The sequence below is a fragment of the Lacerta agilis genome, chromosome 4, assembly GCF_009819535.1.
Source record: "Lacerta agilis isolate rLacAgi1 chromosome 4, rLacAgi1.pri, whole genome shotgun sequence".
NCBI lineage: Eukaryota > Metazoa > Chordata > Lepidosauria > Squamata > Lacertidae > Lacerta > Lacerta agilis.
In genome coordinates, this window is record NC_046315.1 from 9037749 (window position 1) to 9524795 (window position 487047).

Below are 487047 nucleotides of genomic sequence, written 5' to 3' on the forward strand. Positions count from 1 at the left end.
TTGGGGTTCTCATCAGCTGTATGCCATAATCATCACAATTATAACAAATAAAGGCTTGACATACCTCGCTTTGCATGTCATGAGTCTATCTCATATATTAGTTTCACCTTTTAAGTTGAATTACTGAAAGAAATGAACCTTTCCACGATATTCCAATTTTTCGAGTTTCACCTGTATTCCTGCAAAAGGCTTCTTCCGGCTAATTTAAAGGCTACACTAATCTAGTGGAGTCCCTAAGATGGTTGGATAGCGCCGTGTATGCTTCCTCCTGGCAACTCCTGCAGCGAAGCTGGTGCCAAACATATTGCCCGGCTTTTCTTTGGACCATATCAGTGAGGCCGAAAGAGGGGTCTTGTCATCTGGGCCTCCGTACACACTGCCCAGGCTTGTGGCCCAGGGAGGTCATTCCTGTGCTGCAAAGGCAGCGGTTTGGCATCAACCCTGGAGGTGTCTCGAGACATACGGTGCCAATGACAACGACAAAAAGTAGGTCAGGCCACTGGCCCGTCTAACCCAGGCCCAGTTTATTTGAAATGGCATCAGCTCTCTAAAGTATCAAAGCACAGTCTCCCCCCCCCCACCTACCTGATCCTTCTGCCTTTACCTGGGGATACCAGGGAATGAGCGGGGGGCCTTCTGAATGCAAAGCACCCCCTCTACCACTCAGGTATGGAAGTGGAAGCACCAGCCTACATAGTATTGTGTTGACGCATCCTATTCAACATTTACTTCTGCTTCATTGACTACACAAAAGCATTTGACTGTGTCGACCACAGCAAACTATGGCAAGTTCTTAAAGAAATGGGAGTGCCGGATCACCTCATCCGTCTGCTGAGAAATCTCTATGTGGGAAAAGAAGCTACAGTTAGAACTGGATATGGAATAACTGATTGGTTCAAAATTGGGAAAGGAGTACGACAAGGCTGTATATTGTCTCCCTGCTTATTTAACTTATATGCAGAATTCATCATGCGAAAGGCTGGACTGGATGAATCCCAAGCCGGAATTAAGATTGCCAGAAGAAATATCAACAACTTCAGATATGCTGATGACACAACCTTGATGGCAGAAAGTGAGGAGGAATTAAAGAACCTTTTAATGAGGGTGAAAGAGGAGAGCGCAAAATATGGTCTGAAGCTCAACATCAAAAAAACTAAGATCATGGCCACTGGTCCTATCACCTCCTGGCAAATAGAAGGGGAAGAAATGGAGGCAGTGAGAGATTTTACTTTCTTGGGTTCTATGATCACTGCAGATGGTGACAGCATCACCTTGCCGACAAAGGTCCGTATAGTTAAAGCTATGGTTTTCCCAGTAGTAATGTACCGAAGTGAAAGCTGGACCATAAAGAAGGCTGATCGCCGAAGAATTGATGCTTTTGAATTCTGGTGCTGGAGGAGACTCTTGAGAGTCCCCATGGACTGCAAAAAGATCAAACTTATCCATTCTTAAAGAAATCAGCCCTGAGTGCTCACTGGAAGGGCAGATCCTGAAGTTGAGGCTCCAGTACCTTGGCCACCTCATGAGAAGAGAAGACTCCCTGGAAAAGACCCTCATGTTGGGAAAGATTGGGGGTACAAGGAGAAGGGGACGACAGAGGATGAGATGGTTGGACAGTGTTCTCAAAGCTACCAACATGAGTCTGACCAAACTGTGGGAGGCAGTGGAAGACAGGAGTGCCTGGCATGCTCTGGTCCATGGGGTCACGAAGAGTTGGACACGACTAAACGACAACAACAATTCAATTTGGGCTTTCATTCTCCACAACTCGCAAAGATCTGTGCCTCCAAGTCTCATGTGCTGCAGGCGCACATTCAATGCCCTTTCCCCCCCCCTCCCATGTCACTTACATCAAGTCTCGTTCACATGCGAAATGTACATAGCTCAGGTGTGTGAACTGCCTCCACTGAGAAACACAGCTGTTGGCCAATACAGTATAAGGGTCTGCTCTGTGATGCCTCATTCCCCCATGCAAGTCATCATGTTGCAATCATCAAGCGATCTGCAGGCAGATCTGAATTAACACCTCCAAAGGGCAAAGTAAAGCATTAAAAAAAAAATCCACCATACCAGTGATTTTGTAGCCAACAAAAAGATTAAGGCATACTAAGTTGCAATCAATCTGCATTAAGTAATATTGAGTATGCAATCCCACCAGCACCAGAAATACCCCCAGGGTGGACAGGGGTAATTAGAAAATAAGAGCCCTGGTTTGTTATTTGGAGAAGATTCTCTCCCTCCCTCCCCCCCCCCAAAGGCTAGGCTGGGAAATTTCACTCACACCCACCCACCCCCCAAATACTTTTAGAGCTTTGGACAAAACAGATCAACTTTTGTTTCATCCTGTTCCCTGAGATGCTAGGGGAATTTAACTCTGACCCGCTTCTTCCAGCGTCCAAAGCACAAGATCTACATTGCAATTATACCAAAGCAAAGCAAAACTGATTCATTTATTTATTTTTTAAAAAGGGGAAACTAAACATTTCAGCAGCAGTTCTGCAAAAATTGCATTTCTGTCATGCAAAGGGTGTCTTTGCAGAGCATGCCACCCCAAACACACTTCCCAGGGAGCAAGTGCCAATGAACCTAATTTGGGGAGGAGCGGGGGACGGGGACATACTTCTGAGAATTGTACTGTTAAGCCTCCAAAACAATTTTGAAAGCCTTTGTTGGGAGGGGGGGCTGTTAAATTCCTCAAGCGGGTGGCGGATAAAAGGAGCCAGGTGCTTCACACACCCGGCGGCTCCCATCCTCCCACCGGAGTCAAGGAGGCTCTGCCCCAGTCCTCAGCTCAGCCTGGGAAAAGAGGAGGGGCGCCGGCAGCCCAGGGTCGAGTCCCTTTGTTAAATGGCCCGTCGGAGGAGAGGAGATTCTTTTGAATGGAAGGGACACGGAGGCAGGCAGCCCATCACCATCCACTTGGGGGGGGGGGCGGCGGCAGATCTTCTTATTTTCTTGTTTGGGGGAAGGGGCGTGGAGAGAGAGGTGGGCAAACAAAACCTGCAATTTTGCATTCTGACAAGGAAGCATCTGCCGAGTGCCTTTTGCTAATCCCGTAGGTGCCTTTTTTCGCGTGGGGGCGTGTGTGTGAAAATCAATTTCATGCGCGCACACCCCCACACCTAGGAGGCGGGGAAACCTGGGATTCTATGAAACGCAGAAGAACGAGAACCGGCCCTTTCACAGGAAGGGCGATACAGTACAGTCGTGTCCTCTCTCTTCTTTTTTTTTGGTGCGGCAGATTTACCACGCAACGCCCCCCCCCCAAAAAAAAAATTGACACCCCCCCCCCAAAAAAATAAAACTTCACCAGGACGATCCCTTTCATCCTCGCCCTTCCTGCTGCGAAAAAAAGAGCGAAACAAAGATAAGGAACTCTTCCCCGCGAAGGCGCAAACTTGGCAGCGCCCGGAGCGGAGCGCAGCGCCGGCGCGCGCCTGGGAATTTGGAGACGCGGCTGCTCGGAGCCCGGAGCCCCGGGCAGCGCTGGCTCTGCGGCTGCTCCCGCGTGTCCGGCTGGTGGCATTGAGCTAAGGGGACTTACCGGCTTCTCCCCGCCGCCGCCTCCTCCTGCTGCTGCAAGCCGGCCAGGCAGCCGGGATGGCTTTTCTCTCCTCCTCCTTCCTCTCCGCGGCTTCTGGGGCTGCCGATTCCTCGGCCGGCGCTCCGCAGCGAGGCGAGGCCGCCCGCCCAGCCGCGTCGTGCCCTCGGCCCGCCCCTATTGTCACAGCGGCCGGCCAGCCTCCGCCTGCTCCTACCTTGCCCACCCGAGGACTGCGGCAGCGCCCGCCCCCGTGGCCACCTACCCCCGCCTCGCCCATTGGCTCGCCTCCCTCGGCCCCGCCTCTCTCCTATGGCTGCGGGGGGTGTCCTGCTCGGCGCCGTCGCCTTTTTTCAGGAGGTAGGGAGGTGGGGTTGGAAGGGGGCAGAGAAGGAGAGGAGCTCGTAGCCAAAAGGGCTGCGCCGGCCGGCAAAGCGCTGGGGAAAGTTTGAGGAGAAACGCACCGTCATGATTTCCCGGTGGAAGCAGCAGGATTAGGGATGGCGAAGCGTAATTACGCACAGCGCGGGATTTCGCTGGGTGAGAGCTTCGGGGATCGATCGGCGGAAATGGGAATCAATTGAAATAAAAATTGGAATATGAGAGAGAGAGACCATCATTCATAGACATAGATTTGTAGGGTTGGAAGGGACCCTGGGGTCATTTAGTCCAACCCCCTGAAATGCAGGAATCTCAAGAGACAACGCCTCCAATTCTCAGAAATATCCACGCTGCCTTATAGGCACACAAACACGACTGGGGAAGGTCACACGGTCATTCTTCTATCATGCAGGCACAAGCGTTCACGAAGGAATTAAACAGGGAAAAGGGAAATACCCAGTTTCATTCAGAACCCTTTAAACAGGTCTTAAGATCTAGGTCATGGGGGTAGGCAAACTAAGGCCTGGGGGCCGGATCCAGTCCAATCGCCTACTAAATCTGGCCCACGGACGTTCCGGGAATCACAGTGTTTTTACATGAGTAGAATGTGTGCTTTAATTTCAAATGCATCTCTGGGTTATTTGTGGGGCCTGCCTAGTGTTTTTACATGAGTAGAATGTGTGCTTTTATTTTTTATTTAAAACGCATCTCGGTTATTTGTGGGGCATAGGAATTCGTCCATTATTATTTTTTCAAAATATAGTCCGCCGCCCCCCCCACAAGGTTTGAGGGACAGTGGACTGGCCCCCTGCTGAAAAGGTTTGCTGACCCCTGATCTAGGTGGACAGTTCATCTCTCAGACTACAAAGTCTATGTGCTCCTACAGGAAGGGGGGGGGGGGTCGTTATACAGCCACCAGAAGAACAAGTACATGGGTAGCTCAAGAGTTTAAACAGCCACACACAGGGGAAAATAATGAGGAGCAAGTACCTTTCACACAAAATGCAGTTCCGGAGAAATACTGACCAGCCAGGTTGTGCTTTCCTTATTAAAGAAAGCTTAAAGGTAAAGGGACCCCTGACCATTAGGTCCAGTCGTGGATGACTCTGGGGTTGCGGCGCTCATCTCGCTTTACTGGCCGAGGGAGCTGGCGTTTGTCCGCAGACAGCTTCCGGGTCATGTGGCCAGCATGACAAAGCCGCTTCTGGCGAACCAGAGCAGCGCACAGAAACGCCGTTTACCTTCCCACCGGAGCGGTACCTATTTATCTACTTTCACTTTGACATGCTTTCGAACTGCTAGGTGGGCAGGAGCTGGGACTGAGCAACAGGAGCTCACCCCGTTGCGGGGATTCGAACCGCCGACCTTCTGATCAGCAAGCCCTAGGCTCTGTGGTTTAACCCACAGCGCCACCCGCGTCAAGTCAGAAAGCTTACTTGAGAGTAAATTTACACGTGGAAGTACAGAAGTAAGAAAAATTTGAAGAAGAGAACTTCGGAGTCTGCCTGTTGGATCAGGCCAGTACCTCCATCTAGTCCAGCAGTGGGCATGCACAAGAAAGCTTATACCTGGAACATATTTAGTTGGTCTCTTAAGGTGCTACTGGACAATTTTTTTATTGAGTCCAGCATCTGTTTTCACAAGCGCCAAGCAGAGGCCTACATGTGGCCAGCCTAATGTGTGTGATCTGTCAGGGCTGGTCCACCCTTGAGGAGCAAGTGCCTCAGCTGGCAGGATCCCCAAGATCCCATCATCCATCTTTCTTACCCCCTTTGTTCCTGATGTAGATCTTCACTTGCCACGCGACTCGCCTTCCCCAGCGATGGAGGGGGCGCGGGGCCGACCGATGTCAGCACCCATGGCATGCGCGCCTGACATCAGCATGCCCCCGCAACATCCACACATGACATTAGCATGTCTTGCAGCATGCATGCACACTTGCATGCTGTTGTCACTTGGCCACCATGGAACTGTTACAGCTTACTCCTCCCTCGGCTTCTTTCCCCACTGTTCCCACCCACCCCAGCTGAGCAAGCCCCAATACCTGACATGGGAGCCAGAGAGGCATGGGGCTCGCTCAGCTGGGGGCACAAGCAATTTAAAGCTCAGCTGAGGGGGCAGAAGCTTTCCCGCCCCCCCAGCTGAGATGCGCAAAGGAGCACCAAGGCTCTCACCACTCACACAAGTGTGGAGGAAGCCCAGCTGGGGATTGAGAGCCCTCCTGTGCCCAGTTGAGCCATGCAAACAAAGCTGCATTGTTCCAGCCCATGAGGAGCTAGGGTAAAACCACATCAGCTCCTGTGGTGAGAGCTGTGGCTATTTCACCTAGCACCTTGTGGGGTGAGGCCAACACAGTTTGTTTTCTGAACATTGTGTTATATCGGCAGACCACAATGTTTGGCTGGTGATACTACTTCTTCTTTGGCGATCACTCATAGCCGAGTAAGATTATCTTCCATAAACCAGGGGTAACTTAACCAGGGGTAGGCAACCTAAAGCCCAGGGGCCGGATGTGGCCCAATCGCCTTCTCAATCCCGTGGATGGTCCAGGAATCAGCGTGTTTTTACATGAGTAGAAGGTGCCCTTTTATTTAAAATACATTTTTGATTATTTGTGGGGCCTGCAGGGTGTTTTTACATGAGTAGAATGTGTCCTTTTATTTAAAATGCATCTCTGGGTTATTTGTGGGGCATAGGAATTCGTTCATTTTTTCCCCTTCAAAATATAGTCCGGCCCCCCACAAGGTCTGAGGGACAGTGGACCGGCCCCCTGCTGAAAAAGTTGGCTGACCCCTGCTCTAAATCACCCCCCCAGGCTTGAGGAAGGTGGGGGCCACAAGCATGATTCATCACCTAAGCACAGCAGCCCCTGGCTTAGAGTCATTGCATTGTTTCCTAAATAGCTCCAGTTACAGGTAGGTAGCCATGTTGGTCTGCCATAGTCAAAACAAAATAAAAACATTCCTTCCAGTAGCACCTTAGAGATCAACTAAGTTTGTTCTAGGTATGAGCTTTCGTGTGCATGCTTAGTTGGTCTCTAAGGTGCTACTGGAAGGAATTTTTATTTTATTTTTTATTTTGCCCTAAATAGCTGTTTTTCTCCTTGGCTGGGGTTATGCAAGAAACCGGCTGGCTTCCTTGGAATGCTTGCCCCATTGAGATTCCAAAGGAGGGCTTGGGATTTTATTAACAGCTTTTTGTCTTGGGTGGAACACCTGGAGATCAGCTCCAAAGGCTTTCTTAGAGAAGTAGCAAGGCAGCAAGCATGCCACACAGAGCCAGAACGCCCCTCCCCTTGTTTGCAATTCCTTTGTTGCTTTCCAAGTCATAAAGCACACACTGGGATCTGGAGCTGCATCAGCTGGTTTTCAGAAATTCTCTTCCAGAAAACTGTATGCATGGCTTATTCATTCTGCAGCGAATGGAGGGCTGGCCCAGGCATTAGGCAGAGTATGACAGCTGCCTCAGACAGCAGAGTTGGCTCTCTCAAAAAAGCAGCAAATTGTGCATTAGTTTATTAATTAAATAGTGTGTGTTTGATATAATAATAATAATAATAATAATAATAATAATAATAATAATAATAATAATAATAATTTGTTTGGTCGTTTAGTTGTGTCCAACTCTTCATGACCCCATGGATCATCATCATCATTATTATTATTATTATTATTATTATTATTATTATTATTATTATATCCTGCCCATCTGGCTGGGTTTCCCCAGTCCTCTGGGTGGCTACCAGCATATCTGAAGAAGTGTGCATGCACACGAAAGCTCATACCAAGAACAAACTTAGTTGGTCTCTAAGGTGCTACTGGAAGGATTTTTTTTTATTATTTTTTTTGAGCATATATAAAAACACAATAAAACATCAGACATTAAAAAAACAGAATACTGTATCTTGTTGTTGTTGTTCAGTCGTTCAGTCATGTCCGACTCTTTGTGACCCCATAGACCAGAGCACGCCAGGCAAGCCTATCCTCCACTGCCTCCCGCAGTTTGGCCAAACTCATGCCAGTCGCTTCGAGAACACTGTCCAACCATCTCATCCTCTGTCGTCCCCTTCTCCTTGTGCCCTCCATCTTTCCCAACATCAGGGTCTTTTCCAGGGAGTCTTCTCTTCTCATGAGGTGGCCAAAGTACTGGAGCCTCAACTTCAGGACCTGTCCTTCCAGTGAGCACTCAGGGCTGATTTTTTAAAGGATGGATACGTTTGATCTTTTTGCTGTCCATGGGACTCTCAAGAGTCTCCTCCAGCACCATAATTCAAAAGCATCAATTCTTTGGCGATCAATCTTCTTTATGGTCCAGCTCTCACTTCCATACATCACTACTGGGAAAACCATAGCTTTAACTATATGGACCTTTGCTGGCAAGGTGATGTCTCTGCTTTTTTTTTCTTTTTTTTACCAAAAAGAAAACAGGTTTATTTATACATTAATCCACAGGACAAAATGCCAAATAAATTTAAAAACGAGTCTATAATACAGTGTGGCATTCACACAGAAAGTGGTGCAAAGACAGGCACACCACCAGGGGGGAGGCGAAAGACAGGAGTGGGGCATGGGGGGGCAGAGGGGGCATCAGGTATCCTGGTTCCTCATATGCTTCGCATAGGATTCGTGAAGGTACTTCTTGTAGGCTGCCTGGTCTTTCCAGAGCTCTGCAGCTTCCGTGTTGAGTGGACTATTGATGTTTGGCTCTCCCAGCAGGCTCTGGATGGAGAGAAGGGTGGTTCGGACGTCGTAGAGAGCGGACCACTTGTCCTTGAGGATGTCCAGGCAGATGTTCCCCTGCAGGTCCACGTTGGGGTGGTAGCAGGGGGTGAGGAATTTGACAGTGGGTGCGCTGTAAGGGTACCCACAGGGGAACTACAAGGACAGCTTGTACCTCAGCTCCTCATACACCGTCCCAGTTGCTCCATTAATGGTCCCGATCCACTTGAAGAGGTTGTCTGACTCTGGGAAGGCTGAGATCCCTTTATCCCCAGACATCATCAAAGTCATCAGCTCCTGTTGCAGCCTGCTCCGCACGGAGCCTCGGGCGGCGGCGCTGCCGGGCTCGGCTGCCTTCCTGGAGGCGGCGGCGGCAGTGGCGCCGGGGTCGGTGTTCTGCGAGGCCATCATGTCTCTGCTTTTTAAGATGCTGTCTAGGTTTGTCATTGCTTTCCTCCCAAGAAGCAGGCGTCTTTTAATTTCGTGACTGCTGTCACCATCTGCAGTGATCATGGAGCCCAAAAAAATTAAAATCTCTCACTGCCTCCATTTTTTTATTTTTAATTTTGTTTTGAGCATATATAAAAACACACTAAAACATCAGACATTAAAAAAACAGAATACTGTATCTTGTACAGACATTAAATAAACCAATAAATGAATAAAGAAGTTTACAGTTATGCCCAAATTAAAATAACCACCAGCCCCAGCTAAACATTTAACCAACCCCAACCCAACAAAAATATAACAGAGGAACCAAAATTAAAACTGTTTCAAAACATTTTAAAACATTTTAGCCAGTTGCCCCAACCCAAGAGTTGTTCCAGCAACGTTTATTGCCAAGGAGGCAGAGAAATGCTTCTGAGATGTTTTGAACAGTCTTGGGTTTTATGTACCTTGACATTTTAGCAGTGGCAAGAGGTGGCTAATGGTGCCCGGGGAAAATCTTAAGAAGGAAAACCTTAAGTGCTACAGGGAATAGGTACTAGCTCAGAATTTTTGACACTAATGTGTTTGAGGGAAGCACCTTTCTAAGTCCTACCTGGAAATGCCAGGAATTGAACCTAAGACCTGCTACATGTTAGCAGATCCCCTACCACTAAGATGCAACCCTTTCGAATATACACCGATACACCTCTTTCTAATTAATTGGAAGACAGCTATGATGGGGTTATACTTCCTTTGGATTCTAAAATGGCACCGGTGCCCATCATCTGCCAACCGTGACCTTTTGAATATTATGTTAACTACTCAGGGTGTTCACATTCTGAATAACAGAACACACGGGCATAAATCTGATATTTAAAAGTGGGGCGTGTATATAGGCAGGTTTTGCTCTCCAAACTGGACCCATCCTTACATTTCGCTTTATACTTGCTAGGAGTGGACTGGGAGAGTCTCAGAGGCCAGATAAAGAGATCTAGAAGGCCACATTTGGACCCTGAGACTCAGGTTTCCCAGCTCTCCTTTTTAGCAGCACCTCCGTAAAGAGACTTAGCAGGCGATGTTTTCCTCGCAAGGAGAAAATTGCTGGCGGAAGCGTCACCTGCTCCATTCCTTCTTTTGAAACCATTGCTCAAAGTACAAGAATTGAACTTGGAGGGGGGGGAGTGGCAAGCCTATGGGGGGTGGGTGTTCATTTCACAGGACAAAAATGAGCGTGTGGAAAACACACAAGATGTGGTGTTGGCCGGTGGCTCAGCTGGTTGGTCAAACTCTTGCACAATAGCTCTAGTAACAGTCCCCCGTCCCCCCATACAGTGGTACCTTCGTTTACGAACTTAATCCGTTCCGGAAATCTGTTCTTAAACCAAAGCGTTCTGAAACCAAGGTGTGCTTTCCCATAGCACCGGGGGACTCAGTTTACACTCAACAGGAAGTGGAACGTGTTCTGCTTCCAAGGCAAAGTTCACAAACCAAAACACCTACTTCCGGGTTTGCAGCATTCTTAATCCAAGTTGTTCATAAACTAAGCTGTTCTTAAACCAAGATTCCACTGTATTGTGCAGAACAAGCTTCCTGATAAGATGGTGTTTGCAGCAGGCCCTCACCTGCAGACCTGAGAGGTGCCGGAACTGAAGCCCTGTGAATGGCTATATACAAACCTGGATTTACCAACTCTAATGGGAAATATTTTGTTCCAAGCAGGGGTGCCAACTTCATTAAAATATTGTGGGGGGGCCAGGTAAGCCCCGCCCCGCATAATCGGCCACGTGATGCAATGCACGCACAAATGCCCATCAACTTTGTGGGGGCCCAGCCCCCTCAAATATTTTATTGTGGGAGCAGATGCCCCCACAGCCCCTAGGAGTTCGCTCCTATGATTCCAAGGAAGTTTTTTTTAAAATGAAAACAATAAGGTACAGGTGGGTAGCCGTGTTGGTCTGCAATAGTCAAAACAAAATAAAATAAAAAATTCTTTCCAGTAGCACCTTAGAGACCAACTAAGTTTGTTCTTGGTATGAGCTTTCGTGTGCGTGCACAAAATAAAATAAAAAATTCTTTCCAGTAGCACCTTAGAGACCAACTAAGTTTAGACTTCTATTTCATGCGGCTCAATGTGGTGCCTTCCGTAGTTCCAGTTACAGGTGGGTAGCTGTGTTGGTCTGCCACGAAAGAGCACATTAAAGCTCATACCAAGAACAAACTTAGTTGGTCTCTAAGGTGCTACTGGAAAGAATTTTTTATTTTATTTTGTTTTGATTATGGCAGACCAACACGGCTACCCACCTGTAACTGGAACTATGGAAGGCACCACATTGAGCCGCATGAAATGGAAGTCCGTGTATCTGAAGAAATGTGCATGCAAACGAAAGCTCATACCAAGAACAAACGTAGTTGGTCTCTAAGGTGCTACTGGAAATAATTTTTTATTTTATTTTGTTTTAACAATAAGGTATTCATTCTCCTAATATCCTTGATATTTGCAAACGCTCACAAACTTTGATATTCCTGTGCTGTCCAGGCACCTGTTGTTGTTGTTGCTGCTGTTTTTAAGCTGTCCAACTTACACATAGAAGGGGAAGAAATGGAGGCAGTGAGAGATGTCACTTTCTTGGGTTCCATGATCACTGCAGATGGTGACAGCAGTCACGAAATTAGAAGACGCCTGCTTCTTGGGAGAAAAGCAATGACAAACCTAGACAGCATCTTAAAAAGCAAAGACATCACCTTGCCGACAAAGGTCCGTATAGTTAAAGCTATGGTTTTCCCAGTAGTAATGTACGGAAGTGAGAGCTGGACCATAAAGAAGGCTGATCGCCGTAGAATTGATGCTTTTGAATTATGGTGCTGGAGGAGACTCTTGAGAGTCCCATGGACTGCAAGAAGATCAAACCTATCCATTCTCAAAGAAATCAGCCCTGAGTACTCACTAGAAGGACAGATCCTGAAGTTGAGGCTCCAGTACTTTGGCCACCTCATGAGAAGAGAAGACTCCCTGGAAAAGACCCTGATGCTGGGAAAGATGGAGGGCACAAGGAGAAGGGGACGACAGAAGATGAGATGGTTGGACAGTGTTCTCGAAGCTACTAACATGAGTTTGGCCAAACTGCGAGAGGCAGTGAAGGATAGGCGTGCCTGGCGTGCTCTGGTCCATGGGGTCACGAAGAGTCGGACACGACTGAACGACTGAACAACAACAACAACAACAACTTACATATTTGTGCCATAAAGACAAATCACTTCTCATCTCCCTTGTCCCGGGGAGAGCTAATCGTGAGATACTTGGGAGAATAACTAAACAACGTGCACTTTAGTGACAAGAGGAAGAACACCTAACAACATCTGGGGCACACACATATACAGATCTGCCTCAAAAGGAAAGCTCAAATATAGCACATGGCTTCCTAAACCCATCTTAGTTTTCACCCTTGGTGAGGTCACCCAAAGATATGGCACCCAGTGGAAAAGCAACTGGTTTGAACTATTCCAAACTAGAACAATTGAACTGGTGCTGAAGGGGACCTTGTAGTCATCTGTCTCTACCCCTTACACCATAGATGGAATCCAGAACTAGAGCTTCCCAAAGAGATGGCTATCCGCTTGTCCTCTGCTTGAAGGCCTCCAGCAAGGGAGAAGCTACCCCTCTCCCAAGTCACGGGCTCCATTGCTTGTTCTTCTCTTGGCATCAAGATAAGACCTTCTCAACCTGGTGGTTTCCAAGAGGCCATGCTTGGTGTGGCTGATGGGGCTTGCAGCTCAACACAGCAGCCAGCTGGGGAAGGTCGATCAAGGCATTTCTCCCAATGGTCAACCAAAATCCAAAGGTGATTGTTTTTCCACCAGAGAGTCAGAAGTAAGATAGGCACATTGTATGGAGCCAGTGTGGTGTAGTGGTTAAGAGCGGTGGACTCGTAATCTGGGGAACCAGGTTCGCATCTCCGCTCCTCCACATGCAGCTGCTAGGTGACCTTGGGCTAGTCACACTTCTCTGAAGTCTCTCAGCCCCACTCACCTCACAGAGCGTTTGTTGTGGGGGAGGAAGGGAAAGGAGATTTTTAGCCGCTTTGAGACTCCTTCGGGTAGTGATAAAGCGGGATATCAAATCCAAACTCCTCCTCCTCCTCCTCCACCTCCTCCTCCTTCTTCTCGTGCTCATTCTGCCGTCATCATGGGGTTTTCTAACACTTTGAAATCTGCAAAGCCTGTTTGATGAGAGAATTTGTGACAATTAACTTTTGTCACAACATCTTCCACTCTCTCACTCTCAGAGAGAAAAATATTGTCTCCAGCCTCCGGCAATTTTACCCGATGACCTCTGGAGAGGTATCGCCTTTCCGTCAACAAGATTCTGTTGTGCTTGTATCTGTTTGGAGCTTGTGGCTAAAGTATAGATTGCGTCACAGAAATAAAATGCAGACAAATTAACTTCTTGTTTCGGCAAGGTACAAAGTAACTCCCCTTCGCCTTCAAGGGAACAAAACACCCCTGAAGCATCCAGATTTTTACAGCACACTGAGCTAGTTAGTCCCCCTCCCTTCAGCTCTTCTGTTCTCAGGGGTATCCAGTTGCAAAGCTGTTGCGTTAAACCGAATCCTCTTGGTGGGAAAGGTAGCCGCCTCAAACAGGACTCTTCTGTTTTTAAAAGGCTGCACCAGAAGCTCCTAAGTACCAGCAGAACTGTGTGAGGTTTGCTGTTAAGAATCCACAAACAACACTCTCAGGGAAGAGATATTCCAAATGCCTGGAGGTACCTAACTTGCCAAAGGTATCCTTGTTAAACAGAAGTGACCTGAAAATCTGAACACCCAGGATTTGTAGTGTATCTCTAATTAGTGTGACAATTAGTGTTTCTAGTCCTCATGGATATACATACCTTGGAAGTCGTACCTTGGAAGTCGAACAGAATCTTCCAATTGGGTGCAGGAAGCTTCTGCAGCCAATCGGAAGCCGTGGAAGCCCCGTCGGACGTTCGGCTTCCAAAAGAATGTTCGAAAACCGGAACACTCACTTCTGGTTTTCAATCGTGATTCATTCGGGAGCCGGAATGTTCGACTCCCAAGGCGTTCGGGAGCCGAGGTAGGACTCTACAGAAAAACCTGAATGATATTTTTCTCAGGCTTAATCCATCTAGCCTAGTGTAATAAAAATTAGGTTCGGCCCCAGAAGGGAGTCCACGAACCCGAGGGAGAGCCTCAGCAGGGCTCCCCTCCTGTCAAGAGCACCTAAGAACAAATAGAGACATTACAGGATCTCCCATAGCAAGGCAATAGCCCCTTATTATAAAACTGCTGCAGCAGGGTGTCTTGCAAGCAAAAGACCTCCAACAAAGGCACGCAAGCTCCTATCTAGACTTTTGAAATTGCCCCCCTCCAGCTCAAGACCACCCCTCCATACATTAGAATTACATCACAAATTGGGAGGGTCTGGTAGCAGTGATCTGAGCATCTTGGACCCTGCCCCCATGTCTCCTCTTGCCCTCCAACAAAAACCCATCAAGTGAAACAAAAGATATTTACATTTCCCTATTTCCCAGCCAAGTTAATCACACCCTTTTGTCTGGCACTGAGGTATCAGGATGCCAGAGATTATCACTCAGGCAGAGGGCTGCTGAGTAGCTGGAGGGGCAACCCACCTTTTGTTTCCTGAGACAAAGAAATACTTGGTCAGTTGGGAGTCAAAAATGGAGTGGGGCCTGTCTTCCTGTGCTGTTTTCCAGACATGTGGCCTTATTTGTTTTGGTACATTAATAACAATTATTATATATAAATAAAATACCTTAAAATTCTTACAACACTAGTACCATCTACTCAGAACAACAGCAGCTCTCCAGACCCAGAGTGGCAGGGAGACATTTTCCATCACCTGCTTTATCAATGAACCATGATGGTCTCTCTCCAAGAGCCATATGTTTGGTCCCCTCTCAAACAGCTGGGTCATTTTGACATGACCTCCTCTCTGCAGGAGTTACTCATGGAAAAGGCCTTCCAGGTGGCTATGGTAACATCATCCTTGAGAATTGACAGTGTTGACTGGTGGGACTGATGGGAGTTTATGTCCAGGAACAGCATCTGGTGGCACTTTGCTGGCTACCTTTGTCCAAAGGAGTTCTTAGCCATGGTGTGAGTGTCTGAAGAAGTTATCCTTCCACATTCTCAGCACTAGGCATTTTGCCCAATATTATAGGGGGGGGGATAAGAAACCCCAGGGTTGCTGTTGGGTTGCTGTTGTCTTTTTTTTTGCATCTAATAAAGGGCAGGCTGAAATTCCAGGACAATGCAGTTATAATCCTTAAAGTGGCAAAATGGATTCCCATGAAGGCATCAGACAGCCAGAGGAAAGGCTTTTCAAGGGATCAGCCAGTATGAATAGAGAAGCCCAGACAAGCAGAATATTAAGAGATGCAAATAGATGCTTCTTTCATTTTTGCCAAGCAGCCTGGAAGCCTTGTGGGGGAGTGGGAGCGGGGTGGGGGTTGGGGATATAATTAATAGGCTGCATTTCAAATTAAGTAATACACTTCCTCAATCAAACCTACAGGTGGTCAGTGGGGAAAGGAGAGCAGAGGGGAAAGTGAGACTGCAGTCCTGCGCATGCGCTTACCTAAGAGTAAGCCTCAGGGCCGTCTTAAGCTTATCCGGCGCTGTGGTGCAAAGCTCCCTCTGGTGCGCGCCCCCCCCCCATTTCCCAGAGTTTTTTTTTTAAGGGAGGGTGGCTCCTCCGGCGGGGAAGAGGTGGAGGCTGGATGCGGCGCCTCCCGGCTCAGCTGGCTGCTTTGTGCCACCGTGGCCAAGGCAGGCGGAGGCTCCAGGCACGGCGATGCTTCAGCACGGCATAGCGGAGGTGGGCAAGGGCGGCGAGCTGGTGCCAGGAGGCGCCGCGTCTGTGGCGGAATAATGCCTGGTTCATCATGGGTTAACCTATCACTCCCATGTTAGGTAGGTGTTCCCTGGGAGGCGGAGCTAGTTGGCATTCTAAAAGGAGGGGGAACAACCGTTGAAAGGCAGTTGGGGGTTTGGCAGTTGGGGGTGGAGGTTGAGAGAGAGAAAATGAGAGGTTAGGCTTTGGGGAATGGGAGGAAAGGTCATTACCATTGCTATATTATAAGAAAGCTGAATTACATGAGAAGAAGATTTGCACCAGTAATAACCCGAGATATCCATGTTTTCAAGTTACCTAATAAAGTTAAATGTGCTTAAACGTTCATTGACTCTGGCAGTGGATCAGTACCTTAAGAGGTGTGACGAAGAGGAGAGAACAAAGCTTTCCTGTGGAAGAGGAAACTGTTTGCTTATTCTCCTGTCATACAGAGGGTTGGACAGTGAAGCCAAGTGTGCCACTTATTTGCCTAAAGGGAAGGCAAACTGCAGTAGTTGGGAACCCTGGTAGGGAGATCCCATAGGTGGCAAGAGGTTTTCAAACGTAGAGCCCTGAGGTACCCCAGAGACAGCTCCTGTATGAACACTAAAGGATTCATCCTAGTTGTCAGTGAAACCTAGGGAGAGTCTCTGTTGGGGAAGTATTGAAAGGGGAGGGAATAGGATCCCTCACACCCTCCAAAACTTGGCGCCCTGGCGCACCGCACCACTAGCCTCTATGGGTAAGACACCCCTGGTAAGCCTCATTGAACTCATTGGAGGTTGTGTGCAATGAAATACAGAGGTGATTAAGGCCTGAGAAATCTACAGAGAGCACTGCCTGTGGCCCATCCTCTCATTTTTCTTCATTGGTGTTGGGGCTACTTTCATGTGGTTTCTTCCTGTGCCGATCCAGTAATGTCAGATTTCGGATGATCAGGTGGACGTGGCTGGTACTCACACCATTGCCATTCCTCCAGGGCATTCTGAACTATGGGCACCACGACTGAGAAGACCCTGCACTGTCCCTTCCCCTAGCACAGGGTTGGGAAACTTCGGTCAGCTTGAAGGCCACATGGTGGGGTTATAGGATAAAGTAGGTGCGGTACTGATCACGCTTAACTTTGCATAGCTATTAACGGACGATATACCTAAAGACAAGAAAAATATATTCCTGTCCTGTATGGAACAGCAGCGGCAAGAATATTGATTGCAAAGTAATGGAAAACTACAACAATTCCAGAATTATGGGAGTGGAGATTCAAAGTTACTGAGTTTATGACAATGGCTAGACTTACAGCGTTGATAAGAGGAATTCCCATGCAGAAAGTAAATAATGAATGGGAAAGTGTAGAATTATACATGGGAAAGTATAGGTAAGAAAATTAGTATATTAGTAAGCACAAGGGATTTAGAGCTGTAAGGTTAAAGAATAATGATAAGTTAAGAGAAAGCATATTAAGAATTTAACAAATAACACAGTAGATTATTATGGGACAATATTAAGAAGATTGCATATGGGTGAGGGAAGGGGGGAGGGGGATAGAATAGGGAAAATTTTGATTAATGTATTATTTACCGTACAGTAGATGTTTATCTGAAAAATTTCTGAAATTCACTTGGATATAATCTGTATTACTTTTGATGATTGTTTTTTAATGTTTATTTTGAAATAAAATTTCCTTAAAAAAAACCAAAAACCCTTTGCGTAGCTATTTGGAAACCCTTGGTCTAATAGACTCTCATTAAAAGCAAAGCCACAGAATTCTCAGCAGGTAGAAGTTTACAAACGATGTTCAAGGGCAGCTTCCAAGTTATCAACCTTCACTCCCTGGGAACGATGGTTGAGGTGAAGGTCTTTCTCAGACACCTTCTGCAGAAAAGACCAGTGCAAATAATTTGTTTATCTTTCTTGTCTGAGTTTTTAGGGATATGTGTAATTCCAAATTGGGCCCAAGTTGTCACTTGCTGCTTTAGAGTCTTTATAGACTAACGGTGTCTCCGAAAAATATGACACATCACTTGGGAAGACAGGCGAAATAATGCCAGTGTACTGGAAGAAGCAAAGATCACCATTGTCGAAGCAATGATTCTTCAACATCAACTTCGATGAACTGGTCGTGTTGTGTGGATGCCTGATGATCGTCTTCCACAGCAACTACTCTATTCCGAACTTAAAAATGGAAAGCTTAACACTGGTGGTCAACAAGGGAGGTTTAAACACTCTCTCAAGACAAATCTTAAAAAATGTAGTATAAACACAGACAACTGGGAAGCACTGGCCTGCGAGCGCTCCAGTTGGAGAACAGCCTATACCAAAGGTGTCATGGGCTTTGAAGACGTTCAAACTCAGGACGAAAGGGAGAAACGTGCTAAGAGGAAGGCACGCTTGGCAAACCCTCACCATGATCAACTCCCACCCGGAAACCTATGTCCCCACTGTGGAAGGACGTGTGGATCCAGAATTGGCCTCCACAGTCACTTACAGACTCACTGTTAAAACCATGTTTACGGAAGACAATCTTACTCGGTTATGAGTGATTGCCAAAGAAGATGACTCGAACGTTGTGAGAATCACTGGTTCTTCCCAATGGGGTGTGGCTCAATTACCTTTACTCTTAAGTCCCCAAAATCTGAAGCCTCTGTGCTTGCATCCATTAGCACTTCTCCAAACGCTCCTAAAAATACCATGGTAACAGCTGCCTAGAGAAAGATAAAATTGATGCCACCTTCTGCTTTAGCTCTTTCCCTACCCTGCAGAAAACCTCCAGCTCAAGGAAATCAAAAAGTAGGCCAACCATTTAATGTACGGTTCTTGCCACTGTGCTGGATTCAGTAAATCGTACAGGTTTCCAAGAGTTCCAACTTTGTTTGATGTCCTTGTTGTCTTGAAGATAAGCATTACAAATGAAGGCCAAGCCTACCTAAAGCTGACTCTATAACAGAGGACAATGAGTCCTTGACACCTTGAAGACCAATGGATGTATTGCAGAATTGAGCTTCTAATAGGCAGGAGTCTATTGCGACAGAAGCATCTTCTGGGATCTGGGGGTGAGACAAACAGCCAAAGGCTAGAAGTAGGGTAGCAGAATCCATGCTTGCAGAAAGGAAAGCAATGCCATTAAGAGTTCCTAGCACAAGAACTGTAGGATGCAGGCCAGGAGTAATATGAACGTCAATATATTAAGTATAGAGGTAAAAGTAAAGGACCCCTGGATGGTTAAGTCCAGTCAAATGTGACTATGGGGTTGCGACGCTCATCTTGCTTTCGGGCTGAGAGAGCCAGCGTTTGTCCACAGACAGCTTTCCAGGTCATGTGGTCAGCATGACTAAATCGCTTCTGTTGCAACGGAACACCATGACGGAAGCCGGAGCGCACAGAAAGGCCGTTTACCTTCCCGCCACAGTGGTACCTGTTTATCTACTTGCGCTGGTATGCTTTCAAACTGCTAGGTTGGCAGGAGCTGAGACAGAGCAAAGGGAGCTCACCCCATCGTGGGGATTCGAACTGCCGACCTTTTGATCAGCAAGCCCAAGAGGCTCAGTGGTATTGGGCATGGGCCCCACTGATTGCTGACATGTCTCCACCCTCACATGATTTCCCATAGAGGAATGGGCACCCCACCATGACATGTAAGTCATTTCGCTACCCTGCTGGATGAGGCAAGAGACCCATCAAGTCCAGCATCCTGTTCTCACGGTGGCCAGACATATACCAGTGGGGAGTCTGCAAGCTCCCCAACCGAGATTCCCAGCAACTCAGACTTGGAGGCATAATGCCTCTGACAGTGGAGGTAAAACTTAGCCACCCTGGTCAGTAGTCATTGTTAGCCTTATCTTCCATGGATTTGTCTACCGGTAATTCTCTTTTAAAGCCATCTGAGTTGGTGACCATCACTGCCTCCTGGGGAAGTGAGCGCCATAGTTTAACTATGAGCTGTTGTGTCATCGAATGCCTTCTGAATCTTCTTCCACCATTCAGCTTCATTAAATAGTCCTGAGTGAGTGGCAGTGTACCAGGTCTGGATTTAGGTTTGATGAGGCCCTAAGCTACTGAAGGTAATGGGGCCCTTCATATGTCCAGCTGTCCTTTGTCAACAACAAATTGTCACTGTTTTTTTGTGTTGAATATATGCTATTTGGTAATTTATGGACCTAATAGGTATCTAATGCCATTTGCACATGCAAAATGTAGGCACCCTATATATAGAAAGGAGCAAACTGTAGCCTTATTGCAGGCCTTTCCGTTAACCTTGGGTTCTTTGTTGCACCCGGGGGGGGGTGAGGGAGGAAGGAGTCAAAAAAAAAGACACTGAGGATTTGAAATAGAGAAAGAGTTTTTATTCCTGTCATTTAGAATGGCAGGAAGGCACCCGCGTGATAATTCACAGCGAACTGCCCCGAGCATCAGTTGCATACAGTTTATATAATCTTCAAACCCCTCATTCCCCCTCCCCAGGAATCTGCTTCTTGCACGTCACACCATTAGTAACATTCTTGAAAATTCCTGTTATCAAGGACTTATCTTCAAGGCAAAAGGTCACTTAGCGTTGAGTTCGTTCCTGGTGCACGCCTGTCTCCTTGAGTGGGCTCCTCTTGATCTATTCCTTTCCTGGCTTAATATGCCAGTAAGGAATGCACTACTAATCAAGGTTCATATCTATCAGAAAAGGTTTCATCTAAACAGGTTACAGAAAAGCTTTTACTTAAAGGGTTTCAGCCTTGAGTTCATTATTGGGTGAAAATTCCTGTCTCACACTCTTATCTCAAAGTGGGGGTTAAGCAGCCCCTGGCTGCCCCTGGTACCTCCCGCCTTTCCCTCCAACCGGCAGGACCATCCATCAAAGAATTATCCTGTCTCTGGCTATCTGGCAACTCTTACATCCCTCAGCCAGGAATTCCTGTGCCATCCAGGGAAGGGGCGCTCCAAGGAAGGGGCGCTTTTCATTGACTAATGATATGCCAGAGAGGTATGCACTAAGAGAATAAGTTGCACAAAGACAGAGCTTACAGTAAAAGCTAAATATTATGCCAATAACATAGAAATATTAAAAAGGCCATGCAAATAGTATCAAATAAAAGCCAGGCAAATAGTATCAAATAAAAGCCAGGCAAATAGTATCAAATAAAAGGGGCTACAGACAAAAGCCAAAGTTTTACAAACTCAGGTAAAGTCTAAATACCATTTATAGAGAGGCTAGGAATGCTACACATCAGTAGAAGCTACATGTCAAATAAAAGAACTTAAAAAGCATTAGAGAGAGAGAGAAAGAATCTCAGTTTAATAAGGCTTAAAAAGGGAGAGAAGGAAGATCAGTTAAAAGGACTTAATTGCATAGAGAAGAAGGTAAAAGCATAGAGAAGAAGGTTAGTTGCATAGAGAAGAAGGTAAAACTTACATAGAAGAAAGAAGATCAAACTATCCAGGGGAGGCTTCCAGAACTCCAGTTATTCAGAGAAGGCTTTCCGTCTAAATATCAGTTAAAAAGACTGACTTTCAGCTCAGAAAACTGAGAACTCCAGAGTAAGTTGAAAAACTCCTATTCAGAAAAAAAGCTTGCGTCTGTATACTGACTTTCACAGAATAACTGAAAGCTCCAGTTATTCAGGGGGGCCTCCTCGTTCAACTCAGAGCCAGGTATGAGATAAGGAGAGGAGAGAGAGAAGGAGAAAGGGGGAGGAAGCCCCCTCCCTTAGCTGCCCGCTTCTGGATTAACAGTATGTCAGTAAAGAATGCATTAGCAGACAAGCTCTTGGCTAAAAAAAAATTTTCCCCCAACTTATACAGAGAGAGAGAAAGCTAACCAAGAAAGCTTGGTTACAAACAGACTTATAAACTTATAAACTAGAGAATTAAAACTCTCCCTCTTCATTCCCTCCTCTTCTTTTGGACAGCCTTACGGCTCGTCCTTGGGAAATGACCGATATTCTCTAGCAAGGGCAATAGGCTGTAGAATCCATGACACAACTTTGTGAATCATTATATGCACACATTGCATTAAGCAGGGAATACAGAAGCGTAAAAGCAATAAAACAGCAAGGGGACTTTCTAATATAATGAAAATACCCCTGAATCATCCTAGATTGGTTAACCTATTTGTAACTGGTCAACACAAATTAAGGCAATACAATCGTCCGGTCCTCCCATTCAGTGTTCTTTTCTTCCCTTTCTTCTCTAGGCGTGCGCAGGGCCAATGGCTCCCGGTGCATTGGCAGCAGGCCTTTGTTGCCTTTGGAGACCGTGCTCTGACCCACTCCCGGTGGGGTCAGAGACAGGGTTTCTCTGGATCTTCAGCTTCTAGGGATATTCCGCACGTTGCGGCAGATTCACTTTCTGCATGAGTAGGGAGACACCTCAGCCACTTAGATTTCAGAGCTGCTGCATAGGGATAAACTGGCTTAGCAAAACTACACGGCGTGCATTAGAGGGCTTTCCTGTTAAAAGAATAGAAGACACGTGACAGAGATAATATCTGTGCTTGGAGGGTACGATCGATAATGGTCACACCTCAGTCCTCCTACCTGTTTGAGGTAAGCTAGAATACCCTAAACAAATAAGGATGGCCTCCCATACACTCACAAGGTAAAGCTGACCATGTCAGATCACTATCTCCTCGAAATACAATGTTCTTCCGCAATGATTATCCCATAGCTCCACCCCTTGATCTTACATGGTCTACTCTTTGGCCCAGGGAAATAATTTGGTTCATTTTCCCAATCCATGGAAACACTCTAAACTTAGAATACACACAAATATAAACAAATACACAATACCACATATTTTGAGCCATTTCCAATTTATATTGATATTCAAGATAATATGTCTTCTATCTGTTAATACCTTCAGCACTTCCACTTGAATATCACATTCCAATCTTCATAGATGTGCAGTAGGGTAGATCTTGCCCTTAATGTCTATTGCTCCTGTCTAATCATATTGATTAGATAATATTTTATTATAACCTTTATATCTTGAATCAACACACCAGCTTCCTGCAATATTTATCATTTCAAGATGACCACCTAAAAATGCCAGTTTATTATCCAGAACTTTTAAACCCATAGCATTAATAACTCCAACTCCTGCAAATCAGATTGATATATAAACATATAAGTTATATATTCTTATCCATTCGTTAACCCTTCAGTCATCCCACAGGGGATTGATTCCATTCCATAATACCATATTTTATAATAGTTGATACCTTCTTTAGACAAATATCCATACACTGAAAGGTAACATTCTATTATTATTATTATTATTATTCAGCCCAGTTTAGCATAAAACTCTGCTGATGTCAAGGAACAGAAAGATACAATCTCTCCCAGATAAGCTCCATTTCCTATCCCAATTATATTATCGGTTCCAACAGCTATATCAGAGATTAACTTTCCCTCCTCTTCTGTTTGCCTGCATCCAAACAGACTGGAGAGTCCGTGTCAGCTAAGACACAATGCCTCCATCACCTGTGGATGACAGGTGTATTCAATTACTCAGAAATCTGCTTTACACCTGAATCATGCCCAGCTGGATCTTGGTACAATCCGCCTGTATGAGCAATGAGAATCTGCAAATCCCGCCCAGGGACATTATTACCCACTCTTCAATAAAAAACAAAACATGGGAGAGAGACTGCACTTTGTGACGTATGCATGTCTCCTGAAACCACCAGCCCATTGTTGACCCTCAGGAGAACTTAGGGTAGGATCTGCAAACAGGGCAGTAGGGAACAAGTCTGACAGACTTGGGTTGCCAGACAGAACTTGGCCTATTTATTTCGCTTCAGAGCCATTGGTAGGTCGCTCTCATCATCTCACGTGTGGTGGCCAGCTTAGCAAGGTTGCCAACTCCGCACAACAGTGTTTCATTTGGACAATGGAGTTAAAACCTCGATGTGCTCATTCAAAGGGTGACAATTTTCAGGGTTCTTTTAGGTAACAACGAATTATGGACAGGGCAATAGGGAGAGCCCCTGTCTATTTAAAACAGTCTTTGAAGGGTTTGCTATATCTTACCACCTCTGAAATATCAGAGCCATCTCCAGACTCCTCTCATCGTCCCATGCTTCCACAGCAGCAGCTTGGCAGGCCGCCAACTCCTTGCCGGGCCACCAGCTCCTCTCCATGGTGCCTTGTTTGGGCGATGGAGTCACCCCTGAGATGTGCTCTGCAACCTGGGCACGGCGGGTGGTGAAGCACACTTCAAATCTGTAGGAGATAAATATTGCCTTCAATGTGCACACACATTCTCTTTGCCATCATTTTTTTCTTCCAATCATTTAAAATTTCTATCCCCTTTTCTCCTGAGGTTCAAAATTTCCCAAATCCTCACAGTGTCAGCGCTCCTGTTGCAATTACTGCTTGCCACGAGCCCTCCCTATTCAGCTTTTAACATTCCTTTTTTTCTTTATTCCACATACTATATCTTCAAAAAAACTTCCTAGAAAAACTTAAGACCTGGGATATAAAATAAAACTTTTCCTCTAATCAACCTTTAGTGAAGATCATCAGCCTGCTTAGAAGACATATCACCTCCCCTCAAGCCGGTGGGAGAGCCAATTCCCTTCCATGGTTTGCTGCTGTCAAGAGAAAAAAATTGCTCTTTAAAAACTAGGCTTTTTGCTTTTTAAAAATGAGGCTTTTCTGTTTCCCCCGCTCCCCTTCCTTTCCATTCCTGCTAGCAAGCTTTTGTTAGAGATTGTGGCGATCTCCCTGCCACATTCCTTTAGTGAGCACGTTACTCCTTTATTACTTAACAAATGTCAATTAAGAAACAAACAAGGACTGTATTAGCTTCAAAAACAAACAAACAAACAAACAAGCAGCCCTCCTTTCAATGCAAAACACACATTCACCTAAACCTTGCAGAGAAATAGACTTTTACAGCCCGTTCTATTGAATATACAAGCCTTGGCATACAAACAGTTTATTAAACACACTCACCCAACCCTAGGTTCAAACAGATTCCTCGAAAGGAAGCTGGAGGACATAAAAACAAAACATATACAAAGGGACTGTCACTGTGCAGACACACGTCAATTTCAAATCCACCTGAGAAAGCTGCCGTTGTGCAGCCGCATATCAAATTCCTACAAGAAAAGCCAAGGGACAAGACAAAGGTCAACTTACAAGGATAAAAAAGAGATTGGGGAAAGCCAACCCCCCTTCATACACAGAGATAGAGCTTTGCAGGAGGGTTGACTTTAATGAAAATAAATCTTCTCTCCTCTATCCCAGCTCTTCACTGAGACCCGAAGTTCTGTCTTCGACACAAAACACAGTTGTGTTAAGGCAAAGAGAGAAAGGAAAAACAAACAAACACACACACACACACACACACACACACACACAGAGCCTGCAGCAACTTAGCCCCCTTTTGGCTAATTCCTGCTGGCACACACACAGTATCAGTGATCACTAATTATTGGAGGGGTTGTGAGGCCCCCCCTTCTTCTTCCCTCTTGCTTAGATTGTTATGTAAGAGGGGCTATTTTACATAATAAAATCTAGAAATTAGAAAAACAACACAACAGATAGATAAACAGGTGCAACTTGCTTCCAAAGTCAAAGAAACACACAACCAGAAGGTGTAAGTTGTCATGGAGGTTTCAAAGACCATGCTCCCACAACAACGAGCACACAGATAGCCTGGCAGCCCGTAGCTCTTCCCCCTTCCAAGGCAGGGTCTGGGAATTTGATGGGGATGCAGGGAACAAGCAGGTATACTGCTTGCTTTGGGGACACACAGTTCTATTCACACACTCTCTAAGGAGGTGGCAGCCCTCCCTTTTCACTTACTTAATGCCAAACGCTTGGGGCTGCCCTCTGCACCCCCTGTTCTGAATGAAATGCAAGCCTCAAACAGAAAAGAAACCTTCATAATTTTTGCAAAAAGCAATAAGGAGACATAATCATTCACAGAGATCTGGAAGAAATAGGGTGTAAGGTGGGTGCCACCTGCACCCCCACTCACTCACATACACATTGAGAGGGGAGGAGGAGGAGAGGTCAGGCAGTCCCTGTCTGCTAGACAACTGGAGTAAAAAAATTCCCTTCTCTCCAAGGATAACACTTGGAAAGAAAGCATGGAAATAATCTCTCCCGTCCCAGTTTTTCACTGGAACCAATACACACAGGCAACAGAAATTCACCCAGATAGGCTAATCTCCTAGAAACCTGCACAGACCCACACATAAAAAAATTCATTTCACAAGGCATACTGGATTAGCAGTCAAAACAGCCTCTTGTGGCATCACTGCAGACACAGACGGACTCATACAAAATCACACAGCACGGCATCTTTGAGACACAGACAGGCACATACACACATACAAGAGGAAACTCACAATATCACACACACAATATCATAACATTATTACAAATCATAAATTTTTACACAGCAACAAAAATTCCAATTGACCTGGGACACTCCCCCCATCTAACCAAATTTCTCTCACGCCCACATTCACATTAAAGACCAACATTTCGCCTTGCCAGTGACTCTGAGTCCTAGCGTCTCATTCACTCAAACCATTCATTGGAGTGTCCCCATACACCCATTCACTTGAACAAAGTAAACCTCCCCTCTATTCTCTTCTTCCCAAAAACCAGCGGCATTTGCTGCATACTGCTGGCCCTGGCGGCACGCCATGTGCTCACTGCCAGGTTAAAGGCGGCACTCACTGCTCACTGCCTTTGTGGGGTTGATCAAGCCCCGTACCTCCCAACCTCTAGAGCTTACCTTTTCCCTCCAGATTTCCCCCCTGTGCGGCCGCTCTCTTTCTCTCATCTCTTGCAGCGTCTCCACTCAAGAACGGAGTGGCTGGCTCCGCCTACAAACTGGTAGGTGCGCGCAGGAGCGCCAAGCCGAACTGAGCTGTTCGCCTTGCAGAGATGCCTCAGACCTAGTCCCTCAACCCCGGGGAACGCCAAATCCCGGAAAAGAGCCCCCAGGAAAATGTAGCCTTATTGCAGGCCTTTCCGTTAACCTTGGGTTCTTTGTTGCACCCGGGGGGGGTGAGGGAGGAAGGAGTCAAAAAAAAAGACACTGAGGATTTGAAATAGAGAAAGAGTTTTTATTCCTGTCATTTAGAATGGCAGGAAGGCACCCGCGTGATAATTCACAGCGAACTGCCCCGAGCATCAGTTGCATACAGTTTATATAATCTTCAAACCCCTCATTCCCCCTCCCCAGGAATCTGCTTCTTGCACGTCACACCATTAGTAACATTCTTGAAAATTCCTGTTATCAAGGACTTATCTTCAAGGCAAAAGGTCACTTAGCGTTGAGTTCGTTCCTGGTGCACGCCTGTCTCCTTGAGTGGGCTCCTCTTGATCTATTCCTTTCCTGGCTTAATATGCCAGTAAGGAATGCACTACTAATCAAGGTTCATATCTATCAGAAAAGGTTTCATCTAAACAGGTTACAGAAAAGCTTTTACTTAAAGGGTTTCAGCCTTGAGTTCATTATTGGGTGAAAATTCCTGTCTCACACTCTTATCTCAAAGTGGGGGTTAAGCAGCCCCTGGCTGCCCCTGGTACCTCCCGCCTTTCCCTCCAACCGGCAGGACCATCCATCAAAGAATTATCCTGTCTCTGGCTATCTGGCAACTCTTACATCCCTCAGCCAGGAATTCCTGTGCCATCCAGGGAAGGGGCGCTCCAAGGAAGGGGCGCTTTTCATTGACTAATGATATGCCAGAGAGGTATGCACTAAGAGAATAAGTTGCACAAAGACAGAGCTTACAGTAAAAGCTAAATATTATGCCAATAACATAGAAATATTAAAAAGGCCATGCAAATAGTATCAAATAAAAGCCAGGCAAATAGTATCAAATAAAAGCCAGGCAAATAGTATCAAATAAAAGGGGCTACAGACAAAAGCCAAAGTTTTACAAACTCAGGTAAAGTCTAAATACCATTTATAGAGAGGCTAGGAATGCTACACATCAGTAGAAGCTACATGTCAAATAAAAGAACTTAAAAAGCATTAGAGAGAGAGAGAAAGAATCTCAGTTTAATAAGGCTTAAAAAGGGAGAGAAGGAAGATCAGTTAAAAGGACTTAATTGCATAGAGAAGAAGGTAAAAGCATAGAGAAGAAGGTTAGTTGCATAGAGAAGAAGGTAAAACTTACATAGAAGAAAGAAGATCAAACTATCCAGGGGAGGCTTCCAGAACTCCAGTTATTCAGAGAAGGCTTTCCGTCTAAATATCAGTTAAAAAGACTGACTTTCAGCTCAGAAAACTGAGAACTCCAGAGTAAGTTGAAAAACTCCTATTCAGAAAAAAAGCTTGCGTCTGTATACTGACTTTCACAGAATAACTGAAAGCTCCAGTTATTCAGGGGGGCCTCCTCGTTCAACTCAGAGCCAGGTATGAGATAAGGAGAGGAGAGAGAGAAGGAGAAAGGGGGAGGAAGCCCCCTCCCTTAGCTGCCCGCTTCTGGATTAACAGTATGTCAGTAAAGAATGCATTAGCAGACAAGCTCTTGGCTAAAAAAAAATTTTCCCCCAACTTATACAGAGAGAGAGAAAGCTAACCAAGAAAGCTTGGTTACAAACAGACTTATAAACTTATAAACTAGAGAATTAAAACTCTCCCTCTTCAAAACCAGTGATATTTTAGGGAGCAGGATAGCAGGCGAGGCCCATTACTTGCATCATAGGAGCCTACACAACACAAAACACTGTTGCTGTCTGTAGGTTTTGTTTTATTTGTTTTTTTATCTTATATTTTGGAAATGTACATTAAAAAAAATGTTCATTAAATTTTGGGGGGGTGCCCCCAAGAGAGTGGGGCCCTAAGCTATAGCTTGCTCAGCTTATAGGTAAATCTGGCACTGCAGTGTACCCACTCACTTCCAGGACTGTGCAAGTATAGGATTCCTCCATCCATCCATATCTATGCTGTTTTTTAAAATGGGTGTGTGGGGGGGTTCCTCCCCCCAGCCGCCCATTTACCTTTGTTGCAGCTTTGCTCCTAACCAAGCCAGCATCATTGTTTGCCAAGCTCTCCTTGCAGGCGCTTGACTCAGCAGTGAGTCATCCAAAGTGTGATTTAACACTGTGGTTGTGAAAGGAGCACTTTGTTTGCTCAGCCCGCTATTTTTATATGAGGTGGAAGAATTTCTCATGGCCTTCCTCCCCATCAGAAATTGTCAGCTGCTCACATGGGGCCTTACATAACGAAGCTGTGATGTGAAGTGTTATATGAAGTGCAGAAGGAGTGGGCAGACTGGGGGGAATAGGTCTGTCTGTGAGTGAGAGGGAACGTGATTTGTCTCTTCATTTACAGCAGAAAAGTTTCTCTCCGAGCAATTGATAGGTCTCAGGCGTGTGACTCTTGCTTGACAGCAGCTATAATGTTGATCTGCAGGTGCTTTCTTTTTAAAAATTCAACTACTGCATGAAGGGTTTACGTGACCAGTTGCCACAGCTATTGGTTAAGGTCACAGTGGGAAATATTTCCTCTTCTTTGCTTTGTTTTTTTGGGGTCACTTCTTCTCTTTATGGAGTGGTCACCAGTGACCGGATAATATTGCTTTGGGACCAGACTAGCTCATGGGCTGGCAGCTGGCCATGTCGGCAAAAAAGTCCTGGAGGTTGTCTTTCATAATAACACATCCCCTAAAATATTAATTATACATTTTTTAAAAGATGATTTTTTGGGGGGACAAATGTGTAAGTTCAAAAACTCCCTTTTTAAAAATGTACTTAAAATACATCTATATCACTTTTTTAAAAGGTAAAGGCAAAGGACCCCTGACTGTTAAGTCCAGTCGCGAAAGACTCTGGGGTTGCAGCGCTCATCTCGTTTTACAGGCCGAGGGAACCGGCGTTTGTCCGCAGACAGTTTTTCCAGGTCATGTGGCCAGCATGACTAAGCCGCTTCTGGCGAAACCAGAGCAGCGCACGGAAACGCCGTTTACCTTCCCACCGGAGTGGTACCTATTTATCTACTTGCACTTGACGTGCTTTTGAACTGCTAGGTTGGCAGGAGCTGGGACAGAGCAACTGGAGCTCACCCCGTCGTGGGGATTCGAACAGCCGACCTTCCAATCGGCAAGCCCAAGGCTCAGTGGTTTACACCACAGCACCACCTGTGTCCTGATTATATCACTTTTTAGGACACAATAAATAATATCAATGCTTGTTTTAGTATGTGTGGTGTAGTGGTTAGGAGTGGTAGACTCGTAATCTGGTGAACCGGGTTCGCGTCTCCACTCCTCCACATGCAGCTGCTGGGTGACCTTGGGCTAGTCACACTTCTCTGAAGTCTCTCAGCCCCACTCACCTCACAGAGTGTTTGTTGTGGGGGAGGAAGGGAAAAGAGAATGTTAGCTGCTTTGAGGTAGTGATAAAGCGGGATATCAAATCCAAACTCTTCTTCTCTTCTAAACGAGAGAGCCCTCGAATCACAGATTTTAGAACTATGGATGGTGTCATGAGCGCTGCAGACCCATCAGGTTTGGGTATGGCTTGACAGAAGGATTAGGAGGTAGCAGAAGGGGGAACAGGGGGTAAGAATGTAGGTTCACTCATTTCTGTGCTATGAAATGCGTCATTGGGAGCTGAAGAGGGCAGCAACCAGCCACTGGGGTAGCTGAGTGGAAGGCAGCAACAGCAGAACCCGAGTCAGGTGGGGAGGCCACAGTTTTGTCACTGAGGTCCAGGAACCACCTCTGTAGATGGGAAAAGACTCGCCTGCGCGGATGGAGTGTGTGTCTACGAACCTGACATTCCTGCAAGGCAAGAGGGTAGTATCACAAGTAAGCTCACCACACCTTGTATTCAAAAACTTGGTATGCCATACTTCTTGGAACCCTGAATTTTCTCTCGCAACCCAGGACTCAGCTACACAGCTGCAAATAAAATGTTTGAAGTGTGTTTTAAGTGCAATGTACAATGTGACACTAGCTGGCGGTGGTGAGCCTTATGGAAAATTCAATGTATTTTTTAAAAACCGCTTTTAAAAAAAAAGCATTTTCAGAATGGTTTTTATATGTGTGTAGAGGCGAAATGGCCTATTACAGGAATCCTAATGGCTCTTTTCCACCCCCTTTGGGCCTATAACTCCTGATAGTATCATAGGTTGAATTTATATTTATTTCTCCTGATTGTAAATATTTTATGTTATTATTCTTATTTTAATGCAATTATTTTAGCTGTTTTTGCATGGATTGTAAGACAGGTATGATTTGCGTGTCTATTTATGTATGAGCTTATAGCTGCAATAAAGTATTATTATTATTATTCTACCTCAATTAAGGTTATGTTGCTGTGTTGCCCTGGATGGAACTGGGTGAATAAGCTGGTTATAAATTTTGCATGTTTTTTGTAATACCTCAGAATTTGCTTTGCAACAAATGATTAGTCAGTTTGGTTGGTGGGAAAGATTGAGACTGAGGTTTGTACATAGATTATTAAGGATGGGTTTGAGATATGCTAGTGTGGTGGTAGAGAGCTGTGGGTGAAGGTTCTGTCAGTTCTTTTTTCAGTTGCTAATTATGCATTGTATGTGGAACTTTTTTGAGATTATATATATATATATATATATATATATATATATATATATATATATATATATATATATATGAGAGAGAGAATATTTTGTTTTTCTGTTAATTATGCTTCCTTAAATGTGGGGTCCTTCTTGTACTTTATATTGGAGTTCCATCTGTAATGTTTTACCAGTATTTTGCTGTTTTGTAATGTTCTATTTTATGTTTTAAGAAAGGTTGTAAATAGCTTAAAGCTTTTTCTGAAAATGCAAAGCAGTACAAACAGCAACCAATAAATAAACAACCCTTTGACTGACTAAGGGGCAATCCTAAGGTGAGATCTCCTGGTGTGAGGAGTTTAGGATGCAACAGATTTCCAGCCGATTCCTAGCTCAGCCAGCATTAAGTCCCCAACCCTGGTTCAGCTGAAAGTACGCTGGCATAACTTGCTCATCCTGACTCAGGCTCAACTGGCTGAGCCAAAGCTGGGGTAACCAGGACCGTCTTACCCATAGAGGCTTATGGTGCGGGGCGCCAGGGCACCAAGTTCTGGAGGGCGCCAGTGAAGAGGTGGAGGCTGGACGCAGCACCTCCCGGCATTAGCTCGCCACTCTCGCCCGCCTCCGCCATGAAGCAGCGCCGCACCCGGAGCCTCCATCTGCCGTGGCCACCATGCCACAATGCGGCCAGTTGAGCTGGAAGGCGCCACGTCCAGCCTCCGCCTCTTCCCCGCCAGAGGAGCTGCCCTCCAGCCGCTGCCCGCCTCCTCCAGCCCTGCCGGCAGCGCCGTCCTCCCTATAAAAAAACTCTGGCAAATGGAGGCGCCAGAGGGAGCTTTGCACCACGGCGCCGGATATGCTTAAGACGGCCCTGGGTGTAGCTCCCCCTAAAGGGGCATTCTGGGGTTGGGGCGAGAGGAGAGGGACTTAGGCTGGATCCTGAGTACATTCTGCTTTGTCAATGGACCTGGCAACCCACCTCAGAACAATATTTTAAAAGGCTCGTTTTCCCTCTGCATATGCAGAGGAGCAGTAGCAGCCCTGCTGGGCAGGGTTTGAACCTGATGTAACTTTAGAGCAGCTTAATTTACACGAGCTTGCTTTATGCCAGCTTCTTGTGCAAAGGGTTTCTCCCTAAATTATTCTGAAAGAGACAAGTCCTACTTCACCGTTGTTGTTTATTACACAGAGTTTAAGGGAAATGTAATTTCTATTCAGAGCCCAAGTCCAATTCGTATGCTGCATTCTTCCTGAGAAAGTACAATACATTTTCTTCTTCTTTCGCTTTGACATGTTGCTTGTCATTTTCTATCAGCCAGAAACCCCACAGGCACAGAAAAGAGCAATGAATATTATTTTCTACTGAACCATAGGGGAATATTGCTGGAACCAAAACCATTGTGTGATCTAGACCTCTGTTACTTAAATAGTCTGAAGTGATGGATATTCTGGAGGCTGGTACGTTGACATGTTCAGAGTTTTTAAAGTGTTTTCAGATACAGATGCCTTTGCACAATTTTTTTTATCATGTATATATATATTTCAATTTACAGTGCAAGAAGGAGGAAAGATACATGGGCTGGTTCACACAGAACTGTTCATTGCTTCATGCCTGCATCAGTAAGTGGTTATGTCAGCGTGTGACTCAGTCATCTCAAATCCCACACCGAGTTAGATTCTCAGTGGTGCTGCCAGGGCAGATCTTGAAGTCCAGGGTCCCAATTCAGCAGAATAGGGGGGGGGCAGTGGTGTAGGAAGGAGGGTGGGGGGTGCGGTCCGCCCCAGGTGTCATCCCTGACAAAATGGCACACCGCAGGGTGGCGGCACTTACTATGGGGCCTGGCCTGCAGCGCACCCGAGTGACACAGTGGCTCGGGGCCCTGCGTTGCCCGAAATGGCAGCATGGGGCTTGCGTCCACCAGGGCTTGCACCCTCCCCTCCGTGGGGGGGGGGTAATGCTTACCCCACGTTGAAGCAAAAGAAAACATGTTAGCATCCAAAGAGGGTTCCCACAAAACCATTCAGTCCACAATCTAGAACTACCTGGCTGTGTCACTGCTCTCTTTCCACATCCATCTGTGAGTTATCAAGCGGCAAGAATTGACTTCTACATTGACACACGTGTGTGACCAGCCCTTAGAAATATGCAGTTGCCACTTTTGAACCTACCAATTGATGGACAGGCCAGCCAATGACCCACCTCCATGGGATAAAATAACAAAACAAGAGCCCGTCTGAATCAGGCCAATGGCCCGCCATCTTGCCTAGCATCCTGTTCTCCTTGTGGGCAACCAGGTGAGGTACCTGTGGGAAGCCCAGAAGCAGAATCTGAGCACAATGACTCCACTTCCTCTCCTGCAGTTTCCAGCAACTGGTCTTCAATGAAAGGTTATCAAGAAGCTTATATGTGACCACAACGTACAGTACATATGTCACTACGTTATACTGATTCCAGTCCAGTCCTGTTGTCTACTCAATCTAGCAGCAGCAAACAAGCGGGGGTTTTGCTTTGCCATTGCCACCTAGGATTTTTTTTACTGGAAATGCTGAGAATTGAACCTGGGATTTTCTGCATGCAAAACATGGGCTCTGCCACTAATCCCCTAATCATGGGCATCAAACTGCATCATTTGGATTTAATCATCATCATTCAGAGAATGTAGTGCCCTGCATAGTATTTTCAGCTTTTATAATGGCTATGACAAACACAATACAGGCTATTTTGATTTTAAAAAACTAATTAAGGGTAGGTTTTTTTTTGCAAAGGATTATTGCTTTTGTTCTTTGCTGCCTCCAGAAGCCTTTTCTCAGCAACTATATGTATTCTGAAAACAAAAGGCAGATTGAATTCATATTTTTAAGACATCTCCACTGCCTTTCCTATCATTCTGTTGAGTTTCTTAGAAAAAACAACTCACAACAATAAAGAGGCGAACATTTAAGCTTGAGAGATCAATTAAACTCAGGGATCATCTGCTACTATATAAATTTTCCTGCTTTTTGTGATCTGAACATAGGAAGCTGCCTTATGCCAAATCAGACCAAAACACTTAATAATAAAAAATAATGTTTTGTTTTGTTTTATTATTTATACCCCGCCCATCTGGCTGGCTTTCCCCAGTCACTCGGGGCAGTTTACAACACACCTGCCCACCCCCTGTCCCCCCAAAACAGTACTTCTGTCTTGTCAGGATTCAACCTCAATCTGTTAGCCGCCATCCATCCTCCAACCGCCTCCTGACACTCACACAGGACATTTACCAACTTCACTGGTTCTGATTTAAAAGAGAGGTAGAGCTGGGTATCATCCGCATACTGATGAACACCCAGCCCAAACCCCCTGATGATCTCTCCCAGCAGCTTCATATAAATGTTAAAAAGCATAGGGGAGAGGACAGAACCCTGAGGCACCCCACAAGTGAGAGCCCAGGGGTCTAAACACTCATCCCCCAACACCACTTTCTGGACAAAGCCCAGGAGGAAGGAGCTGAACCACTGTATAACAATGCCCCCAGCTCCCAACCCCTCTAGACGGTCCAGAAGGATGTTGTGGTTGATGGTATCAAAGGCCACTGAGAGATCCAGCAGAATCAGGAAACAACTTTCACCTTTGTCCCTAGCCTGCCGGAGAACATTGACCAGCACGACCAAGGCAGTTCAGTCCCATGGTGAGGCCTGAATCCTGATTGGAAGGGATTGAATTGGTCCGCATCCTCCAGGCATGCCTGGAGTTGTTCAGTGATCACCCGCTCAATTACCTTGCCCAAGAATGGAAGATTTGAGACTGGGCAATAGTTGGCAATATTGGCCGGGTCTAAAGGTGTTTTTTTTAAGATGGGGTTTAATGACCGCCTCTTTCAGCAGGTCTGGGAAGGCTCCCTCACAGAGGGAAGCATTCACCACCCTGCAGAGCCCATCGCCCATCCCTTCCCAGCTCACTTAAGGAGGGGTGAGGCAATGCCAGTGAGGGGTGTGTGGAAATGTAGCTCTGATCAGCTCCAGGATGTCTTCCCAAGGACCACAGGATTTTACCCTAAAGCCGCTACCTACTGCAACACTAATACTGCTTCACCCCATGTTGGTACACCATTCAGTTTCTTGACATTAGTTATCCACAAATAGAAAAAGCTTCTTTAAGTTTATAAGAAATAAATTTGGTGATTTTTTTAAAAAAAATGGTGAATGGGATGAATATATACAGCTTTAGATACCTATGTATACAAATGCATTGTCTTATAGGGATAAATCATACACGCTAATCGTGAATCATAGTTGTGAAACAAGCTACAAATGCGATAAGAAATAAGGTATTCAAATTGTGGGTGGGTGAAGGATGTTCATACTTGGGGCGCCATTTGGTTTGCCGCTGCCCTCTGGTAGTTTGAATCCTCAGACCAGCAAAAAGATTTATTGCACCAGCTACTTGCAAAAATGCTGCAAATCTGCTTTCAAGTTACACAGACGTCGGAGACGTCGGAGTGAGAATAGATGCTGCATGGCCCAGGTGAGCCTGCCGCTTTGGGGGGGGGGAGAGAAAAGGAGCTTAGTACACACATTGTACCAATTACATTACATTACAAATAAATGAAGCATATGGGAAGGGATAACATCAGATCATATGGGCCTTCAGCAACACCGTGATGAATGAAACAGATAAGATATTCCAGTCTTGCACTAGTTAGGCGGCAAAGGTGGAAAGGAGTTGCATATACCGTTGCCAATTGACCAGAAGATTTGTGCCATGTGTTCAACAGAAATCAGCAGGTGAAGCTTTTCTTGGCATGGAGCTAAACTGTGATCACCTCCTAACACCTGCAAATCCAGCAGCTGTTAAAGGCTGAACAGCTTGCAGCTCTAGTTGAATATTTGGATACTATAATGAAAATAAGCGTCCCTAAACCTAGACAACTAGTGTTAGTGAAAACAGTACCTTTTTCTGCCCTTGTCAGAGCTCATCAGGAGTGTTGGGCCCAGTCCTAGGTGCTACACATTAAGAAGGATATCTATGAATTAAGGAACAGGTTGCAGAAGAGGGTAACAAAGATGGTCAGGGTGTGTGTAAAGCAAGCCCTCTTAGGAAAGCTTGAGAAACTGTGACTACCTAGCTTGCAGAAGGGACGGCTGAGGGGGACATGAAAGCACTCTACCAATACCTGCAAGTCTGTCACACTGTACAGGGCAAAGACTTGTTCTCTGCCACCTCAGAGGACAGGACACGAACCCGTGTGGTTTGAGCTATAGGGGGGTAGATTGTAATTTCACATTAGGAGAAACTTCTTAATGGCAAGAGCAGTTAGACAATGGAAAATAGAGGGTGCATAGGAAGTGTAAAGGTAAAGGTAAAGGGACCTCTGACCGTTAGGTGCAGTCGTGTCCGACTCTGGGGTTGCGGCGCTCATCTCGCTTTACTGGCCGAGGGAGCCGGTGTACAGCTTCCGGGTCATGTGACCAGCATGACTATGCCGCTTCTGGTGAACCAGAGCAGTGCATGGAAACGCCGTTTACCTTCCCGCTGGAGCAGTACCTATTTATCTACTTGCACTTTGACGTGCTTTCGAACTGCTAGGTGGGCAGGAGCTGGGACTGAGCAACGGGAATAGGAAGTGGAGGAATACCAAATTAGACAATTGGTTCAACCATATCATAGGGACGCGGGTGGCACTGTGGTCTAAACCACTGAGCCTCTTGGGCTTGCCGATCGGAAGGTTGAGGGTTCAAATCCCTGCAACGGGGTTACCTCCCGTTGCTCTGTCCCAGCTCCTTTCAACCTAGCAATTCAAAAGCACGCCAGTGCAAGTAAACAGGTGCTGCTGTGGCAGGAAGGTAAACGGCGTTTCCGTTCGCTCTGGCTTCTGTCACAGTGTTCCATTGCGCCAAAAGCGATTTAATCCTGCTGGCCACATGACCCAGAAAGCTATCTGTGGACATACGCCGGCTCCCTGGGCCTGATAAGCGCGGCACCCCATAGTCACCTTTGACTGGACTTAACCATCTAGGGGTCCTTTACCTTTTATGGACGCAGGTGGCGCTGTGGGTTAAACCACAGAGCAGTTCGAAAGCACGTCGAAGTGCAAGTAAATAAATAGGTACCACTCTGGTGGGAAGGCAAATGGCATTTCCGTGTGCTGCTCTGGTTCGCCAGAAGAAGCATAGTCATGCTGGCCACATGACAAGGAAGCTGTCTGCGGACAAACGCCAGCTCCCTCAGCCTATAGAGCGAGATGAGCACCGCAACCCCAGAGTCATCCATGACTGGACCTAATGGTCAGGGGTACCTTTACCTATGTCCAGTGCTTTTTTCTGGGGGAACGCAGGGGGACACATACCCCTAAACATTTTGTGCATCTAAGTTTGGCCTCATTGAGGGGCAGTATTTCAATATGAGTAGGAAAATGAAAGTACTCCTAAACATTTTTATTTTTTTTAAGAAAAAAAGCACTGCCTATATCACTATTGTCTACACTGACTGGCAACAGCTCAGGGTGATGCCAGGGACTGACCTTCAGCATGCAAAGAAGATGCTCTACCATATAGTCCTACCATAGCGGGGGCTTTTACTTGCTAGAGATCTTCAAACAAAGTTGCTTGATAGCCATATGCCAGGAGATGTCTAACTCTAGATTTCCTGCATCGAACATCAGGTTAGACCAGATGGCTTTCCAGGCCTGCTCCAGCTCTATGATTATGTAAGGAACATATTTCTCCTAGCATGCTACTTTCCCATGTCTAGGATATTTTATTTTGGGGTTGGGTTTTTTGTTTTTGTTTTGGTATGGCAAAGCATTCAAATGTGCAAAAACCAACCCAACAGCTTCAGGTGGTACAGTCTTAGAAGATTTTTACCACTTGATTCTGCTGAAAACATAAACCGCACCTAAGCAAAGTCGTCATTTCTCATGCTGACATATTCACATCTTTGCCATGACTCTTGTTTCTGCTGTGATTGTATCCTTAGCAATCAAAAAAGGTTGTTCTTCAGGTTTGGACAAGGCAGTCAGAAACACAGAGAAACATCTATCAACATTCTTGAATCTTTAGCACCCTCTTGTGGAAAAGTATTCACATGGCATTAGCTTCCAATGAACATGTGTAGCATTACGTATACTGTACAGGTATATTGTAAGCTCCTTGCAGCTTGTCCGTCTTCTTCTGTGTGAGTGATGGCACCATCTAAACCAGTGTTTCCCAAAGTTGGGTCTACAGCTGTTTTTATTTTTTTTTACTACAAATCCCATCATCCCTAGCTAGCAGGACCAGAGATGATGCAAATTGTAGTCCCAAAGTTTCTCCTTCCTTTGATCCTCTTTGTGGGTAGAAGGAAAACACTTTTCCTGCTAAGCATGCTAAGTGTTCCTCCAGACTGTCAGTATTTTGCAGGGAGGGGGCCCTTCAAAATATAAGAACTTTAGGTTTAGGCCATTAAAAGTGGGTTAAAGCATTCTGTGTTCTTAGCACAACACATCCACTTTTTTAAAAAGTGGATTTTGATTTTTTTCCCCCCTTATGGTTTGGAAAAGGGAGGGGAAATGCATTCAGAAATGTAGGCTGGTTAACAGGAAGAAACACCCTGCAAGTAAATCAGGATTAATGATAGTTGTCATATTAATTGCCCTGTCAACAGATCAAAAAGAATGCTCAGCAAACATTAGTACTCACCTCTGCATAAGGTTTCTGCAAGCAAATCAGGATGATCCGTTTGTCTTTTTTTACCTCTGCATTATGCTTTTAGGAAGCTGGGCAGAAAGAAGGCATGCAGCAAACGTATCTTTCTCCAGCAGGACAATTCTGTGTTAGAGAATCACCTGTTGGATTTCTACTCCTGCTGCTATCAAGGTTTCAATAGGAGCCTTGCCAGAAATTGCACTAACCAGGGGCCAGACCAAGACAACCTCAAGTTATGGACGTGATACTAGGGAGGCGAAACACAAAATGGTTCCCACACCCCACCCCGGTCACCCGCCTGGGAAGATCTACATCAGGAGCAAAGGCGGAATAGAAATCTGCATTGGGATCTGCTGCCCCTGCGGATCCCGCTGGCGGAGCCAGTTTGCCTCATGGACCCTGGTCTGGGACTAATGCATTTGAGCAACTGCCACCTCATGACAGGCCGCTTGCTGGGCCTTTACTAGCCTATAGTAAATATGCAACAGGTTAAGTTTGCTCCACCACGCCATAAAAAACAAAATCCCTGCGAAACTGCTACATATCAGGCAACTTTTAAAAAGCACAGCGGCGTCTATTTCATTTATTTCATAAAAATTTATATACCACTTGATTGTAGGGGGGGTGGAATCTCTAAGCAGTTTCTTGATTGATTTGCTTTCTTTTCTTTTTAAAAATGCTGTGTTTTGTACAACACGTGATTCAAAAATGTTTCCATGCAGTTCTTTTTAGGGGGAACTACTGACAAGTTCAGGTGTGGTTAAAAAAAAAAAAGTGAGGGGGGCAGGGGGGAAAACCTCAGCGACGGTACTCCCCCCCCTATTTTTCTAATGGTAAAGTCTCTGCTGTGAGAAGGACACATCAGTGGACGCTTCCATGAGAACGCTGAAGGGGGGGGAGAAAGAGATGCCGGCAACTTTTTTCTATTTGAAAAGGGCTTCGGCGGCTCCTCTCGGCTCCCTACCACGTGATTGGCTTTCCAACGGTCTCCGGCTGGCGGCGTGCGCACGCGCGCGCTCGGAACGCTCGGGAAGAAACCGCCCCCTTTTAAATGTTTGAACTAGGGGCGCGAGGACAGAGCTGGACTGCGCCTGCGCGTCCTTGGCTTTACCTCAGTCACCGCCAGAAACTGCTTTTGGGCGGCTTTGTTTTGTGATCTGGGTCTGAGGCGGGGAAAGTGCGTGGAGGAATTTTGGGGCGAGGGGAAGTCAGAGCAGGGCTTGGTACCCTCGTAGAGAACTGAGGACGTTGGGGGTCGACGTCTGAGAGAAAAGGGGTGCTTTAGGTCTCCCCCTCAAAATACCAGAGGGTGCTTTGGACCCCTTTTTAACACAAAAAGCAGCTTTTTTGTTTTACTGACAATGAGAAGAAGAAATTAACCAACCTGCTTATCCCATCAAGAGAAGGAGAGAGGGATGATTAACTCTCTGTTTAAGAAGCGATTCATTGACACAAAGGGGTGTGGGTGGGTTGCGATAGAATAATTTGCTGAGCCCTCCTGAAAATAAAAAAGGGACCCACAAAAAAGAAGGAAGGAAGGAAAAGAAAGAGAAAGAAAGAAAGCCTGAGGGAAAGGATACTTTTTTCCTACTCTGGTCACATCCCCAAAGGAAGAGGGGCCCCAGGCAGAAGTTTGGATGGTAATATCCAGAAGATAGAGCAAGAGTTAAAGAGGAGAGCCACTGCTCACATACCCCACACAAGAAGTACTCTGACCCCCCATATCAGGAGGGGAATAAAAACTGTGACCCGTTTATCAGAATAGGATGTAGTTTTCTGTGACGAGAGGGCAAGTGAAGATACAGCTGTGGTCCATTTTATAAGAGTGGAGTTCATAGGAAAAAGTTTGGCCACGGACACACATGACCAAGAACAGCACAAAACAGGAGGTGCTTTGACTCCTGATGAAAGAGAGCCACAGATACAGGTGGATAGACCATTTGACCCAACCCATGCCAAGAGGGAGAAAGCTGTAAAAAAAAAAAACATGATAACTGGGACTAATATGATTTAATGAGAAGCAAAAGATAATAAAAAGGGAATCTGGCCGCAAGAGAAGACCAGCATTAAAAGAGGGCCCTAGTGAATATACGATACTCCCTGAAGACAGTGGTGTTTCATAATGGAGAATGAAAACACCACCATGCTGTTTTTGGTTATGGGAGGTGGCACCATGGTCCTGGCAACTGAGGTCAGGGCAGTGACTCGCAGTGTTGTGAGCCATCTGGAGCTGCAGCTCTTCCTGCTGGAGATGTTGGCCACTTTCCAGCTGTGTGCTTGCTTTGGTGTGCTGCATCCTCTGGCTCATATGGAGAACCATACCCAGCTCTATCTTGGCCACCTTTATTCTTTCCTCACTATGCATTTCCTCTTGACCTTAAGTGAGAGCATAAGCAATCCTACCGGCATCCTGCTAGACATCTTGCAGAAGGGCATCTCAATGAAGCTAGGTGGGCTGAAGATTGCGGCCCAGTTCATTGGGGCCTTTCTAGCCAAACTGTACCAAAATGCTATCTGGTTTGTAGGGATCAGCGATTTATTCCCTCATCCCCAGGAATGTAGCAATCCTCTCAAGACATATTTTTTAAAGGCCCTTTGCACAGAGCTTGTAACCTCCATCACATTCCAGCTTACTGTGCTGCAGTCGCAATCGCAAGAGATCCGTGTCAGAGCTAATGTGCTTTCCCTCACCATTACCTCGCTGGTGTATGCAGGTCTGTTGCCCCTTCTGTCTCTTGTCTGAAAGAATGGCTGGCAAGGTTATATGTGTGAAACATATACAGTACTTACCAACTAATGAGTTGTCAAGGTGGGAATATGTCTGAACAATCATCACAAAAAGATGGACTGTGGCAAGTGCTACCCCTAATCTTTCACATGTCCCCTGCTTATTGTCTCTGTCCCTGCTTCCTCAAGTCATAGAATCTTGGAAGGGACCAAGGGTCATCTAGTCCAACCCTAGTTAGTCCCATACAGCCACTCTGTTGTGTGTTCGTTGTTCACCTCTATATGCTCACATGATCATGGGGTTGAAGCAATTTCCCTATGGAGAAAAGTTACAACATTTAGGGCTCTGGGGGAGGCAATTAAGGGCAGACATGATAGACATGTAAATAATGATGCAAGGTGTGGAAGAAGTGGACAGAGATGCTTTTCTCATAATATTGGAACCTGTGGTCATCTGATAAAACTGAATCCCACTTTAAAGTTACCCACCCATCACTACATCTTATAGTAGTGAATTTCATAGTTTGTGCTGTATGAAGAAGTATTCCTTTCTCCCGAATCTTCCAGCTTTCAACTTGGTTGGATGTTCCTGAGTTCTAGCATTATGAGAGCATGAGAAACACTTTTTCTATCCACTTTCTCCATGCCATGTATAATTTTATACACCTCTTATCAAGGGACCATTTCGTCCTATTTTCTAAACTAAAAAGACCCAAATGTTGTAACCTTTTATCACAGGGGAGCTTTTCCAGCAGCCTCCTGATAATTTGAGTGGCTCTCTCCTACATGTTTTTCCATGTTTTCCTGTTTCCATAGTGGTTTGCACATGTCTCCGGGAAAGTGTCATAGATAGTGGGATTGCCAAAGCAGAATGAATCTAGCTACGCATGGAAAATCATATATAGGGATGGGAAACCCCACACACTTTCAAAGTGGCTTGGCTTCATTTAGCTTTTTAAATATATTTTGAATGTTGAAAAAACTGACATATTGTAACTTTTTGCAACTTTGGCAGCAAGAGCTACGAATGATTTTATCATGGTTCTTGAAGAATCTAATTTCTTTTAACAGGTCAGAAGGCTGATAGAAACATACTGCTATTAGTTTAAATGAAGGGACCGATTCATACAACATATTTTCTGTTGGTGTGAACAATCCTAATTGTCTTCAAGATCATGACACAATTTAATTAATGAACTGGCCAATCATTAATATGTTCAGAAAAATTATTGTCACTGAGACATTTCTCCTAGCCACTATAATTAAGGGAATTGTTGTCCATATCTGTGATTGCTAGTTCATATGTGGTCTCTAGGGCTTGTCGATCAGAAGGTCAGCGGTTTGAACCCCCACGACAGGGTGAGCTCCCCATTGCTCGGTCCCAGCTCCTACCAACCTAGCAGTTTGAAAGCACGCCAAAAAAAGTGCAAGTAGATAAATAGGTACCGCTCTGTTGGGAAGGTAAACAATGTTTCTGTGCGCTGCTCTGGTTTCAGAAGCAGTTTAGTCATGCTGGCCACATGACCTGAAAAAACTGTCTGCGGACAAATGCTGGCTCCCTCAACCAGTAAAGCGAGATGAGTGCCCGCAACCCCACAGTCATCCGTGACTGGACCTAATTGTCAGGGGTCCTTTACCTTTATGTTTTTTTATGATATATGAATTGAATACCCAGTGATGGTGGAGACCTCTCATGTCATCAAAAATGTATCATGAAAATGTGAAGTCTCTGTCACTTTGATAGAAAATCCTGTAAATGGTGAAATGGGTGAATCTCAAAAGGTCAGAAATTGTATGAAATAACTTAAGTCACAATTATTGTTAATTTTACTGGGGCAGGGAAGGAACTACAAATCTGGTTGATTTATTAGGGACTGAGGCTGCAATCTTATTCCTGCTTAATGGGGAGAAAGCTACATTTAACTCAATGGGACAAAGCCCTATGCCAGCACCCAGCCAGTTCAGGCACTGGCCGAGAGCCCCAGGGACTTGGAAGGGTCTCTCACTGTCCTGAACCAGTCACACTGCCATTCACCAGCTTTCCTGCCAGGCATCATCCAATGCTTTTCAGTGGTGCCACTTTTGAATGGGAGCCAAATGCAGTTTCATTTCATTTATTTTCATTTATTAGACTTAGTCGCTTGTCACCCGAAAGTGGTCTCCAATTGCCTTACAGCATAAAAACGATATGCAACACATAAGAACATAGGGGAAAACCAGGGGTGGGGATCATATAATACCTTAGTATTTTATATAATATTGGGGGGGGACGACACACCACCAGCCGCATAAATAGAGGTGAACAACATTGCCAATATTCAAATAATAAAGCAATACTCTAACCCACGGATTAGCAAATAAATAAAATCTTGACCTCTTCCTTCTCCAAAAAGCATTCACATTGAACCAACATTCCCCGCCCCCATTTAACCTCCAGCTGTTACAAATCCATGGTGAGTGGGTCCATTGTCCCCCAGGGATGGTCCAGCACCTCCCCTCTCCCTCTAGGGGAGAGGAGCAGCAAAGCAAGAAAATGGTAACAAAAGTTTTGCCTGCTTTGCAGTTGACCCTCTGCTGTTGGTGGGGATGCAGTTTCCATCTGTAGTGGCTGCCCACCAATTTAAGTTATCCAAAATGCCATGCCTAGGCTCCATGGGCATAGCTATGGGGAGGCGCGGGGGGCAGCTGCTCCCCCAATCAAGTAATAAATAAAAATACTTAACTAAGTGACCAATTGCATTGCAGATAACTCAGTTCTGCCCCCCCCCCGAAAGCTTGCCCCCCTAAAATAAATCCTGGCTACACCCATGCCTGGTTCCCATTAAGATGGCAGGTGACCAGTGGTCACTGACCACCATGGATAGGAGCCAGGCATGATTCGCAGTGGCTACCAATTAGTTTCCAGGCCCAATTCAAAGTGCTGGTTTTGACCTATAAAGCCTTAAACGGCTCAGGACCACAATACCTCAAGGACTGCCTCTTTTAATATGAACCTCCCCAGACCCTGAGATCATCTTCTGAGGCCCTTCTTCGTGTGCCTCCTCATTGAGAGGTCCAGAGGGTGGCAACACGAGAACGGGCCTTCTCTGTTGTGGCTCCCCATCTGTGGAATGCTCTCCCCAGGAAAGTTTGCATGGCACCTTCATTACACACTTTTGGGTGCCAGGCAAAAACATTCCTTTTTAACTTGGCCTTTCATTGACCTGATTGGCATCCTATACCCTTTGAAAATGTGGGGGGTTGGGGGGGTTATTGATTATATATTTTGTAGTTTTATATTTTGATTTTGTTAAGTGAACTGCCCTGAGACCTCCGGGTATAGAAATAATAATAATAATAATAATAATAATAATAATAATAATAATAATAATAAAACCTCCCATTCAAAAGTGCCACGGCTGAAGCATATCCAGCGACCAGGTGGCAGAGGAAGAATGTGAGTGCTACCACTCTGTGACCCAACCAGGGCAAAGAACCAGCCCTCCTTGCGGGGCTGGAAGGGCCATCATTGGCACTATGCCCAGGAGTGCAAAACTAGCCCTGAGCGTTTGCTCAGAACATAGAACATCTCTGAGGTCATCCGGCCTTGTAATATCTGGATAAAAGGAAACATAATATAACAGATTTCAGATAGCAAAACGAAATTTCTGTTATATTTTGTTGTTCAGTCGTTCAGTCGTGTCCGGGTCACGAAGAGTCGGACACGACTGAACAACAAAATATAACAGAAATTTTGTTTTGCTATCTGAAAAAGGGACATATTCTAGGATTTATAGGGCAGTGCTGTTCTGAAGTAAGGAGGAGAAGGAAACGAAAATAAGAGATGGAATTTTAACGCTTGGGATATAAGCCTGATCCACAGAGGCGCATTTCCGATGTTTCTAAAACAAGCACCGCAATACACTCCTCGTTTTTTCTGCTGCAACAGACTAACAAGGCTTCCCTTCTGGGATTAATGCACTAAAGTAAGCTTCTAGTCGGCCTTGCTTGTTACTATGTTAGCCTATGCAGGTTAATTGTATTAGATCGCACAAGGTGTTCACCCCGAGGGGTCAGAGGAAGCATAGCCCGGCTCCTCCGCCTGGAGGATTCCGCGACGCGTCGTCTCTATATGGTGAAGGCTACGAGCACGGACGGGCCCGGGCCACCTGTTGCCCCTCCTTCTCGGGGAGACGGGTCCACCTCCTCTCCCAGCCTTCCCGCGACCCTATAGGGGGCCAGAGTCTCACGCACGCCTGGCCTGACCCGGCCCATCCCGCCTGGAGGCGGCGGCTAGGCTTCGAGCGAGCCGCTTTGCAGACACAATCCAGCCTTCTCAGCAGTGGCTACTGCTGCAGCTCTTGCAAAGCTGGAAGCTGCTGTTTCACTCGGCTGGTGCTGACTGCGGAGCGGCGTCGGTGGCGCCGGTGCTCCATCTGTCGCCCCAGCTGCGGCGACTCGGGAGAAGCTTGTGGATGTGGGCAGGTAGCAGAACGCAGCCCTCTGGCAGCGGGCTCGGAAAAAGCTGAGCGGAGTGCCACGGCATGAGAGGTGCTACGGAGAAGTGGCGTGGTACCAATGTGCCTTTGGACGAATTCAGTTGCCTGCGGATCATGAGCACAAAAGAGAATTGGGGGAAATAGAGCGGGGAGCTCTGAGATTCATAGAGAAGGAATGTGATTTAGAATCTGTTGTCAGCACTGAAGGAGCTGTTATTGCGTCTAGTGGGGCCCTTCCATCTGCAGGGGAACTGAAATCCCCTAACAGGGCTGAGGAGGCAGGAGGCACTGTCAAGTCCTCAGAGAGCAAAAGGGAGTTGAAGTGAGGAGCCTTGAGTAGGACAGAAAGCTGTGGTTGTCCCTAAGGAGGTGGAACAGAACAGGGCGAAGTGACTTTATTGATTTCTGCTGCAGGAACTTCAGATCTTTTTATCATGGATGTCAGTGAAGCCTGCATCTCACTGTTTGTGATGGCAGTTACAATGATGGTCACGGCTGGATGCAGGCAACTGGTCAGGCAGTCTCATAAGCCAAATATCATCTGCTTCTTCCTTGAGTTAACTGGAATCTTCCAGATCTGTGCCTGTACTCATGAGATTTGTCTACTGGCTGATTTGCCACCCAAACCTCATGTGGCACTTGCCCTCACTTATGTTTTCACTGCTCTTCATGGTTTGACTTTGCCTGGCAGCACCAACAACCCCTCCAGCAGCTTTCAACTTCTCTGCAAGGGTAGGATCACAGCCAAGACCTGGTGGCTACAGACTTCAGCTCAGTTCACTGGAGCAGTATTGGCTCATCTTTACATCAAATTAATCTGGATGTTGGGGATGACATCAGTGCACTTAAAGACAGCAGCAGAGAATTGTAGTACCCCAATTCAAACTACCTTAGCAAAAGCTTTCGTCCTAGAACTCCTGTTCTCTTTATTGCTCCACCTGACCTTACAGACCTTTGAATCAATGAATCCCAACACAAAGGTCCATCTAGTTGCCATGCTGATTACCATTATGGTATATGAAGGTTTGTTATCCTCTTCCCTCTTTTGTTATTATCTCAGGCTGTAAATAGGCTTTGAATGTTAAGTATTGCCTTACAAAATTGGTTTTACACTGCTTATCTACACTGAACTTTATTGCCTGTAATAATCTCCTGCAAAGGAACTACTAAGCCTTTGTGCCAACCTAAAGTAGTTCTATATCTAATTTTAAAACTTTTTTTCTCCCTTGTGGGAATGTTGTCTAATTTGAACCACAGAATATCTGCACATTGCATAGAACCAGAAGGGTATTCTTAGAATACACTCTTACTCTATACAGGGTGCTAGTTAAGCCTGTTGGGCTTCATGGGTGCTAAGTGTGAACTGAGCTTGTGATGCAAAACACATATAGCACTTTCCTAACAGTGCATGGAAGGTTCAGTAGTGGTGCACAAACAGTATTTCTGGTCAGTTTGCCTGCCATTACTAATACTGTCATTTAATATGTTTAAAGCACATTATTTTCCTTGAAGAATTCTGTGTACTGTAGTTTTACCCCTCAGAGTTACAACTCCCAGCAACCCTTAAACTACGGTGCCCACAATTATTTGGAAGATAAATGTGCTTCAAATGTGCTTTAAAGGTATAGTGTGCATGTAGACTTTTATCTTTCGTATGAATCCAGAGTTGCCAGGAATGTGCTTCAAAATCTACAGTGTGCACTTGAAGGACTGAAGGGCTACTAACTAGACAGTCACAGGAGCCAACTTCTAGGGGCAAGGTCTCTTGCCCACCCCCACCCCCCAGTACAATGCAGGTATCTTGCTGCATTGCTTCCAGTGTGCCTGCACATTTCCCCTAAAATAAGGACAGAGATTTCTTACCTCAGGAGAATGGAGTTTAGCCTATGACTGTAATGCTTCCAAGGCAATTGTACATTTTGCTCTTTCTCCTTGCCTTCATGCTATTATTTCCTTTCACAAAGCAGACAGTACATTCTCTTTGGTTGCTTTAGCATTATTATTTGGTTTCAGGTTCTGTTATTGGCTAGCAGCCTCTTCCTTAACAGGAGAATGGAGTTTTGGCTTTGGTTGAGACTTTCCCATTAAAGTTACTTTAAGTTACTTTAATGGGAATCTAAATTGAATTTATTTCCCCAAGATTCCAATTTTATTTATAAATACAACATTTCATTAAGAATAGTTTATAGTATTGGAGTACAATTTAATTCATCTAGCCCGGCATTGTCTACTGAGTGGACTGACTGGCAGTAACCTTGCAGTCTGAAATTGTAGGTTGGGGTCCTGACCCAAGCCTTTCAAGAAACAGACATACAAAAACAGCAGAGGTAAAACACATCAGCAGCACATGCAGGCAGGTGCATGGTCCTGTGAAAGATCCAAGAACAATACAAATTACAGTGACATTCTCAAGGAATTGATCCAAACTCCTTATTTATACCCTGGGAGACTGCCACTGCTCTGTGCAGCACATGCATTTTAATGTGACAAAGTATTAATTGAAGACTGTCATCTCTGACAACAGACACAAAGCTGTTTTCTCTCTGGCAGCCACTTCTGCTGAATCGTTCAGTTTGCTAGAGCCTTTTGCTCTCTGTTATGCAACGAATATGGCAAAATGATAGAATCATCATCTATGCACTACACAGCTGAATTGGGAGCAGCTGGAAACAATTTTGTGATGTACTAGAGATCAGAAATAAAGGTGGCTACAGATTTTATGTAACAAAAATGACTCCAGATCTTCCCGGGACTGGAGCCAATACCATGAGAGAGCAATTTTCTAGTTTCCTTACTGGCTTTGAATTTTTCTTACTTAGGACTTACAAGTGTTTAACATCCATTATCTCAAAACAAAATAAAAAAATAAAAAAAATCCTTCAAGTAGCACCTTAGAGACCAACTAAGTTTGTTCTTGGTATGAGCTTTCGTGTATCTGAAGAAGTGTGCATGCACACGAAAGCTCATACCAAGAACAGACTTAGTTTGTCTCTAAGGTGCTACTGGAAGGAATTTTTTTATTTTTTATTTTGTTTTGACTATGGCAGACTAACACGGCTAGCTACCTGTATCCATTATCTCAGTAGCTCTTGCAACAGTCTTGCGAGAAAGGTCAGTATATTATCAGTCTCATGTTGCATGCGTGTGTACAGTATTAGCAGTGTGGAGTGGGTTAAAGCTGAGTCTGAGAGAGAGAGGTTTGCCTCAGGCATTCCCAACCGAGACAAGGTTTGGACCAGTAACTGTCTAGCTTCATTCTTTAGATGTGGTGTGCATACTAAAGTAGCTCATTGGAGTGTTGGCTTTGGGCCTGGGAAACCATAGGTCAAATCCCATATTCACTGAGTGGCCTTTATTCAGGTAGTTTCTAAGGTCAATTTCCCATTTATAATACAGATAAAGCAACACCACAGATACTATCTAAGGGTTAATGAGAGGATTTGTACAGCATAGAAGTGTTCTCATTTATTATTAACCTTCCCCATACAAAGTTCAGAAGTCACAAAAAGCAAACGTTTCTGCGGATATTGTTAGCAAAACAAAAAGCCAACCTTTGGAATTTCAGAGACTCTGCTTCCTTCAGGAGATGGTTCAGAAACCTCATGGTAGCTAATGTATGCAAGAACTATTGTCCTGATCTTGAGGTACTGATCTGGTTTTGCAGCATCAGTTTAGTTTAGGCTACTGAACATTGAAATACTTCTACCCACCATGGAAGGTCCTAGGTTCAACTCACAGTTTATCCAGTTAAGATAAACAAGGCTGGAGACAGCACATAATACTGGGCTGGAATAAATGATTGTTTGGACCAGGTATTGAGTAATGAAGAATATTAGTACCATTAACAGTAGCTGATCACACTATCAGGAATTTAATTCTATCTGACATTATGAGTAGAAAGATATCCCATTCTATCAATTCTAACACTAGACACTAAAAGTTACAGGAAACAAATCTTTACAGGTAAGGAAATAACTTTCTGCTTTTTCTTTCACAGGAGGACATCTCACAGGAGCCATATTTAACCCAGCTCTGGCTTTTTCTTTGCACATAAGTTGTTTTGCTCAGCCTGATAAATTTTGGAATTATTTATTGGTATACTGGGTTGCACCATGCATAGGTAAGTGTCTTTATATTTTATTTTATTAGGATGAACTAGTACTCCTAACTAACTAAGGATATAGAGCAGGCATATTCAAACTCGGCCCTCCAGATGTTTTGGGACTACAATTCCCATCATCCCTGACCACTGGTCCTGTTAGCTAGGGATCATGGGAGTTGTAGTCCCAAAACACCTGGAGGGCCGAGTTTGCCTATGCCTGATATAGAGCAATGGCCTTTACCAGAATACAGCTTTGGTTAAGTATGGCAGCTTCTTAAGTATGGCATATTTTTTCTGTCTGCTGCCTGATAAAAGCTTCCGAACACTTGCTTTAGAAAGTCCTATAGCCACATCAGTGATCTGCTGTTAATAAATGATTAACAGCATGTTTGATGTTAGAGAAAGGCTGGTCAATGCTCCTACTCTTCCCTGGGAACCCTTGGAAATAGTGGGCCATATGTATTGTTTGGGGCCACCATATTTTAAATTAGGCCACAGTGGAGGTTTGCCTTTAAGTGTGTGATGAGCAATTTAATCAGCTGTTGTTGCCAACACAGTTGTGGATTGTGTACGTTAAGTGGTAAACTGTGTTCACGTAAGACTATTTAAACACCCCACAATTCCCCCTCATGGGCAGACATATGTGAGTAGATTTGCTTGGTCTCCAGCATGTGTGAGTTCATGTAAAAAATTAAACATAAACATCAGTTATTTCCAACACACCCTTCAAATTGTTATGCAAGTGCTCCAAAATGCCAGCAACATTTTACTCTCAGAAAGGCTATTGTTGTCATGGCCACATGCACAGACGCTTCTGAGGTTCCATAATATATTTTTACACAAAAGAGGAAGGTTGATAGCCTGACACCACTCTCCACTGCATGCTTTCCAGTTTGCCCTCTTCCTTTATGCAGCCTTCAGACACTACCTTAAAGCATGTTTATGTTTTCATCATTTCAGGGTCCGTGTTGGTGTTTTTGTTTTGGGATGAAATCCTTCCTTTGCTACACAGACAAGGGTAAAATGGTAAAGCAAGGAGATGTTCAAAAGATTCTGTTAAAAATGGATGTGAAGAGACTGGACATTAGAATCACTTTGGCAACTTTCATGTCATTCTTTGGGGAGTATCATTACAGGACTCTACAACACAGTATTTATCTGACTTGTCAAAAGCAGAGCCACGTATTTCAAAACTGGAAGAATTTGTTAACGTAATGTTCAGGGGTTGTTGGTTTTTTATTGTCTCCTGCATCAAAATAGTTATAAGAAAAATAGAGAACACTTCTGGTAACCGGATGCCTGCTTCACTTCTACCTGTGTAATTTAGGCAAGCTTCTTGAACCTGCCTCAAGTGACTTACTCTGCACCTTTTATTATCCAGCCTCCATTCCAATTCAAGCCTGCATCTACAGCCACAAAAGTGCACTTTAAGGGAAGGAGGGGGGAAACAGTATCCAAAACTTGACACACTTTCAATATTAAGGCAAGGTAAGTGTGCAAAAGGGAGAGGTGGACACAGTACAAAATGTTTTACTAAGGCTCAGGTCAAGTAGTTCTAGATCTGTAACAGGGAAATTCCTCTGTATGCCAGACAAATAATTTAAGTTGCTACAATTTTAAGATGTCTGTTAGGAAGCAAGCAATGCTAACCCTAGCCGACATTCACTGATACCTGTTTACAAAAGCCATTTAGTGCTCGGTATTTTAAGGCATCTCGTGCACCACAGTAACAGAATCTAATTGTTCTAATGGCACAGACTCAGCAGGCATGGACCAAAAAGACAGAAAGCAGGCCAAGGGCAGAAAGTTTACGTCTCTTGGTGATCTCTTTATATTTCCATTTTTTTAAAGAATGAAATTATCTGGAAATGAATGTAGTACATGTCTGAAGGTGGCTATGCATCACAAAAGTCATCCAGACATTTTATCAGTTAATTGGTTTCACAAATGTAGCCAGGATTTTGTGCTTCACTAAAAACCTTTAATGAGGCATTTGCATAAAATTCTGGAACAGAACGGAAGGTAGCGAACACTAGGTTTTTGATTAGCAACACAAATCTGCTATATTAATTCACATCCAAAGTTTTTAAAAAATCATTTCAGCAGCCAACTTTTGCTGTATGCTGCTGTTTTGCCTACAATCAAGTTCCACGTTTCCCCTTACCCATGACAGCCTTCCCCCACCATCCGGTTCTTAAGTCGGTGCTCACATTTAGGAATCTTGAAGGACTTACGACAATAAACACTACAGTTCTGACCTATTCTCAGCTCACAGAAGCATGCTCTAAAAATCCCAAACTAGTCTGAAAAGAGGAATACGATTTAAAAAAATTAAGCCTAACAATGTTTGGTGGGAGGGACTGTGTTATTCTGGAGGGTCCACTTTTATGTTGAAATGAGCTTTGTTCTTAGCCGATCTCTAATCTCAAACTAAAGCTTTGCGGTGATGTAAGGTGAAGCCTTAGGAAGAATGGCAAAGTTCATGTGTCAAACCTTTACAGATTTGGTATTTATCAGTTTTTCCTGTGAAGTATTAAACCTCCCTGTTCTGCAAGCTGTGCTGTATAAACAAATTATGGAAATAAGGTATCAAGTTGCCTCTATGGCAAAAGAAAAACAAAAGATCTCAGTATCTTCAGTTCTAAGCCCTACATTAGTTGGCTCAGAACCTGTGACCCTGAATCTCAGTCCACTGAACTCATTTGAGTTACACAACCGTATTGAATGGAATTTGGGCACCGTGGAAATGCTGCCTGGAAAATAACAGTTGCCTAATTAAGTAGCTGCTACTTAAGGACAAAATGTTGATGTCTTTTTGAAATTTTAGGAAATGGGTATATTTTCTTCACAATAAAAGAAAAGCCTTTTATTCTTTCCCCTGCTGTGTTTCTTTTTCTGAGCCTTTAAACATCACAGTATTAATCCCGTAATTTAGAGCAAACTTCATAATCCTGTTTTCCTTGTTTCCAAATGAAAAGTGAATTTTATTTACAAGGCATTTCTAACTACTGCTCCAGGAGAAACAGAGTTAAGAAACGTTTTCTATGCAGTTCAAAAAGGATTGCTCTGAAGTTGGGGAGCTCAACCATCATTATAGCTAAGTGAAACTATTTTTTAAAAATGAATAAACTGTTCTAGTTCTTGAAACTCAGTGTCAAATCATGAGGAGAGACAGAGCCAATATGAAATGCAAGTAAGCTATCAGAAAACAAGAGGACACTAATAACCAAAAGCCCTGTGCTGACATTCAAATCGTACAGGTATTTCAACTTTTTCACTTTTAACCCAAACATGCATTTGGGAACCCACTTCTTAATCTTTTACCATATATATGACCGGTGGTGGTGCTCCTGTTGCTACCCACTTGGGATCAGGCTGTGATCCTCTAGTGGACCCCAATCCTCCAATTGAAGACCAATGTGTTAGGGAATTAAAATTGCCACTCCCCATGCCTGCCTGTCATTCAGTATGAGGAACTTCACATTTGCATATAGGCTAACTCGGATAGAGTCCAATATGTGTGAACTATACACTACACAATTCAAGAAGTATAAATTAGGGAAACAGAGCTCCACGTTTGCAAGCCCCCAGGCAGATGTGTGTATCAGGAGGGCGAAGTGCAACGTAAGAGGAGCCTTGCTAGATCAGTGCAAAGGCCCATCTAGTCCAGCATCCTGTCCTCACAGTGGCCAACCAGATGCCCCAATGGGAAAACCGTATTCAGGATCTGAGTACAAGAACACTCCTTATTTGTGATTCGCAGCAGCTGGCATTTAGAGGGGCAGTGACTCTGCCAATGGAAGCAGAACCAAGTGCCATCTTCTAGGAATTAGTCTAATCTACCACTACATCTTGTGGAAGCAAAATTGACAGTTCAGCTATGTGCTGTGTTAAGTAGTACTTCCTTTTGTCTGTGCTGCGTCTTCAAACATTCAGCTTCATTGGATGGCCCCAAATTCTCCACACTGTGCACCATTTTATATACCTATATCGTGTCTGCTTGTCATCTTCTGCAACAGCACGGAGCCCTTGAGCCCAGGAAGACACATGAAGCACTAGAAAGGGGGAACTAGCCAAACCTTGAATATGAAAAAAAAAGTTTTCTGTGACACAGAAAGAACGTACAAAAAGGTAGTCTGTAAGATACAAAAATTATATTTATTGAACCATTTTGTTTTTATTTATAACAAAAACATAAGAAGTTTACCATCTGGGGGCAATACAAATGCCATCCTGACGCCAAACCGGACCACTAAAACCATGAGAAAGCAAGAGCGTCCAATGGAATGAGCCAATCCCTTGAAAGGTTTTTACAATGTGTTTGTCTCTGCAGCCCTGCCGTACCTCTTGCCTCTTTAGCTAAACTCATGTCAGACATTGTCAGCTGTGGATAAACAGGCACAAAAATATGGGGGAAATTCTAGGACAATCTAGAATTCTGTTCTAAGTACAACTTTATTCTTTAATTTCTATCATTTCTGTAAAGGCTTTCCAGTAATAACCCATGATTAATCCCTCCTTTCAAACGCAAGGGTATTATACTTTCTCAAGTTCTTACATTTTGTTTTTTTAAAAGCCAGCCCCACAGTGTCATATCCTGTTTTATATCAGCACATCTATAAAAGCATTTACAGACCTAAATACCCATATTTAGGTCAATAATACCGAAAGGGCAATTCCTGATATAACATCTTCAAGCTTGGAGAGCCTGTTCTGAAAATGCCGAGAGGAGAATCTGGAAAACAGACAAGACATGGATGGGTTCAGCAATGGGGACTTATTTTTGGTTTACAGAAAAAAGCAAGCATAGGGCAAGAGAGCAAAGCTGCTACAACGCACCAGGGACCTCTTGGCATGGTTTTGAGCCAGAGCTGTTCTGGTAAGCACTGGAAAACCCACAATTACGTACAAAGAGAACTTAAATGCTAGGCTACGTGATGGCCAATGTTTATTTTAACTGGCTTTATAGACTTGGCAGGGAGTAGCAAGGGGACAAAAAGCAGTAACAAAGGTATATGGGTGTAGCACAGGGCGGTGAGGACAATGGAACACAGCCGGAGTGGGAGAAACAATGCCATAAATGGTATTTTATGAGTTGGTGTTAACGTATTTCACCACATAATCATTGCCATCGCATAGTAGTTGCACCCTGTTTTTTTCACTCCAAAAATTATCTTTCATCGTGTAATTGTCACATGGAACATTTTGAGCCTCGGCTAGGACTCAGCCCCCCCTTCCTTTCCTCTTCCAGCCAAAGGCACTCCTGCTCCCCTCGCAAACCTGCCCATGAGTTCCCAGGCTGTCTTGGCCTCTTCCCTGGGCTTGGCCAACTCGCGGCAAACGGTCCGCCATTGCCAACAGGCACGGAGTAGTGCCAAGGCTGCCTGCTGCTTCTGCCAATCCCCCAGTGCTCCGCAGCAGCATCAGGCGGCCCCACTTTGCAAGGTGCAGGTGGGGTGGCTAGCACCGTGCAGCTGGTGGAGCTGCGGCTGCCTGATGTTGCTGCTGGATGCTGGAAGCAGGAGTCAGTCCCTCCACTCTCAGCGCACAGCGGCAGCAACAGGCAGCCCTGGCTCAGCCAAGTTAATGGAGGCAGTGGCTGAGCACAACCCCTTCCTCCATCTCTGCCCCAGCAGAACCTTTGTGCGCCTCCAGAGGATGCAGAGGGCACAGGGCCTGGGGCGGGGGCCTCGACTGAGACTGAGCAGCTCTGGCACGGGCTTCACGTAATGGTCACACCCCACTTTTTGGAAAAGTGCATTTGGCATAAAATCTGATGATTACGTGGTGAAATACAGTAGAGTATATAAGTTTCACATTCCTCGTTTTGTCTTCATACATTTGTTGTGAACCTCCCCGTGAGATAGGAGAGGCAGAGAGAAAACAACTAGCACAAGGTCACCTGGCGAGCTTCATGGCACATTTTTGCTTTATTATGGTTTTTACTTTTGCACGGTAACCTGTGAATATCATTTTGTGATAATGTGGGGTAGACATCACCTAGATAAAACCAACAAACCATCCTCAGGGATCTAAATTCTGAGACCGGGTATCTCAGATATTGCACACAGAGAATTAGCTCAAAAGTCACCATACCCTTATAATGTAGCATTTAACAGATGAAAACTTTTTTTAGTTAAAAGGAGGTTTTTAAAAAATTAAGTCTGCTTTATATGCTGTTTGAGCATAGGGTGAACTGGTGGGGTGAAATCTAAGCAAGCTGGGCATTTTTCAGCAAGTTAATGAATTAGAAGGATTAGGAAAACCAAACTGCCTTACATGGAAGGGAGAGGAAATTAAGATGGCAAACCTTACAGCAGCCCACACCCTCCTCAGTGATCAACATCTGCGTCTTCAAACTGCCCAGCAACTGCTGGGGATGCATCCACCTCCATTCCATCTAGAAGCAAAGGAAGAAACGGACTGAAACCTTTGGAGACATGAAGGGAGACTACAAAGGAACTAGTGTCCTCTGCTGCAAAGACAAGGCTGGCTTGAGCGTCATAAAATCGAAGGAGGAACCGAAAAGGATATTGTCAAAGCCTGCCCTCCACCAACTTGGCACAGCCCCTGACCACAGATCAAAGCAATCAATGAAAGAAAGAGAGAGGAGAAGCTACGAAGTACCTACATAAGAAGAGATTTCACTCCTCTAAAGCATGATCTGATTCAGTCCCCAGGAGCTCAAAGTAACCATTTCTTTATTCTAAAAAACTTACAAAAATACTATAAACAAGCAAACATAGCCAATCGGATAAAGAAAGTGCTTCATGTCATTAAAAAAAGAGAGATTCTTTGTAACGCACCATAAATCTCACACACTATTGTCATGTCCAGTGTTGACAGGATTACCTAAGAGTGTTTTTCCAAATAAGTGTGTGCACGGGAGGATGAAGGATGAACAGGTGGGATTCAGACTCTGTGCTTTCGAAAATGCTAGCAGAGGCAGCCTGGGATGCAGCAAAACCTTAAGGTGGCCAGTCCTTTAACTGGAGCAGATACAGGCAACAGCCCCTCTACACAGCCATGGTGCAAGGATAGCTTAGCACACTCTGAGCTGAAGCCTCAACAAGCTCCTTTCAAAAATAAAAATAAAATAAAATAAATTTATACCCCGCCCATCTGGCTGGGTTTCCTCAGCCACTCTGGGCAGCTTCCAACCGAATATTAAAAATAATACCGCATTAAACATTTAAAAACTTCCCTAACAGGGCTGCCTTCAGATGTCTTCTAAAAGAGTTGCTTATTGCTTAAAACAAGTACTAGATAAATAATAATAATAATAATAATAATAATAATAATAATAATAATAATAATAATAATTTATTTGTACCCCGCCCATCTGGCTGGGTCTCCCCAGCCACTCTGGGCGGCTTCCACCAAACATTAAAATACATTTAAAATATCACAGTTTAAAAACTTCCCTAAACAATTGCCTTGACATCTGTTGGGAGGGCGTTCCACAGGGCAGGCACCACTACTGAGAAGGCCCTCTGCCTGGTTCCATGTAACCTCACTTCTCACAGTGAGGGAACCGCCAGAAGGCCCTCGGCACTGGACCAAGGCAAAATATGGCAAAATCCAACCCACTGGCTCCAATGTGGCTATAAGGAGCTTACTTTACCTTGTAATAATACCAGGCTGCAGGGAGAGGAGCCCATCCAACACAGCAGCGGACGGTTAAAACTCACCTTCAAAGTCTCTGATGGAATCTTCTGTCCGTACCCCAGCCATGTGGTACTGAGTGCTTATAGATTGTGCCAGCATGCCCTCCAGCCTCTCCAGGGTAGCCTGGCCCTCAGCAGTTAAACGCGACAGGCCTTCTTCGTAAGTGTAGAAGGATGGAATGTCACCTTGGCCAATTTCTGCAACAAACAAATAAAACCCAAATTGCAAGCTAACATTAGAACAGATAGGTGCATAAGATATAGCTGCCATTAATTTATTTTGGAGAAATCCAACAGCTACTTCAGTAATATAATCAACGCTGTGTCAAATGTCCAACTGTTTGCATTATGTACGCGTATTTACTGAAATTCCCATTCCTCATGATGCTAAATTATTTCTGCAACTGTTATAAACCACTTTGTGCTGTAGGGAGTCCAGCAGCATATAAGCCTACTGGTTCAAAGCCAGTTTTGCCTCAATTTTCATCTTTGGAGGCACACAAAGCTGACCAAAATTGTGGCCTATTCTATGCCATATGGACGTTCTCTGAAAATTAAGGGAACCCACCACAGCCCTCTTACCGTGGGCTTCCACGTCGTATTCTCCACCCTCGTAATCGTTGTCAGAGTCTTCGTCTTCAGGATCAGGATGCAGGGCTTGGCATTCACACATGGCAGAAAACATAGCTTCCACTGGGGAAAAACACACACAGAGAAATGCACAATTTGTTCACTGGCAATCAAATAAAATGGACATGGATGAATAAAAACATAAGAGCCCTGCTGGATCAGACCAATTGCCCATCTTGTCCAGCATCCTGTTCCTAAAGTGGCCAACCACATGCCTCAATGGGAAGCTCGTAAACAGAACCTTGCAAGCACAAACAAAACAGAACAGCTAGCAAGCAAACAATCTGAAGGAACTACTCGAGATTCGTTCAGCTGGCCGCAACCACAAGTCAATGATGGATGTTATACATAGCCCTCTGGTTAGACTAAGCTTCTATTGAGATACTCCTGATAGGAGCAAGTTATGCTGGAATGAGGGGTGGTGCTCACATCCACAGGTGCCACATTCATTCCAACACTTGCTGTGCAGAGCAAGGCTGCCTCTGGAAGTAAATTGGTAATCCCAGGTCCTGCTCCACCATCTTGAGTGCAGAGGCAATCCAACTTCACAACAGCAACCTGCGCACCATTATTCTAGCCATGGAAGCTGTGCTGAGCTGTGCTGTTCCTCCTACTTACAAGCCGATTTGTCGCTGGGTACAAATCTGAATTCTGAAATGGGCTCAAGATCATCATTGCTGCCATCCTCCTCCTCTTCCTCCTCCTCTTTTTCTCCCATGCCATCTTCTTTTGATTCTTCTACAAAGAAATTCAAACACAGTTGTGTTGTCAAGTTATCTGAAATAATGCTAACTGAAGAATGATCCATATCATTTTAAACATATAAAAGCAGTTCATCAAAGTATAAACATCAGCTGTACAGGCCTGGAAATTTGCATAGCCTGCTTCTTTCTGCTGGTTACCATGAAGAACATGGAACTATGAAATTCTTGACCAAGACCACTGGAAACATGATTTAGCAGCCCTGGGCTTGTGAGATTTCACAAGGCACTACGAACATGACAAGAACCATGAGGTCTAGAAACTTGTTTTTTTAAAAAACAGAAACTAATTCACCCCAGGAAAGTGAATTCTGAAGCAAATGCCACACTCCATGCTAAGCATCCTCTACTTCTGAGCTGCAGGATGGGAAGTGAGTGAATTTTCTAAGAGTTGTCATAAGCACTAGAGGAGATACTACTGAACACTCACAAGGGGAGGGGGGGATGTTGTCTTTCATGGGTTATTTCCTCAAGTGTCCAGTGCTGCTTTAAAAAAAGATGAAGAACTTTTAACACTAAGCCAAGAAAACCCTGGAATAGCTGGGTGCTTGTAAACAGCTTAGCGGTTTTACTACAATCAAGTGATATATAGATTTTGCTAATAAACTAATAAATGCTAAGGCCTATGCTACTTACTTTCCTCCCTTTTAGTTACATTTATCTGCCATCAAGCTGGTTCCATCAAAGGAAGACATGGTGCCATTTTACTCTCACAACAACCTTGCAAGTAAGCTAGGCTGAAACCTCATGGTTTGCCCACGGCCACCCAGCGAACTTCATGATGCAGCAGAGATTCGAACCCAATGCCTCGGCCACTTCACTAGACCGTCTCTCTTCCGTACCTTCAAACTTTGCATTTACCATGACGTACAAATGCTCCCACGGATAGGCATTCAGATCCCTGGAGATGGCATGCAAGCTTATGATGGGATAGTCCAACGAGAACCCGAGGCCTGAAGTCTCTATCCATGACAGGCGGCTGGTGGGGGAGGAAACCCAAAGAAAACGAAAGTGGTTTTAGTTATGTCATAGAGGAGCTCCATCCTTCTTCCAAGCCAGGTCCCTACTATAGACCACCAGTGTCCTAGGAGAATGAGGAATTAAATAGGGGTGGGGAACCTCAGGCACGAGGGCCAAATCACCTCTCTCTCTGGCCCTTGGAGGTCTCCTCAGACCACACCCCACACTGCCCCTGCTTTGCCACCCAAGTCTTCTTGCTGTCAGGACTGAGTCCTTGAACACTGATAAGGTCTATTCCTTTTCAGGGTGGAGGACAAAGGGATGTGTAAGATATCATTGCTGCCCAATCACAGCTCTCCTAAAATCCTGGATTTCTCCATTGTCCTATACGAGCAGCTCCCACCTGGGTGCAGAAGGGAGGGCTTAAACTTAAGGAATCAGAAGTCAGGAAGATGTTCGAAGTCCAGAAATTCAGTCTACTGCAGACTGAACTATAAAATGTTGAAAGTGTAAGCAAAGAAAAAAGCATGTGTCTGACATTTTATGGTATCCTGGTTAATAAACCTACCCCATACTATTCCCTCTCTCATACACTAGCAATGAATACTCAGGTTCAGAGATGACACCCACCAGCATCCCAAAAGAGCACAACAGGTAAAGATTTAAGGAGGATAGGGTGAAAAAGACATTCTGTTGCACACCCCCAGCTGCTGTCACTTAACAGTGATAATATCTCAGCTGTACTGGCTGGGGCTGATGGGAGCTGCAGTTCAAAACTTCTGGAGGGCACCAGGTTGGTTAAGGCGAAAATAGCAGTATTCATTAGGTTCCAAGGCCATTGCCCACCCAAACCCCAACAGGAAAAAACTTACGGTATTTTGTGTCAGCCAAGGATTCTGCATCAAGTATCCAAGACCATGAATGCCCTGTGATCTAGCGTCCATTATTCCCCTACCAGCCTCATTGGACCTGACAAATCCTAGGCATGGGTATCAGCATATTTTTAACTCTACACCGTTATTGAAGGTTGAGTCCTACTGGACTAAACCAAAAGTCTAGGTAGGGACTACAATGGGGAACTAGGAGTTTCACAACCGGGGCATGAAGGGCACTCATCTCTTATTGTTTGTGTCTCATTTTCTGGTATATATTGTCCAGCTATTTTGAATTTTTTTTCAACTGGTGTGTTTCCAAAAACCATTTTGTTTGTAACAACTATTTTGTATTTATATATAATTTCATTTCTATTAACGTCTGTTTTCTGCATTATTGTTGCTCTCCCACCCCCACTTTTTTAAACTGTTATTTTCGTCTGTAAGCAGCACTGACTCCCTGTCAGAGAAAAAGGCGGGGCATAAAGAACCACATGCATTAATCGCAACGATGTTCCTACATGTAAGCCTAATAAAGAGCCCCAACAGGCCAAAGAGTGCATTTGGTCCACGTTCCCTTGGCCAGCTAAATCCAGCCAAAAAAACAACCCTACAGCATCAAAGCTGTCCCATGGCTTGTCCGTCACAGCAGGACCTCGAAGGGTAGACTGCTTCTGAGCGGGGAGGCTCCGTCAAGAATAACGGGCCTCTCTCGTCCGCCCGCGTGAATTTCTCCAGCTGCCTTTCTATGTTACCCCCGAGCCCTGTGGCATGGAGTTCCGCAGGCGAAGCCCCTGAAGCCTCACCGCAGAGGCCGGCCTCTGTCTCTCACCTCTCGGCGATGTAGAGGCTCCCGGTGCCCAGGCCTCGTCCCCCCAGCACGGCCTCCGTGTCGGGCTGCCGAAGCCGGACCCCCTCGGTAGGCGCCGCGAGAGGCTTCAGGAAGCTCATGGCGGCGGCGGCGGCGGCGTCAGGACGGAGATCCTCCCAGCGCCTCTTCGCGCTACCGCGCCTGGAAAGCAAAGACGGGGGTGGGGGGTGGGGAAAGCAACGAAACCGGAAGCGCGCGCACGCAACTCCCCCCAGTCGACCCGGAAGCGCTCTCCGCTCTCCCCGCGCAACCGCTGTCACCATAGAGACGCGAAGCCCCGCCCCCGCGTCTCTATTGTTACCGTCACGTGACCTTCTCCATAGACCTTACGCGGGGAGGCAGACGCCATGTTGGAATCCAATAAACACTTCAGAAAATATATTTTAAAAAGGCGCGACGGCGGTAGGAAGAAGGATAAATAAACCACAGGGTGACGGGGGAACCTGTCCCCTTTTGCCTCCCGTCGATGCTTAAGGGACTCGCCGCCCTCCCAGGCTGAGAACTGAGGGAAGGCCGAACCTGTGGGCGGGGCCTCCCTGGCGTGGCGTTGGACTCCGACTCCCGTCAACCTCAGCGAGTGCGGCCGGCCGCCAGGGATAATGGGAACTGTAGTCCCGCCGCGCCTGAAGCAGGCATTCCCAAACTCGGCCCTCCAGATGATTTGGGACTACAACTTCCATCATCCCTAGCTAACAGGGCCAGTGGTCAGGGATGATGCCCCAAAACATCTGGAGGGCCAGTTGTTTGGCTTGAAGGGTTACGGCCGCCGGGAATCGCGGAGGCCGAATCGTGTGGGGTCGACGCCGAGTTATTTCGCGCATGCGCTGCCTGCTGCAAACCGACCTTGCGGTGTAGGGCGGTTTGGTGTGCCAGGTAACATAGGGGCTCAAGGAAGCTGGGCTTTTCGAAAGCCAATCCAAGGCACAGGACATCCCAGTATAAGTTGCAACGAAATTGGTAATAATAATTAGTAATAAGTAATAAGTGAAAAAGGAAATGGAGAGACATTCCTGCCAAACACTTCTCGGGACCTAAACTAGACCTCTCCTACATTACCAATTCTCTCACTTTTTGAAGAAAATAGTATTCATTTCAGGTTCTCCCAACTTCCTACTGCAGCTAAATGAAAATTGGGTAAAACTGCATCACCTCCACCTGGCTTACAAATGGCCAATGATGATAATAATAAAACATATATAAAAACATAATAAAACATTTTAAAAAACTTCCCTCTGCAGGGCTGCCTTCAATAATGAACACTGGTTTATTTAACTTCTGCTTGGCAGGGGGTTGGACTGGATGGCCCTTGTGGTCTCTATGATTCTATGATTAACTTTAAAATCCATTGAAAGCCCCCCAATCCTCACCTGGATCGCTCCACATTTTAGTTCTTACCAACACATTACAGTACATTCTTTACATTTCCCCTTTTTGACATCTTTCTGTTGATCTCTGTTCAGCTCTCTTGATTTTTATTCTTAAAAGCCATTTATCAATCTGTCCGTCTGGAGTAAAATTAGTGAATCTGATTTAACGGTTTTTCTCATGGTACCTGCCATCTTCCACGATGTCATGACAAAGGAATGTGCGGCTTCTCTCACACTTTCTCTGTACATCAACTTATTTAAATGATTTTTTTATTATGACAATTTACATGTCATATTTATATGAAAGAAATGACAGTAGATATTATAAACAAAAAAAAACATTATGAAAGAAAAAAAAAGTTACACAATTAGGCCTCCGAGCTAGAAAAAGGCTGCAGGCCCGGCTTATACACAAAGAGCTCTGACCAGACCGTAGTGAGACGACATTGAACATTTCAATAACAAAAATATTGGCACCAGCCGTAACATTTTTTTTTTTAAACTTCATTTACAAGGAATACAGTATTTAAACAGTCATGTACTGCAAAGCTAAAAACACCAGCTGTTAGTCAACTGCAGTTAACCACTTTTGAGTGTTGAGGGCATGGGGACTCTCCATTTCAAGTTAAGTTTTCCATGCAAGTGAGTTTACTGGGGGTGGGGGTGGGGAGTTGGAAACGGAAAGAGGAAAGAGAGAAAGCAACCCAGGATTTATGTACAACAATGAAGACACACTTCCAGTTCTTTCCCCCAAGGTATTCACTTCCCCCTCTAAATGGCCACTTCAGATGCAACATTCTTTAAAAAAAAAAAAAGGCATGGAAATGATCTTCGCAAGGGAAAATAAATGTGCACCATCACTTCTGAGGCGCAATGCAGATTCTGCCAATAATGCACTGGGCTGGAAACTGCTTCCTGATCTGTCTTCTCAGACCAAACAAAGAGGCACCAACTTTTGCAGAAACTATGCAGGCTTGTTATGAAGCAGCCTTAAAATGCACAGGCCACACATAAAACTCCCGGTGTCCGTTCCTTTCAAAATGCAAGCAATTCATGATTTTTCTTTTTTAGTAAACATGTTGTACAATAATTTATTTTAGCAGAGACTGGCCAAAGCAGGTCCCTCTCCCCCACCCCAAATTTACCAATATTACTTTTATATTGAATGGGGTGGGGGAAGGAAAAAGGTTAAAGGTGGGAAAATTCTGGCCATGCAGTAGTGCTAAAGTTGTTCTCTGCTCCCAAAGGATGCCATCTCCGTTGCTCGGCTTCAGTGCAGTTCTGCTAAATTAAGGGAGACATCAGAGAGGAGCCTTGGCAGATTGCATTTAACCCAAGATGTAAGCATTTGGGCCGGGCGGGTGCAAAGAAGAAAGAGGCTCCGATTCAATGGCAAAGGTCAAGATTTAGAAAGCTTCAATTATAAAATACAATGAAATGGCCCTGTGCTAGAAAATTACTTTGCCAGGCTGATCAGTGCACACATGGCTCCAAGCCAGACCTGTGAGCTTCACCACCACACACACCTTGTAACATTTGCAGTAGCCCAATCAGTACAAGTCCTCAAAATAAGAGAAGTGACTGCAGAAATTGGAACCCCCTCCACTGTGAAAAAGGTGCACACTCCCTTCCCCACAAGGAAAAGGTGCAGGAATGGGAAGTATGAGACGCCGTCCCCTGGGTGCAGAGCCAGCACAAATAATATGGAGTAGTTTGCAAGACTTAATCTGAAAAAGTCACCTAGTTTTCATTTTTATTTTTTTCAAAAATAAAGAGTATTGAAACAACAGTTCACCAGCGCAAGAATAGGGAACTGGTGGCCCTGCAGAGACAACAGCTCCCATCCTTGACCATTGGCCATGCTGGCTGAAAAACAATGATGGGAATTTGTGTCCAACAAGATGTTCTCTACCCCTGGCCTAGCAGATACAGTGGTACCTCGGGTTACAGGTAGGTAGCCGTGTTGGTCTGCCATTGTCAAAACAAAATAAAAAAATTCCTTCCGTTAGCACCTTAGAGACCAACTAAGTGGTACCTCGGGTTACGTACGCTTCAGGTTACGTACGCTTCAGGTTACGTACGCTTCAGGTTACAAACTCCGCCAACCCAGACATAACGCTTCAGGTTAAGAACTTTGCTTCAGGATAATAGAAATCGTGTTCTGGTGGCGCAGCGGCAGCGGGCGGTCCCATTAGCTAAAGTGGTGCTTCAGGTTAAGAACAGTTTCAGGTTAAGAACGGACCTCCGGAACGAATTAAGTACCACTGTATCTGCACAAGATCTACTGAACCGTGTACAAGACAATGAGCAGCAGGCCAACCAGCCACCTTTCGCCTGACGTGGCTTTTCCTCGTGGAACAAAACAGCAAATTTCTGTAGAGCAGAGCTAAGAAACTGGCCGACGGCTCGCTGCCCACCCCCTGCCCCTCATCCTGAAACAAAAGTCGTATTCATGCAAGGGAAAGATGCAACGCTTTAAATCACGTTGCATTAGATGCCGGGCTTTGCTATCACGTCAAAACTTTAGTCCTGGTTAGGAAGACAAGTATCTGCCTCTCACTGTTACACGACAAGCCAACAGCTAAGGCTAACTGTCCCCTGCCTCCAGAGGGAGAAACTTCACTCCCTTAGAACAGATTGGTAGTGAAGCTAGTCTGCCCAAGTGTGCCAGTCCAGAGTGAGTCCCCACCAGTTCCTGATACAGCAATGCTGCCTCACTGCCCTTTCGGCCAGAATATGTACCCAATAATCTTGCTGGGGGGGGGGGGAGGATCCACAAAAATGCATTGTGATCATCTTACGGTAACAGAGAATGAAATGTTAAGCTACAGATGGGGACGCTGCCATTTGAGAACTAAAATCAGTCTGCAAGATGCACCCCTTCCTCTCCATCACTTCCCCCCCCCCCCCCCAAATTGTTATGGAATTGTACCGATGCAATGTCCGTACGGCTAGGCTGTTTCAGAAGAAGCTGCCCAATAGACAAGACGCAGATTAGGAAAACGGTGAAACTTGACAATGCAGGAAGCGTGATCAAGTACAAGCAAACATGTACACAAGCAGGCAAAGGCACACAGGCAGAACCCAGCTCACGGTATGTACCTGATTTCACCATGGGAGCCAAGCACCTGCTATTCTGTGCTGGATTGCGGGTGCTCTTCTTACCTTGCAAGGTGCGTCTTACCTTTGTTCAGGGGTCAGCAACCTTTTTCAGCTGTGGGCCGGTCCACCGTCCCTCAGACCATGTGGTGGGCCGGACTATATTTTGAAAAAAATAACGAACGAATTCCTATGCCCCACAAATAACCCAGAGATGCATTTTAAATAAAAGGACACATTCTACTCATGTAAAAACACACTGATTCCTGGACCGTCCGCGGGCCAGATTGAGAAGGCAATTGGGCCGCATCCGGCCCACGGGCCTTAGGTTGCCTACCCGCCTTTGTTCCTAGCTTGATCTCTCTTGGGGAATTTTGCATTTTGCCACCAATGCTGAAGTCCCTGGAGCAGCCGACAAAACAGCACAGGCTCCCCTACCCTGACTGGGCACTGACTGTCAACTGACTTAAATGAAATGGCTCACTAGTTGATTAAATTGGGCTGGGTGAGGAAGGGAGAGCGAGGGAGGGAAGGAAGGAGGGGGAGACTGCGCACAGGAGGAGTGCAGGATCAAGAAACTTGATGTAAGGGTTATGGACCGACCAAATAATATTTCAGAAGATCTTGACTGTGGAGACAGAACTTAATTCCAGACAAGATGGTGATTTCATTTTTTTTTTTTTTAAAGTGAACTTAAATTCTAGGAACGGAAGAATGGGAACATTGGGCAAGTGCAGAAATATGGACAACACCTACACAAGCATCGGGTAGTATTTCTCTGGCTGTAACTAGAAGGGGTATGAAAATGAACTCTTGCTCACAATGCTAGGCAGTGCGGGTAGGAGAGAGAGAGACACTTAAATGCTTGACCATTTCTGTTCTGACTGCATCAACAACAGGCACAAATATACAGCAGACAAAACAACAAGTTTCTGGCTAGGAAATGCAGCTTTGCTGTTTAATATAGGGCAACGGTAGTTTCGCCGAACGCCCCCTCGCCACAGCACATGAACAGAACCCGTTATCCCAACAGCAGTCGCTCAAGAGAGAGAAATTTCCATCTAACAAGTAAGAGCAGCCATGTGGAATCCCCCAGAATTGCTAGCTTGGATTTCACAAATCAAGGAACTGCTAAGATCTTCTCTTGTTGCACAGCTTTAATTGGGTCTTTAAATCTTTCACATACGCATGGCATTGCAGAAATCCCAATCCCTGGCTGCTCTGCTTCCCTCCACCCAAAGCCCTGTTTCAATTGTATGCAATTTATGAAACATTCCAAACAGCGCTATTTTAAGTTTAGACTAAAGGCAGCTGTTTACTGGCTATTTTGTTTGGAGGGCTGACATAATCAAGCCAAGTGAAAGTTCAATATGATAGTTACATCCGTCCTTAACACACTCCTGCTGAAATCAAAAGAGGATCGAGTACGCCATTTATGCTGGATAGGTCCCAATGTTTTAAGGTGGGAGAAGAAAGGAAGAAAGAAAGATTATTACTCCTATAGAGGCAGACATTTTCCCACCACGCAGTACTAAATTAGTTTATTAAAGGCATCCAATTGTCAGGATGCCTTTAACACAATGAGGACTGGTGGAGGGTTTTTAAACCGTAGATTTGGAAGAAGTCAAGAGATGTTCTGAAATTATGCAGAATTAAGCTGGCTAAATTCTGGACTGTACCACTTCAGACTGCATGCGATGGGTAAGAGTTCTGAATGTTCCTTCATCCTAAAAACAAAAGCAAAACACTCTACCCCAATGCAGGGATGCACATTTACTTTGCAGAGGGTGCTTGTTATGTAGGGAAACCTTTAAAAATCATCTCGCCTGCATGCCGTCTCTCAAGTGGTACAAGTCCAGATTTCTGTCACCTCCTTCTGCATAACTTTAGGGACGGGCCCAAGCCACAATTCATTTGGGTAGCATCCTTCAATGCACATGTTTAAAGGTGACTGATTTAACTCTGCTTGCTTCATAGTAGCAGAGCTGCACCCCAGACGTGATTTTTAAAGGGGAGGGGGGGAGAATCAAAACATCTATTTCTAGGTTTTTCCAAGAAACCATGGCTAAGCATTGAAAGCTCACTGACACCTGAACATGTATTCAGTCAAATTTGCCCACACAAAGATATTAAAACTGTGACACTCACAAGCGCACAGCAATTTAAAAGATACATATATAGTACCTGAAAAATCACACACACTGCAGATTCCTGACGTTCAGTTTAACAATACGGTTTTCAGGGCAACACTTTCTGCAGGGTAGCAATATGACATGCCTATTGTTTGGTAGCATTCATATTTTTAGCTGGGAGGCAGGGGAAAGCCCTTTAACACCTGGATCAGTGACTTCCGTTTAATCAGGACTGTGTGTCTGCTTCCCTTTCTTTGTGTGTGCGCGCACATCTGTATGTGTATATATATCTATATAAACACACACACACACACACACACACACACACACACACACACATGGAGAGTCATCCCCATTTTAAAGCTTCAGGAGCATTTCCCCAGCCGAACACCTGCACACCATGTATTCGAATGCGCAGTACCCAGAGCCTTGTAACAAGTCTGCCACCATCACAAGGCTAGAATATCATTTCTGCCAGGCACCCCCCATCAAATCCCAGTCAATGGCTATAGCAGCATTCAATGGGCCACAGCGATTCAACGCTGAGACACACTCCAAGTTCCCTGGCTTTTGCAAACCTCTGCTTCCTCCTTTCGCTGCCATGCTTCCGTTTGCAAAACAAAACGTATATATGGTTCCACAATTACAAGTGGGAATGGCTCCATCTTTTACATCGTGCATAAGATCAAACAGGACTTGGGATACTGGTTCAGCAAGCAATGATCTGGGGGCAACAGGTCTAAGGGGTTGGAATTGGGGCTCCCTACCATTCTCTCCCCCCCCCCCCCCGGCCACTTATGTACTACAGGATGAGTCTATTCAAGGTGAAGGGGTGAAACTGGGATGGAAACTGCTAGTAAAGAAAAGAGAGAGCTTGTGGTGCTGGACACCCCCCTGCAAGTCTCCACGGAGGAAGTGAGATTGTACGCTAATTTGGGAGGGAAGTATGTTCACCCAAACGTAAAAAAAGAGCCCACAAATGGCCGGACGAAAAGGCAAACCTTAAAGGGAGACCATCAAAATCTGCTCAGCAAGATATGGAATTTAATGCGTCAGCTGTGAGGTGTGGCATAATATAAACTCTTAGGAGCTTTCTAAAGATTTTGAATCCTCTGGTCTCTTCCCAAAGGGAAGCAAAAATTTAGGAGTTTAAGAAGGGTTTCAATCAATATATTGGGAGAAAGTTCCCATTCTTGCTTTGCAGGTTCTGTTGAAAAGGTAAATGAAACAGATCTTAAATCGATAATGATTATTTGCCAATAAGTGGTTCTGCAATCCTGTGCACACTGATTTGTGATTAAGTCCCACTTTAACTCAGTGGGACTCGCTTCCAAGAAAACATGCACACGTACAGGATATGTGCATCCCTGTCAATTCCAAGTGAATTTATTTGTGAGGAAATATTTCTGACCTTCAGTTTGGGGGGGGGGGAGGAACACCACTAGGACTGCCTTTTCCAAATTCAACTAGAATGAACCACTTCCTAAACAATTAGCAAAACGTACGAAGGGTGTTTCACGTATAACATTACTGTTAACACAGTAACACACACATTTGTGAATAGTAAATAGTGTTAATGCAACAAAGTAACACACACAAAATCTCCTAAACAAAGTAGCAGGACTTGCCTTTCAAATTACTGGCCTACCAGTGACCATTGTTACTTGAATGATTAATTCTTTTAAAAAAATAATGAACCAGACTTTGGACAAATGTGCCTTTAAGATCTGTATTTCAGCTTTTCACACTAAGTTGGAGAGATAAAATTGGATAACCGTTCGTCCACCAATGGCAGTCCAAGAAATGAAACTTAGTCGAGATGAAATTGCAAGAAGCAAAACAAGGTGACCTTGCTAACATCTTAGGGAACGCAATCCTGCAGCCATGCACCATTTGCCTGCCACGTTAGTCACTATAAAAATGTTTACAGTGGAAAGTTTTGTTGGTGTGGAAGTCACAGGAGTATTTTACTGCACCCTCTCTGCTACACAAAGCTGCTTAGGGCTTGCTCTCCAGCCCTCTTACTAAAAACTCACGATGCTGCAGGAAGGTGGAAACCCGCCTCGAGAAGCAGCAGCCGCCCTTTTCACCAGTTTCTCATTGGCTTCCTCTCTTCAAATTCTGCTGCCTTTCTACGGTTCAATCTATGTCCATTGGGGCGTCATTCATTCTCAATTCACTGCTTGCCTCAAGAGGGCTGCTCAAGTCTTCCAACAGCGCAGCCATGAGTACGTTCTGACAACCAGACGAGGCCAGGCAACAGAAAAGACTATGGATGGCATTCAACCAGCAGACCTATCGAAACTGACGGGCCCAAGTTAGTCATGTTCACTCATTTCAACGAGTCTACTCCAAGTAAAACTCAGCTCACTGCCATCCTATGACTCCAGCCGAGAGCTGTTCCCTAAAACGAGACAGATGGGGAGGGGAGTTGTCACTTTGCTTTTTGCAAGAATCTGAAAAATGGGGACAAGAGAGGGAACAAGTCCATGCTCTGATTGGCTCAAAGAAGACCAAGTCTACTTGGTCCTGATTTTCACTGGAGGGCGTTGGACGCAAGTCAATGCGTTCACCAAGATTAGCTCCAGCACTTTATGCTAGAATAACTTTTCTAAATGAATAGCCAACAAGCAGAAGTCCTTTTCAAGAGATTCTACCAGAATTTATTTGTGCATGAAGCATCAAATGTGCCTTATACAACACAAACAGTACATATCCAACACTCTCTTTTCTTCCAGAGCAATTCTACTGTCCTACTTGCAAGCCCTCTGCATGCCTTTCTAGTTTGATACCTCCAACTATTGCAAACATCAGAAGCACTAACACTGCAAACTTAAATCAATAAATGCTCTTGCTTCCAGGGGTTTCTGGTGGTGTTCTGAACAATTCTCTCAAACACAATTCCTGAAGTCCATTCGGCAAAGCCATCACAAGCCAAGCTTTCAGCTAGTTCCCTTCGTCCTATTTGACTGCAAGGAACAGCTCAAAGTTGCCTCTATGCCACAAATGTCTATTACACGTTACTGGCCAAGCACTTAATACCCACTAGGGCTGGAGAAGTGATGGTGCCAAGCACACAAATGATGTCTCTGGCTTGGTTATACGAGAACTAGAGAATTGCAGTGCAAGTATAAGATGAAGGAGCTCCTTGAGGAGGCTTCTGTTTTCAAGAAGTTGCAGGTACACACACGACACTCTTAAAGGTCAGTGAAAATTGCAAGGTAGGAAGGATTGCAGACGTCCTTTTCTGAGAAAAGACACGTGCAATTGGGAATGGGTAGGCCAGGGCTTCATCCTGCCCCCACAGACTTCCGATGTGGCCCTGGGGTCAAGTACCCTTGCGCACCTCAGAAGTTTTATCCTGCAAAAAAAAAGAGCGGGTCCAATATTCTCTTTCCCACTCCCCAGTGTGACAGGTTACAAATGCTCTGCCAGAGACGTCTCCTTACATAACTTCCTCACTCCTAATAGCAAGGCAAACATCAGGCAATTGGGAGTGAGGAGAGATCTCCCATAGCACGCCAGTTCACACTAGTGAAAAAGGAGGTTCAAGCTACCCTCTGCCTGCATCTTGAGTCATGCGTGAGCCAGTCAACGGGCATTTAATGCTGCTGATCTTTCCAGCCTCACCCAGAGTTCCAAGATATGGCATCTAAAAATTTAATCGCCAACCACAACTGGGAATGTACATTTTGCTTTTTCAGAGTGTAGGTGAGGACTATTTGCTTGCTTCTTGGGGAAAAGAAGACATTTTCAAGGACCTGCATCTTCTAAAAACATTATTTTTTAAAAAATAATAATACATGAAAGTGGCCATTGCATTAGCTGAGGAATTTTAATCACCGTGGGCTGCTCTGCTGCAAACCTAGAGAGCGAAAATGTGCTGCGCTCAAGCAGAAGGAAACGACAACGGACCAGTTTAAAGAACAATTTCAGCATTTGTGTGGCTTTTTAACTTTATTCTCTTATTCAAATAGATGGCTGCTAACAAAGTTATGCGATACAACCTGGAAGGCTTTGCTTTGTTAACTACATAAAACACTGCTTGGGGGAGCTAGTATTTATTTATTTTTAAGGTCCGAGGGCTCTCAAATTCTAAAGGTGGAAGATACACATTGCTAGAATACAATTGGTGGAGTGGCTATCATGTAGAGAGTGGATATCGGGAGCAGGGGGAGGGGAGAGAAAAGAAAGAACCAAAGAGGAATTAAAGGCCATTTAAAAAAAAAGGGAAAGCCAAGGTTTTCGTGCGAGGTATTTTATACAGGCCTAATGCCACAGTTGAAATCACAATGGAACAGACAAACAAACAACACGGAAGTGCTCAGCTACAGACAAACGCCTAAAAAAAAATTCAAGACAGGCAAGGGAAGGAGAGCTGTCATCTCAATGCCCACAGCAAGACTGGTGCAGCCATTGCCAGCAATGGACCCAGCACCAGAATAAAGTACAAAACCCTGTTTTTGAGGGGGAGGAGAAAAAGAAAACCAGAGTAAAATGGCCGTTTTGGATTTCAAAGCTTTGCAGAGTATTCTTCCAACCATCTGTGTGAAAAATTGTGTGGAAAGAAAAAGAAATACAAGACAAGAGAACATAACAGAGCCTGAAACACACCTGAAAGAATGAAGTTGCAAACACCATGGCCAGCCATATTCTTGTTTGACTGGCTATAAAATGGGCAGAGAAACTTTTTTTTTTGAAGTAGAGAGCAGGCACTCACACCCAGAGTTATGTTGCCCAAGTTCCAACAGCAGGAGTTTCTTGGGGGGGGGGGGGATCATGCATTTCCCCAGAAATGTCCCGCTTTAGAAATCAGTTGGTCACGCGACAACTATTAAAATGCATATTATAAACACGAAGGAGCCTATAGGCCAGTTAACTACTGTCAAAATCTGCTAGAACATCCGGACTGATAGGTAAAATTAATCTTACACACACACACACACACACACACACAGCCTCCCAGAAGGAAAACTGCTTCATTTGCGTACTTCAATTTGAAGTAGATACTAAGAGCACAGAAAGGGATTTTAAAAGCGGCCAGTTATCTCTTTACAGGAGCCCCCATCATCTGTTCACAGCAAAAACTGCATCTCCTCCCAAGAGGTTATCATATGCAGAGACCACCAGGCAGATTAACGCATTAAAAAGAAGAGCCTCGTTATGAACTCACTCACTGCTAGCATGGCTCCAAATTGTCAAAAGCTCATTATATAGCTTTACACTTTTTACTGTACAAAACACTTTAAAAAGTTAAATTATTATGGGTTGGGGAAGCTTTGAATCAAATGATTACGTGAGAGCTTTTTCTTCCTCGACCTCTCTCTCTCTCTCTCTCTCTCTCTCTCTCTCTCTCTCTCTCTCTCTCTCTCTAACCAAGGCTGCTTTTCGGGAAAGTGATTTACTAAAATGAACTATGGCAAGTTAACCCACAAGTCACAAAATGCAACAGTAAAGATACCCCCCCTCCCCCTTAAAACTGCATGTTAAATTGTAATCTAAGTTGTGAACATTTAAATAGAATATATATCTCCTATGAAAAAGTTTTGAGTACAAGTGCTTCTGTACCCTGACCCACACACACTCCCCCCGGCTTCCCCCTCCCTCCCTCCCTCCATCCCACCACAGTTCAGATTTTGGGCCCCGACCAACTTGGAATGCTTTCTTTCAGCCTCTCTCCCCCCCCCACCCCAATTTGTGTGCACTCAGGAAATATAAAGTCAAAAATATACAAATCTCTCATTTACTACAAGGTCTGCATGTGGATGAAGTTAACCTGGACTGCGGGAGTGGGTGAAAGGTGGAGGAGGAAGCAAATTAGAACAGTAAAATAATTTTCACCACAAAAAAGGAGGGGGGAGAGTTCCAAGAAAACGACGACTGGTCACTTCACCGGGTGTTGGGGGGGGGGGAGAGAGAAAAAATAACCCCGAACTGCAGGACTGGTGAAATTTCTGACTGCTAAAAAGTGATACTGTAGTGGAGAGTTTTCTAGGAAAAATAAAACACCTTTTAATAACTGGCCCACTGGTATGAGCTACCGTGGAATAAATTAGCACAAAAATGGAAGTCTTATAACTGTTCACTGTTACAGACGTAATCAACAAGGTCAGTCACTCGCAAAAGTTCGTCCTCGTCTTCTTCTGGTCCTCCTGCCTCCTGGCCACTTGTCCCGTTGGGTGCCAAGCTGGCATTGGCTGTGCTGTCCTTGGGGGCGGGAGCCTTCTCGCTGGGCTTGCCAATCAAGTTCTCAATGGTTTTCCCAGGACTCTGTCCGTTGGTGGACGGCAAGTCCACCAGGCTGTAGTCCAACGGGCTTTCGACCTTCGCGACGTTATCAAAGTCATCCTCATCGTCGCTTTCTATCCGGTAGGGCTTCTTGGTGACGTCTTGCGGGCCGTGGATTGCCGAAGGCCTGGTGGCAGGCACGGGCTTGCTTGCCCCGTCGCTGGCGCTGCTGCAGTTGTCATCGTCGTCGTCTGTCTCGATGCGATTCAGCCGCTTCCGGACGGGCCGCTCCTCCTTGTCCCCGTCCTCGTCATCCGAGGACTCGTCCGTGCTGTGGCTGCGCTTCCGAATGGATCTCTTTGACACCTGGGTGGGTTTATCGTCTTCGGAGTTCTTAGACACGTAGCTCTCTGGAACAAGCATCAGACTTAAAGCCGTTAGCAAAATCTGAAGGCATGCAACAGCTATCATCGCTCTCCTGTGTTTACACAGAACGCTCCGCATGCAAGCTGCTTGAACCGGAAGGAGGCGGGCTTCCACCAGAAAATAAAAACTGCAACACAGAAGACTGGTGGGCACCTATCAATGGTGCAGTGTAATAGTATAAACACCCTCCATGTGTTTTCATGGCATCCATTTGATGGGGGGAGCGCTGGTACTTTTATCATACACCCCATGCCCCTTTCCCTCAAAACCTGCCCCCAAATCTCCCTTCTGTAGCTCTCTCAAATCTCCTTTAAAAATGAGACTCAATACATTAGTTATTTACAAAGGCGGTGTTTTGTATGAATACGTAGGATCGACCATTCAATGGTTTCAGTGCTGGCTGCAGCTGATGGGGAGTTGTAGCCCAAAACATCGGCTAGAGACTTTACTAGTTCTGAACCTTTGCTATACTCAGAAGTTCTTCAAGCTCTTCCTTATTAAAGGCTTCACACTTCTGAAGGGCCCACATCAATATTTTGGCTACTAAGGCTGCATGAAAACACAATCCTAAGCTTGCTTATTCTGAAGGAAGCCCTTCTGAAGAATACCTCAAGCATAGGAACCTACCCGGATGCTGAGATCACCTTCCCTTCTTTGTGTGCCTCCTCCACGAGAGGTCCAGAGGGTGGCAACATGAAAGCGGGACTTTTCTGCAGTGGCTCCCTATCTCTTGAATGCTCTCCCCAGGGATGTCCCCCTGGCGCCTTCATTATACACCTTTAGGCACCCTGCGAAAAAGTTCCTCTTCAACCTGGACTTTGGGCTCAGCTATCTCCCTCTCTGCAGGGGTAAAAAGCTCTACTAAATTTGTACTACAAGGCAACCCTTTCATTTTACCTTCACTGTCTGAGCTGGACAGCCTGCGCTTGTGGATCCTTCTGAGCTCTTTCCCGTATCGGAAGGTCTTCTGAGAGCCATCACTTTCAGAATCCTCTTTGTAGTTGACTTGCCTCTTCTGATTGCGCCGAGATCTTCTCCGCCTCGTTTCCAGGTAGTCTTCATCGCTGTATTCTGAAGAAGCGTCTGTTTCTGTGCAAGGGAGGGGGTGGGGTTGAAGGAGAGAAGGAACCATGCAAATTTAGCCTGCAAACTGCAACATCCTGTCATATTCACAACACGTCTGGTTTTCCCAGAAAGTGAGATGCTTCAGGACAGCTCCAGCCTTCCCATTTGATTCCCATCTTAAAATGCTCTTTAAGAAACTTTCCAATAGGCAACAGCAACTGGCAGGCAGGTGACTCAATGTGGAAAAAGAGAGCTGCATTCCAAGATTATTATTATTCCCAGGGAAATTTAGTTTCTGCATCCTTCCCATGGAGGCCCAAAGTCAGAAGAGCTTGTTGAGGGCAACCTTCTTCAAATTGACAGGTTGACATTTGGGGAGTCATGCTGGGAAACAGGGTATGAATCCATATATATTATATGTTGCTTTGTCTCTAGTGGTACCCACCTAACAGGTCTCTCCTTTGCAATCAGATTTTATTACTGCAAGTGTAACACCAAACAGAAGGGACTGAATGTCCATTGAAACAGGCAGGGTTGCAAACGTGTTATGGAAGGTTGCAGAACAAGCCTCAGGTGCTGCATCCCACCCTGAGGTTCAACAGGCCCAAACTACATGATCCACAAGGTATTTCCAGCCTCTTCCAGAGTGGTGTATGCTCTAGTTATCTCCCGCTTGGACTACTGCAATGCGCTCTATGTGCGGCTACCTTCGAAGGTGACCCAGAAACTGCAACTAATCCAGAATGCGGCAGCTGGACGGGTGACTGGGAGTGGCTGCCAAGACCATATAACACCGGTCCTGAAAGACCTACATTGGCTCCCAGTACGTTTCTGAGCACAATTCAAAGTGTTGGTGCTGACCTTGAAAGCCCTAAACGGCCTCGGCCCAGTATACCCGAAGGTGTGTCTCCACCCCCATCATTCGGCCTGGACACTGAGGTCCAGCTCCAAGGGCCTTCTGGCGGTTCCCTCACAATGAGGTTACAGGGAACCAGACAGAGGGCCTTCTCAGTAGTGGTGCCTGCCCTGTGGAACGTCCTCCCACCAGATGTCAAGGAAATAAACAACTATCTGACGTTTAGAAGACATCTGAAGGCAGCCCTGTTTAGGGAAGTTTTAATGTTTTATTGTGCTTTTAATATTTTGTTGGAAGCTGCCCAGAGTGGCCTGGGAAACCCAGCCGGATGGGCGGGGTATAATTTTTTTTTCTAAGTGCACACGAAACGTGGATGGTGGAAGGGCAGGGAGCCCAGCAGCAGGTGGCGCCAAAGCAATGGCAGGCAGAGCCAGTTCCTCCTAGTTTCCTCCCTTGCTGAGTTCTTTGAAAGCAGCCATGAGGAAGAGGAGGAAGGCGACAGCAACCACCACTCCCTTGTAAGTAATGAGGCATGCAGGTGGGGGCTGAGGGCAGACTGAGATTGCTGGGCCAGTGGCACACTCACTCTAACAAACCAGACCAAAACCCTCACTGTTCCACTAGAGCAGTCCAGTCCAGTCTGAGCGGTCCTGTTCTGAAGTACCTTTTCATGAGGTCTGTGAACAACATGCTAGATTTCTCAAAGGAATAAATAGATATTGGGGGTGGGGGAGGTTACTGTCTCGCCCCCTTGCCCTTGTGCCACCTGTGGTAGCTGGTGTCGAGAACGCCTTAGAAGAAAGTTATGAAATAACATGAACCTTTGGGAGTTCAGATCTATTTATTCATCTATTGTGATTTATATTCCTCCTTTTGATGGAATTATCTTCAAGGCCATTTACAGCACATTGCAACAATGCAAACAAATAATACACACGCATACACAAAACCCAGCAGCCTCCCTTGGGCGAAGGGATATCTCAAGGCAACCAGAGCTGAGAGTTCTTTCCAGCAGGGAAGGGAGAAGTGAGCTCTCTGCTGCTGCTGCTCCTTCGCGGGCTGACGGATGGGGCCAGAAAGGTCTTCTCCTTGCCTTGCCATGTCGTTGTTCCTAGAAGGCAGGGGATGCAACCTCCAAGCGGCTCTTTGCTTCCTGGCACAGGCCAGAGCACGCTTGCCTTCACCTTTGCAGTCCTAGGGCAACCAGCGGTTGGGAGTTGTTTGTTCCTTCTGGTGGCAAAGCAAATTTCCCTGCAGCTGCTCCTTCTTGGTTGATGGATGGGACTAGGCCGGTCCTCACTCTGTTGCAAAGTTCTTCTTGGGCAGCAGGGGGCGGACTCTTTCCACACTGTTCTCATTCTTGCGTAAATAAAAGTGTTGAATTATGATCATCAAACTCAAGGTTTGGGGATTATAATGCAGTTTTAGTAAGTGTGGACATTGGTCCATATGTCTGTATTAAACTCAAGATTTCCTTTTAAAACAGTTCAATTTTATTTGCTCTTTTATTTTTGAAGGGAGGCTTACCATAATTTAAATTTAGTTGCAAAGCAGTACATTTTAATTGCTACAGCAACTGGTTGTTGCTTGTGCTTGTTGAGGAAATATATATATGTGTGTTAGAAATTGTAACTACAGGCATTAGCTTTGTTTTATTGCTGACACAAAAATTGAATGTATATTTAATTAACGTGCACCCTCCCCTTTCAGCCCCAAAGGGTTCTCTTAACAATTAAAAAGACAGTCACCAATATTAAAATATAAAACAATGGAAGATTTAAAGCAGAGAAAGTCCTTAACAAGACACATAAACCAAGAGGCAGGAGAGTAAAATACAAAACAGGCAAAAGGCAATATCCAACTTAGCTGGATCAGACTAGCGCAAGGATTCCCACTTGCAACAATGGAGTTTCTCCTCCCTCTCCTCTCCCTGCACACAGCTCCGCCTGCTGAGCGATGGGGGACAGATTTAGGGGTCGCACAAGCAAACGAGGCTGTGGGGAAGTTCCACTGCGCAGCCCAAAGCTCTTTCGCAAGTGGAAGCACTTTGTTGCGATACCACACCATTTAACAACCGAAAAGGCCTGGGCAGAATAGAAAGGCCAGTGCTAACATGACAACAAACCCAGTGCTATGCAAGTCTCACTTGTAAGCAAATTCCAATGATGGGGTCCTGCCAAAGAGAATGCCCCTCTCTCTGCCTCACCAAAGACAGCGGGGGGTAGGGTGGAGAAAGGCCTCTAAAGATCCAAGGGTCCGGGCAGGTTTCTCTGGCTGCTGAGGTGCACTGGTCCCAAGTCATTTTGCGCATAGGTATCAAAAGCAGCACTTTGAATTGTACTCTGAAGTGGACAAGAAGCCAGTGTATTATATTCAAGATACAGCCTGGGTGCCCAATCTCAGTCCACAATCCAGCTGTGGCATTTCCGTAGCAGCTGAAGCTTCTGAACAGTTGTTGGTGGCAAGCCATTTACGTATAATGCAATCCAAAAGGAAACACCAAATGAGGAGGTCATCGTTGGGAGGATCGGCGTTCAATTTAATCGGAGGCGAAGCAGCTGGATGTGTGTGTGAGTGTGTGTGTCACAGGGGAAATCCAGCCAGGAGTGCCGCTGGGTCTTCAGCTGCCAGCTAAGAAGAAAACGATGGCTCCGTGGCAACGGGACTTCCTGGCAGGCCACTACAGGAGGCCAAGGTGAGGAAAGCCGGCTTATCAGCCCTCATCCAGTTCTCAAGAAGGTCGACCCTCCAGGAAAACCGGTTGCTGGCCTAGTTTCCAAACACTCAGTCCTTTGAGCCAACCTCCAAGCTACGAAGAGTGAAAGAGTCCAACTTACCAGATTCGCCGCTTACGTTATCCTCAGATTCCTCGTCTTCGTCATCTTCAGAGTATCTTTTCTTGGCTGTTTTTCTCCGTAGCCGCCTGCTTTGCCTCATCGGCCTGGAGTGGTGCCGCCTGGGCCTGCGCTTCGAAAACCCCACATCGCTGTCATTCGATGGCTGATCCTCTTCGCTTTCGTCTAAGTTCTCGTCCGAGACAACGAATTCATCCTGAGATCTAAGGGCGGCCGGGGGGGGGGGGGGGAGAGATTAGTTGGGAAGATCTTTGAAACGGTGCCAAAGGAATAAAGCCCGCTCGGCTTCAAGACCTGCATTTTAACTGAGAAACTGTAGACGTAAGAAAGGTTTAGCTAAGGTGGTTTCCATTGCTCCGGTGGAAAACAATTCAATCTCTCTGCTCAAATGGTTGTGTTCAAGTGACAGGCCCTTGAGGTCAATTCAAAAATGCTATTTCTGATGCAGTAAGTCCTCACCCAACTGTAACTTCAAAAATTCATCTGGGGCCTGGCATGATGGAAAGTTTCTCTGCGAGCAGCTCACACCTCACAGGCAGAGCTTACACGCCAGAAAGTCTTCTGACAGCATCCTTTAAAAGCCAGAGGTGGGGAACCTGTGGCCCTCCAGATATTGTAGGACTACTAATTCCATTGTCCAAGACCATCAGCTATGCTGGCTGGGGCTGATAGAAGTCTTAACAGCATCCTGAGATGCCGTTAAGGTTCCCCACCACCTGCTTTTCACAGGACCGAAACAGCACAAACATACATTCTAGCTCCAGGTCCCAAAAGAGAGGGCCCAGAACTACCAGATGCTACAGTGCTCCTGGCAGAGCTCCACTTCAGAATGCAGGTATGAGATGGCATATTTCCTACCATGCCATGTAAGAGGAACAGGCTAGAGCATTTCCCTCCAACATTTTAATGTATTTTTAATCTTTGGTTGGAAGCCGCCCAGAGTGGCTGGGGTAGAAATAAATTATTATTATTATTATTATTATTATTATTATTATTATTATTATTATTACTACTACTACTACTACTACTACTACTACCGTATTTTTCGCTCCATAGGACGCACTGGACCATAGGGCGCACCTCATTCTTAGAGGAGGAAACAAGGGGAAAAACTATTTTTCTGGTTTTCCTCGTCTAAAAGCCCTGTTTTTTTGAGGATCAGCTAAAGGTTTTGCAGCTTTTTTGTAAAGGGAAAAGCCCTTTTTTTTGGAGGATCAGCTAAAGGTTTTGCAGCTTTTTTTGCAAAGGGAAAAGCCCTGGTTTTTTGAGGATCAGCTAAAAGTTTTGCAGCTTTTTTTGCAAAGGGTAAAGCCCTGTTGTTGTTTTTTAGGATCAGCTAAAAGTTTTGCTGCTTTTTTGCAAAGGGAAAAGCCCTGGTTTTTTGAGGATCAGCTAAAGGTTTTGCAGCTTTTTTTGCAAAGGGAAAAGCCCTGGTTTTTTGAGGATCAGCTAAAAGTTTTGCAGCTTTTTTTGCAAAGGGTAAAGCCCTGTTGTTGTTTTTTAGGATCAGCTAAAAGTTTTGCTGCTTTTTTGCAAAGGGAAAAGCCCTGGTTTTTTGAGGATCAGCTAAATGTTTTGCAGATTTTTTTGCAAAGGGAAAAGCCCTGGGGTTTTTTTTGAGGATGAGCTAAAAGTTTTGCAGCTTTTTTTTGCAAAGGGGGAAAAGCAAAGAGGAAAAGCCCCATTTTTATGGGGTTCAACTCACATTTCTGAAAAATCTTAAGGAAAGGGAGCAGTTTCTACTGTTTCCAGACAGATAATCTAATCAGCCAGTCACATGTCCTGGGGAAACAAACAGCCTCCCCCTGCAGCACATTCAACAAAGGAGGGCGGGGCTGAAAGGGAGCCGGGACTCTTATCTCTCTCCCGATCTCTTGCTGATCAGCTGCTGAGCGAGGTCCTTTCAACACCCCCTTTTCTCTTTGTAAAATAAAAAGCACAATCTGCTTTTGGCCCCTGGGCAATTTAGCTCCAGGGACCACCATTTGCTCCATAAGACGCACAGATATTTCCCCTTACTTTTAGGAGGAAAAAAGTGCGTCTTATGGAACGAAAAATACGTTACTTCTACTACTACAGCCAGGGGCGTGATTTACCTAACAAATGGTGTCAGCAGAAACCCTGCACAAGGGTTTCTTGCTTGCACAATGGGGCTTTCCATCCTCTTCCCAAATTGGCTTGGTGAGTCAGGAGAACCCCCTAGAAGGGGGGAATCATTCCACTTGGCAAGCTGATATGCTTGTGCAGGTGGAACGTTCATCATAGAGCGACACCAAATTCCACCCTAGATTTCCAACGGCAAAAGCAGGGCAAGCGTTCAAACCAGTGACCTTCCACCTGCAACCAGAAGCACAGGGAGGGTCGTTCCAAGTGGTAGTTCTGAGTATCAGTGTTTGGGCAAGACTGCACCTCAAGAGTGCTTCTGGGATTCAAAGCTGAACATGTTTTGCTGCCCCACACTTTCAATCCGAGGCTGGTACGTGCTTAGCTCAAACTGAAATCTGCTGAAATAGGAGCGCTCATCTTGGGACAGAGCACACCCGGAATTTGGAGCAGGCCTTACCCGTCACTGATTCTGAACTCATCCTCACTTTCTTCTTCATCCAGGTTGCTGTCACTGTCCAGGTCGTTCAGTCGCCGCCGTTTCTTCCGGCGAACTGCAACAGCCCTCGGAGGTCGCTTGGTTTCCTTCCTTTCTTCCTCCAGGATGGTGGAAATATCCTTGCCACGATGCCCCGTGATGTTAGACATGTCTTTCCCTTTTCCACCACCTACAGTCAGAAGACCAGGACCACATTGACTGTGAATCCACTTATTCACTTGGTGCTAGCATCAACCTTCCCTCCATAAAAAGCACTCAAACCAGGACTGAAAAATAATGTCTTATCTCCCCTGTGGAAAAGCTGAAAGCTTAAACAAGGCTGGGGATACAAGAATGAGACATACATACATACATACATACATTTACCTCCCCCCTCCAAGAGCATACATGGGCCCCTCCACCACCACCTTTATCTACAACAACCTTGTGAGGAAGGTCAGGCTGAGTGATAGTGAATAGCACAAGCAACTAACTTAGCAGAGCAGGGATCTACGTCCAAATAGTCTTTGGACACATCCCAGCCAGCTGAGAAGTCTGACAAGAGGGAGAAAGATTTCTGTTCTTTGTAGCAGATGTGGTTTTCATGCACTTGCAGGAAGTGGCAGGAGAGCACCCAAGTCCCTCGGCATAAATTTAGTGCTTGCTGTACCAAAAACCGGGATTGCCATCCACTACTGAAGTCATCCATAGGTTCCTCCCCGTTAACATTGTCCAATAAGACACACCTCCTCCATCAGCATCCTTTATGTCATCCTCTATGGCTTCGTCAATGGCTTCGTCAAACTCATCAAACCTAGAGAAGACAAAATGTGCTGATTTCAGAGCGGAGCTCAATTATATTTTAAGGAATAAACTGGCAAGTTTGTAGTAACTGAAGAGTCCAAATATGTGAGGGGGAAAGGAGATCAATTTGTACGTATCTCACAGACAAATAAATCTCTAATTAAAGTTCTTAGACTTCCTTCCCTACTCCTTAGGGTAGTGAAAAGCGGGATATCAAATCCAAACTCTTCTTCTTCTTCTTCTTCAAACACTCAACCCTACATATTTAAGAGACAGACAGACAGACAGACAGAGAGAGAGAGAGAGAGAGAGAGAGAGAGAGAGATACCCTGTAGTGGTCCTTCCTGAAATTCAAAATCAGGCTCCAAATGTCTGAACAGTTTATAATACATACAAGCATTCTGACCTTCTTCATAAGAAGAAGAAGAAGAAGAGGAGTTTGGATTTGATATCCCGCTTTTCACTACCCGAAGGAGTCTCAAAGCGGCTCACATTCTCCTTTCCCTTCCTCCCCCACAACAAACACTCTGTGAGGTGAGTGGGGCTGAGAGACTTCAGAGAAGTGTGACTAGCCCAAGGTCACCCAGCAGCTGCATGTGGAGGAGTGGAGATGCGAACCCGGTTCCCCAGATAACGAGTCTACCGCTCTTAACCACTACACCACACTGGATTTTAAGCATAAATCAGGAACAGGTTTTATGCAAAAGTATCTGAAATGTTAGACCAAGATGTTCTCTCCACCCTTTACCATTTGCAAAAGGAAAACCAGCTGTTACTGCTTTTTGGATGCTACAGCAGCAATCTGCAGTCTCTAAAGCAATGCAAAAATGGGAGGGGGGGGGGTTAAAATGTAGTCATAGTTGAGGGGGTGGAGGGAAAGATCAAGGGTCTTGCAAGTTTTATAGCTCAATCTTCTTCATTTAGAAGCGACTGAAACCAACTAGGGAGAAACACAAAGGCAGAAGCTGCAAAGGCGACGCATTTCACAGTCCTGCTGTTGAGCATAATACATTTCGAGTGCAATTTTCACTGACGAGCGATGACCCGCTCAAACTGCTATGCTTGCAGAACAGCTTAATCCCCCTGGAGGACAGTCGGATAACCTGGGGCGAGGGAGGGGGGTTCTGCTGGGTCATCAGTTTGCTTCATCTGTCAGGGATGAGACAATTCCATCTAGGAAGCCCAGAGTACAGCCTGCCTCCTTCTTACTAACCACACGAGGTGGGGCTTTCTAGCTCAATGCGGTGTCTGGAGTTAATGACGGTCCCGTGTAGCATCACAGAAACAGGCTGGGTTTGCTTTGACTTGGATTTGAGGTGTGGGGAGGGAGGGGCACCGGCATACCCATCACCAGTATGATGTTTGCGTGTGCCCTTAAGACGCAATTATAAAAGCAGCCCACGAGATTGAGAGGCACACTGCAGTATCATGCAGTTGGGTCAGATTTTTATTGATTGTAGACAACAGCCACTGCAATGGTGCATACAAATGTATGCAAGGAAACCCCACGGCTCCCTTTTTAATGACAGGCGGCCTAAGGAGCCAGTGATTCTGCATGAAAGAGCAGCAGGGCAAGCACATTTAACCCTTTTGCCAATGACTGCTTTTTACAATCAGAGCTGCACCCACAAGTACCCTTCACCCCACCCAGGGTTCTAGATAGTGCAACTTATGAGGGTGAGCACTGCGCCTCCTCTGCTGAGAATCATGGCCCCAGGAACCTGTTTTTTAATATCATAAGACGACCCTTCGGGATGCAACCAAAGGCTCCCTCTATTCCATCACCTAGCTCTCACCATGCTGAAACAAATGCCTATGGGACACCGACAAGCAGAACATGAGCCCAAAAGCACTCTCCCCACTAGTGATTCCCAGCATGCTGTCCCCAACATGGAGATAGTACACAAGTGGTTTAAAGACTCTCTCAAGGCAAATCTAAAAAAATGTAGTATAAACACCAACAACTGGGAAACACTGGCTTGCGAGCACTCCAATTGGAAAACAGCCTTTCCCAAAGGTGTCACGGGCTTTGAAGACACTCGAGCTCAAGACGAAAGGGAGAAACGCGCTAAGAGGAAGGCACGCTTAGCAAACCCTCACCGCGATCAACTCCTGCTTGGAAACCAATGTCCCCACCGTGGAAGGATGTGTGGATCCAGAATTGGCCTCCGCAGTCACTTACGGACTCCCTGTTAAAACCATGTTTATGGAAGACAATCTCACTCGGCTACAAGTAACCACCAAAGAAGAAGTACACAGCCATCATGGCCAGTAGCCACTGACAGCCTTGCCCTCCATGATTTTGTCCACCCCCCCTTTTAAAGTCTTCCAAGTTGGTTGCCCATCACCAATGTTGTAGTAGAGAGTGTTTAACTATGCCATTATTGAAGAGACAACCCTGGAGCTTTGTTCTGTGTTTTGGCATGTAATGTGCAGCCAGTCAATGTAAGAGGAAAATTAAATGCTCACTAGCTATGTTGTTGTTGTTGAAGTCATTATCATTATCATTATTATTTTTTAAAAAACCAGTTTAATTGAACAAAATAAAAATAAATAAAAGGTATACCATCAAAACTGGGCCTAAACCCAGTTTAGGGTCTACACAATCAGTTTCCTCCTAGAGCACCTGGATCTGGTCTGCGATTGGTCTGCCCAAGAAGGAAAGATTGGCAACTGGGTGGTTAGTTACTTAAGATTTTTGAGTGGTTTTACCACTGCTTCCCTCAAGCAGGCATGGACCATTGACCACCTCCCTGGCCCAGCCAGCTGTCCCCTTCAGCCAAGACGGTCCAGGTGGTTGCCCTGACCGATCCAAGCACTTTGTCTACATCCTCAAACCTTACTAGTTGAAACTCATCCAACGCAACAGGACTAAGACAGTGCTCTAGACACCCCTTGAGAGTCAAGATCCCAGTGGGTGCAAGCAATTTTTGTCCTCCAACGCGATGCAAACAAGTCAGAGTGAGTTGCCGTCGGCTCTACCACCCTCTTTCCCCATTGCTCAGACAGCCCTCCCTTCTCTCTCTCTCTCTCTTTGGCATGTTTCCACTGTGAACTGGAAACACAGCTTCTTTTATTACATCCATTCATAAAGGAGCAAAGAAGTTGCTTGCCTATAGCTGATGCACTTCCGTTGCCTAGTCGACCTCCTTTCAAGCAGCTTTGCCTTTGATTTTTTGGAATCTTTCTTCTTTTCATCGACAACTTCAGGTATTTCAGGCTCCTGGTTTAAAGGCAGACAATCATTAAGCACAGAAATGGCTGCAGCCAATCATAGAGGGTGTACAAACTCAGCCTTAATTTGTTGCATTTTCCATGAGAAACAATCTGCTGCACAAACAGCCACACAGTTCCTCTTGTTCAGAGTACCTAGGGTTGTTTCCAACTAGGTTGGAATTAATAAACACATGTCAGCCATGTTCATTAACTTCAATGAGTCAACTCAGAATAACACTAGCATGGCTACAACCCCTAGCAATTATTAAACCATGCATACCTCCTAAGTTTTCAAATGACAGGATGGGATTGATCTAACAGTATGTGCCAAATGGAGATTCAAACAATGGCAAGTTTCTAGACCACATGGCTGTAATATGTGTCACAGGCAGTAGAGAAGGAAGACATAGAGAGTGCATTGGGTTTCTAGTGGCCAAGGATCCATGCTCTAGTGCCCTACATAGCTCCTTGACTCTATCAGCAGCAGGAGCAGAATTTATCAGGCAAAATGAGCAGATGCATGCAAATTTGCTTGATTAAGGCAATCTATGGTTATTGCAGATTCAGCTTTTCTTAAGGCAGAATTTCTAGTGTTTACAGCGCAAAGAACACACAGGCCTGACTCTATACCAAAAGAAAGAAAAGGAGATATCAAGGGGTTCATTTCACTTACTCGTGGAGGAATGATATTCTCAATACTAATGCCCACATACACAAGGCGCTCTTTCCTTAGGAAGAAAAAACAAAACAAAAAGCTGACATTTCTTCACAGCAACTGCTTAAATTTGTCCTATACTGTATTTCACCTGTTTACCTTAATGCCAGACCTTTACCTAGCTGCACCCACGGCCATCTCCAAACTAGAATTTGCAGTCACGGTCATAAGCGCTTTTGCATGCTGGTGTGGTACTAAACCTGGTTAATAAAAACACCAGAACAAGTGATGGCTACTGGGGATTGTACTGGCTGAGGCTGATGGGGGCACCGTAGTCAATCTGGAGGGTACCAGGTTGGGGAACGTTAGAGTAAAGTACTGACTCACTTTCTGTGTGTGTTTTGTTATGTGGGGTTAGAGGGGTTGCTATGCCATTGGTCAATGTTTCAGTACCTTCGTTCAGCACGCTCTTTCTTTTTCAGGACAACATCCAGGTCCTGCAGTTGTTCTTCCAACTTCTCGCAGAGCAATTTCTATGGGAATTAACAAAAAAACAAAGCTAATTTCTTAACAGGCCCCTTCCCAAGCATTCCTTGTCAATGTGAAAGCCGTCACCGCCGGCGAGTACCTAACGGTGGTCCAAACATCAGGCGGTAAGAGAAGGGTTTCCCGGCAGAATAAGGAAAAGCAAATTACTCTGGAAACTGTGGGTGACAAACTCAAGACTACATTTCAATCTTTCCACTGAATGGAGTTCAAATTTATTCCTAAATCTGCTCTTGCAGTTGAAGCACACAGAAATGCTACCTAGTCCATGGGCAAGGCTAAGTAGACAGGCAGAACTAAACAATTCACAATACATGGGTGAGAATGTCACTAAGTCAACGGGGGTTTGGGGGTGGTGGTGGAAAAAGCCTGCATCAAAGGGACTGGCTCCACCTGAACTATACTGCAACTTGCCTGCTAATGCTTAACAATATAAAGGCTTTAATTCATCTTACCCTTCTCCCAAAACATTTTCAACAGAGCAAATTCCTCATACTCTTAACTATGATAAAGTGTTTTCAGCAACAATGGACTTTAAACCAGACTGGACCTCTGGTTTGGAAGGGAATTAAGTATATCTTGAGCAACGATCAATGCTTCTGTGGAGGAAACTTGCACTCCAGAATGGAGGGGTGCTGAGAAAATGCCAGCAATTTCCCCCCATTTGCTTCACGGCGAGTAAGCAATCGGGAATATTACATCTGCGCAGGGCCTATATGATGTGAAAATGGCAAATGCCACACAAAAAGAGACAAATGTAGGTATAATAAAGAAAACCTTAAGTCCCTTATAAATGTTGAATTGTGTGTACAGAAGAAGCACATGCATTGTTTTTTGTGCAAATGCTAGAATACCCAAACACCAAACAGTACTAGGAGAATATATATTTGAGCATATAAGGAACGTTAAAAGGAATTGCGGAAAATAAGGATGTTAGGTAAAGGGAACCCTGACCATTAGGTCCAGTCGCGGACGACTCTGGGGTTGTGGCGCTCATCTACTTGCACTGCGTGCTTTCAAACTTCTAGCGACCAAGCAACGGGAGCTCACTCCGTCGCGGGGATTTGAACCGCCAACCTTCTGATCGGAAAGCCCTAGGCTCTGTGGTTTAACCCACAGCGCCACCCACATTACCTCGAGTATATTATCAGATGATGGGAACAAACAATGGGTAGTTTGCATTTCATTTACATTTATGAACCAATTTGTTCATTTACGGCAAGTTGCAGAAAGTAAATTACACGTGACTGCAAACAAATATTTGTATGGTGCAATTTGTTTGCAGTGCACTGAATGTTATTCTCATGGGACTATGTAATACCCTTGTTACACATTCACACCCACCTATTACCGCATCTTACAGTTCTTGTTACAATAATGGGTACTAAAGGCAAAGTGAACAGTCCCAAAAAGAATGGAGGAAACATCAAGGGAAGGCTCTTTTCCATAGCCACACCGTAACTCAGGATTTTCATGCGAGGAAGGACAAAACAAAACAAAAAGGCAAAGAAGACAAAGCCTACGTGTTGGCAAGGTGGGCAGAACCATTCTCCATCAGGAATGATCATCAGTGGGGGTCGAAGGCAGGCCGTATGGTAGCCGCTGTCACAAGAGTCGCACAAGAGAATCTGTGAAAATGAACCAAGGAATCAGTTGGACCTTGCACTTGCACTGTGAAGCACACCAAGGTGCGTTCTTGCTTTCCTATGTTTGCATAAATCAGCCTTCACCAACCGGTGTAACTCTAGACGTTGTGGACTACAACTCCCATCGGTTCCAGCCAGCATGGCCAATGGTCAGGGATGATGTGAGCGGTTGTCCGACGGTATTCGGAGACGGGCCAGATTGAGGAAGGCTGGCATAAAGATTATGAAATTGAAGTGGCCAATAGATCCATAAGCAGATAAACTGTTGCTTTTGCTGGAAAGCCAAGGGGCAATATTCATTCAAGTTAAATTCTTTTAAGTCACACTGACTTCAATGGAAGGTATTAATTCTCTCAGTGACATCAATAGGATTTGAGATGGGTTAACTAGATCAGGCTCCAGGTATACCAACATTCCTAGATTAAACCTGAATTCGCTGTTGTCATAAAGTAGAGGCAAAAACATGTTCCATCTCTTCTCTTCTGGTGCAGCTATAAGACTCAAATGGGAAGTTGTTATTCTCTTTAAACACAATATGGGCAATTCTTAAGGGAACTGGCTATGTCAGGACTACACTGCAGCACAGTCTATTTTGATATGAAGACATTCCAGTTCATAAATGTATATGATCCTCTGAGAGGAGAATTTTTTCTGTTAAATCCTACTAGGGAGAGAAGATAGAAAACACCAAACGGGCCTTTGGTTGTCACTGCTTCTCCAAACAGCCCTGTGGTTCTGCAAGGATTCAAAGGTTTCTGTTGAGTGCTCAGCCTTCCCACCAAACTACAGATTGCAAGGGTTCCTGGGACAAAAACCACCGCAATTAAACCTACTGAATTTTGCCGCAAAGCTGTGATCCCAAATGCAACTACTGCATGGAGTGCCACTGTGATTAGAAGTTTGGATCTCATCCACAGAAAAGGGACAATGCAAGCAGAGTGATTTTTAAAGAACACATATACATGCACAAGAATAATTTAAGGTACCTATTTTTTGTCAGTGTTATTGCCCCATATTTATGTAAGACATAATACCGTATTTTTCCATGTATAACATGTCCCCATGTATAAGATGACCCCTATTTTTTGAGCCCAAAATTAAGAAATAATTGATTGCTACATTCTGTGTATAAGACTACTGCCCAATTTTAAACTTAAAAAAAAATTGGGGGGAAATATAGTCTTATACATGGAAAAATACAGTAGTTTAGAATCCACTCCCAAGTCTGAACTTCCAAATGCATAACAGGCACAACATGATGTAGAATTGCTTGTCTGCTTTCGTTTTCCATCTTCTAAGCAGCCCACCACTTAAATTCATTCTGCCTTCAAGGTGCAGCAGCCTGCAGAGGTGGCTGGTCAATTCAGACATCACACTAAAACATGATTTGCACACCCAAACCTGCTTTACCGGCAAAACATGAACCATGCATTGCCAATTCAGACAACATGCCAAGTCATACCTAAACTTCCTTTAACCATAGGTTTGGTATGATGTCTGAATTGAGCCAGTATATCTGCAGAATGCTTAAGAATGGCTTTTCCGAGCTTCACTGCTTTTGAAGACAAGAACCTACTAGCTCTGGGTGATTGGGCAGGCCGCACTTCTTGCACGGCTCATCGTCATCAGCGGGCGCAGGTTCTTCCTCTTCCTCCCCCTCTTCCGCCTGATCCTCAGAGTCTTCTTCACTCTCTGAATCATCGCTCTCATCATTGCTCGAATATCTCCACCTGCCGCGAGTTCGAGTACCAGCCCACCGAACTTTGCTTCGCTGTGATGCCTAGAAACCCAGTGACAAGGGAAACCTCATTGTCTCGGCACATAGTTACAATTCCATGCTGAATCATACATTCCCCCAGTTTACATTTCATCAAATAAAAAATAGCCACGTGCAGATTATACAATGCCTTCTGGACATGACAACAGTTGTGCTGGGATTCAATGCTAAATGCTTTAGCAGTATAAGAACAAGCCGCAGGGAGCCTCAGGTTCAAACTCCCCCCCCCCTCCAGTGCAGCTGCAAGGAAACGGTTGCTTCTATTTTAGATTAGTCACTGTTTACCATGCCCCCATAACCCTAAACTGTGCTTGATTGTAACTATGTTGTTTTTTAAAAAGAAACAAACCATTGTTAAGATTAACCATAGTTAAGATCAAGGGTCAGCAACCTAAGGCCCATGGGCTGGAAGCGGCCCGCGGAGGTCGTTTAACAGGCCCACGAGCCACCCCTGAACCGAGGTGCCCGCTCTCACGCTTGCACTAAACCGGCGCATCTGCACAGACGCAGACACCAAAAATCGTGAGGGCACGTGCGAGCTCACACATATACACAATCCATCCCACAGAGGGATCTCCGCGGGACCGATCCAGCCCAGGCAAGATAAACCTTGCTGACCCCTGGTTAAGATTATCCAATTTGTGTAGATTTTGATGTCACAACAAGCTGTACTGAATCTAAAATTGTAGGGAAAGCTTCCAAACTTCTTAAGCCTATACCGGAGGACAAAAAGGAGCACATGAGTCCAAGGCTCACCAATGCTTGTTGTCATAATGTCAACCAATGATTTAGTGTTATTTCGGAACAAGGCCAATCTCTCTCTCTCTCTCTCTCTCTTTTTTAAACCAACTCATTTATTTCCTTCCCCTCTGAAGTTACACTACTTTATACCAGAACCCACCATCTGTTCCACACACAAATGAGCTGATATGGCCTGCTGCTGCAAATTAGGAACTAATGATACAAACACTGTACTGGAAGAGAAAGAGAACAAGTTCTGTGCTTGCATATGAAATCTTTCTTTTTCAGTCTGGCCTTCAAACAAGGGGAAAACCTTCCCTCTACTGGACTGACACAGCTGATGAGACCAAACTGGGAATTCTTGTGATAGTTCACTGTGGAGACAGGAGAAAGACCTGGCTTTCACAATGAGAGATGCCTCAGATGTAGCTGGAGGCTGGGCTCTCTTCTGAAAACAATCTTGCGCCTTGTGGACAGATTGCTCACACAGGACTGGGCCACGAAATTGTGCAGAGTAAGGACAGTTTCTCTCTGGCACAATCCTAAAACCACGCACAGGGAAGCATCAAAGTAGAAAGCAGTACTGTACCTCTGTCTGACTCTCTTCTTTCAAATCAAATGGGAATAATGAGGCAAGTGAGGGTAGCACCACCAGGAATCCACTGAGAGTGCCCTGCCAGAGGACATGTAACCCAACCAAGTCTTAGCTGAAGGAGGAGGAAGACACTGCTAGTCTCAAAATCTTCCTCTTTCCCTGAAGCTTCCAGCCCTCACCAGGTGTTCCCCACTCACAGTAAACCACTGGATCATGATGAATTTTACTCTCTTGGCCATAGAATTTGACCTTGTGATGAAGTAGCAGCTAGAACATTATTGTTGCCATTCTTAAACAGAAGTACTCCTTCCAATTGTCTTATTGCTATCCCTAATGACTCTTGTATTAACTCTGCATCTTCCTATTCCATGTCATTCAAAATATATATATTCCAGACTCATTTTCTGTACAATTTCCAGGTATCATGAAACATGTGACCCTCAACTACTCCAACTTTGCAGAAGGGCAAAAGTTTCCCATGCAATAATCACTGTAACTAAATGCAAACCGTATAGCCGGTGTAGAAAACACTAGCTAGTAATAACTGCTAAGACTTGAGATATCGTTTTAGCCTACCAAAAACTTTTCAACTGATTCACTGAATCGATTAAACATCTAAATGCTGCAGCCTTACATCAAGCTTTCTTCCATTCACCAATAGCTTCTGCTACATCCATGTAACATAACATAAACAGTTTCCTGAATCATTTTATTTTTTGCAAAGCTATGGAACTATCTACACCCTACTTCTGAGACAGCTAGTAACTGTGTGGATCACATGATCACACCTTCTCTGCGGCCATCATTTTTCAGGAGACAGGGAGCTCTATTCCAATGCTCACACAATTGGGACTCCCGCTTCCTCTCCTCTTGTGTGCCCCCAAAAATCTACTCCAGAGAATCCCTCAAATCTCTGGTGCAGATTTTGAGGGTGCACAGGGGAGAAGAGAAAAGGGAACAACAGTTCTACTACTTTAGTGGGACCCTGTCAGGCAAGCAGCAGCTCTCTATACTGTGTTCTATCGCTACTGCTTCCAGGCACAATGCCTCATGCTAAAAATGTCAAAACAGAGTAAAAATTAGAATACTGGGTGCAGAGCAAGGCCTGCCAATTGAGCAAAACTGTTACAAACTGTACAGATTAGTATAATGGGGGTGAGGTGGGTGTGGATGGGTAGAAACCGAAATGTCTTAGCATAGGTTTGGGTTTCTAAACAACATTAGTGGCCAGTGAAATTCAGAAGACTCAAGGCGCACAGCTCTCATGTGAATATTTTACCTTGCTAGCCTTAGAATTTATTTCCTTCTCTTGCTTTTTTGAGCCCTCTTTCTTCTCCGGCTTTTGCACCGCAGCTGGTTTTTCGTCCTCCTCCTCACTCGGTTTTTTCTCGGGCTTCTGATCTCGGGTCTCCGCTATTTTGGGAGTGGGCTTGGATATCCGGGGAGACCTCCTTAAAATGCGACCAACACCAACAGCCGCCGCCTCCTCCTTTTCAGCGGCTGCATTCTGAGTCTTGGGAGGAGGGTCGGTTTTCTTTCTACTCGAGATCCTGATTGTGAGCTTGATCCCATCTTTCTGCCTCTCAGAGGTGATTTCCCTATTCTCCGCTAGAGAACTTTCGTCTTCAGAAATCAGCTTGTATTTGCACTTGCTTTTCACAGGCTCTTTTTTAGCCTCAGGAGGTTCCTCGACAGAACTTTGGGCATTGCCTAATTTGGGCGTTTCTTTCCCTTCAACTTCAGAGTCCTTCTGTGGCTTAGAATCCTGTCCTGCCTGTACTTTGCATTTATCAGGAAGTGTGCTTTTAGATTCCTCCTTCTCAGCAACCGATTTGTCTGAGGGAAGGGCTGGAGCAGGCGGTGTAGTCACAGTTGCTCTTAGCAACTCTGGCTTCTCCCCAGGTTGACCCTTATTTTTCAGACCCTCTTCAACTGCTGGAGTAACCTGCTCCTTTGGGGAAGATGCAGTTAAAGATTTATCTGGACATTCCTTGGGAGGTGCCAGGTCGTCTTTTGCTTTCACAGGTTCCACTGACTTCTTGAGACAATCATCCATTTTTGAAGGTGCTTCTACTACAGACTCTGAAGTCTTACTGTCAAGCAGGTTTTCTTTTCCTTTCGGGCTGGTCTCCTCCTTTAAAGGCACTTTCTGAAAAGGAACCTCAGCTATCACACTAGCTACCTCCTTCCCTGTATGCAAAATATTTCTTTCGACATCAGCTGTTCTTACTATTGTGCTAACAGTCTCTAGTATTTTCTCGCCGCTTACACCATTTTTCTCCTTAGGCAGGCTGGACGTGTCTGTGCCTGGGAGACGTTCCAACTTGTTATTTGGCATGATTTTCTCACTACTAACCTCCCCATTTACAAGAAATTTCCCATCGGTAATTGTAGGGACTCTCTTAAATGTCTCTTCCTCTTGTTTCCCTTCCTCCTTCAAAACATCCTTCGTTGGGGTGATACATTTTCGCAAGGGTCCTTTTAACGGGCTGTCATAATCATCAGTCAGCTTAATCTCTCGCTTTTTCAGTGGAATCTTTGCCTGCTGGTCGTTTTTTAGTTTCTCGCTTTCTTCCACACTTCGCTCCACCACTTCCTGGGGAGCTTTGACATTGACGCAGAACTCTATCCTCTCGGGCTCGTGAACAGTTGCTTCTGCATTGCTATTTACATCTTTCAAGTCTTTTGGCTCTAGCTTATTTTCCTTCACCTCCGCTTTAACAGGCTTAACGTTTTCTTTAAAAGAGTCCCTTTCTTCTTTGGTAATCTGCATTTCCCCATTGTTTTCCAAAGGTTTATCTAACTTCACTATAACTGGAAGCTTTATGATTTCCCTCTCTTGCACTTTTTCCAATTTTATCTTGTTTTCCTCTTCCGAAACTGCTGGAGGTAGAAGGCTTTCCAACTGCTTTGACGGCTCCTCTTTTATCTCTTCTTTTTCTTCTTTGACCTTCAAGTCACTTTCTGTTTCATTTAAAAGAAAAAAGAGCAAAGTAAAGCAATGTTATAATCATCGTAAGCCAAATGATTCTCCCCAACCTCAGTACTACACAACTTTTGAAGCATTTAGTTTTTCCAGGCGCTGAACACATGAATGCTAAATATCAGCTCATGTCCAAACAAAAACAGTTCCAATGGTATTTTTCTCTGAGTGAACGTTTCAGTACAGCAAAAAATCACTGGGAAAATGCAGTGCATATGTAACAAATATATGCTGGTTTCATTCCTATTTATCTGTCCTGGCTATCCCCTCAAGGAAACCCTCAAAACTATAGTTTTGTGCTATTCTGAGAAATCTCCATTACTAGCTCACTTCCCCTGTATGGAATTACAATTCTCAAGGCCCTCCAGGAAGAGTGAATGATTACTTTACTATTTGAAGTCTGCAGAAGAGAGCTAGGAAGGGCCAAAAGGCATGCAAGTCCAATGGTGGCACCTCCTTAGAGGAATGCTCTCCCCAGAGAGGCTCCCCTGGTACCCATCCTAATGTCACTTTAACAGCAGCGATACTTAAAAAAAAAAATCTTCTCAAGCTTTTTTAGGTTAAATGGCTTCCAATTTTGAATCACGCCCACATTTGTAGTGCATAAATCCCTCAAAATAGTCAACACCGAGCATGATTAACACAAAATATCCCTCGCAAGGTAAGAATAGCAGCAAAACCTTGGGCTGACGTTTCTTCGCCCTTTTTGGCCTCTTCACCTTCAATACTAGGGCTCTCCCGTGACGAATTATCCTGTTGCTGTTTTTTTAATAGTTCAGGATCAATTTGTGCTTTGAGGAGTTCAAGAGTTTCAGCCAGCTCATTTCGGCTTCTGGATAAACAAAAAATAAAAAAAACGCATCAAGCCCCATAACCTTGCCAGCCTTGTGTAATATCCCCCAGTTGTGCAAATCAGACTGCATGCATTCTGCTTTGCCAGCACCAGCAGGAAAATGAAGAGTAAGTAAACGGTAAAGGACTATGTCTGGAAAACCATGGGTGCAGCCCCCACAACTGCCCCTTCCCCCTAAGGAATTTCACAGACACCTATCACTGCTATAGGGAACCACTTGCACTATCGTACTCTCAGCTGTCAGTACAGCAGTTCCCACCCTCCTCTCACACCTACCTGCATGCGTAGCAGAACCAAGGAATAGCCACACATAGCAAGCCTGGAAACAAAAGGAACATAGGCATACAAAAAGGAGCAATGGCCAGCACTCCAGCGCCACCCGCAGCCCACATTCAGGGCCAGATCTCCAGACCTAAGAACAGCCTGCTGGATCAGGCCAAAGGCCCACCTAGCTAGTCCAGCATCCTGTTCTCACAGTGGCCAACCAGATGCCTGCAGGAAACCAGGGAGCAGAACAAGAGCACAAGAGCCCTCTCCCCTCTAGTAGTTCCCAGCAACCTGTATTAGGAAGCATTGCTGCCTGTGGAAGTAAAGCATAGCCATCTTGGCTAGAAGCCGTCAATTTCCTAATCCTTTTTGAAAGTCTCCCAAGTTGATGGCCGGCGCTGCCTCCTGGGAGAGCAGTTCCATGGTTTGACAACATGCTGCGTGAAGAAGTACTTTCTTTTATCTGTCCTAACGTTCATCTTCACTAGGTGAAGTTCCAATGTTATGAGAGAGCTCTAATGTTATGTTCCAATGTTATGAGAGAGCTCTAATGTTATGTTATGCCATGCATAATTTTATAAGCTTCTATAATATTACCTCTTACTCGCCTCTTCTCCCCTCTTTTATTAATTAAAACAAGTCATCGCAATATATTTCAAACAGAATATTAAAAAAAATCATACAACTCTGCCCGCTGCCAAAATGTTATAATATCATCAGTTTTTTCTCTAAACTAAAAGTCCCAAGTACTGCAACTTTTCTTCATAGGGAAATTGCTCCAATCTCTTGGATCATTTTGGCGGCACTTTTCTGAACCACCACTTTGTAAGCATTTGGCTTTGTTTCAGGTGCAGCGCTAAACCACCGCAAACATGTACATGTAGCTGTAAATATTTCCTTATGCACAGTGCGTCAGAGAGAACATTTAAAAAATCCTATCTAATAAATGAACCTAAGAGAGGTGTTTCTTCTAAAGCCACCGTAACGGCGTTCCGTCTGGAAAACCGAGGGTAAAAAGAACAATACCTGACAATGCACTTCCACGAAGACCCATCCTGATCATCTTGCTCTTCAACATACACCCTGACATTATGATCTTGATCCAGCTGGTACCAGTAGGTCAGCCCATCTTTGTCTCTGCCAATCGGCTGAAGGCGCATAGCATCTGCATCTTCCTCATTAATGATGTTCTTAAATTTTAGATTGTCATCAAACTGGCACTCACAAAGGTACTAAAGAAAAGAAGGGGGGGAGAAAGAGCACATCAAACTAATGCTGGAAACACCAAAGGAACACTCTCTGCTGATGCACCAGCAAGAGACTAATTCATAAAAACAGTAATTGAAGGGCTTGATTTAAGAAATTGTTGGGGGGGAGCCATAGCTCAGATGGCAGGGCCCTTGCTCTGTATTAAGAAGGACTCAGATTTAATCTCTAGCATTGCTATATGAATGGCTGGGGAAACCAGAGTTGCTGGGGAAACCCAGCCAGATGGGCGGGGTACAAATAATAAATTATTATTATTATTATTATTATTATTATTATTATGAGAGAGGGCTGAGAAAGGCTTGTGCTTGAGACTTTGGAGACCTGCTATGAAGCACAGGTAATTATAAGTAGGTACGAAAGCAAGCGGTCTTCAGTGGTTCCGCCTCACCATCTCTTTTTAAAAGGGACATTTTGAATCCACTGCTGCATTTTCTGTAGGTCTGGAGTAGCGTATAAAGGTAGCTTTTTAAATGAATGACACTCACCCACCATGTAGCCACCTGTGCAGTGGTGGAAGAAAGACAACCCGTTATTGTGACAGCCCTCTCTCATGGGGGTCAACAGGGCATTTTCAAGCCCAAAATGGTTTGGGCCCAAGTCCCATAACATTCCATCTACAACCATATCATACCGCCTTTTCTTTTAACATAAACAATGAAGGTCATTCTCAAGTGCCTGCAGTTAAGGCTGGTGGAAACCAATGAGGCCCTTAATTGCTGTGTCCCACATTGCTGGAATGCTTTATCATCTTGGGCATGGGTAGGCAAACTAAGGCCTGGGGGCCGGATGCGGCCCAATCGCCTTCTAAATCCAGCCTGCGGACATTCCGGGAACCAGCGTGTTTTTACATGAGTAGAATATGCCCTTTTATTTAAAATGCATCTCTGGGTTATTTGTGGGGCATAGGAATTCGTTCATTTCCCCCTCTAAAATATAGTCCGGCCCCCCACAAGGTCTGAGGGACAGTGAACCGGCCCTCTGCTGAAAAAGTCTGCTGATCTGGGGTCTATTGGATTATATTTTTTGGAAGGCATATATGTTCTCTTTGGACTTCTTTGAGGTGTTCTCATTGAGCTACTATGAGTTTCAGTTCTATTTAGTTATTGACTTTTTGCTGTTTTGTTTATTTATTGTGGCTGTATTTATTGTGTTTCGTTGTACATTTTTATCTTGAAAGCTGCCTTGAGAAGGCTTTTTCCCTTAAAGGCAGCCTTAAAATATTTTAAATACACTAAACTGAATTCACTAAAGCAAGGTTCTAACTCACAGGGTTGTTGTGTAAGGATGATTGAGATTATGTTTATGAAGCACTCTACTCTCAAGCACTGCATACATTAAATGATCCACTAGCTTTTCAATATACCAGTAAACAATTAAAATATATATATAATCTTTCCCTGGAGGGGTTTCTTTTCATGAAATGCGAAGTAGAGGGGAGCTGGCCTTAGGAACACCCAACAGTCCACAAAAATAAAATCTACTGAGAATCTGTACTCAATTTGCTCAGAGAGAATTTGGAAATGATTTTCTGTTATCAGTGCATATACAGGAACTCAAATATATCAAACAAAAGTGCTGAATAACAATATTTCAAGAGCCTATCATAATTTTAGCTTGGTAAGTATTTATATAAAGGCTCAGTTTGGACTATCTTCCAAACTATGACTAGCATTAACCTCAAAACCATAGTTTGCACCCACTCAAACCATGGTTTGGAGCTAGGTCAACCCAGAAACAGTGCAGGAAATTGGAAAATGTGAGGGAATTGTGAAGATGGGGGATGCATAAGCCGCATAAGCCCATGATAAACTCATAATGCTATAAATGGTGTTTGGAGGATTATCAGGTATCATCACAGGTATTCCAGAAAACTATCAAGTGAGTTAAAGACAATAGTACCTTCAATATTCCCAACTTGCATTCCATGCTCATTTCAAAGTATCCTTTTTTCTCCATTTCCCATGCCCAAGTGCTGTTGAATTCTTGACACATCTGAAAGGAAAATGGTTTAAATTAAGTACGAAGTTATCTCCCATCATGGCACCCATACTCAACGAAGTGTTACCTAAAGTTTCAGTTTTTGTAGGAATAAAACAGGAACTGGAAAAGCAGAGGGGTGTGAATTGCTGTTAAACTAACAATATGGGTACCTAGGATGGGTATTTATTTATTTGACTTACAGTCTGCTTTTTGAGAACACGCACTACAAAGCAAAATAAAAAAATCCTTCCAGTAGCACCTTAGAGACCAACTAAGTTTGTTCTTGGTATGAGCTTTCGTGTGCATGCACACTTCAGTAAGGTGCTACTGGAAGGATTTTTTTATTTTTTATTTTGTTTTGACTATGGCAGACCAACACGGCTACCTACCTGTAACTGGCACTACAAAGCAGTTCACAACATATATAAAAATATAAATTCAAACACAAAAACACTTTAGAATCCATTCAGAAACAATACTAAAAACTGAACACCAGTACAGAGATAAAACAGTAACAATAAAATTCAGCCAGATACTGACAGCAACAGCCCTATTAAATCAGAGGAAATAACACGGAATCATAGTACTGTAGAGCTGGAAGGGACCCCAAGGCTCATCTAGTCCAACCTGCTGCAATGCCAGAATCACAACTAAAGAATCCCTGAGAGATGGTCATCCAACCTCTGTTTAGTCCCGTTTAAAGGATGTGATGGATGAGACCTGCCCAACCTTAAAAAGAACTGACTACCATAATTGCGGGGCTGCCACCGAGAAGGCCCTATTAAAGGTTCCCACACGCCTGATAGGCTTCACCACCAGACACTGGCAAGGGTGGAAACATAAACACACTGCCCCAGAGACCAAATATGAAAAACTGGAAGACCCAGAAGTCTTTCATAACAATCATTTAAATGAATTGTATTAAAGGGACATTGATTTTTGTGTGCTCTGGAAATTCCTTAAAATTATTTCTGGATGGTAGTGATTACTTCTGCACACTATATCTAATATTAAACAATACAAAAAAAAAACTGGCACAGATACCTCCTATTTCTGGCCATGGCATCAGGGATTACAAACATCATATATCACCCAGTAGTAGAGTTTCAGAGCATTCAATGTAAGAACAACTTACCCTGATCAAGTATTTTTCCCAGCGGTCTGCTGTGACAGATTTTCCAATCTTCCTCATCAGTTTCAGATGAAGTTCTACCAGCTCTCTGGGAACTACAAGCAAGAAGGGGAGGGAGTTTAAAAACAAATAAGCAACTAGGATCTAAATGCTAGACGTAAGCGCAAATTCAAGAGAAAGACGAACATTAAGTGTTAACTAATCCACAGAGAGCCAAAATATTAAAATAGGATGCTCACATTCATACAGGAAAAACTGCATGGTCTGAACATCGTAATAGATCAAGGCATACTACAATCCCAACAGTGGACTACCAACCAATTTCCTGTCAACCACCTTGCACCTGCAGGGTGGCTAGGATTCTTACAAAGAATGTGAAACAAGGTGTTGCTGATGCATCAAGGCACTTATTATTAAGGCGCTTGTTACATACTTGGAAAAGCTTAACAAAGATTACTTATGCCTTAACTATTAAGAGGCAATCTTACTATTTCTCCATTTGGTGGACCAGGTTGATTCTAGAAAAAGAAGATCATACAGGTTCTCATCTACCTTAGAATCTAGGTAGCTCAGCATTCCAGCACTAAAATCAGACATATGCTAAAATGTGATTTTACACCTTCGGTGGGGTTAATTATTAAGGATTTATAAATGAACTTAACATCTTTTCCTTTGTTCATAGAGTCTCTCTCTAAATTTGCATATGAACCAGGAGCAAACTACAGCGGCACCTAGTGGCAGAACGGAGCAACACCCATGCAGGCAGATCTGAAAAGGTGCTGAGATGGACAGCCGGATACAGACCTGGAAAAATATCACAGCTGCCCTATCCTTTGGGAAGCCAGCCTTGAACACACAACTAATACTGAATCCTAGAAACTGAAACAGTTCCAAGCCCTACCAAATGAAATTTATCCCTCACGTTTTAACTTTTGAAAAATGGCATATAAGCATTTTTATAACATTTTAGGACTGCTTTCAAACTAGAATGCTACACGCTTGTTTTCTCCCACCCTGGAGGGTAGGACTCGAGGCAATGGCTTCAAGTTAGAAGGAAGGAGATTTACATTTGGTAAAACTTTATGATAGTAAGAGCTGTTCGGCAGTAGAACAGACTGCCGCGAGAGGTGGCGGACTCTCCTTCCTTGGAGGTTTTTAAGCAGAGGTTGGATGGCCATCTGTCATGGATGCTTTAGCTGGGATTCCTATATTACACGGGGTTCTACTCCCTTGGGTCCCTTCCAGCTCTAAGATTCTATAATCTTAAAGAGGTTCACACATTGCTTCATGAAATTTGTGCTGGAGCAACCAAAATTCTTTGCTTGGAAGTCTTTGCTTAGAACATCAACCAAAGAACAGCCTGGAATGCTGCACACTAGTCAAAATACATTCTTTGCTGGCGTTTCAGTAAGCTAGTGGTTTAGTTGATCTTGTATTTACTTGTCAGAGAGGGTGGAAATGCAGGTAACAACAGCCAGTTAGACAATTGGGAGGGGGAAAAGAAAGGGAGGAATTTGGGGAAACTGGTCAAATAGCTGGCTTCATAGAATAATAAGAGCAAGGAAAATGGAAAAAAAAATAGGTGAGGAAGGGGGGACATTGGGTTCACTATGTTAAGGGAGCCCTATTTAAGAGGATAATTGGAAGGAATTAAAAAGAAAGGAAACAAGACTAGAAGAGAGAGTACAAGTGCCTGGCACAGATCCCAAAGAAGGAAAGCCGGGGAGAAGAAATGAGGACTGGATCTTCATCTCCCCTCAACATCTGACAGGCAAATTGGACAAGCTGGCACAGCAGGATTAAACACTCTGCTCACCAGCTGAGTGGAGGACTGAATTCTGGTCTCTGCAGGGATCTACTTCATCACTGCATCCCTTGCCCATCAACTGACATCAGTTGGTGGCAGCAGCTGACTGACAGTTGGGTGTGGTTTTGGAGAAATGGCCCTGTGGGCAAAATGGGACTACCCAGGAGGTAAAGACTTGTCTGCGGGCCAGCGGTCCCCTACACCTAGAGTAAAGGGAGGAAACAAGTGTGCTCACCACAAACTCCTTATCTCTTGTGTATGGTGAAGAGAGTAGGAAATGATAAGATCTTTATTGGGCCCGAGTTTCCATATTTAAAATGACTTGAGAGCAACATACAATAGGTAATGTTCTCTGAAGTGTTGAGGTCTGTTTTCCAAAGATGAAACTACTGGTAAAAACAGAGCACAGAAGAAGTGAAGTGGAATACTACAAATCAAAGAGTTGTCAAGTGCTGGTGACAGTTACAGGGAGGCTGAGCGGGCATCTGCTAAGAAAGTCAGAATTGTGATGGCGCTTCAGAAGCAGGTGAATGGCATAACACAGTAAGCTCAGAACACAAATATACAGCAAAATTTATTGCAAATATACACTCATCCAAATAAAACGAAGGTAGAATGATGTAATTCTCACCGATTACTATTGTAAACACACAACTCAATTCTATACCTCTGTGCTTTGTATAAGAAACATCACTACATCTTGAATTTCACAGCCTTTTCAAACCACTGTTTACAATTGTTTATGGGTGTACTTATGTGTGTTTCTTATGACTCTTGGTCATTTTGGTTGCCTTTCATGGCATCTTTTCCAGTTCTAAAATATCCTGCAACGGGTTATTGACCAAATCATTGAAGCTTTTAAAATTTCCCACAACCGTCTCAGTTTCCCCTAGACAGATGGAATATATTTATTTGTTTCATTTAAATATATCTTCATTCCACTTACCACTGCAAAAATTATCAGGTGGTTTACAAAACAGAAATAAAACATCAACACTGCTCATCTACAAATGAAAAGAAAGAAACCAAATGAAAAGCAGCACAGCTGCACTAAAAGGGGCTTATATGGCTGGTATACATAAGGAGAAGGAACTTGCATGCTCCTTACGATTCGCTTCAGAATTACTTTCAGCCCATTCAGTCTGGCACACAAGTGGGTCATTTACCGAGTCATGTGCAAAATTGGATCACACTACAAATATTTTCTTTCAGGAGGGTGAGTCGGCACTTAACTAATATTAATAGCAACTGGGAAGCTACTGGCAAAACACAATAAAGACATTGTTTGGTTGTGTTGTCTTCCAAAAAATATGATACTTTAGGTAGAGATTACAAGTGAGTCCTTCCTTACAGTGCGCTGCCCCCATGCTGCAAATGGAGGACCTGCTGGGAGGAAGTACACATGCGATGCATGCAATCACAAGCTCATACTCTGCAAAGTATTACTTTTGCAAATTACCCACAGTCCCTCACTTAGTGCCTGATATTTTTCTATAAAGCCTGCACAGTGAATGAATATAGTTTTCTAGGAAATATTAAACCCAAGACATAATGATTGTTGGGGAACCCAAAATAATGCAAACCTTTTAACAGCATGCTCAAACATCTCATTTGTCCACGGGGCTAGCGAAGCACTAACTAAGAGAGATGGGCAAATTTCTCAATGTTGGTTTCTCATTTTACCAATCTTAAGTTTTAATTTATCCTATTCTTACATCTGTTCATACATTTCATCTATCCTCATGAAAATGTATCACCATTTTAGTGTGCATTTCTCTAATATACACAGTTTTGTACGCAATTAACCCTACTAGTCCCATTTTGGCAAGCGAATGTAATGCACTGTGCATGTTATTTTCACTAAGATCTTTATTTTATTTATTTAACAAAATTTATACATGTAATTGTTATAAAATCTCTAAGCAATTTACAATACATTTCCACGCATAGTTTTCCCTAACATACTGTATTTCACTGCGAAGTCGTCGCCATTGCTTAACAGTCACACTCCCATTTTTTGACCCCTAAAATCGGTCCCAAAGTGCTCACCACATAATATGAAAATGCAACAATTAACAATCCAATCTACTCTTTTTGCCTTAGATATCAGTGACTAATGAATCATCTGTGAGAGGTAAAGGTTTAAGAATTATATTTATTTATTTATTTACTGAATTCCTATGCCGCCCCTTCCTTTGAGGATCACAGGGCAGTTTACAATATAAAACCAGAAAAAATGCATGACATAGTAACATCACTATATCACCTGCCTTCATTACAGCTGAAGTAGAAAAATACACCCTACTAAACATTATATGCTTCATTCTCACCATGGTGTGAAAAAAAAAATTAGAGGCTTCCCTAACTGAAGTTGTGCCTGTACAAATCTTCCACAAAATTTGAGGACCAGAAAAAGAACATTAGCCTGTGCTTTTCACCAGTATACTATTCTCTAAAAGGACTACACTTTGAGGTATGGAAAAGCAAATAATCCAATGAGACTTCACCTGTAGCCTGAAGCAGCTCGGTGCAAGTCATCCGTTTACTACTACAACAAGAGTTAAGCCAAACTCTACTCAACACAGAACTATAGAACAAGAAGGAACCTTAGAGGCTCCTCTGTATTCCTGCAGGATTTCTCTCCACTCCCCCCCCCCACTTTGCTAAAGGTCAAAGCAAAGAAAGATCAACACCATGACCCAATGGGTAGTTGTTTCTTTCCTTTCCTCCTTGCAGCAGATGCCCCACCCACAATATCACAAAGAGGTGGCAAAGGCAAAAAAAGGTGAGGCTGCTGTTTGGAAGAGAGGGTGTGTGTGTGTGTGTGTGTGTGTGTGTGATATGAATGTCCAACCAGTTCAATCTGCACATTTTGCTTGAATCCACTTAACACCGCTTTCCACACTGTGAGTGCACCACACTAAAATACTGAACAAAGTGTTAGAAATTAGCCAGGCGCGTTTTGCTACTGGCGCGGGTCCAATTCTGACCACGTGGAGATCTCTGGATGCCAGGTTGGCTTTCTAAAGCAGTAACAGAATAGCTTCTTTACTGCGTTCACCGTATTTTTTCCATCTATAAGACACCCCCCTATTTTGGGAGACCCAGATCCACCTTCGGCACTCTCCATGTATAAGACGCCCCCTAATTTTGGACATTATTTTTTAGGGAAAACCTAGTCATATACACGGAAAAATATGGTATATCTCACATTTTTCTTCAATGAATACATGGTTTTCCCCCCATCTCAGTTAATCCCTACAATGATCCTGTTAAGAGGCCGTGACTGTTCCAAGGTCACCCAGTGAGCTTCATTACCGAATGGGGATTTGAACCCTGATCTCCCAGGTCCTATTCCAACACTCTAACCACTACACCACACGGGCTTCCTAGAATACTTCTGCTATGGGGCACGTATATAAATTAAGTAGGTAAATAAATAGTGGAAAAGCAAACTGTCACTTAAGAGAAGGATCTGAAATATTTTCCTTGGAGCCTGAATTTGTTTTATTCTGGATTGCTTTATTTGATGTATCAATGTGCTTTAAACCCATTTGAGTTTTCCCCCTTAAAATATAAAGCGGTATAGAAAGGAAATGAATAATAATAATAATAATAATAATAATAAATTCCACTGCAAAAAGGTGCCTAGACATTCTGTTGTGGAGACCGTAACCCAGGTTTAAGGAGGCATTTGGCGATTAGCTTATATATCTGAGTTTCTAACACTGAATGGAGAAACAGGCTGGCCATGCGGCAGGATGAAGCAATCTACTTCAGATGACACCACAAACAGGGGATAAATGAAAAGAGGAATTAGTATCTGAATGGGGCTGCAAGGCTTTTTAAAGTGTTGGTCCTAGCTGCAAGGGAGAAATACATCATTTATTCTTGACCTCAAGCAGCAAAATATATTGGGCTAATAGTGAAGAAGGTTACATTCTCCAGCTGAAAAGAGATATTTGTGGAAATACGTCTCCTAGTAGCAGCAACAGGAGCACCTTGGTTTGTTCAAATCAGAAAACGATACACTAAGATTAAAGAACAAACTTAGTTGGTCTCTAAGGTGCTACTGGAAGGAATTTTTTTATTTTTTATTTTGTTTTGACTATGGCAGACCAACACGTCTTGTGAATCAAGAATACAATAGTAAAATACTAAAAATCCAGCTGAGCCAACAATATAGCCATTGTGAAAATTTCCACAGCATTCCACTACTAGCAACACAAATGTAACATTATTAAAATTGTGAACTGCCTTTACCAGCACTCAAGGTGTCAGATAGTAACAAATCTGTAGGAGTGTCTCTTCCCATTCAAGGCCATCCATGTCCTAAGATCTTCTGTCAAAGCCCTGCATCAAGTGCCTTCCACGTAAGAAGAATCACAATGTAAGAATGTAAGCCTTCTGGATCAGGCCAATGGGCCCACCTAGTCCAGCTTTCTATTCTCACAGTGGCTGAACAGTTGCCTCTGGGAAACCAGCAAGCAGGATTTGAGCACAAGAGCTGCTCTCCCCTCCTGTGGCTTCCGGCAGCCCACTCCTCCATGAATTTGGCTAATACTCTTTTTAAGCCATCCAAGCTGGTGACGATCGCTGCCTTCTGCGGGAGATAACTGTGCAGCTACAAAGGAGAGGGATTTTTCAGAGATGTGGCCCTGGCTTTGGAACACCCTCCCTAAAGTGTTGTGCCTAGAGCAGGGGTCAGCAAACCTTTTCAGCAGGGGGCCACTCCACTGTCCCTCAGACCTTGTGGGGGGCCGGACTATATTGGGGGGGGGGAGAGAACGAATTCCTATGCCCCACAAATAACCCAGCGATGCATTTTAAATAAAAGCACACATTCTACTCATGTAAAAACACGCTGATTTCCGGACCGTTCGCGGGACGGATTTAGAAGGCGATTGGCCTGGATCCGGCCCCCGGGCCTTAGTTTGCCTACCCGTGGCCTAGAGCCTATACACTCAACAACCAACACAGACAGACAGACAGCACCAAGAAGAAGAAACAGAACCACCCCTTTCAGGAAGGCCTTGAGGCACAGGGGTCAGTATAAAGAGAAGCACTTCTGAGGCTACGTTCTGTGTGAGCTCCACTTCTATACAATCTGGGCAAACCACCACACAACAAGGCCTGATCTCACAGGCCTGATCACCTTTTGGGAAGAATGGAGGAATAGGTGTATATACACACTGTGATTGATTACCAGTATTATCACTACACACACTTTCTTTTCAGCAAGGGACTGGGGCCCATAGGGTTTTACTTCACACCTTCAACTTTTGTATGTGGACACTGAAAAATACAATGGAATTGCATTCACCATTTATATTAACCTCACAAACGTGAGTGTTTTTATATTTTTAGGTTTGTTTATTTATTATTTAAAAGATTTTAAAACAGCTTTTTGGATACGAAAAGAAATGCCCCACAATTTAAAAAAGCCATAACAATATCCTATCCAATGTAAACAATCAACAGTAAAATCAAGAGTAAAATATCATCAAGTGGCCAAGAAAAATTGGAACTAGCAGCAATGGTGTATTCAACTGCTGGCGCAAATACCCCATAGTTCATGCCTGCCTGATCTCGGCAGAAAGAACAATCCACATGGTTGGCACCACCAGAGAAGGTCCTCCTCCCCAACCCCCACCAGACTGACTTCCACAAATCAGAATACAATCAGGATTGCCTTAAATATTTACTATTATGCATAGTTTGCAAATTAAATCACATAAGCAACAATTGCAAAACTGTCACGGTACAAAAAATGCCTCCTAGACACGAGTCACTTTTGCTTTTCAGAGCTTTTTAAAAAATATGTTTATTAATTTAAAATTACATATATGCCACCATTTAAAATGTACTTAGCCTAGGCCTGCACAGTATAAGGACTGCAGGTTAACTGTGGTCCTATCCTTGCCTATTTGCAGTCATCTGGGTAAATTCCCAATAACTATTTGCAACCCCTTCTTGGTGGGAACATTTAAAGGCCAGTATGGCAAAATCATTTGCATGGCATGTCAGATGATGGATGACAGCTAAAAGGTCTGAGTTCAATGCTCACTCAGTCATAAACTTCCCGGGGTGACAAGGGGTCAGTTACCATTGTTTTGAACTACTTCACTGGATTGTTGTGAAAATAAAATGGGGGAGATTCACAGATGCCCCAGGGCTCATAGGAGAGAGGGTGGGGTAAACAATTTAATAAGATAAAAATGAGCGTGTAGCTGCAGCTTCTCTTTGGGTTTTGAAGCATATGGCAAAGTTGGCACCAGTTTTTCTAGTCTGCTGCAACTATCCATCCACTCAGCATGGACCACTTGCAGCAAATACTGTGTGTGTGTGTATATACTTTGTATGCTGCTAGCAAAAACAGTTAAAACCAGGCAGCCATGAAGAAAGGATAGCCAAAGTGGTGCACTTCAGGAGGTGTGCATGTGTTAATGGGCTAGAAAACAGAACATAGAAAAAGCTGTCCTATACAGAGTCTGACCACTAGTCCATCTAGCTCGGTATTGTCTATGCAAGCTGTCTCCAACCTAGCACCACCCAGTTGTTCTGAACTACAACTCTCATCAGCCCCAGGCAACATGGCCAATGGTCAGGGATAATAGGAGCTGTAGTCCAAAACAGTATATTGGTTACCCCTGGCACAAAAGCAGTGCATTGGCTAATAGATAATGTGCTTATCACCCTTGACTTAGTAAAAGCAAGGAGTATACAGTGATTTGCATTCTGGATTCCTGGCTTAGCTAGTTCTTAAAACACAAGTGTGTGTGGGGGGGGGAAGAACATCCACTAGTTTTCTTCCTGCTCAGGGGAGCACATCAGAATTACCACAAGCAGTGGAACGAAAGGCTTGGGGAAATTGCAACACTTCCTCTATTGGTGAAGAGCTTAGAAAGCCACCCTACAAAATAAATCCTACTACATTAATGCAATAAATTTGACTGCTATCAAGGAATTCAGGATTTTTTTAAAACACACACACACACTCAAAGATAATGGCTTGGGACACCACCATAAAGTCAAAGTATTACAACATATGCTTTCATGAAGTAAAGTCTACTTCATCAGATGTGTACATACTGGCTACAATTGGTAGATTTTTAGAAACACACAGCTGTCAAGAAACACTTGTCCAAAAGGCCTTGAAGTGCAATATGTATTATCTTTGGCATTTCAATATAAAACTCACAATGTTTACAGTGGTACCCCGTGTTACGTACGCATCCGTTCTGGGTCGCGCCACGTAACCCGGGCGTACTTAACACAAACGAACAAAAAAAGAAAAAAGAAAAACCCAGAAGTTTGCAGGGTTTTGCGCTTCTGCGCATGCACGAAGTGCGCAGAACGTTTCTGCGCATCCGTGCACGCACCGCAGAAGACTTCCGGGTCGTGGAGGTGCGTAACCCAAACGTACGCAACACAGAGCAAACGCAACACGAGGTATGACTGTACATGGCAAGTCCATTGGCCATTCACTACTGCAATAACTGGCAATAATTTTTAATACGTTCTCACACACTTCTGCAGTTTCCAGCGTGCTGTTATGCAGATCAGTGTTCTTTGATCTTGGACCCCAGATGTAATTGGACTACAACTCCCATAATCCATCAAATGATCTAGAGTATCGTTAGGCAAACTAAGGCCCAGGGGCCGGATCCGGTCCAATCGCCTTCTAAATCCGGCCTGCAGATGGTCTGGGAATCAGCCTGTTTTTACATGAGTAGAATGTTTCATTTTATTTAAAATACATCTCTGGGTTATTTGTGGGGTCTTCCTGGTGTTTTTACATGAGTAGAATGTGTGGTTTTATTTAAAATGCATCTCTGGGTTATTTGTGGGGCATAGGAATTTGTTCTCTCCCCCCCCATATAGTCCGCCCCCCTCCCAAGGTCTGAGGGACAGTGGAGTGGCCCCCTGCTAAAAAAGTTTGCTGACCCCTGCTCTAGGCACAACACTTTAGGTTATTTGTGGGGCATAAGAATTCGTTCATTCCCCCCAATATATATATATATAGCCTGGCCCCCCACAAGGTCTGAGGGACAGTGGACCAGCCCCCTGCTGAAAAAGTTTGCTGACCCCAGATCTAGAGTTATGAGTGGGCAGTGAGGTACTGCTGACAATATTGTTCAGGGTTGTTAAAACAAATTGAGATTATGGAGAGGTCCGAAGGGATAGTTCCAAACTGAGTGAATGGGTGGTAAATGGTAAATGCAATTCAATGTAAACAAATGTAAAGTGATGCATGGCTGGGCAAAAAAAGAAAAAGAAAAACACCCACTCATAATTTCAGATACGCTCATGGGGTCTGCACTGGTGGTGACTGACTAGAAGAGAGACCTTGGGGTCATAGTGAGTAGCTTGATGAATACTGTATGTTGAAGCAGTATGAGGCAGCTGTGAAATATGACAAATTCCATGCCATGGCTCATTAGGAAAGGAATTGAAAATAAATCTGCTATTATGATAATACTGTTTTACAAATCTATGGTGCAACCACAATGGGAATACTGTCTACAGTTCTGGTCACATCACCTGAAAAATGTTATTGTAGGATTGGGAATGGTTCAGAAAAGGGCAACCAAAATTATGGATGGAACCATTCTAAAAATCTATGAGGAAAGATTGGGGCATTGGGGGCTTTTTAGAGAAAAGGTAAGAGAAGCTTATAAAGTTCTGCATGGCATGGAGAAAGTGGACAGAGAAAAGTTTTCTCCCTCTGCCATTACACTAGAACTTGTGAATATTCAATGAAGCTGAATGTTAGAAGATTCAGAAAAGATAAAAGAAAGTACGGTACTTCTTTGTGCAGCACATTGTTAGACTGTGGAGCTTGCTCCCACAGAAGGCAGTGATGGTCACCGGCTTGGATGGCTTTAAAAGAGGATTAGACAAGTTCATGGAGGAGAGGGCTATCAATGGCAACTAGCCATGGCGGCTGTCCTCTACCTCCACAATTGGAGGCAGCAATGCTTCTGAAAGCCAGTTGCTGGAAACCACAGGAGGGGACAGTTGCTCTTGTGCTTCTATCCTACTTGCTGGTTCCACACAGGCATCTCATTGTGAGAACAGGATGCTGGAACTAGATGGGCCATTGGCCTGATCCTGCAGGCTCTTCTTATGTTTTTATGATGAGAGTTGTAGTCCAATCACATCTGGAGACTCAACATTGAAGCACACCCATCCTTTGTAAAACATATCTACCTCAGAAGTAAGGAATCACACACACCCTTCCAGATGTTTCTGGTCATTCATTTTTGCTTACCACTGGCCAAGACTGATGGGGATGAAGGAAACTGGAGTCCAACATTTGAAGAACCAGTTTCACTATCCCTGATCTATAGAAGCAACCTGCTTTTCATTACAGAATAATCAATCCATTTCCAAATCCGTAAAGTGCAATAAACTAGGCTAAACTGCATACTTTCAAATTAGATAGGCTGAAATCTATAAATGAAAGCTCTGAGTGGACATCTACTTAAGAGTTCATTGTTAAAATGAGATTTGAACTGGAAAGCACCTAGGTCCCATTCTAGAACTTAATCCCTTCCAACACCCTAGCCCTTCACTAAATGACAGCCAAAAGAGAAAGATCCCACAATGCTTCTTGAAATATGTTTCACTACTGAATTTGGCACATTACTGAAGGACAGAATACAGATAACACTTCTACTCCCGAAAGTAAAATTGAGTTCAGTTTAACATGCCAATATACCACAAAATTTTATAGCCTTGTTATTTTTTTAGATTTTTTTGTATAAAGGAATGAATAAATGATATGATATTGTCACAAAAATGCCTGCAAGCAGGTTATATATAGTCCCATCAGCATTTAGATGAACTCAGTCCAACATATTCCCATAGGACTTTCTCAGAAGTGTGCATAGGGCTGCAGCCTAAGTGACAAGTTAATTTTTTATATATAACTGCAATGACTTCCTCCAAAGAGTCCTGGGAACTGTAGTTTGGTGAGGTACTCATAGTTCTGTATTACACAAGCCTGTCTAGCATCTCACACAGAACTGGAGTTTCCAGAATTCTCTAGAGGAAGGAGTGGAATACTAAACCAATAAAAGTCTGTACTGTACATCCTCAGCATACTGGAGAAAAATCACTTATGTCCACTTGGACAGAGACAGAAGGATAGCACAGTCATTTGTTCCTGACACCTGACAAAAATATTTCAAAGCAATATGGAATAAACAATACTTTTAACTCCCCAACAAAGTGCAAATGGAAGAAGAGAAAGGAACTAGGATCATTTCCAAAAGAAAGGTTCATGTAAACAGCAAAGATGCTATACAATTAACACAAAACTGCATGTACAATTTTCAAAAAAATCAGCTACTAAATAGAAATCTAACAAACAACACATACACAGCCCGTCATGTAAACCTATTTTGTGTTCACTGTTTAAACAAACGTTATAAAAATATACATAACCACATAAGAAAATTCTAGTAATGAAGACTATAGAAGCAATGAAAAGCTATTTACATTGCTACTGGAAATTAAAACTATGTGCCAGACAACTTATTCAGGGAAATAAAGAACTGCTTTAAGATTTGAATTGTTTTGACTACCCATTCCAAAAGCATTATCGACAAAGAAACTGGCCACTAAGAATTTTCAACTTGCAGAATGTGTCCACAAAATCTTGGCTGAGAATAGCAGTGCCCTGCAAATCAGCCTGCAAACAAGTCCACAAACTTACTAGCCTGCAAGACTTTTTAGTAGACCACTGAAGGCTGGCTGATAAAGGGTGGAGCTTATGGCAAAGAAACCAGGAAGAAATATTGAAGATGGGAAGACTTCAATTTCAGGACTAGTTTGTCCCTATCAAGTTATTCAGGGGTTTTTCAGCAAACTATCTAGACATCAGTAGGCAAACTAAGGCTCCGGGACCGGATCCAGCCCAATCGCTTTCTAAATCCGGCCTGCGGACAGTCCGGGAATCAGCGTGTTTTTACATGAGTAGAAAGTGTCCTTTTATTTAAAATGCATCTCTGGGTTATTTGTGGGGCCTGCCTGTTGTTTTTACGTAAGTAGAATGTGTGCTTTATTTAAAATGCATCTCTGGGTTATTTGTGGGGCATAGGAATTTGTTCATATATATATTTTGCAAAATATAGTCCGGCCCCCCACAAGGTCTGAGGGACAGTGGACCAACCCACTGCTGAAAAAGTTTCCTGACCCCTGATCTAGGATCAGGACAGAACTTGCAAGGCTCCCTAGAATATCAGACAACACCTTTCCCAGATCCCAAGGAAAATTGGCCTTTATTCTCTTTTCCCAAACCAAATGAACTCTATCCCACATCACTGATGCACACACATGATTACTACTACTACTACTATGTATACCGCCCTTCACCCACAGATCTCAGGGCGGTTTGCAACGTAAAAATATGAGATAAAATAATAACAATAATAACAAAAACAAGATCAAATCCAATTACACCCCTCTTCATCTCCTCGCCGTCCCACCCCCTTCCATCCTGCCCCACATTCCCTCAGCAGGAATCTTAACTGCAAGCCCCTCGCGGGCAGGGACCTCCCCTTTTTGCTTCTGCTCATGCCAGGCGCTGCACAAACGAATCTCGCGCGAGAGGGGAGGAAAGAGAAAGGGCAGGAACAAGGGCGGCCTCCCCTCCACCGCAAACACACACATGACGCAAACCTAGGAACTGAGGTGGGGGGCGGTATCCCTCCTACCCCCCTTTCCCCCCCTACCCCTCCAAATAACATCCCAAATGGGGGGGGAGGAGAGGGAGATTCCCATTGCGAGTGGGAGGGGCCTGATTAGGAATAGGAGGGGGGGCTAATGAAGAAGAGAAACGCCGCCTCCCCCCACCCAAGATAGGGGGCCGCCCCCTCGTAAGGTCCCCTAAGGAAGGGGAGAAGCCTCCCCCTGCTGTGGGGATGGACGGAGTCGGGCCCTGCTTTGTGGTGGAAGAGGAGGGGGCGGAAATAAAGGCCTCCCGGGGCAGTTTGTTGGAGGGGGGGCAGGGACCCGAAGCCCTCCCCCGAGGTTCCCAGCGAGCGCTCCCCCCCCCTTCGGCGCGACCCTGAGGAGAAAGGGGAGGCCCTCACCCTGCTCGCCGGGCTCCTGCGGCGCCTGCAGGACCCGCTCCAGCTCCGGGAAGGGCAGTTCGGGCAGGTCGAGGAGGGCGCCGTATCTCTCCAGGAAGGAGCACACGACGGCGAAGTTGGGCCACGAGCCGGGGCAGGACGGGCCCTCCGTCGGCGCGGCGGCAGGGGGAGGAGGAGGCGGAGGAGGGGATGGGGGAGCCGCCGCCGCCGCCGCCATCTTGGAACCTGAGAGGATGGATGGAGAAGGAGAAGGGAGGGGGGAGAGAGGGGAGGAGCGAGGGGGGCCGGCAGGGGGCGCTGCGGGCGGAGCGCGCCATCCCGGCATGCGCCGCGCGGAGGAGACGAGACGGTACCCTCCAAGTCCAAGAGAAGGACGGTGGGGGAAAGAGCGGCCCGGGCCCCTTCTAGGAAACCTCGCGCTTGTTGTTTTCCCTGTGGCTGAGGGAACGCAGCAACCAAAACGAGGCTGCGGAGGAGGCGGGCTGGCGGGATTGGAGAGGGAGGGCGGGCGAGAGAGGAGCGGGGGCGGGGATAGAACGCCGCCCCGGCCAATCGCGGCGGAGGCTTGGGAAAGGTGTGTGGCAGCCATAATAATAATAATAAAAGGAGGGAAGCGGGGAGGGGGGGGGAGGGAAGCGGCTGTAGCTCCTCAGTAAAGGGGGGCGTGGCCGAAGGGGAGAAGTGGGCGTGAGGAAGCGGTTCTTGTCAGTGGGCGCGGGCCGTGTCTGTATAGCGGTTGCGTCCAATGACGGGCGGCAGGGGGCGCGTCCCGCCAGGGTAAAGGGAGGGAGGGGTGGGGAGGAAAAGCAAGTTGTTGGTCAGAGCAGGTAAGGTTTGGAGGGGAGCGGACTGGACCGGACCACTGTGTGCGGGGGGGTGGGGGGTCAAATTACCGCTGGCGCTGCAGTGAGAGTGGTTCTGCGGGAGGATAAATGGGACGGCTCATTTCCATGCACCCCTTTGGTGTTCGGAGTGAGGATTTAATGGGATATTTACCTGAGAGCTGGCGGGGCGGGGCGTGGAGAAACTTCTCAATTCATAACTTCGCTTAATTCTTTGTAAAGTGTTTTGTGGCACCACAAAGACAAACATAAGACTTAACAGAGTTATTATATAGTGCTGTTATTATTATCGTTATTTTCTTGAATTTTTCTGCACGTTTTTCTTGATTTTGTCTGTTTTCTCTTTTGTAAACCACTCTGAAGGTGTGTTTTTTTAAAGGTGGTGTATACATTTTGTGAATGAACAAATAAATATTTGTTTATATAAATTTAAATTTAGATAAATAAATATACACTGCCTTTCCCTGCCCCCCCCCAACAGGGAACCAAGGCAGCTTATAGACAAAAATAAGAACCGCTACAAACGTAGGCAAAAAAACAATCCTAACATTGATAGGACTAGTGATGTTAAATTCTCGAGAATAATCTTTTGGAGAATATTCTCGGTTAATGAGGCGTGTACATTTAAAGCAGCTGTGTAGACACAGAATTTACAGTTTGTGGAGAATATTCTCCGGAGAATTTTCTAGCAGAGAATATTCTCAACTCACATCACTAGGTAGGTTGTTATGTGTATATATGGTTTTAGTCCTATCAAAACCATACAAACGATCACATCAAAAACAGCATGGCACAAGACCTTTCTTTAAAAGCACTCAGTTCCCCAAAGCCTTTTGGGACAAGAAATTCTCCACCTGCCAGCAGAAGTACAGCAAGGAGGGAGCTAGTCTTATCATCTCTAAGGAAGAAGCTCTAAAGTCTGGGAACAGCCACAAACTGCTGAAAGCCATCTTTCTTTTATACAGAACAGAAAATAGCAAATAGGCTTGCATCACTAACAAACTTCAAACTACCCTTTGGGAAATAGATAACCATGGAGTAAGTCTTGCTGAACTTCTGAGTAAACATACGTACTCAGGGTTACGCTATGTGTCTTCATAGTAAGCTTTGTGGCACCTCTTAAAGGTTAACACATTTTATTGTGGGGTATAAGCTTTCACCAGCCAGAGTCCACTTCAATAGAAGCATTTTCCTCGATAGGTGCATATATGTAAACTGCACTCTGTCCGAAGCTTTTGCCATCCGTAATGGCTAATCTGTAAAAGGTTTTCACATCTCAGCGGCCCATAGAACTGGACTACCTGAAATAAGGTGAGCTTTCGTTCATCTAATTTTAAAACTCTAATTTGAGTCCGGCAATTTTATCTGTTTAATAATAATAATAATAATAATAATAAATTATTATTTATACCCCGCCCATCTGGCTGGGTTTCCCCAGCCACTGGGCAGCTTCCAACAGAAGGTTAAAAATACATTCAAACATTAGTCATTAAAAACTTCCCTAAACAGGGCTGCCTTCCCTAAACCTCGCAGAAACTTCAGTTGGTCCAAAATGCAGCAGCCAGATTACTGGGTGGGGTTCCATTTAGATCTCATGTAACCTCAGTTTTAAAACAGCTGTACTGGTTGCTAATTCATTTCCGGGCCAAATTTAAGGTGCTCAGGTTCGTGTTTAAAGCCCCAAATGACTCAAGCCCTAAATGATTGAAAGGCCACCTTCCCTACAGTCCCTCATAGATGCTGAAATCAGCAGAGGGGCCCCTCTTGGTAGTCCCTCTACCCTCGGAGGCATTGGGGGATGGTGGTCTGGGTGAGGGCCTTCTCTGTGGTGGCCCCTAAGCTGTGGAACTCCCCATTGAGGTGTGTCCGGCACCTTCATAATGCAGCTTCCAGAGAATGCAGAGATGCACCTCTTTACCCTGATTTTTTTTACACTTGAGGTGTATATTTTTAAGACCCGCCTTATTCTATAGGTTATAGGGCGGTATATAAATTTAATAAATAAATAAAATAAAAAAATAAATTCTTAGGATTGTAAGTTTGTAAGATCCTTAGGGTGAAGGGTGCGTAATTATTGATAATAACAATAGGGATATTGGCGTTCTTATGTTCATATTTTGTGTATGAATTGCACTACAAAATGTGTTATGCTCTAATTGCATTTGGTGGTTTTATCTACGTAGTTGTGTTTATGCATGTTTCAGGGGCGCCATCTCGCCCTCAGGGTTGTGGGTGTCCGCTGCCACAATGCGGACATGCAACATCACACATGTGTGCCTGCAGGTAGAGAAACTGCCTCTGCATGCAACCGCGCCCCCCCCCCCCAGAAAAGGGTGCCTCGCTGGCTGGCTGCAGAGGGTGGAACTGAATTGCTTCTCTCTCAGAGGCTGCGCCGCTGCCGCCTGCTGGCTTTTCGCATTGACTCTGTGGGTAACCGCCCCCTGCCCCCCATTATATTATTTTGGGTGCCCAAGCACCCACAGCCCTCTGGAGTTGGCTCCTATGACATGTTTGTGTATTTTTTGCAAAGGCCCAGGGCTGATGCAAATAAATACCTTATCTATCTAGAACTGGTCCTTAAGAAAGCCCCCTTCAGTCTGTTTGATTAAAAGGCAGGGTAGAATGTTCTTGCACAGCTTCTGACCTACTGGGACACTCTGTGCAAAGGGCAAGCAGCAGTGATGCTAAAGGTGTGGTCTATTTGCCAGCCTTACTTATTTTAATTTATATCCTATCTTTTGGTCATGGACATGGTTTCCCCGCTCTCAGTCTACAGGAAATGACAGTTTGTTACTTTGTGAGTGACCTGCAATGAACCTTGGGCTTTTTGCGTGCTTGTATTTTCCTTCTCTTCTTTCGCACATCGGATGTGAGAGGCCAGAAATGCCTTATTCTGGTTTTAATCAAATCACAATTGCCCACGACACCCAAACACAGGAAACTCTGCTTTGTATAAAGCTGATTTGATTGGAACAAATCACATCTGATTGGTGGTTTCAGGTCTTGGTTTGTAAACAACCCACAGTTTCCTGAGTTTGGATGTCACAGGGAACTGTGGTTAGTTTGACACCGTTAGCAGAAACCTTCAGTCTCTTCCTTGCTGCTGTGCAGTGGGGAACACATGATCCTAGGCTTGAAACGGCTTGTTCACAGAGCAGGAAACTACTACGCTAAACTACAACAGAACGTTAAAACAGCAACTAAAAACCCTGCGTGAATTTAGAAGTCTTTACCTGGCTTCAAAAGGGTGATAAAGAGTGCACCATCGGAGCTGGAACCTAAAAGCCCCCTTCTTCATAGCAACACGCTTCATTCCCTAGGAGCAGCATTTAGAGCAGTCCCTTCAAAGAGGATCTTAAGGTTCAGGTAGACATAAGCAGAAAGAGAAACCATTTCAGATAACTTGGTCCTGAGCTGTTTAAGGCCTTAACAGGGTAAAAGGAGAACTTCCGCAATGAGGGCCGCATTCCTTTCTGAGCAGCCTTGCGGAGGCCGTAGGTTCAAGTGGGTGGTGCAATGAATGTAAATTTTGCTTTGCTTCTGAAGTAGATGGGTAAGAAGCAGCCCTTTGGGTCTAGAAATGGACTTTTAATACTCTTCCAGTCCTAGTTTGAACCAACAGCAGTTGCTGGACCTTTTCCAATACTAAACCATAGTTTCCAGTTGCATCTCTACTAAAAAAAAGAGTGTTGTTGTTTTAAATTAAAGCTTAGCTGTTATCCTTGCTCTTTGGCCACCAGATGTGTGACTTTTTTTTAAAAAAAAATGATTCTGTTACATTCTGCTTTTGTGTCCACAGGATTAAGCATGCAGTACACCCTAATGGGGGGCACTGATGGTTCTTGCTCATTAATTTGGCAGCGTGGGGGGAAGAGCCAGCGAAAATGCACCTTTCTCATGCTGGGTGGGCAGACAATCTTTGATGCGTCCAGACCCTTAGCGCTGATTCTTCTTGGCTTGGCATTTTGAAGCAGCGTGTTGGAGTCCTCTCTTGGCGATAAGGCGGGGAGCGGGGTTGAAAGGTTAGCCTTGCGTTATTTGATCCTTTCTAACCCCTGTCAGCAGGCATTCCTGCTTGGGGGGGGGGGGAAATATCTGTTAATCCAGACTTCACTTATATATGAAGGAAGAGAGGGAGGTGAGTTGTTGCTGTTTTTTAATGGCGGCAGTGATCTCCTTGCAAAGGATTTATCGGGAGAAAAACCTGAACAATTTAAAGAACCGTAGGGGTGTGCAGTAAGCCGCATCTTGGACTGAGACTCCAGATTTAGCTAAAGCAAAGCAAGAGCAGTGGGATGCTGTGAGCAGTGGGGTTTGGCTGCTTCTCCAGGAGTCAGAGGATCCTGCCGCTTGGCGTGGAATAGAAATTGCTTTTATTTATGTAAGCAAGTGGTGATGCCTCAAGCAACTGCTAACATTCAGCGGAAGTCGGCTCCAGAGAAATTGGCAAGGCTCTACACCAGGGGTCAGCAACCTTTTTCAGCCGTGGGCCGGTCCACCGTCCCTCAGGCCATCCGCTGGGCCGGACTATATTTTGGGAAAAATAATGAACCAATTCCTATGCTCCACAAATAACCCAGAGATGCATTTTAAATAAAAGGACACATTCTACTCATGTAAAAACACGCTGATTGATGGACCGTCTGGGGACCGGATTGGGACGGCGATTAGGCCGCATCTGGCCCATGGGCCTTAGGTTGCCTACCCCTGCTGTACACATACAGTTACCGTATGTCGCACTTGGGAGAGTTTGGCCCCATCTGCCCTTAAAGCAGTACTGTACCACTTTAAAAGTAATGGCTTCTCCCTCAAAGAATCCTGGGAACTGTAGTTTGTTAAGGATGCTGAGAGTTCCAAGGTGACCCCTATTCCCCTCCCAGGGCTACAGTTCCCCGAGCAGTTTAACAATCTGTCTTCCCAGATTACTCTGGGAACTGTAGCTCTTAGCACCCTTAGCAAACCACATCTCTCAAAATTCTTTGGGGAAAGCCATGACCGTTTAAAGTTGTAGGATACTTAGAGTTGGAGCAACAAAAGGAAGGGGGATCAGAAGAAGAGGAGTTTGGATTTGATATCCCGCTTTATCACTACCCAAAGGAGTCTCATAGCGGCTAACATTCTCCTTTCCCTTCCTACCCCACAACAAACACTCTGTGAGGTGAGTGGGGCTGAGAGACTTCAAAGAAGTGTGACTAGCCCAAGGTCACCCAGCAGCTGCATGTGGAGGAGCGGAGACGCAAACCCGGTTCCCCAGATTACAAGTCTACCGCTCTTAACCACTACACCCAAGAGGGGTGTGTGTATGAGAGAGAGAAAGAGAAAGAGAAAATTCCAGTATGTAAGATGCTTATTTTTTGGCGATCACTCATAGCATAGCCGAGTAAGATTGTCTTCCATGAACACAGTCTTAACAGTGAGTCCGTAAGTGACTGTGGAGGCCAGTTCTGGATCCACACATCCTTCCACAGTGGAGACATAGGTTTCTGGGCAGGAGTTAATCACGGTGTGGATTTGCCAAGCACACTTTCCTCTTAGCACGTTTCTCCCTTTTGGCTATATCCGATAATGATTTTGGGTTGAAACCCTTTACCTGAAAATGGGGATCCTCCAATAGGGAATGGCTCCCTCGCTCACTCACCCCCACAAGCATCTACTACCTTTTCTTGATGGCTTTTAAAACCACAGTTAGATTGGGAAGTGATCTATAATGAATTGAGAAAAAATGTTTTAATGTACTTTTTCCACCTCAAAACAGAGTCCTTTCTGATCAGGGATAATTCAGACGGAAATTCCCAGGTGTCGAAAAAGGTTGTTTATGTATGCCACTACTGCAGCCCACGTTTTGTTAGCCTCCAAATGGAAAACGAGCAAGTTCCCAACCAAAGAAGAATGGCAACTGAAGTTGACAGAATATGCCCAACTCGCAGACTTAACATATAGAATAAGAGAACAAGAAGAACATATGTTTAGAGAAGATTGGGAAACGTTTATTGAATATATGGGAAATAATTGTGTATAGCTGAAAATGCTGGCAGCATTAGGATAAATTCAACAGTGTAAACAAGTTTTGATGGATGCAATAAAGGAATACTGAATGGTATGGTTTTTGTAAAATATGCAGGGATTTATGATATGTAAAAGGAACCATGTAAAGAGAAGGACGGAAGTCATTGATATCTTAAGGATGTAAAGATGAATACTTTAAATTGTGAAGCAGATACACACACACACACACACACACACACCCCTAAAACCACTGTTAGAGCACTTGGCTGTTCTCATGTTCAGTCTCTTATCTTTCAGACAGTCAAAATCCACCTGAAGATGTCCTCTCCTGAAATCGCTTCTCTCTCTTGGGGCCGGATGACTGTCAAAGGCTGTTCTACGACTTACAAGGATTGTAAAGTCTGGCCTGGGGGCAGTCGGACATGGGACTGGAGAGAGACGGGAACTGAAGTACGTGCCTTTGCTCACCCTCTTCTTAGTTATCTGGGGGCCCCTTGGGTGTTGTAGACTTGGGCTGCATCTACACAGCTATAAAAAAACGCTCTGAATCCCCCCCCCCATTTTCAAGTTCCGATTTCAGCTCTACAGCGCCACCTGGCGTCGCAGTGTTGCAACGTGTTTATCATAGAATCATAGAGTTGGAAGAGACCACAAGGGCCATCCAGTCCAACCCCCTGCCAAGCAGGAAACACCATCATAGCATGCCTGACAGATGGCTGTCAAGCCTCCGCTTAAAGACCTCCAAAGGTCTTTAAGCGGAGGCTTGACAGCCATCTGTCAGGCATGCTATGACGCTTTATTTTTTATAATGCTTTATTTTTTATAACGCTTTATTTTTGCTAATGTAGCCAAGTCCTTGGAAGAGGTTCAGAAAAGGGCACCCAAAGCGATCACAGGGAGTGGAGTGACTCCCCTGTGAGAAAAGGTTGAGGCATTTGGGCCTCTGAGTTTAGAGAAAAGGCAGGTGTTTGTCGACCTGGCTGAAATTTATGAAATTGCACATGGCATGGAGAAAGTGGGTAGAGAAGGTTTCCCCCCCCCTTTCTGTCATTGTGCTAGAACTTGTGAATACCCAGTGAAGCTGAACGTTGGAAGATTCAGGATAGATAAAGGAAAGTTCTTTGTGCAACTCTCTTCCACAGGAGGCAGCAATGGCCACCATCTTGGATGGCTTTAAAAGGGATTAGACAGATTCATGACTTTCAAACATTAAGAGCTGTTCGGTAGTGGGGGGACGGTCTCACTTGGAGGGGGGAACATCTGCTTCATTCCATTGCCCGCCTCCCATGCCTCAGTTTCCTTCCTCCCAATAATCTCCCTAATTCTCGGGGACCTACATAGCTATTGAATATTGCATGCCGGGAGCGAAGAAATCTGCTCTATGTGCTGTAGAGCGGTTCATAAAAAAGCTTTCTTTTTCTCGAAAATGCCTGCTCCAAAGTTCTTATCTTACTACACTAGGGATTATATAGCTCTATCTGAAATTTCATGCATATCAGTTAATATCTTGGCCCTCCTCCATGAAAATAGCTGTTTACTTGGCCTTTCTCCTATGTCGCGAAGACTGAAATTTCAATTCAGTGGAGCAGGGTCAAGATATTAACTGATATGCATGGAATTTCAGATATAGCTAGATAATCCCTGGTGTAGTAAGATAAGACCTTTGGAGCAGGCATTTTTGAGAAAAAGAAAGTTTTTTATGAACCGCCCTAATGTGCTGTGGGTTTCATCTAAAACAATAGAATAGACCTTTGCAGCGGTGGGGGGGGGGGGATAGAGGAAGGGAATTTTCTCACTGTTTTCACAGCAGCTACTATTTTTACTTTAAATTAAAAAAAATTAAAGAAGCCTAAGCTGCTGCAACTCTCATAAACCCACTTATCTCCCTCTGCCCTTTCACTCCAGACTGACCACTTGCAACTTGGGGTGCCCACTTCAGCTCACCTCGAGGTCCTATTTTCTAAAAGACTTTGGCTGATGTCTGGGTTCTCTCTCTCTCTCCCCCCCCCCCATTTCTCCCTGTAAAAGAAAATAAAAATACTGTTTTGCTAAGACATGTTAGAAACACACACACACACACACACACAGCACCACATACACACAAACAAACATCAGGTCTTTTGTGCTGCCTGGAAATAAAATACCCTTTTTCTTCCTCTTTCACGGCACTGCTGTTTCCAGAGTGCTCCTTGCTGGCAGCAGAACCTTTCAACCAGCCAATTATTGTAATCACAGTAAACCCAGACCTCTTTTTTCTTTTGTTGGGGTTGTCATGTGACCACCATTAAAAGTGTTCCAGAGTGTTTGGGGTTGGGCTTTTTTTTTAAAAAAAAAAAAAGCTACGGGAAAGAAAAGCCTCTCTCCCTCCTTCCGTCTGCCAGGCAAATCACAATTTGAATTATTCTGCATGCCTGTCCTCTTCCGCATTGGCCTGTTGCAAAGATAATCTGTCCCCAGCTGGGTTAAACCAAGTGAATTTACCGCTTTCACAACTGCGGCCCCACCTTAGCAGGTTAGGGGGAAATACTTGACCGCAAAAAGGCCTTATCTGGGAGGCGGATAAAATGTCAATGACGCTTACCTGCACCTTGAAGGAAACTGCCCATTTGGACAGAAGCCAGAAGTTCTTAGGCTGCGGGGTAGTTACAAAATGAAGAACGCTGCGAAGCTTCTGTCGGAAGCTAAAAATAGTCTGGCAAATGCTCAGAAGTCTATTTGGAACAGCTGTGCATTGTGTGCAAACGTCTTGTCTGCAAACTTCACAGACCGTGGATGGCTGCCAGCCGTCCACTTATTATGCAGATTTAAGTTACGAATTGCAACTTCAAGTTTAGCAGGAGTAACAACTGAGATGAAAAGGACCTTCTTTGTTGTTGTTCAGTCGTGTCCGACTCTTCGTGACCCCATGGACCAGAGCACGCCAGGCACTCCTGTCTTCCACTGCCTCCCGCAGTTTGGTCACTCATGTTGGTAGCTTCGAGAACACTGTCCAGCCATCTCGTCCTCTGTCGTCCCCTTCTCCTTGTGCCCTCCATCTTTCCCAACATCAGGGTCTTTTCCATGGAGTCTTCTCTTCTCATGAGGTGGCCAACATATTGGAGCCTCAGCTTCAGGATCTGTCCTTCCAGTGAGCACTCAGGGCTGATTTCCTTCAGAATGGATAGGTTTGATCTTCTTGTAGTCTCAAGAGTCTCCTCCAGCACCATAATTCAAAAGCATCAATTCTTCGGCGATCAGCCTTTATGGTCCAGCTCTCACTTCCATACATCACTGCTGGGAAAACCGTAGCTTTAACTATATGGACCTTTGTTGGCAAAGTGATGTCTCTGCTTTTTATGATCCTGTCTAGGTTTGTCATCGCTTCTCCCAAGAAGCAGGCGTCTTTTAATTTCGTGACTGCTGTCACCATCTGCAGTGATCAGGTGTCTGCCTTAGTATACCATAATAAGTGCCCTGCCCCCAAGGTCGTTTTTGTTGAGCGAGAGGCCATTTGAGAAACCGTGGGTGCAGCGCCAGTTTAAGGGAAGCGGAATATGCAAGTGTAAAGGCCTTGGGGTGTAGCTTTGTCAAGTTAAGAAAAATCTAGTTCCACAGGGATGAAAATCCAGCTGGATTCAGTGGAGCTCCTTTGTGCAGGATTGTCCTGTAAGATTCGAAAACACTAAAGTAGACAAGTGCTCGTGCAATAGCTGTTTTCTGCTCCTCAGCTGCTTAGAGGAACTGAGCTGTCTTATCTCTGCAACCACAAGGGCCGAAGATTTTGTTTAAAAAAACAACAACAAATGAAAATTAAGTTTTGTAGGAAGCCAACATCTTTTATGCTTTTCAGGGATATAGACACACTGTGCCATCCATGTGTTTAAACACGTATAATGCTAGATCACACAGCTGATACCCATAACTTCTAGATTTCATTTACAACATTTGTATACTGCTTTTCTGCCCAAGTTGATCCGCAGTGCAAAATGATGGCATCTAGTTCCCCTCAACACAATACAAGAGGGAGGAAAGGGTCTGGTGGAGAAGGAGAACTAAGGATTTCAATTGGTGCAAAGACTTATATTTGTCACGGACTTGCTAGATGATCATTTTAGGAATTTTGTGTTGGGCGCCGTTTTAGATTTTCTAGGTTTTAATTGATCCTCTTGGTTTGTATTTTATCTTAAGTTGTTTTGAGATTTTCTTGTATCAAGCGACTCATGAAATATAATTGCTATGAATAATAAATCGTAGGATCATAGTGTTGGAAGGGATCCAAAGGGTCATCTAGTCCAACCCCCTGCAATGCAGGAATCACAACGAAAGAATCCCTGACAAGACGGTCATCCAACCTCTTTTTAAAAACCACCCAAAAAAGGCGAGCTCACCATCTTCCATGGTCATGTATTCCACAAACATCTCTTACCCTCAGAAAGTTCTTAATGTTGAGTAAAAAAATCTCCTTTCTTATAACTTCCCTCCAGGGCAGAAAATAAGCTTGCTCCCTCTTCCCCTTGACAGTTGTAGATATTTGAAGATGGCTAAACATACCCAACTCCTTCAACCATTCCTCATCTGGCTTGGTTTCCAGACCCTTGATCATCTTTGTTGCCCTCCTCTGCACACATTCCAACTTGTCAGCTTCCTTCTTAAATTGTGGCACCCAGAACTGGACACGGGGCTCCAGGCGGGGTGTGTCCAAGGCGGAAAAGAGCCTTATTATTTAACGCCTTTCCCCTTACTTCCAAACGCAGCATGTTCCAGGAGTGCAGCCCGCAGATGTGGAAGAAGTTGTTCGGAAGGGCGCCGAGACATTAGTGATCGGCCGTGGCATGAGCGAAGCCTTGCAGGTACTTTTGCTAGGCTTGGTGGGACTGGGAGTCTGGTGGCAAAATTCAGAATCCAGCTGGGGGTCTGGTTGCATTCCAGCTCCTATTATTGGCGGTCCTGCATAGCATTCTATTGCCAGCCGATTGACAGTAGCGAACTATTCCTCTGGATTTATTCATGAATAATATCTATATACAGGAAACCCCAGGTCTCCCTGTGTGTAACCGATATCGCGTATATTGGGAGCACCCTGGAGGGGCAGCAGGACTTGCACAACTGACATGCAGGGAAGTTTCTTCCCTGAACACCAGCTAAGCCGGTCAACAAAGACCGGACAGCAGGATTTAGGATTTTATTATTTAGTCTTATGCTTTAATATTGTTGTAAGTCGCTGCAATATACAGGTGAAACTCGAAAAATTAGAATATCGTTGAAAAGTCCATTTATGTAAGCAATTGTTTTCATTAGCTACTGGATTTTAATATATGAGATAGACTCATGACATGCAAAGCGAGATATGTCAAGCCTTTGTTTGTTATAATTGTGATGATTATGGCATACAGCTGATGAAAACCCCAAAGTTGAAATTGTTAATTTGGGGTTCTCATCAGCTGTACGCCATAATCATCACAATTATAAAAAACAAAGGCGTGACATAGCTCGCTTTGCATGTCATGAGTCTATCTCATATATTAGTTTCACCATTTAAGTAGAATTACTGAAAGAACTGAATCTTTCCACAATATTCTAATTTTTCGAGTTTCACTTGTATTTTTATGATAGAGTGGTATTTAATTTTTTGGTATATAAATAAAGCCAAGAGTTTTCAGGAGGTGTTTAATACCGGGACAGCTAGTCTGGGTTCAAAACGATGCCCAGGCTCCAACTATGCGGAATGTCTTGAACTAGCCGAAACTGACAGAGAGTGGACAGATTTGATTCCTAAGAGGAATGGCATGTTTTATGACACAAAGTCTGTTGAAAGTTGGGTGGTGGTTGTTGTTGTTTTGCAAATTACCGTAATGCAAATTTTGGAAACATTAGACTTTAAAATCATTTATTTATGTGAAGTGTGATTTATGCATACAGGCAGCAACCATTTCGGTGGAGGGGGGTTCAGAAGAGACTCCTCCGTGACGCCTTTCTCTTCCCGATTTCTCAAGGTGCCGTCATCCACCGTGGACTACCTTAAGAGCCATGGGATCGATGTGCTGGTCCTGCAGACGGAAAAAGCTGTGAAAGAGTACAACGCTTTGGCCACGAAAGGAGCGAAAGTGGGTGGGGTCTTCCATTCCACCTGCTAGAGCAAACTTCCCCAACTTGGTGTCCCCCAAATGATTTGGGTTCCAGCTCCCACGAGCCCCTGTGAGGCTGCCTGTGGGCACCAGGTTGGCAAAGCCCACCTAGAGAGATGAAGCCACCTCTCCCTTTCTACCGTCTTGTGCCTTCATGTGAATAAAAGAGCACACTTTTGGGTCAGCAGGCAGTCTGCATGCGTCGGTGTGTGCCAAGTCTTGAAATCTTTCAAAACGAAACCACGAATGCTGAATTTCACCAGCTTAGGAGTCAAAAGTTTTTTAAAGTGGGCATCCATCGTGCAGCCGCACAGCCAAAGAGTGCCTTGAAATTTCAGTTCAGGATTCCTGAACATGAAAGAGTCCTGCTGGATCAGGCCAATGGCCCATCTAGTCCAGCATCCCGTTTTCACGGCAGCCAACCAGATGCCCGTGGAGAAACCCGCAAGCATGGCATTGCCACCTTTGGTCGGGCAAAATAAGGGACGGGTCGGGAGGGTTGTGAGGCTAAAATTTGCTTTACCTGGTGCAGAAATGACTTCAAAGCAATCCATTGCAATGGGCTGTTTCCAATACTGGTCATAACTCATAGAGGACACCCAATGAAATTTGTGGATCTAAGTTAGCAATGGACATTAATTTCAATGACTCGCATCCTCCCCACCGGCTGAATTTCTGCCTGTTAGGAAAAATGGTCTAGCGTCTTGTAGCTCTGGGCAGACAGGCAAGATCAGGAAGCTAATCAAGCCATAGGCAAGCTGCCTTTGGCCGCTCATTGCGATGTTTTAAGTCTGTCTGTCTCAAACTTGTAGTCCAACTACAGCTGGGGACCCAACTCCCATCATCCCTAGCTGGCAAGACCAGTGGTCAGGGATGATGGGAGTTGTAGTCCAACAGCATCTGGGGACCCAAGTTTGAGAAACAGAGTTTTGAGTTAATGGTATAGAGTAGGAGCCTTCTCTGGGGATGGGGGATAACATGTCCATTTATGCCTTCAGATGTTGAGGTCAACCTGCATGACCCCATTATTTAAACTGCTAGTCCATTCCATACCTGGATAACTGGCTGCAGATGTTTATTATTACTTAAATCCATTTATGAAATAACCAAAATGGCATGGCTAACCAAAGGGGTGTTGCTCGCAGCAGGCCCCAGCTACACTGAGAGGTACAGTGGCACATGTTTAAAAATCAGAGAGCCTTGAATAAATTAATGGTGGTCCCAATGGCAGGAGAGGCTATGAACCACACTTTTAAGATAAGAGAGTTGTTCTCAAGGAAGATTGCTGCAGACAGTTATCAGCTCATAGGAAAAGAACTGTCCCTTCCCAATTTAATACATATACAGCAGGCACAGAGAAATAATCGACTCCGGGACTTTTCTCAATGGAGGATGCCAGGAGTCCTTGGCTGTTGCTGAGCCTCTGCCCACAGCATCCTGCCAGCCATGTGTTTCCTCCTCAATCGGAGGCTGGCCTGTGGCCTCTGTGAGTTTTGGAAAGTGTGGAAGAGCCATGTCCTTGGCATGGCTGAGGACCTTTAGCAGCACTGGGGCACCCAGAAAGCCTTCTGTGTATCCGCAGCAGCTCTGACGATCAGTCAGATGGGAAGCCGGTTTGGTGGTTGATTCAATCCCGGAGTGTCTCAGTTTCTGGCAGCCAGGAAACATTTCGAAGACAAAAACGCTTGATTTTAAGGGTGATTTCCCCCCCCCCCTTGCACTGCAGTCCCAACCGAGCTTAGAAGGGTCTCAAATCTCCCCCAGGAATCCTATCAATTAAAAAAGGGTTCTTCAATAGCAGCCATCACCGCCTGGCTGGCTTGGGCATGATGTAAACTTTGACAGGCTTGCTGAAAGGGATGGTTCCTTCAATGTTGTTCTCGGCCTGGGGGGGCAGATCCAGACTGTCTCCCCAGGTGCTGCGCGAGAGCCTCGTGGATGTTTTGTTTCGATCCGAACCATATGCCAGCAGCAGCCGCACTTCGATCTGACAGGGCTCTGGGGGTGTAAAAAGGGAGCGAGTTAGAAGAAGTTATAAGTAGAGTTCTGCCAGGTTAGACTACCTAGTCCGGCATCCTGCTTTCGCAGTGGCCAACTAGGTGCTCGAGGAAAGCCTGCAAGCAGGGCCTGAGAGCAACAGTGCTCTCCCCCTCCTGTGGTTTCTGGCAGCTAATAAATAATAATAATAATAATTTATACCCCGCCCATCTGGCTGGGCTTCCCCAGCCACTCTGGGCGGCTTCCAACAAAACATTAAAATACAATAATCAAACATTAAAAGCTTCCCTAAACAGGGTTGCCTTCAGGTGTCTTCTAAAAGTCTGGTGGTAGTTGTTCTCTTTGACATCTGCTGGGAGGGCATTCCACAGGGCGGGCGCCACTACCGAGAAGGCCCTCTGCCTGGTTCCCTGTAGCTTGATATCCAGTGCAGGCAGACCTAAGGTCAAAAACAAAAGCTAGGCACCCCTGCCTTAAACTACAGATTGTCTTTGAGTGCAACAAGCAGTATGGCAGGGGTGGGGGGACCTGTGGAACCTGAAGGAGCGTCTCCACCCCCATCGTTCAGTTCCACTGAGGTCCAGCACCGAGGGCCTTCTGGCTGTTCCCTCCCTGCGAGAAGCCAAGTTACAGGGAAGCAGGCAGAGGGCCTTCTTGGTGGTGGCGCCCGCCCTGTGGAACGCCCTCCCAGAAGAACTATCTGACTCTTAGAAGACATCTGAAGGCAGCCCTGTTTAGGGAAGTTTTTAATGTTTGATCTTTTATTGTGTTTTTAATATCCTGTTGGGAGCCACCCAGAGTGGCTGGGGAATAAATTATTATTATTATTATTATTATTATTATTATTATTATTATTATTAATCTCCCATCATCCCTGTTTAGGCCATGCTGTCTGAGGCTGCTGGGAACAGGGAGTGCAATAATATCTGGAAGGCTATAGCTTCTCCATATATGAAGTACTGCATCACAAACTTTAAATTGCCCTAGTCTGGTTTGTTTCTTTAACAAGCATTTGTCTGTTGTTCTCATATAAACTGCTGAGCCAACAAGAGCGAGCTCCTATAGTTTGAACCACGTTGAAATCTTTTCTCTAGCACTGAATGCGTGGCATTTTCTAGGAGACGGGCGGTTAATTCAAACCATCATATATCTTGTGCCTTTTCTGGCGACTTGCTGCATTGGTTTCCGCCCGCCGCCAGCAGTAGAAAGAAGCCACAGAACCCCTAAGGTTCTGGAAGTGCTCAAGCAAAACCTGCACCGTAAAGACTTCCCCGTGCAGAACCAAAGATCCACTGGATCCAGCATCCTCCTTACCTGTCCAGGCAGTGTGAGAGAGGTAAACCTGAGTAATTAACCGGTGCCTTCCGGGAGCGGGGTTTCGAAAGTCTGCCGGTTTAGGGTGGATGAGCTGGGCCTGCCCGTCGGGATATACGACCTGGAAGGGAAGAGTGGGATTTGTCAGTGCTGAGGCACAGGGAGTCAGGAACACGGAAGCCCTATGCAAACGTTAGTCGCATTATGTAGGGCATAATCGTGTGCACAATGAAAGAGGGACGAAGAAGAAGAAGAAAAGAAGAAGAAGAAGAAGAAGAAGAAGAAGAAGAAGAAGAAGAAGAAGAAGAAGAAGAAGAGTTTGGATTTGATATCCCGCTTTTCACTACCCGAAGGAGTCTCAAAGCGGCTAACATTCTCCTTTCCCTTCCTCCCCCACAACAAACACTCTGTGAGGTGAGTGGGGCTGAGAGACTTCAGAGAAGTGTGACTAGCCCAAGGTCACCCAGCAGCTGCATGTGGAGGAGTGGAGACGCGAACTCCATTCCCCAGATTACGAGTCTACCGCTCTTAACCACTACACCACACTGGCACAGTTTTAGCCCAGCCTCCCCAAGGTCAGGTACTCTTGCTTCAACAATGCATCATGAGCTTCTTTGTGGCTGCCTGGAGTTTTTGTGTTGGGTTTTCTTTGCAGGCAACAGTGTGCAAAAGAGAGTTGTTGAAGCGAGAAGACCCGCCCCCAACACACACACCCAACACACACATCTAGCGATGGGCAAATCTGTCCATTTCGGTTTCTCTCATTTTCTCGTTTTCCCCGTCTTAACTACACTTCTCCACATTTCTACATCAGTTTGCCGTTCTTGTTTTAAAAGTCCCCGTGAAAATTAATCAGCATTTCAGTATGCATTTCTGCCAACGAACACATTTCTCTGTGCAATTTTGCCCAAGATACACATTTTTGCAAAGCAGCTTTCTCCATTATACTGAATGTGTGTGTGTTATTTGTCACTAGCATTTTAATTTTTAAGGCACGCTTTATCCCAGCGCATGTTACTTGGCTGCAGAACTGCACTGCAAAATCTGGAGAAGTACAAATGTTCCGGTCCCTTTATTGTTTCAGAAAAAGCGAATTAAACAGGTTTGACTTTAAATGCAGACAGAAAAGAGGTTTTTTTCTCCCAGGCCCACCCGCCTAAAAGCGTGGCGCTGCTCCAGTCTCTACTTCATCACACTCCACGCGCAGGCATGGGGCTAAGGCAGCCTTCCCCAAGTTTTGGACTACAGTTCCCATCATCCCTGACCAAAGGCCATGATGGCTGGGGCTGATGGGAGTTGGAGTCCCAAACAGCTGGAGGGCGCCAGGTTGATAAAAGCTGGTTCCGACCATTGAGGCGGTCCTTAATGTTTTTATTCCCCTTACCTGAACTTTAACAGTGCCTTGAGGATCCTGCACGTGTTCCAGAGTTGCATCAACATCGAGCGCAACAACTAATCCCGACGTGAAGCGCAAGGGGTTGTCTGATTCTCCTGCTGGCTCGATAATGGTGGCAGTTGCTCGGTGGATCTGCAGAAGGAAGATGCCAAATCACACATACACACTTCCACACATTCCACACATACACACACTTCTCAAAATTCATGTTTGTTATCCTTCCCTCCCCCCCCCCCACACACTTTTTTATTTGGGCTTGGGAAAATATAATCAGCAGTTTGTCAATTTACAGAGGCAGCAACGAAGGAGCTGCAGCGTACATGCAGTTGGCCAAAGCAAAACGGCTGCAGGATCCCAGGACCCTAAACAATTTCAACAGACTCTAGAAACCGAGGAATTTCATTGTTCCCGCAAGGGGACAATGACAATAAAGATTTATTCTATTCTAGTCTAGTCTAGTCTAGTCTAGTCTAGTCTATTCTATTCTAGAAATGTAGCACAATCTAGTTCAAATGATTATTATCACCGCTTGGTATGCTGAGATATGAGCAAGCCTTCCTCCATAAATGGTACTCTTTGCAACTTCAAACCACGTTTTAATATCCTGCTTTGTTTTGTCACTGGGAACCATGGTTTTTCCGGTTTGGATGAAGTAGGAAACCATGGTTAGAACCATGAGTGGAAGGGGCAAGCAGAATATAAAATGGAAGAATAGTACAAAGAGGTTTGGGATATAAATTAACACGTGCCATTAAGATAAGACGGGGAACATGTAGGAGAAATTATTCTGAAGAGATATGGAGGGTGTTTGTAGAATTTGTATTGTTAAAACAGAAAGAGGTTAAACCAGCGCAAGAGGTGTCAAATTTTTGGGAGGTTGGTCTCGGCGGTGGGGTGCACATTTTTATGATTGTTTATGCATGATTAATTATTAATTTAATTAAAAAATGAGGGTGGGGGAGAACCTTCCTATTTTGATTGCTTAGTTGAGAAGGGAGGAGGAAAGAGGTGCTATGCACAGGTAACCCACCCCCCTTTCATATTTTGGATTATTAGGAATACATACAGGTGAAACTCGAAAAATTAGAATATTGTGGAAAAGTCCATTTACGTAAGCAATTGTTTTCATTAGTACTGGAGTTTAATATGTGAGATAGACTCGTGACCTGCAAAGCGAGATATGTCAAGCCTTGGTTTGTTATAATTTGTGATGATTATGGCGCACAGCTGATGAAAACCCCAAAGTTGAAATTGTTAATTTGGGGTTCTCATCAGCTGTACGCCATAATCGTCACAATTATAACAAATAAAGGCTTGACATATCTCGCTTTGCATGTCGTGAGTCTATCTCATATATTAGTTTCACCTTTTAAGTTGAATTACTGAAAGAAATGAACCTTTCCACGATATTCTAATTCTTCGAGTTTCACCTGTACGACCATCCACAGTTAAAACAATGCTCACGGCAGCTTACAACATGAAAAGATTTATATAATTACAAACATGACAATAAATAAAACACATCAAAAAGTACATAGCCGATGATCATCCCATCACATCCGTTATGAATAAAATTTACAAAGTATGCTTATATAGCATTTCAGATACTCACCTTCTCAGGCAGAGGAAGGCAAAGGAAGCAACTCTGCCGCAACGTTGCCTGCAGGATCTTGACAACTTCGGAAGGCTTTGACGTCACTAGTCTGGGCATCAGGTCCAGGAGTCTGTCCACAAAACTGTCTTGCATATGAGGGAGCTCAGAAATGAAACATCTGTGTGAAAAAGGGAGAGCATGGGGAAAAGTTTGGGATCCTGATCTACCCTCTGCTCAGAGAAGGGACACACACACACACACCCCAGGAATCGCTAGACTTGTATCTGGGACAACCTTAGTCTCACCCACAAGAAAATCCCATACGGTTTGCCTGGGCCTTTCAAAGCAAAAGCTTGGAAAGAGCCCGTGGTGAAAGAGGTTGGCCTTCGATTTTGCTTGCTGCGCAGCTACAGGAAAAAAGCAACCATGCTTGTTTGGATGTAGACTCCGCAGCTGCCAATAAGGAGCTGAAAGGGGGCTTTTAATTTATTTATTTTTATATAGAGGAGCACCGAGTCCTTTTGAGTTCCCCACCTGTATCTGACATGATAGAGCCTAGGTACAGAGCTCGAGTCCCCCCAAACAAGAAAACATACCTCTGAAAAGCGTCCACCTCCTGCAAAAACTTCTCACACATTCCGAAGAGAGGTTCCACTCTGGAAATGAAAAACAACCATTTTATTATTCATATGCCGCCCAACTGACTGGGTTGCCCCAGCCACTCTGGGCAGCTTCCAACAAAATATTAAAAGCACAGAAAAACCCCTCAAACATAAAAAACTTCCCTGTACAGGGCTGCCTCCAGGTGTCTTCTGAAAAATCAGAGCTGTTTATGAAGCCATGATGCCCTTTTCAATGTACAATTTTGTGTGTGTGTGTTGCATTGCAGTTAATGTCCATTATAAAAATGCAGATGTTCCGTACCAGAATTTTAAGTACAGTGGTACCTCGGGTTACGTCCGCTTCGGGTTGCATTTTTCCGGGTTACGAACCCCGCTAACCCGGAAATGAATTTCGCCGTGCGGACTGCGCAGGTGCAGAAGCATTCTGCACAGTTCGCACATGCGCAGAAGCACGATACCGCACTTTGCGCATGCGCAAAATGGACGCTCGGGTCACGTACTTTTTGGGGTGCGAACGGCACCCCGGAACAGATCGGGTACGTAACCCGAGGTACCACTGTATATGGGCTGGTTAGCATAATGGCCGGGTGTGAGCTCACAGTGGGGCAGCTAAGGCTGGAACTCAGGACCAAAGCCTAGCACCCCACAGCCGAAAGGGGCTCCCAGTGGCTACCCAGAGAGGAGACAACGAAGGCAGCAGCAAGCAAGCCTAGGTCAGAATCTCAGCTGGCACAGGCTGACCCTGGTCACCACAGCATCCTTAAATTCTTGCTGTGTTTATGGTCAGTGGGTGGCCTGCCAGGCATGAACATGGCTGTGGATGCTCATTTTATTATTGCTACTTTAAAAAAAAGTATATTATACTTTTCAATAACAAAATGCTGCTTTATGTCCAGATAAACATGCTTAGCATCAGGGCAGCCAAAACGAAAAAGCCATTTTATCCCTGCAGTCATGAAGGCGCTGTTGAGTGTTCTGTTAAGAGAGGTTTGCTAAAGTGAGTTTTTCAAGTCTTTGTTTATATATTTGAGTGGAGTTTATTAATAAGGTAAGGTAAGGTTTATGAGATAGCTATTTTGATGCGTTAGGTGTGTTTTCTTTAACTGTGTCGGGTTTCATAGGTAGCGTTTTGTTTTATAATGTGAGGAGTTACATTTAGTTTAAGAAGGTTAAGTTGGTTTTTTTTTTCTAGGAGTCAGGATATCTTTCTGCTAGTTACAGAAGCATCTGGTAAAACTGTGTTGTCTGCTGGTAAATTGCAGGAATAGCAACGAAAGGCTAGGATTTATTCTTGTAGAAGGAAGGTGTATGTGCAATGTTTTTCTATAGGTGTTTTGCATATCAATACTTCCTGCACCTAATAAATGGGGGAGGGAGTGTCAGTTTGCATTTCTTAGTGCTGAAAGTATGCAGAAGCTGTGATTTAAGAGAAAGTGCAAAACTGCACACGCTCGGAGTATTGATTTCCAACCCTTTCTTTTAAACCAGAGCTGAGTAAATTGCTTGCTTGTTGCTGCAACATGTCAGGAATTTGGAAGCAGCTGGAAAACTTGGAATGGAGAGTTCTGCTCACGAGAGTTCTGCTCACGAACACGAGCACAAGATGTGAAAACGGTGCTGTGCCTGCTTCGGTTTGATCCAGTAGCAAGGCTCTTTTAATGTTCTCATGGTGGTGATCGGAAAAAGAAAAACGTTAACTGTGGGCTTCACAACTGAAGTAACACACATGTGCATCTAAAGGGACAACACACACACACAACCTGGTCATACTACTAAGTCCAGGATCTAAAATTATCTAGCTGCACCACTGCAAGCTCATTTGGTGGCTTCTGCAAACCACTATCTCCCAGCCTCAGCTCCCCGACTGCAATGCAGGCATAATGAACAACTCCAGGATCTAATCCCAACATCCATCAGTCAATCAATCAATCAATCAATCAATCAATCAATCAACTCTTTATTATGGTCATAGACCAGCATAAGTAGGGTGGGGTACAATCATTTAAAATCTATAAAATGTGTTGGAAAGCTAAAAGCATTAAAATAGAAGGTATATATAAAAGACTATAAGAATCTAAAAGAAGGGTTAGGAGCATGGATATGGAAGTGCATAAAAGGGAAGAAGAAGAAGAAGAAGAAGAAGAAGAAGAAGAAGAAGAAGAAGAAGAAGAAGAAGAAGAAGAAGAAGAAGAAGTAGAAGAAGAGGAAGAAGAGGAGGAGGAGGGAGGAGGAGGAGTTCGGACTTGATATCCTGCTTTATCACTACCAGAAGGAGTCTCGGAGCGGCTAACATTGTCCTTTCCCTTCCTCCCCCACAACAAACACTCTGTGAGGTGAGTGGAGCTGAGAGACTTCAGAGAAGTGTGACTAGCCCAAGGCCACCCAGCAGCTGCAGGTTCACCAGATTACGAGTCTACCGCTTTTAACCACTACACCATCCGTTTAGAGAGCTGTAAGGTCCTCGGTTAGTTGCTCATGAGTAAGCAAGCAAAACTCCGACCTTTCCTTTTGTAGTTTTATTGTGCATACTATGTACAGTGCAGAGCTAACAAGTTCATGTCTGTATCAAACATCGGCAGAATCCGGGAATGGCCCCTTCCGGTTCCGACCCCAACAAAAGAGTTTCAGTATACGAAAACCCCACCTTCCATCCTTTCGTTTCACCCCTCGACGCCTTTGGGGCGACGGAAATTGCGTGCCTCCTTCCTCGCCCCTGGGGCTAGGGGAGTGCAGGGTCTTTCCGACATCCCCAGAGCCTCGACCCTCCATCTGCTGAGACCCATGCCCCTCCCCGCTAGAAACCTCGCTGCTCCCTCCACTGCCAGAGGAGGTGCTGCTGGTCAGGTGGGGCCAGGGCTCTCTGTAGCATCCCGAGAGCCCTTCCACCACCTTGCGCTGCGCTGGGGACAGTTCCCTGACAAGACCGCTCTGATGTGAGTGTTTATTAAATCTATTCTGTGGCACAGTTCATCATCCGATGAATTTTGAGCGCTGCTGTGCAGCACCTGGCAACGCCGTATGTTGTAGCAGGGTTGGTATCTGAAAGCAGCAGGGAGGTATAGAATTGTCCTCTCTAAGGTGCTACTAGAAAGAATTTTCGATTTTGTTTTGACTATGGCAGACCAACACGGCTACCCACCTGTAACTAGAATTGTCCTGTGAGCCCTGGGTACTTATGGAGTAGTGGGGAGATGAGGTTAATACAGATGTCTCTATAATATAGGCACTGGAGAAGCACATGGTCTGTTGTTTCTGTTTGTCCAGAATCACAGGGGCATTGTCTCCGAGTAAGCAATCCCAACATCACTGCTATTCTACCCCGCTAGCTGCCCAGTATCCAACATGTTCTGAACCTTCCACGGCCAACCACACCATTTGCCTCCAGCTATTTAAATCTTGCAGTTCAGGTCCAGAACATCCCGAAGCTCGGAGATTTCCCTTACCCTCTCGTAGTCCGCACCGTTACTATCAGCTGCAAGGCTTTCGCCTGCAGCCTCATGTGGTGGATGATGACCACTTGCTTGTGTTCAACGCCGCTGTACATGAACTCCATCTTGTACGTTTCTTCCATAATCTAGACAAGGAAGCAGCACTTTTCTCAGTTCTGGACAGATTTACCACCGGGGTACTGGCACAGACAGATGGGAATCTGCAGAACTAGTTCAAGACAGACTGAGGCAAAAAATAGTAGCATTTCTGTGCTACTATTAAGCATTAGATTTTTATTTTTATTTTTATTAAAGGAAGCTCTCAACAGGGCCACTCGCTTTCCTGGAATCTGCAAGCCAATGGCACATAATTAAGTAAAAACACACACACACACACACACACACAAGGAGCCTACAAATGCTCAGCGATTTCTGCCTCTCTGAAAGGCGTGTTCGTTTTTTCCACCCTGCCTTACCTGTTTTGCAGCGGTTGCTGCCAGGGCGTTCTGCTTCAAGTACAGCGGGGCCGCGACATTCCACAGTTTCTCCTGGAGAGCCTGAAAGACACGTCCAGGAATTAGCTGCAGTATGGCCTGTGCAACCCGGGTCTCAAAACCTAAGCTGGGCTCTTTGGGCTGGAGGGCAAACTGAAGAAAGGATGTCATTTTGCCTTCCTTCTCAGGACATTATAAGGGCATCCCCCTTGCTGGATCAAGTCAAAAGGCCTTTCAGGGCAGAGCAAGCCGCTTCTCACAGGAGCCTGAAGGAAGCTCCCAAGCAAGAAAGGAACCCCAGCAGCCCTCTCTCATGGTTGGCTTGTCCAGCAAGTGGCACTGAGTGATACACTGCTCCTGAACATGGAGGCCCTCCCAAGGTATCCCTAGCCCTGGTTTGCACCCTCCCCAGCTGTTTCTGCCTGGCTAGACTGTGCCTTTGAGCTCTGACAATGCTTCTTGCTTGCCTGAAGGAAGGTGTGAGAGTGTGCATAGAAAATATTCTTCTGCTCAAAAGACAAAGTGGGTATTTGTTGCTCCAGCCACATTTGCCTCTGTCCCTACCCAACAATGGCACATGCCCCACCACACAAAAAAAGAGGTTGTCACTAAGGGGATGTGGGCCATGGGGTGAAAAAAGTGTTCTTGCTCATGATCTAGAGCATGGTAACTTCTGTCTGCTGCTGGCTGCAAATCTTGGTTTCATTATATTTTATTTTAATGCTGACCACTTCGTGTTAAATGATTGCTTCTAAAATCTTTTGCAACCCACCCTGTGATCCTCTGAATGGTCTAAAGGTTTCATGAAAAAATAAACACAGAAAATGACATTCAGCTAAGCCCAAAACTCAGCACACAGCTTGGTAAGCTTCTATCTTCCCATGGGGTTTCTCTCGTGCTTACTGAACAGCAGAGCGTTCATCTACACTAAAGAGCTGCACACAACTCACTGGCTATAGCAGCTTCTGCTGCACACAGACCCTCAAAGTCTCCCTATTTTCCAGGGACAGTTCTGAATTTACAAATGCCGTCCTGGTTTCTGATTTGATCCTGGAATGTCCCACTTTTCCTTAGGACATCCCTATTTTCACTGTAGAAATGTTAGAAGGTATGGAGTTCTGCGACACACACACACACACACACACACACACACACACGAGCCAAGGATGTAAGTAACATCCGAAGGCAGCACTGTGTAGGGAAGCTTTTAAATGTTCAAATGCTTAATGTCTTATGATGTTTTTTTATGTATGTTGGAAGCTGCCCAGAGTGGCTGGGACAACCCAGTCATGAATGAATGAATAAAACAAAAATAAAAGAAAATATCATTATTATGCGATAGGGTGTCCCTATTTTCATCATGGAATTTTGGAGGGTACGTTGACTGTCCCACACCAAGAAGTCTCCATCCACTTACCAACCATTTCTGCATCTTAACAGATCGTGTACCCAGTTTACAGCATTGGGGGTTGGGGAATGCCGAAGGAAGCTAGAATTTTTCTCCCTGCAAAAGCCAGCAACTGCCATAGCTCCAAAGGCTGCCGAGTCAGCTCCTAGCTAATGTGCTGAATCCCAATTCTGTTTACCTAATACATCTTCCGTGATTTCCCGGGCTTCCTCTGCAGTCGTTTGGAGGTACAAATTGGCAATTTCACACTGAGCAAAGCAGGGGGCCTCTGCGCTTTGGGCATGAAATAACACATGAACACACACACACACACACGCACTCCGGGTCTGACTGGCTTTGAACAGCCTGCGTGGTGTTCGCTGTCTGCTTGGTTTTTAAGCGGCATGGGCATCGCCCCACAACACATTGGGAAAGTTCAGGAAAGAGGACCAGGTGTTGCTCGAGAGGAAGGCCTACCTTAATAAGAAGCAGCTGGCATCGAAGGTAAGTGGCCGAGAAGTCGGCCGCCCCAGCCAAGTCGGACTGGAGCTCTCCAAACCTCTGAAGGTCCCTAGAGCAAAGAGGAAGAGGGTTAGAAACATGCTTGGTTTTTAATGGGGTGGCAGGGGAGCCTGCTTTGTTTACTGAGAGGCGGTTATCACAATGTGCTACTGTGAGTTAATGAGCTCTGACGTCTCTTTCGATTGTACGCTCCCAGGAATAAATGGAGAATAAAAAGCGAGTCAACAAGGATGTCACGGGGCGTGGCCAACATTGCAGAATTGTAGAGTTGGGACTCCGACCGTCATCTCATCTCCCATCTCTTGCGGGGGCTCAATTAGTGCCAGTGCCCTCTGTCAAGAACTGGAGTGTAACCTTCGATGCCTCCCTCTCTATGGAGGCACAGGTTGCGGCTACAGCAAAGGTGGCATTTTTCCATCTCCGCCGCATTAAGCAGTTGGTCCCTTACCTTTCTCGCCCCGATCTGGCCACAGTGATCCATGCGGCAATGGCCACCTCCAGGCTTGATTACTGTAATTCACTGTACGCGGGGCTGCCCCTGAAGCTGACTCAGAAACTCCAGCGGGTGCAGAATGCCGCGGCGAGGCTCCTTACGGGGTCCTTGCCGCGGGGTCACATTCATCCAGTGCTTTACCAGCTGCACTGTCTCTTGGTGGAGTATAGGGCCAGGTTTAAGGTGCTGGTTTTGACCTTTAAAGCCCTGTGCGGCCAAGGATCCTCGTACCTGTTGTGTTATTATTACAAGCCGAGCTGTGAACGCCTCAGCAGCGAGGTTCACATGACTATTGTGTCTGTTTTCATCCTGTGGGAAAGCCACTGGTCATACTAGCTTTCTCACACATGTGATGTTTTTACTGTACTGTTGTATTTTACTTTCAGTTCTGGCTGAGAGATGCTGGACGCTATTATGGACAGCTCTGAAATCATGAGCTGGCAAGCAGAGACATACTCTGCATTTAATCTGCAATAAAGTAGTTTTTAGCCTTCACGGCTCGTGTGTGTTGTTCTTCAAGCTGGGGAACAATCACATATTACCAATGTGCCCCTGGACTCGAGTAGCCAGGAGGGCACGCAGGCTTCGTCCCTACCTGGGGGTCAGTCTAACCACTTGCCTTTCCTGGTATGCCCCGTGAAGGAACTTAAGGTCCATAAATAACAACACTTTGGAAGTCCCAAGCCCCAAGGAGGTTAGATTGGCCTCAGCCAGGGCCAGGGCCTTTTCAGCTCTGGCCCCGGCCTGGTGGAACGCCCTACCACAGGAGATCAGGGCGCTGCGGGATTTGACATATTTCCGCAGGGCCTGCAAGACAGAGCTGTTCTGCCTGGCTTTTGGGCTGGACTCAGTCTAACCCCCCCTCTCATTCATTCATTCACTTGAACCCGTTATATGGGATTTGTATATGAATTTCCCCTGGGACGTTTCCCCCCCTATGGCTTTGATCTATAGGCTACCACTAAAACGAGGCTGCATTTTAAGATGCATTTTAAACTGTATTCTAACTTATATTTTAATCAACTTTTTTGTTTTTGTTATTGTTTTTTAATGTTTTTACTGTATTTATATTCAGTGTTAGCCGCCCTGAGACCGGTCTTGGCTGGGGAGGGCAGGGTATAAATAAAATAATTATAATTATAATTTTTTATTATTATTATTATTTTTATTATTATTATTATTATTATTATTATTATTATTATTATTATTATTATTATCATCATCATCATCATCATCATCATCATCATCTAGCCCAATGCAGGAATCTCCACTAGATCATCCACAACAGATGGCCACCCAACCTCAGCTTAAAAACCTCCAAGGAAGGAAAGTTCCACCACCTCTCATGGCAGCCTGTTCTACTGTCAAGCACAGTGGTTTTTGCTTACTTCTGAAACATAGCTGTGGGCAACTGGATAACACTGTTCAATTTGTAAAAGTATTTAAAACGAGCACCTGCAATTGCCTCTTGAGCTCACTGTGGGTTTTATTGCTGCATGGTTTTACTGTTACAAGCTTGTATTCTTTCTATCTTCGTGGTGTGCCTGGAGAATTTATTTGACGAGGCATCCCATAAACACAACCAAATAAATAAGTCTGAAGCAGTCAGGTCTGCATCTGCATTGGGATTGTTTTTAAGGGGCTTCAACGCTTTTATTGCTTGCTAAAAAAATTCCTTCCAGTAGCACCTTAGAGACCAGCTAAATTTGTTATTGGTATTTTTCTTTAGCCATGCTGGCCTGCCATAGTCGAAACAAAATAGCATCTTAAGAGACCAACTGGAAGGAATTTTTTAATTTTGTTTTGACTATGGCAGACTAATGGCTACCTACCTGTAATTAGATTTATTGCTTGCTGTTTGCTGCCCTGGGCTCCTTTGTGAGGAGGGGCAGGATATAAATTTACAGTATATTCTGGCATATAAGACTACTTTTTAATCCAGGAATATCTTCTCAAAAGTTGGGGGTCGTCTTATACGCCGGGTGGAAAATCTGTAGTCGAGTATATATCAAACTCTATATTTTAACTGGAAAAGCTGGGGGTCGTCTTATATGCCCAGTCGTCTTATACACCGGAATATACGGTAAATAAAATAAATAATAGATACCACAAATCATGTTGGGGAAACAGAGCCCTCAATGACCCAGCAGAATCGAGGGCTCCCTGTCGCCAAAGTTTCATTCCACTCTCAGATCCTGCGCCAGTTAACGTTTATGCAATGCAAAGAGGAAGAGTTGTACCAGAGGACTAAGGATATCTGCACAGGTTCACTGTTCAACAGGTGCAACATTTTAAGGAACCAGTGGAACCCTGAAACTGAAAAGCACACACACACAAAACATAGCCGAAGGCTCCTCAAATTGGCAAAGGGTCAATGCAACCTCCTAGTTTTCAGAAACTATTACCGAATTGTGAATTCAAGCAGCTCCTGTGTGCCCTGTGGGTCTAGGTGCTGAAGGTTGAAAACTCTTTCGAGGCTCTGCTGCAGGAATTCATGGGAAGGGTCTTCCTGGAGGGCGAGGCCGGTGGACACAGGTGATGACGCCAGCTTTTTCCCAGGCAACTAAGCAGAGAGAGAAAGAGGAGCTAAGTTCAGCAGATCACGTTCCACTTTGGAATTTTCGGTCTCCCATTTGCACTTTTGCTATCCATCTTCAGTGACGGCATTTCAGTGACTGCTCCCCAGGGAGCAATCAGAGATGGGGACCACCTTCAAGACATGCCGTTGTTTTTCCAAAAGGACCGCCGCAGAGCAAGAGCCAGAAGACCCATGAAAATGAGTGCCTGCGGTAGAATTTGCCCCTTCAAGCAGGCTCTGACATGTGGAAGCTCACCAATAGAAAGCAGATGGCACCCAATCACTGGCAGAATGATGCAGCCCGCTGTGCTTCCCAAACTAACCAGGAAACCAAAAGCCCTCTCTCATCACTGCTCTCCGGAAACTAGGTATTCAGCTACGTTTTACTCAGACACTCTGAAATCGACGGGCCTAACACAGTCATGTTCATTCACTTCTGAGAGCCAGTGTGGTGTAGTGGTTAAGAGCGGTGGAATCATAATCTGGTGAATCAGGTTCGCGTCTCCGCTCCTCCACATGCAGCTGCTGGGTGACCTTGGGCTAGTCACACTTCTTTGAAGTCTCTCAACCTCACTCACGTCACAGAGTGTTTGTTGTGGGGGAGGAAGGGAAAGGAGAATGTTAGCTGCTTTGAGACTCCTTAGGGTAGTGATAAAGCGGGATATCAAATCCAAACTCTTCTTCAACAGGTCTCCTCTGAGTAAAACACAGCTGAATGGCACTCTATGACTACAGTCTCCAGTGGAACAGTTCCCATTTCAGGACTCTATCATTTCATAGCTACATCTTACAGACCCATGGTGGCATCGGAGGGGAGCCAGCGGCAAATCACACCAAAGCAGTTGGAGCTAACATTGATTGATTGATTGGGAGGGCAAAGGAAGTTTATTGGAAGGACTGAGGGTAGCTCATCACTCTTCGACCAGGCTTATACAAACACATCACATGTGATAGTTTTGACCCAACTTGGCTACAGCGTTCAGACTCCAACAGCGTGAGCACATCCCCTTCCTGGACTGGGCCTTTCACGTTGCAGATAATCGAACGGCTGGTGTCATCCATGAATTCCACACGGACCTGGGTGCACTGCCCCTGCAAGCCTGTCTGGCCCAGCACTTTGGTGACTCTAGCCAGCTTGATGGGCTGCACGTAGCTCGTGTCCATTGCGGAGGCGAAGGCAGGAGGCAAAAAGGCGAGCTAACTCTTTATTAGCAAAAACATGACCTGCATGGGAGTGTCGGGCCAAATGAGCACAGCAACTCATGTCTGCTAGATCTTGCCCCCAGGAAGCAGATGCTGAGACTGAAGACCCCTGTTTCTGCACACAGCTGCAGAAGTCCCTGACTCTCCAGGGTGGCCAATGCTCTATGAACCCAGATCAAGGCCTAACCGCGAGCTCAAGGCATGACTGCTGGGGTGGGAGCATAGCTGTCAACTTTTCCCTTTTTTAAAGGGAAATTCCCTTATTCCGAATAGGATTCCTCGCAAAAAAAGGAAAAGGTTGACAGCTATGGGTGGGAGTTGTAGTTCAAAACATTTGAAGGGCACCAGGCTGTGTTCTACAGCACGTATTGTAGCTGTCTGGACCCGGAGTGGCAGCCTACTTTGTCTTCCTACGAGCGTTAATTCCCCAAAAGTGGAACGGAAACAAAACAAAACAAAAAAGGATATGCATTACCACCGCTGACCGGCTTACCCGCAAGGGAGGGACGAGGTGAGAGAGACTGTCCCGAAGGTAAGCGTAGTGCCTAAAGGTGTGATCCGAAAACAGCGCCGGCATGGTTGGGCACGATTTGGCAGCGTTGAAAATGAGAACCAGGACCGCAATGTCTGTTTGGGCCGCAGGTTAAGGGAAAAAGCAGGATTCCAAAGCAACTGGACACACTCTGGAGAGAAGCTGCACAGAGAACGCTCACAGGTCATGAAGCAATGGTTGCGGAGCACAGGGCAGCGAGCAGCAGGGGCCCAGAGCCATCAATCCAGCACCCAGGGATGGAGGCTGCTGCCACTGCCGAGCAACAGCAGGGTGTGGAGAGTGAACAGGACCCTCCACGCCCTGTCCCTGCCCCGGCATGTGAGCACCTGCCCATCAGCAGTGGTGACGGGGTGAGCATGGAGGGCTCCCTCTGTGCAGTCACCCAGCCCCTGCCACTGACGGGTGGGTGCTCATGCGCCTGGTGGGATACAGAGGGCGAAGGACAAGAGCCAGCGGGGGCAGTGGGGCGTGGAGGGTGTCCTTTACCCTCTGCGCCCCGGGCAGGATGCAAAGGGTGAAGAGCACCTTTTGCACTTGCTCACCCAGCCCGTCAGCCGAGGAGCAGGTGCTCACATGCCAGGTGCCTGCTTTGCCATCCCCCAAGATTCTGCGCCCGGGGCCACGGGCCCCCTGGCCTCTGCCATGCTACGCCCCTGGCGAGCAGCGCAAAAATGTCATTGGGGAAAGGCCGTGGCTCAGTGGTAAACCCACCCGAAACCCTGGAGAGCTGCCAGTCAGTGCAGACAATATCAAGCTAGGTGGAGCACTGGTCTAACTCAGTATAAGGCAGCTTCGTACGTTCCAGTTACAGGTAGGTAGTCGTGTTGGTCTGCCATAGTCAAAACAAAATAAAAAATTAAAAAATCCTAAGTTCTTGGTATGAGCTTTCGTGTGCATGCACACTTCTTCAGATACCTTGGTATGAGCTCACTTCAGATATCGGAAGAAGTGTGCATGCACACGAAAGCTCATACCAAGAACAAACTTAGTTGGTCTCTAAGGTGCCAATGGAAGGATTTTTTTTTTTGATTTTTTTTTTTTGTTTCGTACGTTCCAGTTAGTGCCAAGGGAGTCCCAGGGCACGTCTATACATGAAATTAAAGTGGCTCAACTGTTGAAAGGACAAGCTCCCCAATTCAGATATAATGAAATATTACTCATACTTAATCTAAGCACAGCCACGAGGTTCCCGATCAGGCGTTTGGCTATGCGATGTTAAATGTTAAGTCTGCTCCACACCCTTTCTCCTTTGTTTTTGTTTAAATCAAGTCACGAGCCAAGATCCGTACGTTGTAGATATTACTGCTATGTTTGTGACGTGAGAATACTTGGTCTATTTGTATCATTTATTATTCCTATTATCCTTGTTTATAAAACCCAATCAAAAGTCATTCAAATTCTGATGTCATGGCTAACCACGGTTTGCCATTGTGAGAACGAGCAGTATCAAATCTTGGACTTGCACGCTCCTTCCTTTCTGCGTGAAGACAGCAGACAACAAGTTTCTGCTTCTTGTTTGCAGCAAACCATACCGTGCCCCGAAATCCAGATCCTAAACTATACTTTAAGATATCAGACCAAAACATAGCACAAACCATAGTTTACAAGCCTACTTCATCCCACGGTTTCCAGTTCTGGTTTGTCAGTCAAGTGACAACCATGGTTCTTTAACAACGGCTCGGTGTGGTCTGGTCAGCCAAGCATCATTCAGAGGGGAGGAGAGGGGGTATCAAAAAAAAAAAGGATACAGGCTGGGTCATCCATGTCAGGCTCCGGGGTGTCAAAGAAAGGGTGGGTCCCTAGAAGTTCAGGAACCAGTGGAAGCACCAAAGTAGGGTGTCTGCCACCCAGGAACTTCAAGCACCTATAACACACAGATTCAAGCTGGTGAACATCTAAAAGATACAGAGGTTCCCTTTCACAATAACCCCAACACAAAGATGGTTGAGAATTTTTAGGAAACTTACTAGTCGCTTGTCACCAGAAGGTGCCCAAGTGACTTAGAGCGATACACACACACACACAAAATATCATAAGGAAAGAAAAAAGGGGGAATCATACAATCAATATATTGTCTAACGTAACATTTATGGGGGGGAAACCAAAAGCAACACACCCGCCATATAAATAATAACAAACAGCATTAACTATACTCAAAGCACAAACAAGTAAGGAAGTGGGCAAACTCCAGCTGTTTGGATATCTGAATCAGCTACGCATGCTGTGAGTTTGGGGTATAATTCTTAGTGTTTGGATAAGTGAATTTTTGGATAACGAACAGGACCTGCGTGCATGTGCTGTGTTTTCTAAGTTGCTTTGAGCTCCTTTTTGTAAAGAAAAAAGAAAAGAAAAGTGGCTAGTAAGTTCAATGAAAGAATGAATGAATGAATGAATGAATGTGGCCACCAGAAGGGGAGTTCACTGGCCTAAGGAAGAGGCACTTACTTCCAGATGGAATCCCTATCGGTAGGATACTTGGTGAGGTTTTTCAGGAGCTCCACCAGGGCAAGATGGATGCCTTCTTTTGTCGAGACATTGGTGCAACACAGCAGCTCGTGGAGAGCCTCCCGGATGTCTCGGGAAGAATCCTAAAAGCAGCATGAAAAGGCTCAGAATATTACAGGTGCTCTTGGGGGCACTTGCTTGCGGGTTCTGCGCGTAACACCCAGAGTGGTGGGCTGCTTTGAGCGAGTATAAGGCACCATCTTAGGTGCTAAAACACTGGAGAGCTACTGCCTGTCTGGGAAGACAGTACTGGGCCCAGGTGGACCAGAAGCCTGATTTGGGTTTATTATTATTATTATTATTATTATTATTATTATTATTATTATTATTAAATTGATACACCGCCCTTCATCCAAGATCTCAGGGCGGTTCACAGAATAAAACACAAGATTAAAACACAAGCAATAATTAAAACCGAAACAAACAATTCCCCCCTCCCAAACACATGTAAAGGCTGTAAACTATTAATCAGCCAAAGGCCTGGTTGAAGAGGAACGTTTTGCGTGGCGCCTAAAGGAGTATAATGAAGGCACCAGGCGAACCTCCCTGGGGAGAGCGTTCCACAAACAGGGAGCTGCCGCAGAAAAGGCCCGATCTTGTATTGCGACCCTCCGGACCTCACACAGAGGAGGCACATGAAGAGGGGTCTTAGATGATGAATGCAGAGTCCGGGTGGGTTTATATGGGGACAGGAGGTCCTTGAGTTATAGAGGTCCTGAGCCATTTCAGGCTTTATAGGTCAAAACCAGCTGTTTGAATTGGGCCCGGCAGCTAATTTGCAGCTTTCTACGTCGCTGGGAATCATGCAAGTTAGGGTTGGTCGTAATTTCGCAGGACAGCAGAATCAGGCAACCCATAAGTGGGGGGGGGGGGGAGAGATAGAGAGAGATAGAGATAGATAGATAGATAGATAGATAGATAGATAGATAGATAGATACAGGTGGGTAGCCGTGTTGGTCTGCCATAGTCGAAACAAAATAGAAAATTCTTTCCAGTAGCACCTTAGAGACCAACTGAGTTTGTTCTTGGTATGAGCTTTCGTGTGCATGCACACTTCTTTTGTGTGCATGCACAGATAGATAGATAGAGAACTGACGCATGAGAAGAGCAAAGCATGAGCACAAGCCCGTGACTCGTTCCCCATTAACCCAAGAGTTATGGGAAGGACAGCTGTGAACCTATCAGCAAACAATGGGAAAACGTGAACCAGGAGCAACCAAGGAAGAAAAAAACCCCCACAGCTAGGTAGAGAACAACTCGAAAAGTGTACCAAATGAAGCTCTGTTGGTAAGGGAGGGGGGAAACTTGCCTCCAAGACCCCGAGGACGGTGTCCAGCTGGTCCTCCCGGAGAGTGATGTTGTTGGAGATCTTCCTCATGGTATGGATCGACTGGAGCCTCACCTCCTCGATCTCGTCGTTGAACATGTCAACCAGGAAATCGAGGCACTTCTCCGCAAAAGAGGGCGAGGACTGGGCCAGCATGCAGAGGGCCTCAACTGCTGCAATGCGGACCTCTGAGAAATGCAGAGCGAGAGAAAGACAAGGTCAGAGCAGCTGGTGTGGGCTGCCCCTACGTATTTTTGCTGGGGCTGGGGAGGTCCACACACACCCCCTTCTAACTGTTTGAGTCAGCAAGGATCTTTTTAAGGGGAGATATTGGCGGCAAAGCCTTCACGCACCGTACATCTCGTCTTCCAGCCCATGGACAAACGCCCCACAGGCACCCGACTCAATGAGGTTCACAGCTCCGGTGTCTACTTCTTCTTTGGGAGCATCGTCACCCCATTTTCTGCCGCTTGAGAACTCCCCGGAGCTGAAAAGCTCTTTGGCTCGTTCGTGGGCTGTGCGCTTCCGCTGCAGATGCAAAAAGCGTAAAGGTCACATGCCAGAAATGGTACGCAGAGACAATTCCTTATACAGTGGTACCTCGGTTTTTGAGTGCCTAGGAAGCCAAACGTTTCAGTTTTCGAACACCGAAAACCCAGAAGTAAATGCTTCCGTTTTCGAACATGCCTCAGAAGTCGAACGGCTTTTGCTGCATTTTTTTCCCAATTTTTTCAATTGAACTTGCAGCCAGCCCCTTGCACCTCGGTTGTTGAACATTTCGGAAGGCGAACAGTCTTCCGGAATGGATTACATTTGACAATAAGGTAAAGGTAAAGGACCCCTGGACAGTTAAGTCCAGTAAAAGGTGACTATGGGGTTGCAGCTCTTATCTCGCTTTCAGGTCGAGGAAGCCGGCGTTTGTCTGCTGACAGCTTTCCGGGTCATGTGGCCAGCATGACTAAACCGCTTTTGGAGCAACGGGACATCGTGATGGAAACCAAAGCACACGGAAATGCCGTTTAGCTTCCCACTGCAGTGGTACCTATTTATCCACTTGCGCTGGTGTGCTTTTGAACTGCTAGGTTGGCAGGAGCTGGGACAAAGCAATGGGAGCTCACTCTGTCACAGAGATCTGAACTGCCAACCTTCTGATCAGCAAGCCCAAGAGGCTCAGTGGTTTAGACCACAGCACCACTCACGCCCCATATACATATACATATACATATACAGTGGTGCCCCGCTAGACAAATGCCTCGCTAGACGAAAAACTTGCTAGACGAACGGCATTTGCTAGCGGAAGGCTGCCCCGCAAGATGAAAAAAAAAAATTCGTGGCGAAAACCTCCGCTCTGCATTGCCGCTTCGCTAGACGGAAAATTCGCTCTACGAAGACACTCGTAGAACAAATTATTTTCGTCTAGCGGGGCACCACTGTACACATATATATATATGCGCATTAACTGTCTAGATGCCCGACTAGAGCCAGCACATTCAAATACCAAGCTATCGTGAAGATTTTAATATGTGATGTTCTGCTGTGTTTTTGTATATTCTGCTGGAAGCCGCCCAAAGTGGCCGGGGCAACCCAATCAGACGGCAGGGTACAAAAAAAAATTATAATTGTTGTTGCTTGTTGTTAGAATGGTAACATTAACACAACTCCATAGCAGAAGCAAGAACAACACACAAGGCACCCAGAATCTTCAGTGCCTTCTTGTGGCGCTCATTTGAAACAGCTGCCAAAGTTCTGCAAATATCCAAAGCCTGTAGTTCTTCATTCAGCGTCTCCATGCCAAATTGCTGTGTCTTAAGATGCGCAGGGCACCCTTCACCAAAGAAACCAGAATGGCCTGGGGGAGATTTACTGCAAGCTGACAAAGGCTGAGCAAATGCAGCCGAGGCTCAAATTTCACTGGCTTCAACCTGCCAGAAAGCCAGCTTCTGATCTCTTGCAGACAGAGAAAAGGATCCGAGGAGCATCAGGAAGGAACCTGTCGTGCAACTTTCCAGCATGCTGAGGTTAGGACATGGGATGCATAGCAGAAATGATTAAAAATAAATTAAGTTTCTGTACCCTCAGGTCTGACATCAGCTTCTTGTCCAGGGTCTGTTCTAAGAAGTGAGAACTAACTTGCTGCATAGAGCCCTGGGACAAAGTAGGGAAAAGAGGCAAGTTAGCAACAGGGTGATTTTGAACACAGCACAGGTGAGATAAAAATCCTGGCTGTTAGGCTGCCGAACGAAAAATAACATAGTGAAATCAACTTGCGAGTTGGTGTGTTGTTCGATAAGAGATTGAGTGTTGGGGGGGGAGGCTCATTTAATTTCATTGTACACAGGTTGTAAAGGTAAAGGTAAAGGGACCCCTGACCGTTAAATCTAGTTGCGGACGGCTCTGGGGTTGCGCCGCTCATCTCGCTTTAGTGGCCGAGGCTATTAATGTCTAGTGGTCACGATGGCTATGCTCTACACCAGGGTTTCCCAAGCTTGGGTCTCCAGCTGGTTTTGGACTACAATTCCCATCATCCCTGACCACTGGCCCTGCTAGTGAGGGATGATGGGAGTTGTAGTCCAAAAACAGCTGGAGACCCAAGTTTGGGAAACCCTGCTACGCAGTCAAGAGACAGAATGCCTCTGAATACAAGTGGCTAGGAATTTTACGAGAGCAGAGTGTGCTGTTCTGGTCAGGTTTTGCTTGTGGGCTTCCCTTGGAGGCATCTGGTTGGTCACTGTGAGAATAAGATGCTGGACCAGGCAGGCCTTTGGCCTGATGCAGAAGTCAGGTCTCTTCTTATGTTCCAGAGGTTTCACAAACCACTAGCACTTCATGTTCCGACAGACAGCTTGCTCTCTTTTCCAACAGCATAAGGAGATGACAGGGGGCAAAGGCACTTACCAAGAGTTTAGCAGCTTGTACTCTCACCACCCAGGAGCCGTCACTGACCATGTGACAAATCTTCCCAAATGCATCATCCACTAGGCGGATTTCTTCGTTGGAGGAAGGGATTGGCACGATGCTGAAGGGATAGGGAGGAAGAGAAAGAGAGACAAGGTGCTGTATCAATGTATCATACCTTGGTTTGTTCTCACCCGCTGAGCCAGGTTTGGCTGAGAGTTGAATCTTCTATACCTTTCCCTACAATGTTGTGAACGGAGAGAGGGTTGAAGAATCCTACCCAACACACTTGCTCAATTTAGCTTGCGTAAATAAAAGGCATGTTTCATTAAGTGAACACCGAGGAACCAGGGCTCCAAGCTGGAAAAAAACCACAGCCAAAGTACTTTTAAATAAAGCTGTGAGGTTTGGAGCTTTCAGGGTTAAATAAGCTCAACAGTTCGCCCCTCCCACAGGGAGGATGATGTCACAACATCCAGGTAGTTCTGCTGTATGCGAAGCCTATGTGATTTATGTGACGCACTGTTTATTTTCTGTTCAGTTCTGGTTTCACTTTTGACCGGAGCGGAGACATGTCGTCCGTAAGCCCGGGAGTGTCCATGATTTATATGCCTGTAAATAAAGCTTGTTGACTTGAAAGAAGCTGGACTCTGTGGAATTTATTGCTGGCAGGCTCTGAGGCACAAGGCACACACACCGCTGTGCAGGAGACGTTTGAGAAACGCTGCAAAAGCACGGGAGAAGATACGGAGCCGAAGTGTTGCAGGACACCACTCCAAGTGCTATACTGGTTTTGAGGCTTTTCCAGTTAAAACCAAAAGCCCCAACAAACCATGGTTTTCATAACATTTAGTTAAGTTTGATATATCATATGCCTGGTTTACACATTATGCTTGGCCACAGTTTATTAAACCATCATTTGAGCGTCCTCATTCTGCCCAGTGGTTTAACTATGGGTTGTTTACTGCCAACAAACCACAACTTGACGCTATGGTTTGGTGCTGGATTACAAACCTTGGTTTTTTTCAACTGTGGTTTGACATCACACGCAGCCCCACAAAACACTTCCTTAACCATGGTTTGTTTCACTACCTTACTCGAGATGCCAGCTGGAAAAAGCTTTAAAGGGGCTTGAGGCAAAGAGAAGCAGGAAAACAGAACAGACCTTGGAGAAATAAGTCACGGTTTGTTTGATTATCTGCAGGACAACTCTCTCTCTCACTCTCTGACCCATGCCCACACAGCATGGAAACTCAGGCAAAAGAAAACTTTGCAGCCTTTTAACTTTACAAGACTGGTCATAGCCGATTCCCCATCCCTTCATTTAGGACTGCCAGGTATTCCATGCATACCTTTCTGGATAAAGCTGACTGAGGACCCAAGTAAGCTGAACCGCAGCACTGCGGACCTGTTCATAGTCGTCGGTTAAGAGTTTGCATGCCTGAAAAGGAAGATCTCCAGTTAGCTACCATCAGCGCTAAGTCCTTCCACCAATAATTTATATTGCATGCTACACTTCGTTTCTTTTAAGAGGTTTTGTACAGTCATACCTCGGGTTACGGCTGCTTCAGGTTGCGCGATTTTGGGTTGCGCACCGCGCTGAACCCAGAAGTAACAGAACGGGTTACTTCCAGGTTTCGGAGCTCGTGCATGCGCAAAATCGCTAAATCACACTTTGTGCATGCACAGAAGCACGCGGCGCTGCGGGTTGCGAACGCTGTGGGTTGCGAACGTGCTTCCCGCACGGATCACGTTCGCAACCCGAGCGTCCACTGTAATCTGCGGGATACAAACTGGAGGAACTAGCAAATAACTAGCAAATAAAGAAAATACAGTGGTACCTTGGTTCTCAAACGCCTTGGCACTCAAAAACTTGGAACCCAAACACTGCAAACCCAGATGTAAGTGTTCCGGTTTGCAAACTTTTTCAGAAGCCGAACATGTTCCATTTTGAGCGTTACGCTTCCGATTTGAGTGCCACACTTCCGTTTTGAGTGTTACGCTGAGATCTGGCTGTTTTTGCTATTTATTTTGCGTTTTTGTTTTTGTGACTGTGTGGAACCCAGTTCAGCTACTGACAGATTGATTGTGCGACTGCAGTACATTCTTTACTGCTTTCATTTTATGGATCAGTGGTCTTGCTAGAATGAAGGATGGAAGGATCATGCAATGATCATTATCAATGGCTGCCCCCCCTGCACTGCTTAAAACTTAAGATTCTTGTTTTTCACCAGGGGGAAGACAAACTTTTCATCATCTGGGTAATAATGCTGGCAAGCTTGCTATTTTGGGTTTGAGGTCCCAAGATGATTAATTTGCTCACACCCAGCAGCTCTCCTGTTTCAAAACAAACAAGCACTAAGCCAGCAGACACTGCATTTCACAATATTTTCCCCCCAGTGCTTGGTGGCAGGGAGAGGATCGCAAATCTGCTGCAGTCATTAGAAGGCACAGATTGGGTAATTTTTGCTAAGGGTCGGCAGTCAGCTTTAATTTTAGAACACGCGCAAGCGGAGATACCCAAGCGCTGGATAAAGAATCCTGGAGGAGCACACATGGCACCCAGGCCGAAGGCTTGTCACTCCTGGTTTTCAGTGTCGGGCTATTAAAAGAATGGGAACGGTTTAAAAATAAAGGAAGAAGAAGAAGAAAAAGCTAACTTCAATTGCAGTGGGAACTCCAGGGCCCCTGGCATTTGCCCCAACATGCTGGGTGCTCATGCTGGGCCTGCACTGGCTACAATTTAAAAATGTAAGGAACGAAAATATCCTGAAGCGAGTCTTGCGACACAGCCATCCTCCACACAGAAAACAGTAATTACCTGGCTATAAATGGTTTGCTGCAACTTTAATCCCCTTTCATGCAGCTGCAACTGTAGGGAAAAAACGAAAGAAATTGTGATTATAGTACCCAAAACAAAACACTTTTTTTAAAAAAAATGGAGGGGTGGGAAATATCACAAGAGGGGCAGGTCCTTAAAGGATTTGCTACTGGAGTTTAGCTATTAAGGGTATCAGCACTGGAGACTAATAAATAAATAAATAGAGTTGCAGAGATAACCTTACAAGATTATTTTCCACCTCTACAACGAGCTCCGTCTTAAACATCCAAATCCTGCAACTGAGTCCATTATGTGCTTAAGGCAACACTCCTATGTCCACTTTCCCCCGGGAGTCAGACCCATTAAACACTGCGGGACTCGAAATCAGGCCACAAACGCAAGGTTGCTGCTTGGTCGTCCTTTCCTATGATGACTGGATGAGCGTTAGCAGTCATAGAATCATAGAGTTGGAAGAGACCACAAGGGCCATCCAGTCCAACCCCCTGCCAAGCAGGAAACACCATCAAAGCATTCCTGACAGATGGCTGTCAAGCCTCCGCTTAAAGACCTCCAAAGAAGGAGACTCCACCTCACTCCTTGGCAGCAAATTCCACTGTCAAACAGCTCTCACTGTCAGGAAGTTCTTCCTAATGTTTAGGTGGAACTCCATCACCAGGATTCAGCCACACCTTCTCCTTATCACCCAAAAAAGAACCAATTTAATATTATAATCCAGGGGTCGGCAAGGTTTACCTTGCCTAGGCCGGTTCACTCCCACGGGCCAGATCGCACCTGCGCAGAAATGATTTCTGGCGTCTGCGTAGACGCGATTTCCAGTGCTGCAGAAGCGAGTCCCCGCTCCGCGCCAGTTTAGCGCAGCACGCAGGGACTCGCCAAGCGGGCTGCTCGGTTTGGGGGCGGCTTGGGGGGCCGTTTAAAAAACGACCCCCAAGGGCCGCAGGCTGCCGACCCCTGTTATAATCCCTCCAACAACTTCCTAGTCAGCAGCTTCTTTTCATGGAAGGCTACCCAAGAAGGGAGTAAGAGATAGGAAGGCAGGCCAATTTCTCAAAGGGGGAAGGCTGCCATCCCATGGCTATGCCTGCTGGCCACTCAACAGTCCTCATGGTGGCTAAATTCACCCCAGAAACACCTGCTAGACTCCAATGCACACCCCACACTCAAGGAGGATTTTGATTTAAGGGAAGCTGAACTCATCGCTCCCAACACTTACCATTGCTTTTATAGCCGCAGTTCTAACCCGAGGATCCTGGTCACTGAAGTGATCCCCAATGATCTTCTGGACGTCTTTGGGAGGCTGGACTTCGACTTCTTTCGAGGTGCCTTTTTCCACAGTCCCAAGGTAGCCAATCAGGAGGAGGCATTTGGTCCTTACCCCGTGGGAGGAATCAGTCAGATGCTGAGGAATAAGGAAGAAGTAAATGAATGAAAAGATTAGCCCAAACTTCTCCTGACATTTTGTCTTCACTGAAGGAACCTCAGGTTGGGTTCTTGTTGGGGTTTTGGTTTTTTTCAATGGACCGGTTTGTTTGGGGATGCAACAAACTTGGGGACGTTGGGTCTAATATGCAGTGGAAGTTTAAGCATGTTGCCAAATTTGGGGAAGAGGGTTTTTATTGAAATTTCAGCAATAATTGTGGGCGGTGGGTCAAAAAACCACCTGGATTGGCTTTATTAAATCTCCATACACACCCAGCAGAAAACCAGGACATCTTACATTAAAAATAAACAAATCTCAGCAGCAATATACTGGCAAAAATCTTACAAGGGTTAAGCATAGTAAAATGGCACATTAACTGAGTAATTGACACAAAGGTTATGTTCAGTTGGGGGTGGAGATATATTTCTGGCAGATTTCATAATGCAGACCAGTTAAGAAAAAAATGCTGTTAAATCTGTTCCAATGGTCTTTAAAAATATCTGGATTATGTAACTCTTAAGTTATATTTGTTCAAAGGGGACATACCCTCAGGAAAATAACTATGCAGACTGGTGAATCTATATATACACTGTCTGGTTTATTGTTTGTGGGTTGGCTTTACTTGGTTTTGTTATCTTTGGAACAGTTTTGGTGCCAGAGGTTGTATGGCTGTGCAAGAAAAGGAACAAAAAGTTGATTGTTATTATTTTTAAAAACCTTGTCCCCAAGCCACTTTTCCATCTCATGCCATGCTCCCTCCCTACACTACTCTGTGCCCTTTTTTTGCCAGTCTGGAAAGCATCCTTGAACTGTATTAATGCCTCTTGGTTGCATGGATGGAAAGGGGTGCTTGCTATGTAGAGCCTCTTGACTTTTGCCTTGCTGGAACGTAGACGACTGCCAGTTACATCCAGTGCTCTGCCCACCTTTGGCCTCTAGCCTACCTACTATCCCCACAGGGACATGCTGCTTTCAGACTGAAAGAAGTTTCTACCCACCTAAAAACCTTTTCATAATAATAATAATTATTGTTATTATTTATTTATTCCCCACCCATCTGACTGGGTTTCCCCAGCCACTCTGAGCGGATCCCAACCCAATATTAAAAACACAATACAGCGTTAAACATTAAAAACTTCCCTAAACAGGGCTGCCTTCAAGTGTCTTTCCATTATTTAATAGTTACAGGTAGGTAGCCGTGTTGGTCTGCCATAGTCAAAAAAAAATAAAAAATAAAAAAAAATACTTCCAGTAGCACCTTAGAGACCAACTAAGTTTGTTCTTGATATGAGCTTTCGTCTGAAGAAGTGTGCATGCACACGAAAGCTCATACCAAGAACAATCTTAGTTGGTCTCTAAGGTGCTACTGGAAGGATATTTTTTATTTTTTATTTCATTATTTAATAGTTCAAATTACCTTGCAGGCAACATCCACCAGGCGCATCCTCACAGCAGGGCTTTCTTGGAGCTTCTTTCCAATCACCAACAAGGTATCCAGCAGCTGAGCAAGAACTTGGTGAGACTCTTAAAAAAAAACAGTTAAAAAAAAAGAAAGTCATTATTTCATCTTGCATTGACTCATGTCCCGGGTCTGGAGGCAAATGCCCAGCAAGTACGCTGAATCTAAGCAGGTAACCATTTGATTCAATCATTTTAACTCTTCACTTGAATTTCCAAACACCATTCTGAAATATCACACGGGCTTTCTATTAATACGAAGACCGGTCTTCTAGTTTTTCCATCTGCTCTGCCAAATGGAGAAACGCCAGCGATTCTGTTTCGTTCACTTCTTATGGTAAGTCTTGCCACTTTTCTGAACCGGTTTCATAAACTTTGGTTGCAAGCTTGCACTGAGCCTGCAGAGAGCTAAACCATGAGCCAAGGTTCAGCCAACACACTATGCCAAGCCATGATTTAGCAGTGTGCACGTGCAACAACCCCCACCCCCAACAAAATGAAATTTGGAAGGATTTGTACACCTCACCAGACTCCGTTTGAAAAATATCACCTACTCTCATTTTGGAGTGTGTTGATGGCATCGTCCAGAATGCAGTCAGGAGAAAAGCCTGGAGTCTTTGTCAGCAAACCCAGCAAGGAAGCAACCTTCAACCTCACAGAAGGATCATTCTCCTAGGATGACAATAAGAGAAAAAGGAGGACTAAAGCCTTCACAAACAAGAAGCCTTTATCACACTGATCCCAAAACCAGATACAGATAGAATGCAAATGAAAAATTATCGTCCAATTTCCCTTTTGAACGTGGATTACAAAATTTTTGCAAATGTTATGGCTACAAGATTAAAAAGAGTGCTGAAAGATTATATACATAAAGATCAAGCGGGTTTCCTTCCAGGAAGACAAATAAGCAACAATACAAGAATTATTGTGGACATTCTAGAAAAACTGGAAAGAAACATAAATACAGAGGCAGCACTATTGTTTATTGACGCGGAGAAAGCCTTTGACAAGATATCTTGGATGTTTATGAAAAAGAATTTGGAAAAGATGGAAGTTGGAGAAAGATTCTTAAATGGTATTAAAGCCATTTATACAGAACAAAGAGCAAAAATAATAGTAAATGGTGTGATATCGGAGGAAATTGAAGTTGAAAAAGGAACAAGACAAGGGTGCCCTATCTCCCCTTTATTATTTATTACGGTCCTGGAGGTCCTTTTAAATATGTTACGAAAAGAGAAACAGATAAAAGGAATCAGGGTGGGAGAGAAAGAATACAAACTACGCGCCTTTGCAGATGATTTGATGTTATCCCTACAAGAACCAGAAAGCAGTGTCCCCAAAGCCTTGGAATTAATTGAACAATTTGGACGTGTAGCTGGCTTCAAATTAAATAAACAGAAAACCAAAGTTTTAAGTAAAAATATGAGTGCAGAACAGATACAAAGATTACAAGATGGCACAGGCCTCAACTTTGTTAAATCTGTAAAATATCTAGGTATCAATCTCACAGCAAAAAACGTGAACCTGTACAAAGATAATTATGAAAAACTGTGGATAGAGATAAAGAAAGATCTCGAGATATGGACAAGATTGAAACTGTCGTTAATGGGAAGAATAGCCGCGATTAAAATGAATGTCCTACCAAGGATGCTGTTTTTATTCCAAGCCATACCAATTTTGGATAAAATGGACTGTTTTAAGATATGGCAAAGGGACTTATCGAAGTTTATATGGCAGGGCAAAAAGCCGAGAATTAAGTTTAAGGTTTTGACAGACTCTAAAGCAGTGGTGGCGAACCTTTTAGAGACCGAGTGCCCAAACTGTAAACCAAAAACCACTTATTTATCACAAGGTGCCCAAACTTGTTGAGCTTTTTTGGGGGGAGCTGCCGACCAAAGTTTTGGAGCTTTTTTGGGGGGGTTGCACAAAAGCTGCTTTGCTTTTGGGGGGCGCCCCAAAGCTGCTGAGCTTTTTTGGGGGGAAGGGAGTCGATGTTGCAGGGTGCAACGTTACCGTGAGCTGCATCGAGCGGATTGGAAAGATCTGTGGGGCTGGGGGGGGGGGGGGAGGAAGATTGCCACCGATTGTGCTTTGTGTGTGTTTGTGTTTTCTGACCGAGGGGTGGAGGAGAGCCCGTCTTGCTGAATCAGACCGAGGAAAAAGTGTGAGCTTTGTGGCGGGCAAGGAGGAAGCAGGAGTGATGAGAGAGCAAAGGCGAAAACTAGAGGAAGGCGCTGTTGCTGCGGGGCTCTGCCGGGAGGACCGTCGCCTTCGCCACTCACACTCCTGCGCTCGGGAAGGGCTCGAGGAGCCTCAAGTGTCCGCCCCTCCCTGGCGTCTTCTTAGGCAGCCGGGACTATGGAGACTTTGAATGGCACCAGCCTCGGCGAGCCTCTGAAGTCGCCGCAGAGCCTGCACCACTCCTTCGCCGAGAAGAAGGGGCTCCACCGAGCTCCTTCCCCAGCCAACCCTTTCCTCAAGGACCTCCACACCTGGGCAGCTTCTGCCAAGCCCCCGCCGGTGCCCCCCAAATCCCCCAGCCCCCAAATCCCCCAGCCTCTCCAGCAAGCCGCAGTCCCCGCAGACGGGAGCCCACCCGCAGGGGCGTCGCTATGGGGGCGGTGGGGGTGGCACGCTGCCGGCCCTTTGCTGGCGGCGCTCAAAGGAGGCGAGGCAGGCTGAGGGGCGACGCCTGGCCCCGGTGGCAGAGCGGGCGCTGGCTGCGGCTGCTCGCATTCCCGATCGCTGGAGCCGGTGCCGGATTCCGCATCGCTGCTGGCGGCCTGAGCCAGCCTCTGCTCGTCGGAGAGCGGCTCGGACGGGCAGTCGGACAGGTCGGAGCTGCTGTCCGTGTGGCTGTTCCTGGCGCCGGATCCGCTGCCCAGCCCAGCGGCCGGTGCCAGGGAACCCGGCGGGGCCAAGGAGGCACATCGCTTGCCCTTCCTGCCTTTGCTTGGCTCGCCACCGGGCTGCCTCCCGCCGGCCTTGGCGCCCGCCTGATCCTGGGCCCGGGCTGCCTTCTTGCTCGAGAGGGTGGATTTGGCGCTGCTCGCCTTGCCAGGCGTGCCGGCAGCGAGGCAAGCCGCCGCCGCCTTCGCACCCTGGGCGCAGCTCCGCCGGGAGAGGCGGCTCTGCGTGGCCAGCAGCCCCGGCGAGTGCGGGCAGGCAACAGTGGACGCAAGCCTGGGGGAAAAACAACAACAGCAGCACAGATGGGCCGATGGTGCGCGTGCCAGCAGTGAGGGCTCTGCGTGCCAAATCTGGCACGCGTGCCATAGGTTCGCCACCACTGCTCTAAAGAGAGAGGAGGCTTTGCCCTGCCGGATTTAAGACTTTATTTTGAAGCAGTGGCCTTTTGCTGGTTAAAAGACTGGTTTAAATTAGAGAATGTAGATGTGTTGGACTTGGAAGGACACGATAACATGTTTGGTTGGCATGCATACCTTTGGTATGACAAAGTTAAAATTCACAGAACATTTAAGAGTCACATAATCAGGAAATCTCTGTATCAGGTTTGGATTAGGTATAAAGACTTGCTGGAGAGAAAGACTCCTAGATGGATATCACCAGTGGAGGCCAAGGCCTATAAGAGACCAAACATGTCTGCAAGTTGGTTACGATACATGGACATATTGCAGCAGGAAGGGGACTCATTTAAGTTGAAAAGTTACGATCAAGTCAAAAGTCAAGTCCCCGACTGGCTGCAATATCACCAGGTACATGAAACATTTAAATTAGACAAAAAAATTGGTTTTCAAGTGGAAAAATCAAAACTGGAAACAGAACTGATCGAATCGAACTCTAAAAACCTTTCCAAGATGTATAATTTGTTGCTAGAGTGGCATACGAAAGACGAATTGGTTAAATCAACAATGATAGATTGGGCAAAAGATGTGGGTCATAACATTATGATGGATGACTGGGAGAGATTATGGCGGAAAGGTATCAATTTCACTGCATGTAATAGCTTAAGAGAAAATGTAATGAAAATGATATATAGATGGTATCTGACACCAGTTAAGTTAGCCAGAATGAATTCTAAAATGTCGGATGTGTGTTGGAAATGTAAATCATCGAAAGGTACCTTTTATCATATGTGGTGGTCATGTTCAGGGGTAAAGGCCTTCTGGGATAAGATTTATAATGAGCTTAAGAAGGTAATGAAAATTACCTTTTGTAAGAAACCAGAGGCATTTCTTTTGAGCATGACCAACGAAGAGATACCCAGTCAGGATAGAGTATTTTTTATGTATGCCACGACAGCGGCTAGAATTTTATTGGCAAGAACTTGGAAGGGTGAAGAGATACCGACAATTGAAGAATGGCAGATGAAGCTGATGGAGTATATGGAGCTCGCAGACCTGACCGCCAGAATCCGAGACCAGAGGGAGGAGAAGGTGTCGCAAGATTGGAAGAAATTTAAGGACTATTTAGTTAAGCATGTTAAATTGAATGTTTGAATATTTGTGCAGAAATATATAAAAGAATCGGCTTTAGAAGTTTAAGGTTAGTTATAATGGTCTTAGAAGAAATTTTGATGTGATAGATCTATTTGTATAAGAAGGTGTTAAGATACAGAATATAAGTTAAGAAATATATTGGTTTAGATAAATTTAAAGAACATTAGGATATTGAGCATGAGTTAATGGGAAAAGAAATGAAGCTACCTAAAGAGTATATATGTTTTTGAAGGCAGAGGAGGGACCAGGGGAAGTCCCCCTAAGAAGTAAAAATAAGTGGAGAAACTAAGATAAGTATTTGGCAAGGTTTGTATAAGTTTTCTTTTTTGTATGGTATTGTTGTGTTTTATATTGTTGATTGTGTATTATGTTTTTATTGTGTTTAGGTATGTTTAATGTTGTTCTTGTTTTGTTTTATGGTAAAATAATAAAATCTTTAAAAAATAAATAAAAATAAAGCCTTCACAAACCAACGCTATCTGGGTGTGCGGTATCCATTGCAGAATTTACATAAAAGTAGACTTTCAATACTGTTCTTCTCAACCACTGTCACCTGTGCAGTAGCAAACAATATCCTCAAATGACAACAACAACAACAACAACAACAATAATAATTTATTTATACCCTGCCCATCTGGCTGGGGTCTCCCCAGCCACTCTGGGCGGCTTCCAACAGAATATTAAAATGCAATAATATATTAAACATTAAAAGCTTCCCTAAACAGGGCTGCCTTCGGATGTCTTCTTAAAGTTTGGTAGTTGTTTTTCACTTTGACATCTGGTGGGAGGGCGTTCCACAGGGCGGGTGCCACTACCGAGAAGGCCCTCTGCCTGGTTCCCTGTAACTTGGCTTCTCGTAGCGAGGGAACCGCCGGAAGGCCCTCGGCACTGGACCTCAGTGTCCGGGCAGAACAATGGAGGTGGAGACGCTCCTTCAACTACTTACCATTTAATTTTCATTCTTAAAATCCCTAGAAATTGACTGGTTTTTGCCCCCAAGACACCTTGCGATACCGTGAGATATCGCCACTTGGCCCTACCTTGTAATAATGCTCCAGCAAGATTCTGACCACTCCTTCCACACTTTCGGCTTCCACTGGCTTCCGAGCAAACTGAAGGAGGTACTGCAAAGCATCCGCTGGCGAAGTGGCCTTGCACAGATCCACATGGAGTGCGGCCGACTTACTTGGTTTGGTCAGTCGGAGTTTCTTCGCTGAAATTTCCTCATGCTGCTGTTGCTGAAATACGAACGCTGTGTTAGGCTGCATTCACACACGAACAAACAAGAGCAGCAGTATTAACTTGTTCTCCACAAGTTGTTGCAGAGTAACTTCCTTATTGCTGTTATTATAGCTTCGCGATACTTCACTTGTCTACAACATCCTATGAGCCTTTAGCAGCTCACCAAATTAGGGGAACTGTGGAAAAGGGTTACATTCATTAGATTTGTACTTTACTGCCCACTAAGAAAGTCCCAAAGTGGGTTACAATAAAAATACTACACATCTGTCAGGATTTTCACTTTTCACTAACCCTACCTTTGCCTGGTACTGAAACAATGACAAGGCTGGCATCAGGTAAGCCCCTCTGGGAAGAACATTAAATAAATTGCCACAGAGAAGAGATGCTGCCTTTCAAAGGTAGCTCTCAAAACAAGAGGTTTTAAAAAAACACCCTGAATGCCAAATGTTACAGCATCACATTCCAAGACCTGGAGGAAGGATCCGATTTCACTTCTTGATGAGCAGATTCTGAGCTCTCAAATCATTCGCCAGGCAGAAATCCAACAGATAAAGCTTTCCCAACACGCAGACAGAGGTGATTACCAGAAAGGCATCCTTTCGCCTGCAGGTTTTCTGCTCACCTCACAACTCCCGCCAAGAAATCAGCTGGCAAATTGTAAGAGTGACCAATTCTAGCAAGCGTAATGAACCTGCAACCTACCCAGAGGGCCTCTTTCTGCGTATTAGCTTCTCAGTCGTTGCCCCTTAACATTCATTTACTCACTGCATTTACGCCTCGCTTTTCTCCTCCAAGGAGCTCCAAATAACATGCACAGTTCTCTACCACCATTATTAATTATTATTATCGTTACTACAGTATCATTATCATTATGAATTTGGTAGCCACTTTTCATCTGTCCCAGGGTAACCCAAATCGACTTACTACCAACCAAACAAAAGGCCCCACGTATAAACATTAAGGCCAAGAGGAAAAATAAATGCACTGAAACCATCCCTCCCACTTCTAAGAGGCCATGGTTTAATCCCTACAACAACCCTGTGAGGTAGGGTCAGGATGAGAGGCAAGCGCAGCTACCTCCCCGCCCCACCCGCACCGAGGTAACACTCAGTGAGCTTCGAGTGGGAGGATTTGAACCCAGGTCCCTAAGCCTGCCACTCTAACCACTGCGCGACATTGTCCTCGCCATGGATGGGAGACGAAGAAGCTTTACAGGTTTCGCCCCCTCTCCCCTTCCTTCCCCACCCCACTTCCAAGGCCCCGCCGGTTACCTGGACCACCACTTTGCTGAACTCTTCGTACACCCGTTTCTTCAGGTGCGCCGCCATGACGGTCCTGCTATTTCGCTTTCCGGCGCCAGCTGAGCCCCGCCGGCCACCGTCCTCTCCCCTTTCCTTCTCTCCCTCCCGCTGCGCGTATACGCCAAAGGGATAAGGTTCTTCAGCCTTCCGTCCTTCTACTTCGGGCTTCCAATCGCAGCCATGAGACTCCTCCGCGTGTGGAGACGAAGAGGGGAGGAAATACTGTAAATAGGAAATATTCTTAATCTTATATATCCATGTTAAGAATTCGAGTAAAGCCGGAGAAGACTGCGGCGCCTTGAAAGCTCGCAGGGGCCGTTGCACCAAGGAAAGACGTGAACGTCTCAATTAATCTGCCACTGCCCAAACGCACACACCTGTTTTTAAGGCGAAGGGCATGGTTATTGGAAAATCATTTGCAAAGAAACCTTCAGTTGCTTGGCTGTTTCAGGCAGCGCTCTAAGCTCCTTCTGGATGCTTGGCTATTTGTTTTTTATGTACAGTATATAAGTTTGGTGGCTCCTATTTAACAGCCACCACTCTTGCCCCGCAAGGGATTTTATGCATGCGATGAGGACACGGAAGTGTCTATAAACAAAAGGTCACTTGAGACTGTAGCTCCTTGTTGGGCAAACAGACTGTAGGCTCGGAAGCAGCAAAAAGGGGGCGGGGCGGACGGAGAGGGGCGGGGCCAGCATTTCTTGGAATGCTGCCTTATGCGTGGGTAGAAATGGAGGTGGTTGTGATGTAAGGGCGCTCTGCACATGCTCAAAGGCACGGATTTATTTATTTATTTATTTGCTTGCTTGCTTTTAAATCCTGCTACTTAAGGGATGCCTGGCGTGCTCTGGTCCATGGGGTCACGAAGAGTCGGACACGACTGAACGACTGAACAACAACAACAACAACTTAAGGGATCAAATTTTTAAAGGGAGACAGAAATAAGAACATCAGAACGGCCTCTGCCTAATAATAATAATAATAATTTTATTATTTATACCCCGCCCATCTGGCTGGGTTTCCCTTCATCAAGTCCGTGGCCCACCTAGACCAGCATCTTGTTCTCATGGTGGCCCAACTAGAAGCCTGCAAGCAGGACCTTAACAAATTACTTTTATAAAATAGGAAAAAATGCTGTTATGAAATGCCAGCATGTTTTGGTAAAGGTATTCTTCAGCAACACAAGAGAGCTGTTTTTTCCCCCTCCAGGAAAAAAAAAAATCTCTCCAGGGCTTCTGATAACAGCAGCTTACTATTTTATAAAACTTTTCTTCAGTCCCATTTTCAGTCTATATTTTATTTTTGTTTACTTGCATGTGGTGCCTTCTAGCCCCCGCCCCATTTAGAGTGACATTTCAGGTCAGGCCTCTAGGATTTGAATCCAGCAACTGAAAGGACTTAAATTAGAATAAAGAGTTAAACTACAAGTGAGTAAATACTGGACTGTAGCACTTCATACTGTGTGTGAGAGAGACAGTGTCATAATTTCTAGTACTGTATGTTACTGGGCAGAAAGTGAGGAGGGATTTGAACCACCACTCTTCTGATCGGCAAGCCCCAGAGGCTCAGGGGTTTAGACCACAGTGCCACCTGGGTCCTCCCTGTGATATATATGATGTCTTGATGATGTATTATGGGAATCTTTGGGAAACTTTAAAATACTGATGTAACCATTGCTCAGGGCTTGTGGCTGCTTCGTCTTTGTGTTAGTGTGAAGTCTTGTTGCAACAATAAAGATCATTCTTACTGGCTGCTGTTTGGCTTCTATCTCCTGACTGAAGTCTCTTGCTTGTGACCTCCGAGCTGAACCTATGGGAGCCAACATTAGGCAATTGGGGGTGCTCAAAGGACCCCCTGTTACAGTAAAAAGTAAAGGTAAAGGGACCCCTGACCATCAAGTCCAGTCGTGTCCGACTCTGGGGTTGCGGCGCTCATCTCGCTCTACAGGCCGAGGGAGCCGGCCTGTTACAGTACTTTGCATAAAAAGGACCCCACATGCAGAAAACAAGGGTATGGCAAAGGGAAATTGAGAACAGGCATCTCCCTGACGTGCTAGTCTTCTACATGCAGAAAGCTGGTTTTTTAAAATGTGTTGAAGCACTGAAAAATGCACCTCCATCTGTCTGCAGTGATAAACTCTGTCCTCTTACTCCACCCCATAATTGAATATAGAGGTGAAACTCGAAAAATTAAAATATCGTGGAAAAGTCCATTTATGTAAGCAATTGTTTTCATTAGCTACTGGAGTTTAATATATGAGATAGACTCATGACATGCAAAGCGAGATATGTCAAGCCTTTGTTTGTTATAATTGTGATGATTATGGCATACAGCTGATGGGGTTTTCATCAGCTGTACGCCATAATCATCACAATTGTAACAAATAAAGGCTTGACATAGCTAGCTTTGCATGTCGTGAGTCTATCTCATATATTAGTTTCACCTTTTAAGTTGAATTACTGAAAGAAATGAACCTTTCCACGATATTCTAATTTTTCGAGTTTCACCTGTAACTTGCAGAGTGGCTTAAACTTGGACTCAAATTAAATGTGACACCAGGTGAGCGATAACAGATCTTGCTCAGTGTCCGGCACAGAACGCTTAATGTTTAATTAGAGCTATTGGGTGTAACCAGTAATGTGCAAGAGGAAATACACAGTCATGCAACAGGACTTCACCTTCCTCTTGTGTCTCTGCCCTCCCCCAGGTTTCAAGGATACATGGTGGCGGGGGGGGGGGGGAGCTGCAGAGAAAAGGAGGGGCAGGTTTCGTTGCACAAGTACAAGTGTTGTGCAAACAGAACAGCAAACACATATTCCTGGTTGGTGAGGGCCTTGGGCAAATTGTCAATCGTGAACACAGAAGAAATTGCCATGCAGATAAGTATGAACGGTGGTCATTATGAATTTAATAGTGGTCATTCACACACACGTGCAAAAAAATAAGTCAGGTTATTTATTTATTTATTTGCATTTTTATACCACTTAATATTCCAAAAATCTCAGTTGCGACGGTAACATGGACATCCTAGCACCAGTGAATTCAATCCACAAGTGAACCTCTTCATGTGTTGTAAACTTCACGACTTCATGTTGCAATCTCTGTTGCAAGTTCCTTTGTGCAAGAATAGCCACCTTAAGGACAGTTACGGAGTTTCATGGGAAGTCATAAAAATGCTCCCCGCACTGCTTTTTCAATATTTGTGTCTACACTCGTCTCTGAGCCTGACAGATATTATTGCATCCTAACCCATCTGGATCCAGGTGGTGCTGTGGTCTAAACCATAGAGTCTAGGGCTTGCTGATCAGAAGGTCGGCCGTTCGAATCCCTGCCACAGAGTGAGCTCCTGTTGCTCGGTCCCTGCTCCTGCCCACCTAGCTGTTCGAAAGCACGTCAAAGTGCAAGTAGATAAATAGGTACCACTCTGGCGGGAAGGTAAACAACGTTTGTGTGCGCTGCTCTGGTTCGCCAGAAGCAGCCTAGTCATGCTGGCCACATGACCCGGAAGTTGTCTGCGGACAAATGCCGGCTCCCTCGGCCTATAGAGCGAGATGAGCGCCGCAACCCCAGAGTTGGTCAGGGGCCCCTTTACCTTTACCTAACCCATCTTCAGGTTTCAAAAGTTTCTAAACACCTGATTCCACCCTCATAACTTTGCCCTTATGCGTTCCATTCTGCAGTATTTTTGCTCTTGCAGCTGCAGAAACCTGCACGCTGCAGAGTCTTTGCGTAGACATTTAAATCACTCCCCTGCCCACGCAGGAATTCTGGGAAATTTAACTAAAGGGTGCTGGGAATCGTAGCTTTGTGAGGGGCAAACTACAGTTCCCAGGCATCTTTGGGAGGAGAAAACACTCTTTAAAGGCACTCTAAATGTATTGCATATACTCAGTCCTTTGCAGAACAAATAAATGCCAGTTAAGCGGAAACAGACATGCTGTGCTATGACGGAAGACAGCACTCGAGTTCAAAAGTAAATATAAAGTACCGGTAATCCAAGGCATGTGATTTGTTCAAATATCCCTAAAGAACAAGGATACTAAATCGAGAAGCGGCCTCAAGTCTCAAAAATAAATACAAAGGCTGCTCATGAGGGCTAATATAGCAGTAGTGCTGGTGGCAGGTTGGGGGGGGGCAATGGTGATGTTTGTAGACCACAAAGAAAAGACGTACCTGGTTGAGCACACTTAGAATTTCCAAACCATTGCTATTTTTGGGTAGGGTTCAATCACATACTGGCAGCTGCCCTCCCCCCAATCAAATAAAACAATAGGAATACAGTGGTACCTCGGGTTAAGAACTTAATTCGTTCTGGAGGGCCGTTCTTAACCTGAAACTGTTCTTAACCTGAAGCACCACTTTAGCTAATGGGGCCAGACGCGGAGGAAGTCACGACGCAACGTCAGAACAGAGTACGCATGTGCGAAATGTTGCGCATGTGCACTATGTTGCAGGGCCGCCGCCGCTTTTGTGACAATGTGTGCCCGTGGAGGAAAAAGGTGGCTTGTGGGGCTGCCGTGCGCGATTGGCAGCCCCCCACAAGCTGCTGATCACGCGCAGCAGCCCCACAAGCCGCCTTTTCGCTCGACGGGCTCGCAAGGTCGCCGCGGAAGCAGCAGCACCGGCCCAGACGGAGTGCGCACATGTGACATTTCGCGCATGCGTATTCGTCTGGGCCAGCGCTGCTGCTTCCGCGGCGGCTCGAGCAGCAGGGACGGGGCAGCCCCGCAGCAGCGCCGGCGGGTGGGCCCTGGACGGGCCGCGGGGCGGAGCAGCCTCGCTCCGCGGCTTGTTTGCAGGCCACTGAGCAGGTTTGTTTCAAATAAAGTCATACCTTGGTTCCCTAACGACTTAGTCGACGAACAAATTGGCTCCCAAACACCACAAAGCCAGAAGCAAGTGTTCCGGTTTGTGAACGTTTTTCGGAAGCCAAACGTCCGATGTGGCTTCCGCTTGAGTGCAGGAAGCTCCTGCAGCCAACCAGAAACCGTGCCTTGGTTTTCGAACCGTTTTGGGAGTCGAACGGACTCCCGGAACGGATTAAGTTCGAGAACCAAGGTACCACTGCATATGCAATTTCAGTGCCTGTAAACTGGGAGTTGCCTGTACAGTATTTCCCTTGCAACAGTACGAATCCAGGTGAAAATTACAGGAGAAGCAGGTGAGACAGATATAGCCAAGATGCATGCCTCTGAATCAAGAAAAATTAACTCCAGTAGGACTTGGGAACTGGGAAATCCACCCTTGCCCCAAATGTGCTGGAGATCGGCCGAGCTGCTGTCAGGAGCAAAGTTCTCAGGTCATTCCAGCATGCAATATTATCAGCAGCTGAGGTCCCCTTATTTTGAAGCACCAACCCATTGGATATAAGAACATAGGAACATGCCTTATGCCAAATCAGACCACTAGCCCCTCTAGCTCAATATTTGTCTACACTGACTGGCAGCAGCTTTGTGGAGTTTCAGGCAGGGGAAATTCCCAGTCTTGCCCGGAGATGCTGCCGAAGACTGGATTTTACAGGTGAGGTGTGGGACCTACCACTGAGCTATAATAATAAAAATAATAAATTTATTATTTATACCCCACCCATCTGGCTGGGTTTCCCCAGCCACTCTGGGCGGCTCCTAACAGAATATTAAAAATACAATAAAACATTAAACATAAAAAAAATCCCTACACAGGGCTGCCTTCAGATGTCTTCTAAAAGTCAGGTAGTTGTTTATTTCCTTGACATCTGACGGGTGTTCCACAGGGCAGGCGCCACCACCGAGAAGGCCCTCTTCCTGGTTCCCTGTAGCTTCACTTCTCGCAGTTAGGGAACCGCCAGAAGGCCCTCGGAGCTGGACCTCAGTGCCTGGGCTGAACAATGAGGGTGGAGGCACTCCTTCAGGTCTACTAGGCCAAGGCCCTTCCTGTTGGCTTTCCACTACCACCAAGTGAAGAGAAATTTGTAGAAGTAGTCATTGGATTTGAAGCGGAAGCCCTTCTCTGGAACGTAGCCCTGGAGAGAGATCTTGTACCCTTTGGCCTCCACATCAATCTTGATGCAGTCGAGAAGGTCAGAAATGCCGGGAGAGGCTTTCCAGGGTCCAAACTTGACCACCGATTTCTTGTAGGAGTCCAAGCCGTTGAGGGTGTCGTGGCACTTGACGACATCCTCGTCAGTCTTCATCACGCACACCATTACGCTGGATTGCCGGGCCGCCACCGCTTCTGCCCTCGCGATGCGGATCATCAGCTCGATGTTCTCGTTGTAGCTGGGCACGCGGGCGAGGAACTGTTTCCTGGCCACCAGCTCCCCAAAGATCTGGGGAGAGTCCTCGAGCTGCTTGACCAAAGGCTCGATGTCGTAAAAGAGGGCTTCCTTGTACACCTCCTGGACGCAGTTTGTGGGCACCTGGTTGCTGCGCAGGTATTCCAAGATGTACTTGAAGTAAGTCCCGGGCCGGTCTATGAAATATCTTCCCTCGGGGTCCGTGCGGGGCTTGGTCTGCCCACTGGCAAACATCTCGGCCAGCTTGGAACCAGGGTGCTTCTTCAAGGTGCTTAGGGTGGTGGTGAATATCTCCCCGCCAACATTGAGCTCTATGATTTGAGACTGCTGGAAAGAAAGAAGAGGAAGCAAGTTGATATCCAGGGACGGATGGATCTGCCCACTCTGATTTCTCACTGTTTATCATTTTCCCAATCTTTAAGCAGTGGCGGAGGAAGGCTCCGCGGTACCCGGAGCGGCGAAAGAAAACGCCCCGGGGGCGGGGCGTCGTGACGTCACATCCCCCTTTTGCGCCGCAGAGCGAAAAGGCGGCTCCCCGCCGATCGCGCACGGCAACCCCACGAGCCGCCTTTTCGCTCTGCGGAGCAGAAGGGGTCCGCGGAAGCAGCGGTCCGACGACGGAGTGCGCCTGCGCGAAATGTTGTGCAGGCGCACTCCGCCGTTGGGCCGTGCGCTGCTGCTCCCGGGGTGATGGAGGGAGCGGCGGCGCGTGGGGAGTGGCAGGAGGGGCTGCCGCTTGTCACCCCCACACGCCGCCGTTCGCTCCGTTGCCCCAGGAGCGGCAGCACCGCACACACCGTGCACTGGCGTTCCCGGGGCGACGGAGCAAGCGGCGGCGTGTGGGGGTGACAAGCGGCAGCCCCTCCAGCCACTCCCCACGCACCGCCGGTCACCCTAGGAGCAGCAGCGCTGCACGGACGGGGTGCTCGCTCGGCCATGCGCTGCTGCTCCCGGGGTGACGGAGGGAGCAGCGGTGCATGGGAGTGGCGGGAGGGGCCGCCGCTTGTCACCCCCACACGCCGCCGCTTGTCACCCTCCCCTCCCCTGTCACCCGGAGCGTACTGCCCCTACCACCCCCCCCCCAGCGAAGCCCCTGCTTTAAGTTCATTAACACAGGCTTTTGGCCCTTATTTTGGAGGGTAACCAAGTATGTCTGGGGTCTTTTTTTGCACACTTGCTTTTGCAAACCCTCCAACATTTCTCCGATGAAAATAGGGATGTCCTGTTCCATAATAATAATAATTTTATTATTTATACTTCGCTGGAATTCCCCCAGCCACTCTGGGTGGCTTCCAACATATATAAAAACATAATAAAACATTAAACATTAAAAAACTGCCTTTAGATACCTTCTAAAGCTTCTATAGTTACTTATCTCCTTGGCTCAGGGATCACATGACTCTATAGCTTCCAACATTTCTCCGATAAAAATAGGGACGTCCTAAGGAAATGTGGGACATTCCAGGGTCAAATCAGAAACCAGGACAGCTTCTGTAAATCCTGGAAAACAAGGACACTTGGAGGGTCTGCTTTTGGTGGGGTGGACCTGTCTTTTTCTAAATATTTATGGATGAGCATTTTGCGTTCTTGGGTTGTTGTTGTTTTTAAATATTTTAGTAATAAACAAAATAAATCAAGGATAAAGAGCATGAAGAAATACTGCTACAGCAGGTTGAAAGCATTAGCGTTGAAACGTTCCAAAGCATTTTAACGAAATACTGCACTCATTTCCCCATAAACCTGTTGGGCTGGTTAATATGTATATTTTTTGTAAGAAAGTTAGCTTAATCATAGTTACTATGAACCCAAGGTTCTTGATTTATTCATGTTCTTATACTTGGTTTTTACGGGGTTGTGTTTTTTTTGCTATTTCTGTTCTTACATTGCTACTCATTTTGAGACACTTTCATGTGAAAAGCAATAATAATAATAATAATAATAATAATAATGGCAGAATAAGGGCTCATGCAGACTTCCATTTGTGCCACAATTTTTTGTCCCGCTGCTTTCCCTGGGAAAATCCTCTGCTGGATAGGAACAAACGTAAATCAGTGGAAACCCCCATTGATATTTGTTCCGATTCAGGGGTAAACAAGAGGGTTTTCCCAGCGAAAGCAGCAAGACAAAAAAACAAAAAAACCCACCCTCTCGGACCTGAGCTTGGAAGTCCCAAACCTGAGCCTGCAAATCACGACATAAACAGAAACCTGTTTATAAATGAAATAAATAAATAAAACAAAACCAGATGAGCCCTGAGACACATCCCTGTCGCATTGAGGGCTCACCCAGTTACCATTGCTCTGCATTTCTAGATGCAGGAAAACCCGCTTTTTACCGCTGGACCAGAGCAAACGGCAATTGGGGTTACAGCTGATTGCTTTTTGCTCAGATTCAGTGGGAAACTGCGGGTTTCCCCAGGGAAAGCACCAGGAAAAATGGGGGTGGGAAAACACTCCGACAAAGCTCTGGAAATCCCATACCTGTGGGGCAAAAGTTGGTGTGGATGATGGTCTCTGACAGGGCCGGGTTTAGGTTTGATGAGGCCCTAAGCTACTGAAGGTAATGGGGCCCTTTATATGTCCAGCTGTCCTTTGTCAACAACAAATTGTGGCTGTTTTTGCGTGTTGAATATATGCTATATGGTAATTTATGGACCTAATGGGTATCTCAAGCCATTTGCACATGCAGAATGTAGGCACCCTATATGTAGAAATGAGCAAACCAGTGATATTTTAGGGAGCAGGCTAGCAGGCGGGGCCCATGACTACTTACATCATAGGAGCCTACACAACACAAAACACTGTTGCTGTATGTCATTTTTAATTTATTTGGTTTTTTATCATATATTTTGGAAATGTACATCCAGGTTTTTTTTCCTTTAATTTTTTTGGGGGCCCCCAAGAGAGTGGGGCCCTAAGCTGTAGCTTGTTTTAGCTTATACGTAAATCTGGCACCGGTCCCTGAGACCAGTATTGTTAACTTTGATTAACAGGAGCTCTCCAGGGGCTCCGGCAGAGAGCAAGAAGTCACCAACTTACCTGGGCTGGGCCTTTCTGTTACCTGGAGATGCTGAGCCTTGAACCCATGACCTGCTGCAAAGCTCGGAGCTGCACAGCCCCTCCCCAGCTAGCTGTTCCAGGAAGTCCTGGGGGCCCCCATGATTCACTCACTCACCGTTTGCAGGTTGCTCCCAATTTGTTTCCGGAGGGAATTGGTTTCTGACGAAATGCTCATCTTTCACCTTCAACTCAGGCCTGCAAGCTTCAGATCCGCAGGAAGGGCAGCCAGCCCCCAAAGATCCCAGGGTGGTGTGTGTGTGTGTGTGCTGATTTCTCTCTCTTTTTCCCACTGCAGGTTTCCCCCTCTCAGCTGACTCCAGCACATCCACCTGCCTGCCACTTGGCGGCCACAGCTCCCTGAAGAACCTCCCAGGTGAGTTACAGGTGCAAAGCAGGGAGCCTGCAGGTGAAAATATTTTTTCCAGGCCGGCCTGTCTTCTGGCAGCGAACTTTTGCTGAGCAGCCCAGAGGCAGAAGCACTGCCTATATATTCCTCCCTGTGACACCTGCGTAAGAAGCCCTGGGTAACACCCAGCCGGGCAAACCATACCCACCCACTTTCTTCAGGTCTCACGTCCAGGTTAGTGTAGCCTGAAACACTCCCTTCTTGTGAACTGGTTACGCCCTGCTTCCGCAGCTTATCCCGAGCGACTGCTCTGTCATCCTCTTTTAAAGGCGCAGGAATCTCATTCGGAGCTTAGCCACTCTTTTGGGAGACGGGTCAATTGCCTGTTCCAGGCAGGGCTGCCCTCGCTCTGAAGGAACAGGTTTACAGCTCGGAGGAACTCCTAGACTCACCTTTGCCCCTTGAAGCCCAAATGACTACTGCGGCCAGGAATCAAAGAGTTGGAAGGGACCCAAGAGTCATCTAGTCCAACTCTCTGCAATTTCAGGAATCTCAGCTAAAGTACCCAGCTTTGGTTAATGTGCCAGGAAAGTGAGGCGCCGAAAAAGTGAGGAAAGAATGAATGATTAATGGTGTGATAAGAATTTTAAGGTCTCAAGTGTAGAATAAATATTCATATACAGTGGTACCTCGGGTTAAGAACTTAATTCGTTCTGGAGGTCCGTTCTTAACCTGAAACTGTTCTTAACTTGAGGTACCACTTTAGCTAATGGGGCCTTCTGCTGCCGCCGCGCCACCACCACACGATTTCTGATCTTATCCTGAAGCAAAGTTCTTAACCCGAGGTACTATTTCTGGGTTAGCGGAGTCTGTAACCTGAAGCATCTGTAACCTGAGGGACCACTGTGTTGTGTACTGAGTTGAATAGGATCCAAAATGCAGCATTCTGATTGGTCCTAGAACGATAGGATCCAGAATTCAGCAGTCTGATTGGTCCGCAGGAGCCACCCAATCCAGCTCCAGGTGGAAGTGAATCCGCAACCCGATTGGCATACAGGAGTATCCCGGAATTAGCCAATCACGTGGGGCCCATTGTGTAAATAGTGTATATAAAGCAGACGTTTTGGGGGAACTGCATTCCTCACTACTATGAGCTGAATAAAGAGCATGAAATTCACACTTGACTCCGAGTATATTTCACACTGTATGCACACGTATCTAAATATATGAACCATGTGTCTGAAATAGTACAGGAGAGCAATCCTGAAGCCATTTTGACTCTCCCAATGAGCTCAAATATTCCTCTGCAGTAAGGGAGGCAAATGGGGAAAGCCATCCCATCGTCTTTTTGCTTGCAAATCCAGTCTTGAGGGCGTATTTGTGTATGAATAGGGTGAGCCTGTGACCTGGATTCAGGAAACTAAAGTATTAACCATCGCAAAAGAATGGCCAGACTGCCCAGGTAATGCAATCAGTGACCATTATCAGGTATCCCGGCAGACAGGATTTCTGCTGTAGACCACCTCCTTCTGTGATGTATGTATAATGGGTTTTTTTGGGGGGGGTCTTGGGTACAGGGTGGGCAATTTCAAAAGTCTATATAAGGGCTTGCGCACCATTGTTTGGGGTTCTCTCCTCCCTCCTGCGTGTGGTGAGTGGGGACCCTGTTGCAACAGTTAATAAATATCAGGCTCACTAGCTGTTTTGCTTCTCAATATACTCTGGTTGGCCTCTGTTTTTTTATCCTACCAATAGGGAACCCACTTAAGGAGTCTATATGGGCTCCAGAATACCCCATAAGATAAAGGGAGTAGTTTTTCTTATAGAATCATAGAATCCTAGAGTTGGAAGAGACCCCAAGGGCCATCCAGTCCAACCCCCTGCCAAGCAGGAAACACCATCAAAGTATTCCTGACAGATGGCTGTCAAGCCTCTGCTTAAAGACCTCCATAACAATGGGAAGATGTATAAACATCCCACAAGCAAATCAAGATGAATGTCTGATGGATTCTCACTGTTGTATGCCTTCCTTTATTGAACAACAAACATTCAATGAAGACTGGACGCAGGCCGCATCGTAAACAATGTATTCAAAGCAGTATCGCACCACTTTAAATAAAAATTCCTCCAAGAATCCTGGGAATCGTAGGTTGTTAAGGGCGCTGAGAGTTGCTATTCCCCTCACAGAGCTACAGTTCCCAGAGTTCTGTGGGGAAAGGGATTGGTCGTCGAACCACTCTGAGATCTGTCGTTCCATGAGGTCTCAGCACCCTCAGCAGACTACAGCTCCCAGGATTCCTTGGGCAAACGCACGGCTGTTCAAACTGGCGCGATACTGCTTCAAATGTATACGGGTGCCGACCATTTTGCGTGCGCTCGACGGGGGGCCACCATCAAACCACTGCACCAGCTTTGTTTAAGGCTCACCCAGCGAGCTTCATGGCTGAGTGGGGATTTGAACCCAGGTCTCCGTGGTCCCGCTCCGACACTCTTAACGGCTTACACCACGCGGCTTTCATGTATATAAAAGTCCTATTGCTGTTTTCAGTTTGTGAATGCAAACATGGGCTTGGCTCCGGCGATGACTGTGGCACATTCCTTTCCCTTGATTCTGGCCGTGATTTTTCCTTGTCCTACGGCAGTCCATCCCAGGGTTCCAGGGCGTTTCCTTCCGTTGTGGAAATGCCTCTTGATCTGGTCCTCGCATGGTGAGTAAGACTCAGCCCTGCCCTGGCAAACAAAGCGGGGGTGGGGGGCGGCGGCACCATGTTCCAAATCTAGGCATCGTAAAGTACAGGTTATAGTAAGCCGGCAAACCCAAGGACCAGCCCCACAATGCTGGCAGCCTTGTCGCACAGCTCATTCCTCCCCTACATCAAACAGAGGTTTCTTCCCAACTCTGCAAACTTGGCAGCCCTCCTGCCGCACCCTTAAGGCGTTTCTCTCTCCATTTATGTTTCCCACACATAACTTGACCTCTCCTCCAGCTGTTGCTCCTCATGTATGAAATTATGGAATTGACCCCCATAAGACGAAGTGTGATGGCAACCGACTCAGAAGGCTTTAAAAGGATTGGACAAATTAGAAGGCTGGCAACAGCGCCGCCTTAAGGGTGCGGCAGGAGGGCTGCCATGTTTGCAGTTTCAACTTTGGGGTTCTCATCAGCTGTGCGCCATAATCATCACAATCATAACAAACAAAGGCTTGCCATATCTCGCTTTGCATGTCATGAGTCTATCTCATATATTAAACTCCAGTAGCTAATGAAAACAATTGCTTACGTAAATGGACTTTCCCACGATATTCTAATTTTTCGAGTTTCACCTGTATATGATGAATTTAAGATTCTCACCATCCTCTTTAAATTGAATGCTTTTAAGGGGGGGCAACCCCAAAACTAACACCACTGAATAAAATTAAGGGAGTTACACCGTGCAATTGATATTTCTTCTCTTTACAATTAGGTAAGCATCAGTGCTATTTTTCTAGAAAAAGAGGTGCCAGAACTCATCACGAACTTCTCCCTTGTTCTCATAATGGCAATGGTGGCCACCTGAGAGGTGCCGGAACTGAGTTCTGGTGAGTTTCGGCTGAAAAAAAGCCCTGGTAAGCACATATATAAGGTCCACTGGATATTTGAATGCTTTATTTCTTATAACACACACATATGTGCACACACACAAACACAGGTTTCAACCTAACTTCTAAATACTATTAATAATAATAATAATAATAATAATAATAATAATAAATTTATTTGTACCCCGCAGAACAATGTGTGAATTAATGAAACAAAATGAGGCGCTATTCAGAATAAGTATTTTTATTAACAGTGAGCCCATCGGCTCAAAATTCACTTACGTGCAAAACAATAAAATAAAGTTTACCTTTATGGAAGTAGGTTGCAAGTATTAGCCAGCAGAGACAATGCAATCATTGGACGTGAGCCGATTTCAAAATACATAAACATCCTCTTTGACATAGACATGTTTAGCATTTAGTTCACTTTGCAAGATTTATAAGCCACTCAATCATCAAACCCTTTAAGCGGGTTACATAAAATATTAAATATGCATTGAAATAATGTAAGCTTCCCTCCCACTCTATATAACCTATCAATTCAGTTATCAAGAATCGAAATCGTCAAGTATATTCCGTATCACAGAGCTCGTTGCACCAGAAAGTCCTCTGGAAGAATGTACGGCAAGACATGTCCGCTTCGTGCATTTGGACTCTGGAAGAGAGTGGCAAAATAACCCTGTGGAATTAATTGGAAAGTAATTCTGAATGCTTTCTCATCAGAGTGCCTTACCACTGTATTGGACTACTGCAATGCGCTCTACGTGGGGCTACCTTTGAAGGTGACCCGGAAACCACAACTACCCCAGAATGTGGCAGCTAGACTGGTGACTGAGAGTGGCTGCTTAGACCATATTACACCAGTCCTGAATGACCTACATTGGCTCCCAGTACATTTCTGAGCACAATTCAAAGTGTTGGTGCTGACCTTGAAAGCCCTAAACGGCCCCAGCCCAGTAAACCTGAAGGAGCATCTCCACCCCCCATTGTTCTGCCTGGATACTGAGGCCCAGCTCCGAGGGCCTTCTGGCGGTTCCCTCCCTGCGAGAAGTGAGGTTAAAGGGAACCAGGCAGAGGGCCTTCTCGGTGGTGGCGCCCGCCCTGTGGAACGCCCTCCCATCAGATGTCAAGGAAATAAACAACTATCTGACTTTTAGAAGACATCTGAAGGCAACCCTGTTTAGGGAAGTTTTTAATGTTTGATCTTTCATCGTATTTTTAATATCTTGTTGGGAGCCACCCAGAGTGGCTGGGGAAACCCAGCCAGATGGGCAGGGTATAAAATATATTATTTATTTATTTATTTCAATCTCCTTTTATAAAACAGCAAATCTAAACACAATGCTCTTTCTATACCCTTTGAACAGTTTCCCTTGGAACTAATTGTACTTGCACTTGGAACTAATTAGGGTTGCCATATGTCCAGGAAAACCCACACATGTCCTCTTTTGGGGGGGCCAACATGCCCATTCAGGCAGATTTTTACATTTTAAGGGAAATGTCTGGGTTGGGGGGGGTTTGGGGTTTGGGATGCTCTGCACGCTGCGGCCGCCACCAGCCTGAGCTGGGGAAAGAGGCATGCCGGCACGGTTTGGCAGCGGCTCGGGCTGTCCTCTTTTTTGATCTTCAAAATATGGCAACCCTAAACTGGACATTCAAACATTTTTGCACCTAGAAGCCCCAAGTGGAATCATACAACCATCTAATCCGACCCCCTGCAATGCAGGAATCTCAACAGGAATGCAAGAATCCAGAGCCATCTCACCCATTGGGGCTGGTGGCGCAGCGCACCAGGGCGCAATGGCCTGGAGGGCGCCTCCGCCCTCCAGCCCCGCTGGCAGCGCCTGCCGGCAGCGCCCTCTGACTCCCGGCAAGGGAGCTGGCCGGCCACGCCACGCCCTCTGGCTGCCCAGCAGAGCACAGGAGCTCTGCGCGCCCTTCCAGCGCTTCCGGGACGGGAGGCGAGGGCAGCCGGCTCGCCCTTCCAGCGCTTCCGGGATGGGAGGCGAGGGCGGCCGGCTCGCCCTTCCAGCGCTTCCAGGATGGGAGGCAAGGGCGGCCGGCTCGCGCTCCCGCGCGCATCCGGATGGCGCGGCGCATCCGGGCGGCGCGGCTGGGCAGCTTGTGCCCCATCGGGTGGGCGGCCGGCTGCGCGCGGAGCACGAGCTGCCCGGCTGCGCGCGGGAGCGCGAGCCGGCCGCCCACCCGATGGGGCACAAACTGCCCAGCCGCGCCGCCCGGCTGCGCCGCGCCATCCGGATGCACGCGGGAGCGCGAGCCGGCCGCCCACCCGATGGGGCACAAACTGCCCAGCCGCGCCATCCGGATGCGCGCGGGAGCGCGAGCCGGCCGCCCTCGCCTCCCGTCCCGGAAGCGCTGGAAGGGCGCGCAGAGCCCCGCGCCGCTCCAGCGCCACGCCCCTCATCCCCCGCTCGCCCACCCCCCTCCCAAGGGGCGGCAAGCGCGGGAGGGAGGCGGCGGAGAGGCGGCATGGCGGGGGCGCCGGAGGGATAGCCGCGCCAGGGCGGCAGATCCCCTTAAGACGGCTCTGCAAGAATCTCAACTAATGCCTCTATGAGAGAGGGCCATCCAAACTCTGCCTAAAAACCTCCAAGGAAGGAGAGTCCACCACCTCCCGAGGCGAGAGATAGGTGCACCTAAACAAAAAATGTTTTAAGTGGGCACCAGAAAGGGTACCACAAATCTGCCTTCCTGGTGTCAGTAGGTTTGGAATTCCCATTTGAGCAACGAAGGACATCTTACCTTTGCTCTTTGCACCATGCATTTCTCATCAGCTGAGATGAATTTCGCCCTGGTTAATCTGCCCCATAATTTCATTGTATTTGGAGGTGACGGCATTGGCCCTCCTTGTCAGCTGTGCGAGGACACGATACAAGCTGGACACGTGGTAATAGAAATAGCCTTCAAGGTTCTGCCTCTCTCTTTCTTCCTGTTCTTTCAGACGGCCGGCGACATCAGGGTTCTGGTTATCGAGAGGCACCAAGCCGCTTTCCACCGTCAGCTTGATGGATTTCAGCAGCGTGTAATAATCATACAGATCTTTGCCACCCGAGTCAGCCTCAGGCGTGCTGTCCTGCCATTCCAAAGGGACGCCCTGGAGAACGCTGGGGAACATCACCGTTTGCTCCATCTTGCGGACTGCAGAGAAGTAATCTTCCATGGTTGCGAGAGGAGAGACTTCTTTGAGCCCAAAGCGTGCCTCGGGGGGATCTCAGCTGAATTGCAGACAGTTCCCTTAGGTGTGAGTGTTCCTTGCTTCCAGTTGGTGTGGCAATTTATGAGCAAGCCTGGGTGGCAACCAGCCGTGGAAAGTGTGGTCAGGAAGAGCGGTGGACAACACCCCTCTGTCCCCAGCAAATCACATTTCTCCTCCTCCGGCATCTCATCATCAGTTGTCTCGTATGTGGCTAGAAATGTGACTTTATTTACAGTTTGGAATGAACCCAAACTAGAGGTGGACTGAGACTAGATTGACCCCGGTTGAAGCCAGGACTTGCTGATCAATAACTGACAAGTCATGATGTGCAGATGCTGAGTGGAAAATTCCAAGCCATATCAAGCAATATTTATTCCCGGAGTTTCAGAAGCCCTGGAGGACAAAAAAAACAAAGGCTTGCAATAACTACATGTTACAGGTGGGTAGCCGTGTTGGTCTGCCATAGTCGAAACAAAATAGAAAATTCTTTCCAGTAGCACCTTAGAGACCAACTGAGTTTGTATGTTCTCGAAGCTACTAACACGAGTTTGGCCAAACTGCGAGAGGCAGTGAAGGATAGGCGTGCTCTGGTCCATGGGGTCACGAAGAGTCGGACACGACTGAACGACTGAACAACAACAATGAGCCATTCCTACTCCTGAAGGCAGAGAAGTCTTGGATGCTTTTAACCCAGGCACCCCCAAACTCGGCCCTCCATATGTTTTGGGACTACAACTCCCATCATCCCTAGCTAACAGGACCAGTGGTCAGGGATGATGGGAATTGTAGTCCCAAAACACCTGGAGGGCCGAGTTTGGGGGTGCCTGTCTTAACCCATGCTTGATCTTTCATGGAACCTTATAATCACAAAACCTTAATCATAGAACCTTAGAGTTGGAAGGGACCCCAAAGGCCTTCTAGTCTAACCTCTTGCAATGCAGGAATCTCAGCTAAAGCATCCAAGACAGATGGCCATCCAACCTCTGTTTAAAAACCTCCAAGGAAGGACAGTCTACCGCTTTTCGTGAAACAGCTCCTCTGTTCCACTGCTGAACAGCTCTTACTGTCAGAAAGCTTTTTTTTCCCAAATGTTTAGTCGGAGTCTCCTCTCTTGCAGCTTGAAGCCACTGGTTTGAGTCCTCCAGAGCAGGAGAAAAGAAGCTTGCTCCCTCCTCCATGTGAGAGCCCTGGAGATATTTGAAGATGGCTATCCGATCTTCTCTCAGTCTCCTCATTTCCAGGCTAAACATACCCAGCTCTTTCTGGGCAATTCTGGGCTGCATCCATAGGAGTATAGCATCTAGATCAAGGGATGTAATAGTACCACTGTATTCCGCTCTGGTCAGACCTCACCTGGGATACTGTGTCCAGTTCTGGGCACCACAGTTCAAGAAGGATACTGACAAGCTGGAACATGTCCAGAGGAGGGCAACCAAAATGGTCAAAGGCCTGGAAACGATCCCTTATGAGCAACCACTTAGGGAGCTGGGTATGTTTAGCCTGGAGAAGAGAAGGTTAAGGGGTGATCTGATAGCCATGTTCAAATATATCCAAGGATGTCATATAGAGGAGGGTGAAAGGTTTTCTGCTGCTCCAGAGAAGCGGACACGGGGCAATGGATTCAAACTACAAGAAAGAAGATTCCACCTAAACATTAGGAAGAACTTCCTGACAGTGAGAGCTGTTCGACAGTGGAATTTGCTGCCAAGGAGTGTGGTGGAGTCTCCTTCTTTGGAGGTCTTTAAGCGGAGGCTTGACAGCCATCTGTCAGGAATGCTTTGATGGTGTTTCCTGCTTGGCAGGGGGTTGGACTGGATGGCCCTTGTGGTCTCTTCCAACTCTATGATTCTATGATTCTATTCTATGATTCTAAGCACTCCTTGCAAAGTAAAATAAAAGTTTATTTTATTTTATTTTATTTATTAGGCTTATATACCACGCTTCGTCTCAGAGCAGTTCACAAGAAACAAAAATAATGCAAAAGCACAAATAAATAGCTAAAGCGAAAACAACAAAACAATCCCCCCCCTTTCCCACACACACATTTAAAAGGCTATAGAAAATCAGTCAAAGGCCTGGTTGAAGAGGAATGTTTTCGCCTTGCGCCTAAAGACATATAATGAAGGCACCAGGTGAGCCTCTCTTGGGAGAGCATTCCACAAACAGGGAGCCACACAGAAAAAGCCCTGTTCTCTAGTTGACACTTTCCGGACCTCACATGAAAGAGACACATGAAGAAGGGCCTCAGATTATAATCGCAGGGTCCTGGTCGGTTTATATGGGGAGAGGCAGTCCTTGAGGTATTGCCGTCCTGAGCTGTTTAAGACTTTATAGGTCAAAACAAGCACCTTGATGTGATTGTGGAAACAAATGGGAGGCCAGTGCAGTTGTGCCAGAACTGGTGCCATATGTTCAGACCATATTGTGTTGTTCAACAATCTGGCTGCCAATTTTTGAACCTGCTGCAGTTTCTGAACCGTCTTCAAAGGCAGCCCCACGTATAACTCATTGCAGTAATCCAACCTAGAGGTTCCCCGAGCATAGACAATAGAAGTTAGGCTGTCCCTGTCCAACAGGGGAATAGCTGGGCCACCAGCCAAACCTGATAGAAGGTACTCAGTGCCACTGAGGCCACCTGAGCCTCAAGCAATATCTATTGATCCAGAAGGACTCCATACTACGTACCTGCTTCTTCAGAGGGAATGTAACCCCACCAAGAGCAGGCAACCTCCCAACCATCTGGTCTAGAGAACCACCCACCAACACTGCCTCAATCTTATCTGGATTGAGGTTCAGTTTGTTGGCTCTCATCCAGTCCATTACTGAGGCAAGACAACGATTTAGCACGTCCACTGCCTCACCTGCAGATGTAAAGGAGAAGAACTGTGTGTCAACAGCATATTGCTGTCAATGTCCTCCAAAACTCCGGATGACCCCACTCAGCAGTTTCACGTAGATGTTAAACAGCATACGGGATAAATTCAAACCTTGAGGAACCCCACATGGAAGGCTCCAAAGGGCCAAAGAGCACTCGCCAACCATCGCCTTCTGGAAACAACCATCCAAGCAGGACTGGAACCACTGCAAACAGGTGTCACCCACCTGTTAACTCAGACAGCCACTCCATGGTCAACGGAATCGAAAGCCACTGAGAGGTCAAGAAGAATTAACAGGGACACATTTCCCCTGTCTCTCTCCCAACAGAGGTCATCGTACACATGATGAACACATGATGTTTTCCCTTCCCCACATTAGTTGTCAGTTTAAAGCACATTTTGCTGGAACGGTTCTAATCTATTTTGTGGCATAGAGAAGGCACTTCTCCCAATCGCTTGCTGCCTACAAGCAGAGAAGCGCATTCTCAGGTCACCTCCTTTGGTAGCCGCCCTACGGACATCTCAGTGGCTCTGCCACTACCCATCGCCACGCTGATCTTGTCTATGAGTGAAATGGAAAATTAGAAGCAGTGCTGTAGGATAGCCACCTCTGAATATCAGTATATCAGCATACCAGTTTCTACCTCCTCTCTTTCAAAAGACTGTGATTATTATTTTTTAAAGTCGTGGAATTAGAAGGAAGGGAATGGATAACATCGTTGCATGCTAGCTTGAAAACATGCCCACATTGTTATGTGCAAAAGTGCACTAGGAGATAAAGGACCCCTGCTTATTTCAAATGATATGTGTGCACACAGCCTAAATCGGTGGCGAACAGCCGGCTGTGCCATAGTCAATGAGCGTAGCCCACAAAGCAGAGGAGCCTTCAGAAATTAGTGAGAGCACACTGTGCTTATTGTTCAAACGGGTGTTACAAGCTACAGTGGTACCTCGACTTACGAATTTAATCCATTCCGAATGCACATTCGTAGGTCGAAAAATTCGTATGCCGAAAAAAGCGATTTCCCCATAGGAATGCATTGGAAACGAAAAATTCGTAAGTCGAGTAAACTGCATCTAAAATTCGTAAGTCGAGTAAACTCCATATAAAACCGCCAACGGATGTGCTTTGGATGTTGAAAAATTCATAGGCGTGCGGGCACTTTTTTCATTCGTAAGTCGAAAATTTCGTATGTCGAGTAATTCGTAAGTCGAGGTACCACTGTATTTCCATCTGTGAAATGTTGGAAGGGGCAGAGACAACTAAATGGCTAAGGCAGCAATCCTAGAATCAGGGACGTGAGCAGTGCTGTATTTACGTATAAGCTAAACAAGCTATAGCTTAGGGACCCATTCTTGGCCCCCCCCAAAAAAAAACTAAAGAAAAAAACACGGAATGTACATTTCCAAAATATAAGATAAAAAACAAATAAAATAAAACCTACATACAGCAACAGTGTTTGTGTTGTGTTGTGTTGTGTTGTGTAGGATCCTATGATGTAAGTAATGGGCCCTGCCTGCTTGCCTGCTCCCTAAAATATCACTGGTTTGCTCCTTTCTATATATAGGGTGCCTAAATTCTGCTTGGATTGGGTGCATGGCAACATGTGCAAATGACTTGAGAAACCTATTAGGTCCATAAATTACCATATAGCATATATTCAACACAATATATATTGCTATAAATTACCATATAGCAATATATTCAACACAAAAAACAGTGGCGATTTGTTGTTGATAATGGACAGCTGGGCATATAAAGGGCCCCATTACTTTCAGTAGTTTAGGGGCTTATCAAACCTAAATCCAGCCCTGAACATGACACCCTTCAGAAGTTGCTGGACTACAACTCCCATCATACCTGACCAAAAGCCACGGCCCTGGACGTGAGTCTCAAACAGGGACAGACTCAACAAAAATCTTGCTTGATGTTACGGGAAGGTATACTAGGATTTCTGGATGACACAAAGCTCTGTGATATCGCATGTGTTTTCCATGGAGGAGGTCCCCGGATTGAGGCCCAGTATCTCCAGGCAGGGCTGGGAAGAACTCCCTGTCTGAAATCCTGGAGAGCACCTTGGGAAAATACCCTCTTGCGGGACCTTTCCTGAAGGGCAAGGAGCAGTCCTCCTGTGAAGGAGCCATTTTGATTTATTACCCTTACATGAGGCTGCTCCATGGAAAATTAAAAGGGCTGCCTCTAACTTAGGGCCCATTCACTCTTTGCCTTGTCCTGGGATTTGTCACAGGTCTGAGAGGTTCTTGTCCCTTCACTTAAGCAGAGAAAACCCATTTGATGCTTGTTCCAATATTCAGCAGTAAACAGCAGATCTTCCCAGTAAAAACAGCGGCGGGGGGGGGGGGAGAAATCCCTCAGACCCATGACTAGAAACCAGGTAGAGTTGCAATATTTCAAAAAGTGAAAATCTGGACACAAAAGCCTTTTTTTTTTTGTAAAGTCGGCGAGCTTATGTGTGTGTGCTGGCCCCAAGGGTTTGTCCGTGAAGCGAGGTCCAAGTCCAGTCCTGGGTCTAGGGGTCCAAAGGAGGTCAGTCCGGCGGGGAGCGAGGCAGGGAGCAGGTCGAGGTCCAAGGCAGGTTCAGGTTCAGGCACAAGGTTGCAGGTTGAGCACACGCTTGCAACTAAGTTGCTCTTGCAACTAAGTTGCTCACGCAACCTGGGCTGGGTCTGGCTGGCTTTTATCTGGCCCTATGCTTAGGGCGGCCCCGATCCTCTGGAGACTCGCCTCTCCTCCGGGCCTGGAGGCGAGCACTCCTCCTGTAGGCACTTAACTCCCTTCGCCTCTCTGCCCTGAGCCTCTGTAGCTCAGGAGAGGCTGGTGGGTTACTGGACCCAGGGGATGCCTCAGCTTCCTCTGAAGAGGCTGGGAGTGGAGCACCTGCAGGCAATGGGTCCTCCCTCCCATCAGGAGCCAGAGCAGACTCTGCTGATGCCTGCACCTGGGGATCCAGCACAGGTGGGGATCCTTCAGGCTCAAGCCCTGGCCCCGGCTCAGCTGGTTCTGGAGGCGGGGAATCCTGTGCAGGCTGGGATCCCTCAGGTTCAGCATCAGAGTCTGACTCCCAGGCCATCACAGTGTGTGTGTGTGTGTGTGTGTGTGTGTGTATGTGTGTGTGTGTGTTGGCCAAAGTTGTTGAGTTTTATTGGCAAATTCTTTTTTTAAAAATTGGTTTTTGAGCTATTTTTTAGGAAATTCGCCAAAAAAAAACCCACTTCTGATATGGGCTGCCATACGCCTGGATTTTCCAGGACATCTTAAAGGATTTCTGAAAATTGCGCCCGGACGCTGTTTTTGGAGGAAAGTGTGGGTGTGCCCTTAATCACACTGCAGCACACACACAAAAAGGCTGAACTGTGGGCCCTGCCAAGGCACTGGTGCCCTTCATTTCCTCACAGCTGCCATGTGGTGGCATGGAGCTTTTCTCCAGTTAAAAGGATTTCAGATAGCAAGCGTAATAGGCAAAGAATCCGGATGGGAGCCATTACCTGTCAGGGTTGTTGACAACTACAGGACTAGATGAAACAGTGGTCTAGGCAGATTCAAACGATGCAAAGTACTTTATTAGTCTGAATTAAAAGCAATACTTAAAACACCAGAAAGCAATGGAAACCCAAGGCATACGTTTGCCATGGAGTTTATAGATATCCATAAATACCGTACAGATAGCTGTTTTGTTCACAAATATAATACAGATAGCAATGACGTTCACAAATATCAGTGCTTGGCTTATTCAAGTAAAGTCCATGCTACACAACGTGGTGGGGTGGATGCTGCAGTCAAGGTCTCTAGATTGTCCGTTAAGAGCCCCCTTTGCACAGCCTCAGACAGAGGACCCAAGTTGTACACTTGTGCACAGGTTCAGAAATGCAGGTTGTCCTGTAAAACGGAAAATGGAAAAGGTGTTAACAAGGTGCCTTGTGGCTTAATTTAAACCAAAGGTCCCTGTGACTCAGCTCCATAACTTTACTGATAGCCAACATGGGGTTCTCCTGATGTTCTTGGGGTACTACAACTCCCCTAGCCACAGCCAGCACAGCCAATGGTCAGGAATGATGGGAGTTCAAGTCCGGCAACATTGCAAAGACGTCCTGTTGGCTTAGCTTTCCATTGAACCCCAAAACTAAGGCCTGCAATATGAGCGAAGTAATAGAAGATGGATTACCTCTGAGAATATGCAGAGGTCCCAACCCTCACCACTGAAAAATGGACCTGCCAAGTCAGAAGATGGGCATTCCATAGGCCAGCCTGTGTTGACCTGGTGGCCACAACTTCCCTCAGCCACAGCCAACAATGGCCACCAAATTAACCGGGAAGGCAGGAAGAGTTTGCAGGCATATTGTTAAAAGCTCTTTCACTCTGTTAACAGGCAGTGCAGCAACAGGAGACTACAGCACGGTGCTGCAAAATCATGTTTTATCACATCCCCTTCTATTGGTCGATGGCCACAATGTGGAAAGTTTAAAAGCACGGATGCACACAAACATGGAAGGAAAACAGAATGTTTGATGCAGGAAACCAGCTGATGGAGCCTTCCACAAGCTGTTCCCGCCAGATCTTTTGGACCATGGCTCCCATAGTCATGCTGGCTGGGCTTGAGGGAGAACACTAGGAGGGAGAAGGCCGAGAGGGCCGATAACTCACCTTTGGTGTCCTTGGCGTGTGTCTCACCAGCGGAGGGAGATTTCGTTCTGGTTGATCTGCCCCATGATTTCATTGTATTTGGAAGTCACGGCGTTGGCTCTCCTCGTAAGCTGGGTGAGGACGCGGTGCAAGCCGGACACGTGGTAACGGAAAAGATCTTCCAGATCAGCCTTCCCTTTGCTCTCCTCTTCCTTGAGGCTGGGATCCTGGAAGTCAAGAGGTGCTAAGCCAACCTCTGCCCTCCCCTTGATGGATTTGAGCAGAGTGAAATCTTCATACAGGTCTCTCTCGCCGGAGTCTCCGTTGCTCGAGTCGGCCTCGAATGTTTCAGCCTGGTCTTCCAAGGAGACCCCGAGGAGAAGGCTGGGAAACAGAACCGTTTGCTCCATCTTGCGGACGGCAGAGACGTATCCTTCCATGGCGATGGGTCGAGGGGGGGTTCTCCGGGTCTGAATTTGGCTTCTTTTTCAGAGTCCCAATCTGCGCTGTGTGCAGGAAAGGTTAGCTGGGTGAGCTGTGTTAGGTTTCAGCCTTGCTGGTGGCAATTTATATAGCGATCTTGGTCACTTTCAGAAAGCCTGAGTGGGGTAGTTCCATGCCAGTTCTAGACCCTCCTTTCCCAGTGAGCCAATCCCAGCTTCCCGGGAATTGCAAGATTTGGACAATGACTCGTCTGTGGCTTGCAATGTGGTTTTATTTACAGTCTGGATTCTCTCCCAAACTCTTTTGCCCATATCAGCTACTTGGCATAACGTTGGACGGACATTCCCCCCCCCCCATGAGAGAGAGAGCTAAATTAAGTAATCACCAAGACTGGTACTAAATTAAACAGCTTTTGGCAAGCCACACTGCTGGGAAACCACAAAAAGACTGCCTTGGATGGCACTGCATAATTTGCACTCAGTTTGTGACAGCTGGTTCATGCCTCCATCTTGCTGTGGGGCACGTGAAGCAGAGATCTTGCAGACTGCTTGTTATACCACAGGGCCAGAAAAAGATGTTTGGCAAGCAACCTAAGTCTGGGAATCCACGTCCCGTCTGAACATCTATACAGGGCCAGGGGCTGGGCATGAGTCCCTAGCCGAGTCTCCTTTCTGTTTAGACTTCTAATTTCAGGGACTTGGGCAGAGGTCTGTCGTGCCACCTGCAACATGAAGATGCCAGATGGAAGTAATATTTACTGGCAAACTGCTTAGGAATGTAGGAAGCTAATATATAGAGAGTAAAAGAATTGGTCCATCTAGCTGCCACAGCAAGTGCTCTCAAGCTGATCGGCATGGGGTCTCAAGAGTTTCAAGCACAGTCATTGGGCGAGAGACCTTGGGTATAATATACAGTGATACCTTGGTTCTCAAACTTAATCTGTCCCAGAAGTCCGTTCCAAAACCAAAGAAAGTAATGCAAAACGGATTAATCCATTCCAGACTTTTAAAAACAACCCCACAAACAGCAATTTAACATGAATTTTACTCTCCAACGAGACAATTGATCCATAAAATGAAAGCTATAATCCATGTACCGTACTATAAAATAAATAAGACTGTATTGTAGATGATAAAAATTAAAATTAATATTTTTTTTTTCTTACCTGCACTGATGATAGTCATTGTTTGGATGGGGGGCTTTTATCCATTTCCGCAGTCACACAATCAATCAATTGTTAGCTGAACTGGGTTCCACACAGTCACAAAAACAAATTAACCAAATAAAGCCTCAAAAACAAAAATGCAAAATAAATAGAAAAAACAAAAGTGCCAAACTTAATCCATTACGGAAGTCTGACTTCCAAAATGTTCAAAAACCAAGTCATGGCTTCTGGTTGGCTCAGGCGCCCCAGAAACAATAGCTGACAGCTGCATTGGACGTTTGGCTTCCGAAAAACGGAACACTTACTTCTGGGTTTTTGGTGTTTGGGAACCAAAGCATTTGAGAACCAAGGCGTTTGAGAACCAAGGTAACTTGGATCTGAAATTCACAGCATGTTACACGTTGAAAGAAAACTATATGAAAATGATGTTGGTATTTAACTCCTAGTAAATTAGCAAAAAGTGTATAAAACAGGGTCAAATATATGCTGGAAATGTAAGGAAAAAGAAGGCACCTTTTATCATATGTGATGGACATGTAAGGCAGTTAAAAAAAAAGGAAATGATATATAATGGATTGAAAATATGTTTTCTAGAAAAAAAAACCCAAAGCCTTTCTTTTAGGAATTCTAAGTGCCGAAATCTCAACGGAGCAGAAAATACTATTTATGTATGTGACCACAGCTGCTTGGATATTAATGGCCCAGAGATGGAAAGAAGACAAATCCCTGCCAGGGAAGAATGGCAGATTAAGTTGATGGACTAAGCTGAAATGGCAAAATTGACCGGAAGAATCAGAAATCAAGAAGACCAAAATTTTAATAAGGAGTGGTGGAAATTTATAGTTTATCTTAAAAACCATTGTAAACAGCTAAAAATCATTAGTAGGATTGGAATAACACTGGTAGTTTAATGTTGAAGTTTGGATATAATGGAGATGAAAAATAATTGGATTATTACAAAAGATGCAGGAGGTTTTCGAACGTTTTGAAAGTTGAAAGGACCCACAAATGGGAAGAGGGAAGTTCAGGAGATTCTTTGGAACCTTGTTTTGATGTTAAAGGGTAAAGGTAAAGGTACCCCTGACCATTAGGTCCAGTCGTGTCCGACTCTGGGGTTGCGGCGCTCATCTCGCTTTACTGGCCAAGGGAGCCGGCGTACAGCTTCTGGGTCATGTGGCCAGCATGACTAAGCCGCTTCTGGCAAACCAGAGCCGCACACAGAAACGGCGTTTACTTTCCTGCCGGAGCAGTACCTATTTATCTACTTGTACTTCGTGCTTTTGAACTGCTAGGACTGAACAATGGGAGCTTACCCCGTCACTGGGATTCGAACCGCAGACCTTCTGATCGGCAAGCCCTAGGCTCTGTGGTTTAACCCACAGCGCCACCCATGTCCCAGGTTTTGATGTTGGTTGTTGATAATAGACTATAAAACTTTAAACTGAACCCCCCCCCCTTTTTTTAGAGTTTCAAGCAGGGAAACTCTTTCCTCCCTACCTGGAGGTGGTGGGGACTGAACATGGGATCTTCTGCATGCATTTCAACTTCTGTGGGTTTATTTACAATGCTGGAGTATGCCTGATCAGTTCTAGTCAGCTGCCTCTTAATGGTCAGCAGCATAATTTAAAAAACAACAACCAGACAGGGATAGACCCAGAACAGAATGTAAATAGTTTTGTATGCTTGGACCACATCAGAACAGTCTTTGAGCAGTGATGTTGTCTTTCAGCAGACGAATGAGAGAGAGAAAGGGATGTTCTCTGTTTTGGGATGTGTCTCCTGAGCAGTTCACGGCAGGCCAGGTACACACATGGCTGTCTAGCCAAACAGGGTGTTGCCTGGGCTGACAAGTGGGGTGATAACTTGAGCAATGGGTTGGTGCCACCTGCTGCAGACTGACTGAGCATGTGTTTGCTGGATGATCACCACCCAACCAGACACCAATTGTTAAAGGGAACACACAAGGTTTGGGAAAAGTTCAGGGATCTTTGTTGCATTTCTTACACCAGACAAACACCTGCCATTTGGGAACTGGAATTCAGGGTTGCCCAGTGAATGGATTGGCAGCAGATTCAGGCGTCAAATATGGACATGATACGGAATTAAGGACTACACTTCCTTACGGTGGTTTTAATAGGGAGTTAGAGAAATTAATGGAGGATTTGTTGTTCAGTCGTGTCCGACTCTTTGTGACCCCATGGACCATGGACTTCTTGCAGTCCATGGGATTACCTTGCCTGTAAAGACCAGTGGGATGATGCTTGTCTCTGGTGGCAGGTAGTCGAGCCAGCCAACTCCAGAAGGGGAACTGTGTCCATCTATTCCAGCAAGGAACAGCATTGCGCTGCCTGGGGTGGTTGACAAGATGTCATGGACTGGCTGGATTGCAGAGGGTTAGGTGAAAGCCAGATGGCCAGTTCCAATTTGCCAAATGGAAAAATTCCTGCCCGGCCCCAAATACGGCAGCTGACTTAGTCCATAGAAAGGTCAAAACACCAGTAAAAGCAATCAAATTCAGGGTGGCGAAAGAGCAGGGAAGACTGCAGGGCAGGCCACAATTTAACGACCCCTGGGAGTGGGCACAAGCGTCCCCATTGGCTGGTTGGGCCCTCCATCAGAGGAAAGCCCATTCAAGGTCTGCTGTCATTGGCCAATAGCCGGCAGCCGGGCAATCCCAGCTGCCATTCGGTGGATCACTTGCGTGGCCCGAGGCCTGGACGTGACACCACCCACCGCAGAAGGTGAGCGGACATCCTCCAACTCTCCTCTTTCCCAGACGAAACCTGCCCAGCTCCTTCAACCATTCCTCATCAGACCTGGTTTCCAGACCCTTGATCATCTTGGTTGCCCTCCTCTGCACACGTTCCAGCTTGTCAACATCTTTCTTAAATTGATCCTTATTATTGAAATGTTTGCCGCCTTGTTTCCTTCAGGAGGATATAAATTAAAATAATACTAATACAATGTTAACGATAATGATAATAATAGACCCAACTACAGGAAGAAGGAACCCTCTAGTTTTCCCGTTACGAATGCAGGAATTGCTTGGTCTCTTTCGGCTTTAGGAACGAAAACCCTTCAGAGATGAAATCTCCCTTCACCTTATTTTCCCGGCCTTGCATCAGCTCTCCTCCACTGCCCTATGGTCTGTTGGCGATGAAGAGCTGCAGACACAGCTGAACACTTCATGCTCTGGCAGAAGGGTTTCCAAAGTGTTTGGCCCATGCAATGCTGAGTGCTGCCTGGGCCAAAAGGAGTAGGTCAAAAGGAATGGGCTCCATGCACCTTTTCACTTGTCGAGACAAATTTCTCCATCTCTGGAGATGGGCCTTGCTCCAAAGTGGCAGAAGATTTCGCCAGCGCTCATCCTAACGCCCAGCACAGCTCTTTTCTATTATCGAGCATTTGCAAAATCGTGTGGCCTTGCTGAGTCCCAGTGAAAGCCGGGTCAAGGCAGTAGGCACAGTTCAGTTCCATTTTGGGGAGATTTGCAGATAAAGCCAAAAGGTTAGCTGCCAAGAAAAGAAACAGTTGCCTCATATGTTCAAGGATAAAGGTTGTGATTGCCTAAAACGGTGCTAGTGTCTTTTTCTTGGCACTGAAACCATCCTGATCACTCATTGGGTGCCTGAGCTCCATCCAGTCTTCTTTTCTTGAAAATAATTTTTATTTGGTTCTACAAATTTAAGATTATAATCATAGCACATCAAATCCACAGTTAAAAGGTTCCTCCGAATCTCTGGACTTCCCACTTTCCCCTCCATGGGTTCTGTTGTTACCCCTTTTCTGCTGCATCATTTCCCCATAAACCAAGTTTTTTTTTGTAACTCCATTATATCCCTAGTTTTCACTACATTACAAGTGTTATTGCAGTCCTGCTAGTGTTTTCAGCTGCGTTCAGTGGTCTTCCAGGTAAATTATAATTCCCCCCATTCCTTATTAAAGTTTTGGTCTTCCCGGTTTCTGAGCTTCCCAATCAATTTTGCCATAATCCTTCAACATGATATGCCATTCTTCTCTGGTAGAGACTTTATCTTCTTTCAATCTCAGGGCTAACAGCATCCATGCAGCTGTCATCACATACATAATCAGTCTTTTCTGCTCCCTTGGAATTTCAGCACCTACAATTCCTAATAGAAATGCCTTTGGTTTTTTTAAATAAAAGGTATTTTAAACATTTTTTTTCCAATTCATTAGATATCATTTCCCAGACTGCTTTTATTACCTTACACATCCACCACATAGGATAAAAGGTGCCTTCTTTCTCTTTACATTTCCAGCAGATATTTGTACCTGTCTTGTACGTTTTTGCTAACTTAACAAGCTAAAGGACCCCTGACAGTTAAGTCCAGTCGTGGACGACTCTGGGGTTGCGGCGCTCATCTCGTTCTATAGGCCGAGGGAGCCGGCGTTTGTCCACAGGCAGTTTTTCCAGGTCACGTTACCAGCACGACTAAGCCACTTCTGACGAAAACAGAGCAGCGCACAGAAATGCCGTTTACCTTTCTGCCGGGGCGGTACCTATTTATCTACTTGCACTGGCGTGCTTTCGAAATGCTAGGTTGGCAGGAGCAGGGACCGAGCAACGGGAGCTCACCCCGTCGCGGGGATTCAAACCGCCAACCTTCTGATCGGCAAGCCCAAGAGGCTCAGTGGTTTAGACCACAGCGCCACCCGCGCCCCATAAATACCAACGGTACATCATTTTCACCCAGTGTATCATAACAGATTTAACCTGTTCATCCTTTGTGTGCCATTCCCAAATCAATCTTCCACCCAGTCTTGCTGCATGCATTGTCCTCAGTAAGACTGGAAGATTTAACTAATCTCACCACCTACAGCCCACCTTGAATTGCATTTGGCACCTCGAGAAACCTGCAAGCTGTAGACCCAGGGGAAATCTCGCCTCCTAGCTATGGGAGGTAAGCTTCTCTGCTGTGCAGAAGATGGAGTGTCTTCGGAAGAGCCAGACGACACATTTGAAGCTGACTCTGATGGTGGCCAAGAGCTGAATGAATATTTCACGCGGGTGAAATCCACGAAGAAGTCAGCAGAAGACATTCAGGAGGGGTTAAAAAACCAGGAAGCTGCTTTGTGCTGCTATGAGGTCCTCCATCCTATACTCAGGGGCGTAGCAAGGGGGGCGGGGGGGCTGCCCTGGGTTCCATAATGGAGGGGGTGACAAATTATCAAGGAACAATTTTTTTGGAATTTTTTTGGAGTTTTTTAAAAAATGCCTGCTCCGAAGGTCTTATCTTACTATACTAGGGATTATATGAAATTTCATGCATATCGGTTAATATCTTGACCCTCCTCCACCAAAATAGCTGTTCACTTGGCTGTTTTCCTATGTCGTGAAGGCTGAAATTCCAGTTCAGTGGAGCACTTACTGTTCCCAACCCTAACCCTGTGGAAAGCCATCTAATTAGACTTTAATTTGATTTTCATATGTTTTTAGGAGGTAATTTAATTATTGTTTGATTTTATACCAATGTTATGTATCTGATGTTAGCCACCCTGAGCCCGGCTTCGGCCGGGGAGGGTGGGATATAAATAAAAGTTCATTATTATTATTACTTGTTATTATTCCTTTGTAAGAAAATATGAAATAATGTAAAACCATTTTTGCGGGGGGGGGGAATCAAGGGGGGGGGGTTGACAAGAAATTTTCCGCACCGGGTACCACCTGACCTTCCTATTCCTCTGGGGGGGTGTGACAAAACATATTTTGTCCCCGGGTACCAATTTACCTTGCTACGCCCCTGCCTATACTCATGTTGCATATAGGTGTTTCTTTCTGCTGCTGGTTTCCATGGCATCTTCAGGGAGGGGCAAGATGTTGCAGGTGACCTCTGTCCCAGGCCCTGAAGAGGCCATGGATGTGCCAGTAAGAATAGATGTAACTGGGCTAGATGAACACGTTGCTTGATCTGGGGCTAAGGCATCTTCCAACCCTTTGCCCTGACCCTGACCATGTATCAGTGTTCAGAGGGGAGTTGGATTTCCAGACTTAAGCCATTGCCAAACATCTTTGCCCACAAAATCTCTGCTTCTCATGACCCCCCGCAAAATGGTAGTATGAACCAGCTATCACAAACGGAGCCCCAATTTTGCAATCATTCTCCTGGCACCCTTCCCAGTGTGGTGTAGTGGTTAAGAGCGGTAGACTCGTTATGTGGGGAACCGGGTTCGCGTCTCCACTCCTCCACATGAAGCTGCCGGGTGACCTTGGGCTAGTCACACTTCTTTGAAGTCTCTCAGCCCCACTCGCCTCACAGAGTGTTTGTTGTGGGGGAGGAAGGGAAAGGAGAATGTTAGCCGCTTTGAGACTCCTTCGGGTAGTGATAAAGCGGGATATCAAATCCAACCAAACTCTTCTTCTTCTTCTTCTTCTTCTTCTTCTTCCCGTGCTTGCTGCAGGCCAGGAAAGTCCTCCCCGCGACGGCTGCCAGTTGTGGCCCATCTCCGCCTGCTTGGCCAAAGTGGCGGGATCCCTGGCTGCCGCACCGCCAGGAGGCTCGGCGCCGGCTTCCCCGCGGCGGCGCCCGCAGCCCGAGAAGAGGTGGGCGAAGGGGGTGCTGCCGGTGGGGCTGGAGGGCGGCTCCTCCGGCAGGGAGGCGGCTGCAGAGGCGGCGTGGCATGGCGGAGGCGCCCTCCAGAACTTGCCGCCGTGGCGCCTTCCGCCACTGGGCTCTGTGGCTAGGACGTCCCTGAGAGTATCATGGCAGACCTTACTGAAATCAAGATACATTATGCCCACCGCGCCCCTCTGTAACTCTATCAAAGAAAGAAGTGAGATTTGTCTGGCATGACTTGTTTTTGAAAAACCCATGCTGGGTCTTAGTAATCACAGCATCCATTTTGAAGTGTGCACAGACTGGCTGTTCAATTATCTGTTCAAGGACCCTGGTGGCAAGCAGCTGATAGAGGCAAAAGGGTTTGGGAAAGAATCTGGGAAAGAATCCAGACTGTAAATAAAACCACATTGCAAGCCACAGACGAGTCATTGTCCAAATCTTGCAATTCCCGGGAAGCTGGGATTGGCTCACTGGGAAAGGAGGGTCTAGAACTGGCATGGAACTACCCCACTCAGGCTTTCTGAAAGTGACCAAGATCGCTATATAAATTGCCACCAGCAAGGCTGAAACCTAACACAGCTCACCCAGCTAACCTTTCCTGCACACAGCGCAGATTGGGACTCTGAAAAAGAAGCCAAATTCAGACCCGGAGAACCCCCCCTCGACCCATCGCCATGGAAGGATACGTCTCTGCCGTCCGCAAGATGGAGCAAACGGTTCTGTTTCCCAGCCTTCTCCTCGGGGTCTCCTTGGAAGACCAGGCTGAAACATTCGAGACCGACTCGAGCAATGGAGACTCCGGCGAGAGAGACCTGTATGAAGATTTCACTCTGCTCAAATCCATCAAGGGGAGGGCAGAGGTTGGCTTAGCACCTCTTGACTTCCAGGATCCCAGCCTCAAGGAAGAGGAGAGCAAAGGGAAGGCTGATCTGGAAGATCTTTTCCGTTACCACGTGTCCGGCTTGCACCGCGTCCTCACCCAGCTTACGAGGAGAGCCAACGCCGTGACTTCCAAATACAATGAAATCATGGGGCAGATCAACCAGAACGAAATCTCCCTCCGCTGGTGAGACACACGCCAAGGACACCAAAGGTGAGTTATCGGCCCTCTCGGCCTTCTCCCACCTAGTGTTCTCCCTCAAGCCCAGCCAGCATGACTATGGGAGCCATGGTCCAAAAGATCTGGCGGGAACAGCTTGTGGAAGGCTCCATCAGCTGGTTTCCTGGGGGAGGAAGGGAAAGGAGAATGAGAGCCGCTTTGAGACTCCTTCGGGTAGTGAAAAGCGGGATATCAAATCCAAACTCTTCTTCTTCTTCTTCTTCTTCTTCTTCTTCTTCTTCTTCTTCTTCTTCTTCTTCTTCTTCTTCTTCAAACATTCTGTTTTCCTTCCATGTTTGTGTGCATCCATGCTTTTAAACTTTCCATATTGTGGCCATCGACCAATAGAAGGGGATGTGATAACACATGATTTTGCAGCACCGTACTGTAGTCTCCTGTTGCTGCACTGCCTGTTAACAGAGTCAAGGGGCTTTTAACAATATGCCTTCAAACTCTTCCTTCCTTCCCGGTTAATTTGGTGGCCATTGTTGGCTGTGGCTGAGGGAAGTTGTGGCCACCAGGTCAACACAGGCTGGCCTATGGAATGCCCATCTTCTGACTTGACAGGTCCATTTTTCAGTGGTGAGGGTTGGGACCTCTGCATATTCTCAGAGGTACCCTTTCTTCTGTTGCTTCACTCATATTGCATGACTTAGCTTTGGAATACAGACTATTTATTCTATGGAAAGCTTAGAGTAGGGCTCTTAGTGGGGTCCTATCCAGACACTGTTAACAATGTTATAGCACTGAGGGCTCACATATCTTTCTTTAGGCTCCAGGTACCCAACCTGGACCCCTTTCCAATGTTGCTGGACTAGAACTCCCATCATCCCTGACCATTGGTCATGTTGACCGGGAATATGGGAATTGTAGTACCCCAAGAACATCAGAAGAACCCCATGTTGGCTATCAGTAAAGTTCTGGAGCTGAGTCACAGGGACCCCTGGTTTAAATTAAGCCACAACGCACCTTGTTAACACCTTTTCCATTTTCCGTTTTACAGGACAACCTGCATTTCTGAACCTGTGCACAAGTGTACAACTTGGGTCCTCTGTCTGAGGCTGTGCAAAGGAGGCTCTTAACGGACACTCTAGAGACCTTGACTGCAGCATCCACCCCACCACGTTGTGTAGCATGGACTTTACTTGAATAAGCCAAGCACTGATATTTGTGAACGTCATTGCTATCTGTATTATATTTGTGAACAAAACAGCTATCTGTATGGTATTTATGGATATGTATAAACTCCATGGCAAACGTATGCCTTGGGTTTCCATTGCTTTCTGGTGTTTTAAGTATTGCTTTTAATTCAGACTAATAAAGTACTTTGCATCATTTGAATCTGCCTAGACCACTGTTTCATCTAGTCCTGTAGTTGTCAACAACCCTGACAGGTAATGGCTCCCATCCAGATTCTTTGCCTATTACGCTTGCTATCTGAAATCCTTTTCACTGGAGACAAGCTCCGTGCCACCACATGGCAGCTGTGAGGAAATGAAGGGCATCAGTGCCTTGGCAGGGCCCACCGTTCAGCCTTTTTGTGTGTGTGCTGCACTGTGATTAAGGGCGCACCAACACTTTCCCCCCAATACAGCGTCCGGGCGCAATTTTCAGAAATCCTTTAAGATGTCCTGGAAAATCCTGGCATATGGCAGCCCATATCAGAAGTGGGGGGTTTTGGCGAATTTCCTAAAAAAATAGCTCAAAAACTTTTTAAAAAAGAATTTGCCAATAAAATTCAACAACTTTGGCCAATACACACACACACACATATAAGCTCACCAACTTTACAAAAAAAGGGGCTTTTGTGTCCAGATTTTCACTTTTTGAAATATTACAACTCTACCTGGTTTCTAGTCATGGGTCTGAGGGATTTATCTCCCCCCCCCTGCTGTTTTGTCTACTAGGGACCGCCATTTTAATTTTCCATGGAGTGATGTCATCTTAGTGGCATACATTAGAATGGCAGCTGCAAGAGAGAGCTGCTATTGGCTGTCCCTGCTAGAAGCCCCCCCCCCCCAGTATAGTATTTTGCTAAGGGATTTCATATAGGGATCCCTTCCTAGCCCTGGGGATACTGGGGAACGAACATGGGACTTTTTGCATGTGAAACATACACCATACCACAGAACTGTCTTTCATCAGAAGCTGTGATAGCTCAGTCAGTAGAGCATGAGGCTCTTAATCTGAGGGTCATGGGTTTGAGCCCCACATTGGGCAAAAGATTTCTGCATCTCGTGGTCTCTTCCAATGCTATGATTCTATGATCCAGAAAGTCCCCCCATCTCCTGCCCCCTTCCCCCTTTGTTTTGAGAGATCACGGCAAGGAGCACGGTTTCTCTGCTGGGCCAGGCGTGGAGGGGTGAGATCATGACTTCGATCTGGTGCGGAGCCGGGCAGCTGAGCCTGAGAGAGAGCGTGAATGAGAGCGTGTCTCTGATGGCCAGGAACGGCAGACGTCAAATTGGAGCAGGAGTTGAGGTACCTCCAATACAGGGAGTTGGCCTAGATCAGGGGTCAGCAAACTTTTTCATCAGGGGGCCGGTCCACTGTCCCTCAGACCTTGTGGGGGCCTGGACTATATTTTGAAAAAAAATATGAACAAATTCCTATGCCCTACAAATAACCCAGAGATTCCTGGACCATCCTCGGGCCAGATTTAGAAGGCGATTGGGCCGCATCTGGCCCCCGGGCCTTAGTTTGGGGACCCCTGGCCTAGATACCCCTCGGAGTTCCTTTCCAAATCTGTAATTCTGTGAACACCCCACAGTCTTATTCTCAAACTCTGCTTCCAACTCCACCCCCAGGTTTCTCTCCTCCTCCAGACTTCTCAAGACAGCATAACAGCTGATGTATAGATGTAATTAGGGATAATAAAGCATGTAATTAAAAATAAAAAGTGTCCCCGGATTCATTGAAATATAATCTGGTAACCATAGTGTAGAAACCTCTGGTTTTTGCGCAGCTCCAGTCCACGAAGGGAAGAGTCATATTGGAGTCTTATTTGCCCCTACGGGTTCCCATGGTTGCACCCGGTGAGAAAACATGGGAGCAGAAAGACACCTGAGGCTGCTGGCTTCAGAGAGAGAAAGATTTATTTTCTGCATGCAGAGGTACCTGCCGTGTTCAGACATCGAAGCAAGTACAAAACTAGTCAATTTTCAGACAGTTCTTATAGATAGTTCCCTGGCTCTTCCTCTTGTCCATATAAGGAACATTTCCTGTTGTACATTTCCTGTTGTACATATAAGGCAAAAGGGACATTTAGCCCTGAGTTGGTTCATGTGCACTCTAGCAAGGCCATCCTATCTCTTGACCTAGACAATTCCTCTCTATGCAAGGACAGTTACTCTCTGTGCAGGGTCTACTGTTATCTCCAGACACTTAGTCATAGTTTGCCAGTGCAATGCAGATCAGAGTTCACAGCTTTACAGAGCGGTTTCATACAGAAAAGCTTAACAGAGGCACTTTTATACTTTTATACTTTTATACTTCTAGACTAACAATACATTCAGGTAAATATATACAGGTTAGCTAATTAACCCCTTCCAATATGACTCACCTGTGGCCCCACCCACTTTTGAAACTGGCTCCACCCACTTCAATGCATCCAGAACACCAATGCAGGGAATGTCCCCAGAAGGGGAAGGAGCAGGTGGAAAGCGAAAGGGGGACACAGTGCATGTCACTGGTTCGTGTGGAGCCCAGCAACTGGGGACGCAGCACTCATTCCTTTAGGAACAGAAAGGCTGCAGGAAAATGCCCTGTAGTTTATAATGTTGACAGGTGTATTGACTACTCCTGGGGATGGAAGTATTTAAAAAGTGACCAGCACTCCGAAACATGTTCCAGGTTGAGTCACCTGGGATCTTTCCAGGAGACACGAGAATTTATGGGACTCCGAAGCATGGTGCAAAACCAGCAAAAGTCGATGTTATACAGTTATGGACAATATCGTGGCTAAGCCAAAGAAACCCAAGGACCAGTGTGGCGCAGAAGTTAAAAGTGTCACACTAGAACCTGAGAGACCAGGGTTCGAATCCCTGCTCGGCCACAAAGCTCCCTGGGTGACCTTGGGCCAGTAGGGTGTGTCAACAATTTCCAGCTTTCAAATTCCCAAAATGAGGGGTGGAATTCAAATGATCTTTTCAATTCAAAGGACATTTTGGTTACGTTAATGCAATTTTGTTTTGCTCGGTAAGTGAAATATGTGTAAGGTTCCATAGAAATGGTTAAAAATGATTGCCAAGTACTTCCAGTTATGTTACATATTAATATTCTTTTAATCTATTATTATTATTATTATTATTATTATTATTATTATTATTATTATTAAGCATGGCCTGACATCTTCAGAAGGTAAAATTAAAATTCTTTGGTCCGCCCCCCACAAAAGCAGTGCTTCTTCACCAAATGCAGACTTACTAAGCTAAATGTTGTCCAATCACAAGAATAACAGCAGATTTGAATTCTGCACACCCAAAAACGTATTTTGAAGATCCCTCACTGAATAAATTTGCAAAAATTAAGTTTCACCCCCTCTGAAATGACACACCTTATTGGTCCAGTCACTCACGCTCAGCCAAACCTCCCTCTCTAGGTTGTTGTGAGGGTAAAACGGGGAGTTGTTCTTCTACGTATGCCTTATCCGTGGGATATAAACATAATTAATTAGTTAATTGTTGATATACAGAGGTACACTTCGCTTGAATATGGATGCTCGCTTTAGCTGCCAAAGACACCCATAGGCCTAAACTGCAGGAATTTGTTTTTAATAGCCATGCATGCCTTGTGGCAGTGAATCCCATACATCAGTTACATGTTCTGAGAAATAGCATTCTTCCCTATCGCCTCCTTGAATCTGCTGCCAAACAGTTGCATCCAGCGATGTCAAATTCTGCTGTTATCCTGCCGCAAACTGCTCCAGCCTTATGTCCCTCTTGGTTTTTAATAAATCTGCACCTGGCTGAGAGATGATCAACCTTCTGTCACATGCTTGGTCTCAACCAGGAACTCCCAGGGCAGGTGACACCAACCCATGTCCCGAAAGAAGAACTGATGTTTGTTTTCTTTGAAAGAAGCGCATGACTCCCCAAACTTGTCCTGTAGCCAGGAAATAGATACCAAAACTGGTAGCGGGTCTCAGGGCCGGATTTAGGTTTGATGAGACCCTAAACTTTTTGCAGTCCATGGGACTCTCAAGAGTCTCCTCCAGCACCATAATTCAAAAGCATCAATTCTTCGGCGATCAGCCTTCTTGATGGTCCAGCTCTCACTTCCATACCTTACTACTGGGAAAACCATAGCTTTAACTATACGGACCTTTGTCGGCAAGGTGATGGCTCTGTTTTTTAAGATGCTTTCTAGGTTTCTCACTGCAAGAAGATCAAACCTATCCATCCTTAAAGAAATCAGCCCTGAGTGCTCACTGGAAGGACAGATCCTGAAGTTGAGGCTCCAGTACTTTGGCCACCTCATGAGAAGAGAAGACTCCCTGGAAAAGACCCTGATGTTGGGAAAGATGGAGGGCACAAGGAGAAGGGGACGACAGAAGAGGAGATGGTTGGACAGTGTTCTCGAAGCGACTAGCATGAGTTTGGCCAAACTGTGGGAGGCAGTGGAGGATAGGGGTGCCTGGCGTGCTCTGGTCCATGGGGTCACGAAGAGTCGGACACAACTGAACGACTGAACAACAACAACAACAGAGACCCTAAACTACTGCAGGTAATGGGGCCCTTTATATGTCCAGCTATCCTTTGTCAACAACAAATTGCTGCTTTTTTGTGTTGAATATATGCTATATGGTCATTTATGGACCTAATAGGTATCTCAAGCCATTTGCACATGCAGAATGTAGACACCATGTATATAGAAATGAGCAAACCAGTGATATTTTAGGGAGCAGGCTAGCAGGCGGGGCCCATCACTTACATCATAGGAGCCTACACAACACAAAACACTGTTGCTGTATGTAGGTTTTATTTTATTTGTTTTTCATCTTATATTTTGGAAATGTACATGCGGTGTTTTTTCCCCTTTACATTTTATGGGGTCCCCCAAGAGAGGGGGGCCGTAAGCTATAGCTTGTTTAGTGTATACGTAAATCCGGCACTGGGGGGTCTGGAATATGGGACCCTCTTGTTTGCCTGAGCAAAGAACAGTGTTAGAGGGAGAGAGAGGAAAAATGCAATACTCTGGTGCCATGCAGCTGAACCAGGGGCATCAATGGTTCAACTCAGCATACAGCACATTCCTAGGATCCTAAAGTTTCTTAGTCTGCAGGATTATTATTTTTTTTACTAACCTTAGAAGATGAAATAGATTATATTGAACTTTTTTTTTAACCTTCATAATCTCACAGAAAGCAGGTAGGAGAGGCTGCCGAAAAAGCTAAGCAAACAGGCTTCCAGGTCACTCAGCTCTGCTTCTTGAAAAGGCTCGTGGCACCCAAAACAAAGAGCCGTCAAAATCTGCAAATATGGGAGGTCTGTTTGAACAGGCAGCTTCAGCAGGTGTGTGGTATGCAATGCTGGGTCAACATTGCATAAAACCATAAAGTTGGAGTGGGTCTTGTGGGCCACCTAAAAATTGGGTGATTTCCTCCCCCCCCCCCAAGACCTTGGGGTGAAAGGCTGGTACAAAATCCCTTAAGTAAATAAAACCTAGTCCGGCTTGAAATGTTTTAAGAGGTTTGTGCTATTCTAGCAAATACAGGGGGCTGAATAAGGAGCATTCAAGATATGCATTCCCCTGAAACATCACAAACTGTCTGTGTAGACTGGTTGTGTTAGCTATACATCCAAATGCGTGTCGTGCTGCAATGTTCATTCATGGCTTCAGGCATCTAATGTGCTCCCCATTTGCTCCAGAGGAGCCTTCCACAACCTGGTGCCCACATGGCTCATGGTCAGGGGCGATGGGAATTTTAGTGCAAAACATCTGAAGGGAATGCGCTCCACAGGTTGTGCAATGAATCATAGAACCATAGAGTTGGAAGAGACCACAAGGGCCATCCAGTCCAACCCCCTGCCAAGCAGGAAACACCATCAAAGCATTCCTGACAGATGGCTGTCAAGCCTCCGCTTAAAGACCTCCAAAGAAGGAGACTCCACCACACTCCTTGGCAGCAAATTCCACTGCCGAACAGCTCTCACTGTCAGGAAGTTCTTCCTAATGTTTAGGTGGAATCTTCTTTCTTGTAGTTTGAATCCATTGCCCCGTGTCCGCTTCTCTGGAGCAGCAGAAAACAACCTTTCTCCCTCCTCTATATGACAACCTTTTATATATTTGAACATGGCTATCATATCACCCCTTAACCTTCTCTTCTCCAGGCTAAACATACCCAGCTCCCTAAGCCGTTCCTCATAGCCTTTGACCATTTTGGTTGCCCTCTTCTGGACACATTCCAGCTTGTCAGTATCCTTCTTGAACTGTGGTGCCCAGAACTGGACACAGTATTCCAGGTGAGGTCTGACCAGAGCAGAATATAGTGGTACTATTACCTCCCTTGATCTAGATGCTATACTCCTATTGATGCAGCCCAGAATTGCAATGGCTTGAAGTTTCATCAAGGACGGAAATGTGAATATGCATCTCCAGCCCAGGTCTTTTAACTGTACTGTGCAACTATACCTGGGCCTGTGAAGCAGACACACACACTGCTTTTAGTTGTACCTGCAGGGAATTTAACCTCAGGCCTTATAATACAAAAGAAACACGTCCTGGCACCTTCCATTACATCTCTTTGGATGTGGCATGCAAACATTCCTCTTTCCCTAGGTCTTTGGTTAATTAAACAATCTAGGGCAGGCATCCCCAAACTTGGCCCTCCAGATGTTTTGGGACTACAACTCCCATCACCCCCAGCTAACAGGACCAGTGGTCAGGGATGATGGGAATTGTAGTCCCAAAGAGAGCTGGAGGGCCGAGTTTGGGGATGCCTGATCAAGGGCATGGAGGGGGGTATTGTTTGTCGTTGTGTTATGCATTTTTGTGTATTTATACCGTAATATGCCTTGCAGTGCTTAGATTAAGGGCAGTATATTAATCAAAAAACACGTGTTCTTTTATGCTTCTTATCTGGAGATGTTGGGGATAGAACTATTAGGGCATGAGGAGCTGGATATGAAGGATCATACGGGCAGAATCTAGAGCTTGCATGGTAAGCCAACAGGGATTGTGGCATGTCAGAATGGTTAGCAGCACTAAAGAGGGTTTCCACTTCTCCTACAGCCTGGCTCACTTGTTTGAGACACCTGCATTGGGTGTAACATATTCCTGTACTACATTTGCATCTGGCACACTAGACGGTATTCACTTCTATCTGATACTATCAAAATGAAGAGGATTCATCATCTGTCTGTGTGCAATAAGCACTACTATCGTGTAAAATGCATGGGGGTGGGGGAATGGCACACAAAACTAAACCAGAAGTGCAAGATTGAACAGGTGCAATGAACATTATATATTAGGGTTACCATACGTCTGGATTTTCCAGACATTTTTGGAAGAATGCAGTTGGCAGTGGTGTCTGGGCAGGAAAATGTCTTGGAAAATCAGCTCAATAACTTCAGGCAAAACAGAAAAACTCAACAATTATATATGCTCATTGGATTAAAGATGCACTTTATTTCTCTATAGTATTTTGAAGTATGCTACTTTTTTTATTCCTACCCAACTTAAAGAGTCCAGTTCTTCAGGTAGGGTATCTGTTCTTGCGGTTATATGAAATTTTTTACACATCACTTGGGAAGACAGGCGAACTAATGCCAGTGTACTGGAAGAAGCAAAGATCACCAGAGTTGAAGCAATGATTCTTCAACATCAGCTTCATTGGACTGGTCATGTTGTGAAGATGCCTGATTATTGTCTTCCAAATTGTTAGAAATAATCTAGTGTCACATCTAGCTTTGCCCCAAAGCAGCAACTATTGCCATATCATGCAATCCCATTCATTAATTAAACCTGATTCCAAACTCCCCTGTTCTCCCCCAAGACAATAAAAACACACATAACTTATTCATAGCTTTAATGATAAGATTAAAGGTCCACGTGTTTGAAACAAGTATTTCATCTCAACTACACTGACATAGGTTATGCACAAATCCCACGCTCAACAGATTACTCGTGGGATAACAAAGCAACGAGTGAGACACCAACTGCTTGCAAAGCCTTCAGCGAATTGGATGGAAATTCTCCAAAACTTCTGCCATGCGTTTCTTTTCTATCAAAAAGAAGAAGAAGAAGAAGAAGAAGAAGAAGAAGAAGAAGAAGAAGAAACGATGTTTTAAAAAGCCAGTTCACATTACAATTAATGAGCAAAATATTTCAGTGAAAATAAGGCAAGAACTATCCTGTTCCCAGCAAAGGCAAACCTCAAAAATCATGCAGAATGACAAAACGGACCAGGAATTCTGTGCTAGGAACCCAAATTCTGCAATCAGGATCTACGTAGGGAGAGCACTGCCGGAGCAGACCTAAGGTTCATCTTGTATGGCCCCCTGTTTGGAGACCAATCAAATGCCTCTGGGAAGAAGTTCACAGGCAGGGCATGAAGACAATAGGTAAAAGTAAAGGGACCCCTGACCATTAGGTCCAGTTGTGTCTGACTCTGGGGTTGTGGCGCTCATCTCGTGTTACTGGCCGAGGGAGCCGGCATACAGCTTCTGGGTCATGTGGCCAGCATGACTAAGCCGCTTCTGGCGAACCAGAGCAGCACACAGAAACACCGTTTACCTTCCCACTGGAGCGGTACCTATTTATCTACTTGCACATTTGACCTGCTTTCGAACTGCTAGGTGGGCAGGAGCTAGGACCGAGCAACGGGAGCTCACTCCATCGCGGGGATTCGAACCGCCGACCTTCTGATCACCAAGCCCTAGGCTCTGTGGTTTAACCCACAGCGCCACACACGTCCCATATGAAGGCAATAGCTCTCCCTTATTGTTGCTTCCTCTCTAAGCAACTAGCATTTAATGGCATATTCTCTCCAAACCAGGAGGTCCCACAGGCCACCAAAGCAATGGTCTGAAGTGATCATGTGACTACTTGGCAGGAGATTCAGGGCTGCTTCTACCCAATCAACTGCCAAGTCTAGAAGTCAGGGATGCAGTTGGGATGCAGTTGGGATGCATAACATATGGGGCACACAGTTAGAACCCCGAGACAAGCCATCAAATGGAAATTTGTTCTTGCTCCTTCTCCTCCAGCCCACACATTCCTCAGCTGCTCTCTCTGCTTCTTAAAGAGGGAAAGGATTCCACACAGCCTGACTCAATGCTCTGAGGTCCAAACCGGCAATGGAGGTGCCTCTCCATTATTCAGCAGCGCTAAGGCTGCGTAACATCAAACATTCACATATCACAGAGCTGATGGTGTGTCACAGCTATTAAAACCCTGACACAGACTTTTATGTACTTTAATCCATCAATTTCACCCAGTTTAAATATACTTTACTCTGTGTTGAACTGCGGCCTGTGCTTCCAACTGGCACTGCGTCACTCTATTCTGCCACCCCCCATCCTTTAAAACAGGGGTCAGCAAACTTTTCAGCAGGGGGCCAGTCCACTGTCCCTCAGACCTTGTGGGGGGCCAGACTATATTTTGGGGAAAAAGAGAACAAATTCCTATGCCCCACAAATAACCCAGAGATGCATTTTAAATTAAAAGACAGATTCTACTCATGTAAAACATACTGATTACCAGACCGTCCACGGTCTGGATTTAGAAGGCGAATGGGCTGAATCCAGCCCCCAGGCCTTAGTTTGCCTACCCATGCTTTAAAATCAAACAACAGTATGTCACAGTAGTGGCAGCAGAAGCAGCTGGCAAGATCTTATTACTTGTAAGCAGGATAACAAAGAAAGAAAGCAAAGCCTATGTAAATCTACCTACGCCTAAAGGTTTAGCTGTTGTGCCCTCAGTGCATGTGCTGTTGCACATGGGGACAAAGCTGGAAACAACATGCCTTCTCTGTGGTGCCACCCACCCACACACTGCCGGCAAGGAGTTTGGTTACCTTTCTCTGTGTTTTGTCAAAACAAAGTAAAAAAAATCCTGCCAGTAGCACCTTAGAGACCAACCAAGTTTGTTCTTGGTATGAGCTTTCATGTGCATGCACACTTCTGAAATGTATATGAAGTGTATCTGAAGACGTGTGCATGCACACAAAAGCTCATACCAAGAACAAACTTAGTTGGTCTCTAAGGTGCTACTGGAATGTCAAAACATTCGTTTTTTTATAGAAAGCTTTTCATTATGTTGCTCTTAATGTCTATATTGTGAGTGCAAGGTCTACTTTTTTGCTCCTTTTCGTTTGATAATTTGTTGTCAATCAACTTTTCATTTTGTTTGATAATCATTGTTGTTTCGATGCTTGATTTTTATATTTTTAAGCTGCTATGAGCAACACCTGAAGGAGCATCTCCACCCCCATCGCGGTTCCCTCCCTGTGAGAAGTGAGGTTGCAGGGAACCAGGCAGAGGGCCTTCTCGGTAGTGGTGCCCACCCTGTGGAACGCCCTCCCATCAGATGTCAAGGAAATAAACAACTATCTGACTAGAAGGCATCTGAAGGCAGCCCTGTTTAGGAAGTTTTTAATGTTTGATGTTTTAATGTATGTGTTTTTAATATTCTGTTGGGAGCTGCTCAGAGTGGCTGGGGAAACCCAGTCAGGTGGGCGGGGTATAAATAATAAATTGTTGTTGTTGTTGTTACTGCTACTGCTACTGCTACTACACCACTGTGGAGAAGAAAAGCAGAGTATAATTTATTTAGCACAAATAATACAGCCCTCAACACACATGTTGTATGAACTAGCCCTGGGTTTTTTGGGAAGATGGACAGCAGAGAACTCTCTCTCTTTCACCAAAGCTGCCTTATTTCACATATATCTGAACAGCAGCCTCACAGAACACATTCTCTCTGAGATTTGGGATCTTCCACTGCCACATTCACATACAGAAAACATAGGGAGGTACAATTTACTCCATACAAACCAATGACAAGACAAGGGCTGGAACTCTGATGTATGGTTCACTCAGAGGGGTGTTTGGTTACTTTCCAGGGAGAGGTGGATTAGCTTTCCAGCACCTCTAGCATGGCTGTCTTTACGTCCCTGGAGAGGCCTTTCCAACACTTTGAGAGCCACGGGTAGGGGTGTGCATGCAACATATACAGTATGTGTGCAAGCACTGCTTTCTTACACCCCCTTGTGGCATTTCCGTGCAGTAGAACAGGGCTGTTAAAAAGCCACTTGCTTAGTCGTCCAACAGCAAGCAAGACTTGCTTATAGTGCAGGGGTGGCCAACTCCCAAGAGATTGCAATCTACTCTCAGAATTAAAAACTGCCAGTGATCTACCCCTGTTTTTGGGGGATTCAGGTCAAAGTTGTTGGGCTTTTTTTAGGGAGGAGGAAAGCCACGATTTTGGAGAATTCATGCCTAAGCTCAAAGGGAGAAAGGGGAACAGCCACTCGCCAACAGATCGCTAGGGAACCAAACAGCCTCACTGAGTAAACTCCGACTTACATTCTGCAGATCGTGCAACAATGGAGGGTGGAGAGAGGGGGCGGGACCAGATTCTGTTTTACCAATGCTAAGGAAAGGGACCCAGCGATCGACCGCAATCTACTAAAACCTCCCGGGGATCTATCAGTAGATCGTGATTGACCTGTTGGACATGCCTGTTACAGTGGACCTGAAAAGTCTGACAACTATGTGGGTACGAGGTTTAAATCTCTGCTACCGTTGTACTGATATCACATCATATATCCCCGCCTGCATTGCCCAGGACCATGGGAGCAAGTGAGACACATAACCAACAGCTTATCACAAATGTACCTTTTTCCAGAAAGTCCTCGGGATGCTGCCTTATGTATTCTGAAAGTTCTCTATCCTTTACAGCATATTTGTAATTGGCTCGCTTACAGAGGTAATAGCCTATATAGAAGCCAATAGATGTGACCAGGACTTGGCGATGGACTCCTGGAACAGGACAAAGAAAAAAGAGGGAGGAAATGGGGGAAGATCAGGGGTAGCAGTTTAACAGGGTGAATGGAAACATCCATAAAGCATTTTGCTCCGTTTTATTTTAAGTTGAGCTGAGCACAATTTGAAGCGTTCATAATTTGGCCACGCAGCACCAAATCTGAAAATGTGCTCAAAGGCAACAAGCAGCAGAGAGAGTAAGAATTGCTTAATTCCCTTTTGAGCGGGATTATTACTATTTCTCAAGAACCTGAGCTTTCAAATCATGGAATCAATGGGGCCCTCCCTATTCCCCACATCTTGTCTCATGGAGAAACTTCATCCTTGCCCACCCTTTCTACTTTTCAATAGGACTCCACTCCAGCAGCTGCCACCCCTGAGCATGCGCAGAGTTGCGATTTCCCTGGCACAAACCCCGAGTTGTGAGCACAAGGAAGGGCAGCGACACCCCCCCCCGTGTGCCCACCTCCACTCAGACCATAGGAGCCAACTCCAAGGGGCCGAGGTCTCTTTGCCCACCCCACATAATTAAATATTTGAGGGAGGCCGGGGCTGCCAAAGTTAACGGTCACTGTCATTCAAATGGGGTGTATGTGTGTGGCTCCTTTAGTGCCGCATTTACGTATAAGCTAAACAAGCTGTAGCTTAGGGCCCCACTCTCTTGGGGGCCCCCAAAAAATGTAAAGGAAAAAGACTGGATGTACATTTCCAAAATCTGAGGTAAAAAACAAATAAAATAAAACCTACATTCAGCAACAGTGTTTTGTGTTTTGTAGGCTCCTATGATGCAAGTAATGGGCCCCGCCTGCCAGCCTGCTCCCTAAAATATCATTGGTTTGATCATTTCTATATAGGGTGCCTACATTTCTATATAGGGTGCCTACACTCTGCATGGACTGGTTGCATGACAACATGTGCAAATGGATTGAGATACCTATTATTATTATTATTATTATTGGTCTGCCATAGTCAAAATAAAATTTAAAAAATTCTTTCCAGTAGCACCTTAGAGACAAACTTAAGTTTGTTATTCAGTGTATCTGAAGAAGTGTGCATGCACACGAAAGCTCATACCAAGAACAAACTTAGTTGGTCTCTAAGGTGCTACTGGAAGGATTTTTTTTTTTTATAGCAACAATTTTGTTGTTGACAGCTGGACATATAAAGTGCCCCATTACCTTCAGTAGCTTAGGGCCTCATCAAACCTAAATCCCCGGGCTCCCCCCCCCATCCACCCCAATATTTTATTCAGGTTGCCCCCGCTGACTCTGACCATGTACAGAGTGATTTCCTTGGATGCCCTTTCGCACAGCCCAGTGAGACATTTCTTCCCCTGGGGGCACTCACCTCAAACCCGAGCATGCGCAGAGCAGTTTCCCCGGCACCACCCCCCCTCCCCTGAGCATGCACAGTGTGATTTTCTCAGGAACCCTCCCTCCCCCCATCCTCTCGCCCTTCCCCCTGGCCTCGACCCACCCGTTCTCAGGACGGGCCTCTGGTTGATGGCGTTCTCCAGCAAGACGCTGATCCAGCCCAGGAAGCCCATGTAGACCGAGCCCCTGTTGAACAGCCGCGGGGGCGGCATCGACAGAGCCTCGTCCGGCAGCCAGAGGTGCAGCGTCGGCGGCATGGCGGAGGCCAGGGACAAGGGCGCGCAGACCCAGCAGCAGCAGCGTCGCCGCTCGAGGAGCGCCCAGCTTCAAGGGCAGGGGGAGGTCCGCCCCGCAACACCGTCCCCCGCGTCTCCCGGCCCGCGACGCCAAGGTTCCGCTGTTCTTTGGTTCCCTCGCCCCTCCCCTCGGCGGTCCCACAGCGACGTCCTCCCCCGCTCTGCATTGCACGCGGCCAGCGATGCGGAGGTTCCGCGGCTCTTTGGTTCCCCGCTTTCCTAGCCGCCCTCCCAGAGGGCCGGATTTAGGTTTGATGAGGCCCTGAGCTACTCAAGGTAATGGGGCCCTTTCTATGTCCAGCTGTTCTTTGTCAACAATAAACTGTCGCTGTTTTTTGTGTTGAATATATGCTATATGGTCGTTTATGGACCTAATAGGTATCTAAAGCCATTTGCACATAACAAAATAGGTATTTTATCAAAGTAATTGTTGGACTGAAATACAATTAAGTATATTAATAGTGAAATACAATTAAGAATAAGTATATTAATAGTGAAGTAATTATTAAGCTCAAACTTAAAATTTTGGAAATGTAGTTTCCCCCCCTTTAAAAATTTTTTGGGGGCACCAAAAGAGTGCGGCCCTAAGCTATAGCTTTTATAATTTATATGTAAATCCAGCACTGCAGCCTCCCCTCCCCTCTTCACCTGCCGGCTTGGGCGATCATGGTAGCAGGGAGGCAGCCAGTCTAAGGCTGCAGTGCTCAACCTGGGAGGAAGGGGTGAACATAAGGGCATAAGGAGAGTGGGAGAACTATATGGAACTCGCAGAAATGACCGGGAAACTCCGTGACCAGAGGGACAACGCAGCGGGAAAAGAATGGATGAATTTTAAATTGTATTTAAAAAAATCATTGTATGATTGAAAGTTAGATATAACTGGAGGATGTTAGGTTGTAGATAAGAAGATAGGTGATTAGGATATAGGATAAGGATTAAGATAAAATGTTAAGATTAAGCAATATTATGAAAGGAGGTTAATAGGTATAGGATTTTTAATGAATTTTAGTAATTATAAAATAGAGTAAGATTGTTTTGAATTTATGAAGTTACGAAAAGATAATTTGACAAGGGACGCAGGAGGAGGTCCCACTATGATGTGAGGAAGAAATATTGGTTACAAGAAATATGCATGTTGTTATGTGTTGTTTTTATTAGTTGTATATGTAGTTGTGGTTTGTTGATTTTTTTTGTTAAAATTTCTCAATACATATTATTTTTTTAAAAGGAGAGTGGGAGAAGAGTTGTGTTGTAAGAAAAAAATCTGCTCTTATTCCCTTATGGGGTACATAAGAGCCCTTGTAAAGTCCTTTGCAGGTTCTCCATCGGTAGGAATAAAAAAACAGAGGCCAACCAGAGAATAATTAGAAGCAAAGCAGCTAGTAAGCTTGATCTTTATTGTTCTGTTGCAACAGGGTCCCTTCCTCACACAGGTGAGCAGGGAAGAACCCCAAACAAAGGGTGCCTGTCCTTAAAAAGACATTTCAAAAAATTCCCCCTTGGAGTCCGGCCCATCCCCAGAAACCTCACACATACATCACAGAAGAGCTGCAGCCCCAAGCCCATCCCCCAGATACATCACACCTACATCATACAAAAAGGCGTTATCTGATTGGCTTTTCTCAGTAGCCTGGCCATTCCTTTGAGATGGTAATCTTCTTTAATTCCTGGGGAAACTCTCTCACCCCTCCTTCCTTGCAGAGAACCATTTGGTAAACATTTGGTCAGTTTTGAGAGTCAAAATGGTGTCAAACCTGTCTTCCTGTGCTGCTTCAAACATGTGGCCTTGTTTGCTTGGAACACTTATGATTTATTATATATATATATATATATATATATATATATATATATATATATATCTCCGTAATTTCTTACAACAGTTGGAAGGGATCCTAATGTGGCAGTGGCCCAAAGGGCCACAATAAATGTGATAATGTATACCCCTGTAAATCCTAGAGTGTGCTTCTAATAGAGAAGTTATGAAACTGATGATTTTGCAAGTTGCTTCCCCCCCCCAAAAAAAAATTGGGGCAGAAATCATATTTATTGCAGATTCAGACTTCCTGAGGCCCTCCAAGGACCACAGGCTGAAAACCCTTAGCTTCACGGGAACCCAAATATTTTACATAAAAAAGGTAACACTACAATTATTTTTACAAAAGCAATTATTGTATATTTTATTCACATCTTTCACCCCACGTTTGTAACTGACAGTGCGATCCTACCCGTATCTACTCAGAAGCAAGTCCCAATGAATTCAGCGGAGCATATGCCCAGATGAGTGAGGTTAGGCATGCAGCCTAAGTTTCTTGTCTGGAGGGCAGTCCCATGAGACATACAAGTAACCTTACACATTACATGGAAGGATTGACTCGTTAAACATAACCAGTGATTGCTTCAGCTCAAACTGAAAGTATAAAAGGTCCAATTCCATTAAAAAAAGACTCTAATTAAGCATCCTTTTGTAAACAAGGCTTCTCCTGCAATGACTGTCTTCTCTTTTCACGCTAGGAATCGCCCCTGCTTATTTAAGGTATTTGCTCACTAATTTCTTGCTCCCACATCCTTAAAGAAACAGCAGCTATTTCTGGAGCACCCCTGCATGAACAGCACATGGCAGGAGCCACCACCGTTTAGCATGAGTTGGCGGCTATTCTGGAGGTATCGCCGTTGACTCAGGTATGTTGTAAGCATCGCTATTCTTTCTTTCGCCTGACAGCTGGTGGTCCCGCAAAGGCAGAGACGTACAGTTTGAGCCAAGCGTACGTGACACCTAGAGCACAATATACAGAGGTGAGCAATAAAGGGACGAAAGGGAATTTGACTATCCAGGTGGTGAAAGGCATCACAATTTCACACAAGATTTCCAGAGGTATTAGACCAATGAGGTAGATTGTTTCCAGCCAATTAAGCAGAGGCCCTTCTTTTCTGTGGAGAAAGCAGAAAAAGGGGGGATTTTAATATAATCCAATTCACAAATTATCACTTTGAAATAGTTACTGATGTCTAAAATCACCCGTCTTTTGCAAAGCAGAGCAAGCATGTCTTATTCTGGAGGAAATATCTAAATTATGGACTGACAACCAGTGACCCTCCAAATATCTACAGCTCCCATCATTCCAGACCATGGACTTATGAGCTAGGAGTCCAAAAACACAGCTAGAAGGCCACAGGCTCGCCGCCCCCAATCTAAATGCAAGAGCAGGCAAAGACTCGCTAGGTTGACCAGGAACCCCAGTCTAAAATGTGAGCAGGTTATGGGCCCCACCTCCCCAAGACAACCAAAAGATTAACTAAGGCTGGTGTACTCAGATACATTTGCAATCCAAGCAAGCCCTAATGGAAGCTTGCCTTTGCGAAAACATTTAGGCTGTAATCCTAACCCCACTTACCTGCAAGTAAGGGCCACTGAACTCAATAACTAACTCGTGGTTAGACACAGTAAGATTGCGCAGTTGGTCATTACCTGAATATAGCCTTCAGCGAGGAGAAGCTATACACCGTGAAGAGCAGCATGAGCAAGATTTTAATAGGCAATTCTGAAACACAACAAACAGTTGGCAGGTGTTGTATATGGCCAAAACAATAGGGAGGGAAATACTCTTAGTATTTTGGCGTTTATTTTGTTTAACAAAGTGTATATACCACTTGATTAAAATAGAAAAAGTTGGCAGCAGGCACATAAGAAGCTGCCTTCTATTGAGTCTGACCACTGCCCCATCTAGTTCAATATTTCCTACAATGACTGGCAGTGGCTCTCCAAGATTTCAGATGGGGGTCTTTCCCAGCCCTACCTGGAGAAGGTGAGGATTGAACCTGGGACCTTCTCCGTGCAAAGTAGGGTGCTCTACTCTCCTTCTTTGGAGGTCTTTAAGCGGAGGCTTGACAGCCATCTGTCAGGAATGCTTTGATGGTGTTTCCTGCTTGGCAGGGGGTTGGACTGGATGGCCCTTGGGGTCTCTTCCAACTCTGTGATTCTATGATTCTACTACTGAGCTACATCACCTTCTGAGAAGAGGCACCTGCTGTTTTAGAAGTAAAAAGGTAAAGGGACCCCTGACCATTAGGTCCAGTCGTGTCCGGCTCTGGGGTTGCGGCGCTCATCTCACGTTACTGGGCGAGGGAGCCGGTGTACAGCTTCCGGGTCATATGGCCAGCATGACAAAGCCGCTTCTGGTAAACCAGAGCAGCAAACGGAAACGCCATTTACCTTCCCGCCGGAACGGTACCTATTTATCTACTTGCATTTTGACGTGCTTTCGAACTGCTAGGTGGGCAGGAGCTGGGACCGAGCAACGGGAGCTCACCCCGTCGCGGGGATTCGAACCGCCGACCTTCTGATCAGCAAGCCCTAGGCTCTGTGGTTTAACCCACAGCGCCACCCGGGTCCCTACAGTTTTAGAAGTACTTACATTAAAAATAAGACACTCCCCCACTAATCTGGGAACTGTTTTATTCAATTCAAAGGAGTTTTAGTCAATGAAAGGAAGCAGCCCTAAATGACGTATATTCTTGATGTGTCGACGGTCCTTCATGTACATCAGTAATCTTTGAAAATGAATGTGTAAGCCAGCAAATATTTTAGGCAGGTGGTGAGACATAGAAGGTACTCACCCGGTGCTGTAAACAGCAGAGGAAAAAGGGAAAGATGTCCTGTAGTAGACAGAATCAGATAGGTGCCAGCATCTCTGGATCTCTCCACAGCCAGCAAGCTAAAAACGCATACCAAAAACAGGAGATTTTGGAAAGTAGCCTTTAAGCCGTTCAAGGAGATCTTTTCCTTCAAGGTCCTCCCTCACTGCTGCCACCATGCTCCCAGCACAACATTATGCATGTCTACCCAGACGTTTCACAGAGTTCAGCTCTGGTTAACCATGTGCAACAGGAGTGACAAACTTGTAGCCTTCCTAAGGTTGTTGAATTACAGTTCCCACCATGCCGGCTGAGGCTGAAGGGAATTGGGAGTCCACCTTTGCAGCAGTACCTGGGATCTTCCTGCAGCATCAGGAAGTCAAGGAAGTCAAGTTCCAAAGCTGCTTTCTTGTTTTGCTGCAAGAAGCTGCTTTATCCCTGACTTGTTTCTAAGATATCACAGATCCACAGGGAGGTTCTATGTAGCCATGGAAATTTTTAAAGAGAAAATCGAATTAAGAAAACTACACTTTTTGGTAGTTTGTGGTGTGATATTTGTAAGCCAACCTTCCCACAATCTTGCCTAGAAAGGGGTCCAAGTGTGAAGACTGGAAGCTATAAAAATGCAACCTGAACCCCTTTCCATCCCTCTTACCTCAGAGGGAGAATAGCGAGGAGGACTGCTTTCTCATGCACATGCCACCCAAACATGAAGGAGCTCAGCGCGCAGAGAACCAGGCATCGTAGGAAGCCTCTGGGCCCTTGGGGTTTAAACCAAAGACAGAAAACAGAGGGCTAGAAACAACAGGCAGAAAACAAAGCTTCAGTGGTGCATTTCAGCGCCGGGAACACAGGCTTATCATTCAGTGGGAGTTCAGCAGTTGCTAAGCGCTGCATTTCTGCAGTGGTGCCTTGGTTGTCGAACTTAATCCGTTCAACCCCGCAACTGTTTGAAAACCAAGATGCAGCTTCCAATTGGCTGCAGGAGCTTCCAAAGTTCCAAGTTCAGCTTCAAAAAACATTCACAAACTGGAACACCTACTACTGGGTTTGCGGTGTCCAGGAGCCGATTTTTTTTGGAAGCCAAGCCGTTCAACAACCAAGGTACCACTGCATTATTCTGCTTTGCATTGCCAGAAAGTGTTAAATTGCCTTTTTGAGATTCTAGGTACCACCTATGTTACATGCCAGTTTAACTGATGTGGGTCCCAAACCAAGGAACTCTGGGAATTGTAGTTTTGAGGATAATGCTGGGACAATCTTGTACTTTGGGGAGGTGGAGAAAGGGTGACAAGCAGTGAAATTTACGAGAAAAACAAAATCCAGAACACTGAAGCTGACCTCGTTTCAGATTGCAGTTAATGGTGGTTCTTGGGTCTGAACATTTTGCCTTACCTAAGAACATAAGAGCTGTCTGCTCCTGACTCTTTAAAAGCAGCCTAACACAGGTGTGTGTAAATTTGAAGCTTTCTCCATCCATGTACTTCTAACCCAGGAAAAGCTTCACCTGTTGAATTTCCGCATGTCAGGCCACTGTTAAAGGCATAAAAGAAGTAAGCAAAACTAGTGGTAACTCTGTTTTTAAAGGCATAATAGACTGGCAGGGACCAGGGTGGGCTGAATATTCAATGTAAGCAAGTTGCTGCTTTAACAGGGGAGGATTCATTTTAAATGTGGATAAATTTCTTGTGGGCTGTGCTTGCGAGCAGATGAAGATGTGCTCAGAGAGGTAGAGTGATTTGGATTTACCAGCATAGAGATAGCAGTACAGGTCAAAGTTGCCAATGGAGTCACTGAAGGAAGGACGGTATGTTGAAATTCCTGGACTAGCCCTCCAGTCATGGCAGCCTTGGGCATCTTTGCAGGGTCAAGGAATTTATATTTCAGACCTGGAAGTTATAATGAAGTTTGTAAGAAGGACAGGCATGTTGTCAGCCACACCATACCCACCCTAAATATATGTGGAAGCAAGTCCCACGGCTTGTTTCAACACTTGTTTACATCCAGAGAAATTTTAAATTTTATTTAAAGGTTTATAAGCCAGTTTTTGAGCAGATGCTCCAAAGTGTCTCATAGCATAAGTAAAAATCCGAAGCCGAATATAATATAAAATATAATTTAAAATATGTTCGTGCTAAAAAACAGCATTAAAGACAAAAAATAAAAATTCAGCAGGTTTAACAGAGTCAGTTTATAATCGCAACCTATATTACATAGGATTATAAAAATGTAGACTTGTTAGGGACCCTGAGGATCATCTGCTCCAACTCCCTGCAATGCAGAATATGCAGCTATTCTTTATAGGGATCTAACCTGCAACCTGGGCATTATGAGCACTGTGCTCTAACCAACTGCACTGAATGGGTTAAATCTCAAGGAAAAAGCGGGTCTTCTAGGCCTATTTAAAGACTTAAGGGATGAGGTTTGCTTAAGTTCAACAGGCACTGAATTCTACAGTTGTGGGACCACTGCTGAGTGTCTAGCAGCCTAATTGTCATCATGTGCAGTCATGCAAGGATGCTACACAGCCCAAATGGTTTTTTAAACAGTTTACTAAAAATGTCCTTTTAGACACAGCAAGATGCCTGAGGCACACGCACATAACCAGCTCCACTTTAGTAAACAGTAAGCTTCTGCGAAGATATTTAGGATGGTTTGGAAGTCATCCTCTGAGTGTGCACACACACTCATAAATGCCATCTCCAACTCCTCGAAATATTCCATCAACAGTGCCTCCGAAGTTTTTTACACATTGCTTGGGAAGACAGGTGAACTAATGCCAGTGTACTGGAAGAAGCAAAGATCACCAGTGTCAAAGCAATGATTCTTCAACATCAACTTCGTTGGAGTGGTCATGTTGTTCGGATGCCCGATTATTGTCTTCCAAAGCAACTACTCTATTCCGAACTTAAAAATGGAAAGCGTAATTCTGGTGGTCAACAAAGAGGTTTAAAGACTCTCTCAAAGCAAATCTAAAAAAATGCAGTATAAACACTAACAGCTGGGAAACACTGGCTGCGAGCGCTTCAATTGCAGAATAGCCTTTACCAAAGGTGTCGTGGGGTTTGAAGACGCTCAAACTCAGGAGCAACGTGCTAAGAGGAATGCACGTTTGGCAAACCCTCACCATGATTGACTCCCGCCCGGAAACCTATGTCCCCACTGTGGAAGGACATGTGGATCCAGAATTGGCCTCCAGTCACTTATGGACACACCGTTAAGACCATGTTCATGGAAGATAATCTTACTATGAGTGATCGCCAAAGAAGAAGAAGAGTAAACACAGTGGTTTAGGAGACTATAAAGATGAAGAACTTGCATGGAAATCTCCCTGCTGCTGTCGTATCCGATGACTGTCAATGGCAAGACATTGGACTGGACATCCCACTTACCCAACCCAGTTAAACCGTCCTCATGTTTATATATTCTTTTGTATACTTTCAAAAGATTAATAATAAAATGCAAGGAGAGGAACTGCCACTGTGCTGGTCAGACACAGCAGGCTTCTACTGAAGATTTCTAAAAGGGAACAAGAATCATAAAACAAGTATTTGCTATTAATACATGCAGGGTTAGGTTAAGATACTCAACCAATAACGGAGAGCGCTTTGTCCAGGGCGTTGTACAGTGCCCAGAAGTTAGGAGCCCAGTACGCATGGCAAAGGCCTCTTTTGAAAGGGAAGAGACGAGAGAGGACCTGAGGCAGCTGGCCCTAATGGAAGAAAAAAGGAAGTTAGAAAGTTAGTCAAAGATTTTTCATTTATATTAAGTAACACAACAATACATTTATGGTTGTGGCTCTATTGCTTTTACTGGTCATGTTGCATTTTGTTAAAATAATTTTAAATGATTTAAAGCTGCTTTCAGAGCGTTTGGATAGAAAATCAGCTTATAAATCCAAGTAGAAATCACAGAATAGCAGAGTTGGAAGGGACCATAAGGGTCAACTAGTTCAACCCCCTGCAATACAGGAGTCGTTTTGTCCAATGTTGGGTTCAAACCCATGGCCTTGAGATTAAGAGTCTCCTGCTCTACAGATCGAGCTATCCTGAGCTAACAGCCAAGTCAAGAATATTCCCCACACTCGATCAGCTTATAAAGCACATTATTCATACGTGTAGTAGCTATCCTTTATACAGTGGTACCTCAGGTTACAAACACTTCGGGTTACAGACTCCGCTAACCCAGAAGTAGTACCTGGGGTTAAGAACTTTGCCCCAGGATGAGAACAGAAATCGTGTGGTGGCGGCGGCGGCGCGGGATGCCCCATTAGCTAAAGTGACACCTCAGGTTAAGAACGAACCTCTGTAACGAAGTAAGTTCGTAACCAGAGGTACCACTGTACTCGCATATGGGAACAATTAGTAAAGAACGTCTTGCATACAGTCATCACTCAGGAAGCAGGTGCATGTTTTAAAGAGGATCAGGGTCCTTACCCAAACAATAAATGGTCCCAGTGAAAGTGCAGAAACAAAGCAGACAATGAATCCCAGGGCAACTAAGCGAAGAAAACTGAAACTGCCCCATCGGAGGGATCCATCTGGAGAAAACGAAAATATTATGATTAAAACAGAAGAAGAGGGGTGAAAGAAACAAGAAATGCTCCGGGAGTGTGTTTTAATTTTCTTCCCATTATAAAACAAGAACCTCCTCTGAGATACCGTAGTTAAATTCTTGTCATAGACCAGTCTTTCCCAACCTGGTGCCCACCAGATACTGTGGACTACAACCCCAGCCAATATGGCAGTGTTCTTTTACACCTGGCCGTGTATCCAAACCCTGGCCGATCCCACTATGAAATAATCAATAACTTGCCTGAATTATTTGCAGTGAAGCAGTAGGACCGGAGGAGGTACACACCATATGCTGGGGCGACATAGAGGTTGATATGCTTGAAGTGCAAGAGGACGGCAAAGAGAAAAGCCCCTTCCAAGTGCCTTTTCTGAAAGGGAGTGTGGGGCAACAGGGAAGAGAAAGGTCAGGCGGTTATTTGAAGGAACAAAGAATCCAAAGCCTACATAAACAGAATGCACACTTAAAGAGCTGGATGAGACTTCTGGAATAGAAATTGGCCATGGCTGCCTCTTAATACACTACCTGGAATAGCCGTGCAATGGAAAGCAGCATGAATCCAAACAGAAAGCCATTGTACTGAAAATGAATGTCTGTGATTGAGTTAAGGACTAACGTCCACTTCAGAAATATACCCTAACCCAGGAAACATTTTAAACTTTAATGCTTCAATTCAACTTCCATGTTGAAAAACCAGTTGTAATTCTTACCAGTAGCAAATTTAACAGTTCCAGTTCTCATTAGAATTTGATAGGTATCTCCCCATTCCCCCCAAACCCAACCAAATGTTGATGTTTGGTTTAGGTTATCTGACCAGATTTCTTTTGACACCTGAGTTGGAAGGATACGGTCCACAATTAAGAGGCCAAAATTCCATAAGAGGAGAACTGAAAGGACAAGCTGAGGGTTCTCCAGAGGTTCCTTTGCACCTCGCTTCCCATTTACGCATCTACAGCACCTGAGCAGAGGAGAAATAAAGAGACAGACAAAATCCAAATCCCTTTGTTCTTCCATACACATTTCTTAAAGATCAGGTGCAGTTTATAGGTTATGTTAACACTGTTTCTCCTTCAAGCATGTTTTTGTTTTGCTTTTTAAAAAAATATTCCATCTATTCCATAAAAAATACTACATCTATTCTACTCTTCAACACATTTACTGATTTCAACAAAAGGCAGGCTGAGTGATTTCTTTCCTGATTCCAGTGGCTTATCTTCCCTTCTCTCAAAACACAAAACATAAAGACTTATTTAAAAACAATAAAGGGGCACTAACATACTCGCGAACTGCGTAGATGAAGAGCACATCTGTGAAGATGACCGAAAGCCTTTGGAAAAGAATGGTTGGGTAGCTGGAATAGTTGAGGTTCTGGATGACCAGCATCTCTTTGTCAAAGTATTTGGCAACATGTGAAAGCCCATACTCAAACCATGCAAAGAAGGGAGGGTAGTCCAAGGTCCACTCAGAGGTTGCCTGTAAACATGGGGGAAAGAACGCAAATGAGAAGGCAGGTGTCAATCACTGGAAGACCTTAAACTGTAGGCTAGTTCACATGTGAACATTCAACCCGTGACAAGTGCAACATCAAGTGATCTCTCGTTTCATGAACAGCCCATCACAAATCAAATGCTTTGCAGTCATTAGGGTGGCTTTAAAAAAATGTGCAAAGGGGAACGATCTGGATCAGTTGGCTGTTCTAAACCAGACAGAGACCTTCACTTTTACTCTAGGAAGCCTGGAAGAACAGGCAAAAGACATTTCATTTGCCTGCACTGGAGGTCCATTCAGCTTCCAGTAACAAGAAAGGGATATCTGACAGCAGCCTTTAATTATTTGCAAAACTCCACAAGATGCTGCACCTCACTTGGAAAGGCAGAAAGACACACTTACCTCATAATACCACTGAGAGACTGGTAAGCTATGGGTGATGGCCAGCCAGTTCCTATGCACTTCAAAATCTGTGGAATGACTACAAGAAGTTAGATATTAGTATCTGTCTGGATCATACCACATAGCTTGTAAAAGGCAAAAGATTTATATGATCTGAAGAGAAACCTGAGCATTTCTATTTTGCATTTTCCAGTGCAGTAGTAGGTAAATAAGAACTGATGAGGAACTCTCTGCTAGGTTGTTAACAAGAGACAAACTTTCAGCAGTTATGCTCATGCATTAACATGTATGCCTATGTATCTCTGTAGGTATCTGTGCACGATAGCTTTCCTACAGTTAATTCTGTTTCCTAATTTCATGAGAAATTACTTCTGCCACATTTTAAATATATGTTCCAGCAATTCAATTATCACCACATCTACAACTCACATTCCCATTTATATGCACAGCATTGGATAACCAAAAGGTAAGGAGGATTTTCAGAGTGGCACTCGTTGGGCTCACAAAGCAAACCAACAAAAAGGTGGATTGGGCTCATATACCATTAACACAGAGAAAGTTACGTAGAAGAGGACATTTTGATCCTGGATGTCAGGACAAGCTGCAACTGCCAAAATTTGCCACATGGAGGGAATTTGTTGCTTACATCTGTCTGTCTCGAGAGATAATGGAGTGCACCTCTGGGGGTGAAGTCAAACTGCTGCATTAGCAGCACTGAAGTTGCCTCCCAGGGGTACAAGCCTGGGCAGTATGTACAGAGGTCCTGAGCTGCTCAGATGACAACACATACCCCTCTCGACTGGGCTGCAAGAGTTGCCAAAAGGAGGCATACAAGGCGCCATCCAACCGTATTAGGGATTCCACTCCAGATTTGTGTCAGGATTATGCCTTAGCCCTTTCATCTCCCGAACAGATCCAGCAAGGCAGCAGAGGTTTAGAATCTTTTCCTTCTCCTACTTGGGCTACCTTCCCAGGTTGATGAGCCCCATCTGCCCCTCACTTCTCTACAGCACATGCAGAAACTGCCTTCTTGACCGTTGGACCCACTATTAGTCTCATCTGCTCAATACATTAGCGCTAATCCTTGCATGGAGAGGAACTACACCTGTAAATATCAGCTGCTGGGAACTGCAAGTGGGGAAGAGTGCTGTTGTGCTCATGACCGGCTTCAGGGCTTTCTAACAGCATCTGTTTGGCCGCTATGAGAACAAAAAGCTGGAATACAGGAGACTTTGGTCTGACCTTGTGGGGGTTTGAAACATACTTAATGTACAATTGGGCCAAAGCAGCCAATCGTATCATAACAGCCTTCACTATGTGAGCTGATGTTTTCTTTTTCTTGTTAAACTTGCTATAAAACATAATTGCACTGTTTACAAAAATATGCTCCGTGAAAATCTTGTTCTTAGTCTGACTACATCCTGCAACAGTCAACAGTACCATTGGTGTCAATTTCCTCAGACACAGCAACATACTTTAGTGCTTTGACAAAACCTGCATCTCCTGCATTATTCAGCCTAATGGACATTTACTGGAATTGATGCAGTGATTTTTTCCATTTTATCACCTGGAAGCCTAGAGGGCTAACTAATATTCCTCCTCTTCAGTTAGATCTGTATCCAATCCCTCAAGATCCTCATAAACTTGGTATTGCTGCACCTCTGAGTTTGACTCCACTGCTAACTAGGGTATAATTTCTTGAAGATAGATAATTTGAAGGGGACTCCGGCAGAGAATTAGAATAAAGATAGATAGATAGATAGAGGGAAAGAACAAAGGCCAGGGAGGAAACAAAGGCATTGAAAGAATGCTATTATTTTAATTACACATACTTAGGGTTAAGGTAGGGATACCTAACATGGTACCCACTAAATGTTTTATGAACATAAGAAAAGCCTGCTGGATCAGGCCCATCTAGTCCAGCATCTGCTTCTCACAGAGCCCCAAGCAGATGCCTTTAGAAAACCTATAAGCAGGACCCAGTACAAGAGCACCTTCCCCTCTTGTGCCTTCCAGCAATTGGTAGTCAGAAGCAATTTACTGCCTCCAACTGTGGAGGCAGAGCACGGCCATCGTGGCTGGTAGCCCCTAAACATCGTATCTTCTATGAATTTGTCTGAACCTCTATTAAAGTAATCCAAGTTGGTGGCCCACCCCTGCCTTTTGGTTTATAACTCTTTACCTCGAGGGATAGCTCAGTTGGTAGAGCACGAGACTCTGAATCTGAGGGTTGTGGGTTCCCATGTTGGGTGAAAGATTCCTGCACTGCAGGGAACTGGGCTAGATGATCCTCATGGTCCCTTCAAACTCTATAATTCTGTGATTTTGTGAACTCTCATTTGTCCCAGACAGCATGAGTTCACCATGTTGGTCATCCCTGCAATAAGGTATAGGGAATTGGGTGTGATCCAAAGGAAAAAAAGTGAGTTTTGAGGAAAACTTTTTCCACCCAACGGCAACATGTTGAGTAGAGCAGGTTCTCTACTTGCTGGATTGCAAGCAAGCAGAAGCATACCTGATCGAAACAATTCTATATTCCACCCACCTACCTAAGTCTCGAATTTCCTCCCCTTCCTGTGTGACTGCCTGGTGTCCATTTTATATTGCAATCCCCTCAGGGCAGAGACCTGTCAAACCTGTTCTTTGTAAAGCACCACGTTCGCATGGGACTGCACTGCTTGTTGTGCAATTCACACATATGTCTCCTAACCTTACACTTACTGGAGCTTTGCTTATGAAATGTATATTTTGTTATCATTTAAAAGTTGCAGCGTAAGTTCTACAGAGTGACTCTCATGTTTCCAAACAAAATAGAAAATTCTTTTCAGTAGCACCTTAGAGACCAACTGTGTTTGTTCTTGGTATGAGCTTTCGTGTGCATGCACACGAAAGCTCATACCAAGAACAAACACAGTTGGTCTCTAAGGTGCTACTGAAAAGAATTTTCTATTTTGTTTCGACTATGGCAGACCAACACGGCTACTCTCATGTTTCCCACCCTCTTTCTTTGACATTACAGGCAGGTCGGAAGAATTAGGAATAACATTAAGAATAGCCTACTGGATCTAGTCCAGCATCTTGTTCTTACAGCAGTCAACTGGATGCCTGTGAGAAACCACAAGAGCACTCTCCCTTTCTGCAGTTTCCTGAAAATGGCATTTGGAAGCATTGCTGCCTCCAGCTGTGGAGGTAACAGCATAGCTGGCTAGTAGCCCTCTCCTCTCTTGACTTTGTCTACCCCTTTTTTAAATCTGTCTAGGGTGGTGGCCATCGCTGCCTCCTGGGGGAGCAAATCCCATAGTTTATCTATGTGCTGCGTGAAGAATCACTTTCTTTCCTCTGTCCTGAATAATAATAATTCATTTATATGCCTGCCGCCAATCTGAATGGGTTTCCCCAGGGACTCTGGAAGGCTCCCAACAAATTAAAACACAGGTAAGACATCAAACATTAAAAACTTCCCCTTACAACATTCAACAGCCCATGAGGCCCTTAATCTCAGCGTCGTGGCTTCCAGCCCCACCTCGGGCAAAAGTTCCCTGCATTGCAGGGGGTTGGACTGGATGACCCCTGGGGGTCCCTTCCTACTCTGCAGTTATTACACGATTAGGAGAGGCAGGGGGTAAAAAAAACAACACAATTTCTCTGCCCACCTTCTCCGTGCCAAGCATTCATTTTATAAGATGCCAGATATGGAGCGAGGTTTCCCAAGCGCGCGGGTCTCCCAACTATTTTGTTGGACTACAACTCCCATCATCCCTAGCGAGCAGAGCCAGCGGGCGAGGATGATGGGAGTTGTAGTCCAAAAACTGCCAGAGACCCAAAGTTTGCGAAGCGCTGCAGTAGAGGGAAGCCCTACAACGTGGAACTCAAGGCAGACTCGGAGAGAGAGAGAGAGAGAGACCAGGCAGCAGGAGGGCGGAGAGGCCCCTGCGAGAAACAGCCGCGTCCATCATGGCGGCGCCGGAAGCCCCCTCGCGCCCGCCCCTTCCCCGCCAGAATGATGTGAGGGGGGGAAATAACGAATCCGGGCTCCTTACTACGTGGGGACGAGGAGCAGCTTGAGCAGCGTGACCCCGAAGGCCAGAGCCGCGAACCAGCCGCCGCCGCCTCCTGCGCCTCCGCTCGCCGCCATCACGGCCCGCTTGCCTCCGCGAGCGCCTTAGAGGGCTGACGGGCACTGCGCATGCGTCCGGGGGTGGGGAGGCGAACCGTTGCCGCGCCGCAACATTTTCAACCGCCTTCGCAGCATCCTGGCGCCTGCGCGGGAGGACGAGCGAGCGGGAATAGTACTGCGCCTGCGTGCTGGCTTTACTCGCATCGTCCTGGCTCGCCGCTCGCCACACCCCCTGGAGGCGGGAGTGTGTCAATGCAGCCGCCTCGACGCAGGCGGGGTTTCAATGCCGTTTGCAAACCGGTTCTTTGCTTGTCATGTGCAGTTGGTCCCAAGTCTAGATCCTGTAGAATTCAGTGGGGCTTCTTCCTGACAGACTGTGATAGGGTTGCAGGCTTCTAAATGTGCAGTAGTCCCAAGTCTAAATCCTGACCCTGTAGAATTTATTGGGTTGTTTTTATTCTGATTATATATATATTGTTGTGTATTGATTCAAGGGTTATCATATCTGTATTGCTATTGTCTGTATTCACATTAGGGGAAAGTAACTGCCTTCCTGTTCCAGAAGGAACAGCTACTATTGGTTCATTCAAGTTGCTGCATTTGGATCCTCAGTCTTATTGGTTCCCACCAAAAGGCAGCTTTGTAATTGCTTGAGATTGTTCCCTCCAAAATGTATCCTTTCTAGCCAGTCTTCTGTCCCTATAAATGTAGCTTCCTTCTCCTCAGTTCCCCAGTTTTGTTTGCTTGAATAAAGAGTGTTACATGAAGAAGCTGTCTCCTGCCTGCTATGCCAGAGAGCTGAAATCACTTGCTGAATCACTATCCCCATGCTACAACATATATATTGCGGTTTTTATGTTGATCTGTTCTGTGAACCACCCTGACACTTCCGGGTATAGGTAAAGGTCCAGTTGCGGATGACTCTCGGGTTGCAGTGCTCATCTTGCCCGTGTTTGTCCACAGATGGTTTTTCTGGGTCATGTGGCCATCATGACTAAGCCACTTCTGGCGAACCCAGAGCAGTGCACGGAAATGATGTTTACCTTCCCGCCGGAGTGGTACCTATTTATCTACTTACACTTTTTGGGTGTGCTTTTGAACTATTAGGTTGGCAGGAGCTGGGACCTAGCAACGGGAGCTCACTCCGTCGTGGGGATTCGAACCTTCTGATCAGCAAGCCCAAGAGGCTCAGTGTCTGGGTGTAGGGTGGTATAGTCATACCTTGTTTTGCAACCAGTATCCATTCCGAAGCCCTGGACGCTAGCCGAAAAGGAAAAAGCGGAAAACCCGGAAGCAACCCGTTCTGGTACTTCTGGGTTTGCCGCAGATGTTCGTCGGATCGGACACTAGATGAGGTGGACGTTCGTGGAGGTATTACTGTATATAAATTCAATTAATAATAATAATACAAGTGGTACCTCAGGTTAAGAACTTAATTTGTTCTGGAGGTCCGTTCTTAACCTGAAGCACCACTTTAGCTAATGGGACCTCCCGCTGCCACCACACGATTTCTGTTCTCACCCTGAAGCAAAGTTCTTAACCCGAGGTACTATTTCTGGGTTAGTGGAGTCTGTAACCTGAAGCATCTGTAACCCGAGGTACCACTGTAATTTGATGGGAGTTATTCCTGGCAGACAGTGTATCGGGTTAAACATGGGGTTGCAGGCTTTTACTATATGGATCTCACTGGTTTGGAACTGGAAGTGTTAATGGGATTTACAGCATGTTTACTCTTCAGTCCCAATGGACATACTGCTAAATTGTGCATAGTGCCGCCACCTTAATTTGCGTCGTGCAAAAGCAGTTTCTTGACTGGCAGAGCACAGTGCTGGGGCACAGGAAGTAGTAACAGGAATGGATGAAATTTTCACACGTTGCATGCAGACCACAGCAAGCTGTTATTGTTAGTACCTGTACAGCTCCATCCACTGAGAATGTTTGTGCTTTAATTCTTGTTTTGTATTCACGCTGAGGATTGATTGCAAGCTCATTGCACAAAGGACTGATAAATATAACAAACAAATAAATAGTAACGTGAGCTTGAAACCCCACACAGCTTCATATGTGCTAGATAAATGATTGCTGTTACTGTTCTTCATTTTGCCAGAGCCGCTTGAATTCCATGCAAACCTAGGATCTGAAAATTGGTGCGAAACTTTGTACACCAGAAATATACAAAGTTGTCTCAGCTGTCTAAATCGGGAAGCACCCTGACAAGTTTATTATCTATCTGAATGAGCAAGTCAGAAAGTGATTGGAACTGACACCCGATTGATTTGAAGAGTTATCCTGCAGGTGTTTAGCTGGCTTACTCTTTTAACCTTACTGGTTTCGTTTCAGCCAGCTGTGGAGAATCTTTGGGCTCTCCAGGTTTTTGCTGAACGGCAACTACAATAAAGGTCAAAACAAAAACAAACAAAAAATTAAAAATAATAATAAAAGATAAATATAAAAAATATAAAAAGGTGACCAAGATGATAAAGCCTCTGGAAAAATAGAATGGGTGAAATTATAAGATGGTAGGTTTCAGCTGAATATTGGGAAATGCTTATTGACAGGGGTAGGGGTGAGGAACCTGAAGCCCTCCAGTTGTTTCTGGAGCACAACCTCCATAATTTATTTTTGACTAAAGGGCCAATCTGCCTGAAGTAGGTGGGCGTTGGAGTCCAACAATATCTGGAGGGCCACAGGTTCCCCACCTGTGCCCTAGAGGCTTGAAAAGCAATCATCGCTTTTTTTTTTGTAAAGGTAAAGGGACCCCTGACCATTAGTTCCAGTCGCAGACGACTCTGGGGTTGCGGCGCTCATCTCGCTTTAGTGGCCGAGGGAGCCGGCATACGGAAACCAGAGCGTATGGAAATGCTGTTTACCTTCCCACCGGAGCGGTACCTATTTATCTACTTGCACTGGCGTGCTTTCGAACTGCTAGGTTGGCAGGAGCTGGGACTGAGCAACGGGAGCTCACCCCGTTGCGGGGATTCGAATCACCGACCTTCTGATCAGCAAGCCCTAGGCTCTGTGGTTTAACCCTCAGAGCCACCCGCATCCCTTGTTTTTTGTATCCAGAGACTATTGTATGCCCAGATAATATTCCTATTGTCTGATTCCACCCTTCACCCAAAGATCACAGGGCAGTTTGCAGTTAGTGATGCAGGGACTGTATTTGGAATTAACTTCAGTTTTCTGGAGACTTTCCAAAGATATGTACAATTTATTACAGTCTTCTATCCTAGATGTCAGTTTAATGGAAAGGCGATGCTGTTCAACATGATTACAGTGCCTCCCGCCCCTGATGCATAGAAAATCACAGTCTATCTGTAAGGGGCTGCCATGTGTGTCTGAAAAATGCTCTTTAACAAATTTGATCACCCTTTTAGTCAACGAGGGCCATGCAACTTGGGGGTGGGGTGAAGACAGAGGTCACGCTCCATCTTCTACTTTTGTCATGCAATAACTACCTGTGGGATATTGCGACCAGTCATAAACCAAGCCCAGACACACATGCGGAATTCCCAGAGGCGTGTTTTTTCAAAAGTTAACAAGCAGATTTATTATAAACATCTGTTAAACCCAATATGCTTTTAGAGAGAGTCCCAAAGACCCTGTAACTCTGCAATAAGATGTCTTCACAGGATCTGTCATGGAGTTTGGCATTTATTGCAGAACCGAGAACGCCATTCGTAATAATCCCCCACAGAGCATTGAGTGTCAACATCTGAGGACACCTTTCAAAGGGCCACTTTTGGCATCCTGATGAAGCTGGTTTCAAAGTCACCCTCTACCTGGCTCCGAATTCTTTCCAAGAGGTGAACTGAAATCTCAAAAGGGTTTTTACAGGACCCGTTTCTGTGCACAAAAAAAGTCAGAGGTTTTTTAAAATGATTGCAACCAATTTCCTAGAGACATCTTTGGTCCATCCGGAGGCAAGCTCCCTCTATCCTGACTGCCCACTCTGCTGTTATACCATTGGCCAGGGGACCAAGATCACTGTTGGACTACGACTCTCATCAGCCCCAGGAAGTATGGCTGATAGCCAGGAATGATGGGAGTTGTAGTCCAACAGCAACATGCTACTGTTATTAAATGTTATTATGTATGCTGGAAGCCGTCCAGGGTGGCTGGGGCAACCCAATAAGATGGGTGGGGTACAAATAAATTATTATTATTATTGGATACCACTGCTGGCGTCATGCCTTCCTAGAGAGATATGACTTCCTAGAGAGATATGACTTGGAAACCCTATAAACACTCCTGCTTTTATTAACTGTTTTCGTGCATTTTAGTCGCTATGGCTTTAAAACAATCTGCTGCTCTGTAGCTTCTTCTGCTTTCCATTATATAATATATTTATTTTTTTGTTGAGCCCTCCGGAGACTCGTGCAAAAGATGGGCTGTGAACCCCTAACAGCGCCCTGCTACGCACGTTTATTTGGAAGTTAAGTCCCCGCTGTGTTCAGTGGGCTCACTCCCAGGTGAGTGAGAGTGGGATTGCCGCCTCAAATGAGTAATAGGATTGCAGAGTTGGGAGGGACACTAGCGGTCATCCAGTCCAACCCCCCGCAATGCAGGAATGCAATCAACTCCAAATGAAGCACGTGGCTAGTGAGCTATGTTCTCTCTGGGGGTGAGGGTCTCACAAGTTGTGCAGGACTGATCTAAACATAGGCCCCATTCATGCCAGTGTGGTGTAGTGGTTAAGAGTGGTAGACTCGTAATCTGGGGAACCGGGTTCGTGTCTCCACTCCTCCACATGCAGCTGCTGGGTGACCTTGGGCTAGTCACACTTCTCTGAAGTCTCTCAGCCCCACTCACCTCACAGAGTGTTTGTTGTGGGGGAGGAAGGGAAAGGAGAATGTTAGCCGCTTTGAGACTCCTTCAGGTAGTGAAAAGCGGGATATCAAATCCAAACTCTTCTTCTTCTTCTTCTTCTTTTTCTTTTGGCTCTGAGAATCCATGTGACTGGGAGTGGCCTCCGAGACCATATAACACAGTCCTGAAAGACCTGCATTGGCTCCCAGTACGTTTCCGAGCACAATTCAAAGTGTTGGTGCTGACCTTGAAAGCCCGAAACGGCCTCGCCCCAGTAGACCTGAAGGAGCGTCTCCACCCCCATCGTTCAGCCCGGACCCTGAGGTCCAGCTCCGAGGGCCTTCTGGTGGTACCCTCACTGTGAGAAGTGAGGTTGCAGGGAACCAGGCAGAGGGCCTTCTCGGTGGTGGCGCCCGCCCCGTGGAACACCCTCCCACCAGATGCCAAGGAAATAAACCTGACTTTTAGAAGACATCTGAAGGCAGCCCTGTTTAGGGAAGTTTTCAATGTTTGATGTTTTATGTGTTTAAAATATTTTGTTGGGAGCTGCTCAGAGTGGCTGGGGTATAAGTAATAAATTATTATATACCAAGAACAAACTTAGTTGTTCTCTAAGGTGCTACTGGAAGGAATTTTTTTAATTTTGTATTATTATTATTATTATTATTAGTGCTGGGGTAACCAGCTGCAAAATGCTCCTTTTGCTGGCTGGTTCTGGAAAGGCTGGAAGGCGATATCATGGCCCCAAGCCATGTAGCTCAGCTGGTAGCTCAGCCCTGAGCCACGTAGCTCTTAATGTCAGGGTCATGGGTTCAAGCCCCAGGGTTGGGGGTTGGACTAGATGACCCACATAGTCCCTTCCAACTCTACAATTCTGTGATCTTGCATTTGTCTAGTGCGTGTTAGCTGCACTCTCCACATAGATGCTAGGCAGTTTTTCAGATGCTTCCTTTCTCCTTAGGAACAAACGGGGTCATAGGAAGCTGACGTTTTACCAAGACCATTTGTTTCCCTAGCGCTGTGTCATCCACGCATACGGGCAGCGGCACTTCAGAGTTCGGTTGGGGATATTCCCAGTCCTATCTGCAGAAGCTGGGGATTGAACCTGGGGCCTTCTGAATGCAAAGCAGAGGCTCTGCCACTGAGCTACAGCCCTACGTTCTACCTAGCAGCCAGCTAGCAGAGACAGATATCCCCCACTAGCCTAGTACCATGAAGCCACGCTCCATTTTGTACCACAGGCAAAAGACCCAAATATCCCGGAGGCCGCCTCTTCAGATCGTTTGAATCTTACAACTGGTCATTCACATTAAAGGAAACAGCGACAGCATGGAGGCAAACTGTTGCACTGGGGGAACTTGGGCAATTTCATATCTATGTGCCAGAGACGTTATGTTGTGACCGAGGAAGGAATCGAACTCCAATGGTTATCATGCCCTGCTCGGGTCAGAAAGTCTCTCCCGCCCAGAATCCTCCAGCTCTTGCACAAACACGGACATCCTTGACCGCCTTTAGCCTCTTGGCCGCCCTTTGTAGTAAGTTAGGATTGCACAAGTCTCTTCCCAGTGGGGAAAATGAGGCAGGGAGGTTAAAATGAGTCACCCGGTCATTAAACAAAACGTGGGATCTCTTCACAACTCCCGGTCTCTGTGTAAACAGTTAAATATTGCTATTTTGCCCTGTCAACCCCACAGATCAGGGATGAACAGCTTCATTCTGGCATTGTGCCGTTTGGGAAACAGATTTATCCATCAACATTCCCCCTCCCTCGCCCTTTCTGCCTCTTCCTTGCCGGGCACAATATAGCATCGAACATGCAAGGGCAGTACATAATGCCCCCAGTGCTGATGTCATTGCCGGTGCCCACAGGAACAGACCGGTCCCTTCTCGATGATGCATCTTAGAAGAAGGGCAATTGGTTGACACGGAACCAGAGACCTTCCTCAGTCCCCGCTACCACCTGGCCCACAAACCAATCCGTCTCACGCATCCCTAATCCGGAGTTTCGACATACACTGGTTAGTCTGTTAAGCAGAAAACTCTAGTTTCGTAATTCAGGTTATTAGCGCACGATTCGTGAAGCGGGCTCGAAAAGGGAAACCCACGAACCTCAGCGCATCGTTGCTATGTGTAGCGGAACTGGGGGGGTGGGGGGGACGAAGAAGCCCCGCCTACTTGTACCGTATAAGCCGGATAATTTTGTTGTTCATAAAATCCGAGGCGTGCGGGTGAGAGGAGTCGACGCAGAAGCCATCGCTCATGGCGATTTTCAGTACCTCCTCTACAAACACCTGGAAGCTGTTGATCTGCTTCTTGGCCGGGAGGACCCACAACCTGTTTAAGTTCTGCCTGGTGTACTCCTCTTCCGGCAGCCCTTCCACGCTGGCAACCCAATCCAAGGTCACGTGGTAGGGATCCTGGAGGTAACTGGATATCGAGGACAGGTTGCCGTTGAAACAGTAGTAGAGTTTGGAGCCCAGAAGTTTGAGGAACAAACTGGAGGTGCTGAAGATGTGAGCGTTGAACACTTCCATGTTGGAAGAGGACAAGCTGTAGATCTGGGGAGCTTCCCGGACGGTGAAGTGAACCGTCTGAGTCCTCTGGTCCAAGCTGATGTTGAGCATGGCGTTCTTCTCTGCCCTGGAGAGCTCCACCTCCTTCTCCTGCAGGGCCTCGATCAGCGGCTGGACCTGGTAAAAATCTGCTTCTCGGCGGAGCAGGCCCATTTCTTGGAAGTCCTCTGGGAGGTCCAGGTGGGAGGTTCTCAGGAAGTTGAGGATGTAGCGGAAAACCTTGCCGTCCCGGTCGATGAAGCAGTTGCCTTGGCTGTCCCTCTTGGTTGGCAGGTTCCCGCTGAACATGGCACCCAGCATGGAGTCCGGGAAGCTGGTCAAGGTGGACAGCGATGTTGTGTACAGCTTCCCACCAACGTTTAGCGTTATAGGCTCTGACATGGTGGGAGGAAGGGAGGTCAGGAGCAGATCTGGGATGGAAGGAATGAGCATCAGATATTAGCATATGCATCATTTAGGGGTGGGGTTTTTTTGGAGGGGGAGAAACTCGAGTGCATGAAAATTCTTCCATTTACCTCCCTCTTCAGTCCTCTTCTGGTGGAGCAGGAGAGGTGAAGGAACATGAGGAGGAGGAGGAGGAGGAGGAGATGTGAAAGCCCTTGACTCTCCACCAGACGGACCCATCCCTCTTGTCCTCCTGGACCTTCTCTTCACTCTCCAACCCTGCAGCTTCTCCTGCCTGACTCTGGCTGTTACGGGCTCCCCCAGATCCCCTTTTCCTTCAGCTTCTAACCCCCTTTTCCCCAGGGGCCCACTCCTCAGTTTGCCTGGCTACCACTCCTCAGTCTCCAGCCAGCCCCTGGCAGTATCAGCAGGAAGTCTTCTCCTGCAGAGCACAACAACTGGTTGTGTATCTACGGCAGGGGTAGGCAACCTAAGGCCCATGGGCCAGGTGCGGCCCAATTGCCTTCTCAATCCGACCCACGGATGGTCCGGGAATCAGCGAGTAGAATGTGTCCTTTTATTTAAAATGCATCTCTGGGTTATTTGTGGGGCTTGGGATTCGTTTATTTCCACCCCCAAAAAATGTAGTCCGGCCCACCACATGGTCTGAGGCACGGTTGACCGGCCCACGGCTGAAAAAGGTTGCTGACCCCTGATCTAAGGGGTGAGATGATCTTTCGGGTATCCTGCTTCCAAGCTGATTAGGGCTTTGCACACCTGTACTAGCACCTAGAAGGCTGTATTATAGAATCATAGAATCAGTAGAGTTGGAAGGGACCCCGAGGGTCACCTGCAGGAATCTCAGCTAAAGCATCCAGGACAGAGGCCCACCCAACCTCTGCTTAAAAACCTCCCAAGGAAGGAGAGTCCACCACCTCCTGAGGGAGATAATTCCACTGTTAAACAACACTTTCTAGGTGTTTGGTTCCCACGTGCAAGATCGTAACTGCAGCTTTCAGCGTAGGCTTGCAAGTGGGAACAAAACTTCCACAGGTAGAATCCACATCTCCAGAAGACACAATACTTTTCAGTATAGCTACTTCGGAGGTTCAGATGCCACCAGGCTTCCAATTTCAGAGTAACGCGGTGAAGAGGAAATCAGCCGATGGTATGAATCTGTGTGAATGAGTTCTTGGGCACAAGGAAATGGAGACCTGTAGTCACTGGTCAGCAGCAGCAGTGCTGAGTGCCAGTTTGCCTCAAAGTCAACGACAATTTCCCCTTTGGAAATCTCTGGGCTGTAAATTCAAGAAACTGCACGCAAGTCCACCACTAGATCTTCTGCCGAGGCCAGTTACCATTTGGAGACAAGGTCCCTTTACAACGTCTGCTAATTTATTAATCGGCACAAAGCCAGCGTAGTTAGAAAGTCAGACTAGGACCTAGGAGACCTGGGTTCAAATCCTGACTCACGGGGTTATTGTGAGGATGAAACAGGGGAATGAAAACCATGTATGCTGCCTTGAGCTCCTCTCGTGGGGTATAAATGTCAGGAATAAAGGAAGAGAAACTTGCTAATGAAATTCCCATCACCCCTTCCTGGCTGGGGCTGATGGGTGGTTGGAGTACAACGACAATCTGAGGACCCTACTTGGTTCTCAAACGCCAAAAACCAGGAAGTAAGTGTTCTGGTGTTCTAACCTTTTTCGAAAGCCGAACGTCTGATGCGGCTGTCAGCTATTGTTTCAAGGGCGGCAGCACAAATCAGAAGCCGCGCCTTGGTTTTTGAACATTTCGGAAGTCAAACGATGTTCCGGAACAGATTAAGTTTGGTGCTTTTGTTTTTGCTATGTATTTTGTGTTTTTGTTTTTGAGGCTTTTTCGGTTAATCTGTTTTTGTGACTGTGTGGAACCCAGTTCAGCTACTGATTGATCGATTGATTGTGTGACTGCGGAAATGGATAAAAGCCCCCCATCCAAACAATGACTATCATCAGTGCAGGTAAGGGGGGGAAATTATTTTAATTTTTATCATCTACAATACTGACTTATTTATTTTATAGTACAGCACATTGGTCTTGTTAGTAAAATTCATGCTGAATTGCTGTTTTAGGGGTTGTTTTTAAAAGTCTGGAAGGGATTAATCCGTTTTGCATTACTTTCTATGGGAAAAGCGCGCCTTGGTTTTGGAACGCTTTGGTTTTGGAACGGACTTCCGGAACGGATTAAGTTTGAGAACCAAGGTAGCACTGCACCAGGTTACGGAAAGGTGTGTTAGGAGTCAGAACTTTCATACCCCCTTCAATCCATTATGACACGGCGTGCTGAACCCTTGCATGTTATGGAAGAGAAGAATAACAGTTGGCAGCGTGGACGGGCCTTCCCCCACGACTCTTTATTCCCTGCGTCAGGTGAGATCTAAGGCTGGAATGACCATTTCACCAACCCATCCATGAGGTAAGACCCAGGACCGTCTTAAGCATAACCGGCGCCCTGGTGCAAGATCCCCCCGGTGCCCCCGCGCGCAGGGAGCCCAAGCAGCTAGCTGCACCACTGGGGGCAGTGGGCTCCGGTGACGCGGAGGATGAAGCTCCTTGGGAGCTGTTCCCACCACGGGCGGCGGACGAGGGGATTCCCGCGGCCAAGGGAGAGGCGGCGGCGGCGGAGGCCTGTCCTCGGCCACCGCCTCACAGTCAAGGCTGCCCGCACTGCCACGCAACGACATCCCCACGACGGCGCCCGCAACCTGAGAAGAGGGGGGCGAGGGCAGGGCTTCTGGCAGGGCTGGAGGGCAGCTCTTGGCACGGCGTGGCATGGTGGAGGCGCCCTCCTGGCCGTGGCGCCCTGGTGCCTTGCGCCAGTAGCCTCTATGGCTAAGACGCCTCTGGTAAGGGGGTAAGCAAATTAGGGTGTCAAGGGAAACACGAGGGATAAGAAACGTAAGAATTGTTTTGCTGGGTGAGCAGAAGTTTTCCATCTGCATTCTAAGGCTGGATCTTTCTACACACATTAAAAAAACCGTTTCAGGAAAAAACGTTGCAAAGCTCAAAATGGGAAATCACGTCAGCGAAGGATCGAACTCTACAGCGCCATCTGGTGTCATGGTGTTATAACACGTTTAAAACTAATGTAGCTGTGTCCTAAGTCCAATAGTGGCCAGCCATATATTCCTGAGAAGGTAGCCCACCATCTAATTCTCACAGTGACCAAACAGACAAATGCCTCTTATGGGAAGCCGGGTCTGATTTTTGCTTTGTCTATGCTTTTATTGTTAAATTGCTTCTAAATATTTTAGAGGAGGCGGTTAATAAATGGAACAAATAACAAATAAATAAAACAATGTGAAGAATGCGTATAAAATTAGGAATCATAATAATAAAAACCCTTCGTTGTACGTTGTATCAGCTGTAAACTTATAAGCAACCATTCAGCTGGAGACGACCTGAGTTGTTGTTGTTAAGACTCTGAAGCACAAAATAATAATAATAATAATAATAATAATAATAATAATAATAATAATAATAATTTATTTGTACCCCGCCCATCTGGCTGAGCTTCCCCAGCCACTCTGGGCGGCTCCCAAACGAATGTTAAAACAATACACCATTAAGTATTAAAAACGTCCCTAAACAGGGCTGCCTTCAGATGTCTCTTAAAAATAGGGTAGCTGCTTATTTCCTTGACAATCTGTTAGCCGCCATCCATAGGTGCCCATTGCCAAGGGGGCAAAATGCCATTATGCTGGTGGATAATTAAGAGGCATATACAGTGGAACCTTGGTTCCCGAATGGCTTAGTTGCCAAACAAATCAGTTCCTGAACGCCGCAAAACCGAAAATAAGTGTTTGCAAATGCTTTTCGGAAGCCGAACGTTCAATGCGGCTTGTACTTAGAGCGCAGGAAGCTCCTGCAGCCAATTGGAAGCCGTGCTTTGGTTTTCGAATGGTTTTGAGAGTCAAACGGACTCCCGGAACGGATTAAGTTCAAGAACTATGGTACCACTGTAGTAGTAGTAATTATTTATATTTATATTTATATTTATATTTATACCATGCCCATCTGGCTGGGTTTCCCAGCCACTCTGGACAGCTTCCAGCAAAATATAAAAACATAATAAAACGACAAACATTAAAAAACTTCACAACACAGGGCTGTCTTCAGATGTCTTCCAAAAGTCAGGTAGTTGTTTATATCCTTCACATCAGATAGGAGGGCATTCCACAGGGCGGGCGCCACCACCGAAAAGGCCCTCTTGCCTGGTTCCCTGTAACCTCGCTTCTCGCAGGGAGGGAACGGCCAAAAGGCCCTCGGAGCTGGAGCTCAGTGTCCGGGCTGAGTGATGGGCGTGGAGACGCTCCTTCAGGTATACTGAGGTTTAGCCATCGCTGACTTGAGGCCTACATAATACCTGGAGGATATCTGAATCGCAGGTAGGAAACGCCCCCTTGGGTGAAGAATGCTGATGTACATATGGGTCAAAGGTCGCTGGTGAAGGACCTTTGAGTCCTATGTGGATATTTGCTTTCTTGACCTGCTCTGTGCTTGTGGTCCGACCCAACGGCCCAGCTTTAAAACAAGTGGCTGCGCCAAAGAACTTTTGCTCCCGCGCAAATTCCACCCCCTTTGTTTTTAAAATAACTATCTGCAAAGCAGGGGATTAACTGACCTTGAAAAAATGTCAAACAACTGGCCAGAGCTGTTCTGTATTTAACTTGAAGCAAGGATACACTTCTGTGCGGAGTGACGGCTAACTTGGGGGACGATTTTGTGCCTGTCTGCATAGGAAAGGCTGTGAAAGAGCCATAGCTCAGTGCAAAGAAATGAGACTTGTGTGGAGTTGCAGTGGATGCATATATGCTTGATGCATATAGTTATCTGAAGTTTAACATTTTAGTATTTTTTTTATATATGTTGGAAGCTAGCCAGAGTGGCTGAGGCAACCAAGTCAGATGGGTGGGGTTAATAAAAATATTACTAATAAGACATCCCCACTTTTATGAGAGAAATGTTGGAGGGTAAGGGCGAATGGCTGGATACAGAAGACTCACTACAGTCGTCCCTTGGAAGTCGAATGGAATCGTTTCCGGAAGTCCATTCAACTTCCAAAACGTTCGGAAACGAAAGCACGGCTTCTGATTGGCTGCAGGAACCTCCTGCAGCCAATCAAAAGCCGCATCGGATGTTCGGATTTCAAAAATAGTTCGCAAACCAGAACACTCACTTCTGAGTTTGCAGCATTCGGGAGCCAAAACATTTGAGAACTAACTGTTCGAAAAACAAGGTGCAACTTTATATTCTTATGTTCTGAAATCCCTGGAGTTGTTGTCAGTCAGTGCTGACCAGGTGAGTAACCTGTGGCACTCCAAAATAATAATAATAATAAAATTCCTTCCAGTAGCACCTTAGAGACCAACTAAGTTTGTTCTTGGTATGAGCTTTCGTGTGCATGCACACTTCTTCAGATACACTGAATAACAAAATTAAGTTTGTCTCTAAGGTGCTACTGGAAGGAATATTTTTATTTTTTATTTTGTTTTGACTATGGCAGACCAACACGGCTACCTACCTGTAACTGTGGCACTCCAGATATTGCTGGACTGACTCCCAGCATCCCTGACACCACCACTGGCCATGGTGTCTGGTGCTGATGGGAGTTGTAGTTGCAGTCCAAGATATCTGGAGGGTGTCAAATTGGCAAAAGCCTTGTTACGGAAGTGCCAACCTGCCTTCAGAGGAGGTTCCAAAACTGAGCTGCGCTGCAAGCAAAAACAACCTACAGACGTTGATGTAAGTTCCCCTGCGCCCTGGGGTGTATGAGAGAGGGTTAGACAACTAACTACAGAAGAAGAAGAAGAAGAAGAAGAAGAAGAAGAAGAAGAAGAAGAGTTTGGATTTGATATCCCGCTTTATCACTACCCGAAGGAGTCTCAAAGCGGCTAACATTCTCCTTTCCCTTCCTCCCTCACAACAAACACTCTGTGAGGTGAGTGGGGCTGAGAGACTTCAGAGAAGTGTGGCTAGCCCAAGGTCACCCAGCAGCTGCATGCGGAGGAGCGGGGAAGCGAACCCGGTTCCCCAGATTACGAGTCTACCGCTCTTAACCACTACACCACACTGGCTCTCCACATAAGCAACATTAAGGCCACCGCGGCCTCAACCACACTTTAAAACCTACCCTAAAAAAAACCCTTCCTTCCAAAATATCTCCATGTTTATCTTCAGGGCTTTATCGTAAGGCAAGGTGCGGCTAATCAAGGTATATTTGCACATATCCTGTCTGATATTTTTGGCCCCCATTTCCCCACTTTGTTATACCTTTAATCCCTTAAAACCAGTCCTACCTTTGAAGAGAAGATCATAGGTAATCCAGGTTGGTGCTCTTAGATAAAAGGAACCAGCCGTGTATTAACAGATGGTTTATCAATTCTGGCTTGCCGTCTGCCCTCAGACACACAAACTGAAAAACTGGTTCGGCCATCAGGGTCTGCCCCCTGGCCCGATCCCAATCATGATTACTCAGAAGGAAGTTTCCGTGAATTCAGCCAAGCTTACTCTCAATTAACTGCGGAGATCGCGGCAAGCTTAATTTAATTTTACCTTGCCTCTAACAAGCCTAATCTAGCTACATTCATCTTTCCAAGGAGCTGAGGTCATGCAAAGGGCTTTGCGTGCAGCTCAGGTCTTGCGATTATCTTGGCTTTCAACAACTTTGCATTCAGAAGGCATTCTAATGTTGGACCCAGCAGACAAAAGTCATATCGAAACAGATCTGCCAGAAAGTATAGCATCCCTCTTTCTCCCTAGGATAGAAGTTGTCGAACTATTTGCCCATTAGCTACTATTTCCTACTCTGACTAGGAACACGGCTTCATCGTCTCAGACAGAGCATTTTTACCCTCACCCGTTACATGTAACTTGGCAGTATCACATTAGTGCTTAAAAGTTCTAAACGACTTAAGCCCTAAATATCTGCAAGGCCTCCTCCTCCTCCCCTCCTCTGTGTTAAGATCTGCAGAGAGAATCCTCTTGGTAATTCTGCTGCCCTTGCAAGATCGAGGTGGTGGTAGTGGGTGTATCAAGGGACAGGGCCTTCTCTGTGGCGGCCCCTAAACTATGAAATTTCCTCTTCACATTTATCACTTCAATGTACTACTATGCAAACAGCAAACGGTCGCAGGGAGAAGGTCAGGCGGGCTAAAGCTCAGAATGAGCTCAGACTTTCAAAAAAAAAAGGTTAATAATAATAATAATAATGTTTCTTCGGATATGTTGGAAGCAAGAGGAAGAACAAGCAAGCAGTAGTTCCTGTGCATGGAGAAGACAGAGAAATGCTATTGGGTGAAAGACAGAAGCTAACGGGTACCTATTTTAAATGAATTCAAATCTCCAGGGCCTGATGAGCTGCACCCAAGGGTACTAAATGAATTTGCAGATAGAATCTCAGAGCCTTTGTTTACAATCTTTGAGAATTCTTGGAGAACAGGTGAGGTTTCTGCAGACTAGAGACTAGAGATAGGCCAGTGTTGACCCTGATAACTAGCGACAGATCAGCTTGACGTGGATACCAGGAAAAGTCCTAGAAGAGATAATTGAATGGTCGGTCTGTGAGCACTTAGAAAAGGATGCCTTGATTACTAAGACCAAAGCATGGGTTTCTTAAAAACAAGTCATGCCAGAAGATGGAGATACAAGCTTTGATGGAGATACAAGCTTGGTGGATCAGGGGAATGCTGTGGACATAGTGTATCTTGATTTCAGTAAGACCTTGACAAAGTCCTCCATGATATACTCATGTTAAAGCTGGTAAACTATGGGCTGGACGAGGTAACTGTTAGGTTGATTTGTAGCTGGTTTACTAACCAAACCCAAAGAGCGCTCACTAATGGTTCCTCATATCATCCTGGGAAAAAGTGACAAATGGGGTGCTGTCCTGGGCCCGTTGTTGTTCAACATCTTTATAAATGACATGGAAGCAGGAATTGAGGGGGTGCTCATCCAATTGGCAGATGACACTGCAGAAGACAGAATTTGAATTCAAGATGCCCTGAAAAGATTGGTGAACTGGGCCAAAACAAAGTAACAAAATGCATTTCAGTAGGGACAAATCTAAGGTTCTCAACCAGGCACCCCCAACCTACGGCCCTCCAGATGTTTTGGGCTACAACTCCCTTCATCCCTAGCTAACAGGACCAGTGGTCAGGGATGATGGGAATTGTAGTCCAAAACATCTGGAGGGCTGAAGGTTGGGGATGCCTGTTCTAAACTTAGGCAGGAGTAACCAGCTGCACAAATATAAGAGGGGGGACATCTGACTTGACAGTAGTACATGTGAAAAGAATCTTTCACATTATCTGTTATCCAGTTCCTTTTTCAAAACGGGAGATACCTGGGACCTTCTGCGTGTGAGACGAATGTTCTACAAATGAGCTGCAGTCTCTCCCTAGAGTTAGGATGGAGTGAGAGACCTGGATCTCTGTCCCACCTCGGCAATGGAAATTGCTGAGAGGCTCTGGGCAATTTTAAATCATGGTTTCCCTTCTCCAAAACAGAAATAATACGGCCTACTGCAGAGGGTTTACCGTATTTATGTCTCATTCATGGCTGGCTGACTTGCCTGCCTCTCCTCCAAAGCGGATGGCATTTTCATGCAACAACAAATTTGCGAGGTAGGTTAGGCAGAAAAAAAGGTGACTGACCCCAAAGCCCCCGGTCACCTTCACAGCTAAAGCTATGGCATAAAATTGTGTTTCGAACTTCCAAGGCCATCTCTCTAGCCACTGGACTATCACAACTCCCTATAATGAGTAAAAAAGGGGGGGAAAGAGTCTAGGTTATAAATGGGTATATTTTTATGTGTCTACACAAGCACACATCTAAATGAGCAGAAATAAATACTGCAAAGAGCTGGAGAAAAGTAAAGGCATTTGCATGCAGAGACTGAATAAAAAAAATGATCAGACAGCACAAAGACTAGAAACAAGGAGGTTGTAAGATTATGGGGTGGCAGCAGACTTTGTAATAGAGCTGCGTCCTTTTATTGACTATTGTAAGGTAACTTACGGTGGGGAAAATAATATGAATATACCTTTTACCGTTGCGTAGGGGCCTTGTTGTTCTGTATTATTTAAGAAATGTTGGAAGACGTTTAGATACGGACATGTTGCCTTGATAACAACCATTTATGTAAGCGTGTATAAATGGTTGGCTTGGGTACCAAAGTGGAAGGACAATGTCAAACCGGAAAAGGACCTGGCACATGCCTGTAACCAGTCACCTTTAACTGCAGGGCGGGCGGAAACTCAACAGATGCAGCCCTCCCTTCCCTAGCGCCAGAGGAACTTTCCGACAGTTTTCGTTAGAAATGCGACTTCTTAGCCAGTTAGGTTTTAAAAGCCTCCCCCCCCCAAACAAACAAACAAACAAAAAACCCCAACAACGGGCATCATGCACCTTGAGCCACAGGCATGCCTCTGAGGGGCCCAGCCTTTGGGATCCCCCAGTTGATCTCTCCTGCGATCAGCCAGCATCCCATTCATTGGAGGGCTTCCCCCCGGCATCCTCCTCCGCCCCCTTTCGCGCACCTGGCTCCTTCGCATCACTTACCTGTCGCGCTGCCAACCTGCTTGGACCCCTGTCGCAGATGCTTCTGGGGGGTGGGGAAAGGGAGAGGAAAAAAAAAAAACACGATGGGAAAGACTGGGTGGACTGGGGAGGGGGGGGAGGCAAAGAGAGAGAGGTGGATATGCCCTGCCTAGGAGACGAAGGGAAGCCCCAGCCGGCCGCAATGCTCCGTGGGAACTGTATTTCCTGGGCCCCTCCGGTGCCAGCGCCGCATGCCGGGGACGGGACTACAACTCCCAGGCGGCTCCGGGGCAAAGGCGGCCTGCGATCAGCTGGTGTTAAAGGGGACACAGCCCTGGAATTGTGATTCCGGGGGGGGGGAGGGAGGGTAAAAACAAACAAACCCACAGAGCGAGCCCATCTCCTAAAGCAGCCGGAGGTGGTTCCCTGGTGATGAGCGCCGGCTGCAGCAAGCAGCTCCTGGCGCTTTCCCTCTGTACCACCAGGTCTGGGGTTTTGTTTTGTTTTTTGCAAGCGGGACACTGGAGGAAAAGTGGGGCGTTGCTATTATTATTATTATTTGCAAAGGCGTCTTCTGCACCTGGAGAGAGAAGTAAGTGAACGGCCGCCTCCCTTTTTCGCTTGCTTGCTTGCTCGCTCGCCTCCCCGCGGCTCCCTGTTTTGCGCAATGGTAACGCGCGCGTGCAGTGCGGAAGGTTCCTCTGCGAGGAAGCGCCTCTGGGTTTTGCAAGCGGGAGGGGAAATTGCCCCCAGGTAAATGGGCGCAGGGTGGCCCCATTCGGTCCTTTGGGTTTGGGGAGCTTCCTCGGCTCAGAATCTCAGTGCAAACCCCTCTTCCAAGTCCGTAGCGTCGTAGAGTTGGAAAGGGACCCGACGGCTCATCTAGACCAACCCCGTGCAATGCAGGGATCACAGCTGAATTCATGGAGGTTAGATGCGGCTGTGCTAGCAGTGCAGAGCCTCCATGTTTAGCGGCAGTATACCCCTGAGTGCTTGGTGCTGGGTGGCAAATGACAGAAGAGGGCAATTGCCCTGTTGCCCCCACTTTGTGGTCTTTCCGGAGGGGTCCGGCAGGGAAAGTGACCATCGATCTTTGGGTTAATGCAGCTGCGCTCTTCCTATGTTGTCTTCTAGCTGCTTAAGATGCACTCTGCACATGCTCGGTGCTGCTCTTTTTTTCCTGGAGGATGACTTAGAAATGCAGAGTTGGAAGGGACCCAAAGGGTCATCGGGTCCAACGCCCTGCAATGCAGGAACTTCATCTCTTTGAAGGCCAATATGTGGTTTTGGGAACTGATTTTGGAGCACCAGTTATTGATTCAATTTGATTTTTTTTTTTGTTCCTGTCACTTGTTCTTTTCCCTGGGGCTGCCGTCCTCTTGTGAACTAAGTAACTGTATGGAAGGTTTTGGCGAGACAGGTGAGTCTGCGAAGGGAATAGCAAGTGTGGAAAGATGGAGGAATGTTCCTGCAGCAGATCAAACCCTTGGCAAAAAACAAAAAAGTTGTCAGGCTTATTGACATGATGCAAGAAGTAGTCCAGGGGGAACGCCAGTAGCGAGGCTGCCTCGTTGCTAACTCAGACTGAAATTTATGCTCTCTCCATTCTGTCGCCACCACGTACTGGTACTTCTGTAATAAGAACTGCTGCAGAATTAGAGCCATCAGAGAAGTGCAGTTGTGGTGCGGTAAATCAATGCATTTATTTATTCTATTGTGCCATTTCTTTAAGGAGCGCAAAGTATTGTGAAAGGTTCTCCAGCTGTGTGTAGTGGTTAGAGTGTCAGGCTAGGACCTGAGAGACAGGGGTTCAAATCCCCACGCAGCCTTGAAGCTCACTGGGCGTGACCTTGGGCCAGCCGCTGCCTAACCTACCTGGCAGGGTTGTTGTGAACTGGGGAGTGCATGCTGCCTCGAGCTCCTTGGAGGAAAGGCAGGATGTTAACGCAGTAAGAAATAGATGTGCACCTGTACGTTTCATCCTTGCAATAATCTCGTCGGTTGGTTGGGCAGAGAGAGTGATTGGCGCAGTGAGCTATGTGACAAGAGTGGGGATTTGAACCCGGGGCTCTCTGGGATACTAGCCACTGTACAAACACCACCTGTAAGTCTCCTGTGAGGGTGCTGGACTAGATGGGCCATTGGTCTGATCAAGCAGGGCTCTTCCTAAGCAGTGGCATGGTGTAGGGGAGGGGGGAGGTCCTGGGTGCAAAATTCTGAGGGGGTGTAACCAGGTACTCCCCCCACAGGTGCCGGCTTTGGGGGATCCCGCTCTACCCCGGCAAAGGCAGCAAAGCAGCCCAAGCCCACAGTGGGCAACCCCAGCGCAGCCCGGCCTGGCACTCTTCTTCGTAGGTGTCAGGAGGCATCCCCCACCAAGGGCTGCGTTGGCTGGCCAGGCTCTACCCTGCACGGGTGGGTGGGTTACGAGACGTGGCTCCGCTTGGCTTGAGGAGGGGGGTACCTTCTGGTGCCATTGGTGTCTTGCCTGCCCCGGGCACCAGCAATCCATGCTATGCCACTGTTATTAGGTTCACTGGGTGTCCTCCAGGTTGGAGCTGAAGTCCCAAACATCTGGAGAGCACCAGGTTGGGGAAGATGAGTTTAGGCCAACAAAAAGAAGCCACCACACTTTGAACTTATTGACTGTCTTGGCATAGGTGTTATGGCTGTTATTACAGATGACTTGGGCACTTTCATGAAGGCTACGTCTGTCATTGACTATCGGCCATGTTAACTAAAATTGTGTTTCTGCAAATAGGGGCATCAGTATACCTGTCATTACTGGCTGCAAGCAGGGAGAGGGAGGGGGGACAGGGACAGGGACTGGCCATTTTCATTATACCTGACTTGTAGACTTCTCTGAGTCATTTGACTGCACACTGCCGGAGACATAAATCTGGGAGCGGTAGGACTTTGACCTGATTCAGCATGACAGTTATGTTATTTCTGAGATCTGGTACTCGGCTCTATACCGAACAAAATACCCTCTTTTTTATGATACACACTTTCTCTTCGCCGGAAGTGTCATATAATTATGGTATAAAACCCATTCATTTCAAGTTGTGCAAGTGTTCCATATTCACTCCTTTTCATTTCTTGTGTTTGTGGAATCCGCAGACAGAAATCGCAAGAGATTTCTTCCAGGTCTGTTTGATGAAGGAAAATGATGGTTTTGTTAGGCAAAGCAAATTGATTCTTCAGAAAGGGTAGTAATAAAAACTTTTGATCATATGCAGACTTGCTGGGGGGGGGGGAAGCCCCACCACTGTGGGACTTAACTACTTCTTCTTCTTCTTCCTCTTCCTCCTCCTCTTCCTCCTCCTCTTCCTCTTCCTCTTGTTGTTGTTGTACTTGTACCCTGTCCATCTTGGTTGCTTCCAACAAATATAAAAGCATCATAAAACATCAAATATATCTGGCGCCGTGGTTCAAAGATCCCTCTGGCGCCCCCCCCCTCATTTCACAGAGTTGCTCACTTTTTTACAGCGTTGCCGGCAACTTTGCGCGACTGGAGGAGGGGGCAGCGGCTGGAGGGCGGCTCCTCTGGCGGGGAAGAGGCGGAGGCTCCAGGCACGGCGCTGCTTTGCCGCGGTGGGCGAGGGCAGTGAGCTGGTGGTGGGAGATGCCACGTCCAGCCTCCGCCTCTTCCCAGGCACCCTCCAGAACTTTGCACCCTGGCGCCCCGCGCCACTTGCCTCTATGGGCAAGACGCCCCTGGGTCCCGTATCTCGTTTTGTGTAGAAGCGAGCCTAGACGTCGGAATTCGCATTCGTAGCCCTGCCCGCTTTCTCCTCTGGCCCCACCCAGCAGCATAGCTGTCAAGTTTCGGATTTGAAAATAAGGGATCAGCAGCCTCACCTATCCCGGGGACAGTCACATGGCAGTGGTGGGCGGAGCCAGAAGCAAAAGTGGGCGGCACTGATGTGAACGCGCGCAGTAGGCTTACAGTATTTTGGAAACGCTGCCCGTGGGCTACAATGCCTGTAAGCGCGGGAAATGGCTCCCGCTTGCTTTGAGGCTGCCAGGAGGTGAGGTCTTCCCAGTCTCTGGCCAGCAGGGGAAGGGAGAGGACCTGCTTCCTTTGAAAATACGGGAAATTAAAGGGATATAAAAAAATAAGGGATACCAGCGGGAAACTGCTTGAAATAAGGGAGATTCCCGGGGAAAACGGGATACTTGACAGCACTGCCCAGCAGTGACATGCGGCCCCCCGGAAGCTGCCCCAAAGGGAATGTGGCCCTTGAGATGAACACTGTTCAGCACTTCCTCTTCTGCAGCACCCCAAAGTTCCCAAGGGTTTACGCCAGCAGCACTGCCCATAATTCCCTCGGGAGCATCGGGTGCTTAGCAAGGGTGCAGGTCTTAGTGAGCCCAGATTGCCCAGCAATCTCGACGATGCAGAAAGTCAGTGGTGTCACAGCTTGGCTGGCAGAGCAGGAGGTGGCTTTGGAAAAGGGATGAAGGACGACGAGGTCAGGTTGAAATTTCCTCTTGGCTCCTTTCTTTGCTTACTGCAGGATGGAAGGGGGAGGGAAAAGCTAGCAAAAGACTCTCCTCTCCCCGCACACCCCCTCAACCTCAACCCCATGCAGAAAATTGACTATGTAAGCAAGCAAGCACTTCTGTCTTCGGGATATGTTTTGATTTTATTGGGTTTTTCTTCTTAAAGGAACAGCATGCTTAGGCTGAGATAATGGCAAGCCATAAAGATGAGCTAAGATGAAACAGAGAAGTGTTTTGTTCCAAGGCTGCTGGGTCATGTGTTCATTTTATGGGCACCCCCCCCCCACACAAACCTAGGCTGCCTGAGGTCCTAATCCCAAACTTTGTACCTTCCATCTGTTTCAAACTACAACTCTGATCAGCCCAGCAATGAAAGGGGTACCCAACTAAGTTTAACCCACTGAAATTTCAGTGTGGCCTACTCTTGAGTATAACTTACTGTATTTTTCGCTCCATAGGGCGCACCGGACCATAAGGTGCACCTCATTTTTAGAGGAGGAAACAAGAAAAAAAAACATTTTTCTGGTTTTCCTCCTCTAAAAGCCCTGTTTTTTTGAGGATCAGCTAAAAGTTTTGCAGCTTTTTTTGCAAAGGGGGAAAAGCAAAGAGGAAAAGCCCCGTTTTTATGGGGTTCAGCTCACATTTCTGCAGCTTCTAAAGGAAAGGGAGTGTTTTCTACAGTTTCCAGACAGATAATCTAATCAGCCAGTCACATGTCGCTGGGGAAACGAACAGCCCCCCTCTGCAGCACATTCAACAATGGAGGGCGGGGCAAGGGGGCGGGGCTGAAAGGGAGCTGGGGACTCTTATCTCTCTCCCGATCTCTTGCTGATCAGCTGCTGAGCGGGGTCCTTTCAACACCCCCTTTTCTCTTTGTAAAATAAAAAGCATGATCCTCTTTTGGCCCGTGGGCAATTCAGCTCCAGGGACCACCATTTGCTCCATAAGATGCACAGATATTTTCCCTTACTTTTTAGGAGGAAAAAAGTGCGTCTTATGGAGCAAAAAAGACGGTAGTTGGAAGCTACCCATAGTCCAAAACACCTGCAAGACTGCTGTAGATCCAATTGTATATAGGTGTGTGTGTGTGTGTGTGTGTGTGTGTGTGTTTGTTTTAAAGGAATGACACCAAGCCACCCTGAATGTCATTTGGCATAAATGTGTCCTACGAATCTTTCAAATGAGTAAATTTGGGGAGGAAGGGATAAACACAGCTGAATGTTTCTGAATAGCTCTGCAACAATAACGGGATAATTGTACGTCAACCGGAGAAAAGACTGTAAGGTCGAAGTGTTGGTGCTGACCTTTAAAGCCCTAAACCAGGCACCCCCAAACTCGGCCCTCCAGATGTTTTGAGACTACAATTCCCATCATCCCTGACCACTGCTCCTGCTAGCTAGGGATCATGGGAGTTTTAGGCCAAAAACATCTGGAGGGCCGAGTTTGAGGAAGCCTGCCCTAAACGGCCTTGGCCCAGTAGCCCTGAAGGAGCGTCTCCACCCCCATCGTTCAGCCCGCACACTGAGGTCCCTCTCCAAGGGCCTTCTGGCGGTCCCCTCCCTGCTAAATATTCTCTGTGTTCCGTCCGTTTTCCAAAAAATGGCTTTTGCATCCTATTAAAGCTCCAGTAGAATGTGGAGATCAACAGCTGGGAAAGCATTAGGAAAGTGGGATAAACTGCCGTGTGAACGGAACCTGACAGGAAGTGGCTTTCCGGGGTTTCAGATGGGAGCTGGGAATCGAACCTGGCACCTCCGACATACAAAGCAGATGCTCTGTTGCTGCTGCTAATGTGCTGCATCCCTTCCCCTAAAACGCTTGTTCGCGTTTACCGGCTTTCCGAAAGGAAAGTTCACAGTGGCCGAAATAATATTTTGGCCTTTTGTATGCAGTTCAAACTCCCCATCAAGCGAGAGCTTCGTTCTGACTAGCAGTTCTAGTGAAATCCCAGCGTTCTCAGCAGATTTGTTACCCCCCCCCACTTCTGTTTTCGTTGCTAATTAATGAAAGAGTTTCCCCGTTTCCACTCTCTCCCCCCACCCCGCCCCCAGACTTTAATTGGAAAGAAGCACAACGGTTTCATTCCTAGCCCTGGAGCACCGGCAAATTTTGGCAGGGACGTGCGGCGCATGCTGCATGATGCTGCAGAATTATCCTCTCTCATCTGAGTGACGGTGCACGATCAGCAGAAAGCCCAGACTTTCCTAACAAGGAGCCAGTAATTGCCTTTGAAACATGAGCGCCCATCTGGGGATTCATGGTCTTGTCTTGATGGGGGGGGGCAGAGAGAGAGAGATCTGTGCAGCTGGCATTTTGGCAGGCCGAATGGGAGCAGGTCTGCCGGTGCTCTGGGCCGGCCCTGCCGTTAGAGTGAGGCAGGTGCCTCAGGCGGCACGTGCCAAGGGACAGGCAGTGACGCAGAGAGGGTTTGGAGGACAGAACACGTGGCCAGCTGGCCTCCGAAAAGGGGTTAGCTTCCGTTATGTGCCGTCTTGTTCTTGCCTCAGGCAGCAAAGTGTCTTGGCCCGGCCCTGGTGCCAGTGCCCAGCAGGATCTACTGTTTTCCTTGTAAGACCATTCTGGGCTCTTGAGTGTAGGAGCATGAACACAAAGAGGCAAACACCATGCAGGATACAACAGGTTTATTTTGAATTGCATTCCCAGTTCTCTTATCAGCACTGTGGGGATCGATATGGGAGCTGCCATTTGCTTTCTCCACAAATGCCACTGATAGAGCATTGGCCAAGGGCTTTATGGGGAGTGCAGATAACTTTTCTTGGCTCCCCGGAGTCAACGGGAATGCTGTGTTATCACACCAGGTGAACCCATCTGGACCCTCCCACATAGGAGACGGTAATGAAGGGTATGTTTAGCCTGGAAAAGAGGAGAGCGAGAAGAGAGAGAGAGATATGATAGCCACCATCAAATATCTAAAGGGTCACATGGAAGATGCAGCAAGCTTATTTTTTCCTGCTGTGAACGAACGGCAGGACTCGAACCCATGGCTTCAAGTTGCAATAAATTAGATTCTGACTAAACATCAGGAAGAACTTTCTGACTGTAAGAGCTGTTCAGCAGTGGTCTCCCTCAGGAGGTTGGATGGCCATCTGTCATGGATGCTTTAGCTGAGATTCCTGCACTGCAGGGGGTTGGACTAGATGACCCTTGGGGGTCCCTTCCAACCCTACAGTTCTACGATTCTAATTCCCAAATACATCTCTCTCAGTCACACACACAGAGCACGCTTGTGCACCCCATTCGGAAAATCTCTACTAGTGAAGAGAGTTGTAATGTCACATACATCAACAGGAGTACTTGCCGTTTCAACCCTCCTATTAAAATAAATAAATCCTGATTCCCCTACAACAATAAATACACGAGGGCCACCAGTCTGGTGCCCGTGGGTGTTATGTTAGCAATCCCTGGCCTACGGCATTCTGAAACATTATAATTTTATTTCCGCCCTAGGGAGAAATAAACTCGTAAACTAAACTTGTCGTTGTTCGATTCTCTTTCAGCACCTGAGGCGTGCCAGCATGGATAAGATTCTTGAAGCCATTCTGATGTCCTCCTACCCCGATCACATGAAACAAGGGCTGGTGAGGCGAGTCATAGAGGCTTCGAAGCAGTCGATGGACAGCGAGCAGTGCTGGCTGATGCTTGAGCTCTCGACCAAGCTTTTCCTGGTGGGCGACACCAAGTTCAAGAGGTCCGTCGGCAAAGAGGTCCTGGAAGCCTACGGCCATTACCACCGGGAAGCCTTTGAAGAGTTCTTCAACGCCCGTTTCCTCCTGAGCCTCTTGCAAGAGGGTTATGGGCCTCTCGGGAAGAGGAGCGTTTACGTGCTGGATTATATCCACCTGGGGCTGCCCTTTGTCTCGGACGGCCCCTCAGCCAACGACATCTTCAGCCTGCTCAGGACGGAGGTTCTCCGGAAAGTCTGCGAGAGGCCGGGCCTGAAGCAGTGTGTCAGAATCAGCAAGCTCTTAACCCAGTACCCGCAGTGTATCCCCATGGGCAAGCGCCAAGCCCTCTTTTGCCAGCAGCTTGTAAGGTGCATCGGGCAGTTCCGTCCTGCCTCGGGAAGGGAGGAGGCCATTGTCGACTTCCTGGACCAGGTGATCAAAGTCAGCGCCTTGCTGCAGAAGATCTGGAAGACTCAGGTGTCTTCCATTCTCCCGTCCCTGAAAGAGCTCTTCACTATCATCTCTTCGACAGGTGAGGGGGCTGCACGGGCGGAACATGGTTCGTAGCATCAGTGCTAGTGATAATCATGGTTTGTGGTGATGTGTGTGTTGATTTTTTCGGAGAGTTTTGGTATTATTATTATTATTATTATTATTATTATTAGTTACAGGTGGGTAGCCGTGTTGGTCTGCCATAGTCGAAACAAAATAGAAAATTCTTTCCAATAGCACCTTAGAGACCAACTGAGTTTGTTCTTGGTATGAACTTTCGTGTGCATGCACGTATCTGAAGAAGTGTGCATGCACACGAAAGCTCATACCAAGAACAAACTCAGTTGGTCTCTAAGGTGCTACTGGAAAGAATTTTCTATTTTATTATTATTAGATTATAGATTATGATGGGGGTGTTTGGGGAGCGAAAGTACCTCTGTTGGAGGACGTGACGTGCTCCTTCTTGGGTAGTTCGTCCACCTTTGGTCCCCACCCTGCACTCACCTCTCACCTGTGGCTTGTAGAAGCTGCCAGCGGGTGACAGCAGCCACACCTGGGAAACAGCTTCACCTGGCCGGCTAAACCAGGTGAGGGTAGCCGATGGGTCTCAAACCCTTGGTGAGTTAGGGACTTCATGAGAAGACAGGCTTCGGAGGATTGAGTGGACAAGACCAAGAGTGGGTCCAATGGTCAAGAAGCCGGTTTCTGCAGGTACTGCGGAGGAAGTGAGAGACAGATGGGACTTGTCCACCTGGGAAGGGAGCCCACCTAGGAGAAGGAAAACACTGATCCTAAACCCCGGCTGCCTTGTGGGATATATTTGGCTAAGGAATAAACCAGGCATAGGCAAACTCGGCCCTCCAGATGTTTTGGGACTACAACTCCCATCGTCCATGACCACTGGTACTGTTAGCTAGGGATCATGGGAGTTGTAGTCCCCAAACATCTGGAGGGCTGAGTTTGCCCATGCCTGGAACAAACCCTACACAAATCCAAAGTGGAGTCTCTAAGACGGTTGCATGGTGCCTTGTACGCCTCCTTCTGGCAACTCCTGCAGCCAAGCTGGCGCCAAGCACATTGCTCTGGTTTCCTTTGGAGCACATCAGCGAGGCTGAGAGGGGGGCCTTGTCGCCTGGGCAGTCCAGGACCTCCGCACACACTGCCCAGGCTTGAGTCCCAGGGAGGTCACTTCGGTGCTGCTAACACCGCAGTTTGACTTCACCCCCCGGAGGCACACTCCATTGTCTCTCAAGACAGACGGATGCCAGCAGCGGAGCCGTACACATTTCAGATATGCTGATTTACGTTTGCGTTGGCCTCTGTTTCCCTTTTCTGGTGTGTGTGTGTGATTTGTTAGCTGCCTGGAAGCCCCTGGATAGGTAGAAACAGGCAGCAAAATAAATATGTCGCTAAGCAGCCGTGAAGTACAAGAGCCAGTGTGCTGTAGTGGTTAAGAGCGGTGGACTCGTAATCTGGTGAACCGGGTTCGCGTCTCCGCTCTTCCACATGCAGCTGCTGAGTGACCTTGGGCTAGATACATTTCTCTGAAGTCTCTCAGCCCCACTCACCTCACAGAGTGTTTTTGTGGAGGAGGAAGGGAAGGGAGAATGTTAGCCGCTTTGAGACTCCTTCGGGTAGTGATAAAGCGGGATATCAAATCCAAACTCTTCTTCTCTTCTTCTTCTTAATTCTTGATGCCACTTGTTCTTGGACTGCCTCTGCCTTCCACGGTCTTGTAGATGAGCAGGACCCTCCATCGATTGCCTTAGCCAGCGTGGTCCAGTATGTTCCCCTAGAACTCATGGATGGTATCCTTAGAAACCTCACCAACGACGACAGCATAACGGATGTACAGATGATGATGGCAATTGGCAGGTAAGGAATGCCGAGGGAGAGAAGTGTTCCCCAGAGAGTACTTGCAGGGGTGGGTTGCTTTCACAAATGCTACTAATAATACTTTTTTTGTGGTGTGTGCAAAGGAACAGAAGAAGGGCCTGCAGGATCAGGCCAGTGGCCCATCTATTCCAGCATCCTCTTCTCACAACAGCCACCCAGATGCCTCTGGGAAACCCTTGATCAGGGACCATGCACAAGAGCACTCTGTCAGCTTCCAGAAACTAGTATTGCTGCTTCTGATGGTGGAGACAGAGCAAAGCCATCATGGCTAATAGCCTGGAGAGCCAGTGTGGTGTAGTGGTTAAGAGTGGTAGACTTGTAATCTGGTGAACCGGGTTCGCATCTCCGCTCCTCCACATGCAGCTGCTGGGTGACCTTGGTCTAGTCACACTTCTCTGAAGTCTCTCAGCCCCACTCACCTCACAGAGTGTTTGTTGTGGGGGAGGAAGGGAAAGGAGAATGTGAGCCGCTTTGAGATTCCTTCAGGTAGTGATAAAGCGGGATATCTAATCCAAACTACTCCTCCTCCTCCTGCTCCTCCTCCTCCTCCTCCTCTTCTTCTTCTCCTTCAGGAATTTGACCAGTCCTCTTTTAAAACCATCCAAGTTGGTCACTGCCTCCTGCGGGAGGGAGTGCTGCCGCAATCTAACTAGGCGCTGTGTCAAGAAGTACTACCTAAATAGCTTCCCTGTGTCAGAATACACAAGGGAATGGGGGCAGTGCCCAATGTCATGGGTTGGTTGGATGCAAAGGAATGGTGGGAGGAACCAGCTGGCAAACCCCCAAGGGAAGAAAGCTCAGAGCCTGGGGAGTGGTGCTGGGACAACACAAGTGGTCAAAGATGGTGTCTCTTCCTGCTTCTGTGACAAGCTCCCCTTCTAACTGGTCTCCCAGAACCAGGAGAGGCATGAAGTGGGAAGACAAAAGGCAGAAACACAGACGCAGTCTCTGATTACTTGGAAAACACCCAGGAGAGGAGAAGACATACCTGGCTGTGGTGACCTGCGTTTCTGTGCTCAGGAGGCCTCACACCCCTCTGCATATCCTGTTTTGCTAATGAAGAGTTAGCTCCAGCTTGCTCATTTACTGCTGGCTCGCTCCTGTCACACACCAACCTCAGACTACTGTCCCTGCTTTCTTTCTTACATCTAGTCCAAGGGAGCTGGCTCTGGCTGTCTGCTCCCCCTGCCCTAGCTTTGGGGTTACCCCTTGTAGAATACTCTGTGTGTGTGTTTGTGCTTCGGCCAGCCTGCCTTCCACCCCACCAGTCCCAACAAGCAGAAGTCATTAAAGCGTTTATAAATACAGTGGTACCTCAGGTTACAGACTCCGTTAACCCAGAAATAACGCTTCAGCTTAAGAATTTTGCTTCAGGATAAGAACAGAAATCGTGCTCTGGTGGCGCAGCGGCAGCGGGAGGCCCCATTAGCTAAAGTGGTGCTTCAGGTTAAGAACAGTTTCAGGTTAAGAACGGACCTTCGGAACGAACTAAGTACGTAACCAGAGGTACCACTGTATGTAGTTCTATGCATATTCTCCTGCAGATTTCTTTAAAAACAATAGATCATGAGAACAGGGTGGGATGGGTTTGTGGCTGAACACATGCAAAAATGGCACGGATTTGGGAAATAGATGCACCCATCTCTACTCATAATGCCCTTGGTTTTCTCAGGACAGGAGTCCTCCTCTTCCTCCCGGTGCTTTTCTGGGAACACTTGATTCTTTGTTTTGCTGTGTCCTGCAAAGCTAAAAGTGCCGCAGAGAACATGCGCACACACACCTCTCAATTTGGTTCAGTTATTGTTCTTTCTCCTTCTTCCTTCCCTGGGCAGCTAATGGCAGATGCTTGCTAGAGATGCTACTACTAAAAGGGATCTGGCTTCTATAATTAGCCCTTTGAAGATCGATGGCCTCCCTTTCCCTTTTTAAAACAGCCCCCGCGGTGGGGCAGAATTGGGAGAGACATTAAGCAGAGCCCACAAAATGCAATTAGGCTCACGCAAGGGATGGGCGGGTGGTTTGGTGGAGCTTCAGAGAGCCAGCCGGCAGGCCAGATAGTGCCTGCCAGAAAGTCCTTGCATCTGGGGCTCCTTTCCAGGCACTCGCCTCCTCCTGCGTAGACTGCGCAGACTCTGGGCATTCGTCCAAATGACATCAACGCAGCAAGCGACCCGTTCCTGGCAAATTGTTCGTTTCCTAGCAGTCAGAAGGATGTAGGAAGCAGTAGCCGGCAGGCACAGAGACAAAGCCCCCAGCCCTTTTGACCAGTAGTCAGAGATGTTGTGAGTTGTAGTTCAGTAACACGGGTGGCGCTGTAGGTTAAACCACAGAGCCTAGGGCTTGCCGATCGGAAGGTCGGCGGTTCGAATCCCCGCGACAGGGTGAGCTCCCGTTGCTCGATCCCTGCTCCTGCCAACCTAGCAGTTCGAAAGCACAAAATGCAAGTAGATAAATAGGTACCACTCCGGCAGGAAGGTAAATGGCGTTTCCGCGCGCTGCTCTGGTTCGCCAGAAGCGGCTTAGTCATGCTGGCCACATGACCTGGAAGCTGTCTGCGGACAAACGCCAGCTCCCTCGGCCTATAAAGCGAGATGAGCACGCAACCCCAGAGTCGTCCGCAACTGGACCTAATGGTCAGGGGTCCCTTTACCCTTTAACATCCTGCCAGGTTGGAGAGAGCTGTTCTTCTTCTAGGGCAGGAGAACCCGTATGTCGTGTTGTATGTGTGTCTTGAACTATAGCTCTTACCAGCCCCAGCCATAACTATAAAATGGGGGTTTTCTTGAGTCAAAATGAGAGTACCCCATAACATTTATTTTTTGAAAGGAAGCACTGGTTTTGCCTAACATGGGACTCGAACCCACGACTCTGAGATTAAGAGTCTCATGCTCTACTGACTGAACTGTCCCCACCCCCCACCTCTCTGCTGATGCATCACGATGTTGAAAGCAAAGTGCCGCCCAGCCCAAGCACTAAACTAAATCATCAGAGGGTGAACTGTTGTGCTAATCCTGGTGGCAATTTGCTTAGCTATTTCCCCTGTTGGACTTCCAAGATGAGACTTGAATCCCGTAAGGCAATATTCACTGGAAACCCTGCCTACACGCAGTGGGAGAGTCCTCTAAACTTGTTAGTCCTTGAAAGCAGTTACAAGTTCAGTTAAAAAGTTATTCAGTTAAAAGTTATTATTGTGGCTTTAACAAGATAAGCGAGTCCCTGGTAGGAGATGGTGCTGCGGACCCCCTGGGTGTGCTCTGCGGACCCCGAGGGGGTCTCCAGACCCATAATCGGGAACCACTGCTTTATGCAATTACCCTAGAGCAGGGTTTCCCAAACTTGGGTCTCCGGCTGTTTTGGGACTACAAATGCCACCATCCCTGACCCCTGGTCCCGCTAGCTGCAGATGATGGGAGTTGTAGTCCAGAAACAGCTGGAGACCCATGTTTGGGAAACTCTGCCTTAGAGGAAGCCACGTTGAGAGCAACGGGTCTTAAATTCTGAGTAGGAACGAATAGGATTGCATTGCCTGAGCTTGGCATTTAGAAACCAGGTTCATCTGGACCTGGCAAAGCTATTCTGCATATCCTATCTTGATGTACCTGCTTCTCTCTTTCTCTTTGCAGGATGATTGAATGGGTGTCTTGGCCTCTGGGGAAGAACATAGACAAATGGATCATAGCGTTGCTGAAGGGTTTGGCTGCGGTGAAGAAGTTCAGCATCTTGATTGAAATCACGCTGTCCAAAATTGAGAGGGTCAGTTTGCTTTCTTCGTGTGAGCCTGCATACAACGGACTAACGTGCATTTAGCACTGGCAGGGAAGTTTTTCTCTGCCCCCGGGGAGCCCATTTGGGAATCATAGAAACGTAACTCAATTTCTGGCACGTGTGTGTGTGTGTTTGAGTCAATGTTCAGTCCTCTGACATCAGCGCTATTATCTTCCAGAAATAATTCAAGGGTCTGTTTCTAACTTATAAAGGCTTAAATGGGTTATGTCAGCGGGGGAACATTTGGAAATAATAAACAGTTGTGGGTCCCCACAAAATACCCACGGCACATGCTGACAGGGATGTTCCTTGCTGATTTAAACCAAAGTCTAACATTCTTCGCAGAGGATTGACTCCACCCCCAGAGGCACACTCCATTGTCTCTCGAGACAGAAGGATGTCAACAACAACAATATACAATATACACTAATGGCCGAAATCGTGGAAACCTTTTGGGAAAAGTGTATTTCTGAGGTTTGATGGCTCATAACACCTAATTGACTTTCTAAACACTCATGCTACATTCAAATGAAGGAAAGCATATCAATCTAAGCAAGTTGTGCTTCCTTTTTCTGGTTATTTGGCTATACCTTTTGATAGACTACAGATAATTGAACAAACTTTGTGGCATTACATTCTTCATTAAATTATATTTCCATTGATATATAATTTTATGGCATTACTCCAAAAAAAGTGGTGTCCTGAGCCATCAAACCTCAGAAATACACTTTCCCCAAAACGTTTCCACAATTTCGGCCACTAGTGTAACTCGGGGGACGCAGGTGGCGCTTTGGTCTAAACCACTGAGCCTCTTGGGCTTGCTGATTGGAAGGTCGGCGGTTCGAATCCCCATGACGGGGTGAGCTCCAGTTGCTCTGTCCCAGCTCCTGCCAACCTAGCAGTTTGAAAGCACATCAAAGTGCAAGTAGATAAATAGGTACCGCTCCGGCGGGAAGGTAAACGGCGTTTCCGTGCGCTGCTCTGGTTTCGCCAGAAATGGCTTTGTCATGCTGGCTACATGACCTGGAAGAACTGTCTGCGGACAAACGGCGGCTCCCTCGGCCTGTAAAGTGGAGATGAGCGCCGCAACCCCAGAGTTGTCTGCGACTGGACTTAACTGTCAGGGGTCCTTTACTTTAGTGTAACTCAAGAGCCATTGGGTTGTGGGGTCCTGCTCACCTACCATGTTAATAATGAGCCCCTCTTCTCTTCCAACAGGTGTTTTCCAAGCTGCTGTACCCCATTCTGCGGGAGGGAGAACTCTCTATCCTGCGTTATATGCTGTTGAGCTTCCAGCACTCCCACGAGGCATTTCACTTGGTAAGGCGAAACATGTCATCGCTCATGTTTAAACGTACAGTTGTTTGGTTAAGAACCAGGTAGAACAGGAATGTCCTTGAACTCCAGATGTTGTTGGACTGCAACTTTTGCATCGTCCTGGATCGTTGGCCAAGCTTGCTGGGGCTGCTGGGAGCCTGAGACCCACAAGGTCTGGAGAACCACAGGTTCCCAATCCCTGACACAGAATCAGAGGTCTGATGCTAGAGAGAGCCAAAGTTCAGATAAACGAGATAAACGAGATATGCATTTGTAGGTTCTGGATTGAGTGGGAGGCAAAATTTGGCTTACACACACGCAAAGTTTAATGTGTGGCAGGTGTTTCTTTTGGAATGAAGAGGTGGGGTCGTCTTCTACTGAGTCTACTGAGAGCCAGTGTGGTGTAGTGGTTAAGAGTGGTAGACTCATAATCTGGGGAACCGGGTTCGCGTCTCCGCTCCTCCACCTGCAGCTGCTGGGTGACCTTGGGCTAGTTACACTTCTCTGAAGTCTCTCAGCCCCACTCACCTCACAGAGTGTTCGTTGTGGGGGAGGAAGGGAAAGGAGAATGTTAGCCGCTTTGAGACTCCTTCGGGTAGTGAAAAGCGGGATATCAAATCCAAACTCTTCTTCTTCTTCTTCTTCCTTGACGATTGGCCAGTTGTGGGATGAGTGGGATGAGTATCTGAAGAAGTGTGCATGCTCATACCAAGAACAAATTTAGTTGGTCTCTAAGGTGCTACTGGAAGGAATTTTTATTTTATTTTATTTTATTTTATTTTATTTTATTTTATTTTATTTTATTTTATTTTATTTTATTTTATTTTATTTTATTTTATTTTATTTTATTTTATTTTATTTTATTTTATTTTATTTTGTTTTGACTATGGCAGACCAACAGGGCTACCTACCTGTAAGCAAAACCCAGTGACATTTTAACCCTTAAGTATCTGGTTTACATGTGCAGCTTAGCTCTGCAGCTGGTTTTTGCCAGTTTAGGCTGACTGTACCTCTCCTTTCTCTCTCTCTTAAAGCTTCTCCCACACATCCCGAGGGTGGTTGCTGCCCTCCACAAGGAAAACTCCAACTCTGCGGCGAGCTGCCTGGAACAGCTGGCTGAGCTAATCCACTGCATGTTCTTCCGGTTCTCAGGATTCCCAGATCTCTACGAACCTGTCGTGGAGGCGATAAAAGTAATTCCTCTTTTTTTTGGGGGGGGGGAGGTTTCTGTGTGCATGGAAGAAACCTTTGGGGGAGGATCAATAAGCTTTCAGCTTCATGCAGCTGAAATGAGATGCTTCTTAGAATTGGCGATGGGGGTCAGAATGATAGCATGAGACAATCCTGCTTTTTTATTTTACTTTTAAACCAACGGAGCTGTGAACACTGCAGACTTTCCCCTAACTTTCCCCCTTGCTTTATTCCTCGTGAGACTCTCCCGATTCCAAATGAAGACCGAATCAAATATCTGCTCGGACAGAACGCCTGGACTTCCCAGAAGAACGAACTGGCCAGCTTTTATCCTCGACTGGCTTCCAAATCTGAAACGGGGAAAATAGGGTTAATCAACCTGGGGAATACCTGCTATATGAACAGCATAATCCAAGCACTCTTCATGGCCTCTGAGTAGGTATCCTTGCTTCTTCTTTCTCCTCCAGCCTTATCTGGTTTCGTATTTAATGATAGGTTTGGAAGTTCTGATTTGGTGCTATTAAAATTGCCACATGTTAGCAGCCCATTTTCTGTTCCCTTCCGGCTGCGCTGCTTCTCCCATTTTAAAAGCCTGCAGCAACAAATCACCGTGAGCCAGTGTGGTGCAGTGCTTGAGTACCTGATTAGGATCTGAGAGACCTGGGTTCGAATCCCAGCTCGGTCACAAGCGATGTTCACTCGGTCCAGTCACTGCCTCTCAGCCTAACCTACCATAGCACAGGGGTGCTGTGGGTATGAAATGAGCAGGGGGAGAGAACTGTGGGTGCCCCCTTGAGCTGGGTGGAGGGGAAAATGTAGGATATAGATGCAATAAAGAAATAGTTGAATGTTTGCTTCTGACGCCTTCAGATCGAGAGAAGCAGTTCAACCTGCAGTGAACAGAAGCAAATAGAAGTCGTTGATTGCGTTGGTGAAGAAATTTAATACACTTGTGGGAATTTTGGGTGGGGAAGAGGGACTTCGAAGGAAGTATAATAAGGGAAAGGAATTGGTTAAAATAACAGTTGCTGGCATCTGTCTGTCTAGAAAGACAATGGAGTGCACCTCTGGGGTGAAGTCTACTCCAGCCAAATCTGGGTTAAGAGTTCCCTGAGAAGAGGGGTTGGTTGTTAAACTACTCTAGAAACTGCAGCTCTTTGTGGTGAATAGGTAAAGGGACCCCTGACCATTAGGTCCAGTCGCAGATGACTCTGGGGTTGTGGCACTCATCTCGCTTTACTGGCCAAGGGAGCTGGCGTACAGCTTCCGGGTCATGTGGCCAGCATGACTAAGCCGCTTCTGGCGAACCAGAGCAGCGAACGGAAATGCCGTTTACCTTCCTGCTGGAGTGGTACCTATTTATCTACTTGAACTTTGATGTGCTTTTGGACTGCTAGGTTGGCAGGAGCAGGGACCGAGCAACGGGAGCTCACCCAGCCGTGGGGATTTGAACCGCTGACCTTCTGATCAACAAGCCCTAGGCTCTGTGGTTTAACCCACAGCGCCACCCATGTCCTGTGTGTGTGATGAATGGGTGTCTTCTAATAAGTACAAGCACCCTTTAATGAACTACAGCTCCCAGGATTCCTTGGGGGAAGCCGTGACTGCTTAAACTGGTCTCATAGCACTTCACATCTGTGGTGTGAATGTGTCCGGTGATGTGCTGCAGAATACACATGCACAAAAGCATCTGTCTGGAGAAACCCTGGTTTCTCATTGTATAGCTTTGTGTTGTTGTTGTTTGTTTGTGGGGTTGCCACTGTCGATCGGGGGGGCTCAGGCTTCTCATTAGGATGCTATTTTGTTTCTGTTTTCTATACCACCTCAGTATATTCACTGTGTCTAAACGTCTTTCAAAACTTCCTTTTCAAGCTTCAGGCGTTCAGTGTTGAGCTTAGCCGAAAACAGTTCCCAGCCCCTGATGGCGAAGCTGCAGTGGCTGTTTGCCTTTCTAGAGCACAGCCAGGTAAGTCAGTGCATTGACCAATTCCTGCATTTGTGTTATGCTTCCCTTTGGAACGTTCAAAGCTCTGTTGTTGCATTATGTCTGCAACAGCCCTTGGTGAAGATGGGGTGAGGAGGGAGGGAGTTGAGCCTTGGATATGGTGGCTTGCTCAATAACCCATGGTAAGATTTGAACCGGGTGCTTCTTGGCTCAAAGGGGCTGTTCAGTTTCCAGTTTGGGTTGAATTTTAGAGGTCTGGAAGATAAGCCTCAAATTATATTGTTGTTGTTGTTGAATTAAGATTGCCGGAAAAAATATCAACAACATCAGATATGCTGATGATACAACCTTGATGGCAGAAAGTGAGGAGGAATTAAAGAACCTTTTAATGAGGGTGAAAGAGGAGAGCGCAAAATATGGTCTGAAGCTCAACATCAAAAAAACTAAGATCATGGCCACTGGTCCCATCACCTCCTGGCAAATAGAAGGGGAAGAAATGGAGGCAGTGAGAGATTTCACTTTCTTGGGTTCCATGATCACTGCAGATGGTGACAGCAGTCAAGAAATTAGAAGACGCCTGCTTCTTGGGAGAAAAGCAATGACAAACCTAGACAGCATCTTCAAAAGTAAAGACATCACCTTGCCGACAAAGGTCCGTATAGTTAAAGCTATAGTTTTCCAAGTAGTAATGTATGGAAGTGAGAGCTGGACCATCAAGAAGGCTGATCGCCGAAGAATTGATGCTTTTGAATTATGGCGCTGGAGGAGACTCTTGAGAGTCCCATGGACTGCAAGAAGATCAAACCTATCCATTCTCAAAGAAATCAGCCCTGAGTGCTCACTAGAAGGACAGATCCTGATGTTGAGGCTCCAGTACTTTGGCCACCTCATGAGAAGAGAAGACTCCCTAGAAAAGACCCTGATGTTGGGAAAGATGGAGGGTGCAAGGAGAAGGGGACAACAGAGGATGAGATGGTTGGACAGTGTTCTCAAAGCTACTAACATGAGTTTGGCCAAACTGCGAGAGGCAGTGAAAGATAGGCGTGCCTGGCGTGCTCTGGTCCATGGGGTCACGAAGAGTCGGACACTACTGAACGACTGAACAACAACAACTTAGTTATCTTTTTCAATTCGTTATATAATTTCCCCCAAAATTTCTTGATTTCATTGCAGTTCCACCATATATGCATAAATGTGCCCAGTCACACAATCAATCAGTAGCTGAACTGGGTTCTTCCACACAGTCACAAAAACAAAACAAAACAAAAACGCAAAATAAATAGCCAAAACAGACAGACCTCAGCGTAACATGCAAATTGGAAGTGTGGCACTCAAATCGGAAGCATAACACTCAAAATGGAGCACATTCGGCTTCCAAAAAAATGTTTGCAAGCCAGAACACTTACTTCCGGTTTTTCAGTGTTTGGGTTCCAAGTTGTTTGAGTACCAAGGCGTTTGAGAACCAAGGTACCACTGTACTTTTGTTATTTTAGGGATTTGTTTATTTGTTGGCGACTGTCTACTCCGGCTTTCTAGCTAAAATGAAGTAGATTTCGAAATTTGAAACCACCTAATATATAAATTCAGCAGTCTAAAAATCACCTGGGGCCATGATTTAAACTTTAAAAAGCACATTGGAAAAGCGCAGGCTTTGGTATCTGAACGGCAAATGCTTTGTGTCTCCTCACCATTTCCCCTTCTGTTCCCCACTCACCTTTCTTAAATCCCTGTTAGCGGCCTGCCATCTCTCCCGAAAGCTTTTTCTCTGCTTCCTGGCCTCCCTGGTTCACAAGAGGAGCTCAGCAGGACTGCTCCGAATACCTCAAGTACCTGCTCGATCGGTAAGATGCATCCTTCTCAGATAAAATATGCTTTGTAGAAAAAACAAACCACCATGAATATTAGGTAAAACTGTATGCAAAATAATGTCTTCCGAGAAGGGAGGGGGGCCTTCTCAGTAGTGGCACCGGCCATGTGGAACGCCCTCTCATCAGATGTCAAAGAAATAAACAATTACACAACTTTCCAAAGACATCTGAAGGCAGCCCTGTATCAGGAAGTTTTAATTGTTTGATACCTAATTGTGTTTTTATATTATGTTGGAAGCGACTCAGAGTGGCTGGGGCAACCCAGTCGGATAGGTAGAAGTATACGTAATAAATTATTACTGTTCTTGTTAGGAGAAATATGCACTAAAATGCTGCTGAATTTTCAGGACTTTAAACCAAATAAATAAATAAATTGTGAACCGATCTAGAAATGTGGAGAACTTAAAACTGGAAAGCCGAGAAACAGAAATTGCCATGTTTGCCTATCCTTTCTCCACATGCACCCCGAAGATTGCCCAAATGCCTGCTCTCTTCACAGCCTGTGAAAGCCCAGCTCTTAAAATTGCCCTATACATTTGGGAGAGATTTTTTTTGTTTTGTTTTGAGGAGGAAGGGAGATTCTCTGAATACAGCCGCTACTGAAAATGGCAGGTGTGTGTCTTCCTTGTCCCCTGTCCCTCTGCATTTCTCACTGGACTTCCTTGTGGCCACAATCCACGGTGTCGGGATACGGATTGGTTCAACCAGATTTTTAAAACAAGAATGTTAAATTATTTGCCTCCTGCTTTATCAGGCGGCTTGCGTGTAAAAGCACGAGGCTAACACTGAACTTACTATAGAAATGCACTCGAGGGATAGAACAAGTTGAAACACAGTTGGTTTGTGTCATGGATTTGTCCATTAAAATGGCGGAACTGATTTATAAAAATGCCTTCCAGAATAAAGATAGGTTTCAGTGTCCGTCTGGAGAGGCAGCCTGTCCAGTTTCCTTCTAGGATAAAATTATATGATTCTGGTACTGCCGCTCATCTTGAGATGCAGGGCTTAGATGCTGGCAGGCGTCTTAAGAGCACAGTAGCACCTCCTTCCGATGATGGAGGGATGGTTTTACTGGTGACGTTCTTCAGCGTATTTCTCTTCTTCTTCCCCCAACCCCCAAAAAAGGCTTCATGAAGAAGAGAGAACAGGAAGGCGAATCTGCCAGAAGCTCAAAGAGTCCACACTGATATCTCAGGCTGAGCAACAGCAGCCAGCAAACAAGACTTTAATTGAAAAAATGTTTGGGGGCAGAATTAAGACGAAAATCCGATGTCTGAAGTGCCTGAAAGTCTCCTCCAGAGAAGAAGCCTTCACAGACCTCTCCTTAGCTTTCCCACCAGCTGATAATCATGTGCCTATAGCCAGTAGCAGTACCTCTCTTTTACCGGTAGAAACTTTGGGGCCTGGAATTCAAGAGACTCCTTCCCCCCCGAGAGCTGAGCAAGACGCTACCGGCGCAAAGCCCGACGAAGATTCGGTGTTGGCTCTGAGGGAGCAAATTCGTGGGCCCACAGCCTCCAGATCCGTCCCTGACCTGATAAATTATTTCTTATCGCCCGAGATGCTGACGGCAGAGAACCGCTATCACTGTGACAACTGCGCTTCCCTTCAGGACGCGGAGAAGCTGGCCGAACTGACGGAGGGGCCTCACTACCTCATCCTCACCCTGCTGAGGTTCTCCTTTGACCTGAGGGCCATGAGGAGGAGGAAGATCCTGGACAACGTCTCCGTCCCGCTGGTGTTGAAGCTTCCGGTCCTGGCGTCCTCGGAGGAGCCGAGCGGCGGCGCGAACCCGCCACGGAGCACCTCGGCACGCAAGGCCTTCGCTTCGGTGGTGTACGACCTCTGCAGCGTGGTGGTGCATTCCGGGGTCTCCTCAGAGAGCGGCCATTACTACTGCTACGCCCGGGAGTGCGAGGACGCGGCGGCCGAAAGCAACCCGAAGGATGCCTCTCGGAGCGGCGCCCCAGAGAAACCTCCGGACGTTGCGATCCAGTGGTACCTCTTCAACGACACCAGAGTCTCGTTCTCGTCTTTCGAGTCCGTCAGCAACGTGACATCCTTCCTACCCAAGGACACGGCTTACCTGCTGTTCTACAGGCAAAGGGCGAGCCAGTCGAGAGACGTGGGGCGTGGGGCCACTGGAGAGTCCGGCCGGGTGAATGGAGACCTGCATTCTCCAGACAAAAGCCTGATGGAAGCCATTTCGAAGGATAACATCCTGTACTTGCAGGTAAGTGTCAGTTTGCATTTCTTGGTGCAGAAAGTATTGATCTGATGTGTTGAGATCTTTCCTATTCTACTTAATTCTGGAAGCTTCTGGAAGCTTCTCTGTGTGAAAGAAACAAGCAGAAGGTTCATGATGTTTGGGTAATTCCTTCAGAGAAGCTGGCTTAAGCTAGTTCTCTTGTCTCTTTCTGCCAAAGTCATGCTAACTATAAAAGTAAGGCCAGGAGGAGCCTGGGTTTCACTTTTTCTTTCTATCTCTTTTCCTTCTGGTGTGGTGTCCTGTGCATAGTCAAGGCTTAGACTTATTACAAGTTATTATACGTTTATGTTAAGTCTGCTACAAATGGATTTCTTATGGACAGGGCCAATCCTGAATGTATTGGATTTGTGACCAATATGCTCATTTGCCTTCAGTAGCAGCAAAGCTCTGCTGGATGAAATATTAATTGCCTCTGGTCTATTTTTGGGGAATCCTGCAATGTGTTTAAGTTTTTACTCTGCTAACTATACATTGGGAATCTGCTCTGGATCAATACTGAGTAGATTTCCTTGGCAGTAAGGTATGCCAGCTCCATCACCATAGAGTGTGTGTGTGTATATATATGTGTGTGTGTGTACACACACACACACACACACACACACACACACCCGACTCCCATCAATCGCAGCCAGTATGGCCGATGGTCCAAGATGATTGGAGTTGTAGTATAGTGACACCTAGAGAGTGCTACATTGGCTACCCATCATCCCATCATAGATACAGATTTGAGACTTTCCGTGCTCATGGAGGTGAGCCAAAACCATGCTGCTTGCACACAAGTAAGATATCAGCAGCCTCTGACGGTTAGATCCAACAAAGCACTAAGCTAAATTATTTAGCTGCTTCTGCTGGTGAATTTCCCCCCCGCCCCCGGAGCGCTATTACGCAGGAGACTCCATGCATGGAGACTGCCATGGGCGGTTGGGAGACAACCAGGTCGTGGTGGGGAATAAAATGGATTAGCTGCAGCAGGAGAGCAGAGAAATGTTTACGTATAAAGTGTGGAAAGAACTACCATATTGCCCGGGTAGGTGACTTCCTAGTCGATTCTGTTTTTGAATGTATCCCGGGAACGGAGAGTAGTGGCCACATGCATCACCTGGGAAGTTAAAGAACTTAATGGATTTAGGATTGGGTGCAAGTCTGTCCACCCCTCCAAAAACAAACAAACCCACAAATGGAGGTGGCTGGGGGGGGGAGACACCCCAAACAAGCCACCGAGGGCTGTTCATGATTCATGGGGATGGAATATCTTTAGGACTGACCAGAGTGGCGGGGAGGGAGCAAAACAGTTGGTTGGTTGGCATTCTTCTGCCTTGAGACACAATGCAGTGCACCTCCGGGGGTGAGGTCAAATTGTTTGGCGCCAGCTTGGCTGCAGGAGTTGCTGGAAGGAGGCAAACCTCCAAATTTGTGCAACGTTCACTCCATTGCCTTTTCTCCTCCTGAAGCTATCCCTCAAGGCAGCGGAGGTTTAGGATCAGAGTTGTCCTTCTCCAAGATGGGCTACCTCCCCAGGTTGATGAGCCCCATCTGCCTGGTGGTGGTAGTGGATGAATTGGGATGGTTGGAACCCTGGACGGAAGCACTCCATACTGCAACATTTTGTTACAGGGCCCCACTTGTTAGCTGAGAGAAAGTCAAGGAGGTTGGTGGCCTACAGATATTGGTGGCCTCCACCAACTCCCCTCAGACCCAGCCAACATGGTGGCCCAATATTCAGGGATGATGCACCATCTTGAGGGTGCCATGTTGGCTAACCTTGAGGGGGTTATTTGTTGTTGTTTATCTCCTTAACTGATTTGTACACCATGTCTGAGCTATGTTTTGTTTTCCCGTGCCACAGGAGCAAGAAAAGGAAGCCCGAAGCAGAAGTGCCTACATCTCGGCCTTGCCCAAATCCCCTCTGTGGTGGAAAGACTTTGATGGGGACGATGACGATAGCTCTTCGGGGGGTTGTGGGCACGACCCCGGTGGAGGAGGGTCAAGCTCTTTTCACGGACTCGTCTTCTAGCCATTGTTGACCCGACACAAAATGGCCGACACTGTCACCACCAAGCAAGGCTCTACTGTGCTCAACGATCCTTTGGCCTTTTTAAACTTCTTAGCAACAGGAGAGCTAGGCCCACCGTGGCCGAGACAGAGCACCACAACCGTTTGAACGGCCTGGCCCTACCGCTCCACGGAATTCTGGGAAATGTAGTTCTCTGAGGGGTGCTGAGGAGGGAATTCTCCGCTCCCTCACAGAACTACACTTCCTAGGACCGGCAGAAAGACTGAATTCAAAGTGTACTGAGGTACTTGCGAAAGGGTGGGAAATCCTTCTGCGAAACCCGAGAGGGGTGTCTTTTCAGGGAGGACAGTGCAGCAAACTGGACTCGTAGGCATTTCTACTGACAGGAACCCTTGCCCTGAGATACCTTTTAAAAGCGGAGCGGTGGGGTGTTCTGAACCCCTGTCTCGAGTCCTCGTTGGCCATGGGTATTTTGAGTGGAACTGAAAGAGAAGTGGGAGCTTTTTTTGGGGGGGGATAGATCAATATGGCGGCTTAGAATAATTCAGGCCACAGGGGAACACCGTTGTTGATCAGCATTGGCCTCGGGTGCAGCCGTGTGCTGCTAGGTTGAAGATTAAAATGGTGCACATGCCCTCTCTCATACTAGATCTTGAAGCTCCTGGATGTGCTAGTCCCCTTCTCTAGTATCCAACCTCAGCCTGTGGTACGTTAGGTAGGTGGTCTTACCTGCGCTCTATTACAGAGCTCAGGTGAGTCATGCCCCCTGGCTGCCATCACAGAAGAAGCACTCTCTCCTCGTTGACCTAGAGCCACCTAAGGGATGAATCATGTTTAGAAAGGCTGGTCCTCCTGACATGAATCTTCCCTTTGCCAATTTCCCCCCATTTCTTATTCTAGGAATCTGAGAATATAGTCCTGGCTGAGACTTCTTTTGTCTCCTAGCGACTCCACTCCAAATCAGTATGTTAAGACTGTGGCTCATGTGGTGCCTCTGCAGTATATGAAGGCAGAGGTTGCTAACTGATTATTTAGCTGATTTTTTAAAAAATGCACACCCATGGCTGTCACCCAGATTTTTTTTTCTATTTTTTTTTGCTCTGGGAAATCGCTGCTCTCGGGCTCAATTCATTGGTTGTCCAGATCCAGGGTTACTGGCGGGCTAATATTTTAAACTTCTGTATAATGGAATACACTAATACATACACATGCAAAAAAAATCACCTCCTTTTCTTTCCATTTTGCGCCTTGATGAGAGCAGGAACTCAGCGGCAATTTTGTTCTTTCTTCCCAGCTCTGCAGAAATCAAAATTCTTAATGGCAGCCGGACAGCGGAATTTCCGTAGGGGCAGGAAAGGAGCTCTTAACCTTGAATCTTGAACCTTGTTTTCTCTCCACCTTTGGAGAGATCTGGCGTTTTCCTGTGGTCTTTGGCACACCTTCCCAGGGGGTGTAGGACTTACTGCCCATCTTTCGCTTAAAAACACGAGCCCGGACAGATTATGAATGGTCGCATCCACACCAATCTGCTTGTTGTAATGGTCATGACTTACCCTCAAAGAATCCTTGGAATGGTAGTTTCTCAAGGTTGCCGAGAGGTGTTAGGAGACCCCTTGGAGAGCTGGTTTCCAAGGTTCCTTAGAAGAAACTACGGCTGTCAAATGTGGTATAAAAGCAATTTCAGTGCATGGTGTGGCTGTGTCCTTTCCTACTTGTGTAGTATAGCATCTGTCTCTCTGTTGGCATCCATCTGTCTCAGGAGACAATGGAGGAGTGCGCCTTTGGAGGGTGAAGTTGAACCTTTGGAGAGTTTCAGCGTCTGCATTGGCTGCAGAGACCGATACAGGCGGGACATGTTTTGTTGCAGCTGGGGCTGATGAAGGTGTCTGGTTGTGCTGCTGCAGATGCACCAGGGCATTCCTTCTCTCTGCTCTCCTCCCAGAGGTCATTCTTCCTGTGGTCATTGCTATGGATACTCAACCTGACTTTCCATCTCCAGCCACTGTGGTCGCCTGCAAGGGATTTAGTGCTCTTCCTAACACTTAAAATGCACCAGCGAGTACTTTAATTAGCATTATAAATAGCAACTCCCTCAACAGCTTGCTCTCCTAATTGTGCTAGTCAATCACACACACACACACACACACACAGAGAGAGAGAGACTTTTTTTTTGCTTTTAGGCACAGGTCACATTTATTTAACAGCAAAAATAATAAGTTTCTTTTCTTTAAAAAAAGTATTATCTAGGTTAAGCGCAAGATCAGTTTTACAGGATAAGTGTGTCAAAAGTGTCTTTTTTTATAAACAACAACAAAAAACCCCTCACAAAGAATAAATTAATAATTTAAGGGATTAGCGACTAGAAAAATTAATAGCCAGCTCAAATGGCGACACCACAAAACGAACACGCTGTACATTTTATTTTATTTTTTTAAAAAGACTAATTTTTTTGTCCTCCTAAAAAACCCCCAAAAGTATTCTTACGAAATAAAACATTTCTTACCCCCTTCACCAAAAACAGCCATTCATTTTAGGACATTCACAGGCAAAGTAACTAAAGCACAATGTTCCTTTTATTAAAACGCCCTTAAAGGCTCCCCCTCGAGTTGCTTTTGGGGACACATTATAAAATTACCCTAAATCGGATGTGGTGAGCTTTTGGCCCTCCAGATGTTGCTTCACTACAACCTCATGGTGTTTGGCCATTCTTGCAGCCCAACATCTGGAGGGCCAGATGTTCTCTGCACCAGGTGAAAATGTTTGCATTAACAGTCAAATGTTTCCATTATGTAGACTCAGCAACAGGGGACCCAAGAGTCTCAAGATGTTGCTGGACTACAACTCCCATCATCCTGAGCTTGGGCTATGGTATCTGGGGCTGGAGTTCAGTAAGATCTGCAGGGCCCCAGGTTCCCCACTGCTGATGTAGATCCTTGGTTCCTTGAACCCTCGTTTCCGAAAAGCCGTGTCTGATGTCTATCCATGGAACTACCAAGTCCATCTGTAAATAGCCCTTTATCCAAATGCCACCAGGCTATGTGGATGCTTTAGGCCAGGGGTAGGCAACCTAAGGCCCGGGGGCTGGATGCGCCCAATCGCCTTCTAAATCTGGCCCGCAGACAGTCTGGGAATCAGCATGTTTTTACATGAGTAGAATGTGTGCATCTCTGGGTTATTTGTGGGGCATAGGAATTCGTTCATTTCCCCCCCTCAAAATATAGTCCACCCCACCACATGGTCTGAAGTAGAGTTTGGATTTGATATCCCGCTTTATCACTACCCAAAGGAGTCTCAAAACGGCTATCAATCTCCTTTCCCTTCCTCCCCCACAACAAACACTCTGTGAGGTGAGTGGGGCTGAGAGACTTCAGAGAAGTGTGACTAGACCAAGGTCACCCAGCAGCTGCATGTGGAGGAGCGGAGACACGAACCCGGTTCACCAGATTACCGCTCTTAACCACTATACCGCACTGGCTGAAAAAGGTTGCTGACCCCTGCTTTAGGCATCTAACAGGGCCGTTTGGTTTTGCAGCCATACCCAGTGCCATCGACCTTAGGTCTTATCTGCTTTCACTAATCAGAAACCTGCGATTTGTGTTATTGAACTGCACAGACTCCCGTCAGCCCTGGGCAGCATAATCAATAACCAGGGTTGATGGGAGTACTACTCAAACAACAGCTGCATGACTACAGGTCCCCCATTTCTACGCTACGCAGTTGGGGGGGGCTACCACTGAAGACTTGTAGAGCTTTTCTTCCTGTTGGCAATTTTGGAATACAAAACCTATGATGCAGTGGTGCCAGATGAGCAGCGTGGAATTCTCCAAGCAGATGATCAGAATGCTTGCGTGGGGAGGGGAGAAGGAATGAGGCCACTCTAATCGGCTGCTGTAGATACACAGAATTGCCCCTCGTTGAGGTAATGTGTGTATTAAGAACTGATAGCCCACACTCTCCCGAGCATTTTTGGGTGTGGGTGTGTGCGCGCACTACTCGCAAACTGGTGTCGTGATCCTTCTGAAGTAGTGCCTCCCATGTGCAGCAACCCATCATTTTAATTAGCCACCCTGCCATTATGGGGAATTTTAAAGCACAACTTATTGCAGCTGTGTGCCCCAGTGGCTAGGCATGCCCGGAAAAAGTGGGTGGGCCCCAGCCCAGAACAGGCATGAAGTCTGGAGGTCTTGAGCATGCTGGGTGTCGATGCCAGGCCATGCTGGTTTTGCCTGGTTGGGACACTCCCTCCCCCTCTTATCTTACCTGTTTATTATGCATTCACACCTCTAAGAACTGCTAGGGTGACCCTGTTCGCTATGTTGATCGGGGCCCCTAAGGAGTAGGACAAATCTATCTCTTGTCAAAATAGGAAACCACGTAGCATTTGTTTCGGCAACTGGCAATGCCACGTCCAGCTTTGTTTTCTCATCATGTGACCGACATGGTGGTCATGTGATCCCATTTCTGTTTCTGGCATGTACCGGTATATGGGAATTCTATTCCGGCTCCCTATAACTCACCCTCTCGCCCCTATAAATAAGAAGCTGATGAAGGGGAGCAGGGATGGCGACAGTAAGAACTCTTCTGGGTCAGGTAATCTAGTCCAGCATCCTGTTCTCACAGAGGTCAGACAGATTCCACAATCAGAGATTCACAACCAGAACCTGAATGTAAACACAGTTACAGGTAGGTAGCTGTGTCGGTCTGCCATAGTCAAAACAAAATAATGGAAGCTGTAGGGTTTTAGTTTAGAGCGGAATGCGGAAACCGGCGTTTCAGTGAACGGTCCCACAAGGATATGCTTGACAGTTTGGACCGAGTGGGAGCCCCCACGGCGGGCTGCCTGTCAAAGCCTGGCATGTTGAAATCCAGGTAGCCATCAGAGAAGGGGCCCGATTCGAAGGTCAAAGGGGCTGCTTCATGTGGTGATCCTACAGCGATCACCCGAGAGGAAACCTTGGCAGCCAGCCTTTCCTAAATCCCGGGAGCAGCCAGGTTGGGAAGTGGCTATGTGAATGCAGGAAGTCTGGGAACTGGTTAGAAACCGGGCTGCTGCCCTCAGACCGGTGACAAAGCTGTGTCTCCGTGTGTCAGTTCACCACGCAGGTGGGAACTCGGTTGACTACTAAAATCAAAATCCCTGCACCTAGAAAACAGCACGGTCAGGGAGGGAGGCGCAGAGACATTGCAGGTGTCTGGGGAGGTGCTGTTGTTCAGTGGCAGAGTACGTCTACTTGGCATTGAAAACGTCCTCGGTTGCTTCTCCAGGTAGGGTTGGGAAAGACCCCCTTGCTTCAAACCCTGGAGAGCTTCTGCCAGCCAGTGTAGACATAACTGAGCTAGATGGTCTGACCGTCTGACTCGGCGTAAGCCAGCTTCCTTCATTCTTGTGTCATGTGAACCTTCACTTTCACCTCAGGCACAGTTTTTTAGCACTTCAGGGAAACCGCAATCTGAGAACCAGGGAGGGGCCTTAGGCTCATGGTTAAGTTTGCAAAAGATCACGTGCCTCTGGAAACTTTGCTAGCAAAATAGGAATAAAAAATAATAATCTCAAAACCGTTCCATTTCAGAGTTTTCCAAGCTGTCAACAACTGGGAAAACATCTGACATTAAAAAAGAAGTGTTTTTCTTTTTCAATTATGCAGCTGATGCATCCGATTCATGTGCCTTTGCAGTGAAGGCTGATTCACATTTATTGCTATTTCTCTCCCCCCCCCCCCCCGGATTTATTCATGGGTTTTCCAGCAGGTAGAATTCATTGCTCATCAAACTGGCTGGGAATTGTTCATTGCGTTTGATGACGTTGGTGGATGAGAACAACTGCTCAGTGTCCTAATCCATTTGCAGTCTCCGCCATTTTGATTAGGGCTTTTAACAGCGTTTGGAGTCAGCGAGACAGAGAAATGTCCCTTCATTACACTTGCAGTATTGGTCGCTGGAATGCCATAGTGGTTTCACATATAGTTACAGTCCAGCTAAAACGCTCTTTCTCCTGTTCTTAGTGCCCACAACACCCCTGTGAGGTAGGGAACTGAAACACTATCTTCCTTATAGGGTTGGAGGACACTAGCAGCTCACCATTTTTAAAACCACGTGCTGCAAATCGGACCGTCCAAACAGCCTCTCATGGAGCTAACCCAAATTCTTTGTGGGACACAAGCAGGGTATAAAAGAAAAGCCAAAAAGTCCACAGAGCAGGTCAGTCATCATGCAAGAAGCAAGGGAATGAGAGGAGAGATCTGAGCAGCGACTGGTGTCAGAAAGGGACATTTAAGAGGCATCCGTGGTTCTTAAGACAGTGGGAAAAGCAACGATCTTAGCCTGAAAAGCTGGTAGGAAAAGTAAGTCACTGCATTTTCTCTAAAGCTAAATTCAGGTGCCATTCTAGTGGGCAGTGCCGGCCTGCACATTTAGTATGGAAAAGGAAGAGCGGTGCCCATCTTTCTGACGTGTACCTACACTTGCAAGCAGACTGTTTTGCTTCAGGCTGCAGGTAGGGAGGGGTACGCAGAAGCTGTATGACTGAGCAGACTTCCCTGCATGTAGAAAGCCAGAACTTTTGCCCTAGCCTTCCTGCGAACCATAACCCTCACTTGCGGTCTTGAGATTATAAGGTGCACTTGGCAGCTGTATCGCCTCCTGCATGTGCAATCCAAGTCTTTGCTGGAGGATGAAATGTATGTCTATGCCTAAACAGAGCCTCTAGTATAGGGGACCTGTGGCTGTTGGACTACAACTCCCAGCATCTTGCATTGTGGGGGGGTCAGACTAGATGGCCTTTGGCTACCTTCCGATTCTACAATTCTATGATCCCTGACCTTGCTGATTGGGGCTGATGAGAGTTGGGACACTACCACTAAGGAGGAGATACAGAAGTTTCCCACCCACAGCACTGTTAAAAGAGGTTTATTTTATGTGCCAGAGATGACCAGTTCCCCTCTTTATCCCAGAGGTGGGCTTCCACTGTGAATCAGTGTCTCATCATGGCATTGTTTTCATTTGCACATGTTCTGAAAAAATTGTTGAGAGGACCCTGGGAAACAGCCCTGGCCTGAAAAAATAAGCGGTTGGCTATTAAGTGGGACCCCAGTGTATAGGGGCAGTATACCTGCCAACACCAAGCAAACAAACGAACACTGCTGTCGTGTCATGCCTTGTATGCAAGCTTCCCAGAGCCATCTTGCCGGATCAAGTCAGAAAGGGAATGTGGACCTAGGCTGACTCAGCACAAGTTCTGAATTCTCACAAATCGCACGGAATCTCAAGGCAGGGTTTGCCACAGACCAGTGCTCCACCACCTAGAATTATAGAAATACGCTTTCAAGAAAGCTAAGCATGGAAATAGATCCTTTTTGCAAAGGTACAGCTGTTTTTAACAGTCGCGAGGCCAGCGCACAATTAATTCGCGACGTCATAGTTTTTGCCGGCTACCCGCGAGAACCTGTACAAAAGTGCAAAGGAAGGTCACAGCAACGTGGGAGAGGCTAACTGAGGCTGCGATCCTAAGCACACTCCCATGGGAGCAAGTGCTACCGAACACAGTAGGGCTTACCTCTGAGCAAACATTCATAGGACACGAGGACGGTGCCGTTTGTTGGTGGCGTATGGTCACAAGACACGATACGCCGGTTTTATGAGCTGATCTTTATGCACTGCTCCTGCGCGAAAGGTTAAAACCAAATGGCATTCTTCGACCCCTGTTGCAATCCATCCTTGCTCACACCAAGAAGCAAGCTCCAAGGAATGTGATTATCCACCCCCCCCTTGTACCCAGTACAATGACATAGCAATGCATCACATTATGGCAGCAGTCCAATATGTACCTGGGAAAAAGCTCCATTGAAGAAGAGTTTGGATTTGATATCCCGCTTTATCACTACCCTAAGGCGTCTCAAAGCGGCTAACAATCTCCTTTTCCTTTCCTTCCCCACAACAAACACTCTGTGAGGTGAGTGGGGCTGAGAGAGTTCAGAGAAGCGTGACTAGCCCAAGGTCACCCAGCAGCTGCATGTGGAGGAGCGGGGAATCGAACCCGGTTCACCAGATTACAAGTCCACCGCTCTTAACCACTACACCACACTACAAGTGGGACTTACTTCTGTGTAAACAAGCACAGGACAGTGCTGCACATGCCTATGCTCAGGTACAGGTGGAGGTGTGTGTAGGCTGGCTGTACCTGTAGGACTGAGTTTTTCTACCTTTTTGAGTCCACAGCTCCCTTGACCAACTGCATTCTTTCTGCGGCACCCCTGTGGGGTTCAGGAGCCCCGTTAGGTCACCCCTTGCCTGCAGAGCTGGCAGCCAAACACCCTTTTCCGAACACCCTCCCTTGTGGAGGTTCCCTTAGCCTCCTCTCCTCTCCCCTCTCCTTGGGAGTCCTCTGGAAAGCCACTGCTGCTACCCCTGGTCTCTGAGCTGCCCCCCCTCCTGCCCCAAAGAGAGGTGCTTTCAAGAGGCACCTTTTACCTGTGGAGCTTGTAGCCAGGGATGCTGCAACCAACAGCTGTTTGGGAGGCAAACAGCTGATGTGTTTGGGAGGCAACAGCTGATGTGAGAGGGCATCAGAGGAGGGAGGGAAGGAACAAGGGACAGAGGGCATCAGAGGAGGGAGGAAAGGAACGAGGGACAGAGGCGAGTGTTGCCTGTGGCACCCCTGACCGCCATTCAAGGCACCCTGTGTTTTAGGCTATAGCTTAGGAGTAGAGCCAATGAGTTGCATGCAGACGGTTCAATCTCCAGCATTTCCAGTTAGATGGATAAGGTTTCAGATAACAGGAAAAGATCCTTCTTTCTAACTGAGACTCCGGAGGGATGCTGCCAGTCAGAGTAGGTAATAATGGACTTGGCATAAGGCAGCTTCATATACAGAGCTCTCCATGCACTTACCACACCATGCAGAGATGCCCAGAAGTGCTTTTAAGGTTGTTGTTTTTTGCGGGGAAAGGAGGGATGTCTGCTGATGGTCCAATATTAGATCCAAAAGAAATCTCTCAGCTACATGAAAAGACATATGGATATTCTATAAAGGTAAAAGAACTAGAATCTTACTATTCTTGAACAGCTGGTCAGAGCATGGTGCGGATCATGCCAAGGTTGCAAGTTCGATCCTTGTATGGGACAGCGGCGTATTCCTGCATTTCAGGGAATTAGACTAGATCAGGCACAGGTAAACTCTGCCCTCCAGATGTTTTGGGACTACAATTCCCACCATCCCTGACCAATGGTCCTGTTAGCTAGGGATGATGGGAGTTGTAGTCCCAAAACATCTGGAGGGCCGAGTTTGCCTGTGCCTGGACTAGATGATCCTCAGGGTCCCTTCCAACTCTACGATCCTGTTATTCTATTCTTCATTCTCAGCCTGAACTCTGTTCTCCTGCTGTCCTTACACATTAAGTGCTCAGCTCTGCTACTCCTTCTACAGCAATCTGCGCTCATCCTGGTGCAGCAAGCAAGTTTGTGGGGTTGTTTTCGTGGCCCTACAAAACGGGCTACACCTTTTAATCAATTAGCCTTGACCAAGATGTTATTCCTTTCTCTTTCTGATCACCCTGGATCGATTTTAGGCATGGACTTCTTAATGTCTCCCCACCCCCAACTTTTCCTGGGTCCTTGACTTCATGCCATTAGATGGGGAAGAGGTTGAAGTTCTTACAGCATGCAGGTATGAGAATTCTCCCCATGTTGAGACTATGGGTCGAGTGCATCACTTAACTCGTAGCCACAATGACACAGCGCTCGAACCCACTTTCAGCTGCTGTTCAGTGGCGCACCCACCTTTGCCATTATCCAGACATGACTAGGAATCTGGAGGATTACTGTGAGACAGGGTTCAAACCTAACAGGGCAATTTTGCTGACATCTGGTGAAATGGGTTCTTTTTTGTGTGTGTTATGCGCCCAGACTAAGCATCAAGGCAATGGGCAAATTCAAACACATTACATCTGAATATTTGTAAATATTCAACCTTTCGCCAACATCTGAATTTTCGTTTTGAAAATGCGAAAAGTTCTAACGAGTTTTGAGTGCGCTAAATTTATTGTCAAGCATTGGACAGTGGCTATTCCTGGAAATGGAATGTCGGCCTGGACAGCACAACCTGATAGGGCTCGTCTGACGGTCTCAACTACGAATCTCATGAGTTGCCAGACATAAAACTCACTCACCTACTAAACACAACTGCACACCAGCTATCAAACACTGTCAAACATCAAAGGGTGAACTCAAACATTACAGGATATCAGATACAGATATCAAATATTCCGCAAATGTTCAACAATATGCAAGAATTCAGAAAAGATTCGACATTAAGATTTGCAAAGGAGAATCTCGGAGGGGAACCAACACACTTTTTCAAGAAACTGATATATGCCAACGAGCAGTGGCCGTTTCCTTACACCCACATCCTCACAAGGAAAGCTCTCCTAAGTGCTCTGAGGACAAGGATGCCTGTAATTTGCAAGGTAAACGAAAACCCGCGCTTCCACAGGCTTTGCTGAAAATCAAACATGATTAGAGCCGACGTCTGGCCATTTTCTTTTCTGTAAAGGGATCAGGAGACAGAAGAGGGAGGCAAAAGGGAGAACAAAGACCCCAGCATTCTGCCATACCGGCACCAGTTTGGCTCGGGGCAGGTGTACTTGGAGGAAGAGGAGAAAACAGTGGAATCAAGGTGGGTTTGGTGATCACTGAAAGCATGCAGGGCGTCAAGATTCCCAGTATTGCTATGTTGAATTTTGCAGATAACTTATCCACCAGGAACTCTGGTACCCTTTAGCACCGGCAAGCAGTTATCAGCCATGTTTCCCCCCCCTGAAGTGAACTTTGCTTTCTCAATCGACCCTGGCGCTAGCAGTCCTTGCTGAACGAAGTCCGGTGGCCCAGCGCCTTGATGGGCAGAACTATTTAGTCTTTGCCCTTCCGGAAGGCTCTCTCTCTCTTTTTCCTCTCTCTCTCTCTTTATCCTGGTGTACCTCCGCAGGCTGTTACTTCACCGCCTTGTTGGCCTCCGAAGACTGCCGGACGTCTGTCCACTCCTGCATGGTGCTTTGCAAAGCTTGCGTCTTTTCCTTGTCAACCTGTACGTAGTCGACCTTCTCGTCCGAGGCAACCGAGGATGTGGAGGGCTAGTGACGGGGAAGAAGGAAGCACAAAAACAGTTGAACGTGGTTGCACATCAACCCCAAAACAGAGTGGGTGGCAGGGGGGGCGGAGAGAGAGGGGAACCTATTTTCAGCCTGGGGGCCACATTCCCTTATACACAACCTTTTGGGGGGCCACATACCAGGTGGTGGGTGTGTCAAGAGGCAAAACGGGGTGGAGCAAGTTGTGTCTCTTGTACACATTCCTCTTTAACCAGGCCTTTGTCTGATAGACATCCAATGCCCTTTTAAAATGTGTTGGGGGGCTGTTACTGTTTTTTTTAATTATGCGTTTTGTGTTTTTATATTGTGATTTTACGTTGTGAACTGCCCTGAGACCTGCGGGTAGCATAGTATACAAATTGAAATAATAATAATAATAATGATACACAAGCCATGTATAGTTCAGAGGATGCTATGCAGAAAGTGCATTGCTTCTTGAACAGGAAGAAGAAGAAGAAGAGTTTGGATTTGATATCCCGCTTTATCGCTACCCGAAGGAGTCTCAAAGTGGCTAACATTCTCCTTTCCCTTCTTCCCCCACAACAAACACTCTGTGAGGTGAGTGGGGCTGAGAGACTTCAAAGAAGTGTGACTAGCCCAAGGTCACCCAGCAGCTGCATGTGGAGGAGCGGAGACGCGAACCCGGTTCACCAGATTACAAGTCTACCACTCTTAACCACTACACCACACAGAACATTACTTTGCATTTGATTAATGCAAAGTCTTTGGGCTATACCTTTCTGTGAGGGCCAGGTGAGCTTGGCTGGAAGTCCAGAGCCAGGTAATCGACATTTCCCGTGCTCTTCTTCGTGGCTGGGCTGCTTGTGCCACTGGGAATGGGAGATGCAGAGACTGGGTTTTGCTGGAAAAGACAAACAAAGAAGGAACTAGTGAAAGAGACACAGGACTGGCCACAAACCGGCGCTCGGGGATTCTTTCTTTCCAAAGAAGCCAAGGTCTGTTCTTGGACTCCTGCTCATGGTTTGGTCTGAAGAAAGAAACCACAACTCTGGCTCACGCCGAAAGCTTTGTGGTTTGTTTCCCAACTTCCGGAAGGAACAGCAAAGCGGGGACTGCTTGAGCTGCTTGCACCAACATATATGGCTGGTGCACAGACTATAGTTTTCCCAACTAAGATTAGCGGCCGACTGGTGGCCTCGGTGCCAGTGGCTGGTTAAGGTCAAGCATTAGGCAAGGGGCCCAGGGTCTCAGAAGGGCCCCTCGCAGGCATGACCCAGCCATCTCCCCATCCATTGTCCTTCCTGCTGGATGAGAAGTAAAGCGGTTTTTAGATGGGAGCAAAGCTTTGCTCCCATTCTGTCAAGTATGGGAGTTCCCCTCTCCCTTCTTGTAGCTCACCAATAAGAATTAACAAGCATTTGGTATATTTATAGTCCTTTTATTACAGCAAGTACAAACATGCAACCCCTCGCAAGGGTATCAGTTGCTCTCTCTGACTCCACCCCACTTCTGCGGAAAGAAGTGCGCCAATGGGAAGTCCCCCCTCCCTTGCGTCTCCTTCTCTGACATGCTCAGGACCCCCCCCCCACTCTCGATTGATGTATTGCCCAGCTGCTCCCTCCTTTTTGGTTGCTTAGCTACTATCTCATAGCTATCAAATACTATCTCTCAACTGTGCAGCTTCTGTGTCTGCCTGTCTCCTTCTGGAAACGCTGGAAGGGGGGGCGTGGGGGCAGCAGCAAATATTCTCCCTCCTCTTCTGTTAGGAGCTGATCTCTCTCAGATTGCATTTCCCAATCCTTCAATCCAGCCCAGCCCACGACACATTTTCAGTGGTTGTCCTCTGCCTTAATTTACCCAAAATGCAATGCCCCGGCCTATAGATCTATAAAAACTAAACCAAAGATCTAAATCTATAGAGAAGGAACACTGCTCAGTGGTTGAGCACCTGCTTTACATGCAGAAAGTCCCAGGTTCAATCCCAGGCAGGGCTGGGAGAGAGCCCTGTCTAAAACCGCCGAGAGCTTCTGCCAGTCAGTGTAGGCAATACTACACTGGATGGGCTCCAATGGTCTGACTCAGTACGGGGCAGCTTCCTGTGTTGAGGCCAGGCATTGCATTTTGGGTAAATTAAGATGGCGGGCAGCCACCAGGGGTTCAAATGCTGCTCACCCTCTGCTAAAATGTGAGCTGGGGTTGGGGGCACTAAGGACGAGGGGGGAAGATGGAGTATGGAGAGAGAACTTGGGTTGTACTAAGAGATAAGATTCTGCAGGGACTTACCATGGCCACGTAATTCTCTTCGCTGTCTCCAGAGTCTGTGCTGGTGATGCTCTGGGTGGAGATGGGACGACAGTATTGGGAAAAGTTGGAGTTGAAGGTCTGGCTGTAATGAGAGTTGAGAAGATGAGTTGGGCTAGGCAAGGTCCCTTACACATCCTGTCCCACCCCCATTTGCACAATCCACTGGCGTGTTGAATGGGGACTCAGCACATGCCCCAACAGCTTTCCCCCAGAAAAATTGCTCTTTGGTGCTAAATCGGAACGAACGGCAATCCACGGAGAACTCAATTGCTGTTTGTTCCGATTGAGCGCTAAAACTGTGAGTTTTCCTGGGGGAAAGAGGAGAGGAAAACGGAAGTGCGAATAAGACCTTCTTCAACCCTCTGTTGACCCCATGGAGGGCCCTTGCCCTGTTTCATGGGCAAGAACTTCACTTAAAGAAGCTGTTCGCTTTGAGAGCAGCCAAGCCTGGTCTGTGGCGGACAAAGGGTCCTTTACTCACCCAGGCCGGGACCAGGATTTGGTGACCGGCGACTTGAAGGGAAGCTCATCGATAACGGTGTTGTTCCTCAAGTCCAGAGGTGTTGGCTTTGCTGGAGCGGAAAGAGATCTGAGTCAGGCCCTGAGCAATCGTATAATGGACACTTGATTGAATGGACTGATAGAAAAAAACAGGAATTTGGCATGCGTCTGGTCGGCCACTGTGGGAACAGGATGCTGGACTGGGTGGGCCATTGGCCTGATCCAGCAGGTCCTTCTTAGGTTCTTATGGCAGAGACTGGCAGCCTCCCGAGGTGCAGATATTAGCCTCTAAATGCAGCTTCAAGCCACAGCAGTTGCCACACATATTGCAGAAATATCAAATTGCCCACAGAAGAAAATGGCAGGAAAGTGGTGCCTTTCCTTCCCTGAACTAAATGAATGCAAAAAACCATCCCAAAATAACTCCCAGTCCCCTGAAATGAGGGATAAGCTAGGGCATGGCTAGGCAAACTAAGGCCCGGAGGCCGGATCCGGACCAATCGCCTTCGAAATCCGGCCCACGGACGGTCCAGGAATCAGTGTGTTTTTACATGAGTAGAATGGGTCCTTTTATTTAAAATGCACCTCTGGGTTATTTGTGGGGCATAGGAATTTGTTCATATTTACCCCCTTCAAAATATAGCCCGCCCGCCCGCCCCACAAGGTCTGAGGGACCGGCCCCCTGCTGAAAAAGGTTGCTGACCCCTGAGCTAGGGTATGGGAGCAGGGAATAATAGAATCATAGAGCTGGAAGAGACCACGAGGGTCATATAGTTCAACCCCCTGCAATGCTTAACCTCTGCTTAAACTCTTCCAAGGAAGGAGAAAACCTCTTGATAGAGTCCATTCCATTGCCGAACAGCTCTTACTTTGGAATAGAATAGAATAGGACAAACTTGGTCAAGCTTGAAGACCTTGAAGACCAGGGTTCACTCAGCCATGAAGCTCACTGGGTGACCTTGGGCCAGTCTCTCGGCCTGATCTACACTTACCTCACAGGATTGTTGTGAGGGGGGAAATGGGGAGGGGAGAACCCACGTAAACTACCTCGAACTCCTTGGAGGCAAGGGTGGCATGTGAAAGCATTAAATAAATAAAAAATAAACCAACAGCCTGACCAAATACTTTGCCTGTCAGCTCGCGAGGTGGTGGGCAGCTCCTGTTTGGCTGTAGTAAAGGTCCCCTGACCGTTAGGTCCAGTCGCGGACGACTCTGGGGTTGCGGCGCTCATCTCGCATTACTGGCCGAGGGAGCTGGCGTACAGCTCCCGGTCATGTGGCCAGCATGACTAAGCCGCTTCTGGCGAACCAGAGCAGCGAACGGAAACCCCGTTTACCTTCCCGCCGGAGCAGTACCTATTTATCTACTTGCACAGATGCTAACGCTAATGTGACAGCAAAGGTAGCCAGGTTCTGTGCTAGAGCCATAAAAATTCGGTCCGAACTAGTCCGCAGTACCCACACAGCTTCAGGACAGAGCTAAAGACGAACCAGTGCTATAACCGGCTGTAGCCCACTTTTTAAAGTAGTGATATCTTCTTTTATCTAAAAATTTTAAAGCTTAAAGTTTATATTTATAGTTCGTATTTTAGCATGTATTTTGGATTGTTTTTTTATGGATATGTGTGTGCTGGCTGAGAACCGTAACAATAAATCTCTCTATCTACTTGCACTTTGACGTGCTTTCGAACTGCTAGGTTGGCAGGAACAGGGACTGAGCAACAGGAGCTCACTCCGTCGCGGGGATTCGAACCGCCGACCTTCCGATCGGCAAGCCCTAGGCTCTGTGGTTTAGACCACAGCGCCACCCCCGTCCCTGTTCGGCTGTAGTAGGAGGTGCCATCTCAAAGGTAGACAGTGCTTTCCAAGCGCCTTTGGTGAGCCATCCAAACGCTGGCATGGTTGGCATCTGCTAAAGGCCCACCTTCCAGCAGGAGCCCACTGAGAAGGAGTACGAAGGACCCCCTGGTATGGTGAAATAGACTCAAGGAGAGAGAACCACCACCCAAAAAAGCCCGGAGCCGAGGGCGGCTTGAAGGGGAGTGGGGCTTACCTTTGCGGTCTGGCTTGAGGTTGCGGTTGACGGGCGGCGGCTGGATTTCACTCATCCTCCTGTGCAGCTGAGAACTGCTGCTACCTTTGTGGACTGGGAAGGTAGAGGAGGACATGCCCATCAAGTCCAGGTGGTGAGGCCCGGGGCTCATGGGGATGTAGAGGTGCTGGGAGTTGTCGTTCGACCTCTCCGTGCTGATCAGGACCGAAGAGCCTGGGTTCATGGGGACATAGTTGTCTTCCGAGTCTGCGCTGTGAGAGCGAGCCACCGTCGCCTTGTTTTGCTGGGGAAGGGAGAAGGTGGTGACACTCGGAATGAGAGCAGAGCCGGCGGGGAAAGGCGGCAGAGAGGAAAAACTCAGCTTCTAGGTCTTCGGAATTTTTTTTTGCAAGTTAGCTTTCTGAGAAGCCCAGGTTTTATATTATTTATATTATTTATTTATTTGTTTATTGAATTTATATACCGCCCTATACCTGGGGGGTCTCAGGGTGGTTCACAGAATAAAATCAAGATATAAAACCACAATTAAAAAACAACAACAACCCAATAGCCTCCCCCCCAAAAAAAACACATTTTAAAAGGGCATAGGATGTAAATTGGATCAACCAAATGAATGTTTTTGCCCAGCGCCTAAAGATGTATAATGAAGGTGCCAGGCGCACTTCCCTGGTGAGAGCATTCCACAGACGGGGAGCCACTGCAGAGAAGGCCCCGTTCTCATGTTGCCGCCCTCCGAAACTCTTGAGGAGGAGGCACACGAAGGAAGGGCCTCAGAAGATGATCTCAGGGTATATATGCGTGTATGTATAGAAAACCTCAAGTTGCTAGTCCTTAGGACACCAGCTAACTGAGCACCCACAGCTTACCAGATATGAGTTGAATCCAGCATTCACAGACTCTGTCGACTGAACTGCACTGCTGCTGCTGTGCTGAGGATATTCATAGGTTTCACAAGACGAAGCTGAAATCAGTGACATCGAAATGACAGTTAACAAGCAATAAACAGAGTTTATTAAGAGGCTCAGCTTAGTGGGTTCTCCCAATTCCTTTTAGATGGAGGGCAAACAAAAGCCAAAATTCCTAGAGTGTAGATTTCATGAGCATTGGATGAAGTTGTACATTATCTGCACCCTCAAGGCAACTGACTAATGCAGGTCACGCAACAGATACAGCTCTCGCCTTCAACATGCTACCACCACTTCTTGCCCCACGCTGTCTAACAGTAGAGCCGGACGGGCCCCAGAACTGGGAGGAAATTTGTCCCGCCTCTATTTTTTTTTACATCAAGGTCCTTCTGGAGCAGGAATTCTATTTCTGAACAATGGAGACGGAAGAGTGTTGTGTCCATGTATTGTTGGCATCCGTCTGTCTCGAGAGACAATGGAGTGCGCCTCCGGGGGTGAAGGGAAACCGCTGCATCTGCAGCACTCAAATGACCTCTCTGGGGCGCAAGCCTGGGCAGTTTGTGTGGAGGTCCTGGGCTGCCCAGAAGACAAGACCCCGCTCTCAGCCTTGATGAGATGGTCCAAAGGAAAGCAGGGCAAGACATCTGACACAAGCATGGCTGCATGAGTTGCTGGGAGGAGGAGGAGGAGGAGGAGGAGGAGGAGGAGGAGGAGAAGAAGAAGAAGAAGAAGAAGAAGAAGAAGAAGAAGAAAAGAGGAGGAGGAGTTTGGATTTGATATCCAACCATCTTAGAGACTCTACTTTTGATTTGTGGAGGGTTTAATCCTTGGCCTTTTCCTCTCCCAAAGATGTCCCTCAAGGCAGCAGAGGTTTAGGATATGAGTTTTCCCTCTCCTAGATGAGCTCCCTTCCCAAGTGGATGAGACCCACCTGCCCCTCACTTCCCTTTACAGCATGTGCAGAAACCACCTTCTTGGCTGTTGGACCTACTCTTGGTCTCATCTGCTCAAGCCACCAGAGCCTGTCTTTGCATGCAGGGAAAGTCCCTAACTCACTGTCAGGCTTCAGGGAATCAGATCCCCACCCCCTCAGTGGTAGTGAGTAAGCAAATCAAACGAAAGGAGCGTTCTTACCAGTTAGTTTCATTAATAATCACAGTGAGAGACAAAGGTATGTATATCTCTCTCTAGAAACGGCATTGTTCCCAGTGAATGCTCACATCCTCTGTCCCTACTAATTTACGCCACGTTGGGTAATCTGAGCTTGCTGTCCCTCTGTTCTATCACTTTCCAAGCCCGTCTAGTCTTAGGTGAAGTGGGGGGGGGGTCAGGAATGCTGTCCAAGGACACTGAATCTGCCAGCTGTCTCTCTCCTGGTGTTTCCTCTTCTAGCTGTTCCTCACCCAGTATTTCCCAGCTTTCCCCCTCTGGACTATGCCCCTCTGCAAACCACTGTTCTAAATCAATACTGTCCTCCGGATCTTGGGAAGGTTCGGGGGTGGCGGCTCACACCATTCCTCCTCAGTCCAGCCCCTGATACTCACTGAGGGATGGAAACTCATTGGTTGCCCTCAGCTGTTTTAGCCAGTCAGTGGAAGCTGTTTCCCGGGGTGTGGCCGCTGTCTCATGCTGGCAGCTTCTAGGAGCCATAGGTGAGAGCTGATTGCAAGGTGGGGACCAAAGGTGGACAAACTACCCCAGGAGAGGTATTGCCCCTCTCCCCTAACAGCCCATGCACCCCAGCTCCTGCCCAAAGCCTTGGAGAACCACTGGCAGTCATAGCAGTATAGCCACCTATAGTCATCCAATGCAAACAGCCCCGGTACGCACCTCGGTGCAGCCTGCAGTTCTCCATTGCAGGCAGCGTATTCCTTCTGGGAATGGTAGCAGCAACTGAGCCCACGCCTAGGCCTTCGCTGTCTAGCAGGCGCTGCTGAGGGCTGCCCCACCGTGTTTCTGCCTGCCCTGGTTTAGGTGGCCTTGGTGGGGGAGTGGCGGGCATTTCGTTGGAGGCCACCCCCAGGGTGTTGTGGTTCTTGTCCAGCGTGAATGTCCTTGGAATCTGATAAATGGACAAAGGGGTGCCAGGGACGTCGTACGAGTCAGTGGATAGCTCCCCGAAGTCCTTGCAAAGGGTGTTGTTGGGGGTTTTGAAGGTGTACACTTCCTCGCTATCCGTTTCGGAACCTGTGAGGCTGGATTTGGTGTGCGTGTAGCACCCGAAACTCCTCGGAAGGTCGTAGGCACTGTCCCTGAGCTCCGAGTTGTGCCGGCTTGGCTTGGGCAAGCTGTAGAAGCCGTGGACTTGCCCGTTGACACAGTGCCCATTCCCCTGAGACAGCTTCTGGACAGATGGGTCGCTTCTCATGAAGAACGAGGATCTTGTGGCTTGAGAGAAACTAGCACTCCTAAAACGAAATGTGGGAGAGAAGCCGTGAGGCAGAGATTCACACTGGGCACTGCCTAATATCTTCCTATGGAAATAGAAATGTAACATGTCGTCACGCTCTGCAGCATGTGGAACAGCAGGCCGGGTGAGCTGTTTAACAGAGGGAGGGAAGTCACCTTCCCCCCCCATTAAACACGCCAGCAGTGAGGTGTAACGTGGCAGGGGGGCTTCACATAGCAGTTTAGCAAGCTGCCTTGTGAAACACCTCTCCCTCTCCATTAACATTTGGAAAATGCAATCTAATTTAGGGATAGGTGGGGATTTGTCAGAGAAGTCTCAGTCCCCCAACAAATTATAATTTTCACAATTCTTGGAGAAATGTTGTAACAGCCTGGTATAAAACTTAAATGGGTTTACAGTGTAGAGATGCTAACCTCTTAGACCCCAACTATGGGATCGTAGCAGTAACTGTTCTGTGTGATGTGATCTTACGTACGGCTCTGAGCTTCACATTGTGGCCTGTAAAAATTGTGAATAATTGTCTTGGGTCACACAAGTGTTGTGAAAGGAAATTTGCAGCCGTGGCAACAATGAAGATGAGTACTATGGGATGCAATTACTCACAGTTCATTGCAACAACAATCCCAGAGCAGGTTACACAAGCCATGAAAATAGCAGAGAGATAATAAAATATTACAAATAAATGGACCATGCGACCTGCAGCAAGCAGAGAATTGAAAGGGTGATCGCAAACAGGCACTATGCCCAGCAAACGCCTAAGTGTTTGGGTGGCACCTAAAATTCTTAGGAACTGGCACCTGAGAGGAGGAAGTTCTATAACTGGGAGGCCACCACCAAGAAAGCCATCCCTTGGGTTGCTGCACTGCAAATATCAAATAGCTACAGGTCCACCAGGAGGACCTCCCTCACATGTTTTAATGCACCAGTGTGTGTGTGTGTGTGTGCGCGCGCGCACCCCTCCCCAGATCTTAATAAACACACACACACACACACACACAATTTTAAATTATATTTTTAAAGATAAAGAGCAAGGGAAGCTCAGTCAGTAATCCCAACAGCCGAACCAACATGGAACTGTATCCAATAGGTAAGGTAAAAGGTAAAGGACCCCTGGATGGCTAAGTCCAGTCAAAGGCGACTATGGGGTTGCGGCACTCATGTCGCTTTCAGGTAGAGGGAGCTGGTGTTTGTCAACAGACAGCTTTCTGGGTCATGTGGCCAGCACAACTAAACTGCTTCTGGTGCAACGGGACACCGTGACGGAAACCAGAGCACATGGAAACACTGTTTACCTTTCCGCTGCAGCAGTACCTATTTATCTACTTGCACTGATGAGCGTTTGAACTGCTAGGTTGGCAGGAGCTGGGACAGAGGAACGGGAGCTCACTCCATCGCAGGGATTCGAACCGCCTACCTTCTGATCGGCAAGCCCAAGAGGCTCAGTGGTTTAGACCACAGTGCCACCCGCATCCCATTGCTGCACAATGGAACTTCCCCTTCCTCTCTGATCCCCTGCAAATTCCAAATGCTCTTGCAGGTCCTCCAACCCTCTGGAGCAGAGTTTTGGGGTATGTCGGGTGGTGGAGAGGTTGGGGAAGCTCCACTGGTGAAGCAGTCTTCTATTCCACTCATGCGGTGCTATTGCTGGATGCAACCCATGTTGTTGAAAGGTCCCAAATGGCTGGATACAAAGGGTTTTTTTTAATGACCTTCCATTAGTTCCATCAGAAGTGAAGCATACTTTTAATTATTAATGAAAAACAGATGTAGAGGTGAAATTCTCTTGGACCCGGGAAAGCCCTGGGGTTCTCCGAGAATCCAGCTGTGATTCAAGCATGTTGGGGGCCTTCTGATTCACACAGCTGGTACCTCTCCAGCTGTCGCCCACTGTCCTTTGGGCCATTTATGGGTCCCTTCCTCTCATCCTTCCCAAATCACGTTTCCAGTATGGTTTCCAGTATGGTTTGATGGGAAGGAAAATACAACAAGTGTCCGTCCTCCAGTGAAACTGGAAACCAGCATAATGATAAACCAACTGGGACCCAACAGAAATGAAAAGTTGTAACACTGCTAGAATAAAGAAGGCTTACAGAACATATTTCTGTATTTGTTTCATAAAATCTATACACCTCTTGACTTTTTTTTTTAATCAACAACAATCAAAGTGTATACAGGTAAAGGGACCCCTGACCATTAGGTCCAGTCGTGTCCGACTTTGGGGTTGTGGCGCTCATCTCGCTTTAGTGGCCGAGGGAGCCGGCGTACAGCTTCCGGGTCATGTGGCCAGCATTACTAAGCCGCTTCTGGCGAACCAGAGCAGCGCACGGAAATGCCGTTTACCTTCCTGCTGGAGCGGTACCTATTTATCTACTTGCACTTTGATGTGCTTTCGAACTGCTAGGTGGGCAGGAGCAGGGACCGAGCAACGGGAGCTCACCCCGTCGTGGGGATTCAAACCGCCAACCTTCTGATCAGCAAGCCCTAGGCTCTGTGGTTTAACCCACAGCGCCACCCACGTCCCAGGCAATATATACAGGTGAAACTCGAAAAATTAGAATATTGTGGAAAGGTTCATTTCTTTCAGTAATTCAACTTAAAAGGTGAAACTAAGATATGAGATAGACTCATGACATGCAAAGTGAGATATGTCCAGCCTTTGTTTGTTATAATTGTGATGATTATGGCGTATAGCTGATGAGAACCCCAATTTAACAATTTCAACTTGGAGGTTTTCATCAGGTGTACCCCATAATCATCACAATTATAACAAATAAAGGCTTGACATATCTCGCTTTGCATGTCATGATTCTATCTCATATATTAAACTCCAGTAGCTAATGAAAACAATTGCTAACATAAATGGACTTTTCCATGATATTCTAATTTTTCGAGTTTCACCTGTATTATCACACAAAAGCTTCAACCAAGAGATCATGGTATAAGGCAGCTTCTGCGTAGTACTGCTTCATCACCAGTAGGTGGAGCTATGTATAAAACGACGACAGGATTTTATTGTTTTTTTTTGCGCAATGGGCCTATTTTATTCCCAAGACAGCTCTTTTTGCAGAACAATTGCAAAGTAAGATGTATCTTGTGCTGAAAGTCCAGCAGCTGCCTCGTCGTTTGAGCTTCAAACCACTCTCAGATCTATTGCCACGAAGCCTAAATGGCTGTCCCTAAAGTTTTATAGAACAGTGGTTTTAGAAGAGGGGTTTATTTCCTGGTTTTTAACTGCATGGGTATAAACTGCTTCAAATTATCAAAACTACTTTTACTTCTGTAAATGCTTTTCAAAGGATGAGGCAACGAAGCGCAATGCCTGGTCAGGAATACCTTACGTGGAGCCCTCTTTCATACTGTCACTATTGCTGCTTGATATTCCTGGATTGTATCCAATGTTTGCCCTACTCTGAGTAGTCCCATTGAAACTAATGGACCTAAGATAGTAATGGCTGTTCATTTCAAGCGGTGTGATCTGAGTAGGAAGAACTCTGGGCACTACCCATTGTGCTTAATTGCCCTAAGCCATTCTGAGCATTGCAAATTCATTGGAAGGGCAGAGTGTGATGTTTCTAAAAATAACAATGGCTCTCAGGCATTGAGCTTGTAGGTAACAAAGAATATGCAATGAGTCTCCTAACATTTCCACACCAGTTTGTGATTATTATTGTTTTAAAGTCCTCCTGAAAATTCACCAGCAATTTTAGTGTGAATTTCTCCTATAATAGACATTTTTATGTGCAACTTTGCCCAGCAAACACATATTTTTGCATAGTATTTCTCCCAATGCTGAAGCATTCTTGTACCTTAACTCTCACTAAGATATGCTGTTCTATGCACGCTTTAATGCGGCAGATGAATTTTCGCAAACGGTGGTTAGCTGGAGAGCTGCATTGCAAAATTCGGAGAAGTGTTAATTTCCAACGACCTTTGCGTTTCAGTTTGCATACCGCTTCGAAAAAAGAGAATTAGGTAGATTCATATTTGATGTGAACCGAATCGAATTTCTCCCACCACCCACCACCAATCCTTAGCCAAGTGGTTCCGGCCCTACCTGGTGTTCTCCGATTTCCTGCTCATGCACTGGTGCAGGAAGAGATAGTCTTGAGGGGCACTGGTGGAAAGCGTGGTCCGGATATGGTTGGCGGGTGAATCGAAGGTGAAAAGGGTGGGCTGGCTGGAGTGCGAAGGAGCAGATGACTTTCGTTCTCGCAGGAGCCGCTGGCTGGAGCCACTCAGCTCAGCCGGGGAGGAACGTGGCCCGTGAATGACAGAAGGAATGTTTCTTAGAGAATCTGCACAGGAAGAATTAAGGGAGATATCGTCACGATGATGATGATGATGATAATAATAATAATAAATTTAATTATACCCCGCCCAATCTGGCTGGGTTTCCCTAGCCACTATGGGCAGCTTCCAGCAAAATATTAAAATACAATAATTCATCAAATATTAAAAGCTTCCCTAAACAGGGCTGCCATCACATGTCTTCTAAACATCAGACAGAACCTAACAGAGCTACAGTGCCCAACAAATCAACCAACCAACCACAGTTCCCATGATTCTCTGGAAGAAGCAATGTGCATTAAATGTGCAATCAGGGACAGAGTATGAGTGGCTCTTCAGATGTAGAACAATAGAATCATAGAGTTGGAAGGGACTCTGAGGATCATCTAGTCCAACCCCCTCCAATGCAGGAATATGCAGCTGTCCCTTACGGGGATCGAACCTGCAACCTTGGCGTTATCAGCACCATGTTCTAGCCAACTGAGCTATCCAACTGAGTCAAGCACCTAGATTCCAGCTCCCATCATCCCTAGCTACCAATGGCCATGATAGCAAGAGGCTGATGGGGAGCCTAACAATCTAGGGATGACTACATGCTCCTCATCTCCTCTGCCTAAACAAGGTGATTCATTCCTCCTATACATTGTCAAGTGATAAAAATAGGCATGTCTGCAGGGTTTCTTTTAGCCGTACCACAAATTCCTATTTTAGAGAGAACAAAATGACACCAGTACGTGGTTCTGACTGACTGGTTGGTGCCTGTGCGCACCGCCGATCAATATTGAACATTAAATTTAATGGTGTCATTATTATATTAAGGAGAAAAGTTATTTGCATTGCTCAGTACAGGGATAGATTACACGCACAATGCTCAAATTCCATTATTCGGTCAGAGGAGAGCTACCTGGCAGCACAGCACGCTATCAGAATTTAAGTCATCGTGTTTGCCTAATTATGCTATTATTATGACCCTGCGATCATCATCTGAGGTCCTTCTTTGTGGGACTCCTCCAGGTGAGGTCTGGAGGGTGGCAACATGAGAACGGGGCCTTTTCTTTGGTGGCTCCCTGTTTGTGGAATGCCCTCTCCAGGAAGGCTCACCTGGTTCCTCCATGACATACCTTTTAAGTTTTATGAACTTTTAAATGTGCTTTTAGGAGGTGGGGTTATTGGCTTGTTGTTGTTATGCATTCTGTGTCCTCATTTTGTATTGTTGTGAACCGCCCCGAGATCGTCGGATGAAGGGCAGTAATAACCTGAGTGGGTCTGGCTAGAGCTGATGGGAATTGCAGTCCCCAAAATTTGGAGAGCACCAAGTTAGTGCCATTATGATTTTGGCTGCTTTATTTTCAATCCCTCGTGCGGCATTCTCCATTTTCACAGCTGCTGCACACAGGGTCGAGAAAGGGAGGAGAAATGTGGAAAGAGGCAGGAGGAAGGGGGGGGGGAAGAATTAATCAAATCAGCTCCTGGATGAATAACCCCGTCCTGTTTTTTGGGTTTTGCTTCTTGGTCACGCAAGGAAGTGACAGAATGCCAGGAGCTGCCTTTTAAATGTATGGCTGCCAAACTAGTTTTTTTCATTCAACTGGTTGGGGGCGGATGGACACTGAAACATACAAACAAAAAGAGGTACACACCAGGGGCGTAGCCAAATTGGGGGGGGGCACAGGGGCAGCTGTCCCCCCCTAATTCAAGTAAATAAAAGAAAATGCTTAACTAACTGAGTAATCGTGTCGCAGATAGCTCGGTTCTGGCCCCCAATAAATCCTGTGCCGTCGTCCCCGCCATTAATCCCGGCTACGTCCACGATACACACATAATTTTTAGACATACCCTAAAACAGTGTTTTTCAACCTTTTTTGGGCAAAGGCACACTTGTTTCATGAAAAAAATCACGAGGCACACCACCATTGGAAAATGTTAAAAAAATTAACTCTGTGCCTATATTGACTATATATAAAGTAATTTTCCCACGGCACACCAGGCAACATCTCGCGGCACACTAGTGTGCCACGGAACAGTGGTTGAAAAACACTGCCCTAAAATACAGACCTTTTGGACTGAAGAAATAATAGTAGCTGGAAGCACGATAGGATATACAGTGGTACCTCGACTTACGAATTTAATCTGTTCCGAATGCATATTCGTAGGTCGAAAAATTCGTAAGTCGAAAAAAGCGATTTCCCCATAGGAATGCATTGGAAACGAAAAATTCGGAAAAGTCGAGTAAACCGCATCTAAAATTCGTAAGTTGAGTAAACCCCATCTAAAACCGCCAACGGATGTCCTTTGGATGTCGAAAAATTCATAGGCGTGCAGGCACTTTTTTCATTCATAAGTCGAAAAATTTGTATGTCGAGTAATTCATAAGTTGAGGTACCACTGTATAGTCCCTGTGAACCCACTTGTAATTTGTTTTGGGTATGTCTTGATAGATGACAGCGGAACAACCTTAAGTATTCTTTTCCTTCCTTTGTTAAGGAAATAGGAAATTACTAAAAAGAGGAATGCTTTGATTCAGTTTTACCAAAATTATGCCAATACATCAACATACAGCCTCCCACCCCCCCAAAGTATTTAACGAGCGCATGGCACCCTACGCAGTAATTTTTTATTGTTAACGGGGAACTATGCTAATGCTCCAAGTTATCAGTGAACTGGTGATCATTTACTGCTTAAAAACGTTACACAAAAATAGATAAAAGGATGCATGCTGTTTAAACAAGCTAAAGGGGGGAAAACAGAGTGAAATATATGGGGGGGGTTGCTGAAGAGGAAGATGAATGAACGGGGGTGAAGGCTCATTGCAGGGGGCTCTAATGCAGCAATTTTTTTTAAAGCTCAGATTTTAGGTGGGAGAAATAGGTCCATTACTCAACAGCCGCACGCTATTCTAGAGACATGAGTGGGCATCACTCAAAACAGACTCACACTCCATAATCTCTAGTAAAAGCAGGCTTCTCAGCCCAAGGGAGCCCAATCCATTGACACTGGCATTGATTTTCAAAAATGTATCCTCGCTCTTCTCCACACAGTGACCCGGCCACTAAGTGCTATTACCGATTGCAGCGGGTTCAGAATTCACTCGCCACCGTTAAAGGGTTTCGGGAGACGAAAACCCGTCAATAGAGGCAAGAAAGGGGAAGGGGCAAGAAAGCTGTGAGCTGCTTGTATTTGAACTTACTGTGGAGCAGAGAGAAGCAAAAGGAGGGAGATAATTCAGAAGATGGAACATTTGTCCTGTGGCAGAAAATTCAGCGGATGTGCTTTACTTTTTTTCGCTGTTGGAGACCGAGAAGGATCTGGGGCTCATGGGGAACATTTGCAAACAGGTGAAACTGTTGGTTTGCTTGTTTATTCTTTTAGTATTGTTATCTATTGAATTTGTTTGACAACCTGCACCCGAAGATCGCAAGGGTGGTTCGCGGCGTAAAAATGCGAAATGAAAACGCAAAATAAAACAAAGACAAAGGCGAAACAAAACCAATATCCCTCCCTTGCACATCCACTTTATGATTTCTTAAATTTGCATCCTGCCCTTCCTCCCGAGGGAGCCCAAAGGAGAAAACCTAAAACTTATTTGCCGGCAATTAACACCATTCAAAAACATTTTAAAATGAATAAGAACCATCTAAAAAATAAGATACCCTCAGTTACTAAACCCTGAAGAACAATCCATACCCTCTTCCTTGCAGGATATATTTGGGAGAATAAAAAGCTAAGGAGTGCAGCCAAGCTGGTGTCTGTGTCTGGAGGTCCTGGGGTGGGTGTGCCTTGTCATCTGGGCAGCCCAGGACCTCCAGACACACTGCCTAGGCTTGCGCCCCAGGGTGGTCACTTCGGTGCTGCTAACACAGCAAAATAAAAGTTGCTCAGTTCTGACCAGTGCCAGGCAGCTGCCATCTGGTAAAGGTAAAGGTAAAGGGACCTCTGACCATTAGGTCCAGTCACAGACGACTCTGGGGTTGCGGCGCTCATGTCGCTTTACTGGCCAAGGGAGCCGGCATACAGCTTCCGGGTCATGTGGCCAGCATGACTAAGCCGCTTCTGGCAAACCAGAGCGGTGCACAGAAACGCCGTTTACCTTCCCGCCAGAGTGGTACCTATTTATCTACTTGCACTTTGACATGCTTTCGAACTGCTAGGTTGGCAGGAGCAGGGACCGAGCAATGGGAGCTCACTCTGTCATGGGGATTCGAACCGCCGACCTTCTGATCGGCAAGCCCTATGCTCTGTGGTTTAACCCACAGCGCCACCCACGTCCGCAGCTGCCATCTGAAGTCTCCCCAAAAACCAACGCTCACCATCGACATCCCATCCAGAAGCAGCACATACCATCACTGGGTGAGATGCTCATTCTCTCTGGCGAGAGGAGACAGTGGAGTGACCATCTAGGAGTCTAAGGGTGTGTGTGTGAAAGCAGCCTAAAGGTGGCAGGGATGATGGTGTGAAGGTTGGCATTGCCTCTGGTGGGTCCCAACAGATGCCCAAGTCTGGCTGGTGCTGGTTTTGAAAGTTACAAACGTGAAAAATAAAATCAAAATATGCCAAAAATAAAAATTGTGTGATGCAGTTCCATCTGTCTCTGTTTACCAGGTTCAGTCCCTATTTTCGGCACCTCTTCCTGGTAAAACATTGTCCCTATTTTGTGTTTTTCGGCATGTGTGTGTGTGGGGGGGGAGAGATTGGGAGGTTGCTATTTTCTTCCCTAAAAAAAATGCAAACGTAGTTCCAACAGGAAATGTTGGGTTCTGTGAAGCCCTGGAAGTTTGTTTTATTCCACATTTACTTGAACTTCCTGTGGATGCAGAACACACGCACATTCGCACAGAAATCTAGCAAACAGAATGAAGAAAATCTTATTGCTGCACAATGGTTTCTTCTCTTGCTGTTAAGACTTTCCCCAGCAGGGTCTTAAAAGGGGAGGAAGAAATGGATCTGGCAGAGAATTAAGAGATTCTCCTGACATGGAGTAAATCAAGGCTGGAGATTATCTGCGATCAGTACTCAAACCACTCTAATGTGAGAAAGAAATTCTATCTGTTACAGAGGCCCGAGGCACGGTCTTGTTTTGTTCCACCGTCTCTTGATGCAAGGAAGAGTCCAGGGAGAGAACAGGGGGGGGGCCTTGAAGGTTTAAAACAGCCACCATTGAAAATATGAGCCCTCCACAATGTCTGCAAATGTGATGTGAAGGCTGGAGAAAAGACAGTCAGGTTGTGCATCCACAGCAGTGACCAGAGGAAGAATGGCCACCATGGTGCACAAACAGACACCATCATCTGCCCCAGCTGCAACAAAACATGTCTCTCCTGCATCAGTCTCTAGAGGCACTACAACCTTCCAACAGCTTCACTTCACTTCCTAAGGTGCACTCCACAGTTGTCTCCCAAGAAAGACTGCCAGCAGTTCTCCAGGGTATGGTGCAGTAGCTGGTGAGGGACACGTTGTGCTCCTTCTGGAGTAGTTTGTCCACCTTTGGTCCCTACCCGGCACTCAGCTCTCACCTGTGGCTCCTAGAAGCTGTTAGCATGCGACAGTGGCCAGACCCCGGGAAACGGCTTGGACTGGGCAGCTAAACCAGTTGAGGGTAGCCGATGGGTCTCAAACCTTCGGTGAGTTTGGGACTTCCCTTTAAATGACCCCCACAGGCCGCTTGTGGCCCATGGGCCTTAGGTTTCCAACCCCTCACCTAGGAGAAGGAAAACTCTGATCCTAAACCTCCACTGCCTTGTGGGACATCTCCGGGAGAAGAAAAGGCTAAAGAATAAACCCTACACACATCTGGATTGGGGGCCCTAAGGCGGTTGAATGGCGTCTTGTACGCCTCCTTCCTGCAGCTGCTTCAGTCCAGCTGATGCCAAACGTTTTACTCTGCTCTCCGTTGGAGCTCATCAGCAAGGCCGAGAGGAGGGTGTGTGTCTTGCCATCTTGGCAGCCCAAGATCTCCATATGCACTGGCCAGGCTCGCACCCCTGAGAGGCCACTTTGGTGCTGCAAACGCAGCAAAAACAACACAGGAGGCAGCATTAGCAGCTACCTGTCTCCGCAGCCACAGCAGGTGTTGCGATTCTCCAGCAGTTTAACCTCATCTCCCGGAGGCGCACTGCACTGTCTCTCTCGAGACAGACGGATGCCAACAAAGTAGGCAGGAGCTTTCCCAGCCTTGCCTGGAGAGGGTATTCGGTTTTGAAACTGGGACCTTCAGCATGCAACACAGATGCTTATCCAATGAGCCTTGCCTCCTGCTTTAAAAACCCTTTCCTCTGTTCCCCTCTGAGATCCTAATTGTGCACTTAACAAGTACTGGGTCTGCACCTTTTAAATGAAAAGCAAGCTGAGTTTCCGCCTCTTCCTTCAGCACAATAACCCAGCATCCCTTGCGAGATGCCTTTCAGCACTTTGCAATTTAAAAACGTGACACGGGTATGGCGAATGGTGCCTTGGTCCTGCGATGGGAACCTAATGTATTATTTTCAGAACGAACTGGAAATGCTGTTACTGCAAAGCATGAAAAGCCCCCTCCCCCCAATGTTTGCTCTATTCTTGGGTCCTGATACGCACAGCTAAAGCTGTTTCTCTTCACCGTGCATGACAATCGTCCCTACCAGTGGCATTCTTTCTCGAAGATAAGGGCAGAATTTGCATAAGAAAGGGGCTGTTTGGGTGAAGATAGGCTCGGCTGAAAAAGCACCCTCGCCTTATTTAATAAAATTTACGGTCCTCACAAAGGAGCAAAGCCACACAATCAGCACAAGCAGTTCCTTCGGGACTTCACTATGACAGACTGCAGGCACGAGGGGCGGAATGTCGGAATGCCATTTTCTTTTAAAAACAAACGCTACCTGCATATATAAAGCAACCGTGCCAAGCAGAAACCTGGGCCAGGATCCTTTCCCCTTGATTTCTAGATATGCTAGATTTCTGTGCACAAGGAGTTACGATGTGGGGAAGCCTTCACAGCATCATAGAATTGTGGAGTTGGAGGAGACCCTGAGGGTCACCTAGTCCAGGCACCCCCAAACTCGGCCCTCCAGATGTTTTGGGACTACAACTCCCACCATCCCTAGCTAACAGGACCAGTGGTCAGCGGTGATGGGAACTGTAGTCCCAAAACTTCTGGAGGGTGGGGTTTGGGGGTGCCTGGTCTGGTCCAGCCCCCTGCAATGCAGGAATCTCAGCTAAAGCATCCGTGACAGATGGCTGTCAAAACTCTGCTTAAAAACTTCCAAGGAAGGAGAGCCTATAACCTCCTGAGATAAAGAGTGTTCCACGGTCAAATGGCTCTCACCCACCATCCAGACAAACAAGAGGCATTTATCAGAGTTAAAAGGAAACTTTTCAGTCAAAGCACTTTGGTTACAAAGGAAGAGTAGTTGGGAGAGTGGCCTGGGGAGAGGGGCTGTGGTCTGGGCCAGGGAAGGGAAAGTAGGAAAAAATGGTTGGGGAAATAATAATGGGCCACAATAATGGGACGACAACAACAACAACAACAACTTATTTTTATATGCTGCCCGTCTGATTGGGTTGCCCCAGCCTCTCTGGGCAGTGTCCAACAAATTAAACACATCTAGCACAGTAAAACCTCGAACATTAAAAACTTCGCTATAAAGGACTACCTTTAGATGTCTTCTAAAAGTCAAATAACTGTTTATTTTAATAATAATAATAATAATAATAATAATAATAATAATAATAATAATAATAATAATATATTTATACCCCACCCATCTGGCTAGGTTTCCCCAGCCGCTCCCAACAGAATATTAAAAACACGATAGAACATAAAACATTAAAAACTTCCCTAAACAGGGCTACCTTCAGGTGTCTTTGAAAAGTCAGCCGTTTAGAGTCGTCAACAGGTTTTCCACACTTATCAGCCTATCACCCATTCCCACCACCCTTCTGAGTAATACCCCTCCCCACTCCCCCACCATATTTAAGGATCTGGTGACTTCTGTTTCAGTGTATCTGAAGAAGTGTGCATGCACACGAAAGCTCATACCAGGAACAAACTCAGTTGGTCTCTAAGGTGCTACTAGAAAGAATTTTCGATTTTGTTTTGAAAAGTCAGATAGTTGTTTATTTCCTTGACATTTGATGGGAGGGCGTTCCACAGGGTTGGTGCCACTACCGAGAAGGCCCTCTGCCTGGTTCCCTGTAACCTCACTTCTCGCAGTGAGGGAACCACCAGAAGGCCCTCGGAGCTGGACCTTAGTGTCTGGGCTGAATGATGGGGGTGAAGACACTCCTTCAGGTCTACTGGACCAAGGCCAGCACCAACACTTTGAATTGTGCTTGGAAATGTAATGGGAGCCAATGTAGGACTTTCAGGACCAGTGTTATATGGTCTCGGCGGCCACTCCCAATCACCAGTCTAGCTGTCGCATTCGGGATTAGTTGTAGTTTCCGGGTCACCTTCAAAGGTAGCCCCACATAGAACACATTGCAGTAGTCCAAGCGGGAGAAAACCAGAGCATGCACCATTCTGGCGAGACAGTGTGCAGGCAGGTAGGGTCTCAGATGGCGTACCAGACGGAGCTGGCAGACAGCCGCCCTGGACACAGGTTTACCGGAGGCAGTAAATGCTTCTGAATACCAGTTACTGCAAACCACAGGAGGAGAGGGTGCTCAAGTCCTGCATGCACGGGAATCGAGCTGGCCACTTTTTGAACAGGATTCTGGACTAGATGGGCCACTGGCTTCATCTGGCTGGGCTATCCCCATGTTCTTACTGTAAACTTCATAAAGAAACTGTATTGTGCGAATGGGCCCAGAAAGATGAGAGTTTTGGCGAGACAAGGAAAGAGAACGCGCCTAAGCAGCAGCAATCTAAAGCAGCCCAGCTTTTAAGGAGAACCTGAAGGGCACTGAGACCTGAGTCACCAAATCCACTTGACATTTAATCTGCATGCTGCGTGTGCACACATGTTATCAGCAGGCCATTTGTTCCAAAGTCGTTTTGCCTCTGACTCGCTGCAAATATTTTCCACTATTTTAATCATGTCAACATGAGCAACTGCCTGGAGACACCTTGCGACTGTAGTCAGTTCGCGCTTAAGGTACAAATGTTTTGTTTCCTGGAGATGACAGCGCAGTTTATCTCTTTAGCTGCAAGGCAGGCTTCCCCAACCCGGTGCCCTCCGGGAAGCTGTGCTGGCAGGGGCTGATGAGAGTCGCAGTCCAAGACATCTGGAGGGTGTCAGGTTGGGGGAGACTGCTCTATGGGGAAAACAGACACCGTTCTCCCAGCTCGTGCTACCATATCCATGCCAGGAAGCCAACACTCGCTCTGCAATGGGAAGTTGCTGGAGAAGAGCAATGATCTCTCCCCAGTTTAGCTGTGCTTCCAATAGTTTCATGTGCGTGATTTGCTCACAGAATGTGGGCACCTTCTGTGTCTGCAGCACCGAAAGTGACCTTCTTGGGGCACAAGGCTGGGCAGGGTATATCGAGGTCCTGGGGTGCCCATATTCAACCGTATGCTGGCAAATTCCGACTGCAGAATTAAAATTGATTGGAGCTGTTGCACAACAAACACCCTGAAATATCCTTTTTTTTTTTTTTTAGATGGGAAAATGCACCAGAAAGTGTGATACGGCATTTGCTTGATTCAACATCATCTAATGTCCCTGCAAACCAACTGGGATGATTTTTTTTTTTTTGCAATAAACAGGTCACACAAACATGGTCTTAGTTTTTCCTGCCATTTAACAAGGAATTAGATTGTCCAAATAAAGCTTGGATACTTTTCATAACCTTACACAAAAGATTAGAGCAGAGCCTTCCCTTACTCTCAAATATTCTCGACAGCACCTCCATTTTTTCTCCTTTCTTGATCTCTCACTTCCTTCCTTCCTATCGTTTTCTTCCCTTTTCTCTCTGTGCAATTTCCCTTCTTCCTTCCTCTCACCCCCAGGCTCTATTGAAGCCATTTCCAGGGTGGTAGCCGTGTTAACTCCGCTGAAGCAAGATCAACAAAGAGCCCTGCTCTTCATTGTTTTCTTTTTCTATTGTTGTTGTTGTTTAGTCATTTAGTCGTGTCCGACTCTTCATGACCCCATGGACCAGAGCACGCCAGGCACTCCTGTCTTCCACTGCCTCCCACAGTTTGGTCAGACTCATGTTGGTGGCTTTGAGAATACTGTCCAACCATTTTGTCCTCTGTCGTCCCCTTCCCCTTGTGCCCTCAATCTTTCCCAACACCAGGGAGTCTTCTCTTCTCATGAGGTGGCCAAAGTACTGGAGCCTCAGCTTCAGAATCTGTCCTTCCAGTGAGCACTCAGGACTGATTTCTTTAAGGATGGATAAGTTTGAGCTTTTTGCAGTCCATGGGACTCTCAAGAGTCTCCTCCAGCACCATAATTCAAAAGCATCAATTCTTCGGCGATCAGCCCTCTTGATGGTCCAGCTCTCACTTCCCTATTTCCTGTTTGCTTTCTTTCTGCCACTTAGAAAAAGATTAGGGGTGTGCATGTAGGGGATACTAGCAGACTGGAGGGGGAGTCATACCAATTGCTTATGAAGTTGAATGAGGTGGGGAGCTTATAATAAAGCACCAAGGAACCTCTTAGGATCTCCAAAGAACCCCAGGATTCCTTGGAATATGGAAGGAGAAATGACCAGCTCTTGGCACCATCCCGATTTCTCTTTCTGGGACATGCAAGAACTTCCTAAGTGAGGAGTGAGAAAAAGACCAGCCAAGATTTATGCAATGTTACGCCCCAAATTTAGAACGGGTGACTTTGCCAATTTCAATTTCTCTCCATTTCCCACCCCCCCCAAAACCCCTTAATTTCAATTCTCCACCAAAAATAAAAATATTTTTTAATGGAAATTCACCACTATTTTATAGTGTGGGTTGCTCATTCTAGATGCACATCTGCGTTTCATTTCCCCCGACAGACAGATTTTTACAAAGCAAATTCTCTCACGTATGAATAAGTTACACTCTCTAATATTGCAATATTTATGCACCCAAATATATATCTGCATTTTCGAAGATGCTACTTGGCTTGAGAACCACATTGCAAAATTCAGGTAAGCGTGAATTTTGAAAGATGCCCACGTTGCAGTCTGCATGCAGTGTTGGAAAATAAATTCGACTTTAAATGAGAACTGGATCAAATTCCATCCCTACCCCCCATCTTGTAATAGTCATTTAAGAGAGGGGGGGAGAGGGAGGGAGATGGAAATATGAAGCCTTTTCCAAAGAAGCAAAAGTCACATGAGAACAACAGAGAACCAGAGACCGTGATAGAGAAATGAAAAGGAGCAGCAGCAAAGAAGGGGTCTGGGGAGAGGGCCAAGTCAGATCACCCTGACCTCAAAGCATTATATATCTTGGTTATTTTAACTGCAATCAATTCTTTGAAGGGCAGAGCAGGGATTCTTGAACATAAAGGCAAAGCTCTGCATCTCATTCTGCCTAGCCTTGCCTAACTTTGTCTAATCTTTATGTCATTCCCACGAGAATCCTTTTCCAAATGCTAATTGCTCATGCACTAATATTGTTGCTGTTCTGTTAATAATAATAATAATAATAATAATAATAATAATAATAATAATAAGTATTTTAGATCCACGGGATGCATAGTCTCCAGCCTTATGAAGGGAATCTGCTGTATTAGTCTACTGGGGTCGGCATTTTTTTTTTTTAGCCGCAGGCCGGTCCACTGTCTCTCAGACCTTGTGGCAGGCCGGAGAAGCGGCACCGGGGGAGGGGATCTGGAAGAAGAGGCGAGGGGGGCAAGTAGTCCTCCTCCCCACCCCTCCAGCCCCAGCCGCTGCGCTTACCTTCCAAGGGGCTGCCGCTGCCACCGCTTCTCGTGGGTAGGCAAAGCGAGCCAGTGTGGTGTAGTGGTTAAGAGCGGTAAGACTTGTAATCTGGTGAACCGGGTTTGCGTCTCTGCTCCTCCACATGCAGTTGCTGGGTGACCTTGGGCTAGTCACACTTCTTTGAAGTCTCTCAGCCCCACTCACCTCACAGAGTGTTTGTTGTGGGGGAGGAAGGGAAAGGAGAATGTTAGCCACTTTGAGACTCCTTTGGCTAGTGATAAAGCGGGATATCAAATCCAAACTCCTCCTCCTCCTCCTCCTCTTCTTCTTCTTCTTCTTCTCTGGCCCACAAGAGCACCAGGGTAACGGCGGAGGGAAGATGAGCGGTGTGAAAGGGCTGGCTCTGGAGAGGGGCTGCTTAAAATGGCCAGCTCAGCCCAGCCCCCTTCCTCCTCTAGGCAGAGCAGGGAGAAGCTGGGAGGAGGCGCCAGCACAGTGGGTGTGAGGGAGAGGGGGGGGGGATGGAATAGTGCAGGGGGGGAAATGGCGCAGCCCAAACGAACAGAATCCCCACGCCCATCCAGGGACAGTCCGCAGGCCGGATCCTGAAGGCAATTGGGCCTGATCCGGCCCACAGGCCTTAGTTTGCCGACCCCTGGTCCAGTAGCTTCCTTTAAAAACTGGGCAGTCAACTAAATGTTAGCAGGGACCCTGTTATAAATTGAGGATGAGCAGAACAGCATGTGACGCTGGCGACATTCTCTGATTCATGAGCTGAGTGCCAGAGCTGCAGATGATGCTAAACATGTCATTTGAAGCTGTGTTTAGGGGATGGGGAAGAAGCAAACCGACCTAATTTACACGGCTCATAATCTGAAAAGCATCAATCCTTCAAAATTCATATTTTTTCCTAATTTGCCAATGCAGTTCTTCAGTCAAGTTTTTGTTGTTGTTAATTAAATTTATGCCCTGGCTTTCTTCCCAAAAGAGACCAACATTGTAGAAAAGTGCATATACAGAGGTTAAACCATGTGTGCGTATTAGTGAAAATAGCATACAGAATCACATTAGGGAAAAATTGCTTGCAAAAATATGTATACAGTGGTACCTCGGTTTAAGAACAGTCCGGTTTAAGAACGATTTGGTTTACAAACTCCACAAAACCGGAAATAGTGTCCTGGTTTGAGAACTTTACCTTGGTCTAAGAACGGAATCTGAATGGCGGAAGGGCACTGGTGGCAGGAGGCCTCATTAGGGAAAGCGTGCCTTGGTTTAAGAATGGTTTTGGTTTAAGAACGGACTTCCAGAACAAATTAAGTTTGTAAACCGAGGTACTGTATATGACAAAATTCACATTAAAATGCTGGTGAATTTTCAGAACTTTTTTTTTTTAAAAAAAATCACAAACTGATGTGGAAACACGGAGAAGTGAGGTGAAAGTTTGGAAAAACAAGAAGCAGGGAGAAACCGAAATTGTCAGATTTGCCAATCCCTTATCGTGCTATTGTTTTTTTGTTATCAGTTTTATCCCAAGCCAGAGTCCCAACCAAAGTTGCCCCCCCCCCACTAAGTGCAACAAAGGCTTTTTCAGACTTCAGCTCCTCATTCCCTTTTTGTTTTGTGTTTCAGCTTAAACTCGGGAGCAAGCAGATGAGGTCATAAGAAGACAGCACTGGAAACCAAATGGGAGGAAGTGGAAGAGAGGAAATGTGAAATTAACTGAAGCACTTACAAGTAAAGTCAGATTGAAAAGTCCCGGGAAACCACAAATTAACAATGCTGGGGAAAAACATATGTATTAGGACTGAGCGCGTAAAGAAATCTGGAAATAATTTATTAGGGTTTAGAAGGGTGTGTGCATCTCACAAGCAGAGCAAAGCAAGTTGAATTAGCAGATTGTATATATAGAGAGGGGTAAATGCTTCAAAACACATTTGGATTGTTTCCCCCCCCTGTATGCAAAGGATAGACTGTTTATTGTTTTTCTTACTTAGCTATACATGTACAAAATAAAAAGTTTGACTTGTATTTGATCTGTGATGTGCTGCTAACTTAACGTGCTAGCCTATGCTCAATGTGGCAATCATCAGTCTAGGCTGTGGCCTCAAATTTACCTCGCCCCAAACCAATACACATTGCAACAGGAAAAGCACAGGTATAATGTCTTACATTTTCCCTTCTACCGTGTTTCTCCTAAAATAAGACACCGTCTTATATATTTTTTTGCTCAACAAAACACAGTATGGCTTATTTTCAGGGGATGTCTTATTTTAACCGTGTCGCATCGGTACGCTGCATAGCCACGCCTCTCCAGGCTGTTTTAATGGGAGGTACCACGTCACTATGGCTTATTTTCGGGGTATGGCTTATTTTTGGGGAACGGCTTATATTTCGCAAATGCATAGAAATCCTGCTATGGCTTATTTTATGGCCATGTCTTATTTTAGGAGAAACAGGTCTATGGCTTAGAGCCAGCTTTGGGAGAGAGGATTTGGATCAGTGCTATTGCCCAGGGGCGAGGGGTTATAACACCCTGTCCCGGCCTGGTGTCCTTCCGATATTTTGGACAATGTGGCTGATGAGAGCTGTGGCCTAAAACAGCTGGCGAGAACCTGGATCGGGGTCAGGAGTGAGCCAGCAATAAATCACACCCAGTAAGTGAAGTTAACTCTTTACTGGAAAAAAACAAGGTCTGCTCAGGGGTGCCAGGCCTAAGGAGCACATCAATTGGTAAAAGGTAAAGGACCCCTGGATGGTTAAATCCACTCAAAGGTGACTATGGGGTTGCGGCGCTCATCTTGCTCTCAGGCCGAGGGAACTGGAGTTTGTCCACACACAGACAGCTTTCCGGGCCATGTGGCCAGCAGGACTAAACCGCTTCTGGACACCGTGACGGAAACCAGAGCGCACGGAAACACCGTTTACCTTCCTGCTACACTACTTGCACTGGCATGCTTTCAAACTGCTAGGTTGGCGCATCAACTCTTCTTAGTAGGTCTTAGAATCATAGAATTGTAGAGTTGGAAGGGACTCCGAGGACCATCTGGTCCAACCCCCATAATGCAGGAATATGTAGCTGTCCCTTACGAGGATCAAACCTATGACCTTGCCCCTATGAGGCAGTTGCAGAGGCTGAAACTCCCTGCATTCCCACAGCAGCCTAAGTCTCCTCCTCCCCAGAGTCCTTCCCAAGCAATCTGAGCCACCGCCCATGTGCCTTCCTTTGCTCCTCCCGCTTCATTCCTCTCTTGGTCCTGTGAGACCAGGGCGAGGGGAACTTGTTGCAGCAGGAGGTGGAAGCATCCTGGCTTTTTCACCTGCCTGACTCATCTCTGCCTCCTCATGTTCCCCTCTTCAGCTTCCAACACCACCTCCTCCCGGTCTTCTCCCTCTGACCACTCATTGTCATCCCACCACCACGCCCTGGGCTCTGAGCCTTCTTCCCTTGGGGGTTCTCCACCTGGTGCCTCCCACCATTCCTCTGTATCCAGCCAGTCTATGACACTGGGGAAGGCCGGGTTATTGCCGCTTCCCTCCTGCACTGCAGGCCCGAAGCAAATCAACTTCCTCCCATACCTGCTTCCCCAGAAAGACGACAATGGCAGGAGCTCCAAGCACAGAGTGCCTGGATGGATTCTAAAATAAGCCAAGGTGGTTTCACAATGCCGAATGAGAGGGGAATGGAGGAGCCAGATGGAGCAGGCAGAGGTGTCTCCCTTGCTTAATCAAAGTCAACAACGCTCCTCGCTTGATGATGATGCGCACAGCAGGGATGCTGGCGGTGATTAAATGCCTTATTCCAGATAGGACTTTTCTCGACTTTAATTAATACCACCGCTCAGCTATTTATCTTGCATTAGACGGGAGGAAAACATTTTCCCGTCTCTGGTGATCTTTAGGGAAAGGGCAAGGAAATATTTCAATTACGTTTTGCCAGTGTCGAGACGCTATGGGATGATTTTCTTGAAACTGTGCGCCGACGGAGTCACCCCATGCTGAGGAATGCATAATAACATTGCATTATAGGTCTACATAAGCTGCCCAAACCACAGTTTTCTGGCCTGAATAAATCAGAATCATAGAATTGTTAGAGTTGGAAGGGACCTTAAGGGTCCTCTAGTCCAACCCCCTGCAATGCAGGAATTTTTCACCCAATGTGGGGCTTGAACCTATGGCCTTGAGACTCTACCAACTGAATTAATCACATTGCCATCACTCTCTCTCTCTTGAGCTCAGCTACTAGAATCGCTTTTCTGGCCTCTGCCACACATTATTAGGCTCTGCCACACATTTTCAAGCTTTCTTCACACAAGTGAGCAGGTACGCCCTGGCAGAAACGGTTCGGTTTCTTGTCGAGAGACAACAATAGCTGTGCAACACACAGAGTCAGGGCCCTCTATGCATTGGCTACCGGGGGGGGGTGGAACACACCAGGAAAAAGGACTTAGATTATTCATGTCCCATCGATTTGCTTTAATGCTCTCTCTGGTCTTCAGATTCTATTGATTCCAGCAAGTGACGTACCCTCTGCAATCATCTTTGTGCGTTCGTATATATCTCTGTGTGTTTGTATGCCTATGTGCTTTAATCTTGGGCATCTGTGTGGCAGAAATGCAGTTTATGAATATCAAGTAAAATTCATCAGCTCAGATAAGATCCATAGGTCTAAAAGCTTTTAAAAACGAATGCTGAAATTTTCCAAAACCCAGGAAAAATATATTGAGAAGGATTGGTGCAGCTGTTAGAATAGGCCTGGGGATGGAATGTGGCCCTTCTGGAGTCCTTACCTGGCCCCTGGAAGGTGGACACACCCATCACTAGTCCTGCTCTGCGTATTCCTCCTGGCTGAAGCAAACCCTTGGGTTGTAGACGAATGCCTTTTGGATGCAAAGGAATGGGTCTGTGGCCCCTGGAAGGCTGCTAATGAGGCAATGTGGCTCTTGGGTCAAAAGGCACTCTTCATTGGTTGAGTGCAGGCCTAGGGCTTGGAAGAGCAGGGCTCAAACTCTCACTCAGCTATGAAATTTACTGAGTGACCTCAGACCAATCGCTAAGGGAGGACAACCAAGATGATCAAGGGTCTCGACCACCAAGCCTGATGAGGAATGGTTGAAGGAGCTGGGCATGTTTAGCCCGGAAAAGAAGAGACTGGGAGGAGATAAGGATAAAGGTAAAGGCACCCCTGACCATTAGGTCCAGTCGTGTTTGACTCTGGGGTTGCGGCGCTCATCTCGCTTTACTGGCCGAGGGAGCTGGCGTACAGCTTCTGGGTCATGTGGCCAGCATGACAAAGCCACTTCTGGTGAACCAGAGCAGCGCACAGAAACGCTGTTTACCTTCCTGCCAGAGCAGTACCTATTTATCTACTTGCACTAGAGTGCTTTCGAACTGCTGGGTGGGCAGGAGCAGGGACCGAGCAATGGGAGCTCACCCCGTCGCGGGGATTAGAACTGCCGACCTTCTGATCGGCAAGCCCTAGGCTCTGTGGTTTAACCCACAGTGCCACTCGCATCCCGGAGATAAGAATAGTCATCTTCAAATAGCTCAAGGGCTGACGAGTGGAGGATGGAGCAAGCTTGCTTTCTCCTGCTCTGGAGGTTAGGACTCCAACCAATGGACAAGAAAGGAGATTCTGACTGAAACCAGGAAGACCTTTCTGGCAGTAAGTGTTGGCATATTAAGCTGAGCAACTGCACAACAAGAAGGTTGAGGAGACTGTAGAGCAAAACTAGGAGTGGTTTAATGAAAAGCAAAAATAACAGAAATTACATCAGCTAACATTACATTACAGAAACATGACCCATACGGTGACCCACCACCCAGGGCAACTGAGGAAGGTACGCAGACCTCCTTATATACCGTACCCGATTACTGCCACGCCCAAATCAAGACAAACTCAGCATCACCTGCTGCACTGTCCCACAGCTGGAAAACTAGGTCAATTTACTTCTTTCATACTTTTAAAGAGATATTCCTGTGGAACATTAATGAACCTTGAATTAACATCCAACATATCCCCTGTGGTTCATTAGTGTGAAACACAAACATTCAATATATTTCGTACATGTCTTTCATGCGTGACCTTCGGGAGTGCTTTAGTAAAAATGTCCGCAATTTGATGGTCACCTGGAACATACTGAAACTCAATTGTTTTATCAGCAATCAAATCTTTTACAAACTGTAAACGTAATCTTAAGACTCTAGTACGTTGTGTATTAGTCTCTGAACACAGGATAGCAAGTCCACTCTGGGAATCAAGGAAAACTTTTACTGGGAGTGTGACTTGCATTTGCAAATCTGCAAATATTTGTAGATACCATTCTACATCACGAATGGCCTGAGTGCATGCGCACAACTCACTCTCTGTTGTGGAGAGACAAACAATTGTTTGGTTCTGTGACTTCCATTCAAAAGGGCATCCATTATAACACATAATTATACCAGATACACCTCTGTAACTATTTTGTTCTACTGCATGAGATGCATCACAATATATCTCTAAACCTTTTTCAATAGATGGTGTGATCTCCAACCTATAATGTCTGGTATGTTTAAGATACATCACCACTCTTTTGAGAGCAGTGAAGCATTGGGTAGTAGGCTAATACACCATCAGGAACCCGCATAAAAATCTGTTCCTTTAAATCTGCAAACAAGTAGGCAGTTTTTATATCTAAATGATAAACAGAATGTCCACGTTGGGATGCATCTTTCAACAAAAGCTTAACAGTTTCATACTTTACACTTGGTGAATAACACAAATCATAATCTTCGCCTGGAACTTGCTGAAAACCTCTGGCTACTAATCTAGCCTTGTATCTTACAACTTCATTCTTGTCATTCATTTTCGCTTTATAAACCCATTTAGAATCAATGACTCTCATCTCTGGGGTTTGTGGTACAAGAGACCAAGTGTTATGCTCTTTTAAAGAAGCTATCTCAGAATCCATGGCTTTGTACCAATTTACAGCTTCATGCTTAGGTAACTTCTGAACATCATTGTAGCTTTTAGGCTCAAAAATTGCCTTATTGGCATACACAGTGTTAAACTGTTCTTTTGAAAACCGTTTTGGCTCCTGTCTCTTTCTATGGGATCGTCTCAGTCCTGAAGAAGAGCTAGACCCTTCAGAATCAGTGGAACTAATTGGGCTTCTAGCTTCTGACTTTAAATTATTATTGTCAGACTGAGAAAGCTCCTGTGGACTTTGCTTGCTATCAGGGAATTCAAAAGAGCTTAATTTTTCCTCAGGTGTCTGTGACTTTAAATTTTCAAATAAATCACTAGACCCAGTAGGCTTAACATCTTCAGGTTCACCACTATCCCCTGCTGCAGGTTCTATTTCTTCATCTGCTTCTTCCACCTCAGTATCATCTCTACCATCATCATCTTGAAAAACAGCAACTCTATTCCATTTTACAGTTTGTATCATGCTTCTGGTTATATGAAACTTGCCAGTTGCTGGTATATAAACTCTGTACGCCCCCTGCTGGTAGCCCATTAATTTTCCTTGAACACTTCGCTCATCCAGTTTATGCTTAGCAGGATAGTGCATAATCACATCTGAACCCCAAATTCGTAGATATTTTAGATTAGGGCGCTTTTTGAACAACATTTCATAGGGCGTGACATTTAGACCAGAATGATAAGAGCGATTTCTGACATAAGAATATGCATGGAGTGCTTCAGCCCAAAATTCTTTAGGCAAATTAGCATCATGCAGGTAAGTTTTAACACCTGCCTGCAAATCACGCTGTACTACTTCCACAAGCCCATTTTGCCAGGGACTTCGGGGACAGGATAACTCATGAGTAGTCCCCTGCGCTTCCAGGAAATTCTCAAAATCTTCAGAAATAAATTCCCCTCCTCGGTCAGAAAATAGGTTTTTTATAGGTTTGTTAAAGTGGGTTTTTACCCAGTTGCAAAAAACTTTGTACTTCTCAAATGCTTGGGATTTATCAGCAATTGTAAAAATCCAAACATATTTACTAAATTGGTCAATCAAAGTGAGCCAGTATCGTGAAGATCCCAATGATTTAGGGAGTGGTCCGACCAAATCAGCATGCAAACGCTCAAAAACGTCCGTTACTTTTCTGTCTGAGTATTTACCCTTGCATGCAACTTTTATCTTGTTCTTACAGCAGGATATACATTGCATATAGTATTTACATGGCTTCAAATTTAGTCCATCAACAATATCTTTTGTCTTAAGCACATCAGTAAAGTTCAAATGTCCTAGAAGTCTGTGCGCTTCATGAATACATCCAGAATGTGGTTTTACATTTTTCAACCCCTGTTTTGGCTGTATTACCTTGCAATTTACAGGTGGTTGTGAATACTTTTGGAAATACAGTCTATATAAACCCCCAGACTCCCGGGCATATAACACCCGTTCATTTCCTTTGAAAAACTCACATATTTTCTTAGTGAAACGCACAGTTATGCCTTGTCGAGCAAAGCAACTTACTGATAATAAATTGTCCACTGACGGGCAGTAAGTGCAATTTGCTATGGTAATGTTTAGAGAGTCAAGTTTCACAGTACCTTTGCCAAACGACTGCATAACGTCAGAGTTAGCTAAATGTATCTTGCCAATCTCTTCTTCAAAAGACACAAACAGGCTCCGGTCATTACAGAGATGGGTCGTCGCTCCCGAGTCAACAACAAAAGAACTCCACGTGGCCCCTTTAACTCTTTTATGACCTGTAGTCCGAGCATGAAAGGCTTGGGGCTCGTGTCCATCTTTACGATACGCTGCTGACTGCTGGGGCGTTGCCTGTGAATTACGACCTGAAACAGTCCTGGGAGCATTTTGCTGCCTTTTAGATCTGCAGTTCTTGGCAACATGGCCACGCTTATTGCAAACCCAGCAACGCTTGCCAGCTTTAAACGCAGCTGAAACCCCACAAACTTGCTTACGGCGTTCCTCATTATCTCCAGAAATAGGAGTGCTTATCTCACAAGCCTCCCTTCTGTCCAGCTCGCCCATTAATCTTGCCGTCACCCCTTCCACAGTTAGTTGTGCCGGTGGAACGGCAGATATCTGGCTAGCTATAGCATCAAAGTCTTTGTTAAGCGAACAGAGAATAATAAACACATATTGAATGTCAGGTATTACCATGTCTCTTTGGATTAATTCGCCACGTATCGCCTCCAGATACCTCAAGTGTGCTGCCAAATCACCACCAGGCTGCAACTTTGTCTGGTACAGCTGCTTAAAGAATGTTAAGGCAGACGCTGACTCCTTTCTGACATGAACTGCTGCAAGGCTGTTCCACATCTCCTTAGCAGTTTTCTTGCTTCTTATATAGACTACCTGCTGGTCACTCACAGCCAAGTTAATTAATGCTCTGGCTTTTGCATCTCCTTTCGACCAGGCATCAGTCATAGGGTCAGGAGGGCTTTCAGTTACATACTTCCAAACATCTCCTGAAGTCAGGAGCGCCTCCACCCGAAATGACCACAAACTATAATTTTCATCAGTAAGTTGTGGAAACGACAAAGCCTTTTCAACTTCAGAAACCCGGTCCACCATTCTGCTTCTCAGACGCACAGGACCGCAACAGCAGCAGCAAATGAAAAAACCTTTCTTAAGCTATTCTCCAACTCCAAAGCTATACAGTCATCAACTCAATGGCTGGGCCCATAACCAGATGTTGGCATATTAAGCTGAGCAACTGCACAACAAGAAGGTTGAGGAGACTGTAGAGCAAAACTAGGAGTGGTTTAATGAAAAGCAAAAATAACAGAAATTACATCAGCTAACATTACATTACAGAAACATGACCCATACGGTGACCCACCACCCAGGGCAACTGAGGAAGGTACGCAGACCTCCTTATATACCGTACCCGATTACTGCCACGCCCAAATCAAGACAAACTCAGCATCACCTGCTGCACTGTCCCACAGCTGGAAAACTAGGTCAATTTACTTCTTTCATACTTTTAAAGAGATATTCCTGTGGAACATTAATGAACCTTGAATTAACATCCAACAGTAAGAGCTGTTGGAGAGTGGAACAGACTCCCACAAGGGGTGGTGGACTCTCCTCTCATTCAAGGTTTTTAAGCAGAGGCTGGATGGCCACGAGTCATGGATGCTTTAGCCGAGATACCTCCATTGAATGGGGGGTTGGACTTGATGACCCTCGGGGTCCCTTCCAACTCTACAATTCCACGATCCGAGCCTAATCTACAACACAGTGATTTTGAGAGAGCAAACGGAGTGAGGGAACCAACATATACCCCTTCGAGCTTCTTGAAAGTAGGATGGTATAAAAATATAAGTAAAGGAGACATTATACCTACAAAAGAAGATTGGATATGCAAATTGAGTGAATTCACAGAATTGGCAAAATTAACAGCAGCCATAAGATGCCAGACAAATCAAAAACTAAGAGCAGAATGGCAATGTTTTGAAGAATATATGAAAAAGCACTGTTCGAAAGAGGATATGTTGATATGCATGTGAAGTTTTGTTCTAAGTTAATACATAGTAAGGAACATGTGAGAAGTATTATATAAAAGATGCAATGATAGATAAAATTATAGGATTTAGAGATTTCGAGCTGTGGTGGAGGGAAGTCACAGGGGTGGTATAGGGAGTAGTAGTTAGGCTATGTAGGAATATTGTTTGTTTTTTTGTTTTGTTTATGTCATTTGTGTGTTCCTTTTTCTGTTGTTGTTGTTTCTTGTATTGATGTTTTAAATAAAATAAAGATTAAAATCATATACGGTATTTTTCGCTCCATAGGGCGCACTGGACCATAGGGCGCACCTCATTTTTAGAGGAGGAAACAAGAAAAAAAAATATTTTTCTCGTTTTCCTCCTCTAAAAGCCCTGTGGGTTTTTTTGAGGATCAGCTAAAAGTTTTGCAGCTTTTTTTGCAAAGGGAAAAAGCCCTGTTTTTTGAGGATCAGCTAAAAGTTTTGCAGCTTTTTTGCAAAGGGAAAAGCCCTGTTTTTTTGAGGATCAGCTAAAAGTTTTGCAGCTTTTTTTGCAAAGGGAAAAGCCCTGTTTTTTTGAGGATCAGCTAAAAGTTTTGCCTTTTTTGCAAAGGGGGAAAAGCAAAGAGGAAAAGCCCCATTTTTATGGGGTTCAACTCAGATTTCTGAAAAATCTTAAGGAAAGGGAGCCATTTCCACAATTTCCAGACAGATAATCTAATCAGCCAGTCACATATCACTGGGGAAACAAACAACTTCCCTCTGCAGCACATGGAGGTCTGGGCAAGGGGGCGGGGCTGAAAGGGAGCCGGGACTCTTATCTCTCTCCCGATCTCTTGCTGATCAGCTGCTGAGCGGGGTCCTTTCAACACCCCCTTTTCTCTTTGTAAAAAAAAAAAGAAACACGATCCTCTTTTGGCCCCATGGCAATTCAACTCCAGGGACCACCACTTGCTCCATAAGATGCACATATATTTCCCCTTACTTTTTAGGAGGAAAAAAGTGTGTCTTATGGAGCGAAAAATACGGTGTGTGTGTGTGTGTGTGTTTTATACAAAAATCTTCTCTGGTCTACCTGAGGGCCAGATAAGAGAATTCTTGAGGGCTACAGGTGTTCGAAGCTCCCCACACCTGCTCAAAATGTTACCACCATCTTTTTTTTAAAGACCAGTTACGTCTGCAGAGAAGCAGAGTACTGGCTGGATTTGAGAAACCCAAACTATTCCTGCTGCCTTACCGAGAGCTGCTTTGATGACATTTCTTTAATTGTGAGAGTGATAGCCCAGCGAAAAGAGAGAAGCCCCTCCAGATGGGACTCCAAACCTCTGCTTGCAATTATCGGGGGTGGAGGGCAAGAGATGAGAGGTTCTGTGTGAAAACATCTGTACCGGTTTGACAAGAGAGCTGGGTAGGAGGGCCTTGGCCCGAGACGAAAAGCTGGCCCCAGATGAAAGCAACACAGCCGTGAAATGTGCTCGCTTGATATCCCGCCTTATAAATACAAGGCTTCTTCAGTTCGTTGCTGCTGCAGGCTTTTAGCAAAGCCGCCACCAAGAGGTCACCCCACCTTCATCGGGGCCAAGCTCTGCTGACACTCCTGTTAATAATGGATACAACCCCCAGGGACCGATTCGTTCAATCTGCTCTGCTTCGAGAGATCAGGTGGATACTTGAAGTCTTTCTCTTTGTGCTAATAGCAATGAACCCAGAAAAAAGGCTCTGCGTTATAAAATTTTTCGTCCGTGCACAAACCCCTCAATTTTTGCTCTTAGTATACAATTAACTCAAATAGGAAAGAGATACGTGAGGATCGCAGCATCGCCAGACTCTCGTATTGCTTTGCCATTGCAGGTGTCTTCTGCAACTTGGGACAGATGCAGTAACAGTGCATTCGTAGAGGACTGAAACGGCACCGTCCACACATTATCCTACTTTGTCAGTGGTCTTGTACTGCTTCCACAGTGTTGCCAAATTACTGCCGCCTGGAGGGTCACTCTGGTGCTGCTGCTGTCATCCGTCTCAAGAGACAATGGAGTGTGACTCCGGGGTGAAGTCAAACTCCTGTGTTCGCAGCGCTGAAGTGACCTTCTTGGGGCACAAACCTGGGCCATGTTGTAGGGTGGAGGTCCTGGGCTGCCCAGAAGACAAGACCCCTCTCTCGGCCTCACTGATGTGACCCAAAGGAAAGCAGAGCAAGACGTTTGGCACCAGCTGGGATGTAGGATTTGCCAGAAGGAAGCGTACAACCATCTTAGGAACTCCACTCTAGATTTGTGTAAGGTTTCTTCCTCAGCCTTTTCTTTCCAGAATAAGATATCCCGCAAGGCAGGAAAGGTATAGGATCAGAGTTTTCCTTCTCCTAGATGGGCTACCTTCCCAGGTTGACCAGCAGGAGCATGGGACACTTACTGCATTAAAAAATTACAGCTCCCTCATATGGTCTTCCCAGTAGTGATGTATGGAAGTGAGAGCTGGACCATAAAGAAGACTGATCGCCGAAGAATTGATGCTTTTGAATTATGGTGCTGGAGGAGACTCTTGAGAGTCCCGTGGACTGCAAGAAGATCAAACCGATCCATTCTTAAGGAAATCAGTCCTGAGTGCTCACTGGAAGGACAGATCCTGAAGCTGAGGCTCCAATACTTTGGCCTCCTCATGAGAAGAGAAGACTCCCTGGAAAAGACCCTGATGTTGGGAAAGATGGAGGGCACAAGGAGAAGGGGATGACAGATGATGAGATGGTTGGACAGTGTTCTCGAAGCAACTAGCATGAGTTTGGGCAAACTGCGGGAAGCAGTGAAAGATAGGTGTGCCTGGCGTGCTCTGGTCCGTGGGGTCATGAAGAGTCGGACACGACTGAACGACTGAACGACAACAACAACATACAGGGATCAAACCTGCAACCTTGGCATTATCAGCACCACAATCTAACCAAGCACCCATGCTTCTGCACATCCCCCAGGCATCTGGTCAGAGCCACTGTGAGAATAGGATGTTGGGCTAGGTTGGCTACTGGCCGGATTCGGCAGATGTGTCTTACATTCTTATCTTCTTAAGCAAGCAGGACCTCCTGGCTGCTACGCTTTTCCAGCTAATGATCTCATGGCCCCTGAACTGGAGAACATACCCCCCCAACCGATAACTCCTGCAGCTTTGCTAGGCACCCTCCCATAACTCAATACCAAGCGACTGACAATCTGAAACAGAAAGCCAGAAGCCAGCATCCCTTGAAATAAATCCTATCTGGTCGCCAACTGGGGAAGGGAGAACTTGGGAAGGTCTTCAGGGGCTTCTCCCACCCTTGCCGTTACATAAATTTAATAAATAAAACAACAAAAAAGCACATTTCTTGTACGCCCAAGCTGCCTGCCAGCGGATCTTCTCAGGAGGGCTAGCGGATGAGTCAGCCGATGAAACAGCCGATCCCCACATCATCTCTGTACCAAAGAAAACCACCTCAGCTCCTGATATTCGCTCCAAAACTCCTACACCAAGTATCCTGCGGGTTAAAAAAATAATCCCCCCACCCTCTCCTTCCTCTCTGAAACAATGCTCTTATTGGGTGGTAGATGAAAACAACTCTTTGTCTATACCACACAAACACACACACACACAAAGGAAAGGGAGCAAAAAAAACCAAAAAAAAACAAAAACCAGCAAGCCAGTGCCTTTGGAGGATCACTATAAAACTGATTAGATCATGAACTGTTCCTCTATTCATTCCCCCACCCCCCACCCCCAATCTATACACTTATCCGATACCCTTTATAGATTTGTAGAACCCATGGTCTTCATCACATTTGGCCATGCGGATTGGGGCTAATAGGAGTTGGAATCCAACAACAATTTCATTATTTGTATCCTACCCAGTGGGTTGGGTTGCCTCAGCCACTCTGGAAGGCTTCCAACAGATACAGATTCATAGAACTGTACGAGTTGGATGTGACCCCAAGGACCATGTAGTTTAACCCTCTGGAATGCAGGAATATGAAGCCGTCCCATACAAGGATCGAACCTGCAACCTTGGCCTTATCAGCACCACGCTCTAACCAACTGAGCTATCTGAGTTGACCTAGTCTCAATGTACTTCCAAAAAGCTTTCCACAAAGGACCTCACCAAAGACTCCTGAGTAAGCTTAAAAGTCATGGAATAAGGGTAGAAGTCCTTTTGTGGGTTGGAACAAGAAGCAGAGAGTAGGAATGAATGGAGAGTTCTCCCAAAGAAAGGATGTGAAGGTCCTCTGTGAGTGCCTGGAAGCAGTTGGAGGATGGATGGCTTATTGAGGTTGAATCCTGAAAAAGACAGAAGTAGGCCCTACTGTTTATGGGGGGCAGGAGGCGGGCAGGTGTGGGGGACTCCCTGGTCCTGAATGGGGCAACTGTGCCCCCTGAAGGACCAGGGGCATAGCCAGGGAATCATTTTGGACCCACAGCTGTCCATGGAGGCGCAGGCCAATTCTCTGTGCAGGGCAGCTGTCTACCAGCTCCAAGGTCCAGCTCTAAGGGCCTTCTGGAGGTTCCCTTACTGCGAGAAGTGAAGTTACAGGGAACCAGGCAGAGGGCCTTCTCAGTAGTGGCGCCCGCCCTGTGGACCGTCCTCCCATCAGATGTCAAGGAAATAAACAACTATCTGACATTTTGAAGACATCTGAAGGCAGCCCTGTTTAGGGAACTTTTTAATGTTTTATGTTTTATTCTGTTTTTAATCTGTTGGGAGCCACCCAGAGTGGCTGGGGAAATCCAGCCGGATTGCGGTGTGTGTGTGTGTGTGTGTAAATAATAATAATAATATAATAATAATAATAAAGAAAACAGAGTCCCCCAAGCATCCGTGTTTGGTATTTTTATGTTGCGAACAGCCCTGTGATAACATCAAACATTAAAAACTTCCCTGTATGGTCCAAACCTGCCACCCACCCTACTACCTTGGGGTGGGGGAAGACACACACAAGCTTCTCCAACCTGGTGCTCTCCAAATACTGTTTGGACTCCAACTCCCATCAGTCCACAAGCAGGAATGATGGGAGAGCATCAAGTTGGGGAAGGCAGCCGTTGGAGTACAGTGGTACTTAATTCGTTCTGCATGTCCGTTCTTAACCTGAAACTGTTCTTAACCTGAGGTACCACTTTAGCTAATGGGGCCTTCCGCTGCAGCTGCCGCCACCAGAGCACGATTTCTGTTCTTATCCTGAGGTAAAGTTCTTAATATGAAGCGTTATTTCTGGGTTAGCGGAGTCTGTAACCTGAAGCGTCTGTAACCTGAGGTACCACTTTAGCTAATGGGGCCTTCCGCTGCCCCGCCGTGCGATTTCTGTTCTCATCCTGAAGCAAAGTTCTTAACCCGAGGTACTATTTCTGGGTTAGTGGAGTCTGTAACCTGAAGCGAATGTAACCCGAGGTACCACTGTATTAGGGTACAGCTGCAGGACTGCCCATGCCTAGGGCGACTTCCTGTCCTCTCTCTCTTTCAATTGTTTAACACGGCGTATGCTCCAGCTGTTCCTAGGAACAAGCCACAGCCCCTATTTTCCTTAAAGTCTCTATAACCCATCACGCGCTGTTCCGGAACTTCGTAAATGTCAGGACAACACATCCCTCTTTCTTTGAGAGCCCCGTGCTGAGAAAAAGAGAGGATTGGTTTTCATCGCCCTCCTCCCTTTCACTGCAGACTCCAGGCACTGAGAATTCTTGGGCATTTATTTGCCATTGAACAACTTCATTAATTGTGGTTTATTGCTGTTAAAATTTATTTCCTCCAAGGCTGATAAGGGTAGAATTTATTAGCTTGATCCCGAGTTCTGTATGGGTGTTATTGTTCTGGTGAGTTCTCTTCGAGCTTTCCGTGTTTTGCCTCCAAACTGTCCATGTTTCGTGGGAAGGAATGAAGCACATACCTGAACTTCAGGTTTCCTCATTTAAAGCAGATTAAATGTAACTCAGATATAGCAAATTCACTAAATCCCCGCACGACCAAAGACTTTTTGTGGTTTGGAAAGTGACTAGGGTATGCACGGAAATGTGCAGGACGAATGAATGACCAATGGGAACATGTGCAAATGGCTTTAGATACCTATTAGGTCCATAAATTACCATATAGCATATATCCAACACAAAGAAAACAGCGACAATTTGTTGTTGAAAAGGGACATATAAAGGGCCCCATTACCTTCAGTAGCTCTGGGCCTCATCAAACCTAAATCCGGCCCTGGTACCGCTGTACAACTAATCAATCAAGTGAGTAAATAAATAAATAAATAGCTCCAGCAATCTTACTGCGCAGGTACACTGAGCTGGCTCCCTCCCTTTGGCTATAGAGATAGAGCATGCGCCAGCATCGCTGAAATGGCTCTTGGCTTCCGCAGCTACTTCCTAGCCACCCCAAGCCATTTATTTAAGAAGAGCCGGCAAGATCAGCCTAATGGCTCACCTAAACCAGCATCCTGTTCTCAAGGTGGCCAACCAGATGCTGGTGGAAAACCCGTGAGCAGGATCCACACCTGGTTTTCCAAGCCAAGGCTCCTGTGCCTCCACGCCAGGCAGAAGTTCAAAAGGCGCAGTTATTCCCCACCAGTGCATTTCCATGCCAAGTAGATGTTTTCCTAAGCTGAAGTTTGTTGTGCAGTTTTCGAAAGCACGGTAATGCTTTTTTTTGGTATCTGATTTCTGTTTGCATTTTTTTATGTTTAAGAGACCCGTTTCGTTTTTAATGATGGCGCTTTAGATGCGGATCTCCATAGTGTTTTCATGGCCGCTGCAGCCAAAATGGAACCCCCATGTGCAGAGGCAATCTATCTTTGACTACACAGGGGCCTGTTGCCGGTGGGCCTCTGAAAATAACATGGCTGGACTGGCTTAATCAGGAGAGAAATTCCTTATGTTTTCTCTGTCGCTTGATAAATAGAGGCAATGGAAGAAGGGAGGGGAGTGGGACACAATCAAACATATTTCAGCATCTCCTGTGTGCCAAATATACTCCTCTCCTTTGGAATTGTTTACTCTTTAAAACGAAAGCCAAATAGCGCTGGATTCTTAAAATAACTTGCTGCTTAGGACTCAGGAAACTTTGGGTCAAAGACATTTACGGAGAGAGGATAAAAATTAAAGAGGCAGCTGTCTATAAAATTATTGCTTCATCTATTGCACGTAGTGCGAGCACTGACTCTTTTGAGCTTCTGGTGCCAACCAAAAATGCTACCTTTGGTCAAAGTTGGCCAACAAACTGTTAATGTATTTCATATTTTATTTATTCTCAATGCCCCCCCACCCCACCCCAGTCACCACAAGGTCCCAAAGGCAGGTCGCAGCAATGTAGAGCAGAGCATTAAAAACCATTTAAAGCAATTTTCAACCACAGCAAGAGCAGGTCCTAAAAAATTTTAAACTCAAGTGTCAAAGGCCAGGGTGCAGAGGTTGTGTAGTAGTAGTAGTAGTCGTAATAATAATAATAATAATAATAATAATAATAATAATAATAATTTATTATTTGTACCCTGCCCATCTGGCTGGGTCTCCCAGCCACTCTGGGCGGCTTCCATCAAATATTAAAATACATTTAAAATATCACAATTTAAAAACTTCCCTAAACAGGGCTGCCTTCAGGTAGTCTTCAGCATAGAAGGAAAGCTGTGTAATGAAGGTGCCAGGCACCTTCCCGTGTGCGGAAAGAATCATGGAATCTTTTAAGGGTCCCTGAGCGTCATCTAGTCCAACCCCCCTGCAAAGCAGGACTCGAACCCACAACCCTGAGATCAAGAGTCTCATGCTCTGCCGACGGAGCTATCCCAGAGTTCCACAACTTATTCGTTTATTTTATTGCATTCCTATCCACCCCCTCTCTCTCCAAGGACCTCAAAGTATGGTTCTCGCCCTCTTCATTCATTCAATCCTCACAACAACCCAGTGAGGTAGGTTAAGCAGAGAGGCAGGGACTCGCCCAAAGTCACCCAGCGATCTTCATTGGCTGAGTGCCGATTTGAACCTTAGGGCTGCGATGAAGAATACCTTCTTCTGGGTAACACACACATTCCCCCACCCCAGTTCCTGAAACTACCAAGTGTGGCCCCCTCCCAGCTGCTGTTCTGAACACTTTAGAGGGTCTGGGGTGTTATAAAAACTTCCCGCGGGGGCAAGTTGAGAGACTGACCCCAAGACGGACGAAGCTTCCGTGCCTCGTAAATCAGTCCGGTACTACTCACAGTCAATTAACGCGTCTTCTCACAGTGGGAATCGGCCGTCTTCGGCACGAAAAACCTCCCCCGGAATGAAGCACGCAGTTTGAGGCTGCTTTCTTTGCCGGCAGATAAACATCAGGCAGATGTCATCAGAGGTCCGGTGTCTTCGGAAACCATCCTCTGCTACCAATGTTATAAAAACTTCCCGCGGGGGCAAGTTGAGAGACTGACCCCAAGACGGACGAAGCTTCCGTGCCCTCTGGCTCCTAGAGTCCAGGGGCACAATGTAATATGCAGTTGTTCCCAGCTTGAAAACAACATACACAAGCCATTTGGCTAAGATCTACTTTATTGTAGATAAAAAGCAGAGTATGCCTCTGCGCAGCAGCTCATTATTTCAGAGCTGTCTGTAAATGCGACCTTCATCTCCGATGCAAAACAGAAAGTAAGGAATTACAATAGTAAAATACAATGACATCACATGTGAGTGGGCTACTATGGCCAGTGTGTTTCTCACAGAGTGAAATATGACTCTTAGTCAAGTCAAGTGACCTTGCTGCTTCAGCGTCTTCGCAGCTCGGCTTGTACTGATATCACAACATGGGGAGGGGGGAAGGAGGCGGTCCTTCAGGTATCGATGCGTTTTATTGACACATGTTTTTATTGTGTTCTATTGACGGAGTGCCGCCCCCTCCCTTTGGGACTTACTGGCAGTAAATAAATATAGTTTTATTGACCGGAGGAGCGGACCCTGTTTCCCAACTACAAATCTGTGAGCCCCTCCAGATATCCTTTTTTATTGTGCTCGTGATTTGCGCTCACGATACTATTGGGACATGATTTGCATTCGTGATTCTGTACATAACTGTGCTTTCAACACCTGCATAAGGGTTTTTTTGGGGGGGGAGGTGGGTGGGTGGGGGGGTTATATTGCTTCAGTGCAATATAACACCCCCTCCAAAAAATGACAACAAAAATCCTTATGGAGGCATGTCCCATAACTTCCTGCTAAAATCCCATAACTTCTTACGACTTTTTTTTTCCAAACCGCGAACTTTTTTCCAAACCTTTCCCCAAACCTAAAATCCCATAACTTACGACTTTCCCCCCCAACCTTTTGTAATATACAAGAGCGGCATGCCAAAGTGGCAGAATGTGTCTTCTGCTTTCTGATCTACCCACTCCTAAATATTTCCTGTTGATGCCAGATAGCAGCATTCCTGTGGTTTGTGTGTGGTTTGGGCGCGGGGGGGGGGGGAGCGGTGCTTTAGCAAAACTTTCAGTGCAAAATTTAAAGTGTTGTGGCACAATGTCATGGCACAACAGGCTTGTGCATGTGAAACAGTGAGGGGGTTAAGCACGGGAAGTGGCGGGAACATGGAACATGGACATGCTATTAATGAGTCACTGAGATGTTGCTGAAAACAGTCACAATAAACCAGCAGTCTGCATGAGCAGTCTTCTCACCATAGAATCATAGAACTTGGGGGGACTCCTAAGGGTCATCTAGTCCAACCCCCTGCAATGCAGGAATCACAGCTAAAGAAATCTGGGCAGATAGTCATCCAATCTCTGCTTTAAAACCCCCAAGGAAGGCAAGTCTACCAACTTCCAAGGCAGTCCGTTCCTCTGTTCCCATTTAATTAATTAAAGCTACGGATCGGCAAATCTTCCAATATCAGCTTCTCTCAATTTCACATTTCCCCAAACTTAAATGTGCTTCTCTACATCATTTACCCCCTTGGAAAGTCCTCGTGAAGAATTCCCCACCATTTTGGTAGGAAGATATACTTGTTTGTATGCAGTTCTGCCCAATTGATGGGCTGCATCAATAGGAGTATAGCATCTAGATCAAGGGAAGTAATAGTACCACTATATTCTGCTCTGGTCAGACCTCACCTGGAATACTGTGTCCAGTTCTGGGCACCAACACAGTTCAGGAAGGATACTGACAAGCTGGAACGTGTCCAGAAGAGGGCAACCAAAATGGTCAAAGGCCTGGAAACAATGCCTTATGAGGAACGGCTTAGGGAGTGTGGTGGAGTCTCCTTCTTTGGAGGTCTTTAAGCAGAGGCTTGACAGCCATCTGTCAGGAATGCTTTGATGGTGTTTCCTGCTTGGCAGGGGGTTGGACTGGATGGCCCTTGTGGTCTCTTCCAACTCTATGATTCTATAATATACCACTTTGCAAGTCCATTTCCCCCAATGAAAGCGTTTCTGTATGCTGTTTTTATCTCCCCCTTCTAATTTACACATTGCAAAGCACACCTCTGCATTTTTGTACGCACTGCTTTGCTGGAGAAGAAGAGCATGGCAAAATTCGCAGAGGCACGGGTTCCGAAGACACTGCGCTTCACTTTTCATTTTGTTTGGGGAAAGGGGGATTACGCGGAGTGGCTTTTTAAACGCGGACTGAATCGAATCCGTCTCCCGCCCTTCGTTTCAGCCGTGTGCCGAAGCGCTTGCCAACTTCCTGCTCCTCCGAGCGCTCGACACCCTCCCCCTCTACCCCGACCCCTGCCAAGAAAGCGCACATGGCGACCTGCCTTTGCGAGCGAGCCACCCCCCCAAGTCATTGTTAATCTGCTCATGATCTCTCTTCCCCCACCACCCCAGAGACAATGCGCCGACCACACAAAGCCAGCAGGGAAGGAAGCGGGAGTGTGCTGCTCACAATGGCGAGGAAGCACTCGGGGGGTCTGCTGCAGCTGCTGCCATTTCCCCGGCCTGTTAAGGTGTCGCTCTTAAGCCAACAAGCCGCAGCAAGTAAATGCCGTTGCAATTCAGAGGCCTTAAATAGGTTGCCCCAGGCGTTTTTGCAATTCGTCAACAACCATCTGTCATATTAAAAGCACAGCTGTCAACTTTTCCCTTTTTTAAAGGGAAATTCCCTTATTCCGAATAGGATTCCTCGCAAGAAAAGGAATAAGTTGGCAGCTATGATTAAAAGAGAGAGAGTTCACTTCGTATCTTGCTTTCCTATGAGCTTTCATTCTTCTTTTCTCCCTGTTAATTCCATCCCATCTTCATGCTTTGCTTCTTGAAGTTACCTGTCTTGGATTAATGAAGATACGCACAGGAAGGTGATGGAGGAAGATGAAGGAGCCTGTATGAGGAGCAGGATAGAGAGGATCTCCCAGGGTGGGAGGCTGGGAGAAGAGGGGGGAGCTCCCAGGTGAGAGCTGAGAGGATTCACTCTTCTGTGTGAGGAAGAAGAAGAGTTTGGATTTGATATCCCGCTTTTCACTACCCGATGGAGTCTCAAAGCGGCTAACATTCTCCTTTCCCTTCTTCCTCCACAACAAACACTCTGTGAGGTGAGTGGGGCTGAGAGACTTCACAGAAGTGTGACTAGCCCAAGGTCACCCAGCAGCTGCATGTGGAGGAGTGGAGACACGAACCCGATTCACCAGATTACAAGTCTACCGCTCTTAACCACTACACCACACTGGTGTTAAGGGTTAAAACGTAATTATGACAGAGGACCTCGTCTTTATTATTTCTTCTTCTTCTTCTTCTTCTTCTTCTTCTTCTTCTTCTTCTTCTTCTTCTTCTTTTGCTTATCCTTGCTTCTTTCCTTCTTATCTTCTTTGGATGAGTTCGGCTTTCATTGTATTTTATGTTGAAAACTCTGAACAAAAATAGATGTCTATATAAAAGGATGCACAGGCAGTACAGAGGGTAGGGACGCGGGTGGCGCTGTGGTCTAAACCACTGAGCCTCTTGGGCTTGCCGATCGGAAGGTCGGCAGTTCGAATCCATGTGACAGAGTGAGCTCTTGTTGCTCTGTCCCAGCTCCTGCAAACCTAGCAGTTCGAAAGCATGCCAGTGCAAGTAGATAAATAGGTACTGCATTAATTCATTGCTCTGGAATGACCGCCGGAGGAACGTAATTTTTTCTTCTGGGTTGTTTTATCTCAGGGACGTCCAACTCCCAATAGACTGCGATCTACTCACAGTATAAAAAAAACTGGCAGTGATCTACCCATTGTCGTAAAATGACTTGCAGTGATCTACCCAAAGTTGTGGAGCTTTTTTAAGTAAGCCAGAGTGGGGTTTTGTTTTTTGTTTTGCTTTTTTTGTAAGGAGATTACTGAAGGGCCAGAGATCAACCAGGATCTACCAGGAACACCCCGCGATCTACCAGTAGATCGCGATCTACCTGTTGGACATGCCTATTTTATCTGATGTTTTAATGTAGGTTGTAAACTGCTTCGTGTGTGACTTCCCCCCTTAAAAATACAAAGTGGCATAGGACTGAAATGAATAATAATAATGTTGTTTAGTCGTTTAGCCATGTCCAACTCTTCATGACCCCATGGACCAGAGCACGCCAGGCACTCCTGTCTTCCACTGCCTCCCGCAGTTTGGTCAGACTCATGTTGGTAGCTTTGAGAACACTGTCCAACCATCTCGTCCTCTGTCGTCCCCTTCTCCTTGTGCCCTCCATCTTTCCCAACATCAGGGTCTTTTCCAGGGAGTCTTCTCTTCTCAGGAGGTGGCCAAAGTATTGGAGCCTCAGCTTCAAGATCTGTCCTGAATATTATTTTAATAATAATAATAATAATAATAATAATAATAATAATAATAATATCCCAGCCCTACATAAGAGATGCCAGGCATTTAATCTAGGGCTTTCTGCCTGCTTGCCTCTCACTTCCTCCCAGAAAAGCAACAGGATTCTCGAGGAGTTAAAAGTTAACTTCTGTTGCCACCAGAGGACCATTGTGAGCACACAGAGTTCTCTGATGGGACCGCTCTGAACTTTGCTTCCAAAGGCCGCTGTGTTCACACTAAGTCCTTTGTGCCCCTGTGTCAGTACAGTCCATGACTCAGACACCCCCCCTCCCCTCCATTCTCTTCCCCAAACACACTTGTCCCCCTTGCATTTCTCTCCTCCTCCTTTCCAAAGATCTTCTGTGCGGAGGGAGAGAAGCAAAACCCATACCAGAGGGGGGCGGGCGGGAACTGTGAGACCCGAGGAGACACACTGTACACACTTCCAAGGTTGTGCTTTTCAGGCCATGCACAGAAATGCATCAGGGGGGGGGGGGTGAATGAATTACCGGTACTTCAAACAGTTCCTCGAAAGGGGCTCCTTTGCGGCAAGTTAATCCTTAGTTTTCATGCTCAAGTGTCAAGCGTTTGGGAAACACCGTCTGAGGGCATGCAGGGGGAGGGTCATAGAATCACAGAGTCGGAAGGGACCACGAGGGTCATCCAGTCCAACCCCCTGCAATGCAGGAATTTTCACCCAACGTGGGGCTCGAACCCACGACCCCGATATTAGGAGTCTCATGCACTACCAACGGAGCTAAATGACTCTGTGACACTTGGTCCCTTCGGTTTCTCATTTAACCAGTCTTCAGGCATCTATATTCCTGCACGACTTTGCAATTTACTTAAGTCCTCGTGAAACCCACCGGCATTTTATCGCTTAAATTGTGTGCAATTTTGCCTGATAATATTTTCTTGCAAGCTATTTCTTCGCACGCAATGCATTTCATATGTTATTTTCCACTATCACGTGTGTGTTTAATGCGCACTTTCTTCTCATAGCTGTAGCTTGTTAAAAGCACCGAGTGTTGTTAGGAGACACCCTTACTCCCCTAGCAAAACTACAATTCCCAGAGTGGTTTAACAATCAATGCCTCTTCACAGGGGACACTGGGAATTGTAGCTTCTTCAGGGGACTGGAGGGTCTCCAAAAAACTCTCAGCACACATAGCAAACTGCAGCTCCCAGAATTCCTTGGGAGAAGCCCTGATTATCTGTCGTGTGGGGGTGATGTCACTCGCGTGACGTCACACGCTACGCGCACTGCGGTGCCTGCTGCCACTGTGGCGAGGCCTGCCGCTGCAAAGCCCTGTGAGGTTTGCCACTGCCGCGAGGCCTGGCCCCTCAAGATTGGGGGCAGTGCCGGATTAAACACTGTTGCAGCCTGTAGGCCGTTGAAACCTCGGGGGCCCCCTCGCAAATTATCTCCTAATACTTGATTGTAATTTTCTTTCAAGATCAAATCAATATTATTTTGATCTGTTGTTGCTGGGCCCCGAAAAGGTGCCTACTCTGCCTGTATGGTAATCCAGCACAGATTTTTTTTTGGGGGGGGGGGCTCGGCTCAGCCCTATCCCAACAGACTTTGGGGGGGGTGAAGACACCTCGGCCCTACAGAGTTGGCACCTACGAGCGTTGCACTCAGGTTGGGCTCAGAGGCTTGACATTGTGGGAGCAACCAGTTGCTGAAAACATATCACATCCCCGAGTCTGTGCTTTCGTTCCACGAGCATTCCTGCTTCAGAAATCTGAACGACGCACTTTAGGACAGAAGAGGAGTTTGGCTGCTGGATCGGGCCCATCTAGTCTCATCGCAGCCAAACACAGATGAATTTTATGGGATGCCTGCACTTGCACCCTGAGCAGTATTTATTTTAAGCATAGCTCAGAGTGGGTTGGGCCGGATTCCTCATCCGATCCAAAAGTGAGAGGGGGGAGGCAGAAAGAGAGAGAGAGGCAGAGAGCTAACGGCACACAAAGTATGTTTTAGCAAAACAGATGAGAAACTTCAGTTCCCAGATGAGAGTTGGACACCTGCCCATTGGGGCAGGCAAAATACAGACAGCGCCATTCCTAAGAAGCGATTAGCATTTCTGCAGCAGGGATAGCCAGTGTGAATGCTGCAAGTCAAGCCCAAAGAACGAGACCACGTGGCTCGAGCACGTACCAAGCTTGTGGATAACAAGATCCAGAAGTGCCCTGACAGATCAAACCAAAGATCCACTCGGAGCCGTGTATGGCTTCCTATAGTGGCCATACAGAAAGTTCTTGGAAGCCTACAAGCTGGAAAGTGTTGGATGTGCAGCAGCAGGAATCATTACACTTTCAACTCGAGGGTTAATTATGTTATCAGTAAACCAGCTAACCAAGGGGAATGCGTGGGGGTGTTGCTTAGAAACCAGTCAGAGTAGTATGATCTCTAGTGCTCTGATTGGCTATGCACTTCCGAGGGAGTTTGTCCTCTGTGTGTTTGGTTGATTGTCTCCCTACTCTGTACAAGGCCTGAACTAAGAAAGGCAAAACTTTATTTCACCTACAGCTATGCACTGTTTACCACAGCAAAGTGTTACTGGGATTTCTTTCTCTCTGGACTCTGCTTGTGTTAAGTGACTTTGCGAAGCAGACACAAAGACTACTCTTCTACTCCTGCCCCTTGTCGGCATCTGTTGTTTGGTGGCATGCAACATAGTCATTATGGTTACTAATACTAGTCCTCATTAATCTGTCCAGTCTCCACAAAAGTGGGCAGAGCAATGAATGTAAATTTTGACATTACAGTTGTACCTTGGAAGTCAAACGGAATGTGTTCCGGAAGTCTGTTCGACTTCCAAAACGTTCGAAAGCCAAAGCACGGCTTCTGATTGGCTGCAGGATCGGAAGCCCTGAAACCCCCTCAGACGTTCGACTTCCAAAAATAGTTCGCAAACCGGAACACTTACTTCCGGGCTTGCGGCGTTCAGGAGCCAAAACGTCTGAGAACTAAGCTGCTCGAAAACCAAGGTACGACTGTATAGTAGGCTAGTTTCCACACGTACCGAAACATCCCTCTGTCCAGACACTCAAAAGCATTATCAGGTTTCTGGGGCACATCCCTGCTAGGAACAAAACATGCAAAAGGGGTGTGAAGCAGGATGAGGGAGGGGCGTGGCTTAGGGAGAATCCCAAGGGCCAGGTAGAGAGGGCTTGAGGGCTATATTTGGTCCCCACTATTGTCTTTGACATCACCTCCTGGCAAATAGAAGGGGAAGAAATGGAGGCAGTGAGAGATTTCACTTTCTTGGGTTCCATGATCACTGCAGATGGTGACAGCAGTCACAAAATTAGAAGACGCCTGCTTCTTGGGAGGAAAGCAATGACAAACCTAGACAGCATCTTAAAAAAGCAAAGACATCACCTTGCCGACAAAGGTCCGTATAGTTAAAGCTATGGTTTTCCCAGTAGTAATGTACGGAAGTGAGAGCTGGACCATAAAGAAGACTGATCGCCAAAGAATTGATGCTTTTGAATTATGGCGCTGGAGGAGACTCTTGAGAGTCCCATGGACTGCAAGAAGATCAAACCTATCCATCCTTAAAGAAATCAGCCCTGAGTGCTCACTGGAAGGGCAGATCCTGAAGTTGAGGCTCCAGTACTTTGGCCACCTCATGAGAAGAGAAGACTCCCTGGAAAAGACCCTGATGCTGGGAAAGAAAGGGCACAAGGAGAAGGGGACGACAGAGGATGAGATGGTTGGACAGTGTTCTCGAAGCGACTGGCATGAGTTTGGCCAAACTGCGGGAGGCAGTGGAGGATAGGGGTGCCTGGTGTGCTCTGGTCCATGGGGTTACGAAGAGTCGGACACGACTGAACGACTGAACAACAACAACATTGTCTTTGAATGCTGGGCTAGGGGAAAGATTAGTGAAACAAGGAGGAGGCAGGCAGGGCAGGAGAGAAGCTAGAGGATCATCGCTCTTGGTGGGAAGGTTCAGCCACACACCCAGAATGCATCAGGAATGTCTATAAATGCCCATATGTCCTCTGTAGGCTCAAGTCTTCCTTCTTCCCGTGAACATAAAACAGCTTGGGAGCAACTGATTCCCACATCGAGACGCCTCTCCTCCCTAATGCATCCAGACACGTCTGCTGAGTTTGCTGCCGCCAAACGCCGTGGCTTTTCGTTAGGCCAGTTCAGAAGAGATCAGTCTTGGCAGGTGAATTTGCTTCCTTTCCTAGGGCGCTAACCAAGTGCGAGTCCCTCTCGCAAGGCCCTCCTCTGCCTTCGCTCGCCTGCCGCTGAGGTCACTTGGACGGAGGGGGCAAAGGGTGGGAGGGGGAAAGGCAGCGTTCTTTTCAAATGGTCGGCGCTTGGAGCTTTTCCACTTCAAGGAATTCCTCTTCTCCCTCCGGGACGAGTCTGCTCTTAGCTTGTTTTCCACGGTGCTACTGATGACAATAGCCAGACTCCGATTACACTTGGAAGTCCTGAATTGATTCTGCAGAACCGGGGCTTGTTTTGCTAACGGGAACACAAACTGCAGCCTGGACGTCCGACTGATAAATGTCGAGACCAAAGGGACATCTCCAAAAAAGCCAAGCAACTTGCATTCCTCAGCGAGGTAGTCCCTCTCCCAGGAACCCAGCATACGGAAACTGGATATGATTAATACTGACATGGCACCATCAGTGAAGATGCTACTTTACCGAGTTATAAGGAGGAATGACCGCTCCCCACATCAAATGGGGGGTGACTTTTGTGTGGTTGCGCGCAGCCCCCTGGATCCCAGTGCGGCTCCTAGTAGTTTGGGCTGGCTTCATCCTCCCCATGCTGGATTCCTGGGGTCTCCGCCTACCCTCAGTCAACTGCCCAATCCCACCTGGGGAGGCGTTGCCAGGGGATTGGCCAGGTAAGGGCAGGGACCCCCCTGTCCGCACAATAGAAAATGTAGCTTACCTGCGAAGCGGCAGTTGGCTTCCAGAGCTTCTCCCACCCTCCACTCCCTCAATTAAGTCTTATTTTGCAGGTTAACCTCTTCTCCACAGGTATGCAGGCCGCTATTGAAGAGCCGGAAAGGAATTTTCCTGCATTGGCAGGTTTTGCCTTTCCCGTAGCAAAATGTCACAACTTCGGCGGTTTCAGGCCTTGGGCGGAATCATTTAGTATATCTCCCTAAATGTGTGTGAGGTGTGTGTGTGAGGCAGTGACCCACACCCCCTTTGCGGCGGCGATAGCAGGGTTCCCCGTTTAAAGGGGTCTTGGGGGGAGGCATTGGTCATACGCCGAGAGGTTGTCATTGCTCTCCCCCTCCAACAGCAGCAAACGGGGGGCGGGCTTTCTGCTTGAACATATGTTCTCCAGAGCCAGCCCAATCCCCACACACTATGGATAACCCTGAAATCTCCCAGACCCCTGGCTGGGGACTGGGTAGGATAAACGCCCAATGCCTGTGCCAAAGTCTCCCTACACCTGAATCTTAATAAAGTTGTGGCCAATTTTAATCCCATAGCACGTTGCCTTGAGTCATTATTCCGCTCGGGGGTCGCCTGGGGTTTGGGGGGACTCCGCCTGTCCACACAAAAGGAGGTTCTGAAGGTATTTTTAATTTAGTTTGGTCATTGTGATATCTGTAAACACCCAACGGATAGGCAGTTAGAGAGCCAAGGGCGTGAACAACCAGGGATATATATATTTTTTAAAAAGCTTGGAATCTCTCTCTCTCTAGCCTTTGGAATGTAAACACGCTTCAAAGTTTGAAGAGATGTGGTCAGGGTTCTTCTAGGCATCTAAGATTTAGCACCACCCAATGACCGCTGTTCTGTTTTAATTTGAAAGAGGTATAGCAAACTTCTAATGTTCTTACACAAAGTGTGCAATCCCGCTTTCCCCCAGTCCTAAGGGGCAATTTTTAATAGAAAGATTGTTGGGAGGGGGGAGGATCAAATACTTCCTCTCCCTTGTGCACTGCTGATCATAAATTCCCCCTGCTGCAATCTTGGGGGGGGGGAGTATATGTGTGTGTGTGTGTGTGTATTGTTCAGTCGTTCAGTCGTGTCCGACTCTTCGTGACCCCATGGACCAAAGCACGCCAGGCACGCCTATCCTTCACTGCCTCCCGCAGTTTGGCCAAACTCATGTTAGTAGCTTCGAGAACGCTGTCCAACCATCTCATCCTCTGTCGTCCCCTTCTCCTTGTGCCCTCCATCTTTCCCAACATCAGGGTGTTTTCCAGGGCGTCTTCTCTTCTCATGAGGTGGCCAAAGTACTGGAGACTCAACTTCAGGATCTGCCCCTTCCAATGAGCACTCAGGACTGATTTCTTTAAGGATGGATAGGTTTGATCTTCTTGCAGTCCATGGGGCTCTCAAGAGTCTCCTCCAGTACCATATTTCAAAAGCATCAATTCTTCGGCGAGCAGTCTTCTTTATGGTCCAGCTCTCACTTCCGTACATCACTACTGGGAAAACCATAGCTTTAACTATACGGACCTTTGTCGGCAAGGTGATGTCTCATATGGAGGCAAATGTCCCATTGTCTCCAGAGAAAGATGCGATGCCAACCAGTCTGGATGAAGTGATAGTCGGTTCCTTGTGAAGAGGGACAGGCCGCAGAGAAGAAAATGGCTAGAGAAATGTATTTACACAGGTGACAAGCCAGAATAGCAGAATCATACGCTTTCTGGAGCTGTGGAAAATAGTGTACAGGAGCTACTCCACGGGTTAAAAGAATGTCAGATATTCTGAGCTCTGAAATAAAGGGGAAAAGGAACATGGGAAGCGGCGGAAGGGAATGTTTAGCACGCAACACAACGCAGGTGCTGGGGGGGGGAAGAGTGAGCAAAATATGGCTATTTGACAGTAAATGCCCAGGGTGGTACCTGTTTTGCATTTTAAAATTAAGAAGAATTGGTCGGCAGAGGGGAGGGTTTCAGAACTATGAGCTGGCTAACGCTGGCACTCTCTCTGATAATGTGAAGCATGAGAAGTATCTATGCTATCTGTTTGTACGAGTGAATCTTCTTTCACTATTGCTCTGTTTGTAAATGAGGCAAATGTTAATAATAATAATAATAATAATAAATTTTTATTTATACCCCGCCCTTCCCTGCCAAACCGGGCTCAGGGCGGCTAACACCAATAAAATCACAACAAAAACATAAAACAATTCATTAAAATACAGATTAAAATACAATTTAAAATTTAATTTAGACTGCAGCCTCATTTTTAAGTAGCCCACCAATCACACCTTAAGAATGAGACATCAGGGTTAAACTGAAACCAACCCAAAGGCCAGGTGGAACAGCTCTGTCTTGGGGCCCTGCGGAAAGATGCCAAATCCCGCAGGGCCCTGGTCTCTTGTGACAGACCGTTCCACCAAGTCGGGGCCAGTACTGAGAAGGCCCTGGCCCTAGCTGAAGCCAACCTAGCATCCTTGTGGCTTGGGACCTCCAAAAAGTTATTATTTGACGACCTTAAGGTCATACCCGGGACATACCAGGAGAGGAGGTCCCTTAGGTACGAGGGTCCTAAGCCGCATAGGGCTTTAAAGGTCAAAACCAGCACCAGAATCTTCAACACCCTGAAGATGCTGCTGAACTACGATTCCCATCACCCATTGCCAAATGGCCATGCTGGCAGGGGCTGATGGGAGATGCAGTCCAACAACATTTGGAGGCTCACAGGTACATCGCTCATGCTCTAAGGCTGAAGCAGAGTCAACTAAACCCTGCAGTGCTGCTCTTCCACTTCTTGCCATTGGGAGGAGGAGGAGGAGGAGGAGGAGGAGAAGAAGAAGAAGAAGAAGAGGAGGAGGAGGAGGAGGAGGAGGAGGAGGAATAGTTTGGACTTGATATCCCACCTTTCACTCCCCTTAAGGAGTCTCAAAGCAGCTAAAAATGATCTATACCTTGGCTTCATTTCAGTAGGGCATGGGAGACTAAGGAATTACTTATTTGTTATTATTATTCCTTTCCAATAATTTATAACCTACTTTTCTCTATGAAACTAGTCGAAGTAGTTCACAGGCAGAACTGTACCACGCGAAGCTCCACAATTCTAGAGATGTCACAGTATCAATGCTAAAACGGTTAAGGCAATACTCAAGCAAGCGATACCATAAAATACTATAAATTCTGCAAGATCGAAACACAGTTCTAATCAAGTTCTAATGTTCCAATCAAGGTTGCAGATAAGGCTGTGGTCCGAAAGCTCTTTGGAAGAACCGCAGACTCCCTGCCCACTGAAGGCAGTGTGGACCCAATCAGACCTACTTTTGGAAGGTGTTCTGCTACCTCGGTGCCACAGCTGATAAGGCCCTGTCAAATGTAACACACCTCCACTAGCAGCACGAAATGCAGCCTTTGACGCACATCTCAAAGCTCAGATGCTTTCAATATCAGAGGAGGTGGTTCTTAAGCTATCTCCGTCACAGGCCATTTAAGGTCAAAACCACCACAAACTGGAAACCAGCAAAGATCAAACATTACCAGAGTTACGTGCTCCGAACTGCAGGCTCCAGTTAACAACCGCATTTTGGACTCACTGTACTTTTGAAACCGCCTTCAAAGCAGACTCACTTGGAGCATGCAGTATTCTAATGTAGAAACGGCAAGGGCAAGAGCGAACATTATTATATACAGATTAAAAGGACACTATTGCAGATTTTTGAAACCACGAAATGAAAGGCTGTGGAAGCAAGTGCTAACGGTATGGCTTTGTGATGCTGCAAGACGGACGTGCCTATAAGAAGTGAGGACCAGGAATGGATTACGGAACAGGCTAAAGACCCCCAAAATTCATGACGTGGTTCACCAAGAGCACCCAGCTTCAGGACGTGGTTTACCAAGAGCCCCAAAATTCAAGACGTGGTTCACCAAGACCCCCCCCAATTCAAGACGTGGTTCACCAAGACCCCCAAAATTCAAGACGACGTGGTTCACCAAGAGCCCCCAAAATTCATGACGTGGTTCACTAAGACACACCAAATTCACAACATGGTTCACCAAGATCTCCAGTCATTTTTGTTCCCTGTGGACAGCTTGAAAATAACGGTTGCTTTAGACCACACAAGTGTACTTGTCAACTTACCTGCTCTCAATCCTAGAAAATACATGTCAGGTTTTTCACTTCTACATGTAAGAAACAACCTTTTCCACAACAGCTTACTGCCTGTTGTTTTAAGGACTTTTTTTATTCTAAAATGGTACCGACGTATGAAGTTAGATGCCACCTCTGTGCCGCGAGATTTCGCGCTTACCTGGGTTCTCCTCGGACTGGTTGAATCCACAGATCTGGCAAATGCAACGGACCCACTTGTTCATATCCTCCTCCGTTTCGGCCACAAGGTAGAAAGTCCTCTCGCTAGTCTTGATATCGAAGACATAGCTGTCCTGCAGCTCCTTCTTGTTGAAGGTCAAGCCGGCGTCCACCTGCTCGCAGAAGTTGAGGTTGATCACCCGCAGAGGCTTCTTGGAGTGGTCATTCTTGTAGTACTCCAGCACATCGGGGTCTCCGCTCATTCGCCCACTGCGAAGGATGAACCATCGCTTCTTCCATGCCTAGGAAAGAGAGAAGAGGTTGGGAACAGTCTGGATTCCTGGAATTAAGCATCTCCTGGCTAGCATGGCTGAGCCTGTCATGTTTTTTTTTAAAAATAATAATAATAATATCTTATTAATTTTCCAAAAATAACAAAAATAAAAAACAACAATACAGAAACAAAACAAAGCAAATTGACTTCCCTCTAATCGCTTCCTTGGTTCCATTATTTATCGAGATACTGCATGTCCATTGTTAAGTTTACAGGTGAAACTCGAAAAATTAGAATATCATGGAAAGGTTCATTTCTTTCTTTCAGTAATTCAACTTAAAAGGTGAAACTAATATATGAGACTCATGACATGCAAAGCGAGATACGTCAAGCCTTTGTTTGTTATAATTGTGATGATTATGGCGTACAGCTGATGAGAACCCCAAATTAACAATTTCAACTTTGGGGTTCTCATCATCTGTACGCCACAATCATCACAATTATAACAAAGACTTGACATATCTCGCTTTGCATGTCATGAGTCTATCTCATATATTAAACTCCAGTAGCTAATGAAAACAATTGCTTGCATAAATGGACTTTTCCACGATATTCAAATTTTTTGAGTTTCACCTGTATAACCTGTTTAAATCACCTGTAGTCCATTCACAATAAAATTACAAGTTTTCTTAAAACCCTGCTAATGTATTAACCTGTGTACATTTCTTCTGTATATAGGCAGGATGAAGGACGAAGAGGTCAAACCAGTCATGATTAAATGGGCACAAGATGTGGGACATAACATTCAGATGGCGGAATGGGAAAAATTATGGGAAAGTGATATGAAATTTACAGCACGTGTGGCGATCAAAGACAATTATATGAAAATGATGTATAGATGGTATCTAACTCCAGCAAAATGAGCAAAAATGTATAAAACTAAGGAAAGCAAATGTTGGGAATGGAAAGCAACAGAGGGGACATTTTTCCATATGTGGTGGGATTGTAAAATTATTAAGAAATATTGGGAAATGATTTACAATGAATTGAAGAAAATGTTTAAAATAACCTTTGTTAAAAAAAACCAGAAGCTTTCTTATTAGTTATTATAGGAGTGGACTTACCAACAGTACAAAAGAATTTGTTTATGTATGCAACAACGAGCCTGTCATGTTTAATACAACTGACTGCGGTAAAAGCTTCCCAACTCAGGAAAACCTTGACAGGCAGGGTCAACTAATTCTAGATTTTGCCTCAGTACTTCTCTCTGCTGAGTACTGAGATGAAGGAATAATAATAATAATAATAATAATAATAATAATAATAATATTCTTACACTCTGCCCATCTGACTGGGTTGTCCCTGCCTCTCTGGGCGACTTCCTAGCAGACCCATTGGGATGAATAAGCAGCCAATGTCCTGCAAACTATTCCCAAACTTTGTGCAAAGAAATCTGGGATGGATGCTCAATAAGCAGGTTGCCAGAGATATCAGAGCCATGGGGTCCAATCCACCAAAAGATTCTACAGTGGAACCTCGGTTTTCGAACGTAATTCGTTCCGGAACACCGTTCGAGTTCTGAAACGTTCGAAAACCGAAAACTCAGTACGGAAGCCTCAAAACGGAAAACTCAAAACGGAAGCCGCGTCTCATGTTTGACTCCTGAGGTGCGTTCGGAAACCGAAGCATTTACTTCCGGGTTTGCGGCATTCGAAAACTGAAATGTTCGTCAACGGAGACGTTTGAAAACCGAGGTACCACTGTGCTGCAAAAAGGATAAAAGAAATGAAAAGGGCCTGCGCAAGACGAGTTAATGAGAGAGAAAGAGAAAGAAAGAAAGAGAATGAGTGTGTCTGTCTGTGACAGATTTGCTGCCTCATGCAGAAAAATCTCTTGGATGGGCCTTGAACTAGCTGGAAGCAACCTTGAATGGGCAATGAATGCAGGGCTGTGATTTATGGGTGCTGTCAGTAAACTCTGGTCCAGGGCAAAGGAAGGGGCTGAGCGAGACCGTTTGCCAATGCCTGATCTGAGGAAACATTTATTTAGCACAAATTTATCTCAAAACCTCTTCCAACTTGCTGAGGGCACAATGCACTAAAGTATATAGTCTGAATTAATAAATATATCTATACTGTGAGTCGTGTGACCTGTAACGTCGTTTTGGAGGGCTTGTAGGGGTTGAAAATGCAAAGTCTGGACGGAAAGCCCTCCTCAACACCAGCAGATTCTTTGCAAGGGTTACATTTATACAGAAAAGCCGCAATTTGCACAGGGTTGCATTCCTGGTCATCACGCACTTCTGTGAAATCATGTGTAACTGAAAAAGCCCGCGAACTCCGTGTTCTGCCCTGCCCTTTTAGTGACATCTTTTATGACGTTTCCAGGTCACTTCCGGATTCGCACTGATTCGCATCCTGAACACATGTAAACGGGGCCCATAATTCAAAGCATTTCAGTGGGCTGAAGATTGTATTGCTGCTTTTAAAACTCAGTGCGCCCTACATTTGTCCGAAGGTAGCACCACTGAGCTGAATGGGGCTTACTCCCAGGAAACTATCCATAGGATTGCAGTCATGGCAGATGTGTCAACAGGGCTGTGAAATCAGGTCTCCCCAAATTCAAACGTGCTAACCGCTGAACCATTCAGTGCCATATTAAACCCTGTGGTGACCCCCTTAGGCCATGGGTAGGCAAACTAAGGCCCAGGGGCCGGATCCGGCCTAATTGCCTTCTAAATCTGGCCCGCGGACGGTCTGGGAACCAGCGTGTTTTTACATGAGTAGAATGTGTGCTTTTATTTAAAATGCATCTCTGGGTTATTTGTGGGGCAAAGGAATTCGTTCACCCCCCCAAAAAAGTATAGTCCGGTCCCCCACATGGTCTGAGGGACAGTAGACCGGCCCCTGCTGAAAAAGTTTGCTGACCCCTGCCTTAGGCAGTCAAAATCTCAGGGGATCCCCCTCGCAAATTGCCTCCTAATATGTTTTATGTGGGTTAAACCACAGAGCCTAGGGCTTGCTGATCAGAAGGTTGGCGGTTCAAATCCCTGCCACGGGGTGAGCTCCCGTTGCTCGGTCCCAGCTCCTGCCCACCTAGCAGTTCGAAAGCATGTCAAAGTGCAAGTAGATAAATAGGTACTGCTCCAGCGGAAAGGTAAACGGCGTTTCCGTGCGCTGCTCTGGTTCACCAGAAGCGGCTTTGTCATGCTGGCCACATGACCCAGAAGCTTCTGCGGACAAACGCCGGCTCCTTTGGCCTATAGAGTGAGATGAGCGCCACAACCCCAGAGTCGGACATGACTGGACCTGATGGTCAGGGGTCCCTTTACCCTTTACCTTTATGTTTTTTGAACTTGCAGCACACTAACTCATGGAAAGCTCAGTATCTGGAGGTTTCTTGTGTGTGCATTGAACCAAGAAAGCTTGATTGTACCGTATATCGCGGCGTATAAGACAACTTTTTAAGCCCGAAAAATCTTCTCTGAAGTCGGGGGTCGTCTTGTACGCCGGCAACATCATGCGATGTGACCCGGAGTTCCGCCCCGCCACTGGCTGCATGGAGCCTCTCCCCGGCGCTCCAGCCGCAACCGCTGCCTCAGCCGCCATGGAGCCCGGGCTGGGCGTGGGCGGCAAGCGCGGAGGCTTCCTGTGCGGCGACGGGGAGCTTCTCCCCGCTGCCCCAGGCGTCGCTGCCGCCGCCTCAGCAGCCGTGGAGGCCATCCTGCGCTTCGGCGGCAAGCGCGGAGGCCTCCTTTGCGGCGACGGGGAGGTTCTCCCCGCTGCCCCAGGCGTCGCTGCCGCCGCCTCAGCAGCCGTGGAGGCCATCCTGCGCTTCGGCGGCAAGCGCGGAGGCCTCCTTTGCGGCGACGGGGAGGTTCTCCCCGCTGCCCCAGGTGTCGCTGCCGCCGCCTCAGCAGCCGTGGAGGCCATCCTGCGCTTCAGCGGCAAGCGCGGAGGCCTCCTTTGGGGCGACGGGGAGGTTCTCCCCGCTGCCCCAGGCGTCGCTGCCGCCGCCTCAGCAGCCATGGGGGCCGCTGTGCGCTTGGGCGGCAAGCGCGAAAATCTCCTGTGTGGCGCGGGGGACGCTCTCCCCGCCGCTGCCGCCGCCTCAGCAGCCATGGATCCCGGGCTGGGTGAGTATACCCCAAACTCTGTTTTTTCACATAAAAAGTTGGGGGGTCGTCTTATACGCCGAGTCGCCTTATACGGTAATTTTCTTTCAATATCAAATCAATATTATTTTGATCTGTTGTCATGGAGGCCCGAAAAGGGCCCATAGGCCGGGGCACTGAATGGCACTGAAACTTTACAGTATGCCGGTCAGCTGGTTCTAATAATCTGAATAATCTGAATACTAATCTATTACTGCTGTGTGTGTGTGTGTGTGTGTGTGTGTGTGGTACAGCTTGTTTCTCCCACCTCAGGGTTGCGCCACCTCCTTCCACTACCAACCAAGCCATTACTAAGTTCCCTCACACTTCCGATTCAGCATCTATGCATTGAAGCTGAGGTGTCTGCAACTACCTTGCCCACTTTCGCTTCATTGCTACGCGGCCCCCGCAAAGTTGCCTACAATGGGATGTGGCCCTTGCCCTGAAAGTGTCCCCCAGCCCTGCTCTATGCGATACCTCGGTGTTGCTTCTGCTGGTGTGGGGCGACTGAAAGGCTTCTCCATCTCCTTCCCAGCTAACGGAGGACCAATTTCACAAGTCTCCGAACACTCTGCGGCGCTCAATTCTATCTCCCTTTCCCCGGAAAACATCTGTTTTGTATGTAGGATGGAGCTGGCTGAGTGACGCTCGCTCCGAGGGCTGTTTCTCAGATCATGCGTCTCCCTGCCAAGCAGCGCATGTATCTGTCGAATGCATATTGGCCCAGCTGTCAGAGATAGACAGCAGGGACTGGAGCTAGAATTTTAAAAAGTGCAAGAAACAGCGCCGGCCTTTAATCATAGGTTGTCAAGGGAGCGCGGATGGGATCCACCCAGTCCTTGAACGCACAGCTGTCCGTGCTAAAGCTGCAGGCCTTCGTATGACGTGCCCCTCCATGCATAACTTGAACACACCGCAGAGAGCATCTTTTGCTAGCGTTCGTAGGTAAAGCTCAAGGGCACAGGCCCCTGACACCAATTTCCCCTGCGTTGATTTTAAAATGTATAGGTGCAATTGTGGGCCACGTTTCCGGGGCTGGGGAGACAAACTCTGGCTCATGCTGTTAGGAGAGTTTGTTCTGCATTATGAGGTCCCAGCAGGATTTTTGTGAGTTACGCTCAATGCTGGTTGGGCTCACTCGTAATCTATTGGCAAGAACTACCGATTACATGCACGTCAGACAATACAAAACTAAGCACCCTTTCGAGAAAGGGGATAGAGCAAAGTTTTTTCCCCCCCTCCTCCTCTCAGAATTCGGGGAAATCCAATGAAGCTGAATGATGGAAGATTCAGAACAGCAAATCTCTTATGTTCTCAAGACTAAAAAACAAATGAATCCTACTCAACATTTAACATGACTTCTCTCTCTCTCTCTCTCTCTCTCTCTCTCTCTCTCTCTCTCTAACCCACACACACACACCATTCCTTTTCTACCCCATCCAACTAGGGCACACACTTAGAAGTCTCCTGTCACCAGTCAATACAATATTCAGCAACTGCACATAATCACAACTTGTGCCGCAACTGGAAAGAGAATTAAGGTGGCAGGCATCTGGGATCTTACTGGCACTGTGTTTTGCAGTGTGACCAACCACCCTGTAAGCAAAGTATTAAATAAATGGTTTTTACGTAGGAGAGGATGGGTTTAGATTTGTGCAGCCTTGGAGCCAAGACCCAAGGTTAACACAGTGCAGCTGGTTTGAAAGCATCGCCTCCCTGTCTCCAAATGTCCCAGGGCTGTGTTAGGACACCACCCACACCATTTTTTTTTAAGTGCATCCCTAATTATTTGTGCTCATGAAGGTATCAGGTGGTTATAGACGACACTGCTTTCAATACTGGTTTGGCCTGCAAATGTTTCCTGGTGGACACAGAGCCAGTGTGGTGTAGTGGTAAAGAGTGGTAGACTCATTATCTGGTGAACCAGGTTCGCGTCTCCGCTCCTCCACATGCAGCTGCTGGGTGACCTTGGGCTAGCCACACTTCTCTGAAGTCTCTCAGCCCCACTCACCTCACAGAGTGTTTGTTGTGGGGGAGGAAGGGAAAGGAGAATGTTAGCTGCTTTGAGACTCCTTCGGGTAGTGATAAAGCGGGATATCAAATCCAAACTCTTCTTCTTCCAAATCAGTGCATGGCCTGTAACTTCTGGCAGAAACCCTGTCTCTTTTCATACCACAATGGTTTCAAATCATTCCTACTTTTGTCTTGTTTTTTTTCTATGCTGCAGAACAAGGGTGCCCCTCCTGAAAGCAGTACTGCTGCAACACTGGGGTAGCATCAAAGAGCAACTAACAAAAGCGGAATATGCATGGGCAGTCCCATATTAATCCACTAGTAAATCCACTATTTATTGCATTAGTCGCAGGTTGCAGATTAATATGCCCGTGGAAAACCAGACCGAGAGAGGCCTGATTTATTTTGTGTTTATATTTATTTATAATATTTGCATATAGCTTCTACAACCACGATGATTCCCAAAGCAGTCCCATTAAAAATAGTAATCAGTTAAAACAACAATTAACTAACACTGACATTCAGCAATTAAGACAGTGTAAACGTAAGACAGAAGAGCAGCACCACAGTTCTCCAACAGCAGCAGACAATATCAAACAGAAGAGACCCAATGAAATAACAGGTCTTTACCCCTCTCCATTGTTTGCTTAAAATTTTCTAATGAGTAGCTGGATCAGACCAATAGGCCACCTAGTTCAGCTCCTTGCTTCTTACAGTGAGAGCAACCAGACCCCCACAGAAATTCCACAAGCAAGGCAGAAAGGCAGTATGAGATTCAACTTTGCTCTCATGCCTAATATTGGTGGACCAGACTCAACTCCCTCCCTTCTTCCAAAAGGAAACAAATGTTGAAAGGTCAAAACAGTACAATTTAAATTAAAAATAAAATTAAAAACTGTTTAAAACATTAAACAATGTATAAAACTATCCAAGACAATTCAAATATCTTAAGATTTAGTGTCAGGAGTATAACGTATTCCTGGACACCACAGAGTTAGACGCAGACTTTTCTGGAAGCTTCTGGCTGTTGTGAAATTGACTAGACAGCTCAACGCAGGAACTCAGCAACTCACTGGATAACTATATACAGTATTTATTGATTGAAGCAACTAGCATCCATAAGTTACTATTTACAGACTTTACAAAATAAAAGAAACAAAACATAAAATCTTTCCTCTCTGTCTCTCTCTCTCTACACTGACCACTTTCTTCACACTAACACACTAACCACAAAGCTCTCACACAGAGCTCAGTTCTTTAGGCACTTTATTGACCAATCACATGTCGTTGCTAAGGGTCTGAGAGAGAGCAGATCTGGGCTTTCTGCCAACTAGTTAATTACTTAATTGCTTGGAGATAGACAGCTGCAATTCTGCACGTAGGCAACTCTGAAATCTCTAACAAAATACATTTAGAAAAATCTAAAATATATATATAACAACTTTGCAGTTCTTAATTTCATGGCCAGTATCAATCGGCCATCAAGCGCCTTGGGCCATAGGAATGCTTTTAAATTTCTTCTGGACGTCACTGATGAGGGAGACACATGCACCACATCAGAGTTACAAATGGGGAGCCACCACCCAAAAGTCCCTGTAATGTGTCAATGCAAACTGGGCACCGCCATCGGAGCCTCGGGTGTCAATAGCCACCGAGAAACCTATCCACCTCAATTAATGTGGCAGATCCTCCTTTTAATAATAATAAAAAGCCACCTAAAAGTCATAATCACATAGCATAGAATAGGGGTGGGCAGCCAGCACACCCAAGAAAAGAGGAGCAGGAAAAGAGAAAATCACCACCACCTCAAAAGTCTCTCTTCCCCTCTTAAGATTATCACCACTTCATATTATTCCCCCACTTCCTTCCTTCCTTGTCACAAGAGTGTGCTGGTAGCTCTGGCGGTAGCCAACATTATGCTGGCATGCTCCGCCTTCCCCCCTGAGGAAGAAGAGAAGGAGAAGAAGGGTTTCGGATTTGATATCCCGCTTTATCACTACCCGAAGGAGTGTCAAAGCGGCTAACATTCTCCTTTCCCTTCCTCCCCCACAACAAACACTCTGTGAGGTGAGTGGGGCTGAGAGACTTCAGAGAAGTGTGACTAGCCCAAGGTCACCCAGCAGCTGCATGTGGAAGAGCGGGGAATCGAACCCGGTTCACCAGATTACAAGTCTACCGCTCTTAACCACTACACCACACCGTGCAGGATAAAAGGTTGCCAGCTCCTGAACTACTGAACTAGCTTCAGCCGTTTCTTAGCATAGCAATCTGCCTTATTTTATGGGTCAAACCATTGGCCCATCTAAGACAGTATAGTCCACTGGCAGCAGCTCTCCAGGGTTTCAGGCAGGGTGTCTCTCTGCCAGTGAGCTACGACCATAGTTGTCAACTTTTCCCTTTTCTTGCAAGCAATCCTATTCGGAATAAGTGAATTTCCCTTTAAAAAAGGGGAAAGTTGACAGCTATGGCTACGACCCTTCCCAGCTGGCCGAAATGAGTAAGAGCTCAGCTAAAACCCCAGCTGCAATGGCCAAAGAGGGGCAGAGGAACCTTTTGCCTTTTTATCTGCAGGACTCAGTGTGCAGAACCAATGTTGGGGGGGACCAGGTACTCATCTCCCAGGGCTGCAAGTCTTCTGCACGAGGACGGCGCCTCTTACGTGTCTGGCGTGCAGTACAGGAACTGGTGCATTCCTCCTCCTCCAGAGGTCACCTTTTTGCCACCTGCGATTAAGACAAAGTGGCATTTTGTTCCAATAAAGCAGGCAAAGGACTAAAGCAAAGGGGACGAAGGAAAGAAGAGACCTCTGCATAGCTTGGCAAACAACCAGTGAGTTAATTGGGCCCCAAAACCATTCATCAGCTGCCTTCTCAAAGCCAAGCCGAGCATGATGTGGCATTTATCTCCCGTAAACAGGTCTGATGTCCTCCTGCGCAGGTGAGGCCTCTGCGCTCAGCTGCTGGGAAGAGGCAGCCCAGATACTCAGGTGGTACAGCTGCGTCGAGCCTGCAACTGTTTCACCCAGTCAAAAGCATTGGGAGGAATTCCTGACTGGAACTACAGGAACTGGGTTGGGTCAATGTAGGAACATAGCCTTGCACTGAGTAAGACCACCACTCTATCTAGCTCTGTAGGGTCTACAACAGGGGTCGGCAAGGCTTACCGGGCATGGGCTAGATCACTCCCATGGAGATCCTCCGTGGGCCAGGCCGGCACAGCGTGACGCTGGAAACTGCTTCTGTGCACGCCCATATGCTGCGCAGAAGCAATTTTCAGCATCTGGGCATGTGCAGAAGCAGTTTCCAGCGCCACTGACATGTACAGACACAATTTCTGGCATCTGGGCATGCGCAGTAGCAATTTTCGGAGCCGCGGAAGAGAGTCCCTGCGCTGCACTGGTTTAGCGCAGCATGTGGGGACTCGCCGAGCGGGTGGCTCGGTGGCGGCTCATGGGCCAGTTAAGCAACCCTCATGGGCCGCTTCCGGCCCATGGCCCTTAGGTTGCCGACTTCTGGTCTACAAGGACAGGCGCATTTTGCACCTGGCTACTGGGATGCAGGTGGTGCTGTGGTCTAAACCACTGAGCCTAGAGCTTGCTGATCAGAAGATTGGTGGTTTGAATCCCTGCAACGGGATGAGCTCTTGTTGCTCGGTCCCTGCTCCTGCCAAGCTAGCAGTTCGAAAGCACGTCAAAGTGCAAGTAGATAAATAGGTACCGCTCTGGCGGGAAGGTAAATGGCGTTCCCGTGCGCTGCTTTGGTTCTCCAGAAGCGGCTTAGTCATGCTGGCCACATGACCCAGAAGCTGTACGCCGGCTCCCTCGGCCAGTAAAGCGAGATGAGCGCCGCAACCCCAGAGTCGTATGCGACTGGACTTAACTGTCAGGGGTCCTTTACCTTTTATTGACCACTTGCGACCAAGTGGAGGTCCCCGGGAGTCACGATGGCACCTGACATCTTCACCATCTGGAGGTGCATGCTTGGGGATCCCTGCATCTGGGCTGTTTTCTACCCTGTTCTGTAGAATTCTATCTCTTATATTTTATCTGTGCAGTTGGAATGAATTTCTGGAACCAAAATGCTTTACCTGTTCAGCCTGAGCAGGGGCAGTGAACAAGGTTATAGTTAATTGATGTTGCTTGTCTTCACTTCACTCATTATCTGAAGAAGTGTGCATTCACACGAAAACTCATACCAATAACAAATTTAGTTGGTCTCTAAGGTGCTACTGGAAGGAATTTTTTTTTATTTTGTTTCAGCTTTGGCAGACCAACACGGATACCTACCTGTAACTACCCCACTCATAGTTGCAAAGAATATTCTTACGTTATGAATGGTCCATGTCGCTGTTCAGAAAAGGAGGTAGGAATAGTCCTACAAATACGTGGACTGTCCCTGGATCAAGTGACTTTTCTTCTTTAAGTTCTCAAAGCTCTTAACCCAGCTCAAGGTTGTCATCTGAACTAACCAGATGTTTTAACTGAGAATCAACCGCAGTCAGTCCATCCTTTGAAAAATAAGACTTGAGAGCCTTCTTGCCCAAAAATGGCAACTAGACATTCTGTTTTGGCGACTTTAACCCTAGATTAAGGAGCCATTTAGCACCTAGCTTACATACCTGAATTTCTAACACTCCCCACAATATAGATCTTAGCTTTACAGAGCTCCTGTGTTGAGAAACAGGATACCTCTAATCGCCAGATGGCGGACATAAACAATAGGGTAAGGCGCTCTGCATCGTCTCCAGCTGGTGAGCTTCCAAAAACAGCTGGCTGGGAGCTCTTGGAAACATGCAGGATTAGACAGAACTTGGTCTGCTCCCACAGTGCAGCCCCTGTGACAAGAAGAGAAAGTTTGAGTTTGATATCTCGCTTTATCACTACCCGAAGGAGTCTCAAAGCGGATAACATTCTCCTTTCCCTTCCTCCCCCACAACAAACTCTCTGTGAGGTGAGTGGGGCTCAGAGACTTCAGAGAAGTGTGACTAGCCCAAGGTCACCCAGCAGCATAGCTGTCAACTTTCCCTTTTCTTTTGCAACAGCGCTGGAATAAGGGAATTTCCTGCAAAAAAGGGAAAGTTGACAGCTATGCCCAGCAGCTGCATGTGGAGGAGTGGAGACACGAACCCAGTTCACCAGATTACGAGTCTACCGCTCTTAACCACTACACCACACTGGCTCTCAAGAAGCCTGAAGTACAAGTTGGGAGCAACAAAGATACAGAACTTGCTTCCTGCTAAAGATGCTGAGGATTACAGCCTCAATGAGCAGGAACACAACCACATCCCAGAAGGGGGAGGGAGAAGGATGACTTCCCTTCTCTTTGCAGTTTTTTCCCCTCCCTCCCCATGCCTTCCTTTGTCTTGTCACTCCAAAGATTTGTAACCTAATTAGTTTTGCACTAAATCTCCAACCGGCCGCGCAACAGCCGAGGAAGCGGCGGCAGGACGGATCTTCGCAAAGGCAGCAGAGCAGCAAATTGTTTGGCAATAAAATAAAAGCAAAACCGTAGGCCGGCTTTCGGATTTCAATTTAGTTTGGGAACTAAATGCAATTTCCCCTTTGACATGCCTGCTAATAGAGGAGCTAAATATAGACGCGCAGCCATCTTGCTGTGCCCATCACTGAAGGGGGGGGAAATATATGACTTGGGACTTCCTCAGCATAGAAGGAAATGGGATGGGGAAAGAAAGAGAGAGAGAGAGAGAGAGAGAGAGAGAAAGAAAGAAAGAAAGAAAGAAAGAAAGAAAGAAAGAAAGATAAAGGCTTATGCTCTGTCACTCCCCAAGTGAATGGGGAGGTCAAGATAACCTTCCCAGGGCCTTTATGAAAATCTGTTTAATTTCAACACATATGCAATGCTCCAGTGAAGGCGAAATAGCTGTTTATCTACAGAGAGCTCTAATGGTCTGCGGTTTTTGCTTTTTTATTCATTGTGCTCACCCTTATGTGGGCAGGGTAATTGTTGTATGTTGCTGGGTGATTTTTGTGGAGGATCACTTTTGGAACATCTGCTTCACTTTTGTGGATTTTTGTGGTATGCAGCAAAACCTTGGTTGTCGAATTTAATCTATTCTGGGAATCTGTTTGACTCCTGGTGCCATTCAAAAACCAAGGCACGGCTTCCAATTAGCTGCAGAAGAAGAAGAGGAATAGTTTGGATTTGATATCCCGCCTTATCACTACCCGAAGGAGTCTCAAAGCAGCTAACATTCTCCTTTCCCTTTCTCCCCCACAACAAACACTCTGTGAGGCGAGTGGGGCTGAGAGACTTCAGAGGAGTGTGACTAGCCCAAAGTCACCCAGCAGCTGCATGTGGAGGAGCGGGGACGCGAACCCGGTTCACCAGATTACAAATCCACCGCTCTTAACCACTACACCACACTGGCTCCTCAGTGCAGGAGCTTCCTGCATTCAATCGGAAGCCGCGGAAGCCGTGTTGGATGTTTGGCTTCCGAAAATTTTTCGCAAACCGGAACATTTACTTCCGGGTTTGCAGTGTTCGGGAGCCGATTTGTTCGCGAGCCAAGCCATTAGACAACTTAGGTACCACTGTCTTTTGCATTGTTTAGTGCATGTATTCACTGAATTTTGTATCTCACCGTTACCTCCAAGGAGCTCAAGGCAACATACACGGCTCCCACCATCAAACATCACCTGCAAGGCCACAAATTTCCTACCACACTGGCTCTCATATAGCACGACGTGCCCAAATACCTTAAAATGTACCATGGAACACCCTATATATAAAAGTATGCTTCCTGCAAACTATTCCCTTTGCATGTAGACCATTCAATGAATAATAAGTGAGGAAAGGAGTGGGAATGAAGGATTGCTTCTGTTATGGTATGGGTGCAAGTCTGTGCTTTCTCTCATACTTTCTGAAATCAAGTTCCCTTCCAAACTTACACTGAGCACGCAAGTGCACACACACAAATTGGCCATCCATCTCTTTGGCACGCTAGTGCACAGACCTCCTTGCACCCAAGTGGTATCCCCCTCCTTCCAATATCTGTGCATTCCACATGGCTGGCCAGCCAAACGAAATTTGAAGGGCACCTTGCTTCAGAAAAGAAAAAGGTACCTTTGAAGTTCAAATGGTATCCATTAATCACGACGTTCCCACCTGCACATGCTAGAGAACCCAGATTGAAGGATTGGGCCATTAAGCCAACAGAATGCTCAACTGGAGACCCAGTTCCAGTTCATTTCAGGGGATTGGGCCTTTTCCTAGTTTGGTTTGAAACCCATTTTCCTGGTTTGTCAGCCCTGAGCCAATTTGTCCCAATCACTTTGCCTCCTGTTCCAAGCGGGGCTCGGTTTTCTGCATTGCTTCGATCCATACCCTCTCCTCTTGAGTGAGCTTAAAAGATCAGAAGGTTCCTGGGCCAAAATTTCACATGACACTGAGATGGCGTGCAGTTTTTATTTTGACTTTTCATTTTCCTATTATTGTTATTTTTAAAAAAGCTTGCAAAACATAGTTGCAAAAACTGCAACCTGGAATAGATGACTGCGACTGGGGTAACAATAATATGAACAACAACAGAAACAGTTGCTGGTGATACAGACTCCCTCTAGCCTGGCGGGGTGTTTTTTTTTGAGGGAGTGGTGGCAGACTTTTTACATGTGCATTTTGCACCATGTCACTGACACACTAATAGTGCATTTGTGGTAGATTTATACTGGACCATCCACACGCATCGCTGCACTTTATTCGTCATTCTGCAAGGATATCCCTACCTAATTGCCATCTGGACAAACGCTCTTGCAACAAATGTGGGTCGAAATAAATAAATGAACGGGAACATTTCCTGGCATACATGGTTGTGGGGGTTCAGCAGGAAGCTACAGGACAGGCATCGATTGGAAATGGAGCAAGACGTCCACCCTGAAACTTAAAGGTAAAGGGACCCCTGACCGTTAGGTCCAGTCGCGGACGACTCTGGGGTTGCGGTGCTCATCTCGCTTTACTGGCCGAGGGAGCTGGCGTACAGCTTCCAGGTCATGTGGCCAGCATGACTAAGCCGCTTCTGGCGAACCAGAGGAGTGCACGGAAACGCCGTTTGCCTTCTCGCCGGAGCGGTACCTATTTATCTACTTGCACTTTGACATGCTTTCGAGCTGCTAGGTTGGCAGGAGCTGGGACAGAGCAACGGGAGCTCACCCCGTTGCAGGGATTCGAACCACCGACCTTCTAATCGGCAAGCCCTAGGCTCTGTGGTTTAGACCACAGTGCAGGTGCAAACAGTAGTAAATGTGGGGTTGCACACAACCATCTCAATAACTATCAAGGGCCCTAGTCTCGGTTTCCGATGTTTACAATATCTCTTTTTATGTGTAGATGCTGAAACCAGATGATGCCGTTCTGTAACCTCCGGGCAATTTGAGCTATTTGGCTCCGATATTCCAGTAAACCAGAAAACGCTCGTGCAGAGACTGCAATGTAAATCATGTTATGTCTGCAAATTGCACAGGCCACCTCCTTGACTATCACCACGGACTCAGCCCTGTTGAACCAACAGCCACCTGACCTCCTGACTTTGTGGAGCCTTTCAAGGCTAGCAGAGAGGCCGATACAGACACCAGCTAGCTCTGCAGTTGAGGTCAGCCAAGTCCCGAGACTTAGAAAATGTGCCTCCTTTCAGGGATTTCTGGCTTAGCAACGCCTGCCCTGCACCTGGGCGTCAGAGGAAGTCATGCATTATCTTCCCTGTTATTGCAAAGCAGCAGATAAAAGGGGGGAAAGAAGGCACCAGAGGCAGACAGTCCATAATACTTTAGCAAGAGATTACAAAACACCCTTTCAGAGGCCCTGGCAACTTATTTAATCACAGCAGTGACTGATAAGAGAACTTCCGCTGCCGTGGCTCCGTGAAGTCAATAAAGAGCAAAATCCATTCGGAGGGGAAGAGATGGGCTCTGCTTGCAAGCACTTTCCTTCTACAGGGGCACCGGCGGAGATTTCAGTGCATGTAAGGACACAGGTTCGCTCTTGGATATATTTTAGATTATACTGCAAAAAACTCGAACCACCATGTGTTTTTAAAAGCTCGCGCTGCAGGACCCAGCAAATGGAGCACTGAACATCGGAACACCTGAAGAGCAGTGTAAGAAACTCAAGATATATAAGCTAGACACCAAATGGCTCCTTAAAACAGGGTTACAGTCGCCAAAACGGAATGCCTAGTTGCCATTTTGGGGCCAGACAGCTCAAAAGTTGTATTTTTCAATACAATCTTTTGGTTCCTGAAATTCTTTGTGATTGCGCGGATAAAATATAACGGATAGAGTTCTGCAGGATGAGTTGTTGGCGTGTAAAAACAGCCAGGATCCAAGGATCCCCAGGCAGGCACCTCCAGATGAAGACACCAGGCACCATCCTAGCGCCTGGGCATCTTCACTTGGTTGCACGTGGCCGATAGCCTGGTGCAAAATGCGCCTGGCGAATTTCGAACGCTGCTGAAGAGGCTCGATGCCAAGTCTGACCATTGGTCAATCAAGCTGTCGACACTCACTGGCAGCAGCTGTCTGGGGTTTCAGGATCGAGTAACTCTCAGCCCTACCTGGAGATACCAGGATCTGAACCTGCAGGCCTTCTGCATAAAAGCAGATGCTCTACCACTGAGATATGCACTTTCTCAAAAGAGCATGAAAGGCTGCAGCACTCCTGAATGAAGCTCCGTACAAAACATGTCCTCGTGAAGTTCTTTGTGCAGACGTTCAAGGTAAAGGTAAAGGGACCCCTGACCATTAGGTCCAGTTGCGGCGCTCATCTCACTTTATTGGCCAAGGGAGCCAGCATACAGCTTCCGGGTCATGTGGCCAGCATGACTAAGCCGCTTCTGGAGAACCAGAGCAGCGCACGGAAACGCCATTTACCTTCCTGCTGGAGCGGTTCCTATTTATCTACTTGTACTTTTAAGACCAACTAAGTTTGTTCTTGGTATGAGCTTTCGTGTGCATGCACACTTCTTCAGATACTAGTGTGCATGCACACGAAAGCTCATATCAAGAACAAACTTAGTTGGTCTCTAAGGTGCTACTGGAAGGAATTTTTTATTTTTTTATTTTGTTCTGACTATGGCAGACCAACACGGCTACCTACCTGTACTTGCATTTTGACGGGAGCTCACCCTGTTGCGGGGATTCGAACCGCCAACCTTCTTATCGGCAAGCCCTAGGCTCTGTGGTTTAACCCACAGCGTCACCCACAGCGTCAGCCTTGTATACATTACAAGGCTACTGTCTCGCCAACCTTTCTGTAAAGCAGTAGCCGCCTCAACGATTGAGGGGTGCACAACCAGGATGCGATTTTATGTTTCCAGTTCAAATCCTAGCTTGGACACCCAGTGACACCCCCCACCCCACCCCACCCCAGTTTTTAAGGGAGGCAGGGAAGACACCAAACACACACTGTAACTTGCCATTTCCCACAAGCGGCGAGACACCACAATCAAACTTGGTTTGCACGTTTATGGCGCCATTCTCTGCCTGGAGGTTGAGCACCACACCCGTGACCCGGATTTTAAGAGGGGAGGAAAGACGCAAGAGACATTGCAATAAGATACCTGAAGCACCCCCTCTCGAACATCGTGATTTATTGGCGTTTATGAGGAAATAGGTCCGAGCAAGGGGAATGCGTAAGCAAAAATGCTCCTGTACGCTGAGGCGGTTTCTCCGACAGCCCTCTTTGCAAAAAGGACAGGCACGCCCCATTAAGCACGATTGGCTCCTGGGCCTTGGGGCATCCATCAAGTTGGCAGGGAGGGCAACCCAAGCTTGAAGAATTCACACTCCAAGGACAGGCCTGCAAGAGCCTTGACATTTTAATGAGGGATGCTGAGGATCTTTCCTTGCAGATGAGGAAAGGCAGACAAGAGACTGCATTCGTGCTGTGCCTGCCGTTGTGGTGAGCTCCTGCGGATTCTTGCAAAGCATGGCTTGCTAACGGGGCCCAAAATTTGGGAGTGTGTGCACACACCCCATTGTCCTTGCCCCAATTCCCTTCTGTTGTGGGCTTCAGCTAGGACATAGTGCCCAGCCAAGGAATCTCTTTCAGCCCAGGGGCCTCATTGCCTTATGGGTAACGTCCCAGGGGCTGCATACCAGCAGTTGGCAGAGCGATGCATGTAAGTTTTTCATCGACCACACAGTGGGAAACCATTTCAACTGCTATAACAAGGGTGTCTCTGGGCCTTAAATTTTATCAGTGTTCATCCCAGGTAGGCAAATATTCCTGGGGTGCAAAGTCAGAGAACTGAGGGGTGTTGTGGAAATTGTGCTTGAGATCCATGCTCAGAGTACAGCGGTACCACGTGTTTAGAACTTAATTCGTTCCGGAGGTCCGTTCTTAACCTGAAACCGTTCTTAACCTGAGGTACCACTTTAGCTAATGGGGCCTCCCGCTGCCGCTGTGCCGCCAGAGCGCGATTTCTGTTCTCATCCTGAAGCAAAGTTCTTAACCCGAGGTACTACTTCTGGGTTAGCGGAGCCTGTAACCTGAAGCGTCTGTAACCCGAGGTACCACTGTATTGGGATTGGGGGCTCTGCTGGGGGCTAGATGTAGGCCTGCATTGAAGAAGAAGAAGAAGAAGAAGAAGAAGAAGAAGAAGAAGAAGAAGAAGAAGAAGAAGAAGAAGAAGGGTTTGGATTTGATATCCCTCTTTATCGCTACCCGAAGGAGTCTCAAAGCGGCTCACATTCTCCTTTCCCTTCCTCCCCCACAACAAACACTCTGCGAGGTGAGTGGGGCTGAGAGACTTCAGAGAAGTGTGACTGGCCCAAGGTCACCCAGCAGCTGCATGTGGAGGAGTGGAGACGCGAACCCGGTTCACCAGATTACAAGTCTACCACTCTTAACCACTACACCACACTGGCTCCTAAGCAGCCAGCTGCCTACCCCTGCCTTAGTTGTGTTCAGCCACTCAGCAACCCTAGAATCACAGAATTGTGGGGACCCCAAGGGCCATCTAGCCCAACCCCCTGCAAGGCAGGGGCCTCAACTAAAGCACTCATGACATACTGTAAAGTTGGCCCCCCTTTCATGATGATTTGCCCAAGGATACCCTAAGGCTCCATGGCTGATTTGTGGCTTGAGCTACAGCTTGACTCCATCTAGCTCAATATCGCCAACACTAACCGACCGTAACACTCCAGGATTCAAGGCTCTGGGTTACATTCCCAGCTGGGGATTGAAATTAGGACCTTCTGAATGCAAACTAAACATTCTTCTACTGAGCTACAGCCCCGTGGTGAGAAAGTAACCCAGTCAGATGGGCGGCATATAAATAATAAATTTACTATTATTATTATTATTATTATTATTCACACAGAATGTGGTCCCTGAAAGTGCGGAGCAGCTGTATGCACATTAAGACTCTATCACTTGCACCAAACTCACAGCTACCAGGTGTGATTTTTTTTTAAATTTATTCTCATTTTTATTGATTTTACCAACATACAGTATATTATACATATTGTACATATTGTTACATCATATCCATTCTAATACTTTGGCTTTTATAGCCATGACTTCCCTCAATCCCTCCTTCTGGTTTCAGAAATTTTTCCTCTTTTTTGTTTTTATACCTCTTATTTTTATCATTGCTTTACTATTCATATTTAACATCCTTTTTACTTATTTCATTTTACAACAATATTTCTTCTATAACTACAAAGCCTCTTGTAATCCTATTAACGTATTTAATTGAGTTTTTTCTTTCAAATAATTTGTAAATTTAGTCCAGTCTCTTATGAATTTTTGGTCTCGCTGTTCATGAAGTCTTCCTGTCATTTTGTCTAACTCTGTGTACTCTGTTAATTTCATTATCCATTCCTCTCTTGCTTCCATTTTTGTTCAGTGGTAGAATTCTCGCCTACCAGGTGTGATCTTGCTCCTCTCTTACACATTTGAACATACAAAGGAGGTTGTATAAACACCCCTTCCCAGTGAATAGGGCAAACTAGTTTTCTGGAAAGGACACAAAGAGGTGGGGAAGGGCTGTAGCCCGGTGAATAGAGTATCAAAGGTCACAGGTTCGATCCTCAGGTAGGACATGCCCCCCTCCACCTGAAAGCCCAAAGGCCCACAGCTAATCGCGTGTAGATCACACTGAGCCAGGTTAGAGATGTAAAATTTCCGGAGATTTTGAAGCTCGGAAAAAACCCCGGTTTTTTCAGGGGAAAACAGAAATTTTCGAAAAAAATGCTACATTAGCACTTCCTTTTTCTTTTCCGGATTGAAATTCATTCTGTTACTTTAGAAACATAAAATATAACTATGGACAATTTTAATGGGCGTAAAATTATCACAACTAGCATATTAAAAATATAGTGTATCCAAACAATTATTACAAACAGAATTTACTTTTAAAATAATATTTATTTGTATTTGTAACAAATGGAGCAACCATCTCCTGAACTGTTTACTAGTTTATGTGGGACAATAACAAAAAAAACCCTCCACAAAACAATTTTTAAAAATCCAGAAGTAACAATTACTCACATTTCCTCTCTACAGTGTTTAAAAAACATTCTCATAAAAAGAACTGAAGAAGGAAGTGGGACTAAATTTCAATGAATGGGCATGAAATTTAATCAGAATCATTTTCTGAGTTGTAATGATCAATATCAGTTTCAGTCTCTGCTTCTGCATCTGTTGTGTCTGTCATTATCAGTTATTATGGACTTCTAAAAACTGAATGTTTGCTCAGATTGAAACATTTTTTTCATTTTTTTGGGAAAAAAACAAAAAAGGCTTCAGGAAAAAAACGGGGGGGGGAGCGGGTTTTTGTTCTTGAATTTTTCCGGGTTTTTCCCGGGCCTTCACATCTCTAAGCCAGGTGGATCAAATGTCCTGACTCAGTACGAATAGCTCAGTTGGTGAGACTCAAACAGGGGTCAGCAAACTTTTTTCGCAGGGGGCTGGTCCACTGTCCCTCAGACCTTGTGTGGAGCCAGACTATATTCTGAAACCCCGCTGACTCTCCCCTCCCTTCTCCACAGCACCGGATGAGCCCCGGTGGCTGCTTACCTGTGCCTTGCGAGCGGCAGGGGCTGGTGGCGGTGGAACGATGAGCGGAGCAAAAGGGCTGGCTCCAGAAAGGGGCTGCTCAAAATGGCGCTCAGCAACAAAGCCCAGCCCCCTTCCTCCTCTAGGCAGGGCAGGGAGAAGATAGGAGGAGGGAGGGAGGAGGCGCCACAGCGCTGTGTGTGTGAGAGAGGGGGAAATGGTGCAGCCCGAATGATCAGAATCCCCACGCCGATCCACGTGGCGATTCCCTGACTGTCCGCGGGCCAGATCCAGAAGGCAATTTGGCCGAATCTGGCCCCTGGGCCGTAGTTTGCTGACTCATGCTTTTAAATCTCAGGGCTGTGGGTTTGAGACCCACATTGGCCAAGGGAGGGGGGATTCCTGCATTGCAGGGGATTGTACTAGATGACCTTCATGGTCCCTTCCAACTCTTAGGATTCTACGAATTGTGCCGTGTTTTTAGAGCAGAAGATTGTGACGACTTTACCTGGCTCTAGAAAAGTGCCGCCCGTTCCTTGCCAAAGCCGCACAGCCAACCCTGCTGCGTCTTACTCCCGAAACGGAATGCAAACATACGTACTTTCTGGTGACACCTGTTTACACAGCCAAAGCGTCTTTTAATCCAATGTTGCATTTTACCCAGCAGCTGGGTTTGTTTGCTTTCGGCCACGTTCTTCAACAAGGAAACACAGGAGAGCCTATAGCGCATGAGAGGAACACGAGGAAAGTACTGTCTCAGGTCCCACGTATTATTATTCATGATAATAATAATACCTGTAACTTTTGGGAATGGGCGACTCCTTGAAAAGAGCATTTGCCAGGTTGTTAAGATGTAAAGAGGAAATGGCTGCACACAGCTACGATTTGTCACTGGGCAAAGCGAGAGGTGGAGTTTGTAGTCATTTCTGCCTTATCCCTCACCCCCCACCCACCCACCCTGAAAGATACTCGGAGTCCAGTGTGATTTTCATGCTCTTTATTCAGCTCATAGTAGTGAGGAATGTAGTTTCCCCAAAACGTTTGCTTTATATACACTATTTACACAATGGGCCCCACGTGATTGGCTAATTCTGGGATACTCCTGTATGCCAATCAGAGTGCGGATTCACTTCCAGCTGGAGCTGGATTGGGTGGCTCCTGCAGACCAATCAGACTGCTGCAATCTCAATCCTATTGTTCTGGGACCAATCAGACTGCTGCAATCTCAATCCTATTGTTCTGGGACCAGTCAGACTGTTCTAGGACCAATCAGACTGCTGCAGTTTGGGTCCTATTCAACTCAGTACATAACACACCCCGCAAAAATGTGCAGCACACAGGCCTCTCAGTTTAGCCATGCCACGGCTGGCTGGACAAATCTAATTTCTGAGCTTGAGTAGCTAAAATGCACCAATGCCTTCAGGGAGCTAGGATTTAATATTCCCCGCCCCCAAACACATCCGAATTAAATAGGAAATTGAGAGCAACACCTATGAACAAAAAACAAACTGCGTCCTTTGTGAACCGATGTGCTATTGCACCAAGTCATTGATTAATCTAACCCAGAACTGTCTATTCTGATTTAAAGCCGCTCTCTGGGATAAAGGGCGGTAGAGCTTGGCGGTATATAGCATCTGCTTTGCGTGCAGAAAGTCCAGGTAAGATTACGAAAGGCTCCTCCCTGAAACCCTGGAGGTTTGTTGTTAAGACGGTAGCCATTGCCGAGCCAGATCGACCAAACGCCTGATTCAACAGAAGGTAGCATCCTGTTCCAAAAAAATAAAAATAAAAAAATGGTTCAGCTGTTTAGGTATGCAACAGCTAGCATTCTTTATGCACAAAAATGGAACAAAGTTCCCACCAAGGGATGGATAAGCAAGGCGATGGGGTGCGACGAACCTCCCTGCCAACTACCCCTCTGTTACTAAGTGTATTATTTCTGAGGTGTTCGGGGTCACTTTTTCTATCCACCCCACCTCAATGCCTTGAGGTCCGTCTGTGTGGATAATCCCCTTTTATTATAACTAGGGATAACTTAGTAATGGGGTTCTCTTGTCCAGCTGTCGTGGCCTGTTATATATATCTTTTGCTCTGGATTCCTGGGTTGCGAATACCTCTCAGCTCTATCAGTTCTGGGGCTCTCTCTCTCATTAGATTCCCCCACTGCGTCAGTTAGCTAAACCCTTTTAGTAGCTGTGTAGCCTTACCAAGGTTTCTGCCCTTTTGCCCCTCCTGAGTGAAACTCCAAGACACAAACTGTCACCCTGCAGGTCAGTTTTGCCTTTTCCCTGAGTTCACCTCCTCATGAGCTTCCATATATCGCTGGACCAAATAAATGCCTCTTTTCTCTTGGCTCAACAAAAACAAGTCTTTATTTATTTCAGAACATCATGTTTCAAGTACTTCAATAGTTCATCAGCTTAGTTACATCTAAAGTATAAACTCTTTCACTATAACCGACCAATCTTCATCCTATCCTAGCCTAACCACCACTATCCTGGCCCCACACCCCTCTCTCTTCTCAACTGCCAAAACAGCCGTTCCCTCCTTTTAAACCGGGGATCGCCCCGCCCCCAAAGGATGAACTGTCCGTCAAGATGAAGGTGGCTTAACTCTTTCTGCGCGGGGGTGTCATACCTCCTCCACCCTAGGGCCAATCCGTCACATGGGGCTATGCAGAAATGGCACAGTTAACAGCCAAAATAAGAGAAACTAGTGGTGATTGTTTTGTGGAAGAATGGAAGCCTTTTTCGGATTACTTAAATAAATGATATCGGATGATGCACTTGCGAGCAGGATTCGAACTATGAGCAACAGGACAAATGGAAGATTATTGTATTGTTGTCATAAGAAAGGGAAGATAGCGTGCAGCAGAGGGAGAAGAAATGAAAAAACCATGGAAAACGGGATGGGAAGTCAACAAAATAAAAGGGAAAAAAATCTATGTATTTAAGTGTGTATGTTAAACGCTTAAAAATTTAATAAAATATAATAATAATAATAATAAAATTAGAGGGCGTCTATGCTTCTGTGGATGCTCCACAGAATATGGATGCTCATGAGAATATGGATGCTCATGAGGAGGGGAACTTCGGCTGATCGCCGAAGAATTGATGCTTTTGAATTATGGTGCTGGAGGAGACTCTTGAGAGCCCATGGACTGCAAGAAGATCAAACCGATCCATTCTGAAGGAAATCAGCCCTGAGTGCTCACTGGAAGGACAGATCCTGAAGCTGAAGCTCCAATACTTTGGCCACCTCATGAGAAGAGAGGACTCCCTAGAAAATACCCTGATGTTAGGAAAGATGGAGGGCACAAGGAGAAGGGGACGGCAGAGGATGAGATGGTTCGACAGTGTTCTCGAAGCGACTGGCATGAGTTTGGCCAAAATGTGAGAGGCAGTGAAGGATAGGCGTGCCTGGCGTGCTCTGGTCCATGGGGTCACGAAGAGTCGGACACGACTGAACGACTGAACAACAACAACAACAAATGCTTCTGTGCTCAGGGCTCCCTTTGCTTCTGTGCTCAGGGCTTTTTGACAGAGGTCTCTTCCGGACGGAGATGCAATTCTGTCAGCATTTCCCAATTTTATAAGGTCTTATTATTAATAATTATTAAGTTAATGTATTTATTCGCTGGCTTTCTCCCAAGGTGGGATTCAAGGTGGCCTGCAGAATATATATTTTTTTTAAAAAAAACATTGTTATAAAATACAAAGAAATAATAAAAAAACCAGTTACAAGCAGTAGCCACAGTACACTGAAACACACCAAGAACGCTTTGGTTTTGGAACGGATTTCCGGAACGGATTAAGTTTAAGAACCAAGGTAACACTGTAAACGAATGAAATCACCTTGAACCTGGCTTGTTAAGCAGATGGGCGGTCAGTACAGATGCATTAACAGTGGTGTCACCTGTGTTGACCGGGTGCTTCCATCCACAAAATCTGGCTTCTGCATGTTCAGTCTGGTGCTGTCGAGATCCCCCACGTGCCCTGAAGACAGGGGGAGGCTGGTGTGGAGAAGGGGAAGATAGGCCAAGGCAGAGCGCACAAAGCAAATCCTTAAGAAATAATTGTCCGTGTAACTGAAGTCACATTTGCGCACATTCATCGGGAAAATATCTGATGCGCATGGTGCGAACTTGCTGCCATATCCAATCAGCATCCCAGAACGTATTTTAATTATCTGCCACACTGGTTGCAGTTTGGAGGTGTTGAAAGGTCAACGTTTCCGTTGGAAGGTTTTTGTTTAGCCTGTTCATTAATTGGGGGAGGGGGGTTTTCCTGCATTTTTTGGGGGGGCCCCCCACACCACATCCCACATTAAAGGGGCTTTCAAAAGGCACAGACGAAATAAAACGGAGAAAACAAAGCCTCCCATTCTAGAAACCATAAATAAAGGATCTAAGGGAGTCAGATGATACATAAATTAAGGAGGCAGTGATAGCTGCAATAGCCACAAACACACAGTGAAACGAAGGCCGAGCGCAAAGAGAAGCTTGCTCCAGATGACGTTAGCCCATCGCCACGTGACTCTGCTGGCTGGGGCTGATGGGAGTTGTAGTCCAAAATATCAGGTTCGCCTATCAGCAGTGTTGTTTTCTGAAGCCTTCTATTCCATAGGTGGAAAACGCGACCAGGAAACTCATACGAACCACAGCTCTTGCTGGGATGCAGGGTTTCGGGTTGCAGGTGCTGGAACCATGTGTTGCAGGGACTGCAGCTCCCATGAGCTCCATCCAGATTAGCCAATGGTCAAGGAGGATGGGAATTGTAGTCGAACAACAACTGGGGACCCAAGACTGAAGAGACGGATGCGCCTTCAAGCTCTACTCTTAAATAACATCATTGAATGGAAAAGAGTAGCGTCATGGAGACAGCGTTCCAACCTTCTCTGACACCCTAGCTTTCTGCTTGCGGTGAGTTATTTTACATTCTACATTCTGCAGCACTGCATCCTACTCTGTTACAGAGGGTCCCTTAACTCTCAAGTGAGGCTTTCGAGGCCACAGGGGATGCCTAAGAGAGGAGGGGGCAGGAAACCCCTATTGCCCAAGTGACCTGCTCTATTAACACAACTCGTATATGCATTTGAATGGAAACGTAATTCTGAAGCAAAAGGTTCTCTCCATCTCTCCATTTTAAGATTCTGTGGCACTTGGGTGCACAAAGCGGCGCACTGGAAGTGATTTGGTGGTGTCACGTGGAAGATGGAGTGAGCTTGTTTTCTCCTGCTCTGGAGGGTAGAACTCGAACCGATGACTTCAAGTTACAAGAAAGGAGATTCCGACTAAACATCAGGAAGAACTTTCTGACAGTCGGAGCAGTTCGACAGTGGAAGGGTCTTCCTCGGGAGGTTGTGGGCTCACCTTCCTTGGGGTTTTTAAGCAGAGGTTGGATGGCCATTTGTCATGGATGCTTGAGCTGAGATTCCTGCATTGCAGGGGGTTGGACCAGATGACCCTCGGGGTCCCTTCCAATTCTACAATTCTATGATTTCTAGGACGTCGCTATTTGTGGGTTGGGATTCAATCACATACCAGCCAATTCAGCTTGTGCGACTGAGGACTTGATTTGGAGTCCATTAGTAGAGTGAACAACCTTGACGGCAGAAAGTGAGGAGGAATTAAAGAACCTTTTAATGAGGGTGAAAGAGGAGAGTGCAAAATATGGTCTGAAGCTCAACATCAAAAAAAACTAAGGTCATGGCCACTGGTCCCATCACCTCCTGGCAAATAGAAGGGGAAGAAATGGAGGCAGTGAGAGATTTCACTTTCTTGGGTTCCATGATCACTGCAGATGGTGACAGCAGTCACGAAATTAAAAGACGCCTGCTTCTTGGGAGGAAAGCAATGAGAAACCTAGACAGCATCTTAAAAAGCAAAGACATCACCTTGCCGACAAAGGTCCGTAGTTAAAGCTATGGTTTTCCCAGTAGTAATGTATGGAAGTGAGAGCTGGACCATCAAGAAGGCTGATCGCCGAAGAATTGATGCTTTTGAATTATGGTGCTGGAGGAGACTCTTGAGAGTCCCATGGACTGCAAGAAAATCAAACCTATCCATTCTCAAAGAAATCAGCCCTGAGTGCTCACTAGAAGGACAGATCCTGAAGTTGAGGCTCCAGTACTTTGGCCACCACATGAGAAGAGAAGACTCCCTGGAAAAGACCCTGATGTTGGGAAAGATGGAGGGCACAAGGAGAAGGGGACGACAAAGGATGAGATGGTTGGACAGTATTCTCGAAGCTACTAACATGAGTTTGGCCAAACTGCGGGAGGCAGTGAAGGATAGGCGTGCCTGGCGTGCTCTGGTCCATGGGGTCACGAAGAGTCGGGCACGACTGAATGACTGAACAACAACAAATATATATTTAAAAGTATGTATGCCACTACTGTGGCCCGTGTTTTGTTAGCCCAGAGATGGCAAACGGGCGAGGTCCCAACTAAAGAAGAATGGCAAGTTAAACCGGTGGAATATGCACAGCTTGCGGACCTAACATACAGAATAAGAGAACAAGAAGAACATTCGTTTAAAGAAGACTGGAAGATGTTTATTGAATATATGGGGGAATTGGTTGGACAGTGTTCTCGAAGCTACTAACATGAGTTTGGCCAAACTGCGAGAGGCAGTGAAGGATAGGCGTGCCTGGCGTGCTCTGGTCCATGGGGTCACGAAGAGTTGGACACGACTGAACAACAACAACAGTAGAATGAATATTAATAGTATGAGGACAGACCTTCAGCTATTCAGAGGCAGCACACTCCCAATTATCAGATGTTGAGGCCACCTCCTTCAGGTCCTGCAGGTGAACTTGCAAGGAGCGTTACGCTGGTCTGCATCGCAAGGGGTTCAAATGCTGGAGACGCCGGACCTGGGGCCTGCTCCCGCAAGACAGTCCTCGCGTTTTGTTTTGCTAAAACGAGAAGTGGGGGGTGTATGTCGTTCACACCCGGCTGACACGTCCCCGACATAAGGCAGTTTTGCAGAACAAAGGAAAAAATCTTTCTGCACTCATCACGAGTGTGTGCCCAGAAGAGCATCTCTCCAGCTGCTGCTGCTGCTGCTGCTATTTCTTCTCTGCTGCTAGACGTCGCCTGTCACTGCGATTAGCGCAACGGCTGGCTGGAAAATGTTTGGGGGAACATAGGTTACGAGATGAGAAAGTGTGGTTAAGTTCAAAAGACCGGAGGGCACAGAGAGCCTGGTTTCAAAGAGACGGAGGGAGATAAAAGAGATTCGCAGGATGGCAGCTGACTCCCTACAACGTGCTTTCTGAAGCAAGACAGCTTGTGACCCATCTTGGGTAGCCCCAGCATATTTGGGGTCTGGATGATCTCCATTATTGCACACAAAGTAACACAAGTCAACCTGCAGGGTTTTTCGAGGGAGGTGGCCTTGGTTGATCTCAGTTTAGTGGAGAACAGAAATACTTCCATTCCAATTGTGACACATTCCATTTCCATTTCTTTCCCCCCATGCATGCTCTGGTCCATGGGGTCATGAAGAGTCGGACGCGACTGAACAACAACAAAGTCTGCTTTGGCTAGTCTCCACCTGGAATACTGTGCCCAGTTCTGGGTGCCACAACTTAAGAAGGATGCTGACAAGCTGGACCGCGTGCAGGGGATAGCAACCAAGATGACCAAGGGTCTGGAAACCAAGCGTTATGAGGAACAGTTGAAGGAGCCGGGTATGTTTGGCCTGGAAAAGAGGAGACTACGAGGAGATACGACAGTCATCTTCAAATATCTTAAGGGTGGTCACATGGAATATGGAGGAAGCTGGTTTTCTTCTGCTCTGGATGGTAGGACTGGAACCAGTGGCTTCAAGCTCCAAGAAAGGAAGATTTCGACTAAGCATCAGGAAAAACTTCCCGACAGTCTCCCACGGGCCTTTAGAGGTGTTTTAGGGAGTGCTCGCCACTTACAAGATTTTTGCTTACCAGTATGCACACAGGGGCCCGGAATATAAGAACCTGGTAAATGTGTGTGTGTGGGGGGGGGGAGACTTGTAATTTTTAGTTTTGAGTACTGTATGAACTACTCTATTCCGAACTTAAAAGTGGAAAGCGTAATGCTGGTGGTCAACAATGAGGTTTAAAGACTCTCTCAAGGCAAATTTAAAAAAAAAAGTAGTATAAACACACCAACAATTGGGGAACGCTTGCCTGCGAGCGCTCCAGTTGGAGAGCAGCCTTTACCAAAGGTGTCATGGGCTTTGAAGACACTCGAACTCAGGACGCAAGGGAGAAACGTGCTAAGAGGAAGGCACGCTTGGCAAATCCACACCATGATCAACTCCCACCCAGAAACCAATGTCTCCACTGTGGAAGGACGTGTGGATCCAGAATTGGCCTGAACAGTCACTTACGGACTCACTGTTAAGACCGTGTTCATGGAAAACAATCTTACTCGGCTACGAGTGATCACCAGAGAAGAAGAAGTAGGTTGTATGACCTGACGCAGAGTTTTGGTTCCTGAGCCCTCCCCAGTTGTGTATTCACCAATTGCACTCGTTGCCCAGAGCAGAGCACAGAAAAGCCGTTTACCTTCCCGCTGGAGTGGTACCTATTTATCTACTTGCACTTTGATGTGCTTTCGAACTGCTAGGTCGGCAGGAGCAGGGACCGAGCAACGGGAACTCACCCTGTCACAGGGATCCGAACCGCCGACCTTCTGATCAGCAAGCCCTAGGCTCTGTGGTTTAACCCACAGCACCACCCACATCCCACCAAGTAGAAGAGCAGAGCATTAATAATAACACTAATGATAATGATAATGATTATAATTATCGTACCCTGCCCATGTAACTGGGTTGCCCCAGCCACTCTGGGTGGTTTCCAGCACATACAAAATGATAATAAAACATCAAACATTAGAAAATAAATGAAAATAAAACAAAGGAGTCCCTCTACTCATCCTCTCCATGCTGACACTTCCCTTGTTCATATTTCTACCCCCCTCCTAAATTTTCTGGTGGACCCCTCCCAGCCCCAACAATTTGTCCTCACGGGCTGAGATTTACAATGGATTAGGAATCAGACCAGCTTTATTTATTGTTCTCATTCCCCTCCCTCGACCCCACTGATTCCGCCACTACCCTGCTTAACCCCATGAATATTTGACAAGCATTTCAAAACTCAGTTTCCACCTGCATGCATTATTTAATGAACAACAAAAAAACCTTTCCTTGTTAATGCACATGGGGCAAGCGGGTTCGCTGCATTAGAAGATGACCTCGCGGCTGACCCCCCCATTGAACGTGCTCTCCTGAGCTGTTAATACATCAGATGTGCCGAAGACAGGGAGGTCTAGGGCAAATTGTCTGCAGCAATATGCACTCACGCTGCCTAGAGAGTTGCATGTGATTAAGAGGTCGTGGGGTCATCCCACTTGGTTAGGGATGTCGGAGGAGGTTGTTCAGCCCACATTTTACAAAGCAGAAAACACAGGGAAGTGTGAAGAAGAAGAAGAAGAAGAAGAAGAAGAAGAAGGAGAAGGAGAAGAAGAAGAAGAAGAAGAAGAAGAAGAAGAAGAACAACAACAACAACAACAACAACAACAACAACAACAGTGTATTTTAGTTTAAAATGCAAACAAAAATGCACATTCCGGCATAAATGCATACAGTGGTACCTCGGGTTACAGACACTGTAGGTTACAGACTCCGCTAACCCAGAAATAGTACCTCGGGTTAAGAACTTTGCTTCAGGATGAGAACAGAAATCGTGTGGCGGCAGCGGGAGGCCCCATTAGCTAAAGTGGTACCTCAGGTTAAGAACAGTTTCAGGTTAAGTACAGACCTCCGGAACGAATTAAGTTCTTAACCTGAAGTACCACTGTACTTTGGGGTGAAATGTCTTCAAAATTTGCATCTCTCTCTCTTTCTAAGATGTCAGTCTTGACACCAACACTTTGAATTGAACTCGGAAATGTACTGGGAGCCAATGTAGGTCTTTCAAGACCGGTGTTATATGGTCTCGGCGGCCACTCCCAGTCACCAGTCTTGTTACCGCATTCTGGATTAGTTGTAGTTTCCTGGTCACCTTCAAAGGTAGCCTCATGTAGAGCGCATTGCAGTAGTCCAAGCGGGAGATAACCAGGGCATGTACCACTCAAGCCAAATACTTAGACAGGTGGGGTTGCAGCAGCATCCTAAGAACACAGGAAGGCACCAAATACTGAATTCACATACGTTTTAACAGATGTCGCTCCATCATTCTTTCTGAATTTCTTCTGCTTCTAAAAGAAGATCTAATGCTAGACCTGTTCTGGTTCTGGGTCTCTGTTCTGGCACCAGAATTTTTATTTCAAGTGTTGCGTCCCGCCTGCAGTGTTTTAGGCAGTTCTGTGATTATTATTATTTTAAAGTCAGTATAGACTCTTTGACACACCCACACCAAGATCTTTGTTGCTTGCCAGTGTTTCCCCCATCGGCAGACCGTAACATTTCGCCATATGGGTCTTGTGAGGATGGTGTGGTCATTGGCCGTCTGCAGCGAGCGCTGAGGGCGGAAAAATTCCAAGTGCTGGTTACATCATCTGCAGGGGTGTTTTTCTGCCCAAAAACGAGGGAAAGTGCAAGCAATCTCTGCGGTGAGATGATGAGGTGGCAGAAAGACTAGCGGGGAGGGGTGTAGGAAACGAGAACACCCCAGCCAGTAGTTTGGGGAAAGTTTGGGAGCCGGCAACTGCAAAGGCATGTTTCCTTCAGTTGCGGCTGCAACGGCGAAAGGCTCATCAGCCTGGGAGGGAACCACCAGCTGGCGGGGAAAAGATGATGTCGAAATGTTTTTGGGCACTGAAATCACGTCTGGGACTTATGGCAGGCCGTTGTCATTGGGATGAAGGAGCCAAAAGGATGCTGCTCCTGGAGAAATTTCAGGCACCAGCAGAAGGATGCGCAAGTCATTTGCCGTTTATCCTAACAATGAATTCATTCTCCGAGCGCTGGATTCCTTATGAGGGAAGGGCGAATGTGTCGAATTTGGTTTTCCAGAAGGAGATCTACAACGGCGTATTCAGAGCAAGGCCCTGCCTAGCCTTGCTGATAAAAGAAGAAGAAACCCAAAAGACTTGGCCAACAAAATATTATTTAAGGAGCTGAGCGAGCCTGGCTTATGAGCTAATTATTTAGCTTGGCTATGTGACAGGTCCAGTGATAACTGCCTGCGAGGGTGAGGAATTCGCTAAGCGCCAGAAGTCGAGAGAGCCATTGTGTCATGGCATCAAGGACCGGGAAGGGACTGCTTGATTTGTGAGTGTGCCCTTCTTCCCTTCTCCCATGTGTGAATTATCCTACCTGTCAGGGTACACCACGGTGTTGCTCATGAGTAACGACAGAGTCCTCTTACACTAAAGACTACTTTATTGTGCATAACTATTTACAGTGCAGAGCTAGCTAAAAACACGACCGCTCGGTCACTTGCAGAATCCGGAAGTGCCCCTCTCCTGTTTCCCGCCCAGCACCAAAGCCTCGGCACCCTGAAACGACGTCTTCTGTGTCCCCTGACCCCCCGATGCTGTGCTGGCGCCGGAAGCTGCAACTCCCCCTCTGATCGCCTCTGGCTGGCGTTGCTGGGTCTCTGCCCAGCATCCCTGACCCTCGGCTCCTCCTCCTCTTCCGCAGGAGAGAGCTCTGGCGATGGGCTTTGAGAGGAGTCAGGTGACAGCAGTGGCTGGGGCTCCCTGCACCTGAGCAAGACCTCCTCTCGAGGAGGTTCCCTACCCTGATCCTCCCAACTAGCAGGATCACCTTCCCCGCTCTCCCCGCGAGGAGTACTCCCGCCCGGGCTCTCCTCACGAGTAGGACCTCCCCCCGGGCTCTCCTCACGAGGAGAAGGCAAATCCCTGACACTACCCAAATAATGTGAGTACACATTTCTACTTAGCAAGGAACAATCCTGATTGGGGCCTGAAAACAACACTGGCCTTCCACAACAGGAATATCCAATGTGGTGCCTTCCAAATAATTTCGGACTACAACTCCCATCATCCCATGCTGGCGGGGGCTGATGGGAGTTGTAGTCCACAACATTCTGGATGTTACCACATTGGCTACCCCTGTCTGCGCAGCACTGGTGAGTTGGAATTTTTTAAGTAGTTAAGACACTGTCTTCTACTAACTCAGGCCATTATACTAAGTAGTATTGACAATGACTGGTAGCAGATCTCCAGAAAGCTGCAGAAAGGAATCCCTCTCACAGTCCTATCTGTACCGGCCAGGAATGGAACCTGGGAACTTTTGCTTGTAAAGCATGTGGTACTGGACTTAGCTAAGGGCCTTCTGTTCAATGAGACTTTTTTGGGGGGGGGGGGAGTGAGGACAACAAATTCTGCCATGGAGAAATCAGAAGGAAATTTGCAGATTAAATGTATCTCCATATGTTTGATTTGCTTAGGTGCTTCAAAAATCCAGGGGTTATTTCGGTGAAAAAAAACAAAATAGAATAAAGTTGGAAGGGTCCCAAGGGTCATCTAGTCCAACCCCCTGCAATGCCAGAATCTAACACTGCTCCAGAGCCACGAGGTCTAGAAACTTTAAAAAATAAATAAATCTCAAAGTTTCAGGATAGTGACTTTCACAACCTGAAAGGAGTTTCAGCGCAAGAAGTTTGAGCAAATGAGCAGAAAGTCCAGATGCTGTATGTACTGAAAGCAGCACAAAAACCCCATGTACCAGAGATTCATGATACACAGCCGTGAAACCTTAGAGCGCAGGATTGCCTCCTGGGGCGGGAGAGTTTTAGCACTTCAACCTCTTGGAATCAGGAGAGCGAATAACATCACTATGAACAAATCTCGTCTGGCAGAGACATACAGTTCAGATGATCTAATATTAACTCTCTCTCTCTCTCTCTCTCTCTCTCTGGCCTCTCCTCCCAGAGAAACCCCAAAGCACTTTGCAAAGCAAATGTGGAGGATCTGGAAACGAGGATGTCCAAAAACAATCTGCCAAAAACATCTACGTGAGGGCAGGACTGCGCAGTATCCCCCCCCCCAAAAAAAACATATTTCCCAAACATTCACCCGCCAGTTAACGCAAATGCAGGAGGGAAGATTTACAAGGGAGGATCAAGCTTTCCTGCTTTTTGCAAATTCTGTTTGCAAATGCCCTTCCCCAGTTGACTCCCACCCTCTGCTTCTTCCATTTTCAGAGCTTGTCTGGAAGAGGAAAAAATAGTGGGTGGGGAAAAGATTAGGCATGAATTGTCCCCTACGGAATTTGTTTCCGACATCCCAACTTTTCCGACATGGAGCTCTGGACAGCAATTGTGGTATGGTTTGCCAGCACACAGTCACACAGAGCACAGAACCTAAGGATGTTAAGAAGAGTCTGAGAATTGGCCTTACTAAACATCTTCCAGGACAATAATGCCCACTTACACCACAAAGAACTCATAACCTGTTGTGTATTGATTCAAGGGTTATAATATCTGTATTACTATTGTCTGTATTCACATTAGGGGAAAGTAACTGCCTTCCTGTTCCAGAAGGAACAGCTACTATTGGTTCATTCAAGTTGCTGCATTTGGATCCTCAGTCTTATTGGTTTCCGCCAAAAGGCAGCTTTGTGATTATTTGAGATTGTTCCCTCCAAAATGTATCCTTTCTAGCCAGTCTTTCTGTCCCTATAAATGTAGCACCCCTCTCCTCAGTTCCCCAGTCTTGTTTGTCTGAATAAAGAGTGTTGCATGAAGAAGCGGTCTCCTGCCTGCTATGTCAGAGCTGAAATCACTTGCTGAATCACGATCCCCACATTACAACATAACCCACGTACTCTTAGCAGCCAGAAACATCATAACCAGACACTGGAGAGACCTGTCAGGAATAAGCATGGACCAATGGAACCAAATACGGTAGTATGGGAAACAGCCCTACTAGAAAAACTAACCAATAAACTGAAACTGACACGGGGACAAATAGAAGACGCCTTCACCCCGGTATGGCTCCCCTTTATCACACACACAGCCCAACAAGACAATGACAAAAATCCACCAACAGCATACAAATCAATATGGCTAACCTGATCCAAAACACCCACCCACCCCACTCACACATGAAAACAAAGACCACCACAGCCAACCACAAATGAACAACCACACCCTAGGCCAGGCATAGGCAACCTTCGGCTCTCCAGATGTTTTGGCCTACAACTCCCATGATCCCTAGCTAACAGGACCAGTGGTCAGGGATGATGGGAATTGTAGTCCAAAACATCTGGAGAGCCGAAGGTTGCCTATGCCTGCCCTAGGCCAACCCCAACTTCTCACCACCAAAGGAACACAAGCAAACAACAGAGAACCTGCACAAACAACGCTGACACCAAACCCTAGGCTACATACATTAAGTAAAATAGAAACATTGTCACCCGACCCCACATTGCACATACTTTTGCGAATCAAGAAAATATTTAATTAAAAAAAGAAGAGTCTGACTGCTGGATCAGGCCAATAGCCCTTCTAGACCAGCATCCTCTTCCCACAGTAGCTAATCGGATGTCCCAATGGGAAGCCCACAAGCTGGACTTCGGTGAAATAGACCCTTTCCCTTCTCACTCTCTTCGGATCCCGGGAAATGACTCGAACAAGGAGATGAGTCCACATGTTACAGTGAGGAAAGAGGGGAAGACAGGGAAGTGCTGTTCACACATTACAAGTGCTGTACACATGTACAAAGAGTCTGCAAAGATGCTTGTGTAAATCAATGTACGGGTGGTGAATTCGAAAAATCAACACAAAAGCCGACGGAATGAACGCCCATTACAGATTGGATATACAGCTGTGTGGGACATTATTGCAGTCAAACCAACAATTCATGTTTTCCCAGATAGGCATATGAAGGGGCCAAGGGTCGCAGAGCTTTCCTGTAAAGTTTGCTAGAGAGAACTCTTGTGAGGTCACTTCCTTTGTCTGCCATGGCAGGAAACTTGTGACACTACATACTTCCTTCTTGTCTGGGCAGCTCTCTCTCTGCATCATTCCTCCAAGCTGACCACAAGTGCTTGTCTGAACTCTGCAGCTCAGACACCATTTTGAATTTAGGATTTTGTACTTTTGTAACTTCGATAGTAGTTATAAACCTGCCGTCCTTTTGCTACTGTAACTGTTGCTTCAAGACATAGATTATATAAGTAAATACTACTTTTACTTCTTTACAAAACAGTGTGTGCATGCACATTATTTTTAAGTGTTGGCGATTCATTCCCCATGTGCAGTCATGGGTTTGTTGCCTATCACATGACTGGGTATGTTTTTTGATTCCACAGAGTGGGAAGTGACGAAGACAGGATGTTTGTCTTACTGTGTTCTGTGAAGTGGGACTATTGTCCTTTGTTCTTTTTCTTTGCTGTCTGATGCTAGAGAGAGAGGGAGCCATGTTGCAGTGCTCCGTGTGTGTTTATATGTAAATAAAGTAGATTAGCCACAATGCTGTGTTGCTGAGGTCTGTTACGCAAGCTGAGCAAAACTCTGCGGATCCATAAGTGTGCTGATGTCTTCTGGCATCAGTCGCTGTGATGTTTGGGCTGAAGAATGCTTTTGAAGCTCCCGGACGATCACCCAGGAGGGAGGGAACATGCCAGTCAGGCACGTGTCTCTGCCAGGGTTCTACTCATGAGTAGGACGCCTCCTGACAGGGGAAAGGGTAATACCACGGACGCATTAAAGGGGGTAACACCAGGGAAAATCCAGTCTGCCTTCCAAGCATCCTGGATTATTGTTTCTAGAAGGTTAAATCAACCTTGTCTTAGCTTCCATGTTTAAGGCTGCAAAAGATGGCACTCTGCTCATCTCACTCGTGTGAGCAAGGAAGGACAGTAACAATATATTCTCTCCTAGTGCCTAAAACCATTCCTACGGAATGTACCTATGTGTGATCATATGCAATATTCTAGAAACAGTCACAAAACCCAAATTGATTGATGGAAAGTTATTGCCCTATTTGGACCCTGCTGCACTTGTCCGTAACCTAAGCCTGATGCTGTCTTACCTTGACCTGACCTGACCGAGACCTTTCACGCCACAATTCTTGATGTTTCCTTCTCCTGGGTTTTGACCCACCCCTTTGCCTCTGCTTTGCACGTTTGTCTCGCCTAACCAGCCCTCCAGACTATCTCAGCAGCACACTGTCCCCCCACGCCCGCTGGTTACTTGTGGAAATAAAAAGTTTACGTCCTGACATTTAAAGATGCTGCCAGCATATTAATAGTCTGCTGGGTTGAAAATAACACTGGCTTAGCCTGCAAATACCTTGAGACTCACAAGTCATAAACACCATTGCTTTTTATAGTAGAATTAAATATTTGGCCTTGGTGGTTATTAAACAGGGATGGGCACGTATCCTGCTATACAGGGGACAGCTCTGTATGTGAAGGGCTGGGTGGTCTTACTTCCATCCAAATTTGCTCCTATACATATGTTATCACATGTATCACATGATAATATCATATATTGCACATAGATAAGTGTGGTATATATGTTATCACAGGGAAATCCTGTGCATATCTTTGGTTTGACCCCTTTTGGAGGGATGTAGGTGAATGTGGTCTAAACCACTGAGCCTCTTGGGCTTGCTGATCGAAAGGTCGGTGGTTCGAATCCCCACGACAGAGTGAGCTCCCGTTGCTCTGTCCCAGCTCATGCCAACCTAGCAGTTCGAAAGCACGCCAGTGCAAGTAGATAACTAGGTACCGCTGTGGCAGGAAGGTAAACGGCGCTTCCATGTGCTCTGGCACTCATCACGGTCCTCCGTGCGCCAGTAGCGGACGGTTCAGTCATATAATAATAATAATAATAATAATAATAATAATAATAATAATAATATTTGTACCCCGCCCATCTGGCCGGGTCCCCCCAGCCACTCTGGACGGCTTCCAACAAATATTAAAATACATTAAAATATCACAGATTAAAAACTTCCCTAAACAGGGCTGCCTTCAGGTATTTTCTGAATGTCAAGTAGTTGCTTATCTCTTTGACCTCTGATGGGAGGGCGTTCCACAGGGAGGGCACCACTACCGAGAAGGCCCACTGCCTGGTTCCCTGTAATTTTGCTTCTCGCAGTGAGGGAACCGCCAGAAGGCCCTCGGCGCTGGATCTAAGCTACATGACCCAGAAAGCTGTCTGTGGAGAAACGCCGGCTCCCTCGGCCTGAAAGCGAGATGAACGCCGCAACCCCATAGTCACCTTTGACTGGACTTAACCATCCAGGGGTCCTTTATCTTTTTTTACCCTCTTTTGGGGCGACGCATTGCAAAATTACGTCCACCCCACCCTCCAGCCCTGACCTCACTATCACTTTGCCCCTCTCACTGTGGGTCACTGCTACAGCTCTGCCCCACCAGGTGAGGTGCTAAAAGGTAGGGCAAAATTACACCCTCTCCAACCCTGAAGCCCCCTGGTCTCACCAGGGAGTGCCCACAATCACTCAAACAAAATATGAAGTTTTAAGGCTAGCTGACCAATTAATACTCCCCCCACCACCACTTGCGATTCCTTCAAAATCTCAAGCATGCCCCTCCACCTGCTCAACCCTATTTTTCTCTCCATACATGCTCCAGGGACTTAACGTACGCCAGTTTTAAGGACTTACTACTTACATATAAGGCCCATAGCAACTCTGGAGTAGGCTGCCTACCCTCCTTTCCCCGGTAAGAGCATTACAACCAACAAATACAAACCCGGCGAGTTTTGCCGTGGGGTGCCGATTACTGCCGCGTGGCAACCTGGAGGGGGGCTTTATCAGTGGTGGCCCCAGCGGCAAGGAATGCTCTCCCTGCTGAAATACGAGAGACCCCCCCATCAGTATTGGCATTCTGCCAGCTCTTGAAGACACACCTGTTTAAGAAAAGCGTTTGTTTGCTCTCCTGACCTAAACCTGTTTTACTTGGCTTTTTGCAATCGTGGTGCAGTTTTAATGGCCCTTTTAGCATGTGCACATTTGAACTGTGGGTTTTTACTCCAGTGTTTCAATGGTGCTGTTTCACTGTGCCTTTTAATTATGTTGTTGTCATTGTTGTTATTTTGCAATTGGCTTTATACTTGCAAACCGCTTAGAAGCCACGTCGGCGACTAAGCGGCCTGCAAATTAATTTACCGCTACTGTTATTTATTGATTACCATTAACAACGTCAGAAATCCCTGCAGTCCTGTCATGATCTCATCCTGTTGGGAGCACAATAGCGGAGATCATCGGCGTGTGACTCTGTTATGGGCATGGATGACAGCAGACTCTGACTGCCTGGAGGACCTAGTCAGTTGGGAACTAGCTGTCAGCGAGGAACGACGGCTGAGATTTGACAGCTGGAGGAATTGGAAGGAAAAGTGGTTCTCAATGAGTATTTCCCCCCTGTGTAGGCCTGGATTAAGGAAGACCAACTTTTCTGCTTATTTGTCCTCATACTGAATTCCCCCCCCCGTTCCGTTTACCTCTGTAATGCAATATAAATTTCTTTCCTTCCCAGACTCCCATCTGCCTTATTCTAGTTGTTCTGCTAACAACTGCATCTATCTGGAGAGTGTTCACGGAGGGGTGAAATTTGTCCTGGACTAAACTGCTTCTTGGGAGAAAAGCAATGACAAACATAGACAGCATGTTAAAAAGCAGAGAAATCACCTTGCCGACAAAGGTTCATATAGCTAAAGCTACGTTTTTCCCAGTAGCGATGTATGGAAGTGAGAGCTGGACCACAAAGAAGGCTGACCGCCGAAGAATTGATGCTTTTGAATTATGGTGCTGGAGGAGACTCTTGAGAGTCCCATGGACTGCAAAGAAGATCAAACCTATCCATTCTTAAGGAAATCAGCCCTGAGTGCTCACTGGAAGGACAGATCCTGGAGCTGAGGCTCCAATACTTTGGCCACCTCATGAGAAGAGAAGACTCCCTGGAAAAGACTCTGATGTTGGGAAAGATGGAGGGCACAAGGAGAAGGGGACGACAGAGGATGAGATGGTTGGACAGTGTTCTCAAAGATACCAACATGATTCTGACCAAACTGCGGGAGGCAGTGGAAGACAGGAGTGCCTGGCATGCTCTGGTCCATGGGGTCACGAAGAGTCGGACACGACTAAACGAGTAAACAACAACAACAACAAACTGCAAGTAGGTTATCGTCATCCAGCAAGAAAACATCTCCCTAATGGACACGCATACCTGCGACGCCTGTCTCGTACGAACCAACTCCTGCTTTTGAGAGCCCATTCCGAATTGGCAGGAAGCAGTCCTGAAGATAGATGGGTAGTTTTTTATTGTTAGGAAGGAAGAGCCAGGAAATGAATCAAACATCATCCATTTGACATAAGGCCTCCCCTCCTTCTCTCCCATTAAGCGAGGAAGACAATTAGTGATCAAGCCCACTAGCCAGTAGACTGAGTTCAGGGGTTTGGGGTGGCCTGAGGCTCACATAGGGCTGCTGAAACCCAGACTGTGTTTGCCTAGATTTCATTGGTAATTCCAACTTCCTTTCACTATTTACTATTTAAGTGTCAAACCTAACCAGGAAGGGGGGAAAAACAGGTTGGTTTTTTAAAATAAAAGGACAGAAAAGACACACGCAATGACAACACACAAGACAGGCTGTCAACTCACAATGAGAATGCAATAGCTATCATGTGGATGGCGCTGTGGTCTAAACCACTGAGCCTCTTGGGCTTGCTGATCAGAAGGTCGGCGGTTCGAATCCGCACGGCAGGGTGAGCTGTTGTTCGGTCCCAGCTCCTGCCAACCTAGCAGTTCAAAAGCACACCAGTGCAAGTAGATAAGTAGGTACCATTCCGGCGGGAAGGTAAATGGTGTTTCTGTTTACTCTGGTTTCCATCACGGAGTCCCGTTGTGCCAGAAGCGGTTTAGTCCTGCTGGCCACATGACCTGGAAAGTTGTCTGTGGATGAACACTGGCACCCTCAGCCTGGAAGCGAGATGAGCGCCGCAACCCCATAGTCGCCTTTGACTGGACTTAACTGTCCAGGGGTCCTTTACCTTTACTTTATAGCTATCAGTGTTTTAGAAATCAATTAAACAACATACGAGTAAAAATATAAACAATAGCCATCAGTACTTCCATCTAAAATTACAGACAATTCCCCATGCGCATTCAAGGCATGCGCAACCACACACATGCGCATTGCTGAGAACCCGCAAACAGCACAAAAGGGGCAAAAATGGCACAAAACAGCATCTTGCAATCCCAGGAGCCTTTGCACCAACCTTTGAGTCCAGAGAAGAGTTGTTTTAGAGAAGGGGTTTGCAGAGAGCAATTGTTGTGGAGTTGGGTGGATTTTTGGTTTTTTAAAGGGTTTCCAGAGGTTTAAATGGTGTTTGCAGGCACGTATGTAAAAATATCGTACAAAATGCATTATACACACGACTCTCAATGTACGCAGAGGCTGCGTTCTGGGGGTAACGCATAAAGCCAAAACTGTGTATAGTCGAAACACATTGACTTTGATGGTGGGTGGGATTGCCAAAGTCTCTCCCCCCGCCCCCCAGATGCCCTGCCCCCTTTCCACCCCCTTTTTATTTTTTTGTTGGGTGCCCAAAGCATAAAGCTGAATGTGCCGAAGTTAAATGCGCGTAAGTCACAAGATGCATGGGGAAACCGCATGCAAAAGTTTGTACAGGGGAAGAAATGCTCACTCAAGATGCCGATGGATTTTTTTTTTTTTACAATTACTTTTTAAAAATGCACACATGGAGGTGGAAAAATGGCAAACTGGGGAAAAACAACAACTGAGAGAAACCACAATGGTCAGATCCATCCATCCCTACTCCTACACGCACAGGGCCTACAACTCCCAAACCAAATCCCGGAATGGAAAAAAAGAAATCTATACTTCTAATTCTGGAACTACCGAGGACTAAGGAAACAAATTAGAGTTGTTAGGGAGAGGGGTACCAAATCTTGAGCGATCTTGAGCCTATCCTTTGAGGGGGACTTTCTTCACAAGCTGGAGGGAGTCCAAGGCATTTGCACCCACGACATTCCCTGAGAGTTTTAAAAAAGGCCCAGGGAGCTTTTCTAGGAACGTGGAATGGCATCCCAGGCCAAAACAAACATAGAGGAGGTGTATGATGACCTTCCCATCGGAGTTTATTTTTAAACAGACGTGCGTACACATAAAGGGGAAAAACAAAATGAGTCCTTTAAATAATAATAATAATAATAATAATAATAATAATAATAATAATAATGAGTTTCTGGGTACCGGAGGGGAAATCTTTTAATTAAAATTGTCTCAGAAGGTTGAAAACTTTTACCTTCCGTCCCAGAGGTGACCTTTCCGTCCAAATAATTACGGGAAGGAGTCTAAAATTACGAGCTTTCTCTCTTAGAAAGCCGCATGGTGAAAAGGATTCTCTCTCCCCCCCCAAAAAAAGTGCTCCTTAATTAACGGGTGGAAGCTTTTCAAAATCCCCACCGCGTAACTGTAGCCGTTGCCACGGCAACGGCAAAACCACTCGCCGGCCCGGCAATGAATGGAGCAGCTTCGCGGAAACGCTTAATATTCGTTTTTTTAATAAAAAAAAAAACATCGCAAATTCCCGGGGAGGCAGCGCTGTCCGTCTTAACGCTAAGGTAACCTTGGGTGACCGTTCTGGTAAAATATTCATAGGCGGGGAAGACACGTTTGCCAGGCTCATCGTCTCCCTTTCACCGCTTAGGAATCGGCAGAGACAAAATTAGAGCTTGTAGGTTTAGCTGTGGAAGGGGGCGGGAGCAATGACCCCCTAAAGCAAGGGTCAGCAACCTTTTTCAGCCGTGGGCCGGTCCACCGTCCCTCAGACCTGGGCCTGACTATATTTTGGAAAAAAATAATGAATGAATTCCTATGCCCCACAAATAACTCAAAGATGCATTTAAAATAAAAGCACACATTCTACTCATGTGAAAACACCAGGCAGGCCCCACAAATAACCCAGAGATGCATTTTAAATAAAAGGACACATTCTACTCATGTAAAAACACACTGATTCCCAGACTGCCCGTGGGGCGGATTGAGAAGGCAATTGGGGCGCATCCGGCCCATGGGCCTTAGGTTGCCTACCCCTGCCCTAAAGGAGCAAGACATCCAACCAGTTGCAAAAATGGTAAAAGGGGGGGGGCCTTAGGGCTCATCCAACACTTCTGCCTCTCCTCCCCACCCCCCACCCGAGAAAACCGACCGTTTACTGCTGAATTGGAGCAAATGAGGATTGGGTTTTCTTCCGAGTGGCTGGGGAAACCCAGCCAGATGTGTGGGGTATTATTATTAATAATAATAATCCCTACACACTGCCCAGGCTTGTACTCCAGAGAAGTCACTTGGTGCTGTCAACGCAGCCATTTGACTTGACCCCCCCCCCCCCCAGAGGCACACTCCATTGTCTGAGATGGACGGGTGCCAAAAACGTGACCAAAAACTGAAACCAAAGAGGATTGTGACCTTGACCTCCGGTTCTTGAAACACCGGTCCTTCAGCTGGGACTTAAACATGGGGGTAAAGTCCTGGAACGTTTGCCTGCTTAAATTCAAGGTGGGTTGCCGTCTTGGTCTCATGGTGGAGAGGGAGAACGGAAGTTGCACACGCTTCTGTGCCCTGAAACCAGCAGGTAACACCCAAAAAAATTGGGGGGGGGGAGGTAGGGAGGGAACTGGTGAAGAAAACATGTAACCCCACAAATCGCTTAACTCTGCTTCAAGCCAAAGAATCGGCCCCTCAATGATTTCAGTCTAGTCAAGATTTTTTTCCTACTATTTTTGATCCCTTTGGACTTCAGATGCTGAATGTGCTGTTATGTTTGACAGCGCTTCATCCTGGCACAACAACTGACAGGGTGACTGCCCTGTAATATATGGGTAAATAAGGCAGCGGAGGGAGATAGGAAGGTCGTTAAACTGGAAAACATTTTTTTTTTTTTAAAGACACGAGGACCGGCGTGTGCAAATGTTCTTGTAACTCCAAGTTCTTTCTGTGCGAAACCCACAGGACACCATGTGCTCGTTCCCCTCAGCCACTCCACACAATGCACCATGGGGCAGAATCTATCCAAAAATAAGCACACTTAAGGCATATTATCTTTAGTGCGGCAGCTCCTAGCCTACTCTTTGGAACTCCCCGCCCATTGACATTAAGCAGGTGCCTTCACTGTGTTCTTTTCAGTGCCTACAGGCAAACCTATCAAGAAATTTAAAGTTGATGCTTATTTCAATCCATGTTGTTGTTGTTGTTGTTGTTGTTGTTCAGTCGTTCAGTCGTGTCCGACTCTTCGTGACCCCATGGACCAGAGCACGCCAGGCACGCCTATCCTTCACTGCCTCTCGCAGTTTGGCCAAACTCATGTTAGTAGCTTCGAGAACACTGTCCAACCATCTCATCCTCTGTCGTCCCCTTCTCCTTGCGCCCTCCATCTTTCCCAACATCAGGGTCTTTTCTAGGGAGTCTTCTCTTCTCATGAGGTGGCCAAAGTACTGGAGCCTCAACTTCAGCATCTGTCCTTCTAGTGAGCACTCAGGGCTGATTTCCTTCAGAATGGATAGGTTTGATCTTTTTGCAGTCCATGTGAAAGATACTCGGAGTCGAGTGTGAATTTCATGCTCTTTATTCAGCTCATAGTAGTGAGGAATGCAGTTCCCCCAAAACGTTTGCTTTATATACACTATTTACACAATGGGCCTCACATGATTGGCTAATTCCGGGATACTCCTGTATGCCAATCAGAGTGTGGATTCACTTCCACCTGGAGCTGGATTGGGTGGCTCCTGCAGACCAATCAGACTGCTGCAATCTCAATCCTATTGTTCTGGGACCAGTCAGACTGCTGCAATCTCAATCCTATTGTTCTAGGACCAATCAGACTGCTGCAATTTGGATCCTATTCAGCTCAGTACATAACACCCCTCCCCTCTAAGTTCCAGTCCTGCCTGGGAGGTTGCATCCATAGTCCTCAAGGTACGCTGGCCGCCTACGTGTGCGTTGCGGCCTGGGCCGCTCCCTGGTCAGGGGTTCTGGTTCTGGCTCGTGTTCCGAGGCTGCTGGTTGTGATGGGGCTGTTTGGTCTGGCGCAACCAGCTCGCTCTGTCGTGGCTCTGGTTCCGGTGCCCTTTCGGCCTCACGGGTCCTCTCAGTATTTACTGATTCTGCCTCCCCTGCCGGCCCCTCCTGCTCTACAGGTCTCAATGCCTCACTGTTCCCTTGGGACTCCTCTGACCTGTCCTCCTCCTGGTTTTCTCCTGGGAATCGTCGCCGTAGCTGGTCGCAGTGGCGGCGCCAGCATTGCCCCCCCTCTGTTAGCACCTCGTATGACACGGGGCCCGTCACCCTGGTGACTGTGGCGGGTACCCATGCTGGGCCTGCCCCAAAATTCTTTGCGTACACTGGATCCTGGGCAACAAAGGTCCGGGGGTTCCTGCCTTCACCCACCACTACCTCATCCTGAGCTCTGTCAGGGTGGAGGCGGTCCAGTCTGATTGCGAGGCGCTGGCCCATTAGTAGTTCAGCAGGGCTCCGGCCAGTCGTTGAGCTGGGGGTGCTGTGCTGTGCTAAAAGGAATGTGGCAAGGCGGTACTCCCAGTCCCCTTGCGTCATGCGGCGTAGGGTGTCCTTGGTGGTCCGCACCATGCGCTCTGCTTGGCCATTGGTGGCAGGGTGGAATGGTGCTGAGCGGATGTGGCGGATGGCATTCTGCACTGTGAAGGTCTGGAATTCTTCTGACGTAAATGCGGTTCCGTTGTCTGAGACGAGAGTGTCAGGGAGTCCATGGGTTGCAAACAGCCTGCGTAGTACCCGGATGGCTGCGGACGTAGAAGTGGATGGTACCAGTGCGACTTCCAGCCATTTGGTGTAGGAGTCCACCACTATGAAGAATGTTTTCCCCTGGAAGGGGCCAGCAAAGTCCATGTGCAGGCGTGACCATGGTGCTCGGGCGGACTCCCAGGACTGCACTGGGGACCTTGGGGGATCTGGGCGGGATTCTTGGCAGGCCTGGCAGTGTTTGACCCAGGTCTCTATCTCTCCGTCAATCCCTGGCCACCATACATAACTCCTGGCGAGGGCCTTCATTCTCACTACCCCTGGGTGTGTCTCGTGTAGGGCTGCAAGGACCCTTTTGCGAAGAGGCTCAGGAACAACGACCCTGCTTCCCCATAACAGGCACCCCTTGTGGGCCGACAGTTCATGTTTACGGGTTGTGTAGCCAGCGAATTCTGGCCCGGGGCTGCTGCTGGGCCATCCCCTCCACACCCAGTCCAGGACCCGGGAGATGACCCTATCTTTCTTGGAATGGTGTGCAACTTCTTGTGCCTGAATAGGGCGGTCGGGAAGCAGCTCCAGGCTCATAACCTCTTGTGCGGGTGCTGGGTCGGGGCCTGTTTCTGGTAGTGGTAGCCTGCTGAGGGCGTCTGCGTGGCCCATCGCTTTCCCCGGGCGATGAATCAGTGCATACTGGTAGCCGGCAAGGAAAATTGACCACCTGAGGACGCGAGGAGACAGCACTTGGGGGGTCTGCTTTTCGGGGGCAAACAAACCAAGCAACGGCTTGTGATCAGTCACCACGGTAAAGGGCCGCCCGTACAAGAAATCATGGAATTTTTTTACTCCCTTCACGATTGCCAGACCTTCCTTGTCGATTTGCGAGTAGTTCCGCTCGGCTGCGGTGAGTGTCTGGGAAAAGTATGCCACTGGCACCTCTCTTCCATCTGGGAGTTGGTGTCCAAGGACAGCGCCGATGCCGTAGGGTGAGGCGTCGCATGCTAGCACCACCGGCAGCCTCTCGTCGAAGTGTGCCAAGACCGAGTTTGAGACAAGCAAGTCCTTGACTGCCTGGAATGCGGCCTCCTGGCGCTGGCCCCACACCCAAGGGGCCCGCTTGTCCAGGAGTCTGTGTAGGGGCTCTGCTACTGCTGCCTTATGGGGAAGGAAGGCATGGTAAAAGTTCAATAGCCCCAAGAAGGCCTGAAGTTCCGTCTTGCCCTTGGGCGCTGGGGCATCACAAATGGCCCGCACCTTGTCCCCAGTCGGGTGGACCCCTTCTGCATCCACCATAAATCCCAGAAAGTCCACCTGAGGCACTCCTAGTAGACACTTTTCCCGCTTCACCTTGAGACCCGCCGTCTGGAAACGGTGCAGAACGGTGCGAAGGCGGTCCTCAAACTCCTCTGCCATGGGCCCGGCAATCAACACATCATCGAAGAAGGGGGTGACGCCAGGAATCCCTTTAAGCAGCGAGTCCATTAGATTCTGGAATATGCCTGGTGCCACGCTGACACCGAATTGCAGCCGCTTTACCTTGAATGCTCCCCTGTGCGTCACAATCGTCTGTGCCTCTGCTGTGGCTTCATCTACTGGCAGCTGTTGATAGGCTTGGGCCAAGTCCAGCTTGCCAAAAATTTTTGACCCAGCCAGGGTGGCGAGGACATGGCTGACCACTGGCACTGGGTATGCGTGGGCCATGAGGGCCTTGTTTATGGTACATTTGTAGTCTGCACAGATGCGGACCGAACCATTAGGCTTGACGGGTGTGACGATCGGGGTTTCCCAGGTGGCATTAGGCACAGGCTCCAGCACTCCTTGCTCCACAAGCCGGTCCAATTCCTCGTCTATACGGGGTTTCAGGGCGAACGGGACCCGGCGGGCCTTGAGCCTGACAGGTCGTACTGCGGGGTCCAGCTGTAGGGCAATGGGGGGGCCCGTATACTGTCCCAATTTCCCATCGAAAACTGCCGGAAACTCCTTGCATATGGCGTCCACATCCACTTGTAAGCTAGTGCGGTTCACCCCGGTGACGGCTAGCCCCAGTGGTCCAAACCATGCCAATCCCAGTAAGCTAACGTAGGAGCCCTTGACCACGAGCAAGTCCAGTTGCCGCGTCCGCCCTCGATATTGCACCCTGAAGGTCCCCACCCCCACTGTGGGGACCTTACGTTTCTGGAAGTCCCGGAGGGTGAATGGGGCCGGCCTGAGTTTGGGACCCCCACTAGGGCACAGTTTCCTTAAAGTCCGTGCCGAGATTATGGATAGGGCTGAACCTGTGTCCAGCTCCATGCGGCATGGGGCCCCCTCTATCTGTACCTCTACATAAATTTTCTCTATGTTGGGGTGGGGCAACTGGTATACCTGGTAGTCCGTGGTCTCCGTCGAGTTGCCTTGGTGCGTTGGGCCCCGGGACCTGGGGCTCTTGAGGCGGTCATCTGATGCCTGGCGTCGGATGGGCCGAGCCCGACACACCCGGGCGATGTGGCCTGATTTTCTGCACTGCCTGCACTTAGCATTGCGGAAACGGCAGGTCCTCCTCTCGTGATTCTCCCCGCAGCTTGCGCAGTTCCCTCCTTCTGGTCGAGGCAGCTGTGGTGTGTGCACGGCTTGAGTGCGCTGCTGTACTCTGTGCACCTCCTCCCTGTCTGATCCTGAATCGTCGATGAGGTCCTCCTGGTGGACCCTTGGTTGGGACGGCACGCTCGGCCGTGCCTCTTGCATCGACCTCTCGGCGGCTTCTGTTGCCAGGGCCTCCTCCAGAGCGACCTGGAACGTTAGGTCCTTCTTGGCATAGAGGCGTCGTTGCAGCTTCTCGTCCCTCAGGCCACCGACGAGGCGGTCACGCAGCATGTTCTCCAACTCTGAGAAGTTGCAGAACCGAGCGGCTTGGCGGAGGGAGGTCACAAACCCCGTTATGGTTTCCCCCGGGGCTTGCCGCTTTGCATAGAAGGCATTTCGACGAGCCACCACCGAGGGCTGTGGCGAGAAGTGCCCCTTCAGCCGTTCCACTATTGTTTTGTAAGGAACGGTAGCGACATCATCAGGCGCAAGGAGAGCCCGGGCGATTTCGAATGTCTCCTCTCCGCAGACGCTGAAGAATATCGCCCTCTTCTTGGCATCGTTGGTGACCCCTTTAGCTTCTAGAAGAAAGGTGAAACGGGTGGCGTATCCTTCCCAGTCTCCTGATGCTGGGTTGAACGGCGAGAAGCTGCTGTCCGTTGCCATCTTGAGTTCCTTGGGACCCGGAGCTGAAGCCTGGATACACGGTGCGAGGCAGCTGTGCGGCAGGTGGCGTTGCTGCAGTGTTGTATGTGGCAGTCAGCTCAGCGGGATCCCATCCTCGTCGCCAGTGAAAGATACTCGGAGTCGAGTGTGAATTTCATGCTCTTTATTCAGCTCATAGTAGTGAGGAATGCAGTTCCCCCAAAACGTTTGCTTTATATACACTATTTACACAATGGGCCTCACGTGATTGGCTAATTCCGGGATACTCCTGTATGCCAATCAGAGTGTGGATTCACTTCCACCTGGAGCTGGATTGGGTGGCTCCTGCAGACCAATCAGACTGCTGCAATCTCAATCCTATTGTTCTGGGACCAGTCAGACTGCTGCAATCTCAATCCTATTGTTCTAGGACCAATCAGACTGCTGCAATTTGGATCCTATTCAGCTCAGTACATAACACCATGGCACTCTCAAGTCTCCTCCAGCACCATAATTCAAAAGCATCAATTCTTCGGCGATCAGCCTTCTTTATGGTAGTAGTAATTTCCCAGTAGTAATTTTCCCAGTAGTAATTTCAATCCGTAGTTTGAGCTTAAAATATATACTTTTAACTCTTTGGCTTTTTTAAAGCAAACCTTGATTTTTATTGAAAACCCTAATGTGTATTTTCTATTTGTATTTTTTACTTAGACGTGCAGAGGACTGAACTAGGGACCTTCCGCATGTGAGGCTACTGCGGAGCTATAGTCCTCCCCGATGCTCCAATGCTGAACAAGAGAGCTACAAGAGAGCTGCGTGCCCTCTTTCTATGCTAAGCATCTCCCTGCAAGGTCAGCTGGCAAAACCTTGGATCTCAGCTACCTCGCAGCTCAGTTTCTGCAAATTTGTCTTAATTAAAGCGCAAGGAGGAGAGGTTGTGTAAACAGCTTTGCTTTGAAATCAAAGCTCAGGTCAAATGTTTGAGAGCGTGTAAAGCAGACTTACTAAGCAACTGTAAGAACCCGTTTTCCAATATGCCGGAGAAATACCCCCGGTGTTTCTATTTGAGGAGCTACAAATATGAAGCAAAAACGACAGCAAGATGACTCTGACTTGCCTTGCAGGGTCCTACTGGGAACCAAAGGTTTTTAAAGCTCTATCAGAAACACACAAACGATTGGCCTGGGTTGGGTGTAATGCTACGTTTTTGTTTAGCGCAGCGCTGGGTAACCTTCCAGATGTGGTTGGATTCCAACAACATCTGGAGGGCCACAGGTCTTTGCTGCGATGTTTCATTCAAAACCCTTGAGCTTCTGCATCTCCTTCTCCCTCTCCGTCAAGACCACATCAAGGTGACAGGACTTTCAGTTCTGCTTTCGCTTCACCGCGGTTTAGTGTTACGCCTCAACCCCAAATTGCAACGAACCGCGGTTTACTGTAACAACCCAACTTTGCAAACCACAGTTTGACACTGGCTTACTTCAGTGAACCGCAGTTAAGACTTGTCTGGGTTTGGATATAACGCTAAGCTGTGGTTAAGGGGGGAAACGGGAATGCTTCCAATCTCTTCCTCACAGCTTCACCCGAGGAGGAGGAGGAGAGGCATCCTGCAATGCTAAATCCTTGTTTGGTGGTACGATTGAACGCAGTCACAGAACTCCAACTTATCTCACCTCTCACATCTTTTGACAGGTATCTACTCCCATTCAATAAATGGAGGCTTAGTAAGGTATCTACTCCCATTCAATAAATGGAGGCTTGGAAGCAAAGCAGAAGTAAAAGCCTGCTTATTTCTGGATCGACCCATCTCATACTAATGCAGAGGAGGGAGGCTGCAGGGGGACTGCCCTCGAGAGCAGACCCCAGTCAACTGGCTGTCAAACCAGACGCTTTTCCACAAGAATCATCTAACACTTGCACAGAATAACCTGTTTATGTTTAGGCAACGCTTTTCCTCCTTTTTCAGGACCAGCGGGAAATCTTTTCTTAGACACTTAAACAAACGCACAAATACTGTCCCGGACTATTTTCCTGGATTCTTCCTTGTTACGTTTTCTCACCTCCTTCCCGCTCCCCAAAAGGGGTGATATGATAGCTACGTTCAAATATATACAGGTGAAACTCAAAAAAATTAGAATATCGTGGAAAGGTTCATTTCTTTCAGTAATTCAACTTAAAAGGTGAAACTAATATATGAGATAGACTCATGACATGCAAAGCGAGATATGTCAAGCCTTTATTTGTTATAATTGTGGTGATTATGGCGTACAGCTGATGAGAACCCCAAATTAACAATTTCAACTTTGGGGTTTTCATCAGCTGTGTGCCATAATCATCACAATTATAACAAGCAAAGGCTTGACATAGCTCGCTTTGCATGTCATGAGTCTATCTCATATATTAAACTCCAGCAGCTAATGAAAACAATTGCTTACGTAAACGGACTTTTCCACAATATTCTAATTTTTCGAGTTTCACCTGTAAAAGGATGTCATATAGAGGAAGGAGAAAGGTTGTTTTCTGCTGCTCCAGAGAAGCGGACACGGAGCAATGGATTCAAACTAAAGAAAGAAGATTCCACCTAAACATTAGGAAGAACTTCCTGACAGTGAGAGCTTTTCGACAGTGGAATTTGCTGCCAAGGAGTGTGGTGGAGTCTCCTTCTTTGGAGGTCTTTAAGCAGAGGCTTGACGGCCATCTGTCAGGAATGCTTTGATGCTTTGCTTGGCAGGGGGTTGGACTGGATGGCCCTTGTGGTCTCTTCCAACTCTATAATTCTATGATTCTATGAATTTCATCTCTCTGTCCCTCTCTTAAGGATGAGAACACATGCCCCACACCTGGAGAGCGTTGGGAAGACTAGCAAGAGGTGGACGGATGAAGGAAGAGTCCTTCTTACGGTCTTACCACAAATCTTTTCTGCACGCATTCTCTCTCGTCCCCCAGCTACTGCCTTTCCAGGGACTACTGTTGTTGAACTGTACCTGGTGACTCATTTTCAGTTATGAATTGAGTAATGCCTTGCTCATTGCCACTCACACCAAGCCAAAAGCAGACGGCTCTTTGAACCCTTCAACTCACCAGGGGTTTAAAAAAAGAAAAAGGAAAGGAACTGAGGTTGCTTCCAGATGACCTGTTTGTTGAGTATTCATCCCCATTTGTTTGTGCAAAATCTGCAGTAGGGATGGCCACCTGTCCAGGATTATTTAGCTGAGATTCCCGCATTGCAGGGTTTTTTTCTTAGACACTCAGATGACTATTGGGGACTCCTCCAACTCTACGATTCTATGAAGGGTGAATCATTTCAGTTCCTCTCCGTTTCTGATTTTTCTAGTCTTATGTTGCGTCCCGCACATTTCCACATTGAATTGTGATGAAACGCCTCAGCATTTGAGTCCAAATTTCTCCTGATTCACACATTTATTATTCCAGACTTTTTGAAGACATCTGAAAGCAGCCCTGTTTAGGGAAGCTTTTAATGTTTAATAGATTATTGTATTTTAACATTCTGTTGGAAGCCGCCCAGTGGCTGGGGAAACCCAGCCAGATGGGCGGGGTATAAATAATAAATTATTGTTATTATTAATATTATTATTATTATTATTATATTCTTATATGCACATCTGCCAAACACGCCCATTTGTGCAAAACGATTCCCCCGGATGCAATGCAGGTTTTTTTTGTATGCTGTTTTCACTTCAATATGCATTTTTGTACAAATTACTTGGCTGGAGAACCACATGACCCAGAGAAGTGTAACGTTTACAGGATGAGGTTGTGTTTTCGGTTCCAGAAAGTGCAAATTTTGCAGGTTCGCCCCTGATTCGAATTTCTCCCCCTTCTCCAGTTTGCGGGGAGGTCAGATGACAGGATCATAGGGGTTGTAGGTGGGGGAAAGGCTGTAGCCCAGTGGGTAGAGGATCTGCTTTGCATGCACAAGGCCCCAGATTCTAATCCCACTGTTTCTAGGTAGGACTGAGGAACCCTGGAAATGCCCGTGAATGTGGATAATACTGCAATACATGGGACCAATGACCTGGCTCAGTAAAACACCACTTCCTACACCCTTAAGTCCCTGGAAGAGAGGAGGGGAGACTTTAGAGAGAAGCTGCTTCATGGTTAATTTCTATTTGGCAATGGAACACTGTACTAAATTACTCTTTGTGGGCTTTCGTGTAAGTATTTTTTTTTTATAAGAGATTTATTGGTATTTAAAGAAAGTACAGAAAAAGAAAGAGAAAAAATACATACAAACTACAAACTACAAAACAAAAAAGACTTATACAATACATAAAACACATCTAATACAACAAAACACCCATTGAACTATTTTAATCTTATTTAAAATCTTACTTGGGGGACTTGCTCACGTCCTCTCTTCTGCGTTCATTTCAAATATACTGTAGTAACTTTATAACTACATTAACTCTACTTTTACAACTAATCTTAATCCTTATCTATCATCTTATATCTATCACCTTATTCTTAACAGGAATACAAAAAATGAAAAAAAAAATCACAATTATATCTTCTTATGTTCTATTTTAAACTAACATTTTAATGCTATCGCCTATAATGTCCACTGATTTCAATTTCAAATATCTAACTTTTCGCATAGTTTCAAATATTCTTTAGATTTCTTCTAGTCTTCTTGCACCTTCTCCTCCCTCTGGTCTCGGAGTTTCGTGTAAGTAAACTACTAGGGTTGCTTCAAGTCCCACTTGTGGGTTTTCTGCAAGCTGTTACGGTTTCGTTTTTAACAAGCGGAGTAAATAAAATCAAAACTAATACCAACGGACATCAAACTTATGACTCGGGAGCTTTCCATCTGCCAATTTAACAATAACGGTTAAGACATCAGCAAGCACACAGATTTCCCTGCATTGCGGTTGAGTGGGGCAGCAATGCTGATTCCTGCCCCCATGGCCCAGCCTGTTCAGTTCCCTGAAAAAGTGGGGCACCCCAGTCAGCTGACTCCTGCAATAAAAGCCTGCAAGGTGGGAGGACGACACCCCTTTTATCGGCTCCCTCTCTTTCCCCACAAGGTCGCGGAAAACACAAGGCAGTAGCTATAAAGGCAAACATCCTGGCAGGAAGAGGAAATGCTTCCTATAGAAAGGGAATTTTATGTTTCCTGGCTGAGGGAACTTGTATCGAGCAGGGGGGCGGGGGGCAGGAAGGCGATTGCATACATCCTCTGCCCATATTGCAAATGGGGTTGTCCCATTTTGCTGAGGGAGATTTAAATTGGTGGTCAGCCTTGAACCAAGATGAGCCTGTGTTGTGCTCGGCACCAAGAGACAAATCAATAAAGCACAAAATGAGACCAAGTAAAATAGGGTTTCTGGTGAAGGGTTGGGTGAATTTGCCCATTTCAGCTTCCTTCGTCTTCCAGCTGTCTGCTCATCACATATTTTTTTCCCACGTGCGTGCAATAAATGAAGAAAACCCCTCATGAAAACCCACCAGCGTTTTAGTGCTAATTTCCTAACAGGCAAGCAGTTTCTCCCACAAAAAATGCGTATTTTCATATAGATGGCTATGCTGGCAATGGCTGATGGGAGTCGTAGTCCAAAATCTCCGGAAGCCGACAGGCTGGGTAAAGTTGATTTATTTTCTTGCCCCGGGAATTGTATTATCAGCTGTCAGAACTCTGGGTTTTAAAACTGCTGGTACTTTGCCTGTCGTTTTAAATTTATTATTTGGATTTATTTCTCTCCCCCCCCCCCAATTCCCATTTGTACTCTGTGTTCTCTGTGGCAATTTGCTAAGATGCATAACGAACTGCGTGATTCCCAAAGTCATCGTGCGTGACAGCTTTTTTAAAACACTGAAATAAATGTTACTAAGGACTCTGGCCGCAAGTTTCAACAGCAAAGATACGTTTACTTGTGAGTAAATTCAAATATAGTATCAACCCTGTTAAGAATTACAGTCTTAAATAAAGATAATGGTTTCACATGGAAAAGTCTCTTTTCGTCATACATCTGACTCGCATCGTAGAAGCCCTTACATCAACCTCTAAAAGACTTTCAAGAGATTTTTCAATGTAAAACCATTACAGTATCTTTATTTAAGACTGTAATTCTTAACAGGGTCGATACTATATTTGAATTTACTCACGAGTAAACGTATCTTTGTTGTTGAAACTTGCGGCCCAGAGTTCTTAGTAACATTTATTTCAGTGTATTTTGCAATAAGGACTCCAGCTTTTTTAAAACAACAACAATGACAACAACAAACCATTTAAGGGCATAAACCCAATTTCGCTTGCCCATTTAAAAACTATTCAACTGCGCACAGGGTACTAGGCAAGCGGCTAAGTGAGAAATGGACACCATCTGAGTATGTTCTACCAGTGTTTTCATTGCTCCCCCCCCCCCGCAGACGCCATAATGGATTTCCCATTTGCAATTATTACTGATGTTCTACACTGAAGTTGTAATGGCATGGGGGGTGAGGTTTGCTTTCAGCCATCATAACAACATTCTACCCAAATCTATCTATCTATCTATCTATCCATCCTCTTTATACTAAACTGTAAAACAGACATTTCCTCTCCAAAGCACGGACAGGCCATCTCCCAAAACCAATTAGCTAACTGGCTGCAATCATTCCCCAAGGAAACAGAGGCTCATTAATGAATTCTGTCCACAGTCTAAGGACCTGTTCTTCATGTCTAATACCCTTTCTTTCTCCCCCACCCCTCCCCACACTGAATTCATAATTTAACTTGGATAACCACTCTAATAAATGAAACCACACGCGAGTAGTTTTTGTTTGCCAGCAATTAAGGGGTGGGGGTGGGGGTGGGGAAACGACATGGAAATGAAAAGTGGTTCGGAGCAAGTGGGGACACAGCAACCTGGGGGCGGGGGGGCAACCTTCCGAACTGCAGCCATTGTTGGGGGGGGGGGTCGGTTGCATACAATTCAGAATGCACGCACCCTCTGCAAATCAGACTTTTTGTGTGTAATAAAGGAAGGGGGGAAAGGCCAACAGTAGTTTTAAAAGTTCAGGATACTAGACTCGTAAAATTTTGTGAACCGCCCTGAGATTGTCAGATTGAGGGCAGTATATAAATTAAATTACATCAAATAATAATAATAATAATAATAATGCACTGGGAAGTGTGGGTTAACATTTGCTTGATGTAACGACGTTGTCTAGCCTCCCTGCAAGCAAATCAGAGCAGCTGCTCAATAGGTAGCCGATGACTCTGACGCATTGTTGTCGCGTTTTTGATATCTAATTCAGATCCGGACGAATGCCCGAGAAACAGTTTGTCAGGGAGCGACCCGGGATAAGAGGCTCAAAGGGGTAAAGGGGGGGGGGGAAGGAAATGCACTCTGGGGAGCGTAGTTTGGAGCAAAGTGTTCAAAGCTTTTGGAGAGTGCTTGGACCCTCTTGCACAAATGATCGACGGGCACAAAGAACCGTAGAGTTGGAAGGGACCCGAGGGTCATCTAGTCCAACCCCCTACAAATGCAGGAATTCCCCCCCCCCATCCAATTTGAAACCATACCGGACCCTGCTTGGCTTTGCTTTGCAAATGCGATAGCGATTGTATTACTAGGAGGAATATCTATGAAGACACATCTATGAAGTCTGATGTCCAGAGCCTTCCTAGTTGGCTCTGCATGTTTCGGGTTTTTCTTTTAAGTCATGGCCAATTTGCTTACATATCACATTTTCAACAAGGAAATCCCTGATCAAAGCAGTGACAAAGTAAGGCAAAGAATACAGTAATCCCACAACTTACGCAAGCGGTTACATTCTGGGGATCACGCCTGAAGTCAGCATTGCGTATGGTCAAAACACATTAGGGTTCAGTGGCGGGTGGGACTGCCAAAGCCTTTCCCCCTGTACACCTGTCCCCTTTCTTATTGTATTTATTTATTTATTTGACTTGCGCTTAAGGCGGATGAGCACAAGTTACACGTGCTTAAGTTGCGGGCTTAATGCATCACTGCAACATAACGCCGGAAAAAAAATGGTCAGGGATGGACAGTTCAAATACAGCCGTACCTTGGATCTCAAACGCCTTGGCTCCCCAACAAATCGGCTCCTAAACGATCAAAACCCAGGAGTTTTCCGGGTTTTGAACGATTTTCGGAAGCCGAACAATCCAGTGGAATTTGCTACCAAGGAGTGTGGTGGAGTCTCCTTCTTTGGAGGTCTTTAAGCAGAGGCTTGACAGCCACCTGTCAGGAATGCTTTGATGGTGTTTCCTGCTTGGCAGGGGGTTGGACTGGATGGCCCTTGGGGTCTCTTCCAACTCTAGGATTCTATGATTCTATCTGGCGCGGCTTCCGACTGGCTTGCAGGAGCTTCCTGCAGCCAATCGGAAGCCATGCTTTAGTTTCCGAGTGTTTTGGAAGTCAAATGGACCATAACATATCTAAACATTAAAGGAAGCACACAGCTTACTAAGAGGTCAAGTCAAACTATCCATTAAGCAATTCCCTTATGGATGGCCATCTGTCCTGGGTATTTTGGTTTAGATTCCTGCATTGCAGGGGGTTGGATTGGCATGTTCCTTGAGCCCCTTCCAACCCTGCAATTCTACGACTCCACGACTGGCAAATCCCCCCCCCCATTACTTTGCAAGGCTGGAACAAATTAATGATACAGGAACCTGCTCTGACATGCTGCTGTCAACATCTCTCTCTCCCCCGTGGAGAAAGGAGATAGGAGGTTGCTTGGAAACTAGATTACTTCTCATTCTTAGAAAGCATGAGTGGAGATGCTGGTGAGGTCAGTGCCAGGTTTAGCAGAGGCTTGCTGAAACGGCTTTCTGCCTAGAAGGGAGAGAATGAGCAAGAGATGACTTCCAGTCCTTGGTTGACTTTACCTAGCGCAAGGATGGGGAACCTGCGGCCCTGCAGAGGTTGAGGGCTGCATGTCCAACAGCAGGTGGAGAGCTGGATGCTGTTGTTGTGGTTGTTGTTATTTATAAAATTTGCACACCACCCTTCAACCGAAGATCACAGGGTGGTTCACAACAAATTTGTTATGTACTGAACTGAATCCTAGAACAATAGGATCCAGAATGCAGCAGCCTGATTGGCCCGAGAACAATATGATCCAGAATGCAGCAGTCTGATTGGTCCGCAGAAGCCACCCAATCCAACTCCAGGTGGAAGTGAATCAGCGACCTGATTGGCCTGCAAGAGCAGCCAATCAGGCTCCTGGAGGAAGTGAATTCGCAACCTTATTGGCCCACAGGAGTAGCCCGGAATTAGCCAATCACGTGGGGCCCATTGTGTAAATAATGTATATATAGCAGACGTTTGGGGGAAATATTCATTCCTTGCTATTATGAGCTGAATAAAGAGCATGAAATTCACACTTGACTCTGAGTATATTTCAAAGTTAATCATTTTTTCCAACATCTGGCTCTGCCCAACTTGAAAAGAAGGGGGCTAGGCAGCCCTTTCCCCCTGGAAGACTGTGCCCAACTAATCAATAGGATCTAAATTTCATGTTCAGAAACTTGAAGTTGGATTTTAAAGCTCTAACGTTCTGTGGATGTTCCCCCATCTCGGAGTGGGCAGAGCACGCGAAATAAATTCCTGGTACGCGGGTGGCGCTGTGGTCTAAACCACAGAGCCTAGGGCTTGCCGATCAGAAGGTCGGCGGTTCGAATCCCCACGACGGGGTGAGCTCCAGTTGCTCGTTCAAAATCACGTCAAAGTGCAAGTAGATACCGGTAAATAGGTTCCGCTCCGGCGGGAAGGTAAACGGCGTTTCCGTGCGCTGCTCTGGTTCACCAGAAGCGGCTTAGTCAGGCTGGCCACATGACCCGGAAGCTGTACACTGGCTCCCTCGGCCAGTAAAGCGAGATGAGCGCCACAACACCAGAGTCGGACACGACTGGACCTAATGGTCAGGGGTCCCTTTACCTTTACCTGTGTTTCTCCACACCTTCCTAGGACACTAGATTCTATTTTGGATCTTGGGAGCCTGTATTTCAGGAGCACGGATGGGCAGACCAGACTTTCAAAATATACAGGGCAGTCAAGGAGTGCTCGTCTAACCAATATCTTGTTGATCAAAGTCTTTCCCATAGCATCTTTTTCCAGCGACATGTTCGCAGCTGCAATTCAACATTTCCAGACAGGGAGTTGCCCAACACACACATACATGACGATAATGGCCAATCCAGGCGAATGCTGGGGGGGGGGGGGAGAATACAATACAGACTGAGTTTTTTGGGGTTTTCCAATAGCAGCCAATAGCTATGTTTTGAGAGACGGCGCCCCCACTCAAATAACTTCCCCATGAGTATATATATTTATAAATCCAGTTACAGGTGGGTAGCCGTGTTGGTCTGCCATAGTCGAAACAAAATAGAAAATTCTTTCCAGTAGCACCTTAGAGACCAACTGAGTTTGTTCTTGGTATGAGCTTTCGTGTGCATGCACACTTCTTCAGATACACTGAAACAGAAGTTTATATTTATAAAATTAGGTGTCCAACCAAGCAGCTATTTTAGAGAATTAAGTGCAAGTCGAGCTTGCTGCCCTGCTCTGCTTTCCAGGGTGGATAAAAATCAATGATTTTTTAAAAATTCAAATTGGATTTTTAAGATAAAATGCTTTTAGAGGAAAAAATCTTTCTAAAGATAGTTTTCTATTTAGTTTGCATTATAGTCCAAAGGCTATTCATCAGGAAATAAGGATTTGTTTTAAAGTTTTTCAGGTGTGCTAAAACTCTGTCTGTTGTTTTTTTTTTTTTAATTCTTTAACCACATCAGTCAACAAACATGGATACATATGCTATAATGTTATTGTTCTAGTTAAATAAATTGTTTAAATTGTTATTTAGGAAATGTTTATTTTTCTCCTTCCAATAAAGTACAGCAGAAAAAGTTGTCCAAATGTAAACAGTTTATGTTATTAAACCTCACAATAAATTATCTGTCTATGTACCTCTAATAGCATAACCAAATCAGTAATTTTTGATATGACTGCAAAAGCTACCCAGAATTTTTTTTATTCCAAAAACAAAACTTTCCTCTGGTTGTAAATATTAAGATGCTGCCGGCAACAACAACAACAACAAAGATTTAATCAAGTCTTATTGACTAGTAATTTAAATCAAATCCACCCTGCTGCTTGCTATCCCACAAGGAGGTTGAGGATCAGTTTTCCTTCTCCTAAGATGAGATGCAGGTGGCGCTGTGGGTTAAACCACAAAGCCTAGGGCTTGCTGATCACAAGTCCGGCGGTTCTATCCCTGCAACAGGGTGAGCTCCCGTTGCTCGATCCCAGCTCCTGCCAACCTAGCAGTTCGGAAGCACGTCAAAGTGCAAGTAGGTAAATAGGTACCGCTCCGGCGGGAAGGTAAACGGCGTTTCCGTTTGCTGCTCTGGTTCACCAGAAGCGGCTTAGTCATGCTGGCCACATGACCTGGAAGCTGTCTGCGGACAAACACCGCCTCCCTCGGCCTATAGAGCGAGATGAGCGACTTCCTCTGGTCCCCCCCTGTTGAGTTCACTATCCCGATTGACTGATTGTATGACTGCAGTACATCGTTTATTGCTTTCATTTTATGTATCAAATTCATGTCAAGTTGGTGTTTTAGGGGTTGTTTTTAAAAGTCTGGAATGGATTAATCCATTTTGTATTACTTTCTATGGGAAAGCGCGCCTTGGTTTTGGAACGCTTTGGTTTTGGAACAGACTTACGGAACGGGTTAAGTTTGAGAACCAAGGGGCCACTGTTATGTTCTGTTATTCTTGGTAACACCCCTTTGAGCCCTCCTGAAAGAATAAAGACACCACAGGCTTATTCACAGATAACACAAAAAGCAGCTTTGCTCACGATCAGGCAGAGCACAATGTCATCCCTGAAGGCAAGCTTTAGGCTTAAAAGTTATAAACATGTACAAACAGGTTTACAACATATGGGAGATAACATAGGGAGACTGCTGGCTGCCAGCAGTGCAGTCCAGGTGAATCAGGATGTTTGAGGGACGAAAAAAGAAGATCGAAGAGAGAGAGGTTGCTGCGTGACTTGGCCATTTACCAGGTCTGGAAAGGTCACGCTCACCTACAAGTCACATGCAAGGTGTAACAGGAAGTTCGACTGGATGGACCAACATCTCCTTGCATGTCCACTCTAGGAAAACAAGGAATGTAGTACTTGACTGCTCCCAGTGGATTACATCCCACAGGTAAAAGCCAGTTCCAACAGAATTAACTTGAGCCTCGAAAAGCTCATTGACAGTAATAAGAGGTTAAGGAAACACGAGGGAAAGGGACGCACAATTCGCGGCGTGCTTATTTCTAATATGAATGCAGAGAGAGAAGTCAAACGAGGATAGTCCCTCAAGACTCTCCGCTTACGGGTCTGGGCTACTGTAGAAACGGTTGCAATTAGCCTTCTGAACTAAAGTTAGATCCTGAACGGTTAAAAAGAGATGGAAAACTTTCCAAAATACGAGCTGCCAATGCGATTGTGGAGGGGGCTCTGAGCTCAGTGGTTTAATTGCTTTTGAAGCAGAGGAGTGGGGCAGACAGCCTCCTAAAAGTTCGTTTTACAGGTTAATTTTTAACTCCAGTCACCCAATTACAGAATTGGGAGCAAAAGTCCCCTCGCCCACTTCATTTGAATTAAGCAACATGCCACTAATAATAAAAAAGGTCAAAGTTGGAGAGGTCAGCGTGCCTCAAATGAGACACACCGGCCGACCTGCGAATGAACTCTTAAGATGGTGGCAGGTGGGACTGCCAACTTTGTGTGTGTGTGTGTGTGTGTGTGTGTAATTTTTATTAAGTTTTCTATTTTACCATTTAAAATATTCATTAAACAACCTTAGAATGTCAGTGACTTCCCTTCTTCTCTTTCCATGGTTCAATCTGCATATCATAAATCCCTGCATATTTTACATAAACTAAACCAGGGGTGGCCAACTCCCAAGAGACTGCGATCTACTCACAGAGTTAAATACTGGCAGTGATCTAACCTCTTTTTGGGGGTTCAGGTCAAAGTTGTTGAGCTTATTTTAGGAAGGAGGAAGGCCCATTTTAGGGGGGTTTGGGTTAAAGTTGTTTAGTTCTTTCAGGGAGAAGGTGAAATGTTGACCTTTTTTTAGGGGAGCCACAGTTGTTCAGCATCTTTGGGGGGAGCCAATGATCTACCGCAGATGTCCAATGATCTACCAGTAGATCACGATCTACCTGTTGGATGTGCCTGAACTAAACCATTCAGTAGTCCATTAATACATCCACCAAAACCTGCTTGCACTGTTGAATTTATCTTAATGCTGCCAACGTTATCAAGTGTACACAATTCCCCCATATATTCAACAAACATTTTGCAATCTTCTTTGAACGTACGTGCTTCTTGTTCTCTTATTCTATATGTTAGGTCCGCAAGCTGTGCATATTCCACCAGGTTTAAGCTGCCATTCTTCTTTAGTCGGGACCTCGCTTGTTTACCCATTTCTGGGCTAACAAAACACGGGCCGCAGTAGTGACATACATAAATAGCCTTTAAATAAACAAATAATAGAATGTGCTCTTCTATATGGTACTGCCTTGCCAATGACCCAACAAAGGGATGAATAGAAATTCTTCCTAAGGCTGCAGCCGCGTGGCAGTTAATGCCACTTCTCTGACGTTTCCTTAACTTTCCCACATTATATTTGAGCTTTCACATAACGTAAAAAGCCACTTCCGGAAAGCTAATAGAAATAAGTAAAATAATAATAATAATAATAATAATAATAATAATAATAATAATAATAATAATAATAATAATAATATATTTATATGGCACCCATCTGACTGGGTTGCTCCAGCTACTCTGGCTCCCCCCAAAAAGCCTTCTAAGGAACATCTATCAGGTTTTAGGCACCAAGCTAAGACGCCTCTATCTACCCAAGCTTCTGGTATGATTTCTGATTGGTTTATTATTATTATTATTATTATTATTATTATTATTATTAGCCGCCCTATACCTGTGGGTCTCTGGGCAGTTCACAACATAAAGCTACAATATAAAAAGGACAAAATACATAATGAAAATAATTAAAGCAGTTAACGATACTAATGTATACAAACTAATAAAATTTTATGGCGTTCACCTAGCAGTTGGGTGGATAGGAGTTGCTCCCGGGATATTTACTGATGGAGGAGCACTTTTTTGGGGTGGGGGGTATTTTCTCTTATTTTTTCATATTAATGTTTTATTTAAAGTTTTCTCAGTTATACAAAATAAAGAGAAAAAAGAAAAAGCGATATATGTTAAGTCAGGCATAGGCAAACTCTGCCCTCCAGATGTTTTGGGACTACGACTCCCATCATCCCTAGCTAACAGGACCAGTGGTCAGTCCCAAAACATCTGGAGGGCAGAGTTTGCCTATGCCTGCGTTAACACACACACTCTCTCTTATATATCCTGTATTTTGTCCTGTGACCCGTCCTGTGATCTTGTGATGAGGGGCAGTAAATAACACTAACAAATAACAGTAATTACATATGCTAATACATATATGGTTATTACGATACTTGACTTCTGAAGTATTTTGACCTACGGTTGTGGTTTGTTCCTTTTAATCTCCCTAGGGGCTTGGTTCTTAATGTGCAGTACATCAAGCGACTTCCAAGCTGCCTTGAGACAATTCTTTCTGCGGAAAGTGATGGATAACGAAACAAAAAACGAACGTGCCCTTTTGGGAGGGTGGGTATGCCAGCAGGAGAGATGCTTTATCCTCACGGCAGGTGAAGCATTCTGATGAATCAGCCCCAAGCCCTTCTAGCTAAGAGTTCTCTTGGCTTGACCACACAAACACACACACACAGAGAAAGAAACGTGGTTTCATTCAAACCAGATTACTGAAATTGCATTAAGCATCACAGCGCACATGCTTAATTAGGGCTCAGTAGCCGATTCTTTGCTCGGCCCTGCGTCCCCCAACTGCTTTGAGCTGGATTCGAGGAGAAGAGGAAAACAGATTAAAATCAACTCCCAATCCAAATTGCTTCATTCATACTTCCCCTCCCAACTACGCAGGTCTGGCAGGCCAGCCTGAACTCTGTTGTGTGCTGTTACACCATTTCTCTCATTATCCAAATTGATTCCTTCCTCTGCATGGGCCGTTTCCGGAAAAAAAGGGCAAAAAAACCCACAACAACCATCAACAACGGCTGTCAGTGTAGTTTGAATCACCCACATGCTCTGTGAGACAAAACAGAAATGAGAGAGAGAGAGAGAGCGAGAGAGCGCAAGCTTTTGTAGAATCGCCAATTTGCTCCTTAGTCATACTGGAGAGTGTTATTTACAGTCACAGACCAAACACTAAAAGTGCCTTCATTGCAGAAGTTTTAAGGACCAAAATGTGGCGTTTTTGCTCAATGTTTAGGGCACCGCATCACAGAATTTTGGGTGCTTTAAAAAATAATAATCACCCTTTGCATTTGCTTATGCAAATAAACTTTAAGAAAATATTTATTTATAGCGCTAAGTAGTGGCCTTCCAACTTCCTATTCTAAAGGGACGTTTTGCAAATTGAGTAATCCAGAGGAGGGGGAACGGGTCCTCCTCTGTCCCCTCCCTTCTCCGGCCCAACTTTGCACCCTCCTTGGGTGCTCTTGCCTGACCGGAATGTGTCATCGACTCACAGCATTGTAGAGTTAGAAGGGGCCTTAGAACAGGTCGTTTGGGACATGGACTAGGATTCTTTGCAATTCTCTTGCATTTCCGTCACAGGGGTTCAGGGGTTCCTGGTGGGTTCCTGAGAGCCAAATTCCCTTCTGGGCTACCTCCCGGGGGCCACACCTGCCAGGGAGGGTTGGCAGAGCAATGGATGCAATTTTTTTACCTTTTTGCAATAGGTAAAAATTCTCTTGATACTCCTCTCCATCCTCCATCTTATATATTTATTTACACCCAGACTTTTCCCCGGACAGGAATCAAGGCAGCTTAAAGATACATAACAGGAATTGCTAAACACACACACACCAACAAAATCCTTAAAATAACAATTGGACATAGTTTTTATTCATACACTTGGGGGCATCTTCTGGAATGAGGGAAATTCGGATTAAATTTTGTCCCGAGGTAAACATACGGACAGGTTTTCGTCTTAGGTTACTTGTGCCGACGGACAAACTAACACACAAACACACATCCAGAGACAGACAGACAAAGAAACAGACAGACAGGAGAATGGATTCCTAGCTTGAAAGCCAATCGCCTGAAATAAAAAGGGCAGGAATTTAGGTCAGGCCAGCTGGCAATCGATGGGCGACGTTAAGATGATGGAAAAACCCGGTGCTGTGTAAAAATCCACAGACGTGTGAGGAAACAAGAATATAGAAATCCCTCGCTGCGAAGGGGTGAAATGTAATCACCTGCCCTCCATTTTGCTTCCATTTGGCCTCACTGCATGTGCCTGTCGTAGCTGCGAGGTAAATTCTTGTTATTGAACAACGGCACCATCCAAAATATTTGAATTTGGTTGCCAAAATACTGGGCACTTAGACACTTCACCACACCAGGCAATGAGTGCAGTTGGTGAATACACAACTGGGGAGGGCTCAGGAACCAAAACTCTTTGCGTCAGGTCATCCAACCTACTTCTTCTTCTTCTCTGGTGATCACTCGTAGCCGAGTAAGATTGTTTTCCATGAACATGGTTTTAACAGTGGGTCCGTAAGTGACTGTGGAGGCCAATTCTGGATCCACACGACCTTCCACACTGGGGACATTGGTTTCTGGGCAGCAGTTGATCATGGTGTGGATTTGCCAAGCGTGCCTTCCTCTTAGCATGTTTCTCCCTTTCGTCCTGAGTTTGAACGTCTTCAAAGCCCGTGACACCTTTGGTAAAGGCTGTTCTCCAATTGGAGCGCTCGCAGGCAAGTGTTTCCTAATTGATGGTGTTTATTCTACATTTTTAAAGATTTGCCTTGAGAGAGTCTTTAAACCTCCTTTGTTGACCACCAGCATTATGCTTTCCATTTTTAAGTTCGGAATAGAGTAGTTGCTTTGGAAGACAATCATCAGGCATCCACACAACATGACCAGCCCAACGAAGTTGATGTCGAAGAATCATTGCTTCAGCACTGGTGATTTTTGCTTCTTCCAATACACTGGTATGGGTTTGCCTGTCTTCCCAAGTGACTACAGGGTCCACACATGCAAAAGCTGAGGTTCGGATCCTTTGCCTCAACCTTCCCTTGGCCCTGTCTCCTCTGGCCCCCAGCACTCTTCCCCTCACAAGGAGAACCGGTGACAGAGATGGCCTGACTGCAATATTCCTGCATTTCAGGGCTAGAAGTGCCATAGTACCATCCATCAGGACATATAACTTGTGACTGCAATGCAAAACAGCACTACCGGTAGTTCCTCCCTTTAGCTAATTGGCCCAAGCAGTAGTTGCTTCTTGTAGCATCAACACAGCTTGTTTTCTCTAGGCTGCAAGTTTGCACTATTTCCAAACTACTGGTACTGGGATATTTCACCAGAACACAGTGACCCTGTTTTATATACAGCTACTTGAACATTGAGAGCAGCCTGGGAAAAGTGTGGAATTGAATTACTCATTCAAATAAAATATGCATTGATTATTATTTAAATCTTTTAACTGATTGAAATTATTATTTCTAATTGTTTCTCATATGCATTTTTTTTAATTAACCGTTGTACTTAATTGATCACATGAGATGTTGTGAGCCACTTTGGGCACAATTTTGTAGGAAAGTGGCATACAAATAAACTGATGATGATGATGATGTTCCTTGTGGTCCTTTTCCAACCCTGCAATTTTATGATTCAAATCTCACCATGCAGCCCCCCTGCGATGATGTTACCATATATCCAGACCCCTTTCTCAGCCACCTCTAAATCTCTTGCCTGTACACTTTCCAAAACTATTTCGTTTTTTGATAAAAACAAACAGGGAATTCACCATGAAAACTTGGAACTGAAGCCATTTCCGCACAGGCACATCCCTCAAAAGCCAAACCACGTTGTATTGCTTTGCCTAAGATACGCCTGATGCTTTTGAATTATGGTGCCGGAGGAGATTCTTGAGAGTCCCATGGACTGCAAGAAAATCAAACCTATCCATTCCGAAGGAAATCAGCCCTGAGTGCTCACTGGAAGGACAGATCCTGAAGCTGAGGCTCCAATATGTTGGCCACCTCATGAGAAGAGAAGACTCCCTGGAAAAGACCCTGATGTTGGGAAAGATGGAGGGCACAAGGAGAAGGGGACGACAGAGGACGAGATGGTTGGACAGTGTTCTCGAAGCTACCAACATGAGTCTGACCAAACTGCAGGAGGCAGTGGAAGACAGGAGTGCCTGGCGTGCTCTGGTTCATGGGGTCACAAAGAGTCGCACACGACTAAACGACTAAACATCAACAAGATATTCCTCAGCGCAGGAATGCTTTTTTCCTTGGCATGCCTTTTGCCCTTCGAAGAGAAGCATGGCTGAAAGCGACCAACCCGGGGAGGAAGGATGTCACATGGAGAGAACAACAAAAATATCCCATACATGGTTAGGATGTCTCCTAGGTTTCTGGGATATTACCAGCGGTCCCGGGAGCCTTCTATTTCACAGACACTTTCCAAAAAAGATTATCTCGTGCCTCAGAGCAGGGCTCAAGTCAAAGACAGCACGGTTTTGCAGCTTCCTCATTCTCCGCCCCCCAAATGCCCAGAGCAGCAGTTCCCAAAAATGTGCTGGCCAGAGTCCCTGGGAAAACTCTCCATGCAAATCAGGCAATTATACTACGTGGACACAAAAAACCTCGCGCAACAGCCTAGAGAAAGTTGCCTGATTCGTGCAGTGCAAAAGCCTTGCACCGGTTTTGTAAGAATCTAAGAAGATCTCTCTTGGATCAGGCCAATGGCCCATCTAGTCCAACAACCTGTTCTCACAGTGCAGAAGCCCATGGGAAACCTGCAAGCAGGATCTGAACACAAGTGCCCACTCTCCCTGAAGTTTAGGTGGGTTACCACAAGGCAAGATGCAGCGATAACAGCAAGAACCTTTACTGAACTACGTAACTGGACAACAGGGGCAAAGAAACTGCTTATATACAGTCCTGAAAGCCTGGGCCACTCCCACTTCCAACGTGATTGGCTGCCTAAACTTCCAAGCTGCGAATCACGACTCAATAGTTCAAGGGCCAATGGCAGAGGCCCAAATCCTGATATGTTCTGTGGTTGGACACCATGTATCGAATCAGAACACAGGAGCTCAGAATCCTTAGTCCAGACTCAAGCTCAGGCAAACACAGACCATGGTATACACAATACTCCCCCTCCTGCAGTTTCAGAAGCATTGCTGCCTTCAACCATTCATAGCCTTTTCCTCCACAGATTTGTCTGACAGGGTTTTTGTTGAGATTAAACGAGGAAGGGGGTGACCCACGACCGCCACCCTGAGCACCTAATAATAATAATAATAATAATAATAATAATTGTATGCCACCTTTCTAGTTAAAACTACGCTCAAGGCGGCTTACAAAATCAAAAGATTTAGATAATTACAAACATAGCAAAGTAGTCATAAAAATAAAGAAAACACATCGAAACTACACAACGAAACTGAACAATTTCCACATAAAAAATAAGGATACAAAAAAATTAATATCAACAGCAGCAGCAAAAACTCCCTACGGAACTTCTCCCAAAATGCGCTGCAAAGTCTAGGACAAATGAACGATTAACGGGAAGATGCTTAAAACACCCCAAAAGCAAATTAGGGTGAATGCTGTTTGTCATATACCAGCCCCGTAAACAAATCCGAACGAATGCTCAGTAAAAATCAGATGTACACAAACCACTATGTGAGCTCTGGCCAAGCAAATCAGGAAAAAATGCTGAATAAGCAGGAGGCCATCTGTCTGTCAGTAGGCTTTTAATTACGTTTTTATCTTTGATGTTCTGTATTAATGTTGTACGCCGCCCTCGGATCTTTTGATAAAAAAGCGGTATATAAATTGAATAAATAGTAATAATAATCTGGAGCAGCCCTTAAGAGAACGGCCGGTTCCCTTTACGTTTCCTCCATGGTACAAATTCCTCCTGCATGCCCTTAAATGTCTTTTATAGAGCTCTCGGACTCCGGGGGGAGATAAATCATTCATGCTCAGTGCTGAGCGTGACCCATTGTGAGCAACGAATCCAGAGCTAAAAACGAACATGACTTTCCTTGAGCGCAAAGCAGGGCTTGGAAACACATGTGGCTGTGCGATCTATCGCAGCAGGTAGATGGGAACAGCTCCGGCGCTTGCCGGCTTCTGTCTTGTCAGCAATATGTTTCTCAATGAGACCAGGGGCACACGGACTTCATGCGCGGGCTGCTTTCAGAGCACACTCCACGGGGGAGTCCGGTTGCCATACTGTTAAGATCTTAGAAGGAAGACGAGCGAAATGAAGAAGCCCGCTTCTCAGGAATGAAGTCTAGTCTCCAGGTCAAGGAGAAGTAATATTACCACTCTGTTCTGCCTTGGTCAGACCACACCTGGAATATTTTGCCCAATTCTGGGCAGCACCATTTATGAAGGATATTGACAAGATGGAACGTGTGCATAGGAGGGCGGCCAAGATGATCCAGGGTCTGGAAACTAAGCCTTATGAGCAGGGGTCAGCAATTTTTTTGAGCTGCGGGCCGGTCCACTGTCCCTCAGACCTTGTGGCGCCCAGAAGAAGAAGAAGAAGAAGAAGAAGAAGAAGAAGAAGAAGAGGAAGAAGAAGAGTTTGGATTTGATATCCCCCTTCATCACTACCCGAAGGAGTCTCAAAGCGGCTCACATTCTCCTTTCCCTTCCTCCTCCACAACAAACACTCTGTGAGGTGAGTGGGGCTGAGAGACTTCAGAGAAGTGTGACTAGCCCAAGGTCACCCAGCAGCTGCATGTGGAGGAGCGGAGACGCGAACCCGGTTCACCAGATTACGAGCCTACCGCTCTTAACAACTACACCACACTGGTGGCACCGGGGGTGGGGGAGCTGGAAGAAGAGGCGAGGGGGGCAAGTAGTCCTCCTTCCCACCCCCCAGTCGCTGAAATTACCTTCCCAGGGGCTGTTGCCTGCCACCACCACAGCCGCTGCTGCTTCTCGTGGGTAGGCAGAGCGAGCTCATCCGCTCCGCTCTCTGGCCCACAGGAGCACCAAGGCGATGGCGGAGGGAAGATGAGCGGCGCGAAAGGGCTGGCTCCGGAGAGGGGCTGCTTAAAATGGCGCTCAGCCAGCTCAGCCCAGCCCCCTTCCTTCTCTAGGCAGGGCAGGGAGAAGCTGGGAGGAGGGAGGGAGGAGGAGCCACTGCCATGTGTGTGAGGGAGAGTGGGTGGAAATGGAATAGTGCGGGACGGGGAGGGGGGAGGTGCAGCCTGAACAAACAGAATCCCCACACTGATCCAGGGAAAGTCCACGGGCCAGATCCTGAGGCAATTGGGCCTGATCCAGCCCGCGGACCTTAGTTTGCCGTCCCCTACTTATGAGGAACGGGTGAAGGAGTTGTGTATGTTTAGCCTAAATAAGAGCTGGAGATAGGGATAGCCATCTTCAAATATCTCAAGGGCTGTCTCACAGAAGATGGAGAAAGCCTCTTTTCCTCCTGCTCTGGAGGGTAGGACTCGAACCAATGGCTTCAAGTTACAAGGAAGGAGATTCTGACTAAACATCAGGAAGAACTTACCGTACAACGGTACAACGTACAACGGTAAGAGCGGTTGTACGGTGGAATAGATGCCCTCAGAAGGTGGTGGACTCTCCTTCCTTGGAGGTTTTTAAGCAGAGGTTTAGATGGCATCTGCCATGGATGCTTTAGCTGAGATTCCAGAATTGCAGGGGGTTGGACTAGATGACCCCAGGGTCCTTTCCAACTCTACAATTCTAGGATTCTCCCATTTCCATGAAGGTTCTGATGGTGGAGCAAGCCTAGGGAAGATTGGAGAGGGGCATTTGGCAGGGTCCACACATCACTGGCACCTGAATACAGCCTGCCCCCCAGCCCCCCCATGGGTGTTCCTGCTGGTTGGCATCCCAGAAAAATTCACGTGGACTCCAAATTCCCAATGCCACGTTTCCCACGTGAGCGCCTACGGCTTTTTCTTCCTCCAAAACACAATTTAAAAACCTCTTCCGTAAAGCAAATGCTGTTGGAAGCGGTCCCTGTGCACACAGCTTCCGCCATGATTGACATTTGGGTTGTTTCCCCCCCCCTTTTAAATCAAAATATATTTTGAGCAGCTTCTTGGCAGCTTCAAAACATGATGCTCAGGAACTATCTCCCAGACCTGCAGGAAGCCAGAAGGGAAAACATGGCTTTTGAATTGTATGGTCTGATTACGCTTCAAATTCTCTCCCCATCTCTTTCCTCCCTTCCCTTCCGAGATCGACGCCCCCCCTACCTCGCCCCCCCCCCCACTTGCAGTGTGTAGGCTGCACAGACAGTCAGTTTTGAGTTTCTAACGGGGGAAGAGCACAGGATGATACCCAGCTCATTGTTTGGCAGGTCAAAGGTCAGGGATGTGATGTCGGAGAGCGGGACCAGCAGCTGCCTCCCACCCTCTGCAGAGGTCCACGGAAGCAAAACAGCACACAGGCCGCTCCAGGGAGCTGATGTTGTCTGGATCAGGCTTTGCCAACCTGGCGCCCTCCGGAAAGTTTGGAGATGCGTTCGAAATTTGGCCACTTAATGGGACGCAGGTGGCGCTGTGGGTTAAACCACAGAGCCTAGGGCTTGCCAATCAGAAGGTCGGCAGTTCGAATCCCCACGACGGGGTGAGCTCCCGTTGCTCGGTCCCAGCTCCTGCCAACCTAGCAGTTCGAAAGCATGTCGGAGTGCAAGTAGATAAATAGGTACCACTCCGGCGCGAAGGTAAACGGCATTTCCGTGCGCTGCTCTGGTTTGCCAGAAGCGGCTTTGTCATGCTGGCCACATGACCTGGAGGCTGTACGTCTGCTCCCTCGGCCAGTAAAGCAAGATGAGCGCCGCAACCCCAGAGTCGTCTGCGAGTGGACCTAATGATCAGGGGTCCCTTTACCTTTATTGGCTATTTGAGACCAAGTAAAGATGCCCGGGAACCACAATGGAGGCACATTCCTGGGGATCAGGGGATCCTGACTGTTTTCACACACTAGCAACACATCCTGTAGAATTCCCATATATCTGTGTGTTTCTAATGCTGGAATTTGCACTCAGGTCCTGCTAGCAGGCAGAATTCTGCCAGGCATCTGTCAGGCCACTGTGAGAACAGGATGTGGGCCTGATCCACCACTCTTACGCTACTGGGCGATTCATAGTTTTGCAGAAAGGCGTTCCAATATTAATTTGATGCTCTCCTGACGACGTCTCCTTTGGATTTCAGAAAAAGTACACCCATGCATGCCTGATTTCCCTGCAAAATAACACGTGCTCAGACATTTTAACAGTTGTCCCTTGGACGGCGGCCACAAGATAAAAAACTGTATTTGCATAAACCCATCTGTCCTCAGGAAGGTATTTGCATAAAAGTCAACAGAGTGTCATTTTTGCAAACAACTTGACTCCCAAACGTTGACAAGTAATTGTTCTGGGATTGAAGGCTTTCAAACCGAACGTCTTCTCTGTTATTACTGCGTAGTTGAACTCTCTGCCATTTTCTTTTCTTTTTTTTTAGGAAAACACCCACACATTTACATCCTTTGAAGCCAGCCATGCTTCAACGTGAACTGGCTAAGCAACAGAAAGCATTACAAGTTTGTATCTGTGGGCAAAGGAACGGCTACAGCCTTGCTCTGTGTAAATAGGACTACTTGCAGGTAAACATTAGGCTCCCATTGTAGCTTCTGTTCTTCCTATCTCTTTATATCATTTGTCATAGGTTATAGGAGCCCCCTTGTGTAAATTGTATACTATTAAATAAGGAAATATGGTACGATATATAATAATAATAATAATAATAATAATAATAATAATAATAATAATTTATTTATACCCCGCCCATCTGGCTGGGCCTCCCCAGCCACTCTGAGCAGCTTCCAACGCAATATTAAAATACAATAATTAATCAGACATTAAAAGCTTTCCTAAACAGGGCTGCCTTCAGGTGTCTTCTAAAAGTCTGGTAGTAGTTGTTCTCCTTGACATCTGGTGGGAAGAAGAAGAAGAAGAGTTTGGATTTGATACCTCGCTTTTCACTACCCGAAGGAGTCTCAAAGCGGCTAACATTCTCCTTTCCCTTCCTCCCCCACAACAAACACTCTGTGAGGTGAGTGGGGCTGAGAGACTTCAGAGAAGTGTGACTAGCCCAAGGTCACCCAGCAGCTGCATGTGGAGGAGCGGGGATGCGAACCCGGTTCACCAGATTACAAGTCCACCACTCTTAACCACTACACCACACTGGCTCCCACTACACCACACTGGGAGGGTGTTTCACGGGGCGGGTGCCACTACTGAGAAGGCCCTCTGTCTGGTTCCCTGTAGCTTGGCTTCTCGTAATGAGGGAACCGCCAGAAGGCCCTCGGCGGTGGACCTCAGTGTCTGGGTAGATTGATGGGGGTGGAGACGCTCCTTCAGATATACTGGACCGAGGCCATTTAGGGCTTTCAAGGTCAGCACCAACACTTTGAATTGTGCTCGGAAACGTACTGGGAGCCAATGTAGATCTTTCAAGACCAGTGTTATGTGGTCTCGGCGGCCGCTCCCAGTCACGAGTCTAGCTACCGCATACTGAATTAGTTGTAGTTTCCAGGTCACCTTTCAAAGGTAGCCCCACATAGGGTGCGTTGCAGTAGTCCAAGTGGGAGATAACTAGAGCATGCACCACTCTGGCAAGACAGTCACTTTGAGACTCCTTCGGGTAGTGATAAAATGGGATATCAAATCCAAACTCTTCAACATGTTCCCCTGTTTTGCTTTCCCCCACTCTTTCTGGAGCGCGGCCACAATCTCCGCATCTGCAAAAGTTCCCCACAATCTTCCCAGAACTACTCCCAAGGCCTGTCTGTTTATTTCGACGTTTGCAAGGCCCCAGCCGCCGTGAATTTTTATTTAAAAAAAAATCACGTCCGGTCGGCTCTGCCTTTATGGCTTCTAAGCCCCCGTTTGATCTCCCTCCCGGGCTGTAACAATAGCACTTTGAAAGCCCTTCGCCTCTTCAAAGAGTTCGGCGGCCATTAAATAATTAATGCTAATGACAAAAACACGCCATCTCGACCCCGCCCCCTCCCCGAAGAAAAGGAACAAGTTGATCCATCGCTGCAGACTGCCTAGCCCGTCAGAGGTGCAAAGGTCTCTTATAATAAAGAGAAAGAAAGCGAAAGTGGCGAAGGAAGAGGTCAAAGGATACGAGGAGGAGTGGGCAAAACCACCTTGCTGCAAAAATCACAGGAGCAGCAAGGGCAAGGGCAAGGGCAAGGAAAGGCTTGGCTAGACAGGTGCGAGAAGCCACCAGGCCAGGGAATTTACTTCCATCACCAGCTAGCCAAGGTGAGCCTCGCTCATTTCACTAATGCATCTAATTCTTGAAAGACGCCTTAACGAAGGACGAAACCCAGCTAAGGCCCTCGCCCATCTGGGGGCTGCAACATCCCCATCTCACAGGTTTTATCCTGAAGCCTGTGAATATGTGAATGTTAGAGCTGGGAGATAGAATACTGTGTCCAGTTCTGGGCACCACCGTTCAAGAAGGATACTGACAAACTGGAACGTGTCCAGAAGAGGGCAACCAAAATGGTCAAAGGCCTGGAAACGATGCCTTATGAGGAACGGCTTAGGGAGCTGGGTATGTTTAGCCTGGAGAAGAGAAGGTTAAGGGGTGATATGATAGCCATGTTCAAATATATCAAAGGATGTCATATAGAAGAGGGAGAAAGGTTGTTTTCTGCTGCTCCAGAGAAGCGGACACGGGGCAATGGATTCAAACTACAAGAAAGAAGATTCCACCTAAACATTAAGAAGAACTTCCTGACAGTGAGAGCTGTTCGGCAGTGGAATTTGCTGCCAAGGAGTGTGGTGGAGTCTCCTTCTTTGGAGGTCTTTAAGCAGAGGCTTGACAGCCATCTGTCAGGAATGCTTTGATGGTGTTTCCTGCTTGGCAGGGGGTTGGACTGGATGGCCCTTGTGGTCTCTTCCAACTCTATGATTCTATGATTCTATGTGCGCCCCTCTTTCCCCACTCTGTAATCCCTTTTTGAGATGTGGCTGTGGGATGTGATACATAAGTAGCAGTCAAGTACAACATTCCTTGTTTTCCTAGAGTGGACATGCAGGGGAATGTCTGGTCCAGTCCAGCCAGTCAAAAACTTCCTGATTTCTCCTGGCTGGGACATACTTCCTTTGCATGTGACTAGAGGTGGGCGTGACCTTACCTGTCCAGGTAACAAAAGTACAAGAAACGCTGCACACTCTTTCTTTTTGACTTACTCCATCGTTGGAGCAGATCTTTTAGCTAGAGATGCTCTGTTGGCTTCCGGCCAAAAGAAGACACTTCGATTATCCCCATATGGCAGTGATGGCCAAACTTGGCCCTCCAGCTGTTTTGGGACTACAATTCCCATCATCCCTGACCACTGGTCCTGTTAGCTAGAGATGATGGGAGTTGTAGTTCCCAAAACAGCTGGAGGCCAAGTTTGGCCATCAATGCCATATGGGATAGATCCACATGAATATACTTTGTAACAATTCTTTGTATCTGAAGAAGTGTGCATGCACACGAAAGCTCATACCAAGAGCAAACTTAGTTGGTCTCTAAGGTGCTACTGGAAAGAATTTTTTATTTTATTTTGTTTTGACTATGGCAGACTAACACGGCTACCCACCTGTAACTTTGTAACTAAGTCTGCCTTCAGGGATCACACTGTGCTCTGCCTGATGTAAGTAAACTTCTTTTATTGCCTTTGAATAAGATTGTGGCGTCTTTCTTCTTTTAAGAGGGATTTAAGGGAACTTACCAGGAATGTACAATTCAGTCTAAAACAGACTGAACTGTATAACGGTGAGAGGCTTACGGTACAAGCCTGCAACCAGTTATCCGCTGTGCGTTTTAAAGGGGAATGTAAAACTCTGCTAAGTAAAGGAACTTGCTAGCGCAAGTTAGGAAGGATATTAATAAACAATACATCCTCTCCTGCCTCCCTGAACATTCCCAGTGGCAACCAAAACTGCTCTCCATGCAGGTATGGTCAGCCTGCAGACCTGTGTCAAGGCACGACAACGCTGGCAGTTTCAGATATGTTTTCTACCAAATCCCAGAATCTAGCAGCACGGCTGGCAATGCATCTCGACTAACAGCATCGGAGACTCAGCAGTTTCATCCATCACCCGAAGCTGGTGCAATTTCGCCGTCAGCGGAGGAGTCGTAGCAGCCAAGAGTTGCAGACTTTGCAGACGGGCTGAGTCATAACCCCTCACCTTGAAGCCAGTTCCAGATCCCGTGCAGGGTTGGGGAGAGAGAGGGAGAAGGAACTGGGGTTCTCGGAGACAGCCCCCTTGCTCCATTTATCATGAGAACAGGGCCTAAGTCGGGAGGTGCTTTAGCATTGTATATCAACGCAGAAAATGCCCTCAGAAACACTAAGAGACTCCATGACTCAACGAGGAATTCTTCATAAACAAGCAATGACAAATATCTAATGGCTCCTCACACATACTGGAGCGCATGGCCTAACGACACGGCTATACTACAATATGTCCACTGTCTGCTGTTTAATTTGTGAGCATACACGAACACAGAGGCCTCCATTTTGGAGGGATGGGGGAAATGACGCCAGAAATCACCATTGCTCAAAATCCCACAAAAGCCCGTCAGTGACCACCTCTAGAGTAGCATGCTGGATTTTTGCTTGACAGACAGAAATGGCAAGCTTTTTTTCTACGTCAAAGGCGGGGACAAACAAACACAAAGTTTGTTTTTTGTCTATGTGCTTTTTGTTCTCTCTCCCACAGGGGTGGCAGAACCTAAAGGTAAAGGTAAAGGACCCCTGACAGGTAAGTCCAGCCGCAAACGACTCTGGGGTTGCGGCGCTCATCTCGCTTTACTGGCCGAGGGAGCCGACGTTTGTCCCGAGACAGTTTTTCCGGGTCATGTGGCTAGCATGACTAAGCCGCTTCTGGAGAAAACATTGCAGCGCATGGAAACGCCATTTACCTTCCCGCCGGAGCGGTACCTATTCATCTACTTGCACTTCAAAGTGCTTTCGAACTGCTAGGTGGGCAGGAGGTGGGACCGAGCAACAGGAGCCCACCCCGTCGTGGGGATTCGAACCACCGACCTTCTGATAGGCAAGCCCTAGGCTCAGTGGTTTAGACCACAGTGCCACCCGCGCCCCTATAGCCCTCCTAAAGGGCTATATAGCTCAGCAGCACTGAGCATGAGACTCAAAGTCAGGGTCGTGGGTGTGAGGTCCACATTGGGGAAAAATTTTCTTGGATTGCAGGTAGATGACCCTCAGGTTGAGCTTTTTTTGGAAACATTACAGGGGGCAAGCAGACCTGTGGGTATATAAATTCCACAAATCGAATCGAATCTCGGTTAATTTGTGTACTTTCAATGCTTTTCAAAAAAACAACAAAAAACAACAACCGGGGATCCCATGCTCCCCATGGGGTGGGAGAGCCGCGGGTGCTTAAAGCGTCGCCATGCCGCTTTAAATCGGCAGTGTTAGACGGAACCGGGTTCATACAGCGCGAACCCGGCCACGCGCGTTTTCAGCCGAGGCCGCCAGGGGGCGCGCAGAGGCGGGCCGAGGCGGAGGCGCGCCCGCAGCAGCCAGACGCTCCCGGAGCGCTCCAGCCCAAACAGCGAAAACAAGCCGCCGCCGCCGCCCCTCCCAGTCCGCACCTGTAGCAGCCGGAGCAGCGCAGCCGGGAACAGGCCAAGCCGCTCTCCACCCAGGTGGCGGCTGCTGCCCAGGGCCAGGCCAACCCTGGCGGCGACGCCCAGCGCCGCTTGGATCCGCAGCTCCGCCCTGAGATCCGGAGTCACTCCGAAGCGGCATGGGAAGGGATGCTTACACGCGCGCTCGCCTTTCCCCGCCTCCCCCACCCCCAAAGCGGCGAGTCTGTAGTCCCGTTGTTTCGTTTTTAGAAGTCACTCTCGAAATTTATTTTAAAAGTCTAGCCAGGCAAGCGTTGTGTGTGTGTGCTTTTTAAAAACTGCTGTTCTTACGCACCAGGGTCCAACCCTGATCCGAATTCGCACCTCTGGAAATGACATCAAAAGCAGAGATGAATTGGTAGGGGAAGGGGGGGGGGGAGGTAGAGAAACCGCCGAAAATCAGTGTGATGATATACAAACATCCGTCCTACCTAGAAACATATCCCTACAACGTATTAAAAGCCGGGCAAAATCGAAGCAGGACCCCCACCGATCCACTGGGGTGCGATCCCGCGAAGGCACGCAGCACCGACTTTTAGGAAACAACGTTGGGTTGATTTGAACCCCGCACCTGCTTTTCTCCGCTGAAAAGCTACAAACCGGTGTGATCTGCGAGAAGGCACCGAGAGGAAGGGAGGCAGGCTGGTTTTCCGAACTGATCCCAAACCAGCCCTCCGCCTCTCTCTCGCCCTTTCTCTTGTTTGGGACCGGGGCTCATGACTGCCTGCGCGGGACACGATCGATCGCGTCTGCACAAGCAGCAGCCCAACCAACCCCAGCGACGCGGTTCGCCCTCGATCATTTTCACCGCTAGCTAACCTTCAACTAAGGACAAGCTATTGGGGCGGCGGCGGCGGCGGGGGATACATGCTCGCATCGAGATTTTGCAACTGTACACACACACAAAATCCTGGACTTTGCAATTATGGACACACAATCCCAAAACCTAGCAGTCACACACACGCACCAACTAGGGCTTTGTAGCTACACATGCACAATCCTGGACTTTTGCAAACCACACACACACACACACACAAACAATCCAGGACTTTGCAATTGCGCACGCCCATCCAAACAATTCTGGATGTTGCAATTGTACACACACAAGACACACACAATCCTGGACTACCGCTTGGGCACAGCCCCAGATCGGCCTCTCCCGGTTTCTCTCTCTCTCTCTCTCTCTCTATCACACACACACACACACACTCCTTGTCCATTTGTTTCCAACCGCCCCGCTTCCTCCTCCTGCTTCGGACTTACGTATCTCCTCAACTTCTTCTCCGGCGGCGATTTGCGCAGCCAGCCCGAGCAGACCACCTCGCCGCCGCCTCCGGCTCCGCTCATGCTGCGCGGGGGCGCACAGGGGCGCTGGCCGCCTCCGCCTGCTCCTGGAGCTCAGCGCCGAGTGGCCCACGGCCGGGTCGCCTCCTCCCTGCCTCCTTTTGGCCCTCTCTCGGCTGCGCCTTCGCCCGCCTGCTCCGGCTCACAATGGCCATTCAGCGGCGCCGGCCCGTGGCAGCTCCCGATCGCCCCTTGCGCGCTCTGCGCCTCCGCCCGCAGCGCAGAAGAGCCATCCGTCCCCGGCGGCTGCTCCCCGGGCCGCCTCCTTCTCCATCCCCGGACCACAGTGGCGCTTCTGTCTGCCGGCTCGCTGTTGTCCTCCTTCTTCGCCTTTCCTGGGGAGGGAAGAGTCCCCCTTCCTGCTTCCCTTCCCGGAGAGGGGAGAGCAGGGAGCGAGAGATGATGATGCTGCGAGCGAGCGAGCGAGCGAGCGCCCTTGCTCTGCCTCCTCTCTCTCTCTCGTGCGCGCTCCCCGACCGACCCCTTGGGCGGCTCGGCAAGCAGGAAACTCCTCGCCGCCTCTGGAGCTCGCTCTCCCCACCCTCTCCAAGCGCACCCCGCCTACCTGGCAGGCTGGCCAAAAACGCACTTGTTTGGAAACAGAGCGCCTTGCCAAAAAAGGCCGAGCGGAGTCGTCTTGTTGTTGCCGCGGTGATCGGTGACGCGTGGGAAAAGAGCCACAGTGGCAGTAAGGATAATAATAATAATAATAATAATAATAATAATAATAATAAAAAACATTTGATCAATGGTGCTGGGAAGGGCACAATTACGACATGGAGAAAGACTGTGATAATTTTCATCCTGCTTTGATTCCCCGGGCAGGGACTGGAGTCAGTTTACAGATAAAAATAAGAGCAGATAAAAAGTGGGTTGGGAAGCAATTAACAGAATATTGTATGTGCATTATATATGTGTGTGTAATATATGTTATATACCTGTAAGCACGCAAACATACAGATAATTACAATAAAGCACAGCACCAGCCCTTTCATAGAATCCTAGAATTGTGGAGTTGGAAAGGGACCCCAAGGGTCATCCAGTCCAACCCCCTGCAATGGAGGAATCTCAACTAAAGCATCCATGGCAGATGGCTATCCAACCTCTGCTTTAAAAAAGCTTTCATCAAAGCCTACTGGAACAAGGTCATCTTCACCCGCTGCCAGAAGGACAACAAGGAGGGAGGTGGTTTAACTTCTCTAAGCAGGGAGTTCCAAAGTTATCTGGGACCAGCCACCAATAAGGCCCTCTCCCGCATCCTTACAAATATTATTGCTTAAGAAAACACTATATTTATTATTACAGTCATACCTCGGGTTACGGCCGCTTCAGGTTGCGTGATTTCGGTTTGTGCACCGCGCCAAACCTGGAAGTAACGGAATGGGTTACTTCCGGATTTCGGCGCTCGCGCATGTGCAGAAGTGATAAATTGCGCTTTGCGCATGTGCAGAAGTGCCGAATTGCATCACGTGTGTGTTCAGACGCAGCGGCGCGGGTTGCGAACGCGCCTCCCAAACAGATCGCGTTCGCAACCCGAGCGTCCACTGTATTTAAAAGACATTGTTATCATTGCCTAGCATAATAATAATACTTTTATTTATCCATTATTCCATTCATGAATTGCTTCCCATAAAATATTGCGAAGTGATTTTGCAGTAAGAATATCAACAGTAAAAACCATTTCATCTGTAAAAACAAAAACCAAAAGCCACAGCAGTAATGACACATTTGGGGGAAGGGCAGTTTAGCATTTTAAATAAAGTTTTTATTCAGTTTAAAAAAAATATCATATTGATAAGATTAATTACTGCTAAAAGACAGACTCAAGCAGCAAAAGTCAGGTGGTTAAATCTGGGGCAGGCACTGAGTGGGGAATTTATTTTGTATGAAATCTTAACCCCGCCTTTCCATATCACACCGATGGCTAAAAACACTCTGGAGGCATCCCAGAAATATTTGCCACTTCCTTCTGAAAGGCCGTAATTTGAAACTATGGAACTCACTGCCACATGATGGCCGTGGACTTCAAAAGCGGCTTAGAGACGTTTTCACCGAGGTCAAGGCTCTCAATGGCTACTATATAACATACTACCTCCAGGATCATAGGCTGCGTGCAGGATTAGAGGCCTTTGGTCAGATCCGGCAAGGCTCCTCTGATGCCCTTATGACAGCAGCTGCCCCCCCAGTTTTTTTTTTTTTTTAGATAAATGCATTTCTTGCTTCAGAAAACCCAGACACAATATACCCGCTATAGGATTAATTTGTGTTATTATTAGAAGCTCCAGGCAGCCGTGCTGTGCAAACATAGACTCCACTCACCCCCAAATTAAAGAGAAATCCTCCTGCTCCTTCACTCAACAACCACTGCCCTAAAAGGGGCCAGAGGCATGGCTCATCACAGAATCATAGAGTTGGAAGGGATCCCAAGGGTCATCTAGTCCAACGCCTTGCATTGCAGAAATCGGTTTTAGACCAGTGTCGGTCAACTTGGTGCCCTCCAGCCGTTTTGGACTACAACTCCCATCAGCGCGTGCTGGCTGGTGCTGATGGGAGTTGTAGTCCGAAACAGCTCACCAGGTCGGCGAAGGCTGATTTAGGCAGTGGAGAAAGTATGCGGAAGGGAGTGAGAAAGAGATTTAGAACCCTAATAATAATAATAATAATAATAATAATAAATTTTTATTTATACCCCGCCCTTCCCTGCCAAACCGGGCTCAGGGCGGCTAACGCCAATAAAATCACAACAAAAAATAAAACAATTCATTAAAATACAGATTAAAATACAATTTAAAACTAAATCTAAACTGCAGCCTCATTTTTAAGTAGCCCACCAATCACACCAAAAGAACGAAACATCAGGGTTAAACTGAAACCAACCCAAAGGCCGGGTGGAACAGCTCTGTCTTGCGGGCCCTGCGGAAAGATGCCAAATCCCGCAGGGCCCTGGTCTCTTGTGCCAGACTGTTCCACCAAGTCGGGGCCAGTACTGAGAAGGCCCTGGCCCTAGTTGAAGCCAACCTAGCATCCTTGTGGCTCGGGACCTCCAACAAATTATTATTTGAGGACCTTAAGGCCCTACCCGGGACATACCAGCATAGCTGTCAAGTTTCGGATTTGAAAATAAGGGATCAGCAGTCTCACCAATCCCGGGGACAGTCACATGTCAGTGGTGGGCGGAGCCAGAAGCAAAAATGGGCGGAGCAGCAATGCAAACTCCAAGCGGGCTCGGGCTCGGAGCGGAGCAAAGAGGAGGGCAGCCAGCAAAGAGGAGGACAGCCATGTGCTCCGCGCAATGGAGCCCCATCGTCTTCTTGTCTGATCCCATCAAAACAGGACAGGAAGCAGCAGCTGCTCAAAGGCAGCCAGGCTCCGCCCACCAGCTAACCCTATTGGCCGGCTGAGGGGCTCGGCGGCAACGGATAGGGGCTGATGCAGGGGGAGGAATACACCCCCCTGTAAGCACGGGAAACGGCTCCCACTTGCTTTGAGGGCTGAGGCTTTTCTCTCCAAGTAGGCGAGGTCTTCCCACCCAGTCCCTGGCCAGCAGGGGAGGAGCTGCTTCCATTAAAAACGGGAAATTTAAGGGAAATAAAAAATAAGGGAGAGCAGCGGGAAACTGCTGGAAATAAGGGAGAATCCCGGGGAAAACGGGATACTTGACAGCACTGCATACCAGGAGAGGCGGTCTCTTAGGTATGAGGGTCCTAAGCCGCATAGGGCTTTAAAGGTCAAAACCAGCACCTTAAACCTGACCCTGTACTCCACCAGGAGCCAGCGCTGCTGGTAAAGCACTGGATGAATGTGGTCCCGCGGCAAAGACCCCGTGAGGAGCCTCGCCACGCCATTCTGCACCCGCTGTAGTTTCTGGGTCAGCTTCAGGGGCAGCCCCGCATAGAGCGAGTTACAATAATCAAGTCTGGAGGTGACGGTCGCATGGATCACTGTGGCCAGATCGGGGCGAGAGAGGTATGAATTGCCATGTCATCTTGTTGTAGGAAATACGGATACACAACAGGCGTTCCATCTATTTATCTTTAAATTTAACAGGTGCTTAATGCCCCTTCTTAATGCAAAAAGAACCTCACGAGCAGCTTTTACCTTTCTCATTCATTCATCCTTTATTGGCATAATAGCAGCTTTACCTAATATAAAACATTCATAAGAAAACGCCAGTAAAACCTGGAGAGTTTAAAAAAACAAAGTAGGTACATTAAAGCTTTCAAAATGTAGATAAAATCGGCAAGGAAAATAATAAGGAAACTGCGTGTCTGGGTGGAAGAGTTTTGTTGCAAGGGTGGACAAACGGACACACACAGACACTATAATAAAGGCACCTGCTTAATATTGATAGGTATGGAGTAGTTGGGAACGTGTTCAGGTGATGGAAAGGAGGCAGCAGTGGTCCATTACAGAGGGCAGTTAAGTGGAAGCCTTTTGGGCTAAGTGCAGGCCCTCTGTGAGCACTGCCAGCCGGGACAGTTGCTAACCTAAGGCTGGAGAAGCATGGAGAATGCAAACAGAAGAAGAGCCTGGCTGGTGGATCATCCAGCCCAGCACCCTGTTCTCAACAGTGGCCAGCTAGATGCCAACAGGAGGACCTTAGCGCAAAATCTGTCTGTCCACCTGCAATTTCCAAACGAGGATATAGAGCAGGGGTCCCCAAACTAAGGCCCGCTGCAAACCCCGTCGCCCGCTTTTCTGGCACTGTGCGACTGCCCACTTCTGGGTCAGAGGAGCACCGGAAATAGCTTGTGCACATGTGCAAGCGTTATTTCCGTTGCACATCTGGGTCGGAGGACTGTGCACATGCGCACAAGCTATTTCCGGTGCTGCTCCGACCCGGAAGTGAGCCGGAAATAGCGTGTGCGTGATCGGTGCTGGAGACACCAGTCCGAGGCGCGGTAAGTTATAAAGACTTGCCGTCGCCAAATGCGGAGGCAGCAGACAGACACAGAAACTCGGAGCAGGGCTTTCAGTGTGGCTGCCCCTGTTATGTGAAGGAGCGTTCCCGCTATGACGACAGGTGCTCGCTATCTGCACTTTCTGAAACATTTTGAGACATTCCCCCACCGCCAACAAGCTTCGGCAGCTGGATAAGTCTCTGCCACCTTTGTATTGTTAAAAAAAATTATCTGCTGCTGTCTCGTTTTTGTTCTTAACTGTTTTGGTAGCTGTTCCTGTGTTTTGTACACCACTTTGAGAAACTGCGTGGAATTATCATTATTATTATTATTATTATTATTATTATTATTAATACCCCGCCCATCTGACTGGGTGATGATGAAATTGTGGCTAGTAGTCACCGATAACCTTCTCTTCCATGAATCTGCCTCATCCTCTTTCAAAGCTATCCAAGCTGGTGGTCAGCACTACCTCCTGCAGCAGTGAGTTCCATAGTTTAACAACACAGTATGCTGCACGGAGAAGGACCTTTTTGCAACTCTCCTGAGTTGTTCAAATACATTGCGCATCTTTTATCTGTCTTGAATCTCCCATTGTTCAGCTTTATAGGATGTCTTCAAGTTGCAGTATTATGAACTCCACCCAGCTACACATTCCTGCATTGCCTGGGGTTGAGCTAGATGATCCTCAGGGTCCCTTCCAACTCTACAATTCTGTGATTCTGCATTTGCAACTTTGGACAGTGAGCAATGCATTTTAAGCTTCTTTCTCTGTCCCCCTCTCTCACACACGGTAGTGTCGCAGCAATGCCAGTAGTCCAGGGTACTTCCTGATGGTCACAGCCATGCATCTCCTTAGATTATTCCTTTTTAAGATTATACCATAACCCTTATAATTATAAAATATTAATAATTAGGGCTGCATTGCAACGATCAGCACAGATCTCCATGCGTTTCCTTTCTGCTAGATCTATTTTCTGTGCGCATACACGGGCAAATGGTTCGGAGTGCTCTGATACCCTTTTTCGGAGTGACTTAAAGCATGTTTTCCCTGGAGTTTCATTGTACGTAACAGAACTTACACACTATGTTTTCAGTGCTCCCAAATATTTCACTTTGGAGCATACCGCGTCTTAAAAAAACCAACCCTTCCTCTGTTTAGGGAAGCTTTTAAACGTTTGATGGATTATTGTATTTTAATATTTTGTTGGAAGCCGCCCAGATGTGCGGTGTATAAATTATTATTATTATTATTATTATTATTATTATTATTATTATTATTATTGCTGAGTGGTTGGCTCCAGGAGGCTGGAGGCAAGGACCCTGTTGCAGAAATCGTAATGGGTCTTTGACTGCCCCCTTCCCATTCTATAAAAGATCTCAAAGTAGCTGTCTTAATACAAAGAAATTTCAGAAATAGACTGGAAAGAGAAGTGGCTGAATTGCAACTAATCACCAAACTTAAAACCATGGAGAAACCTGGTCTGAACAAAGACATTGGATTCTTATCTCATTATACATAAGAAAGCTATCTTTAGCCATCTCACCCCTTGCCTTTCCCTGCAAGACTAATTGCAGCCCTTAAGAGTTGTCAACAGGTTTTCCACACCTATCAGCTAATCACCCATTCCCACCACCCTTCTGAGTAATACCCCTCCCCCCTCCCTCACTATATTTAAGGATCTGGTGACTTCTGTTTTAGTGTATCTGAAGAAGTGTGCATGCACACGAAAGCTCATACCAAGAACAAACTCAGTTGGTCTCTAAGGTGCTACTGGAAAGAATTTTCTATTTTGTTTCGACTATGGCAGACCAACACGGCTACCCACCTGTAACTGCCCCCTTCCCATGACCACCAGACCACTACACGAATGCAAGAACACCTCACGACCCACAAACCTAGCTGCAAACAGCTCGTCCAGGTATCTACAGAGGAAGTCCCGACACCTTCCCAAAAGTCACCCACTTCTCCATTCCTGCCACGTCATTTCTTGAGGGTTGGGTCAGACACGTGGGGTCAACCGCGCACATTGCTCAAACTGGTATTTTTTCAAGAAATACGATTCCCAGAGCTTTGTGTGAAAAGGGGAGCCGCAATCAGGTTAGGTACCACTGTGCCGCACCCTGCACCATTCTAAGTCCTCTGTCTGTCAAGCGGCTGGGTGTGGGAACCTCATTTTGCCCGATGTGCAACTCAAACTCATGACCCTGGGATTAAGAGTCTCGTGCTCTACCAACTGAGCTAGCCCAGCTACCAATGAACATGCCAGCAGTAGCTTACATCCATCCAAGTTGCTCAAAGCAGTACAGAAAAGCAGTATCACCTTTCAAATACAGTAAAGATACTGATTTTGCACTTTTAAAAAACAATAACGACTTGTGCCATCTATTGGACCCAGGCTGCCACTGCACGAGTAACATTTCCCCTCTATATAAAGAGAGATAGTGTTATTTAAGTAGAGCTGTGTGCGTTTCGTTATAACTACAGGATATACGTAAAGTATATTTTATACCTCGGCTGTCAAACGTAATCTGTTCCAGAAGACCGTTCGACTTTCGAAACGTTCGACAACCGAGGTGCAAAGGGCTGTCGGCAATTCCAACGGTGAAAATTGAAAAAACACAGAGCGGAAGGCTTTGACTTCTGAGGCACGTTTGAAAACGGAAGCAATTCCAGGTTTTCAGCGTTCGGGATCCGAAACGTTTGGCTTCCGAGATGCTCGAAAACCGAGGCTGAAGCAAAACAACCACCACCACCCCTAAAAGTGGTTCAGCTTCCTAAAAGCGGGCATGTGTGCATACATTAAAAAGAGCAAGTTTCTAGCCCTCATTGATACCAACCTACGATTGACATTTTTTCAGGGTGGCTGGATGAGGTCTGCATATCTCCTTGCTCCTTGCCCCTTACTATCAGAAACAAAAGTATGTACACACATGCAAAAGGTAGAATAAATGGGATTGCTTCAATCTTCTTAATTTATGCAGCTCGCAAAACTGAGGCGTTTTATTTTCCCCCCAGTTGAATTTGGGTTACCTTTGTGAAGAAACAAAATAGAAAATTCTTTCCAGTAGCACCTTAGAGACCAACTGTGTTTGTTCTTGGTATGAGCTTTCGTGTGCATGCACACTTCTTCAGATACACGAAAGCTCATACCAAGAACAAACTCAGTTGGTCTCTAAGGTGCTACTGGAAAGAATTTTCTATTTTGTTTCGACTATGGCAGACCAACACGGCTACCCACCTGTAACTTTGTGAAGAAGCTCAATTTGTTCCCGTCCTAAAAGCACAGAACACACGTATTTGAGAGGCTGCAGCCTAGTAGTGCCAACCAAACCTTCAAAATTGCAAAGGAAATTGTGTTCCTATGCCCCACAAATAACCCAGAGATGCATTTTAGATAAAAGGACACATTCTACTCATTCTGATTCCCGGACAGTCCTTATGTTTAGGTGGAATCCTCTTTCTTGTAGTTTGAATCCATTGCTCCGTGTCCGCTTCTCTGGAGCAGCAGAAAACAACCTTTCTCCCTCCTCTATATGACATCCTTTTATATATTTGAACATGGCTATCATATCACCCCTTAACCTTCTCTTCTCCAGGCTAAACATACTCAGCTCCCTAAGCCGTTCCTCATAAGGCATCGTTTCCAGGCCTTTGACCATTTTGGTTGCCCTCCTCTGGACACGTTCCAGCTTGTCAGTATCCTTCTTGAACTGTGGTGCCCAGAACTGGACACAGTATTCCAGGTGAGGTCTGACCAGAGCGGAATACAGTGGTACTATTACTTCCCTTGATCTAGATGCTATACTCCTATTGATGCAGCCCAGAATTGCATTGGCTCTTTTAGCTGCTGCATCACACTGTTGACTCATGTCAAGTTTATGGTCTACCAAGACTCCTAGATCCTTTTCACCTGTACTGCTCTCAAGCCAGGTGTCACCCATCCTGTATTTGTGCCTTTCATATTTTTTTTTTGCCCAAGTGTAATACTTTACATTTCTCCCTGTTAAAATTCATCTTGTTTGCTTTGGCCCAGCATATTGTACCTATGCAAAGAACTTTTGGCTAAATTGGAGAATTACTCCCCTCCCAGCAGCTCTTTCCACACGCCCAGTCAGAATATTGGCATGTTTTGCCAATGACAGTGAACTAACCATTGGCATTTGTTCCTCATCAGGAAAGAATGGGTCGAAATATTGCACAAGCATTTTAACAGGGCAAGCCAAAATTGCAGGTTTCCAAGCGTGGAACGTTCCTTCTCCTTGCTGCACTGCGAAAGGACAGGCCTCGCCTGCCAAAAATAAAATCTCTCTTAATTAAAAGTTCCACGAACGCTCCCTTACATCAAGGCATCATTATCCCCATCATGCAAATGGGGAAACTGAGGGAGAGGCCTCTTAAGCAACCGCCCCAAATTTCCACAGCATTCCAACGACCGGCAGAGAAGACTTGAGGCCTAGGAGTCATCCTTTAATTGATCGCGTCAGGACTGTCTACGAGTCAAAACAAAACAAAACATGCCAGTCTATCGTGGCAAGATGTCACCGATAAGCTGTTTGAAACAGGACACTGAGGAGTTCAACGGGAGGTGTTAAGGAAACGACATTGCTCTAGAATTCCAGAACCACCTTCCAACTAATTGAAGAAAATAAAATAATGTCAAGATCTTCCAATATCTAAAGGGCTGTCACATGGAGGATGGAGCAAGCTTCCTTTCTGCTGCTCCGGAGGGTAGGACTTGAGCCCAGGGATTTAAGTTTCAAGAAAGGAGATTCTGAATGAACATCAGGAGGAACTTTCTGACGTTAAGAGCTGTTTTGCAGTGGAACGGACTCCTTTGGAAGGTGGTGGACTCTCCTTCCTTGGGTGCGGCAGCTAGACTGGTGACTGGGAGCGGCTGCCGAGACCATATAACACCGGTCCTGAAAGACCTACATTGACTCCCAGTACGTTTCCGAGCACAATTCAAAGTGTTGGTGCTGACCTTGAAAGCCCTAAACGGCCACGGCCCAGTAGACCAGAAGGAACGTCTCCACCCCCATCCTTCAGCCCAGACACTGAGGTCCAGCTCCGAGGGCCTTCTGGCAGTTCCCTCCCTGCGCGAAGCGGAGTTACAGGGAACCAGGCAGAGGGCCTTCTCGGTGGTGGCGCCCTCCCTGTGGAACGCTCTCCCACCAGATGCCAAGGAAATAAACAACTATCTGACGTTTAGAAGACATCTGAAGGCAGCCCTGTTTAGGGAAGTTCTTAATGATTGATGTTTTAATGAATTTTTAATCTTTTGATGGAAGCCGCCCAGAGTGGATGGGGAAACCCAGCCAGATGGGCGGGGTACAAATAATAAATTATTATTATTATTATTATTATTATTATTATTATTATTATTATTATTATAGGTTTTTAAGCAGAGGTTGGATGGCCACCTGCCATGTATGATCTAGTTGGGATTCCTGCATTGCAGGAGGTTGGACTAGATGACCCTCGGGGTCCCTTCCAACTCTATGACTCTAGTCTGAAAATCCTGATACACAAAATTATATGATGTGCAGTTAGTTCAGAGGGGTGGGAATCTCAGGTCCAGGGGCCGGGTGCGACTCCCTATGTCTCTCTATCAGGCCCTTGGAAGTCCTCCAGGTCACATGCCCTCTTCCCCAGGCCACACTCTCTTCAGTGGCCATTATTCACCCCACAAATTCTTTTGTCCAGCTGGCAACTCTGATAATGTCTCTCTGCATGTCCAAACAGAGGAAAGAGGGGGGGGGGTGGATGCAGAAACTAACCTCCTGTAAAGATGGGGAAAATTACATACAAGATCCGCCCATGTTTTGCCTCTGGCCCCACCCACTATTGGCACACGGCCCGTGGAGGGTTGACCTGAGGGGCAACGTGGCCCTCAGGCTGAACAAAGCTCCCCACAAAAGGTATGACCTTGCTAACTGCATGCTGAGCTGTTTTGCTGCCTTTTAACCACTGATGGGGTGTAAGAATGAAGCAGAGGCTTGGGAGAGCGACTGGCTCAACCATTTCTGGTTCTTATCCAATCATGGTGTCATTTCAATTTATGTAGCAGTTCAGTTTCCCTAAGAAATTCTCCGTACAATCCTTGAGATAGTCAGAGAGACTCTTGCAGGCAATGCCGTGACTTTCAGACAGGAACCGAGCAGCAAGGCCTTCTCTGCCGCCAAGCTGAATTCGGAGGAAATTCCTTCTGGACAAACACTATTTACGCAAGAAAGCATATCGCAAATTTTTCAGCGGCGCTTAGGGACTGTGCAGCTCAGCCCTTGCGCAACATGGACCCTCCACATGTTTGCTTATTCCACGGGTAGGGAAACTAAGGTCCTTGGGCCGGATCCAGCCCAATTGCCTTCTCAATTCGGACTGCGGACGGTCCGGGAATCAGCATGTTTTTACATGAGTAGAATGTGTCCTTTTATCTAAAATGCATCTCTGGGTTATTTGTGGGGCTTGCCTGGTGTTTTAACATGAGCAGAATGTGTGCTTTTATTTAAAATGCATCTCTGGGTTATTTGTGGGGCATAGGAATTCGTTCACCCCCCCAAAAAAAATATAGTCTGGCCAGCCCCCCACAAGGTCTGAGGGACAGTGGACCGGCCCCCTGCTGAAAAAGTTTGCTGACCCCTGGTTATTCACTTCAACAATTTATATGGCATTTAACTCTGTTGCCTCTAATTTATTTACAGGCAACTCCCCACGTGCACACAGTCAGCACACAGACAATAGCAGGCGCATGTGCCATTCTGGGCACTGAAAGGGAGCAGGGGAGGAACCGACTTGTGAGCGTCCCACTGATGCACGGGGTGGCCAGGAACAGAGCCCCCGCGTTAAGTGGAGATTCCCCTGTACCGCAAAAACTGAAAAATTAAAGATAAATTCAGCTAAAACTAACCGCAAAACCAGAAGAGAAGGAACACCGTTCTTAAAATAAAAAGCTCTTCGCTAGGCGCCAGAAGGGGAACTGGTACAATATCAGCACAGAATTGGACACAGTCCCTGCTGAATACGAGTAGCACACCCAAGGTACGGGGGACCACTAATAGTGGTTCGTCTCCCAGCTGCCATCGGCCCCCGCCAGCATAGCAAATGGTCAGGGAAGATGGGACTTTGAGCCCAACAAATTCTTGACGGCACCATGTTTGAGAAACGGCTGGCATCTCTCTCGCAACCTTCGCGGTGTGTTGCTTCTTATCTCGCCTCGTGGAGAGCTTCCCGGTCCGCCCAAACGCTTCTCGCAGACGAATGGACACCTGGTGAAAGTTTAATCTTGTTCGTTCTAGTTATGGCCAAAGACGAGACAACTGTCCTCTCCCCTCCCCGCCCCCAAAACAGTCAGTGAGTCCTACGATGCAAAGTGCTCTGCGGATTTAAAAACAACGCAATAATACAAAACTATCCTCAGTTTCAAATGTCTTCGGTGCGAAGTTTTCCATAGTATTATCCAAATCCAATGCTAAAAATGGGGACGGGGAGAGCGTTGTCTCTATATTTTTCCAGACATCGTTGCAGTTTTGTCGCCAGGGCAGCAGGGCATGGATCCGTAAAAACGAGCGGCAGTGGCATCTTCGGGAAAGGCTACAAAATGCACGAGTGCGAAAACCGTGGGAAGGGAATGACGTCTTTGATGTTCTCGACTCCCAAGATGCAACGGAGGTACCGCTCAAATCCCATTCCAAATCCACCATGAGGGGTCGATCCGAATCGACGCAGGTCTATGTACCTGGAATGCAAAGCGGCAGATCAGTTATGTTTACCAATACTGGGTTTGATCCAGCAGGCCTCTATTTAGGTTCCAGGAACTGAGGAAGTTGTCTTATTCAGAGTCAGATAATTGGTCCGTCTAGCTCAGCACTGTTTGCCCCGACCGGAAGCTGCTCTCCAGGGTTGCCTCCCAATCATAACTAGAGATGCTAGAAATTGAGCTCATGGTCGTCTGCAGTGCCTGACAACAGCTGCCTGGGATTTCAAGTAGGGAAGATTCTCAGCCCTGTCTGGAGGTGTCAAATGCAGTTACTGACAAAGACAAGCAACCACTTCCCCCCTCTAAAATCATCCCAAAGGTTTGTTTCTGCTCAACTTACTATAAAGGTAAAGGTAAAGGACCTCTGGACGGTTAAGTCCAGTCAAAGGCGACTATGGGATTGCGGCGCTCATCTCGCTTTCAGGCCGAGGGAGCCTGAAAGACAGCTTTCCGGGTAATGTGGCCAGCAGGACTAAACACGCTTCTGGCGCAATGGGACACTGTGACAGAAACCAGAGTGCACGGAAACGCCGTTTACCTTCCCGCCGCGTCGGTACCTATTTATCTACTTGCACTGGCGTGCTTTCGAACTGCTAGGTTGGCAGGAGCAGGGACCGAGCAACGGGAGCTCACCCCGTCGTGGGGATTCAAACCGCCAACCTTCTGATCGGCAAGCCCAAGAGGCTCAGTGGTTTAGACCACAGCGCCACACGCTGAGGGAGAATGACAGCTCTGTCACTCACTGTGTCAGGCAGGTCAGGGGGTGCCAGGGGGAGGAACGCAGAAAAACATCATTCAACCTCTCCATTGGGAGGTTGTGGATTCTCCTTCCTTGGAAGTTTTGAAGCAGAGGTTGGATGGCCATCTGTCATGGATGCTTTAGTTGAGATTCCTGCAATGCAGGGGCCTGGATTGGAGGACCCTCACGAGTCTTTTCCATTTCACAGTTCTATGGTCCTATGTCCCAACTGATGCATTTAGCAGGTACGATGGGCCATTGCAAATCTGTGCTTCACCACAAGAGAATGAAAAAGGATTTGTTGTCCCTTCCACCAGTCGGTGGCTGCAAAGGTTTGGAATCATGGGACTGCAGAGTAGGGAGGGACTACCAAGGGTCATCCAGCCCACCCACCCCTGCAATGCAGGAATCACAGCTCAAAAATATTGGACAGATGCGCCACCCAAAGGAGGAGGATCGGATCCACCCGGGCAACGTTATGAACAAAGCCGTAGACCAACAAACAATACCTGGCCGTCCTTACCATTGGTAGGTGTCTTCAAGCCCCAGCCTGTGGAACCAAGGGGAAAACATCATGAAAGCAACATACAAAAGGCCTTATATTATGGAAAACTGCTTTTGTGAAAGTGTGCATATTAGTCAAAAAGAAACAATAGTGGACAAAGGAGTTTTTTACAGGTGTGCATTAAGATGAATAGAAAAACATGCACTTAAGACAACAAGGCCGATGCACAGTGGCGAATTTCTCTCCCCCTCCCAAACACATTTGTGAGAAAGGGGCTGCAATAGTATTTTTTTTTTTTTTGCATTTCTGCGTATTGGACAGATTGCACCGATGAGTCTGGCCTGCCAAGAAACACATCCCACAAGAAGCATCTGTTCTGTCTGAACACGCGACCGGCCTCTCCCCTTTAATCGCTGGCGTCCTCAACAGACCCTCCTTGACCAACTGTCCAACAGCTCCCCACAGTAAGCCAGAAGCAGAAATCCTCTCCCTGACCTCTGTAGGCGGGACTGTAGGAAATCGGGTCGGTCTTCCCTCAGGCTGCCTCCGCAAAGTTCCCCGACTCCTGGTACAAGGAGGTCAACTGCCGCCACCTTTAAAGGAAAGGAGGGGGAAAGGAATAAATCTCTCTCTGAATCACACTATCAAAGATGGTGTTAGCCAATGCTTTATTTTAATGCTGAAACAGGACCGTTTTACTGTGCTTTTTAATTACGGGTGTTTAAGTTTTAAAGTCGTGCAATCGGTTTTTGCAAGCTCTAAGTCACTGACAAACCCAGTTTGTCTTAGTGTATGTATGTATGTACATATAATTAATCACCTGCGTTAGTTAGTCTCTTTATACAAAAAAATAATAATGTCTCAAAGCGACTTAGCAACAAGATAAAATGCAAAACAGGTAAAATCAATTAAAAGCCAATTAAAGCAAAACAAAACCCAACGGCAGCGAACAATGTGAAATCCAAAAATGCTCACCCTTCTCATTGAATTGCTGGATAAATCCTGTTCCACCCCACTAAAGTATGACAATGTGGTGCCGTTCGGATGCTGCTGACTGACAGCTCCCATCACCCCTGACCTCTGGCCGTGCTGGCAGGGGCTGATGGGAGCTGGAGTCCAAAAACACTGGCTTACCCCTGGCTTTAGTCGTAAGCAGGGACAAGTAAACCACAGTAATTCAATGATTACACAGCAAACAGAAGCTTTGGGAGTTCCGCGTGGTCCTCTCCTTTCCTGGGAGATCATGGGTTGCAGCCAACGTTAGTCCTACTCAGAGTAGACCCACTGGGATTAATAGACATGCCCAACTTACAGGTGAAACTTGAAAAATTAGAATATCGTGGAAAGGTTCATTTCTTTCAGTAATTCAACTTAAAAGGTGAAACTAATATATGAGATAGACTCATGACATGCAAAGCGAGATACGTCAAGCCTTTATTTGCTATAATTGTGATGATTATGGCATACAGCTGATGAGAACCCCAAATTTACAATTTCAACTTTGGGCTTTTCACCAGCTGTACGCCATAATAATCATCACAATTATAACAAGCAAAGGTTTGACATATCTCGCTTTGCATGTCATGAGTCTATCTCTTATATTAGTTTCACCTTTTAAGTTGAATTACTGAAAGAAATGAACCTTTCCACGATATTCTAATTTTTCAAGTTTCACCTGTATGTACATTTGTTTCAACGGGTCTCTTTTCGAGATGGGCACTCTATTAATTCTCACCCACCACACACAAACATTCCCCGAAGATCAGGGGCATCAGAAGACCGGACTGCTTCATTCCAGAAACTGTATAAAAAAGCAAGATGCGAAAGGGCAATATCCTGGAATGCCCAGGCATCTTAACTTGGAACTCTTACTGTATGTTGGGCTCCGTCTTCGTTGTCCCGCATATAGAACGGCTTCAGGTCATACGGATAGTTGAACACAAATACGGGGATCTCGCCACAGTGTTGGACCAGGTATCGCTCATGCTCACTCTGAAGGTCACGACCCCACTGGAAAAAAAACGGAAAACAGAAATATTAATACTCAGGCCTCGTTATTCCCACTCCCAACATTTAGTTTTTCGAAGAAACCCTCTGTGACGTTTTTGCACTGTTTGTTCTATCCTTTTCAACCCGGCCCCTCAAGGATTAACGCAGATTCCAGATTGAACTGACTGAACATGTTTAAAGAGAATGGGCAGCCGTTTTGTCGGTTGAGAGGGTGCTTGGGAGAGGGAGTGTGGGGTGGTTGAAAAGAAGGTCTGTGAGAGTAGGTTTAGGTTAGGTAGTTGTAAGGTTATCTATTATATGATTAACAAAGATATTACCACTGAAACTAAGCTTGTACGCAAAGAAACCTTAACGCAACCATTACGATCTTAAGCAAATAAACTTCCATCTTTAAAGTGCCAGTCAGAAAGTTGTCTGTGTTATTTTCCAGCAAAGGTACATGGAATTCATTTGTGTGGACACTCATTAAAAAGACAAAACTTCCTTCAAGAGTGGAACTGTGAGGGGGTGTCTTCGAGGGGCACTGTGAGGGCGAAATAGGCAGACAGACCCAGGGTGTCACAAAGTTACCTCAGGGAAGAGGCGAGCTTTTACACGAGGGGATTTCTAGTGGCTGAACCCCTCAGACTGTGGACACAAGGGATAGTCTCATATTTGGCCTAGAGTTTAAAAGGGTACCTGGCCACGTTGATGCTGGAAAGGGACTCTCTTTTATTTAAAGAGAGAAAGGTATACAGAAAGGGATTAAGTGGGAGTTTAATTTTACCTTAGAAAGCCCTGTTAGTTCTTTTAATAAGTGAGAGGACGAAGTGATAAGATGAAAAGAAGGGTCCTTTGTATATCACACCCTCCCTCACAAAAACACACACACGGCAACACTCACCTCTGGTTTGTAAATGAATTCATGGCGAGCTCGTTTTAAAACCTCTATCGCTTCCGTGTAGGACATCCTGGAAGGTGGGAGAGAACCTGTTAAGAACTTGGGCTGTTTCATTCCAGGCACACATTTATTTTAGGACAGGGATGGAGGAGCTACACCTGAGGCTGAGGTGGCCTCAGTGGCCCGGAGTGCCTTCCATCAGCTTCGGCTGGTGGCCCACCCAGCTGTTCCCCATCTGGATATCGATAGCCTAACTACTGTTGTCTATGCTCCAGTAACCTCAAGGTTAGATTACTGCAATGTGTTATATATAGGGCTGCCTCTGAAGATGGTTCGGAAACTTCAGCTGGTGCAGAATTCAGCAGCCAGGTTGCTCATCGGATCAAGACGGTTTCAGCCTATTATACCAATCCTGGTCCGACTGCACTGGCTACCAATTAGTTTCCGGGCCCAATTCAAAGTGCTGGTTTTGACCTATAAAGCCTTAAAATGCCCAGGACCACAATACCTCAAGGACTCTTATCTTTCCATATGAACCTACTCAGACCCTGAGATCATCTTCTGAGGCCCTCCTTCTTGTGTCTCCTCGAGAGGTCTGGAGGGTGGCAACACGAAAACGGGGCCTTCTCTGCAGTGTCTCCCCGTCTGTGGAATCCTCTCCCCGGGGAAGTTCGCCTGGCGCCTTCATTATACACCTTTAGGCACCAGGCAAAAACGTTCCTTTTTAACCAGGCCTTTGGTTGATCCGACTTACATCTTATGCCCTTTTAAAATGTGTTTTTTTGTGGTTGGGGGCTATTGGGTTGTCGTTTTTATTTTTAGTAGGTATTTTGTGGTTTTATATTTTCATTTTATTCAGTGAACCGCCCCGAGACCCCTGGGTATAGGGCGGTATATAAATTCAATCAGTCAATCAATCCAATCAATAAACTTTACTCTTTACCCAGGCCTTTGGCCATTAAATAATCCATTGCCTGTGAAAATGTGCTTGTGCGGGGGGGGGGCTGTTATTATTATTAAGCTCTGTATTATGTATTTATTATTATGCATCTTAAAAAGCAAAGACACCACCTTGTCGACAAAGGTCTGTATAATTAAAGCTCTGGTTTTCCCAGTAGTAATGTATGGAAGTGGGAGCTGGACCATAAAGAAGGCTGATCGCCGAAGAATTGATGCTTTTGAATTATGGTGCTGGAGGAGACTCTTGAGAGTCCCATGGACTGCAAGAAGATCAAACCTATCCATCCTTAAAGAAATCAGCCCTGAGTGCTCACTGGAAGGACAGATCCTGAAGTTGAGGCTCCAGTACTTTGACCACCTCATGAGAAGAGAAGACTCCCTGGAAAAGACCCTGATGTTGGGAAAGATGGAGGGCACAAGGAGAAGGGGACGACAGAGGATGAGATGGTTGCACAGTGTTCTCAAAGCGACTGGCATGAGTTTGACCAAACTGCGAGAGGCAGTGAAGGATAGGTGTGCCTGGCGTGCTGTGGTCCATGGGGTCACGAAGAGTCAGACACGACGGAATGACTGAACAACAACAAATTATGCTGCGTAAATTACGTTTTTGTTGTTGTACACTGCCCTGCAATAATAATAATAATAATAATAATAATAATAATAATAATAATAATAATAGGCATGCTACTTTCTGTGCTGTTTGAAAGCAAGGCTGTTTAAAAGCCCTTTTGCAAACAGCTCCACACTGTTCTCTGAACCTCTGGTTGCAAAAGTGATTTCAAACAGCTCAGACAGTGCTAGGGCCCCACCTGCCAAATTTGGTTTGCCAGGGGTAGGGAAGATAAAAGACCTGGCCTGCTGGTGAGAAAAGCTTCCCACACCCCTGTTTCAGAACAGGTGATCCCCTAACATGCCCATTTGGGGAGGGAAGGCGGCTCAGCGGCTTTACGCTCAGAAGCTCAAAGGTTCCATCTCCTGCACTTTTAGTTAAAAGGAGCAAGAAACAGGGAATGGGAAACACCTCCCTCTTAGAATCATAGAATCCTAGAGTTGGAAGAGACCCCAAGGGCCATCCAGTCCAACCCCCTGCCAAGCAGGAAACACCATCAAAGCATTCCTGACAGATGGCTGTCAAGCCTCCGCTTAAAGACCTCCAAAGGAGGAGACTCTGCCACACTCCTTGGCAGCAATTCCACTGTCAAACAGCTCTTACTGTCAGGAAGCTCTTCCTAATGTTTAGGTGGAATCTTCTTTCTTGTAGTTTGAATCCATTGCCCCGTGTCCGCTTCTCTGGAGCAGCAGAAAACAACCTTAAGACCCAGAGGAGCTGCTTTCGGTCGGAATAGGGAATGCTGTACTAGCTCAACAAGAAAGGAGTACAGCTCATTGGAAGAGCAGCTGCTTTCCCAGCTTTATTTCATTAATAATAATAATAATAATAATAATAATAATAATAATAATAATAATGCAGAAAGGCCCAGCTCCATTCCCCAGTGGCACCTCCAAGTAGCTAAGAGGACTAGGATTTCTTGACAGCTAACGGCAGTGCAAGTTAAATTCTGCTGCCCTGGGAAGACTGTAGCATTGCTCCGTGGGAAGCCACAAACAGGCAGTTTGGAAAAGGAAAAAAAACCCACAGCCAACTGAGCCAAATACGACACACTTAAAATGAAAGCAGCATGGTCTGCGGGCTTGATGTCACAGCCAGAGCACATTTCGGGCCGGAGGAACGATTACCGTTCATTTCTGCAACTTGTCGGCACAGAGAACGCGCCTCTCACAGCTTACGACGTAATATATGCAAAGGCTTATGATGAATGCCTGGCAGCTTTTTAAAAAAAGAAAGAGAGAAAGAAAAACCATTCAGGGAGGAGACAATTTCAACTGGAAAAGTGATGGGAGAGTCATTGGCGCTTAACTCCCTGTTGCTATTTCTCTGCTCTAAATCATCCCATTCTGAGGCAGGTTTGTCTTCAGGGATGCCACCTCCAGATGTTCAACTAAAACTCCCACCATTCCTGATCACTAGGTCATGCTTGCTGATGGGAGATGGAGTACGACAAAATTTGAAGGGCTGAGATAGGCCCTTTTTAACCCCCGCAATGGTTTCGCGATACCCTGACCACACACACACACAGCTCACTGTGGGGTTAAATGGAACGTATCGCCTCAGAATCCCTTCCTCTTCATGAAAACTTCAATACTGAATGGATTCAATCTGTCATGGATGCTTTAGCGGAGATTCCTGCATCTCAAGGGGTTGGGCCAGACGATTCTACGAAAGAAAGACTAGGGGTGTTGTGTGTCCACCCCAGTAACGGCAGGGGGATTAATAATTTTTTATTTTATTTATTCAATTTGCATGCCGCCCTTCACCCGAAGATCACAGGGTGGTCCACAACATCAACATGAAAACTCAAAATACGTAATAGAAGAAAAGCAAAATAACAATCCCGCTGCCACAAAAAACCCAACAACAACTTTAAAAGCCACAGAATGTTGATTGGCCAAATGCCTGGTTGAAGAGAAACGCCTAAAGATATGTCATGAAGGTGACTAGCTGAGGCTCCTTGGGGAGAGGCTTCCACAAACGGGGAGCCACCACAGAAAAGGCCTGTTCCTTATGTTGTTGTCCTCTAGACCTCTCAAGGGGGAAGCTGTGGGTTGTGGGGCACAAACACACACGACGTAACCGGCTGCGCATAAATAATGCTCTTCAATATATTTCTCAGAGTACCAAATATTTCTCTCATACATAATCAGCATGTAAAGATTAACAAAGTGTAACGATCAACAAAGTAAATAGAAGTCCCAAGAAACCAGTTCGTTCATAAAGTCCAAATATAAGCTAGTTTCTAATCCACATATGCCTCCGTGTATTCATAACGTCCAAATCATCCAAATGGGAGCAACCACTATGTCATGAGATCCATAATCTTGGTATACACCATATGAAACATGTACAACTGACAAAGCCCAGGAGGGCAAAACAAGGCCATTATTCCGGAAATCCTTGTCATGGAACTGTAGCATGCTCCCATTTGGATTCTTTGGACGTTATGAATACACAGAGGCATATGTGGATTAGAAACTAGCTTAAATTTGGTCTTTATGAACGAACTGGTTTCTTGGGACTTCCATTTACTTTGTTGATCTTTACACTTTATTAATCTTTACATGCTGATTAGGTATGAGATAAATATTTGATACTCTGAGAAATATATTGAGCATTATTTATGTGCAACCGGTTACGTCATGTGTGTTTGTGAATGTATTTCACGTAACCTCAGGTTTGATGTTGGATTGTGGGGCTGTATGCACTGCCCATGCCTCCATGTGTTCAGTGAGCATGAGAAAGGCTGCATACCTATGTATGCCCAAACAGAGCTCTACCATGTGATGACACCACACCCACACCCTGCCAAGACTAGCATAGGAACTCTCAGCACCCTTAAAAAACTACAGTTCCCAGGATCCTTTGGGGCAAATCCTGGCAGCTTAAAGCGGCATGCTACTGCTTGAAGTGTACCGTGCAGGAGGGACCCCGCCATTCATTGTGATATGATGAAAAAAGCTGGGAAACTTCAGCCGTAGCCGACAACAAACAAGAACACCGATGTATTTTTGCTTACGTTATGAACTGGTTCTTCAGCATCCGTTCCACCTTTGCCTTCGGGAGAGGAAGAAACAATTCACAATGGCTACCGGAAGAAGAGTTCAGAAACCAGCACAAGTTTCACATTTGTGTTTTAAGGAAAGGTTTTCAGAACCTAACCGAGGATTTGCACATCTAATCTAAGCGGGAGATCGGTTTCCATTTCTGGCCTCACCGAAATCAGAGTCAAGACTACCCAGGGTTTTTTTTTTTCCCCACAAGAAAAGCTGAGTTACGCTGTTTCAACCAACGCACAAGGCAAGGATGGTGGCTTCGTTTTGCATTGGGATGGTCTGCTGGCTGCGGGAAGGAGCTAGGCAGAGCAACCACAGTAAAACGATCTGTGCCGGGTCAGGCGGAAGGCTTACCTGGTCCATCCAATCTAATAATAATAATAATAATTTATTATTTATACCCCACCCTTCTGGCTGGGTTTCCCTAGCCACTCTGGGCGGCTCCCAAGAGATTAAAAACATGATAAAACATAAGTCATTAAGAACTTCCCTAAACAGGGCTGCCTTCAGAGGTCTTCTAAAAGTCAGATGGTTGTTTATTGCCTTGACATCTGATGGGAGGGCGTTCCACAGGGCGGGCGCCACCACCAAGAAGGCCCTCTGCCTGGTTCCCTGTAACCTCACTTCTCGCTGCGGGAACTGCCAGAAGGCCCTCGGAGCTGGATCTCAGTGTCCAGGCTGAACGATGGGGGGTGGAGACGCTCCTTCAGGCACATAGGAAGTCCACAACCAAGACATGAAAGCCATAACAGAACCTAAGAGGTTTGCTTTAGTCACTATCTCTCTCTCCCTCTCCCTCCTTCCCTCTCTCTTAAGGTAATAGAAATCTTTCCTTTCCCTTACCTCGTGACCAGGAGCTACGTGTTTATGAAAAAGCTCAGCATCGCGAGGGCAACTGGACAGAACTGTGTCGGTCACTTTCTTGAAAAGGTCCTCCATAGCCTAAGGAAAAGTGAGGGAGCCGAAGATGCACAATGCAAGAATGCAATACTTCTTAAATTTATTCCACGTTTTGGGTGGCTTAAACTCTCCACATACGGAAGCAACACCAAACCATGTTTCAGCAAAACATGAACATTCCCAGCTGGACGAGTTTGGCAGCTTTTGGGTTTTACTTAACCACAGTTTATCACCTTGCCTGGAGTGAGAAAACTGCTTTAGCGTTAGGTATTTTTAGTTATGTTTTCTTATTCAACTTTTCTGGCTTAAGTGCGATTATTAAAAGAAATATTTGTTTAAAAAATACAGCCGTGCACAAGAGAAGGTGGCAAAAGTTGGCCTCTTCTGAACTCTAGCTCACCCAGAGAGTGGAAAAAACTAATTTTGTGCTTCACACCACCCACTTTTTTCCCCACGCAAGAGAAAGTTGTTTCTTCTGCACGCTGTGGGAACTTTAAAACTGTTAGTTCATAGCGAAGAGGTGGGGGCAGGAAAGCCAAGACCGTGTTTTCCTTTCCTTGAAAGAGGAAGTGCTCCAATACGTCACGGAGCTTCTGCCAGAGAAAAACCTACAAAGCAGGCAATTGCAACAGAATCTACTGCTGTTTGAAGCCACTTTTTCTTCTTTTTTAAAAGGAAATGGTGGTGATGATATATTTATTTATACCCAACATTTCCCCCTTAAAGCAGTGGTTCCCAATTAGCTAATTACGGAGGAGCCCATAATTTTATTTTTTTTCACAAGCCAAGCCACGGACCCCATACTTTTGAAAATTTTGGCAACTCTGTTAGTTACTTCTGCAAAGCAATTTTTTTGAACAAAATGTGGGGTAGCCCCTAATAAGCAAATGATTTTAGGCGTACTAAAAAACAGACCATAAAATTTGTTATATGGCCATGCAAATACGGCAATAATTAGTTGGGGGCGGGGAGGAGAAGAAGAGTTTGGATTTGATATCCCGCTTTATCACTACCCAAAGGAGTCTCAAAGTGGCTAACATTCTCCTTTCCCTTCCTCCCCCACAACAAACACTCTGTGAGGTGAGTGGGGCTGAGAGAAGTGTGACTAGCCCAAGGTCACCCAGCAGCTGCATGTGGAGGAGCGGAGACGCGAACCCAGTTCACCAGATTACGAGTCCACCGCTCTTAACCATTACACCACACTGGCTCTCTCACTGGGAAGCAAGGGATGGGGCTGAAAACCCCCTGGGTATGTTCCCAGACCCCTAACTGGGAACCACTGCCTTAAAGGGTTCGAGGCGGCTTACAGATAATTGCTCAAAATCATAGAAAAAAGCAACAAGATATGAAACAGTAGTAGCATTGAAACTATATTATGCATATATGAAACCTGTTTAAAGCATACAAATGATTGCAATGAAAATAGTACGGCACCAGCCCTTTCATTAAAAGCAGTCAACTAATCAGTTGGTGATGAACAACAGATTGACCGTTAAATAAAAAGCCATAATTAAAAAAATAATAATACAAGCTCCTGCCCACAGGCTTATGATTTTAAAACCCCCAAACCCCATGGACTGCAAGTGTTTGTGATAGGGCTTGATTAAAATAAGACATTGTGTACTGTGCTTGTTCTGGGCAACTTTTGTGCCAGTGGTTGGCACAGCCATTGGCCAAACTACTGGACAGGGCCGACCTGAGAATAAAAGGGTGGGGTACTGTTTTCACCCCAAAAGGCAACATTCCCCTCTGGGGAAACCCTTTGGGGGCCACGTGCCAAAAGCAGGTGTAACCAAAGTTGGCAGTATTACAAGGAACGTACGTCTTAGCTTTGCAAAGTGGGCAACTTTCTATGCACATTTGCACAACCCTTCTCTGCCTCGCACCCAGACAGGAAAAAGGCATGGCCAGGATACAAGGGCAAAACTGCAGACCCACAACAACTGTCCTAATATGCAGCAGTTGCATAAATGTTAAAGGTGCTTTCAAATGCAAAACTTACTTCCATAATAGCAAGCCCACAAATGAAGATGCTGTCAGCGTACTCTTGCTCCCTTTCAGTCTACTGAAGGACTTGGTCTTCATAATAATAATAATACTACCACTAATAATAATAATAATAGCACAACAAAACATCAAACATTAAAAACTTCCCTAAACAGTGCTGCCTTCAGATGTCTTTTAAAAGTCAGATACAGTCATGCCTCAGGTTGCGTTCGTTGCGGGATACGAACGCGTTGAAGCTGGAAGTACCGGAACGGGCTACTTCAAGGTTCGGTGCTTCGCGCATGCGCAGAAGCACTAAACCGCGCATGTGCAGAAGTGGAGAATCGCAACCCGCGAGTGCGCAGATGCTGCGTTGCGGGTTACGGATGCTGCGGGTTGCAAACGCGCCTCCCGCACGGATCGCGTTCGCAGCCCGAGCGTCCACTGTAGTTGTTTATTGCCTTGACATCTGATGGGAGGGCGTTCCACAGGGCAGGCGCCACCACCGAGAAGGCCCTCTGCCTTGTTCCCTGTAACCTCACTTCTCGCAGTGAGTGAACTGCCAGAAGGCTCTCGGAGCTGGACCTCAGTGTCTGGGCAGAACGATGGGGTGGAGATGCTCCTTCAGGTCTACTGGGCCGAGGCCGTTTAGGGCTTTCAAGGTCAGCACCAACACTTTGACTTGTGCTCGGAAACGTACTGGGAGACAATGTAGGTCTTTCAGGACCGGTGTTAAGTGGTCTTAGCAGCCACTCCCAGTTACCAGTCTAGCTGCCTCATTCTGGATTAATTGTAGTTTCTGGGTCACCTTCAAAGGTAGCCCCACGGTCCTAATCCTTTCGCCCCAGATATCTTAGTAAGCAGCCATCGTACAACTTCAGCAAAAAGGGTCCTCTAACAGTCTAGTTTCTTGCTGAGTATTAATCCAGAATAAATTTGTAAAAAAAACTAAAAGCCTAGTAGTGCAGCAATAAAACCGCCGGCACGTCTGCAAAGCTAAGCAGGGTTTGGTATGGTTTCAAATTGGACGGGGAACTGGGAAAACCTGGAGGGCCAGATGGAGAGGACAGAGGGCCGTATTTGCTCCCTGGAGCTGAGGTTCCCCCTTCCCCTGGTCTGCTCTGACTCGCTGTGATATACCTGCTCCAACACTTGCTTCCTGATCCTTCCAGGTAGAAATCCTGGGGATTCGAACTTAGGACCTTCTGCATGCCAAGCAGGTGTCCTGCCAATTCATCTACAGCTTCTCCCCGTCAAAGGCAAATCCCTCACCCACAACCCACAGTTCTAGCCCTCTTTGCTTTTTGGCCTTTGTGACGTTCTTATTTTTGAAGGAGGAAAGTTTCCGTTTCCTCAAAATCATTGGGCAGCCTGGATGAAAATAGCATCGGAGCAGCACTCGACACCTCAGCCTAATTTATTTATTTTTAATCGCATTCACACAAAACGAGTCTGGCAGCTCAATATCGCCCGGCACAGGGACATCAGGGCAGCTGCTTTGGGAGAAATAGCGCTGAACTCTTTTCGCGGGAGCCACAAAGAATGTAATAAAACACCTAGCAGGGGAAAAACACACACACAACTTGTACGATCGTCAATCAGAGCTTGTGGAAAGTTAGCCAGAAGTGGAAGATCATTCAAATTTCCAGTCAATCCTTTCTAAGGCAGCTGTGGGCTTCTGGATGTTGCTGAACTACAACTCCCAGCATCCCTGACCATTGGCCACACTTGCTGGGGCTGATGGGAGTTGTAGTTCAGCAAAGAGCCAAAGATTCCCCCACGACTGCTTCAAAGGTAGGACAGGCAGCAGGTTTCAAACCACACATAAACACCACAGTTTTTTGTTTGTTTGTTTCGAAAGAGCTCCGTTTTCCACGCTCCCCGTAACTCGCTCCATACCTGCATGATATCCTGAAGGCTTTCGGCAAAAGACAGCTCTGCTTCCACCATGTAGAACTCTGCCAAGTGCCTGCGGCTTTGAGAATTGTCAGCCCGGAAGGTCGGACCGAATGTGTACACTTTGGAAAATGCCCTGCAACGAGACGGTGGGAAAGTCACGCCCACAAAACACACAGGCTCTGATCAGCACCTACTGGCCAGAGCCTGTGACGTCACCAATACGCTTCCCCCAGAAACATGGGTTCAGCGGTTTGGTTTTGTCCTGATGCCAAGACTTCTCTCCCTACTTTCCCCCATAAGCTGGAACGGAGGACAAGGAATAAAGAACAGGGGGTTGCCAAAACTGCATATGCATTGCCCACCAAATCTGTCCCCTGAGCTATCCGGGCACAGATTTCTGAGGTAACCCTGCAACAGGAATTTCATTGTTTCCCGCAAGGGGACAATGACAATAAAGATTTATTCTATTCTATTCTATTCTATTCTATTCTATTCTATTCTATTCTATTCTAATAATCCACCCTGCATTGTTGCAGGATTAGCTCCCAGCCCCAGCCCCCACCCCAAACTGCAAATGCTTTTTAAACACCAGTGAAGCCGGGGGAAGATTTCCGTACCTGTGTATTTTGCAGATAAGAAAATTCAGCAAAGATCTGTAGGGTTTGTGCGTGTGCAAGGAGCATCTCGTACAAAGCGGTTTTTCAGGGGCAGAAAAACCTCCCCCCCCAACAAACGAGCTTTCCCTCTTATTTCCAATCATGTCTTAAAGCAAGAAAAGGACCCCATTGTTCCCGTGTCCTCTGCAAACCTGGAATTGAATGCCAGGGAAGAAAGCAGAGTGCCCTGCTGATCTTAATTAAGAAGCAGCAGAGATGTTATTAAGGCAAACTATCTGCACACAGCAAGCCATTTCCACAAGGCCGGGGGAACCCTTTGACCTGCAGAGGATTCTGGGGAAATGGTAGAAAGAGCTGGGAACACAGAACCTGGAGAAGAGTAAAGGGAAAGATGGATAGCTGTCTTCAGTTGGGGATGTGTTTTCCCTCCACAGAATGCTTTTGCCCTTTATCTTAATTAACTAACAAGTTATTTGCCCATATCACCCTTTCCTGGGGGACTTGTGGACAGCAGTCAGCCGGACATCATAAAAGCGACCTGTAGCCAAACTGACAGAAAAATCGTTTTTCTTGGCCCCTAAGCAGGACTCCTTAAAATGTCTGCACAACTTAGAAGGTCATACAATTGTTGTTGTTGTTATCATCATCATAGAATCTTACGCCTTGGAAGGGACCCAAGGGTCATCTAGTCCAACCCCCTGAAATGCTGGAATCTCAGCTAAAGCATCCATGACAGATGGCCATCTAACCTCTGCTTAAAAACCTCCAAGGAAGGAGTGTCTACCACCTCTTGTGGGAATCTGTTTCACTGCCAAACAAACTGTACCCTGCCCACCTGACTGGGTTAACCCTGCCATACTGGACAGCTTCTAACATATATAACATAACAAAACATTGCACATTAAAAAGCTTCCCTATACAGGGCTGCCTTCAGGTGTCTTCTAAAAGCTGTGTACTTATTTATCTCCATGACATCTGATGGGAGGGCGTACCACAGGACGGGTGCCACTACCGAGAAGGCCTGGTTCCCTGTAACTTCATTTCATTGGGAGTGGCTGGGGCAACCCAGTCAGATGGGCCACATATAAACAACAAAATAATTACAATTGTAATTTCTAATTATTAGCACATTACTGAAAGAGCATGTTTGCCCAAACCCACCCAAAAAGTGTGAATCGAGCCATCTTGAGACGGCCGCGTTCTTCAGTTCATTATTTCTCAAGTGCCTTTCAGGACATGGCGTGGCGATAAAAAATGGCGGCCAGTGCCCACTCGAAGACACGGATCCTGAGATCCTTAGGCCGTCTTTTTTTTTTTTCCTCAGAGAAAAAAAGAGCGCTGTCGGAGGCAACTGGCCTCACTTCCTTGTAATCCGTTTTAAGACCCCTTTTTTTCAGGCCCTTTCTTGAAGGCTGAAAAGCCTGGAATGTCATTTTGGCTCGGAAGAAGAAGAATCTCTCTCCAAGCGGATAAATTTAGCTCGTCTAAATTTAGCGTGCATTCGAGCCACTTAAGATGCCTGGTGTTGTTCTTAAATAATAAAAGAACATGTTACTGAAGGACAGGGTGTGAAGCAATATAACATTGTGTCCTGTACTCAAAGAGCCCCGACTGTTTATTTTGAAGTCCGGTACAAGGGTTGGGTGTTTTTTTTTTGGGGGGGGGAGACAAAACAAAAACCCAAAACACATCTGAAGGACATTACTAAAATAATGACTGATGTGAAGGTGAGTCCCCTTCATTTCCCCCCAATTATACTTGCGTGGGGTGTCTATACTTTATAATTCTCTGGATATTTTTTTTTAAGTTCTGATTTAATAGAGTGCCGCGTCATTACAACACCTTCATCCTGTTTAATTTACCAAAACGCCAACACTATACGTCAGTGGTCACCAACCTATGGTTTAGGGGCTGGATAAGGCCCGAGGGACTCATTTATCCGGCCCGCGGCGACCCCTGCCGCTGCCGCCCACCGCCTGCTCTTACCGGAGCAGTGTGGCGCGGGGACCCACTTCCGGGTCAGAGGAGCATCGGAAATAGCTTGTGCGCATGCACATGGGCCTCCTCCGACCCGAATGTGCACCGGAAATAGCTTGTGCGCACGCGCATACAGGCGTGCGCTCCCCTGCCCTCCAGCCCGCCGCACAATCATTGCTGGAGACACCGGCCCGAGGCAAGGAAAGTTTGGAGACCCCTACTACATGTTATAAGATTATTAATATCATCATCGCCATTGGAAATCCTAAAACAAGGGGTCACATCCCCCACACCCTGGATGAGCTAATTTGACAGGTGGGTGCAGCCAAACTGAAACAATAGATCGCCAACAATCAGCTGACCGGGGCTGAATTCAAGTCCCGCTTACATCAGGCAGCTCCAAATTTTGGTGTCAAATTTAATGGTGTCAGACTCAGATTAACAAGCCCTGCTCACAGTCTTTGCCTGCCCCACACCTGATGCCATACATGGTTCCACGTGGGGTGGGCACAGGCTGGCTCAGGTTGACAGATCAAGGGTGCATCTTCAAAACCCAGCAGAATGCCAATACAGATGGGGGCAACTCATATTTCGGCAAGCGGTACATTCGACAATAGTGAAACAAGCTGATACTGTGCTTGTTAGTCTGATCTTAATGCCGTTACTGCACAATGGGCAAAAAGTCTGGTCTTTCAGGTACCCTGGGTCCAGGGCAGTTTAGAGCTTTATAAATTTTATAATTTATTCATTTATTAAACTTGTATATCACCCTCTACCCGCAAGTCTCAGGGCGGTTCACAGGGCAAAATGACAATACGAAAACACAAACTGCATATTCAGAATAAAAGCAAAACCAACCCAATAACACCCCCCCACCCTGCCGAAACAGTAACAAGACCTTAAAATAGGGTCAGTGGCTAACAGGCATCCTGCAATAGCTGCAGCCTCTGGACCAACAACAAGGGAAGCCCCACACAAAGTATACTGCAGTAGTCAAAACGTGAGATTACCCAAGCCACAGTGGCCCAGAAAAGGGTGTAGTTGGACCTGGAGGTGGTGCAATGAGCCAGTGCATCTGGCTGTTAACCAGAAGGTCTGTGGTTTGAGCCCACTCAGGGACAGCTGTAGGCAGAACTCCTGCATTGCAGGGGGTTGGACTAGATGACCCTCAGGTCCCTTCCAACTCAAAAATTCTATGATTCTGCGATACACCAGCTGAAGCCGGCACTCTTTCAAACTGTGACCACCTGACCCTCCTTTGCCTTGCTTCTATGTTCCCCTGCCTATTCCACTCTCAAGTTGACCAGACACACTGGAGGGAGGTGGTGTGGTGGTTAGAGAACCAGGCTAGGACCTGGGAGACCAGGGTTCGAATCCCCACCCAGCCACTAGGCCAGTCCCTCTCTCAGCCAAACCTACTTCTCATCAAGTTGTTGCATGGATAACACGGGGAGAAGTATGGGTGCCGCCTTGAGGTCCTTGGAAGGAAGGCGGGGTGTAAATGTAATAAATAAGAAATAAATAAATTTATTTGGGCTTGTCCCTCTAATATGATTTCACCCACGACTGGGCTCCTAGTGCCGTTTACAAGCCCCACCCCATGGATATTTTCGTTGTGCCAGCACCTTACAACCACCGTGGGGCCCATAACACACCCACAGAGTCAGCCTTTAATCTCCCAACTGCAAAAAAAAGTAAACCAGCAAAATCCATACCCAGCCATCACTTCCAAGTGGAGTTGGCCAGAGACTGTCAGAAATGCGGGGACATCAAAGAAATGGGGATTTTCTCCAGGTTCTCTCTCTTCATTTGCAGGCTGCAAGAGTTAAAACAAAACAAAACAAAGGGAAACTGTTGGTTAGCTAAGGGGTGGGGAACCTCCAGCCACCTCCAGCCCATGGGCCAAATTGCATTGCTAGGGTTCAAATCTGGCCTGCGAGGCAGATCTTGCCAAATCACACCCATCTTCCCCACACGTGACGTCCTGTCCGACACAAAGCATGGGCTGTAATGACGGAGCTACAGTCCCTCCCTGATGGAGCTGCTTCGCTGCGGTTTCTAGAAACCGTGGTTTGTTCAAACAAAGGCTTGGTGTACATCAACCGCTGCTAGCCTCCTTTAGAGGCCACCGCGCAACAGAAGTGAGTGTACAGATCAGATGGAAAACAGGAGGCGGCAAGCAACCGCAAACTACAGCATGTTGGTATGTGCAGAAGCTCCAAACCACAGTTTCCATTTCAACTGTGGTTGGCACCAACCATAGTTTGGCTGAATGTCTGAACGGTCACACATGTGGGCACTTCGCTTTGCATATGCATCCCGGGGAGTGGGGTGGCGGCGGAGAGACTTGCACAAGTTGCGACTTCCCAGTGCGAAATATGCACAGGAGAGCCAGTGTGGTGCAGTGGTTAGAATGCGGATCTGGGTTCAAATCACCCCTCAATAAAAAAAAATCAAATCACCCCTCACCTTACGCTCCCAGGTTGACTTGGAACCTGTCAGCCGAACCAACTGCACAAGGGTGCTGAGAAGATAAAACATTTGTGGCGGGTGATATCTGGCTTTCAACTTTGTGAAATATCACAATATACAATCGTACCTTGGATCCCGAATGCCTTGCAACTCGATGTTTTGGCTCCCGAACGCTGCAAACTCGGAAGTGAGTGTTCTAGTTAGCAGACTTTTTTGGAACCCGAACGTCCAACATGGCTTCCAATTGAGTGCAGGAAGCTCCTGCAGCCAATCAGAAGCTGCACCTTGGTTTTCAAACGTTTTTGGAAGTCGGACGGACTTATGGAACAGATGCCGTTGGAGAACCAAGGCACGACTGTACTGATATATCACAATGACTGAAATAAGGATGGAGCTATGTAGAGGAATTGGCTAGCTTCAGTTATTCCCACATTGCGATTTTTGCATAGCACACACATCACGATTTGCAATATATTGCAAGGTCAAGAATTATGAAACCATTATCATGATATGGACTTGAAACTGGTTTTGGACGCTATGTCGCCCAGCCCTAAAATACAAATCATGATTCACGTTATATTGCCAGGTCAAAAACTATGAAGTCCATATCAGTGTCGACTTCAAACCAGTTTTGGACAATATGTTGATTTATCGCCCAGCCCTAGTATTCTGCTGAGGTCTTTGGAGGATAAAATGGTTGTTTAATGGCAACATGTACATCCAGACAAGCATTGCCCACATTTCCTGATGAATAAATGCAAGTTCTGCATATTGCCTAAAGGCACCTGTGAGCCGAGGAAAACGCTATTATCCTTTATCGAGACTCACGTTTTGCGAGTTACACTGGAACAGCTTAAAGGAAAACTACAACCGTGTCACACATTGTTGTCCTGCACAGACACACTCCTCAAACTTCCTTTTGAACAGCTCTCACGCTAAGCACCAGAAGAACATTTATACTCAGGAGAGTTTAAATGCACAGTTCTGCTGGGCGGGTGGGGAGAGTTCTCTTGGAAATAAGTGATGAAAGAAAGAAAGAAAGAAAGAAAAACCCTTCTCTTTGAATAGCCACAGGTGCTGTCCACAGACATGGAAGGAAGGAAGTTTTCGCGTCAGGATGAAAACATCTGTCATAAAAATTAAAACAAAGAGCAACGTTTCCAAGAAGGGGCTTTTCGTTTTCTTGCAACAGCCACCGGTGAAGACTGAAGAAAGCTTTCAGGCACTCGCAAACGCGGCAGAGAGGAAACAAAAGGCGGAAAGATGAAATATTGAAGAATTCTTTTTCAAACGCCTTGCCTCAAAAGGAACAAGACAATAAAAGGCCTGCTACGCTGTGGACGCCCTGGGTTGGAAAGGAAAATGAAGATTTCACTCTCCGTTTGCAGAAACAAACAAAAACTTTCCATTCAACCGCACCCCTTGGCCACCTGAGACACCCAGAGAAATAGGAAAGTCAAATGGGTCTCCCCCTAATATTTCGTCTTCTTCGCCCCTGCCTCCATGAGATGAGATGTTTATAGCAGATAAGGGGAGGGGGGAATACACCAAACGCAAGAGAAAGGCACAGAAAAATCTGAGCTCTCTCTAAAACGCTGGCTCCATGTTTGATGGGAGATACAGTGTAGTGCCCTACAGCGGACACTAAAAACCTTTTTTGGGGGGTAACTCAAGGGCCACATTCCATTCTGTACAACCTTCTGAGGGCCACGTTCCCATGGGGAATGGAGCCAAATGCCAATGTGGGTGAAACAAGAAGCGTAAATTTAATATTTGTACAGCTGGGGTGTAAGCGTTGTTATGGGAGGGTAGTACCACCGGCGGGAGAATTGAGGGGTAGTTTGTCTACCTTTGGTCTGTGCCCTGAACTGAGCTCTCACCTGTGGCTCCTAGAAGCTGTCAGCGTGTGACAGCAGCCACACCCCAGGAACGGCTTGGACTGGCCAGCTAAACCAGGTGAGGGTAGCCGATGGGTATCAAACCCTCGGTGAGTTAGGGACTTCCCACGTGTACAAAGACGGGCTGCGGCAGATTGAGCAGATGAGACCACGAGGGAGACCAAAGGTCAAGAAGGTGGTTTCTGCACGTGCTGTAGAGGGAAGTGAGGGGCAGGTGGGGCTCGTCCACCTGGGACAGGAGCCCATCAAGGAGAGGGAAAACTCTGATCCCAAACCTCTGCTGCCTTGCAGAATATCTTTGGGAGAAGTAAAGGCTAAGGGGTAAACTAAAAAAAGAAAAAAAGATTAAGTCCAGTCAAAGGCGACTATGGGGTTGCGGCGCTCATCTCGCTTTCAGGCTGAGGGAACCAGCGTTTGTCCACAGACAGCTTTCTGGGTCATGTAGCCAGCAGGACTAAACCGCTTCTGGCGCAACAGGACACCGTGGTGGAAACCAGAGCTCATGGAAACGCCGTTCACTTTCCCACCGCAGCGGTACCTATTTATCTACTCGCACTGGTGTGCTTTCAGACTGCTAGTTTGGCAGGAGCTGGGACAGAGCAAAGGGAGCTCACTCCGTTGCGGGGATTCGAACCGCCGACCTCCCGATCGGCAAGCCCAAGAGGATCAGTGGTTTAGAGTGACCACAGCGCCACCCGTGTCTCTTTTGGGGTAAACCCTACACAAATTCAGAGCGGGGTCCCTTAGGCAGTTGGATGGCGCCTTGTGTGCCTCCTTCCGGCAACTCCTGCAGCCAAGCTGGCGCCAAACGCCTTGCTCTGCTTTCCTTTGGACCCCATCGGCGAGGCCGGGGGGGGGGGAGGTCTTGTCATATGGGCAGCCCAGAGCCTCCATGCACACTGCCCAGGTTTGCGCCCTGGGAAGGTCACTTCGTTGCTGCTATCGGAGCAGTTTGACTTCACCCCCGGAGGCGCACTCCATTGTCTCTCAAGGCAGATGGCTGCCAACAAGCAAGCAAGCAGCGTTCAAGCTAAGTTCATTGCAGTGCTTGATCGCATCACCTTGCCGACAAAGGTCCGTATAGTTAAAGCTATGGTTTTCCCAGTAGTAATGTACGGAAGTGAGAGCTGGACCATAAAGAAGACTGATCGCTAAAGAATTGATGCTTTTGAATTATGGTGCTGGAGGAGACTCTTGAGAGTCCCATGGAAATCGGCCCTGAGTGCTCACTGGAAGAACAGATCCTGAAACTCAGAAAAATAATTCCGGGTTTGCGTTACTCAAGAGTAAGGTAACCCGAGGGTCTACTATATTAGGATTCCTGGTAATCCCCTTTAAAAAGAATAGACATGGCACAATCTCGTGTAAAATATTATAAAAGTTTACTAACGCATTCAGTTCACAAATGGATCCCTCAAGGCAGACTTAGGTTACAATGTATATACACGAGGAACTACCCCATATGGGGGTTAGTCCCAGTGACTGCAGAGAGGCTCTCACTGCTGCTCAAACGTCAAAAGCAAGATGGAGAAGAAGGAAGTGTGCTGCCTGCCTTGCCCCTTTGTTACCTGGGCAGGTAAAGTCACACCCACCTCTAGTCACCTCTAGTTTGTCCCAGCTCAGGAGGACACAGGAAGCAACTACATTGTTTGTAACTGTTTAAAATGACAGATTTCTGGCGTGCCATATTTCCAAGAGTGACAACCCAGACAAAGTTATTGAGCTTTAATTATTATTATTTTTAAAAAGCACAAAACCACCCTAGTTGCCATACATCTGGGTTTTCCTGGACATTTTGCCGATTCAACAACAATCCACCCAGTCGCCATTTTGACTGTCTGGGAAAACCTGGGCATATGGCAGCCCTAAGCATGCTTCCAGTGCTCACTGGAAGGACTGATCCTGAAGCTGAGGCTCCAATACTTTGGCCACCTCATGAGAAGAGAAGACTCCCTGGGAAAGACCCTGGTGTTGGGAAAGATGGAGGGCACAAGGAGAAGGGGACGACAGAGGATGAGATGGTTGGACAGTGTTCTCGAAGCTACTAACATGAGTTTGGCCAAACTGCGGGAGGCAGTGAAGGATAGGCGTGCCTGGCGTGCTCTGGTCCATGGGGTCACGAAGGGTCGGACACGACTGAATGACTGAACAACAACAACATCCGTAGAAGACCTTTTAACTCTGGCTGCATGCGTTTGGTTCATGTTTAAGAAGAGCGTCGGTTTTCTACTTGCCGACAAGTAAAAAGCTACTTTCAACACAAACTGCCCTGTCCACTCTCCATCCAGGCAAGCAAAAGGCACCATCAGAGTTCAAGAACACATTCCAGTCGAGCCAAAACAGAGCGGGACCAGTGAGGGGATGAAGTCCAGGCACAGTACAGTAATTTTCTTTTAGTAAGTTTTTATTGAAGATTCTCCTTTGTTACAAAACAAACAAACACAAGGGGAAAGTACAGACGGTGTCTCCATGTTCAATTTACAGAGACTTTTTAAAGAATTAATAGCCAAAATTTCGAGACCGGAGGGAGGGAAGGGAGCAGAAAAATGAAGAATTAAGGGGTCAACATTAGGATAAATAGGGGGAAATTTGATAAGGGTTAAAGAAATTTCAGAAGAAAGTAGGAGCTGAGGTTAGAGATCAAATATTAGGAGTTAAGTGTGTTATTATATGATCGTTTTTAAAAAGAAAAGGAGAAATTGTATTGAGATTAAGCAGAATTAGATTTGACTATGGTTGGAAAACTGGTAAAGAGGAAAGATAGTGAACTCAACTGGGGGGGGGATCTGAGGAAGTCAATATACAATGAAATTGAGGAAAGGAATAATGTCTGGGCTATGGGAAAGTGTCAGACCTAAGCAATGATTATTTGTATGTTAAATATGTTAAATTTGAAACGTTTAATATTAGCCCCTGTGAGAGAGGGGTTTGGAGAATTGCTTCCCTCAGTGGGGGGGGGGGAGAATGGAAAATTTAACTGATTATGTAATATGCTTAAAATTGTTAAGATCAATAAAATATATTTTTAAAAAAATTTAGAGTTCGTTTACATTGGGTATGAGACACTATCGTCATAGACATTGTGCGGCTGAGGGGAAAGTTTTTGTGCAGGGTTCTTGTGTCGGCGTCATCTGGGTAGGCCCTTTATTTACATATCTATTTCTCTTTATTGGCGTTGCGAGAATTTGGAGGGTTCGGAACCTGGTTGGTTGCCTTCGGTTGGTTGCGGTACGGTTCGTTTGCATGTGTGAGGTTGTGGGGAGGCTGTAGGGTCAGATTAGCCATATTGATTCGTAGGCTGTCGGGGAGGGGACAGGTGTAATGAATCAGATCTAAGTTAGGGGATATTCAGAAACCCACAGTGTTTTAGGAGTTAATGGGCACCCCAGTTTGAGTGGCAGATACCCTTTGGGAGGCGGGACCTTCCGCTCTTTAAAAGGAGGGAGCGGCCATTAGTGTGAGGGGAGAGTGGTGACTGGAAGGAGGAGGGTGTGGGGCCAGGTTAGGTTTAGGTTAGGTTAGGTTAGGATCGTTGAAGATGTGTATATGTTGCTGAAAGAAAGAGTTTACACTGTTAGGAAACTAAGCTTATGAACCAACACTGAAACCGTTATGCTCTGTAAGAAATAAAGACCTCTTATTGTTGAGCTAAGAAAATATCGTCGTTCATTTGGTCCAGCGAGTTATATAGGCTCTTGAGGAGGTGAACTCAGGGAAAGGACAAAACTAAACTGAAGGGGGATAGTTTGTGTCTTGGAGTTCCCTCAGGAGGGGCTAGCGGGCGGAAACCCTGGTATTGCCACAGAGTTGCTAAGAGGGCTTAGCCAACTGATATAGTGAGAGGATCTAATAGAGAGACCCCGAACTGTAGGCAAAGGAGAGGTTAACCCCTGAAGCCCAGAGCAGAAGATATAACCGGCCACGGCCGCTGGACAGGAAAACTCCTGTTACTAAGAAATTCCCAGATTATTAATCAAAGGGAAGTGAAATAACAGTCGGACCTCAGAGGGACAGGTGGGGTGCATTGTAGTTTGACCCAGAACACCTGATTAAAAATTCACTTAGTAACAAGGGGAGAGTCCGAAGTGGAGGTTCGTCGCAACAGGTCATTGTACTGTGTTGTACATTTGATAAAGGGGATCCACGACGAGGTGCTCCTTCACTTCTCCCTGTGCTAGTTTAAATTTGTTGGTTTGGAAGGCTAGACGGAGAGAATTCGACTCCTGGGTCCGATTTCCCCCACCCCAAGATCAAGCTTCTTAATGTAGCTTTAAAAACCTAATGCTACCCACAAAATACCTGTTACTTTTCACATCCTCAAAGGGGAATGGATGGCAGATGGCTTCAGTAAATCCTCTCTGCTTATGGGGGGAAAGCACTGTCAATGCACAACAGAAAAGCTTGGAGCAGGGGGAGGCTTTGGAGACCAACTCGAGGGATAAAGAACCACCCTTGAGTCAATACCTGTTTTGTGCTTCCCTCTAAGTGATATAACAATGATTCCCTTTGATGTCCGCCTTCCTGGTTCTCTCCTTCAAGCTCTAAGGAGGCATTTGGCTTTAGGGCAAACAAAAAAAGGTTTCATTTGCTACCAAGCTTTTTTATTCTTGCTGGAATTTCGCCCCTCCTCCTGCAAAAGGGGCACAGAGGCAGGGATCACCGCCCCCCTTCGCTCACCCCATGGGATACCTGCGAAGGTGCCCCCGGAGGGATTTCGGAGGAGACGCTCACTGTGATGTGTCACACCTCGATGCTCTTCAAAATATGTTGATCATAGAATCATAGAATCGTAAGAGTTGGAAGAGACCACAAGGGCCATCTAGTCCAACCCCCTGCCAAGCAGGAAACACCACCAAAGCATTCCTGACAGATGGCTGTCAAGCCTCCGCTTAAAGACCTCCAAAGAAGGAGACTCCACCACACTCCTTGGTAGCAAATTCCACTGCCGAACAGCTCTCACTGTCAGGAAGTTCTTCCTAATGTTTAGGTGGAATCTTCTTGTAGTTTGAATCCATTGCCCCGTGTCCGCTTCTCTGGAGCAGCAGAGATCAACCTTTCTCCTTCCTCTATATGACATCCTTTCATGTATTTGAACATGGCTATCATATCACCCCTTAACCTTCTCTTCTCCAGGCTAAACATACCCAGCTCCCTAAGCCGTTCCTCATAAGGCATTGTTTCCAGGCCTTTGACCATTTTGGTTGCCCTCTTCTGGACATGTTCCAGCTTGTCAGTATCCTTCTTGAACTGTGGTGCCCAGAACTGGACACAGTATTCCAGGTGAGGTCTGACCAGAGCGGAATACAGTGGTAGTATTACTTCCCTTGATCTAGATGCTATACTCCTATTGATGCAGCCCAGAATTGCATTGGCTTTTTTAGCTGCTGCATCACACTTTTGACTCATGTCAAGTTTATGGTCTACCAAGACTCCTAGATCCTTTTCACATGTACTGCTCTCAAGCCAGGTGTCACCCATCCTGTTGATGTTGATGCTTCCCTAGGTTTCAAAACCAGCTTGTCATGTGACACTATTGCTGGTGGGAAACACACACACACACACACACACACACACACACATGCACAAGACTACTGGCACAAAGACTAAACCAAAAATGAGGGAAACATCTGCACGTGGAACAAGTCAGGTGGGGTTTTGGGATCCTGTACCAAGAGAAGAAAAAGTCAATCCCCAAAGAGGTTGGGTGGGCATCTGCCAGGGATGCTTTAGTTGAGATTCCTGAATTGCAGGGGGTTGGACTAGATGACCCTCGGGATCCCTTCCAACTCTCCAGTTCTGGCTTATTTATTGCTTACCTCAACTTGAAAGATTTCCCCGGCTCCTTCACAGTCGTTTGAAGTAATTATCGGCGTGTGAACATGCAAGTATCCGTTATCCTTAAAATAAAATAAAAAAGTGATTAGAGAAGGAGGAAAAGTTACAAGTTACTGATGGACGACTTGAGTGTCTGCCCAGATAAAAGACTGAATGTGGCATAGTGGTTAGAGTATTGGGACCAGAGTTCAGATCCCCACTCACCTATGAAGCTTACTGGGTAAACTTGGGCCAGCCTCTAACTCTCAGGCTAACCTACCTCTCAGGGTTGTGGTGGGGATTAAATAAGGAGGGGGAAAGAACCATGTACATAGGTCCCCTTGAGCTCCTTGGAGGTAAGGTGGAAGAGAAATGTAATTTAAAGAGGGCGGGGAGACATGCAGGCTCAGATTATCCAAACATCCACTTGCAAACTAACCGCTTTCAAACAGGATACTTGGAGAATAAGCAGGCAACAGGATGCGAGACTAGGGAGGTCTTTGGTCTCATTCATCATGGCCCTCCTTACATTCGCCTCCATTGTTTGCCATCAGTAGACAGCGATTCAGAGGTAGACTGCCATTAAAGCTGGAGGCTCCATTTAGCCACCATGGCTTGTAGCCAAATGCCTTAGACTTCCCAGAATGCTGGCTATTATTAAAAAAACAGGAGGCCAGAGGAGATGGAGCCTTGGCCTGATCCAGCAGGGCTTTTTTTGTGCCAAGGGAGACACACCCATCAGTGGAGAGTGGCTGGATTTTAAATGCAGCATTGCCAAGACTCTGGAATAACTTCCCAGAGGAAGTCCACTTCTATGTCTCCCCTGGGTCTTTCCAAAAAATGCAAACATGCCTCTCTCTCTCTGGTCACTCCTTGCAAATCAGCCCCCGCCCCAATGTGCATTTGGCTTTGATTTTTTAAAGTTCATTTTTTTGCACTGGAGACATTTTGAATGCTTTGATTACCATCCTGAACCTCAGGCATTTAGATAAATTGTTCTTAAAGAAAAAATATTTTTGTGCGTATCTCTTCCAACTCTGCAATTCAAGGATACTTCCCCACACAAACACAGATCTCTAGGAGGTCTGGCAAAGCCTTATACAGAGAGCCAAGGCCATTAGTCCTTCTCCTTCTTTGGCGTTCCCTCCTAGACGAGTAAGATTGTCTTCCAAAACAGAGGGTTTTTTTTATCAGTGAGTCCGTAAGTGACTGTGGAGGCCAATTCTGGATCCACACCTCCTTCCACAGTGGGGACATTGGTTTCCGGGTGGGAGCTGATCACGGTGAGGGTTTGCCAAGCGTGCCTTCCTCTTAGCATGTTTCTCCCTTTTGTCCTGAGTTCGAGCGTCTTCAAAGCCGATGACACCTTAATACTGTCTACACTGACTGGCAGTGAATCTATAGGGTTTCAGGCAGGGAGACTTTCACAGGCCTACCTGGGAGATGCCAGGGGTTGAACCTGGGTAAAGGTAAAAAGGTAAAGGACCCCTGGACCTTTCAAAGTCCAGTCAAAGGCAACTATGGGGTTTTGGCGCTCATCTCACTTTCAGGCCGAGAGAGCCGGCGTTTGTCCACAGACAGCTTTCCGGGTCATGTGGTCAGCAGGACCAAACCGCTTCTGGCGCAACGGGACACCGTGACAGAAACCAGAGCGTACGGAAACGCTGTTTACCTTCCCGCCAGAGGGGTACCTATTTATCTACTTGCACTGGCGTGCTTTCAAACTGCTAGGTTGGCTGAAGCTGGGACTGAGCAACGGGAGCTCACCCCGTCACGGGGATTCGAACTGCCAACCTTCCAATCGGCAAGTCCAAGAGGCTCAGTGGTTTAAACCACAGCGCCACGTGCGTCCCTTCTTCTTCTTCTTCTTCTTATTATTATTATGCAAGGTAGATGCTCCCCCACTGAACGACAGCCCTTCTCCAAGGCAGTACCTGGTATGCTGCCTTTATAAGGCATCCTATTTCTTTTTACCTCTATCACATCTGAACCCCCCCCTTTTTTGGTTATGCTTAGTGCCTTCCCTATATGGCAAGAAGTACTGCATTACAGCAATTGATTCAAACTTTGCAATTGCCTATGTCTAAATTAGCAAGTGGTCACGAAAAGACGCCTGCTTCTTGGGAGAAAAGCAATGACAAACGTAGACAGCATCTTAAAAAGCACGGACATCACCTTGCCGACAAAGGTCTGTGTAGTTAAAGCTATGGTTTTCCCAGTAGTAATGTACGGAAGTGAGAGCTGGACCATAAAGAAGGCTGATCGCCGAAGAATTGATGCTTTTGAATTATGGTGCTGAAGGAGACACTTGAGAGTCCCATGGACTGCAAGAAGATCAAACCTATCCATTCTCAAAGAAATCAGCCCTGGGTGCTCACTGGAAGGACAGATCCTGAAGTTGAGGCTCCAGTACTTTGGCCACCTCATGAGAAGAGAAGACTCCCTAGAAAAGACCCTGATGTTGGGAAAGATGGAGGGCACAAGGAGAAGGGGACGACAGAGGATGAGATGGTTGGACAGTGTTCTCGAAGCTACTAACATGAGTTTGGCCAAACTGTGAGAGACAATGAAGGATAGGCGTGCCTGGTGTGCTCTGGTCCATGGGGTCACGAAGAGTCGGACACGACTGAACGACTGAACAACAACAAAATCAGCAAGCATGCTTATTTCGAAAAACTTATACACTACTTGATTGTAAAAAAATACAAAAAAACAAAAACAAAACCTCAAAGTGGTTATGAAAAGGCTAAAGCAAAGTCTCTGGTGCAGGAAGACTGAAAACCAGGAGCTGAAGGCATTTCAGGAATCACTTGAAAATAAAATCTGTTTCTTCCGGATATGCCGAAGAAGTTGGATAATTTATGTATGCCTGCAATGACAGCAGCAAGAATGAACAGAAATGGAAAGGGGATGAAGGAAGAATTAAAATTATTAAAATGACGGGAGTCTGCAGAACTGGCAAAGCTAACCGCAAAGATTGGAGATCAAAAATGACGATACATTCATTGAGGATTGGAAGCCGTTTGTAGAATATCTAAAGGACTATTATCGCTGCATGAAAACGCGAGCATGATTTTGAAATATGAGCAACAGCAGAAAAACATTAAGACTAATAATCTAGGGTGTTTATATGGAGTGCTGTAAGTCAAAATATGCAGCATTTGAAGGATAAACATAGAACACCATGGAAGGGGGTGGGGTGGGAAGTCAATGGATAAATAAACACACAAATACTGCCACCCAGTGGTCAGAGACTGCATACTATCTTCCATTTTTTTTTACACATCACTTGGGAAGACAGGCACTTAATGCCCAGGGGCGGAGGAAGGCTCCGCGCTACCTGGGGCGGTGAAAGGAGACGCCCCTGGGGGCGGGGCGTCGTGACGTCACATTCTGATGTCGTGACGGAGTGTGCCTGCGCGAAATGTCGCACAGATGCACTCCCCGCCGATTGCGCACGGCAGCCCCACGAGCTGCCTTTTCGCTCTGCGGCTCAAAAGGGGGCACTCCGTTGTCGGGCCGTGCGCTGCTGCTCCTGGGGTGATGGAGGGAGCGGCGGCACGTGGGAGTGGTGGGAGGGGCCGCTGCTTGTCACCCGCATGCGCCGCCGTTCGCTCCGTCGCCCCGGGAGCAGCAGCACTGCACAGACAGGGTGCCGGGCGGCGGGGCTCCGCTTGGGGAGTGGCGGGAGGGGCCGCCGCTTGTCACCCCCCCGGCTGCGTACCTTTCCCTTTTGTTACCTGGGCAGGTAAGGCCACACCCACCTCTAGTCACATGCAAGAAGTATGTCCCAGCCCAGGAGGAGGAAACAGGAAGTTTTCAAAAGGCTGGACCAAACATCCCCTTGCATGTCCACTCTAGGAAAACAAGGAATGTTGTACTTGACGGCTATCTATGTATCACATCCCACACAGGGTTACCTTGAAAAAGGAGTGAATTGCAGCCGTGGCTTCGCTGCGGAGTCTCATGAGGGCGCCCAAGGAATTGGTTCTGCATCGGACGTGAGGGAACTGCCTGAGGTAATCCAGTGGGTGATGGGTTTTGTACTTCAGTGGGAATGCCTGGATGGGGGAAGAGACGACAGAGTAAGCTCAACTTCACGACTCGCTTGCATCCCCTAGAGAAAAGGCGAAATGGACAGATGGACAAAATGAGCGATTAACAAGGAAAAAAGAACCTCAACGTTCAACTTTCCGAAAACATTTATTTCTAGGCAGCTGGGAATTCTGTCGTAAAAATTTGACTGAATTTACTCACATAGCTATACATTAGCTCCCTTTGCAAAGCATGGTACAATAACTGATATAAATCTTCATCTAAAGATCAATAATAATTATCAATTATTTCTGAGTAAGAATCATTATTAGAGACGTGTTCCCATCTAAGAAGTAAAAAAAATCAAAATGGTGTAAGACCAAACAATCACACTCAGGGCCAGTTTAGGGAGAAGATGGGCTGGATTTTCAATTTACGATCCTCTTTTTAAAAATATATATTTTTAATTATGATTCTGTCATTCCTGTATTGGTTTGCTGGTCTCACTGATGCCGTTGTGTTAGTTTTTAATAGTTTAGATATGGATGTTTGCTATTTGAAAATTGTTTTGTATTTGTTGTGAGCTACCTTGAGAAAACTATGTCTTGAAAGGCGGGATAGAAATCTCTGAAATGAAAGAACAACGCAAAGGGAATGCTCACCAAAAAAGGAGAAATAATTTCTGAGTCATCAAAGTCAATAAGCTCATGTTTATTCACTCTTAATTTGAATTCATTCTGTTTGGCTCTTTCAGCACACTGACCAGCAGGCTGGGAGCTCGCTCGGACGCTGTACCCCTGAGCCTCAACCATTTCAAATAATATACCCTGGGAAAACCAAAGTGAAGACCTGTACAGTTTAAAATATGGCTTAGCAGCCGTAATCCTGTACAAATTCTCTCCAAAATAAGTCCTGCTGTGTTTAATGAGGTTGACTCTCAGGGAAACAGGCATCAGGTTGCAGCTTGAGATTCCAACAATGACAAAAAAGGATAAATTTAGGCATATCCTGCAGTTGGGAAGAGCTGCACTTACTGCTGCAGATTTCATATGCAGTGGACTTGGAAAAGGGTAAAAGAGTATTGGGAAATGATCCATAATGAATCGAAAAAAATGTTTAAAAGTACCTTCCCCCCCAAACCCAGAGTCCTTTCTGTTGGGGATAATTCAGACTGAAATTCCCAGGTGTCAAAAAAGGTTATTTCTGTATGCCACTACTGGAGCTTGTGTTTTGTTAGCCCCAAAATGGAAAACAAGCGAGGTCCCAACCAAAGAAGAACGGCCACTTAAGCTGACAGAATATGCGCAGCTTGCATATAGAGAAAGAGAACAAGATGAACATACGTTCAGAGAAGATTGGGAAACGTTTATTGAATACATGGGAAATAACTGTACAGCTGAAAACGCTGGCAGTGTTAAGATAAATTCAGCAGTGTAAATATGTTGTGATGGATGTAATAATGGAATGCTGAATTGTATAGTTTCTGTAAAATACGCAGGGTTTTAAGATATGTAAAATGAACCATGGAAAGAGAAGAAGGCAAGTCATTGATATCTTAAGGATGTAAAAGTGAATACTTTTAAATTGTAAAATAGAAAATTTAATTATATATATAGAGAGAGAAATCAGCCCTGAGTTCTCACTGGAAGGACAGATCCTGAAGCTGAGGCTCCAGTACTCTGGCCACCTCATGAGAAGAGAAGACTCCCTGGAAAAGACCCTGATGTTGGGAAAGATGGAGGGCACAAGGAGAAGGGGACGACAAAGGACGAGACGGTTGGACAAAGTGGCCAGTGTGGTGTAGTGGTTAAGAGCGGTAGACTCGTAATCTGGTGAACTGGGTTCACGTCTCCACTCCTCCACATGCAGCTGCTGGGTGACCTTGGGCTAGTCACACTTCTCTGAAGTCTCTCAGCCCCACTCACCTCACAGAGTGTTTGTTGTGGGGGGAGGAAGGGAAAGGAGAATGTTAGCTGCTTTGAGACTCCTTCGGGTAGTGATAAAACGGGATATCAAATCCAAACTCTTCTTCTCAAAGCTACTAACATGAGTTTGGCCAAACTGCGAGAGGCAGTGAAGGATAGGCGTGCCTGGCGTGCTCTGGTCCATGGGGTCACGAAGAGTCGGACACGACTAAACAACAACAACAACAACACACACACACACACACACACAGAGAGAGAGAGAGAGAGAGAGAGATGCACTTACCAGGATATCGCAAGGTCCCACCACACGAATGTTCTCTGCAGCCAGCTCGACATTTTGCCGTTTGTGAGGACTTTTTATCAGTTTCCCTTGGACCTCGACTGAACTTCCGAACGTCAGCTCGCTGGGGGAAGGCAATCAACGGCTCATAATGTGAATTTAAGACACTCAGGCCACTTTCATATCGTGCATACTATTATTTTTAAAAAAAGAGATTTTATTGAAGCTTTTCCATAACATGATAAAATAAGAGAAACTAATCTAAGTAAAAACAAAAGCAAAGAGAGAAAGAAAAGAAAACACCTAAGGAACAGGGAAGAAACTATGGGGAAAAGATTTAAAAATTACCGCATGTTACACACTGAAGGAATCTTTTTTTAATGAAAATGATATATAGGTGGCATTGAACACCAAGTAAATAAGCTAAGATGTTTAAAACTGATAGCTGTTGGAAATGTAAAGAAAAAGAAGGCACCTTTTATCATATGTGGCGGGCATGCAAAAAGGTTAAAAACTTATGGGAAATGATATTTAATGAGTTTGGGGGGGGGGGGAAATGTTTGAATAGATGTTCGTCAAAACCCCAGAAGCTTCTCTTTCAGGTATAACAGATGCAAACATACCCAGGGATCACAACTCACATTTTGTGTATGTTATTACAGCAGCACGACTGGTTTATGCTCAGAAGTGGAGGGAAGATACAATACCAACAATGGAAGAAGGAAGTTAATAAAATAGATAGAAATGGCAAGACTGAAAAAATAGAATAAGAGATCAGGATGAAAAAAAAAACATTTGAGGAAGGTTGGAAATGTGTTATGGAATACTGTATTTAGAGACATTGTAAACATATCAAGAAGTTAACAGTAACAGAATAAATTCAGAAGTAAATTAATAAATAATAATATATTTATTATTATTAATTATTATTATTTCTACCCCGCCCACACTGGGGAGCTTTCAACATTATAAACAGCGTAAAACTTCAACCATTAAGAACTTCGCTAAACAGGGCTGCCTTCAGGTGTCTTCTGAAAGTTCCCCATATACAGCTGAAACTCGAAAAATTAGAATATCATGGAAAAGTCCATTTATGTAAGCAATTGTTTTCATTAGCTACTGGAGTTTAATATATGAGATAGACTGATGACATGCAAAGCGAGATATGTCAAGCCTTTGCTTGTTATGATTGTGAAGATTATGGCGTACAGCTGATGAAAACCTGTATATATATATATATGTGTGTGTGTGTGTGTGTGTGTGTGTGTGTCAGGGGGCTGCCTCCACAAACAGGCAAGGAGTTGCCGGGGCTTTTGCAGTATCCCAGTCCCCGCCTCCGTTGCTAAGCAACTCCCCCCCTTCCACTGGAGAGATCAGCAGTCCTTCCAGTGGGGAGGGGGAGAGGGGATTGGAGAGTAGGAGTCAGGGCTCTGACAAGATAGCAGAGCCCTTGCATCAGGCTGAGGTAGGAAAAGAAACACCGCTTCCGTCTCCCCACTTGCGCAGGGGGGAAAGGCGCAGGGGGGGGGAGGCGCAGGTTCCGTGTCCCGCGCCTTTTATGCTGGGGAAGGAACCGGAAGGGGCCATTCCCGGACTCTGACGAAGGATGAGCTGGACGTTTTTGTAGCTGCACTGTAAATATCTGCACAATAAAGAAACTTAGTTTAGAAGTTTCTGCGTCAGCCTGGTTACTCATAAGCAGCCGCTAAAAAGCCATATATATATATATATATATATATATATATATATATATATATATATAATATGCCCTCCCATCAGATGTCAAGGAAATAAACAACTATCTGACTTTTAGATTATATATATATATATATATATATATATATATATACATATATATATTTATACATATATATATACACACACATACATACATACACAGACAGATAGATAGATAGATTTAAAAAGCTCAACAACTTTTGGGGTGTCCTGGTTTTTACTTTTTGAAATACGGCAACCCCAAGGTATAGTGAGAAATCAGAATATGTAGTGGAAAAGAATGTAATAGTATGCACCATGGAAGGAGGGGAAGGGGGGGTCAATATTAATTGCATGCTTTTTATATCTGAAATATTGTTATTGCTTCAATTTTAAATAAAAATGAAAAAATGGGGGGGGGGGAGAAATAAAACACCAAAGGGATAAAAAAACAGAAAAGAGAGAGAAAATAAACAAGGACTTCTGATTTCCCACCTGTCAGCTGCATAAAAGAAATTATTCAAAATATTCACTCTAGAATGACACCCACTAAAAAACTCGACACCCCCACTTACAACCTGAAGCGGGCACAGCCTATTCCCGGTTGCCAACTTGGCCGCATGCATGGGTGGCGGGCCCCAATTCAGGAAGTTCTGCCAACCTGGGTCCCAATCCTGGGTCAGCGACCACCTGCAGGTTCTCCAACGAAGAGCCGTCGTTCATGTGCACAAACAGAACGCCTTTCTGGGAGCGGACGGAACGGACCCAACCCTGGAAGCAGAGGAGAAAGAGAAAAACTCTTCCAAGATGTACAAAAATATACCAGGTGTTTGTTGGAGATGCGGTGAAACAGGAGGTGCCGTGTTTCATATATGGTGGAACTGCAGGAAGGTCAAAGGGTTCTGGAATGACCTGCACTAAGAACTAAAATTAACATTAAAGGCAAATTTCCCGAAAAACCAAGAAGCGTTCCTTCTGGGTATTACAGGCACGGACATCCCCAAGACTTTAAGGAAAATCTTTTTGTACGCAACGGCGGCTGCAAGGGTGCTTATTGGGACATATTGGGAAAATGACAAGCTCCCTACCAGAGCCGAATGGTTACTCAGATTGACAGAGTATGGGGAATTAGCCTCCATTTCGGAAAGAATCAGAGACAAGCCCAGACAGGAGTTCATTCTAGAATGGGATAATTTCAAGAATTATTTGAAAAGCAGCTGTAGCTTAACCACGGGAGTTGCAATGATTTCTGTCACAATAATACACAGGAAGGAAAATTCAAAGTGCTGGTGCTGATACCGAAATAGAAAAGAGAAACCTGGAGGGCCGCATCAGCCAGCCTGCATAGCCCAGAGCTCCTCAAGAGTAAGTAAGGACAGGCCTTCCAACTACCCCTCTCCCTTGCTTGCCGTACCCACCTGAACTTTAATGTCCTGCCCTGCCGGCTCTCGGACTTCCAGCGCTTCCCGAACTCGGAGCAGTTTGGGAGTTGCCACATGCTTGGGGCAGGGAGCAGAGGAACAGTGGCGAAGAACCAGGCGCGCGAAACGCGCCCCAAACATCCTTGCTCAGCTCCTTCTTTCAACCGCTTGCAACCCTGCAGAAAAACAAAACAAATCAAAACCTGAAATGCTCTTTATGAGGCCTAGGAAACTGCCTTATACAAAGCCAGACCATTGGCCCATCTATCTCAGTTGTGCCTGCACTGACTGGCAGCCGCTCTCCAGGCTTTCAGCCTGGGTTTGCCCCCAGCCGCCCTACCTGGCTATTGCACCTGGGACCTTCTGCATGCAAAGCAGGTGCCCTGGTGCTGAGCTGCATGCGGCCCTTTGCAAAATGCCTTAGGCAGAGCCTAGCCATTGCTCCACCTACCTCCGTAGTGCCTACACTGACTGGCAGCCGCTCTCCAGGCTTTCAGTCTGGGTTTGCCCCTAGCCGCCCTATTGCACCTGGGACCTTCTGCATGCAAAGCAGGTGCTCTGGTGCTGAGCTGCATGCGGCCCTTTGCAAAATGCCTTAGGCAGAGCTTAGCCATTGCTCCACCTACCTACGTAGCGCCTACACTGACTGGCAGCCGCTCTCCAGGCTTTCAGTCTGGGTTTGCCCCTAGCCGCCCTATTGCACCTGGGACCTTCTGCATGCAAAGCAGGTGCTCTGGTGCTGAGCTGCATGCGGCCCTTTGCAAAATGCCTTAGGCAGAGCTTAGCCATTGCTCCACCTACCTCCGTAGTGCCTGCACTGACTGGCAGCCGCTCTCCAGGCTTTCAGTCCGGGTTTGCCCCCAGCCGCCCTACCTGGCTATTGCACACGGGACCTTCTGCATGCAAAGCAGGTGCTCTGGTGCTGAGCCTTTTGCAAAATGCCTTAGGCAGAGCCTGACCATTGGCCCCTCCTATCTCAGTAGTGCCTGCACTGGCTGGCAGCATTCTCCGGGGTTTCAGACAGGGAGACTTTCCCAGCTCTGCCTGGGGTTGCTGGGGAATTGCACTTCTTCTGCACGCACGGCAGCTGCCCCACTGAGTTACAGCCCTTTCAACCACTGGGAAAGTTGTCCCAGCCACCTCTGCACAACGCTGGATCCCACCCCTTGCCATTTCCCAGCCTCCCCACCCCAAACTCACCTCTTCTGCTCCTTTTACCAGCTTGCTTCCAATTCTCCCCAATGCACGCAGACCAATCGGCTGCAAAGCATGCACCAAACGCATGCAACGCGCACCGCCCCGCCCCCCGTCTTCCCCTGATCTCCCCCTTCCTCCAGAAGGGTCGCCTCGCAGCCAATGAACGGAGGCTGCCGGTTTGCAAAAGCTCAGCCCATCGGAGACAGGGAACTCCTTGCGGAAGTTGGTCTCTATCTCGCTTTCTCTCCAGCGCAATGCATGACGGGAGCTGTAGTTCCAGGAGCTCAGAGCGCCTGCTTTCCTTTTCATTGGGAGCAGAGTGTTTTTTGGGGGTGCCACATGGGGATGCGGGCGGCGCCAGCGGCAGAGCCAGGAGAGCTGCTTTAAGCACGTCAAAAGCATTTTAAACATGCTTCCCCCCCCCCGCAGAAATAATTTTGATTAAAGATTTTGTTGAATTGTACAAAAGAGCATGCAACCTCTCCCCCCCCAGATCCTAGAGCAGGGGTCAGCAAACTTTTTAAGCCGTGGGCCGGTCCACCGTCCCTCAGACCATGTGGTGGGCCGGACTATATTTTTTTTTGGGGGGGGGATGATGAACGAATTCCTATGCCCCACAAATAACCCAGAGATGCATGTTAAATAAAAGGACACATTCTACTCATGTAAAAACATGCTGATTCCTGGACTGTCCATGAGCCGGATTGAGAAGGCGATTGGGCTAAGCATCTTCTTAGAAATAACATAAACTTATAATTTAGGGTTTCAAAAAGTAAAAACCAGGACACCCCAAAATTGAGCTTTTTTCTCTTCTTCAAAAACACCAAAAAACCTGATTTTTCGGTTGACTTCCCCAGGATCCAGGACAAAGCACCGCCTTTTGGAAATTCCCCCCCAGATGTCAATTCCGCCTTTGAAATCCCAGTAATGCCCAGGAAAATCCGGACGTGTGACAGCTCTATTGTAATCAGAGCTGGCTCCTTTTCTCCTGGAGCTGTTTCCTTTCTCTTGAAGAGAAACCTTTACAGGTGAAAGAACAACCACAGAACCAACCACCACCCTTCCAAGATGGTGAATGTGCAATTCAATACCTTAATCACCTGGTCTAAGGTTGGACGGTGTTCTTGAAGCTACCAACATGAGTCTGACCAAACTGCGGGAGGCAGTGAAAGACAGGCGTTCCTGGCGTGCTCTGGTCCATGGGGTCACAGAGAGTCGGGCATGACTTCAAATGACTGAACAACAACAACAAGGTTACTCATCACTTGTTAGCTGCTAGAGAACAACAGTCAGTTACCGGAAATTATCAACCAGTTAAAGCTCAGAGAAAGCTCCTTTTGCTCTCTTTTAGCTTCAGTGGAATCTCCCCATGTTAAACCCTTTTCACTAGGACACAGGTGTTCCCATTTCAGTGTAAATTAAACCAATTATACTTAACATGATCTTCACCTGGTCAGCTAGTAAGCTGGGCTGTGTTTCCTTGCCTGCCTCAATTTCCTAGGAAGGCACTTTCCACTGTTCCTGATGTCTGTGGAGAAGGGAGAACCTCTGGTTCTGCTGATGTGTCGACTTCCTCTGGCTCCCATGAACTACCAGCGGCCCCTTTGACATCCTCTGATGTCCTGTGAGTACCTCCTAAATCCCCCAACCTCCCCTTCTCCATCTTCAGCTTGTCCCAGTGTTTACCAGTTGTGGCTACATCCCTCCCAGGAATCCTCTTCCCCTTCCTTGGCGTCCCGTCGGTTCATGACAAGTCTTATTCTTTTTTGGCGATCCCTCATAGCCGAGTAAGATTGTCTTCCATGAATGTGGTCCTAATGGTGTGTCCGCAAGTGACTGTGGAGACCAATTCTGGATCCACACGTCTTTCCACAGTGGGGACATAGGTTTCTGGGCAGGAGTTGATCACTGTGAGGGTTTGCCAAGCGTGCCTTCCTCTTAGTTCGTTTCTCCCTTGCGTCCTGAGTTCGAGTGTCTTCAAAGCCCATGACACCTTTGGTAAAGGCTGTTCTCCAACTGGAGCACTTGCAGGACAGTGTTTCCCAGCTGTCGGTGTTTATACTACATTGTTTTAGGTTTGCCTTGAGAGTCTTTAAACCTTTTTTGTTGACCACTGGCATTACGCTTTCCATTTTTAAGTTTGGAATAGAGTAGTTGCTTTGGAAGACGATCATCAGGCATCCACACATGACCAGTCCAACGAAGTTGATGTTGAAGATTCATTGCTTCGACACTGGGGATGTTTGCTTCTTGCAATACACTGACATTAGTTCACTTGTCTTCCCAAGTGATGTGTAAATTTTTTTGGAGACACCATTTGTTATAGCATGGGGTTAGTGATTTCAGTAAGTGATTTCAGCTTTCTGACATAGCAGGCAGGTGACAGCTTCTTCACGTAACACTCTTTATTCAGGCAAACAATACTGGGGAACTGAGGAGAGGGAAGCTACATTTATAGGGACAGTAGACTGGCTAGAAAGGATACATTTTGGAGGGAACAATCTCAAGCAATCACAAAGCTGCCTTTTGGTGGGAACCAATAAGACTGAGGATCCAAATGCAGCAACTTGAATGAACCAATAGTAGCTGTTCCTTCTGGAACAGGAAGGCAGTTACTTTCCCCTAATGTGAATACAGACAATAGTAATACAGATATGATAACCCTTGAATCAATACACACCATTGATGGAATCTTTCGAGGAGTTGGAGATTGTGTTTATAAGTGGTCCACGTTTCACAAGCATACAGTAAGGTTGGTAATACAATAGCTTTGTAAACAAGCATTTTGTTTTCCCTGCAAATGTCCCGGTCCTCAAACATGTCAAGGGCAGGGGCTGTGATTCTGGGGCAATTTTGGAACACCAGGGTATCTCTAAAAACCACAGAAGTTTCTGTGAATTAACTCCTAAGGCTCATTGTTGAAGTTTGTGTGCTGTTTTGTACAGAAATATTTCCCGGAACAGTATATCTTGATAGGCTATAGACAGATAAAATACAATTTGAGAAGGCCTTCCCCAGTCACAACAATAGCGGTGGACATCCCAAGGTTGGAGGGCCATGTGACACGGATGCTTCAGTTGAAGATTCCTGCATTGCAGGGGGTTGGACTAGATGACCCTTGGGTTCCTTCCAACTCTACAATTCTATGATTACAAAAGAAATAAGAGCTTCTGAACAACGTTGCTGTCTAAAAGCGAGAAGTTAACTTCCGAATGTCAAAAGATGCCTGCTTGAAAGGCACGTTTGGCTGTGAAGCAGATGGTTAAAATGTACATAGATATGAATTAGCTCGCTAATCAAAACCAACCGTTTGTGTATTTTGGAAGGGGGAACGAGTATTTAGAAGCAGAGCAGGTTGATCCATAAGCTACTTAGTGCAAACTTGTTTACAATTTGCTGCTAATCCTGTCCTGTGTGGGACTTCATTAACACCGTATCTGGTCAACTGATAATTCAACTTTGTTTTGATAGTGGATTTTCCAACCCCAATGAAAGGAAGATTAACCCAATGACTTTTCAAAAATCGAATTTGTTTGTTCTTTAGCCCAGTAGGCATTGTTCTCTATCACTTTATCTATTATTAGCGGGTAGTGGGTGAGTTATGTGCCGGTGATGACAAAGAAACTCAAAGAAACCCAAACCCGCCTCAGGATCTTGAATACAATCATGCAAAATTTGGTTATGATAGCTTAAAGTGTGTCCAAATGCCTTGGGAGCAAACAGCTTCCCGAAATATTGAGTAGAGAGCAGAAAGTGCCTGGTGTTCCTTAGGAATTCTAACAAACCAGTAAAATTAGTGCCAACTTGGATCAGTTGTGAAAATCCATGCAATTGTGAAACATTCAGTCTCTCATCTTGATTCAAAATGGCATCGAACTGTATCCAAACAGAGACAAAATCTTGCTCCTTGATGTCAGGAAACTGCCATACAAAATTTGCTTATGATATCTTACACTGATTAAAATCAGCGCCTTTACCCCTCTCAGAGCTATTTTTCAGTTTATTGTTATTGCATCCCCCCCCCCAGTCTTTTTTACTCCAATGAGTTGAAGGTGATTTGCATGGTTCTCCCCCCCCCATCTCTTTGAAACCCCACAACAATCCTGTGAGGTAGGTTAGGCTAAGAGGCAGTGACTGGGCCAAGGTCACCCAGGGAACTTCTGGGCAGGGTGAAGATTTGAACTCTGGTCTCCCAGGCTCTTGTCCAACAGTGGATAACCACTGCTTGGTTGTTCAGTCGTGTCCGACTCTTCGTGACCACATGGACCAGAGCACGCCAGGCACGCCTATCTTTCACCGCCTCCCGCAGTTTGGCCAAACTCATTCTAGTTGCTTCAAGAAGACTGTTCAACCATCTCATCCTCTGTTGTCCCCTTCTCCTTGTGCCCTCCATCTTTCCCAACATCAGGGTCTTTTCTAGAGAGTCTTCTTTTCTCATGAGGTGGCCAAAGTACTGGAGCCTCAACTTCAGGATCTGCCCTTCCAGTGAGCACTCAGGGCTGATTTATTTAAGGGTGGATAAGTTTGATCTTTTTGCAGTCTATGGGACTCTCAAGAGTCCCCTCCAGCACCGTAATTCAAAAGCATCAATTCTTCGGCGATCAGCCTTCTTGATGGTCCAGCTCTCGCTTCCGTGCATTACGACTGGGAAAACCATAGCTTTAACTATACGGACCTTTGTCGGCAAGGTGATGTCTCTGCTTTTTAAGATGCTGTCTAGGTTTGCCATTGCTTTCCTCCCAAGAAGCAGGCGTCTTTAATTTTGTGACTGCTGTCACCATCTGTAGTGATCATGGGAGCCCAAGAAAGTAAAATCTCTCACTGCCTCCATTTCTTCCCCTTCTGTTTGCCAGGAGGTGATGGGACCAGTGGCCATGGTCTTAGTTTTTTTTATGTTGAGCTTCAGACCACTGCGCCATGCTACAATTCCCTTAAACAGTTCCCTTGCACTACAATTCCCTTAAACTACAGTTCCCATGGTCCTTTGCTTTAAATATATGGTGTGGATACAGCAAGAACTGAGTACAGTGGTACCTCGGGTTAAGAACTTAATTCCTTCTGGAGGTCCGTTCTTAACCTGAGGTACCACTTTAGCTAATGGGGCCTTCCGCTGCTGCCGCACAATTTCTGTTCTCATCCTGAAGCAAAGTTCTTAACCTGAGGTACTATTTCTGGGTTAGCGGAGTATGTAACCTGAAGCGTCTGTAACCCATATAATAATAATAACAACAATAATAATTTATTTGTATACTGTCTTTGTATCTTCCGATACTCAAGGCGGTTTACAAGCAGAAGAAACAAAAAATGTACATCTTATAACAATCTAATGGAATACAAAAATGTGAAAATAAAACAAAACTTTAAAATAAGCAACCTACATCAAAAAGTAGCATTCAACAATTATTAGAGTAATATAAAATATCAACATATGAAAGTTAAACAGAACTCCACTCAACATTTACAATAAACAATTTCTAAACTAATCAATAAAACAACGGCAAGCTGCAGTGCATAAAATAATACAATACAAATTGAGAAGCAAAGACTAGAGGGTGGGGCAAGGCAGGTGGAAAGAGGCCTTGCCTGATGGAGTCTCTCCCCTCACCTATATATTAAAGGGGGGGGGGGATGGCAGGCAGAATTTTTTCGTCCACACAAAAGGCTTGGTGAAACAAGTGTGGGAAAGCCAGCCTCATATAACCAACGTAAAGGTAAAATGACCCTGACCATTAGGTCCAGTTGTGGATGACTCTGGGGATGCGGCGCTCATCTCACTCTATAGGCCAAGGGAGCCGGCGTACAGCTTCCGGGTCATTTGGCCAGCATGACAAAGCCGCTCCTGGCGAATCAGAGCAGCGCACGGAAATGCCGTTTACCTTCCTGCCGGAGCGGTCCCTATTTATCTACTTGCACTTTGACGTGCTTTCAAACTGCTAGGTTGGCAGGAGCAGGGACCGAGCAACGGGAGCTCACCCCGTCGCGGGGATTCGAACCACCGACCTTCTGATCGGCAAGCCCTAGGCTCTGTGGTTTAGACCACAGCTCCACCCGCGTTTCTATATAACCAACATGCTTACGTCTAATTAATGTATGAAGGGGTTAATATCACAAAGTAAGCTGTCCTGCCAGGCTTAGCTATGTCCACACAAGGAACGCAGAAAACGGCCCTAGATTTCACCCTTTTATTGATTAACCCGAGGAAACGACTGAGCGCATTAGATTGCTGGCATTCAGCCCGCGCATTCTGTTCCCGAAAGGCGCTTGCCGCACGGCCTGCGTCTGTATGGTGCGGCGAATGACACCAGTCATCGCAAAGTGTTATATTTAGGATTGAATTATGGTAAGAGCACGGCGGTTGTGCGTACGCCAGAGGCTTTTTGCCGGCGACTGCAAGTGCAATTCTACTTGTGCCCCCAAATGCTTCTGCTACGTGCAAAACATCCACAGGGTACTTTGGACGCCTTGCAGAAAGTAGAGGAAGCGGCATTGTTATTGATTGGCAGCAAAGGGACTGAGAGGGAGGGAGGGAGGGAGGAAGGATGGGTGCTGGAAGGAGAGAGGTGGAATGAGAAGGCAGAGAGACGGCAGCGTTCAAGCTGAAGAATAAATTGACCTTCCATCTACCAAACGGAGATGGAGGAGGCGCCTTCGACTTACAGCTGGGTCAGCCTCCCCCAAACTGGGGCTCACCATTTTTTTGGGGGAGGGATCACAACTCCCATATGGGTTTTCGGGGGGGGGGGAGTTGTGGCTCCAGCAGAAGTGCGGTTGAGTCCTAAGTGTGCAAAACGGCTGTGACTTTTTCATATGCCCATATATTAGAGGCGACAATGTGCAAAGCTGTTCAACAGATGGCAGCACAGCACAAAGAAAGAATATAAAAAGCCCAAGAATTCCAAATGGAGAACTTTATCTCCCAGGATTTGTTTTGATTTTTCTAAACCATATTCTCTCTCCCCACACCTCCATTTGTAAGACTATATTTTTTTCTACCCATCTACTCTTTGCAGAACTGTTTCGGAAACATTAAGTTCTCTTGATTTCCCTAAATAAAGCCTGCATGTATTACATTCGCCGGACATTGGGGAAGATCTAGGCTATGCCATATTCTCCATCTTCAGATAGGTTTGATGGTTTCTGCAAGTTAAAATAATAATTATTGTAATGGTACGGCAGAACTTTATTTTTTATGAACTGCAAAGTTTTTTATGAACTTTATTTTTTATGAAGCAAAAGTTTACTAGGTGGTTTACTTCATGCACCAGGTTGCAATGTTATGCTCTTAAAATTGAAAGAGACAGTGTGGTATAATGAGTTACAGTGTTGGGCGTGGGAGATCTGGGTTCGAATCCTATCACAACAAAGCACAAATGCCAACAAATGAACTGGGTTGCCCAGGATGGCTAAGGTTTTGTTATGGGGTTATTTTGGGCTGGGGGGTTAAATGTAATCTGTGGTTCATCCTCCCAACTGTAGGGGGCGCTGCTGCATAATTAACTAAACACAATTCTAGTTTAGTAATGGAGTTGGTTTGGCTAAGTAGATAGATAGAGGAATATCAGGGCATCTCGGGATGGTCAGTATTTTGTGCGAGAGATTCAGATGCATGCTAGGCAATGTTGGTTCCCACAATTAAAGTGGATTAACGTTTCCCTTTGTGCGAGAAGCCTACTTTGAAAAAGAAACAGACCTTTTGCGATTAGGAGAGTGACAGCGGGGAGATTCACTGAACAGCACAGAATGAACGAATGATTAACAGGTAAACACCCACAAGCAGATAAGAGTGAATGCCCATTGTCGTACAACCTCCCTGCAAAGTAATCAGAATGAATGCAGAATGCAGACCATATAGAATTTCACCTCTGCACGAGCTTTTTGCAAGCAAATCAGGAAGAATGCCTAATCTGCAGCACCGAAGACGAGCCTTGGGCAGTTGCCAGAGTGGAACCCTGTGCCAAAGGGTCAGAGGCCACCTGAGGCCACCCTTCGTGTGTGACACCTCCACGAGAGGTCTGGAGGCCAGCAACACAAGAACGGGCCTTTTCTGTGGTGGCTCCTGGCTTGTGAAATGCTCTCCCTAAGGAGGCTCACCTGGCTCCTTCATTGCATATCTTTAGGTACCAGGAAGAAATGGAGGCAGTGAGAGATTTCACTTTCTTGGGCTCCATGATCACTGCAGACGGTGACAGCAGTCATGAAATTAGAAGACACCTGCTTCTTGGGAGAAAAGCAATGACAAACCTAGACAGCATCTTAAAAAGCAAAGACATCACCTTGCCGACAAAGGTCTGTATAGTTAAAGCTATGGTTTTCCCAGTAGTAATGTACGGAAGTGAGAGCTGGACCATAAAGAAGGCTGATCGCCGAAGAATTGATGCTTTTGAATTATGGTGCTGGAGGAGACTCTTGAGAGTCCCATGGACTGCAAGAAGTTCAAACCTATCCATTCTTAAGGAAATCAGCCCTGAGTGCTCACTAGAAGGACAGATCCTGAAGTTGAGGCTCCAGTACTTTGGCCACCTCCTGAGAAGAGAAGACTCCCTAGAAAAGACCCTGATGTTGGGAAAGATGGAGGGCACAAGGAGAAGGGGACGACAGAGGACGAGATGGTTGGACAGTGTTCTTGAAGCTACTAACATGAGTTTGGCCAGACTGTGGGAGGCAGTGAAGGATTGGCGTGCTCTGGGGTCACGAAGAGTCGGACATGACTGAACGACTGAACAACAACAACAACAGGTACCAGGTGAAAACATTTTTCGCAGGCCTTTGGCTGACAATGATGTGTTATTAAACTGTGTTCCAGAGTTATTGTTTTTGTTTGGTAATATGGTATGTATTTTTGTGTTTTTTTATATTGCAAACCGCCCTGTTTACAGTCTTTGGATGGAGGGGGTGGTATAGAAATTTAATAAACAACAGCAAGAACAGCAACATTTTATCTCTCCTGAATCTTCCAGCATCACTGGATGTCAATGAGATCTCTCATCGTGGCTGATAGTGACTGACAGCCTTCTTCTCCATGGATTTTTGTAATAGTCTTTTAAAACCATCCAACTTGGTGGCCATCACTGCTGCTTCCGTTGAAGGTCAGATAAATTCTGCTGTCGTCATTAGCCTGCATGGAAACCCACATTTAAATAAATATGCGTTTAAATTAGTAGTTTTGAATGGATTTTCTCTCCAAACCTGCAGTTCCAAGCAGGGTGCCTCTTTAAATATGCTCCGCTCGATGCATTTCGTCTCTGCGTACGCATTTTTTAAAATGTATTTTCAAGCCTCGAGCCGTCGTTTCCGATTCTTCTGCATTCCTGGGTACATTCCAGAGACAGCCTCTAATGTTTTGCTCATCTACCGTACCATGAAGCCATCATGAGTTGGTTCCTAAGAGTTAATTCACACATCCATTATTAATGTGTGCCTGGAAATTCAATTTACTCTCATTAAAGAGTGATTAATAGCAAAAAGATTCGGCAGATTACGGTTATGGCGCTGCACCTCTTCCAGTACGCCCAACTTGACAAATGCACTATTTTTTTTTCCTTCTCGTTTTCCAAATAAGTAATAATAAAATAATAATTCAAATAAACAATAAAAACCCACAGTAAATTCTAGCCGTTTGGAAGTTGTCTGGATTTTTCCTTTTTTTTTTTTAATGTTCTGGCTGTGAAAATTTGGCATCCCTGTTGGGAATATTTTGTAACGGGAAGGAAGGGAAAGAGGGTTAGGATTCTTAATTACGAAAATGTCACCTTTTCCTGGCGCTTCTCCGTCGTCTTTCAAAAAATAAGCACAGATGGCAAAACTGAACAGAACTCCATCTTGATAGGGAAGCACAAAGAGGTGTAACGTCATTGCCTGGGTTACAATCTTGGACGAGAAACGGAGTTTTCATCCCAAACTCCTTCAACGTGTTGGGATTTGAGGCTGGGCCCTGAGCCGAAACCTGGAAGTGACCTAAGCAACGGCAAAGCAAGGCCAGGTGGTACTCGGTGCAGAAAATTTCTTGTCAACCCCCCCCCCCAACACACATTGAAATTATTAAAAGAAGAGAAAATAAGATACAGTCAGTGGCGTAGCTAAGGCTTTTGCTGCCCGGGGCGGTCACTGACTTGGCCACCCCTCTTGCTGTTCCTCATGTGGGAGTCCTGTTGATTTGCCAAGGTCTTCCCCTCCAGTGTGGTGTAGTGGTTAAGAGCGGTAGACTTGTAATCTGGTGAACCGGGTTCGCGTCTCCTCTCTTCCACATGCAGCTGCTGGGTGACTTGGGCTAGTCACACTTCTCTGAAGTCTCTCAGCCCCACTTACCTCACACGAGTGTTTGTTGTGGGGGAAGAAGGGAAAGGAGAATGTTAGCTGCTTTGAGACTCCTTCAGGTAGTGATAAAGCGGGATAACAGATCCAAACTCTTCTTCTTCTTCTTCTTCTTCTTCTTCTTCTTCTTCTTCTTCTTCTTCTTCTTCTTCTTCTTCTTCTTCTTCCCCCCTCCGACTGACATGGATGAGCAGGGAGAGCCGGGCCTGGCCAAGTGCGCATGCGCCTGGCCACAGAGGTGGAACGGGGAGGCGATGCAACTCAACCCCGCTCCGTTCCCTGAGGTAATCGCATGCGCAAACACACACACACACACACACACACACTCACACACATCATGCCCAGCCCACCACCCGCCCTGGGCGCTCCTTCGCCTCGAGTACATATTCAGAGACAGCGTCGAGATGAGTTCAGCTGGCATTTGGTCACCCCTTCAGGGATGACACCCGGGGCGGCTCGCAAACTCCCCCTTCCTACGCTGCTGGGTCTAAGCCCTGTGGCGGCTGGTGCCCACAGGGACTTGGAATGCAGACGGCAGAGGTGCCAATGTGAAGTGAGGCAGCTCCAGGGATAGGAAGAGGCTTTTGCCTTCATTCTCCTGCCTCCTGAGTTTGGTAGGGACAACATTGAGGCCAGGTCTGCACCATACATTTAAAGCAGTATCATACTGCTTTAAATGCTCATGGCTTCCCGCATAGCATTCTGGGAACTGTAGTTTGTTAGGGTGCTGAGAGTTGCTAGGAGACCCCTCCTCTTCCCCTCGCAGAGCTACAGTTCCCCGAGTGGTTTAACCATCGATTCCTCTTCCCTGGGAATTATAGCACTGTGTGAAATACGTGTCTAACAGCTCCCAGCGGCCTTAACAAACTACAGTTCCCAGGCTCCTTTGGGGAAAGCCTAGATAGATAGAAAAATTCCCTGGATGCCAAAATCCAGTTTGGGGGCAAGTACTCTTTGGTGATTGAACCCCAGCAGAGATTTAAAATCACAAAACATGCAGCAAAGTAAAGTGGGGAATTATAGGCAGTTAGACCTTTAAAATATGCCCTTGTGAGTTCCGTCCAAAGTTTCCCTCTTCCCACAACATAGAAAAAGACCACGTTTGTCAAGTTAAAAATGGTTTACTTACAGACTCTCCAAAGCTCAGATTCATGTGCTTCAGGAAGTTGCACAGGCAGTAAAACCTGGCTTAGTTACAAACCGGTGAAAGTTCCCAGATTATTGGCTTGGAAACTCAGGAGAGGCTTGCGAGAGCCATGTGGTCTGAGCGGGAACTACCAGCTCCAACCTCTTCACATATTAAGCTTCTCAGGTAGACTAGGGATGAAGAAAGGCTTGATTAACTAGTTCCTCCCAAGGTGAGGAGAAAGGGATTTAGCTAAGGCTGGCAGGGCAGCTTATTCTATGGCACTGGAAGTTAAACAGCATTTCTGTGCTCTCTGGTTTCCGTCACGGTGTCCCGTTGTGCCAGAAGCGGTTGTTTAGTCATGCTGTCCACATGACCTGGAAAGCAGTCTGTGGACAAACGCCGGCTCCCTCGGCCTGAAAGCGAGATGAACACCTTTGACTGGACTTAACCTATGGTTTTCCCAGTAGTGATGTACGGAAGTGAGAGCTGGACCATAAAGAAGGCTGACCGCCGAAGAATTGATGCTTTTGAATGATGGTGCAGGAGGAGACTCTGGAGAGTCCCATGGACTGCAAGAAGATCAAACCTATCCATTCTTAAAGGAATCAGCCCTGAGTGCTCACTAGAAGGACAGATCCTTCTAGGCTCCAGTACTTTGGCCACCTCATGAGAAGAGAAGACTCCCTGGAAAAGACCCTGATGTTGGGAAAGATGGAGGGCACAAGGAGAAGGGGACGACAGAGGATGAGATGGTTGGACAGTGTTCTCGAAGCTACTAACATGAGTTTGGCCAAACTGTGAGAGGCAGTGAAGGATAGGCGTGCCTGGCGTGCTCTGGTCCATGGGGTCACGAAGAGTCGGACACGACTGAACGACTGAACAACAACAACAACAACCATCCAGGGGTCCTTTACTTTCCCCCCTATATATCTGCATATATTAAAAGCAGTCAACACAACTGCACAATAATATAATCACCAGATACTGCTGTTGTGAATGCCACTTGTCTGGAATTGTCACAGATTTGCGCTTTTTGCATTTCATACCATTTGGCCCCCAATGTTTGCAATTCAATTCCCCCCCCTCCCCATTTTTGAAGCCCGCGTGTGAAGGATAACCCTCATGCATCTGAAGAAGTTGACTCAGGTCCACAAAAGCACATGCCGCAATAAATCTGTTAAGCCCCTGAGGTGCCATAAGGCTCCTTGCTATTTTTTGTTATGTCTCGGCTGCTCCGAATCGCATTCTATTGTCATATGTTGTGCCGAGGCCTGAGGTGCTCTGATATCCTGGAGCCGAGGGCTTGAGGACGGCCGAGGTCCTTCTCAAATGAAGCCCATCTGTGGCAACACCACTCTGTCCTTGACCCCAGCTGTTTCCCTTTTGCTTTCGGCGAGGAACGAAAAAGCCCCTTTGCGCCGGCAAGCTAAATGCTCCGGTTGCGTGCAACATGTGGGGAGCACCGTTGCAAATCGTGCCGAAAATCGGAGCTGGCAGGACGGCCCAGAAAGCTGCTTTGAAAGGTTATTGAGAACAGAGCCAAACATTTACGTAAGGCCACAAAGCCGGTCTCCAGGGTGCGAAAGGGCGTCCGAGTCCCACTCCCCTTTAGCCTCCGGGGCTTTCTCACCTGCCCTTTCTCAAAAACGATCCATGCTCTTTTTATTACGATTATTATTTCAAAAAATATTGAAAGGAATAACTTGTGCTCAGATCTGCCAGGTAACTCATGCCATATGCCCGCCGTCCTTCAGACTGGAGCAACACCAAAAAGTTCATTTTACCTCCCCCTGTTCTCCCAGTGTGCAGGGGTTTGTTAGAAGTAATTTCAGGTGCTTTCATAATTTCCAAAAGCGGCAATTAGATCACGGGGCCCAGACCGACACTGGCAGTGAAAATAAGCCCCTATTTCCTTTCCTGGGCCTAAGGCTAATCGCTTTGAATTTGCGATGGCTGGTCTTGTTCCCCTGGATTTATCCCTCAAGGGTAATTATAACGTTTCTGAGGCTAGGTCGACCATCACGTTTATGGGATTCGAGATGAGGTTTAACTGTTCACTTTCCTAGTCAAAACCCTGCGCGCTCCACCAGGAATGGGTGAATCTGTCTATTTCGGTTTCTCTAAGATTCTCGTTTTTTCCAACTGTTAAGTTCACTTCTCCACATTTCCACATCCGTTTGCAGCATTTTTTTTTTAACCCTCATGAAAATTCACTAGCGTTTTAGTGTAAATTTATCCTATAAACAATTTTGCCTCATATATGCATTTTTTGCAAAGCAGTTTTCTGGGATTTTTAAATTTTACACTAAGGTGCCCAGTCACCTGATGTCAGTGTGATATGTCAGGTGACTGACAGACCGGCGGTGTGAATGGTCAATAAACAGTTTGTCTGGAAGCAGCTGTGAGAGCAAGGGATGAAGAGGACCAGAAGTTTGTTCAGAAAAGTGGCAGATTGCAGCAAATAGTACATTTTTTTGGCATCAGGTCACATATGCTAAATGGAGAAATTAGGCCAACCGTCTGCGGCTTTTAAGATTGTATAGCTTGCTCCATGTACGTAATGCCTTTCTCTCTGCTAGCAGAAAGGGAAGTTCCCCTCTTGCTTTTCACTGGAAACAACAAGGAAGAGGAGAGCAGAAAGAGGCGAGGACTTGGGCTGGTTCCCGTATCACACGGAGGTTTTTCCCCCCAGCCCTAGTTACCTGAGATCTCTTAGCCCGACAGAAAACATAATTTAGCATGCCCAGTGGACATTTTATCTCTGCGGTGCCATGCCGTGGCTGACCCATGGGATGCAGCAAAACTAATTCTTGTATCATCAGAAGCAGAAGGAAATCTGAGGACAGCAAAACAGAGGAGAAGGGCTCGCTATCTGGAGTATTCCCTAATCCCCGTCTCTCCCAATCCCCGCTATCGCCCGATTCATGATGTCCCTGCCATATTGCAGAGCAGGAGATAACATAATTCTAAATCCCTGTTACAGTTTGGGCTCTGCGATACTTGCCTTCGCCTTTCCGCCTTTTATTTAAAGCCGAGCCTATTGCATCAAACGAATCGCAGCTGGTGCGTATGCGCCTTGGCTCTCTATTGAGCTGAATCCCACAGGCTTGCTCCTTGTATCGTTTTCTAAGGCAAGCTGTTTTAAATCTCTCTCCTCCGCGCCCCCAATTTCTTCCTCACAAAGCAGCAGAGCCTTTTAACATCGCCATGTGTCCGGGCCTTGCTGTTAACAGGCCCCCATAAATACTGTGATGTATTTTCCCCCATACTAAATAATTCTGATTTATTAGTAGGAAAGAAACTGCACGTAATGGCTCCAATATGCGGTTACATGCTTATATAATGTAAACCGGTTGCCGGATCTCAGGTAGCTGATCACTTGCTGCTTTAGACCCTCGGGGTCTCACCTGATGCCATGAATGTTGCCTTCCTTGGGCTGCGACCTAATTGTTGTCGTTGTTGTTGTTTAGTCATTTAGTCATGTCCGACTCTTTGTGACCCCAAGGACCAGAGCACGCCAGGCACTCCTGTCTTCCACTGCCTCCCTCAGTTTGGTCAGACCCATGTTGGTAGCTTCGAGAACACTGTCCAACCATCTCGTCCTCTGTCGTCCCCTTCTCCTTGTGCCCTCCATCTTTCCCAACATCAGGGCCTTTTCCAGGGAGTCTTCTCTTCTCATGAGGTGGCCAAAGTATTGGAGCCTCAGCTTCAGGATCTGTCCTTCCAGTGAGCACTCAGGGCTGATTTCTTTAAGGATGGATAAGTTTGATCTTATTGCAGTCCATGGGACTCTCAGGAGTCTCCTCCAGCACCATAATTCGAAAGCATCAATTCTCCGATGATCAGCCTTCTTTATTATGGCTACCTAATTAGTTTGAAGGGGTGCGGGTGGCGCTGTGGGTTAAACCACAGAACCTAGGGCTTGCTGATCAGAAGGTCGGCGGTTCGAATCCCTGCAACGACGGGGTGAGCTCCTGTTGCTCAGTCCCTGCTCCTGCCAACCTAGCAGTTCGAAAGCACGTCAACGTGCAAGTAGATAAATAGGTACCGCTCCGGCGGGAAGGTAAACGGCATTTCCGTGCACTGAAGTCTCTCAGCCCCACTCACTTCACAGAGTGTTTGTTGTGGGGGAGGAAGGGAAAGGAGAATGTGAGCCACTTTGAGGCTCCTTCGGGTAATGATAAAGCGGGATATCAAATCCAAACTCCTCCTCCTCTTCTTCTTCTGCAGCATCTGAGCTGTTCGCCTTCCAAGTGGCTTGGGAGGGCTTGGTGGTCCCCCCCCCCCACAGTGTAAGCCCACCTCTACATCAATATAGGGCTAACATATGTCCGGATTTCCCCAGAAATCAAACAGCATCTTGGCATCGGGGGGGGGGGGGGTTGTGAAATCGGCAAAATGTCCAGGGAAACCCTGACATATGGCAAGGGGTGTTTCCTCCTGGTTGTGTGTTAGGCATGCACCATCTTTATTTAATTCCCACTTTATTGTTTAGCCTGGTTCTGTTGGTTTTAGGATTGATATTCCAACTGTGTATTGTTTTTAGATACGGTACAAACTCTACTTACCACCACCTCTTCTTACGGTCATCCCGAGTTGCGACCGCGGCAAACCCGGAAGTAACCGGCAGGTTTGCCGCCGCCCGCGCATGTGCAGGAGCGGTGGTCACCGTTCGCGCATGTGCAGGAGTAGGCAGTCGCTGCCCACTCCTGCTCACAATGGCGCCTCTCCCAGCAACCCGTTTCGCCATCAGGACGGGCCTCCGGAACAGATTGTGGTCATGAGTAGAGGTTCGACTGTATTGTACACCACTGAGAGATTTTTAAAATGCTAAGCAGTTTATAAATGTTTTAAGATAAATATCAAAAAAAGTAGCTGGATGATATTCGGTGCTTGCAAAGTGGTTTTGAGTCCCCCACAACGGTTTAACAATAGCAGAAACAACATGGGGTTTTTTGTTCTAAATTAGGCACTTAAGCCTCGGATGCGCTGTAACTAGATGTGGATTCTAAAGTTGATAACCAAACGCCTCAGGAAGGGCCCGATGGGCAGCCATAGAATATCCACAATCTCAGATGTACGAAGAATATGCCCCAACAGTTGGGACAGGGAGTTGGCAACTGAGTGTTTGTCCATCCATTTGTTATGATTCAAGGGATGGTTACCCACCAGTACTGCAAGTTTACAAGGCTGGAGTTGTAAATTCAAATTTTGAGGTTGTTTGTCCAGGTACCATTCTTGTTGAACGGAGTCGGCCTGCAAACTTGAACGAAGGGGGGGGGGCAGGCTTAGAAGCCTTATCAAACTGGGGAAGCGGGGAGGGGCGTTTGGCCAGACTAAGCACTTCTTCAAGCTTCTTTTCAATGCCATCCAGCCTTTTATACAGGTTAGTAATTGTATGCGTTATCAGTCCGGACTGGCAGGTTAACAGTTCCATCATCCCTCGGTCCGCAGTAAACTGGGCGGATGGTTGTGGTATTTCAGGTGGAGTTGTTTGAATTGGCTCAGAGGAGTATGCCTCCACTCTTGAACTCGGGGCTGACTGTGTCTCGCCCGCCATGCAGCCGGACTCCTCATGAGTAGCACTAGAGGCTAGAGCAGCAAAACTGTTTGCAGTAGGAAAGTTGCTACAAATCTCTGCCAGATCATTGTTGGACAAAAAAATAACTGATTTTCATCTGTTTCTTGGCAGTGTCCACGGCCTCACTGGAATGCTGCCTAATGCGCTTCTTCCCCCTCATGTCAGCACAATCGAAGAGGGGGAGAGGATCCCTCAATCCACAGAGTCAGATCAGGGCAAGCTGCATTAATTAATGAGCGTAGTTATTAGCACTGCACCTCAGCCACCATTTTGCCTCAATCTCCTTCCCCACAAACTACAACTTTGCAGCTGTCTCCAGTTAAGTGGACACTGGCATAGTATATAAAAAACCCCCACACAAAGTAGATTTGGAAAGCCTCAAGTCTGCCCACACCTGGTCTATATTATAACCATCATGGGGTCTCAGGATCCTTGTGGCAAATTTCCCACACCCTGGATATATCATTAAGCACAGGAGTTAACTTGGCCCATGTAGTTCGATTATGCACTGACATTAGGCTTGTTCACACACTACACCGAACTCAGGTACGAGCGCTCTCTGCACACGAGCTTGTGCGGAAGAGTGTACACTTGTTAATTTGCGCAGCCCAAACACCGTCTGCGCCGACTGTACACACACTGAACGCCACATGTGAAAAGTGGTTTGAGCATGCAGCGCCACTGTGTGTTCACATTGGCGCATGTACTGCACGCTTATTGAACGTAAGGTGTGGACACCCTTATCGTCAGTGTTTGCAGTCACCAGCTTCTTAGACTGGGATGAGATGTTACAGCTGCTCAAAATGGCAACCTCATGTTTGTACCTCCCTCTCAAGAACTAAAGAAACTCAGTATAAGAGTATAGCATCACCATGTTGTGTTGTGATTTCCCCCATTTTTGCTGTAGGTTTTGGGATCAAATGCAAGCCTTAAACTGAGGGTGCCTCTGGATGAGCAGTTTATTGAGGATTCAAACTACAAGAAAGAAGATTCCACCTAAACATTAGGAAGAACTTCCTGACAGTGAGAGCTGTTTGGCAGTGGAATTTGCTGCCAAGGAGTGTGGTGGAGTCTCCTTCTTTGGAGGTCTTGACAGCCATCTGTCAAGAATGCTTTGATGGTGTTTCCTGCTTGACAGGGGGTTGGACTGGATGGCCCTTGTGGTCTCTTCCAACTCTATGATTCTATGATCTCACCATGGTTTGTTTGTGGTGAGATTAGACGACATTTGGCTCCTCAATGAGCATTCACACCGATTTGTTAGCAAGGGAGATTAGATTCTTTTGCATCAAATTAAGCGCCACACTTTCCAGTGCCGTTCACCATCACTTTGCAAAAACTCGGAACTTTTCTTGGATAATCAATTATAACTATATGACTTACGTGGACATATATAACTGTATGTCGCTTAGTGGAACAGCATCTGCCTTCCTTGCAGGAGATCTCCAGGCATCTCCAGATAGGACCAGGAAAGTCTCTCTGTCTGAAAACCCGGAGAGCTGCTGCCAGTCAGTGTTGACCAGGCATAGGCAAACTCAGCCCTCCAGATGTTTTGGGACTACAATTCCTATCATCCCTGACCACTGGTCCTGCTAGCTAGGGATCATGGGCACCCGAGTGGCTATCCTGCACCTGGGAGGGCATCTCCGCGCCATGGCCCCCTCAAGAGCGTGCCCGCCCTGGGCAGCACGGGCATATGCTCTGCCGCTGCCTGAAGAGATCCCGCAAGGCAGCAAAGTTTTAGGACAAGAGTGTTCCTTCTCCTAGATGGGCTCCCTTCCCAGGTGGACGAAGAAGAAGAAGAAGAAGAAGAAGAGGGGTTTGGATTTGATATCCCGCTTTATCACTACCCGAAGGAGTCTCTAAGTGGCTAACATTCTGCTTTCCCTTCCTCCCCCACAACAAACACTCTGTGAGGTGAGTGGGGCTGAGAGACTTCAGAGAATTGTGACTAGCCCAAGGTCACCCAGCAGCTGCATGTGGAGGAGCGGAGACGCGAACCCGGTTCCCCAGATTACGAGTCTACCGCTCTTAACCACTACACCACACCGGCTCTCACCCCACCTGCCCCTCTCTTGGTATATAGCGAATGGCATTTTCAGTATCCCTTTGCAAATAAAATAAAATAGTGGTCCATTCTTCCTGTGTTCCATTTATGCAAATCTCCAGAGTGCTTGGAGGCAGGTTCCTGTAGGTCCTCTGTCAGGAGAGGTCTTTCCGGGGCCCATTTGTAAATCCTGCACCCGGATTTAGAGGCGACCGAAACAAGACTTAGTTTGTTCCAAGCCATCAAAAACTCGCCCACTCTTTTTAAACACAAAATATTCTTTTTATTTGTCACCGAAGGCTACACATGGTCACTTCTGTTCTGAGACTTTTTTTTTTGTTTTGATTTTTCTTTTCTAGAAGGTATCTACATCTGCAGGTATTTACAGGCTCGTCTTATTTACACAGTCAAGAATACAGTGTTAGAAACACAAAGTGGAGAGAGAGAGAGAGAGAGAGATTTCTATATATATATAAAAAAGGAATAAAAAAATTAGTTCCAGACGTCAGGAAATTACAGACAGTAATGAGAACAAAATCCTCCAGTGCTCAGGATTACAAGTGCGGCTTTGATTTAAATGGGGGGGGGGGAGTCCTCCCTTTTCAAACTGGTAGCTGTGTTCAGAAGTTCTGTAATATAAAGCATCTTTTTCTTTGTGTACCATAGGGTAGGGGTGAAAGTGTTTGGTTATTTCTGTAAGGGTCCTAACCTTTTACCAATTCCTTGTTGGAAAAGTATGGGGAGAGCTAAGGTTGTTGGTTCCCCCTCCCTCACCCCCCCCCATTCATTCATTCATTCATTCATTCAGGAGTTTACGGGTTTCTTTTGCAAATACAGTAAGCCCGCAACTTAGGTGGGTGATCGCACCTAAAGCCAAAATTGTGTATAGTCGAAACCCATTGGGTTCGATGGCCAGTGGGATTGTCCAAGTCCCTTCCCCCCCGAACCCCTGCCCCTTTCTCGTTTTGCCAAGAGTTTTTCCACGCACGTAAAGTTGAAGGCACACAAATAAAATGTTCAAAAGTTGTGGACTTACTACAGCAGTAACCTTAGAGGTGAAGTCCCCTTTGTCTGCAGCATCGTGATGTCACCAGCACATACTTTTTGGGCTGGGCCTGGGGCGCACGTTTACAATGACTTGTGTTTCAATACGAATTCTGGGTCAGTCCACATACCATTAAAACGAACACAGTCTCGTATTATATTTACAGTGGTACCTCGAGTTACAAACACCTCAGGTTACAAACTCCGCTAACCTGGAAGAGTTACCTCGAGTTGAGAACTTTGCCCCAGGATGAGAAAGGAAATCGTGTGCCAGTGGCACAGCGGCAACAAGAGGCCCCATTAGCGAAAGCACGCCTCTAGTTAAGAACAGTTTCAGGTTAAGAACGGACCTCCAGAACGAATTAAGTTCATAACTAACTATGGAGGTACCACTGTACTTTTCTCCCGCAGTGACTATGTAAGAGAGATACAAGGATGGCATCTGGAGTAGAGGAAAGAGAGAGGAGTCCTTAGCAGTGGGAAGCCGGAATCCTT

General features: G+C 46.4%; 16 protein-coding genes and 1 non-coding gene across 28 annotated transcripts; 4 read left to right on the forward strand and 13 right to left on the reverse strand.

The window, feature by feature from the left end:
- Positions 1–8333: 8333 nt before the first annotated feature.
- On the reverse strand, positions 8334–9048 carry LOC117044949 (ubiquitin-conjugating enzyme E2 C-like). Its single transcript, XM_033145742.1, is given in 1 exon segment — positions 8334–9048. A coding segment is annotated over 1 exon segment (540 nt). The 3' UTR covers positions 8334–8508.
- Positions 9049–41209: 32161 nt separating this feature from the next.
- On the forward strand, positions 41210–52712 carry AQP11 (aquaporin 11). Of its 2 annotated transcripts, none has more exons than XM_033146004.1 (3): positions 41210–41813; positions 50302–50424; positions 51367–52712. In XM_033146004.1, exons 1-3 carry the CDS (start codon positions 41222–41224, stop codon positions 51426–51428), a joined length of 777 nt encoding a protein of 258 aa, XP_033001895.1. In that variant the 5' UTR covers positions 41210–41221; the 3' UTR covers positions 51429–52712. The 2 variants fall into 2 exon arrangements, with proteins under 2 accessions (XP_033001895.1, XP_033001896.1); XM_033146005.1 differs by lacking the exon at positions 41210–41813 and adding an exon at positions 46549–47327.
- Positions 52713–54977: 2265 nt separating this feature from the next.
- CLNS1A (chloride nucleotide-sensitive channel 1A) lies at positions 54978–62296 on the reverse strand. Of its 4 annotated transcripts, none has more exons than XM_033146010.1 (7): positions 62129–62294; positions 60307–60443; positions 59322–59444; positions 58683–58766; positions 58098–58271; positions 56717–56806; positions 54978–55141 (listed from the first exon to the last, which is right to left on the reverse strand). In XM_033146010.1, the coding sequence occupies exons 1-6, from the start codon at positions 62245–62247 to the stop codon at positions 56739–56741; spliced, it is 705 nt and encodes a 234-aa protein (XP_033001901.1). In that variant the 5' UTR covers positions 62248–62294; the 3' UTR covers positions 54978–55141; positions 56717–56738. The 4 variants fall into 4 exon arrangements, with proteins under 4 accessions (XP_033001901.1, XP_033001898.1, XP_033001897.1 ...); XM_033146007.1 differs by having other exon boundaries at positions 56722–56806; positions 58656–58766; positions 62129–62292; XM_033146006.1 differs by having other exon boundaries at positions 58656–58766; positions 62129–62292.
- Positions 62297–74672: 12376 nt separating this feature from the next.
- RSF1 (remodeling and spacing factor 1) lies at positions 74673–115374 on the reverse strand. Its single transcript, XM_033146011.1, has 16 exons — positions 115149–115374; positions 101244–101335; positions 100028–100120; positions 97886–98091; positions 96420–96571; positions 94036–95720; positions 91220–91423; positions 89521–89625; positions 87905–87984; positions 87470–87524; positions 86694–86803; positions 83523–83590; positions 82759–82966; positions 80178–80398; positions 76317–76508; positions 74673–75403 (listed from the first exon to the last, which is right to left on the reverse strand). Exons 1-16 carry the CDS (start codon positions 115363–115365, stop codon positions 74838–74840), a joined length of 4254 nt encoding a protein of 1417 aa, XP_033001902.1. The 5' UTR covers positions 115366–115374; the 3' UTR covers positions 74673–74837.
- A 108-nt stretch (positions 115375–115482) lies between these two features.
- On the forward strand, positions 115483–128284 carry AAMDC (adipogenesis associated Mth938 domain containing). Of its 5 annotated transcripts, none has more exons than XM_033146016.1 (4): positions 115483–115497; positions 122294–122446; positions 126730–126825; positions 127969–128284. In XM_033146016.1, exons 2-4 carry the CDS (start codon positions 122315–122317, stop codon positions 128107–128109), a joined length of 369 nt encoding a protein of 122 aa, XP_033001907.1. In that variant the 5' UTR covers positions 115483–115497; positions 122294–122314; the 3' UTR covers positions 128110–128284. The 5 variants fall into 5 exon arrangements, with proteins under 5 accessions (XP_033001907.1, XP_033001905.1, XP_033001904.1 ...); XM_033146014.1 differs by lacking the exon at positions 115483–115497 and adding an exon at positions 115654–115722; XM_033146013.1 differs by lacking the exon at positions 115483–115497 and adding an exon at positions 115945–115975.
- A 1051-nt stretch (positions 128285–129335) lies between these two features.
- Positions 129336–165256, reverse strand: INTS4 (integrator complex subunit 4). Of its 2 annotated transcripts, none has more exons than XM_033146017.1 (23): positions 165104–165256; positions 163631–163828; positions 158685–158802; positions 158090–158196; positions 156466–156651; positions 155232–155282; positions 153763–153851; positions 152411–152531; positions 151589–151660; positions 149869–150043; positions 149498–149703; positions 148129–148271; positions 147432–147547; positions 145624–145757; positions 143755–143912; positions 140812–140905; positions 138930–139010; positions 138469–138599; positions 134999–135058; positions 134421–134580; positions 132797–132940; positions 131413–131533; positions 129336–130098 (listed from the first exon to the last, which is right to left on the reverse strand). In XM_033146017.1, the coding sequence occupies exons 1-23, from the start codon at positions 165158–165160 to the stop codon at positions 129905–129907; spliced, it is 2916 nt and encodes a 971-aa protein (XP_033001908.1). In that variant the 5' UTR covers positions 165161–165256; the 3' UTR covers positions 129336–129904. The 2 variants fall into 2 exon arrangements, with proteins under 2 accessions (XP_033001908.1, XP_033001909.1); XM_033146018.1 differs by having other exon boundaries at positions 163631–163822; positions 165104–165233.
- A 5786-nt stretch (positions 165257–171042) lies between these two features.
- On the reverse strand, positions 171043–174661 carry KCTD14 (potassium channel tetramerization domain containing 14). Of its 2 annotated transcripts, none has more exons than XM_033145743.1 (2): positions 174582–174661; positions 171043–171734 (listed from the first exon to the last, which is right to left on the reverse strand). In XM_033145743.1, the coding sequence occupies exons 1-2, from the start codon at positions 174639–174641 to the stop codon at positions 171060–171062; spliced, it is 735 nt and encodes a 244-aa protein (XP_033001634.1). In that variant the 5' UTR covers positions 174642–174661; the 3' UTR covers positions 171043–171059. The 2 variants fall into 2 exon arrangements, with proteins under 2 accessions (XP_033001634.1, XP_033001635.1); XM_033145744.1 differs by having other exon boundaries at positions 171043–171731; positions 174582–174651.
- A 3977-nt stretch (positions 174662–178638) lies between these two features.
- On the reverse strand, positions 178639–181636 carry LOC117044951 (thyroid hormone-inducible hepatic protein-like). The gene is made up of 2 exons (XM_033145745.1): positions 181155–181636; positions 178639–179046 (listed from the first exon to the last, which is right to left on the reverse strand). Exon 1 carries the CDS (start codon positions 181570–181572, stop codon positions 181183–181185), a length of 390 nt encoding a protein of 129 aa, XP_033001636.1. The 5' UTR covers positions 181573–181636; the 3' UTR covers positions 178639–179046; positions 181155–181182.
- Positions 181637–188106: 6470 nt separating this feature from the next.
- LOC117045197 (mid1-interacting protein 1-like) lies at positions 188107–189702 on the reverse strand. Its single transcript, XM_033146019.1, has 2 exons — positions 189148–189702; positions 188107–188382 (listed from the first exon to the last, which is right to left on the reverse strand). The coding sequence occupies exon 1, from the start codon at positions 189564–189566 to the stop codon at positions 189171–189173; it is 396 nt and encodes a 131-aa protein (XP_033001910.1). The 5' UTR covers positions 189567–189702; the 3' UTR covers positions 188107–188382; positions 189148–189170.
- An 8164-nt stretch (positions 189703–197866) lies between these two features.
- LOC117045198 (mid1-interacting protein 1-B-like) lies at positions 197867–199621 on the forward strand. The gene is made up of 2 exons (XM_033146020.1): positions 197867–198406; positions 199416–199621. The coding sequence occupies exon 1, from the start codon at positions 197988–197990 to the stop codon at positions 198381–198383; it is 396 nt and encodes a 131-aa protein (XP_033001911.1). The 5' UTR covers positions 197867–197987; the 3' UTR covers positions 198384–198406; positions 199416–199621.
- Positions 199622–210916: 11295 nt separating this feature from the next.
- LOC117045056 (NADH dehydrogenase [ubiquinone] 1 subunit C2-like) lies at positions 210917–213145 on the reverse strand. Its single transcript, XM_033145842.1, has 3 exons — positions 212875–213145; positions 211252–211395; positions 210917–210942 (listed from the first exon to the last, which is right to left on the reverse strand). The coding sequence occupies exons 1-3, from the start codon at positions 213026–213028 to the stop codon at positions 210917–210919; spliced, it is 324 nt and encodes a 107-aa protein (XP_033001733.1). The 5' UTR covers positions 213029–213145.
- Positions 213146–215504: 2359 nt separating this feature from the next.
- Positions 215505–228322, reverse strand: ALG8 (ALG8 alpha-1,3-glucosyltransferase). The gene is made up of 13 exons (XM_033146021.1): positions 228202–228322; positions 224162–224240; positions 223551–223744; positions 223120–223229; positions 222797–222864; positions 222515–222641; positions 222136–222239; positions 221291–221411; positions 219449–219588; positions 218355–218494; positions 217682–217779; positions 216534–216606; positions 215505–215995 (listed from the first exon to the last, which is right to left on the reverse strand). Exons 1-13 carry the CDS (start codon positions 228294–228296, stop codon positions 215764–215766), a joined length of 1581 nt encoding a protein of 526 aa, XP_033001912.1. The 5' UTR covers positions 228297–228322; the 3' UTR covers positions 215505–215763.
- LOC117046183 lies at positions 223930–224067 on the reverse strand. The gene has a single exon (XR_004426546.1).
- A 6475-nt stretch (positions 228323–234797) lies between the features above and the next one.
- KCTD21 (potassium channel tetramerization domain containing 21) lies at positions 234798–245709 on the reverse strand. The gene is made up of 2 exons (XM_033146022.1): positions 245647–245709; positions 234798–236070 (listed from the first exon to the last, which is right to left on the reverse strand). Exon 2 carries the CDS (start codon positions 236039–236041, stop codon positions 235259–235261), a length of 783 nt encoding a protein of 260 aa, XP_033001913.1. The 5' UTR covers positions 236042–236070; positions 245647–245709; the 3' UTR covers positions 234798–235258.
- A 7958-nt stretch (positions 245710–253667) lies between these two features.
- On the forward strand, positions 253668–271016 carry USP35 (ubiquitin specific peptidase 35). Its single transcript, XM_033146023.1, has 10 exons — positions 253668–254349; positions 256049–256184; positions 259829–259958; positions 261189–261290; positions 262322–262480; positions 262720–262913; positions 264351–264444; positions 266158–266264; positions 267417–268524; positions 270407–271016. The coding sequence occupies exons 1-10, from the start codon at positions 253668–253670 to the stop codon at positions 270572–270574; spliced, it is 2880 nt and encodes a 959-aa protein (XP_033001914.1). The 3' UTR covers positions 270575–271016.
- Positions 271017–281520: 10504 nt separating this feature from the next.
- GAB2 (GRB2 associated binding protein 2) lies at positions 281521–417302 on the reverse strand. Its single transcript, XM_033146024.1, has 10 exons — positions 416799–417302; positions 338323–338623; positions 293903–294143; positions 289269–289846; positions 287400–287494; positions 286534–286816; positions 284462–284552; positions 283960–284062; positions 282452–282577; positions 281521–281697 (listed from the first exon to the last, which is right to left on the reverse strand). Exons 1-10 carry the CDS (start codon positions 416880–416882, stop codon positions 281557–281559), a joined length of 2043 nt encoding a protein of 680 aa, XP_033001915.1. The 5' UTR covers positions 416883–417302; the 3' UTR covers positions 281521–281556.
- An 11218-nt stretch (positions 417303–428520) lies between these two features.
- NARS2 (asparaginyl-tRNA synthetase 2, mitochondrial) lies at positions 428521–466533 on the reverse strand. Of its 2 annotated transcripts, none has more exons than XM_033146025.1 (15): positions 466444–466533; positions 465241–465419; positions 464484–464593; positions 462110–462230; positions 459787–459927; positions 455869–455949; positions 447398–447498; positions 443089–443221; positions 439147–439245; positions 438267–438304; positions 433678–433744; positions 432657–432794; positions 431280–431377; positions 430803–430829; positions 428521–429519 (listed from the first exon to the last, which is right to left on the reverse strand). In XM_033146025.1, the coding sequence occupies exons 2-15, from the start codon at positions 465382–465384 to the stop codon at positions 429375–429377; spliced, it is 1443 nt and encodes a 480-aa protein (XP_033001916.1). In that variant the 5' UTR covers positions 465385–465419; positions 466444–466533; the 3' UTR covers positions 428521–429374. The 2 variants fall into 2 exon arrangements, with proteins under 2 accessions (XP_033001916.1, XP_033001917.1); XM_033146026.1 differs by lacking the exon at positions 466444–466533 and adding an exon at positions 466045–466118.
- Between the last annotated feature and the right edge of the window lie 20514 nt (positions 466534–487047).

Coding starts and splice junctions, on each gene's coding strand:
- CLNS1A (XM_033146007.1), bottom strand. CDS start 62,247: ATGAGCTTCCTGAAGCCTCTCGCGGCGCCTACCGAGGGGGTCCGGCTT. Junction 60,444..62,128: donor AGCCTCTACATCGCCGAGAG/GTGAGAGACAGA, acceptor CTCCCCCACCAG/CCGCCTGTCATGGATAGAGA. Junction 58,272..58,655: donor ATACGACGTGGAAGCCCACG/GTAAGAGGGCTG, acceptor TGTTTGTTGCAG/AAATTGGCCAAGGTGACATT.
- LOC117045198 (XM_033146020.1), top strand. CDS start 197,988: ATGGAAGGATACGTCTCTGCCGTCCGCAAGATGGAGCAAACGGTTCTG.
- LOC117045056 (XM_033145842.1), bottom strand. CDS start 213,028: ATGCCGCCGACGCTGCACCTCTGGCTGCCGGACGAGGCTCTGTCGATG. Junction 211,396..212,874: donor GAGGCCCGTCCTGAGAACGG/GTGGGTCGAGGC, acceptor GTCCTGTTCCAG/GAGTCCATCGCCAAGTCCTG. Junction 210,943..211,251: donor CGAGGACTTTCTGGAAAAAG/GTACATTTGTGA, acceptor CACGATCTGCAG/AATGTAAGTCGGAGTTTACT.
- GAB2 (XM_033146024.1), bottom strand. CDS start 416,882: ATGAGCGGAGCCGGAGGCGGCGGCGAGGTGGTCTGCTCGGGCTGGCTG. Junction 289,847..293,902: donor AGGAAATCGGAGAACACCAG/GTAGGGCCGGAA, acceptor ATTTCGTTTTAG/GAGTGCTAGTTTCTCTCAAG. Junction 284,063..284,461: donor AAATCCTGGTCCCGGCCTGG/GTGAGTAAAGGA, acceptor CTCTCATTACAG/CCAGACCTTCAACTCCAACT.
- INTS4 (XM_033146017.1), bottom strand. CDS start 165,160: ATGGCGGCGCACCTGAAGAAACGGGTGTACGAAGAGTTCAGCAAAGTG. Junction 149,704..149,868: donor GCTGGAAGACGAGATGTACG/GTGCGTGAAGGC, acceptor TGCATTTCTCAG/AGGTCCGCATTGCAGCAGTT. Junction 135,059..138,468: donor ACGGTGCGGACTACGAGAGG/GTAAGGGAAATC, acceptor TTTCATTTCCAG/AGTGGAACCTCTCTTCGGAA.
- AQP11 (XM_033146004.1), top strand. CDS start 41,222: ATGGAGAATGAAAACACCACCATGCTGTTTTTGGTTATGGGAGGTGGC. Junction 41,814..50,301: donor TACCTCGCTGGTGTATGCAG/GTCTGTTGCCCC, acceptor TTTCTTTCACAG/GAGGACATCTCACAGGAGCC. Junction 50,425..51,366: donor CTGGGTTGCACCATGCATAG/GTAAGTGTCTTT, acceptor TCATCATTTCAG/GGTCCGTGTTGGTGTTTTTG.
- AAMDC (XM_033146012.1), top strand. Junction 122,447..126,729: donor GGAGAGAGACGGGAACTGAA/GTACGTGCCTTT, acceptor TTCCAAACGCAG/CATGTTCCAGGAGTGCAGCC. Junction 126,826..127,968: donor GCATGAGCGAAGCCTTGCAG/GTACTTTTGCTA, acceptor CGATTTCTCAAG/GTGCCGTCATCCACCGTGGA.
- KCTD21 (XM_033146022.1), bottom strand. CDS start 236,041: ATGTCAGAGCCTATAACGCTAAACGTTGGTGGGAAGCTGTACACAACA.
- LOC117044951 (XM_033145745.1), bottom strand. CDS start 181,572: ATGGAAGATTACTTCTCTGCAGTCCGCAAGATGGAGCAAACGGTGATG.
- USP35 (XM_033146023.1), top strand. CDS start 253,668: ATGGATAAGATTCTTGAAGCCATTCTGATGTCCTCCTACCCCGATCAC. Junction 259,959..261,188: donor CGCTGTCCAAAATTGAGAGG/GTCAGTTTGCTT, acceptor CTCTTCCAACAG/GTGTTTTCCAAGCTGCTGTA. Junction 264,445..266,157: donor CCTTTCTAGAGCACAGCCAG/GTAAGTCAGTGC, acceptor AATCCCTGTTAG/CGGCCTGCCATCTCTCCCGA.
- NARS2 (XM_033146025.1), bottom strand. CDS start 465,384: ATGTTTGGGGCGCGTTTCGCGCGCCTGGTTCTTCGCCACTGTTCCTCT. Junction 455,950..459,786: donor CAATTCACTCCTTTTTCAAG/GTAACCCTGTGT, acceptor TTTTATTTTAAG/GATAACGGATACTTGCATGT. Junction 443,222..447,397: donor CACTTGGAAGTGATGGCTGG/GTATGGATTTTG, acceptor GTCTCGTTGCAG/GGCATTTTCCAAAGTGTACA.
- ALG8 (XM_033146021.1), bottom strand. CDS start 228,296: ATGGCGGCGAGCGGAGGCGCAGGAGGCGGCGGCGGCTGGTTCGCGGCT. Junction 222,865..223,119: donor TGGCCTCTTAATTGTGGACC/GTATCCTTCCAA, acceptor ACTCAATCACAG/ACATTCATTTTCAGTACAAT. Junction 216,607..217,681: donor TCTGCTGTTTACAGCACCGG/GTGAGTACCTTC, acceptor GTTGTGTTTCAG/AATTGCCTATTAAAATCTTG.
- LOC117045197 (XM_033146019.1), bottom strand. CDS start 189,566: ATGGAAGGATACGTCTCTGCCGTCCGCAAGATGGAGCAAACGGTTCTG.
- RSF1 (XM_033146011.1), bottom strand. CDS start 115,365: ATGGCGGCGGCGGCGGCGGCTCCCCCATCCCCTCCTCCGCCTCCTCCT. Junction 82,967..83,522: donor AAAGGATGCTGATGGAGGAG/GTGTGTCTTATT, acceptor TTCTGACTGTAG/GTGGTGGAAAAGGGAAAGAC. Junction 76,509..80,177: donor TAACGTAAGCGGCGAATCTG/GTAAGTTGGACT, acceptor TCCCTTGCACAG/AAACAGACGCTTCTTCAGAA.
- KCTD14 (XM_033145743.1), bottom strand. CDS start 174,641: ATGAGCATTTCGTCAGAAACCAATTCCCTCCGGAAACAAATTGGGAGC. Junction 171,735..174,581: donor TTGGGAGCAACCTGCAAACG/GTGAGTGAGTGA, acceptor CTTTCTTTCCAG/CAGTCTCAAATCATAGAGCT.